The 576,716-nt window shown below is 39.2% G+C and overlaps 3 protein-coding genes and 1 non-coding gene across 4 annotated transcripts; 1 reads left to right on the top strand and 3 right to left on the bottom strand.

Moving 5' to 3' along the window:
• Positions 1-61,213: 61,213 nt before the first annotated feature.
• TRPC5 (transient receptor potential cation channel subfamily C member 5) lies at positions 61,214-445,974 on the top strand. Its single transcript, XM_033111511.1, has 11 exons — positions 61,214-61,785; positions 242,935-243,333; positions 298,380-298,901; positions 363,505-363,841; positions 365,126-365,265; positions 370,064-370,386; positions 389,250-389,445; positions 440,145-440,348; positions 440,578-440,619; positions 441,422-441,511; positions 445,212-445,974. The coding sequence occupies exons 2-11, from the start codon at positions 242,956-242,958 to the stop codon at positions 445,899-445,901; spliced, it is 2,922 nt and encodes a 973-aa protein (XP_032967402.1). The 5' UTR covers positions 61,214-61,785; positions 242,935-242,955; the 3' UTR covers positions 445,902-445,974.
• TRNAT-GGU (transfer RNA threonine (anticodon GGU)) lies at positions 276,649-276,722 on the bottom strand. Its single transcript has one exon. It is a non-coding gene; the product is annotated as a tRNA-Thr (tRNA).
• TRPC5OS (TRPC5 opposite strand) lies at positions 309,276-310,051 on the bottom strand. The gene is made up of 2 exons (XM_033109895.1): positions 310,045-310,051; positions 309,276-309,601 (listed from the first exon to the last, which is right to left on the bottom strand). The coding sequence occupies exons 1-2, from the start codon at positions 310,049-310,051 to the stop codon at positions 309,276-309,278; spliced, it is 333 nt and encodes a 110-aa protein (XP_032965786.1).
• Positions 445,975-480,978: 35,004 nt separating the features above from the next.
• ALG13 (ALG13 UDP-N-acetylglucosaminyltransferase subunit) lies at positions 480,979-549,860 on the bottom strand. The gene is given in 30 exon segments (XM_033105011.1): positions 480,979-481,870; positions 487,808-487,988; positions 489,575-489,615; positions 491,677-491,865; positions 500,799-500,964; positions 502,235-502,306; positions 505,878-505,927; positions 506,038-506,070; positions 508,482-508,602; positions 508,970-509,126; positions 509,552-509,665; positions 510,082-510,328; positions 511,058-511,185; positions 513,663-513,763; positions 514,103-514,167; positions 515,365-515,473; positions 516,470-516,545; positions 518,495-518,657; positions 518,847-518,928; positions 524,267-524,339; positions 526,076-526,122; positions 526,868-526,918; positions 528,914-528,997; positions 529,547-529,688; positions 529,690-529,766; positions 529,768-529,887; positions 529,890-529,923; positions 546,208-546,340; positions 548,671-548,726; positions 549,713-549,860. Coding segments are annotated over 28 exon segments (3,060 nt in total). The 5' UTR covers positions 546,279-546,340; positions 548,671-548,726; positions 549,713-549,860; the 3' UTR covers positions 480,979-481,604.
• Between the last annotated feature and the right edge of the window lie 26,856 nt (positions 549,861-576,716).

The raw sequence follows: 576,716 nt of genomic DNA on the forward strand, positions 1-576,716 counted from the left end.
AGTTCCATTTTCAGAGTTTTGAGATACCTCCATACTGTTTTCCATAGTGGCTGCACCAATCTGCAATCCCACCAACAGTGCACAAGCGTTCCCTTTTCTCCACATCCGCGCCAGCACTTGTTGTTTGTAGATTTATTGATGATAGCCATTTTGACTGGGGTGAGGTGGTATCTCATTGTGGTTTTTGTTTGCATTTCTCTGATGGTTAGTGAGGTTGAGCATTTCTTCATATGTCTGTTTGCCATCTGTATGTCCTTTTTAGAAAAATGTCTCTTCAAGTCCTCTGCCCATTTTTTAATTGGATCGTTTGTTTTTTTGGAGTTGAGTTGAGTGAGTTTTTCATAGATTTGTGATATTAATCCCTTATCAGATATATCATTGGCAAATATCTTTTCCCATTCAGTAGGATCCCTTCTTGTTTTATTGATGGTTTCCTTGGCTGTGAAAAAACTTTTTAGTTTGATATAATCCCACATGTTTATTTTTTCTCTTAGTTCTCTCGAGCGAGGGTATATATCAGTAAAAATCTTACTCCGGGTAATGTCTGAGAAGTTTCTTCCTATATTTTCTTCTAGGTATTCTATGGTTTCAGATCTTACATTTAAGTCTCTAAGCCATTTTGAATTTATTTTTGTATATGGTGTAAGGAGGTGGTCCAGCTTCATTTTTTTGCATGTGTCTGTCCAGGTTTCCCAGCACCATTTATTGAATAGACTGTCATTACTCCATCGTACGTTCTTGCTTCCATTGTCGTAGATTATATAATGGCCAGATAGGCGTGGATTTATTTCTGGACTCTCTATTCTGTTCCATTGATGTATGTGTCTGTTTTTATGCCAGTACCATGCTGTTTTGATTACTGTAGCCTTGTAGTATAATTTGAAGTCAGGTATTGTTATACCTCCCACTTTGTTCTTATTTCTCAAGATTGCCTTTGCTATTCGGGGTCTTTTATGGTCCCATATAAATTTTAGGATTATATGTTCTATTTCTGTGAAAAACGACGTTGGTAGTTTGATAGGAATTGCATTGAATATGTATATTGCCTTAGGCAGTATGGACATTTTAACTATATTAATTCTTCCTATCCATGAACATGATATGTGTTTCCATCTATTTATATCTTCCTTCATTCCTTTCTTCAGTGTCTTATAATTTTCTGAGTACAGATCTTTTACTTCTTTGGTTAACTTTATTCCCAGGTATTTTATAGTCTTTGGAGTGATTGTAAATGGGATTGTTTTTAAATTTCTCCTTCTGATGTTTTATTATTGGTATATACAAATGCAACTGATTTCTGAATATTAATTTTGTATCCTGCTACTTTACTAAATTCATCTATCAGCTCTAATAGCTTCTTGGTGGAGTCTTTAGGGTTCTCTGTATATAGTATCAAATCATCTACATACTAATGATAACTTTACTTCCTCCTTAGCAATGTGGATGCCTTTTATTTCTTTTTCTTGTCTGATTGCTGTGGCTAGAACTTCCAGCACTATGTTGAATAGAAGTGGAGAAAGTGGGCAACCTTGCCTTGTTCCTGATCTTAGGAGGAATGTTTTTAGCTTTTCCCCATTGAGAATGATGTTAGCTGTGGGTTTGTCATATATGGCCTTTATTATGTTGAGATATGATCCCTCTATTCCCACTTTCTTAAGGGTTTTTATCATAAATGGCTGTTGGATTTTATCAAATGCTTTTTCTGCATCTATTGATATGATCATGTGATTTTTATTTTTCATTTTGTTTATGTGGTGTATCACATTAATTGATTTGCGGATGTTGAACCACCCTTGCATACCAGGGATGAATCCCACTTGATCATGGTGAATGATCTTTTTAATGTATTGCTGAATTCTGTTCGCTAATGTTTTGTTGAGAATTTTTGCATCTATGTTCATTAGAGATATCGGCCTGTATATCTCTATGTTCATTAGAGATATCGGCCTTTTTTGTGGTGTCTTTGTCTGATTTTGGGATCAGGGTGATAGTGGCTTCGTAAAAAGTGTTTGGGAGTCTTCCTTCCTTCTGGATTTTTTGGAAGAGCTTGAGGAGAATAGGTGATAATTCTTTTTTGAACGTTTTGTAAAATTCACCTGTAAAGCCATCTGGTCCAGGGCTTTTGTTTGTTGGGAGACTGTTGATTACTGAGTCAATTTCCGTGGTGGTAATCAGTCTATTCAGGTTTTCTGTTTCTTCTTGAGTTAGCCTTCGAAGGTTGTACACCTCTAGAAAATTGTCCATTTCTTCCAAATTGTCAAATTTGTTGGCAGTATAGTTGCTCATAGTAACTTCTTAAAACTTTTGTATTTCTGCAGTGTCCGTTGTCACTTCTCCTCTTTCATTTCTGATTTTATTAATTTGGGTCCTCTGTCTCTCTTTTTTAATGAGTCTGGCTAAAGGTTTGTCGATTTGTTTATCTTCTCTAAGAACCAACTGCTTGGATTCATTGATCTTTTGTATTGTTTTTCTGGTTTCTATTTCATTTATTTCTGCTCTGATCTTTATTATCGCCTTCCTTGTACTCCCTTTGGGCTTATTTTGCTGTTCGTTTTCCAGATCCCTTAAGTGTGAAGATAAACTGTTGATTAGTGATGTTTCTTGTTTCTGTAGGTAGGCCTGCAAAGCTATGAATTTCCCTCTTAGGACTGCTTTCACGGCATCCCATAGATTTTGGGTCGTCGTGTTTTCATTTTCGTTCGTCTCGAGATATCTTTTGATTTCTTCCTTGATCTCCTGCTTGACCCATTCACTATTTAGTAATAAGTTATTCAGCCTCCATGAATTGGTGTGTCTTCCAGTTTTTTTTCCTGTAGTTCATTTCTAATTTCATAGCATTGTGATAAGAGAAGACAATTGGTATGATTTCAATTTTCTTAAATTTATCAAGACTTGTTTTGTGGCCTAACATATGATCTATCTTGGAAAATGTTCCATGTGCGCTTGAGAAAAACGTGTATTTTGCAGCATTGGGGTGAAATGTTCTGAAAATATCGATTAAATCCAAGTGGTCCAATGTATCATTTAAGGCTGTTGTTTCCATATTGATTTTCTGTCTGGAAGACCTGTCCCTTGTTGTCAGGGGTGTGTTGAAGTCCCCTACTATAATAGTGTTACTGTTGATCTCTGTCTGTATGTCAGTCAGTACCTGTTTTATATATTTATGTGCTCCTATGTTGGGTGCGTAGATGTTTACTAGGGTTATGTCCTCTTGTCGGATCGATCCCTTTATTATTATATAGTGCCCATCTTTATCTTTTAGTATGTTCTTCATTTTAAAGTCTATTTTGTCAGATATAAGTATTGCAACTCCAGCTTTTTTCTCGTTTCCATTTGCATAAAATATCTTACTCCAACCCTTCACTTTCAGCCTGTGTGTGTCTTTTGTTCTGAGGTGAGTCTCTTGTATACAGCATATACAAGGGTCTTGCTTTCTTATCCAGTCAGCCACCCTATGTCTCTTGATTGGAGCATTTAATCCATTTACATTTAAAGTGATTATCGATAGGTACATAGATATTGCCATTTTTAAATTTGTAGTTAGGTTGTTTTGATCTTTCTTCTATTTACAGAAGTCCTTTTAGTATTTCTTGCAATGCTGGCTTGGTGGTAATAAATTCCTTTAGCTTATTTTATTCTGGAAAGCTCTTTATCTCTCCTATCAACTTTAAATGATAGCCTTGCTAGATAAAGCAATCTAGGTTGTAGGCCTTTGTTTTCCATCACTTTGAGTATCTCCTGCCACTCCCTCCTGGCCTTCAATGTTTCTGTAGAAAATCATTTGATAGTCTTATGGGAGTTCCCTTGTATGTAACCCTCCTTCTTTCTCTTGCTGCTTTTAGGATTCTCTCTTTGTCTTTAAGCTTTGCCATTTTAACTATAATGTGTCTTGGTGTGGACCTGTTTGGGTTTAGCCTGGTTGGAACTCTCTGCACTTCCTGGGCTTGTATGTTGGTTTCCTTCATCAGGTTGGGGAAGTTTTCAGACATTATTCCTTGAAATATGTTCTCAATCCCTTGCTTCCTCTCTTCACCTTCTGGTATTCCTATGATGCGTATGTTGTTGCACTTGATGTTTTCCCACAGGTCTCTTAAGCCATACTCATTGTTTTTTATTCTTTTTTCTTTCTGTTGTTCCGTTTGTGTGATCTCTGCTACCTTGTCTTCTAAGTCGCTGATTCGATCCTCTGCTTCATCTAGCCTGCTGGTAATTCCTTCAAGTGAGTTCTTAATTTCGGTAATTGTGTTTTTTAGTTCTAACTGGTTGTTCGTTATGATTTCTACATCCTTCTTTATGTCTTCTCTAAGCTCCCTTAAACATTCTTATCACCAGTGTTCTGAACTCTGTCTCTGAGAGGTTGGTTACGTCTGCTTCATTTGGTTCCAGTTGTGGAGGCTTCTTCTGTTCTTTTATTTGGGACGTGTATCTTTGTTTCCGCATTCTGGCTGACTGTGTTTATTTTGATATATTAGGTAGATCCCCTAGAGTTCTTAGTTCTTGCTAGGTTATCTTATGTAGTATATGTCCTTTATATTTGACTCGCACCGCGTGGTCCTCCTCTGCGTGTGCTCCAAAGGTGAGTCTTGTGTTGTGTACACTGTCCCGTTCAAGAAGATCTTTAATTGCTTTTGCTAGTGAGTAGGTGGGGCTAACTCCTGGGCTGACCCGTTGTGAGACTTGGCTCTGCCCCCCGCAGGGCGCTCTGCTGCGTGAGGGTTGACCACCCTAATGTGGTTTGGCCTCTATGGGCTCTAGTGCCTGCAGAGAACCCCCTCTGGGTGTGTGACCTGCAGGTCAAACCCGGCAGCACTCCAGTTTCGTCTGGAGTTGGCCCCTGGATATGCTGAATCCCGTGCCTCTTAAGCTCCTGGTCTCTGTGCTCTCCGTTCCGCTCTGGGATCCCATGCGTGCCCGGAACTCTCCTCACATATTTTTGATATTAGACCCATGTTGGAGGCTTGTTTGCAAAATTTTTCTACCATACATTGGTTAGCTGTTTATTTTATTGATGGTTTCTTTTGTTGTTCAGAAGCTTTTAAATTTGACATAGTCCTATTCATCTATTTTAGCTTTTACTTCCGTTGCCTTTAGAGTCAAATTTATAAAATGCTCTTTGAACCCAAAGTCCATAAGTTTGGTAAATATTTCCTTCTATGTGATTTATTGTTTCAGGTCTTGTGTTTAGGTCTTTGATCCATTTTGAGTTAATTTTTTTACATGGTGACAGATAGCAGTCAAGTTTCATTCTTTTGCACATGACTTTCCAATTTTCCCAGCACAATTTATTGAAGGGGCTGTCTATTCTCCACTGTATGTTTTTAGCTTCTTTGTCAAAAATCATGTGTTGATATTTATGTGGGTTTATTTCTGGGTTCTCAAGTCCATTCCATTGGTCTATGTGTCTGTTTTTCTGCCAATACCATGCTGTTTTGATTATTGTTGCCCTGTAGTACATTTTAAGTCAGGGAGTGTGATACCTCTTTGGCTATTCGGGGTCTTTTGTGGTTCCATACCAGTCTGATGATTTTTGTCTTCTATTTCTTTAAAAAACGCCATTGAAATTTGCATGGGGATTGCATTAAATCTGTGTATTGCTTTGGGTAATACGGCCTTTTAACTATGTTGATTCTTCTACTCCATGAACATGGAATGTCTTTCCATTTCTTTGAGTCTTCTTCAATTTCTTTTGAAAATTTCTTACAGTTTTCAGTACATATTTCTTTAACAATTTTGGTTAAGTTGATCCTCATGTATTTTATTATTTTTGTTACAATTGCAAAAGAAATTGTTTTTTCTTTAATTTCTTTTTCTGAGATTTCACTGTTAGTATATAGGAAAGCTATGGACTTTTGTATGTTGATTTTATAGCCAACAACTTTACTGCATTTGTTTATTGTTTCTAATAGCTTTTTGTTGGAGTATTTGTGGTTTTCTGTATATAGCATCATGTCATTTGCAAAGAATTTCAATTTAACTTCTTCATTCCCAATTCGGATGCCTTTTATTTTTTTCTCTTGTCTGATTGCTCTGGCTAGGACTTCCAGTACTATGTTGAAAAGCATAGTTGATAGGGGACAGCCCTGTCTTGTTCCTGTATGTAGAACAAAGAGGTTTTTAGTTTTTCACCGTTATTTAAGAGCTGAGAGTTTCTCATATATGGCATTTATAATGTTAAGGTATTTTCCTTCTATACCTATTTTATTAGGTGTTTAATCATAAATGGATGTTGAAACTGTCAAACGCTTTTTCTGTGTCAGTTGATATAATCGTATGATTTTTGTCCTTTATTTTGTTTATGTGGTGTATCACATTGATGGATTTGTTTATATTCAGCCATTCTTGTTCCCCTGAAATGAACCTCACTTGGTCATGATGTATAATCTTTTTAATACATGGTTGCATTATATTTGCTAGAATTCTGTTTAAGAATTTTGCATTTTTAGTCATCAGATATATTGGTTGGTAATTTTCTTTTATTTCTGTTTTCCTTACCAGATTTTGATATGAGGGTAATGTTGCCCTCATAAAATGATTTAGGGAGTATTATCTCTTCTTCCATTTCTGGGAAGAGTTTGAGAAAGAGAGATATTATAACCTCTTTGAATGTTTGGTAAAATTCACTAGTGAAACCAACTGGTCCCAGACTTTTCCTTTTGTGAAGGTTTTGGATGAGTGATTCAATTTCCTTACTGGTGATCGGTCTATTTACATTTTACAATTCTTCATGATTCAGCCTAGGAAGGCTAAGTTTCTAAAAACGTGTCCATTTCTTCCAGGTTATTAAATTTAGTGGCATATAGTTCTTCATAATATTTTTGGATGATCTTTTGTATTTCTGTGGAATCTGTGGTAGCCACCCCACTTCCATATCTGATTTTCTTTATTTGTGCCTTTTCTCTTTTTATCTTAATGACTCAAGCCAAGGGTTTGTCAATTTTAATAATCTTTTGAAAGAATCAGCTCTTTGTCACATTAATTTTTTCTGTTGTCTTTTTGTCCTCTATTTCATTTCATTCTGCTTTGATTTTTATTATTTCTTCCCTTCTGCTGACTTTGGGTTTCATTTGTTCTTCTTTTTCTAGTTCTTAAAGGTGTAGTGTGAGTTCACTTTTCTGGGATTTTCTTGTTTCTTGAGATAGGCATGTAATGATATAAATTTCCCTCTTAGAACTGCTTTTGCTGCATCCCAAAAATTTTGGTAGGATGTATTTTCAGTCCCATTTGTTTCCATGTATCTTTTGACCTCTTCTCTTATTTCTTCTTTGACGCAGTCTTTCTTTAAAAGTATGTTGTTTAATCTCCACATAGTAGTGGTTTTTCCTGCTGTCTTTTTGCAGTTGGATATCCAATTTCTAAGCCATGTGATCAGAGAATATGGTTGGCATGATTTCAATCTTCTTAAGTTTGCTGAGGCAGTTTTAAGTTCCACTGTAAGGTATATCCTTGAGAATGTTCCATGTACACTAGAAAAAATTTATAGTCTTATATTCCAGGATGACGTGCTCTATAAATGTCAGTTATGCTCATTTCATCCAAGGTGTGATTTAGGTTTGATATTTCTCTATCGATTTTCTGTTTGGATGATTTATCCATAGCTGTCAATGACGTATTTAGGGCCCCTACTGTAATTGTGTTTTGGTCAATTTCTCCCTTTAGTTCTGTAGTAGTTGCTGGTTATATTTTGGTGCTCCCTGATTGGGGGCAGAAATATTGATGACTGTTATGAATTCTTGTTGAATAGTCTCCTTCATTATTATGAAATGTCCCTCTTTGCCTCTTGTTACCTTTGTCTCTTTTTACCTCTTGAAGTCTCTTTCATCTGATATCAATATGGCTTTACCTGCTTTTCTCTGGATACCATTTGCTTAGAGTGTCAATTTCCACCCTTTCACTCTGAGTCTATATATGTCCCTATAGCTGAGATGTGTCTCTTGGAGACAGCAGATGGTTGTGTAGCTTTTTTTGATCCAATCTGCTACTTTGTGTTGTTTTATTGGTTAGTTCATTCCATTTACATTTAAGGTGAATATTGAGATACAAGAATTTCCTATCACTGTATCTCTGGTTTTCTGGTAAGTTGGAGTCTCCATTGTTTCTTTGCATTTTTGTTGCTGTCTATTATTTTAGTGTGGTAGTACTGTATGATTTGTCCCTCTGTTTCTTCTTTTATTATGTTATATATTTCAGTTCTGGATTTTTTCTGTGTGTGGTTACCATTAAGTTTATGTAAGTTTCATATTTAGTATATTCCACTTTTTTTAAATATGCGTATTTTCTCCATTCCCTTATGCCAGTTCAGGCATTTACTCTCCCCACTTTTATATTTTTGTTTTCACAAATTATCACTATTTATTCTGTTTGAATTGTTCCTTTAGTATTTCTTGTACTGCAGGTCATATGTTAGATAATTTCTTCAGTTTTTGTATTTTGGGAAAGGTCTTTAACCTCCTTGATATTTAAAGGATAGCTTTGCTTGATATGTTATTCTAGGCTCATAATTGCTCTCTTTCAATTGTTTGAATATTTTAGTCCACTCCTTCTTGGTTTGTAGAGTTTCTACTGAAAAATCTAATGATAACCTAATGGGCTTTCCTTTGTAGGTTACCATCTTTTTTCCCTGGCCTCCTTGAGGATTGTTTCTTTGTCATTAATTTTGACAGGTTCAATACAATTTGCCTCATAAAAGGACTGCTGGGGTTGAGGCCATTAGGTGTCCTATTTGCTTCTTGGATTCAAGGATCCAGTTCTTTCCAAAAGTTTGGTAAATTCTCATCGACTCTTTGTTTGAATAAACTCTCTGCCCCCTTCTCCCTTTCTTCTCCTTCTGGTATGCCCATTATTCTTATATTGATCTTTCTGATGGAGTAAGAAATTTCTTGTAGAGTTATTTCATTTCTTTTAACCTCAAGTCTCTCTCTTCTTTGATCTATGTCATTTCAAGATTTCTGTCTTCAATGTATCTGATTCTTTCCTCCGTCTGTACAGCTCTATTGCTTAAGCTGGCTATTTCATTCTTCATTTCTTTTATTGAATGCTTAACCTCCAGAAATTATTTTTGTTTTTTTTTTTAAATTTCAATCTCTTTGGTAAAATGTTCATTTTGTTCTTTGATTGAGTTTCTGAGTTCATGAAACTGCCTGTCTTTTTTTCTTGCATTTCGTTAAGTTTTTTCAGAACAGCAATCTTGAAATATGTCATTTAAGTCACACATTTAAATTCATTTAAATTCATTTTCTGGAGTCTTTTCATTTTTTTTCTGAGCTGCCTTGTTACTTTGGTTATTCATAGCCATCAATTAAATTTCGTTTCTCTTCCTAGGCATCTAGTGGAGTGGGTTCTGCAACAGATTGTTTGAAAGATGTTTTCCCTTTGCTTTCCAGTAGTTGTTGGTAGAATATATATATATTTTTTCTTTCCAACTGCAGCCTTTAATGCTCTCTCACATTGAAGTGTTATGTTACATTTTCTCCGTGCTATTCTGGCTTCTCACTTAATGGGATGATTCCCTGGAAGGTGGGCTTCTCCTCTGTGAATAGGTTGTCTGTGTTGGAGGATGTGGAAAGCTTCTGAATTTCTGAAGCTCTTCCTGCTCCAGATTCAGGGGCCGAATGCTTCCCTCTCCCCTGAGTGTAGTAGCTCAGGAATAGGGAGTTTGAAGCTCGAGCTAGGTCTGTGTCCTGTGGCCCATGCAGCATGCGTCTCTGCACTGTCTACTTCCCTCTCACCTGCTCATCCAATTTGCCCACCTTTAGATGACATCAGTTGCGTGTCTCTTATTCTTGCCTATCTGCTGCACAGAGAGTCCTTTGTGGAGTTATACTTGTTCAATTTGTTGTAAATTCCAAGGGACATTTCAAGAGGCTCACCTCACAGTGCCATTTTTATGTCATAGCCATTATTTAATTCAATAAATTTTCTGTTCCTTTCTCTCTTTCTTCTAATTCTGTAATCCCTATCATGTGAGTGTTTGAGTACTTGATGTTATATACCAGAGGTTTCTTGAACTATCCTCATTGAAGTAAGGAGTATAGAAGTAAAGATAGAATTTGAATTCCTGAACTATTATAAACCATTGTTCTTGAATATTGTCACAAATGTTTTTGCTAAATAACTAAATCAATCTCTCAATCTGAGGCACAATATACATAAATCTCAACACTAAACAACTCAGAGTTAAGGTTTTGAAATATATGCTTCTATAAGAAACTAATCGATTCTACAATTGCTCCTAAGGACACACTTGAGCTAGGTTATTGATTTGAGCACCTCCCCATTGTGCTGGGAACTCATGGGTTATCCCTGTTTTTCTAAGCATGTCTATCACTCTGGGGAACTGTGTATCATCCACACTCTCCCAAGATTTTAAATGTTTTTGCTTTTATTACCATCGGGCACTTTATAACTGATAGTCCTCTCTCAAACAGTATATAAATAGTTAATAATGTAAATATGTTATTTATTATATCAAGTGAAGTTTTCTCAGGCACTTATTCCCTTTACATAACATTACGTTCTTTATTCTGTCCCCCCCCCCCCCCCCAACACACACACACACCAGAATATAAATTCTTTGCAGGAAAATTTTGCCTATTTTTCTTTTTTCACAATGGTATCACCTGTACCTTGTATATCCTTGTGTGGCACAGGGTGAGAGCAACATGAACTTTATTGAATAAGTGAATAAATGCATAAAGTCTTCCATAATGCTTAATGTCATGTACTGTTCTTCTTCATTTATTTCTTCAAAGTCTTATTTAAAAAATATTATAAACAGGTGATTGCAACTTAGTTTAAGGCTTTTTAAATAATTGTTTTATTTTTCAATTAGAGGTGACATACAATATCATGTTATTTTTAGTTGTACAACATAGTGATTAAACATTTATATAACTTATAAAGTGATCTCCCTGATAAATTTATTACCCATCTGACACCACACATAGTTATTACAATATTATTGACTGTGTTCCTTATACTAAACCCTACAACTCCATGACTATTTTGTAACTATCAATATGTACTTCTTAACCCCTTCCCCTTTTTCACTCACCCCCAAACCCTCTCCCAACTGGCAACCATCTAACTGTTCTCTGTATCTATGATTTTGTTTCTGTAAGCTTGTTTATTTTGTTCTTTAGTGTCTACAGATAAGTGAAATCATATGGTGTTTGTTTTTCTTTCTCTGATTTTCTCCACTCAGCATAATACCCTCTAGGTCCATCCATGTTGCTGCAGATATCAAGATTTATTCTTTTTTTTACAGCTGAATAATATTTCATTATATATATATATATATACACACACACCAAGGGTGCCAAAAAAAATATATACAAGAGGACACTTTGATCAATGTTGCTAAAGCAGTAGTTCACCATAATCAGAAGTGTCTGGACACTGATTCTGTGTTTCCCCGAAAATCAGACCTAGCTGGACCATCAGCTCTAATGCGTCTTTTGAAGCAAAAATTAATATAATTTTAATAGAGTTTCCCTTTCTTAAAATATGTATATAGTTTTTGTCACCATATATATATATATATAAACATATATATATGCCAAAAATGTATACATATTTTAAGAAAAGAAAAAACTATTAAAATTGTAATACTCAATATATACTGATAACAAAAGATGAATGCCAGTCATGTATATACATTTTTAGTCACCCCCTTTTTATGTATACGTATGTCTCATCATATATATATATATATATATATATATATATATATATATACTCACCTCTTCTTTAGACAATTCACCATTGATGGATACCCAGGTTGCCAACATCTCTTGGTTATTGTAAATAGTGTTGCAATGAATATATGGATGCAGATGGTCTTTTGAAGTAGCATTTTTGGTTTCTTCAGATAAATACTCAGAAGTGAGATTATTGCATTCTTCTTTGTCTATTGCTATAGCCTTTGCTTTGAAATCTATTTTTTTCTGGTATAAGTATTGCTACCATAGCAGGTTTTTGTTGTTGCTGTTGTCATTTTTGTTATTATTAGTTAGCTAGTTAATTAGTTAGTCAGTTAGTTTCCATTTTCATGAAATACGTTTTTCCATCCCTTTACTTTCATTCTGGGGTGTATTTCAATCTTAACTGAGACTACTATAGGCAGCATATGTAAGGGTTTTGTTTTCTTATCCATTCAGGCCACCCTATGTCTTTTGATTGGAGATGTAACCATTTACTCTTAAAGTAATTGTTGATAGATATGTAATTATTTCCAGTTTATTATTCATATTTTTTATTTTTATTTTTTTGTCTTAAAGAAGTCCCTTTAAGATTCCTAGGTTTGGTGGTGACAAACTCTGTTAGCGTTTTCTTGTCTGAGATGCTCTTTATTTGTCCTTTGATTCTAAATGATAGCTTTGTTAGGTAGAGTAATCTTGGTTGTATATCCTTGCTTTAAACAATTTTTTTTAAATTAAGGTTTATTGTGGTCACAATTGTTTTCATCATTTTTAATATCTTGTGCCAATCCTTTCTGGTATACACAGATACTGTTGAGAAATCAGCTGACAGTTATGGGATATTTCTTGTAGGTAACTAACTGCTTTTCTCTTGTTCCTTTTATGATTCTCTCTTTGCTTTTAAGCTTCGTTATTTTCATCATGATGTGTCTTTGTGTGGGCCTCTTTGGGTTTATCTTGTTTGGGACTCTCTATAATTCCTGGGCTTATATATCTAGTTCCTTTGCCAAGTAAGGGAACTTTTCTGTCATTATATCTTCAAATATGTTTTCAATTCCTTGTTCTCTCTCTCTCCTTCTGGCATTCCAATGATGTGAATATTGGTACACTTGAGGTTGAACAAGAGGTCCCTTAGACTAACTTAATTTTTTGGATTTTTTTTGTTGTTTGTTGAAACCATTTGGGTGTTTTCTGCTATCTTAACTTCTAGACTGCTGATTTGATCTTCTGTTACGTCTAATCTACTTTTCAATCCATCTAATGCATTCTTTGTTTCAGTTATTGTATTCTTCATTTCTGACGAGTAATTTTTTATGTTTTCTATCTCTATTTTTTTAAATTAAAGTTTATTGGGGTGAAAATTCTTACTAAAGTTACATAGATTTTAGTTGTAAAATTCTGTAATACATTATCTATAGCTCACATTCTGTATTCACCACCCAGAGTCAGTTCGCTTTCCATCACCATATATTAGACACAATTTACCCTCTTCTAGAGTCCCCCTCCCCTCTTAACCTCTGGTAACCACTAAATTATTGTATGTGTCTATGAGTTTTTGTTTCTGCATTTGTTTGTCTTGTTCTATTGTTGTTTTCAGTTTTATATACCTCATATCAGTGAAATCATACAATTCTGCACTTTTTCTGTCTGACTTATTTCACTTAGCATTATAATCTCAAGAGCCATCCATGTTGTCACAAATGGCACTATTTCATCTTTTCTCACTGCCAAATAGTATTCCATTATGTGTATATACCACAAATTCTTTATCCATTCATCTATCGAAGGATATTTTGATTGTTTCTTTATCTTGGCCACCATAAATAAAGCCACAATGAACACTGCAGCACATATGCCTTTATGGATAAATGTTTTCAGAGTTTTCGGGTAGACACCCAGGAGAGGGATTGCTGGATCATATGGTAATTCTATTCTTAATTTTTTGAGGAACTTCCATACTGCTATCTGTCACCATGTACCAAATTAATTCAAAATGGATCAAAGACTTAAGCATAAAACCTGAAACAATAAACTGCAGAGAAGAAAACATAGGTACTAAACTTATTGGCCTTGGGTTCAAAGAGCCTCTTGCCTTTGGAGTGAAATTTTATGAATTCGACTCCAAAGGCAAGAGAAGTAAAAGCTAAAATAAATGAATGGGACTATATCAAACTAAAAAGCTTCTGCACAGCAAAAGAAACCGTCGACAAAATAAAGAGACAACCAACTGAATGGGAGAATATTTTTGCAAACAATGCCTCTGATAAGGGGCTACTATCCAAAATATACAAGGAACTCATGCAACTCAACAACAAAAAACCAAATAACCCAATTGAAAAATGGGCAGAGGACCTGAAGAGACATTACTCCAAAGAGGACATACAAATGGCAAATAGACATATGAAAAAATGCTCAACATCACTATTTTTTATTTTAATAATACAAATTTATTTTATAAATATAATCTATTTTATAGTTATTAATACATGTAAAATAAGTAACATAAAGTAACCAACATAATAAAGTATTCTTGATTTAATTATATTAAGCTATTATTGATAAGCTAAAATATTAATAGATTTGTGTTTATACCTTTTTTTTAATGCAAAAAAAAGAAATTTTTTACCATCTAAATTTTTAACAATAACCGTAAGGCTTCTCAGATTTTTTGTTCATCTATGGATTGGTTTTGAGGGAATTTTCCCTAACTTTAATTTTATTAGCATAAAGCTTTTCATAGTTTTTACTTTCAATGGTTAAAAATATTCTCACTAGGTTGGAGATATTTCTACTCAAGATGGTGGAGTAACTAAATGTTGTGCTTGCATTCTCTCATTACCAAATAAAAATTACAACTCAACTACAGAACAACCATCATTGAGAATCACCTGAAGTCTAGCTGAACCAAAGTCCTACAATTACAGACATACAGAAGCCACCTTAAGACTGAGGATGGGGGATGGGCAGAGATACAAAATGGGTTAGTCCCACACTTACGTGTGACCATTAATAATTTGGAAGGATATCTTGGCTGCGGAGGTCACTTCCAGAAGAGTGAAGAATCCCACCCACACACCAGGCTCCCCAGCCCAGTGTTCCAGTGTCAGGGAGAGAAACCCCCATAACTCCTGATCTGAAAACAGACGGAGATTGTGTCTGGGTGAGAGAGAGGATGGCTAAAGTCCCAGGTGATCCTCTTAAAGGGCCCGCATATGGTCTTACTAGTTGATGGACTCACTGGCTTTGAGATCCATCACTGAGGCAGCAACTCATAAGGTGCCCAGGATATATGGGGAGGAACTCAGTTGTGTAACTTCAGAGCAAGGGCTAAAGGGGCAGCTTTCTCCCACACAGAAGCTATTGTCTCTTTGTTGAGCCCTCTCCACTCCTGGAGTGCAGACACAGGAGGTCATCATATCTGAGTCTCCATCAAACTAGCTAACACCATTCATTGCCCTGCCTTAGTGATTACATGAGACGACACTCTGCCCAAATTTCAGGCACACCCAAGCCACTTCCAGTGGCTTTTCCATCCAAACAGCCTGTCTTCGCTCATGCTGAGGACATTCCTAACACATCTCAAAGGTACACAAAACCTGATATGTTTGGCCTTGGAATACCCTGTACCTGTTGCTGAGCACCTGCAAGCCTGGCACAATTGGCAGCTAATCTTAATTTGCAGCTTTCCCTCTCGAAGCACCTCAAAGCCCAACACAGGTGGTGGTCATCTTCAGATTGCTTTGTGGCTCATGCCAGGTGGCCCCAGGCAGGGACTGCTGCTGAACATGGCCTATGGTGGAGCACCTCCCAGGAAGCCTCTGGGATGGCATGCCCAATGGCTAGCTTCAGACCAAGGTAGAGAATCACTTCAGAGAATGACACCCACCAAGGGAAGACTGGGCAGGCACCAGAGTCCTACTGATATGAATCCTGCTTGATAGGGTAAGCCCTTGTAGAACAGCTCATCCACTGTAGTCACAGCCAGTCCTTACAACCAATAAGGCAAAGTTCAATTACTTCCATTGATGTACAAACAAAAACCAAGGCTCAGCTACAACAGAAAGGTACACACAGCCCAAATAAAGAACACACCTGCAGCACCCAGCTCAGGAGACCAGAAAGACTGTTCACTGGGTCCAACAGGACAATTACTACATAAGGCCACTCTACTACAACCATGATACATATCAGCTCTACATAATACAGAGAAAAAGCACAGGACAGAAACCAAAATGGGGAGACAAAGAAACATGTCACAAGTGAGAGAACAGGAGAAAACTCAGAAAAAGAACTAAACAAAATGGAGGCAAGCAATCTACCAGATACAGAGTTCAAAACAATGAGAATAAAAAAAGATGAAAAATAGGAATAATAAAGTGGCAATAACTACATATCTATCAACAATTACTTTAAATGTAAATGGATTAAATGCTTTACTCAAAATATAGGGTGGCTGAAAGTATAAGAAAAAAAGACCCTATATCATAGAAATGGTGGCGTGAGGTGAGCCTCTTGAAATCTCTCCTGGAATTTACAACAAACTGAACAGCTATAATTCCACAAAGGATTCCCTGCACGGCATACAGGCAAGAATAAGAGACATACCTTTGAAATCATCTCAGCGTGGGCAAATAGGGTAAGCAGCGGAGGAGGAATTAGGGAGGTGTGGAAACGCAGGCCATGCAGGCCGAAGAATGCAGAATTCCAGGCTCCTTGAATTCTGGAGCTGCCTTAGTCATGGGAGAGGAAAGAGTTTGGACAGCCAGCAGGCCCCTGATGTCACCAGTCCTGCCTGAGGGATTAGCATATAACACAGCTGAACCCCACCGTCACGGCAGAGACCTCGGCACAAAGACTGAGGAAAGAAGGGTAAAAATGGCAGCTTAAACACTCATTACCAAGCAGAAGATGGAAGGCATAAGCACAGAGCTTAGCCGATCCCTCTCTACCCTCCCAGAGCTTGCCCCACACCCACCATCCTAGTCCTAGAAGCAAAATGCTAGTAGTGTCAGATCAAAGGAACAGAATATTTGCAGTTCTGAGAACTGCAGCCTGCAGCCACGGACTCTGGGACCAACTAGTACCGGTGAAGGGGAGAGAAGCTTGGGTAAAGGACTAGCTGTGCTGGTGGCGGCTACCATTGCTCAGAGACACCTCTCACAACCCACCCCACCCTTGCCCCCAACTACCTAAGCAAATCCCTGCAGGGTTAAACAGAGCCACTGAAACACACAGGTCTTGAAACTAGTGCAGAAGGAGCTTGGAACTTCAAAAGGTCTGCACATTAACCTCCCACCGAGGCAGTGCCTAACCCAGGCGACCTGCTAACAGAGGATAAGCCTATCATCCGGGTAAACTTCCCACTCAGAGAACCCAGAAAAGTGCAAAGAAATGATAACAATACAGTGTGAGAGAGAATAAAAGGCTGCAGTGAGAGAGAAAATAAAGCATCCCACCAACATTTACTGGAAAGCAAAAGAAAGACCTTTTTCTATTAACCTGTTACAGAACCCACTCTTGTAGAATGCTGGGAAGAGAAATGATAATTCATTAATCACCATGAATAACCAAGGTAAGAAGGCAGCTCAGAAAGAAAATGAAAAATGTCCAGAAAATGCAGTTAAAGACATGGAAATATGGGACTTAAATGACAGAGATTTCAGGATTGCAGTTCTGAAAAACTCAATGAGATGCAAACAAACACAGACAGGCAGTTTAATTAACTCAGAAACACAATCAAAGAACAACATGAACATTTTACCAAAGGGACTGAAATTTTAAAACAGAACCAAAGAGATTTCTGGAGATTAAGAACTCAATAAAAGAAATGAAGAATGAAATAGCTAGCTTAGAAAATAAAGCTGACCAGATGGAAGAAAGAATAAGTGACATTGAAGATAGAACTCTGTAAATGACACAGATGGAAGAAGAGACTTGAGAGCTAAAGGAAATGAAATAAATCTATACGAACTTTCTGACTCCATCAGAAAGAGCAATATAAGAATAATGGGCATACTAGACGGAGAAGAAAGAGAAAAGGGAACAGAGAGTATATTCAAACAAATAGTCGATGACAAGTTCCCAAACTTGTGGAAAGAACTGGATACTCTAATCCAAGAAATAAATAGAACACCTAATTACCTCAATCCCAAAAGGCCTTCTCCAAGGCACATTGTATTAAAGCTGTCAAAAATTAATGACAAAGGAAGACTACTCAAGGAAGCCAGGAAAAAGAAGATGGTACCTACAAAGGAAAGCCCATTAGGTTATCATCAAATTTTTCAGCAGAAACTCTGCAAGCCAGGAGGGAGTGGAATCAAATATTCAAACTATTGATAGAGAGAAATTATGAGCCAATAACAAAATATCCAGCAAAGAGATCCTTTAGATATGAAGAAGGAATAAAACCTTTCCAGACATACAGAAGCTGAGGGGATTTTCTAACACATGACCAGCACTACAAGCAATACTGAAGGAGGAAGGTGACGTCATAGGAATGGCGGCAGCAGGGCGCACTTTCTGAGTTCTCCTCCGGATCTTATTGCAAACGAGACCTATAACCCATCAAAGAACTTTTCGCTCATCACACAAAATAGAGGGGAGATTCGTGGATTACTTGAAGCTAAGGAGTACTTGAAGGTGCGCTAACTGGGCGAGCAGGGGAAAGAAAAAGAGGAGTGGAATGAAAACGCCTGGCCGGCAGCAGCGGGAGAGCCCAGCCCCCAACGGAACCTCAGCTGGCGGGGGCGAAAACCGAAAACCGCGGTGGAACCCGCTGTGCTGGGAACGCACGGGATCCTGGGGGGGAGGGGAGCGGAGGGCGCGGAACCAGGAGGTGGGATCTTTCCCTGCGTCCCACGGCTGATTTCTCCCGCCGGGCCCTAGGGCAAATAGGAGCACAATCTCCATACCTGGGCCCCTCTCCCTCCCCGCTCTTCCAATCCTACCCTGGCCTTCCAGAGAATTGAACTGGAAACCGATGTGGAGCCCTCTGTGCCAGGCACGCACGGGATCCCAGGGCGGAACGGAGAGCACAGAGACCAGGAGGGGGGCTCTTTCCCTGTGTCCCACGGCTGATTTCTCCCTCCGGAAGGGCGGCCAGAGGGCCCTAGTGCAGACAAAGAACAGAGTCTCCATACCTGGGACCCTCCCACGCCCTGCTCTTTTAATCCTACTCCGCCCTTCCAGAGACTTAAACCAGCCCCTGAACTGAGGAGTGGTGTCAGATTACAGAGGAGCCGTAGTGCTCAGGCTCTGGGAAGCCTGACGGGCAGCCCAGGGAGACTGGGAAGTGTGTGTGATTTTGGCTGCACTAGGAGAGAAGAGACTCCTCCACCCCCAGCCACCACATTTTCTGGCATGCGGGAAGAGGGAGACGTGCGGCTGGGCTGGGAGAGTGAAGACCCCTCCATCCCCAGCCCTCACCCTTCCTGGCTTGCCTAGGGCGGGGCGGGTGCAGCTGCAGAGACACACACGAAGATCAGCAGTGAGGCAGGCGCAGCTCTGGGCTTTCAGCAGATCAGAAATCTCCCGCCCGCACTCACACACTCACACAGAAATCATAACAAACGAGCTTAGAGAAAACATAAAGAAGGATGTAGAAATTATAACGAACAACCAGTTAGAACTAAAGAACACAATTACCGAAATTAAGAACTCACTTGAAGGAATTACCAGCAGGCTAGATGCAGCAGAGGATCGAATCAGTGACTTAGAAGACAAGGTAGCAGAGATCACCCAAACGGAACAACAGAAAGAAAAAAGAATAAAAAACAATGAGGATGGCCTAAGAGACCTCTGGGATAACATCAAGCCCAACAACATGCGCATTATAGGAATACCAGAAGGTGAGGAGAGTAAGCAAGGGATTGAGAACATATTTGAAGTAATAATGTCTGAAAACTTCCCCAACCTGATGAAAGAAACCAACATACAAGTCCAGGAAGTGCAGAGAGTTCCAACCAGGATTAACCCAAACAGGTCCACATCAAGACACATTATAGTTAAAATGGCAAAGCTTAAAGACAAAGAGAGAATCCTAAAAGCAGCAAGAGAAAGACGGAGGGTTACATACAAGGGAACTCCCATAAGACTATCAAATGATTTTTCTACAGAAACATTAAAGGCCAGGAGGGAGTGGCAGGAGATACTTAAAGTGATGGAAAACAAAGGCCTACAACCTAGATTGCTTTATCCAGCAAGGCTATCATTTAAAGTTGATGGAGAGATAAAGAGCTTTCCAGAAAAAAATAAGCTAAAGGAATTTATTACCACCAAGCCAGCATTGCAAGAAATACTAAAAGGACTTCTGTAAATAGAAGAAAGATCAAAACAACCTAACTACAAATTTTAAAATGGCAATAACTATGTACCTATCAATAATCACTTTAAATGTAAATGGATTAAATGCTCCAATCAAGAGACATAGGGTGACTGACTGGATAAGAAAGCAAGACCCTTGTATATGCTGTATACAAGAGACTCACCTCAGAACAAAAAACACACACAGGCTGAAAGTGAAGGGATGGAGTAAGATATTTTATGCAAATGGAAACGAGAAAAAAGCTGGAGTTGCAATACTTATATCTGACAAAATAGACTTTAAAATGAAGAACATACTAAAAGATAAAGATGGGCACTATATAATAATAAAGGGATCGATCCGACAAGAGGACATAACCCTAGTAAACATCTATGCACCCAGCGTAGGAGCACCTAAATATATAAAACAGGTACTGACTGACATAAAGAGAGAGATCAACAGTAACACTATTATAGTAGGGGACTTCAACACACCTCTGACAACAAGGGACAGGTCTTCCAAACAGAAAATCAATATGGAAACAACAGCCTTAAATGATACATTGGACCACTTGGATTTAATCGATATTTTCAGAACATTTCACCCCAATGCTGCAAAATACACGTTTTTCTCAAGCGCACATGGAACATTTTCCAAGATAGATCATATGTTAGGCCACAAAACAAGTCTTGATAAATTTAAGAAAATTGAAATCATACCAATTGTCTTCTCTGATCACAATGCTATGAAATTAGAAACGAACTACAGGAAAAAAACTGGAAGACACACCAATTCATGGAGGCTGAATAACATTACTAAATAATGAATGGGTCAAGCAGGAGATCAAGGAAGAAATCAAAAGATATCTGGAGACAAACGAAAATGAAAACAGGACGACCCAAAATCTATGGGATGCCGCGAAAGCAGTCCTAAGAAGGAAATTCATAGCTTTGCAAGCCTACCTAAAGAAACAAGAAACATCACTAATCAACAGTTTATCTTCACATTTAAGGGATTTGGAAAAAGAACAGCAAAATAAGCCCAAAGGGAACACAAGGAAGGAGGTAATAAACATCAGAGCCGAAATAAATGAAATAGAAACCAGAAAAACAATACAAAAGATCAATGAATCCAACAGTTGGTTCTTAGAGAAGATAAACAAAATCGACAAACCTTTAGCCAGACTCATTAAAAAAAAGAGAGCGAGGACCCAAATTAATAAAATCAGAAATGAAAGAGGAGAAGTGACAACGGACACTGTAGAAATACAAAGAGTTTTAAGAAGTTACTATATGCCAACAAATTTGACAATTTGGAAGAAATGGACAATTTTCTAGAGGCATACAACCTTCCAAGGCTAACTCAAGAAGAAACAGAAAACCTGAATAGACGGATTACCACCACGGAAATTGAATCAGTAATCAACCGTCTCCCAACATACAAAAGCCCTGGACCAGATGGCTTTACAGGTGAATTTTACAAAAAGTTCAAAAAAGAATTATCACCTATTCTCCTCAAGCTCTTCCAAAAAATCCAGAAGGAAGGAAGACTCCCAAACACATTTTACGAAGCCACTATCACCTTGATCCCAAAATCAGACAAAGACACCACAAAAAAAGAAAACTACAGGCCGATATCTCTAATGAACATAGATGCAAAAATCCTCAACAAAATATTAGTGAACAGAATTCAGCAATACATTAAAAAGATCATTCACCACGATCAAGTGGGATTCATCCCTGGTATGCAAGGGTGGTTCAACATCCGCAAATCAATTAATGTGATACACCACATTAACAAAATGAAAAATAAAAATCACATGATCATATCAATAGATGCAGAAAAAGCATTTGATAAAATCCAACAGCCATTTATGATAAAAACCCTTAAGAACGTGGGAATAGAGGGATCATATCTCAACATAATAAAGGCCATATATGACAAACCTACAGCTAACATCATACTCAATGGCGAAAAGCTAAAACCATTCCTCCTAAGATCAGGAACAAGGCAAGTTTGCCCACTATCTCCGCTTCTATTCAACATTGTGCTGGAAGTTCTTGCCACAGCAATCAGACAAGAAAAAGAAATAAAAGGCATCCAAATTGGTAAGGAGGAAGTAAAGTTATCATTGTATGCAGATGATATGATACTATATATAGAGAACCCTAAAGACTCCACCAAGAAGTTATTAGAGCTGATAGATGAATTTAGTAAAGTAGCAGGATACAAAATTAATATTCAGAAATCAGTTGCATTTGTATATACCAATAATAAAACATCAGAAGGAGAAATTAAAAAAACAATCCCATTTACAATCGCTCCAAAGACCATAAAATACCTGGAAATAAAGTTAACCAAAGAAGTAAAAGTTCTGTACTCAGAAAATTATAAGACACTGAAGAAAGGAATAAAGGAAGATATAAATAGATGGAAACACATATCATGTTCATGGATAGGAAGAATTAATATAGTTAAAATGTCCATACTGCCTAAAGCAATATACATATTCAATGCAATTCCTATCAAACTGCCAAGTTGTTTTTCACAGAAATAGAACATATAATCCTGAAATTTATATGGGACCATAAAAGACCCCAAATAGCAAAGACAATCTTGAGAAATAAAAACAAAGTGGGAGGTATAACAATACCTGACTTCAAATTATACTACAAGGCTACAGTAATCAAAACAGCATGGTACTGGCATAAAAACAGACACATAGCTCAATGGAACAGAAGAGAGAGTCCAGAAATAAATCCACGCCTATATGGCCATTTAATCTACGACAATGGAAGCAAGAATGTACGATGGAGTAATGACAGTCTATTCAATAAATGGTGCTGGGAAACCTGGACAGACACATGCAAAAAAATGAAGCTGGACCACCTCCTTACACCATATACAAAAATAAATTCAAAATGGCTTAAAGACTTAAATGTAAGATCTGAAACCATAAAATACCTAGAAGAAAATATAGGAAGAAACTTCTCAGACATTACCCGGAGTAAGATTTTTACTGATATATCCCCTCGCTCGAGGGAAGTAAGAGAAAAAATAAACATGTGGGATTATATCATACTAAAAAGTTTTTTCACAGCAAAGGAAACCATCAATAAAAGAAGAAGGGATCCTACTGAATGGGAAACGATATTTGCCAATGATATATCTGATAAGGGATTAATATCACAAATCTATGAAAAACTCACTCAACTCAACTCCAAAAAAACAAACGATCCAATTAAAAAATGGGCAGAGGACTTGAAGAGACATTTTTCTAAAAAGGACATACAGATGGCAAACAGACATATGAAGAAATGCTCAACCTCACTAACCATCAGAGAAATGCGAATAAAAACCACAATGAGATACCACCTCACCCAGTCAAAATGGCTATCATCAATAAATCAACAAACAACAAGTGCTGGCGCGGATGTGGAGAAAAGGGAACGCTTGTGCACTGTTGGTGGGATTGCAGATTGGTACAGCCACTATGGAAAACAGTATGGAGGTATCTCAAAAATCTGAAAATGGAACTACCATATGATCCAGTAATTCCACTCCTAGGTATCTATCCGGAGAAATCCAAAACTCCAATTCAAAAATCTTTATGCACTCCTATGTTTATTGCAGCACTATACACAATAGCTAAGACATGGAAACAACCAAAATGCCCATCGGTAGATGACTGGATTAAGAAGCTGTGGTACATTTATACAATGGAGTATTACGCAGCCATAAAGAAGAAAGAAATCTTACCATTTGCAACAACATGGATGGACCTAGAGAACATTATGTTAAGTGAAATAAGTCAGACAGAGAAAGATAAGTACCATATGATCTCACTTATTTGCGGATTCTAAAGAAAAGAATAAGTGAATGAACTAATCAGAAACAGTTTTGGAGACAAAGAGGAAAAACTGAGGGTTGCTAGATGGGCGGGGGGGGGGGGGGGTGGGGGGGAGGGTGAGGGGATTGGAGGGCAGTCGGTGACCACAGGATGGCCACGGGTTTGAAAATTAATCTGGGGAACGTAATTTGGTGGTTACCAGAGGGTAAGGGGGTTGGGGGTTGGGGGATGAGGGTGAGGGGGATCAAATTTATGGTGATGGAAGGGGAGCTGACTCTGGGTGGTGAACACACAGTGTGATTTATGGATGATGTGATACAGAATTGCACACCTGAAATCTATGTAATTTTACTAACAATTGTCACCCCAATATATTAAAAAATAAAAATTAAAAAAAAAAAAGAAATACTGAAGGAGGCTATTCAACCTGAAACAAGACTCTGAGTAGTTAACACACAATGTGATATATAGATGATGTATTACAGAATTGTGCACCTGAAATCGATGTAACTTTACTAACAATTATCACCCCAATATACTTAAATTAAAAAAAAAAAGATACCTAACTTGCTTACTATTTGCGTGGAGGTGATGACACACCTAGGACTGAATTCCACATCTCCTGACTTATGTGAAGGTACCAGATGTGAGCCTTTTGCTTTGTGCATCTACTATGTTTCCCTGAAAATAAGACCTAGCCAGGCCATCAGCTGTAATGTGTTTTTGGAAGCAAAAATTAATATAAACCTGGTCTTATTTTAACATAAGACCGAGTTTTATATAATATAACATAATATAATATAATATAATATAATATAATATAATATAATGTAATGTAATGTAATGTAATGTAATGTAATGTAATATAATATAATATAATAATATAATATACAAGGTCTTATATTAATTTTTGCTCCAAAGGACATATTAGAACTGATGTTCTAGTTAGGTCTTATTTTCGGGGAAACACGGTATGTTACTACCTGCCTTAGCTGACATTTCTGGCCTTTATCTGGTATACCTGAACCAAGTTACCTGCTTTCTGGTCCATGTAACCTTTCTGGCATTCCATTGGTTCACCTGAATTACAATACCTACCAACCCCAGCACATGTACTGGGGCTTCTGATTGTAGTTTAGCCTGTGTTGTTGCCACAGATGTCTCATTGACGTCTTTATCCTCATGTAATAATCAGAGATTGCTTTCACAGAGGCAACACAACAGTTAAAAGCATGTATTCTGGATTATGACTATCAGGGCTTAAATAGTGACCCCATCTCTTATTCTTCATATGACCTCAGGCAAGTCACATAACCCTCCTTAGTCACAGTCTCCTCATTTGTAAAGTAGAAATAATGGCAATATTTACCTTATAGGTTTTTTTGTGAGCACCACACAATACAAGGCAAAATCCTTATCACAGTAATGATAAGAGAAAACTTGAATCAGAGAAAACTACGTTAAAGTTTTACTTCTACCACTTGTGACTGTCAGCAAGTTGTTTAACCTCTGTGCATCCATTTGCTCATTGGCAAAATTGAGAAGATAATAGTACCTATCTATAAAGCGTTGTTGGGAGTTTTTAAGAGAAAATTCATTTAAAGTATCTGATACATATTCAGTACTCAATAAATGGTAACTACTATAATTATTTACATTTTTAGCCTCAATACCTGGCATGGTGCCTGACACATAATAAATGTTCAATAAATATTTATGGAGTTAAGTTGAAAGGCCTAACACTTGAAACAGGAAGGACAAAATAAGCAAAACATCATTCCTCAAGAGACTGGATAGGAGTGGACAAAATAATTAGTGGGTTGAATGAGGATTAATGATGTTGATTCCTTGTGGAGGTATGTTGTTCCCCTACAGGAGAAACTTTTTTTGGCATAAATACCAAGTTTCACTCATCTCATAGAGGGTCTGGGTGTCTGGCATTAGGAAATCAGGGATGGAAGACTCTGGGGGTGTTTGGTTGGTTTTAGTAAGTTGGTTTGATTTTTTTTCTGAGCTAATTTCCAACTAATCAGATCTTGTTGAGAAAAAACTAGAATTATATGGAGAGAAAAACCACATCCCTCAGATACTTCACTGTGTTACAATTAAATAAAAATGTTTCCTTTGAACTTGTGGGTATGACAAGAAATAAGTTAAAACAAACCCAAGTATGATCCTGGGCCCTGCCCTCACCAGCTACCATTCTCCTCAACTAAGGGGCTTCCAGGAAATGAGGTCAGCATTAGCTTCTCTCAGTGCTTTACACATGACTCAGTTATATCTCCCAGGATCCCTGCATCTACAGGTAGAAAGAGTGAGCATTGAAAAAGTCTATTGAAACACAGTTCTGCAAACCCCCAGTCCCTGGGCTGTCAGCAAGTGCATATAAGTATGCCCCAGTATTGTCACACCTACTATTACCTACTATTTCTCAGTGTAGGCCAACATCAAGTGAAGTCACTTGCAGCATGGCAATTCAGTGAATTGTTCGGAGCCTGGGAGCCATAATCAGTTGAAGGGAAGATGTCAAAGTCTGGAAAGTTTTTCTCCTGAGCCTCAATACTGACATTTCTGCATGGCCAAGTTTACTTTCAATAATACACCAATATTCTCCTTCCTCTCCCACCCTACTATTCAAGTGCTCAGTTAACGACTGCCCAGTTCTGATACCAGTCAGCACAACCTAGTCATAATTTCAAACTTCATTTGTCTGAATCTCACTCAGCATTACTGAATAATTGACTAAACTGATAATTTCATTTCTGCACAGGTGTCAAGAACAGATAATGGCACAACCAATAACTATTACACTTTGAACAGCAGCCTTCAATAATTCCTTAGTTTAAAGAAGAGCACTCCAGAAAGACTTTAGACACCACAGAGGTATGTAGAATTGGATATTCTCCAACACACCAGCCTCACATACTTCCTGGAGGATCCAGGCCTAGGCTTATGAACTCTAGACACAATTCCTCTCTCCTGCCTGTAGGTCAAAGGCTGAGTTGATGGACTGGTATTAGATGTTTCTTTGACAACCACTTCATCACTTTATCAGCCCATGGAATGGGCTGCCACTCAAACAGACCACAGTGCACGAAAAGTGAGTTTTGATACACTGGTACTATCGTACGTGGGCCTCATCTCAATCCTGACTTTATCCCTCCCAACGTATCATAGCTCTGACAGCCATAAAGATGAGGCAGGAGGGGTGAGTGGACATCAGGCAAGTCAGTCATTTACAGCTTAGCCAGGTGAAGGCCAACAATGGACATAGTCCCTGCGTGGGTTAACAGCCCAGACCAAAGCTCAGGGCAAAGATGAGAGTCAGCAAAAACAAGCTCAAATGAGTGGGAGAGCTGTATTCAGGGTTGATAAATGAAAAGCTACACTATAAGCTGTGCTTTTGATATCAAATAATTGAGGGTGCAAATTCATGAGTGGCATGTAAGGCAAACGCATGAATAACAGCCATTATTTATTGGGCATTTAATGAGTGCCTGGCACTGCCCATAAACTATCACTAATCTTTAAAATGATCCTGAAGGGTTTCTCTTATCCCCATTTTACAGCTATGGAAACTAATGCTTGAAGAGGTGATTTCCTCTCTACACGGTGGATCAATATTAGAGCTGTGATTTGAGTTCATGTATGCCTGGCTCCAAATCCCATACTCTTGTCACTGTGCCCCATTGCTTTCTTGCACTACACTACCCTATTTTAAGCATGGTGGGTCTGCTTGAAGTACATACCTCTAATAATTGTGTCTCTCCATAACTCATCCTGTAGCAATAGGAAAGGGAACATGTATTGGGAGTGGAAAAATGATACAAGGAGTCTTCAAGAAAGAGGCTGCAGCTAAGCTAGGCCATGAAGGATGGGCAAAAGTTTCACAGATAAAGCTGAAGGAAAAATATATTCCTGAAACTGGCTATACTAAGTGTACACAAATGTGTAAAAAATGCAGGGGTTAAAGTCATGGATTTTGGAACAAGAAAGAGCTAAGTTTAAATCCCAGCTCTACCACCTCTTACCTGCATTCAAATGCCCCTCCCTTTCCTATGTTATTGCCAACTTCCACTCACACCGTCTCACATTCAGACATCCAGTATGCAGGTGCCAGCTTTTCCTGGCTTGCAAGAACAAATTATGTACACATCTTCCCCATTATGAATTCAGTGACTTCACATATGTAGTTGGAAACAAATCACGATGGGAATATTTACACCATGGAAATTGGCAAATGCTACAAATCAGAGTTTGTTTGTTTGTTTTCTTTTAGAGAGATAGTTGTTAAACATTTATCAGCACACCACTGCACAAACTCTCCAGAGGTGGAGCCAGGGCATCTTCATTGTTTTAAAGCTCCAATTAATTCCGCAGCCTGGTCATTCACAAATCTTTTTGGGGCAGTAAATTTCAAACTGGATTATGCATCAGAATAATTGAAGGGGAGCTTGCTAATATATGTGCTATTTTGTGCTATTCCTGAATTCCATTTCTAAAATTGTCATTAGTGGGTCAGGAGCAATGCCCAGGAATTTGTATTTCTACAAGATCCACCCTCCCCACACCCGTGATTCTGCTGGAGTCAATCTACAGCATTTTGTCTCATCTTAAGTATAGTGCAGATAATAGAAGCAGAACAAAATGCAGGGCTCTCAGTCCATCCCAACTAGAGACATCTGAGAAATGAACAGAATCACTTGAATTTCTCACCAGGTTTTCTGTTTTAACCCTGTGGAAAGCAATTGATTTAGCAGTTAGAGCACCTTTTATTCTAATGAAGGTGGTTTTCATGTCAATGTCTGAGTGGATGGTATCCCAGGGGTAAGGTGTCTGACTCGGGGACCTGGAAGAAGATGCGTGGAGCCAGAGGCAGAGTAGACATGTTTAATTCACAGGCTTCCTGGGACACAGCCAGGGGTTTCTCACCACTGTAAATGCAGCTGGACGTTTTCAGGTTACAACCTGTAGCCAGCCTCATAACACAGCAGCTTGCTTCACAGCAGCTCACATCAGCCGCCTTTAGGCACAGGCCCCACAGGCCCATTGCTGGTCACAGCCAGCAGCACAGCACAGGACAGCACAGCCCATGGTCTCCGCCATGTCTCTGTCTCAGCGCCCCTCCCCTGGCCTCCATTTCAACCTGGTCTCTCTTATACCATAAAGAGACAAAGGCAGCACACAGCCAAGCGGCTTATATAAGGGTATTTACCTTATGTAATTTACCTTAATATTAGTTAAGATGGACAGCACCTGTGCAGCATTCCATCTTATGGGATTCGTGGGCCCCGCCAGTTAATGTCACCAACTGGCCAGGGGGAAGCCTGATTAACTCTATTTTTCCCACATTCCACCCCTTCAGGGTTTCTCACTGGCCAGTCTGTCTATAGAGGCCATCCCCACAGACCTCTCAGGGCTGAGCCCTGCACCCAGAGGCCCTAACAACAATATACAGAACAGCAGAAGGCCACCAGTATACAAGCACCCCGCCTCTCCGCAACAGGGCAAAGGCCCACTTTTAAGGAGAGGAGAGTTGAGCCCAACACTCCTGTAGGGGGTACCCTGTCAGGTATTGAATGCCATCAGTTTCTTTAACTAAGGCAGACAGTGCCTAGCTTTCCTTTTTCAGTATCTGCAATAATACACACAGCATTCAATATACACAATGGCAGAGGTCCGTCCCTGGGCAGTAGTTATAATGCCCAAAGCCATCTGGTTTTCGAGGACCACTTTTTTTATCTGGTCCACTTTTTCCGTCAGGAGGCTCAGTGTCTGGTGGGTTTGGTTGAGGGCACAAGCAGTGTGTTTAGCAAGCGCAGTTACTTGATTCTCCACCACAATGGAACTGACGTGGAGACAGAGAATAGCCAAGGGATAAAACCACCCAGCTGTCCTCTTGACAAGGTGGTGTTTGGCTTTGAATGACTCCCAATTTGGGGGTTGACTTTTTAGTGTAAGTCATACACTAGCTGGGAGGTATGGCCACCCCCACATACAATGCCCAGTCCACTAGGCAGGGAGGTAAGGCCAGCCATATGAGCCATAAACCCACAGCTCCTGTCTGTTCCACAAACGGTGGGGGCCAAGCCCTGTTGTTTTTGGCCATTCCACAACACATAACCCTCAGGGACTCGGGTTATGTTCTGACATAGGGCTGCATGCACCCAGTCCACATCTCTGGTGTTGGCTTGTATGGGGACAGAGTCCCAGAGAGCAGTTTCCAGTCTCTCAGCCTCATGTGGAAAGGTGCTAGCTCGCGTAGAAGATGGCCGTCAGCTGTGGCTAGTTGGCCGTCAGCTATAATTAGCCAATTAGCCACTGATATAACTGTAGCGGCTGCGTTGGTTGGTCAGTTGGTCGGTTGGCAGGCAGAGAAGCGGACAGCAGGTTGCAGATCGTGTGAATCCAGCCTCCAGCGAGACTGTAGTGGTGTGACTCCCCTGTCTATGGCTCAGAGGGTGTTCCTTTTTGGCCTAGTCATATCCTGCGTTGTTATGTGGAGAGCGGGACCAAAGACCCCGCAGGCCACCTCGCATGACAAATGGTGCAGCGAGCAGGGTGTGCTGCTGGCCAAGGCCTACCGAAGGACGATGGAGCAGTTTGTGTGTGTAAAAGCTCAGTTTCGGGAGACCCATGAGAGGTGTGACACTGGGAACAGAAGGCGCAGTCTGCCTGGGAGACTCAAACCTCAGGATGGCATGCCACCCTGTTGGCCAGAGCAAGTGTCATCTTCCTTTTGGTGGTATGCTGCTGCCGTGGGCTCCTCGAGTTGTGGATATATTACACAGAGGCTTCCACCCACTCAGACACCTGCCATCGTGAGGAAGATTCTGACCAGGTAGGAATGGAGTCTGACTCTGGGCAGGAGGACATGTGGCCCCCACACAGCGTGTGGTGCCTGGTGGCCACTGTTCTCAGGAGTTGGACCCCCAAGGAAGGGTGGGAGGATATGGATGGCTCTCTGGCCAGCATGAAGAGGGCCCTGCAGGTTTTAGCTGTGCCGTTGCTGGAGGAGGCAAAGGTTACAGCTGGCCCTGTTGGCTGGATGTCCCTCACCGCCTTGAGTCTCAACACAGAAAGTGCGCTTAATGAAATGGCGCAGGTGCCAGACCAGGTGTCCCGTTTGGAGGCGCTGGAACCTCGGTCCGCCTGTTAGAAGAGGGGCCCCACAGTGGAGTCTCTGAGGCAGAGATGGAGGAAGCAAGTGGAGACAATGTAGCTCCCAACCCCCAAGCCTGGCCAATCTTGAAGCAAAGGGTAAAACATGAGAAATCTTTGGGTCCCAGGGGTATTGCTACAGGCAACCGAGCTATGACTGAGTTCACAACCTATACACCTTACACTCCCACTGAGTTACAGGAGCTGGGGAGGCAGTACAGACAGCGCCCTAGAGAGCCAGTCTTGGCCTCGCTATTACGTTTATGGGATGAGGGAGCAGACAAAATACTCTGGTCCCCAGGCGAGATGGAAAAGCTAGCCTTTGTGACAGTGCATTCGTCCCTGCAACAAAGGTTACAGAACTGCCATAGGTTGGCCCAAAACCAGGGCAACCACTGTCTAATGGAGTGGCTCACTGCTGCAGTACGCACAGTATGGGAAGAGGCTGGCGAGCTGCCAGACAATGTGAGTAAATGGCAGTCATATATGAAACTTACACAAATCATCCGTGAAATGGGTATGAGACATGCTATTTACAACCCTAATATCCGGGGACCCAGATGACGAGCTTTTTACAGCCAGCATGAGAGATCTGGTTTTGGAGACTGCACCTGCGAGTGCTTTTGGATCCTTGGTTGCCATTCTTACGCCCTATGTGGGGCGAGAGATCCATGAAGTTACAATTGCCATGGCCACCCTAGGGGATGTTGAAAGCCAGAGGCAAAAAAAGTTAAGACAAGAGGTCCGAGCAGCTGAGACCTGGAAGCCCAAGTCAAAAGTAAAGGAGCAAGGTCACGGTCCTCAGAGAGTAACACGTGCATAGATGTGGCGTGATCTCAAGGCAGCAGGGGTCGATCGGGGAAAAAAATAGACCGACAACCCAATGCACTGTTGTTGGAATTTGGAAACAGTTGTGTCCGGATCAGCAATTCTGGAGAAGCCTAAAGGAGAAGTCTGGGAAAGAGCAACCCGTGTCCCTCCAGGATTTCATGTGGCCACTTGAGGCCGACTCCTTTCAGCTTGATTAGGGGTGGGGCCAAGTTTCCCGGTCAGAGGGGAGGAGCAGGCACTAGAGGCCCCATGTGGAACTGTCCATTTATTGGTCCCCTTCTAATGTGCAGAGGGTTTTAGCCCCAGTTGACACTGGCACAGACTGCAGTCTTGTTCATGGGAACCCAGAACTGTTCCCTGGACCAGCAATCTGCATTGGTGGCTATGGGGGAAAGAATATGACTGTAAATGCTGTTTCCTTACCACTGGGTATAGGACGGCTACCCCCTCGTACCTACAAAGTTTATGTCTCCCCCGTTCTGGAATACATTCTAGGTGTGGACGTGCTACATAGCCTCAGCTTACAGACGTCGGTAGGAGAGTTCCGTCTCCGGATACGGGTGGTGAAAGCGGTGATACACGGGCATGCGCACCACCCTCTTCAAGTGTTGCCACAGCTCTGGCGTGTGGTTACAGTGTGACAGTACCGCCTGCCAGGAGGGCAGGAGGAGACTGGTGGTACCCTAAGAAGCCCAGAAAGCCTGGCTGTGCCCAGGATACTGCATTCACCTCCAGACTCCTCACACAGGGACCATCACGGAAGACGCTTGTCACGTAGATTGTGAGGCAAGACCCTGTAGGGGTGGAGTGGGGGGACAGATTCCCAGAGAGCAGTGTTCAGGCTCTCGGCCTCTAGTGGAAAGGTTCTGGCTTGGGTAGTAGATGGCCGTCAGCTGTGGCTAGTTGGCCATCAGCTGTAATCAGTTAGCCAATTAGCCACTGATATAACTGTCACGGCTGTACTGGTTGTCAGTTGGTCGGTTGGTTGGCAGGCAGAGAAGTGGACAGCAGGTTGCAGGTCATGTGGATCCAGCCTCCAGTGAGACTATAGTGGTACGACTCCCCTACCTATGGCTCCGTGGGTATTCCTTTTTGGCCTAGTCATATTCTGCATTCTTATGTGGGTAGCAGGACCAGAGACTCCACAGGCTGACTCGCACGACAAATGGCAGAGCGAGCAGGGTCTCCTGCACGACAGCCTCTCATTCCAAACACATAAGAATGACCTGGGTAAGCACTATGCTTTTACTCATGAGCCACCTCCATCACCCCATAATGTGTGGCTCAGCCACAGCTTGGTATGGTTTTTCTGTGCCCTCATACAGGAGGGGACAGTTGTTGTCACCGGCAACTTTTCCAGTTTGTGGTACCAGACCTTTATGGCAGTGCTTGGGGTCCCTTGTACGGTGTCAACATGTAGCAGAACAAGGGACCCCATGGTAGGCACATGATAGGCAAGAGCACAAAAGTCATCTGTAAAACTGTTCCAACATCGGGACCTCCGTATATCACAGTCACTTGTGGCAGCCACTCGGCCACCACCCTTGGCATCACTTGTAAATCATGGGTCAAACCAGCCCTCCATGGGGCTATCAAGCCCAACCACCGACAGTGGGGGTTTTTGACCTGCCAGGGCCAGGTCCATTGTTGTCGTTCCCCTGCATTCAAGCAGGTGGGTGCCGGCAGAAAAATGTTCCCATTTCTGCCATAGCCTGGCTTTAACAGAGTCTCACTTGCAGTAACATGTAACTGCATGAGATCCACCATTACATGTAGCAGAGCCTCTACTGATGCAGGCCCTCCCTTCTGTGGTCTCTCATTTAAGATTCATAAAATGTCCCACAGACGTTATGCCCAGTCATTTATCATGGGAGGAGTTTTGACATCTGGAGGCCTTGCTTCAAAAGGCCATTGTAATGTTCAGTCATGTAAGCTCTTTGTGGATTATATGGGGTATGGAACAACCATTGTATGTCCACCCTGGCAGCCCAGTGCTGTACTTTTTGTCCCGTAAAATGAGTACCCTTGTCATGTTCAATGATTTGGGGGTGGCCATAGAGGGCACACAGCCATGTAAGAGTAACCACTCTATGTCGCTGATCTGCAGCTGGATACAGCTAAGCAAATAGCAACCCCATAGCTGTGTCCACTGCTTTGAATGTGTACACAGCATTGTGGACCATAGGCATGGGTCCAATATAATCCACTTGCCAGTGAGTGAGGGACACCCTCCCTCGCGTAATCTTTTGTGTTTCCCAGAGGAGCTTCCACCACTGGGGGCTGTCCTGAGCACAAATAGTACAATCATAGCAGGCATCTGCTCTCTCCTGCCATTTCAAGGGCAGCCCCCAGCATCTGTTCACCTGTCACATTGTTCTGTTTCCAGCGTACTGTATATTTGTATGCAGCCAAAGAGCCACATCAGTGCTGGGGGCCCATTCCAACCATCAGACCTGTGCTAGGGCGTCTGTTTCATCATTACCTGGGGACACTAAGGGAGAGTGACCCATGATATGCTTTAGGGTCACCTCGTTTCCCTGTCCTAGGTCCCAGAGGTCTTGTCACATGGCTTAACTACACAGCAGACAGTATCCTGTCAACCACCCATGTGGGGAGCCACAACATTAGGCTCCAGAACACTGCTCAGCTATCAGTACAAATAACCAGGGGCTTGGCTCACCACCCTCACAGCCCAGAGTTCAGCCTACTGGCTACTCTCGCCCACCCCAGTATCAAACCAAAGGTTGTGTGGTTTGGGCTGTACACCAATAGTCATCCACATGGCAGTGGTTCCCCCGTTAGAGCAATCAGTATATCAGGTATCTTTAGGTACCAGGAGCTGTCCCCCTTTGTAGGGCAAGGGCTCCAAGCCTTCCCCACTAGGTAGAACACTTGGCACAGCCTGGGTTACAAGCTCCACAGGCCCCAGGCCCTGTTTTAGCTCCATGCTCAAAGTGCTTGAACTGAGGGTGTTATGTTGTTCCACGTAAGCCCCCCACTGGTGAGGGCGGTGGTCTGTGCCAACCCTGCTTTGGTCCTTGGGTCCAACCATGGACCAACCTCTGGACTGGTTAGGGTGTGCAAACCAACACCTTTGCTGTCCCTGTGATGGCTTCTGTGGCCACCAAAGCTACATACACAGTGGCCACCTGTTTTTCTATCAGGGAGTAGCAGACTTCTGCCCCTCTTCATAACTGGGACCAGAAACCTACTGGTGACCGGAGACACTCCTGTCATTGTCAGAGGCCCCAACCATACTCCTCTTGGGTTATGTGAACATCAAGTTCAGACAGGCCATTAGGGTGTACTGTTTGTAGAGCCTGTGCCTGCTGCACTGCCTGTTTTGTGGCAACAAATGTTTATTCTCTAGCCTCTGTCCAATCCCATGAGGCAGGTTTTTTTTTTACCATGGAATACAAGGTCCTTGTCCCCTGTGTTAAATGGGGTACAGACATCTGTCAATACCCCAGCAGACCCAAATACACTTGTAGTTGGGAGACCCCTGACAGATAAGCTAGGTTGCTGGACCTCATCCTTGCCCACCACGCAGCCACATGTCTTTAGGTGGCAGAGGAAAGGAGGAGCTGCTTACTCCAAATCTGGAAGACAATCAGAGGTTAGCAGGACATCATCAACACAGTGAAACATGAGGACGTCATAGGAATGGCAGCAGCGAGGTGGTCTTCTTGAGTTCTCCTCCAGAACTTACCACGAATTGAACATCTATAACCCAACAAAGGACCCTCTGCTCATCACACAGAACAGCTAAAATGCTTGTATGAAGATTACTTGAAGGTGGGCACACCTTGCGAGCAGGGGAAGAGGGAAGGGAGCAGTGTGGAGACATGGCCTGCATCTGCAGCTGCAGAGACACTTGTTCTCCAGGACACAGAACAGAGATCGCAGGAGACAGGACGTGGTCTCTTTCCCTGCATCCGACAGCTGATTTCTCCTGCTGAGAGAGAAACATCCAGTGTTTGAGGGAGTAACCTCAGCGGAGATCTCCAGCTGGGCCCTAGATCAAACAAAAAAGCAAATGCCATATCTGGGCCCCTCCCCCCACTCTCCCACGGCAATCCTACCCCTGCTCTTTCAGAGTCTCAAGATGGTCCCTGAACTGAAGAGTAGTGTCAGATTACAGAGGAGTTGTAGTGCTCAGGACCTGGAGAAAGCTGCTTTGCAACTGTGACCTAGGGAAGAGTGTGACACAGCTGGGCTGGGAGATGGCAGACACCTAATTACCCAGCCCCCACCTTTTCCTGCTGCAGCAGGACAATTACAGCTGCGGAAACACATACAGGGGTTAACATCAGGGGGCAGAGGAAGTTCTGGGCTTTCAGCAGCTCAGAAATCTTGTGCCCTCCACACCCGCCCGCCCTACTGACGGAAGAAGTGCCCTAAGACTCAGGAGACCTGTGTAGAGGGAAGAAGCCCACCTCTCGATGGCTGGCTGTGGTACTCTCAGCATGCGTATGCAGGTGAGAGCAGAAACTGCACTGACTTTGTAAAAACTACCAACCACACCACATAGCCCCACTCATCTAGAACTGCATTGCCAGGGTCACTCAGGGTGCCAAGTGGCTGGCTCTGCCTGCACAAGACACAGGAACAGAGAACTTTTTGTAAAACAGAGGACAACCTGGAGATTATTTGGTGGGCTTAAGCCAAGCCTGGCGCTGCTCTTTTTTTGTATTACTATCATTGTTTGCATATATATATATATAACATCTATAACCCATCTATAACATTTATAACCCATCAAAGGACTCTCTGCTCATCACAGAGAACAGCTAAAAGGCTCGAACGAAGATTACTTGAAGGTGGGCAAACCTTGCGAGCTGGGGAAGAGGAAAGGGAGCGGTATGGAGACGTGGCCTGCATCTGCAGCTACAGAGACACAGGGTCTCCAAGACACAGAACAGAGATCACAGGAGCCAGGAGGTGGGCTCTTTCCCTGCATCCCTGTTCTTTTCCCTGCAAAATAGCAGTTTATGAATCAGAGGTACTAACTGTTAAAGTTTGTCTTGGACTTCTCCACATTTATTTGTACACTTTCGAGACATATTTTCATTCCTACTTTATCTCTACACGGTGTCACTGGAATTAATTTTTTTTTAGACTTGTATTTATGAGCAGAAGACCTGTTTGAAAATATAAAATAAGTCTTTCATTCTCTGGGTCTGTACACTTGGAGTGTGTGGCAGACCCAATTTTTTATGAATGATATTTGCTCTGTCTTCCCAACATAAAAAGGTGGGGAAAAGGAAAACAGAAGAAATGCCCTCTGCTTTCCTCAGCCGCATAGGTTTTAACATTCCAGATATACTGGAAACATTACAGATATATCTGGAAATCGACATACAAGCCCAGGAAGTGCAGATATCCACACACTCACATTTTTCGTTTTCTGTCTCTCTTATATTTGTTCTATTCCCCGCCCTTCTTTTCCTCCCTCTTTCCATTTTTCTGTATTAATTTTGGTTTCGTTTGGTTTGGTTTGTATTTTTGATATTTTTGCCTGTGTTGAGTGTGGGTTATTGGTTGTTCTTACACGTGAGTGTATTTGGTTTTTCATTGTTGTTGTTGTTGTTCTTGTTGATTTATTTTGTTCTGAAACTGCCCTACACCAGGGCCCTACAAAACACCCAGTGGCCAACTCCAGACCAAACGAGTATTACTGGGTTTGACCAAGAAGAGACACACCCAGAGGGAATTCTCTACAGGCATAAGAACCCATAGGGGCCAAGCCTCATCTAAGCAGTCAACCCTCACGCAGCATTTCATCCACTGTGGCCATAGCCAATTCTCACCACTAAGCCTAGGAGTCAATCCCACTTACAGACAAGCCAAAATAAATTAAAGCTCAACTTTAACAAGAGAATACACACAAAACAAGGGTCACTTCTGGAGCATACACACAGGAGAATAGGGAATTGGTGCAAGTCAAATATAAAGGATATATACTACCAAAGACCAAGAACCTTAGGTGATCTACCTAATACATCGAAGCAAACACAGAGAGTCAGTCAGAATGGGGAAACAAAGAAACATGCCCCAAACAAAAGAACAGAAGAAAACTCCAGAATTGGAACAAAATGAAAAAGAGGCAAACAACTTATCAGAGACAGAGTTCAGAAGACTGATGATAAGAATGTTTAAGGCGCTTAGTGACGACATAAAGAAGGATAGAGAAATCATAAAGAACAACCAGTTAGAACTAAAGAATACAATAACTTAAATTAAGAAAACACTTGAAGGAATTGCCAGCAGTTTAAATGGGGTAGAAGACTGAATCAGCAATTTAGAAGACAAGTTAGCAGAGATAACCCATGTAGAACAACAAAAAGAAAAAAGAATAAAAAAACAATGAAAATGGTTTAAGAGACGTCTAGGATAACATCAAGCACAACAACATGTGCATCATAGGATAACCAGAAGGTGAAGGGAAAGAACAAAGGATCAAAAACATATTTGAAGAAGCAACGGCTGAAAATTTCCCCACTCTGGTGAAGGAAATCAACATACAAGCCCAGGAAGTAAAGAGAATTCCCCAAACAAGATGAACTCAAACAGGCCCATACCAAGACACATTATAGTTAAATGGCAAAGGTTAAAGACAAAGAGAGAATCAAAAAAAGAAGCAAGAGAAAGACAGTGGATTATGTAAAAGGGAACTCCTATAAGACTATCAAAAGATTTTTCTACAGAAACTTTGCAGGCCTGAAGGGAAGGACAGGGGTTATTCAAAGTGATGAAAAACAAAGGCCTACAACCTAGTTTGCTTTATCCAGCAAAGCTATCATTTAAAATTGAAGGAGAGATAAATAGCTTCCCATAAAAGAATAAGCTAAAGAAATTCATTACCGCCGAGCCAGCAATGCAAGAAATGTTAAAAGGGCTTCTGTAAACAGAACAAAGATGAAAACTATTTAATGAAGACGAGAAATAAAAATAACGAAATGGCAATAACTATGTACCTATCAATTATCACTGTAAATGTAAATGTATTACATGCTCCAATCAAAAAGATAGGGTGGCTGAGTGTATAAGAAAACAAGACCCATGCATATGCTGTATACAAGAAACTCACCTCAGATCAAAAGACACAGACAGGCTGAAAGTGAAGGAATGGAGTAAGATATTTCATGAAAATGGAAATGAGAAAAAAAGCTGGAGTTGCAATACTTGTATCTGACAAAATAGACTTTAAAGTGAAGAATATGTTAAAAGACAAAGATGGGCACTACATAATAATAAAGATATCAATCCAACAAGAGGACATAACCTTAGTAAACATCTATGCACCCAACATAGGAGCACCTAAATATATAAATCAGATATTGACTGACATAAAGACAGAGATCAACAGTAACATTATCATACCTGGGGACTTCAACACAGTCGGGGAATTCAACACTGTGGTCAGTAGACCACAAGGGACAGGCTAAATAATATGATACTAAATAATGAATGGTCAACAATGAGATCAAGGAAGAAATCAAAACATATCTCCAGACAAATGAAAATGAAAACACAATGACCCAAAAATTCATGGGATGCAGCCAAAGCATCCTAAGAGGGAAATTCATAGCAATGCAGGCTTACCTAAAGAAACAAGAAAAATTACAAATCAACAGTTTATCCTTACACTTAAGGGATCTGGAAAAAGAACAGCAAAATAAGCCCAAAGGGAGTACAAGAAAGGCGTTAATAAAGATCAGAGTGGAAATAAATGAAATAGGCACACACAAAAAAAACCAACAAAACAAAAAAACCCAGAAAAGACCAATGAATCCAAGCACTGGTTATTTGAAAACATAAACAAAATTGACAAATCCTTAGCCCGACTCACCGAAAGAGAGAGAGAGAGAGAGAGAGAGAGAGAGAGAGAGAGAGAGAGAGAGAGAGAGAGAACAAATTAAGAAACTCTGAAATGAAAGAGGGGAAGTGACAACAGACACAACAGAAATACAAAAAAAAATAAGAAATTACGATGAGCAACTCTATGCCAATGAATCAGACAATCTGGAAGAAATGGACAATTTTTTAGAAGCATACAACATTTCAAGGCTAACTCAAGAAGAAACCGAAAACCTGAATAGACTGATTACTACCAGGGAAATTGAATCAGTAATCAATAAGCTCTCAAGAAACAAAAGTCCTGGACCAGATGGCTTTACAGGTGAATTTTACAAAACATTCAAAAAACAATTATCACCTGTTCTCCTCAAACTATTCCAAAAAATCCAGAATGAGGGAGGGCTCCCAAACACTTTTTATGAGGCGAATATCACCCTGATCCCCAAATCAGACAAAGACATTACAAGAAAAGAAAACTACAAGCCAATATCCCTAATGACAATAGATGCAAAAATCCTCAACAGAATATTAGCAAACAGAATTCAGCAATACATTAAAATGATCATACAACATGATCAAATGGGATTCATTCCTGGTAGGCAAGGCTGGTTCAACATTCACAAATCAATTAATGTGATCCACCACATTAACAAAAAAGAAAAATAAAAACTGTATGATCATATCAATAGATGCAGAAAAAGCATTGGACAAAATCCAGCAGCAATTAATGATAAAAACTCTTAAGATAATGGGGATAGGTCATCAAAATGGCGGCATGAGGTGAGCCTCTGTAAAGCTCCCTTGGAATTTACAACTAATCAAACAACAATAACTCCACAAAGGACTCCCTGCACAGAAGACAGGAAAGACGAAGAGGTCCACTACTGAATTCACCTATAGGTGGGAGAATCGCACGAGTAGGGGAGGGGGAAGGGAGAAGTGGGGAGACGGAGCGCAGGACGCAGACCTTGCTCAGTGCTCCGAGCTCCCTGCATCCCGGAACTACCGCAGCTGCGGGAGAGGGAAGACCTCGGACTGCTAGGGCTCCGTTCATGGCCCACAGGGCTGAGAGGGCAGCATATAACACGGCTGAACCCAACACTGACGGCAGAGACCTCGGAGAAAAGATTGAGGGAAGAAGGCTGGCAAGAAAAGATTGACGAGCAGAGAACGGAAGGCTTAGGCACTGAGACTAGCTGCCCCCTACCTACCCTCCCAGAGCCCGCCCCGCCCCCACCTACCTGAAGCTAGAAGCAGAACAGTAGCAGTGACAGATCAAAAGAACAGAATATTTGCTGTTCTGAGAAATGTGGACGGCAGACAGAGATTTGCAGCCCAACTAGTTCCGGCAAAGGGGAGGAAGCTGTGGAAGCAGGACCGGCTGTGGAGGGGGTTTCTGCCATTGCTCTGGGCCACCTCTCACAAGTACTCTGTGCCTGGCCCCACCAATCTGGGTGGATCCCTGCAGGAGTAAACAGAACTGCTGAAATACACGGGCTCTGAATCTGGTGCAGGAAGAGCTTTGGAACTTCAAAAGCTCTCCGCATACCCACACGGACACTGCGCCCTGTGACCCAAGCAAACTATTAACACAGGAGAAGCCTGTCTCCCAGGGAATACCCCCATTGTGTGAGAAGCTGGAATAGTGCAGAAAAAACATAGCACTACCGTGTGAGACAGAAAAAAAAAGCTGCAGTCACAGAGAAAATAAAACATTCTACCAACAAGTACTGGAAAACAAAAGAAAGACCTCTTCCTATTAATCTGTTGCAGAAACCACACCTGTAGATGTCTAGGAAGAGAAATAATAAATCAGTAATTGCCATGAATAACCAAGGCAACAAGACAGCTCAGAAAGAAAATGAAAAGTCTCCAGAAAAGGAACCTGAAGACCTGGAAATATGTGACTTTAATGACAGAGAATTCAAGATTGCAATTCTGGAAAAACTCAACGAGATGCAAGAAAACATAGAAAGGCAGTTTAATGAACTCAGAAACACAATCAAAGAACAACATGAGCATTTTACGAAAGAGATTGAAATTTTAAAAAGGAACCAAATAGAATTTCTGGAGATTAAGAACTCAATAGAAGAAATTAAGAATGAAATAACCAGCTTAGGTATTAGAGTTGACCAGATGGAGGAAAGAATCAATGACATCGAAGATAGAAACCTGGAAATTACACAGATGGAAGAAGAAAGAGACTTGAGACTTAAAAGAAATGAAAGAACTCTAGAAGAACTTTCTGACTCCACCAGAAAGAGCAATATAAGAATAATGGACATACTAGAAGGAGAAGAAAGAGAGAAGGGAACAGAGAATATATTCAAACAAATTGTTGATGAGAACTTCCCAAACTTGTGGACAGAACTGGATCCTCGAATCCAAGAAGCAAATAGAACACCTAGTTACCTCAATCCCAACAGGTCTTCTCCAAGGCACATTGTATTGAAGCTGTCTAAAATCAACGACAAAGAAAGAATCCTCGAGGCAGCCAGGGAAAAGAAGACGGTAACCTACAAAGGAAAGCCCATTAGATTATCATCAGATTTTTCAGCAGAAACTCTACAAGCCAGGAAGGAGTGGAACCAAATATTCAAACTATTGAAAGAGAGAAATTAAGAGCCAAGAATAATATATCGAGCAAAGATGTCCTTTAGATATGAAGGAGGAATAAAGACCTTTCCAGACATACAGAAGCTGAGGGAATTTTCTAATACATGACATGCACTACAAGAAATACAAAAGGAGGCTATTCGACCAGAATCAACAGGGACGATTTGTGGCAACCAAAACATAAAAAGGGGGAGAGTAAAGGCCTGAACCAGATTATGGGAATGGAGAAAGTAAGCGTGATAAAGAAAATGGAATACCCTAAATATCAAACTTTCTTTTACTTAAACTTAAGGGTAACAACTCAAGAAAAATCCAGATCTGAAATACATACTGTAATAAAAGAAGAAACAGAGGGAAACATCATAGAATACCACCACACAGAAATAATAGACAACAACAAAAAGGCAAAGAAACAATGGAGACACAGCCTTACCAGGAAACTAAAGATAGAATGACAGGAAATCCTCACATATCAATAATCACCTTAAATGTAAATGGACTGAACTCACCAATAAAAAGGCACAGAGTAGCAGATGGGATCAAAAAACTAAACCCAACCATATGCTGTCTCCAAGAGACACATCTCCGCTACAAGGACACGCATAGACTCAAAGCGAAAGGGTGGAAATTGACACTCCAAGCAAATGGTACCCAGAAAAATCAGCTGTAGCATAATGATACCAGATGAAACAGACTTCAGGGTGAAACAGATAACGAGACAAAGATGGACATTTCGTAATGGTAAAGGGGACTATACAAGAAGAACACATAACAGTCATCAATATTTGGGCCCCCAATCAGGGAGCACTGAAATATACCAAGCAACTACTAACAGAACTAAAGGGAGAAATTGACCAAAGCACAATTATACTAGGGGACCTAAATATTTCACTGACAGCTATGGATAGATCATCCAATCAGAAAATAAACAACGAAATAGCAGCCCTAAATGACACATTAGATGAAATGGACATAATTGACATATATAGAGCACTTCATCCTAAAACATCAGTAGTACTATACATTCTTTTCTAGTGTACATGGAACATTCTCAAGAATAGACCATATATTGGGACATAAAATCAGCCTCAGCAAATTTAAGAAGATTGAAATCATACCAAGCATATTCTCTGATCACAAGACTTTGAAACTGGATATCAACTGCAAAAAGAAAGCAGGAAAAAACACAAATACATGGAGATTAAACAACATACTTTTAAGGAACGACTGGGTCAAAGAAGAAATTAGAGGAGAGATCAAAAGACACATAGAAACAAATGACAATGAAAATAGATCCTACAAAAATTTTTGGGATGCAGCGAAAACAGTTTTAAGAGGGAAATTTATATCATTACAGGCCTATCTCAAGAAACAAGAAAAATCAGAAATAAATAACCTCACGTTACACCTTCAAGAACTAGAAAAAGAAGAGCAAATGAAACCCAAAATCAGCAGAAGAAAGGAAATAAGAAAAATCATAGTAGAACTAAATGAAATAGAGAACAAAAACTAAAACCAAACAAATGTTGCTTCTAAGAGACACATTTCAGCTACAAAGACAAATATAGACCTAAAGTGAAACGGTGGAAATTGACACTCCAAGCAAATAGTATCCAGAGAAAAGCAGCTGAAGCCATACTGATATCAGATGAAACAGTCTTCAGGGTGAAAAAAGTAACAAGAGACAAAGATGGACATTTCATAATGGTAAATGGGACTCTACAACAAGAAGACATAATAGGCATCAATATTTATGCCCCCAATCAGGGAGCACCAAAATATACCAAGCAACTACTAACAGAACTAAAGGGAGAAATTGACCAAAACACAATTATAGTAGGAGACTTAAATACATCATTGACAGCTACAGATAGAGCATCCAAACAGTAAATTAATAAAAAAATATCATTCCTAAAAGACACATTAGATTAAATGAACATAATTAACGTTTGCAGAGCACTTCATCTTAGAACATCAGACTATATGTTCTTTTCTAGTATACATGGAACATTCTCAAGGATAGACCATTTATTGGGATATGAAACAGCCTTAGCAAATTTAAGAAGATTAAAACCATACCAAGCATATTCTATTATCACAAGGCTTTGACATTGGATTTCAACTGCAAAAAGGAAGCCAGAAAAACCACAGATATGTGGAGATTAAACAACATGTTTTTAAAGAATGACTGGGTCACATAAGAAATAAAAGGCGAGATAAAAAGATACATATAAATATGTGAGAATGCAAATACATCCTACCCAAAATTTTAGGATGTAGCAAAAGCAGATTTAAGAGAGAAATTTATATCATTACAGGCCTATCTCAAGAAATAAGAATCCCAAACAAATAATCTCAGATTACACCTTAAAGAGCTCGAAAAAGAAGAACAAATGAAACCCAAAGAAATAATAAAAATAAGAGCAGAACTAAATGAAATAGAGAACAAAAGACAATAGAAAAAATGAACATGACAAAGATCTGTTCTTTGGAAAGATTAATAAAATTGACAAACCCTTGGCTAGACTCACTAAGATAAAAAGAGAAAAGACACTAATAAACAAAATCACGGGGTTTGAAAATTAATCTGGGGAACGTAATTTGGTGGTTACCAGAGCTTAAGGGGGTTGGGGGGTGGGGGATGAGGGTGAGGGGGATCAAATGTACGGTGATGGAAGGGGAGCTGTCTCTGGGTGGTGAACACACAGTGTGATTTATGGATGATGTGATTCAGAATTGCACAACTGAAATCTATGTAATTCTACTAACAATTGTCACCCCAATAAATAAATTAAAAAAAAAAAAAAAAAAAAAAAATAAAGGTTACCTAATAATATGAAAAAAAAAAAAAAAAAAAAAAAAAAAAAACAAAATCAGAAATGAAAGAGGGGAAGTTACCACGGATGCCACAGAAATACATAGGATCATCCAAGAATACTATGAAGGATTATATGCCGCCAAATTCAATAACCTAGAAGAAATGGACAAGTTCTTAGAAATATATAACCTTCTAAGGCTGAATCACGAAGAACTTGAAAATCTAAATAGACCGATCGACCACCAGTAAGGACATTGAATCAGTCATCTGAAACCTTCCAAAAAGCAAAAGTCCGGGACCAGATGGCTTCACTAGTGAATTCTATCAAACATTCAATGAGGATCTAATACCTGTCTTACTCAAACTCTTCCAAAAACTGAAGAAGAGACAATATTCCCTAACTCATTTTATGAGTCCAACATCACCCTTATATCAAAACCTGGTAAGGATAACACACACACAAAAAAATTACAGACCAATGTATCTGGTGAATACAGATGGAAAAATCCTAAAAAATTGCTAGCAAATCAAGTGGTACAATGCATTTAAAAAATTATACATTGGCCGGCCTGGCGGCTCAGGTGGTTGGAGTGCAGTGCTCCTAACGGCGAGGTTGCCAGTTGCATTCCCAAATGGTCCAGTGAGCTGCACCCTCTTCAGCTAAGATTGTGAACAGTGGCTCTCCCTAGAGTTGGGCTGCTGTGAGCAGCTGGAGGTGTACATGGCTGCTGGTGGGCTGATGTGTGCTTCCAGGAGCAGCCAGTGGCCACCGTGAGGGGCCAGCAGCCAGCATGAATGCTGGTAGCCAGCATGAGTGACTGGCAGCCATTGTGAGAGGCTCTGGGCTACTGTGTGCTGCTTGGGCTACTGTGTACTGCCATGAGTGGCCGGTGGCCAGTGTGAGTGGCCGGCAAACAGCGTGAGTGGCTGACAATGTGTGTGAGTGGCCGGCAGCAATCGTGAGCAGCTAACAGCCAGCGAAAGCTGCCGTGAGCTGCTGTGAGTGGCCAACCGACGACTGGTGACCGACTGCCTCAGCCGGAGGGGAGCACAAGGCTCATAATACCAGCATGGGCCAGGGAGCTGTGTCCTACACAACTAGACTGAGAAACAATGGCTTGAACCGGAGTGGGGGCAGGGAGGCGAAAGAAGGAGAAAAAAATTATATATCACGACCAAGTTCGGTTCATCCAAGGGGCACAAGGATGGTTCAACATCTGCAAATCCATCAACATGAAAAAAAACCCCAGAAAAACAAAGGACAAAAGTCATATCATTATATCAATAGATGCAGAAAAATCATTTGACAAGAAAAAATATCCATTTATGATTAAGACATTTAATAAAGTAAGTACAGAAGAAAAATAACAACATAATAAAGGCCATATATGACAAACCCTCAGCTAATATCATAATTAATGGTGAAAAACTGACATCCTTTGCTCTAGGTTCAGGAACACGACTGGGCAGTCCTCTATCACCTCTGCTTTTCAACACAGTATTGGATGTCCTAGACAGAGCAATTAGGCAAGAGAAAGGAATAAAAAGCATCCAAATAGGGAATGAAGAAGTTAAATTGTCACTTACTGAAGGTGACATGATGCTATATATAGAAAACCCTAAAGACTCCACCATAAAGCTATTAGAAACAAGAAACCAATACAGTAAAGTTGCCAGCTACAAAATCAACGTACAAAATTCCATTGCATTCCTATACACTAACAATGAAATCTCAGAAAAAGAAATGAAAAAAAAAAAACTCTCTTGTAATTGCACCCAAAATAATAAAATACCTAGGAATAAACTTAACCAAGGATGTGAAAGTCCTATATATTGAAAACTATAAGACGTTGTTAAAAGAAATCAAAGAAGACACACAAAAATGGAAAGGCATTCTACGTTCATGGACTGGAAGAATTGTCATAGCTAAAATGGCCATATTACCAAAAGCAACATGCAGATTTAATGCAATCCCCATTAAAATCCCAATGGCATTTTTTAAAGAAATAGAACAAAAAAATCATCAGATTGAATGGATCCACAAAAGATCTCATATAGCCAAAGCAATAGTAAGAAAAAAAAAAACATTGTGAGAGATATCACATTCCCTGACTTCAGCTTGTACTACAGGGCAACAACAATCAAAACAGTATGGTATTGGCAGAAAAACAGACACACAGTAAAAGGAATAGAACTGAGAACCCAGAAATAAACCCACATAAATATGGACAGATAATTTTTGAAAAAGGAAGTAAAAAATATTTAATGGAGAAAAGATAGCCTCTTCAATAAATGGAGCTGGAAAAACTGGAAAGCCACATGCAAAACAACTAAACTAGAATGCTATCTGTCACCATGTACCAAAATTAATTCAAAATGGATCAAAGACCTAATCATAATACCTGAAACAATAAACTGCATAGAAGAAAATGTAGGTACTAAACTTATGGACCTGGGGTTCAATGAGGAGTTTATGCATTTCACTTCGAAGGCAAGAGAAGTAAAAGCTAAAGTAAACGAATGGGACTATATCAAACTAAAAGGCTTCTGCACGGCAAAAGAAACCATCGACAAAATAAAGTGGCAACCAACTGAATGGGAGAAGATTTTTGCAGACAACGCCTCTGATAAGGGTCTAATATCTAAAATATATAAGCAACTCATGTATCTCAACAACAACAAAAACACAAACAAACAATCTAATTAAAACATGGGCAGAGGACCTGAAGAGACATTTCTCCAAAGAGGACATACAAATGGCCAATGGACTTATGAAAAAAAATGCTCAATATCACTAATCATCAGAGAAATGCAAATAAAAACCACAATGAGATATTACCTCACACCAGTGAGAATGGCTATCATCAACAACACAAATAATAACAAGTGTTGGAGAGGCTGTGGAGAAAAAGGATCCCTCATACTCTTTCGTCTGAATGCAGATTGGGGTAACCACTATGGAAGGCAGTGGGAGATTCTTCAAAAAATTAAAAATAGCATTACCATATGACCCAGCAATCCCTCTCTTGGGTATCTACCAAAAAAAAATCTGAAAACATTTATCTGTAAAGACATATGTGCTCCAAGGTTTATTGCAGCTCTATTTATGGTGGACAAGACATGGAAACAACCAAAGTATCCTTTCATAGATGACTGGATAAAGAAGTTGTGGTATATATACATAATGGAATACTATTCTGCCATAAGAAAAGATGAAATAGGTCATTTGCGACAACATGGATGAATCTTGAGATTATAATGCTAAGCAAAATATGTCAGAGAGAAAAAGTCAAGAATCATATGATTTCACTAATATGTTGTATATAAAACTGAAAACTACAAAAGAACAAGACAAGCAAATGAAGAAACAAGAACTCAGACAATAGTTTAGTGGTTTCCAGAGGGTAGAGGGGGAGGAGTGGTAGATGATGGTAAAAGGGATCAAATGTACGGTGATGGAAGGAGAACTGACTCTGGGTGGTGAACAATGTGATATATAAATGATGTATCACAGAATTGTACACCTGAAACCTATGTAACTTTACTAACAATTGTCACCCTAATAAACTTTAATTTAAAAAAACAATAACACTGAAAACAACAAAGGAACAAGAGCAGCAAATGAGGAAACAAAAACTCATAGACACAAACAATAATATAGTGGTTACCAGAGGATGGGGGAAAGGGGGGTAGATGAATGCAAAGGAGATCAAATATATGGTGAAAAAAAGAGAACTGACTCTGAGTGGTGAACACATAATGTGATCTATAGATGATGTATTACAGAACTGTACACCTGAAATCTGTGTAACCTTGCTAACAGTTGTCACCCCAATAAACTTTAATGTAAAAAAAGGAAAGTCTCAAATTACTAAAAATCAGAAATGAAAGTGGGGACATTGCTACCAATCTTACTGAAATGAAAAGAATTGTAAGAGAAAATTAATAGTTGTGTACCAAGGAATTAGATACCTGAGACAAAATGAAAAAATTTCCAGAAACACACAAATTATCAAAACTGGCTGAAGAAGAAACAGAAATTCTGAACAGATGTATAGCAAATAAAGGGATTGAATCACTAATCAAAGCATCCCTAAGAAATGCTCAACACCTAATGCCTTCACTGGTGAATTCTATCAATATTTAATTAGAATTAAAACCAATCCTTGTTAAACTCTTCCAAAAAAATAGGAGAGAATACTTGTTAACTCATTCTATGAAGCCAGCATTACTTTGATACCAAAGCCAGACTAAGACATTACAAAGAGGCAAAGCTACAGACTAATAACCTCTATTTTAGATGCAGAAATCCTCAACAATATACTAGTAAACTGAATCTAGCAGCATATTAAAGGGATTATACACCATGATTACGTAGGATTCTTTCCAGGAATAAAAGATTGGGTCAAGAAAATCAGTCAATGTAATGCACTAAATTAACAGAATGAAGGAAAAGCTACATGATTGTCTCTATTGATGAAGAAAAAGAGCATTTGCCAAAATTCAACACTCTGTCATGATAAAAACACTCAAAAAACTAGGAATAGAAAAAAAATCTCATCAACCCATTAAGGGCACTTATGAAATACCCATAGGTAACATCAAACTCAATTGTGAAAATTGAATACTTTCCCCATAAGGTCAGAAACAAAACAAGAGCCCACTTTTTTCACTTCTATTCAACATTGTATTCAAAGTTCTAGCCAGAGCAATTAGGCAAGTAAAAGAAATAAAAGGCATCCAAATTGGAAAGGAAGAAATGAAACTATCTTTATTCACAGATGACATGATTATAATATATATATATATGTATATATATATATATATATATATATGCACATTCTTAAAGAATACCAAAACAACGATTACAGCTAATGGATGATTTGACAAAGTTGCAGGTTGTACAAGATTGACATGCACAAATCATTTGTATTTATATCCATTAGAAATGAACAATCCAAAAAGGAAATTAAGTAAACAATTTCATTTTCAAGAACATAAAAAAGAGTAAAGTACTTATGAATAGACTTAACCAAGGCGGAACAAGATTTACACACTGAAAATTACAAAACACTGCTGAAAGAAATTAAAGAAAACCTAAATAAATGAAATGACGTCACATGCCATAGATTGGAAGACAATATTCTTAAGATGGAAATACTACCCAAAATGATCTACAGATTCAGTGTAATCTGTATCAAAATCTTTGTGGTCTTTTTTGAAGAAATGGAAATGTTGATCCTCAAATTTCTTTGGAATTGGGGAATCCTAGATAGCAAAATCAATTTTGAAAAAAAGAACAATATTGAAGGCCTCACACTTCCTTATTTTAAAGATAGAGTAATCAAAAGAATGTGGTATTGGCACATGGATAGACAAGTTAGACCAGTGGAATAGAATTGAGAGTCCAGAAATAAACCCATATATCTACAGCAAATTGATATTTGACAAGATGCCAAGACCGTTCAATGGGGAAAGAACAGTCTCTTCAACTAGATATCCACATGCAAAAGAATGAAGCTGGACCTCTGTTGCACATGATAAACAGAAATTAACTTAAAATGAATCAATGACCTAAAGATAAGAGCTAAAATCACAAAATGTTTAGAAGAAAACATAGGGGTAATCTTCATGACCTTGAATTATACGATGGTTTCATAAATATGATACCAAAAGCACAAGCAACAAAAGAAAAACAGATAAATTGGACTTAATCAAAACTAAAACCTTTTGTGCCTCAGAGAATACTACCAAGAAAACAAAAATACAACCTAAATAATGAGATAAAGTACGTGCAAATCATATATTGGATAAAGGTTTAATATCCAGAATATATAAAGAAATATTATTTCAACAACTAACAAATAATTCACTCAATTAGAAATGGACAAAAGTCTTAAATAGACACTTCTCCAAAAAAGGTATATATTGGTCAACAAGCACATGACAAGATGTTCAACATCACTAATCATTAGGGAAATTCAAATCAAAATCCAAATAACATAGCTATTAGGATGGATCTAATGAAAAAGATAGAAAATACCAAGTGTTGGCAAAGATGTGGACAAATTAGAACCATCGTACATTATTGATGGGAATGCAAAATGGTGCAGTCACTGTGGACAACAGTTTGGTGGTTCCTCAAACATTCAAATATAGAATTACCATATGACCCACCAATTCCACTCCTAGGAATGTTCCCAAAATAACTGAAGACAGGTATTTAAATGAATACCTGTACACAAATGTTTAGAGCACCATTATTCATAACAGTCAAAAGGTGGAAAAAACCCAAATGTCCATCACCTGGTGAATGGATACAACAAAATGAGGTTGCTATGGTTAAATGTTTGTATCCCTCCAAATTTCACACGTTCAAACCATAATCTTCAATGTAATGGTATTTGGAGGCAAGGCCTTTGGAAGGTATTTAGGTTTAGATGAGATCATGAGATGAGATCACCTATGAGGTGATCACCTATGATCTCATCTCAACCATGAGATGAGAACACCTGTGAGGTGACTAGTACCCCTATAAGGAGAAACAAGAGAGTGCTCTCTCTCTCTCTCTCTCTCTTCCTATCCCTATCCCTATCCCTCTTCCTCTCTCTATCCCACCCTCCTTACCCCACCACTGCCTGCCATGTGAGGACACATGAGAAAGCAGCCTCTGGCAAACCAGGAAGAGGGTAAAAGGTTCCTTACCAGACACAGAATCTGATGGCATCTTGTTCTTAGAATTCCCAACCTCAAAACTGTCACAAATAAATGTTTATTATTTAAGTTACCCAATCTATGGTATTCTATTATAACAGATATATTATCTATATCATATAGATATATATCTTAGTCCATGCTGATATATATATATATATATATATATATATATATATATATATATATATATATATATATATAAAATACACACAGACACTCACACATATCCGTATATGTGTGTGTGCATATATATATATATATATGTATATATATGTATATGTATATATACATATATACATACCAAGGGTGCCAAAAAATGTATACAAGTGGACACATTGGTCAATGTTACTCAAGCAGTAGTTCACCATAATCACAAGTCTGGACGCTGATGGTAACCACTTTGAGCACCACTTGTGATTGCAAAAGTAAATGTGACTTGTATTCATCTTTTGTTATTGGTATATATTGAGTATTACAATTTTAATACACCTTTCCTTTCTTAAAATGTGTATACATTTTTTTGGTGCTCTCAGTAGACAGACAGATAGATAGATAGATAGATATATAGATAGATAGATAGATAGATAGATAAATGATAGCTAGATAGATGATAGATATATAGATATATAGATATAGATTCCATACAATGGAATATTATTCATTCATTAAAAGGAATGAGATAATCATACATGCTAGAACATACATAAGCCTTGAAAACATTATGCTAAGTAAACCAGCCAGACTCAAAAGGTCACATATTATATCATTCCATTTATATGAAATATCTAGAAGAGCTGAATCCACACAGAGAGAAAGCCAATTAATTGTTATCAGTGGCTAGGGGAGGGAGGAATGGGGAGTTACTGATTAATGGGTACAGGGTCTCCTTTTGGGGTTGATGACAATATTTTGAAACTAGATTGAGATGACGGTTGATCTACATGTGAATGTACTAAATGCCACTGAATTGTATAGTTTAAGATGGTTAATTTTATGTTATGTGTGTCATCTCAACACAAAAAGAGGCAGAAAGGGAGAAGAAAAGAAATGAGCAATTATTGAACTTCTGCTATATACTATTAAGTTTTGTGTCGAGCTTATGTATTATCCAATTAAATCCACTAACCAATTCTGTGAGTCATTATCTCCATTTTAGAGATGAGCAAACATTGTCTATGGCCATACCACCCTGAATGCACCTGATCTCTTCTGATCTTGGAAGCTAAGCAGGGTTGGGCTGGGGTTAGACCTGGTTAGTACTTAGATGGGAGATGAGCAAACCAAGGTTCACATAACTTAATTTTCACAACTAATAAGACTTGAAGCTGGAATTCAAACCCATACCTCTCTGATGCCAAGGCCTACACTCTTTACCACAACCCACTCTTCAAGAGCCTTCCACAGCTAGCCCCACATTACACTGTCCATAAGGACCTATGCCATTGATCAAGGAAAAAATTACAGCTAATGATATTGCAACAAACCCTCCAGAGAAAAATTTTTGTATTAAGATCTCCCTGAAAAAAAAAAAAAAGTCCATTCTTGAAAAGGCAGGAGAAACAAACTTTCTCTGTTCTGGTCCCATCCTCCACAGATTTACAAGGACTTACCTGAAATTGAGGTGATTTCAGGGGCCTCAGGATGTCTGTATCCTAAAGAAATATCTGTCCCGTCATGCTTTAACTCTCTTTACTAAGGAGATAGAGCCATTTTTTCCACAACTGAAAAAAAAGGCTCAAGACAGAGCTATTCCTGGGAGAGGAAACACATTGATATTTTGATTAGGGCAGGTCATATCATTCCATGAAGGCAGATTTTAATAAACTGAGAAGGGGGCAGGCAGAATAAAGGCTAAATCTACCCTTCCTGAGGCCACACAGAGTGTCAGTCACAGAGCAGCAACACTTTACTGGAGTCTTGTATCTGTAACTATCACAGAACCTCAGGCAAGGCCCTTCTCAATGGCCTAATGTTCTCTAATCTTCTGTGATTCTGTAATTCGACTTTATAAATTTGCTCAAAACCAGTTCCATTTGCATTCCTATTAATGGTAAGCATAGCAAAATCCTTAGCTAATCCATGAAATGTGGTTTTGTTTACACTTCTTTTATTAAGATTAATCACTATTTAAGGCCTTATGCCTTGACTACAAGGATTCCGTTGTGAAATTAGAATTTACACATACTTTTGAAATGTGAAACATGTTTTCAATTACTTAGTCATTGATGGTCCCAATTCAGGCAAAACTTATTTAAATAAATAATTAGCCTTGGCAAGAGAATCATAATTTATGAATATACAAAGTTTGAATGTACTGATTGTTGGTCACTGCACTGGTCTTTACAAGTGACATTTGCTGTATATATGCATGGTATTAGGCTAGGAGTTATTCAAAGCAAGTGACACTCATGTAGGTCTTGCTCACTGGAAATATATTTTCTAAGGCAGGAACTTACTCAGCTGATTTTGAACGGATATTCCACACTTCCTTCTGCATTTTCCTTTGCTGAAATCCTGATCAGGATCCTACAGCTAACATCAGTGGTGTCTGACTTCCTGGGGAAGAGATACTGAGTGTTGAAACCCCTGATCACACCAAGGCATTTTTTCAACATTCCACAGTATGTTAAGAATTATTTCTTATTCCATTCCATTTCCTTTGCCTTCGCTATTTTCCAGTATTTCTCTAACATGCAGGAAGTTAGAATTCTTTCTTTTATAAATAAAATCTTGCCTTCAAACTGTTCAATTTGTTAAAGCCTTTGTGATGTCCTCTTCATTTCAGTGCTGGATACATTGCTACTGCATAGGTGCCATGTAAGAGAAGTCACAAAATATTCAACAAGCAAGACCAATCTCCCTAAGGCAGAACCTTGAAGAATGAGTTACTGTTTTGGGAGAAGGGGGAAATAAAAGAGGGAGAAAGCAAGGTTGAATTCAATCCAGAAACTGGTTATCCATAAACTCTGTAACCGTTCCCCTTTGGAAACATAAAGGTCAATAGTGTGTTCATATATTGAATGCTGTGATTATACCTTATAGATCTTTGCTCTACTCAATGCCCTACTCAAAGTGAGTACTCAACGAATGATAGACGGTGATGAGGAGAGGGCAATACTGAATTCAAGCACTTGTCAAAATTTAATAATTGGTGAGGACTCCTTTTTTTCTTTGCTGTTTCCTCAAAAAATATATTTCACATCTTCTGAGATTCTGTTCAATACAACACACAGACATGTCACGTGGGTATAACTAAGGTAAAATATGGTCTTTGAAATGTGATACTACCTTAAAAGATGATGGGTCCCAATGGGGAGAGAGATTTTGCCCACTAGGGGACATTTGGCAACGTCTGGAGGCATTTTTGGTTGTCACAAGATAGAGGGTGTTACTGGCATCTAGTGGAGGTCAGGGATGCTGAGAAACATGCTACAATGCACAAGTCAGCCCCTCCACACACACCATAAGGAATCATCTGGCGCAAAATGTCAATAGTGTCCAGGTTGAGAAACTCTGCTACTGGGGAAAAAATGCCTTTACTCAATAACCTAGAAGAAATGGATAATTCTAAGAAATATACTGAAGAAATATTCCTAGACTGAATCACGAAGAACTTGAAAATCTAAATAGACCAATCAACAGTAAGGAAATTGAAGCAGTCATCCAAAACCTTCACAAAAGCAAAAGTTCAGAATCAGATGGCTTCAATAGTGAATTCTACCAAACAGTAAAAGAGGATCAAACACCTGTCTTCCTCAAACTCTTACAAAAATATGAAAGAGGCAATAATTCCTAACTCATTTTATGAGGCCAACATTATTCTGATACCAACACCTGGAAAGGATAACACACACACACACACACACACACACAAAAAAAAATTACAGATCAATATCTCTGGTGAATACAGATGCAAAAAATCATAAACAAAACTGCATTGAAAAGATTATACATCACGATCAAGTGGGGTTTATCCCAGGGGCATAAGGATCGTTCAACATATGCAAATCAATCAATGTAATACACCACATAAACAAACAAAAAGACAAAAATCATATGATTATATCAATAGATGCAGAAAAAGCGTTTGACAAGATACAACATTATTTGTGATTAAAACACTTAATAAAATGGGTATACAAGGAAAATACTTAATACAGTACAGGCCATATATGATGAATGCTCAGCTAATATCATAATTAACGGTGAAAAACTGAAGCCTTTTGCTCTAGATTCAGGAACAAGACAGAGTAGTCACCTATCACCACGGCTATTCAACATTGTATTGGAAGTTCAAGCCAGAGCAATCAGGTAAGAGAAAGAAATAAAAGGCATCCAAAAAGGGAAAAAAGAAGTTAAAATGTCACTTTTTGCAGATGACATGCTTCCTTATATAGAAAACCCTAAAGACTCCACCAAAAAGCTATCACAACCAATAAAAGAATACAGCAAAGTTACTGGCTACAAAATCAATGTACAAAAATCCATTGCTTTCCTATATACTAACAATGAAAACTCAGAATAAGAAATAAAAGAGAAACAATTCCTCTTGCAGTTGCAAGAAAAAGAATAAAATACCTAGGAATAAACTTAGCACAGGATGTGAAGGATCTATACACTGGAATCTATAAGACATTTTAGAAGGCACAAAGAAATGGAAAGACATTCTGTGTTCATGGATTGGAAGAATCAACATAGTTAAAATGGCCATATTACCCAAACCAGTAGACAGATTTAATGCAATCCCCATCAAAATCCCAATGGCATTTTTTAAAGAAATAGAACAAAAAATCATCAGATTTTTATGGAACCACAAAAGACCCCGAATAGACAAAGCAATCCTGTGAAAAATTAATGCTGGAGGGTTCACACTTCCTGACTTCAGATAGTACTACAGGGCAACAATAATCAAAACAGCATGGTATTGGCAGAAAAACAGACACACAGACCAATGGAATAGACTCAAGAACCCAGAAATAAACCCACATAAATATGGACAGATAATTTTTAACAAAGCAGCCAAAAACATACAATGGAGAAAAAGAAAACCTCTTCAATAAATGGTGCTGGGAGAATTGGAAAGCCACGTGCAAAAGAATGAAACTAGACTGCTATCTGTCACAATGTCCCAAAATTAACTCAAAATGGATTAAAGACCTAAACATAAGATCTGAAACAATAAACTGCATGGAAGAATACATAGGTACTAAACTTATGGACCTTGAGTTCAAAGATGATTTTTTGAATTTGACCTCAAAGGCAAGGGAAGTAAAGGCTAAAATAAATGAATGGGATTATATCAAATTAAAAAGCTTCTGCACAGCAAAAGAAATAATCAACAAAACAAAAGGCAACCAACTGCTTAGGAGAAGATATTTGCAAATTTTTCCAATAGGGGCTAATATCCAAGATATATAAGGAACTCATACAATTCAACAATAAAAAAAGACAAACAATCCAGTTAAAAAATGGGCATAGTACATGAACAGAAACTTCTCCCAACAAGACAAAGGAAAATATGCTCTATTTCACTAGCACTTAGGGAAATGCAAATCAAAACCACCATGAGATACCACCTCACACCTGTTAGAATGGCTATCATCAGCAAGACAAGTAATAACAATTGTTGGAGAGGTTGTGGAGAAAAAGGAACCCTCATACACTGCTGGTGGGAATGTAAATTGCTATAGCCATTATGGAAAACAATATGGAGATTCCTCAAAAAATTAAGAATAGAATTACCATGTGACCCAGCATTCCCTCTCCTGGGTATATACCTCCAAAAATCTGAAAACATTTATCCATTAAGATATATGTACTCCAAAGTTCATTGCAGCATTATCTATGATGGCCAAGACATGGAAACAACTAAAGTGTCCTTCGATAGATGATTAGATAAAGAAGATGTAGTATATATACACAATGGAATACTGTTCTGCCATGAGAAAAGAAGAAATACTGCCATTTGCGACAACACAGACGGATCTTGAGATTATTATGCTAAGTGGAGTAAGTCAGATAGAAAAAGTCGAGAACCGTATGACTTCACTCATATGTGGGATATAAAACTGAAAGCAACAAAGGAACAAGGCAAACGAATAAAGTAACAAAAAGTCATAGACACAGACAGCAGTTTAATTGTTACCAGAGGGTAAGGGGGTTTGTGGGTGGTAGATGAGGGTAAGGGGGATCAAATATATGGTGATGGAAGAAGAACTGACTCTGGGTGTTGAACACATAATACAATATATAGATGATGTATTATAGAATTGTACACTTGATAACTATATAGTTTTGTTGACCATTGTAACCCCAATAAATTTTAATTTAAAAAGTGACTAAGAAAAAAAATAAAATGGGGGAAAAAAGAAAATGCCTTTACTGTCTGGGTTCCTCATATCAATGTCTTTTTGCCTATGATACTGCACTAAACTCTGGTCTGTATATTCCACTAACTGCTATGGTCAAGGCTGTATGAAATGAGAAAAATTAGTGCCCCAAAATGTTTAAGTCTCAATTGCATTTTGTCAGTCATATCTGGGTGGTGTTGAATAGAACAGTCCATGTGAGTAAACTTCCCCTAGAAGCCAGGTAGATCAGGGTTTAAATTATGCACAATCACTTCTATATTTGCCTTTGAACCACATTTGCAGATGTGACCTCTGGTTGCAAATTGCTCTGGGAGAGTTCAAACAAACATACACTCTCAACCTCGAAGTAGAAACCTTGAATATTTCCATGCCCACAGAAAAGGTGAGCCACCCTGTAACAATGCAGGCACCTAGGGACGCTTGGGTTCCTGCCCCCATAAGCTTCTTAATTGCACTAAGAGATCCTCTAGTAGGTTTCTTCTGAAATTCTTATAGTAATGCCTGATATTTGCATGGAGCTTTTAACTTTGGAAGGGTTTTCCTTTGTATATCCTTGATCTCCTGAAGAGGTTAACAGGGTAGGGCAGGAGCAGATAGAAATATTTGGGTCTTATCCACAATCTACTGGGAAAGCAAGCACCCAAATTCAAAAACACCTATAATCCTCATATGTTAAAGACAATTGTACTGTATATAGGGGCCCTTGAAGGAGACAGCTCACAAGAATAAGGCTTTCTTTCTCCCTCAGCACTGCTGCTGGTTGCATCTGAGGTTTGAAGTAGAAGCCTCAGGTGGATTACAGTTTGGTCAGACAAAAGGAAATGCCCCAAAGTTTTGTCCACAGCCACACATCCTACTCACTCCTCATGCCAAAGGAGGGACTAGCTTCATAACAACATAGTCCTCTTCTGTTTGGGAGGCTGTACATTTGAGGTTGCTGACCACAGTAAAACTGCCTTTGAGTGGAAGAAAGGCAGAAAGTTTCCAGGATCAAGTGACTTTTTTTCCCATCTACATCTACATCATTGGCCAATCTTTAGAAACACTTCCTGAGGTGTTTAAACAGTATGAAGGGGGGCTCCAAACTCACCTCTACCCCTTGAATGCACAAACTCTTCATCCCCCAAAGCAATACTTTTCTCTAGTGCCTTGCTCCCACACAAAAGCTTAACACTCCCCAGAATATACTGGGCCACCTCAGGGCTAAGGAGACAAACCACAACAGAAAAACTTGTCATGCTTGGTGCCCTGAGGGACTTTCCCAGGGTAGCCTTGGAGAATTGCTAGAGTGGCCACTAGACATATCTATGCCAGTTTCACCGAAAGGCAATGGGAACACTGGGCCATTGAGGCAGGGAAGACAGTTCTGGGTCTTTCTGGAGCTCTACTCAGGTTAGCAGTGTTTGTTCAGGGGTTTAAGGCCACAGCTGGAAGTACAGCTCAAGCAGAGCTTTCTCTCTGTTCTGGGTTGTTCTGAGAATAGGTAGGAGAAAGGGTTTCATGCATAGCCCAGGGTCCAGAAAGGCAGCACACCATACCCGCTTTCCAGAGAGAGGTAGTAAGGGAGATAAAAGGCAAAGCTGAGCTTTGGGACTGTCCAGTGGGGTCAGAAGATGCTGCCAGCTAGAGGACCTAAGCGCCTGCAGGTTGCAGGTAGAAATCTGAGGTTTGTGGTGGGGTTGGGGTCATTCAGTTGGTTCCAGGTTCCAGGAGGGTTCAAGAGGGTCTGCATTCTGGGTGCCAGAGTGTATGGTGAGAGGTGGGGTGGAGCGGTGCCTCATTTGACAAGAAGGTAAAGCCGCAGGGATCAAAGAGTCACCTAAGGGTCCGTGACACCCCACACAGGCACACCCAGGTGCTACTGCCACCACTAAGCAAGTTACTCCCTAATCCCTACTATACCACTATTTGACCCCAACCCCTTTAAGTCTAGGATTGGTCTTGGGAGACCAACGCTATGGGTGAGAGGGCAAGGATGGAAGAATTGGGCTGCGCTCATGGGCTTCCTGCACTGGGTTACACTTAGAACCCTCAGGGATCCAAGCGGGGCCACAGGACCTCAAGTCAGCCCCTGGCGACTCAGGGCCCCGCTATCCGCAGACTGCTCGCCTGTGTTCCCGCTGGCTCAACTCTCCTTCCGCAGGGATGATCCGTGGCGGCTGGCGCAACCCTGCTGCCGCCAGCGCAGAGCCCGAGATAAGGGACAGGTGGGGGTCACTGTCCAAAGCAGGGGATGCTCAGGCCAAGGGACAAAGAGACACTGTATAAGCCAGGAATCATGAGACGCTCTAGTCCCTTCTACCCGCACCCATGCTCAGCCCAGTCTCTGCCACCAACCAGGGGAGGGGAGGCCCAGGAAGAGCAAACAAACGAAACAGAAAATTCCCTACCGAGGGGCGAGAGATGAGACGGTGGGACAAGATAGCCGGGGCTGACTTGGGGTTGCGGCTGCAGCTTCCTTCCACCCCTGGCCACCAAGCTGTAGAGAAGGCAGGAGCAGCTGTGCGGTCCTCCCTCTTTCCCACCCCCCTCCCTGTGAGGCATTGGTGGGGCTGGGGGGAGGTGAGAGGCGCTTTCGCCAACAGCCGCGGTCTCCCCCGCCCACACCCCACCCCCATACACCCCACGACCGCGACGGGTTTTTCGCAGCTTGCAGTCACCCAAACGGAGGGAGAAAGAACAGGAACGGAGCAAAGCCAGCAGCAGATAGAAACGAAAAAGAAGAGCTCAGGATTGGACATTTTTAGAGCTTGGGGTGGGGAGGAGAAAGAGAGCGCGTCTCCTCGATTTTTTTCTTTTCTCTCCCCTTCGCTGTATAGCATTTTCCAGAAACGACAGCAGAAGGGGACAGAACCCTAGTCTAGAAAGATTTGGATGGGTGGCGGAGGGCTCCCACCAGCAGCTACCTAGTAGCTGGAGCTTGAGTGTGTGTTTGTACATGTAATGGTGTGAATGCGGTTCTCTCTCTCTCTTTCCCTCCCGTTCCCTCCCCCTCCCTTTCCCTCTCCCTCTCCCTCTCCCTCTTTTTTTCCCTCTCCCTCTGCCTCTCTCTTTCTTGCTCCGTCCCTGCTTCCCTCCCTCTCTATCTCTCACATTCTCTTCCTCACACTCCCTTGTCAGCTACCCCTGTGTCTCCCCGTGTCAGTTTCTTCTCTTGCTGGTACTCGGTGGTTGGCTGCGTGAAAGGAGTACGTGCGTTTGAAGGGGCCCAGGTTGGCTCAGAGAGCCGAGAGAAGCGAGGGAGAAAGAGGTAAAGAGTTTCTGGGCGCTGACGAAGGCTAAAGGTGAGGAGGGCCAGCCAGCCGAGAGGGAAGTTTGGAGATAATTGTGGAGGGAAGGGAGAAACCAAGCTAGGAGCCAGCACTTGCGCCCCTCACTGCACCCCGCTCCTTTCCCTGTGCTCACGCATTCACCGTCCCAGCAGTCTCGAAGGCCCTGGCTGTCCCAGGCTGCTACTGTTTGTGCGCCAAGGGAGAAGAGTCCATCCAGTAAGGCGGCCGCGCCGCACGCCCTGGCTCAGGGACACCAGACGTCGCAGATCTGAACAAACGACTTGGCCAGGGGTAAGTGGATAAGCGACCTGTGTGCCCTCTGATTTGCTGCAGGAGCACTGCCAAGAGGTGCAAGGTGTGGGTTGAGTTAAGGTGCAGGGATGGGGATGCTGAGGGCTGGAAGGTACTACCTGGCTGGCCTTGGGCTTGCATGATGGGAAGCAGAGCAAAGGCAGCAACAGATTGTTTTGGACACAGTGGGGGTGGGGGAAGTTCTAGTGGTCTTTGGACAAGGTGGCTCTTGGCAATGACCAAAAGCATCCTTTTCACTTGGGATATTCTCCAAAATCAGAGCTTCGCCTTATCTCTGAATAGTGATCTATCTGCTTCATCCCTGGGTAGGTATTAAGCTCCCTAGGAATCTGCTCCTGGCCTCCTCAAAATCAGATGGGCATGGGAATAGGGACACTGGCCTTTTTGCCAAAATACACTTTATGATACAGAGATGTGCTTATGGGGGCTCAAGGACCAGAAGAAGAACCTTCTTTCTGTTTTTTATCCTTCGAAGTTAAAAAATACCCGGATTCATTTTTCTAGCTTCCTTAAAGGAACGAGGAAATGCAAATTAGGGGACATCAGTCAGATCTCTGCTCCAAAGTGGACACCCTCTCCTCCCCGCAAACACATAAACACTGACTTGGACAGTCATGATCATACATTCCACACACACAGGTACTGAGCTGTATTCACAGATCCTGATCTTTCTCCATGGTCTCTAAGAATGAGACTGGGAGAAAGGCTTATTCCCCATTGCCAACCTGAGCTTTTCTGGCTATAGTCAGGTATGTGGTGGTAGATGAGTGGCTAGCAAGGTTATCACTCCCTCATGAAAAACCTGGAGCTGGGAAACCAGCCTGAAAGACAGGATCTCTGAACTTTACCAGAGTTTATTATATGAGTAGGAAAGACATAGACTAACCAATAATGCTCCCTTTAGAGATTGTTCATATCAGTCCTGGCTTCAAATAAGAAATAATTACTACATTTACAAAGCACACACACCCGCTTATCTATTGCCATATATTTATCTCCATGGCAGTTAGCAAGTATAGCAAGTTTACCTAGCAGTATTCATAATTGTCTATTGTCGGTCTCAGGCATTTTGTTGTTGTGTTGTTCTACAGATGATCTATACCATGTCTCCTTTACCACAGACTCTTACAATGCTGGGATATAAATTATGTCAAATGGTACCTTTCACTCAGTGTTTAACATCTACTTATTCTAAATCAAAAGGCATGAAAATACATTCACATAATACCAAAGTTGGTTTCAAAGCAAATGTTTAGCCTGGGATAAAGGAAATCCACAGGGTCAAGAGGAGCCTCTGTCACTCTGTTTGCAAGGTTGAAGGAAAAACTGAATCCCACTTGAAATCTATGTTTTGGTCCCTGGGAGATGCTGCTTTCACCATATATATGGTGTGTGTGTGATGCTTTCATAAAGTTGTCATATATATGGTGTGTATTTTTTCAAGGACCTGTATCAACGCCATACTACAAATCTGGTCTCTATGCTGCTGTAGCAGAGAGGAGAGCATTTGAATTCATGCTTGCAAAGCACCCAGGCTCTTCTGTTAAACTTTCTATTTATTACTGTATTACTGAACTACAAAGAATTACCTCCTTCCAATTTAGTAAATGAGATAAACAGATTCTGCATTAAGTGGAACTGTTTATGTTGCATCAGGCAATTTGTTCTAAAGCTCACTGCTGAGAGTCAGAACAGAATGAGAATTTCTCAAGTAAGATCTGAAAAGGTGCCCATTCTGTTACTTTTTTTTTTAGGTGACTGTAAACAAATATTTTCTTAGATAGGTTAGAATTACACTTTCCCATAAATAGCAAAGAGCAGGCTGCAGACAGGTAGGAAAGAACAGGCAGCTTCATACTTGGGAAGAACTGAAAGTGTCAATAGGGATGAAGCCTAAGGTGTAGGTCTTTGCTCTGTTCTTGGTGATGTATCTGGCTGCCGCAGTGGGTCATGATCCACGGTTCCTCAGGGGACAAGGCATTGCAAGGATCAAGAACCAATGACGCCGCCAGCTGTGTTGACAGATGTTCACCTGACTTCAGTGTATGCTCCAACATAGAGACCTGAACCAAATAATATCTGCTGTCAACCAGCTATAAGAGCTATAGTCCTGTGATTCCATTTTTTCTAGAATTAACAACTGAAATCAGAATGACACACAGAACCACAACAGTTAGAGAAGGCTTGGCCAGAAAAGTAGAGATACAGTCAGGAGGAAGAGGAGGAATAGGAGACAGAGAACCCCACAGTGTTTTGAAACACATGAAAAGGAAACCATGTTTGCTTTCTTTTGCTTTGGCTGAGGATGGAGTTAGTCCAGAAAGTTGACTGAGATATGAAGCACCCTAAAATTGCCTACAATTGCCTTGTAAAAACTGAGTAAATGGTGATAGAATTCCTTGGAACCAGAGAATTTGGTGCATTGGAGTACATTTTTACTTTTCCATCTTATTTCCCTCCTTAGCATATTAAATTTTTATTTATGAGCCATGCAGGTGCTTAATTATCAAATGGATATTTCAAATGTGTCATGCTATTTTCCTTCAGCCTGTTTCCAAATATTCGAATTCGTCTTTTGCCATAGCTCCATCACTGAAGGAGAAGGACCAACACATTTCTGCCTCCTTCTGCCAAAGGTTCGTTTTCAGCTAAGTACACTAAGCCATTCAAGAAGAGCCTCTTGTTAGTTGAAGAATATGAGGGGCAGGACCTTTCTCGCCAAGGTGCCATCAACCTAATCTAGCTTGGACGTTTTCCAGGTTTTCAGGGATGGGTATGACAAAATTTGTAGCCTGCAGACAGAAATGATGCCTCATTCTAGGCAGAAGTTGCAGCTAATCAGTCCCAGATTAGGGCTAACTTGAGACTAGCCACCAACTCCAGAGCTTAGTACCTGAGGTTTCCATAGTGGCATCTTTTCTAAAATTCATGTGGCTTTCCTTCTGTTGATGTTCTCTCAAGCCCTTTGTCCAGTGAGACCAATCAACCCATCCCAACAGCATAGAATGAGTCTTCAGTGACTCAGCTGTGGTCTCATAAACAAATATGTACATCATGCTCAACTGAATAATAACAGATTATTTCAAAACATAATGAAAGCACAAGCATTGCAAAGATATGGTTTCAGGTAAATAAATCTATTCTACGATTTAAAAAAATAATAAAAGCTGGTGGGCATGGCAAAAATTGAAGCTCACTGGGTCAAGGGAATTTTGCAAGTTCCCTAGGTTTTCTCCTCTATTACCCATTGCAGAGTTGGCACTTAGATGCTGATGGCTCGTGCAATTGTCCCAGCTTTTTGCCTTAGCAAAGGCAAAGAAAGAGCTGATGGTGGAAAACATGTAGGGATCGTGGCAGAGTCCAATTCCCTCGTTTCACCTATAGAGGAACTGAAACCAGGAGAATAGAAGTGACTTGCCAAAATCATACAACTGGTCAGCAATAGACCAAAACAAGAACCTAGGACTCCATGCTAGTACTGAATAAATTTCCTAAAAATTTGGAGATTTTTCCAAGAAATCAAGAGGAAACTAAGGCCATTTTTACTAAGATCACAGCCCTCTACTCCCATTGCATATTTATATTTACATGTTTATTGCCATATCTTTGTGACTTGCCTTCTCAACCACCACCTGCCGCAATGTGTGCGAACGGTCTCTCTCTCTCTCTCTGTCTCTCTCTCTCTTTCTTCCTGAAAAATGAAAACAAAGGAAATAGAAAGGACAAGGCAGATGGTTTTTTTATTTTATTTTATTTTATTTTTATAGTAGAATATGAGAAGGAAGGTTTGCAGGTCTGGGGGTTATTCATTCTCGACTCCATTATTTAGCCTCAAAACCTGGTTTCTACCCTAGTTTTTTTTTAGGATCTGAGAAAATAGGCCAATGCACACATGTCTGTTATAGCCCAGAAGGACGATATCAAGAACTTCCACATTATACTGAGGATATCACAAGGTTAAAAAAGAGGGGCTAGGATGGAGTGGGCTAGGACTTTATTAATCCAGGTGTGGTCCCCACACCAGTAGCACCACCTTCCTCGGGGAGCTATTTGTAAGTGAAGAATTTTAGACCTGTACTCAGACCTACTGAATTGAAATCTGATTTTTAAGAATATCCTTAGTGATCTGTTTGTATACTAAAGTTTGAGAGGCACTGGGCTAGAGCTTTTCCCTGAAAAAGTTAGAGCTTTTTCCAGCTGAAAGTCATTTGAAAATAATACTTAATGAACATGTAGGGACAATTCATGCAGCCTATTTAAAAAAAAATAAAAATATTAACTTTCCCCAAGTCCACTTCTCTTGTTATCTAGCATAAAAGCCTTAAGTGTGGACAAGAGAATTTATTCAAAGAAAGTAAGACCACATTATTATTCTGTTTACCAGAGGGACCTGGGTTTGGGGACTCACACAGAACTGAGTTCATATCCTAATTCTGCCCACAAATAACTAGCTGTCTAAACTTGTACAAGGTATTTTGTCTTTGGGCCTCAGATTCCTCATCATTTGTATAAAGCGATTAAAAATAGTACCCACTGACACTGAGTTGTTATGAAGATTAAATGAGACACTATAAGATATTAGCTATGGTTTGGCCAATAATTTCAGTTTGCTAGAAAACTAGCCACTGGATACTATGCCTTGGGGCACCTAACATCTATTTCTGATTGGTGTGAACCACATTGGGCTTCCCACAGATAGAATAACAGAATACTAAGAAAGATAGAAAAGTGAAATACAGAGGGTACCGAAAAAATGTATACACATTTTAAGGAAGGAAAACACTGTCTTAAAATTGTAATACTCAATCTATAACAATAACAAAAGATGAATACAAGTCACGTTTGACTTCTGCAATTACAAGAGGTGCTCAAAGTGGTTACCATTAGCATAATTTTAATAGTTTTTTTCCTTTCTTAAAATGTGTTTGCATTTTTTGTCACCCTCTGTGTATTTGAAGGGAATGGAGGCCCAAATACAAGTGTTATTCAAAAAGAATTACAGGTGACCCTGATGAAATCAATTCATAGACTAAGATTGAAATTAGAAGTGACCCTATTCTATATGGCATGTCTCAAAATTACCAAGTTAGAAAGTTACTTGTGAGGCTCTTTCTGCATGTTTCCATGTATATGCAGCAGGCAAATACATGCACATACAGACCCATACACAGACACACAGACACACACACACACACACACACACACACACACACTCACACAGACACACCCTTTAATGGACGAACTGAAAAATCAAGGCTGAAATAGCATTTTGACGTCAGAACTAAATATTTTTGGCCTGGTAACAGTCTATAAAATGGGTGCATTAGAACCTCTACTTCACAGGATGAATATAAGATACTTGAGCAAATTAAATGATGTACGTAAAGGCACAGCAGAGAAACTCAATAAATATTTCTGAATATGAGCCAACAAAAGGGACAAAAATATTATATATAAATCACCAGCTAAGCTACAGCGATTTCCCCCCCAGAAAGTAATGACTTGGTGTCACATAAGAAGTATTTTACCTTATTGACACATCTTACAAAGGTCAGCTTAACAACAACATTAACACTTAGAGAGTGCTTAGTCATGTGCCAAGCATTTTACATTCAATATCTAATTTTTTTTTTTTTATTTCTGGGATTTTCCATTTAATATTTTTGGACCATGGTTGACAGCAAGTAACTAAAACTATGGAAAGTGAAACTGCAGCTATGGGGGACTACTGCATATACATGTACTATTGTGCTAATATATGCTATAAAAACATTCATAAGTAGATAGTAAAAGAAAGAGGTATAGATAAAATAAGCAATTTTAAAAAACTAACTGTGGTTCCCGCAAACCCTATAATTTAATATGCTTGTTATTTTTTTTTAATTTTATTTTTTAAATTTATTGGGGTGACAATTGTTAGTAATATTACATAGATTTCAGGTGTGCAATTCTGTATCACATCATCCATAAATTACACTGTGTGTTCACCACCCAGAGTCAGTTCCCCTTCCATCACCATATATTTGATCCCCCTTACCCTCATCTCCCACCCCCAACCCCCTTACCCTCTGGTAACCACTAAATTACGTTCCCCAGATTAATTTTAAAACCCGTGGCCATCCTGTGGTCACCGACTGCCCTCCAATCCCCTCACCCTCCCCCCCAACCCCCACCCCTCCCGCCCATCTAGAAAACCTCAGTTTTTCCTCTTTGTCTCCAAAACTGTTTCTGATTAATTCATTCACTTATTCTTTTCTTTAGATTCCGCAAATAAGTGAGATCATATGGTACTTATCTTTCCCTGTCTGACTTATTTCACATAATAAATGTTCTCTAGGTCCATCCATGTTGTTGCAAATGGTAAGATTTCTTTCTTCTTTATGGCTGAGTAATACTCCATTGTATAAATGTACCACAGTTTCTTTTTTTTTTTTTTTCTATCTGTGATAGTTTATTTATTTAAAAATTCTGAAACAAACGTCAAAATATTAACATTTTCTAAGTCAAGGTGCTGGATATAAAAGTGTACTTTATCTTATACTCCATACTATGTTTCATGTTTGAAAATTTTTACAGTATTTCTTTTTTTTTTTTTTAATTTATTTTTAATTTATTGGGGTGACAATTGTTAGCAGAACCACACAGATTCTAGCTGCGCAACTCTGCATCACATCATCCACAAATCACACTGCGTGCTCACCACCCAGAGCCAGCCCCCCCCCACCACCATACACCCGACCCCCCTCACCCTCATCCCCCACCCCCCAACACCCTTACGCTCTGGTAACCATCAAATTACGTTCCCCAGATTAATTTTCAAACCCCGTGGCCATCCTGTGGTCACCGACTGCCCTCCAATCCCCTCACCCTCCCCCCCACCCCCCACCCCCCCCGCCCATCTAGCAACCCTCAGTTTTTCCTCATTGTCTCCCAAACTGTTTCTGATTAGTTCATTCACTTATTCTTTTCTTTAGAATCCGCAAATAAGTGAGATCATATGGTACTTATCTTTCTCTGTCTGACTTATTTCACTTAACATAATGTTCTCTAGATCCATCCATGTTGTTGCAAATGGTAAGATTTCTTTCTTCTTTATGGCTGCATAATACTCCATTGTATAAATGTACCACAGTTTCTTAATCCAGTCATCTACCGATGGGCATTTTGGTTGTTTCCATGTCTTAGCTATTGTGTATAGTGCTGCAATAAACATAGGAGTGCATAGAGATTTTTGAATTGAGGTTCTGGATTTCTCCGGATAGATACCTAGGAGTGGAATTACTGGATCATAAGGTAGTTCCATTTTCAGAATTTTGAGATACCTCCATACTGTTTTCCATAGTGGCTGCACAAGTCTGCAATCCCACCAACAGTGCACAAGCGTTCCCTTTTCTCCACATCCGCGCCAGCACTTGTTGTTTGTTGATTTATTGATGATAGCCATTCTTACTGGGGTGAGGTGGTATCTCATTGTGGTTTTTATTTGCATTTCTCTGATGGTTAGTGAGGTTCAGCATTTCTTCATATGTCTGTTTGCCATCTGTATGTCCTTTTCAGAAAAATGTCTCTTCAAGTCCTCTGCCCATTTTTTAATTGGATCGTTTGTTTTTTTGGAGTTGGGTTGAGTAAGTTTTCCATAGATTTGTGATATTAATCCCTTATCAGATATATCATTGGCAAATATCTTTTCCCATTCAGTAGGATCCCTTCTTGTTTTATTGATGGTTTCCTTTGCTGTGAAAAAACTTTTTAGTTTGATATAATCCCACATGTTTATTCTTTCTCTTAGTTCCCTCGCGCGAGGGTGTATATCAGTAAAAATCTTACTCTGGGTAATGTCTGAGAAGTTTCTTCCTATATTTTCTTCTAGGTATTTTATGGTTTCAGACCTTACATTTAAGTCTTTAAGCCATTTTGAATTTATTTTTGTATATGGTGTAAGGAGGTGGTCCAACTTCATTTTTTTGCATGTGTCTGTCCAGGTTTCCCAGCACCATTTATTGAATAGACTGTCATTACTCCATCGTACATTCTTGCTTCCATTGTCGTAGATTAAATGGCCATATAGGCGTGGATTTATTTCTGGACTCTCTATTCTGTTCCATTGATCTATGTGTCTGTTTTTATGCCAGTAACATGCTGTTTTGATTACTGTAGCCTTGTAGTATAATTTGAAGTCAGGTATTGTTATACCTCCCACTTTGTTCTTATTTCTCAAGATTGCCTTTGCTATTCGGGGTCTTTTATGGTCCCATATAAATTTTAGGATTATATGTTCTATTTCTGTGAAAAACGACGTTGGCAGTTTGATAGGAATTGCATTGAATATGTATATTGCCTTAGGCAGTATGGACATTTTAACTATATTAATTCTTCCTATCCATGAACATGATATGTGTTTCCATCTATTTATATCTTCCTTCATTCCTTTCATCAGTGTCTTATAATTTTCTGAGTATAGATCTTTTATTTCTTTGGTTAAATTTATTCCCAGGTATTTTATAGTCTTTGGAGCGATTGTAAATGGGATTGTTTTTTTAATTTCTCCTTCTGATGTTTTATTATTGGTATATACAAATGCAACTGATTTCTGAATATTAATTTTGTATCCTGCCACTTTACTAAATTCATCTATCAGCTCTAATAGCTTCTTGGTGGAGTCTTTAGGGTTCTCTATATATAGTATCATATCATCTGCATACAATGATAACTTTACTTCCTCCTTACCAATCTGGATGCCTTTTATTTCTTTTTCTTGTCTGATTGCTGTGGCAAGAACTTCCAGAACTATGTTGAATAGAAGCGGAGATAGTGGGCAACCTTGCCTTGTTCCTGATCTTAGGGGGAATGGTTTTAGCTTTTCCCCATTGAGTATGATGTTAGCTGTGGGTTTGTCATATATGGCCTTTATTATGTTGAGATAAGATCCCTCTATTCCCACTTTCTTAAGGGTTTTTATCATAAATGGCTGTTGGATTTTATCAAATGCTTTTTCTGCATCTATTGATATGATCATGTGATTTTTATTTTTCATTTTGTTAATGTGGTGTATCACATTAATAGATTTGCGGATGTTGAACCACCCCTGCATACCAGGGATGAATCCCACTTGATCGTGGTGAATGATCTTTTTAATGTATTGCTGAATTCTGTTTGCTAATATTTTGTTGAGGATTTTTGCATCTATGTTCATTAAAGATATCGGCCTGTAGTTTTCTTTTTTTGTGGTGTCTTTGTCTGATTTTGGGATCAGGGTGATAGTGGCTTCGTAAAAAGTGTTTGGGAGTCTTCCCTCCTTCTGGATTTTTTGGAAGAGCTTGAGGAGAATTGGTGATAATTCTTTTTTGAACGCTTTGTAAAATTCACCTGTAAAGCCATCTGGTCCAGGGCTTTTGTTTGTTGGGAGACTGTTGATTACTGATTCAATTTCCGTGGTGGTAATCAGTCTATTCAGGTTTTCTGTTTCTTCTTGAGTTAGCCTTGGAAGGTTGTACGCCTCTAGAAAATTGTCCATTTCTTCCAGATTGTCAAATTTGTTGGCATATAGTTGCTCATAGTAACTTCTTAAAACTCTTTGTATTTCTGCAGTGTCCGTTGTCACTTCTCCTCTTTCGTTTCTGATTTTATTAATTTGGGTCCTCTCTCTCTTTTTTGTAATGAGTCTGGCTAAAGGTTTGTCGATTTTGTTTATCTTCTCTAAGAACCAACTCTTGGATTCATTGATCTTTTGTATTGTTTTTCTGGTTTCTATTTCATTTATTTCTGCTCTGATCTTTATTATCTCCTTCCTTGTGTTCCTTTTGGGCTTATTTTGCTGTTCTTTTTCCAAATCCCTTAAATGTGAAGATAAACTGTTGATTAGTGATGTTTCTTGTTTCTTTAGGTAGGCCTGCAAAGCTATGAATTTCCCTCTTAGGACTGCTTTCGCGGCATCCCATAGAATTTGGGTCGTCGTGTTTTCATTTTCATTTATCTCGAAATATCTTTTGATTTCTTCCTTGATCTCCTGCTTGACCCATTCATTATTTAGTAATAAGTTATTCAGCCTCCATGAATTGATGTGTCTTCCCGTTTTTTTCCTGTAGTTCATTTCTAATTTCATAGCATTGTGATCAGAGAAGACAATTGGTATGATTTCAATTTTCTTAAATTTATCAAGACTTGTTTTGTGGCCTAACATATGATGTATCTTGGAAAATGTTCCATGTGCGCTTCAGAAAAACATGTATTTTGCAGCATTGGGGTGAAATGTTCTGAAAATATCGATTAAATCCAAGTGGTCCAATGTATCATTTAAGGCTGTTGTTTCCATATTGATTTTCTGTCTGGAAGACCTGTCCCTTGTGGTCAGAGGTGTGTTGAAGTCCCCGACTATAATAGTGTTACTGTTGATCTCTGCCTTTATGTCAGTCAGTACCTGTTTTATATATTTAGGTGCTCCTATGTTGGGTGCATAGATGTTTACTAGGGTTATGTCCTCTTGTCGGATCGATCCCTTTATTATTATATAGTGCCCATCTTTATCTTTTAGTATGTTCTTCATTTTAAAGTCTATTTTGTCAGAAATAAGTATTGCAACTCCAGCTTTTTTCTCGTTTCCATTTGCATGAAATATCTTACTCCAACCCTTCACTTTCAGCCTGTGTGTGTCTTTTGTTCTGAGGTGAGTCTCTTGTATACAGCATATACAAGGGTCTTGCAGTCTTATCCAGTCAGCCACCCTATGTCTTTTGATTGGAGCATTTAATCCATTTACATTTAAAGTGATTATTGATAGGTACATAGATATTGCCATTTTTAAATTTGTAGTTAGGTTGTTTTGATCTTTCTTCTATTTACAGAAGTCCTTTTAGTATTTCTTGCAATGCTGGCTTGGTGGTAATAAATTCCTTTAGCTTATTTTTTTCTGGAAAGCTCTTTATCTCTCCATCAACTTTAAATGATAGCCTTGCTGGATAAAGCAATCTAGGTTGTAGGCCTTTGTTTTCCATCACTTTGAGTATCTCCTGCCACTCCCTCCTGGCCTTCAATGTTTCTGTAGAAAAATCATTTGCTAGTCTTATGGGAGTTCCCTTGTATGTAACCCTCCGTCTTTCTCTTCCTGCTTTTAGGATTCTCTCTTTGTCTTTAAGCTTTGCCATTTTAACTATAATGTGTCTTGGTGTGGACCTGTTTGGGTTAATCCTGGTTGGAACTCTCTGCACTTCCTGGACTTGTATGTTGGTTTCCTTCATCAGGTTGGGGAAGTTTTCAGACATTATTACTTCAAATATGTTCTCAATCCTTTGCTTGCTCTCTTCACCTTCTGGTATTCCTATGATGCGCATGTTGTTGCGCTTGATGTTATCCCAGAGGTCTCTTAGGCCATCTTCATTGTTTTTTATTCTTTTTTCTTTTTGTTGTTCCGTTTGGGTGATCTCTGCTACCTTGTCTTCTAAGTCGCTGATTCGATCCTCTGCTTCATCTAGCCTGCTGGTAATTCCTTCAAGTGAGTTCTTAATTTCGGTAATTGTGTTCTTCAGTTCCAACTGGTTTTTCGTTATGATTTCTACATCCTTCTTTATGTTTTCTCTAAGCTCGTTTGTTATGATTTCTACATCCTTCTTTATGTCTTCTCTAAGCTCCTTAAACATTCTTATCACCAGTGTTCTGAACTCTGTCTCTGAGAGGTTGGTTACGTCTGCTTCATTTGGTTCCAGTTGTGGAAGCTTCTTCTGTTCTTTTATTTGGGACGTGTATCTTTGTTTCCCCATTCTGGCTGACTGTGTTTATTTTGATATATTAGGTAGATCCCCTAGAGTTCTTAGTTCTTGCTAGGTTATCTTATGTAGTATGTGTCCTTTATATTTGACTCGCACCACGTCGTCCTCCTCTGCGTGTGCTCCAAAGGTGAGTCTTGTGTTGTGTACACTGTCCCGTTCAAGAAGATCTTTAATTGCTTCCCGCTAATGAGCAGGTGGGGTCAACTCCTGGGCTGACCTGCCATGAGACTTGGCTCTGCCCCCCGCAGGGCACTCTGCTGCGTGAGGGTTGACCACCCCAATGTGATTTGGCCTCTATGGGCTCCAGAGCCTGCCGAGAACCCCCTCTAGGTGTGTGACCTGCAGGTCAAACCCGGCTGCACTCCGATTTGGTCTGGAGTTGGCCCCCGGATATGCCGAGTCCCGTGCCACCCAAGCTGGGCCCCGGCAGGGAAGTCCCAGAACAAGGCAAATCACCAAGCACAGCAGCAACGACAACAGCAAAGAGAAAAAAAAAAAAACAGCCGATAACCCCCGCTCGACACAGGCAAAGATATCAAAGATACAAGACAAAGCAAAACAAAACCAAGCAAAGCAAAACAAAGCAAAACAAAAAGCAGCGACCGTCTCGGCCTGAGCCCACCAAGCAATGACCAGGTTGTCCTCTGCTGTACCAAAGAGCCCCCTGCTTATTGCGCAGGCAGAGCTGGTCACCTGGTGCTCAGAGAGACTTTGGGACTGCAGACTTAAAAGCGTGGGCCTGAGGGGTCTGGATGATAGTCTCCACAAAGTCAGTGCAGCTTCTGCCCTTGTCCGCACGTATGCACACCGAGAGGAGCACCACCAGTCCTTTGTCCAGAGCTCGTGAGTCCTAGGGCACTCCTTCAGTGTGTGTGTATGGGTGCGGGCGGGAGATTTCTGATCTGCTGACAGTGCCTCACAAGCTTATTTCAGCTCAGGTCTTCCAAGTAACAGATGCCAAAATGGGATTAGATGTTCCTGAGATTTACTGGGGAACATGCTTGCGAAGGAACAAGGGGGAGGCAAGTGAGGTATTCTGGGAGACCACAATATAGATCTGACATACAAATGATGATGCGGCCGGTCTTCAGTGATCCTGAAGCCTGTACCACAGTTTCTTAATCCAGTCATCTACCGATGGGCATTTTGGTTGTTTCCATGTCTTAGCTATTGTGTATAGTGCTGCAATAAACATAGGAGAGCATAAAGATTTTTGAATTGAAGTTTTGGATTTCTCCGGATAGATACCTAGGAGTGGAATTACTGGATCATAAGGTAGTTCCATTTTCAGAATTTTGAGATACCTCCATACTGTTTTCCATAGCGGCTGCACCAGTCTGCAATCCCACCAACAGTGCACAAGCGTTCCCTTTTCTCCACATCCGCGCCAGCACTTGTTGTTTGTTGATTTATTGATGATAGCCATTTTGACTGGGGTGAGGTGGTATCTCATTGTGGTTTTTATTTGCATTTCTCTGATGGTTAGTGAGGTTGAGCATTTCTTCATATGTCTGTTTGCCATCTGTATGTCCTTTTCAGAAAAATGTCTCTTCAAGTCCTCTGCCCATTTTTTAATTGGATCCTTTGTTTTTTTGGAGTTGGGTTGAGTGAGTTTTCCATAGATTTGTGATATTAATCCCTTATCAGATATATCATTGGCAAATATCCTTTCCCATTCGGTAGGATCCCTTCTTGTTTTATTGATGGTTTTCTTTGCTGTGAAAAAACTTTTTAGTTTGATATAATCCCACGTTTATTTTTTCTCTTACTTCCCTCGCGCGAGGGAATATATCAGTAAAAATCTTACTCCGGGTAATGTCTGAGAAGTTTCTTCCTGTCTTTACTTCTAGGTATTTTATGGTTTCAGATCTTACATTTAAGTCTTTAAGCCATTTTGAATTTATTTTTGTATATGGTGTAAGGAAGTGGTCCAGCTTCATTTTTTTGCATGTGTCTGTCCAGGTTTCTCAGCACCATTTATTGAATAGACTGTATTTACTCCATCGTACATTCTTGCTTCCATTGTCGAAGATTAAATGGCCATATAGGCGTGGATTTATTTCTGCACTCTCTATTCTATTCCATTGATCTATGTGTCTGTTTTTATGCCAGTACCATGCTGTTTTGATTACTGTAGCCTTGTAGTATAATTTGAAGTCAGGTATTGTTATACCTCCCACTTTGTTCTTATTTCTCAAGATTGCCTTTGCTATTCGGGGTCTTTTATGGTCCCATATAAGTTTTAGGATTATATGTTCTATTTCTGTGAAAAACAACGTTGGCAGTTTGATAGGAATTGCATTGAATATGTATATTGCCTTAGGCAGTATGGACATTTTAACTATATTAATTCTTCCTATCCAAGAACATGATATGTGTTTCCATCTATTTGTATCTTCCTTCATTCCTTTCTTCAGTGTCTTATAATTTTCTGAGTACAGATCTTTTACTTCTTTGGTTTACTTTATTTCCAGGTATTTTATAGTCTTTGGAGCGATTGTAAATGGGATTGTTTTTTTAATTTCTCCTTCTGATGTTTTATTATTGGTATATACAAATGCAACTGATTTCTGAATATTAATTTTGTATACTCCTACTTTACTGAATTCATCTATCAGCTCTAATAACTTCTTGGTGGAATCTTTAGGGTTCTCTATATATAGTATCATATCATCTGCATACAATGATAACTTTACCTCCTCCTTACCAATTTGGATGCCTTTTATTTCTTTTTCTTGTCTGATTGCTGTGGCAAGATCTTCCAGCACAATGTTGAATAGAAGCGGAGATAGTGGGCAAACTTGCCTTGTTCCTGATCTTAGGAGGAATGGTTTTAGCTTTTCGCCATTGAGTATGATGTTAGCTGTAGGTTTGTCATATATGGCCTTTATAATGTTGAGATATGATCCTTCTATTCCCACTTTCTTAAGGGTTTTTATCATAAATGGCTGTTGGATTTTATCAAATGCTTTTTCTGCATCTATTGATATGATCATGTGATTTTTATTTTTCATTTTGTTAATGTGGTGTATCACATTAATTGATTTGCGGATGTTGAACCACCCTTGCATACCAGGGATGAATCCCACTTGATCATGGTGAATGATCTTTTTAATGTATTGCTGAATTCTGTTCGCTAATATTTTGTTGAGGATTTTTGCATCTATGTTCATTAGAGATATCGGCCTGTAGTTTTCTTTTTTTGTGGTGTCTTTGTCTGATTTTGGGATCAGGGTGATAGTGGCTTCATAAAAAGTGTTTGGGAGTCTTCCTTCCTTCTGGATTTTTTGGAAGAGCTTGAGGAGAATAGGTGATAATTCTTTTTTGAACGTTTTGTAAAATTCACCTGTGAAGCCATCTGGTCCAGGGCTTTTGTTTGTTGGGAGACTGTTGATTACTGATTCAATTTCCGTGGTGGTAGTCCGTCTATTCAGGTTTTCTGTTTCTTCTTGAGTTAGCCTTGGAAGGTTGTATGCCTCTAGAAAATTGTCCATTTCTTCCAAATTGTCAAATTTGTTGGCATATAGTTGCTCATAGTAACTTCTTAAAACTTTTTGTATTTCTGCAGTGTTCGTTGTCACTTCTCCTCTTTCGTTTCTGATTTTATTAATTTGGGTCCTCTCTCTCTTTTTTGTAATGAGTCTGGCTAAAGGTTTGTCGAGTTTGTTTATCTTCTCTAAGAACCAACTGTTGGATTCATTGATCTTTTGTATTGTTTTTCTGGTTTCTATTTCATTTATTTCTGCTCTGATTTATTATCTCCTTCCTTGTGCTCCCTTTGGGCTTATTTTGCTGTTATTTTCCCAAATCCCTTAAATGTGAAGATAAACTGTTGATTAGTGATGTTTCTTGTTTCTTTAGGTAGGACTGCAAAGCTATGTATTTTCCTCTTAGGACTGCTTTCACGGTATCCCATAGATTTTGGGTCGTCGTGTTTTCATTTTCGTTTGTCTCGAGATATCTTTTGATTTCTTCCTTGATCTCCTGCTTGACCCATTCACTATTTAGTAATAAGTTATTCAGCCTCCATGAATTGGTGTGTCTTCCAGTTTTTTTCCTGTAGTTCATTTCTAATTTCATAGCATTGTGATCAGAGAAGACAATTGGTATGATTTCAATTTTCTTAAATTTATCAAGACTTGTTTTGTGGCCTAACATATGATGTATCTTGGAAAATGTTCCATGTGCGCTTCAGAAAAACATGTATTTTGCAGCATTGGGGTGAAATGTTCTGAAAATATCGATTAAATCCAAGTGGTCCAATGTTTCATTTAAGGCTGTTGTTTCCATATTGATTTTCTGTCTGGAAGACCTGTCCCTTGTGGTCAGAGGTGTGTTGAAGTCCCCCACTATAATAGTGTTACTGTTGATCTCTGCCTTTATGTCAGTCAGTACCTGTTTTATATATTTAGGTGCTCCTATGTTGGGTGCATAGATGTTTACTAGGGTTATGTCCTCTTGTCGGATCGATCCCTTTATTATTATATAGTGCCCATCTTTATCTTTTAGTATGTTCTTCATTTTAAAGTCTATTTTGTCAGCTATAAGTATTGCAACTCCAGCTTTTTTCTCGTTTCCATTTGCATGAAATATCTTACTCCAACCCTTCACTTTCAGCCTGTGTGTGTCTTTTGTTCTGAGGTGAGTCTCTTGTATACAGCATATACAAGGGTCTTGCTTTCTTATCCAGTCAGCCACCCTATTTCTCTTGATTGGAGCATTTAATCCATTTACATTTAAAGTGATTATTGATAGGTACATAGTTATTGCCATTTTTAAATTTGTAGTTAGGTTGTTTTGATCTTTCTTCTATTTACAGAAGTCCTTTTAGTATTTCTTGCAATGCTGGCTTGGTGGTAATAAATTCCTTTAGCTTATTTTTTTCTGGAAAGCTCTTTATCTCTCCATCAACTTAAAATGATAGCCTTGCTGGATAAAGCAATCTAGGTTGTAGGCCTTTGTTTTCCATCACTTTGAGTATCTCCTGCCACTCCCTCCTGGCCCTCAATGTTTCTGTAGAAAAATCATTTGATAGTCTTATGGGAGTTCCCTTGTATGTAACCCTCCATCTTTCTCTTGCTGCTTTTAGGATTCTCTCTTTGTCTTTAAGCTTTGCCATTTTAACTATAATGTGTCTTGGTGTGGACCTGTTTGGGTTAATCCTGGTTGGAACTCTCTGCACTTCCTGGGCTTGTATGTTGGTTTCCTTCATCAGGTTGGGGAAGTTTTCAGACATTATTGCTTCAAATATGTTCTCAATCCTTTGCTTACTCTCTTCACCTTCTGGTATTCCTATGATGCGCATGTTTTTGTGCTTGATATTATCCCAGAGGTCTCTTAAGCCATCCTCATTGTTTTTTATTCTTTTTTCTTTCTGTTGTTCCGTTTGTGTGATCTCTGCTACCTTGTCTTCTAAGTCGCTGATTCGATCCTCTGCTTCATCTAGCCTGCTGGTAATTCCTTCAAGTGAGTTCTTAATTTCGGTAATTGTGTTCTTTAGTTCTAACTGGTTGTTCGTTATGATTTCTACATCCTTCTTTATGTCTTCTCTAAGCTCCGTAAACATTCTTATCACCAGTGTTCTGAACTGTGTCTCTGAAAGGTTGGTAACGTCTGCTTCATTTGGTTCCAGTTGTGGAGGCTTCTTGTGTTCTTTTATTTGGGACGTGTATCTTTGTTTCCCCATTCTGGCTGACTGTGTTTATTTTGATATATTAGGTAGATCCCCTAGAGTTCTTAGTTCTTGCTAGGTTATCTTATGTAGTATGTGTTCTTTATATTTGACTCGCACCACGTAGTCGTCCTCTGCGTGTGCTCCAAAGGTGACTCTTGTGTTGTGTACACTGTCCCGTTCAATAAGATCTTTAATTGCTTTTTGCTTGTGAGTAGGTGGGGTTAACTCCTGGGCTGACCCGTTGTGAGACTTGCCTCTGCCCCCGCAGGGCACTCTGCTGCGTGAGGGTTGACCACCCAAATGTGGTTTGGCCTCTATGGGCTCCAGTGCCTGCAGAGAACCCCCTCTGGGTGTGTGACCTGCAGGTCAAACCCGGCAGCACTCCGGTTTGCTCTGGAGTTGGCCCCTGGATATGCTGAATCCCGTGCCTCTCAAGCTGGGCCCCGGCAGGGCAGTTTCAGAACAAAGCAAATCACCAAGCACAACAGCAACGTCAACAGCAAAGAAAAAAATCAAGCACATTCACATGCAAAAAGCAGCCGATAACCCCCACTCGACACAGGCAAAGATTTGAAAGATATAAAGACAAAGCAAAACAAAGCAAAGCAAAGAAAACAAAAAGCAGCGACAGTCTTGGCCTGAGCCCACCAGGCAATGTCCAGGTTGTCCTCTGCTGTACCAAATAGCCCCCTGCTGATTGCGCAGGCAGAGCCGGTCACCTGGTGCTCAGAGTGACTTTGCGACTGCAGACTTAAATGCGTGGGTCTGAGGGGTCTGGATGAAAGTTTTTACAAATTCAGTGCAGTTTCTGCCCTTGCCTGCACATATGCACACTGAGAGTAGCACCACCAGCCCCGTGTCCAGTACTCCTGAGTCTTAGGGCACTTCTTCAGTGTGCGTGTGTATGGGGGGGTGCGGGTGGGAGATTTCTGATCTGCTGACCGTGCCTCACAAGCTGGGCCCTGGCAGGGCAGTTTCAGAACAAAGCAAATCACCAAGCACAACAACAACAACAAGAACAAAGAAAAAAATCAAATACATTCACATGCAAAAACACCTGATAACCCCCTCTCGACACAGGCAAAGATATCAAAGATATAAAGACAAAGCAAAACAAAACAAAACAAAGCAAAACAAAAAGCAGCGACAGTCTAGGCCTAAGCCCACCAAGCAATGTCCAGGTTGTCCTCTTCTGTACCAAAGAGCCCCCTGCTTATTGCGCAGGCAGAGCCGATCACCTGGTGCCCAGAGAGACTTTGGGACTGCAGACTTAAATGCGTGGGCCTGAGGGGTCTGGATGATAGTTTTTACAAAGCCAGTGCGGTTTCTGCCCTTGCCTGCACATATGCACACTGAGAGTGGCACCACCAGTCCCGTGTCCAGTACTCTTGAGTCTTAAGGCACTTCTTCAGTGTGTGTGTGTATGGGTGCGGGCGGGAGATTTCTGATCTGCTGAAAGCCCAGAGCTGCGCCTGCCTCACTGCTGATCTTCGTGTGTTTCTCTGCAGCTGCACCCGCCCCGCCCTAGGCAGGCCAGAAAGGGTGGGGGCTGGGGATGGAGGGGTCTTCACTCTCCCAGCCTAGCCGCGCGTCACCCTCTTCCCGCATGCCAGAAAAGGTGGTGGCTGTGGGTGTAGGAGTCTCTTCTCTCCTAGCGCAGCCAAAATCACACACACTTCCCAGTCTCCCTGGGTCAGGGCTGCCCATCAGGCTTCCCAGAGCCTGAGCACTACGGCTCCTCTGTAATCTGACACCACTTCTCAGTTCAGGGGCTGGTTTAAGTCTCTGGAAGGGCGGAGTAGGATTGGAAGAGCGGGGCGGGGGAGGGGCCCAGGTATGGAGACTGTGTTCTTTGTCTGCCCTAGGGCCCTCTGGCTGCCCTCCTGGCGGGAGAAATCAGCCGTGGGACGCAGGGAAAGAGCCCACCTCCTGGTCTCTGTGCTCTCTGCTCAGCCCTGGGATCCTGTGCGTGCCCGGAACTGTGGGTACCACCGCGGTTTTTGGTTTTCGCCCCCGCCAGCTGAGGCTCCGTTGCGGGCTGGGATCTCCCGCAGCTGCCGGCCAGGCGTTTTCACTCTGCTCCTCTTTTTCCTTCCCTTGCTCGCCCAATTAGCACACCTTCAATTACTCCTTAGCTTCAAGTAATCCACGAATCTCCCCGCTGTTCTGTGTGATGAGCAAAAAGTTCTTTGATGGGTTATAGGTCTTGTTTGCAACAAGATCCGGAGGAGAACTCAGAAAGTGCGCCCTGCTGCTGCCATTCCTATGATGTCACCTCTCAATATCTCATTTAACCCCTCACAAGAACTCCATGAAATAGGTACATTATCACCTTTTACATATGAAGCTTAAGCTCAAAGGAATTAAGTAACTTGTTCATTTTATAGTTTAACAACTTAGGTAAATACCATACGTATCACCCATCACTATTTTACAGGTGAAAAAAAATGAGCAGATCCTACCTCTTTCCAGCCCATAGCATGCCCTACCTGCTCAATTTTTTCGCCTGTAAAATATGATAGGTATAAATTCCAATAATTCTATAAATTCCAATAAATTTTATAAATTTTGATAAAATCACTAAGCACTGTGTTCTCTGAAGATTTGTTCATTAGCATATGTAATCTGGGCAGCTTGACTAAAAAGACATAGAGCCAGACACGACAATCTCTGGGTCCCAGTCCTTTGGCATGTTTGAAACCTGCAGCTTCTATTGGAACTGAAGTTGCCCAACAGTCTTTGATTTTTAAAAGAATCAGATTAGTGTGGCATCAATAATTCTATAACAGACAATATAGATTACTAATTTGTAAGATTTCTGTGTTCACTAAATTAACAATAACAATTGCTCTCAATTGTTGAACCTCTTTGTATTAGTTCTCTACTGTGGCCATAACAAATAACCACACATTTAGCAGTTTTAAACAACACGAATTATTATTGTTATATTTCTGTAGGTCAGAAGTCTGACACAGGGATTACTGAGCTAAAATCAAGATGTCAGCAGGATTGCATTCGCTTCTGGATGCTCTAAGGGAGAATCCATTTCCTTGCCTATTCAGGTTGTTGCCACAATTTACTGCCTTGTGGTTATAGGACTGAAGTCCTGATTTCTTTGCTGGTTGTCAGTTGAAGGCCATTCCTAGCTTCTAGAGGCCACCCACATTCCTTGGCCCATGACCTCATTCCTCCAACCTCAAAGCCAACCAGTGCAGATAGAAAACCTCTCACACTTTGACTCTTTCCTGCTTTTTCTTCCTTTGCATCTCTGACTATTCTGCCTTTGTCTTCTGCTTTTAAGAGCCCATGTGATCACATTGGGTCCACTGGATAATCCAGAATAATCCCTTATTTTAAGGTCATCTAATTAACAATCTTAATTCCATCTGAAAAATCCCTTTTGCCATGTAACCTATCAGATTCACAGGTTCTAGGGATGTGTTGAAATATTTTGAGGGCCATTATCCTGCCTATCACAATCTTCTGTGTTGAGTGCTACAAATACATTATCTTAAATAATCTTCACTACAGTCTCTTATATGATAGGTATCATCATTCCCATTTAACGGATTAGGTATTAGGAAACAGGATCAGGCACGTTAAGTGGTGTATGCCTGATATTGCACAGATAGTAAATGATGGAAGCAGGACAGGAATATAGGTCTCTCTGCCTCTAAGTCTTGCATTTTTTCTTGGCCTACATTATACTCTTTCCTCATTGTCGGAAAGATTTTTTGGTTGTTATTTTTTTCCTTGTTGTTATTTTGTTTCATGTTTTCTCTGTTTTATTTAAATGTTTGAATAGATAAATTGTCTATTGTTCAAAATCAAAATATATAAAAGGGTATTCAGTGACAAAGCTTGTTCCCCCTGTTTCTCATCTACTTGCCAACACCCACCCCATTTTATTTTATTCCCCCTAGACCTTCTATATGAAAATACAAGAAAATATGAATTGATGTTCAGAAACGTCTTTACCACATAACAAAATCTTGCAAAATACAGCTCAAATCACTTTTGTTCTTTTGCTGCATTCTCACTACCATGCAACTTTGGAAGAACTAACATCTGTGTTAAGGGACAGATCTTTGGACCATTCAGTTTCCAAGCAACTCATGACTATGCCCACTTTCTATAATGTTTTATAGTCCCTTTGGCCCCATGATGCTCACCTGAGTACTCTGTATGTTATATAACACTAATTCCTCAATATTTTACATATCCCACCAATTTTATCTGAACATTCTAGAATCTTGGAATTCTAGGAAGTACAAATGAGAGAGAGAGAGAGAGAGAGAGAGAGAGAGAGAGAGAGAGAGAGAGAGAGAAAGAGAGGGGAGGGGGGGAAGAGAGAGGAGAGGAGAGAAGAGGAGAGGGGAGGAGAGGAATGTCCACAGTGTGCACTGGGGAAAAATCCAAAACCAATTCATGAAATATAGTTATCATTCCATATAGTAATAAAGTAATTACATTTTAGTATTAAAATATCCCAATATCTTATGTATAAATAATCTTTGAAATTGACATGGCTTTCCATCTAACTTGCAAAAGAACATGAAACTCTTGCATAATTGTAAACACTGAAACAGACAACCACGTAGTTGTGTAGTATGTTATGTAGAAACAAGCACAGAAAACTAAGGATGACAAGCTTGGTTTTAAACAAAGAATTGAGTAAAGCTTATAACAAAACTGATACATCACAGTTAATTATTTTTGTTATCCCTACAATGGATATTGGTCTTTAGCTGTAACTTAAGAACCTCATATCTTCTCAGCATAGTAGCTGCAGGCAATATATACTTGCCTTCTCCTAGCACAAAACAGAACATCTTATCATCCTCTTTTTTGTTTCCATCCTTTAAACCAGTGTTTTTCAAAATGTGGGCAATGATTCATTATTTACTGTGAAATCAGTTTAGTAGTTCATCACCACTATTTTTAAATGAAATGGATTAAAAGAGAAAAAAAATGTGAATTTCATGTAGTAATAGCAAGCATTTGTTCCATGAAACTTTTGTTCAATAACATATGTGTGTTACTGTGTTTGTGTACACATGTGCACATATTTGTGTGTATATTGGATCCAATGTAAAATACGTTTCTTGCTGTGGGTTTTTGTCCAAAAGTTTGATAAATGTGGCTTTGAATGATTGGAACCATTGACCAGATCTTATAAATAATCCTTATAAATAAATGAATCTCTGCCTAAACATAAAAACCTTAATGTTCTTTAACTATAAGGGAGTTCCATGCTGTGCTTTGGCACTATCGTCCCTAAACTGTGCTAATACCCAGAAAGTAGCAAAGATCCAAAGGAAAACTGAAAAATCCAAGAAAAATGGGCATGCTTTTTCTCAGTGATGCAAGAACATCTGGAGATTTATAATACCTGGATTTGGAACTGAGCTTCCCAGCTGTTACTTCCATTGGCATATCTTGTATACAATGGCTCAGGGACCTGTCCAGTGTTGAACATGGCCTGAAAGTCTGCAGCTTACATAAAATATTTCACCTTAAATGCCACCAGAAAACTTTACGCTGTAGACCATGCTATTGTCATCACACAGAAACTTTTCCTAGGTTAGTAACTTTTAGTCTAATGATAATTACCAAGCGATAAAGAAAGATTGACAGGAAGCTGTTTGGGGATAAAGTGAGGAAAAAGCTGATGAAGTGATGATGCATAAGTAAAGGTTTCCCTAGGATGTTGATTTTTCAGAAGAGAGGATTTTAACATTTGTTGTATGGTAATTATGCCAGGGAAGAGAAAACTGAGAGGGCTAAAGAGGAGGGCTAAAGAGGAGGGTTTAAAGGCGTAATTAAATAATCCAATCATCCAAGTGGTAACTAAACCCCTACTGTCAATCACTTGACAAATATTCACTGAATGTGGGCTAGTTGGATGGCACTGTGGGTGCAAACATATTCATATGTCCATCCTTTTCTCTCTAGGAGCTCATAACATGGTCAGGAGTGAGTAGAATGATAGGGTCAAATATGAAATGAAATCATGGTACAGCTGAGTAGGGCATTGTGGTTTAATCTACTTGTGGAAATATATGAAGGTATAAATGTGAAGTTTGACAGTGAAGAAAGCTTGTAGGGAAAAAAATGATTAATTTGAAATATAGTGTTGGAGGAGAGCTCTGTGGATACCCTGGAGAACCAGAAAGATGAAACAAGTGGGTCCTAGAGAAAATTAAGCCTGAAACATTGCTGGAGGCAAAAATTACAAAACTGAACCTCTCCTACGGATACTTTGGAAAACACAGTAATGTCGGGAAAAATAGAAGGCAACAGGAAAAGAGGAAGACCAACTGTGAGGTGGATTGACTCAGTAAAAGAAGCCATCAGCATGAGTCTATAGATGTTGGTTAGAGTTGTTGTGGACAGGACATTGTAGACATAATTTATTCATAGAGTCACCAGGTGTTGGAACCAACTCAATGGTGGGGAACACACACACTTCCAGAAAATAAAGTTGGGAAGTTAGGTTGTAACAAGATTGCAGAGGGCTTTGCAAGTTTGGCTGTGGATAGATTTAATTTAGTGGATGAAAGGGACATAGCAATGGATTTTGAGATGAGAAATGAAATAATAATATCAATGTTTGGGGATGGTTATTCTGATAATGGCATGCAGGAAGGATTGATGGTGGAGGAGCAATGGCAGGAATACCAATTAGGGAGCAATTATAGAAATCTAGGCTTGAGGAGAGGTAGCACTGTGGTTAAGTAGAGAATCTGGGTCCAAACCCATTTTAGTGTGATTCTAGCTCTGCCACTCTGAGCCTTAGTTTCCTCACTTATGAAAACAAGATACTAAGAATACCTACCTCATGGGAATGTTACGAGGATGAAATGAATTAATACATACAAAGCACTTATCCTAGTACCTGGCCATAACGAACACTCAATCCATGTTAACTGTTATAATTGTTAATATTATTGTTGTTACTGTAGTAGTGGACCTGGAAAGGATGGGGCATAAAAGACACCATGAAGGAACCGTAGATATGCTATGGCGAATGGTTGCGTATGTGTGATGAAGGTAGTCCAATACAACTACAAATTGTATCCAAGTAACAGAGAATGATGATGCCATAAAGAAATATAAGGTGGGGTGAGATGGAAAAATGATGAGTTTAGATTTCAACATAGTATTAAGTTTGAAGTCAGGCAAGGCATGCTACTGAAAATTTTCACCAAAAATTTTGAGATGTGGGACTGGAGCTCAAGAGAGAGGTTAGGAAATGAAACAGAAATTTGGGAAGCCATAGATATCAGTATAAAAAAATATCTCTAAAAAATCGATTTAAAATATCTAAGGAAGAAAGTCAGAAGAGGAAGAAAAGCAGATAAAGTAGAACATTGTGGTCCACTTTTATTGGAGGTAGAGGAGCCAGAGAAAGTGATCAAAGTCAAAAAGAGACCTGTACAGTCACTACGGAAAATTCACAAGAACATTTTGTGCTCTGCAAAGTTAAGATACTTATAATCCAGTTGAAACAATAAGACTTGTAGATTTGTGACAGAAAGCATTATAAAGTATGAGATATGTAATAAAGAAATTCAATTTTAAAATATAAGCTCTAGGTTCCAAAATAGCCCTTATTTTGTTGACTAGAGAAGTCATGAAGTATTCATGGGTTGTTTTGTTGTTGTTGTTGCTTGTTTTATTTTGTTTTTTGTTTTCTTTTTTTGTTTTTTTGTTTTTACTTTCAGGTGTACAAAGCAAAGTACTAAACATTTATACCCCTCACAAAGTGATAACCCCCCCTCCCCAATCTACTATCCCTCTGACATTGTACAGTGGTACCTCAGTTTTCAAATGTAATCCATTCCGGAAGATCATTCGAGTTCTGAAACATTCAAAAACAACCGACAGCTAGGCCTCAGGATCTTGCACTCAGCAGAAGTTGCGTGACATGTTCGACTTCCAAGGCGTGTTTGAAAACAGAAGCATTTACTTCCAGATTTATGGTGTCCATAAACTGAAATGTTCATCAACAGAGACGTTCAAAAACTGAAGTACAACACCACTGACTATATTCCCTATGCTACACTTTACATCCCATGACTATAGCTATATATATATCTATATATCTATATCTATGTATATAACTATATATCTATATCTATGTCTATATCTCTATATATTTTTAAGTATAGCTGACATTCAGTACTATTCTACTTCAGCCTCAGGTGTTAATCACAGTGGTCAGGCATCCATACAGTTCATGAAGTGATTCCCCTGATATAGTAAGTCCAGTAGCCATCTGGCACCCTACATAATCTTTACAACATCATTGATTATATGCCTCATACTGTATTTCACATCTCCATGACTGTATTGTGACTACTAATTTGTACTTTCTAATACCTTCATATTCTCCCTAATCCTCACCCCCTTGCCATCTAGCAACCATCGTTTTTTTTGTCTATATCTCTGAGTCTATTTCTGATTTGTTTGCTTTCTCCTTCTGTTCTTTAGATACCGCATATAAGTACGAACATATGGTATTTGTCTTTCTCAGTCTGACTTATTTCACTTAGCATAACATTCTCTAGGTCTATCCATGTTGTGGCAACTGGTGAGAATTCATTCTTTTTTATGGCTGAGTAATATTCTATTGAATAAATTCACCACAGTTTCTTTATTCAATCATCTATCGATGAGCATTTCTGTTGTTTCCATATCTTGGCTATTGTGAACTGCACAGTAATAAACATAGGAGTGCATATGAGGTCGGACAATTAAGTTTGAGAATTCATCCTAGAATAAGTGCTCCATACCTCATTGATGAATACCACTATGGTCACCTTCGAAGTACTCCCCTTGGGAAGCTATGCACCGATGCCAGTGCCTAGTTCACCCTTCAAAGCAATTTTGGAACTCTTTTACCGGAATGGCCATCAGAGCTGTCGTCGTATTACACTTGATGTCCTGAATGTCATCAAAATGTCTTCCTTTTAATATTTCCTTTATCTTCGGGTAAAGAAAGATGTCATTGGGGGCCAGATCAGGTGAGTAGGGAGGGTGTTCCAATACAGTTATTTGTTTACTGGCTAAAACTCCCTCATAGCCAGTGCCATACGAGCTGGTGCATTGTTGTGCTGCAAGAGCCATGAATTGTTGGTGAAAGGTTCAGGTTGTCTAATTTGTTCATGCAGCCTTTTCAGCACTTTCAAATAGTCAACTTGGTTAACTGTTTGTCCAGTTGGTACAAATTCGTAATGACTAATGCCTCTGATATCAAAAAAATGTTAGCAATAGCATTGCAATAAGTTCACAAACTTAATTGTCAGACCTTCATATATTTTTTTCAAATTAGTGTTTTGGATTTCTTTGGACAGATACCCAGGCGTGGAATTGCTGGGTCATAAGGTAGTTCCATTTTCAAGTTTTTCAGGAACCTCCGTACTGTTTTCCATAGTGGCTGCACCAATCTGCAATCCCACCAAACAGTGCATGAAGGTTCCCTTTTAGCTCTTAAATGATGAATGACATTTGGAGATACATGGGAGAGTGCATTTAAGATGAGAGGAACTGTGTGATCAAAGTTGAGGAGTTAGAAATGGGCATATCAAGTTTAAAGGAGAGAGAGGAGATCAATCTGACAGGAGCAAAGGGGAGATGATTAGGAATGGGAAGAGAGGAAATTTTTTCAAATCAACCACATAGCTAATCTCAAGTCCCAATTGAGGGGGATTTAAAAAGCTCAGTCTCATATTGGCTTTAAAGCTAAATGTTTCATGTCACTTTTTTTCTGATATGAACTGGACTGGGTTTCTCTGTTAAGTTACTCAGGGGACCCTATTACTGTTAACAAGAGTAAGGAATGATGGAAGAAAATAGCAGGTTAGAGTGAGGGGATATGGGGGTGGGAGAGAGATAATGAGTTAAGTTTGGGGCATGTGGAGGTCAAGGTGCCAGTGGGATATCCAAGTACAGATGTTAAGTAGGCAGTTAGATATATGGGTCTAGGACTTGAAATAGAAGTCTGAGCTGGATTAGGAAGTTGACATCCCATAACAGTAGCACAATAATAACAATAATGAAACAAGTATTTTATTAAGCATATTTTATATTAAGAGCATGGTTCCAAGAGTTTTCCAAGTAATAATTCATTTAATCTTCACAACAACCCCATGAGGTTACACAAGTAGTATCTACTGGAGACAGAATTTAAACCTAGGCAAGTAAAACTCTGAAGGCCATGCTCTGAGTTACTACATTAACAGCAGGTGTTTATCATGGAAGTAGAATCAATTACTCTAGCAGAGCAAACAAAGAAATAAGTTAACTGCTGACCCTTGGAAACACTAATATTTGAGAGGTAGGTGGGAGAAAAAAAGCTTTCAGAGACTAAGGTATCATAAATGTAGAAGGAAAACTGGAAGTGAATGTTGACTTCAACATCATTGGAGAAGAGGAAAAGGGGAGTGGGTCGTCAGCATTAAAACTGTAGCCTTTGGATTTGACAATTGGAGGAGCCCTATATAGTGTAATAGAGCAGGTGTCAGCAAAACACAGTCATGAGCCACAGCTGGCCCACAACCTGTTTTTGTATGGACTGCAAGCTAAAAATGGCCTTCACATTTTTTTTTTTTATTTTTATTCTGGTATCAGTTCTATTAATGATGAATTTTGGATCCTTGTAGAAGTCACTTCAACTTAGTGAATCTTTTTGGTCAAATATAATGCAAACATTGTCTATTTTATTAGATTGTTTTTATGATTATACAACACATATTTCAAATTAAATTGCATAAGTACATATGTTATTAAACTTATATATATGTAAACTACTTTAAAACTGCACAGAGACATATAAGGGATTATTATTATATCTGGTCAACCAATACAATCCAATATAATAGTGAAAATTCCATGCTTTTGATCTGTCAGTTATATATTTTTTTCTTTAATTGTCAAAAATGCCTTTTAAACATCTAGATGGGAAAGCCACATTCAAAATTCCAGCTAACAAATGAGTCATTAGTAACTGAAAGTCATAGTAGTTCTCCAAATATCAAGATGGCCTTGTCACGTGGGGTGGCATGCGGGGTCTCTGGTCCCATTCCCCGCATAAGAACACAGGACATGGTGAGGCCAAAAAGGAACACCCACAGAGCCATAGATAGGGGAGTCATACCACTACATTCTCACCGGTGGCTGGGTTGGAGACACAGGAAGCAGGAGCCACACTATCCGCAACCTGCTGTCCACTTCTCTCTGCCAACCAACCTCACTTGCTAGCTGCAATCCACCGTGCTAACTGCAATCCGCGCTTGCTAGCTCAGCCACCATCTTCTCGCTAGCCCCCATTTTTGCTGCTAGCGTAGCCGCAGCAGTTATATTAGTGGCCAATGGCTCACTGGTTACAGCTGAAGGACAACCAGCCACAGCTGATGGCCATCCAATCACAGTTGATGGTCATTTACTATCTGAGCCAGCACCTTTCCACGTGAGGCCAAGAGCCTGGAAACTGCACTCCTGGCTCTGTCCCCACACCCTCAAGAACGTACTTTCCCGCAGGGTCAGTTAACATTCTTCTGTTATTTGTTAAGATACCATCTTCTGCATGATATGAAATTGAGCTTTGGAAACACTTTATTTTATATTACTAATGAGCTACATGCCAGTGACTTTTTAGTTTGTTCTTTTTAAACTTTATTTTACACATTTAACTCCAAAAATTATATTCTGTATGAGAAAGTGATATTTTCTCCATATTTTTATAAAAAGCTGAAGAATGGAAAATTTTAACATGGTCTGTTCAATTGTCTCAGACTGGTTAATGGAAGATCTACAACTCTACAATAGCCCTTCTCATTAACAGCAAATAGCACAAATGGTCAGAATGCCAATGCCCAGGAGGTCCAGCCAGAAGATATCTGTCTCTTAGAGTGGACTTTATATTTTTAAATGCCTGAGAAAATGTTAAAAAAATAAGAATATTTTATGACATGTGAAATGATAGGAAATTCAATTTTAGTGTCCATTATAAAGTTTTAGTGGAACACAAGTTACTCACATTCATTCATACATTGTCTGTGGCTGCTTCCATACCACAATGGCAGAGCTGAGCAGTAGCACCAGAGACTATATGGCATACAAAGCCTGAAATCTTTACTATCTAGGCCTTTACAGAGCAAGTTTGTGGGACCCTGAGTATGGGTTCTAATGTCAGATTACCTTTATTCGAATCCAGCTCTACTATGCATTAGGCTAGGTGACCTTGGACAAGTCACTCCAAAGCTCTAATCATCATCATCTGTAAAACGGAGATTATAATAGTACTTACCTCATAGGGTTATTGTGAGGATCAAAGAAGACAATTCGTATAAAGTGCCTCACACAGTGCCTGGTTCATAGTAAAAACTTAGTAAATGTTAACTGCTATTAATATTCTGATATGGTAGAAATGAGTCATGGAGACAGAGCCAAACTGTAGTGGGTAGCAGAAAGAATTGGTGATAAAAAAACTACACAAATGGAAATTATGCTTTTGAGAATTTTCACAGTGGACTTGAGGATGGGGAAGTAGTAGCTTGAGGGAGCAATTTTTATTTTGGATGGAGAGACTTGACCACATTCAAGGGCTGAGAAGGAAAGAATTGAGTAAAGAAGATTGAGCATCTGGGAGAAAAAAAATGGAGGAACATACTATACTGAAGAGGTAGGAGAAGGAAGATCAAGCACCAAGGAGGAGTAGGCAGGAGGAGGAACACCTCAAAAAGTGAATACAATTGGGTACAAATAAAAGATTTGACATGGAGCAGGGAAAGTCTGAAGCTCATAGATTCTTTCCTCTGCATGGTAGGAGACAAAGTTTTCTGTTGTGAGGTGTGGAGGGGGTACAGGGGAACAGGGTGTATCCCTGCCTATGGGACTTTTAAAAGGAAACAGACTCAAGAAATTCAAAAGAGAAGCGTGTTTCAAATAGCACTATGGGCTTGGCAGAGCTTGGAAAATCAGAACTAGGGGGCACCAATCTGGATAGCCATGCGACTTGCTTTCGCTGTGCTCAAAAGCCTGGGAAAAGAAATCTAGGAAATGGAGGGTTGAGTCAGGACTTATAGGTGTGTTGAAAGACTTGAAAAATATGATGCCACCACTGGCAACCACTTGATCCCACACCAGCCTGTCCCTGGAACCACTGTCTTGTCAGCAGGTTCTGCAGCTTGCTTATCTTTATCCTTCTGGGTGTGGTATCTAGTTTGCATGATGGCACAGTCTTCCCAGACATTTCTGGATTTCTTTCCCTGAAATCTCTTTGCAACATAATAGACAGATGGTACATTGGAAAGCTCTTAGGAGGAACATAAACAGTGACTTTTATGGAGAGAGAATGACATTGCTGAAAAATGTGGGCTAGTGCTAGAGATGCTTGAGTAAGTATAAGGACTCCATGAATCCAAAAATAAAATCCCTTTTAATTTGTAAGATGCAGGATACAAGCTTTATGGTGCCCCAGTGTGGCTCTAAATAAAATGCTACAATAGCTGGTATATTAGGTTTTGTTCCCTTGAGAATGAAGCAGTAAAGTGACAGGGCTAACAGTCTAACTCCTGTCTGGGCAAACTAAACACAGAGTAGGGGTGGGGAAGGTGGTGTGTTTCCCTAGTTGCCTGAAAAGGCCAGAGATGCAGGGCACAAACACTTTGGCTAGCAGTCAAGGTGGCAAGGAAAAAAATGGAACAACAGATGCTCCCAAACAGGTGCCCACTGAGCTCCCTGGTGACATATAGATGAACTGACACAACAACAGGAAACAGGATAGGTCTAAGAATTCTGCACATGCTACTTTAGAGACCTTGAGCCTCCTGCTGGTGAAAGTGGGTCTCCTGTAGGCATTGCCCTGCCCTGGCCTGGGACCCAGACAAGTGTACATTCCCATTAGAGGCTGCCAGGCTCATTCAACGGGCCTGATAAAATGTAGACCAGTTTGCAGTCAGATACCACTGCACATTCCCAAGGTACTTTCTCATCTAGAATTTTAAGCAGACTAGTACAGTGTCAAGAGCACTAACCTGGAAGTCAATAGTCCTAGGTTTAAGCACTAGCTCCACTACTTACAAGGATAATGACCTTAAGCAAGACACTTAAGCACTCTGAGCCTCAGCTTTTAGCATTTGTAAAATAAGATTAATAATAGCACTGTCCCTACAGAGTTGTTGTGAGGGTTAAACAACAGTGCTTAGCATGGAGACTGGCTTATGATAGGCTCTCATTAGCTGCCATCTTTGTCACTATCATTATTATCATCATTTCCATTTAACATATAAAGACCCTGAAGCATGAACAAAATTGGGCTTGAATTCTCGCTCTGCCACTTATTGGTCATAAGACTTTGGGCAAGTTACATAACCTCCCTGAGCTTGTTTCCTCATCCTCAGTTTAAATCAGACTTGCTAATCAAACAAGATACTGTGTGAAAAGTATACAGTACTCTCCAGATGCTCATTTTTCATGTGAGAGAGCTTCACCCCATTTTACAGATGAGAAAAGGGACCCAAGAGGTAAAGGCATTTACTCAATGAAGCAACAGCAAACCAAGAATGAGAACCCAAGGACCTCTTCTCCCAACCAGGGCTCTTTCCACTGATATTCTCCAAGAGCCGTTGATCCTCTACCCAGAATAAAGGGTTCCATCTGGTCCCACCAATGGAGATTCTGCCAATGTGTGTGCTTCCCTGCTGCTCACCAGCTGAATTCCATTCAGGCAGATATCAAAAGCAAGAACCTCACATCCTTCTCTTTGCTCCTGTAGCTACTGAGCAGTATTTGAAAATAGGAAGGTCCAGCTATCTTCAAAATACTTTCCTCTCCCTACTACCAGCTGACCTTGGCATCCAAGTCTCCATCAGTTGAACAGTGTTCCATTAAGCTTCAGTCTTAGTTCAAAATATGAATTCCCTACGACCTGCATATGAGGCCTGCTACCAAGGATCAGTCATCAGCTTAATAGTAGGAATGAGATTCTGCAGCTCTTTTTTCTTTCTGGGAGTGGGGAAAGAGAAATCTAAGGTATAGGTCACTGCCCAGGGCTCCTGTACAGGTGATGGACACTGGAGAAAGCAGGGAAAACATAATAAATGGAGAAAGGGGCACATAAAAGGTAGGCTATTAAAGCAGGTCATCTGTACCCTTTCTGGGGATGAAGGGACAGCAAAAAGTGAAGAGACATCCCTAGAATGTTAAAAAGAGCATGGGCTTGGAATGGAAAGTTCAGGATATATATTATATGTGTGTGTGTGTGTATGTGTGTTTCAGGTGTACAAAACGATACAATAGTTAGACATTTCACCCCTCACAAAGTGATTACACCCTCCCCCAATCTATTGACCCTTTGATATCATATGTATCTATTACAATTCCATTGACTCTATTTCCTATGTATACTGTATATCCCGTGACTATGTATATTAAATTATATTTGACATACAATATTATTCAACTTCAGCTGCAGGTGTACAGTACAGTGGTCAAGCACCTACACCATCCATGAAGTGGTCTCCATAATAAGACATGTGCCCATCTGACACCCTACAAAATTTTACAACATTATTGATTATATTCCCCATACTGTCTTTCAATCCCCATGGCAATATTGTAGTTACCATTTTATGCTGTCTAATCCCTTCACCTTCTTCCTCATCCCCACTCCTCTCCATATATGAGTGAGATCATATGTTATATGTCTTTCTACAAATGACTTATTTCACTTAGCATAATGTTCCCTATGTCTATCCATATCGTTGCAAATGGTAAGATTTCATTCTTCTTTATAGCCGAGTAATACTCCATTGTATAAATATACCAGTTTCTTAATCCAGTCATCTACTGATGAGCATTTCGGTTGTTTCCAAGTTTTGACTATTGTAAATAGTGTTGCAATAAACATAGGGGTGCATATATTTTTTTCAAATTACCATCTTGGATTTCTCTGGATAGGTACCTAAGAGTGGAATTGCTAGGTCATAAGGTAGTTCCATTTCCAGTTGTTTGAGATACCTCCACACTGATTTCCATAGTGGCTGCACGAATCTGAAATCCAACCAACAGTGCACCAGGCTTCCCTTTTCTCCACAACCTCCCCAAGCATTTGTTTGTTGATTTATTGATGATAACCATTCTCAATGGAGTTAGGTGGTATCTCATTGTGGTTTTTATTTGCATTTCACTAATGATTAGGGAGGTTGAGCATTTTTACATATGTCTGTTTGCCATCTGAACGTCCTCTTTAGAGAAATGTCTTTTCATGTCTTCTGTCCATTTTTTAATTGGGTTGCCTGTTTTTTTGGTGTTGAGATGAATGAGTGTTCTATAAATTTTGGATATTAACCCCTTATCAGATGTATCATTGACAATTATCTTCCTCCATTCAGTAGGTTGCCTTTTTGTTTTATTGATGGTTTCCTTTGCTGTGAAAAATCTTTTAAGTTTGATGTAATCCCACATGTTTATGTTTTCTTTTACTTCCCTTGACCAAGTAGATATATCAGTAAAAATATTACTCAGAGTAACGTGTGCAAATTTACCGCCTATATTTTCTTCTAGGAGTTTTATGGGTTTAGGACTTACATTGTAGTCTTTAATCCATTTTGAATTTGTTCTCGTATATGGCATAAGGAGGTGTTCCAGTTTCATTTTTTTGCATGTATCAGTCCAGTTTTCCCAGAACCGTTTATTTATTTATTTATCTATTTTTTATTAAAGTTTATTGGGGTGACAATTGTTAGTAAAGTTACATAGATTTCAGGTGTATGATTCTGTAATACATCATCTATATATCACATTGTGTGTTCACCACCCAGAGTCAGTTCTCTTTCCATCACCATATGTTTGATCGTCTTTACCCTCATCTACCACTGACCCCCCTTACCATTTATTAAATCAACTGTCTTTCCCCAATGTAAATTATTGCTTCTATTGTCATAGATTAAATGACTACATATCAATGGATTTATTTCTCGGCTCTCTATTCTCCTTCATTGATCTATGTGTCTATTTTTATGCCAGTAACATACTGTTTTGATTACTATAGCCTTGTAGTATGATTTAATGTCATGTAGCATGACACGTCCCACTTTGTTTTTATTTCTGAAGATTGTCATGGCTATTCGGGGTCTTTAATGGATCCACGTACATTTGTAAACGGGGCTGATTTCTTCTTCTGATAGTTTATTGGTGTAGGCAAATGCAACTGATTTCTAAATATTAATTTTGTAGCCTGCTACTTTACTAAATTTGTTTATCAGTTCTAACAGCTTTTTTGGTGGAGTCTTTGGGGTGCTCGATATATAATATGGTGTCATCTGCATATAAAGACAATTTTACAGCCTCCTTTCCAATTTGGATGTCTTTTTTTTCTTTTCCTTGTCTGATCGCTGTGGCTAGAAATTCTGAAACTATGTTGAATAAAAGTGGTGAAAGTGGGCAGCCTTGTCTTGTACCTGAACTTTTTTTTTTTTAACATTTTTCTTATTAGTTCTAGGTGCACAAAGCAATGTAACAGCCAAATATCCACCATCTACAACCCTCACACAGTGACAAACCCCCTACCCCCACCTACCACACCCTCTGACACAGCCACCACACCTCAACCGTCTCCACCCCCAATGCTGCACTCCACCTCCTGCAACCACACACACACATAAAATTGTAGTTGACATTCACCACCGTTCAGCCTCAGCTCCAGGTGCACAGCACAGCGATAAGGCATCCACATAATCCCTGAGGTGGTCTCCCTAATGAGACATGTGTCCATCGGATACCCTATAAATTCTTTACATTATTGATTACAATACCTAAATTGACTTTTGTATCCCCGTGGCAATCTTGTGGTTACCGACTGTGCTTCCCCCTCTCCTTCCCCCTAATCCAATCCCCCCCATCTAGGAACCCTCAGTTTTTCCTCTATGTCTCTGAGACTGTTTCTGATTAGTTCATTCATGTATTCTTTTATTCAGATTCCACATATAGGTGAGATCATACAATATTTGTCTTTCTATGCCTGACCTATTTCACTTAGCATCATGTTCTCTAGGTCCATCTATATTGTTGCAAACAGTAAGATTTCATTCTTCTTTATGGCTGCGTAATACTCCATTGTATAAATGTACCACAATTTCTTAATTCAGTCATCTAGCGATGAACATTTCGGTTGTTCCATGTCTTGGTTATTGTGTATAGTGCTGCAATAAACATAGGGATGAATAAATTTTTTCGAATTAGAGTTTTGGATTTCTCCAAATAGATACCTCGTTGTGGAATTGCCGGGTCATAAGTATTTCCATTTTCAGATTTTTGAGATACCTCCATACTGTTTTTCATAGTAGCTGCACCAATCTGCAATCCCACCAACAGTGCACAAGGGTTCCTGTTTCTCTACATCCTCGCCAGCACTCGTTGTTTGTTGATTTATTGATGATAGCCATTTTGACTGGTGTGATCCAGTATCTTACTGTGGTTTCTATTTGCATTTCTCTAATGATTAGTGCGGTTGAGCATCTTATCATATGTCTGTTTTCCATCTGTATCTCCTCTTTTGAAAAATGTCTCTTCATGTCTTCTGCCCATTTTCTAATAGGGTTGTTTGTTTTTTTTGGAGTTGAGTTGAGTGAGTTTTTATAAATTTTGGATATTAATACCTTAACAGATATATCATTGGCAAATATCTTCTCCGATTCAAGCATATCTCTTTTTGTTTTATTAATGGATTCTTTTGCTGTGAGACAACTTTTTACTTTGATATAATCCCACATGTTCATTTTTTCTCTTTCTTCCCTTGCCTGAGGGGATATATCAGTAAAAATCTTACTCCCGAATGGAGATCAAAATGGCGGCATGAGGTGAGCCTCTGTAAAGCTCCCCTGGAATTTACAACTAATCGAACAACAATAACTCCACAAAGGATTCCCTGCACAGCAGACAGGCAAGACGAAGAGGCCCACTACTGAATTCACCGAAAGGTGGGCCAATCCCGCGAGCTGGGGAGGAGGGAAGGGAGAAATGCAGAGACGGAGCCGCGTGGGCAGGCGCAGGACCCAGACCTAGCTCAGTGCTCCAAGCTCGCTGCATCCCGGAACTACCGCATCTACGGGAGAGGGAAAAACTCGGACTGCTAGGGCTCCGTTTATGGCCCACAGGGCTGAGGGGGCAGCATATAACACGGCGGAACCCAACGCTGATGGCAGAGACCTCGGGGAAAAGACTGAGGGAAGAAGGCTGAAAACGGTGGTTTAAGCCCTCACTGCCAAGCAGAGAACAGAAGCCTTAGGCACTGAGACTAGCCGCCCCCTGCCTACCCTCCCAGAGCTGGCCCCGCCCCCACCTGGCCGGTGCTAGAAGTGGAACAGTAGCAGTGTCAGATCAAAAGAACAGAATATTTGCTGTTCTGAGAACTGTGGACCGCAGACAAAGATTCGCAGCCCAACCAGTTCAGGCAGACCAGAGAGAGCTGTGGAAGCAGGACGAGTTGTGGTGTTGGTCGCAGCCATTGCTCTGGGTTACCTCTCACAACTCACCCCGCCCCTGGCTCCACCTATCTGGGTGGATCCCTGCAGGAGTAAACAGAACTGCTGAAACATACGGGCTCTGAAACTGGTGCAGGAAGAGCTTTGGAACTTCTAAAGCTCTCCGCATACCCACACAGACACTGCGCCCTGTGACCCAAGCAAACTATTAACAGAGGAGAAGCCCACCTTCTAGGGAATCCCCCCATTGTGTGAGAAGAAGGAATAGTGCAGAGAAAATATAGCACTACCCTGTGAGACAAACAAAAGGCCACAGTCGGAGAGAAAATAAAACGTTCTACCAACAAGTAGTGGAAAACAAAAGAAAGACCTCCTCTTATCAACCTGTTGCAGAGGCCACTCCTGTAGATGTCTAGGAAGAGAAATAATAAATCAGTAATTGCCATGAATAACCAAGGCAACAAGACAGCTCAGAAAGAAAGTGAAAAGTCTCCAGAAAAGGAACTTAAAAATATGGAAATATGTGGCTTAAGCGACAGAGAATTCAAGATTGCAGTTCTGAAAAAACTCAATAAGATGAAAGAAAACACAGAAAGGCAGTTTAATGAACTCAGAAATGCAATCAAAGAACAACATGAGCATTTTACAAAGGAGATTGAAATTTGAAAAAAGAACCAAATAGAATTTCTGGACATTAAGAACTCAATAGAAGAAATTAAGAATGAAATAACCAGCTTAGGTAGTAGAGTTGAACAGATGGAGGAAAGAATCAGTGACATCGAAGATAGAAATCTGGAAATTACACAGATGGAAGAAGAAAGAGACTTGAGATTTTAAAGAAATGAAAGAACTCTACAAGAACTTTCTGAGTCCATCAGAAAGAGCAATATAAGAATAATGGGCATACCAGAGGGAGAAGAAAGAGAGAAGGGAACACAGAATATATTCAAACAAATTGTTGATGAGAACTTCCCAAACTTGTGGACAGAAATGGATCCTTGAATCCAAGAAGCAAATAGAACACCTAATTACCTCAATCCCAAAAGGCCTTCTCCAAGGCACATTTTATTGAAGCTGTCTAAAATCAACGACAAAGAAAGAATCCTCAAGGCAGCCAGGGAAAAGAAAACGGTAACCTACAAAGGAAAGCCCATTAGATTATCATTAGATTTTTCAGCAGAAACTCTACAAGCCAGGAGGGAGTGGAATCAAATATTCAAAGTATTGAAAGAGAGAAACTATGAGCCAAGACTAATGTATCCAGCAAAGATATCCTTTAGATATGAAGGAGGAATAAAGACCTTTCCAGACATACAGAAGCTGAGGGAATTTTCTAATGTACGACCTGCACTACAAGAAATACTAAAGGAGGCTATTCGACCACCATCAACATGGACAATTTGTGGCAACCAAAACATAAAAAGGGGGAGAGTAAAGGCCTGAACCAGATTATGGGAATGGAGAAAGTAAGCGTGCTAAAGAAAATGGAATACTCTAAATATCAAACTTTCTGTTACTTAAACTTAAGGGTAACCACTCATGAAAAATCCAGAACTGAAATACATACTGTAATGAAAGAAGAAACAGAGGGAAACATCATAGAATACCACGACACAGAAATAATAGACAACAACAAAAAGGCAAAGAAACAATGGAGACACAACCTTACCAGAAAACTAAAGATAGAATGACAGGAAATCCTCCTTAAATGTAAATGGATTGAACTCACCAATAAAAAGCACAGAGTAGCAGATTGGATCAAAAAACTAAACCCAACCATATGCTGTCTCCAAGAGACACATCTCAGCTACAAGGACAAGCGTAGACTCAAAGTGAAAGGGTGGAAATTGACACTCCAAACAAATGGTACCCAGAGAAAATCAGCTGTAGCCATAATGATATAAGATGAAAAAGACTTCAAGGTGAAAAAGATGACTAGAGACAAAGATGGACATTTCATGATGGTAAATGGGACTATACAACAAGAAGACATAACAGTCATCAATATTTATGCCCCCAATCAGGGAGCACTGAAATATACCAAGCAACTACTAACAGAACTAAAGGGAGAAATTGACCACAATACAATTATACTAGGGAATCTAAATACATCACTGACAGCTATGGATAGATCATCCAAACAGAAAATAAATAACGAAATAGCAGCCCTAAATGACACATTAGATGAAACGGATATAATTGACATATAGAGCACTTCATCCTAAAACATCAGACTATATATATTCTTTTCTAGTGTACATGGAACATTTTCAAGGATAGTCCATATATTGGGACATAAAATCAGCCTCAGTAAATTTAAGAAGATTGAAATCATACCAAGTATATTCTCTGATCACAAGGCTTTGAAATTGGATATCAACTGCAAAAAGAAAGCAGGAAAAAACACAAATATATGGAGATTAAACAACATACTTTTAAAGAACGACTGGGTCAAAGAAGAAATTAGAGGAGAGATCAAAAGATACATAGAAACAAATGACAATGAAAATACATCCTACCAAAATTTTTGGGATGCAGCGAAAGCAGTTTTAAGAGGAAAATTTATATCATTACAGGCCTATCTCAAGAAGCAAGAAAAATCCCAAATAAATAACCTCATGTTACACCTTAAAGAACTAGAAAAAGAAGAACAAGTGAAACCCAAGGTCAGCAGAGGAAAGGAAATAACAAAAATCAGAGCAGAACTAAATGTAATAGAGAACAAAATGACAATAGAAAAAATTAATGTGACAAAGAGCTGGTTCTTTGAAAAGATTAACACAATTGACAAACCCTTGGCTAGACTCACTAAGATAAAAGGGAGAAGACACTAATTAACAAAATCAGAAATGAAAAAGGGGAAGTTATCACGGACACCACAGAAATACAAAGGATCATCCAAGAATACTATGAAGGACTATATGCCACCAAATTCAATAACCTAGAAGAAATGGACAAGTTCTTAGAAACATATAGCCTTCCAAGACTGAACCATGAAGAACTGGAAAATCTAAACAGACTGATCACCAGTAAGAAAATTGAATCAGTCATCCAAAACTTTCCCAAAAGCAAAAGTCCGGGACCAGACGGCTTCACTAGTGAATTCTACCAAACCTTCAAAGAGGATCTAATACCAATCCTGCTCAAACTCTTCCAAAAAATTGAAGGAGAGACAGTACTCCCTAACTCATTTTATGAGGCCAACATTACCCTGATACCAAAACCTGGTAAGGACAACGCAAAAAAGGAAAACTATAGACCAATATCTCTGATTAATACAGATGCAAAAATCCTAAACAAAATTCTAGCAAATTGAATACAACAATGCATTAAAAAGATCATTCATCACGACCAAGTGGGGTTCATCCCACTTGAGGATGGTTCAACATCCTTAAATCCGTCAATGAGATACATCACATAAACAAAACAAAGGACAAAACTCATATGATTGTATCAATTGATGCAGAAAAAGCATTTGTCAAGATACAACATCCACTTATGATTAAAACAGTTAATGAAATAGGTATAGAAGGAAAATACCTTAACATAATAAAGGCCATATATGACAAGCCCTCAGCTAATCTCATAATTAATGGTAAAAAATGAAGCCCTTTGCTCTTCGTTCAGGAACATGATAGGGCTGTCCCCTATCATCTCTGCGTTTCAACATAGAAGTCCTTGACAGAGCAATCAGGCAAGAGAAAGAAATAAAAGGCATCCACATTGGGAATGAAGAAGGTAAATTATCACTCTTTGCAGATGACATGATGCTACATATAGAAAACTCTAAAGACTCCACCAAAAAGCTATTAGAAAGAATCAACGAATACAGTAAAGTTGCTGGCTACAAAATCAACGTACAAAAGTCCATTGCATTCCTATATACTAACAATGAAATCTCAGAAAAAGAAGTACAAAAAACAATTCCTTTTGCAATTGCAGCAAAAAGAATAAAATACCCAGGAATAAACTTAACCAAGGATGTGAAGGAGCAATATTCTGAAAACGATAAGACATTTTTGAAAGAAATTGAAGAAGACACAAGGAAATGGAATGACATTCCGTGCTCATGTATTGGAAGAATCAACATAGTTAAAATGGCCATATTACCCAAAGCAATATACAGATTTAATGCAATCCCCATCAAAATCTCAATGGCATTTTTTAAAGAAATAGAAGAAAAAATCATCAGATTTGTTTCGAACCACAAAAGACCCCGAATAGCCAAAGCAATTTTAAGAAAAAAGAACAGTACTGGAGGTATCACACTCCCTGACTTTAGCTTGTACTACAGGGCTACAATAATCAAAACAGCATGGTATTGGCAGTAAAGTAGACACATAGAATAGAATTGAGAACCCAGAAATAAAACCACATAAATATGGACAGATAATTTTTGACAAAGAAGCTAAAAACATACAATGGAGGAAAGACAGCCTCTTCAATAAATGGTGCTGGGAGAATTGGAAAGCCACGTGCAAAAAATGAAAGTGGACTGCTATCTGTCACCATGTACCAAAATTAATTCAAAATGGATCAAAGACTTAAGCCTAAGGTCTGACACAATAAACTGCATAGAAGAAAACATAGGTACTAAACTTACGGACCTTGGGTTCAAAGAGCATTTTATGAATTTGACTCCAAAGGCAATGGAAGTAAAAGCTAAAATAAACGAATGGGACTATATGAAACTTGAAAGCTTCTACACAGCAAAAGAACCATCGACAAAATAAAGAGGCAACCAACTGAATGGGAGAAGATTTTTGCAAACAGTGCCTCCGATAAGGGGCTAATATCCAAAATATTCAAGGAACTGATGAAACTCAACAACAAAAAAACAAACAACCCAATTGAAAAATGGGCAGAGGACCTAAGAGACATTTCTCCAAAGAGGACATACAAATGGCTAATAGACATATGAAAAAATGCTCAACATCACTAATCATCAGAGAAATGCAAATAAAAACCACAATGAGATATCACCTCATCCCAGTCAGAATGGCTATCATCAACAAGACAAATAGTAACAAGTGTTGGAGAGGCTGTGGAGAAAAAGGAACCCTCATACACTGTTGGTGGGAATGCAGAATGCTGCAGCCGCTATGGAAGGCAGTGTGGAGGTTCCATATGACCCAGCAATCCCTCTCCTGGGTATCTACCCCAAAAATCTGAAAACATCTACACATAAAGACACGTGTGCTCCAATGTTCATTGCAGCTTTGTTTACAGTGGCCAAGACACGGAAACAACCAAAATGTCCTTTGATAGATGAATGGATAAAGAAGTTGTGGTAAATATACACAATGGAATATTATTCGGCGGTAAGAAAAGATGATATAGGAACATTTGTGGCAACATGGATGGATCTTGAGAGTATAATGCTAAGCGAAATGAGTCAGACAGAAAAAGCAGAGAACCATATGATTTCACTGATATGTGGTATATAAACCAAAAATAACAAAAGAACAAGACAAACAAATGAGAAACAAGAACTCATAGACACAGACAATAGTTTAGTGGTTACCAGAGGTTAAGGGGGGTGGGGGCTGGGAGATGCGCGTAAGGGGGATCTAATATATGGTGATGGAAGAACTGACTCTGGGTGGTGAACACACAATGGGATTTATAGATGATGTAATACAGAATTGTACACCTGAAATCTGTAATTTTACTAACAATTGTCACCCCAATAAATTAAAAAAAATAATCTTACTCCGGTTAATGTGTGTAAACTTTCTTCCTATAGTTTCTTCTAGGAGTTTTATGGTTTCAGATCTTACATTTAAGTCTTTAATCCATTTTGAATTTATTCTTTTATATGGTGTAAGGAGGTGTTCCAGCTTCATTTTTTTGCATGTGTCTGTCCAGGTTTCCCAGCACCATTTATTGAATAGACTGTCTTAATCTCACTGTAGATTCTTGCTTCCATTGTAGTACATTAAATGACCAAATAGGCATGTTCCATTGATCTATGTGTCTGTTTTTATGCCACTACCATGCTTTTTTGATTATTGTAGCCTTGTAGTATAATTTGGTGTCAGGTATCATTATACCTCCCACTTTGTTCTTATTTCTCAGGATTGCGAAGGCTATCCAGGGTCTTCTATGGTTCCATATAAATTTAGGATTATATGTTCTATTTCTGTGAAAAATGTCCTTGGTATCTTGATAGGAATTGTGTTGAATCTATATATTGTCTTAGACAGTATGGACATTTTAATTCTTCCTATCCGTGAGCATGTTATATGTTTCCATCTATTTGTATTCTCTTTAATTTCTTTCTTCAGTGTCATAATTTTCTGAATACAGAAATCTTTTACTTTGGTTAAGTTTATTTCCATGTATTTTACAGTCTTTGAAGCAATTGTAAATGGGATTGTTTTCTTAATTTCTCCTTCTGATGTTTTGTTATTGTTATATACAAATGCAACTGATTTCTGAATATTAATTTTGTTTCCTCCTACTTTACTAAATTTATTTACCAGTTCTAATAGTTTTTTGGTGGAGTCTTTAGGGTTCTCTATATATAGTGTCATGTCATCTGCATAAAAAGACAATTTTACTTCCTCCTTACCAATTGGGATACGTTTTATTTCTTTTTCTCTGATTGCTGTGACTAGAACTTCCAGAACTATGTTGAATAGAAGTGAAGAAAGTGGGCTATCTTGCCTTGTTCCTGATCTTTAGGGGAATAGTCTTAGATTTTCCCCATTGTGTATGATTTTAATTGGTTTATCATATATGGCCTTTATTATGTTGAGATATAGTACCTCTATTCCCACTTTCTTAAGAGTTTTTATCATAAATGGCTGCTGGATTTTGTCAAATGTTTTTTCTGCATGTATTGATATGATCATGTGATTTTTATTTTTCAGTTTGTTAATGTGGTGTATCACACTATTTGATTTGTGGATGTTGAACCACTCTTGCATACCAGGAATGAATCCAATTTGATCATGGTATATGATCTTTTTAATGTATTGTTGAAATCTGTTCGCTAATATTTTGTTGAGGATTTGCATCTATGTTCATTAAGGATATCGGCCTCTGGTTTTCTTTCTTTGTAATGTCTTTGTCTGATTTTGGGATCAGGGTGATAGTGGCCACGTGAAAAGTGTTTGGGAGCCTTCCCTCCTTCTGGGTATTTTGGAATAGCTTGAGGAGACTAGGTGATAATTCTTTTTGGAATGTTTTGTAAAATTCACCTGTAAAGCCATCTGGTACAGGGCTTTTGTTGAGAGCTTTTTGATTACTTATTCAATTTTCCTGGTAATCATTCTTCAGGCTTTCCTTTTCTTCTAGAGTTAGCCTTGGAAGTTTATATGCTTCTAGAAAATTGTCCATTTCTTCCAGATTGTCTAATTTGTTGACACATAGTTGCTCATAGTAATTTCTTTAATCTTTTTCTATTTCTGCGGGGTCTGTTTTCATTTCTCCTCTTTCATTTCTGATTTTATTAATGTGGGTCTTCTCTCTCTTTTTTTTTGATGAGTCTGACTGAAGGTTTGTCGATTTTACTTATGTTCTCTAAAAACCAGCTCTTGGATTCATGGATCTTTTGTATTGTTTTTTTGATCTCTATTTCATTTACTTCTGCTCTGATCTTTATTATCTCCTTCCTTGTACTCCCTTTGGGCTTATTTTGCTGTTCTTTTTCCAGATCCCTTAAGTGTGAAGATAAACTGTTGATTAGTGATTTTTCTTGTTTTTTAGGTAGATCTGCATTGCTACGAATTTCCCTCTTATGATTACTTTTGCTGCATCCCATAGATTTTGGGTCATCGTGTTTTCATTTTTGTTTGTCTCGATATATCCTTTGATTTCTTCCTTGATCTTATGGTTGACCCATTCATTATTTAGTAACATGCTATTCAGCCTCCATGTATTTCTGTGTCTTCCTTTTTTTTTTTTCCTGTAGTTGATTTCTAATTTCATGAAACTGTGGTCAGAGAAGACAACTGGTATGATTTCAATTTTCTTAAATTTATCAACACTTGTTTTGTGACCTAACATGTTATCTATCTTGGAAAATGTTCCATGTGCACTTGAGAAGAATGTGCATTCTGCAGCTTTTGGGTGAAATGCTCTGAAAATATCAATTAAATCCAAGTGGTCCAATGTGTCATTTAAGGCTGTTGTTTCCATACAGATTTTCTGTCTGGAAGACTTGTCCCTTGTTGTCAGAGGTGTGTTGAAGTCCCCTACTATGATAGTGTTACTGTTGATCTCTGTCTTTATGACAGTCAATATCTGTTTTATATATTTAGGTGCTCATATGTTGGATGCATAGATGTTTACTAGGGTTATGTCCTCTTTTTGGATCGATCCTTTTATTATTATACAGTACCTTTTAATATATTCCCTGTTTTAAAGTCTACTTTGTCAGATATAATTATTGCAACTCCAGGTTTTTTCTCATTTCCATTTGCATGAAATGTTTACTCCAGCCCTTCACTTTCAGCCTGTGTGTGTCTTTTGATCTGAGTTGAGGCTCTTGCATACAGCACATACAAGGGTCTTGCTTTCTTATCAACTTAGCCACCCTACATCTTTTGATTGGAGCATTTAATCCATTTACATTTGCAGTGATTATTGATAGGTACATAGTCATTGTCATTTTTTTCTTTGTAGTTAGTTTTCATCTTTCTTCTGCTTACAGAAGCTCTTTTAATAATTCCTGCAACGTTGGCTTGGTGGTAATAAATACCTTAGCTTATTCTTTTTTGGGAAGTTCTTTATCTCTTTCAATTTTAAATGATAGCTTTGCTGGATAAAGCAATCCAGGTTTTACACCTTTGTTTTTCATCACTTTGAGTATCTCCTGCCACTCTCTCCAGGCCTGCAAAGTTTCTGTAGAAAAGTCATTTGATAGTCTTATAGGAGTTCCCTTGTATGTAACCCGCTGTCTTTCTCTTGCTGCTTTTAGGATTCTCTCTTTGTCTTTAACCTTTGGCCTCTGGGTGTGTTGAATCTTGTGCCTCTTGGGCGGGGCCCTAGTGTAGGGCAATTTCAGATCAAAGCAAGTCACCAAGCACAACAACAACAACAAAGAATATAACGAAATACACTGACATGTAAAAACAACCAATAACCCACACTCAACACAGGCAAAAATATCAAAAATACAAAAACAAAACAAAACAAAAAATGCAGTGCAAGTCTTGGCTTAAGCCCACCAAGTAATCTCCAGGTTGTCCTCTGCTGTACCAGAGTCCTCTGCTTCTTGTGCAAGCTGAGCCGGTCACCTGGTGCCCAGATTGACCCTGGGACTGCAGTTCTAAATGATTGGGGGATGAGTTCTGGATGTTAGTTTTTACAAAGTCAGTGCAGTTTCTGCTCTTGCTTGCACATTTGCGCACTGAGAGTAACACAGCCAGCCCTGTGCCCAGGTCTCCTGAGTCTTAGGGCACTTCTTCAGTGGGTGTGTGTGTGTGGAGGGCAGGAGATTTCTGAGCTGCTGAAAGCCCCAATCTGCCTCTGCAATCTGCTGCTGACCCCTGGGAGTTTCTCAGCAGTTGTAATTGCTCTGCCCTAGGCAGGCCAGAAAGGGTGGGGTTGGGGATGGAGGATTCGTCTCCTCCCAGCCCAGCAGTGTCACACTCTTGCCAGCCTCTGCCCTAGGTCACAGCAGCTGCAAACCAGGTCCTCCCAGATCCTGAGTGCTACTGCTCCTCTGTAATCTGACACTACTCCTCAGTTCAGGGGCCTCCTGCCACTGAACTCAAGGGGCCAGCTTGAGTTTCTCTAAGGGTGGGGGTAGGATTGGGAGAGTGGGGGGAGGGACCCAGGTATGGTGTTTATGTCCTTTGTCTGACCTGTGGCCCAGTTGGGGGTCTCAGCTGAGGTTACTGCCTCAAATGCTGGGTATGCTTCTCTCTTGACAGGAGAGATCAGCTGTGGGACACAGGAAAAGAACCCACCTCCTGGCTCTTTTGGTTTCTGTTCTGTCCTGGGACCTCCTGCATCTCAGCAGCTGCATATGTGGGCCACGTCTCCACTCTGCTCCCCTCCCTCTTCCCCTGCTGCCCAATTTGACCACCTTCAAGTAATCCTCGTATGAGGCTCTTAGATGTTCTGTGTGATGAGCGGTTCTGTGTCCTTTGTTGGGTTATAGATGTTGAATCTATGGTGTGTTGCGGAGTAGAACTCAAGAAATCCACCTTGCTGCCACCATTCCTTCTTCTTCCTGATCTTAAGAGGAAAGGTTTTTTCCTTTCCCCATTGAGTAAGATGTCAGATGTGGGTTTATCATATATGGCCTTTATTATATTGAGATATGATCCTTCTATTCCCACTTTGCAAAAAGGTATTTTTTAATCATAAATGGCTGCTGGGTTTTTTTCAAATATTTTTTTCTGCATCTATTGATATGAACATATGATTTTTATTTTTCATTTTGTTAATGTGGTGTATTATGTTAATTGATTTGCAGAGATTGAACCAACCTTGTATACCAGGAATGAATCCCATTTGATCATGGTGTATGATCTTTTTCATGCGTTGCTCAATCCAGTTTGCTAGTATTTTGTTGAGAATATTTGCACTATGTTCATTAGGGATATCAGCCTGTAGTTTTCTATTTTTGAAATGTCTTTGGTTTTGGGATCAGAGTAATAGTGGGCTTGTAAAATGTGCTTGGGAGCCTTCCCTCTTTTGGGATTTTTTGGAATAGTTTGAGGAGAATAGGTGTTAATTCTTTTTTCAATGTTTTATAAAATTCACCTGTGAAGCCATTGGGTCAGGACTTTTGCTTGTTGGGAGCTTGTTGATTACTGATTCAATTTCCTTGGTAGTAATCAGTCTGTTCAGAATTTCTGTTTCTTCTGGATTCAGTCTTGGAAGATTGTAGGCTTCTAGAAAAGTATCCATTTCTTCCAGATTGTTTACTTTGTTGGCATATAGTTGCTCATAGTATTTTCTTACAATTTTCTGTATTTCTGTGGTATCTGTTGTCACGCCTCGTCTTTCATTTCTGATTTTATTAATTTGGGTCCTCTCTCTGTTTTTCTTGGGGAGTCTTAGTAAGGGTTTGTTGATTTTGTTTATCTTTTTAAAAAATCAGTTCTTGGATTCATGTATCTTTTGTATTGTTTTTTGGGTCTCTATTTCATTTATTTCTGCTCTGCTCATTATTATTTCCTTCGCTGTACTCCCTTTGGGCTTGTTTTGCTGATCTTTTTCCAGTTCCCTTATGTATAAAGATAGCCTGTTGATTTGAGATTTTTCTTGTTTCTGGAGATAGGCCTGCATTGCTATGAATTTTCCTCTTAGGACTGCTTTCACTGTATCCCATAGATTTTGTGTCGTTGTGTTTTCATTTTCGTTTGTCTCGAGGTATCTTTTAACTTCTTCCTTGATCTCATTATTGACCCACTCGCTATTTAGTAACATGTTATTCAGCCTCCATGTATTTGTATGTTTTCCCGATTTCTTCTTATAATTGATTTCTAGTTTCATAGCATTGTGGTCAGAGAAAACTCTTGATGATTTCTTTTTTTTTAATTAAAGTTTATTGGGGTGACAATTGTTAGTAAAGTTACATAGATTTCAGGTGTACAATTCTGTATTACATCATCTATAAATCCCATTGTGTGTTCACCACACAGAGTCAGTTCTCCTTCCATCACCATATATTTGATCCCCTTTACCGTCATCTACCACCCCCCTCCCTCCTTACTCTCTGGTAATACTTGATATGATTTCAATCTTCTTAAATTTATTGAGACTTGTTTTGTGGCCTAGCATGAGATCTAGCTTGGAAAATGTTTCATGTGCACTTGAGAAGAATGTATATTCTGCTGCTTTCAGGTGAAATGCTCTAAAAATATTGGTTAAATCCAACTGGTTTAAAGTGTTAATTAAGGCCACTGTTTCCATGTTGATTTTCTGTCTGGAGGATCTCTCCGTTGGTGACAATGGGGTATTGAAGTCCTCTACTATGATAGTGCTACTGTTGATCTCTAACTTCATGTCAGTCATGAACTGTTGTATATATTTAGGAGCTCCTAAGTTGGGTGCATACATGTTTACTAGGGTTATGTCCTCTTGTTGGATTGATCCCTTTGTAATTATGTAGTGCCCTTCTTTGTCTTTTATTGTAGTCTTCATTTTAAAGTCTATTTTGTCCGAAATAAGTATTGCTACCCCAGCTTTTTTCTCATTTTCATTCACATGAAATATCTTATTCCATCCCTTTACTTCCAGTCTGTGTGTGTCTTTTGTTCTGAGATGAGTCTGTTGTAAACAGTATATGCATAGGTCCTGTTTTCTTATCCACTCAGCCACTCTATGTCTTTCATTTGGAGCGTTTAGCCCATTCACATTTAAAGTGATTATTGTACGTGTTAAAGTACGTATTTATTGCCATTTTGTTATTCGTATTTCTGGTCTTCCTTGTTACTTTGTTTTCTCCTTTTTTATGATTAGAAAAGCTCTTTGAACATTTCCTTCAATGCTGGTTTGGTGGTAATGAATTCCTTTAGCTTATTCTTTTCTGAGAAGCTCTTTATCTCTCCTTCAATTTTAAGTGATAGCCTTGCTGGGTAGAGCAATCTTGGTTGTAGGTCTTCGTTTTTCATCACTTTGAATATTTCCTGCCACTCCCTTCTGCCTGCAGAGTTTCTGTAGAAAAGTCAGGTGATAGTCTTGTAGGAGTTCCCTTGTATGTAACCTGCTGTCTTTCTCTTGCTGGTTTTAGGATTCCCTCTTTGTCTTTAACCTTTGCCATTTTAACTATAATGTGTCTTGGTGTGGGCCTGTCTGGGTTCATCTTGTTTGGAATTCTCTGCACTTCCTGGGAGTGTATGTCTATTTCCTTCACCAGGGTGGGGAAGTTTTCAGTCATTACTTCTTCAGATATGTTGTTCCTTTGTTCCTTCTGTTTTCCTTCTGGTATTCCTATGGTGTGAATGTTGTTGTGCATTATGTTGTCCCACAGGTCTCTTAAACTATTTTCATTGTTTTTTATTCTTTTTTCTTTTTGTTGTTCAGATTGGGTGATTTCTGCTATTTTGTCTTCTGAATCGCTGATCTGATCCTCTGCTTCATCTAATCTACTGGTGAATCCTTGAATGTGTCCTTCATTTCAGTTATTTTATTCTTTAGTTCTAACTGGTTGTTTTTTATGATTTCTCTATCCTTCTTTATGCCCTCACTAAGTTCCTTAAACATTCTTATCATCAGTGATCTAAACTTTGTCTCTGATAGGTTCAATGCCTCTGTTTCATGTAGTTCCATTTCTGGAGGTTTCTTCTGATCTTTAATTTGGGACATGTTTCTTTGTTTCCTCATTCTGGTTGTCGCTCTGTGATTGCTTCGAAGTATTAGGTAGATCACCTATGTCTCTCAGTTGTTGCTGGGTGATCTTACATAGTATGTGTCCTTTATATTCGGATTTCACAGTCTCCCTAGTCTCCTGTCCCGTGTGTTCCAGAGGTGTCACTTTTGTGGTTGATCTTTAATTGCTCTTGGCTTGTCTGAGGGTGAGATTGACCCTCAGGTTGATTGGCGGAGAGAATTAGCTCTGTTCACAGTGTATGAGCTTCTGTGCTGTGGTTGGTCGCCTCAGAAGAAGCTTGGCCCATGCGAGCTCTTGTGCCTGTGGAAAATTTCTTTTGAGAGTGCCACTTGTATGTTCAACCCGGTAGTAATCTGTTTTCGTCTGTCACTGGCCTCTGGGTGTATTGGTTCTAGTGTCTCTTGAGCAGGACTCTCCATTCAGGGCTGTTTCAGCCTTGTCTGTTACTGGGTGGTGGCTACCTGGTAGGTGTCTCAAAACTGTATGCCATTGACTGCTGTCCATTCTGGACCTGGAGTCATGTGGGGGTTGTCTCTGTGAATTGAGGCTGGCTGCCACTAATATTGGTCCTGAGGCAGTTTAGCAAAAGGCCCAGAGCTCCCTAGGCCTGTTGCCACCTTACAGTTGCCTGTAAGGCCTGACTAATGAAAGACGCCCTTTAGGAACATGTGTCTGGCTATTTGACACAGTATTGAGGGTGCCATTGGCAATGTGGCAGGATGGAGTTCAAGTGAGTTACGAGACATGATTGGTGGGTTTTAGGACATTAATGCAGATCCAGATCTTACGACAATATATGGCCTGTAACCCCTTTGTACAGTGTCTCAAGGGCACTACGATCAGCCTTCACCTCAACCTCACAAATTCCCAAGAGCTGCTTCCAAGTAGCTATGGTGTAGTTTTGGGGTCACTGAACACCATGCAGATGACCCCAGGGCTCTACGGACCATCTGCTGTTGTAAGAAACCTTTTCCACAGTTTGTGGGGGTGGGTTCAGTCATCAGTCACCCAGAGTGCCCATGGCAATGCAGCTATAGATGGGTGAGGTGGTGTTACAGGTGGCTAATGGCTGTGGTCAGTAGTTTCTGCAAATTCAGTGTAGTCTCAGCTCCTGGACCAGTGCTAGGCCCTTGTCCACTTCAAAAAACAAAAACAAAGCTGGGCACACCAACAACACCAAAAACCGAATACACCCCCAGAACTTGATAAACAATGATCACACGGGAGAAACAAAAGTATATGAAACAGAGAAAAAGAGCAGAACAAGATGGGAAAACAGTAACCAAAGCGGATTACAAGACAAACAAACCCGGGAAATAACAACAAAAAGAAAACAGATGAAAGAAAAGAAGAAAAGGGAACAGAAAAGATGAAAGAAAAGAAAAAAAGGGATAAAAAGAGAAAGGGAAAAACTGTAATAATAATGTAAAAAAGGGGGGTGGAGAAAAAAAGAGTACTAAAAGAAAAGAAAACAACAACAACAAAAATAAAATAAATAAAATAAAATAAAATACAGAAAAAGAAAAGAAATGAGGGGGGAAAAAGGCTCTCCGCCTCCTTTAATCTGCAGGCTGCTTGCTCGACAATAGTCTTCTGGCAACTCTGCAGCAGTTATGTTGAGTAGGGGGGGACCCAACACCTCCTGCGCTGGCCTTCCTTAGGCTTGCAGTGAGCTGCCTGCAATTGGCTACGGTGGGCGCTGGGGGCGTGTTCACCACCAAAATTCCCCACAGGCTGCTGTGGGCTGTCCACTGCTGCAAAATCCCTCTGTGGCCTGTGGAGGTGGGGGCCAGGCACCAGGGGCTCAGGGTGCACACTGGCAATGCTGCTCTAGGTGGGTGGGGCAGGCCCCCAGGGCACCACGGCATGTGGTCACTGGCCCCCACCAAGTCCTAGCAGTGTGTGCTCCTGCACTGGCAACCAGCCAGCATAAACATGGCATGAATGCCTTGGCCAGATTGCACCGCTGGGCAGCTCCCAGCCCAACACTCCCAGGAAAACTCTCAGTTTCTGCCTGTCCCAATCAGCAGTCCACAGGTCGGACAGAGCAGCCCAACATTCAGTCAACACCCTGGCACCACAGCACAAGCCTTGTGCAGAGCCAGGACCCAAGGCAGCGCTCGCAAGCACCCATGTCTCAATCAGCATCCTGTTGGAGCCCGAGCTCGCCTGACATTCAGGCCTCTCCCTAGCAACGGATCACAAGCCGCATGCAGAGCCAGGACCCAAGGCAGCATGCTCACCAACACTCGCACGCTTGCACTGATTCCACCAGACCAATGCTGTCTGGATCCTGACCCTCTGTGGGAGGGCTTAATCCTGAAAAAAATGGCACCATCCTGTACACCACTCGTGTGTAAGCTTCACACAGGGAGAACAATGGTCCCAAAATCTCCAGCTCCTGCACCACAGGCGCTCAGTTCAGTCCATTCCTGCAGTCTCTTGGGCCCCCACCCATGGAATCACTCCCTCTGCCAGGGACCAGGTGAGGGCTCGCCAGTGAGCGAGTCTGTGTGCCAGCTCCACAGGAGGGCGACTGGGTTGCTAGTCGCCCTCTGCCCCACTGAGTTGAACAAAGGGAGTCCTCATTGATTTCTATTGCTAGCTATCATGGAACTCTCCTTCCTGGCAAAGGGACTCTGGGCTGGGGAGCCCGGTGTCAGGCCAGAGGGGCCCTCCCCAACAGAGGAAGCCTCCGCCACTGAGGTGTCCCTCATGGGGTTCACCCTCCCTCTGTGGGCCTGGAGTCAGCCTGCCTCACATCTCTGCCCCTCCTACCAGTCTTGACATCTTTAAATCCTTAGTTTAGAGGTTCTGTTCAGCTAGTGTTTAGATGAATTCCGAGGTCAAATGTTGTATAAATTATTTGTAATTTTAGTGTGATCCTGAGAGGCAGTTGTCACAGTGCCGGTCTATTCCACCATCTTAGCTCCTCCTCCTGCAAGTGTTTTGATTGATTGCCAAGGCATCCTCTTCCAAGACAACTGTCTCAAATAAATATATTGCCAGCCACACAACTAGATAAAGAGCAAGACCACCTCCCTTTCTCCCTCACCTTCCTGGAGGCTACTTTGTTTTAAATATCTGCGTTGATTTTGGTAAGTAATCATTTGGGCTATTTTTTCCTTCCTGTGCTTTAAATTCCCACTCTTATTTTTAAAAAGATTTTTATTAAACTCTATCTAACATACAATTTTTTATTAGTTTCATGTGTACACCATAGTTATTCAACATTTATATATCTAAAAAAGTTGTCACCATAAGTCCAGAAACCATTTTGACACTATACCATGCTATCACAATATTTTTTACTGTATTCCTTGTGCTATACCCTACATCCCCATGACAGCTTTGTTAAAACCAATTTGTACTTCTTAATCTTTTCCCCTTTTGCATCCACTTCCTCAACCCCCTGCCCATCTGGTAACCATCAAAATATTCTCTGTATGTATGAGTTTGTTTCTGTTTTGTTTATTTGTTTGTTCTTTAGATTCCACATGTAAGTGAGATCATATGGCATTTGTCTTTTTCTGACTTACCTCACTCAGCACAATACCCTCCAGGTCCATCCATGCTGCTGCACATGGCAAGAACCCATTCCCTTCCATGGCTGTGCAATATTCCATTGTATATTGGAAGAGTACCTCCTACTCTTTATCCATTGATCCATCAATGGACACCAGACTGCCTCCACATCTTGGCCATTGTAAAGAATTCACCAATAAAGAATGAGCCAGTGAAACCCTAGCCTCCCACCCTAAGCAGAACCCAAAGCCTGTTCTCTCTCTCTCCTCCATCCACTGAGACATTGCTGTGTACCTCAAGTGTGCCTTGTACACTTCAGAGCCTGTTAATAAAGTTATTTTCTTCAAAGTTTCCTAATAGTTATTATGAAGCATGTCTCACAATTGTAATAAGAACCACAAGAGTTGTTCCAGTTGCAACATTGGTTTAGAAAGGGGAGATGTCTGTGGAAAGCTCACTTGGGCCCAGGTGTTTTTCCCCAGGCATTACTAGCCTATATCATTACTGTCAATAGACCGAGACTGGCACAAAACAGTAATGCATTGTGCTTTAACATTAGAATGGCTACAGTGTCACTAGGTGATAGGAATTTTTCAGCTCCATAATAATCTTATGAGACCACCTTATTATGCGATCTATTGTTGACTGAAACAGCGTTATGCGACACATGACTAGTTTCTTCTGGACAGGTAGTTATGGGTGTTTATTGGTATATTGATTTTTCTTCTTTTGCTTATTTGCAGTTTCTGACCTTTCTGTAATGAGCATGCTTAACTTTTGCAATAAAGGAAAACCTCTATAAAGATACTCTGCTTATCCCTCCATCCTTAGTGTTCAATCAAGGGCAAAAGGATACCCTCACCCTGCTTCCTATCCTGTCAGTGTAATGCTTAGCACCAATTTTCCAATGAGTTTGAGTCATTACAAAGCTGAGGGAATCTTATCTTTCTGCCTCTGGCCTTGGTGCATTAAAAGAAGCACTGGATTTGAAATGTCTAGACCTGCTTTTGAGGCCTGGCTCTTCTGAGTAATCTTGGAAAATATACATAATCTTGCTGTTTTCCATCTGTGAAATGAGGGTAATACCTACCTCATTCGTTTAGGAATGGCATGTTGCATGTGAAAGCTTTCTGCAGTTGTAAACTGCTCTTCAAATGTGAACTGTTATTAAAAAAAAACACAGAAAAATAAAATGTGAACTGTTATTATTAGTGCACATACAGCAGCCACATTTCATCTTGCCTAAAATATGCCAAGTATCAAGGGACTAACAGATCTTAATGGCATTCTGGAGTGCCTGTTTTTTTGATTTGGGTAAGAAATTATTCCTCTTTATGCACCCCCAATCCATCTGGAAGCACCACAACTGCAGGGGTCACCAGGGCAGGAGAGAGAGAGAGAGAGAGAGAGAGAGAGAGAGAGAGAGAGAGAGAGAGAGAGAGAGAGAGAGAGAGAATATGTTATGAGCTAAAATATATTTTTAATTTTAAATGTAACATTTTGGAGCTGAATTATGAATGTACAGAAAAGCTATCTGGATATCGAACTTAGTTCAGCAATTCAGATCATTCCAAAGAACTTGAGATGCTATGGGCACAGTGGTGGGAGAGTTTTACAGTCAAATAAGTTTGGCAAAAACAAAACAAAGCAAAACACTACTGCATACTTTACTACTAGAATGTTCCCAGAGATGCACAACATACATTAGAACATTAAAGGCTCTGAGAAGTCCTACAGTAAAGGTACCTGTCTGCCTTTGTTTTTCCCAGCATTTTCCAGACAAATTTGATAATTTCCCTTTGTAACACTTGTTAACATTCTAGATGAACACATGCTGGGCAATATTGCCTTGAGTGATTATCCTAGGGACAATTGGTTTCCCACATGGTATGATTAATAGATAAAGTAATAATCAGTGGCCTGGTTCCCACTTCCATTGATAGCAATATTGGTTGATGAAAGCAAAACCAAATAACTGGGTTTGAGAAAATATTTGTGTGACTTGAGGCAAAGAAAAATAAGGGAGTCTGTGTGTGTGTGTGTGTGTGTGTGTGTGTGTGTGTGTGTGTGTGTATTTGTGTATCTTGCTGAAAAATCTATGGAATTAGAAGGGACATTGATAAGAACATCTAGTTCAGGTATTTATGCACAGGAAAACCAAGGCTCAGAGAGGAAAAGTCACTGGCTTGAGACCACAGGTCTCCCTCCTGCCACCAACCAGTTTAGTTTTTTCCACTATACTAGTTATTTTTTACCTTCCAAGGTAGAGGAGAAGGGGTTAAGGAAAGAGTAAAAGAAACAATTTTTCATGTCTAACAGCACTTTGTCAGGTAAAAAAGAGTATCATTAATTATTTTATTTGAGTCTCATAAAGCCCCTGTCAGGGAGCAGGACGGGCATTACTATGTACAAATTTCTAAATGGATCAAAAATCAAAATAGGTTAACTGACTTGCCAAAGGTCGCATGGTTAGTAACAGGCCTAGCACTAGAACCCAAGTGTGCTACTTATTCTGTTTGCCATCGCCAACACACGTACACCATATCCATTTTCTGCCCTGCTCTGTGCCTTGAGAGACTAACTCCAGCAGAACATATAGCCTAGGTCCTTTGCTGGCTGGTTTCTAGTTGAGATCAGCCAATGAGAAGTTCCTGTAGAATACTAATGGGTGGGAAGAGATAGAGCTCAGGATATTCCTTCTTTGCTTCCTCTCTGCTCTGGTGCCATTTCCTTAGAGCCATGACTCTAGCTTCTGCCAGGTAGCTCCCCCTTCAAGGTTCTAGTTCTATTTCCTCTTATTCCTTCCCCCCCTGTGTGAGAATGGAGCCACGGTGTTGCTAGTCTCTGGGTGCTTCACTATCCCTTTGTCCATTCCCCTTTATTGGAATTTTTTGAATATTTGTGGTTAATTATGTTTCCTGTGTCTTGTCAACTCAAAATACGCTGCTCTCCCCATCTACCTCAGTAATGTGGAAGAGGGATTAGAGGTGTTTATTAAAGCAATGTTCATCTACTCCAAAGTTCATAGAAGTGGACACAGAAATGGAGCAGTCATGAGAAAAGATGTCTTTGCATTCTTCCATCTGATCTTAGAGCCAGTTTTTCCGGGAAAACTTATTTTTCAATTGTGGTAAAATATATATAACATAGAATTTACCATCTTAACTATTTTTAGGTGGATAGTTCAGTAGAGATAAGTACATTCACATTGTTGTGCAACCAATCTCCAGAAGTCTTTTCATATTGAAAAAATGAATTTCTATATCTGTTAAACAATAACTCCCCATTTCTCCTTCCCCCCAACCCCTAGAAACCACCAGTCTACTTTCTGTCTCCATGAATTTGACTACTCTAGGTACTTCATATAAGTGGAATCATACCATATTTATCCTTTTGTGTCTGGCTTATTTCACTTAGTATAATGTCTTTAAGGTTCTTCCACGTTGCAGTATGTCAGAATTTCCTTCTTTTTAAAGGCTGAATAGTATTCCATTGTATGTATAGACCATATTTTGTTTATTTATCTGTCAATGGGTTTCCACCTTTTGGCTATTATGAATAATGCTGCTATGAACATGGATGAACCCACATTTCTTTGATGCCCTGCTTTCGATTTTATTGGGTATATACCTAGATGTGAAATTGCTGGGTCATATGTTAATTCGATTTTTAATTTTTCTTTAGGAACTTACATATTGTTTTCCATAGTGCCTATACCATTTCACACTTCCACCAACAGTGCACAAGGACTCCAATTTCTCCAATACTTGTTGTTATTATTATTATTTGATAGTAGTCATCCTAAAGGGTATAAGGTACTAACTCATTGTGGTTTTTATTAGCATTTCTCTAATAATTAGTAATGTTGAGCATCATTTCATGTACTTGTTGGCCATTTGTGTATCTTTGGAGAAATGTTTATTCAAGTCTTTTGTCTATTTTTAAATTGGATTGTTTATTTCTTGTTGTTGAGTTATAGGAGTTTTTTATTTAATCTGTATATTAATCCCTTATCAAATACATGTTTTGGGAATGTTTTCTCCCATTCTGTAGGTTGCCTTTTCATTCTGTTGATTGTGTGTTTTGATGCATAGAAGTTTTAAATTTTTAAGTAGTCCAATTTATTTATTTTTTATTTTGTTGACTGTGATTTTGGTGTCATATTCAAGAAATCATTGCCAAATCTAATGTCATGAAGTTTCTAATGTTTTTTTCTAAGAGTTTTACAGTTGTAGCTCTTACATGTTTAGGTCTTTGATCCATTTTGAGTTAATATTTGTATATAGTATAAGATAAAGTTACAAATTTATTTTTTTATGTTGATACCCAGTTTTCCCAGTACCACTTATTGAAAAGACTGTCTTACCCCCATTGAATGGTCTTGACAGCCTTGTCAAAAAATCATTTCAGCGTATATATGAAGGTTTATTTCTGGGCTCTCTGTTCTACTCAATTGGTCTGTGTCTGTCTTTATGTGCCAGGGAACCTTTTACGGAGAGTTCTAAGTAATATATATATATATATATATATATATATATATATATATAATATATATATCTATATCTATCTATTATCTATCTATGAGGTGTCATCAAGCAATACAGTGAATGTTTAAATTTAAAAAAAAGCTATTACAGTAAAAGACACATTACCATTATCCCCCCTCAAAATACTCCCCTCGCTTTGAACACAATTATCCTATCAGTCTTGCCACTTTCTGAAGCAGTTCTGGAAGTCCTCTTTCATGAGTGTCTTTAGTTGCACTGTCATGCTGCCTCAATGTACTGAATCGATTCAAAATATTTACCTTTCATGGTCATTTTGACTTTGGGGAAGAGCCAGCAGTCACATGGTGCCAGATGTGGTGAATAAGGTGAATTGAGGGCACACTGTAATGTTTTTATTTGACAGAAATTGCTGTACCAGAAGTGATGTGTGACAAGGAGGCTTTCCATTGTGATCAAAACATACGGTGAATGCTGCTACTGAGTGCCACCCAACAGAAAGACAGGGATCTTCCATACAGGAAGCAGTGCATCGAGCCTTAGTAGCAATGTGTGACAACTTCCAACTTTTTTGGTGCAGTCAGTCGGGTGTGAGCTATGGTTGAGGGAAGGTGTGTTTTAAAGTGTGCTGTAAACCATCCTACATCATGACAATGCTCTGTGTCACACATCGTTTCTGGTATATGGCAATTTCTGTCAAATAAAAACATTACGGTGTGTCCTCATCCACCTTACTCACTGATCTGGCACCGTGCGACTTCTGGCTCTTCCCCAAAGTCAAAATGACTCACAACATCGAGGCGGCCAAGACAGCACAACTAAAGATAATCACAAAAGAGGACTTCCAGAATTGCTTCAGAAAGTGGCAAGAATGGTGGGATAAGTATTCTTGAAGCAAGGAGGAGTATTTTGAGGGGGATTAATAGCAATGTGTCTTTTACTGTAATTTTTTTTATTTAAACATTCACGATATTGTTTTATATATAGTTTTATATATATATAGTTTGACATATATAGTTTGATATATATATATATAGTTGGATTATATACATAGTTTTATATATATATGTATGTGTATGTGTATATATATATATATATATATATATATATATATATATTAGCATAGTGGTAGCACCCCTCACCTATTGAGGTATGGGAGGAATCAGATGGAAACACCAAGCAATTTGAAGAAAATCTATCAGCTAATAGCAACACTAACAGTAGTGTACTTTTTTTTCTAATTAAAGTTTATTGGGATGACAGTTGCTAGTAAAATTACATAGGTTACAAGTGTACAATTCTATATATCACGTTGTATGCTCACCACCCAGAGTCAGTTCTCCTTCCATCACCATATGTTTGAACACTAGTGTACTTTAGGACAAAGCAGTGTAACTGGAAACATGAAATGGACACAGGACACACTTTACAAAGGAACTCACAAATTTTTTAATGGTTCAAACTCAAGAAGCTGACATTTAAATCAACTTTGGGAGCTTGGTTTTCATGTTTTTGTAGGAAGAAGGTGTATATGGTGCCTTCCTTCCAAAGCTAGATCATAAAATAATATTTAACCCAGAGTATGTTTGAAGTAGTGGTTATTGGTAATAAAAAGTATGGAAGTCTGGAATACCATTTTACTCTTTGAAAGATAATAAATGAAGATAATAATCTGTTTGATGTATCTTAAAAGTAGTCTTGGATTAAAAAAAATATTTCAAGGAGCAAAGCAGATTGGTGAAGACTTTAAGAGTCTGAAGAGACCTTCACAGACTTTGGAACTGAGTGGTAAGGGAAGGTCTTTGAGTCATATAATCTGAGTCTGCTACTTTCTAGCTGTATGACTTAGATTCTTTGAGCTTCAGTTTCCTTATCTATAAAATGGTGATGGCAGTACCTATATTTTGGGGGTTGTAGTGTGGAGTAAATGAAATTCTGTATGCTTAGCATCTATGATAGCACTTGTTTCACGGTAGGTGCTTAATAGATGCTGTTCCCTTACATTTAAAGGGTTTCAGAGGTTCTGATGCTAGTGTATCAATAGCACCATCCCTTTACCCCATTATTTAAAGTTAATAGAAGAATGACTAATTGGGGATATATGGGTGAGTGATGGAGATTTTTTCTGGTGTCAAGAGTTGGCCCAGAGAGGAGATATAGGAAGGTTATGGAAGAAAGTGTGTGTGTATATATGAAAGAATTTCCTGGTGTGATTAACTAAGTGGAGAAAAATGAGGAGCACTACAAGTGCCCAATTTCCCTGAGATTAGAGGCAGGAGTTGGCAAGGAAGGGACATGGCAACAGTTATCTGTCTTCTCATATATGAGAGTGCTTAATGTGCTTAATAAAACTGTTTTTAGGTAACCCATTAGCTCACATGTATCAACTTAGCTCACATGTATCTAATTGTTATACTAATTATAATTTTATGCAAATCTTAATAAAGCAGACCTGGTCATGGTGCTATTTGGCAATACTTTGTAAGTCACTGGTTTGGGCAGTACATGCACTTAAAAAGTATTATGAAGTCCACATTCCTTAAATTTGATCTTTTTCTTTATTCATTAGAATGCTCAACTGATCTTAAAAAAGATGAGGTTTTACTGTGGTCCAAAGAGATTACAACAGCTTGAGGTGATGTGGGAGTGTAAAGTAATCAGGGTGGGGTAGAAGAATATGGGGAATACTAACTACCTGGAGACAATGTGTTCTGAGCTGGGCCTTGAAGAGAGTTATGTGGGTTGGTAGTGCAGGGAGGTGAATCAAGGGAGAGGAATGTCATGTTAAATAATGATAAAGAGAGGAGAGGTATTACGGTTGAAGGGCTCAAGAAAGTATCTTATCACACCAACATGAGGTGATTGAGGTGAAGGTTCTGGAGGCTGAACTAATGTGCATGGATTTAACTTGGTAGGCAATATGGAGGCAAAAAGGAGCCACTATGCAATATTTTTTTTTTTAATTTATTGGGGTGACAATTGTTAGTAAAATTACATAGATTTCAGGTGTGCAATTCTGTATCACATCATCCATAAATCACACTGTGTGTTCACCACCCAGAGTCAGCTCCCCTTCCATCACCATACATTTGATCCCCCTCACCCTCATCCCCCACCCCCCAACCCCCTTACCCTCTGGTAACCACCAAATTATGTTCCCCAGATTAATTTTCAAACCCGTGGCCATCCTGTGGTCACCAACTGCCCTCCAATCCCCTCACCCTCCCCCCCACCCCCCACCCCTCCCGCCCATCTAGCAACACTCAGTTTTTCCTCTTTGTCTCCAAAACTGTTTCTGATTAGTTCATTCACTTATTCTTTTCTTTAGAATCCGCAAATAAGTGAGATCATATGGTACTTATCTTTCTCTGTCTGACTTATTTCGCTTAACACTATGCAATATTGTAATAGGGACTGGTGGGATGTGGGTAAAACATATTATATAATCATGATTATGACCATGGTCTACTTTGGTGGTTCCCAAACCTAGCTTAGAAAATAGTTACCCAGGTGGCATCCTCAAAGATTTGAATTAAAGGGGTGGGTATGAGACAAGTGGGAATAGGGAGTCAATGGTGACATCTGAGGTAGGTGAGGACCATGGTCAGAGCTAGGGATGAGAATTCAGAAGCCTGCCTGTCTCCAAAGTCTATGAACACAAACACCTAATCTTTTTGACAATTCTCACATTATTGCCTCTTTGGGATGCCTTTTCTGTCCATCTTCTTGAAAATTCTGCTTATCAGTGTCATCATCATCATCATCACTATTATATCACTACTATTATTGAAGGCCCAGTTCAGATGCAGCCTCCTTTAAGAAGCCCTCCACGATTGTCTCCTTCCCAACTGCTATGACCTTTCCTGTGGTTACTGTGGGATAGGATATGAGGACACACTAGGACTAGAGTTCAGAGGGGAATTGGAGGAACTCAGCCAGTCCCAGGCCATGAATACTAAGGAAAGGATCTAAAGGTCAGGATGGAAGTTATAAAATAAGGAGAAGCTGACGGTGTCACCCTCATTCTTTCATTTACTCTCTGCCTTATTGAAACATATTTTAGTTTGTGTGTGCCTGCTTATTTGGAATCACAGAGCATATTGTCTCATTTTAACTAACCTAATTCTCAGAACATGAGCAAATAGTTTAAATTTTTTCCTGAAAATGCACCAGGGATTAAGGACAAATGTAGTATAAGAACAGGAGTACAGTAAGAAAATGGCAAAGCTAATGCCATTCTGCTCCTAGAAGATCCTACCCCTAAAATGAACTCATTGTCAGGCACATTACCAAATCAAAGCATCAACAATTTAATTAATAAACTGATAGGAAGTGAGTCAAAAAGATTTACCAAAAATCTTTGTGAAGTATCTTTTTCTGGGGGGTTGTGACAGCCATTAATATCAAGAACTGAAATTACTGAATTTGGAATTGGAACTTCAGATTGTTGTACAATGAAGGATTAAATTAAGATTTTAAAGTGAAGTTTATTAAACCCATTGCTCTCTCTACAGACATTGGTTTAATATTTTTTTTTTTAGTGAAAGCAAAATGATTTTGGAACTGTTAACATATTTATAATTTACTTTAAAATATGGTTAATTTCATCTCTATTACATACTTTTAAATTTCTTTTTTTGTGTTTGTTTCATAACATATATAATGTTCTGAAAAGTATAAAGTACAGTATAAAGTTCTGAACATCTCGCTAAACTTGCCTTTCCACCAATGAGTTTGATTTAGGGAATGTTTGTAACCAATGATCTAGCTGTGTGACCCTGTGTTAATCACTTTCCCTCTCTGAACTTCCAATTTCTTCAGTTATAAAATGAAAGAAGTTGAACTAGATGATCTGGAAGGTCATTTCCATCCATAGTATCATATGTTCAATGCATTTTGCTACTTAGTTATGTATAAAAATTCTCTGCCAGGCAGCCTGTGCAGCTACATTTTACTGGCTGGTTTTGGCTCGTTTTCCAGAGAGGGTTGAAGGCACATGTTCAGTCTAATTCTCTTTTTAGAGAGGGACCATTTTTACCATTAATTGCATTGTATTCCTCTTTCCAGTGTCTAGCAGGCATCTCTAAAGTGGGATAGTAGCATAGGCAGCATTTAAGGCCAACCACAGTGTGGAAACCACAAATTTTTAATATCCTTCATGTAACTCTATATTTAACTGAATGCCACATTTAATCATATACCTTGTAAACTATTTTTAAAAAATTTTCTTTCCTGGCTTCTCTAGTCGATAGCTGTGAAACAAAAGGTCTAGCTTCAGTACTTTGAAGTCTTGATCATAGCAGCTGAAGATCTGTGAACGGTGTTGTTTTGTTATTTTAATCTTTTCACTTCAGTCACAAAGCTTCATTAGAGCTCCTTTAGGTGGTCTGCCCAAAATCTCAGAAGAATTCCTGCTTCAGCTGACAAGTAAGAAATCCTAATTGGAAGGCAAAAATATAGTGGGAGAAATAGTGTTTTCTTCTCAAAATTGGCGGAGGAGAGGGAAATATGGGAAGATAGGCAAATAAACCAAGCAAATTTGGTCTTCCCGTCAATAACTGTTTTAATAAATACATAACTAATTAACCTTGGACAAATGAATTCCCCTCTCTAAGCCTCAGTTTCCTTAGTTATAAAATAAGTTCATTTGGGTTCATGGGGCTTAAGAAATGTATAGAGCACAATTAGAGGAATTTTTTCACTTAGTGGCATGAGAGCAGAGGCACTGTCCACTCATATACTACTGCAGCCTTGGGAGTAGCTCTGAGGGGTAACTTCAGCATGCCTGTATTCAGCCTGAGCTATCCTGCTGAATTAGGAAAGTGTATGTGCAGGGCACTGATTTCTACTCGAGGAGTGAAACACATTGATTAATATTGTTGACTTGTAACCATGGATCTGAGGAGTTTGGGGATGGCTTGAACCAGCTAGTCAGCATTTTTTTAAAAATATATTAGAGTATAGTTAACATACAATATTATATTAGTTTCAGGTGTACACCATAGTTAATCATCATTTATATACTTAAAGAAGTGATCACCATGAGAAGTCCAACAACCATCTGACACTGTACCACACTATCACAATATTATTGACTATATTCTCTATGCTGTGCATTACATCCCCATGACTTATTGTACTGGATATTTGAAGCCCTTACTTCTCTTCACTTTTTTCACCCTTCTACCTACGTACCCCATTCCCCTCTGACAACTCAGTTTGTTCTTTATATTAATGAGTCTGCTTCTCTTTTGTTTTGGTTGTTTGTTTTGTTTTTAATATTCCACATAAAAAAATGGAATTGTATGGTATTGTTTTGTTTATTGAGGTATAGTTTCCATATAACATTATATTAATTTCAGGTGTACAACATAATGATTCAGTATTTGTATATATTGCAAAATGAGCACCACAATACGTCCAGTTAACATCCATCACCTTACATAGTTACACAAATTTTATTTTCTTGTGATGAGAACTTTTAAGATTTATTCTTGAAGGACCAAGATGGCCAAATAATTAAACACAATGTCTGCCACCTCCCATGACCACATAAAAATTACAACTAAATTATAGAACAATCAACCTCAAGAATCATCTGAAGACTAGCTGAACAGAACCCCTATAACTAAGGATATAAAGAAGAGGCCACAACAAGACTGGTGGGCGGGGGCACAGATGTGAAACAGGTTGTCCCCAAACTCACTGGTAGTGGTTGAGCACAGAGAGGGACACCTCAGTGACAGAGGTCCCCCCTGAAGAGTGAGGGGTCCAAGGCCCATGCCGGGTTCCCTAGACCAGGGGTCCTATGCTGGAAAGAGGAGATCCTACAACATCTGGAAGTGAAAATCAGTAAGGATACCAGAGGGTAAGGGGGTAGGGGGTGGTAGATGAGGGTAAAGGGGATCAAATATATGGTGATGGAAGGAGAACTGACTCTGGGTGGTGAACACACAATGGGATTTATAGATGATGTAATACAGAATTGTATACCTGAAATTTATTTAACTTTACTAACAATTGCCACCCCACTAAACTTTAATTTAAACAAAAGAAAAAATCAGTAAGGATTCTGTCCATAGATCCCAGTGAGACAGAAGGCAGCTAGATGCCCAGATGTCTTCTTAAAGGGCCCAAACACAGAGTTACTCTCTTGCAAGTACTCACCTTGGGCTCCAGCAGATGTGTTGCACCTTGGGAGGTACCAGAGAAATACAGCAAAAGACTGAGTTGTGTTGCTTCAGGGCGAAGGCTGGAGGGAGAGCTGCTATTATGCCTATGTGGAGCCCACCTCACTTATAACCTACAGAAGGGGGCTATCTTTCCTGTGTTGAACCCACCCCCAAAATGCCAAATCTGAGACTGCATTAAGCTGTTAAAATCCACACACATGCACCACCTTGTTGACTCCTTTGGAATCTACTCTGCCTGGCCAGTGAGACATTGCTGGGAGAACTCTCAGCTCCTGAGCAGCCAGCCCTGCCCCAGAAGCTGCAGGAGGTGCCTATAGCAGCAAACGACCTGGGGCAACCTGAAAAAATTTCAGTGGTAGGCGATCAGCCCCAGCTCACACAGAAGCATTTCTTGGGCAGGTCTCAGAATTTTGTGGGACTGAGATGAATGATGGCTGACTGCAGTGGTCTCAAGGCATTTTGTAGCGTGGTCAAAGACTCAGCACTGAATCTGCATTAACTTTGTAAAAACCACCAGGCACCCCATGAATCCCTGGATTCTGCTCTGCCCAAGCAGTATGGTATTGATGGGTGCACTCTCAGCTCCTGAACAGCTGGCCCCACCCCACAAGCTATTGGAGGGGTGTACAGCAGCAGCTGGCTGGTGGCAGCCTGGGAAACTTTCAGTGAAGGACAGTCAGCCTAGCTTCAGGGTTTTGTGGGCCCAGGGTGAACGGAGGCTGGATGTGGTGTTCTCACGGCATTTTGCAGAGTGGCCACAGGCTCACCACTGGTGCAAAGACTGAATCTGCTTTAATCTTGTGAAACCACTGGCCACATGCCATGACTCCCTGGGACCCTGCCCCACCCAACTTGGGTAGCATTGCTGAGGGCACTGTCAATACCAGGTCAATTAGCCCAGCTTGCACATCTAAGAAGGCTCTTTCAGTGGCTGAGCTTTACGGGCAACTGGCAGGTGGCAAGAAGCTTAAGGGGCCCTGAGCCTTTTACTAAGCTGCTCCAGGCCTGATGCTGGTGGTAGCCAGCATTGGCTCACAGTGGGGCCACCCCCACATGCCTCCAGATTCAACACAGGCAACAACCAACTTCATGTAGCTTTGTGGCTCCGACCAGGTAGCCCTGGGCCAGTTACAGGCAAGGCTGAAATTGGCCCACATTAGAGACTCTCCCAAGAGACATCAGAAAAAACAAACCCAGAGACTGGCCTCACACCACACCAAGCACTACCAGATCAGCCCCACCAGTGTCATGCAAAAAGAGTAGTCACAACAGGCACAAAAGTCTGCTGGGGAAAATCACTTTCAGAGGGGTCAGCCCACACACAGCAGCTCATACACTGTGAGTGTAGCCAATTCTCACAGCCAGTCAGCCTGAGAGTCAATCCCACCCACTGACACACCAAAAACAATTAAGGTTCAACAACAACAGGAGAATAAACGCAACACACACACACACACACACACACACACAGACAAAAAAAAAGCACTCCTAGAACACACAGAGATGATCAGGAGACTGCACAAGTAGACCACACAGGACACCTACTACATGATGCCTCCTGGCATAGACTGACAGACATAGGAGTTCTACCTAATACATAGAAGCAAACACAGAGAGACAGTCAGAATGACAAATGAAAGAAACATGACCCAAATAAAACAATAGGATAAAACTCCAGAAAAAGAACTAAATGAAAAGGAGGCAACTACTCTACTAGAGATCAATTTAAAACACTGGTAATAAGGAACTTAGAACTTCAACAAAGAGAAAGTAAGCATAAAGAAGGACATAGAAACCACAAAAAAGAGCCAGTCAGAAACAAAGAACTCAATAACTGAAATGAATAATTCACTAGAAGGAATCAGCAGCAGAGTAGATGAAGCAGAGAACTGAACCAGTGATTTGGAAAACAAGATAGCAGAAAACACCCAGTCAGAAAACAAAAAGAAAAACAGAATAATTTCTTTAAAAACAAAGAGAGTTTAAGGGATCTCTGGTACAACATCAAGTGTAACAACATTTGGATCATACCAGTACCAGAAGGAGAAGAGAGAAAGCAAGGGATTGAAGACCTATTTAAAGAAATAATAATTGAAAACTTCCCTAACCTAGCAAAGAAAAGAGACACAGAAGCCCAGGAAGCACAGAGAGTCCCAATCAAGATGAATCCAAGCAGGGCGACACCAAGACACATAGTAATTAAACTGCCAAATCTTAAAGACATGAGAGAATCTTAAAATCAGTAAGAGAAAAGGAGTTAGTTGCCTATAAGGGAGCTGCCATGAGATTGTCAGCTGATTTCTCAACAAAATCTTTGCAGGCAATAAGATATTGGCATGAAATATTCAAAGTGACAATAAGCAAGGAACTACAAACAAGACTACTCTACCCAGCAATGATATTATTTAAAATTGACGGAAAGATAAAGATCTGCCCAGACAAGAAAAACCTAAAGTAATTCATTACCAAAAAGCCAGTATTACAAGAAAAGATAAAGGGACTTCTTAAAGAAGAAGGGTGGGGGGGAACAAACAAACAAACAGAAGCATATCAAAAATATGAATGATAAAATGCCAATAACTATATACCTGTCAATAATCATTTTAAGTGTAAATGGATTAAATGCTCCAATCAAAAGTCAGAAGGAAGCTGAATAAATAATAAAACAAGACCCATACATATGCTGTCTACAAGAGAACCTCAGATTAAGAGATACACACACACTGAAAATAAAGGGGTGGAAAAATCTATCTCATGGGAATGGACATGAAAAAAAAAGCTGGGGTAGCAGTACTTATATCAGACAAACTAAACTTTAAAACAAAGACTATAATAAGACACAAAGAAGGACATTACATAATAATAAAGGGTTCAATCCCAACAAGAGGATATAACCCTAGTAAACAACAAAGGAGCACCTAAATATGTGAAACAAATATTGACTAACACAGAGGCAGAGAACAGTAACACAATCATAGTAGGGGACTTTAACACTCCACTGACACCAATTGATCAGACCTTCCAGACAGAACATAACATGGAAGAAGCAGCCTTGAATGAGACACTAGACCAGTGGATTTAACTGATATTTTTAAAGCATATTACCCCAAAGCAGCAGAATATGCATCCTTTTCAAATGCACACGTAACATTTTCCAAGGTTGACCAAATGTTACCCTGCAAAACAAGTCTCAACAAATTTAAGAAGACTGAAATAATATCAAGCATCTTTTTGACCACAATGGTATGAAACTAGAAATCAATTACAAGAAAAAAAAAACACCCTGAAAAACATGCAAATACATGGAGGCTAAATAAAATATTACTAAATAATGAATGGGTAACTAATGAGATCGAGGAATAAGTCAAAATATACCTTGAGAAAAACAAAAATGAAAACACAAAGACCCCAAATCTATGGAACACAGAAAAAGCAGTCCTAAGATGGAAATTCATAGCAATGCAGGCCTACTTCAAGAAATAAGAAAAATCTCAAATAAACAGTATAACTTTATATCTAAGGGAACTGGAAAAAGAACAGCAAAAAAATCCCAAAGTGAGTAGAAGGAAGGCAATAATAAAGGTCAGAGTAGAAATAAACAAAATAGAGGCTAAAAAAAAAAAAAATACAAAAGATCAATGAAACCAAGAACTGTTTTTTCTATTTTGAAAAGATAAACAAAATTGATAAACCTTTAACCAGACTCATCACACAAAAAAAGAGAGGATCCAAATAAATAAAATCAGAAATGAAAGAAGAGAAGTGACAACTAACACCACAGCGGAAACAAAAATTAAGATAATACTATAAACAACTATACACCAAAAAATTGGACTATCTGGCAGAAATGAATAAATTCCTACAAACGTCTACTCCTCCACGGATCAATCAAGGAGAAACAGAAAATCTGAACTGACCAATTACTACAATGAAATAGAATCAGTAATCAGCAATCTCCCAACACGCAAATGTCCTGGACCAAATGGCTTCACAGGTGAATTTACTAAAAATTCAAAATGAAAAAGAAAAAGAAAAAGAAAAATTAAGACCTATTCTTCTCAAACTGTCCCCAAAAAAATTAAGAGGAGAAAGGCTTCCAGGCTCATTCTACGAGGCCACCATTACACTGATTCCAAAACCAGACAAAGATATTACAAAAGAAACAAAACTATAGGCTGGTATCATTAATGAACATAGATGCAAAAATCCTCAACAAAATACTAGCAAACCAAATACAGAAATACTTAAAAAGATCATATACCACAATCAAGTGGGATTCAAACCTGGTAGGCAAGTTTTATTTAATTTTGGCAAATCAACTAATGTGCTATACCATATAAACAAAATGAAAAATAAAAATCATGTGGTCATATCAATAGATGCAGAAAAATCATTTCACAAAATCCAGCATCCATTTATGATAAAAACTCTCAACAAAATTAGGAATAGAGGGAACATATCTCAATATAATAAAAGCCATATTTGACAAATCCACGATACTATGTACACAGAACAACAAGGATTCCACAAAAAAACTATTAGAACTGATAAATCAATTTAGTAAAGTAGCAGGATACAAAATTAATATTAAAAGATTGGTTACATTTTTATACAATGAACTATCAGAAAGAGAAATTAAGAAAACAGTCTCATTTACAACTGCACCAGAAAAAAATCATAAAATACCTAGGAATAAATTTATCCAAGGAAATAAAATCCCTATACTCAGAAAATTAAACCGCATTAAGGACGTCATCAAAATGGCGGCGAGAGGTGAGCCTGTGGAAATCTCCCCTGGATTTTACAACAAATTAAACAGCTATAAATCCACAAAGGACTCCCTGCACAGCAGACAGGCAAGACGAAGAGGTTCACTACTGAATTCACCTAAAGGTGGGCAAATTGCATGAGCAGGGGAAGAGGGAAGCAAGAAGTGTGGAGACAGAGCCTCCCGGGCACAGGACGCAGACCTAGCTCAGTGCTCCAAGCTTGCTGCATCCCGGAACGACCACAGCTGGGGGAGAGGGAAGAACTAGGACTGCTAGGGCTCTGTTTTGGCCCACAGGGCTGAGGGGACAGCATATAACACGGCTGAACTCAATGCTCACAGCAGAAACCTCGGAGCAAAGACTGAGGGAAGAAGGCTGAAAGTGGTGGTTCAAGCCCTCACTGCCCAGCAGAGAACGGAAGCCAAGAGCCATAGGCACTGAGACTAGGCGCACACTCTGTACCCTCCCAGAGCTCACCCCGCCCCCACCTGCCCAGTGCTAGATACCAAACAGTAGCAGTGTCAGATGAAAAAAACAGAATATTTGCAGAACTGTGGCCCACAGACACAGATTCGCAACCCAAATTGTTCAGGAGGGAGCTGTGGAAGCAGGACCAGCTGTGGTGGTGGTCGCCACCATTGATCTGGGCCACCTCTTACAACTCACCCCGCCTCTGGCCCCACCTATCTGGGCGGATCCCTGCAGGACTAAACAGAACTGATGAAATATACAGGCTCTGAATCCGGTGCAGGAAGAACTTTGGAACTACAAAAGCTCTCTACATATACACACGGACACTGCACCCTGTGACCCAGGTGAACTATTAACAAAGGAGAAACCCATCTCCCAGGGAATCCCCCCATTGTGTGAGAAGCTGGAATAGTGCAGAGAAAACATAGCACTACCATGTGAGAGAGAATAAAAGGCTGCAGTCAGAGAGAAAAATAAAACATTCTACACACAAGTACTGGGAAACAAAAGAAAGACCTCTTCCTATCAACCTGTGGCAGAAGCCACTCCTGTAGATATCTAGGAAGAGAAATAATAAATCAGTAACTGCCATGAATAACCAAGGCAAAAAGACAGCTCAGAAAAAAAGTGAAAAGTCTCCAGAAAAGGAACTTAAACATATGGAAATATGTGACTTAAATGACACAGCATTCAAGATTGCAGTTCAGAAAAAACTCAACGAGATGCAAGAAAACACAGAAAGACAGGTGAATGAACTCAGAAACACAACCAAAGAACAACATGAGCATTTTACGAAAGAGATTTAAATTTTAAAAAAGAACCAAATAGAATTTCTGGAGATTAAGAACTCAATAGAAGAAATCAAGAATGAAATAGCCAGCTTAGGGAGTAGAGTTGACCAGATGGAGGAAAGAATCAGTGACATCGAAGATAGAAACCTGGAAATTACACAGATGGAAGAAGAGACTCGAGACTTAAAAGAAATGAAAGAACTCTACAAGAAATTTCTGACTCCATCAGAAAGACCAATATAAGAATAATGGGCATACCAGAAGGAGAAAAAGAGAGACAAGAACACAGAATATATTCAAACAAATTGTCGATGAGAACTTCCCAAATTTGTGGACAGAACTGGATCCTCGAATCCAAGAAGGAAAGAAAACACCTAATTACCTCAATCCCAACAGGCCTTCTCCAAGACACATTGTATTGAAGCTGTGTAACATCAACAACAAAGAAAGAATCCTCAAGGCAACCAGGGAAAAGAAGATGGTAACCTACAAAGGAAAGCCCATTAGATTATCATCAGATTTCTCAACAGAAACTCTACAAGCCAGGGGGGAATAGAATCAAATACTCAAACTATTGAAAGAGAGAATTTATGAGCTAAGAATAATATATCCAGCAAAGATATCCTTTAGATATGAAGGCAGACCTTTCCAGATTTTCAGAAGCTGTGGGAATTTTCTAATACATGACCTGCACTACAAGAAATACAAAAGGAGGCTATTCGACCACTATCCACAGGGACAGTTTGTGGCAACCAAAACATAAAAAGGGGTAGAGTAAAGGCCTGAACCAGAATAGGGGAATGGAGAAAGTAAGCGTGCTGAAGAAAATGGAATACTCTAAATATCAAACTTTCTTTTACATAAACTTAAGGGTAACAACTCAAAAAAAAATCCAGAACTGAAATATATACTGTAATAAGAAAAGAAACAGATGGAAACATCATAGAATCCCACCATACAGAAATAACAGACAACAACAAAAAGGCAAAGAAACAATGGAGTCACAGCCTTACCAGACAACCAAAGATAGAATGACAGGAAATCCTCACATATCAACAATCACCCTAAATGTAAATGGAGTGAACTCACCAATAAAAAGGCACAGAGTAGCACATTGGATCAAAAAACTAAACTAACTATATTCTGTCTCCAAGAGACATATCTCAGCTACAAGGAAAAGCATAGACTCAAAGTGAAAAGGTGGAAATTGACACTCGAAGAAAATGATATCCAAGAAAATCAGATGTAGCTATAATGATATCAGATGAAACAGATGTCAGGGTGAAAAAGGTAACAAGAGACAAAGATGGACATTTCATAATGGTAAAGGGGACTATAGGACAAGAAGACACAACAGTCATCAATATTTATGCCCCAATCAGGGAACACCAGAATATACCAAGCAATTACTAACAGAACTAAAGGGAGAAATTGACCAAAACACAATTATACCAGGGTACTTAAATACATCATTGACAGCTATGGATACATCATTCAAACAGAAAATAAATAATGAAATAGCAGCCCTAAATGACACATTAGATGAAATGGATATAATTGACATATATAGAGCACTTCATCCTAATACATTAGACTATACATTCTTTTCTACTGTACATGGAACATTCTCAAGGATAGACCATGTGTTAGGATATAAAATCAGCCTCAACAAATTTAAGAAGATTGAAATCATACCAAGCATATTCTCTGATCACAAGGCTTTGAAATTGGATATCAACTGCAAAAAGAAAGCAGGAAAAAACACAAATACATGGAGATTAAACAACATACTTTTAAAGAACGACTGGGTCAAAGAAAAAATTAGAGGAGAGATCAAAAGATACATAGAAACAAATGACAACGAAAATACATCCTACCAAAATTTTTGGGAGGCAGCGAAAGTAGTTTTAAGAGGGAGATTTATATCATTACAGGCCTATCTCAAGAAACAAGAAAAATCTCAAATAAATAACCTCATGTTACACCATAAAGAACTAGAAAAAGAAGAACAAGTGAAACCCAAGGTCAGCAGAAGAAAGGAAATAACAAAAATCAGAGCAGAACTAAATGAAATAGAGAACAAAAAGACAATAGAAAAAATTAATGTGACAAAGAGCTGGTTCTTTGAAAAGATTAACAAAATTGACAAACCCTTGGCTAGACTCACTAAGATAAAAAGAGAGAAGACACTAACAAATCAGAAATGAAAAAGGGGAAGTTATCACGGACACCACAGAAATACAAAGGATCATCCAAGAATACTATGAAGGACTATATGCCACCAAATTCAATAACCTAGAAGAAATGGACAAGTTCTTAGAAACATATAGCCTTCCTTGGCTGAACCATGAAGAACTGGAAAATATAAGCAGACTGATCACCAATAATGAAATTGAATCAGTCATCCAAAACTTTCCCAAAAGCAAAATTCCGGGACCAGGTGGCTTCACCAGTGAGTTCTACCAAACCTTCAAAGAGGATCTAATACCAATCCTGCTCAAACGCTTCCAAACAATTGAAGAAGAGACAGTACTCCATAACTCATTTTATGAGTCCAACATTACCCTGATACCAAAACCTGGGAAGTCAACACAAAAAAAGAAAACTACAGACCAATATCTCTGATGAATACAGATGCAAAAATCCTAAACAAAATTCTAGCAAATCGAATACAACAATGCATTAAAAAGATCATTAGTCACTACGACCAAGAGGGGTTCATCCCCGGGGCACAAGGATGGTTCAACATCCGCAAATCCATCAATGTGATACATCACATAAACAAAATAAAGGACAAAAATCATGATTATATCAATTGATGCAGAAAAAGCATTTGACAAGATACAACATCCATTTATGATTAAAACACTTAATAAAATAGGTATAGAAGGAAAATACCTTAACATAATAAAGGCCATATATGACAAGCCCTCAGCTAATCTCATAATTAATGGTGAAAAACTGAAGCCCTTTGCTCTACGTTCAGGAACACAACAGGGCTGTCCCCTATCACCTCTGCTTTTCAACATAGTGTTGGAAGTCCTTGCCAGAGCAATCAGGCAAGAGAAAGAAATAAAAGGCATCCACATTGGGAATGAAGAAGTTAAATTGTCAGTCTTTGCAGGTGACATGATGCTATATATAGAAAACCCTAAAGACTCCTCCAGAAAGCTACTGGAAACAATCAACGAATACAGTAAAGTTGCTAGCTACAAAATCAACGTACAAAAGTCCATTGCATTCCTATATACTAACAATGAAATATCAGAAAAAGAAATACAAAAAACAATTCCTTTTGCAATTGCAGCAAAAAGAATAAAATACCTAAGAATGAACTTAACCAAGGATATGAAGGACTTATATGCTGAAAACTATAAGAGATTTTTGAAAGAAATTAAAGAAGACACAAAGAAATGGAAAGACATTCCGTGCTCATGGATTGGAAGAATCAATATAGTTAAAATGGCCATATTACCCAAAGCAATATACAGATTTAATTCAATCCCCATCAAAATCCCAGTGGCATTTTTTAAAGAAATAGAAAAAAAATCATCAGATTTGTTTGGAACCACAAAAGACCCCGAATAGCCAAAGCAATTTTAAGAAAAAAGAACATTACTGGAGGTATCACACTCCCTGACTTTAGCTTGTACTACAGGGCTACAATAATGAAAACAGCATGGTATTAGCAGAAAAACAGACACATAGACCAACGGAATAGAATTGAGAACCCAGAAATAAAACCACATAAATATGGACAGATAATTTTTGACAAAGAAGCTAAAAACATGCAATGGAGGAAAGACAGCCTCTTCAATAAATGGTGCTGGGAGAATTGGATAGCCACGTGCAAAAGAATGAAACTGGACTGCTATCTGTCACCATGTACCAAAATTAATTCAAAATGGATTAAAGACTTAAGTATAAGACCTGACACAATAAACTGCTTAGAAGAAAACATAGGTACTAAACTTATGGACCTTGGGTTCAAAGAGCATTTTATGAATTTGACTCCAAAGGCAATGGAAGTAAAAGCTAAAATAAACAAATGGGACTATATGAAACTTAAAAGCTTCTGCACAGCAAAAGAAACCATCGACAAATTAAAGAGGCAACCAACTGAATGGGAGAAGATTTTTGCAAACAGTGCCTCCAATCAGGGGCTAATATCCAAAATATACAAGGAATTCGTGAAACTCAACAACAGAAAAACAAACAACCCAATTGAAAAATGGGCAGAGGACCTGAAGAGACATTTCTCCAAAGAGGACATACAAATGGCAAATAGACATATGAAAAAATGCTCAACATCACTAATCATCAGAGAAATGCAAATAAAAACCACAATGAGATATCATCTTACCCCAGTCAGAATGGCTATCATCAACAAGTCAAATAGTAACAAGTGTTGGAGAGGCTGTGGAGAAAAAGGAATCCTCATACACTGTTGGTGAGAATGCAGACTGGTGCAGCCATTATGGAAGGCAGTGCGGAGGTTCCTAAAAAAATTACGAATAGAATTACCATATGACCCAGCAATCCCTCTCCTGGGTATCTACCCAAAAAATCTGAAAACGTCTACACATAAAGACACGTGTGCTCCAATGTTCATTGCAGCTTTGTTTACGGTGGCCAAGACGTGGAAACAAATAAAATGTCCTTTGATAGATGAATGGATAAAGAACTTGTGGTATATATACACAATAGAATATTATTCGGTGGTAAGAAAAGATGATATAGGAACATTTGTGACAACATGGATGGATCTTGAGAATATAATGCTAAGCGATATAAGTCAGACAGAAAAAGCAGAGAACCATATGATTTCACTGATATGTGGTATATAAACCAAAAAGAACAAAAGAACAAGACAAACAAATGAGAAACAAGAACTCATAGACACAGACAATAGTTTAATGGTTACCAGAGGGTAAGGGAGGTGTGGGCTGGGAGATGCCCGTAAGGGGGATCAAATATATGGTGATGGAAGGAGAACTGACTCCGGGTGGTGCACACACAATGGGATTTATAGATGATGTAATACAGAATTGTACACCTGAAATCTATGTAATTTTACTAACAATTGTCACCCCAATAAATTAAAAAAAAAAAAAGACATCAGAAACTTCATAGGAGAAGTCCCCACAGCAAATCACTCTGTGAAATGAGATATGTTGCCGATTGAAGTATGTTGTTTGTATGAATGGTGTGCGGGGCCCCTGAAAGTGGTTGAGATCTACCAACAGAGCTTATTTTGAAAGGTTTCCCAAGACAGGTTTGGTTTGTTAGCTGAAATTTACTTTCTCTTTGAACTCATGCCTCTATGGTTCCCTAGTGAAATGGAGATGATAAATCCTGTCTTTCTTTGTTTTCTTATTTTGTGGACTTCTAGATGAAAATGCCTGATGGCTTAATCTTGGCTTTCCCCTAGACTCTCAGCCATTTCTTAGACCTTAATATTCTCTTTCCCCGTTATAAACTCCCTTGTAAGTGAGGAAAACACTTCCTGGGTTGGTTACTTCCTGATTTGTGTCTGATTCATCTTGTAGTTAGTCGAAGCTGCTCAACAATTGTTTATTAATTAAATACCCACAGGGTTTCTTGAACTGTACCAAGCTCTGCCTACTCTGTGACCAAGTGAATTTTGATCAAATCTCTGAAAAGCGTTGAAAGCTACAGGTAGCAAAACAAGGAAAATAGAGTTGACAGAAATCTTCATCTCCTTCTAAACATCAGCACTCAGCCCTGTCAGATTCGCTGTGGTGCACAAGCCCTGTGGGTATGCTTGGCAATAGTCCCTGGATGTTAGAGCAGGTGTGTTTCATCGGGAGGCCAAGCACAGAGTGAGGCTAAGGAAGAATTCAAACCCATGTCTGAGGAAGAGTGCTGAGGCGAAAAATTGAAGACCATGATCAGAGATAAGTGTGGAGCCTGAAATCAGAGCTGAAGCCAAAGAGGAGGAGCTGGGTGAAGGCAGAGCAGGTAAGGAAGCAAGCTGCCTGAGAGTCTCGGGCATTTGATTTGGGGGTAGGACTGTGGTTCCACGTTCACCAACTTAATTTTAGTCCTCCAAGGAGGCAGGGAAGAGCAACCTTTATCAAGGCAGGAATCTCTCTCTCTCTCTGTCTCTCTCTTTCTCTCTCTCTGTCTCTCTCTCTCTCTCTCTCTCTCTCACACACACACACACACCCTCTTGTTCAACGTGTGTGTGTGTGTGTGTGTGTGTGTGTGTCTGTTTGTGTGTGTGTGTAAGGGCTCTAGTGGTAGTCAGGCACACAGTAGGGAGGAAATAATGAGAGAGGGTGGGGGAAAGAGAGTAAAGGGAAAAGTCCAAAAACAAATTCTTCTGATGGCCCAGTTATTTGCTTTCTTTACAATAATCTACAATCTGTAAGAAAGCCTAAAGTGAATGCCTAACTAGAAGTTATTGAGAGTTTTGAATTAGTTCTCCTGTCTAAAACCAGAAAGAGTTTATTCCAATGGCATAATGGTTTTTATTTTCTTTTATGAGTTATAGTCATCTTTCTCTTTCTCCTTTATGATGGAGGATATATCTATATCTCTGGAGATATATATATATATCTCCAGAGATATAGATATATCCAGATATATATATCCGGATATATATATATATATATATATATATATATATATATATATATCCAGACTATTCCATTTAATCAGCAAAATGTGTTTTCCTTCTTGACTTGGAATTCAATTCTATTGTGGCTGAGATAGCCAACTTATTTCACTTTTGCCCTGCGTCATTTAGACAGTTTCGATGCTGCCTGACAGTAACTCTCTCTCATAGCAGTAAGATTTCTGATGGTAAATATGCTGTTATAAAAATAATTGAAAAGATATTTATTGTCTTCCTATCTTATGCAAGACAATGTGTCATTTACAGGTTGTGGAATGAGGGATGAATATAAAGAAATACACACTCAAGTCCCTGCCCTCAAGGGACTTGAGAAGAGAACATGTTTAGTCAGAAAATTGTAGATAATAATAATATCAAGGAATAATTTAAAAGGGGCATTTGTGAAATTTAGATACTACCCTGTGAACTCAGAAGAGGGAAAAATCAGTCATCAAAGACTAGGAAGGCTAGCAAAGGCTTTAAAATTCCTGCTACATACTAGACATGCAATATATACCAAAGGTGCCAAAAAATGTATACATGTGACTTGTATTCATCTTTTTGTAAGCATAGCTTATGCTGGGGGACACTGCAAGGAGTAGTTTTTCTAGAGTAAAGGGTTTATGAAAGGAGCTCACACTGGAAATGTGATTGGTACCAGATAACAGAAGGCCTAGAATGCATGAGAAAGGACTTTGAGCTTTATTATGTAGGTAATGGGGAACCACTGAAGGTTTTCAGCAACTGATAATGTCAAGGGAGGATGAATCTGGTGACAATGTGCAGGATGGATTAACAGAGAGGGACTGGAGGCAGCTGGATCACTTAGGAGGCTACTGCTGTATTCTGGACAAGAAGTGATGAGGGCTGTAAGTAAGATATGCAATATCATGTAAAAGATAAATGAATAGCACTTAGTGACTTGATTTCATATATGGGGCAAAGGAAAGGTAGAAGATAAGATGACTCAAGCTTCAAGTCCATGAGATTGAAGAATAGTGGTGGCATTACCAAAAATATTTTCTCTGCTTAAATTGTTAAATAGTGTCTTGGGCTAGTTTGCAAAAGGACGAGTCTCAGGGAGACAATTTTCTTGGCTGTTTAAATCTATTTCTATCGTATCTTGGCACTCTGGGGCTTCCATAGATCTAGAGATTCCAGACTGGCAGGTTTGAACTCTAGATTTTAGGCAGGACCAACCCAAATTATGACAGGTCGATTCAATTTTGTCCTGATTTACCTTTCTTACTATTTTATTCAGATTGCAAGTCTCTTAAGTGGATCCAGATTTTCCTTTTTTAGGCAATCCATTTAGGGGCTGAATAACTTTCATTTATTAGCATGTCTTCCTGTTTACTCACCTGAGCAGCACAGTCTCTCTACTTGATACCAGCACAGGCCTTCAAGCTTATTTTTTGCATTTGAGCACATGCAGGGATCGACACTTGCTGCTTTGTATACAAGTGAAGGCACTAGTCCTAGAAAACTAATAATGTCTCTATTTTTATTTTATTAATTTATATAAAGAAGCCCTTTTGCCTGTAGAGCAGGCACAGAGACAGAAGAAGATTGTTTCCATTTATTTTTTCCTTTCCTTACAGGGACTTGAGTTCAGTAATGTATGTTTGAATGAACTCCTTGAAGCAAAACATACACAAGAGGAAGATATATGAAATATTAAAAGAACAATATCAGATAGTATATAAAAATCTACTTAGCATTTTTAAGTGCTTACTTATTCCAAAGCCATTTGTACTATTTTAGTTTGTCTACAAGCCAGCATATTCCCCAATCCATCCCAAACACATGCACACTCCAAAATAACAAATTTATATGGTCACTGTTGTAATATATATGAAAGTAAATAGAGGCAGAGTAAAATACCATTTTTGATTGGAACAAGGATACATTGGAAAGTAGAGTCCAAGGATCGTTTTTTATTTTAATTAAAGTTTATTGGGGTGACGTATGTTAATAAAGTTACACAGATTTCAGGTATAAAATTCTATATTACATCATCTATAAATCCCACTGTGTGTTCAACACCCAGAGTCAGTTCTCCTTCCATCACCATATATTTGATCCCCTTTACCCTCATCTACCACACCTCTCCCCCCTTACCCTCTGGTAACCACTAAACTATTGTCTGTGTCTATGAGTTTTTGTTTCTCATTTGTTTGTCTTGTTCTTTTGTTGTTTTGGGTTTATATACCACATATGAGTGCAATCATATGGTTCTCTGCTTTTACTGTCTGACTTATTTCGCTTAGCATTATATTCTCAAGATCCATCCATGTTGTCAAAAAACGGTCCTATTTCATCTTTTCTTACCGCCGAATATTATTCCATTGTGTATATATACCACAACTTCTTTATCCATTCATCTATTGAAGGACATTTTGGTTGTTTCCATGTCTTGGCCAACGTCAATAAAGCTGCAATGAACATTGGAGCACATGTGTCTTTATGGATAAATGTTTTCAGATTATTGGGGTAGATACCTAGGAGTGGGATTGCTGAGTCACACGATAATTCTATTTGTAATTTTTTGAGGAACCTCCACACTGCCTTCCATAGCGGCTGCACCAGTCTGCCTTCCCACCAACAGTGTATGAGGGTTCCTTTTTCTCCACAGCCTCTCCAACACTTGTTACTATTTGTCTTGTTGATGATAGCCATTCTGACTGGGGTGAGGTGATATCTCATTGTGGTTTTTATTTGCATTTCTCTGATGATTAGTGATGTTGAGAATTTTTTCATATGTCCATTTGCCATTTGTATGTCCTCTTTGGAGAAATGTCTCTTCAGGTCCTCTGCCCATTTTTCAATTGGGTTGTTTGTTTTTTGATTGTTGAGTTGCATGAGTTCCTTGTATACATTCGATATTAGCCCCTTATCGGAGGCACTGTTTGCAAAAATCTCCCATTTAGTTGGTTGCCTCTGTATTTTGCTGATGGTTTCTTTTGCTGTACAGAAGCTTTTAAGATTGATATACTCCCATTCGTTTATTTTAGCTTTTACTTCCCTTGCCTTTGGAATCAAATTCATAAAATGTTCTTTGAACCGAAGATCCATAAGTTTACTACCTATGTTTTCTTCTATGCAGTTTATTTTTTCAGGTCTTATGCTTAAGTCTTTGATCCATTTTTAATTAATTTTGGAATATGGTGACAGATAGCAGTCCAGCTTCAATCCATTGCACGTGGCTTTCCAATTCTCCCAGCACCATTTATTGAAGAGGCTGTCTTTTCTCCATTTTATGTTTTTGGCTTCTTTGTCAAAAATTATCTGTCCACATTTATGGGGGTTTACTTCTGGGTTCTCAACTCTATTCCATTGGTCTACGTGTCGGTTTTTCTGCCAATACCATGCTGTTTTGAATATTGTTGCCTTGTAGCACAAGCTAAAGTCAGGGAGTGTGATACCTCCAGCAATGTTCTTTTTTCTTAAGATTGCTTTGGCTATTCGGGGTCTTTTGTGATTCCAAACAAATCTGATGATTTTTTGTTCTATTTCTTTAGAAAAATGTCATTGGGATTTTGATGGGGATTGCATTAAATATATATGTTGCTTTGGGTAATATGGCCATTTTAACTATGTCGATTCTTCCAATCCATGAGAACGAAATGTTTTTCACTTTCTCTGTGTCTTCTTCAATTTCTTTCAAAAATGTCTTATAGTTTTCAGCATATAGGTATCTCACAGCTTTGGTTAAGTTTATTCCTCGGTGTTTTTTTGTTGTTGTTTGTATTAATTTTTTAAATTAATTAATTAATTAATTTTTTAATTTATTGGGGTGACAATTGTTAGTAATATTGCGTAGATTTCAGGTGTACAATTCTGTATCACGTCATCTATAAATTACATTGTGTGTTCACCACCCAGAGTCAGTCCTCGGTGTTTTATTCTTTTTGCTGCAATTGCAAAAGGAATTGTTTTTTGTATTTCTTTTTCTGAGATTTCATTGTTAGTATATAGGAATGCAAAGGATTTTAGTATGTTGATTTTTCTAGCCGGCCACATTACTGTATTCTTTGATTGTTTCTAATAGCTTTCAGGTGGAGTTTTTAGAGTTTTCTATATACAGCATCATGTCATCTGCAAAGAGTGACAATTTAACTTCTTCATTCCCAATTTGGATGCTTTTTATTTCTTTCTCTGGCCTGATTGCACTGGCTAGGACTTCCAACACTATGTTGAAAAGCAGAGGTGATAGGGAAGAGCCATGTCGTGTTCCTGAACGTAGAGCAAAGGGCTTCAGTTTTTCATGATTAATTGTGAGATTAGCTGAGGGTTTGTCATATATGGCCTTTATTATGTTAAGGTATTTTCCTTCTATACCTATTTTATTAAGTGTTTTAATCATAAATGGATGTTGTATCTTGTCAAATGCCTTTTCTGCATCAATTGATATAATCATATGATTTTTGTCCTATATTTTGTTTATGTGATGTATCACATTGATGAATTTGTGGACGTTGAACCATCCTTGTGCCCCGGGGATGAACCCCACTTGGTCGTGACGACTAATCTTTTTAATGCATTGTTGCATTCGATTTGCTAGAATTTTGTTTAGATGTTTTGCATCTGTATTCCTCAGAGACATTGGCCTGCAGTTCTCTTTTTTTTTTTTTTGCGTTGTCCCTGCCAGGTTTTTGTATCAGGGTAATGTTGACCTCATAAAATGAGTTAGGGAGTACTGTTTCTTCTTCAAATTTTTGGAAGAGTTTCAGCAGGATTGGTATTAGATCCTCTTTGAAGGTTTGGTAGAATTCACTAGTGAAGCCATCTGGTCCCGGAATTTTGCTTTTGGGAAAGTTTTGGATGACTGATTCAATTTCCTTACTGGTGATCGGTCTGTTTAGATTTTCCAGTTCTTCATCTTTCAGTCTTGGAAGGCTATATGTTTCTAAGAACTTGTCCATTTTTCTAGGTTATTGAATTTGGTGGCATATACTCCTTAATAGTATTCTTGGATGATCCTTTGTATTTCTGTGGTGTCCGTGATAACTTCCCCTTTATCATTTCTGATTTTGTTAATTAGTGTCTTCTCTCTTTTTATCTTAGTGAGTCTAGCCATGGGTTTCTCAATGCTGTTAATCATTTCAAAGAACCAGCTCTTTGTCACATTAATTTTTTCTATTGTCTTTTTGTTCTCTATTTCATTTAGTTCTGCTCTGATTTTTGTTATTTCCTTTCTTCTGCTGACCTTGGGTTTCGCTTGTTCTTCTTTTTCTAGTTCTTTATGGTGTAACATGAGGTTATTTATTTGAGATTTTTCTTGTTTCTAGAGATAGGCCTGTAATGATATAAATTTCTCTCTTAAAACTGCTTTCGCTGCATCCCAAAAATTTTGGTAGGATGTATTTTAATTGTCATTTGTTTCTATGTATCTTTTGATCTCTCCTCTAATTTCTTCTTTGACCCAGTCATTCTTTAAAAGTATGTTGTTTAATCTCCATGTATTTGTGTTTTTTCCTGCTTTCTTTTTCCAGTTGATATCCTATTTCAAAGCCTTGTGATCAGAGAATATGCTTGGTATGATTTCAATCTTCTTAAATTTGCTGAGGCTGATTTTATGTCCCAATATATGGTCTGTCCTTGAGAATGTTCCATGTACACTAGAAAAGAATGTATAGTCTGATGTTTTAGGATGAAGTGCTCTATATATGTCAATTATGTCCATTTCATCTAATGTGTCATTTAGGGCTGCTATTTCATTATTTATTTTCTGTTTGGATGATCTATCCGTAGCTGTCAATGGTGGATTTAAGTCCCCTAGTATAATTGTGTTTTGGTCAATTTCTCCCTTCAGTTCTGTTAGTAGTTGCTTGGCACCAAAAGGTGCTCCCTGATTGGGGGCATAAATATTGATGACTGTTATGTCTTCTTGTTGTATAGTCCCATTTACCATTATGAAATGTCCATCTTTGTCTCTTGGTATCTTTTTCACTCTGAAGTCTGTTTCATCTGATATCATTATGGCCACAGCTGATTTTCTCTGGGTACCATTTGCTTGGTGTGTCAATTTCCACCCTTTCACTTTGAGTCTATGCTTGTCCTTGTAGCTGAGATGTGTCTCTTGGAGACAGCACATGGTTGGGTTTAGTTTTTTGATCCAATCTGCTACTCTGTGCCTTTTTATTGGTGAGTTCAGTCCATTTACATTTAGGGTGATTATTGATATGTGAGGATTTCCTGTCATTCTATCTCCAGTTCTCTGGTAAGGCTGTGTCTCCATTGTTTCTTTGCCTTTTTGTTGTTGTCTATTATTTCTGTGTGGTAGTGTTCTATGATGTTTCCCTCTGTTTCTTCTTTTATTACAGTATATATTTCAGTTCTGGATTTTTTTGAGTGGTTGCCCTTAAGTTTATGTAAAAGAAAGTTTGATATTTAGAGTATTCCATTTTCTTCAGCACGCTTACTTTCTCCATTCCCCTATTCTGGTTCAGGCCTTTACTCTACCCCTTTTTATGTTTTGGTTGCCACAAAGTGTCCCTGTTGATGGTGGACGAATAGCCTCCTTTAGTATTTCTTGTAGTGCAGCTCATGTATTAGAAAATTCCCTCAGCTTCTTTATGTCTGGAAAGGACTTTATTCCTCCTTCATATCTAAAGGATATCTTTACTGGATATATTTTTCTTGGCTCATAATTTCTCTCTTTCAATAGTTTGAATATTTGTTTCCACACCCTCCTGGGTTATAGAGTTTCTGCTGAGAAATCTGATGATAATCTAATGGGCTTTCCTTTGTAGGTCACCGTTTTCTTTTCCCTGGCTGCCTTGAGGATTCTTTCTTTGTCGTTGATTTTAGACAGCTTCAATATAATGTGCCGTGGGGAAGGCCTGATGGGATTGGGGTAATTAGGTGTTCTATTTGCTTCTTGGATTCAAGGATCCATTTCTGTCCACAAGTTTGGGAAATTCCCATCAACAATTTGTTTGAATATATTCTCTGTTCCCTTCTCTCTTTCTTCTCCTTCTAGTATGCCCATTATTCTTATATTGCTCTTTCTGATGGAGTCAGAAAGTTCTTGTAGAGTTCTTTCATTTCTTTTAAGTCTCAAGTCTCTTTCTTCTTCCATCTGTGTAATTTCCAGGTTTCTATCTTCAATGTCACTGATTCTTTCCTCCATCTGGTCAACTCTACTACCTAAGCTTGTTATTTAATTCTTAATTTCTTCTATTGAGTTCTTAATGTCCAGAAATTCTATTTGGTTCTTTTTTAAAATTTCAATCTCTTTCGTAAAATGCTCATGTTTTTCTTTGATTGTGTTGCTGAGTTCATTAAACTGCCTTTCTGTGTTTTCTTGCATCTCGTTGAGTTTTTTCTGATCTGCAATCTTGAATTCTCTGTCATTTAAGTCACATATTTCCATATCTTTAAGTTCCTTTTCTGGAGACTTTTCAGTTTCTTTCTGAGCTGTCTTGTTGCCTTGGTTATTCATGGCAATTGCTATTTATTATTTTTATTATTTCTCTTCCTAGACATCTACAGGAGTGGCTTCTGCAACAGGTTGATAGGAAGAGGTCTTTCTTTTGTTTTCCAGTACTTGTTGGTAGAATGTTTATTATTCTCTCCGACTGCAGCTTTTTTTTCTCTCTCACACGGTAGTGTTATGTTTTCTCTGCACTATTCCAGCTTCTCACACAATGGGGGGATTCCCTGGGAGACGTGCTTTTCCTCTGTTAATAGTTCCCCTGGGTCACAGGGCGCAGTGTCCATGTGGGTATGCGGAGAGCTTTTGAAGTTCCAAAGCTTGCTGCACCAGATTCAGAGCCTGTATGTTTCAGCAGTTCTGTTTACTCCTGCAGGGATCCACCTAGATAGGTGGAGACAGGGTGGGGTGAGTTTTGAGAGGTGGCTCAGAGCTCTGGCGGGGACCACCACCACAGCCAGTCCTGCTTCCACAGCTCCCTCCCCTTTGCCGGAACTAGTTGGTCTGCAAATCTGTGTCTGCAGTTCTCAGTTCTCAGAACAGCAAATATTCTGTTCTTTTGATCTGACACTGCTGCTGTTCTGCTTCTAGCACCGGGCAGGTGGGGGCGGGGTGAACTCTGGGAGGGTAGAGAGGGGGCGGCTAGTCTCAGTTCTTAAGGCTTCTGTTCTCTGCTCAGCAGTTTGGGCTTACACCACTGTTTTCAGCCTTCTTCCCTTAGTCTTTTCTCCGAGGTCTCTGCTGTGAGCGTTGTGTTCAGCTGTGTTATGTGCTGCCCCCTCAGCCCTTTGGGCCATAAGCGCAGCCCTAGCAGTCTGAGTTCTTCCCTCTCCCGCAGCTGTGGTATTTCCGGGATGAAGCAAGCTCGGAGCACTGAGCTAAGTCTGTGTCCTGCGCCCCCACGGCTCCGTCTCCGCACTTCTCCCTTCCCTTCTCCCCCTCTCGCGTGATTCAGCCACCATTAGGTGAATTTAGTAGTGGGGCTCTTCTTCTTGCCTGTCTGCTGTGCAGGGAGTCCTTTGTGGAGTTATTGTTGTTCGATTAGTTGTAAATTTCAGGGGAGCTTTACAGAGGCTCACCTCACGCCGCCATTTTGATGTTGTCTCCTCCATATCTTTAAGTTCATTTTCTGGAGAGTTTTCAGTTTCTTTCTGAGCTGTCTCATTGCCTTGATTATTCATGGCCATTAATGGTTTATTATTTCTCTTCCTAGACATCTACAGGAGTGGGTTCTGCAACAGGTTGTTAGGAAGAGTTCTTTCTATTGTTTTCCAGTACGTGTCAATACAATGTTTACTTTTCTTTCTGACTGCAGCTCTTTTTTCTCTCTCATTCTGTAGTGTTATGTTTTCTCTGCACTATTCCTGCTTCTCACACAATGGAGGGATTTTCTGGAAGGCAGGCCTCTCCTGTGTTAACAGTTCGCCTGGGTCACAGTTCGCACCACGTCCCTGTGGGTATGCGGAGAGCTTTTGAAGTTCCAAAGCTCTTCCTGCACCAGATTCAGAGCCCGTGAGTTTCAGCTGTTCTGTTACTCCTGCAGGGATCCACCCAGATAGGTGGAGACAGGGGCGGGGTGCGTTGTGAGAGGTGGCCCAGAGGAATGGCATTGACCACTACCACAACCAGTCCTGCTTCAACAGCTCCCTCCCCTTTGCCAGAACTATTTGGGCTGTGAATCTGTGTCTGTGGACCACAGTTCTCAGAACTGCAAATATTCTGTTCTTTTGATCTGACACTGCTACTGTTCTGCTTCCAGCACTGGGCAGGTGGGGGCGGGGTGAGCTCTGGGAGGATAGGGAGGGGGCGGCTAGTCTCAGTGTCTAAGGCTTCCGTTCTCTGAGGCAGTGAGGGCTTAAACCACCATTTTTACCCTTCTTCCCTCAGTGTTTTCTGCGAGGTCTCTGCCGTGAGCATTGGGTTCAGCCGTGTTATATGCTGTCCCCTCAGCCCTGTGGGCCATAAACGGAGCCCTAGCAGTCCGAGTTCTTCCTTCTCCTGTAGCAGCAGTAGTTCTGGGATGCAGGGAGCTCAGAGCACTGAGCTAGGTCTGCGTCCTGCGCCCGCACAGCTCCGTCTCTGTACTTCTCCCTACCCTCCTCCCCTCCTCATGCAATTCACCCACATTTAGGTGAATTCGGTAGTGAGACTCTTTGTCTTGCCTGTCTGCTATGCAGGGAGTCCTTTGTGGAGTTATAGTTGTTCGATTTGTTGTAAATTCCAGTGGAGATTTCCAGAAGCTCACCTTACGCTGCCATTTTGTTGGACCAATCTGTTTCTTCATTTTGGCTGCTTATTTGTCTGTGTTTGTTTCTATTCATTAGGTAGATCTGCTATGTCTCTCAGTCTTTGCCAGGTGGAGTTATGTTATAGCTCCCCTGTGTGATCCAGTGGCAATCTCCCTGTTCACCTGAGTCAGCTGCTCCAGGAGTGTTCCTTGTGTGGGTTTTGCTTATAGTTTAGCCTTGATTGATTTGGCATGTCAGAAAGTGGCATTCACCCTCAGGCTGAGTGGCTTTGGGGTTTGTCCATGTCCACAGCATATGGGCTGCTGTGTGGAAAGCTTACTCCATGGAACAGGATTCACCGCAGCAGGCTCTGGTGCCTGCTGAGTCTGTCTCTGGCTTTGCATGCGTTGTGTGGGGCTGGATCCCAGGGAGTCACCAGGGTGGAATGAGTGGAGTTCACCAGGTCAACGCAGAATCAGATTTAGCTATGTTGGGGAGGGCTCAACATATGAAATATGGCACCCACTTGCCAGCTGCAAAGGAGGAGGATTCTACAAAGAGGAAATGGCTCCTGTCCCTCCAATCCTCACCCTGAAGCCACACAACTGAATCTCTCCCTGTATTTCTCTGACAGCTCCCGAGTCCCTGTCCCTCCGCCAGAGCCCAGAGTGAGTGCCTGGGAGTAAGTGAGTCTGCATGGGCCCTTTAGAGGCCATCTAGGTTTCTCACAGCCTTTTGTCCTGCTTGTATAATCAGAATCTCCACTACTTTTCACAGCCAGATGTTGTGTGGGCTCCTCTTCCAAGCACCAGTACTCTGGGCCAGGGAGCCTGGTGTGGAGCTGGGGCTCCTCATTCCTCTAAGGGAGACCTCTCCAGCTGAGATATCCATCCTGATTCTCAACCACCATAAACAAGTGTGGGGCCAACCGTTCTGCATCTCTACCCCTCCTACCAGTCTCAATGTGCCTTCTTCTTTATATCCTTAGTTATAAACCTCCTTTCAGCTAGACTTCAGATGGTTTTCTAAGTTGATTGTTCTGTAATTTAGTTGTAATTTTAATGTTGTCCCAGGAGGAGGCAAGTACATCATTCATCTACTCTGCCATTTTTTATCACATTCTATATATCAGGCTTTTTTATTACCCGTTGTTTTCAGACAAGAACTGAATCTTAGTGGTGAAGGGATTTGTTCAAGGTAATGAAGCTAAAAGGAGGTACAGTGCGATTTAAATCCAAGGAGTGTGAATTTGGATGGTTAACATTAAGCTGTAGTGCATCTTTTACTACACACACACACACACACACACACACACACAGCAAAATTTTAGCCCTGAAAATTACAGTTAGGTTGAACCAAGCTCTCAAGAAGGTGAGCTGTGGTCGTTCTGCAGGAAGGGACCTTAGAGGATGAAGAATATCTTATTCCTCATGGTCTTAAGGTACTAGGATGTGGAACCAGGAAGAGAAAAGGTATCAGAACTGACCTGCCATCTCTTCTTTCTGAGTTCGCCTAGCTAGGCCAGCATTTATGCCAGCTCATTCCTACACTGGGCTGTATAAGATAAAAATTGGGAAGGAAGAGTGATTATCTAATAAATTTGGCATTGTTGAGTCTCTCTCTCTCTCTCTCTCTCTCTCTCTCTCTCTCTCTCTCTCCCCCTTACACACACACACACACACACACACACACCCAGAGATGCTTTTTTACAAGGTGTAATGTAATCAGTGTCTCAGGGCTGCTGGACTCATGTGCCACCTCTGTTCTTGTCTTTGAGCCAGTAGAGAAGAGAGAATGATGGGAAATGCAGGATCTGCAATTGCTACCTACTGAGCCAACAGACTGACCAGGCAATTCCCTCCCAACCGCATCATCCCTGTGTAGCTACCCTCCATATTTGTGGAGAATAATTAAGCTTGCAAGCACTGGACAGTGCATGCTAAAACTGACTGATATTTAAAAAAAACAATCCCAAATATTCTTCTTTCTGTTCTGCTGCCCTGGATCAGGAATTTCTTTTACTTGTTTTGTCTTGCTTTCTTTGTGCCTGTTATCTCTAATTTGTCTTTGTGCTTTAACAATGAACCTGTTCCTCTTTAAATGGTAGAAGACAGTTTTAAACATGGCAGGTGGAGATGGAGGCAAAGACACCCAAACTGTACAGAAACTGAATCAAGATAAACAACCTAATGATTTAACTCTTTCTTCAACTGCTGGCTGCCTCACGTTATCCAAGAGAACATTTGCTTAGTTCCCTTAATGCTGTCGATTTGTCTTTTACTTGTCTTTGCAAATGGATACTTGATAACTTTGGTACCAGTCTCTCCAATACAGCTGTGTCAGTGTGCACACCCTTATAGTGTTCGAAAATTGTCATGGAGATTGAAGGAAAAAAAATAATAATAATCACCCATCACAACTGTCTTTTAAGGGGTACTAATTGATGATAATTTTGCCCCTTCCCCTAACAACAGTGGTTTGCAAAATGTAGCCCCTGAACCAACAGCATCCACACCACCTAGGAATTTTCTAGAAATCCAGATTCTCAGGCCCCAATCCAGGGCTACTAAATCAGAATCTCAGGTGGTGAGGCTAGAAGTTTGTGTGATTCAGGTGATTGATGCATGATAATATTTCAAAACCACTACTTTACCAAATCTCTTCTCAAGTAAAGCCCACAGTTAGAGAAACCCTGCTTTAAAAGACAAGAAGGCAATATAAAGAGAAAAGTGGCTTTGATTTTAATAGTTGTTCTCAACCTTGGATGCACATTAGAATCATCTGGAAAGCTCTAAAAGTGCTAATACTTGGGCCCTACACCCAGAGGACTCATGGTCGGATGTGAGGCCTAGTCATTAAATATTTTTAAAAGCTACCCAGCTGATTCTAAAGTGCAACCAGGGCTGAGAACCACCATTTTTAGAAACATAGGGTAGGATGTTGTCGTGTGGGGAGTCACACAGGGTCCCTGCTCCCACTCCCCACATAAGAATGCAGGATGTGGCTAGGCCAAAAAGGAACACCCACGGAGCCATAGATAGGGGAGTCATACCACTATAGTCTCCCTAGTGGCTGGGTTGGAGACACAGGAAGCAGGAGCCACACGATCTGCCACCTGCCGCTCACTTCTCTCTGCCAACCAACCTCACTTGCCAGCTGCAATCCGCCATGCTAACTGCAATCCGCTCTTGCTAGCTCAGTCACCATCTTCTTGCTAGCCCCCATTTGCTGCTAGCATAGCCACAGCAGTTATATTAGTGGCCAATGGCTCACTGGTTACAGCTGACGGCCAAGTAGCCACAGCTGATGGCCATCCAATCACAATTGATGTCCATTTACTACCTGAGCCAGCACCTTTCTACATGAGGCCGAGAGCCTGGAAACTGCACTCCTGGCTCTGTCCCCAAAATGTCATCTGGAGGACTTTCCCTTTTCAGTTATCACCTGGTAAATGCCTGGGTTTGAGATGGGAGAATACCAGGATGGCTCATTAGTGTTAGGAAGGCATTACCAGTTTGAGAAGAGGAAGGCAAGGGAGCTAATGCACACTGAGTGCCTACTGTGTTCCAAGCATGACACTAGGCACTAGGCCCACACAGCCCTGAGCAGGTAGATTTCCTAGGAGTATCACTGGGGAGCATCCAAGGGGAGGAGTTATGATAAACAGATGATTAGCTCACAGAACCAAACAGAGAAGGTGCTCATCATAATCATTCAAGAAATAAAATAACAAAAGAAGTGGGAGGAGCCAAGCATATATTTGGAATGGCTTAGGTAATCCTAGCTTAGATGCAGGAGGCTAGACTAAATGAATTACTATTTGCTCCAACTTTCATCTAGAATACTATGAAAAAGCTTAAGAGTAGATATGATTTGGAAGCTATTTCTGCATATTCAAAATGATGGAGAAAACTCAGGTACTATCTCCAAAACCATTCTCACCTAAAACTTTGAAATGACTCAAGCAACCTTTGGAAGGAATGATGTCAAGTATTATCATAACCATTTTGTAGACTAGAACAGTGGTTCTCAATGTGTGGTCCCTGGAATTTGTTAGAGATACACGTTTTCAGACCCCACCCCAGTCCTACTGGATCAGAAACTCTGGGAGAGGGGCCCTGCAATCTGTGTTTTAACAGGTCCTCCAGGTAACACTGATACACCCACAAGTTTGAGAATCACAGCTCTAGTGAGCTCATTCAACTGACCCTCAAAGGAGTCATCATTTTTTCTTTTTTCACATCACTCAGTTTTCATCAAGGAGCCTGCCTATTTAGCCTCCATCACACCTCCTCATAACTGCGCTGGAAACTGCTGAGAAAAGTGCAGGACTGCAGTTAGGATTGGCAATGTGGCTAGTAGGAAATGCAAATGAGTGGGCCTCTAAACTGACACGGGCTTGTAAGTATGACCCTAGAAAGTCACCTAACATCTCTGACTCAAAATATGACACAAAACATGTACTCAATAAGTATTTATCTGAGTACCTGTAATCCAACGATAACAGTGCTGAAGGAGGCATGGTACAGGGAAGGGAGTAGGAGTGAGACATATCTGAGATCGGGTCCTTGTTCTGCCTTTAAATTAGCCTTTTGACCTGGAGCAAAGCACTTCCCACTTCAGCCTCAGTTTTTAAGCTATCAAATGGAGACAGATTCTGATTATAAGATCCCCAAGGGCTCTGTTGACATCAAAACTGTTTTGTTTAAAGATCTACACTGTGATACTGAATTTAGTGACTCAGAAAGTTTCTATAAAGATAGAGCCATATAAACACTAAATCTCCTATAGCCTCTGAATATGTTCCATGTACGTGATCAATTTCCAGCACCAGGTAAATAACCATCACTACTACTATGGAAAGTGGGTTAATTATTAATGCGTGGTAAGCCATCACCTGATTAAACACTGTACCAACCCATTTAATAGTTTTCCATTGTTTGGGTAATACACAGCAGTCTCTCTTTGTGGTTGGAAGCTGTCTAGAGTAGCTGGGAAACATGCATAAATGACTGGGGCAAGCTGCTTGAGCTCATTAGGGTCATAGGGCTGGGTGAACCCCTCAATTGCCCTTAATCATTATAAGGTGAAAAATACAGCACAGGGTCAAGGAAAACCCTCAACATGATCATCAAGAAGGAGTGCAAATAGTGAAAAAAAAAAAGTTACAGCAATGAAAAGAGGCCAGACCTAGTGCAAATCCCTGCGCCTGAGCAGCAGCAGTGTAGTGAACTTGGACGTACCATTTAATATCTCTGAGCCACAGACTCATCTGTGAAATGGAAATACCACCACCTGCCTCATAAGGTTGCTCTGAAGATTAAATAAAAGAATGGACTATGTGAAGAGCTCAGTACAAAACCCAGCACGATCTGAATTGATCAATCAATGAGAGAGGATATTATTATCCTGAATTTCATATCCTTTGTATATGAAAGCAAAGGGAATTATGAGATCCTGGTTGACTGCAACTTAATTGAACAAATGGGCTTGACAAGTACCTGCTACATACCGAGCTCTGTGAAGGGTACTGTGAAGCATAGCCAAAAAAATGGCAGGCAGAATCACAGAAAATTGTAAGATTTGACCATTTGCCTGACAAAATCACCAATATATGGTTCAACCTAATATATGAGCCTGTACCTCATTTCATTGTAATGTCTGATCCTGTCACAAAATGATTGATGCACAGGGAAACAATAGCAATCCCCAAATGTTTAACCAAGTGCTAACGTGGTTATGATACAAAATGTGCAGTTCAGGGAGGCAGAGTTGTTGGCCCTAGAGGCAGCCAAAGAGCTCTCCTTTGGGCTGTGTTACCTACTGAGATCCCCATACTTTCTTTTTCCAACTACCTTATTTTCAGCCACCCATCACACCCCACTCCCTTCCTTCCCGCCAGCTCATGGATATGATGATAGTGGAAGACTCAGCCCCCACTGGAGAAGGCCTCCCCTAGTAGGCTGAAGGCCAGGATGAGGAGCTCCCCTGTTCCAGGCAAAGGAGCTCAGCATAACCAAATTGAGGCTGAAGTGGATAACAGGCTTTGCTCTTGAGACCAGCGGAAACAAGCTGTTTCATAGAACTCATCTCTGCTGAGAAGAGGCAGTAGCAGCAAATGACTCTTTCCAAGCCATAATCATTATGATTCCTGTAACCTTTTCATTATAAAAAATACATGCATGTCCCCCAGAGCCCTGTCACTTCCACCTTATTAAATGGCTGCTGGGTTTCACACCCACCGGATTTGATTATATTTTGACTTGTTTAGGTACAGGCAGTTTAGGTCTCATGGTCCTGGATGCAACAAAATCAGCCAAGGGGATTAAGGCCCAGTAAATCTAAGGAGAAATTGGGGTGCTTTCCCAGGCAGAGGTTTCCCAAAGGCAGCTGCATCCCGGCTGATGATAGAATCAGACTCATCCTTTTCCCCACACAACCTCCTTAGATGTAGCCTGTCTTTTACCCTTGCCAAATTTGGGAGTGGGGGGTGGAATGACCCTGCTGTAGAGGATTAAGGCCACTCTATTTTCAGCCTGCATACTCCTCAAGCTCTCCTCTGAGGGAAGTGGGCAGCTGTCTGGCTGGCCCTCTCCCAGGCAGAAAGTTTGACTGCCAGACATCTCTGGTTCCACACTTATATCACATTTATGTTATGCTCACCATGTGTCAGGTGCTGTTATAGGCTGTCATGCAGGGCGTCCGGCAGGGTCTCTGGTCCCACTCCCCACACAAAAACACAGGACATGGTGAGGCCAAAAAGGAACACTCACGGAGCCATAGGTAGGGGAGTCACACCACTATACTCTCGCTGGCGGCTGGGTTGGAGACACAGGAAAAAGGAGCAACACAATTCTCAACCCTCACTGCGCCGCTTGCAGGCTCAGCCACCATCTTCTTGCTAGCTCCCCCTTTTTTTGCTAGCCTAGCCACGGCAGTTATATTCATGGCTAATGGCTCACTGGTTACAGCTGATGGCCAACTAGCCACAGCTGATGGCCATTTGATCACAGTCGATGGCCATTTACTATCTGAGCCAGCACCTTTCTATGTGAGGCCGAGAGCCTGGAAACTGCTTTTTGGGGCTCTGTCCCCACACTCCACCCCTACAGGGTCTCGCCTCACAATCTACGCGACAAGCGTCTTCTGCGAGGGGCCCTGTGCGAGGAGCCTGGAGGTGAATGCTATTTCCTGGACACAGCCAAGCTCTCTGGTCACAGCCAGGGTTTCTCAGGGCACCACCAGTACTTCTGGGCACAGCCAGACTTCCTGGACTTCTTAGGGTACCACTAGTCTCCCCGGGCACAGCCAGGGTTTCTCAGGGCACCACCAGTACTTCTGGGCACAGCCAGACTTCCTGGACTTCTTAGGGTACCACTAGTCTCCCCGGACACAGCCAGGGTTTCTCAGGGCACCACCAGTACTTCTGGGCACAGCCAGACTTCCTGGACTTCTTAGGGTACCACTAGTCTCCCCGGACACAGCCAGGGTTTCTCAGGGCACCACCAGTACTTCTGGGCACAGCCAGACTTCCTGGACTTCTTAGGGTACCACTAGTCTACCCGGGCACACGAGGGCCTCTCAGGGCACTGCCACTCTCTCTGGACACAGCCAGACTTCCTGGACACAGCCAGGGCTCTCAGGGCACTGCCACTCTCTCTGGACACAGCCAAACTTCCTGGACACAGCCAGGGCTCTCAGGGCACTGCCACTCTCTCTGGGCACAGCCAGACTTCCTAGGCACAGCCAGGGCTCTCAGGGCACTGCCACTCTCTCTGGGCCTCTCATGGCACTGTGCTGGAACAACAGCGGCTCACAGTCAAGGTGCTTACATATTCTCGATGGCGGCCTGTCAAGACACAAAAGCAAACATCTGCCAGTTCCTCTACATGGTGGTATGTTCCCAAACAGTCAAGTGGTCCATTAAATTAGGGATGGAAGGCAATTCCCCATAGTCCATAGTCATTCGCCAGGGCTGTCCTGGGGGTGAGGGATGACCTTGACCTCACCCTCAGCTGCCAGGGAGGACTCAGCAAGCGTTTCTTCCTGGGACTACAAGTACTGCATCCGGGCTGCCTCAGCAAGCACTTTCCAGCTCATAGGGCCGCAACAACCTTAGCTTTCTCTGGCCTCTGCTGGTTGGGGAACCATCCACGTCTTTCCACCCCTCCACGGGGTCCAGCTCTCCGGCAGCTGCTCCTCCTGGTCTTCCTGCAACTGAGTGTTCATACGCACAAACTGCTACACTGTCCTTTGCAGAGCTTTGGCCGGCACCGTACCCTGCTCGCTGCGCCATGTGTCATGCAGTGGATCCTGCCGACTACGCCATGTGTCATGCAGGGCGTCCGGCGGGGTCTCTGGTCCCACTCACCACACAAAAACACAGGACATGGTGAGGCCAAAAAGGAACACTCACGGAGCCATAGGTAGGGGAGTCACACCACTATACTCTCGCTGGCGGCTGGGTTGGAGACACAGGAAACAGGAGCAACACAATTCTCAACCCTCACTGCGCCGCTTGCAGGCTCAGCCACCATCTTCTTGCTAGCTCCCCCTTTTTTTGCTAGCCTAGCCACGGCAGTTATATTCATGGCTAATGGCTCACTGGTTACAGCTGACGGCCAACTAGCCACAGCTGATGGCCATTTGATCACAGTCGATGGCCATTTACTACCTGAGCCAGCACCTTTCTATGTGAGGCCGAGAGCCTGGAAACTGCTTTTTGGGGCTCTGTCCCCACATAGGCACTATACACATAGTAATTCATTTATTATTCCCATAACAACCCTGTGCAGTATGTATAGTTATCAAGCCCATGTTACAGATGAGGAACCTGAGGCACAGAATGATGAAGTAATTTGCCCAAGGTCACAGAGCTGGGAAGTGGGAGAGCTGTGATTTGACTGGCAGTCTGGCTCCAGAGACTGTTCTCCAAACTACTATAATATCCTGTCCCTTAAGTAAGACCTTTCTAAGGGATAGAGTGGGGCAGTACAGCCACATGCACCAGGGCTTGGATTGGGAGGCATTAAAGACCTCTGCTCTAAAATGTCTCCCCCTTGCCCTCCTGAGTCAGAATCCACACTCTGCTTTCTCTTCTGAGGCATCCAAGGTCCTTCCTGAATTGTGAATAAAACTTGGCAGTGGTAATCCAGTCATCATTGGTCATTAACACTCAGGCCCAAAACAAGTTATTATATTCAAACCAAGCAGAGTACTGAGAGTTTGGCTCCCTGAACAGGCAAACTATAAAAATGAGGAAGGGAGTTTAGGAAAGTCTGCAGCTAGCAGTTACCCAGGAGAGATAGGCCTGAGCAAGACGACCATGTTGAAGAACCCTAAGTAGCCAGGCATTTCATGAAAATACCGGGACCTGGGGGCAAGGCCCCCAAAAGAAAAATAAAACTGTGCTGAAGACAGACATTACCTTCTTCCAGATTTGGCTCCCCAATCTGACTTCTTAAACTAGCCCCAAGTCAAAACTGGTGGATGGCAGCAAGGTCCTCTTCTGCAGGACCAGAGGCTCCCAGGTAAATGAACAGGCCCCTGGTGATTGGGTGTCCAAACTCAAAGTTGCCCCCCACATGGCTGTGACATTCCTCAGTGAAGTCTGACCCCACCTCACCTGCCCTGTAGAAGCATTTCAGCATTTGAAAGAACAAAGCAAAAGCAAAGCATCCAGATCAGAAGGCACAAGAAAGCCTTATAATGGTCTGAATAAGCCAGGGTTATTGCCTGTTGCAGGAACAGACAGGTCCCCCTAGGACAGCTTACAATCCAGACTTTCATCTTGTGGTGGCTGCACAGCCCACACGCCCAAACCACTCAGCTTCTATCATTATGATTAAAATTATGATGAATCTTCCAGTTATCAAATATTTAACCTGTACCAGACACTGTTATAAGTGTTATACATGTATTAACTCATTTAATATTCATAGTAACTTTATTAAGTAATTATTATGAATAAAAAAAGCCTGAGGCTCTAGGAAGTTATACATCTGATTAAAGGTCACACAGCCAGTAAGGGAAAATTGGGGAGTATCTGTCTGTCTGCAAAGCTATTGTCTCTGTTTCTAAGATATAATGAGGTCCATGGAAAAGGAAGTGACTTCTGCATGAGGATCTATCAATATTTTATCTCATTTTTCATTACAAAGGATTCTGAGGTGTGTGGCAGTCCAATGACCTAGCAGTTGGGGTCAGGGAGGAGTTGGGCCAATGCCACTCATATCGTCCACTAAGGCACACATCTCCTCACATATGTCCAACCCAGGCCCTCCTCACCAGGGTAACTAACCTGTGAGCATGTGTTTAGTGGGTTTCACCTTGGATGGAGTAGAAGGCCTACTTTCTTTGTAGGATGCCATTTGGAGTAGAGGTGGACAATTCATGAGACAGAAGACAAGCAGGGAATAAATAGAAGAACATGGAATGGCTATTTGGTGAAATTCCTCTCCCCTTAGAACCCTCTATGACCCAGATGGTTAGGCCCTGATGAGTGGCCTCCTTCATTTTGATTCTTTAATATGGAGCTGTCCTAGCACAATGGACAAGGAGACCTGCCATGCTGCACCAGAACTGAAACCTCTCTGACTCCTGTGCATTCAGACTGTCCCTTTGTCAGAGTGACCTGTTTAAAGAGCAAGGCTACCTGCTGTGGAACCATTCAAAGACTCCCATATTGCACTAGGATCACCCAGAGTGCCTCTGTGTCTGTCCTAAGGGAAAGATTAAGGGGAATCAGGCCAAACTGTAAATCAAGGTAAGGAATATGTTACACTGCCGGACCCCCTTTTACTTGGAATGAACTTCAGGATCCTTGAACCTTCTTAGGCATGGAAGGAGGAAGCAGTTATTGCTGTGTGCTCTTTAACTCAAACCCATGTAAGGAACTCACTTTCTACTCCAAAGTAAGCATATTGAAGGAGAGTTTACTTTGCCTGCCTCTAGCTCCCAGGAACAAACTTACATAAATCTCTCTCTCTCTCTCTCTCTCTCTCTCTCTCTCTCTCTCTCTCTCTCTCTCTCTCTCTCTCTCTCTCGTTTCTCTCTCATAGCTCCATGGCTAAGAGAGAGACCAAGTCACTTACAGGACATTCATGCTCATCTAAACACCAAACATGCAGGTGGAACTACATAGGTTTCCAAAGCAAATTTATAAATTTCTCTCTCAGTTTAGCTCCTCTTCCTTATCCTTCCATTCAGTCATCCAGACTTTATCTCAGAGTTGTCACTTTATATGGGAAGTGACAGTGAGAAGAACATTCATGAAATCTGGTTAATTCTACTTTCCCAGTGAGGCCTGCATCCATCCCTTTTTTTCTAGCCTCATCACTACCTCAGCACCCAACCTTGTCCATACCCCTCCCCTACCACTCAATACCTTCTTGGCTGTCTTCCTGTCTCCAGGGCTGGCTTCATGGACATGCTATCTGTGCAGTCTCATGGCGACTCACACGTGGTTAAAACTCTGCTGTCACCCTCTTGAAAGTCTTAATTTTTGAGGAAAAGATCCTGCATTTTAGTTTTGCAGTGGGCCCCACAAATTATGTAGTCAGTCCTTCCTGTATTTCCCCAAATGGACCCATCTTACACATAATAGTGATTGCCAGAGCTTGTTTGCCAATGTCAGTAGTAATGTCCTGAGGTCTCTAATGGCTATCCAGTGCCTCCAGAATCAAACCCAAACTCTCCAGGCTGGCCTTTCATTACCTGGCTTCTATCTAATGTTCCATACATCCCATACAAGTTCCAACCATTCCAGAATTTGGGGTAGTTTTACCATTAACTAACTGCAGCAGAATGGTTGACAGTTCACATTTTGGAGTCAGACAGACTTGGCTTTAGGTACATTTACTGGTTGGGTGACTGTGGGCAAATTCCTTAACCTCTCTGAACCTCAGTTTCTTCATTTGAGGAAAGGTGATACCAACAGTGCCTCTCTCATTAAGGTGGTGTAAGAATTAAACAACATAATGGAAACAGACCATAGAAATCTCTAAGCACAGTGCCTGGCCCCTAGTAAATGCTCAATAAATATTAGCCACTAACATTGTTGTTGGTTGTTCAATTGTTACAGAGCTAAGTGGTTCTAGAAGTCTAATCAGCCACGTTGCTGGCTGGATTTCAGGTACCTCAGAGTGACCTGCTGTGTCTGTCTATTTCCATCTCATGAACACCTCAGTTACATTCTGGTTATAGATCATAGTTTGCTTGCTGTTGAGCTTCTCTCCCTCCCTTCTCTCTCTGCTAGTGTGCGAGCAACAAGATAGGCCCGCAAAAGCTGCAGAGGCAGACATGGAAAGGAGGCAGTACATTTGCCAATGAAGGCGTCTGAAGGAAGCAGCTCTGGGAACTGGCATTCAGGCTTTGAACACTGCTCTTTACCCCTGCCAAGGCATATCCATTGCCTTGGCAACCCCATGGTGGACCTTGGGGGATACACAGAGATTTCAGATGAGCTTTGTCTAGGTATCTGCATGCAATGGCTCTGGGAAACTCCCCTAAATCATATCAGATCAACTCCAATTTTACAGCAGAGTTTCATCCTGAGCTACTGAAGTCATTCACAAAGTAGTCAGGGAAGTGGCTCAGGCTACATGAAGAATAACAGCCCCGCTCAGACCTTCTTCATGGTTCCTTTGCCACAACACAGCTGTGGTAAGGAGACCAGCTTCAAGCAGTGTCCCTCCCTGTTCCTTCCCATCCACTTACACATGTGCTTTATCCTTCTCTTAGAACAGGGGTCCTCAATGCTGGCTGCATTTGAGAATCACCAGTGGAACTTCTGAAACATACCAACATTGGGCCACCATCAGACCAATTAAATCTGAAGGTCTGGGAGAGGGATCCTAGCATTGGTGACGTTCACAAGCTCCCTGTGATTCTAATGTGCAGCCAGGGCTGAGAATCACTGAACTGGCTGAGAACAGTAGGCTCTTAACCAATCTCCTGGTTTCCATGACTTTCTCCTCCTTGAACACTACTATGTCACCCACTACTTGAAATAGAAAGCCCAACAGCCTCCTGATATGACCCCTATTCACTTTCCTGCCTCCCTCACCCATGCACCCTACCCTCCAGTCACATCTGGTTCTTTCTCAATGCACAGAGGCACCACCTAGATTAATCTGATCGTAATTTTGCTCACACTTTTCTTGACGTAGAATGCCTCTGCTTCTTTGCCTAAAGCAATGGTTCTCAAATGTGAGGGCTTGTTACAACAGATTGCTGGGCTTCACCCCCAGAATTTCTGATTTAATAGGTCAAAGTGGGCCTGAGATTTGAAACTAACAAATCCCCAAGTGATGTTGATGCTGCTGGTCAAAAGACTGCATTTTGAGAATCACCTGCCTGGAAAAAGCACAGCCTTTAGGCTCAAATGCAGCCCTCATTACAAAGCCTTCCTTTACCCCCAACCTCCCAGGTGAGAGAGAGCATTTTTGCTCTGCAGTCCCCTGGTGTTTTAGTTGTGTTTCTGTTGATTACACTTGGTTGTATTTCTGTTTCCTCCATTAAATTATAAAGCCACTGAGGATGGATTTATGTTGCAGTCATATTTGTATCTGCTACAATGCTTAGTGCTGCATTTCATAGTGAAAGGGCCCTATAAATATGTCTTGAATGAAGCTGTTTCTTCTGACATGTAGAAGAAGCCTGGGTGTGTGGGCAGCTTCTGCAAACTGAAATTGAGTCACATAGGATAGCACCATTCTTCTTTGAACGTGTAGTGTAAGTCCAAAAGGCTTCAGCTTTAATTTATGATTCAGTAGAATCTGCTCTTCCCTTCCTGGATTTCCAAAAGGCCTCTTTCAAAATGACCCTGCAGTCCAGAAAGAAATGACTCTAGCAGGATCTGCCCTTGGCAAATTTTAAGAAAACAACATTTATCTTCAGCACCTTTCCATGTCTCTTCACTGATTTCTGATTTCTACTCTCCTGTTCCCAAGCATCAGGGTTTTCATACTGGTCTCTGGTTGTTCAAAAGGCTCCACAACAAAGATTCTTGTGCTCTAGCCAGACGTTTCTGCCTTCCTCACATACCCTTTGGTCTCTGGACTCTGCTAAGATGCTCTGTTGATAATATAACATCTAGATATAGCACTGTGGTTAAGAGCCTGGACTTCGGGGTAAAACAGATCCTATGGATTCCTGGATCTACCACTTAACTGCTGTGTAACATTAGGAAAGTCACTAAACTTCTCTTATGCTACATTTTCTTGTCTGTAATGTGGTGATATCATATTTGACAGGGTTATTACAAGGAACAAAATAAAATTATGTAAAGCACATATATTAAATGCTCAATAAATGGTTATTACAAATGCATTAAATCTATTACTATTAATATCTGGTAAGAGCTTGCCTAGTTATCCCATCCCAGGCAGCCTTTGCATTCTACTAACAACCTTGTGAGGGAGGGTCTCTGGGGGAAACCCTCCTTTTTTTGCTGCAACCAGACTGATGTTTGTTTGTTTTTGTTTATTTGTTTAAGGGAGTTTCTCCTCTTTTATTCCAAGAGTGTATCTGATTTAGATTTCATTTCCTACCTGCAGTACTCTGACAGTGACCCTTCTGGCCTTTCTTTGCTTTTTTATTTTTTTCATTTTCAATAGACTTTATTTTGTAGAGTAATTATAGATGCGGAGAAAAATTGGGAGAGAGGTACATAGAATCCTCATATACCCCCTGACCCTACACATACACTGCCTCCCCCACTATTAATATCCCCCACCAGAGGGACACATTTGTTATAATCAATGAAGCTACACTGACATGCCATAATCACCCAAAGTCCTTGGTTTACATTAGGGCTCACATATAGTGTTGTACATTATATGGGTTTGGACAAATGTATAATGACATGTATTTATCATTATATGATACACCATCTGTGTATCATACAGAGTAACACTGCTATAAAATATCCTCTGTGCTCCACTGATTCATCCCTCCCTCTCACCAACCTCAGGCAACCACTGATATTTTTATTGTCTCCATAGTTTTTTGGGGTTTTTTTCAGAATGTTATATAGTTGGAATCATACAGTTGTAGCCTTTCCAGCTTGGCTTCTTCTACTTAGTAATATGAATGTACAGAATTATCTTTTCAGGATATAAATTGGATCACTTTCCTCCTCTGCTTAAACTTTTTCCTATTGTTTCCCCCTTGCTTATAGGACAAAACCCTAACTCCTTAGATGGCCGAAAAGGTCCTGCATTTAATGGTTCTTAACTGGGGGGTATTTGGAAATTTAGGGGTTTTTGGTTGTCATAAATACCAAGGGGACAGTTTGGCATTTAGTGGACAGGGACCAGAGAGGCTAAACTTCTTGCAGCCTTACATATGCAAACTAACACCCCCAACCCCCACTGTAGAATTATCCTGCCCAAAAGCACCCCCTTTTAGAAACCATTGAACTCTCCAGCTTCATCTCCCACTACTCCCTTACTCTCTGGACTCCAGCCACCCTGGCCTTGTTTCTAGTCCTCAACAGCACCTTGGACCAGCTGTTCTTTCTGCTTGGAATACAATTCTTTTCTGATCAGTCAATTAACTCCAAATGATCTTTAAATCTCAGTGTAAATGATATTTCTTCATGGAGGCCTTAATTAACTTCCCATTATAGTATACATTTCCTTAGAACTGTCTTTCTTTCCTTCAGAATATTTATCTCAGTTTACCATTATAATCACTTGTAATTATTTGATTAATATCTGTCTCACCCATAAGATCAAAAGCTCTAAAAAATTAGGAATCGCATCTATTTTTGCTCACCATTGTATACCCAGAACCTAGCCCAGTGCTTGGCTAGTAGTAGTCTCTCTCTCTCTCTCTCTCTCTCTCTCTCTCTCGCACACACACACACACACACACACACACACACAAATGCCCACATAATTAGCTCCTATTCTTATTCAAGTCCTAAGGGAGAGGGAGCCACTATGAGCATGCTCTGCTTTCAGGGGTCTTAGAACAACTTGCTCCCACTTGACTCTTTGAGGTAGCCGGGGGAACCGGACAGAGTAGAAAGTCTCTTCTCTTTAATTATTCTGCTTGCATTCAAACTTATTAGAATGAAGTCACAATGATTGTTTCCAATTTCTTCCTGATTCCAAAATGCTGCACATAGACATTCTGATTGATTGCTTGCTCCCAAACCCAATTATATTAAAACAAATGATGGAGTGTGTAAAGAATATTGTCTCTTCACTTTTTGATGCTTTCAAGAGGTACACAATGCCTGTGAAATTTTTAGAAAATTTAGAAAACACCCTGTCAAGAGTCTAACAGTCTTGAAATATGGTACAAGTGGTAGAGCCACTTACACCTCAGTTCTCTAGTGAGCTCTGCATTGAAAACCAAGACAACAAGCTGCTGCAGCTCTAAATGGTTTAGAGGTGGTTTGTTTGTCTTTTTAATGCCATTGAAGGGCAGAAACACACTTCATAGGCATTGGACACAGGGAACAGTGGTGCCAGTCAGCAGAGATAATGGTGATGTATAGGGCACAGAGCGTCTCACCCTGACAACCTTGCTGGGTGCAGCGGAGGCTGAATCTGCATTATGGTATCGCTATTGGGATGTCTGTTATTTGAGGGCATTTTCTGGACCTCTAGGAAGTAGCATTCAGCTGAGGTAAGGGTTAGAAAAGTTGACTCTCACTTGCTTTCCCCATCCTCACCCCCAAGCCTGAAATTAGGGTGACTGCCTTGTCTCCATTTCCCAATCCTTAGGTTACAATTTGGGATAGAACCATAAATAGGTTAGAGCCTGTGTCCTGAAACATTCACTCTGGCAGCTTAGCATTGCTCCTCCCTGATAGTTAGCCAGCATGTACAAAACCCTAAGAAGTGGTTCAGAGAGTTCTGGTGGACCTTTACTTTGTAAAAGCAGAGAGCATTCTCCTCCTGCATCCCCCACCCCAAAGCTCATTGTGACTCATCTGATTATACGGATTTAACACAGATGGGAGAACCAGTCTTCCTAATTTTTAAACCCTCCACTCCAGAGCATAAATTTACAGCCCCAAGCAAAGATCTGTGAATCAAACATTTTATTTGGAACTGCAAGTTCAAAAATCTTAAATAATAAAAACCTTCAGTTACCTTGTTGACAACTTTTAGGTTTCTCCATTTTTCTACACTTGCCCACTGTAGTTTTTTATTTGAGTTGGAATATTATTTTTTAAAATAAGAAGAGTAGTCGTCAATTGTTATTTTCCAAGATTTTACTCACCAAAGGGGAGGGGGGAACCATAATAGAGATGCCACTTTTATTTAAAAAGTTAATTCTTGCTTCATGTAAAAGTAAATAATACAGAATTATATCAAAGTAAAAGTAAACTGTTCTCTTCTTTTGCTCCCATCTTGCTCTGCCAAAAACCTCACATTTCCCCGAAGACACTGTTAACAGTTTGAGCCTTTTGAAAGATATTATTTTATAAAAATAATAGAACAGACTCTTCAGAATGAATTTTAAATGCAGCCAGAGGGAGCTGGCCCTTAGTACTCACCACCTCAGGCTGGCAAGGTTTTGACCAGGTCCATACCATGGAGGAGTGATGCCACACAATGAGGCCACTGTCCCTCCAATTTTCATTCCCAAGGGCTTTTGTTAATATTTCCCCCCATAAGTCCTATGTTTTTCTATATTTTGCCTACCAAACTGATTTTATCAAGAAAAAATCATTTATCCCACTCTCCAATAATGAAAGACAAATATAATTGGCCTTGGAATGAGGTTATCATAGAATATAAGCTGTTCCTTAGAGTAAGAAGACTTTAGTGAGGGGCTTTACTCTTTTAAGATCATGTATTCATACATTCAACAAATAATTATTGAAGTATCAAAATATTCTAGGCACTATTTCAGGCACTGGGGATATAGCAGTGAACAAACCACCAAAGTCCCTGTCTTGGAGGAGATAACATTTTGGTGAGGTGAGACAGACAATGATAAACAAATAAAAAATATGTCAGGTGATGATAAATCAGGTGGAGAAAATCAAAGAAGACTAAGATGGTTAGGGACTGCTAGGGGTTGGGATGCTGTTTTATATGGAATGATCAGGAATGGTCTCACTAAGGCCAATATTTAAGTAGAGATCTGAAGAAAGTCAGAAAATGAACTTAAGGTATAACTGGAAGTAAAGCATTCCTAACAGAAGGAATGGCAAGTGCAAGGACTCCTGAGCCAGAAGTATGTAACTGGTATGTGTTTTAAAAAAATGCTATTCTATTCCAGTGTGACTGAAAAATAACAAGCAAAAGGAGAAAATAATAGAAGATGACATCCAAGAGATAGCTAATAGCAAATCAGGTAAAAATTTTGCCCTTTCCTATTAATGAGCTGGGAGTCATTAATAGGGGAGGGTTTTAAGCGAGGAGCAGAGTGATCTAACTTATGTTTTAAAAAGATAACTCTGAGTGCTATTTTGAAGAAAAGATTCTATGCAGGGAGGGGGGAGACAGGTTTCAAGGGGTAAAGGAAAGAAACAGCCAGGCCTGTTAGGATGCTGTTGTCATCATTCAAGCAAAAGGAGATAGAGGCTAATGATCAGATGGTAGCAGAGAAGGGAGTGAAAAACTGATGATATTCTAGATATATTTTGGAAATAAAACTAGCGATGTCATCAAAATGGTGGCGTGAGGTGAGCCTCTGGATATCTCCTCTGGTATTTACAACAAACTGAACAACAATAACTCCACAAAGGACTCCTTGCCCATCAGACAGGCAAGACAAAGAGGCCCAATACTAAATAAGTGTAAAGGTGGGCAAATTGCATGAGCAGGGGAAGAGGGAAGAGAGAAGGGTGGAGAAGGGGCTATGCAGGCTCAGGAGGCAGACCTAGCTCAGTGCTCCGAGGTCACTGCATCCTGGAACTACCACAGCTGCAGGAGTGGGAAGAACGCGGACTGCTAGGGCTCTGCTTATGGACCACAGGGCTGAGGGGACAGCATATAACATGGCTGAAACCAATGCTCACGGCAGAGACCTCGGAACAAAGACTGAGGGAAGAAGACTGAAAATGGTGGTTTAAGCCTTCCCTAACTAACAGAGAAAGGAAGCCTTAAAAACTGAGACTAGCCACCCCCTCTCTACACTCCCAGAGCTCACGCCGCCCCCACCTGCCCAGTGCTAGAAGCAGAACAGTAGCAGTGTCAGCTCTAAAGAACAGAATATTTGCAGATCTGAGAACTGTGGTCCCCAGACACAGATTCTGTTTGGATAGATCATCCAAACAGAAAATAAATAATGAAATAGCAGCCCTAAGTGACACATTAGATAAAACAGATAATTGATATTTATAGAGCACGTCATCCTAAAACATCAGACTATATATTTTTTTCTAGTGTACATGGAACATTCTCAAGGATAGACCATATATTGGGACATAAAACCAGCTTCAGCAAATTTAACAAGATTGAAATCATACCAACCTAATTCTCTGATCACAAGGCTTTGAAATTGGATATCAACTGCAAAAAGAAAGCAGGAAAAACCAAAAATACATGGAGATTAAACAACATACTTTTAAAGAACGACTGGGTCAAAGAAGAAATTAGAGGAGAGATCAAAAGACACATAGAAATGAATGAGAATGAAAATACATCCTACCAAAATTTTTGGGATGCAGCAAAAGCAGTTTTAAGAGGGAAATTTATATCATTACAGGCCTATCTCAAGAAACAAGAAAAATCCCAAATAAATAACCTCATGTTACATCTTAAAGAACTAGAAAAAGAAGAACAAATAAATGTAGGTTCAGCAGAAGAAAGGAAATAATAAAAATCAGAGCAGAACTAAATGAAATAGACAACAAAAAGACAATAGAAAAAAATTAATCTGAAAAAGAGCTGGTTCTTTGAAAAGATTAACAAAATTCACAAACTCTTGGCTAGGCTCACTAAGAGAAAAGAGAGAAGACACTAATTAACAAAATCAGAAATCAAAAAGGGGAAGTTATAATAGATGCCACAGAAATACAAAGGATCATCAAACAAAACTATGAAGGACTATATGCCACCAAATTCAATAACCTAGAAGAAATGGACAAGTTCTTAGAAACATATAGCGTTCCTAGGCTGAACAAGAAGAATTGAAAAATCTAGAGACCCATCACCAGAAACGTAATTGAATCAGTTATCCAAAACCTTCCCAAAAGCAAAAGTCCGTGACCAGATGGCTTCACTAATGAATTCTACCAAACCTTCAAAGAGGATCTGATACCAGTCCTGCTCAAACTCTTCCAAAAAATTGAAGAAGAGACAGTACCCCTTATTTTATGATGGCAACATTACCCTGATACAAAAACCAGGTAAGGACAACACAAAAAAAAGAAAGTTACAGACCAACATCTCTGATGAATACAGATGAAAAATCCTAAAAAAATTCTAGTAAATCGAAAGCAACAATGCATTAAAAAGGTTATTCATCACGACCAAGTGGGGTTCATCCCAGACGCACAAAGATGGTTCAACAAACGCAAATCCATCAATCTGATACATCACATAAACAAAAAAAAGACAAAAATCATATGATTATCTCAATTGATACAGAAAAAGCATTTGACAGGATACAACATCCATTTATGATTAAAACACTTAATAAAATAGGTACAGAAGGAAAATACCTTAACATAATAAAGGCTATGTATGACAAACCCTCAGCTAATCTCATAATTTACGGTGAAAAACGGAAGCCCTTTGCTCTACGTTCAGGAACAAGACAGGGCTGTCCCCTATCACCTCTGCTTTTCAACATAGTGTTGGAAGTCCTCGCCAGATCACTCACGCAAGAGAAAGAAATAAAAGGCATCCAAATTGGGAATGAAGAAGTTAAATTGTCACTCTTTGCAGATGACATGATGCTATATATAGAAAACCCTAAAGACTCCACCAAAGAGCTATTAGAAACAATCAACGAATACAGTAAAGTTGCCGTCTACAAAATCAACGTACAAAGTCCACTGCATTCCTATATACTAACAATGAAATCTCAGGAAAATAAATTAAAAAAAAAATTCCTTTTGTAATTGCAGCAAAAAGAATAAAATACCTAGGAATAAACTTAACCAAGGATGTGAAAGACCTGTATGCTGAAAACTACAAGACATTTTTAAAAGAAATTGAAGAAGACACAAAGAAATGGAAAGACATTCCATGCTCATTGATTGGAAGAATCAACATAGGTAAAATGGCCATATTACCCAACAATATACAGATTTAAAGCGATCCCCATCAAAATCCCAATGGCATTTTTTAAAGAAACAGAACAAAAAATCATCAGATTTGTTTGGAACCACAAAAGACCCAGAATTGCAAAAGCATTCTTAAGAAAAAAGAACAGTGCGGGAGGTATCACACTCCCTGACTTTAGATGGTACTACAGGACAACAATAATCAAAACAGCATGGTATTGGCAGAAAAACAGACACATAGACAAATGGAATAGAACTGAGAAACCAAAAATAAAACCACATAAATATGGAGAGATAATTTTTAACAAAGCAGCCAAAAACATACAATGAAGAAAAGACAGCCTCTTCAATAAATGGTGCTGGCAGAATTGGAAAGCCCCGTGCAAAAGAATGAAACTGGACTGCTATCTGTCACCATGTACCAAAATTAATTCAAAATGGATTAAAGACTTAAGCATAAGACCTTGAAAAATAAACTGCATAGAAGAAAGCATAGGTACTAAACTTATGGACCTTGGTTTCAAAGAGCATTTTATGAATTTGACTCCACAGGCAAGGGAAGTGAAAGCTAAAATAAATGAATGGGACTATATCAAGCTCAAAAGCTTCTGCACAGCAACAGAAACCATCGACAAAATAAAGAGGCAACCAACTGAATGGGAGAAGATCTTTGCAAACATTGCCTCCGATAAGGGGCTAATATCCAAAATATACAAGGAACTTATGCAACTCAACAACAACAAAAAAAACAACCCAATTGAAAAATGGGCAGAGGACTTCAAGAGACATTTCTCCAAAGAAGACATACAAATGTCAAATAGACATATGAAAAAATGCTCAATATCACTAATCATCAGAGAAATGCAAATAAAAACCACAATGAGATATCACCTCACCCCAGTTAGAATGGCTATCATCAACAAGACAAATAGTAACAAGTGTTGGAGAGGCTGCGAAGAAAAAGGTATCCTCAAAAACTGTTGGTGGGAATGCAGACTGTTGCTGCTGCTATGGAAAGCAGTGTGGAGGTCCCTCAAAAAATTACGAATAGAATTACCATGTGACCCAGCAATCCCTCTCCTGGGTATCTACCCAAAAGATCTGAAAACTTTTATCCACAAACACAAGTGTGCTCCAATGTTCATTGCAGCTTTATTTATGGTGGCCAAGACATGGAAACAACCAAAATGTCCTTCAGTAGTTGAATGGATAAACAAGTTGTGGTATATATACACAATGGAATACTATTCGTCGGTAAGAAAAGATGAAATAGGACCATTTGTTACAACATGGATGGATCTTGAGATTATAATGCTAAGCGAAATAAGTCAGACAGAAAAAGCAGAGAACCATATGATTTCACTGATATGTGGTATATAAACCCAAAACAACAAAAGAACAAGACAAACAAATGAGAAACAAAAACTCATAAACACAGACAATAGTTTAGTGGTTACCAGAGGGTAAGGGGGGAGGGGAATGGTAGGTGAGGGTAAGGGGGATCAAATATATGGTGATGGAAGGAGAACTGACTCTGGGTGTTGACCACACAATGGGATTTATAGATGATGTAATACAGAATTGTACACCTGAAATCTATGTAACTTTACTAACAATTATCACCCCAATAAACTTTAACTAGAAAAATAAAATAGAATTGATGTATTTAATATGATGTGTGAATGAAAGAGAAAATTTAAAGTTGCATTCATTTATTCAGTAGTTATTGTAGATATTTACTGAGCACTATGTACCAGGTACTCTTCTGTGTACTTGGGACATGGCAGTGAACAAAGCAAACAAAAATCCCTACCTTCATAGAGCTTACTGTCTAGTGGATAATATCTAACATTTATTAAGCACCTGCTATGTTCTAAGCTCTTTGTTTTTTTTTAACTCATTCAATCCTCACCACAACTCAATAAGATATGTATGTATGTGTATTATCTCCAGTTTTCACATGATTACCCTCATGTAGGTAATTAAGTTCTTTGAAGTCCCACAGCTGGTAAGTAGCAAAGCCTTGTTTCAAACTCAGGAAATTCTTCCCTCCAGAGTCTGAGTTCAAACCACTATACTCCACTGCCCCTCTACCAGGCCAGTTTTTTCACGTCAAGAGTCAAAGCTGGACCCCCACCCCAGGTGCAAACCAGGAATTCCAACAGCCAGATGACTCAAAGTTGTCTTGGCCTGAAAAGCTGTAAGAATATACTTACTATTTACTTGATTCTGAACATAAATTAGTAATCTGGTGCTATGGACTACGTTGTGTCGTCCCAAAATTCATATATTGAAACCCTAATCCCAATGTGATGGTATTTGGAGATGGGGTCTTTGAGAAGTAGATGAGGTTATGAGGGTGGAACCTTCATGATGGGACTAGTCTCCTTATAAGAGGAGACACCAGAGTGAGGACATGTGAGGATACAGTGAGGAGGCTGTCCACAAACCAGGAAGAGGGCCCTAACTAGGAATAGAATCAACCAGCACCTTGATCTTGGATTCTAGCCTCCAGAACTGTGAGAAATAAATTCCTGTTGTTTAAGCCACCCATTCTATGGTATTTTATTATTGCAGTCCAAACTGACTAATACTCCTGGGCATGGAAAGATTTGGGCCAGTGATTACTCTTTAAAATGTCCTGGATCAGTTTACATAAAATGTTGTGTCATAGGACTATGTAAGTGTTAGCTCTAATTATCAATTAGAACGGCTAAGTAGGATTCAAAAGGGCAGCGGTGGTCAGGCCTGCTGAGAACCTGATACACTGCCAGGCAAATCAGGACTCCTTCATCAATGAAACTACTCTGGGATTCTTCCTTTGAAATCTTCCATTATAAATGTGTGTGAACAAGAGTGAAAAAGAGATTTTCTAGTCAAGATGGCAAAGTAGGTAAATTCTGTGCTTACTTTCTCTCACAACCACATAAAAATTACAACTAAACTACAAAAGAACCATCATTGAGAATCACCTGAAGTCTTGCTGAACTAATGCCCTTCAACTACAGACATACAGAAGAAGCCACCTTGAGACTGGTGGGAGGGGCAGAGATGCAGAACAGTCTGGTCCCACACCAGCATGTGACCATTAAAAATTGGGAGGGATGTCTTGGCTGTAGAGGTTCCCTCAGGAGGAGCAAGGGGTCCCAGTGCTGCACCAATCTCCCCACCCAGGGTTCCAGTGCCAGAAAAAGAAGTCCCTATAATTTCCGGTTGTGAAAACTAGAAGAGATTGTGGCTGAGTGGGACAAAGGGCGGATACACTCCAAGGTGCTCCTCTTAGAGGGCCCACCCATGGATTTATTAGCTGATGGACTCACTCACTCTGAGCTCCAGCACTGAGACAGCAGCTTGAAAGATGAAAGGAACATATGAGGAGGAACTGAGTTGTCTGGATTTAGGATGAGGGCTGGAGGGGCAGCTTTCTCTGGGATGGAAGAATTGGCGGAAACCAGTTTCTTGTTGAGCCCTTCCCCATCCTGGCATGCAGATGCAGGTGGCCGCCATATCTGAGTCTCCATCAACCTAGCTAACAACGTTCATTCACCTGACCCCAGTGACTCTGAGACCACACCCCACCCAAATTTCAGGCACACCCAAGCTGCTTCCAGTGGTGTTTTCATAAAAACTGTCTGTCTTGGCTTATGCTGCAGACTTTCATAAAGTCTCTTAAAGCTTCACAAAACCCAAACAAGAAGCATCTGGCTCCAGAATGCCCTGTACCTCTGGCTGAGCAGCCTTAAGCCTGGCACTAGCTGCAGCCAGCCTTGGTTCATGGCTTGGCCTCTCAAGGGAACTCCTAGCAGAGCTTGGACAGTGGCCATCTGCTTATTGCTTTGTGGCTCCTGCCAGGTGGCCCAGGGCACTGCTCAGTCAGCTGAACTTAGCCTGCAGCAGCTCCCCTCCCAGATGGCCCAGGGGCTGGCATTCCCAGTGGCCAGCTTTGAACCAAGCTGGAGCATCACTTGGCCACATCCAATGAAGACACACCCAAAGGGCACACTGGGCAGGCACCAGAACCCTACTGAAGTGAATCCTGCTCCACATCTTCTTCACTGTATTCACAGCCGTGTCTTACAACCGATGACCCTGAGGGTCAATCCCTCCCATTGACATGCAAACAGCAACCAAGGCTAAACTATAACAATAGGACACACACAACCCAATGAAGCACCAAGCTCTAGTGATCAGGGAGATTGTGCCACTGGGCCACACAGGACAATGACTACATAAGGCCACTCTACTAAGACCAGCAGGAATAGGAGCCCTACCTAATACATACAAACAAACACAGGGAGGCAGCCAAAATGGGGAGACAAATAAACATGTCCCAAATAAAAGAACAGAACAAAGCTCCAGAAAAAGAATAAAATGGAGACAAGCAAACTACCAGATGCAGAGTTCAAAACACTGGATATGAGGATGCTCAATAATCTCAGGGAGAACTTCAACAAAGAGATAGGAAACAAAAATGGAGATAGAAAAACATAAAAAAAGAACCAGTCAGAAATAAAGAATACAATAATGGAAATGAAGACTGCATTAGAGGGCAACAACACTAAATTATATGAAGCAGAAGACCAAATCAGCAATTTAAAAGATAACGTAGTAGAAAACTAAACAGAACAGCAAAAGGAGGAGAGTTTAAGGGGCCTCTGGGACAATATCTAGAGTATCAACATTCACGTAATAGGGGTAACCAGAAGAAGAGAGAGAGAGCAAGGAATTGAAAACCTATTTGAAGAAATAATGACAGAAAACTTCCCTAACATGGGAAAGAAAATGGATATTCAAGCCCAGGAAGCACAGAGTCCCAAACAAGATTAACCTAAAGAGTACACATCAAATCACATCATAACTACAATGTCAAAGGTTAAAGACAAAGAAAGAGTCTTAAAAGCAGCAAGAGAAAAGCAGTTAGTTACCTACAAGGTAGCTCCATAAAACTGTCACTGATTTCTCAACAGAAACTTTGCAGGCCAGATGGGATTGGCAGGAAATATTCAAAGTGATGAAAAGTAAGGATCTACAACCAAGATTACTGTATCCAGCAAAGCTATTATTTAGAATCAAAGAACAAATATAGCGCTTCCCAGACAAGAAAAAGCTAAAGGAGTTCATCACCACCAAACCACTATCACAAGGAATTTTAGAGGGACTTCCTTAAAATGAAAAATATATATGAATAAAATGGAAATAGCTACATATCTATAAACAATTACTTTAAATGTGCATGGATTAAACACTGCTATCAAAATTACACTTCAAACATACATATATTTTTTTACACACTCATATATATAATTTTTTACACACTAATACACAAACACACACATATATATATTTATATCTATATCTATATCTATCTATACACACATACACACACACACACACACACACACAAAATGGAGGATTTAGACTTATATGTAAATTATAACATCTTTAAACTTCAATGTTAGTTTGGGGTTGTGGATGAAGGCTGGAAGGTTGGAGTCCGGATGTGGAAATTCCGTACTACCAGGCCTGGCGATTTCCCAGGTTTGTCACCAATTCGGAGTGACTTTACATGTATTAACTAAAGAAATCATCAAAGCTTGGCACAGCGGCCTTAGAAGTAACCAAATACTAAGCAAGTGGTGTAAACCGAATATTCCAGAATGGTTACATATTGCAGGGCGGGGTTTTTAATGTTTTGATCATGGCCAAATACCCTGACACAAAGTACGCGCTTTAGAGTTCAATTAACAGAACGGGGGGCTTAAACGCATTTTGAGGTTTGCATCCATTTTGGATGAATGCAATACTATGTCCAGAAAGTTTTCACAGATAAAATGCAACGACGACACTACAGAAATACTCGCCTCACAAGCCCATTAACAAAAACGAGAGAGAGAGAGAGAGAGAGAGAGAGAGAGAGAGAGAGAGAGAGAGAGAGAGAGAGAGACTAAAGAGAGCAAAAGAATGAAAGGTTTCGTCATAATGGAGAACCCTGGAGAGACGCCTAGACTTTCCCAGGGCATGCTGGCTCAAGATAGGAACCAATGGGACAAGTTCTCCAAGACTCACCGCCACAGCCCGGCGGACCGGACCCCCTTGCCCGGGATCCCGCCCGAGCCGGCAGCGAACTGCCTGCTGCGCCCCCAGCCCGGCCACGCCTGACTGGCGCTGCAGCCCGTTACTAACAGCTGGTTTCCGTGGCGTGGGCTGGGGGGGCGGGCAGGCGGGCTGCACTTACCCACCCCCAGCTCTTCCCGCAGCCAGGCAGCCCGGGCGGGAAGTGGGTTGCGGGGAGGAAGGGAGACGCGAGTTTAAACTGTGGGAAGGGGGGCATCCGTCTAGGCCTAGCACCGACCTGGGCATCCCGCCTTTCCCTCGCGCAACAGTGGTTCCTGGGCCGCGCGACTGAGAACTAGAACCGCCACGGTGCATGCCCTATTCCTGTTTTGCCTCTTCCCGCCCGATTTGCCTCCGGCTCATGCCCCTCCTCGCAACCCAAAAAATTCCTTCCAGCTGGAAAACGCCCCTTCCTCGCTCCCTCCCTGTGCGCGTGAAGGAGGTAGCCTTTAGTTCTCGAGAGATGTTTCTCCTCTCCCCCAGCTAGTGAGTGCGCCAACGGGAAAGGAGGAGGGCGCTCCAGGCGAAAGCGCTGCAGACGCCATTATTCTCTGTTTCTCTGCCTCACCAACCTCGACGTCTTGCCTATGACCCGCTTGTTTACGGCCTATAGGTAATTAGGGTTATAGGGGCTTCGGTATTAAGGATTCAGGCAGGGGATTGGTCTCCCTAAAGTCTGCGTTGCCTTTTTCAAAACCTATATATTTTTATTAACCATTGTCACTCTAATAAATTTAATAAATAAAGAAAAATGACGGTGATGAATAGATAAGAAAATAACACCCATATGTATACTGTCTACAAGAGAATCACTTCAGATAAAAAGACACACACACACACACACACACACACACACACACACACAGAGAAAGTAAAGGGATGGTAAAAGTTATTTCATGAAAATGGAAGGAAAAAAGAAAGATAAGGTAGCAATACTTATACTATATAAAACAGACTTTGAAACAGAACATATAACAAACGTCAAAGAAGGATCCAGTAATCCCATTTCTGGGTATTTATCCAAAGAAACCCAAAATGCTTCTTCGATGAGCCGTGTCCATCCAAACTTCCATTAAAGCATTATTTATAATAGCGAAGATATGAAGGCAACCTAGGTGTCTGTGAATGGATGAATGAATAAAGAAGAGGTGGTACATATATACAATGGAATATTTCTCAGCTGTTAAAAAGAATGAAATCTTGCCATCTGTGACAACATGGATGGACCTCGAGGGTATTGTGCTGAACGTAGTCAGACAGCAAAAGACAAATGTCATATGATTTCACTTATAAGTGGAATCTGAGGAACAAAATAAACAAACAAAAATAGAAATAAAGTCACAGATACAGAGAATGTTTTGATGGTTGCCAGTTTGGAAGGTGGTGAATAATGGGTGGGTGAACAGGGGGGAAAGATTAAGAACTACACATTTGTTGTTACACAGTAGTCATAAAAATCTAGGGTATAGCATAAGGAAAACAGTTAATAATATTGTAATACCTATATATGGTGTCAGATAGGTGGTGTCATCTATTGGAGTGATAGATGGGAGGGGGATTGAGGGCAAGGTGAAAGAGGTGAAGGGAATAAGAAGTACAAATTGGAAGTTACAAAATAATCATGGGTTTTAAAGTCATAGTAATAACTATGTATAGTGCCAGGTGGGTACTAGACTAGTTATGGGGATCACTTCTTAAATTATATAAATGTCTAACCACTATGTTGTACATCTGATGTAATGTACAGCATAGGAAATATAGTCAATAATATTGTGGTAGCATGGTATGGTGTCACATGGTTATAGTATAATTATATGGAATTATAGTGGAATTATATGGAATTATAGTGATCATTTCTTTAGGTATATAAATATTAAATAACTATGGTGTACACCTGAAACTAATATAATATTGTATGTTATCTCTATTTTAATAAAAATATTTTTAAAAGTGAAAAACAACCCTGAGATTTGGAAATATAGTGATAGCAACTGCTCGCATTTTGTTGAATGTTTACTATGTTGTAGGCTCTGTGATAAGTGTTGAAAATGCACTACCTTATCCAATCTTCACAATGACTCTAGGAGGAAGATATCATGAAACTGAGTTTCAGAAAGGCTCAGTGACTTGCCCAGGCTCTCCCAGTAATAAGTGGTGGGGGTGGAACTCAAACCCCATTTGCTTGACTGCAAACACGTACTGTTCCCTAGTATGGTGAACTCTCCTCCTGTGCTCTCCAGTGAGCCCTGCCCAAATTGCCTATTCACTATTACTTGTATTGTTTCTAGTACTTAAATCGGGACCTTTTTGTATGTTTCTATACATGCATTGGTACAATCTCATTCAAACACATTCCCCATCTCTCGCATTCATTTTATCAGCTTATTGAGGTCACAGTCTGATTTGCGTATCTTTTTACTTCCCAGCAGTTTCATTTATGGAGATCTGCCCACAATTGAGTATCTAATAAAGGTAGCTGATTGACCATAATCAATAACTGTTTTAGGAATCTGCAGGTAATTCTATGTGCTTTCACTCAAGACAAGATTAATATCACACTTACAGGTAAAATAATAGCTTCCATTTCTTTAAGGCTTAATTAGTGCTCAATACTTTGCTAAGTGCTTTCCATGCATTATCTCATTTAACCCTGAAAATATGAATCAGGTGCTTTCATTACAATCTCAATTTTTAAGATGGAAAATTGAGATCAGGGAGGTTTAAAAAAACCTTCCCAAAGCTACTAAGCTAGTAAATGACAGACCAACAGGTCTATCCATCTTCAAAGCCAGTTTTATTTTTATTTCTTTTTCTTTTTATTATTTTCAGGTGTACAAAACAATGCAATAGTTAGACATTTATACCCCTCACAAAGTGATAAACCCCTCCCCCAATATACTACCGCTCTGACATTGTATATAGCTGTTACAGTTCCACTGACTCTACTCCTTATGCTGTACTCCACATCCTGTGACTATATATATATTAAATTATAGTTGACATTTATTATTATTCAGCTTCAGCTTCAGGTGTACATTGCAGTGGTCAGGCATCTACACTGTCCATGAAGTGGTCTCTTTAATAAGACTAGTGTCCATCAGATACCCTATAAAATCTTTACAACATTATTTTGCTTGTTTGTTTTTTGTTTTGTTTTTGTTTTTAAGTGTTTGTTTTGAACTAATTTCACATTTACAAAAAAGTTGCAGAAATAGTACAAGAAGTTTCCCTATGTGCTTAAACCAATTTCTGAAACGCTAACATCTTATGTAACAATAAGTGTTAGAACAATTATAAAATCAGGAAATTAGCATTGATACAAGACTATTAACTAACCTATTGACCTTCTGCAGATGTCAACAGCCCTCCCACCAGTATTTGTTTTTGGGTCACTTGCATTGTAGCAGTCATGTCCCTTAGTGTGCTTTACTCTGGGGCAGTTCCTCAGTGTTTCTTTGTGTTCCAGGACTGTGATATTTTTGAATAGTACTGGCCAGTTATTTTGTAGAATGTCCCTCAGTTTGGTTTTATCCTTATGTTTCCTCATGATCTAATTTTAGGTTATGCATTTTTGGCAGGAATCTCACAGAAACAATGCTGTGCCCTCTGGGGACATCCCATCAGGAAGCATGTGATGGCACCTTGCCCTGTTATTGGCGACGTTCTCTTTGAACCCCATTGGAGGTGGTGTCTGCTGTGGTTCTCCACTGCAAAGTTACTATTTGTCTCTTTGTAACTAATAAGTATCTTGTGGGAAAGTACTTGACATAATGTAAATATTCTCTTTCCTCTCATTCTTTTCCCTCCTAATTTTAACATCCATTGATAATTTTTACCTGAAACAGCTATTACTGTGGTGTTTGCCAAATGGTGACTTTCTGTTTCCTTTGTTCCATCTTTATTAATTGGAATTTACTATAAGGAAGAACTTTCCTTTTTCTCCCATTTATTTCTTTATTTATTCCAACACGGACTCAGGATTTTGAGTTACACTCCATTTTTATCGTTTCTTATTTTGTTGCTCAAATTGTCCTGTATTTGGCCTTTGGGACCCCTTTCCAGATTAATAGCTACGTGTCTCGTCTATACCCCTACTTGCCCCTCTCCCCTACGTTATTTTGAACAAATCCCAGAAATCGTGTCACTTCATCTGTTCTGTGTGTCTCTAAGAGACAGGAATTCTTTTTAAAAAACATAGATAATGCCATTGTCGCATCTAAATAATACTAACAATAATTCCTTCATATCATCAAATATCGTCACTGTTCACATTTCCCTGATTGTCTTATAATTGTGTTGCTTACAATTTGTTGGAATCTGGATCCAAAGCAGGTCCTTGCATTGTGATTGGTCAGTGTGATTCTTAAGTGTTTTCGAATCTGTCAACTCCGACCTCCCTTTTGTTTTTCCTTGCAACGTTGTGAAGAAGAAACTAAGTTGTTGGTCCTGTATAGTGTCCCCCTGGGGTTTGTTGATTGTACCTCCTGACATCCTCTCCTGAGCTCCTCTGCCCGCTCTGTTTCCTGTGTATTGGTAGTTGGATCTAGAAGCTTGGTCAGAGTCTGGTTCAGTTTTTTAATGACTACTTTCTAGGTGGTGGTGTGTCCTCTATCAGGTGGCACAGAATGTCCAGTTGTCCCCTTCCGTGATGTTAGCAGCTACTAATGATCAGTGCCTAACTTTATTAATTTATTAAGGGCTGCAAGATGTGATATTTGAATTCTATCATTCCTCCTTCATTTTTTCCTCTGGATTACTTCTGTGTAGGAAAATTTCTCACCAACTATCTGTTACTCTGAGGTGTAGTTCACATAGGAAACCCCAGATAAATGTCTGTTTCTTTCCCATATTTATTAGTTTTCAAAACAATAAGTTGATTCTCTAATATCTTCCCAAGGTGACAAAGAAGATTTAAAAATACACATATTATTATAAATATATAAACATATTTTACATGTTTCAATCCATTGCAGTTATTATCTCATCAATGTTCAAAGTATTTCATCTGTGACCAGTGGACACCTTCAAGTTGGCATCTGACCTTTGACCTGACACTAGTGGTCTCAGGTTCTTTGCTCCCTGTTATGACAGGATGTTCCACGGCTGCCTTGCACACTTCCTGCCTAGGCCTGCCTAGGTTCCTCCACCATCCTTCCAGGGAACCACGCTTACCTTTACTGGGAAATTGTATTTAGAAACCATTGGGACATTAATGGTTCTCATTGCTACTGGGTTGGTCATCAATCGACAAGGCTCAGAAAAAATATATATCTTTAAACATGAAATGCCTCTTGAGTTCATTCTGAAACTTCTGATTCAGATTCGGTCTCCGGGTTTTTACTTGGTCTCATCAATCTTATATCTGTATTTCCTTTCTCCATGTCAAAAGTCCTGGCTCTCAAGAATACCAGCATAATCAGTCCACTTGCTTTACCCCACAATACACACAACAGTCTTGAATCTCAAAAACATGCTGTGTAAAAGAAGCCAGGCACAAAAGAGTGGGTATCAACCCCAGTCCTACCAGTGCCACCAAGGCTGGGACAGTACTGTATTGTTGTGCCAGGGGACTGGACTGTGGCACATAGTATCACTGATCACTAGTGACTGAGTATGAGAAGACTGGTGACAGGTCCTGGTTACAATTTCTTTCTTTCTTTTTTTTTTTTTGACAGTTCTTTTTCTGCTTTGAGTAGATCCTTCTAGAGAGTTACTGTATTTTAAAGCCCTCAAAATAGTTCCTCTCTGGGTGTATGCCACCAACAGGACCCCCTTTAAATTCACTTTACTTCTAATTTTTAGGGAATTGGTTTTTCAATATCTTTGTGTGTGTGTGTTTAAATTAGTTTCAGGTGTACAAAACAATGTAATAGACATTTATATCCATCACAAAGTGATAACCCCCCTCCTGAAATCTGCTGCCCCTCTGAAATTGCATATTTTCCACTGTCTCTATTCCTTATGCTGTACTCCTCTTCTTGAGAAGATATATATATATATATATATATATATATATATATATATATATATATATGAAATTATAGTTGACACTCATTATTATTCAGCTTCAGGTGTACAGCACAGTGATCAAGCATCTACACCATCCATGAAGTTGTCTCCCTAATAAGTCATGTGCCCATCTGACACTCTACAAAATCTTGACAACATTATTGATTATATTCCCCAAACTATCTTTCCTATCCCCGTGGCAATCTTGTGGTTATTGATTGTGCTTTCTAAACCCCTCACCTTGTCCCTCATCCCCCCTCCCCTCCGATCTAGCAACACTCAGTTTTTCCTCTATGTCTCTGAGACTGTTTCTGATTAGTTTGTTCATTTATTCTATTCTTTACATTCCACATATAGGTGAGATCATAGGGTATTTGTCTTTCTCCATGGGACTTATTTCACTTAGCATAATGCGTTCTAGGTCCATCCATATCGTTGCAAATGGTAAGATTTCATTATTCTTTATGGCCAAGTAATACTCCATTGTGTAAATGTACCACAGTTTCTTAATCCATTCATCTACGAATGGGCATTTCAGTTGTTTCCATGTCCTGGCTATTCTGAATAGCACTGCAATAAACATAGAGGTGTATACATTTTTTTGAATTAGTGTTTTGGATTTCTCTGGATAGATACCTAAGAGTGCAATTGCTGGGTCATAAGGTAGTTCTATTTCCAGTTTTTTGAGATACCTCCATACTGATTTCGAAAGTGGACATACCAATCTGCAATCCAACCAGCAGTACATAAAGGATCCCTTTTCTCCACATTCTCACCATCACTTGTTTTTGTTGATTTATTGATGATAGCCATTCTGACTGGGGTGAGGTGGTATCTCATTGTGGTTTTTATTTGCATTTCTCTAATGATTAGTGAGGTTGAGCATTTTTTCATATGTCTGTTTGTCATCTGTATGTCCTCTTTAGAAAAATGTCTCTTCATGTCCTCTGCCCATTTTTTAATTGGGTTGTTTGTTTTTTTAGAGTTGAATTGAATGAATTTTTAAATAAATTTGGGATACTAACCCCTTATCAGATATATCACTGACAAATATCTTCTCCCATTCAGTAGGCTCCCTTTTTGTTTTACTGATGTGAAAAAACTTTTTTTTTTCACTTTGCTGTGAAAAAACTTTTTAGTTTGATGTAATCTCATATGTTTATTTTTTCTCTTACTTCCCTTGCCAGGGGGAAATATCAGTAAAAATATTACTAAGAGTAATGTCTGCAAATTTTCTTCCTATATTTTCTTCTAGGAGTTTTATGGTTTCAGATCATACATTTAAGTCTTTAATCCACTTTGAATTTATTCTATATAGTGTAAGGAGGTGGTCCAGCTTCATTTTTTTGCATGTGACTGTCCAGGTTTCCCAGCACCATTTTTTGCACAGACTCTCTTTACCCCAATGTAAATTCTTGCTTCCATTGTCATAGATTAAATTACTATATAGGCATGGATTTATTTCTTGGCTCTCTAGTCTGTTCCACTGATCTAAGTGTCTGTTTTTATGCCAGTACCATGCTGTTTTGATTACTATAGCCTTGCAGTATGATTTGATGTCAAGTATCATGATACCTCTCACTTTGTTCTTCTTTCTCAAGATTTCCGAGGATATCCGGGGTCTTTTATGGTTCCATATAAATTTTACAATTATATGTTCTATTTCTGTGAAAAACGTCATTGGTAGTTTGATAGGAATTGCACTGAATCTATATATTGTCAAGCAATATGGACATTTTAACTATATTGATTCTTCCTATCCATGAGCATAATATGTGTTTACATTTATTTGTATCTTCTTTAATTTCTTTTTTCAGTGTCTTATAATTTTCTGAGTACAGATCTTTTACCTCTTTGGTTAATTTATTCCTAAGTATTCTATGTTTTTGAAGCAATTGTAAATGGGACTGTTTTCTTAATTATTCCTGATATTTTATTATTGGTGTATACAAATGCAACTGATTTCTGAATGTTAATTTTGTATCCTGCTACTTTACTAAATTCATTTATCAGTTCTTTTTTTTTGGTTATTCAATTTTTTATATAATTCATAATAAAGTATAACAAGAATATAATGTGACAACTTCAGAGCTAAATTATATATTCCATTGTAAATTCCTACATAATTTAAACAAATTTTTTTATTAGTTTCAGGTGCACAAGACAAAGTAATACTTAGACGTTTATCATCTATATCCCTCACACTGTGTGAACCCCTCTCCCCCCATCCACTAACCCTCTGACATCGCACAGAGCCATTACATTTCCACTGTCTCTATTGCTAATGCTGTACTCCACTTCTTGTAAGTAGATACATATACATACACACACACACAAACACACACACACACACACACACACATACATACAAACTTGTAGTTGACATTCATTATTGTTCAACTTCAGCTTCAGGTGTACAATGCAGTGATCAGGCATCTACATCATCCCTGAGGTGGTCTCCCTAATGAGACACGTGTCCATCGGATAGCTAACAAAATCTTTACAACATTGCTGATTACATTCCCCAATTTAATTTTCAAAACCACGTGGCCATCTTGTGGTTACTGACTGTTTTCTAATCCCCTCACCTTCCCCTTATCTCCATCCCTCCTCCCATCTAGCAACCCTCAGTTTTTCCTCTTTGTCTCCAAAACTGTTTCTGATTAGTTCATTCACTTATTATTTCCTTTAGATTCCACATATAAGTGAGATCATATGGTATTTGTCTTTCTCTGTCTGACTTATTTCACTTAACATAATGTTCCCTAGGTCCATCCATGTTGTTGCAAATGGTAAGATTTCTTTCTTCTTTATGGCTGAGTAATACTCCATTGTATAAATGTACCACAGATTCTTAATCCAGTCATCTACTGATGGGCATTTCGGTTGTTTCCATGTCTTGGCTATTGTGTATATAGTGCTGCAATAAACATAGGAGTACATAAAGTTTTTTGAATTAGAGTTTTGGATTTCTCCGGCTAGATACCTAGGAGTGGAATTGCTGGATCATAAGGTAGTAGCATTTTCAGATTTTTGAGATACCTCCATACTGTTTTCCATAGTGGCTGCACCAATCTGCAATCCCACCAACAGTGCACAAGGGTTCCCTCTTCTCCACATCTGCCCCAGCACTTTTTGTTTGTTGATATATTGATGATAGCCATTTTGACTGGGGTGAGGTGGTATCTCATTGTGGTTTTTATTTGCATTTCTCTGGTGATTAGTGAGATTGAGCATCTTTTCATCTATTTATTGGCCATCTGTATGTCCTTTTTAGAAAAATGTCTCTTCAAGTCCTCTGCCCATTTTTTAATTGGGTCGTTTGTTTTTTTGGAGTTGAGTTGAGTGAGTTTTTCATAGATTTGTGATATTAATCCCTTATCAGATATATCATTGGCAAATATCTTTTCCCATTCAGTAGGATCCCTTTTTGTTTTATTGATGGTTTCCTTTGCTGGGAAAAAATTTTTTAGTTTGATGTAATCCCACATGTTTATTTTTTCTCCTACTTCCCTTGCACGAGGGGATATATCAGTAAAAATCTTACTCTGGGTAATGTCTGTGAAGTTTCTTCCTATATTTTCTTCTAGGAATTTTATGGTTTCAGATCTCACATTTAAGTCTTTAAGACATTTTGAAGTTATTATTGTATATGGTGTAAGAAAGTGGTCCAGCTTCATTTTTTTGCATGTGTCTGTCCACGTTTCCCAGCATCATTTATTGAATGCACTGTCTTTACCCTACCCTACATTCTTGCTTCCATTGTCGTAGATTAAATGGCCATAAAGGCATGGATTTATTTCTGGACTCTCTATTCTGTTCCATTGATCTATGTGTCTGTTTTTATGCCAGTACCATGCTGTTTTGATTACTGTAGCCTTGTAGTATAATTTGAAGTCAGGTATTGTTATACCTCCCAATTTGTTCTTATTTCTCAAGATTGCTGAGGCTATACGGGGTCTTTTATGGTCCCATATAAATTTTAGGATTATATGTTCTATTTCTGTGAAAAACGACGTTGGTAGATTGATAGGAATTGCATTGAATATGTATATTGCCTTAGTCAGTATGGACATTTTGACGATATTAATTCTTCCTATCCATGAACACGGTGTGTATTTCCATCTATTTGTATCTTCTTTCATTTCTTTCTTCAGTGTCTTATACTTTAAGTACAGATCTTTTACTTCCTTGGTTAAATTTATTCCCAGGTATTTTATAGTCTTTGAAGCAATTGTAAAAAGGATTGTTTTTTTAATTTCTCCTCTGATGTTTTATTATGGGTATATACAAATGCAACTGATTTCTGAATATTAATTTTGTATCCTGCTACTTTACTAAATTCATTTATCAGCTCTAATATTTTCTTGGTGGTGTCTTTATGGTTCTCTATATATAGTATCATGTCATCTGCATATAATGACAATTTTACTTCCTCCTTACCGATTTGGATGCCTTTTATTTCTTTTTCTTGTCTCATTGCTGTGGCTAGAACTTCCAGCACTATGTTGAACAGAAGTGGAGAAAGTGGGCAACCATGCCTTGTTCCTGATCTTAATGGAAATGGTTTTAGCTTTTCCCCATTGAGTATGATGTTAGCTGTGGGTTTATCATATATTGCCTCTATTATGTTGAGATATGATCCCTCTATTCCCACTTTCTTAAGGTTTTTTTATCATAAATATCTGTTGGATTTTATCAAATGCTTTTTCTGCATCTATTGATATGATCATGTGATTTTTATTTTTCATTTTGTTAATATGGTATATCACATTAATTGATTTGCGGATGTTGAACCACGCTTGCATTGCAGGGATGAATCCCACTTGATCATGGTGTATGATCTTTTTAATGTATTGCTGAATTCTGTTCGCTAATATTTTGTTGAGGATTTTTGCATCTATGTTCATTAGAGATATCGGCCTGTAGTTTTCTTTTTTTGTGGTGTCTTTGTCTGATTTTGGGATCAGGGTGATAGTGGCTTTGTAAAAAGTGTTTGGGAGACTTCCCTCCTTCTGGATTTTTTGGAAGAGCTGGAGGAGAATAGGTGATAATTCTTTTTTGAACGTTTTGTAAAATTCACCTGTAAAGCCATCTAGTCCACTGCTTAGGTTTGTTGGGAGATTGTTGATTAGGGATTCAATTTCCCTGGTGGTAAACAGTCTATTCAGGTTTTCTGTTTCTTCTTGAGTTGGCCTTGGAAGGTTGTATGCCTCTAAAAAATTGTCCATTTCTTCCAGATTGTCAAATTTGTTGGCATATACTTGCTCATAGTAATTCTTAAAAATTTTTGTATTTCTGTGGTGTCTGTTGTCACTTCCCCTCTTTCATTTCTGATTTTATTAATTTGGGTCCTCTCTTTTTTTAAATGAGTTTGGGTAAAGGTTTGTCGATTTTGTTTATCTTCTCTAAGAATCAACTCTTGGATTCATTGATCTTTTGTATTGCTTTCCTGGTTTCTATTACATTTATTTCCGCTCTGATATTTATTATCTCCTTCCTTGTACTCCCTTTGGGTTTACTTTGCTGTTCTTTTTCCAGATCCCTTAAGTGTGATGATAAACTGTTGATTAGTGATTTTTCTTGTTTCTTCTGGCAGGCCTGCAATTCTTTGAATCTCCCTTTTAGGACTGCTTTCACTGCATCCCATATATTTTGGGTCATCGTGTTTTCATTTTCGTTTGTCTTGAGATATATTTTGATTTCTTCCTTGATCTCCTGGTTGACCCATGCATTATTTAGTAACATGTTATTCAGCCTCCGTGAATTAGTGTGGCTACCAGTTTTTTTCCTGTAGTTCATTTCTAATTTCATAGCACTGTGGTCAGAGAAGACAATTTGTATGATTCAATTTTCTTAAATTTATCAACACTTGTTTTGTGTCCTAACATATGGACTATCTTGGAAAATGTTCCATGTGCACTTGAGAAGAACGTGTATTCTGCAGGTTTGGGGTGAAATGTTCAGAAAATATCAATTAAATCCAAGTGGTCCAAAGTGTCATTTAAGGCCATTGTTTCCACATTGATTTTCTGTCTGGAAGACCTGTCCCTTGTTGTCAGAGGTGTGTTGAAGTCCCCTACTATGATAGAGTTACTGTTGATCTCTGTCTTTATGTCAGTCAATATCTGTTTTATATATTTAGGTGCTCCTATGTTGGGTGCATAGATGTTTACTAGGGTTATGTCCTCTTGTCAGATCGATCCCTTTATTATTATATAGTGCCCCTCTTTGTCTTTTATTATATTCTTCATTTTAAAGTCTATTTTGTCAGATATAAGTATTGCTACTTCAGCTATTTTCATTTCCATTCACATATTTTACTCCAACCATTTACTTTCAGAGTGTGTGTTTTGATCTGAGGTGAATCTCTTGTATACAGCATATGCAAGTGTCTTGTTTTCTTATGCACCCAGCCACCCCATGTCTTTTGATTGGAGTATTTAATCCAATTACATTTGAAATGATTATTGATAGTTACACTTATTGCCATTTTGTTATTTGTATTTCTGGTCTTCATTAGTTAGATTGTTTTCATCTTTCTTCTGTTTGAAGAAGCACTTTTAACATTTCCTTCAATGTTGGCTTGGTGGTAATGATTTTCTTTAGCTTATTCTTTTCTGGGAAGCTCTTTATGTCTCCTTCTATTTTAAATGATAGCCTTGCTGGATAAAGCAATCTAGGTTGTAGGCCTTTGTTTTTCATCGCTTCAAATACCTCCTGCGACTCCTTCCTGGCCTGCAAAGTTTCTGTAGAAAAGTCAGCTGACAGATTTATCGGAGCACCCTTGTAAGTAACTCGCTGTCTGTCTCTTGCTGCTTTTAGGATTCTCTCTTTATCTTTAACCTTTGCCATTTTAAATATGATGTGTCTTGGTGTGGACCTGTTTGGGTTCATCTTGGTTGTAACTCTCTGCACTTCCTGCGCTCATATGTCGATTTCCTTCACCAGGTTAAGGAAGTTTTCAGTCATTATTACATTAAATATGTTCTTGATCTCTTGCTCCCTTTTTTCTCCTTCTGGTATTCCTATGATGTGCATGTTGTGCACTTGATGTTATCCCATGGGTTTCTTAAACTATTTTCATTGTTTTTTATTCTTTTTTCTTTTTGTTGTTCTGCTTGGGTGATCTCTGCAACCTTGTCTTCTAAATTACTGATTCGATCTTCTGCTTCATCTAACCTCCTGGAATTCCTTTGAGTGTGTTCTTTATTTCAGTTATTGTATTCTTTAGTTCTAACTGGTTGTTTTTTATGATTTCTCTATCCTTTATGTTCTCACTCAGTTCCTTAAACATTCTTGTTATCAGTGTTCTAAACTCTGTCTCTGATAGGTTTGTTACCTTTATTCCATTTAGTTCCACTTCTGGAGGTTTCTTCTATTCTTTTGTTTGGGACATGTTTCTTTGTTTCCTCATTCTGACAGACTGTCTGTGTTTGCTTCAATGTATTAGGTAGATCCCCTAGGTCTCCTAGTCTTTGCATGGTGAACTTATGTAGTATGTGTCCTTTATATTTGAATTGCACAGTCTCCCTATTTTCCTGTGTATGAGTTTCAGAGGTGTCCCTCGTTTTGCATGTATTCTCCTCTTGAAGTTGAGCTTTAATTGCTTTTGGCTTGTCAGTAAGGGGGGTTGACTTCCAGGCTGACTAGCTGTGAGAATTGGCTATGCCCACAGTGTATGAACTGCTGTGTGAGGGTTGACCCCTCAGATGAGGCTTGGCCCCTATGGGGTCTTGTGGCTATAGACAATTCCCTCTGGATGTGTCAACTTGTAGGTCAAACCCAGTAATGCTCTGGTTTGGTCTGGAGTTGGCCTCTGGGTGTGTTGACTCCTGTGCCTCTTGGGTTGGGCTCTGGTGCAGGGCAATTTCAGAACAAAGCAAATCACCAAGCACAACAACAATAACAACAAAACCCAAATACACTCACATGTAAAAACAACTGATAAGCAACACTCAACACAAACAAAAATATCAAAAATGCAAAAAAAAATACAAAAGAAGCAAAACAAAAAATAGCAATACCACACCCCCAAAAAATTAACACAGAAAAATGAGAAGAAGGAGGAAAAGTAGAGCAAGGAGAAGAAAAAAGAAAAGGAGAGAGAAAATGGAATATTTATTCAAATAAAATAAACAATAAAACAGAACCTGTCTTGGCTTAAGCCCACTAAGCTACCTCCAGGTTGTCCTCTGCTTTACAAAATCTCCTCTGCTTCTTGTGGAGGCAGAGCCAGACACTTGGTGCCCAAAATGACCCTGGCAATGAAGTTCTAGATGGGTAAGGCTATGGGGTGTAGTTGGTAGTTTTTACAAAGTCAGTGCAGTTTCTGCTCTCGCCTGCATAAACGTGTGTTGAGAGCACCACAAGCAGCTAAAGGGAGGTGGGCTTCTTCCCTGTCCGTAGGTCTCCAGGGTCTTAGGGCACTTCTTCCATCAGGGTGTGTGGAGGGTATAGATTTCTGAGCTGCTGAAAGCCCAGGGCTACCTCTGCCACCCAATGCTGACACCTGTGTGTGTCTGAGCAGCTGTAATTTCCATGCCGGGAGCTTTCCAGAAAAGGTGGGGGCTGGGTAGGCAAGTTTCTTTGTCTCCCTAGCCAGCCAAGCAGTGTTGCACTCTTCCCAGCCTCTTCCCTAGGTCACACCTGCAAACCGGTTTTTTTTCCAGTTCTTGAGGGCTGCAGCTCCTCTGTAATCTGACACTACTCCTCTGTTCAAAGACTAGTTTACCACTCTGGAAGGGCTGGGTAGGATTGCTGTGGGAGAGTGGGGCAAGGGGCCCAGGTATGGAGTTTGATTTCTCTCTGTCCAAGAGAGCCCATCTGCCGTTCTCAGCTGAGGTTTCTTCCTCAAACACTGGGCACCACAGTCCTCTCTGCTGATTTCTCAGCAGGACTGTGGGGCTCAGAGAGGAAGCCCACTGACTGGCTGTTGTGATCTCTGGTCTGCGTCCTGGAGACCCGCGTCTCTGCAGTGGCGAATGCAGGCTGGGATTCCACATTTTTCCCTTTCCTCTTTCCGGCTCACACGGTTTGCCCACTTTCAGGTAATCCTCCTGCAAGTCTTTTAGCTGTTCTGTGTGATGAGCAGAGAATCCTTTGATAAGTTATAGATGTTCAATTTGTGGTAAGTTCCAGGGGAGAACTCAAGAAGCCCACCTCACTGCTGCAATTTCTATGAAGCCACTCTTGTCAAACAAAACCCAGTTTTCTTTTGACAGGAAAAAAACTGGAAATTATCCCCTACAAGAATTTGCTTCAATGAGGGAATGCAATTTTTTTAATGTGTATCTTCAAATTATTTTTAACAGCTGTATTTAAGTACAGTTAAAATGCAATAAACTTCACATATTTAAAGTGTAAAACTTGATTAGTTTTGACATATGTATGCACATATGAAACCATCACCACAATCAAGATAATTAACATATCCATCATATCCAAAAGTTTCCACGACTTTCTGTAAGCTGTCATTCTACCCCACTCTGTCCACCACCCTGTCTCCAAAAGGAGACTTTTTTTTAATTTTAATTTATTGGGTGACAATGGTTAGTAAAATTACATAGATTTCAGGTGTACAATTCTGTATTACATCATCTACAAATCACATTGTGTGTTCACCACCCGGAGTCAGTTCTCCTTCCATCACCATATATTTGATCCCCATTACCCTCATCTCCCACCCCCACCCCGCTTACACTTCGGTAACCACTAAACTATTGTCTGTGTCTATGAGTTCTTGTTTCTCATTTGTTTCTCTTGTTTTTTTGTTGTTTTTGGTTTATATACCACACATCAGTGAAATCATATGGTTCTCTGCTTTTTCTGTCTGACATATTTCACTTAGCATTATACTCTCAAGATCCATCCATGTTGTCACAAATGTTCCTATATCATCTTTTCTTACTGCCGAATAATCTTCCATTGTGTATATATACCACAACTTCTTTATCCATTCATCTATCAAAGGACATTTTGGTTGTTTCCATATCTTGGCCACCGTAAACAAAGCTGCAATGAACATTGGAGCACACATGTCTTCATGTGTAGATGTTTTCAGATTTTTTGGGTAGATACCCAGGAGAGGGATTGCTGGGTCATATGGTAATTCAATTGGTAATTTTTTGAGGAACCTCCACACTGCCTTCCATAAAGGCTGCACCAGTCTGCATTCCCACCAACAGTGTATGAGGGTTCCTTTTTCTCCACAGCCTCTCCAACACTTGTTACTAATTATATTGTTGATGATACCCATTCTGACTGGAGTGAGGTGATATCTCATTGTGGTTTTTCTTTGCATTTCTCTGATGATTAGTGATGTTGAGCATTTTTTCATATGTCTATTTGACATTTGTATGTCTTCTTTGGAGAAATGTCTCTTGAAGTCCTCTGCCCATTTTGCAATTGGGTTGTTTGTTTTTTTGTTGTTGAGTTTCATGAGTTCCTTGTATATTTTGGATATTAGCCCCTTACCGGAGACACTGCAAAAATCTTCTCCCATTCAGTTGGTTGCCTCTTTATTTTGTCGATGGTTTCTTTTGATGTGTAGAAGCTTTTAAGTTTCATATAGTCCCGTTCATTTATTAAAGCTTTTACTTCCATTGCCTTTGGAGTAAAATTCATAAAACGCTCTTTGAACCCAAGGTCCATAAGTTTAGTACCTATGTTTTCTTCTATGCAGTTTATTGTGTCAGGTCGTATGCTTAAGTCTTTGATCCATTTTGAATTAATTTTGGTCCATGGTGACAGATAGCAGTCCAGTTTCATTTTTTTTGCACGTGGCTTTCCAATTCTCCCAGCACCATTTATTGAAGAGGCTGTCTTTCCTCCATTGTATGTTTTTAGCTCATTTGTCAAAAATCATCTGTCCATATTTATGTGGTTTTATTTCTGGGTTTTCAATTCTATTCCATTGGTCTATGTGTCTGTTTTTCTGCCAATACCATGCTGTTTTGATTATTGTAGCCCTGTAGTACAAGCTAAAGTCAGGGAGTGTGATACCTCCATTATTGTTCTTTTTTTAAAAAATTGCTTTGGCTATTCGGGGTCTTTTGTGGTTCCAAACAAATCTGATGATTCTTTGTTCTATTTCTTTAAAAAATGCCATTGGGATTTTGATGGGGATTGCATTAAATCTGTATATTGCTTTGGGTAATATGGCCATTTTAACTATATTGATTCTTCCAATCCATGAGCACGGAATGTCTTTCCATTTCTTTGTGTCTTCTTTAATTTCTTTCAAAAATGTCTTATAGTTTTCAGCATATAGGTCCTTCACATCCTTGGTTAAGTTTATTCCTAGGTATTTTATTCTTTTTGCTGCAAATGAAAAGGAATTGTTTTTTGTATTTCTTTTTCTGAGATTTCATTGTTAGTATATAGGAAAGCAATGGACTTTTGTACGTTGATTTTGTAGCCAGCAACTTTATTATATTCGTTGATTGTTTCTAATAGCTTTTTGATGGAGTCTTTAGGGTTTTCTATATATAGCATCATGTCATCTGCAAAGAGTGATAAATTAACTTCTTCATTCCCAATGTGGATACATTTTATTTCTTTCTCTTGCCTGATTGCTCTGGCAAGGACTTCCAACACTATGTTGAAAAGCAGAGGTGATGGGGACAGCCCTGTCATGTTCCTGAACGTAGAGCAAAGGGCTTCAGTTTTTCACCATTAATTATGAGATTAGCTGAGGGCTTGTCATATATGGCCTTCATTATGTTAAGGTATTTTCCTTCTATACCTATTTTATTAAGTGTTTTAAACATAAATGGATGTTGTATCTTGTCAAATGCTTTTTCTGCATCAATTGATGTAATCATATGAGTTTTGTCCTTTATTTTGTTTATGTGATGTATCACATTGATGGATTTGAGGATGTTGAACCATATTTGTGCCCCAGGGATGAACCCCACTTGGTTGTGATGAATGATCTTTTTAATGCATTGTTGTATTCGATTTGCTAGAATTTTGTTTAGGATTTTTGAATCTGTATTCATCAGAGATATTGGTCTGTAGTTTTCTTTCTTTGTGTTGTCCTTACCAGGTTTTGGTATCAGGGTAATGTTGGCCTCATAAAATGAGTTAGGGAGTACTGTCTCTTCTTCAATTTTTTGGAAGAGTTTGAGCAGGATTGGTATTAGATCCTTTTTGAAGGTTTGGTAGAATTCACTAGTGAAGCCATCTGGTCCCAGACTTTTTCTTTTGGGACGGTTTTGGGTGACTGATTCAATTTCCTTACTGGTGATCGGTCTGTTTAGATTTTCCAGTTCTTCATCTTTCAGTCTTGGAAGGCTATATGTTTCTAATAACTTGTCCATTTCTTCTAGTTTATTGAATTTGGTGGCATAGGGTCCCTCATAGTATTCTTGGATGATCCTTTGTATTTCGGTGGTGTCCATGATAACTTCCCCTTTTTCATTTCTGATTTTGTTAATTAGTGTCTTCTCTCTTTTTATCTTAGTGAGTCTAGCCAAGGGTTTGTCAATTTTGTTAATCTTTTCAAAGAACCAGCTCTTTGTCACATTAATTTTTTCTGTTGTCTTTTTGTTCTCTATTTCATTTAGTTCTGCTCTGATTTTTGTCATTTCCTTTCTTCTACTGACCTTGGGTTTCACTTGTTCTTCTTTTTCTAGTTCTTTAAGGTGTAACATGAGGTTATTTATTTAGGATTTTTCTTATTTCTTGAGATAGGCCTGTTATGATTTCCCTCTTAAAATTGCTTTTTAATTTCCCTCTTAAAATTGCTTTCGCTGCATCCCAAAAGTTTTGGTATCATGTATTTTCATTGTCATTTGTTTCTATGTATCTTTTGATCTCTCCTCTAATTTCTTATTTGACCCAGTCATTCTTTAAAAGTATGTTGTTTAATCTCCATGTATTTGTGTTTTTTCCTGCTTTCTTTTTGCAGTTGATACCCAATTTCAAAGCCTTGTGATCAGAGAATATGCTTGGTATGATTTCAATCTTCTTACATTTGCTGAGGGTGATTTTATGTCCCAATATATGGTCTATCCTTGAGAATGTTCCATGTACACTAGAAAAGAGTGTATAGTGTGATGTTTTAGGATGAAGTGGTCTATATATGTCAGTTATGCCTATTTCATCTAATGTGTCATTTAGGGCTGCTATTTCTTTATTTATTTTCTGTTTGGATGATCTATCCATAGGTGTCAGTGATGTATTTAGGTCCCCTAGTATAATTGTGTTTTGGTCAATTTCTCCCTTTAGTTCTGTTTGTTGTTGCTTGGTATATTTCAGTGCTCCCTGATTGGGGGCATAAATATTGATGACTGTTATGTCTTCTTGTTGTATAGTCCCCTTTACCATTATGAAATGTCCATCTTTGTCTCTTGTTATCTTTTTCACCCTGAAGTCTGTTTCATCTGATGTCATTATGGCTACAGCTGATTTTCTCTGGGTACCATTCGCTTGGAGTGTCAATTTCCACCCTTTCACTTTGAATCTATGCTTGTCCTTGTAGCTGAGATGTGTCTCTTGGAGACAGCATAGGGTTGGGTTTAGTTTTGTGATCCAATATGCTACTCTGTGCCTTTTTATTGGTGAGTTCAGTCCATTTACATTTAAGGTGATTATTGATATGTGAGGATTTCCTGTCATTCTATCTTTAGTTTTCTGGTAAGGCTGTGTCTCCATGGTTTCTTTGCATTTTTGTTGTTGTCTATTATTTCTGTATGGTGGTATTCTATGATGTTTCCCTCTGTTTCTTCTTTTATTACAGTATGTGTTTCAGTTCTGGATTGTTTTTGAGTGGTTACCCTTACGTTTAAGTAAAAGAAAGTTTGATATTTAGAGTAACCAATTTTCTTTAGCATGCTTACTGTCTCCATTCCCATATTCCTTTTCAGGCCTTTACTCTCCCCCTTTTTATGTTTTTGTTGCCACAAATTGTCCTTGTTGATGGTGGACGAATAGCCTCCTTTAGTATTTCTTGTAGTGCAGCTCATGTATTAGAAAATTCCCTCAGCTTCTGTATGTCTGGAAAGGTCTTTATTCCTCCTTCCTATCTAAAGGATATCTTTCCTGGATATATTATACTTGGCTCATAATTTCTCTCCTTCAATAGTTTGAATATTTGGTTCCACTTCCTCCTGGGTTTTAGAGTTTCTGCTGATAAATCTGATGATAATCTAATGGGCTTTCCTTTGTAAGTTACCGTCTTCTTTTTCCCTGGCTACCTTGAGGAGTCTTTCTGTGTTGTTGATTTTAGACAGCTTCAATAAAATGTGCCTTGGAGAAGGCCTGTTGGGATTGAGGTAATTAGTTGTTCTATTTGCTTCTTGGATTCGAGGATCCAGTTCTGTCCACAAGTTTGGGAAGTTCTCATCAACAATTCGTTTGAATATATTCTCTGTTCCCTTCTCTCTTTCTTCTCCTTCTAGTATGCCCATTATTCTTATATTGCTCTTTCTGATGGAGTCAGAAAGTTCTTGTAGAGTTCTTTCATTTCTTTTAAGTCTCAAGTCTCTTTCTTCTTCCGTCTGTGTAATTTCCAGGTTTCTATCTTCGATGTCACTGATTCTTTCCTCCATCTGGTCAACTCTACTGCCTAAGCTGGTTATTTCATTCTTAATTTCTTCTATTGAGTTCATAATCTCCAGAAATTCTATTTTGTTCTTTTTTAAAATTTCAATCTCTTTTGTAAAATGCTCATGTTTTGCTTTGATTGTGTTTCTGAGTTCATTAAACTGCCTTTCTGTGTTTTCTTGCATCTCGTTGAGTTTTTTCTGAACTGCAATCTTGAATTCTCTGTCGTTTAAGTCACATATTTCCATATGTTTAAGTTCCTTTTCTGGAGACTTTTTACTTTCTTTATGAGCTGTCTTGTTGCCTTGGTTATTCATGGCAATTATTGGTTTATTATTTCTCTTCCTAGGCATCTACAGGTGTGGTTTCTGCAACAGATTAATAGGAAAAGGTCTTTCTTTTGTTTTCCAGTACTTGTTGGTAGAATGTTTCATTTTCTCTCTGACTGCAGCCTTTTCTTTCTATCACACAGTAGTGCTATGTTTTCTCTGCACTATTCCAGCTTCTCACACAATGGGGGGATTCCCTGGGAAATGGGCTTCTCCTCTGGTAATAGTTTGCTTTGGTCACAGGGCGCAGTGTCCATGTGGGTATGCGGAGAGCTTTTGAAGTTCCCAAGCTCTTCCTGCACCAGATTCAGAGCCCTTATGTTTCAGCAGTTCTGTTTACTCCTGCAGGGAACCTCCCAGATAAATGGGGCCAGAGGCGGGGTGAGTTGTGAGAGGTCGCCCAGAGCAATGGCGGTAACCACCACCACAGCCCGTCCTGCTTCCACAGCTCCCTCCCCTCTGTCAGAACTAGTTGGACTGCAAATCTGTGTCTGCGGTCCACATTTCTCAGAACAGCAAATATTCTGTTCTTTTGCTCTGACACCGCTACTTTTCCACTTCTAGCACTGGGTAGGTGGGAGCAAGGCGAGCTCTAGGAGGGTAGGGAGGGGGAGGCTAGTCTCAGTGCCTAAGGCTTCCGTTCTCTGCTCGGCAGTGAGGGCTTAAACCACCGTTTTCAGCCTTCTTCCCTCAGTCTTTTCTCCGAGATCTCTGCCGTGAGCGTTGGGTTCAGCTGTGTTATGTGCTGCCCCCTCAGCTCTGTGGGCCATAAACGGAGCCTTAGCAGTGCGAGTTCTTTCCTCTCCCGCAGCTGCAGTATTTCCGCAATGCAGCGAGCTTGGAGCACTGAGCCAGGTCTGCGTCCTGCGCCCGCCGGCGCGGCTCCCGCACAGCTCCGTCTGCACACTTCTCCCTTCCCCCCTCCCCCGCTCGCTCGAATCGCCCACCTTTTGTTGAATTCAGTAGTGGGCCTCTTGTCTTTCCTGTCTGCTGTGCAGGGAGTCCTTTGTGGAGTTATTGTTGTTCGATTATTTGTAAATTCCAGGGGAGCTTACAGAGGCTCACCTCACACCGCCATTTTGATGATGTCTCAAGGAGACTTTAATATATCTCATGGTGTGGGTCTTCTGGTTATGAATTATTTCAGATTTTGTGGTTTGAAAAACTATTTCACCTTGGTTTTGAAAGATATTTCTGGGTGTAGGATTTAACTGTATTTTTTTCTTTCACTATGTTAAAGATGCTTCCCCACGTTCTTCTAGCTTGCATTGTTTCTGAGGAGAAATCTGTTATAAACTTTGTTTGTGCCTCTGAACTTAAGTTTTCTTTTCCTCTGAAAACTTTTACAATTTTCTCTTTATCAATAATTTTGAGCAATTTTATTAAGATTTGTCTTGGCATAATTACCTTTATTTTCCTTGTAATTGAGGGTCGTAGAACTGTTGGTATACATGTTTAATCGAATTTGAGAAAATATTTCAGACATTATTTTTTAAATACTTTGTCATCCCCTTTCTCTCTTTTCCTGTGGGAACTACAATTACCCATATGATGACCCCCAAGAAATTGTCCTACAGTTCACTGATGCTCTGTTTTGTTTTCTTGGGTATCTCTGTGCCTCATTTTGGATAGTTTTATTGCTTTGTATTCACATTAACTAATTTTTTTCTTCTTCATCATCTAATCTCTCTTTTTTCTCCATTAATCTCATATGGTCTACTACTCATCTCAGATACTGTACTTCTCATCTCTAGAAGTTTAATTTGGTTCTTTTTTATATCTTTGATGAATCCATTTAATTTGTATCTTAAAACAGCTTTATTGGGATATAATTCATATATGGTATGTATACAAATCACCCACTTAATATATTCAAGTCATTCTTTTTTAGTATCTTCACAGATATGTGCAACTATCACTACAGGAAATTTTAGAACATTTTCTTTAACTCAAAAAGGAACCATATAACCTTTAGCTGTCATCTGCCAAGTTCCCTATCTCTCTCAGCCCTAAGCAACCACTAATCTACTTTCAGGGTCTATAGATTTGGCTTTTCTGAACATTTCATAAAAATGAAATGATATATTATGTGGTCTTTTTTTAAAAATTTATTGGGGTAACAATTGTTATTAAAATTACATAGATTTCAGGTGTGCAATTCTATATCACATCATCTATAAATTACATTGTGTGTTCACCACCCAGAGTCAGTTCTCCTTCCATCACCGTATATTTGATCCCCCTTACCCTCAACTCCCACCCCCAACCCCTTTACCCTCTGGTAACCACTAAATTACGTTCCCCAGATTAATTTTCAAACACCGTGGCCATCCTGTGGTCACCGACTGCCCTTCAATCCCTTCACCCATCCCCCCCCCCCGCCCATCTAGCAATCCTCAGTTTTTCCTCTTTGTCTCCAACACTGTTTCTGGTTAGTTCATTCACTTATTCTTTTCTTTAGATTCTGCAAATAAGTGAGATCATATGGTACTTATCTTTCTCTGTCTGACTTATTTCACTTAACATAATGTTCTCTAGGTCCATCCATGTTGTTGCAAATGGTAAGATTTCTTTCTTCTTTATGGCTGCGTAATACTCCATTGTATAAATGTACCACAGTTTCTTAATCCAGTCATCTACCGATGGGCATTTTGGTTGTTTCCATGTCTTGGCTATTGTGTATAGTGCTGCAATAAACATGGGAATGCATAAAGATTTTTGAATTGGACTTTTGGATTTCTCCGGATAGATACCTAGGAGTGGGATTACTGGATCATAGGGTAGTTCCATTTTCAGATTTTTGAGATACCTCCATACTGTTTTCCAAAGTGGCTGCACCAATCTGCAATCCCACCAACAGTGCACAAACGTTCCCTTTTCTCCACATCCGCGCCAGCACTTGTTGTTTGTTGATATATTGATGATAGCCATTTTGACTGGGGTGAGGTGGTATCTCATTGTGGTTTTTATTTGCATTTCTCTGATGGTTAGTGAGGTTGAGCATTTCTTCATATGTCTGTTTGCCATCTGTATGTCCTTTTTAGAAAAATGTCTCTTTAAGTCCTCTGCCCATTTTTTAATTGGGTCGTTTGTTTTTTGGAGTTGAGTTGAGTGAGTTTTTCATAGATTTGTGATATTAATCCCTTATCAGATATATCATTGGCAAATATCTTTTCCCATTCAGTAGGATCCCTTTTTGTTTTATTGATGGTTTCCTTTGCTGTGAAAAAACTTTTTAGTTTGATATAATCCCACATGTTTATTTTTTCTCTTACTTCCCTCAAGCGAGGAGATATATCAGTAAAAATCTTACTCCGGGTAATGTCTGAGAAGTTTCTTCCTATGTTTTCTTCTAGGTATTTTAAGGTTTCAGATCTTACATTTAAGTCTTTAAGCTATTTTGAATTTATTTTTGTATATGGTGTAAGGAGGTGGTCCAGCTTCATTTTTTTGCATGTGTCTGTCCAGGTTTCCCAGCACCATTTATTGAATAGACTGTCTTTACTCCATCGTACATTCTTGCTTCCATTGTCGTAGATTAAATGGCCATATAGGCATGGATTTATTTCTGGACTCTCTATTCTGTTCCATTGATCTATGTGTCTGTTTTTATGCCAGTACCATGCTGTTTTGATTACTGTAGCCTTGTAGTATAATTTGAAGTCAGGTATTGTTATACCTCCCACTTTGTTCTTATTTCTCAAGATTGCCTTTGCTATTCGGGGTCTTTTATGGTCCCATATAAATTTTAGGATTATATGTTCTATTTCTGTGAAAAACGACGTTGGTAGTTTGATAGGAATTGCATTGAATATGTATATTGCCTTAGGTAGTATGGACATTTTAACTATATTAATTCTTCCTATCCATGAACATTATATGTGTTTCCATCTATTTATATCTTCCTTCATTCCTTTCTTCAGTGTCTTATAATTTTCTGAGTACAGATCTTTTACTTCTTTGGTTAAATTTATTCCCAGGTATTTTATAGTCTTAGGAACGATTGTAAATGGGATTGTTTTTTTAATTTCTCCTTCTGATGTTTTATTATTGGTATATACAAATGCAACTGATTTCTGAATATTAATTTTGTATCCTGCTACTTTACTAAATTCATCTATCAGCTCTAATAGTTTCTTAGTGGAGTCTTTAGGGTACTCTATATATAGTATCATATCATCTGCATACAATGATAATTTTACTTCCTCCTTACCAATTTGAATGCCTTTTATTTCTTTTTCTTGTCTGATTGCTGTGGCCAGAACTTCCAGCACTATGTTGAATAGAAGCGGAGATAGTGGGCAACCTTGCCTTGTTCCTGATCTTAGGGGGAATGGTTTTAGCTTTTCCCCATTGAGTATGATGTTAGCTGTGGGTTTGTCATATATGGCCTTTATTATGTTGAGATATGATCCCTCTATTCCCACTTTCTTAAGGGTTTTTATCATAAATGGCTGTTGGATTTTATCAAATGCTTTTTCTGCATCTATTGATATGATCATGTGATTTTTATTTTTCATTTTGTTAATGTGGTGTATCACATTAATTGATTTGCGGATGTTGAACCACCCTTGCATATCAGAGATGAATCCCACTTGATCAGGGTGTATGATCTATTTAATATATTGCTGAATTCTGTTCGCTAATATTTTGTTGAGGATTTTTGCATCTATGTTCATTAGAGATATCGGCCTGTGGTTTTCTTTTTTTGTGGTGTCTTTGTCTGATTTTGGGATCAGGGTGATAGTGGCTTCGTAAAAAGTGTTTGGGAGTCTTCCTTCTTTCTGGATTTTTTGGAAGAGCTTGAGGAGAATAGGTGATAATTCTTTTTTGAACGTTTTGTAAAATTCACCTGTAAAGCCATCTGGTCCAGGGCTTTTGTTTGTTGGGAGACTGTTGATCACTGATTCAATTTCCGTGGTGGTATTCAGTCTATTCAGGTTTTCTGTTTCTTCTTGAGTTAGCCTTGGAAGGTTGTGCGCCTCTAGAAAATTGTCCATTTCTTCCAAATTGTCAAATTTGTTGGCATATAGTTGCTCATAGTAGCTTCTTAAAACTTTTTGTATTTCTGCAGTGTCCGTTGTCACTTCCCCTCTTTCATTTCTGATTTTATTAATTTGGGTCCTCTCTCTCTCTTTTTTAATGAGTCTGGCTAAAGGTTTGTCGATTTTGTTTATCTTCTCTAAGAACCAACTCTTGGATTCATTGATCTTTTGTATTGTTTTTCTGGTTACTATTTCATTTATTTCTGCTCTGATTTATTATCTCCTTCCTTGTGCTCCAATTGGGCTTATTTTGCTGTTCTTTTTCCAAATCCCTTAAATGTGAAGATAAACTGTTGATTAGTGATGTTTCTTGTTTCTTTAGGTAGGCCTGCAAAGCTATGAATTTCCCTCTTAGGACTGCTTTCACGGCATCCCATAGATTTTGGGTCGTCGTGTTTTCATTTTCGTTTGTCTCGAGATATCTTTTGACTTCTTCCTTGATCTCCTGCTTGACCCATTCATTATTTAGTAAAAAGTTATTCAGCCTCCATGAATTGGTGTGTCTTCCAGTTTTTTTTCCTGTAGTTCATTTCTAATTTCATAGCATTGTGATCAGAGAAGACAATTGGTATGATTTCAATTTTCTTAAATTTATCAAGACTTGTTTTGTGGCCTAACATGTGGTCTATCTTGGAAAATGTTCCATGTGCGCTTGAGAAAAACGTGTATTTTGCAGCATTGGGGTGAAATGTTCTGAAAATATCGATTAAATCCAAGTGGTCCAATGTATCATTTAAGGCTGTTGTTTCCATATTGATTTTCTGTCTGGAAGACCTGTCCCTTGTTGTCAGAGGTGTGTTGAAGTCTCCTACAATAATAGTGTTACTGTTCATCTCTGTCTTTATGTCAGTCAGTACCTGTTTTATATACTTAGGTGCTCCTATGTTGGGTGCATAGATGTTTACTAGGGTTATGTCCTCTTGTCGGATCGATCCCTTTATTATTATATAGTGTCCATCTTTATCTTTTAGTATGTTCTTCATTTTAAAGTCTATTTTGTCAGCTATAAGTATTGCAACTCCAGCTTTTTACTCGTTTCCATTTGCATGAAATATCTTACTCCAACCCTTCACTTTCAGCCTGTGTGTGTCTTTTCTTCTGAGGTGAGTCTCTTGTATACAGCATATACAAGGGTCTTGCTTTCTTATCCAGTCAGCCACCCTATGTCTTTTGATTGGAGCATTTAATCCATTTACATTTAAAGTGATTATTGATAGGTACATAGTTATTGCCATTTTTAAATTTGTAGTTAGGTTGTTTTGATCTTTCTTCTATTTATAGAAGTCCTTTTAGTATTTCTTGCAATGCTGGCTTGGTGGTAATAAATTCCTTTAGCTTATTTTTTTCTGGAAAGCTCTTTATCTCTCCATCAACTTTAAGTGATAGCCTTGCTGGATAAAGCAATCTAGGTTGTAGGCCTTTGTTTTCCATCACTTTGAGTATCTCCTGCCACTCCCTCCTGGCCTTCAATGTTTCTGTAGAAAAATCATTTGATAGTCTTATGGGAGTTCCCTTGTATGTAACCCTCCGTCTTTCTCTTGCTGCTTTTAGGACTCTCTCCTTGTCTTTAAGCTTTGCCGTTTTAACTATAATGTGTCTTGGTGTGGACCTGTTTGGGTTAATCTTGGTTGGAACTCTCTGCACTTCCTGGGCTTGTATGTTGGTTTCCTTCATCAGGTTGGGGAAGTTTTCAGACATTATTACTTCGAATATGTTCTCAATCCCTTGCTTACTCTCTTCACCTTCTGGTATTCCTATGATGCGCATGTTGTTGCACTTGATGTTATCCCAGAGGTCTCTTAAGCCATCCTCATTGTTTTTTATTCTTTTTTCTTTCTGTTGTTCCGTTTGGGTGAACTGTGCTACCTTGTCTTCTAAGTCGCTGATTCGATCCTCTGCTTCATCTAGCCTGCTGGTAATTCCTTCAAGTGAGTTCTTAATTTCGGTAATTGTGTTCTTTAGTTCTAACTGGTTGTTCGTTATGATTTCTACATCCTTCTTTATGTTTTCTCTGAGCTCGTTCGTTATGATTTCTACATCCTTCTTTATGTCTTCTCTAAGCTCCTTAAACATTCTTATCACCAGTGTTCTGAACTCTGTCTCTGAAAGGTTGGTTACGTCTGCTTCATTTGGTTCCAGATGTGGAGGCTTCTTCTGTTCTTTTATTTGGGACGTGTATCTTTGTTTCCCCATTCTGGCTGACTGTGTTTATTTTGATATATTAGGTAGATCCCCTAGAGTTCTTAGTTCTTGCTAGGTTATCTTATGTAGTATGTGTCCTTTATATTTGACTCACACCGCGTCGTCCTCCTCTGCGTGTGCTCCAAAGGTGACTCTTGTGTTGTGCACACTGTCCCGTTCAAGAAGATCTTTAATTGCTTTTTGCTTGTGAGTAGGTGGGGTTAACTCCTGGGCTGACTTGTTGTGAGACTTGGCTCTGCCCCCCGCAGGGCGCTCTGCTGCGTGAGGGTTGACCACCCAAATGTGGTTTGGCCTCTATGGGTTCCAGTGCCTGCAGAGATCCCCCTCTGGGTGTGTGACCTGGAGGTCAAACCCGGCAGCACTCCGGTTTGCTCTGGAGTTGGCCCCTGGATATGCTGAATCCCGTGCCTCTCAAGCTGGGCCCCAGCAGGACAGTTTCAGCACAAAGCCAATCACCAAGCACAACAGCAACGACAACAGCAAAGAAAAAAATCAAATACATTCACATGCAAAAAACAGCCGTTAACCCCCACTCGTCACAGGCAAAGATATCAAAGATATAAAGACAAAGCAAAACAACACAAAACAAAGCAAAACAAAAAGCAGCGACAGTCTCGGCCTGAGCCCACCAAGCAATGTCCAGGTTGTCCTCTGCTGTACCAAAGAGCCCCCTGCTTATTGCGCAGGCAGAGCCGGTCACCTGGTGCCCAGAGTGACTTTGGGACTGCAGACTTAAATGCGTGGGCCTGAGGGGTCTGGATGATAGTTTTTACAAAGTCAGTGCCGTTTCTGCCCTTGTCTGCACGTATGCACACTGAGAGTAGCCCCACCAGCCCCTTGTCCAGTACACCTGAGTCTCAGAGCACTTCTTCAGTGTGTGTGTGTATGGGTGCGGGCGGGAGATTTCCGATCTGCTGACCGTGCCTCACAAACTGAGCCCCGGCAGGGCAGTTTCAGAACAAAGCAAATCACCAAGCACAACAGCAACGACAACAACAAAGAAAAAAAATCAGATACATTCACATGCAAAACCACCTGATAACCCCTACTCGTCACAGGCAAAGATATCGAAGATATAAAGACAAAGCAAAACAAAACAAAACAAAGCAAAACAAGAAGCAGCGACAGTCCAGGCCTAAGCCCACCAAGCAATGTCCAGGTTGTCCTCTGCTGTACCAAAGAGCCCCCTGCTTATTGCGCAGTCAGAGCCGGTCACCTGGTGCCCAGAGAGACTTTGGGACTGCAGACTTAAATGCGTGGTCCCGAGGGGTCTGGATGACAGTTTTTACAAAATCAGTGCAGTTTCCGCCCTTGCCTGTACATATGCAAACTGAGAGAGGCACCACCGGCCCCGTGTCCAGAACTCCTGAGACTTAAGGCACTTCTTCAGTGTGTGTATGTGAGTGCGGGCGGGAGATTTCTGATCTGCTGAAAACCCAGAGCTGCGCCTGCCTCACTGCTGATCTCCGGGTGTGTCTCTGCAGCTGCACCCACCCCGCCCTAGGCAGGCCAGAAAGGGTAGGGGCTGGGGATGGAGGGGTCTTCACTCTCCCAACCCAGCCGCCCGTCGCCCTCTTCCCGCAGGCCAGAAAAGGTGGTGGTTGGGGGTGGAAGAGTCTCTTCTCTCCCAGCGCAGCCAAAATCACACACACTTACCAGTCTCCCAGAGTCTGAGCTTCACGGCTCCTCTGCAATCTGCCGCCACTGCTCAGTTCAGGGGCCGGCTCAAGTCTCTGGAAGGGCGGGTAGGACTGGAAGAGCGGGGCGGGGGAGGGGCCCAGGTTTGGAGACTGTGTTCTTTGTCTGCCCTCGGGCGACTCCGTCCGCCCTCCCGGCGGGAGAGATCAGCCGTGGGACGCAGGGAAAGAGCCCACCTCCTGGTCTCTGCGCTCTCCGCTCCGCCCTGGGCTCCAGTGCGTGCCCGGCCCAGCGGGTTCCGCCGCCGCGGCCGCCGCCGCGGTTTCCAGTCCAAGTCTCTGGAAGGGCGGGGTCTTGTCCTAGTCTGTTAGCATGGTCCTTTTGCTTTGGCCTCTCCTTGCTGTTAGTCAAATTCCTTGTATTCTGAGCAATCATTCAAATTCTCATGCTCACTCTGGCTTGACTTCAAGACTGCTCCTGGTTGTGCTGCAGATCTTGGAAATGTATTTTCGGGAAGGACTTCAGGCTTACGCCATGCTGGCTTGAAGAGGAGCTCTCTCCTCCAGGAGTACGGCAACTCCTCTATTTCCCAGGAATTCTCATGCCTTCTGGTTCTTGTGAAGACCAATAGAATTAATAAAACTCCAGCCAGATGATCTTTTTCAGCATGTTCCCACTCCCTGAGGCCGTTGAGAGGCAAACAGCTGGAACATCCTCGGGTTATTCTCAGATCTCCATCCTGGACTCACAGACTGACTTACAATTGATGATGCGGCCGGTCTTCAGTGATCCTGAAGCGCAGAGTTTTATGTGGTCTTTTTTGACTGAGTTATTTCACTTAGCATAATGTTTTCAAGGTTCATCCATGTTGTTGCATGTATCAGTACTTCATTTCCTTTATGACCAAATACTGTATTTTGCCATGTATGTGTTCCCATAAATAATGTGCACCCACGTTTTTGGCCCAAACTTTCAGGGATAAAAATCTTTCATTCTAATTTTTTAACTCAAATTTTTATTTGTTTACATTTAGGTACTTGTTCTTTTGTATTATAAAGGAATTTTAGCATTTATTTTTAACATATTATGGTACAAGAAATTTTATATAACAAATAATTACAAAACACAAGAACAGATACAAGGTACAATAAATTTTATGTACTAGTAAAAAATTTACTGGGCTGGCCCAGTGGCTCAGGCGGTTAGAGCTCCATGCTCCTAACTCCGAAGGCGGCCGGTTCAATTCCCACATGGGCCAGTGGGCTCTCAACCACAAGGTTGCCGGTTCAACTCCTGCAAGGGATGGTGGGCTGTGCCCCCTGCAACTAGCAATGGCAACTGGACCTGGAGCTGAGCTGCACCCTCCACAACTAAGACTGAAAGGACAACAACTTGAAGCTGAATGGTACCCTCCACAACTAAGATTGAAAGGACAACAACTTGACTTGGAAAAAAGTCCTGGAAGTACACACTGTTCCCCAATAAAGTCCTGTTCCCCTTCCCCAATAAAATCTTTAAAAAAAATTTACAATATTTACTCATCATAGAAGGCCAAGAACTCTTCATTGTTGCAAATTCATCATAAGTTCAACAAAACTGATTATCATATTCCAGGGTATTATTTTGCATATGGATATCGTTATTGATTTCTAGAGTTACAATTTTAACTCATTTGCATAAATAAAAGAATTGAAAACATTTATATAGATACAGAATTAGTACTACCCATGTATAATGTGCATCTTTATTTTTCCCTCACAAATTTGGGCAGAAAAGTGCACATTACACATGGCAAAATATGGTAATATTTATACTATGGATATAACTGTATTTTGTTTATCCACTAAGCAGTTGGACATGTAGGTGAATTCCACCTTTTAGCTATGATGAATAATCCTGCTTTGAACATTCATGTACATGTTTTTGTATGAACATGTTTTGATTTCCCTTGGATATATACCTAGGAGTGGAATTCCTGGATCATATAACTATTTTTTAACAATCTGAAGAATAGTCAGACTGTTTTCCAAAGTGGGTGCTCCATTTTACATTCCCAAGAGCAGTGTATGAAGGTTCTGATTTCTCTACATCCTCGTCAATACTTGTTATTACCTGACTTTTTGATTATAGCCATCATAGTGAGTGTGAAGTGGTATTTCATTGCTGTTTTGATTTGCATTTGTCTGATGACTAATGACACTGAGCATCTATTCATGTGCTTATTGTCCATTTGTATATCTTATTTGGAGAAATGTCTATTTAAGTCATTTATCCATTTTTAATTACCGTGTTTCCCTGAAAATAAGACCTAGCCGGACAATCAGCTCTACTGCGTTCTTTGGAGCAAACATTAATATTAATAAAATTAATATAGTAAAATAAGATGAGGTCTTTAATATAATATAATATAATATATATTATAATATATATTATAATATGTGAATTATAATATATATTATAATATATATTATATTATGATTGTCCAGCTAGGTCTTATTTTCAGGTAAACACAATGTGCTATTTGTCTTTTTATTGTTGGGTCATGGCTTCTACATATTCTAGATACAAAATCCTTATCAGATATATGATTTGTAAACATTTTCTTCCATTCTGTGGGTTATCTTTTCACTTCTTTGGTAGCATCGTTTGATATATGGAAGGTTTCAACTTTGACCAAGTATAATTTATCTATTTTTCCTGATGCTACTTGTACAACAATCCTTTGCCAAATCTGAGGCTGTGTAGATTTACCCCTATTTTTTTATTCTAAGAGTTTTACAGTTTTAGCTCTTACATTTAGGTCTTTGATTCATTGTGAGATAATTTTTTAAATTTTGCTTGTGGCTGTCCCACTGTCCCAGCACCATTTATTGAAAGCAACTATTCTAGCCGTATTGAATGGTCTTGACACCCTTGCCAAAACTCAGTTTACCATAGACACAATGTTTTATTTCTGGACTTCCAATTAATTGTTTTCTATTAATTTATATGCCCATCCTTTTTCAGTACCATACTTTTTTGATTGATTATTTTTGACTTGTAGGAAGTTTTAAAATAGAAAAGCGTGAGGCTTCAAACTTTGTTCTTTTTTCAAGATGTTTTGGGGTATTCTGGGTCCTTAAAATTCCACATGAATTTTAGGATATTTGTCAATTTCTACAAAAAACCCACTGGGATCTGGTAGGCAATGCACTGGATCTATAGATAAATTGGGGCATCATTGTCACCTTAACAATATTAAGTTTTCTAATCTATGAATATGATATATTTCCTTTTATTTAGATCTTTAACTTCTTTCATGAACATTTTGTAGTGTATGCTTCTTGAGGTTTTGTTAAATTTATTCCTAAATACAGAAGGTGCCAAAAAATGTATACACATTTTAAGAAAGGAAAACTGTATTTAAATTGTAATACTCAAAATATACCGATAAGAAAAGATGCATACAAGTCACATTTGACTTCTGCTATTGCAAGAGGTGCTCAAAGTGGTTACCATCAGCGTCCAGACACTTCTGATTATGGTGAACTACTACGTGAGTGATGTTGACCAAAGTGTCCACTTCTATACATTTTTTTGGCACCTCTGATATTTTATTCTTTTTGATGCTATTATAAGTGGAATTGCTTTCTTAATTTTATATTCTGAATGTTCATTGCTAACATAGAAATACAATTGATTTGTATATTTATCTTATATCCTGCAAACTGGCTGATTTTATTAGTTGTAATCATTTTTCATGTATAGATACCTTTTGATTTTTCTTTATGCAAGATCATACCATCTATGAAAAAAGATGGTTTTACAGTTTCCTTTATAATCTAGATGCCTTTTAAAATTTTTTTATTCAATTAATTTCCCTCGCTAGAACCATTGATATGATGTCAAATAAAAGTGGCAAAATGAATTTCCTTGTCTTGTTTCTGATCTTAGAGAGAAAGCATTTGACCTTTTACCATTAAATGTGATGCTAGCCATGATTTATTTGTTTGGTTTTGTAGATGTCGAATGTCAGAATGAGTAAGTTCCATTCTATTCCTAGTTTGTTGACTATTTTTATCATAAAAGTATGTTGATTATTGTTAAATGATATTTCTGCATTTAATGAGAGTTTCATGTGGCGTTTGACCTTTATTCTATTAATATGGCATATTACATATATTGATTTTCATATGTTAAACTAAACCTTACATTCTTGGGATAAATCCCATTTGGTCATGGTATATAATCCTTTTCATATATTACTAGGTTCACTTTCTTAGTATTTGTTAAGAGTTTTGCATTTGTATTCCTAAGGGATATTGGTATGTAGTGTCCTTTCTCGTGATGTCTTTGCCTGGTGTAGGTATCAGAGTAATATTCTAAAATGAGTTGAGAATGTTCCTTCCTCTTCTAATTTTGTGAAGAATTGGTGTTAATTATTCTTAAAAATGTTTCATAAAATTCACAGTGAAGCCATCAGTGCCTGAGTTTTTCTTTGTAAGACGTTTTAAAATTACTAATTCAGTCTCTTTACTTATATCAGTTGTGATCGAAAAATATGGTGAATGTTTAAATAGAAAAAATATTACAGTAAAAGACACATTGCCATTAATTCCCCTCAAAATACTCCCCCTGCTTTGAACACACTTATCCCATCGTTCGTGCCCCTTTCTGAAGCACTTATGGAAGTACTCTTTCGTGAGTGTCTTTATTTCATCCTCTATCATGACAATGCTCTGTGTTGCACATCTCTTCTAATATGGCAATTTCTGTCAAATAAAAACATTACAGTGTGTCCTCATCCACTTTATTCACTGGATCTGGCACCGTGTAACTTTTGGCTCTTCCCCAAAGTCAAAATGATTCAGTACATTGAGGCAGCCAGGACAGTGCAACTAAAAACATTCATGAAAGAGGACTTCCAGAACTGCTTCAAAAGTGGCAAGAATAATGGGATAAGTGTGTTTGAAGCAAAGGGGAGTATTTTTAGGGGGATTAATGGCCATGTGTCTTTTACTGTAACATTTTTTTAAAAAACTAAAACATTCACCATATTTTTTATCACACCTCGTAGGTCTTTTCAAATTTTTTACTTCTTCGTGGGCAAGTTTTGGTAATTTGTGTCTTTCTAGGACTTTGTCCATTTCATCTAGGTTATATGCCACCAAAACTAATCTATGGCAGTCATTTCTCGATTTACAGAAACAATTTTAGTTCATGGGGAGAATTTTCCCCATTTCAGGTGTTTTAGTCACAAATTAATCTTAATACATTTAGTGACTGCTGCTGGACAGCAAAACAAATGAACCTGTGGCAAAAGAACACCTAGGAAAAGCATATCAGGTTTTAATTTGTTCATTGTCACATACTTGTACCTGCACTTAAACTGCTAGTGAAAATTCCCTGTAGTCATATGATGGTATGAAATGTACTATCTCAATCTCACCTGTAGGACCCACTTCTCCAAGAGGTAAAATGGTAAGGAGGGACAGGAAATGCAAAACAAGACAATTATAATCTGAGGCAGAAAATTCTGAAAATAAGCCAAAGTTTGTGGCCAAGAAGAACACCGTTCACATCACCATTTAATCCAGATAGCAAGGTGAGAATAGGGTGGATAGCTGGGAGAATAGACAGCATGAGAAAACAGGGCTTGAGTTGAGGCAGGAGATGAAAGATTGGCTGGGCATAGCTTCTGTATGTGTTAGTATGCCGCTCTATTTACATGGTGCTCAGTACATATTGAAATAATGGATACAAATGCTCAAAGAAGTTGGATTAAACCTATAGCAATATTTTATATTGCACAGAGAGCATCCTGACTTCCAAGTGATCTGCTGTTCACATTTGAGAAGCAGTAAGGTTAAGTTGTGGATGACAGAACCATAGAAGGTCATTAATAGGCAACAGAGATACTCTGGTAATAGTCCTAATCCATGGAAGGGGCACAATGGAAAAAAACCATCTCTTCTAACAACACACTCCTCAGAGTCTCTATTAGAGACTTCTTCATCTTGAACTGGTTCCCCTTATGATGGAAGTCACTAGAATTCATTAAGATGGCTCTGGTTAGTATAACTGCTATTTTAGAAATCAGTACTCAAGAGATTGTAGACACAGGACTCACAAAATCAAAGCAACCCCATCTTTGGGTCCTATTATATTCTACCTTAGGAGTACAAGCATATAATGTTGGACTGACCCCACTGAAAAAGGGAAAGGTGACTTGATCTGAATTATCTAGTTTATTTCATCCATAAAAACAGCCCAAACCACTGAGTCTCAAACTTCATTTCTTTTATTGTGAATCATTCCTGTTTGCCTGTCTTTATGGAGTATCCACATGGCTAACTGAGAAAGTATCCCTCACTTGGTGCTGTATTTAACCCAGTGGTCTCTAAGTATTTATTGTTTTAATAAACAGCTGATTTTTAAGGCTGGCATTGATCTTAGCAATCACCTTTTGTATTATTTCACAGAAAAGGAAACAGAGACATAAAGAAGAGATAAAGTGACTTGCTTAAGTTCATATTTCAAAGTAGCGCAAGAGCTAAGACGAGAATCCAGGTCTCCAAATTCCCAGGATACTATTTTTTTAAATTGTACCATTTTATATATAGAGGTATGTACCAATATTTCTAGGTAAGTCCCCTGACAAATTTTTATCTTTTATTTCAAAACTGTACTATTGTAATATTTCAAGTCTTAATCTTATACGTTGGAGCAGGCAGGGAGGTGGGGTACTAACCAATTTGGCAGGAAATATATTTGGTATAAAAGTAAAACCCTCTCAGGAATAACAAGGGTGACTTGGTTTTATAGATCCCAGTATGCAAAATGAGAAAGCAACAAGAGTCACACTGAAGGAGATTGCATTATAAGGGAATACCCAGCAGAACTTCTTGAGTACATTTAAGCATTTAAGATCATTACTTGGCAGAACCCATTGGGACAGAGAAACAAAGTCAAAACGTTAAGAGCCTTTTGCATTTGCTACAACAGAAAAATAAAACACCCAAAAAACGGACTTAACAAAAGATGTGAAGGATCTCTACACTGAAAACTATAAGACATAATTAAAAGAAATTGAAGATGATGATTCTATATCTTTCTTTCAAAGAAATAGAAAGATATTACATGTTCATAGATTGGAAGAATCAACATAGTTAAAATGGCCATATTACCAAAAGCAATATGTATATTTAATGCAATCCTTATCAAAACCCCAATGACAATTTTTAAAGAATAAGAACAAAAAAATCATCAGATTTGTATGGAATTACAAAAGACCACAAATAGGCAAAGCAATCCTGCAAAAAAAATAACAAGGCTGGATGTATCACACTCTCTTGACTTCAATTTATACTGCAAAGTGACAATAATCAAAACAGCATGTTAATGGCAGAAAAACAGACACACAGACCAATGGAACAGAATTGAGAACCCAGAAATAAACCCATATATATATGGGGAGATAATTTTTGACAAAGAAGCCATAAACATACAATGGAGAAAAGAAAGCTTCTTCAATAAATGGTGCTGGAAAAATTGGAAAGCCACGTGCAAAAGAAGGAAACTATACTACTATCTGTCACCATATACTACAGTTAACTCAAAATGGATCAAAGACCTAAATGTAAGACCTGAAACAATAAATTGCATAGAAAAAGAATAGGTATTAAACGTATGGACCTTGGGTTCAGAGGGGATTTTATGAATTTGACCTCAAAGGCAGGGGAAGTAAAAGCAAAAGTAAATGAATGGAACTATATCAAACTAAAAAACTTTTGTACAGCAAAAGAAACCATCAATAAAACAAAGAGGCAACCAACTGAATAGGAGAAGATATTTGCAAACAACACCTCCAGTAAGGAGCTGATATCCAAAATATATAAAAAACTCATACAACTCAACAACAAAAAAAAAAAACCAAATAATCCAATTTAAAAAAGGGGCAGAGGATCTGAACAAACACTTCTCCCAAGAAGACATACAAATGGCCAACACATATATGAAAATATGCTCAACTTTGCTAGCTATTAGGGAAATGCAAATCAAACCTACCATGAGATACCACCTCACACATGTTAGAATGGGTATTATCTGCAAGACAAGTAATATCAAGTGTTGGAGAGGCTGTGGAGAAAAAGGAAACCTCATACACTGTTTATGGGAATGTAAATTGGCATAGCCACTATGGAAAACAGTATGGAGGTTCCTCAAAAATACAGAATAGAATTACCACCTGATCCAGCAATCCCTCTCCTAGGTATTTAGCCCCCCAAAATCTGAAAACATTTATCCATAAAGATACAGTATGTACCCCAATGTTCATTGCTGCATTATTCACAATGGCCAAACATGGAAACAATCAATGTGTCCTTTGATAGAAGATTGGATAAAGATGGGGTACATATATACAATGGAATATAACCCTGCCATAAGAAAAGATGAAACACTGTCATTTGCGACAACATGGATGGATCTTGAAATTATCATGCTAAGTGAAATAAGTCAGATAAAAAACGTTGAGAACCGTATTACTTCACTCATGTGGGAAATAAAACTGAAAGCAAGAAATGAACAAGACAAACAAAGAAAGAAACAAAAACTCATAGACACAGACAACAGTTGAGTGGTTACCAGAGGTTAAGGGTAGAGGAAGGTTGTAGAAGAGGGTAAAGGGGGTCAAATACATGGTGATGGAATTAGAACTGACTCTGGGTGGTGACCATACAATGCAATATATAGATGATGTATTATAGAAGTGTACACTTGAATCCCATATAAGTTTAATAACTAATGTCACCCCCAATAAAATAAACAAACAAACAAACAAATAAATAAATGCCTTTGCCGAATGAAGACCAAGAATAAGACAAAACAAGCATCTTTGAAGGAAAATGGAAGTCATGAAGAAATAGAATCTGGTTGCCAGAAATTCTCAGGGCCGTAGAAAGCAGCCTAGTGAAGAGCCTTTCTCAATCACGTAGATAGCAGAATTACCACTCTTTTAGTCACACAGGCTTAAATGTAATGTACAACATCAGGAAAACAGTCAATAATACCATAATAACTTTGTGTGGTGTCAGGTGGATAATAAACTTACTATGGAGATCACATAGTAAGGTACATAAGTGTCAAATCACTATGCTGTACACCTGAAACTAATAAATTATATGTCAATCTTTAGTAAATAATAAATTTTTTAAATAATAAAATAATTTTAAAACTTAGATGTTATCTTTCATTTTCTCAATACCTCACTCCCCATAGTGTATTGATTACCAAGTCCTGTTTTTTACCAAGTCCTGTTTTTCCTTCCTTTGAAATAACTCTAAAATTCTTGTCTGCTGTCTTCCTTTTAACTGCCAGCTAGCTAGCTGAGACTCCCTTCTCTAATGGCAAAAGTCCCATGCTGCTGGTTTTTGACATAGTAATGTGACTTCTGGGAAGCTATACTGAGAAAATAACCTTGAAATACTGTATAAAAAACCTTTATATACAAAAATTATCACAGCTTTATTTACAACAGTGGAGATAATTGGAAGAAACCCTAAATGTCCCCAAACTGGAGACCAGTTAAGTACATTATGGTAAACCTGAGCTGACCCAATAAAATATTATGTAGCCATTTAACATGATATTTTAACATATGATACATGAAACATACTGTCTCAATTTCACCTAGCAGAGCTACATCCCCACAAGGGAAATTGATGATTGGAAGGCAGGAGATTCAAAGAGTGTTATCAGAAATGGGTGGGAAATTCTTACAAAATAGTTAGTGAAGGAAACTAGATAGAAAAATATATATATATACAGGAACTTCAAAAATTGCATGGGGAAAAGGCTGGAAATATTTCTTTATTTTAAGCTACATTGTTTTATTTTTATGAGAATACATGATTTGATGGTTTAAGTAATTTTTTATAATTTTTATTGTAAAGTAATTTTAGACACATAGAAAAGTTGTAAGAACACTATAAAGAACTCCTGTGCACACTCATCCAGATTCCCTAATTCTTAGCAAAGACAAAACAAACAAACAAATAAACAAACAAAAACTTTTAAAGATGTCCTTTTGCCCCATTTAAGGAGTGTTTGGTCATTAAACTCCTATGTAAACACTGTCCCTTTAGATTCTACAGAGAGCATGGATGGACCTAGAGAATATTATGCTAAGTGAAATAAGTCAGACTGAGAAAGACAAATACCATATGATCTCACTTATATGTGCAATCTAAAAAACAAAATATATGAGCAAACAAAACAGATATAGACTCATAGATACAGAGAAAAAACTGATGGTTGCTGGGGGGGTGGGGATGGGGGAGAAGGTGAAGGGAGTAGAAAGTGCAAATTAGTAGATACAATATAGTCAGGGGGATATGAAACAGCATGGGGAATATAATCAATAATGTTGTAAAGATTATGTAGGGTACCAGATGGGCACTGGACTTGTCAAGGGGATCACTTCATAGACTGTAGATGCCTGACCAATGTGCTATACACCTGAAGCTGAAGTAGAATAATACGGAATGTCAACTATAATTTATATATATATATATATATATATATATATATATATATATATATATATATATTCACAGGATATGGAGTACAGCATAGGGAAGATAGCCAATGGTATTATAACAGCTATATACAATGTCAGAGAGGTAGTAGACGGGGGCGGGGGTTATTACTTTGGGAGGAGTGTAAATATCTAACTATTAGTTGCTTTGCAAACCTGAAACTAATAAAAAATATAAATAAATAAATAAATAAATAAATAAATAAATAAATAAATAAAGTGAAGGGGTAACAGAGAGAGGAGAGATGCTCATTTCTCTCATTGTTCATGGCCTGTGGGATCTGGGGTGAAAGCCAGCCCCAAGACTAATAATGAGATGCAAGATTTTTAACCAATTATACTGCCTACTATTTGCTGCAATCATTTTGCCTTTCTCTTGACTACTTCAAAAAACACCATGAAAAAAAAAAACAAAAACAAAACAAAACAAAAAAAAACCACCATGAGACAAAGTGATAATGAGCGTTGAACAATAGATTTAAATGTCCCTATGCAGCTGAGTGACTTAAGGGAGACAAATATATATTTTTCACTTACGTGTTCACTGTTGTGAAACTGGAAAGCATTGATCTAATCCAGCAGCCAGCAGTTCTACATAACTCTCTGGACATCAAATAAAGGTGAATAAAGAGTTAAAAACCTTACAAAAATAAAATGTCACATGTCCATAGCCATGAAAATGCATTATGCAAATGAAAGTATCCACATTTTAACATAGATATTGTATATTTCTTCCCTGATTTTAGAAGAGTCTTCTGTATTAGAGACATTTTAAAGGTGGAAGAGACATTTGGATAATCCAGCACTGTCCAACGGAACTTTCTGTAATGATTAAAACGTTCTATATCTGTGTTGCCCAATATGGCAGCCATAAGTCACCTGTGGTTATTAAGTGCTTGAAATGTGACTGGTGCAAATACAGAACTGAATTTCTTATTTTATTTCATTTTTATTCATTTACATTTAAACAGCCATCTATGGCTAGCGGCTGCTGCACTGGATAGCGGAGATCTAGACCCATCTCCACTCAAAGTAGCAATTTCCTCTCAGTTCCCCTGATCTCTTTGCACTCTCTCAGACGAGCACATCCACTCCCAACAGATCCAATTACCACTTACAATGATGGAATTCAATCTTGGATCCATATTGTATTCATTTGGGGAAGTGTTTTTAAATGACAATGTGAGGGAGGTATTTACTGTGACCCAAGCATGAGGTTTTTTTTTTTGTTGTTGTTCGTTTGTTTTGTTTTGTTTTATCAAACTGACCACTGTCAAGGGCAGCAGGTGGTGATCCCTTCTACTTTTTTTTATTAGTTTCAGGTGTACAAAACAATGTAATAGTTATACATTTCACCCCTTACAAAGTGATAACCCCACTCCCCCAATCTATTGCCCCTCTGATGTCATATATATCTATTACAATTCCATTGACTCTATTCCCTATACTGTACTCCATATCCCGTGACCATATATATATATATATATATATATATATATATATATATATATATATATATATGTAAAATAGTTGACATACAGTATTATTCACCTTCAGCTTCAGGTGTCCACTACAGGGTTCAGGCAACTATACCGTCCATGAAGTGGTCTCCCTATTAAAACATGTCCGCATCTGACACCCTACAAAATCTTTACAACGTTATTGATTATATTCCCCAAACTGTCTTCCATATGCCTGTGGCAATATTGAAGTCACCAATTTGTGCTTTCTAATCCCCTCCCTTTCTCCATCATCCCCACTCCCCTCCCCCCTCATCCCCATCCCCCTCCCTTCTAGCAATCATCAGTTTTTCCTCTATATCTCTGAAACTATATCTGTTTACTTTGCTCAATTATTCAGCTTTTTAGATTCCACATATAAATGAGATCATATGGTATTTGTCTTTCTCTGACTGACTTTTTTCATTTACCATAATGTTCTCAAAGTCTATCTATATCCTTGCAAATGGTAAGATTTCATTCTTTATAGCCGAGTAATACTCCATTGTATAAATGTACCACAGTTTCTTAATCCACTCATCTACCGATGGGCATTTTGGTTGTTTCCAAGTCTTGCCTATTGTGAATAGCACTCAATAAACATAGGGGTACATATATTTTTTTGAATTAGCGTCTTGGATTTCTCTGGATTAGATACCTAATAGTGGAATTGCTAGGTCATATGGTAGTTCCATTTCCAGTTTTTTGAGATACCTCCATACTGATTTCCACAGTGGCTGCACCAATCTGCAATCCCACCAACAGTGCACAAGGGTTCCCTTTTCTCCACAACCTTGCCAGCACTTGTTTGTTGATTTATTGATGATAGCTATTCTGACCGGAGTGAGGTAGTATCTCATTGTGGTTTTTATTTGTATTTCTCTAATGATTAGTGATGCTGAGCATTTTTTCATAAGTCTGTTGACCATCTGTATATCCTCTTTAGAGAAATGTCTCTTCATGTCCTCAAGTATGAGTATTTTTTAAAATCTCCTCAGGTGAGTCTAATGTGCAGTCATGATTGAGAACCTTTGATCAATATGCTGATGACTCCCAATTCTATATCACCAGATCTCAATGCTGTGCTCCACATGCTGACTGGATCTCTCCTTCCTGATGGCTCCAAAATCCCTAAAAACCCAACATATCCAAATAGAACATCATTATGTCCCATTGCCCTCACCCAAATCTTTCAAACTGTAGTTACTGGATTTACTTCTGCCATTTTACTACTAGTTTTCTACATGTCTTATATATATATTTTTTGTTCCTCAATTCCTTCATTACTGCCTTCTTTTGTGTTTAATTGATTTTTGTAGTGTATCATTTTGATTCACTTCTCATTTTCTATTCTATGTATTTTTAGTTATTTTCTTAGTTGTTACCATGGGGCTTACAGTTCATATCTTTAATTTACAGCAAGCTTGAATTATTAGTTTGAATTAATAATAACAGCTTCAATAGTATATAAAAAAACCTCTGTTCCTATATAGCTCAATCACTCCCCCTTTATGTTGTTATGGTCACAACTTACCTCTTTATATAACTTGTGTCCATTAGCATAGATTTATAATTTTGGTTCTATGCATTTATCTTTTCAATCACATAGGAAAAAAGAATACATACCAATCAAAAGTACAACAGTACTTGCTTTTTTATTTAGCTATGGAATACTTTAAAGGTAACTTTACTATTTCTTAACATGGTTTTGAATTACTATCTATCCTGAAGGAGCAGAACCATTAGAATTGTTGTAGGACAGGTTTACTGGCAATGAACTCCCTCAGCTTTTGTTTATCTGAGACTGTCTTAATTTCACCTTCATTTTTGAAGGACAGTTTTGCAGGATATATAATTTTGTTAAGCCCTTTCTCTCTCTCTCTCTCTCTCTCTCTCTCTCTCTCTCTTTCTTTTTTTCAATACTTTAAGTATTAGGTCGGTGCAAAAGTAACTGCTGTTTTTGCAGTTATTTTTAACCTTTTAAACCGCAGTTGCTTTTGCACCAACCTAATATATTACCAAACTGCCTTCTGGCCTCCATGGTTTCTGAAGAGAAATTGGCTGTTTATTTTATTGAGGACCCATTGAATGTGACAAGTCACTTCTCTTGCTGCTTTCAAGATCCCCTCTTTGTTTTTGTCTTTTAACACTTTGATATGTGCCAGTGAAGAATCTCTCTGAGTGTAGACTTCTTGGAGTTTCTGACCTTCTTGGATATTATAAATTCATGTTTCATCAAATTTTAGAATACTTTGGCATTATCTCCTCAAATATACCTTCTGCCACTTTCTCTTTCTAAGGTTTTTATTCTGCATCTGGTTAAACACTTGATAGTGTCTCACATATGTCTGAGTGCTATTAATTTCTCTTTATTCTTTTTTTACTTTATCCTCCTCAGACAAGATAATTTCAATTGATATCTCTTCTGTTTCGCTTATTTTTTCTTCTACCTACTCAAATACTGAATTTGGCAAATACTGCTGGGGAGGCTGCTTCAACTCAGAAAATCCATGTGAGTGGTTAAAACAATGGCAATCCCATAAGCTTATCCCTCTTTTTTCATACAGTAATTCAATACACATTAATTGAACACTCAAAATATACAATCACCATTTTTTGAGAATAAAATCCATATTGCCCCACAGCCTAGCACCAGCAAGCCACCCTAGGAATGTGGACCACTGTCCCCATGGCTATCTGTAAGCTAAGGAGTGGGGTGTGGACAGCAGTTTAGTAAAAATGACACAAAATTCTCTTACCAAAGCTTAGTAGCTTCGGTCATCAAAATGGCGGCGTGAGGTGAGCCTCTGTAAATCTCCCCTGGAATTTACAACAAATGAAACAACTATAACTCCACAAAGGACTCCCTACACAGCAGACAGGCAAGATGAAGAGGCCCACTACTGAAGTCACCTAAAGGTGGGCGAATCGCGCAAGCGGGGGAGGAGGCAAGGGAGAAGTGCAGGGATGGAGCCGCGCGGGCGCAGGACGCAGACCTAGCTAAGTGCTCCGAGCTCGCTGCATCCCAGAACTACAGGAGATGTGGGAGAGGAAAGAACTCGGACTGCCAGGGCTCCGTTTATGACCCACAAGGCTGAGGGGACAGCATATTACACGGCTGAACCCAACGCTCATGGCAGAGACCACTGAGAAAAGACTGAGAGAAGAAGGCTGAAAATAGAGGCTTAACCCCTCAGTACCACAGAAAACGGAAGCCTTAGGCACTGACACTAGCCACCCCCTCCCGATGCTCCCAGAGAACCCTCAAACCCACCTATCCGAGGCTAGAACTGGAAGAGTAGCAATGTCAGATCAAAAGAAAAGAATATTTGCTGTTCTTAGAACTGTGGACCGCAGACACAGATTCGCAGCCAAACTAGTTCTGGCACAGGGAAGGGAACTGTGGAAGCAGGACTAGCTGTGGTGGTGATTCCTGACATTGCTCTGGGCCACCGCTCACAACTCACCCCGCCCTTGGCCCCACCTATCTGGGCTGATCCCTGCAGGAGTAAAGAGAACTGCTGAAACATATGGGCTCTGAATCTATGCAGAAAGAGCTTTGGAACTTCAAAAGCTCTCGCATACCCACACGGACACTGCGCCTTGTGACCCAGGCGAACAATTAACACCCAAGCCCATCTCCCAGGATATCTCCCCATTGTGTGAGAAACTGGAATAGTGCAGAGAAAACATAGCACTCCCGTGTGAGAGAGTAAAAAAGACTGCAATCTGAGAGAAAATAAAACATTCTACCAACAAGTAATAGAAAACAAAAGAAAGACCTCTTCCTATCAACCTGTTGCAGAAGCCACTCCTGTAGATGTCTAGGAAGACAAATAATAAATCAGTAATTGCCATGAATAACCAAAGCAAGAAGACAGCTCAGAAAGAAAGTGAAAACTCTCCAGAAAAGAAACTTAAAGATATGGAAATACGTGACTAAAATGACACAGAATTCAAGATTGCAGTTCTGAAAAAACTCAATGAGATGCAAGAAAACACAGAAAGGCAGTTTAATGAACTCAGAAACACAATCAAATAACAACATGAGCATTTTAAGAAAGAGATTGAAACTTTAAAAAAAGAACCAAATAGAATTTCTGGAGATTAAGAACTCAGTAGAAGAAATTAAGAATGAAATAACCAGCTTAGGTAGTACAGTTGACCAGATGGAGGAAAGAATCAGTGACATCGAAGATAGAAACCTGGAAATGGATGGAAGAAGAAAGAGACTTGACATCTAAAAGAAATGAAGGAACTCTATAAGAACTTTCTGACTTCATCAGAAAGAGCAACATAAGAATAATAAGCATAACAGGAGGAGAAAAAACAGAGAAGGGAACAGAGAATATATTCAAACAAATTGTTGATGAGAACTTCCCAAACTTGCGGACAGAACTGGATCCTCGAATCCAAGAAGCAAATACAGCACCTAATTACCTCAATCCCAACAGGCCTTCTCCAAGACACATTGTATTGAAGCTGTCTAAAATCAACGACAAAGAAAGAATCCTCAAGGCAGCCAGGGAAAAGAAGACGTTGACCTACAAAGGAAAGCCCATTAGATTATCATCAGATTTCTCAGCAGAAACTCTATAACCCAGGAGGGTGTGGAAACAAATATTCAAACTATTGAAAGAGAGAAATTATGAGCCAAGAAAAATGTATCCAGCAAAGATATCCTTTAGATATGAAGGAGGAATAAAGACCTATTCAGACATACAGAAGCTGAGGGAACTTTCTAATACACGACCTACACTACAAGAAATATTAAAGGAGGTTATTCGACCACCATCAACAGGGACAATTGTGGAAACCAAAACATAAAAAGGGGGAGAGTAAAGGCCTGAACCTGAATAGGGTAATGGAGAAAATAAGCGTGCTGAAGAAAATGGAATACTCTAAATATCAAACTTTCTTTTACATAAACTTAAGGGTAACCACTCAAAAAAAAAATCCAGAACTGAAATATATACTTTAATAAAAGAAGAAACAGAGGGAAACCTCATAGAATACCACCACACAGAAATAATAGACAACAACTAAAAGGCAAAGAATCAATGGAGACACAGCCTTACCAGAAAACTAAAGATAGAATGACAAGAACTCTTCACATATCAATAACCACCCTAAATGTAAATGGACTGAACTCACCAATAAAAAGGCACAGAGTAGCAGACTGGATCAAAAAACTAAACCCAACCATATGCTGTCTCCAAGAGATACATCTCAGCTACAAGGACAAATATAGGCTCAAAGTGAAAGGGTGGAAATTGACACTCCAAACAAATGGTACCCAGAGAAAATCAGGTGTGGCCATAGTGATATCAGATGAAACAGACTTCAGGGTGAAAAACATAACAAGAGACAAAGACAGACATTTCATAATGGTAAAGGGGACTATAGGACAAGAAGGCACAACAGTAATCAATATTTATGCCCCCAATTAGGGAGCACCGAAATATACCAAGCAACTACTAACAGAGCTAAAGGGAGAAATTCACCAAAACACAATTATCCTAGGGGACATAATACATCATTGACGTCTATGGATAGATTATCTAAACAGAAAATAAATAACAAAATAGCAGCCATAAATGACACATTAGATGAAACGGACATAATTAACATTTATAGAGCACTTCATCCTAAAACATCAGACTGTACAATTTTTTCTAGTTTACATGGAATATTCTAAAGGACAGACCATATATTGGGACATAAAATCAGCCTCAGCAAATTTAACAAGATTGAAATCATACTAAGTATATTCTCTGATCACAAGGCTTTGAAATTGGATATCAACTGCAAAAAGAAAGCAGGAACAAAACACAAATACATGGAGATTACACAACATACTTTTAAAGAACGACGGGGTCAAAGAAGAAATTAGAGGAGAGATAAAAAAATACATAGAAACAAATGACAATGAAAATACATTCTACCAAAATTTTTGGGATGCAGAGAAAACAGTTTTAGGAGGGAAATTTATATCACTATAGGCCTATCTCAAGAAACAAGAAAAATCCCAAATAAATAACCTCACGTTACACCTTAAAACACTAGAAAAAGAAGAAGAAATGAAACCCAAGGTGAGCAGCAGAAAGGAAATAACAAAAATCAGAGCAGAGCTAAATGAAATAGACAACAAAAAGACAATAGAAAAAATTAATGTGACAAAGAGCTGGTTCTTTGAAAAGATTAGCAAAATTGACAAACCCTTGACTAGAGTCACTAAGATAAACAGAGAGAAGACACTAATGAACAAAATCAGAAATGAAAAAGGGGAAGTTATCACGGACACCACAGAAATACAAAGGATTATCCAAAAATATTATGAAGGACTATATGCCACCAAATTCAATAACCTAGAAGAAATGGACAAGTTCTTAGAAACATATAGCCATACTAGTCTGAACCATGAAGAACTGGGAATTCTAAACAGACCATTCACCAGTAAGGAAATTGAATCAGTCATCCAAAACCGTCCCAAAAGAAAAAGTCCGGGACCAGATGGCTTCACTAGTGAATTCTACCAAACCTTCAAAGAGGATCTAATACCAATCCTGCTCAAACTCTTCCAAAAAATTGAAGAAGAGATAGTACTCCCTAACTCATTTTATGAGGCCAACATTACCCTGATACCAAAACCTGTTAAGGACAACACAAAAAGAAAACTACAGACCAATATCTTTGATGAATACAAATGCAAAAATCCTAAACAAAATTCTAGCAAATCGAATGCAACAATGCATTAAAAAGATTATTCATCACGACCAAGTGGGGTTGATCCCTGGGGCACAAGGATGGTTCAACATCTGCAAATCCATTAATGTGATACATCACATAAACAAAGTAAAGGACAAAAATCATATGATTTTATCAATTGATGCAGAAAAAGCATTTGACAAGATACAACATCCATTTATGATTAAAACACTTAATAAAGTAGGTATAGAAGGAAAATACCTTAACATAATAAAGGCCATATATGACAAACCCTCAGCTAATCTCATAATTAATGGTGAAAAACTGAAGCCTTTTTGCTCTACGTTCAGGAACACGACAGGGCTCTCCCCTATCACCTCTGCTTTTCAACATAGTGTTGGAAGTACTCGCCAGAGACATCAGGGAAGAAAAAGAAGTAAAAGGAGTCCAAATTGTGAATGAAGAAGTTAAATTGTGACTCTTTGCAGATGACATGATCCTATATATAGAAAACCCTAAAGAATGCACCAAAAAGCTATTAGAAACAATCAATGAACACAGTAAAGTTGCTGGCTACAAAATCAACATACAAAAGACCTTTACATTCCTATATACTAACAATGAAATCTCAGAAAAACAAATACAAATAAGATTTCCCTTTGCAATTGCAGCAAAAAGAATAAAATACCTAGGAATAAACTTTAAAAAGGATGTTAAAGATCTATACGCTGAAAACTACAAGACATTTTTAAAAGAAATTGAAGAAGACAGAAAGAAATGGAAAGACATTCCGTGCTCATGGACTGGAAGAATCAACATAGTTAAAATGGCTATATTACCCAAAGCAATATAGATTTAATGCAATCCCCATCAAAATCCCAATGGCATTTTTTAAAGAAGTAGAACACAAAAATCATCAGGTTTGTTTGCAACCACAAAAGACCCCAAATAGCCAAAGCAATCTTAAGAAAAAAGAACAATACTGGAGGTATCACATTCCCTGACTTTAGTTTGTACTACAGGGCTACAATAATCAAAACAGCATGGTATTGGCAGAAAAACAGACACATAGATCAGTGGAATAGAATTCAGAATCCATAAATATACCTCCATAAATATGGACAGGTAATTTTTGACAAAGAGGCAAAAAACATACCATGGAGAAAAGACAGCCTCTCCAATAAATGGTGCTGGGAGAATTGGATAGCCATGTGCAAAAGAATGAAACTGGACTGCTATCTGTCACCATGGACCAAAATTAATTCAAAATTCATCAAAGACATAAGCATAAGTCCTAAAACAATAAACTGCATAGAAGAAAACATAGGTACTAAACTTATGGACCTTGGGTTCAAACAGCATTTTATGAATTTGAGTCCAAAGGCAAGGAAAGTAAAAGCTCAAATAAATGAATGGGACTATATGAAACTTAAAGATTCTGCACAGCAAAAGAAACCATCGACAAAATAAAGAGGTAACCAACCGAATGGGAGAAGATTTTTGCAAGCAGTGCCTCCGATAAAGGGCTAATATTCAAAGTATACAAGGAACACATGCAACTCAACAACCAAGAAACAAACAACCCAATTGAAAAATGGGCAGACCACCTGAGAAGACATTTCTCCAAAGAGGACATCCAAATGGCAAATAGACATATGAAAAATTGCTCAACATCACTAATCATCAGAGAAATGCAAATAAAAACCACAATGAGATATCACCTCACCCCAGTCAGAACGGCTACCTTTAACAAGACAAATAGTAACAAGTGTTGGAGAGGCTGTGGAGAAAAAGGAACCCTCATACACTGTTGGTGGGAATGCAGACTGGTGCAGCCATTATGGAAGGCAGTGTGGAGGTTCCTCAAACAATTACGAATAGAATTACCATATGACCCAGTATTAATAGTAATTAATACTATTAATTTTGTATCCTGCTACTTTACTAAATTCATCTATCAGCTCTAATAGCTTCTTGGTGGAGTCTTTAGGGTTCTCTATATATAGTATCATATCATCTACATATAATGATAATTTTACTTCCTCCTTACCAATTTGGATGCCTTTTATTTCTTTTTCTTGTCTGATTGCTGTGGCTAGAACTTCCAGCACTATGTTGAATAGAAGCGGAGATAGTGGGCAACCTAGCCTTGTTCCTGATCTTAGGGGGAATGGTTTTAGCTTTTCCACATTGAGTATGATGTTAGCTGTGGGTTTGTCATATATGGCCTTTATTATGTTGAGATATGATCCCTCTATTCCCACTTTCTTAAGGGTTTTTATCATAAATGGCTGTTGGATTTTATCAAATGCTTTTTCTGCATCTATTGATATGATCATGTGATTTTTATTTTTCATTTTGTTAATGTGGTGTATCACATTAATTGATTTGTGGATGTTGAACCACGCTTGCATTGCAGGGATGAATCCCACTTGATCATGGTGTATGATCTTTTTAATGTATTGCTGAATTCTGTTCGCTAATATTTTGTTGAGGATTTTTGCATCTATGTTCATTAGAGATATCGGCCTGTAGTTTTCTTTTTTTGTGGTGTCTTTGTCTGATTTTGGGATCAGGGTGATAGTGGCTTCGTAAAAAGTGTTTGGGAGTCTTCCTTCCTTCTGGATTTTTTGGAAGAGCTTGAGGAGAATTGGTGGTAATTCTTTTTTGAACGTTTTGTAGAATTCACCTGTAAAGCCATCTGGTCCAGGGTTTTGTTTGTTGGGAGATTGTTGATTACTGATTCAATTTCCCTGCTGGTAATCAGTCTATTCAGGTTTTCTGTTTCTTCTTGAGTTAGCCTTGGAAGGTTGTACGCCTCAAGAAATTGTCCATTTCTTCCAGATTGTCAAATTTGTTGGCATATAGTTGCTGATAGTAACTTCTTAAAACTTTTTGTATTTCTGCGGTGTCCGTTGTCACTTCTCCTCTTTCATTTCTGATTTTATTAATTTGGGTCCTCTCTCTCTTTTTTTTTAATGAGTCTGGCTAAAGGTTTGTCGATTTTGTTTATCTTCTCTAAGAACCAACTCTTGGATTCATTGATCTTTTGTGTTGTTTTTCTGGTTTCTATTTCATTTATTTCTGCTCTGATCTTTATTATCTTCTTCCTTTTGCTCCCTTTGGGCTTATTTTGCTGTTCTTTTTCCAGATCCCTTAAGTGTGAAGATAAACTGTTGATTAGTGATGTTTCTTGTTTCTTTAGGTAGGCCTGCAATGCTATGAATTTCCCTCTTAGGACTGCTTTTGCAGCATCTCATAGATTTTGGGTCGTCGTGTTTTCATTTTCGTTTGTCTCGAGATATCTTTTGATTTCTTCCTTGATCTCCTGCTTGACCCATTCATTATTTAGTAATAAGTTATTCAGCCTCCATGAATTGGTGTGTCTTCCAGCTTTTTTCCTGTAGTTCATTTCTAATTTCATAGCATTGTGATCAGAGAAGACAATTGGTATGATTTCAATTTTCTTAAATTTATCAAGACTTGTTTTGTGGCCTAACATATGGTCTATCTTGGAAAATGTTCCATGTGCGCTTGAGAAAAACGTGTATTTTGCAGCATTGGGTTGAAATGTTCTGAAAATATCGATTAAATCCAAATGGTCCGATGTATCATTTAAGGCTGTTTTTTCCATATTGATTTTCTGTCTGGAAGACCTGTCCCTTGTGGTCAGAGGTGTGTTGAAGTCCCCTACTATGATAGTGTTACTGTTGATCTCTGCCTTTATGTCAGTCAGTACCTGTTTTATATATTTAGGTGCTCCTATGTTGGGTGCATAGATGTTTACTAGGGTTATGTCCTCTTGTCGGATCGATCCCTTTATTATTATATAGTGTCCATCTTTATCTTTTAATATGTTCTTCATTTTAAAGTCTATTTTGTCAGATATAAGTATTGGAAGTCCAGCTTTTTTCTCATCACCATTTGCATGAAATATCTTACTCTAACTCTTCACTTTCAGCCTGCGTGTGTCTTTTGTTCTGAGGTGAGTCTCTTGTATATGGCATATACAAGGGTCTTGCTTTCTTATCCACTCCGCCACCCTATGTCTCTTGATTGGAGCATTTAATCCATTTACATTTAAAGTGATTATTGATAGGCACATAGTTATTGCCATTTTTAAATTTGTAGTTAGATTGTTTGCATCTGTCTTCTATTTACAGGTGTCCTTTTAGTATTTTTTGCAATGTTGGCTTGGTGGTAATAAACTCCTTTAACTTATTCTTTTCTGGGAAGCACTTTACCTCTCCATCAACTTTAAAATATAGCCTTGCTGAATAAAGCAATCTAGGTTGTAGGCCTTTGGTTTCCATCACTTTGAGTATCTCCTGCCACTCCCTCCTGGCCTTCAATGTTTCTGTAGAAAAGTCATTTGATAGTCTTATGGGAGTTCCCTTGTATGTAACCCTCCGTCTTTCTCTTGCTGCTTTTAGGATTCTCTCTTTGTCTTTAACCTTTGCCATTTTAACTAAAATGTGTCTTGGTGTGTACCTGTTTGGGTTTATCCTGGTTGGAACTCTCTGCACTTCCTGGGCTTGTATGTTGGCTTCCTTTTTCAGGTTAGGGTAGTTTTCAGACATTATTACTTCAAATATGTTCTTGACCCCTTGTTTCCTCTCTTTACCTTCTGGTATTCCTATGATGTGCATGTTGTTGCGTTTGATGTTATCCCAGAGGTCTCTTAAACCATCTTCATTGTTTTGTGTTCTTTTTTCTTTCTGTTGTTCTGTTTGGGTGATCTCTGCTACCTTGTCTTCTAAGTCACTGATTCGATCCTCTTCTTCATCTAACCTGCTGGTAATTCCTTCAAGTGAGTTCTTTATTTCAGTAATTCTGTTCTTTATTTCTAACTGGTTGTTCATTTTGATTTCTCTATCCTTCTTTATGTCGTCTCTAAGCTCCTTAAACATTCTTGTCATCAGTGTTCTGAACTCTGTCTCTGAAAGGTTGGTTACCTCTGTTTCATTTGGTTCCATTTCTGAAGGTTTCTTCTGTTCTTTTATTTGGGACATGTTTCTTTGTTTCCCCATTCTGGCTGACTCTCTGTGTTTGCTTTGATGTATTAGGTAGATCCCCTAGAGTTCTTAGTTCTTGCTGGGTTATTTTATATAGTACGTGTCCTTTATATTTGACTTGCACTACTTCATTCTTCTCCTCTGCGTGTGCTCCAAAGGTGACTCTTGTGTATGTTGTCCTGTTAAAGAAGATCTTTAATTGCTTTTCACTTGTAAGTAGGTGGGGATAACTCCCAGGCTGACTAGTTGTGAGACTTGGCTCTGCCTACTGCAGGGTGTTCTGCTGCATGACAGTTGACCACTTAAATGTGGTTTGGCCTCTATGGGCTCTTGTGCCTGTAGAGAATTCCGTCTGGGTGTGTCAAACCCAGTAGTACTCTGGTTTGGTCTGGAGTTGGCCTCTGGGTGTGTTGAATCTTGAGCCTCTTAAGCTGGGCCCTGGTAGGGCAATTTCAGAACAAAGCAAATCACCAAGCACAACAACAACAACAACAAAGAAAAAATCAAGTACGTTCACATGTAAAAACAACTAACAACCCACACTCAACACAGGAATAGATATCAAAAATATAAAGACAAAACAAAACAAAAAAAAAGAAAAAGGAAAGAAAAAAAGCAGCGCCAGTCTTGGCTTAATCCCACCAAGTAATCTCCAGGTTGTCCTCTGCTAAACCAAAGAGTCCTCTGTGTATTGTGCAGGCAGAGCCGGTCACCTGGTGCCCAGAGTGACCCTGGGACTGCAGATTTAATGTGTGGGGCTAAGGGGTTTGAATGGTAGTTTCTAGAAAGTCAGTGCAGTTTCTGCCCTTGCCTGCACATATGCGCACTGAGAGTAGCACCACCATAGCTGCATGCCCAGTTCTCCTGAGTCTTAGGGCACTTCTTCCGTGTGTGTGTGTGTGTGTGTGTGGCAGGCGGGAGATTTCTGAGCTGCTGAAATCCCATAGCTGCATCTGCCACCTACTGCTGATCCCTGGGAATGCCTCCACAGTTGTAATCGCCCTGCCCTAGGTAGGCCAGAAAGGGTGGGGGCTAGGAATGGAAGGGTCATCTCTCTCCCAGCCCAGCCGTGTCACACTCTTCCCGCAGGCCAGAAAAGATGGTGGCTGGGGGTGGAGGAGTCTCTTCTCTCCTAGCCCAGCAAAAATCACACTCTTCCTAGCCTCTTCCCTGGGTCAGAGCTGCACGCTGGTCTTCCCAGAGCCTGAGCACTAAGGCTCCTCTGTAATCTGAAACTACTCCTCAGTTCAGGGGCCAGTTTAAATCTCTGAAAAGGCGGGGGTAGGATTGGAAGAGTGGGGGGAGGGACCCATGTATGGAGTTTGTGTCCTTTGTTCGACCTAGGGCCCAACTGGCTGCCCCCTCGGTGGGAGAGATCAGCTGTGGGACACAGGGAAAGAGCCCAACTCCTGGCTTTTGTGTTCTCTGTTCCATCCTGGGATCCCCTGCATCTCTGCAGCTGTGGATTCCGGTGGCGTTTCCAGCGCCGCAGATGCGGGTCACGTCCCCATAGCTGCAGATGCGGGCCCTGTTTCCACTCTGCTCCCTTCCCTCTTCCCCTGCTAGCCCAATTTGCCCACCTTCAAGTAATCCTTGCACGAGTCTCTTAGCTGTTCTGCGTGATGAGCAGAGAGTGCTTTGATGGGTTATAGATGTCCTGTTTGTGATAAGATCTGGAGGAGAACTCAAAAAGTGTGCCAGGCTGCAGCATATTTCCATATCTTTAATTTCATTTTCTGGAGACTTTCTTTCTGAGCTTTCTTGTTGCCTTGGTTATTTATGGCAATTAATGATTTATTGTTTCTCTTCCTAGACATCTACAGGAGTGGGTTCTGCAACAGGATGATAGAAAGAGGTCTTTCTTTTGTTTTCCAATACGTGTTGATAGAATGTTTTATTTTCTCTGCGACTGCAGCCTTTTTTTCTCTCACACTGTAGTGTTATGTTTTCTCTGCAGTATTATAGCTTCTCACACAATGGGGTAATTCCCTGGAAGGCAGGCTTCACTGTTAACTGTTCGCCTGGGTCATAGGGCACTGCGTCCCTGTGGGGATGCGGAGAGCTTTGATGTTCCAAAGTTCTTCCTGCACCAGATTCAGAGCCCGTGTATTTCAGCAGTTCTGTTTACTCTTGCAGGGATCCGCCCAGATATGTGGGGACAGGGGCAGGGTGAGTTGTGAGAACTGGCTCAGAGCAATGGTGGCCACCATCAGCACAGCCGTTTCTGCTTCCACAGCTACCTCCTCTTTGCCGGAACTAGTTGGGCTTTGAATCTGTGTCTGCGGACCACAGTTCTCAGAACTGCAAATATTCTGTTGTTTTGATCTGACACTGCTACTGTTCTGCTTCTAGCACTGGGAAGGTGGGGGCGGGGCAAGCTCTAGGAGGGTGAGGAGGGGGTGGCTAGTCTCAGTGCCTAAGGCTTCTGTTTTCTGTGGTAGTGAGGGCTTAAACCACCGTTTTCAGCCTTATTCCCTCAGTCTTTGCTCCGAGGTCTCTGCCGTGAGTGTTGGGTTCAGCCGTGTTATATGCTGTCCTTTGAGCCCTGTGGGCCATAAACGGAGCCCTAGCAGTCCGAGTTAGTTCGGACTGCTGCGGTAGTTCCAAGATGCATCAAGGTCGGAGCACTGAGCTAGGTCTGCCTCCTGTGCCCATGCGGCTCTGTCTCTGCACTTCTCCCTTCCTTCCTCCCCTGCTCATGCAATTTGCCCACCTTTAGGTGAATTCAGTAGTGAGACTCTTCATCTTGCCTGTCTGCTGTGCAGGGAGTCCTTTGTGGAGTTATAGTTTTTCAATTTGTTGTAAATTCCAGGGGAGATTTCCAGAGGCTCACCTCACACCACCATTTTGATGACATCGCAATTCTGTTTACCTTTTCAAATAGCTAGCTCTTGGTTTCATTGATCTTTTGTATTGATTTATTTTTAATTTTTTTTTATCCTCTATTCCATCAATTTTCTCTTGGATCTTTCTTCTTGCCTTCCCTCTACTCACTTTGGGCTGTGTTTTCCTTTCCTTTTCTAGTTCCCTTAGGTGTAAGGTTAGATTGATTATTTGAGATTTTTATTTTGTCTTTAGGTAGGCCTGTGTTACTATGAATTTCCCTCTCGGGACTGCTTTCACTTTATCCCATAGTTTTGGGTTGTTTTGTTTTCATTTTCATTTGTATGTAAGTATCTTTGGAATTCTTCCTTGATCTCATTGTGAACCCATTCATTATTCAGTAGCATGTTACTTAGCCTCTACGTTGTGTGTTTTTTAAGGTTTCTTTGTAATCGATTTCTGGTTTCAGACCATCGTGGTCAGAGAGGACACTTGATATGATTTCAATCTTCTTGAATTTATTGAGACATGTTTTGTGGCCTAACACATGATCTAGCTTTGAAAATGTTTCAAGTGCACTTGAAAAGAATGCATATTGTGCTACTTTGGGGAGGAATTCTCTAAAAATATCGATAAATTCTACCTGGTCTAGTATGTCATTTAAGGCCAATGTTTCCTTACCGATTTTCTGTCCATTCATATCAGTGGGGTGTTAAAGTCACCTACTATGATTGTATTACTATGATTGTATTACTGATGATCTCACCTTTTATGTCCAGCAATATTTGCTTTATATATTTAGGTGCTTCTTTGTGGGGTGCATAGATGTTTACTAGGATTATATCGTCTTGTTCATTCGATCCCTTTATCATTATGTAATGTCCTTCTTTGTCTCTTATTATGGCCTTTGTTTTAAAGTCTGTTTTGTCCTGTATAACTATTGCTGCCCCAGGTTTTTGTTTGTTTGTTTCCATTTGCATGAAATATCTTTTTCCATCCCTTTACTTTCAGCCAATGTCTTTCGATCTGAAGTGGTTCTCTTGTAGACAGCATATGTATGGGTCTTGTTTTCCTATTTGTTTAGTTACACTGTGTTTTTGATTGGAATATGTAATCCACTTACATTTAAAGTGATTATTGATAGATCCATAGTTATTGCCTTTTTACTATTCATCTTTATGTTCTCCCCCCACCCCCTTCTTCTTCATCTAAAACAAGTCCCTTTAATATTTCTTGTAATATTGGTTTGGTTGTGATGAGCTCCTTTAGTGTTTTCCTGTCTGGAGAGCTCTTTATCTGTCCTTTGATTTTAAATGTTAGCCTTGCTGGGTAGAGTAGTCTTGACTGTAGGTCCTTGCTTTTCATCACTTTGAATATTCCATGCTAATTCCTTCTTGCCTGCAAACTTTCTGTTGAGAAATCAGCTGAGAATTTTATGGGAGCTCCCCTGTAAGTAACTAGTTGATGTTCTTTCACTGCTTTTAAGATTCTTTTTCTTTAACCTTTGCCATTTTAATTATAATGTGTCTTGGTGTGGGTCGTTTTGGGTTCAACTTGTTTATATCATTCCTGGACTTATTTTTCTATTTCCTTCACCAGGTTAGAAAACTTTATACTCATTATTTCTTTAAATAGGTTCTCAATCTCTTGAGTTTTTTCTTCTCCTTCTGGTATCCCTATGATGCAAAGTTTGTTATGTTTCATGTTGTCCCAGAGTTTTCTTAAAGTCTCCTAATTTATGTTTTTTTTTTCTTTTTTCTTTTTTCTTTCCCAGTTGAATATTGTCTGGTATCTTGTCTTCTAAATAGCTGATTCAATCCTCTGTTTCATCTAGTCTGATGGTGATTCTTTTTAGTCCATTCTTCATTTCAGTTTTTGTATGCTACATTTTTGACTGGTTCTTTTTTATGGTTTCTATGTCTGTTTTTATGCTTACTATTTCTTTGTTGAAGTTCTTCCTGAGTTCATCTATTCTACCCCTCAGTCGCTGAGCATCCTTATAACCATTGTTTTGAATTCTGTATCTGGTAGTCAGCTTGCCTTCATTTTGCTTAGCTCTTTTTCTGGAGTTTTCTCTTGTTCTCTCATTTGGGACATATTTCTTTGTTTTCTCATTTTTGCTGCTCTCTGTGTCCTTTTCTATGTATTTTGTAGATCTGCTACATCTCCCAGTTTTGGCTGGGTGGCTTTATACAGTAGGGTCCCTGTGGGACCCAGTGGCAGTCTCCCTGGTCTGCGCTGGGTGGTCCAGGAGTGTTGTGTGGGTTTTGTGTTCCTTCCTCTTGTAATTGAGCCTTGATTGATTTTGGCATATGAGTGGGTTTGGTTTGACACTCAGGCTCAGTGGATTGGGGATTGACCATGTCCACAACTTATGGGGTACTGTGGAGGGGGCTTATCCTGTGGAGTGGGATTCACACCCACAGGCTCTGGTTCCTGTCGAGACCACCCTTTCTGTATTTCACTTCTGGGGCTAATTGGATGGTGCTCTGCTGTGGTGTGATGCCGACCTCCAGGTATGTTGGTTCCAAGGCCTCTTGACAGGGCCTCTGGTTCAGGCCCAGGTAAACTACTGCCTGTGACTGGCTAGGGACTACTTGGTAGGACCTACAAAGCAACCTGTGGTTGGACCAGGAGATATGTGGGAGAGGCCACACTGTGAGCCAAGGATGGCTACCACCAGTGTTGGGCCTGGGGTAGCTCTGCAAAAAGTCCAGGAGACCCTGAGGCCTGCTGTTGCACATGGCTCCCATAAGGCTCAACCACTGATAAAACATTGTGTGGTATGAGACCTGAGTGAAGCAGTGTCTCAAGGACTTACCAGGGTGGGGGAGAAGTGGTGGTCACCAGGTTAACGTAGATTCTGGTTTGGTGCCAGTGCTGAACCTGGAGCTATTCAGCAAAAGTCTCAGAGCACATCAAGGTCAGCCGCCACCTGTCTGGCATCCATGGACCCCTGAGAGTTGTCCAAGAAAGAGTGTGATGCTGGTGGGACTGGCTGCTCTCCAAGTGTCTCTGGAATTGCACGAGTTGAGTGGAGTGGGGTCCTAGGGAGTCACCAGGGTGGAGTGAGTGGGTGTAGAAAGTAGAGTTCACCAGGCCAATGCAGATTCAGATTTGGCCATGTAGTGGAGGGTTCAACACAGGAATGACGATGCATGCCCACTGGCTGCATGGGAGGTGGATTCTATACAATGAAAACAGCAGTTTTCTCTCCAGTCCTTGTCATGAAATTATACAACTCAGTATCTCCCTGTATGTCTGGTGCCTCCTGAGTCACTGTCCCTCAGTCAGAGCCCAGCGTGAGTACCTGTGAGTCAATTAGTCTGTATGTGGGCCCTGTAAGAGGACATGTGGTGCCTCAGCCTTCCATCTCACCTCAACAGAATCCCCACTGTTTTTCACAGTCAGATGCTATGCGGGCTCCTTTTCCCAGCACCAGTACTACAGGCTGGGGAGCCAGCGAGGGTCTGTGGTCCCTTGCTCTTCCATGGGAGACATCCACAGCTGAGATTCTCAACCACCACTTGCAGATGTTGGGCCAGCCTGTTCTGCGTCTCTGCCCCTCCTACAGTTTCAATGTGGATTCTTTTTTATATTCTTAGTTATAGGCCTTATGTTCTGCTAGACTTCAGATGGTTCTCCAGGGTGATTGTTGTATAATTTAGTTGTAATTTTAATGTTGTCAAGGGAGGAGGCAAGTGCAGCATTCATGCACTCTGCCATCTCTAGTTACTCTTTGAATTGGACATCCAAGTTTCCTGTTTTAATGTAATTTTTTTCCCTATAAAATGTATTGCTTTAAGTCACTAGTCACTGTAATCAGTTTCTATCATAGTATCTGGTATATATTAATTAAATGTATTTATTATCTGCCATTTACACTTGAAATTGTACAAGTTTATTACATTTAATCTACTTGCCTTAAAGAGCTCTGAATAGATGGAGAAGTGGAAAGATAAGCTTGGATAAGGATGAGAGGTTACAAGGGTTTTGCCATTCAAGCACAATCCTCATGGCACAGGATGCAAACCACACACAAATACCATGTACCTCCAAAGACACTTTTTTTTTTTTTTGTTTTTTTTGTTTTTTTTGTTTAGTTAAGTGAAAAGCAGGGCTTTTCTCCTCACAAAGTCTTGAGCTGGGCAGTGATATAGGCTAGGATTTGGTAAGACCTCTTTGCTCCTGACCTTCTGCCCAGCCAATTGATCTTGCTCTTTAAATCACATCATTTAAGCCCAGATCCCATCATAGAAAAAGAAGCACAAAAAAGAAAGAAAATGATAAGCCCCCTGAGGCAGCCAGTTTGACCATTTCTAATCTTTCATCCTTGGGGGACTATATTGGGAGTGGGGTTCACTTGTAGAATGGTATTAAGTGCTGGCTAGTTTCATTTTGTTCAGTTAAGAGTACTCCTCAAGGCGAGTGTGTAATGAAGGGAAAGCCAACCTCATCTCTTGCCTTAGGTTAATGGCCGATGAATGCAATCTGCCAAGTATAAAGATAAAGGGTGATGGGGAGTGACCTTCCCAATAACATATCGTCAAGAGTTTGCAAACATTCTATTATTAGTTAATTATCCCAGAATAATGGCAGAAGAGGACTAACAGCAACAATATGGATAGTGGATTTGTCTCAGAGCCAGGAGTGAGGCTGAGGCTAACTTGGAAGAGGGCAGGGCACTATGCAAGTCACTGGACATCTACATAAGCCTACATGTAGACTGACAATCCAGGGAACCCATTTTACATCATTCAATGGATAGTGTAGAGGTGGGCATGGTTACATAGAAGAGATTTCCAAGGCTGGCTACCAGGACTACCTTTTGTCCTCTATCATATTTTCCCTGTCCTAGACACACATCTCTGTACTTCCAAGACCATTGTACTCCCAAGGCCACAGCAATTTTCCTCATTAAGTTGCTACTATCTGTTCAGCCATGTGATTCATTATTCCTTCCAGGGTTACTTTTAGAGATGTAGTGACCTAAAGCAAAGGAGTGACTCTCATAGTACAATCTCAGACAAACCTCTGGAAAAGATATTTTTCTCTACAAGGGAATACTATGAAGTTTCTCATAACACAACCCACTGGAAATGTAACAGGCCAGATTAACTTCAAATGCAAGAGATTAAAAGTAAAACTGGACTCTGAATTGACTATATATCATTAAATTATACTTACTTCCAGTCTCAAATCACCATGATTTACTGTCCTCTCTCTTCAATACTATAACCCATGCATCTGGCACATAGTGAGAATTTAACGAATGGTACTCCTTGTTGCTTTCATTATCATTACTATTTGAAGCAGTAGTAGTAACAGTATTGCCCCAGTACCTGGCACAGTACCTGAGACATTATATATTCAAAACTATAATACTTTTCCCATTTGGGAGACCACCTCAGGGAAGATGTAGATGCCTGATCACTGCACTGTACACCTGAAGCTAAACAATAATGAATGCCAACTATAATATTATATATATATATATATATATATATATATATATATATATATATATACACACACACACACACACATATATATATGTATATATATGTATGTATACACTTACAAGAGGTGGAGTAGAGCATTGGGAGTGGAGACAGTGGAAATGGGATGGCTCGGTGCGATGTCAGAGAGACAGTGGATGGGGGGAGGAGGGTCCACAGTGTGAGGAATATAAATGATAAACGTCTAAGTATTACTTTGTCTTGTGCACCTAAAACTAATAAAAAAAATTATTTAAAAAAAATTGAATGAACAAAGAGATTTATTTTCCATTACATCAATTTCTTTTTGATACAAACAATGGAAAAGGAGTTTTTATTATTCATTACTTAGAGTTTGCATTAATTTTTAATTATTAAAATTTTAATCAAAAAGCAAAAAAAAAAAAAAAAAAAAACTACCTATAATACTTTTTTTTATTGCACCAGCTCCTGGCCCAGTGGCTGAAACATAATAGAGCACTGAGTAAGTTAGTTCTCTCCATTCTCACCTTTCCCTGGGATACATTTGTCTTTAGTTTCCCACATAGCAGTGCCTTACTCAAGTGGACACAGATCTTCTTATAGCAATAATGTTTAGCCCAGCACCACCAGTGACACCATCTGAAAAGATATCCAGCCTTTCTTACCATGGTAGATTATTAAGTGGAAAATGGGCAGCAAATGTTTAAGATGATTTTTTTCAGATGAGGAAACTGAGGTTATGAGCTATTAACTTGGAATTTTAGCTCACCTCTAATCCCTGTATTTTATTATACAGGGATAATATAATAACCTAGAAAATTATAGCTATTATAATAGCTGTATTATAGCCTAGAAAATATGCCCCCCACCACTGTCTCCCAACTAGGCCATGATCAATCGCACCACCTTTGTTCTTGCACTCTGCAGTGCCTGGACTACCCGCACATTTTTACATTTAATTCATCCTCCAAGGACTGGATTAAGAGCTGTCTCCTCCATTAAACATTCTCTCAGACCTCCAGCCTTCCCTGTGCCCTTTCTGAAATCTGAAAGCTTCAAATCAGTACCACATAGTTTAGCACTTTATTCTATAACCTTGCCAATCCTTCTCAGCTAGATTGTATTTGTTCATTAGATAAACATATCCATTTGTTAGGCATCCATTGTGTGGCAGACCCTGTGTGAGTGCTTGGAAGACAGGAATCAAGGTACTCCTACCCTAGTGGCAGGAAGACAAGCATGCAGTTGGGTGACATTGGAAAATCGTGATCCAAGTGTTTATGGCAAACTCAGAGGAAGATTGGCTAACTTTATGAGGGTATTGGGAGAAGGCTTCATAGAGAAGGGGAATTATAAGCAAGATACTGAAGTAAAGAAGGATTTTGTTAAGTAGAGAAAGTAGGATGAAGCCATGTGCAAATGGTCATAAGATGGCAATTCAGAGAACATGGCTCAGTATGGTTTGAACTTAAGGTGGGATGGAGAGAGACGAGAAAATATCATGGAATATTTACTCATTCATTCATCAAATATGTATCAAGCATCCAGAGTGTGCTAGGAACTTGGTTAAGTACAGGTGCTAGAGAAACAGGCCAGATGCAATCTCTGCACTTAAGATTTATGGCTAATTGGACATACAAATAATTACCCAGTAAGACAGAGAAATATATAACTAAAAATTATGTTAATCATTAAGAAGGAAAATAGTACAATGGAGAGAAGACTATGAAAGAACTACTTTATAGAGGGTAGTTAGTGAGGGTTGCACTGAGCCAGTGAGTGACATGTTTTTGAGGTTGGAAAGATGAAAAACAGCTAGAGAAGAGTGTTCTAGGTGGTAATCAAAGGACTTATGGTGGAAAAAAGCTTGGCATGTTGGAAGAATTGAAATAAGTTTCACAAAGCTAAAGAATAGTCAAAGGGATGTAAAATACAGCATAGGGAATATAGTCCATAATATTGTAATAACTATGTATGGTGTCAGATGGGTACAAGACTTATTGGGGTGATCACTTCATAAGTTATATAAATGTCTGATCACTATGTTGTACACCTGAAACTAATATAATATTGTATGTCAACTATAATTTAAAAGAAATTTAAATAAAGAAAAAAATAGTGGATGAGGACGAGACAGTGGCTTAAGATGAAGTTGTAGAGGTAAACACAAGCCAAGACCTAGTAGACCTCAGACGGGAGTGTTAATTTTATCACATGAACAGCAGGAAATTAACCAAGGAGCAGTAAAATGGGATCAAGTTTATGTTTCATGAGATAATTTGGGGATGGTGTCATAGACAATCTGGAAGGAGAGAGAATGGGGTCAGGATGATAAATTCTAAGGCTGTGAAATGGTCCCGGTGAGAAATGATGAAAGCAGAGATCTGTTATTTCATAGCCTCCAAAATTGACTAGTATAGTGCTAGGGACGCAGAAGGCTTCTACCATGTTGACATTGATTAAATAAATATAAACTTAATTGGGTTGTTGAGTCTCTTTTCAGGAAATCACACTGTCTCTTCCTCCTCCTCCCTTTTTGTTTATAATGGAGACAGGGGGTCAGTCTACATTTAGTATTATTAAAGCAATTTGCTGTGTAGTGACAAATGTGTACTCTAAGTACTACTTTCCTTTAGTCACTGCTGAGTTACTTGAAAGTAGCACCGGAAAATATCAGTGCTTCTCAAGACAGCCAAACAGCACATTTGCTCTCCTGAGATTTGTCATTTAGGCCTATTCAGGACAAGAGGTAACATTCACCTTCAAATACTAACTTCCCAGAAGATCACAAGCACATAAATCACAAATGCCATTTGGTATAATATTTGCTTCTCTCTCTGCCAAGACAGGGATGTAATTACCTGGAAGAGTGAGGCAAATGTTTGTGGGAGCTTAATGTCTTCATCTCTCTTATATCGAGATGAGACAAGAGGCTCTTTATTACATTACCATTTCCTTTTGCTGGCAAAACACTTTCGTAATGAAAGACACTTAAATAAGTCCATCCAAACAGCCTCCAGAGGATCCTGGAGGCCTCAGGGATAGGAGGAAAGGAGAGCCAATCACCTAATGCATCTGAGCCTCATCTTCTCTCCTGGGGAGGATAGCCATTCCTGTCTCACAGGGCTAGTACAAGGAGTCAATGAACAATGTGCAATTTGATCTGTGAACTACAAGGCAGGAGCTTTATACTGTGATTCATTATATGCAATTGAAGGCAAAGACTGTCTTATTTTCTCCCAGAGAAAGTTAAACACATTGCAGGAACACAAAATAGGTTTTACTTTAAAATTAATTCTATGAAAATCTGGCTTTAGATGTGATACATGTAAAACAGACCATTCACTTCTCAGATTTGAATCAGATTCTCAGATCTGTCAGCTCCTTGGTTTGGAATTGTGGAGGGAAAAAAATCATGATTGGGTAGAATGGGTGCATGTTTTTCTTTTGCAGCTGGTGTTGGCCTATTGGAATCAATACCCTTTCCCCAGTGAGTAGCATCAAGAAGTGGGGTTTCAGGTAGCACTAAAATGAGATTGCAGTCCAGGATTTGCAACTGGGGCAGCTGCAAATGTAATCCTGAAAATCAACACAAGCCCACAATCCCAGAACGCAAGGGAAATTGGCCAAAGATGAGCTCCAGCTTTGCATCACCAACCAGAAGTATTATCACGAGTATTTTCAGGCAGCAGAAGGGAAGGAAGGAACTATTAATAGACTGTGCCATGTCTCAGGAGGTTTACCCTGAGCCAGTTGGTTTAATAATGCGTTATCTTCCTTAACTCTCGCAGTGGCTTTATGAGGCGAAAATCATTCTTGAGCACAGGTCCTGGAACACAGTGAGCAGTCATTAATGATAACTGCTATAAATGTTGTTAATATTGATAACCTTAATAAACTGAAACACGGAGGGCTTGCCTTGAGTAACTTATCCAAGGTCACAGAGCTGGTAGAGCCAGGATTTGAACCCAGGTCTTTCTGACCCAAATGCTTGGGTTTTTCAGCTATACTCCTTTGCAAGAAGAAAAAGATTATGACATTAAAAGAGTTTGGGATTGTCCAATCCCTTATTCAGTCTGCCTCCATAACTGGCCATTTGAGACCTTCAGGTACCTAAGAATGTCTTTGGTCTCCTTCTCTCTTCTCACTCAGGTTTCTAAATTGATATCAACCATGGCCCAACTATACTACAAAAAGGTCAACTACTCACCCTACAGAGATCGCATTCCCCTGCAAATTGTGAGGGCTGAAACAGAGCTCTCTGCAGAGGAGAAGGCCTTCCTCAATGCTGTAGAGAAGGGGGACTACGCCACTGTGAAGCAGGCCCTACAGGAGGCTGAGATCTACTACAATGTCAACATCAACTGCATGGATCCTTTGGGCCGGAGTGCCCTGCTCATTGCTATTGAGAATGAGAACTTGGAGATCATGGACCTACTGCTGAAGCACAACGTGTACGTAGGTGATGCCTTGCTCTACGCCATCCGAAAGGAGGTAGTGGGTGCTGTGGAGCTTCTGCTCAGCTATAGGCGGCCCAGTGGAGAGAAGCAGGTAAGAGAAGTCCCTATATGCTGGGAAATAGCCAAGGACATTAGGGCAGCAGGTTCAGAAGCCTTGGAACTAGAAACGTTAGGTAGGCTAGAGTTGAGAAGCCCTGTTGTGGCAACTGTTTACTCTCAGAAATAGCATCTCTGGTGGTATCCTGGAACCACCCTGCATGGCCCATGCTGAGTTTTCCTCATTTTCCTTTTCCTTATTAGTATTTGCATATATATATATATATATATATATATATATATATATATATATACACACACACACACACACACACACACACACACATATTCGTTAATTCAATACTTAACAAGCCAAAAGGCTCTCCGTTTCCAGAATATCCAAGTTCATTCCACCCTCCCTACCCTCTGCTCTCTATCTTCATTTTCTTCCTCTACTCAAAGGTTACATTCTCAAAAAGGAGAGGAGAAATCCTTCTCACCAGCCTCTCTCCTGAAGAAGGACAAGAGGCCTTTCAACAGAGTGCCACAATACAGATGCAGGATGGGTACAGGTACTCACATATTTTTCTAGTAGCTGACACATGACTGCATTCCACCCCTAGATGTTTCGGTTTTTGCCTTGGTGATTCCCCTATCCTCTGAGATACCTAGGTTTCACACTCTGGAGTCATCTTTGAGTCTTTCATCTCCCTTTCCTCCATATCTAATCCCTAAGCTCTGTGGTTTCTTCTTTCCCAATATATTTTACATATTTTCCTTTCCATCCCAGCTCCCACCACTCTGCCTCTGGTTCTCATCATCTCTCTCCAGGATGAGTGGTTCTCAAAGTGTAGTCCCTAGACCAGCAGCATTAGCATCACCAGAGGAACTTGCTAGAAATGCAAATGCAAATTTTCAGGCCCTACCACAGACTGAATCAGAAACTCTGGGGGTGGGACCCAGCAAGTTGTGTCTTAACAAGCCCTCCTGGGGATATTTATGCACACTCAGATTTGAGAATCAATGTCCTAGATTAACATGAAAATCTTCTAACTTGACTCTCTGCCTCTAGCCTCCTTCTTCCTCTCAAGACATTCTGAACAATGACACAGGCTAATGATTCCTAAAATAGTGTAACAATCCTATCATTATTGTCCTTCTTTTCAATAACTACAGTGTCTCCTCATTAGAAGAGAAACCAACCCATGAAGCCTAACACTCAATACACTTCATTAACAGTCTTTTATAGTACTGTCTCCCTTAGTCCCTTCTAAAGCTTTCAAGTCAAACAGGTCTCTTCATTGTCTCTCTTCCTTTGGAGCATAGCATTGGACACATAGCAGGAACAAACAAAATACAGAGTCACCAAACACGGAATACTGCAATACATTAAAAAGTAGAAATATTACAAATCAAAACCAAAATTGCAAAGTGCTTGGAAAACATTGGTAATGAAAACACTCAACATCAAATCTCATGAGATATGACCAAATCTGTGTTTAAAGGGAATTCATAGCTTTAATGCTTGCCTGGTTAAAAAGGAATGAAAATAAGCTAACTGAACTTGCAGACTAAGAATTAGAATTGATAGAGCAGAAAGTAAGATACTAGACTAAAGGTCCCTTGAGTAAGGGGCCTGAATCCCCTTCTTCCGCATCAGCATTTAACAGAGCGAAAAGAGAAGAGACACTGTCTCTCTTCTTCACTGCTATATCCTAGCGCTGGGAAAATGTCTGCAACATCACAAGCACTCGATAAATATTTATTTTATGAATGAATAGTATGCAACCAGCATTGAGCTAAGCGTCTTATACAACTTACCTCATTTAATCCTCCCAGCAACCCTATTAGGTAACATTACCATCCCCATTCTACCAATTACCATTATTACCATCCACATTCTACCAATGAGAAAAATTGACTCACAGGATAGTTAAGTCGCTTGTCCAAGATCACAATAAATGTCAGAGCCAGTGGAAGGCAGTGTGGAGGTTCCTGAAAAAATTACTAATAGAATTACCATATGACCCAGCAATCCCTCTCCTGGGTATCTACCCAAAAAATCTGAAAACATTTATAGGTAAAGACACATGTGCTCCAATGTTCATTGTAGCTTTGTTTATGGTGGCCAAGACATGGAAACAACCAAAATGTCCTTCGATAGATGAAGGATAAAGAAGTTGTGGTATATATACACAATGGAATACTATTTGGTGGTAAGAAAAGATGATATAGGAACATTTGTGACAACATGGATGGATCTTGAGAGTATAATGCTAAGCGAAATAAGTCAGACAGAAAAAGCAGAGAACGATAGGATTTCACTGATATGTGGTATATAAACCAAAAACAACAAAAGAACAAGACAAACAAATGAGAAACTAAAACTCATAGACACAGACAATAGTTTAGTGGTTACCAGAGGGTAAGGGGGGAGGGGAGTGGGAGATGCGGGTACGGGGGATCAAACATATGGTGATGGAAGGAGAATTGACTCTGGGTGGTGAACACACAATGGGATTTATAGATGATGTAATACAGAATTGTATGTCTGAAATCTATGTAATTTTACTAAAAATTGTCACCCCAATAAATTTAAAAAATAAAATAAAAAAATAAAATCTTTTGAGAACGATTAAAAAAAAGAAAAGAAAAGCAGAGGTGATAGGGGACAGACCTGTCGTGTTCCTGAACGTAGAGCAAAGGACTTCAGTATTTCACCATTAATTATGAGATTAGCTGAGGGTTTGTCATATATGGCCTTTATCATGTTAAGGTATTTTACTTCTATACCTATTTTATTAAGTGTTTTAATCATAAATGGATGTTGTATCTTGTCAAATGCTTTTTCTGCATCAATTGATATACTCATATGATTTTTGTCCTTTATTTTGTTTATGTGATGTATCACATTGATAGATTTGCAGATGTTGAACCATCCTTATGCCCCGGGATGAACCCCATTTGGTTGTGATGAATAATATTTTTAATGCATTGTTGTATTCGATTTGCTAGAATTTTGTTTAGGATTTTTGCATCTGTATTCATCAGAGATATTGGTCTGTAGTTTTCTTTTTTTGTGTTGTCCTTATCAGGTTTTGGTATCAGGGTAATGTTGGCCTCATAAAATGAGTTAGGGAGTACGATCTCTTCTTCAATTTTTTGGAAGAGTTTAAGCAGGATTGGTATTAGATCCTCTTTGAAGGTTTGGTAGAATTCACTAGTGAAGATATCTGGTCCAGGACTTTTGCTTTTGGGAAGGTTTTGGGTGACTGATTCGATTTCCTTACTGGTGATCGGTCTGTTTAGATTTTCCAGTTCTTCATGGTTCAGCCCAGGAAGGCTATATGTTTCTAAGAACTTGTCCATTTCTTCTAGGTTATTGAATTTGGTAGCATATAGTCCTTCATAGTATTCTTGGATGATCCTTTGTATTTCTGTGGTTTCCGTGATAACTTCCCTGTTTTCATTTCTGATTTAGTTAATTAGTGTCTTCTCTCTTTTTATCTTAGTGAGGCTAGCCAAGGGTTTGTCAATTTTGTTAATCTTTTCAAAGAACAACCGCTTTGTCACATTAATTTTTTCTATTGTCTTTTTGTTCTCTATTTCATTTAGTTCTGCTCTGATTTTTGTTATTTCCTTTCTTCTGCTAACCTTGGGTTTTAGTTGTTCTTCTTTTTCTAGTTCTTTAAGGTGTAACGTGAGGTTATTTATTTGGGATTTTTCTTGTTTCTTGAGATAGGCCTATAGTGATATAAATTTCCCTCCTAAAACTGTTTTCTCTGCATCCCAAAAATTTTGGTAGAATGTATTTTCATTGTCATTTGTTTCTATGTATCTTTTGATCTCTCCTCTAATTTCTTCTTGACCCAGTCATTCTTTAAAGGTATGTTGTTTAATCTCCTTGTATTTGTGCTTTTTCCTGATTTCTTTTTGCAGTTGATATCCAATTTCAAAGCCTTGTGATCACAGAATATACTTGGTATGATTTCAATCTTCTTAAATTTGCTGAGGCTGATTTTATGTCCCAATATATGGTCTATCCTTGAGAATGTTCCGTGTACACTAGAAAAAAATGTATTGTCTGATGTTTTAGGATGAAGTGTTCTATATATGTCAGGTATGTCTGTTTCACTTAATGTGTCATTTAGGGCTGCTATTTCGTTATTCATTTTCTGTTTGAATAATCTATCCATAGCTGTCAATGATGTATTTAAGTCCCCTAGTATAACTGTGTTTTGGTCAATTTCTCCCTTTAGTTCTGTTAGTAGTTGCTTGGTATATTTCGGTGCTCCCTGATTGGGGGCATAAATGTTGATGACTGTAGTGCAGTGGATCCTGCCGACTTCGCCATGTGTCATGTTGGGTGTCAGGCGGGGTCTCTGGTCCCACTCCCCACATAAGAACGCAGGACATGGTGAGGCCAAAAAGGAATACCCACGGAGCCATAGGTAGGGGAGTCATACCACTATACTCTCACTGGCGGCTGGGTTGGAGACACAGGAACCAGGAGCAACACAATTCTCAACCCTCACTGTGCCACTTGCAGACTCAGACACCATCTTCTTGCTAGCTCCCCCTTTTTTTGCTAGCCTAGCCACGGCAGTTATATTCATGGCTAATGGCTCACTGGTTACAGCTGACGGCAAACTAGCCACAGCTGCTGGCCATTTGATCACAGCCGATGGCCATTTACTACCTGAGCCAGCACCTTTCTATGTGACGCCGAGAGCCTGGAAACTGCTTTTCGGGGCTCTGTCCCCACAATGACTGTTATGACTTCTTGTTGTATAGTCTTCTTTACCATTATGAAATGTCCATCTTTGTCTCTTGTTACCTTTTTTACCCTAAAGTCTGTTTCATCTGATATAAGTATGTCTACACTTTATTTTCTCTGGAGATCATTGGCTTGGAGTGTCAATTTCCTCCCTTTCACTTTGAGTCTATGCTTGTCCTTGTAGCTCAGATGTGTCTCTTGGAGACAGCGTATGGTTGGGTTTCGTTTTTTGATCCAATCTGCTACTCTGTGCCTTTTTATTGGTGAGTTCAGTTTAACTTTAGTGTGATTATTGATATGTGAGGATTTTCTGTCATTCTATCTTTAGTTTTCTGGTAAGGCTGTGTCTCCATTGTTTCTCTGCCTTTTTGTTGTTGTCTATTATTTCTGTATGGTGGTATTTTATGATGTTTCCCTCTGTTTCTTCTTTTATTACAGTATATATTTCAGTTCTGGATTTTTTTTGAGTGGTTACCCTTAAGTTTATGTAAAAGAAAGTTTGATATTTAGAGTATTCTATTTTCTTCAGTACGCTTACTTTCTCCCTTCCCATATTCCGGTTAAGGCATTTACTCTCCCCCTTTTTATGTTTTGCTTGCCACAAACTGTCCCTGTTGATGGTAGTCGACTAGCCTCCTTTAGTATTTCTTGTAGTGCAGGTCGTGTATTAGAAAATTCCCTCAGCTTCTCTATGTCTGGAAAGGTCTTTATTCCTCCTTCATATCTAAAGGATATCTTTGCTGGATACATTATTCTTGGCTCATAATTTCTCTCTTTCAATACTTTGAATATTTGATTCCACTCCCTCCTGGCTTGTAGAATTTCAGCTGAAAAATCTGATGATAATCTAATGGGCTTTCCTTTGTAGGTCACCGTCTTCTTTTCCCTGGTTGCCTTGAGGATTCTTTCTTTGTCGTTGATTTTAGACAGCTTCAATACAATGTGTCTTGGAGAACGCCTTTTGGGATTGAGGTAATTACGTGTTCTATTTGCTTCTTGAATTCGAGGATCCAGTTCTGTCCACAAGTTTGGGAAGTTCTCATGGACAATTTGTTTGAATATATTCTCCGTTCTCTTATCTCTTTCTTTTCCTTCTGGTATGCCCATTATTCTTATATTGCTCTTTCTGATGAAGTCAGAAAGTTCTTGTAGAGTTCTTTCATTTCTTTTAAGTCTCAAGTCTCTTTCTTCTTCCTTCTGTGTAATTTCCAGGTTTCTATCTTAGATGTCATTGATTCTTTCCTTCAATTGGTCAACTCTACTGCCTAAGCTGTCTATTTCATTCTTAATTTCTTCTATTGAGTTCTTAATCTCCAGAAATTCTATTTGGTTCTTTTTAAAATTTCAATCTCTTTCGTAAGATGCTCATGTTTTTCTTTGATTGTGTTTCTGAGTTCATTAAACTGTCTTTCTGTGTTTTCTTGCATCTCGTTGAGTTTTTTCAGACTGCAATCTTGAATTCTCTGTCATTTAAGTCACATTATTTTCATATTGTTAATTTCGTTTTCTGGAGACTTTCTTCCTAGCAGTCTTGTTGCCTTGGTTATTCATGGAAATTAATGATTTATTATTTCACTTCCTAGACATCTACAGTAGTGGCTCCTGCAACAGGTTGATAGGAAGAGGTGTTTCTTTTGTTTTCCAGTACTTGTTCGTAGAATATTTTATTTTCTCTCCGACTGCAGCCTTTTTTTCTCTCTCACACAGTAGTGCTATGTTTTCTCTGCACTATTCCAGCTTCTCACACAATGGGGGAGTTCCCTGGGTGATGGGCTTTTCCTGTGTTAACAGTTCTCCTGGGTCACAGGGAGCTGTGTCCATGTGGGTATGCTTTTGAGGTTCCAAAGCTCTTCCTGCACCAGATTCAGAGCTCGTGTGTTTCAGCAGTTCTCTTTACTCTTGCAAGGATTCACCCAGATAGGTGGGGACAGGGGCGTGGTGAGTTGCGAGAATTGGCCCAGAGCAATGGCGGCCACCATCAGCACAGCCGTTTCTGCTTCCACAGCTACCTCCTCTTTGCCGGAACTAGTTGGGCTTTGAATCTGTGTCTGCGGACCACAGTTCTCAGAACTGCAAATATTCTGTTGTTTTGATCTGACACTGCTACTGTTCTGCTTCTAGCACTGGGAAGGTGGGGGCGGAGCAAGCTCTGGGAGGGTGAGGAGGGGGTGGCTCCACCACAGCCGGTCCTGTTTCCACAGCTCTCTCACCTTTGCTGGAACTAGTTGAACTGCAAATCTTTGTCTGTGGTCCACAGTTCTCAGAATAGCTAATGCTCTGTTCTTTTAATCTGACACTGCTATTGTTCCGCTTCCAGCACCGGGCAGGTGGGGGCGGGACATGCTCTGGGAGGGCAGAGATGGGGCAGCCAGTCTCAGTGTCTAAGGCTTCTGTTCTCTGCTCAGCTGTGAGGGCTTAACGCACCGTATGCAGCCTTCTTCCCTCAGTCATTTCTCCGAGGTCTCTGCCGTGAGTTTTGTGTTCAACCATGTTATATGCTGCCCCCTCAGCCCTTGGGCGATAAACAGAGCCCTAGCAGTCCGAGTTCTTCCATCTCCCGCAGCTGCAGTCGTTCCTGGATGCAGCGAGCTCGGTGGACTGAGCTAGGTCTGCATCCTCTGCCTGCGCGGCTCCGTCTCCACCCTTCTCCCTTCCCTCCTCCCCCTCTCGTGCCTTTCACCCACCTTTAGGTGAATTCAGTAGTGGGCCTCTTCGTCTTGCCTGTCTGCTGTGCAGGGAGTCCTTTGTCGAGTTATAGTTGTTCGATTAGTTGTAAATTCCAGGGGAGATTTAAAGAGACTCACCTCACACAACCATTTTGATGACGTCTCCGAGAATTATTATTTAACATTTGGCATAATGTGTGGCACATAGCATTCAATATATGATACTCTTAACATTAACATTAATACAAAATATTATTAGTATTATTAATTCTTTGTTACCTGAATTGCCCAATGTAACAGTAGGTATTTATGCCTCTAATAATCTGAGTAACAGCTTTAATTCTATGATTCTTATTCCAAAGTAAAAATTCTAAGCAAAATAAAAGTGAGTTGTGGCAATTAAGTCAAGAAAATAAATCAGATGGTTCATTGGAAGTAAAGGTCAGAATGACTGCATCGCATCATATTGGCCAAACTGATAAAGTGAGTTATCTCCTCTCATGTATTAGGTTGGTGCAAAAGTTATTGTGTTTTTTCCAATTATTTTTAACCTTTTAGCCTGCAATTACATTTGCACCAACCTAATATCTGTGGTGAATTTCAGTAAATATGGCCTACTTCACTCACAGAGCAGAATTGGAAAAAGTTTAAAGATTATTAGGTCTGAAGTGACATTTGCAATGTCACTCAACTGAGCCTGAACTGGCATAAATGCTTCCTATTTCCCAAGCCACTCTTTCTACTACCATACTTTGCCTCCAAGGAATCATCAGAAGTGGTAACATTTGCAACAAAGCTGAAAATAAAGAAAGCAACTACCAAGAGTGTCTATCTAGGTAACTCATTGATGACAGAGTTCCAGCAAATGATTAATTCTCTTCAGTTCTATTCAATTTTCTAAGCATTTTTGACTACTAATCATATGCCTCACAACAAATTTGAAAGACACAGTAAGTGCCCTCAAGATATTTATAGTTTCATGGGGTGAACAGATATACACATGCTATTCAAACAGTCCACACCTCTTAGTGGGCTTCTGTGTTCCAAGGGACACAAAAGATTTAAGACAGTAATGTTTGTCTTTCAGAAAGAAAAAAATAATAATTATTTAAACTTGGGCTCAAGTAGACCAAGGGAGCTGGCTACATAACACTTCACAAGGAAGAAACCATGAAGTAATCTCAAAAGCAAGTCACTAACTAGAAATACATGAGGTTTTTTAGCCATGACCTTCATCACCTCCCTTCAGGGTTAGCATCAACTCAGGGCTTTCTTTCTGTAGTCTCATAGTCTTGGTTATATATAGCCCTAACCCATATACACATCTCCAGTTAGGAAGTTACCTATTCTCTATTCTTCTTCACCTCACATGTACACTTACCTAGAGGGCAGCCATTTTCTATCTCCTTTTCAGTCCAGGTTCCTCATTGTTATTGGTATTTCCAGCTTATGGCTCTTGTTGTAAAATTCAGTTCAAGTGTGAAATATCAGTGCAAACCTCAGAGCTCTCCTTCCATCTCCCTTCCTGGCTGGCCTAGCCCATCACACCAAACACTACCTTGTACTGATTCTTTTCCATATGCCAACAACAAATATGGGGCAGAAATAAAACAGTACAAGGAAATGCATGTTACATTATCCAAAATGTGTAATGTGGACAATATAGGAGGCCACTCTGGATAGAAGTAGACAGAAAAGTTTCAAGGGAGAAACATTTCAGAAAAGAAATAGGCTTTGAACTGGAAAAGTAGAAAGAAGGGGATGGCACACTGGTCAGAAAGAAGTAAATGACCGGTGATGTGGGTAATGGGAATGATGGTGACTTGTTCGCAGTGGGTCCTGGAATGAAGGATTGGTGATAAAAGCAACGCTTGGGGTTCATGTTACCTTCATGAGATTAGCCTCATGGAGGAAAGTTCCAAATACCTCACCCACAGTCAGGACACTGGGCCAGGTGGGCCCTGAGTCTAATTACAAACATTAGTTGCTGGATTTCCTGTCATCATCTGCACTCCCTCTTTTTTTCTCTCATTCTAGTTGGAGTAAAGGATAATGAGTCTATGGCCATTGGTTGAGCCACTCCTTAGCTGTGACGTTGGTGAATAGTCACCACCATCCCAACAGGTTGTTACTGGTCTTCTGACTGGTAGAGGAGAGAGGGCTAGTGTGTATGAAAGAAGCTGGACCCACTGGTCACCCAGGGGCCTGGTTGGACACGGCTGCCCTTCCACAAATATTTATGAATAGCTGACCATATTTATCTTTGATGCTCCACTTTCATCCATATACTTGTCCAAATGACAGTCTCTCCTCCAACCCTGTCGTGTGGGGGACTCTGCTCGCTGGACCAGTTGTCATGCAGGGCGGCCTGCGGGATCTCTGGTCCCACTCCCCACACAAGAACGCAGGATATGGTTAGGCCAAAAAGGAACACCCACCCAGCCATAGGTAGGGAAGTCATACCACTATGGTCTCACTGGAGGCTGGGTTTACACGACGTGCAACCTGCTGTCCGCTTTGCTGCCAACCGACCAACTCTCCTCCACTCTCCTCCTCTCTCCTCCTCTCTCCTCCACTTCTCTCCGTAGCCGCGGCAGTTATATTAGTGGCCAATGGCTCAATGGTTACAGCTGACGGCCAACCAGCCACAGCTGATGGCTATCTACTACCTGAGCCAGCACCTTTCCACATGAGGCCAAGAGCCTGGAAACTGCTCTCTGGGGCTCTGTCCCCACAAACCCCTCCCCATAGACACAGGTCCAATGTCTGTGTCACATTTTAATGTCATGGGTTGACAACTCTCTTCACTTCCATGATATCATGCCTGTCTGGTTCCACCTCTCTCTCTGACCACTACTTCTTAATCTATTTTTCAGAATCCTTCAATATTGATGCTGCCCAGAGTTCTGTCACTTTTCCTTTTGTAACCCAATATCTATCATGAGCTCCATAATTTATTTTGGACATAGATGTACCCCAAACACTTAAAATTCACTATGTCTAATAATAGAAATAGCAAAGACTAATTTAGCATTTACTATGCTCCAGGCACCATTTTAAGTACACAACATACATTAACTTGAGACTTCACAACCATCTTATGATGCAGGATAATACTATTATCCATTCTTATAAATGGGGACATCAGGAGGTTAAATAAGGAACAAAGAGGTTAAATAACTTTCCCAAGCTCATAGGGCTAGTAAGTGCACAAACTAGGATTCAAACCTAGGAAGTCTTGCAGTATAGTCTGTGTTTTTATTCCCCTGCTGGCCTCATTTTGCCCTCTGAATCCTTCTCGTCGTCCGATGTGTCCTTTCAAGTGATGACACCTGTATCGTTCTAGTTATCCTTCCAGTTATCTAACTTGGAAAGTTTGAAGTTGTCTTCCTCTTCACCCACTCCTTCAGCCACCCACACTCAGTTGGTTACCAAGTACCTTGGAATAACTTGATTGAGATGAGGAGACAAAAACATAAACAATTAGTTGAAATATAAATGCTGTTAAAGATAAGAGACTCCTGTATATGTGGGCATATAGGTATTTGATCATGTCACTCAAATGACCACAGTTGTTCCTTACTTCCTATAGAATAAAGTTCAAAATACAGGCACAGGGTTGATAGTTTGAGAAAACAGTGTGTGGGGACAGAGCACCAGAGAGCAGTTTCCAGGCTCTCTGCCTCATGTGAAAAGGTGCTGGCTCAGGTAGTAGATGGCCATCAGCTGTGGCTAGTTGGCCGTCAGCTGTAGCCAGTTAGCCAGTTGGTCACTGATATAACTGCCACGGCTGTGGTGGAAAGAGTCGGTCCGTTGGCAGAAAAGTGGACATCAGGTCGCACGTCGTGTGAATCCAGCCTCCAGTGAGACTATAGTGGTATGACTCCCCTACCTATGGCTCCGTGGGTGTTCCTTTTTGGCCTCACCATATCCTGTGGTCTTGTGTGGGGAGCGGGAGCTGAGACCCTGCAGGCCGCCCCGCGTGACAAATGGCACAGCGAGCAGGGTATGGTGCCAGCCAAAACTCACCGAAGGATGGTGGAGCAGTTTATGCATACAAAAGTTCAGCTTCAGGAGGCCCGCGAGGAGTGATGCCGGGAGCGGGAGGCACGGTCTGCCTGGGAGACTCGAGACTCCAGATGGCGCACCTCCCACTTGGCCATGGAAGGCATTGTCCTCCTTTTGTTGAGCTGCTTCTGCTGAAGGCTCCGAGGATTGTGGACGTTATATACCGGAGTCCCCACCCACTCAGACACCTGGCACGGCAAGCAGGATTCCGGCCATGTAGGAATGGAGTCTGACTCTGGGCAGGAGGACGTGTGGCCCCACACAGTGTGTGGTGTCCAGTGGCCACTGTTCTCAGGAGTTGGATCCCCAAGGAGGGGTGGGAGGACATGGATGGCTCTCCGGCCAGTGTTGAGAGGGCCCTGCAGGCTCTGGCTGAGCAGTTGCCAGAGGAGGCAAAGGCTATAGCCGGCCGCATGGGCTGGATGTTCCTCACGGCCTTGAGTCTCAACATGGAAAATGTGCTTAATGAAATGGCCCAGGTGCTGGACTAGGTGTCCTGGTTGGAAGCGCTGGAAGCTCAGGTCTGCCTGTTAGAAGAGGGGCCCCATAGTGGAGACTCTGAGGCAGAGGCGAAGGAAGCATGTGGAGACAATGTAACTCCCAACCCCTACGCCCGGCCAATCTTGAAGCAAAGGGTAAAACATGAGCAAACTTTGGGCCCCGGGGGCGTTGCTGCAGGCAACCCAGTTGTGACTAAGTTCACAAGCTACACCCCTTACACTCCCACTGAGTTGCAGGAGCTGGGGAGGCGGTACAGACAGCGCCCTGGAGAGCCAGTCTCGGCTTGGCTACTATGTTTATGGTATGATTGACCAAACAACATTCTATGCTCCCCAGGCGAGATGGAAAAGCTAGCCTTTATGATAGTGCATCCGTCCCTGCAACAAAGGTTACAGAACTGCCATGGGCTGGCCCACGACCAGGGTAACCACACTGTAATGGAGTGGCTCACTGCTGAGGTACGCACAATATGGGGACAGGCTGGCAAGCTGCCAGACACTGTGAGTCAATGGCAGTCATATACAGAAGTTACTCATATCATCCGTGAAATGGGTATGAGACATGCTGTTTTCAACCCTAATATGCAGGGGCTGGATGACGAGCTTTTTACAGCCAGCATGAGAGCTCTGGTTTTGGATACTGCACCTGCGAGTGCTTTTGCACCCTTGGTTGCCATTCTTACACTCTATGTGGGGGGACGGATCCATGAAGTTACAACTGCCATGGCCACCCTGGGGGATGTTGAAAGCTGGAGGTGAAGGAAGTTAAGACAGGAGGTCCGCGCAGTTGAGACCTGGAAGCCCAAATCAAAAGTAAAGGAGCGAGGTCGTGGGCCTCAGAGAGTAACACACGCACAGATATGGCGTGATCTCGTGGCAGCAGGGGTTGATTGGGAGAAAATAAACTGACAACCCAATGCACTCCTGCTGGAACTTTGTTAACATTTGCGTCCGGAACAGCAATTCCGGAGAATCCTAAAGGAGAAGTCTGGGAAAGCGTGACCCGTGTCCCTCGAGGACTTCATGGGGCCGCTTGAGGCCGACTCCTTTCAACTTGATTAGGTGTGGGGCCAAGATACCCGGTTAGAGGGGACAAGTAGGGGAACGACAACAATGGACTTGGCCCTGGCAAGTCAAAAGCCCCCACTGTCCATGGTTGGGCCTGATAGTCCCATGGGGGGCCGGTTTGACAAGTGACGCCAGGGGTGGTGGCTAAGTGGCCAACACAAGTGACTGTAGTATACGAAGGACCTGATACTGGGATGATTTTGCGGGGAAACTACGTGCTTTCACTATGGCCTATTAAGGGATCCCCTGTTCTGTTACATGTTGAAAATATGCTAGGGACCCCAAGCACTGCGATAAAGGTCTGGTACCACAAACTGGGAAAGGTGCCAGTGGCGGCGACCTTCCTTTCCCAGGACAAAAAGCTAGGGTGTATCCTCCCAGATGGAAGGGATTTGCCATTGTTGGTTCCTAAGACTACTGTTTCTTTTCGTCCGTAGGTGCCGAAAGACTAATATGGCACAGGGACCCTCACGAAAGATGCTTGTCACATAGATTGTGAGGCGAGACCCTGTAGGGGTGGAGTGTGGGGACAGAGCCCCAGAGAGCAGTTTCCAGGCTCTCGGCCTCATATGGAAAGGTGCTGGCTCGGGTAGTAGATGGCCGTTGGCTGTGGCTAGTTGGCCATCAGCTGTAGCCAGTTAGCCAATTGGCCTGATATAACTGCCACAGCTGTGGTGGAGAGAGAGAGTCAGTCGGTTGGCAGAAAAGCGGACAGCAGGTCGCACGTTGTGTGAATCCAGCCTCCAGTGAGATTATAGTGGTATGACTCCCCTACCTATGGCTCCGTGGGTGTTCCTTTTTGGCCTCACCATATTCCTGTGTTCTTGTGTGGGGATCGGGAGCTGAGACCCCGCATGACACCCTGCATGACACAGTGCTAACAAATGGCCCCTCAAATCATGCTGAATTGTCACTGATAAATCCACCCCTACAATTTTTGGGCGTGGTTAGTTAGGCCAACAGACCAGACAGGATAAGGGAAGTGGTTTCTTCTATCAGCAGAAAGTTTCTGTAGACAGAAGAGCCACCTTTGTGAGGGTCATGCTGGATTCAGTGACAATGAATAAATACAAACCTTGTTGCCTCTGGCAGGATTGACTCCAATCCAGATACAGCTATTCCCTGTTCTAAGTATGTCAGCCTTCTGAAGTCCTTGCTACTGTGTTTCCCCGAAAATAAGACCAGGTCATATATTAATTTTTGCTCTAAAAGATGTATTAGAGCTTATGTTCAGGGGATGTCATCCTGAAAAATCATGCTAGGGCTTATTTTCCAGTTAGGTCTTATTTTCAGGGAAACACGGCAAAGGGAAAATAATCAGTACATGATTACCAAGAGCTGAATGAAGAAAATCTTGTTTCAGTAAATCATTATTTCCTTTCCTTTAATAAAGGAGGACTCTGAGCAGATAAGAAAAAGGCACTGATAAGAGCCATTCAAAGAAAGTGAAATCACAGAAGGGAGAGGAAGCTGGTCCCAGTGACAAATCTACTGTGAGTCTACCACCTTTACCACTTCCTCCAGAAAAGGGGGATGATGACCATAACAAGAACCCTGAAGCTGTAGAGTGGGATTGCTAAATCCCCCTCTGCTCTTCAAGGACAAGCTGAAGTGATTTGATGCTTGGAGCCACCATGAGCTGCATTAACCATATCAGAATTGTGGATAGAATTTGAGCTAAAAAATGACCTCTACAGATCCTCCAATGCACCCCTACCCCATCCTCAAATAGGCAGATAGTATCTCCCACCTTCCAGTGAGTCATCCCAGAGAAGGTTCCAATCCCCACTGAAACAGTCAGAGTTTAGAGCAGTTTGGACTTTGTCTACCCAACCAAAATGAAGATATGTCATTTACTCAAGCAATTGTCTCCCTCCCCACCCCTTGTTTTTTAACTCTCAAATTGAAGTGTGAAAATATTCACGTATCAGTGTCCTAGGTCGCCACCATTCTCTACATCCATTTGTCCATTTTGGAATTTTTGTTACTAAAGTAATACGTTAACTATAAGAATAAAAACAGTATAAAAGCATGTTAAGGAAAGCACCCTATTTCGCACTCTCACAACCAACTCTGTAGGAATCATCACTATGAACAATGTAGGTGTGACCTCCTAGGTATTTTCAATGCATATTCAAACAGAAACACACACACACACACACACACACACACACACACACACAAATTCTTTTCACAAATGTACCACAATTTGTTTCTTTTCCTTAATCATACATTATGGACATCTTTCCCAGTGAGGATATTTATTATTCCTGTATTTTTTTTAATGACAGTATTGTATTATATGAAACAAATGTGCTACATTTATTTAACAGTCCTCTTATTAATGAACATTTAAGTTGCTTCAAGGATATTTGGTTAAGAGTTTTTTGCTTTTTGCTTTTCTAAACAATTGCTGTGATGAATATCCTCATATATATGTCCTTGAACACTTGTGTGATTATCTCTGTAAGATAAAATCCTACTAATGGGAATATGGCATCACATGTTTTCACATCATAAGCAATTTCTTTTATTCTTCTATGAATCAACTATTCATTTTAACCCATTTTTCTACTAGAGTCTTCTTCTTACTGATTTGTCTAAACTTTGTATATTAAGGTCATTAGCACTTTGTTCATTCTTTTTTTAACATTTTTAAATTAGTTTCAGGTGCACAAAATAATGTAATAGTTAGACATTTATCATTTATATCCCTCACAGAGTGGCAAACCCCCTCTCCCCAACCACTACCCCTCTGATATCTCACACAGCCATTACATTTCCACTGTATTTATTCCTAATTATTCCTAATGCTGTACTCCACTTCTTGTAAAAATATATATATATGTGTATATATATATATGTATATGTATATATACACACATATATATTTTTGTATATGTATATGTATATGTATACGTATATGTATACGTATGTATATATATATATATGTATATATATAAAATTGCAGTAGACATTCATTATTATTCAGCTTCACCTTCAGGTGTACAGTGCAATGATCAGGCATCTATATCATCCCTGAGGTGGTCTCCCTAAAGAGACAAGTGTCCATCAGATCCCTACAAAATCTTTACAACATTATTGATTACATTCCCCAAATTGATTTTCATAACCCCTTGGCAATCTTGTGGTTACCGACTGCTTTCTAATCCCCTCACCTTCCCCCTTATCCCCACCCACCCCCATCTAACATCCCTCAATTCTTCCTTTATGTCTCTGAGACTATTTCTCATTAGTTCATTTATTTATTCTTTTCTTTAGATTCCACATATAAGTGAGATCATATGGTATTTGTCTTTCTTTGTCTGACTTATTTCACTAAGCATAATGTTCTCTAGGTCCATTCATGTTGTTGCAAATAATAAGATTTCATACTTCTTTATGGCTGCGCAACACTCCATTATATAAATATACCAGTTTCTTAATCCAGTTGTCTACCGATGGGCATTTCTGTTGTTTCCATGTCTTGGCTATTGTGTATATTGCTGCAATGAACATAGTGGTGCATGCATTTTTTTCAATTAGAGTTTTGGATTTCTCCGGATAGATACCTAGGAATGGAATTGCTGGATCATAAGTTAGTTCCATTTTCAGATTTTTGAGATACCTCCACATTGTTTTCCATAGTGGCTACACCAAACTGCACTCCCACCAACAGTGCACAAAGGTTCCCTTTTCTCCACATCCTCGCCAGAACTTGTTGTTTGTTGATTTATTGATGATAGCCATTTTGACTGGGGTGATGTGGTATCTCATTGTGGTCTTTATTTGCATTTCTCTAATGGTTAGTGAGGTTGAGCATTTTTTTCATATGTCTGTTTGCCATCTATATGTCCTTTTTAGAAAAACATCTCTTCATGTCCTCTGCCCATTTTTTAAATTAAAGTTTGGGGTGACAATTGTTAGTAAAATTACATAGATTTCAGGTGTACAATTCTGTATTACATCATCTATAAATCCCATTGTGTGTTCACCACCTGGAGTCAGTTCTCCTTCCATCACCATGTATTTGATCCCCCTTACCCTCATCTCCCAACCTCCACCCCCCTTACCCTCTGGTAATCACTAAACTATTGTCTGTGTCTATGAGTTTTTGTTTCTCATTTGTCTTGTTCTTTTGTTGTTTTTGGTTTATATACCACACATCAGTGAAATCATATGCTTCTCTGCTTTTTCTGTCTGACTTATTTCGCTTAGCATTATACTCTCAAGATCCATCCATGTTGTCACAAATGTTCCTATATCATCTTTTCTTACCGCCGAATAATAGTCCATTGTGTATATATACCACAACTTCTTTATCCATTCATCTATCAAAGGACATTTTGATTGTTTCCATGTCTTGGCCACCGTAAACAAAGCTGCAATGAACATTGTAGCACACATGTCTTTATGTGTAGATGTTTTCAGATTTTTTGGGTAGATACCCAGGAGAGGGATTGATGGGTCATATGGTAAATTCTCTTAGTAATTTTTTGAGGAACCTCCACACTGCCTTCCATAGTGGCTGCACCAGTCTGCATTCCCAACAACAGTGTATGAGGGTTCCTTTTTCTCCACAGCCTCTCCAACACTTGTTACTATTTGTCTTGTTGATGATAGCCATTCTGACTGGAGTGAGGTGATATCTTATTGTGGTTTTTATTTGCATTTCTCTGATGATAAGCGATGTTGAACATTTTTCCATATTTCTATTTGCCGTTTGTATGTCCTCTTTGGAGAAATGTCTCTTCAGGTCCTCTGCCCATTTATCAATTTGGTTGTTTTTTTTTTTTTTTTTTTTGTTATAGAGTTGCATGGGTTCCTTGTATATTGTGGATATTAGGCCCTTATCAGAGGCACTGTTTGCAAAAGTCTTCTCCCATTCACTTGGTTGCCTCTTCATTTTGTCGATGGTTTCTTTCGCTGTGCAGAAGCTTTTTAGTTTGATATAGTCCCATTCGTTTATTTTAGCTTTTTTCCCCCTTGCCTTTGGAGTCAAATTCATAAAATACTCTTTGAATCCAAGGTCCATAAGTTTAGTACCTATGGTTTCTTCTATGCAGTTTATTGTTTCAGGTCTTATCCTTATGTCTTTGATCCATTTTGAATTAATTTTCGTAATGATGACACATAGCAGTCCAGTTTCATTCTTTTTTTTTTATTAATTTATTTTTAATTTATTGGGGTGACAATGGTTAGTAAAATTACATAGATTTCAGGTGTGCAATTCTGTATCACATCATCCATAAATCACACTGTGTGTTCACCACCCAGAGTCAGCTCCCCTTCCATCACCATACATTTGATCCCCCTCACCCTCATCCCCCACCCCCCAACCCCCTTATGCTCTGGTAACGACCAAATTACGTTCCCCAGATTAATTTTAAAACCCCGTGGCCATCCTGTGGTCACCGACTGCCCTCCAATCCCCTCACGTGGCTTTCCAATTCTCCCTGCACCATTTATTGAAGAGGCTGTCTTTTCTCTATTGTATGTTTTTTGATTCTTTGTCAAAATTTACCTGTCCATATTTATGGGGGATTTTTTCTGGGTTTTCAATCCTATTCCATTTTGTCTACGTGTCTATTTTTCTGTCAATACCAAGCTGTTTTGATTATTGTTGCCCTGTAGTACAAGCTAAAGTCAGGGAGTGTGATACCTCCAGTACTGTTGTTTTTTCTTAAGAATGCTTTGGCTATTCGGGGTCTTTTGTGGTTCCAAACAAATCTGATGATTTTTTGTTATTTCTTTAAAAAATGCCTTGGGATTTTGAAGGGATCATTTTAAATCTGTATGTTGTTGGGTAATATGGCCATTTTAACTATGTTGATTCTTCCAATTTATGGGCACGGAATGTTTTTCCATTTCTTTGTGTCTTCTTCAATTTCTTTTAGAAATGTCTTGTACTTTTCAGCATATAAGTCTTTCACATCCTTGCTTAAGTTCATTCCTACGTATTTTATTCTTTTTCTTCAATTGTAAAAGGAATTGTTTTTTGTTTGTTTGTTTGTTTCTATTTCTGAGATTTCATTTTTAGTACATAGGAATGCAATGGACTTTTGTACGTTGATTTTGTAGCCGGCCACATTACTGTATTACTTGATTGTTTCTAATAGCTTTTTTTTGGGTCTTTAGGGTTTACTATATACAGCATCATGTCATCTGCAAAGAGTGACAATTTAACTTCTTCATTCCCAATTTAGATGCCTTTTATTTCTTTCTCTTGCCTGATTGTTCTGGCGAGGACTTCCAACACTATGTTGAAAAGTAGAGGTGATAGGGGACAGCCTGTCGTGTTCTTGAACATAGGGCAAAGGGCTTCAGTTTCTCACCGTTATCATGAGATTAGCTGAGTGTTTGTCATATATAGCTTTTATTATGTTAAGGTATTTTCCTTCTATGTGTATTTTATTAAGGGTTTTAATCATAAATGGATGTTGTATCTTGTCAAATGCTTTTTCTGCATCAATTGACATAGTCATATGATTTTAGTCCTTTACTTTGTTTATGTGATGGATCACATTGATGGATTTGCGGATGTTGAACCATCCTTGTGCCCCTGGGATGAACCCACTTGCTCGTGATGAATGATCTTTTTAATGCATTGTTGCATTCAATTTGCTAGAATTTTGTTTAGGATTTTTGCTCTGAGATATTGGTCTGTAGTTCTCTTTTTTTGTGTTGTCCTTGCCAGGTTTTGGTATCAGGGTAATGTTGGCCTCATAAAATTAGTTAGGGAGTAGTCTCTTCTTCAATTTTTTGGAAGAGTTTGAGCAGGATTGGCATTAGATCTTCTTTGGAGGTTCGGTAGAATTCACTAGTGATGCCATCTGGTCCTGGACTTTTGCTTTCAGGAAGGTTTTGGATGACTGATTCAATTTCATTACTGGTGATCGGTCTGTTTAGATTTTTCAGTTCATGGTTCAGCCTAGGAAGGCTATATGTTTCTAAGAACTTGTCCATTTCTTCTAGGTTATTGAATTTGGTGGCATATAGTCCTTGATAGTATTTTTGGATGATCCTTTGTATTTCTTTGGCATCAGTGATAACTTCCCCTTTTTCATTTCTGATTTTGTTTATTAGTGTCCTCACTCTTTTTATCTTAGTGAGCCTAGCCAAATGTTTGTCAATTTTGTTAATCTTTTCAAAGAACCAGCTCTTTGTCACATTAATTTTTTCCGTGGTCTTTTTGTTCTCTACTTCATTTAGTTCTGCTCTGATTTTTATTATTCCCTTTCTTCTGCTGATCTTACATTTCATTTGTTCTGTTTCTTTATTTCTTTAAGGTGTAACATGAGGTTGTTTATTTGGTATTTTTGTTGTTTCTTGAGATAGGCCTATAATGATATAAATTTCCCTCTTAAAAGTGCTTTCGGATCATCCTAAAAATTTTGGTAGGATGCATTTTCATTGTCATTTGTTTCTATGTATCTTTTGATCTCTCCTCTAATTTCTTCTTTGGTCCAGTCATTCTTTAAAAGTATGTTGTTTAATCTCCATGTATTTGTGTTTTTTCCTGCTTTCATTTGCAGTTGATATCCAATTTCAAAGTCTTGTTATCAGAGAATATGCTTGGTATGATTTCAGTCTTCTTAATTTGCTGAGGTTAGTTTTATTTCCCAATATATGGTCTATCCTTGAGAATGTTCATGTACACTAGAGAAAAATGTATAGTCTGATATTTTAGGATGAAGTGCTCTATAAATGTCAATTATGTCCATGTCATCTAATGTGTCAGTTAGGGCTGTAGACCACAGTTCTCAGAACTGCAAATATTGTGTTCTTTTGATCTGACACCACCACTATTCCACTTTTAGCACTGGGCAGGTTGTGGTGGGGCGAGTTCTGGGAGGGTAAGGAGGGGGCGGCTAGTCTCAGAGCCTAAGGCTACCGTTCTTTGCTTGGCAGGGAGGGCTTAAACCACTGTTTTCAGCCTTCTTCCCTCAGTCTTTGCTCCGAGGTCTCTGCCGTGAGCATTGGGTTCAGCCGTGTTATATGCTGCCCCCTCAGGCCTGTGGGCCATAAATGGAGACCTAATAGTCCGAGTTCTTCCCTCTCCCGCAGCTGTGGTCTTTGTGGGATGCAGTGAGTTCAGAGCACTGAGCTAGGTCTGTGTCCTGAGCCCCCATGGCTCCGTCTCCGCACTTCTCCCTTCCCCCCTCCCATGCTTGCGCAATTTGCCCACCTTTAGGTGAATTCAGTAATGAGAATCTTCGTCTTGCCTGTCTGCTGTTCGGGGTGTTCTTTGTGGAGTTATAGTTGTTCAATTTCTTGTAAATTCTAGGGGATATTTCCAAAGGCTTACCTCACTTACCTATGTTAGTACCTACGTTTTCTTCTATGCAGTTTATTGTTTCTGGTATTATGCTTAAGTCTTTTATCCATTTTGAATTAATTTTGGTACATGGTGACAGATAGCCGTCCAATTTCATTCTTTTGCACATCTCTGCCCATTTATTATTTGGGTTGTTTTTGAAGTTGAGTGAGTTTGTTATAAATTTGGGATATTAACCCCTTATCGGATATATCATTGGCAAACATCTTTTCCCATTCAGTAGGATCCATTTTTATTTTATTGATTTTCTCCTTTTCTGTGAAAAAACTTTTTAGTTTGATGTAATCCCACATGTAATTTTTTCTCTTACTTCCTTTACTTGAGGGGATATATCAGTAAAAATCTTACTCCGGGTAATGTCTGTGAAGTTTCTTCCAACATTTTCTTCTAGGAATTTTATGGATTTAGATCTTCCATTTAAGTCTTTAATCCATTTTGAATTTATTCTTTTATATAGTGTAAGGAGGTGGTCCACCTTGATTTTTTTGCATGTGTCTGTCCTGGTTTCCCAGCACAATTTATTGAATAGACTGTCTTTATCCCATATTAGATTCTTGCTTCCGTTTTCATAGATTAAATGGCCAGATAGGCATGGATTTATTTCTGGGCTCTCTATTCTGTTCCATTGATCTATGTGTCTGTTTTTATGCCAGTACCATGCTGTTTTGATTACTGTAGACTTGTAGTATAATTTGATGTCAGGTATTGTTATACCTCCCACTTTATTCTTATTTCTCAAGATTGCCGAGGCTATCCGGGGTCTTTAATGGTTCCATATAAATTTTAGCATTGTATGTTCTATTTCTTTGAAAACGTCCTGGGTAGGAATTGCGTTGAATATGTATATTGCCTTAGGCGGTATGGACATTTTAACCATATTAATTTTTCCTATGCATGAATATGGCATGTGTTTGTACCTTCTTTAATTTCTCTCTTCAGTGTCTTAAAATTTTCAGAGTACAGATCTTTTACTATTTTGGTTAAATTTATTCCCAGGTAATTTATAGTCTTTGAAGCAATTGTAAATGGGATTGTTTTCTTAATTTCTCCTTCTGAGATTTTATTATTGGTGTATACAAATGGAACTGATTTCTGAATATTAATTTTGTGTCCTGCTACTTTGCTAAATTCATTTATCAGCTCTAATAGTTTCTTGGTGGAGTCTTTAGGCTTCTCTATATATAGTATCATGTCATCTTAACATAAAGATAATTTTACATCCTCTTTACAAATTTGGATGCCTTTTATTTCTTTTTCTTGTCTGATTGCTGTGACTAGATCTTCTGGCACTACGTTGAATAGAAGTGGAGAAAGTGGGCAAACTTGCCTTGTTCCTGATCTTAAGGGGAATGGTTTTAGCTTTTCCCCATTGAGTATGATGTGAGCTATGGGTTTATCATATTTGGCCTTTATTATGTTAAGATATGATCCCTCTATTCCCACTTTCTAAGGGTTTTTATCATAAATGGCTGCTGGATTTTGTCAAATGAATTTTCAGCATCTATTGATATGATCATGTGATTTTTATTTTTCATTTTGTTTATGTGGTGTATCACATTAATTGATTTGCGGATGTTGAACCACCCTTGCATACCAGGGATGAATCCCACTTGATCATGGTGTATGATCTCTTAAATATATTGCCGAATTCTGTTTGCTAATATTTTGTTGAGAATTTTTGCATCTATCTTCACTAGAGATATTGGCCAGTAGTTTTCTTTATTGTAATGTCTTTGTCTGATTTTGGGATCACGGTGATAGTGGCCTCATAAAAAAGTGTTTGGGAGCCTTCCCTCCTTCTGGATTTTTTGGAAGAGCTCGAGGAGAATAGGTGATAACTATTTTGTGAATGTTTTGTAAAATTCACCTGTAAGTCATCTGGTCCAGTGCTTTTCTTTGTTGGAAGAGTGTTGATTACTGATTCAATTTCCCTGGTGTTATTCAATCTATTCAGGTTTTCTGTTTCTTCTTGAGTTAGCCTTGGAGGGTTTTATGCTTCTAGAAAATTGTCCATTTCTTCTAGGTTGTCAAATTTGTCAGCATATAATTGCTCATAGTAATTTCTTAATTTTTTTTGTATTTCTGTGGTGTCTGTTGTTACTTCTCTTTCATTTCTGATTTTATTACTTTGGGTCCTCTCTCTCTCTCTCTCTCTCTCTCTTTTTTTTTTTGTGTGTGTTTTTTGATGAGTCTGGCTAAAGTTTTGTTGATTTTGTTTATCTTCTCTAAAAAGCAACACTTGGATTCATTGATCTTTTTTATTGTTTTCTGGTTCCTATTTCACTTATTTCTGCTCCGATCTTTATTATCTCTTTCCTTGTACTCCCTTTGGACTTATTTTGCTGTTCTTTTTCCAGATCCCTTAAGTGTGAAGATAGACTGTTGATTATTGATGTTTCTTGCTTCTTTAGGTAGACCTGCAATGCTATGAATTTCCCTTTTAGTACTGCTTTTACTGCATCCCATAGACTTTGGGTCGTTGTGTTTTCACTTTTGTTTGTCTCGAAGTATCTTTTGATTTCTTCCTTGATCTCATTATTTAGTGACATGTTAGTCAGCCTCCATGAATTGGTGTGTCTTCCAGTTTTTTTCCTGTAGTTGATTTCTAATTTCATAGCACTGTGGTCAGAGAAGACAATTGGTATGATTTCAATTTTCTTAAATTTATCAAAAAAAGGGTCTTGTTTTGTGGCCTGACATGTGGTCTATCTTGCAAAATGTTTCATGTGTGCATGAGAAGAATGTGTATTCTGCAGCTTTGGGGTGAAACATTCTGAAAATAGAGATTAAATTGAAATGGTGCAATGTGTCATTTAAGGCCGTTGTTTCCATATTGATTTTCTGTCTGGAAGACCTATCCCTTGTTGTCAGAGGTGTGTTGAAGTCCCATACTATGATAGTGTTACTGTTGATCTCTGACTTTATGTCAGTCAATATCTGTTTTGTATATTTAGGTGCTCCTATGTTGGGTGCATATATGTTTGCTAGGGTTATGTCCTCTTGTCAGATTGATCCCTTTATATAGTGCCCATTTTTGTCTTTTAATATGTTCTTCATTTTAAAGTCTATTTTGTCAGATATAAGTATTGCAATTCCAGTTTTTTCCCATTTCCATTTGCATGAAACATCTTACTCGAACACTTCACTTTCAGCTTCTTTTGATCTGAGGTGAGTTTCTTGTATACAGCATATACAAGGGTCTTGCTTTCTTATCCACTCACCCACCCAATGTCTTTTAATTGGAAAATTTAATCCATTTATGTTTAAAATGATTATTGATAGGTACATAGTTATTGCCATTTTTTAAATTTGTAGTTAGATTATTTTCATCCTTCTTCTGTTTACAGAAGCCCTTTTAATATTTCCTGCAATGCTGGCTTAGTGGTAATAAATTCCTTTAGCTTATTCTTTTTTGGGAAGCTCTTTATGTCTCCTTCAATTTTAAATGATAGCCTTCATGGATAAATGTTGTAGGCCTTTGTTTTCCATCACTTTTGAGTATTTCCTGCCACTCCCTCCTTGCCTGCAATGTTTCTATACAAAAGTCATTTGTAGTCTTATAGGAGTTTTCTTGTATTTAACCTGCTATCTTTCTCTTGCTGCTTTTAGGATTCTCTCTTTGTCTTTAACCTTTGCCATTTTAACTATAATATGTCTTGCTGTGGACCTCTTTGGGTTCATCCTGGTTGGAACTCTCTGCACTTTCTGGGCTTGTATGTCGGTTTCCTTCACCAGGTTAGGGAAGTTTTTGGACATTATTACTTCAAATATGTTCGGATCCCTTGCTTCCTCTCTTCACCTTCTGGTATTCCTATGATGTTCATGTTGTTGTGTTTGATGTTCTCCCAGAGGTCTCTTAAACCACTCTCATTGTTTTTTTCTTTTTTTTCATTTTTCTTTTTGTTGTTCCATTTGGGTGAGCTCTGCTAACTTGTCTTCTAGGTTGCTGATTCGATCCTCTGCTTCTAACCTGCTGGTAATTCCTTCAAGTGTGTTCTTTATTTCAGTTATTGTATTCTTTATTTCTAACTGGTTATTCATTATGATTTCTCTATCCTTCTTTATGTTGTCACTAAGCTCCTTAAACATTTTTATTATCAGTGTTCTGAACTCTGTCTCTGATAGGCTGATTACCTCTATTTCATTTGGTTCCAATTCTGGAGGTTTCTTCTGTTCTTTTATTTTTGACCCATTTCTTTGTTTCTCCATTCTGGCTGACTGTCTGTGTTTGTTTCGATGTATTAGGAAGATCCCCTAGGATTCTTAGTTTTTGCTGCATTATCCTGTGTAGTATGTGACCTTTATATTTGACTTGCACCACTTCCTTCTTCTCCTGCGTGTGTGCTCCAAACATGACTCATGTGTTTATTGTCCTGTTAAAGTTGATCTCTAATTGCTTATGGCTTATCAGTAGGTGGGTTTGACTCCTAGGCTGACTAATTGTGAGACTTGGCTCTGCGCACAGTGGACGTTCTGCTGCATGAGGGTTGACACCTTAAATGAGGCTTGGCCCCTATGGGCTCTTGTGCCTGTAGAGAATTCCTTCTGGGTGTGTCACTTGTAGGTCAAACCCAGTGGTACTCTGGTTTGGTCAGGAGTTGGCCTCTGAGTGTGCTGAATCTTGTGCCTCTTGAACTGGGCCCTCGTGTAGGGCAATTTCAGAACAAAGCAACTCACCCAGCACAAGAACAACGACAAAGAAAAAACCAAATACATTCACATGTAAAAACAACCGATAACCCACACTCAACACAGGCAAAACTATCAAAGATACAAAAACAAAAGAAAACGAAAAAAGCAGTGCCAGTCTTGGCTTAAGCCCACCAACTATTCTCCAGGATTTCCTCTGCTATACCAGAGTCCTCTGTGTATTGTGCAGGAGAGCTGGTCACCTGATGCCCAGCGTGACCTCTGGACTGCAGTTTTAGATGAGTGGGGCTGTGGGGTCTGGATGGTAGTTTTTACAAAGTCAGCGCAGTTTCTGCTCTTGCCTGCACATATACGCACTGAGAGTAACACAACCAGTCCTGAGCGAAGGTCTCCTGAGTCTTAGGGCACTTCTTCCGTGTGTGTGTGTGTGTGTGTGTGTGTGTGTGTGTGTGTGTGTATGTGGAGGTTGGGAGATTTCTGAGCTGCTGAAAGCCTAGAACTGCATCTGCTTCGTACTGCTGATCCCTGGAGTGTCTCAGCAGTTGTAATTGCCCTGCCCTAGGTACGCAAGAAAGGGTGGGGGCTAGGGATGGAGCAGTCTTCTCTCTCCCAGCCCAGCAGTGTCACACTCTTCCTGCAGGCCAGAATAGGTGGGGGCTGGGTTTGGAGGAGACCTCTCTCTCCCAGCCCAGCAGTGTCACACTCTTCCCACAGGCCAGAAAAGGTGGGGGCTAGGGTGAGGGAGTCTTCTCTCTCCCAGCTTAGCAGTATCACACACTTCCCACCCCCTTCCCTGGGTCAAATCTGCAAGCCGGGTCTTCCCAGAAAAGCACTAGGGCTCTTCTGTAGTCTGACACTACTACTCAGTTCAGGGGTCAGCTTGAGTCTCTGGAAGGGTGAGGGGTGGATTGGGAGAGTGGGTGGAGGGGCCCAGGCATGTAGTTTACATCCTTTGTCCAACCTATGGCCCAGGTGGAGGTCTCAGCTGAGTTTACTGCCTCAAATGCTGGATATGCTGCTCTCTTGGCGGGAGTGATCAGCTGTGGGATGCAGGAAGAAAGCCCAAACTCCTGGCTTTTGTGGTCTCTGTTTTGTCCTGGGACCCCCTGTGCCTCTGAAGCCACGGATGCTGGTCACGTTGCCACTCCACTCCCTTCCCTCTTCCTCTGCTCTCCCAATTTGCCCTCCTTCAAGAAATCTTCATACGAGTCTCTTAGCTGTTCTGTGTGATGAGCAGAGAGTCCTTGATGGGTTATAGATGTTCAATTTATGGTAGGTTCCGGAGGAGAACTCAAGAAGTCCACCTCTCTGCCACCATTCCTATGACGTCCAGTGTACTCTCTCCTCTTTTATGTTTGTTTGTTTGTTTGTTTGTCACAAAGATTCCTGTTTGTGCTGAGAGTTGATTTCTGTGCTGTAGTAGCAAGTTGTCCCCCCACTTTTTCAAGTGTTATTTTTTTCTTCTTGACCCTGTATATTATGTTTAAATGTATAGTGTCTTATTTGGTGTATGGGTTGCCATTTCCTGCTTCTGTCTCTGTTCATAATAGTACTCAGAGTTTTGTATTCTTTTGGGGTTTTGTTATTTGTTTGTCTGTTTGTTTTCAGGTCGAATAGCCTCCTTCAGTATTTCTTGTAGTTCTGGTTGTGTGTTAGAAAATTCCCTTAGCTTCTTTATTCCTCCTTCATATCTAAAGGATATCTTTGTTAGATATATTATTCTTGGCTCATAATTTCTCTCTTTCAATAGTTTTAATATTTGAGTCCAGTTCCTCATGGCTTGTAGAGCTTCTGCTGAAAAACCTGATGTTAATCTAATGGGCTTTCCTTTGTAGGTTACCGTCTTCTTTTGCCTGGCTTCCTTGAGGATTCTTTCTTTCTCATTAATTTTTGACAGCTTCAATACAGTGTGTCTTGGAGAAGGCCTGTTGGGATTGAGGCAATTTGACTCTTGGATTCGAGGAACCAGTTCTTACCACAAGGTTGGGAAGTTCTCATTGACTGTCTGAATACATTCTCTGTTCCCTTCTGTCTTTCTTCTCCTTCTGGTATGCCCATTATTCTTATATTGCTCTTTCTGATGGACTCAGAAAGTTCTTGTAGGGTTCTTTCATTTCTTTTAAGTCTCGAGTCTCTCTTTTCTTCCATTTGTATCATTTCCAGATTTGTATCTTCGAAGTCACTGATTCTTTCCTCCATCTACTACCTAAACTGGATATTTCATTCTTCATTTCTTTAATGAGTTCTTAATCTCCAGAAATTCTATTTGGTTCTTTTTTAAAATTTCAATCTCTTTGGTAAAATGTTCAGTTTGGTGTTTGAATGTGTTTCTGAGTTCATTAAACTGCCTGTCTGTGTTTTCTTGCATCTTGTTGAGTTTTTTAAGAACTGCAATTTTGAATTCTCTGCCATTTAAGTCACATATTTCTATGTCTTTAAGTTAATTTTCTGGAAACTTTTTGTTTTCTTTCTGTGCTCCCTTGTTACCTTGGTTATTCATGGCAATTAATGAATTATTATTTCTCTTCCTAGGCATCTACCAGACTGCGTTCTGCAACAGGTTGATAGGAAGAGCTCTTTCTTTTGCTTTGCAGTAGGTGTTGGTGGAATGTTTTATTTTCTCTCCCACTGCAGCCTTTTATTCTCTCTCACAGTTTAGTGTTCTATTTTCTCTGCACTGTTCTGCGTTCTCACATAATGGGGGGATTCCCTGAAAGGTGGGCTTCTCCTCTGTAAACAGGTAGCCTTGGTCTCAGGGCACCACCTCCATGGGGGATGTGGAGTGCTTCTGAAGTCACAAAGCTCTTCCTGCACAAGCTTCAGGGCTTGTGTGTTTTAGTAGCTCTGTTTACCTGTGCAGGGATCCGCCCAGATAGATGGGGGCAAGGGTGGAATAAGTTGTGATAGGTGGCTCTGAGCAATGGCGGTGACCACCATCACAGCTAGTCCTGCATCCACGGCTCTCTCCCCTTCACTGGAACTAGCTTGGCTGCAAGTCTGTGGCTGCGGGGTGCAGTTCTCAGAACTGCAAATATTCTGTGCTTTTGATCTGACACTGCTACTGTTCTTCTTCTAGCCCTGGGCAGGTGGGGTTGGGGCAAGCTCTGGGAGCATGGGGTGGGGGCATCTAGGCTCCGTGCCTATGACTTTTGTCCCCTGGTTGGCAGTGAGGCCTGAAACCGCCATTTTCACCCTTCTTCTCCCATTCTTTACTCTGAGGTCTGCACCGTGAGTGTTGGGTTCAGCCGTGTTATATGCTGATCCCTCTGGCACGACTGTGGGCCATAAGCTGAGCGTTAGCAGTCTGAATTCTTCCCTCTCCCTAGTCTGTGGTATCTCCGGAATGCAGGGAGCTAGAAGCTCTGAGCTCTGTTCTGCCTTCTGTGTCCAGGCTGCCCATGTCTCTGCAGTTCCCTTTCCCTTCTCTACCACTTGCCCAATTTGCCCATTTTTAATGATTTCAGTTGCATGTCTCGTAGTCTTGCCTGTCTGCAGCACAGGGAGTCCTTTGTGGAATTACAGTTGTTCAATTTGTTGTAAACTGTAGGGGAGATTTCAAGAGGCTCAGCTCATGTAGCCATTTGTATGATGTCATCTCCTTTGCTCGTTTTTTTAATTGGATTTTTTGTTCGTTTGTTTTGGTGTTAAGTGGTATGAGTTCCTTATATTTTGGGGATATTAACCCCTTATGAGATGTCTCATTTGTGAATATCTTCTCCCATTCATTAGGTTGTCATTCCGTTTTACTTATCGTTTCCTTCTTGGTACAAAAAAAAATTCAGTTAACGTAGTCCCATTTATTTATTTTTTCTTTTGTTTGACCTGACCAAGGAGCAATATCCAAAAAGGTATTTGTGTGTGTGTGTGTTGCCTACAAAGTTAGTCTCTTGTAGGCAGCATATGTAAGGGTCTTATTTTCTTCTCAATTCGGACACCCTATCTTTTAATTGAAACATTTAATCCATTTACCTTTAAAGCATTTGTTGCTAGATATGCACTTATTGACATTTTATTATTAATATTTTGATTTTTATTTTTATCTTAAAGAAGTCCCTCTAAGATTCCTTATAATACTGGTTTGGTGGTGATAAACTTCTTTAGCTTTTCCTTGTCTGAGAAGCTCTTTATCAGTCCTTTGGTTCAAAGATAGCTTTGTTGGGTAATCTTCATTGTAGATCCTTGCTTTTCATCATTTTCAATATTTTGTGCCAATTCCTTCTGGGCTGCAAAGTTTCTGTTGAGAAATCAGCTGATGGTCTTATGGGAGCTGCCTTATAGGTAACTAACTGCTTTAATTGTGCTGCTTTTAAGATTGTCTTTAACCTTTTGCATTTTAATTATGATTATGTTTTCGTGTAGACCTGTTTGGGTTCATCTTTTTTGGGATTCTGCACTTCCTGAGCTTGTGTATCTATTTCCTTCATCAAGTTAGGGATGTTTTCTATCATTATTTCTCAAATAGGTTTTCAATTCCTTGATCTCTCTGTTTTTCTTCTGGTACCTCTATGATGTGAATGTTGGTACCCTTGGTGTTGTCCCAGAAACTCCTTAAACTATCCTCATTTTGGAGTTATTTTTTCTTTTTTTGTTGCTCTGAATGTTTTTTGCTACTTTATCTTCCAAATCACTGATTCAGTCCTCATCTTAATCTAATCCACTCTTGATTCCCTTTAATGCATTCTTCATTTCAGTTGTTGTATTCTTTATTTATGACTGGTTCTTTTTTTTATGTTTCCTGTCTCTGTTGAAGTTCTCTGTGAGATCATTTAGCATCTTTATAACCAGTGTTTTGAATTCTGCAACTGGTAGATTGCTGCATTTTGTTTAGTTCTTTTTCTGGAGCTTTATTCTGTTCTTTTATTTGGGACACGTTTCTTTGTCTCCCCATTTTGACTACTTCCTGTGTTTGTTTCTATGTATTAGGTAAAGCTGCTATGCCTCCCAGTCTTAGTAGAGCAGCGTGATGTAGTAGATGTCCTCTGGGGCCCAGTGGCACAGTCTTCATGGTAACCTGACCCAGGTACTGCAGGTGTCCCTTGTGTGAGTTATGTCCCCTCCTGCTGTAGTTGAGCCTTGGCTGCTGTTGGCACATCAATGGGTAGGATTAACCTTCGGGCTAACTGGTTGTAAGAACTGGCTGTCACTATAGTGGAGCAGCTATTGTGCAGCGGCTAACCTTACAGAGCAGGATTAGATTAAGCAGGGTTCTGGTGCCTGCCCAGTCTGCTCTTTGGGTATATCATCCTTGGAGGCAGCTGCATGGTGCTATGGCACTGAGCACCACCAAGAGTTCTGGCCACAAGGCCCCCTGGGAGAGGCCCTGCTGTAGGCCAAGTTCATTGGCAGCATGTGCCCTGCCCAGGGCCACCTGGCATGAGCCACAAACCAATCTGCATGCACCTGACCAGCACTCATGCCAGGCTTGGAAGTGCCTCAAGAGGCCAAGATGTGAACCGAGGCTGGCTGCACTTAGGGCTGCTTAGCATGAGATAGTGGAGCATGCTGAAGTCAGATACTGCTTGTTTTAGTCAAGTGAACCTTTGGGAGATTTTAGGAAAGTCAGCAGCATGAGGGAAGGCAGGCCATTTTTATGGAAAAGCCACTGGAAGCTGCTTGAGTGGGATTGCAAGTTGGGTGGGGTGGGGTCTCAGGGAATCACCAGGGCAGGGCAAACGAACAGCATTAATCAGGTTGATGGACACTCAGATTTGGTGGCCACCTGCAGCTGCATGCTGGGAGGAGGGAGAGCTCAATAAGGAAACAATGGTTTCCACCAGCTCCTCCCTTCAGGAGAAAGCTGCTCTTCCAGCCCTGGCTCTGAAGCCAGACAACTCAGTTCCTCTCTGTATGGCGTTGGCATATTTCAAGCTGCTGCTCCAGTGTTGGAGCTCAGAGCGAGTGAGTCCATCAGCAAGTCCATGCAGAGGCCCTTTACGTGGAGTGCCTGTGACCCCAGCCCCCCTTGACTCAGTCAAAGTCTCCTCTGGGTTTTACGGCCAGAAGTTATGGGGTCTGCTCTCCCTAGCAGTGAAACCCTGGGCTGAGGAGACGGGTGTGTGCCTGGGACCCCTCACTCCTCTGGTGGGGGAACCTCTGCAGCTGAGATACACCTCCCGATTTTTATTGGTCACATGCAAGTGTGGGACCAGCCTATTCTATGTCTCTGCCCCTCCTACCAGTATCAAGGTGGCTTCTTCTGTACGTGTTTAGTTGTCGGGCTTCAGACGATTCTCAACAGTGGTTCTGTAGTTTACTTGCCATTTTGATATGATCACAATAGCTAAGCACAGTGCTGTTGATTTTTTTTAAGGAGGGTTGTGGGGAAGATGTTAAGAAAATTTGCCTTCACTGGCTGGTGTTATCTTTTGTCTGTTAGCTGTTTGCCTGTTACTGCATGTGAGGTGAGGTTAGTTTAGGGTTAAAAGAATTCTGCGCTATGATTAGAGGGGTTGAGAGAATTCCCCCCTTGATCTCCTTCTCCTGAGTAGGGGAGATACGAGATCATGTTGCTTCCTGTCTGTTTTGCCTACATCAGCAGATGAAGTAAAGAAGTAACTAAGTTATATCAGGATGATGTGACAGGCATGTTGCCAGGCTTTGGAAGGCCTTGGGCTGATGGTCCCAAGCAGGAACAGTAGATGTTGCTTGTCCGGATAAATTAGTCCTTCAGCCGGATAAGCAATATTTTTATCACAATAACTGCTGGACCATCCTGGAACTGGCCATTCCCGGAGGGGGAGGCAGGAACAAGGAGCTTGGCTCTGGGGTGCATCTAAAAAGATATATAAAACAGACCTCAGGTGACATGAGGATGGATTGATTGCTGTCTCAAGAGACTGCTATTCAGATTTGCTGTTTTCAGAACTGCTTTTAAGGATTGGATTGTTTCAGAGTAAGAGATCGGAACCTGCCTCAATGGACAGTAAAGAACTCTCTTTGTTGGTGAATTGTCATCATTTTAGCATGCTTTGGAACTCGTATGCAGCTTACAGCTTACAGCATCAGGAGACTCAGACCTGGTGAGGTCTGGCTGGTTCCCGCCCTTTCCAGGGTTATTTCCCACAGTTCGGTGAGCTTCTTTGGTATAACATTGTTATTAAGGTGTGTGCAGTTTAACCTTACTGCCATTGCATATTCTTTTGATTGTATTTTTTGACTGCCTTGATTGCCTTTGACTTCTATTATTGATTGCATATTGCTAAATAAATTGACTAGTTATTGTTAAATAAATCAATAAATCCCTCTCTAGCATGTCCCTCCTCCTTCTTTCCCCCACTCGTCATTACAAGGGTGCAGCTCACAGTGGCCCATGCAGGGCTCGAACCGGCAACCTTGGTGCTACCAGCACCATGCTCTAACCAACTGAGCTAACCGGCCACCCCAAGCACAGTGTTTAAATACTCTGCTACCTTGACTGGAAATACACAATTTTTCTTGTGATGAAAACTTCTAACATCTACTTTCTTAGCAACTTTCAAATATACAATACAGTATTATTAACTTTAGTCACCATGTATTCCATCCCTGGGATTTACTTTTTTGTAACTGGAAGTTTGTACCTTCTGATCAGCTTCACCCATTTCTGCTATCGACCCACCTCTGGCAACCGCCAATCTCCAATCTCTTCTACATATCTATTAGTTCATTTTTACTTTATATCACACATATGTGAGGTCATATGGTACTTCTTTCTCTGATTTATTTTTAACAAAGAGTTCCATACTAGAGAGGGCAGCCTAACGGTGTTGAATAGGGTTTGATGGGGAAAAATGAAATGTGGCCACCCAATTTCCAAAATTATAATCTCAGCAGTGAAGTGAAATGGAATGCCATATCACAATGGGACATGTTTGAGCAGAAGCAGAATGACCATTGGGCAGGAAAGAGTGTTACCAAAAATGGTTAAACATCTATTATGAGGTTGGACTATGTCACCTTCAAAGTCTCTTCCAACCCTGCAATTTTGCAATGTGTGTATCAGCTGTGGCACATGATGTGATGAACAAAGTCTGAGGGTGGAGTTGTCATGTTGACTCCATCCCTCAACTGTTATGTAGCTTTAGGCAAACTACTCAACCTCTTCATAACTTAACCTTTTACCATTGCAAAGAAAAGGGATAATACTAAATAACCTCACAGGGATGCTGTGAGGAAATGAACAATGTATTCAAATTATTCTAAAATTACTTTATAAACCCACATTAAATAGGTACTGTGCCTGACAACTAATTGGTTTAGTAGATAAGCAAGAATACAAGGCTCTAGTATATATAAAAACCACAGGGGATTTCACTATTAATTCCACAGGTAGTGATGTCTTTGATACATTTCTAGAATAAACCCATAGAGTTTCTGGTGGATATGTTTGGCAGTGGTCCACTTATTCATAAAATCATCACGATTAAATGAAACATAGTAGCAATCTAGTCCATTCTTCTGTCACTGCAATCAATCCAAGATGTATTAACCTCTAGCCTCTGAAAGAGTTAAACACCCAATGTTAATTTGATGGAACAAAACCTTAGCAGGGTATGAAAACAGAAGCAAAGCAATTCTGTGTAAGTGTCAGTTGCCCCCAATTCTCAAATGTATGCCTGGGGCCTCCAGGAAGTCTCAAGTTTCTGAATCAATGGTATTATAAGACAATAGATGAAGAAGTGTTTGCTGGAAGCTAAGCCTCCTCCTTGCATACCTGGTCACTTTTGCTGCTTTTTTCTGGCAAGTGACAATCCCCTGCATCTATGGAGCCTTCCAATAGCTGGGTGTTGCTTCCTCCCCCAATAGAAATTGGGGGTGGAATAGTCAAACATATAGGGGCCTCAATCACTACCACTCTTGCAACTTTCCATCACTCTTTGAGATTCTTATCCACTAGTCAATGAATATGAAGGAGAAAATTAAGCGGTAGTGAATTTCATTTGGAACCCCAGTGCCTTCTAAAGCCTCCTTTATATTAGCCCTGGTATGCATTCCTGAAAAGGTACTGTAGAGTGAAAGGTTTCATTGAAGCTATAAGGTGTCTGGTTACATGTGTCTTTCAGAGAGAGGGGAATGTTTTGCAAGTGATTGAAAGGTCATCCTTACATATAAAATGTCTTTGCCTTTTCAAGTTTCAAATATGGAGCATGTGTGAGTTCAGGGAAATAAGAACAAGGCAGTTGATGTTTTCCTAATTCAGTAGTGATCAGAATCTAGCTTACCTTTCTCTAGGGATACAGCAGCCCACATCCTTAGCCTTGGAGCATACTGGGAGAAAGACAAGCAAGAGACAGTAGCAGTTGGGAGCAAAGCCCAAAGAAGTTCTCCCTTCTCCCATCTCCAGCCAAAGACAACCAAGCTCCTGCTTCTTTCCTGTAATACTTGGTGTGTTCTGACAAGAACAACAGGCATTCTGCTTGAGAAGGCACTATTGACAACACAGCTACCAGTTCAAAGCAATAAAATTAAAAGCAAGGTCAGAGAGTGGAAGAAATTATGGTAGGAAGGGACATTTTTCTTGAGTTTTTTCCTCTCAAAATGTGATAGACGGAAATGTATGAGCAAATGCAGTACATTATATGGATACCAGTAAACCTTTGCTTGTCAAAGACTGTTTGAAAAGAACTTGCTTGCCATTGATGATGTCAATATGACAGATATAGGTTCAATCACAAAATGCCTTACATTACCTTTCCTGTGAACCAAAAGTTAATTTTTTTTAAATGTGACCCATTTATTATTATGACCCAGTAATTTAATCCTGGCTATTGTGTACTGAAAAATCAACTGCTCATCATGATATATGCTATCATGGCCAGCAGAGATGTTTGAATCCTATTTTCTGGTAAAAAAGAAAGAAATCTTGAAATGAGTCCTGCTGAGATGTCTGTGCTAGATGAATTTAAGCTTCTTGGCACTGTCCAGATTCAAGCTTCTTTCCTCAAAGACTTCCCATCCCTAGCTAAGCCCTGCTGCAGAGTAAGGGGCTCCTTGTTGCACGGATGTTTCTGAGAGAAGCTACTCACAAATCCCAGGTTGGGAGTCAAACAGAAAGAACCAAAATACAAAATTTTCCCAGGTGCCTCCAGGAGGACCAACCAATAAAACATGTTTCCTGCCATATGTCAACAAAAATTCACTAAAATATATTAGGGGGGAAAGGAGAGACTTTATTCAAGCAGTTTGCAAACACACAGCCTCCAGTGAAAACACAAAGTGCCCTCCAGAGAGACAAAGGAGAGGCTGTCTTTTATGGAGAAACTTCCCACCCAGGTTCCCATTCAGGTCTGTTCATGCAAATGAGAACATCAAATTTCATCAATTCAGATCAGTTGATATAGATGCAAAAGAGGGGTACAATTTGTACAGTTCTGATTGGTCAGGGCTGGTCACTGTCTGTTGGTTAAGTGGTAGTATGGTGATGATGGGACAATGAACTTCTCTGCAGTGGTTAATTTGGACAGCATATATAGGGCATAGTGCAGGGGGTTAAAGTTCAGCCAGTGGTTCTTCCTGGATGCAGAGTACGTGAGAGGGAAGCAAAGGGCCACGAGACTCTAGTTTTGAATTTAGGCCCAGTTAACCACAGAAAGTCCATCTCAATGGATGAATTCCTTCTTGGGGTTCACAGAGGAATGGCAGTCATTGCAGGTTTGCCTCATGTTTGCCTAGAATATCCATAGTTCATGAAGTTTCCATTTCAATGATAAGCAAGGCCATAACTGTGGTATTGCCATGTGATGCATGCGCCCTGCCTTCTCAGTGTGGCTGAGGTTAATAGAATAATAGCATCATGCCATGAAAAGGTGATCTCCATAATGACCTGCTCAGTTTCCTGCCACTGTAGCCCTTCATTACTGCCACCCCCAGATGAAGACTCTTTATTCCCATGGGGTGACTCTTCTTTTACAGGCTCTGAAAGTAATCCTGTTCCTAGTCATGAGGAATTATAGAACTAGAGGCCAGCAGCTTAGCAGTTCAGCATCCAGTCTGCCAAGCTGCTGGTCCCCGCTGAATCTTGTATTTTGATAGCTATACCTGAGCCCTTGCCTTGTTGCCTCTGCTTTACATTCTTATTTAGCGGTATTAAACTGCAGGCAATTTTTTGCCCCAGGGGCACATTTAGCAATGTCTAGAGATGTTTTTGATTGTCACACTTGGGTAGGGAGTGCTACTGGTATCAAGAGGGTAGAGGCCAGGAATGCTGCTAAACATCCTACAATGAACAGGACTGTCCGCCACAACAAAAAATCACCTGTGCCAAAATGTCACAACTGCCAAGGTTGAGATACCCTGGACTAATTTCAGTAACTGAGTCCCTACATTATATCCTTCCCAATTCCCCCATTCATGTCGCCAGACCTCTACAATACCAACCATCTGAACTCCTAGACTTCTGCATACATCCATTCTCTCCAAATAGTGTTTCATCCACATATTGAGAAACCTCTCTCTTATCCACTACTAGCATGTCTGGGCTGCTTCTCATGCCAGACACCCATCATTCCACGTGAACATCTTGCGGCCATGTTGTATGCTGGTGAACAACCCAAGCTCTGGTTCCAAACTGTCTGGATTAAAGTCCTGGGTCCTCCATTTGGTAGCTGTATAACCTTAGACAAGTTACTTTACCTTTCTTAACCTCAGTTTTATTATCTATAAAATACAAATAGTGGCAGTTCCTATCTCTTAAATGACATAAGAGATACCGAGTGCTTAGCAAAGTCCTAGCATGTTTTTAAGTACAGCAGGTCCTCAAATGACCTGAATAATGTTAGTTTGTTCAACATTTTTCCATTACAATGTTGATGAGAAAAAAAAATAGATTCCTGGTGGGGCCACCGTCTGTGTGGAGTTTGCATGTTCTCCACATGTCTGCGTGGCTTTTCTACAGGTACTCCTGATTTCCTTCCAGATCCCAAAAATGTACATGTTAGGTGAACTGGAGTGTCTAAATTGTCCCTGTCTGCCTGAGTGTGGGTGTGGGTGTGAGTGCACCCTGGGATGGAAGGGTCTCCTGTCCAGGGTGGGTTCCCGCCTTGTACCCTAAGATGCCAGGACAGGCTTCATCCACCTGTGACCCTGAACTGGAATAAGTAGGTTGGAACATCATTACCTTAGTTGTTTTATTAATTGTTATTAAATTCATGTATAGTTCATACTTATTTCAATGTTTAATATTAGAAGTTTGGTGATGCTTTTGTGACCAGAAATATGCAACTACCGTAGAACTTAACTTTTGTTTATATCAATTAGCTTATGGTAAAATTGGTTTCTTTATACATTGTTTCACTTGCAGTTTGCAAGAATCTACTGAAGACCTTAAGTGAGGATTTACTATTTGTAAATTTTAGCTAAGGCATTGCTAAGGCATTTCTAGATTGCTGCAGCAGGTCTCTCTTGTCCAGTGATTATCAACCTTCTAAAGCTGCATTGTCCAACAGAATTTTCAGTCATGATGGACATATTTTCTATCTACGCTGTCCAATAAGGCAGCCACCGTATGGCCATTGAGTAGTTGAAATGTAGACAGTGTGACTGAGGAACTGAATTTTTAAAATATTACTTAATTTCAATTAATTTAAATAGCCAAATGTGGCTAGTGTTTATCATCATGTGCAACATACTTCTAGAGTTTTCAAACTTAATATTCCACCAAAAATAAAATTCCAATAAAAATCTTCCAGGGAAAGGAGGGATATTCCTATTCCCTCTCTTTCCAGACGTCGAGAATCATTGTCCTAGGGAGCCACTGTACTGAGGGGAGTGTGTTGCAATCCCCAGGTGGATTGGGACAGGAGAAGAGCCTTAGACTGCGTGACTAATTCTAGCTAGTTCTGCCTCTCCCTGTTCCAGTCAGCCCGCTGCCAAACAAGCCTCATACCTGAGAGCAGTGGTTCCCAACTAGGGTGATTTTGCCCCCAGGGGACATTTGGCAATGTCCGGAGATACTTTTGATTGTGAAAACTGGTGGATAAGAGAGCTAATACTGGTGTCTAGTGGATAGAGACAGGGATGTTTCTAAACACCCCACAATGCATGTAACAGCCCCGCACAACAAACTAATATCTGATCCCAAATGATGAGAAACTCTGCCGTGGAAGGAATTCTTATACAATCTCAGAGAGGGAAGCATCTATTCTGTTCTTAGAAGCCTCCAAAGACAGGAGGTCTCTAACCTCCCTGAATAATTCAGTGCAATGTTTACACTACCCCGTTTACTCATTTCAGATTACCTGGAAGGAAAATGTTCCTTTCCATATTAGGGGCAGTGTTTAAAAAACAAACAAACAATTCTTCAATCTGGAAAAATGCAAAGAGGAGAAATCTCTAAAATGATGGAGGCTATAGAGTAGAACTCTAGTTCACCAATTACTAGGGTATCAGAAGGAAGCGAGCCTTTGAACCTGCCAACGTTTTAGGATGAATGATAGTTATAATGTCCACAATGTACAATGAAATGGCTGATTTCATTACCTCAAAATGTGATGTAGCGTAAAAGGGTAAAGGCATTCTCAAAAGGGATTGGATTTAGATATATTTACAGCTTCTAAAAACATACAGGACTATTTAAAAGAGCTAGAACTATCAGGGCCATGTTTCTTTCTTTTTTTTTTAATTTATTTTTAATTTATTGGGGTGACAATTGTTAGTAAAATTACATAGATTTCAGGTGTGCAATTCCGTATCACATCATCCATAAATCACACCGTGTGTTCACCACCCAGAGTCAGTTCTTCCTGCTTTCCCTCAACACCTCCTCCTGTGCCTCAAAGACAGAAACCTGGGTTGTAAGGGCCATGGACCTTAGTCAGTCATTGGGCTAGATGTTATATTTTAACTCTCCTGAATTTCTCTATGCTGCAATTCAGGTACATTTTCTCATGTGTTGTCTTCAAGGGAAAAATTGAAATGCTACTATGTTTATCCCAGAAAACAAATCTGGATAATTCAGATTATAAACCCAGTTTTTCTCTTAACTCTGAGCTTGGGGAAACTAAATTATCCTACAGAATGGTCCCCTACTGTACTTTAACTATACACCAAATGCCTCTGTGTAACAGCAATCAGAAGGGCCAGATACACAAAATCCAACCCTGCAGGTGTTTTACCACTATCTGGAGATTTGGAAGATGGAATATAGTTGACAACCTTATAATATTTCCTTTGCTGAAGAGATCAAAGATAGTCATGTAAAGAGAAATTACCCTCTCCCCCACCTCAGGGACTATGCCCACATTTAAAGTAGCTGTTGAGCAGTAGTATTCTATCTCTGGAGATTGGTGCCAGATGCCAGGCTTGCCTCAGGTGTGGATAACTGAGAGAAGTAGGAATGTGGAGCTCAGTAATTGCTTGATAAATGTGACACATATTCCTCTCTCAAATCTTGTCCTCTAATCATATAACTTTTGGTCCAATCCCTGTATATGAACTGCACAGCTTTAAAACAAAACACTTTTTGGCATGTGTATGGAGCATGAAATGAAAATTATGATTGGCAAAGGAAGTACTCTTGACATTATTTAACATGAATTTTGCTTCTAGATTTCTGGTCTGATTTCCTTTATACCTTTTTTAAAAAATGTTTCTTACCTATCACAAGCTAATTTAAAGACAATTTTCTTTATTCAGGCTTATCACACACTGCTTTTGAGAGTAATAATGAGAATTACCCTTTTATACTTTTTCTTTACACTCTAAGAACCAACTGAGCTTAATGTTTATCACCCAAGGTTTTCTAGGCCTAAACTGGGACTCCTAATAATACCTACCAATTTTCAATGTATGGCAATGAACATACTTTTCAATTGTATGGCTATGAACTACTTGAAATAGAGGGTCTTGGCTCCTTTTTCTGCCTGAAGGATCCTCTTTTTGTTCATCCTGATTTTGTTTCGCTGGCAGATATGCTTCTATCAAAATCAGTGCCCACTGGAAAAATTATAAAATAACAAATGGTTATTTGTATTGAAGCCTATCATATAGTTGATGTCAGTCTGGTTATCTTGGCCCTCACACAGTCCTGTGCCCTGGTTGATCACCAAGGTTTCTGCATCTGGGTTTGGAGCCCTGGTCAGAAACCTTTATCATGGTACCTGAACTCACAGTAGTCATGTGATAAGTAGTGACATGGAAAACTCTAAGTCAGCTTGGCAGCATCCTCTTTCCAGCAATCTACAAGAGAAATTTAATTTAAAAATTACATGGTGACCTATAAAAAATGATCAAGTGTGCAACGGCTTTGCTAAAGAGCTGTTTGTATCAAGCTCCAGCATAGGGCTACCTGCAAAGGTAACTGCAATCACACTTGCAGACCCATGCTCCATTCTTCCGTGCAGTGTTAGAGATGCAATGACCACACCTTCACTTCTGACATTTTTCCTGTCTCCATAATAACCCACACCTTCTGATTTACTTTTACTTGTTGCATCATTTTCACAATTTCCTGAGATATGTCATATCTTCACTGCATGTAGAGTGCCTTCACAGAGGGTTGGTTCCCCAAAGACCACACACAGTGTATCCCCTTCTTGTCTTGGCTTCTTTTACCTCTTCTTTTATTTCTAATATCCATCCCAAAACTCACCTTATTTTGGGAGTTGATGGCCCCCACCATTCATTATAACCTATATTTTGCAAAGTAAAATGTATAGAATGGTTCATTTAACCATTTTTGACAATCTAGATTTGAAAAAAAATGCCATTTCAAGTTTCCTTGGCTAGAGCCCTGAAATTATAAACTCTTACAATCTAAGGAGTTAGCCATATATTATTTTCTCATAGACTTAGCTCCTGTCTTCTGAAAAATTAAGATCCTGCGTCTGAAGAGAAATCAGGAATGGTTCTATGGAATCACAAATCTTGACCAATGCTCTGTAGAGCTTACCTGGGTTTAAGGTAGAACGTTAGTTGATGAAGTTAAATACTACCCAATAAAACCTGCAATACTTAATTATGATATGTATGAATATTCAATATTATGATTATAGATTTGTTTATCGATATATAATAAATCAAATTGTTGGTCTTTCACTAGTTGGGAGTGAAGCAGCATAGTGGTTCACAGTGGAGGCTTTGGAGCCAAACTGCCTGGGTTCAAGTTCGGGTCACTACTTCCTAGATATGTGACCTCAGGCAAGGCACTTAGCTTCTCTATGGCTGAGTTTCCTCGGGTATAAGATGGGGGTAATTATTATATTTATAGCATAGAACCATGGTAAGGACTAAATGAGATACTCTAGTATGTTGCCTTGCATATGGGAAGTTCTCCATAACTAATAACCATCAGTGTTATTTTTATCCCTGTTACAAAGGGTAATGCTGGCCATTGTTATATACATTATTGAATTTTACATATTAATATTGATTAAAAAATCAGGTGTGTTTTGTGACATTATCCTTAAATAAATTTTGTCCATTTTAGTCTCCTAAATTATATATATTTTAGTTTTGAAATCAGCTGAGATGATCCAGCAAATCTTAATTCTAATGGTTCTGTTTTTACTGGAGTCCTGGAAACATTATTTCCCATCTGATGCCAATGGCTGCTCCAAAGTAAGCTCATCCATCACCACTACCAGCTAACTGATCTATTGGTAAGGCAGAGTGGGTACCTGGTAATGTGATGAGATTAGATGCAAGTGTTCTTCATTTCTGAGTAATATAGAGAAATGAAATTTTGTTTCCAACACTCCCTTGAACTGCTGAAAAGACTGAATATTAATTTTATCAGGCATGTTAGGATGGGGAGGAGGAGACCCAGCATGTAGAAAAAGAGGTATTGCAATTTCACTAAATTCAGGGACAAAATGGGAGATTCATTTCGACCATGATACTATCAGGCCAGTTGTGTGAGGAAACGCCAATTGGATCATTTAGCCCATGACCAGACGGCATTGGAGGTATGAATGAAGTGGCTCCCTTATAAGGGTCTCCCCACTAATTACAAATGTGGGGTTTATTTTCAGAAGTCTGTGATAAACTCCAGCAAGGAAACCTGCCTAAGGCTGGTAACAATAGGGTTCAGAAAACTTCCAATTAGCAGATTGTGTCCACTGATGAGGTTAATGGAAATGAATGTATCATTTGGGCCCCTTGAGAACAGTAACCAGTCAGTCCTGAGAGTGGGGAAAGGGGAGCATCATCTACTCCTCTGTTGTGTCCTCTGGCAATAGGATTTAACTGAAAAAACAAAGAATTGACTTTAGCTCACTCTGTGCACTCTGTTGTGTTTTATGTGATGAGCTCTGAGCCCAGTGACTCTGTCCCATGCTTATTTATCCAGAAGGATCCTAGAATATAATGCTAGCTTTGAAACAGGAAGACCTAGGGCAGAACCAGGAGGATTAATGATTTGCATTAAGGCCTGAATGCAAAGCCTCAGGGAGAAGCAGGCAATGTAACTTCTTTAGTGGCCATGCCCTAAGCCCACATCATTGCAAATGTTAAAATTCAATCAAGTCAGTTCATGCACGAGGTTTCTTTAGAAGTACAGTTGTAGATAATATGAACTAAATTTAATTTCTTGTTATGTTGATTTCCTTCCCTCTTCTCCATCCCCACCACAATTTTTTCATTTTAAAAAACATGAGTTTTAATGGGAAGCCTAGTATCATTCTGTATAATTTTGGAGTTCAAAGAGAAGGCAAAATTTGATAAGAACAAAATTGAATTTTCCACCTGACCTCAATCTGACACAAATGGCTGTTAAAGGATAATTTTTTAAAAGGGGATTAAATCATGATCCTCATGTAAATTCAAGTGAACATGTGTGAAAAATTTTGTTTAACTCACTAATTAGGGAGGGTACCAGGAGGCCAGGGGTTTGCAAACTGCGGGCTACAAACTCCAGCCTGTCACCTGTTTTGGCAAATAAATAGTTATGGAGTACAGCCATACCCAATCATTTACATATTGCCCATGGCTATTTTCCTGGTACAAAGGCAGAGTTGTATTGTCCACAAGACCTACCATATTCACTATCTATCCTTTTACAGAAAAAGTTTGCTGGCCCCTGATATAGGCCATCAGGAATGGCTGAAAGAAATTTACAAACAGATGCATAAAGTAGTAATCAATTGCATTGTGCCCAACAGGAAATATTTGCATTACAATTTATAGAGTTATAGAACAAGTCAAAGACAATCAGAGGCACAGGTAATCCAGAAAATATACTAGACCCAGGCAATTAGGCCCATTACAAGAACAGAAACTCAGACTAAGGACGCAGAGAGAATCTTGTTCTACAAATTAGGGCTGAGGTGGGGAAGAAACTGGGATTCAGAAACTAACAGAACAAGGAAAGTACCATAATGCAAATCCCCAATGATTGAAATTTGGAATGGAGGAGTCTGAGGCCAGCCACTTAACTGCTTCCTATTTCAAGGCTTGGTTGCTTTAGAAAGTAGGGCAGGACTGATTCCTTGGGGTAGATCAGCAGGCCCAGCTATGGGGGTGCTGGGGAAGGCAGAGGCTGATCCTATATCACTCTCTTAGTTTCAACTACTATAGGCTGAAGGCTTTCACATCTACATTTTCAGCCCTGACCTTTCCTTCAAGATTCACAGTAGAGTTATACAATTTCCCATTACTGTCCCAATAGGTACTTCAAACTCAACATGTCCAAAATTAAACTTTTTTTAAAACCCTAAACCTGCTCTTCCTCCCTTATTCACTGCACTATCTCTATTGGTGACACGACATTCAACCAGGTATGCAATCCAGAAACCTGACCTCCTTGATTTCTCCTCCCTTCAGTACTACCTGACACATCCAATGAACGTCTTAAATCTGTTTTTTCCTGTCCATCTCTAGAATCATTATTTAGTTTAAGATCTCACCATTTCTTCACTTGGACTACTGATATCTTATAACTAGTCTTATCCTTCTGAAACTCATCCAATGGTGCGCTAGAGCTGGCTTCCACCTGCTGGTGAGAAATGGTTGTGTGCATCTCTTACCACCTGTGTCCCCTGATGTCATACTGGGAGCTTGAAATTGGCCACAGTGGAAGTATTTATACCACAGAAATTGGCAAACACTACAAATCAAGATTTTTAATAGAAAGTTCCTTATTAAACATTAGCAGCACATTTACCACTGCCAATTCCCCACACTTTAGCCAAACTGATCTTTGTAAAACATTTGCTCAGCTATGTCCCTCTCTAATGAAAACTCTTCAGTGTTACATCATCTATAAATCACCTTTACCCTCATCTACCACTCCCCGTCCCACTTACACTCTGGTAACCACTAAACTATTGTGTGTGTCTATGAATTTTTGTTTCTCATTTGTTTGTCTTGTTCTTTTGTTGTTTTTGGTTTATATACCACATATCAGCAAAATCATGTTTCTCTGCTTTTTCTGTCTAACTTATTTCGCTTAATTGTACACCTGAAATCTATGTAACTTTACTAACAATTGTCACCCAATAAACTTTAATTTAAAAAAAGAAATATTATTCAGATAATGTATTACAGAATTGTACACCTGAAGTCTATGTAACTTGACTAAAAGTTTATACTTTAATTAAAAAGAATACACTTTAATTAAAAAAAAAAACTCTTCAGTGGTTCCCTATGGTCAACAGATAACATTAAGTTCCTTAATATGGCAAATGAGGCCTTTTATCATCTAACACCTGCCTAAATGTCCAGCTTCCTCTCTTATCTCTCCTTAGTCTCACAACTTATATGCTAACTCAAAGGTCACAAACTGGCTCACTCAAGCCTAAATTTCCTCATGTATGTATTTTGTTTGCCTGTATACTATTGCTAATTTTTTTTCAGCCAACACTTAAAGCTTTAAAAAAATTCTACCCCAAAATCCATAGTTTTGAATTCTACTGAAAAATTAAAACACTGGGCCCTCATTTGTGCTTATCATAAAAATTTTATAACAACAAGAAGTTGACCAGGCAGATATCCCTCTTGAGAAGGTATGTGCTCTACAGTTCACCAGTTCCTACCATTCACTCACCCAAATTATGCATATGCACCCACACTTAGCCTTCATTTTTGTCACCTATTGTATGTTTGGCCTGTTGTTGACCATATCATACAGTCCTGATTATTATCACAAACCTCTGACCCTCATTATAGAACCTCTCTTGCTTTACCATGGCTGTCCTGATGCCAGTCGATGGTCGCTACACGGTATAGAAAGGAAAAGCAGCAGGATGAAGAGAGGCAGAAAAAGAGGGTACAAGAAGAGTAGAAATCTATTCTTTGAGTGAGAGTCTCCATTTTGAAGAAATAGAATTGTGAAAATGACAAGTATTGTCTTAGGTTTTTGTGACTTCAGAATATTCCTTACAGAGCCCATCTGGTAACACTCCTTAGAGTCTTCGAACACGTACCTTCTCAGCTACATGTGGGAAGGAAAGACCCAAAAGAACTAGCTCACATTGTTTCAAATTGTGGGAATTAGGGTTGTAAATTAGAATCAATTTCTTAATTTGAGATTAGAAAACTTAATTCCTTTTTTCTGAGTGCCTGCTGTGTGTCTAGTACTGTGCTGCTGGATCTTTTGAGGAAAACGAGCAGACTAAGACAACTCCTTGTTGAGCACTAAGTCAAAGACAACAGAATCAGATGGCTTCAGAAACCATGTCGTATTTGTGGGGACAGAGCCGGGAGTGCAGTTTCCAGGCTCTCACCATCACATGGAAAGGGGCTGGCTCAGGTAGTAAATGGCCATCAACTGTGATTGGATGGCCATCAGCTGTGGCTAGTTGGCTGTCAGCTGTCACCAGTGAGCCACTGGCCACTAATATAACTGCCGTGGCTACGCTAACAGAAAAATGGGGGCTAGGAAGAAGATGGTGGCTGAGCTAGCAGGAGCGGATTGCAGTTAGCACGGTGGATTGTAGCTAGCAAGTGAGGTTGGTTGGCAGAGAAGCAGACGGCAGGCTGCGGATTGTGTGGCTCCTGCTCCCTGTGTCTCCAACCAAGCTGCCAACGAGAATATAGTGGTATGACTCCCCTATCTATGGCTCCGTGGGTGTTCCTTTTTGGCCTCACCATATCCTGTATTCTTATGTGGGGAGCGGAATGAGAGACCCCACATGGCACCCTGCATAACAATATTCTAAGTATAAAGGAGAAACTTCTCTGCTCCATGACAAAAGTGGGCTAGGCAATATTCACAAGTATCTCTGTGTGTCTTAGACAGCCCTGGCAGCACTGACATAGAAGGAAAGAAAGAAGAAAACAAAAGAGTAGGGAAAACAGAAAGAGCAAGAAAGTGGGGAGAAAGGACAGGAAGAGCACCATAGTAGGGAGTGTCGTGCAGGGAGGCCTGTGGGGTCTCTGCTCCCGCTCCCCACATAAGGACGCAGGATGTGGCTAGGCCAAAAAGGAACACCCACAGAAGGCCAAAAAGGAACACCCACAGAGCCATAGGTAGGGGAGTTATACCACTATAGTCTCACTGGAGGCTGGATTCACACGACGTGCGACCTGCTGTCTGCTTTTCTGCCTGCCGACCAACTCCCTCTCCCCAGCGCAGCCGCGGCAGTTATATCAGTAGCCAACTGGCTAACTGGCTACAGCTGACGGCCAACTAGCCACAGCCGACGGCCATCTACTACCCGAGCCAGCACCCCTCCACGTGAGGCTGAGAGCCTGGAAACTGCTCTCTGGGGCTTTGTCCCCACACTCCACCCCTACAGGGTCTCGCCTCACAATCTACATGACAAGCGTCTTCCGTGAGGGTCCTTGTGCCATATTAGCCTACAGGCACCGGACCACAAAACACCAAAAAACTTGACAGATAAGCCAGGGCCTTGGACCTTTTCCTCATTCAGCCACGTGACTTCAGGTGGTGGAGAAGAGAGGGAGTTGCTTGCTCTAAAAGAGAATCTGATGTTAATAAAATATCATCAACATAATGAAATAAGGCCACAGAGGACGGGCGATCACACTGTGCCAAATCCTGGGCCACGAGCCTGTGGCAAATAGTGGGGCTGTGCAAGTATCCATGAGGAAGGACTTGAAAAGTCCACTGCTGCCCGTCTCAAGTAAAAGCAAACTGCTCTTGACACTCAGGTGCAATGTCAATGGAGAAAAAAGCATTGGCCAAGTCCACTACATAATGATACGTTCCCAGGCGGACAGTCAGACGATCCATCAAATCGTGAATTGAAGGCACTGCAGCATGCAAAGGTGGCATCACCTTATTTAACTCCCTATAGTTCATAGTCATTCACCAGGTCCCATCTGGCTTCTTGACAGGCCATACTGGGGAGTTAAAGGGACTGTGCATTGGCCTCACAATATGTGCCTTCTCCAATTCCAATATTGTATGACCAATCTTCTCCTGCCCTTCTGGCAGGCGGTACTGTTGCACTGTAACCACACGCTAGGGCTGTGGCAACACTTGAGGAGGGTGGTGAGCATGCCCGCGTGTCACTGCTTTCACCACTCGGATCCGGAGATGGAACTCTCCTACTGACGTCTATAAACTGAGTCCATGTAGCACGTCCACCCCTAGAATATACTCCAGAACGGGGGAGACATACACCTCGTAGGTACGAGGAGGAAGCCTTCCTATACCCAGTGGTAAGGAAACAGATTTTACAGTCACAGTCTTTCCCCCATAGCCATCAATGCAGATTGCTGGTCCGGGGAAGAGTTCTGGGTTCCCATAAAATAGACTGCAGTCTGTGCCAGTGTCAACTAGGGCAAAACCCTCTGCACATTAGGAGGGGACCAATGTATGGACAGTTCCACGTGGGGCCTCCAGTCCCCACTCATCCCGTCTGACTGGGTGCCTTGCCCCATCCCTAATCAAGCTGAAAGGAGTCGGCCTCAAGCAGCCGCATCAAGTCCTGGAAGGACACGGGTCGCGTTTTCCCAGACTTCTCTTTTAGGCTCTCCGGAATTGCTGTTTTGGACTCAACTGTTTCCAAAGTTCCAACAACAGTGCATTGGGTTGTTGGTCTATTTTCTCCCGATCGACCCCTGTTGCCACGACATTACGCCACATCTGTGCGCGTGTTACTCTCTGAGGCCCGCGACATCGCCCCTTTACTTTTGATTTGGGCTTCCAGGTCTCAACTGCGCGGACCTTCTGTCTTAACTTCCTTCGCCTCCGGCTTTCAACATCCCCTAGGGTGGCCATGGCAGTTGTAACTTCATGGATCCGTCGCCCCACATAGGGTGTAAGGAATAGCAACCAAGGATCCAAAAGCACTCACAGGTGTAGTCTCCAAAACTAGATCTCTCATGCTGGCTGTAAAAAGCTCGTCATCCAGTCCCTGCATATTATGGTTGAAAATAGCATGTCTCATACCCATTTCACGGATGATTTGAGTAAGTTTCATATATGACTGCCATTGACTCCCAGTGTCTAGCAGCTCGCCAGCCTATCCCCATATTCTGAGTACCGCAGCAGTGAGCCACTGCATTAGAGAATGGTTGCCCTGGTTTTGGGCCAACCTATGGCAGTTCTGCAACCTTTGTCGCAAGGACGGATGCACTGTCACAAAGGCTAGCTTTTCCATCTCACCTGGGGAGCAGAGAATGTTGTCTGCTCCCTCATCCTATAAACGTAGTAGCCAAGCCGAGACTGGCTCTCCAGGGTGCTGGCTGTACCACCTCCCCAGCTCCTGCAACTCAGTGGGAGTGTAAGGGGTGTAGGTTGTGAACTCAGTCACAGCTTGGTTGCCTGCAGCAACGCCCCTGGGGCCCAAAGGTTGCTCACGTTTTACCCTTTGCTTCAAGATTGGCCAAGCTTGGGGGTTGGGAGCTACATTGTCTCCACTCGCTTCCCCCGCCTCTACCTCAGAGTCTCCACTGTGGGGCCCTTCTTCTAACAGGCGGACCCGGGCTTCCAGCACCTCCAACCGGGACACTTCGTCTGGAACCTGGGCCATTTCATTAAGCGCACTTTCCGTGTTGAGACTCAAGGCCGTGAGGAACATCCAGCCCACACGGCCAGCTGTAGCCTTCGCCTCCTCTGGCAACCGCTCAGCCAGAGCCTGCAGGGCCCTCTCCACGCTGGCCAGAGAGCCATCCGTGACCTCCCACCCCTCCTTGGGGGTCCAACTCCTGAGAACAGTGGCCACCGGACACCACACACTGTGTGGGGCCCACACATCCTCCTGCCCAGAGTCAGACTCCATTCCTACCTGGTCGGAATCTTGCTCGCCATGCCAGGTGTCTGAGTGGGTGGAGGCCTCCGTATAAGTTGTCCACAACCCTCGGATCCTATGGCCGCAGCAGATCACCAAAATGAATGCAACGCCTTCCATGGCCAAGAGGGTCGTGTGCCAGCTGGAGGCTTGAGTCTCCCAGGCAGACCGCGCCTCCTGTTCCCAGTGTCACTCCTCATGGGCCTCCCGAAGCTGAGCTCTCACACGCACAAACTGCTCCACCATGCTTTGATAGGTTTTGGCCGGCACCATACCCTGCTTACGAAACTGAGCTTTTATATGTATAAACTGCTACAGTACATTCCGGAGTTTTGGCCAACACCACACCCTGCTTGCTGCGCCATGTGTCCTGCAGGGAGGCCTGCAGGGTCTCTGATCCTGCTCCCCACATAAGGACACAGGATGTGGCTAGGCCAAAAAGGAACACCCACGGAGCCATAGGTAGGGGAATCATACCACTATAGTCTCACTGGAGGCTGGATTCACACGACGTGCGACCTGCTGTCTGCTTTTCTGTCTGCCGACAAACTCCCTCTCCCCAGCACAGCCACAGCAGTTATATCAGTAGCCAATTGGCTAACCGGCTACAGCTGACGGCCAACTAGCCTCAGCAGACGGCCATCTACTACCGGAGCCAGCACCCCTCCACGTGAGGCCGAGAGCCTGGGAACTGCTCTCCTTGGCTTTTTCCCCACAGAGAGCATACACATACTTCCCATCTAACCCAAGGAATCCTGTGCTACTGTCTATTTTCTCTCCACCTCCCCACCTCCTGCTTCTAGATCATGACAGAGATTGAGGAATACGACTGCCCACTGAGAAGGGGCAGATTCACAGATCTGAGATCCTTTCTTCCTGGGCCAACTGTGACACATTGATCACTTACCATCTCTTCCACCTTCAGGATTTACTTCGGTTGTGGTGTTTACGTTCATTACCAGTTCCACTCAACCTAGTTCTTCCTTAGCCTGTAGGCTTATGTTAATTTCTGAGATTATTCTCTCCTGTGTCCAATTTACTTTATGAGCCAGTTGCTCACTTCCTGCTGTCTTGTTTGTAGCTGCTCCCTCTAAATATTTAACAGTGTTTATTCGCTGCTCCATCCAATGTGACGACCAATGTGCAGCCAGCTCTCAACTATTCAGAGGCTGATGCAACCATTCCCTGAAGGAAACAGATTTCTGGCAGACTCCTATCCCCTTTCTCCTCCACCTTTTTCCCCACCCTGTTTTCTGGCCACTTCCTTGTTTGGGAATCTTTCATCCCAGGTGGGAAGGAGGCAAATATGATGGAAAACTAAATCATCCTTTTGTCAGTTCTCCAGCAAATGTGGGATTCTAAAAAAAAAATTAACTGAAGAGTAAAAAGAAACTATTGATTAAAACAATATTTGTCTATTCTGTGAGAATCCCAATTATGCATATTCTCCACAGTTAAAATAAGTATTTGGAACTGTTTTTTTAAGTGCGTTAAGATCACTATTTCATAACTTGGAATCCTATATACAAGGTCTGAAAATTAAGCTCGTGAACTTATCCTAGAAAAAGTGCTACATACCTCATTGCTAAATATCACTATGGTCACATCTGAAGTACTCCCTTTGGGAAGCTGTGCACCCATGCCAGTGCCTAGTCCAACCTTCAAAACAATTTTGGAACTTTTTTTCTGGAATGGCCATCAGAGCTATCACTGTATTACCCTTGATGTCCTGAATGTCATCAAAATGTCTTCCTTTCATTATTTCCTTTATATTCGGGTAAAGAAAGAAGTCATTGGAGGCCAGATCAGGTGACTAGGGAGGATGTTCCAAAACAGTTATTTGTTTACTGGCTAAAAACGCCCTCACAGATAGTACCATGTGAGCTGGTGCATTGTCGTGATGCAAGAGCTCCTTCGGGACCATTTTTGCACATACCTTTCTCATGCCAAGATTTTCAGTTAAGATTTTCTTGTTTCTCTATCAGTGCTTACTTGGTTTGCTATGCTTCTCACAGTCAGTCGATGATTTTGATGCACAATTCAATGAAGTTTTGCAATGTTTTCGTCAGTTCTGCTTATTACTGGCTGCCCTGACCTCTTTTCATCAGTAATGCATTGTCTCTCCTCAGAAAAACGTTAATCAATTTGTACACTGCCATTTTCTCCATGGCATTATCCCCATAAACTCGGACTAACATGTCCCTGATTTCACTTCCACTCTTGCCAAGTTTAACTAGAAATTTAATATTTGTTCGTTACTCTAATTCAAGCTTAGACATTCTCGCAACGACACACAAAAACAAGCAACGACAATAATGAACTCCACTCAGCAAGACACAGCCACATGTCAACACGAACACAGCTGTGAGACACTGATATACCAAGGTTATGAAACCTTACCGAGAGTTTGTACAGTGCTACCAATGTAAGTATACAGTGATAAGTTCGCGAACTTAATTGTCAGACCTCGTATGCTTTGAATACTCACCTCCACCCCTCCATGAGGCCTCCTGTGACTCTTCTGGTCCTCCTCATTCTCTAGCTCTAGACCCCACCACACTGAGACTCTTCTGTGGGTCTAGTGAGCTGCCTCAGTTTCTCTATTGGACTAAGAGCAGACTGGGTCCCAAAACACATATTAAAGATGAAAACTTGGAGGGTGTGGGGGAGGCAAGCTCTGGGGGCAGAGAGAGGCAACCAGGCTCCATTGCTTTGTTTTCTGCCTGGCAGTGAGGGCTGTGAGACCATAGTGTCACACTTCTGTATTTGGTCTCTGCCCCTATTACTGGGTTCAGCGGTATTATATGCTGAGCACCCAGGCAGGATTGCTGGGGCCACAGAAAGTGCACCTCCAGTCTCAATCCTCCCCTCCCTTGGGCCCACAGTAAGTTCTGGGTTTTGTCCCTTGGCCCCCATGTCTGCACTTCTTCCTTCCATTCACCTCTGTTCACACTGATTCGCCCACCTTCAGATTCTTCAATGCGCAGATCTCTCCGACATGTTTCTGTGTTCTGTAGGGAATCCTTTGTTGAATTAGAGCTGTTCAACTTGTTGTAACAACTTCAAGGGGAGAGATCAAGGGGGACCCCTCATGCTGTCATGTTTCTGATATCACTCCCAGTTCTCCCAAGAAGACAAATGGCCAACAGATGTATGAAATAAAATGCTCAACTTTACTAGCTATTAGGGAAATACAAATCAAAACCACAATGAGATACCACCTTACACATGTTAGAATGGCTATTATCAACAAAACAAGTAGTAACAAGTGTTGGAGAGGTTGTGGAGAAAAATGAACCCTCATACACTGCTGGTGGGAATATAAATTGCCACAGCCACTATGGAAAACATTATGGAGGTTCACCAAAAATATTCAGAATAAAATTATTATACGACCCAGCAATACCTCTTCTGGGTATCCATCTAAAAAATCTGAAAACATTTATCTGTAAAGATATATGTACCCCTATGTCCATTGCAGCATTATTCACAGTGGTCAAGACATGGAAATAACCAAAGTGTACTTTGATAGATAATTAGATTAAGAACTTGTGGTACATATATACCGTGTAATATTATTCAGCTGTAAGAAAAAGATGAAATACTGCCATTTGCAACAACATAGATGGATCCTGAGATTATCATGCTAAGCAAAATAAGTCAGACAGAAAAAGCTGAGAACCATATGATTTCACTCATCTGTGAGATATAAAACTGAAAGCAACAAATGAACAAGACAAACAAACAAAAACTCATAGACGCAGACAACAGATTAGTAGTTACCAGACAATAAGGGGGAGGGCAGTTATGGAAGAGGGAAAAGGGGGTCAAATATATGGTGATGGAAGGAGAACTGACTGGGTGGTGAACACACAGTGCAATAGAATGATGATGTATTATAGAAATGTACACTTGAAACCTATACAATTTTACTAACCAATATCATCCCAATAAATAAATTAAACAGTTGATATTTTTTTTTCATTGATCAGGTTCTGCACACTCACCCAGAGATACTCCTGAATACCCAAAGAACCCTGTACCTTTCACTTAAACCTACTTTTTACACCAAGCTGCATATCATTAAATAGCATTTTTATCAAAGGTCCTTTTGCTATTTGTAGCCCCTCCCTCAAGCGTAGAGGTCCTCATTTACAGAGTACTTCTTCCCGACAATAACAGATTCTCCCTACCTTGTTTGGACCTACAGAAAGTTGGGGGGAACATTGCCTGGCCTTGATCTTTGGTCCCCTGAAATCCTATACACATACAAAGTCAGTGTAACCATTTGAGGATATCTTCTCTTCAGCCTCCAGCACTTGATTTAGTGGCATGGTCTTTAAGATTACTGGTTGTCTTTAGTCTTTCAAACAAATATTCCTGCAATCTCTGCTGCTCATTTGGAACTGAACATATACTACTAGTTACTCCTACTTACTGATTTTGTATAATTCCGATCTAACCAACAAAGCTCCAAAATGTCAGGAAAATTTTTTTACTTCTCTGTATCCCCCATCGTGCCTCAGACAGAACTGGGCATGTTGTGGTTGCATAATTTTAAGAGCCAAGCTCTAGAGTCATGTTTCTTGGGTTTGAATCTTGGCTATGTTACTAAAAGCTGTGTAAACTTAGGTATGTTCTTTAATGTCTGTGTGCCTCAACTTCTTCATTTGAGGAAAATATTTACCTCAAAAGGTTGTTGTGGAGATTAAATGAGTAAATAGATGTAAGGTGCTTAGAACAGTGCCTGGCATACAGTAAGCATTCCACAACTAGCCATTATGTTAAGGAGAATAGACAAAAGAATGGTGACTCAGATTCCTGAATCACTAACATTTGATAGTCCCTGTGCTCCCTCTTTTTCTAAGCTTTAATTCTACTCTTTTATGTTTTGTTATTGTTGTTGTTTTATTGTATCTAGGTCCCCACTTTGATGATGGACACCCAGTTCTCTGAGTTCACACCGGACATCACTCCCATCATGCTGGCTGCCCACACCAACAACTATGAAATCATCAAATTGCTTGTCCAAAAACGGGTCACTATCCCACGGCCTCACCAAATCCGCTGCAACTGTGTGGAGTGTGTGTCCAGTTCAGAGGTAGACAGTCTGCGCCACTCCCGCTCCCGGCTGAACATCTATAAAGCTTTGGCAAGCCCCTCACTCATTGCCTTATCAAGCGAGGACCCCATCCTAACTGCTTTCCGCCTGGGCTGGGAGCTCAAGGAGCTCAGCAAGGTGGAGAATGAGTTCAAGGCTGAGTATGAGGAGCTCTCCCAACAGTGCAAGCTCTTTGCCAAAGACCTGCTGGACCAAGCTCGGAGCTCCCGAGAACTGGAGATCATCCTCAACCATCGAGATGATCACAGTGAAGAGCTTGACCCTCAGAAGTACCATGACCTGGCCAAGCTGAAGGTGGCAATCAAATACCACCAGAAAGAGGTAAGCTGAGCACTTCTCTGCTTCCAGGAAACTTAAGACCTCCAGAGTCAAGAGTAGCAGGGCAAGAGTCAGCATTTTTCTAAACAAATGATTAGACAGGCTTCAAAAAACAGGCCCATTTATCCAAGGCACATACAGCCTCTGCATATTTTCTTTATGGCCAGATAAGTAAGGAAAAATACTGATCATCTGATTCTTTGATGGAAAAGCATTCATTAATTCAACAACAAGTGTTTATTTGGCACTCTTCTAGGTATTTGGGATACAGAAAACAGGTACTCACCCTGCCTTCATGGTAGTGGTAGACATTAAATAAATGATAACATTAGTGAATTACATATTAACTAAGTGCTCTGCAGGGGAACTTTTATGACAGCACATAACAAAAAACCCCACCCTATATACTTGGACATGGTGGGCAATGATCATGGATCACTGTCTGGATACTGGTAATTGTCATCAGAACTAAGTCCCTAGCAGCCCCTCAACAAGAAAGCTGAGACATGCATTTGAAAGATGGATTCATACTCAGGGTGTGTAATTCTGTAGAAGGCTGGAGCAACGTCTGCTATGGTGTGACCTCCAAACTTTTAGGGTTCACCTCTTTGAGGGAGGTCAGTTCAAGCAGATCACAGGAGAGGCTTTGTTTTCCAGCTTGGCCACATTTACAATGTAGCCAGGGCTGTTCTATGCCATTGAATCAAACAATTTTGGGGAACCTCCTAGCAAGCCTAGTAGCCTAGTTTAGCTCATTAAGAAGGCAGCACGGTACAGTAGAAAGAGCAGGGACTTTGGAGCCAGAGAAATTCACCAGCTATATGCCCTTGAAATAAGTCACTCGAATTTTCAGGACATTATTTTTTTTTTCATTTTTAAATTGAAGATGACTATAGTTCCTCCATTTCATAGGACTATTATAGGAAATAAATGAGAAAATGCTAATGTGGCACAGGAAGTACTTTAATGTCCATTTTTATAGCTGTATCAATATTACCAGGAGTCAGATTCAAACAGGTTAAACCAAGATGCTTGCTTGCCATCTGAAGGGCAACAGGCAGACCCACCCCTTTCTGGGTCTGAGCTCTGAGGCAAATCACATTGTGTACTCACCAGGTTCCTTTCTCTCAGACAAGAAAAACAAATACTATGCCTCTGAAATGAGGCAAAAATGAGTACCAGGGGAAACTTTGAAGGGGATTTTAAAAAATGACAAAAGAACAACATGAAGACTGAAGGGGCTGTATGGGGGAGATAGATAGTAAATGGATAGTCCCACCCCTGAGCCTCCTTATCCTGTTTTTTCCTACTAATTGCTTTATTTCACTAAGCCTGAAGTTATTTAACCTCACTTTTCTCTTCTGAAAAATGGGGATAATAACAGGAGCATTTCCTCCCTGTAGAAATATAAAATTTAAATAAAACAGGTAATATACTTATGCATAGCACAATACTCAGCATATTTTAGGCCTTCAATAAGTATTAGCTGCTATTATTATTCATTTTCATTTTTACACATGGGGATCGATTCTGTGTACTAAAATTGTAGGTAATAGATATAGCAATGGCCCATCCCCTCCCATAATCCTCCCTCTCTCCCACTGCCCCACTGTTTATATATATAGTACCAGTTGTGTTACATAGTCTGTTGTAAGGTCTGATTGACTTTAATATTATGTGTATATTTCCATTATTACAGTTTCTTTGTTTTTCACTTTACATGAATTGATATAATACTGAGAGAGAGAAAACCACAGGTATTTTTAGAACACGAATGTCTTCCAGGTAACAAAGTGGTTAATAGGAATAGAAGTGTTAAAAAATAGATATTGCAGAATAAAACTAAAATTTGCATTAGTTACCTCACTAGATAGCAGATAAGCATCATAATTTTAGGTCCCCATCCCCCTGAAAATTGACAAAGCATTTATTTTCAAATAATTTCACTGCAATATTTCATCAATTTGGTAATAATAGATCATCTCCCAACTACTTTGTCACTTGACCCCTTCTGCTCATGTAATCTTCATTTGCAAATTTTATTTACTTCTCCATTTGGAAACCATTGTGATGACTTCCTTACTCTCATGGGAATATGCTTGGCATATGACCATGGACTCACCCTTGAGTTCTACATTCACTGCCCTCCAACCCTCATTAACCTTCTCATATTTTTCCCCTCATGTTTTAGTCCTTTACTTTCCTGAAACTCTGTTCCCTATTTCATAATTTCTCTTATTTTTATTACAGAATATCTCTATGTTACTGTATATTCATACAATATTTTCTCAGCTACCATTATACCAACCTGAATGTGCCACAGGGTTATACTACTTTCTGTTCTCTTAATTAAGCACCAGAGATTCCAACATTTTTTCAGGGTCTATTTGTTGTGTACATTCAAGTAGAAAAGGTCATTTGTTTTATTGTTGTAAAATATACATAACACAAAATTTACTATTTTAACCATTTTTAAGTTTACATTTCAGTGGCATTAAGTATATTCACATTGTTGGGCAACTATCACCATTAGGAGTCATTTTTTGAAGATGAACAAGTTTTGAGGTGTCCACTTTTGTTTTAATAGTAAGCCCATACAATTAGAATTTCAGATTTTACTGGAAAAGTAGCACCTTTCAACTATTCAAAATTATTGATATTCAGCAGTAATAGAAAATACAAAAAGCACTGTATTTATGCAAAGATCAACAATTTTAGGCCTGGTGGTGTTCACTCATCATTGTGAATCAAATCAATGAGAATTCTGGAATTTAATAGGCTGAATTGTTTCAATCAGAGCACATCAAATTCCAATTCCAGGATTGCAGCAAATGCAGCAAGGATAGTGAGTAACTCTCAAGTGCACTGTCAATAATTTCATGAAAAAGAAAAGAATATACTTTCACATAAACCCAAAAATGGCCCAAAGTTTAATCCAATGGTCAGAGACTTCAGATTTTGGGATTTATATATTTAGCTCCAAATTTTCCAATAAAATACCTTATCAATAGCTATCAATCAATTTTAATTTAGTTTGTCTTCAAACTAAGCCACACTGATTAGCAAGCAAGCTTGAGAATTCATATATACCTTAAGGTTTACATTCCAAAGACACTGCTTCCGGAATGTAGAACATGATTTATATTCATCAAAATCTATAAATCTCTTCTGAATTGTGATTTCATTTCCACTAAAAAAAACAAAACTCTGTAATCCTTCTCAATCTGTGAAATATAATTGAAAAAAAAATCTGTGGTTCCATTAAGTCTCAAGTTAGTGTACAGATAACTTTTGAACAAGATAGAGGTTAGGGGCACCAACCACCTGCACAGTTGAAAATCAACCTATAACTTTTGACTCCCCCAAAACTTAACTACTAATAGCCTACTATTGACCAGAAACCTTCCCATAACATAAACATCAATTAACACATATTTTGTATGTTATATGTATTACCTACTGTATTCTTACAATTAGCTAGAGAAAAGAAAATATTTTTAAGAAAATCATAAGAAAAACACATTTACAGTATTGTACATATTTATTGAAAAAAAATCCATGTATAACTGGACCCACTCAGTTCAAACCTATGTTGTTCAAGGGCCAAACTGCAGCCTCTAATTGCTCTCTATTCAATCCACATGTCTACTTTAAGACTGAATACTTCCACCTTGAATAAATCAGCAATGTCCTCATTTTGAGGGTGTTTTGTAATTTCAAATTTACTGTGTTTGAGTAAGAAACACAATGCTGTGAGCTACTGAGGTTGCAATAATTCAGGTGTCTGTCAGAACTTCATTCTCAGAAGTCCAGGATCAGAGGAAGCAGACTAACTCTCTGTTCAATAAATATCCATAATCTATTCTTTAAAAAAGTGAAACATACAGTACTTAAGGCCACAAAAAGGGTCACAGTCTTCTTGAGCACCAATTTTCACACTACAAACTCCCTACGTAGGATGTGATGGAACTAGGCAAACTAACCTTTTCTTTGGACACAAAAAATGAATCAAAATTAATTTTATCCTTCTATTATGAACTCAGCAAATGAACTCAACTTTTCTGTTAGATAAAATTTCTCAAATTCCTTCGAGGCATATAATTTATATCTGCTTACTCATCAAAAAGAAAAATATATTCACATCTTAAGTGAGTCATACCCCAGGGTCTGGTGGAACATATTTGGTTTGAGGGCTGCATGTTGGGAGCCCCTAAACAAGTTGGAGACATTTTTTTAAAGGCCAGCTTTTCCAGATGAGTTTCGGGTCCTGAAGGAGGCTGGACAAGAATTATCTCCCAGGACCAGAATTACTCAAAGGAAAAATAAACTCTAGATGGGAATGGGACAACTGAACTAAAGAAGAAAAACTGTCTTTGTTTTCACATGATTCCATACATAATTCCAGTTGGACCATGAGGTTCTATTTTCAAGATAGGTAGGTTACTTCCTCAGTGTCTATACTCAGAACAGGAAAGTACAGATGCACCACTTCTCCACTCTCTAGTGTCATTCCAGCTGAGACCCTTTTCAGTCTTCTTTTAAAGCACTCTGTGATTCCAACCAGGTAGAAATACCCAGTACACAAGGAGACTTTCTCAACAGATGGAGGTATTGTAAGAGAGGAGTATCAGAGACTCCTGCACTAGGGCAAAGTACCCAAAGTGAAGCCCACTCACATCTAAAAGTTTTAAACGGACAGCATGCCTCTACGTCACTTAAACTGTGAACTGAAAATCTGTATTCCACAAAAACAAACAAAACCCAGACAATACTTTTCTCTACAAAATGAGCTGCAACACAAATGATTTTCCAAAACTGCAAGTTAGGGGGTTGCCAACATTAAAAATTTAGAAGACTCAGTTTCAAGAAAGACCAGTATCTCTCCAAGTAACAATAAAACTATTTAATATGATCAATATTAAGAGAAGAAATAGAGAATATGTGAAGGTGAAAGCCGAGATTGGAGTTATGCAACTCCAAGGAACATCAAGCATTACCTATAAGCACTGAAAGCTAAAAAGACAAAATTGGATTCTCCTCTAGAGCCTTCAGAGAGAGCACTGCCCTGCCAACACCTTGATTTTGAACTTCTGGCTTCCAGAACTATGAGAAAATAAAATTCTGCAGGTCCAAGTTATAAAGAAAAATCAATATTGCCAGAATTTGTCATAATCTAAAAGCATGTGTATTTGTATGTTTTCAACAACCGATTTTGTTAATGGCATCTCTGATGAAAGAAATCCAAAACACGAAAGTTGTATTTCATAACTGTGGCTCCCTAGTCCACTTTACATGAATACTTGTGTTAAACTGAAAAATACCTCTTGAGATCCTTTCAGCATTCACTAGGCTCTTTCAGATGAAATTGTGACAAGGGTTAAAAAGCAGTGGTTTTCCTTACCTTGCTAAAATGCAGTTCCGTTCTTTGGGGGTATAAATGGAGATCATCTTCAACGTTTTTTTTATTACCCTCAAGAGATATGACAGTTGAGACTGGTGGATAGTTGTATCTGTCAATACAAATAACTCCCAAATAACTTAGGGAACTACGGGTTATTTTTTTTTTTCTTTTTAAAAGGTTTTTTTGGTTGGTTGGTTGGTTGGTTGGTGAGCTAAGGGTGATATATGAGTATGCAGAAGAAAAACAAGTTTTAAATAAGGACTGGAGGGATAAGGTCCTTGAATAAGTAATAATTAGGTCCAAGAGGAAATGACTAAGTACCTCTAGTCTATTAAGATAAGGCTATCAAGACAAGAATACAATAGTAAGCTTTGATATAAAAAATAATTGTAAAAGTGTAGTTGGATAATAGTGGGTTAATAATGTTTAGTTATGCAACCCGCTCAGGAACAAAATCTTAACTTTGAATAGAATATAATTCACTATTTCCTGAAAGGCTTTTTCATTGTTGTTTTTTCCTCATTACTACTCCTACTAGAACTAGAGTCCCAAAAAGAATTTAATTTGGTGTTAAAACAAACAAAAAAAAAGAGCCCAGAAGAATGAAACAAAAGCTGAGTCCAAACTATAACTTTGACATGGAGTAAATTAAAGAAGTGTTAATCTCTAATACAACAGGTATAAAACTACTACATAATCTTTACATGTCACATAGACTTGCAAATATTGTCCTCTATATTCATTTTTCAGATATTCCTAAAAAGCCGTAATTTCATATATTCTGTCCCATTGTCACATATATCATACCAAAGGCATTGAAAACTGTACCATTTTACTTAGTCCTCATTACCATTAAAAGTAGGCAGAAAAATTATTATAACTCTCATTTTACAAACAAGAAAAGACCATATTACAGAGATTTGTCCAAGGTTACCTGACAAAGCCAAAAGTAGAACTTCAGATTCCTGGTACAAAATTCTGAGTCTACTTCACCTGTTCAATGGGGTTCTCTTATGCCTGTTTGGTAGCTTCCAAATTCTCCACCAGGTAATTTAAGATGACCACAAGTTCTTTGATTTGTGTATGAAAGTTTATTAGTTAAAATCTGTTAAAACACGTAACAATAAAATGATGTGATTCAATAGCTAATAAGGATTATATTTCATTATAATCTAATAACTGGCAGTAATCATCACAAATAAAGATGCAACTGTGTAATCACAACTTCCTACACAGTTTAGCCAAAGCACACAGGATAAAGACTTGTGCTTCCTAATACACTGCCATCTACTGGCTTATCTCCCTCTGTTTTCACACCTTAAGTTTGTCTCAAAATGATAAGCCTGTCTCCCCATTTATCCCTCCATGCCATACAATGACTGGCTTTGGTTTTGGTATCAAGATCCAAAAAAAAAAGACAGTCTGGATAAATAACCAGCCACTCTGTCCATTCTCCTGGAGGCGAGATGCAGGATTCCAACCAGAGGTATCCAATCAGTGGACTGCCAAGTTAGTTAATATATCTCCTTCTAATTGAGTTTTTAAGTACATGACTTATGTCAATTGCCAACCAGCTATTTCTATCAGTATCAACAACTTAAGATTGGCTAATATGCATGTGAAAAAAAAAAAAACAGGGCTAGGTTTATAAACCTGCATAGGAACTAAATCTATGCCATGGCTTTCCACCATAAACAGCTGCATAACTGTTGACAAATTATTACTTTTCTTCTCTCTTCTGAAAATACCTTCCCCACTTACTCTTGTTCTTAACTATTTTTCTTACTTCCTAAACTTATTTCTTATCACTATTAACTCTACCTAGTCCTATTCCAAAACAGCAAACATACTTAATACAACAATTGCCTGAGCAGGATTACATCTTAACAATTCTTAAGCACACATAATCACACAATCAAAACAAACATTGCAATATATTTTATCTAATCCTGAGGTGCCGTTATAGTACAATCTTTCCAGGTGACCATTTTAGCCAAGTGGCTATCCAGCTCCACATATTACGACGTTGTGGCAAGTTCCTGCTTCAATACCTAAGGACCAGGTTGACCATTAGTTGTTTTATGGGCTGGTTCAAGCTTCATCTTGTTTCAGGTCTGGAATAGTCTCACAGATTCCTCTTGGTGTATTTGGATGGCCTGCTTGAGTTAGTATGGATGCTTGTATTCTCTCATTAATACTAACAGTTTTAACAAGCTCACACTACTCTGTAGTAGAATTGTTACAAAGTCCATATTCCAGAGTTCTACTTGGAGTAATAGCTACCCTCCAGTATCTATAATTTTTGAGGAGCACCAGATCTGTCAGTTTAGATTGCTCACCAAATAGAATTCGTAGCAGACTTACGGTCTCTCCTTGGAGATGTTCCCTGATCTTGCCCATTTATTTATGCTTTGAGTTTTATTTTGATACAAAATTATAGCCCAATTTCCTAAAGCCCAAATTCCTAATGGAGAGTTTACATCTTCCCTGGCTGTTTCTAAACCTTTAATTAAAGCATAGAGGGTATTATACTAAGTAAAATAAGCCAAACAGACAAAAACAAATGCTGTGTGATTTCACTTGTATGTGGAATCTAGAAAACCAAACAAACAAAAAAATGAACAAAACAAGACTCATAGAAACAGAACAGAGTAACGGTTGCCAGAGGGGGTGAGGGTGGAGGAATAGGTGAAAAAGGTGAAGGGGATTAAGAGGTACAAACTTCCAGTTAAATAAATAAGCCATGGAGACTTACCATACAGCAGAGGGAATACAGTCAGTAACTTTGTAATAACTTGGCATTGTGACTGATGGTTACTAGATTTAGTGTGCTGATTACATTGCAAGGTATATAAATGTCAAATCACCATGTTGTACACCTGAAATAAATATAGTATTGCATGCCAACTATGCTTTAATAAAAAAAACAAAACTTAGTTTTTAAAAAGCATAGACTCTATCAACTTATCTAATTCCTCTGTATTCTTCTTGGCTGCTATATATACAGATGTCCCTGTTTAACTGTTATCACTGATCTTCCTTGTAAAACCACTCCTATTGGAATGGTGGGATAAACATTCTTGCTTTCCCACTGCACTGTTTAGGTTAATTGAGCATAATCTCTTTGCATCACATCTACTATTTGCCGTTTTGGATATACTGTATATCTAGAGTCCCCTACACTAGAAAAGTAACGCTTAGTTTGTCCAGTTATTACAGCAGTAGTCCCTCAAGCTCCTGTGTGGTATGGACTGTAATTACCTGCAGTAATTGCTTGATGATAACTTTTATGTCTCCCCTTTGTGTCTTTGTAGACCCCCTCTAAGTCTCCTATATCTTCATCTACTATAGCAACCTTTCCACATAGCAGTCTATTGTGAAACTTTCTCATTCTAGTATGTTTGAGTAGCTCCGTAAGTCCTGACCTTTCAGCAGTGTCTTTGGTAGCTTTTCTGGATACTGCCGTCTCTGTCTTAAATTTGTTAAACTTATCCTGAAATTCAGTGGCAAAACTGACTTACATTTTTCCTGCTATTGCTCATCAAAATAAAACCTAGTTATATAGTCTATAATTTCCCCCACTTATCTTTAAAAGTAGCTAATTATCTGTGTATGCAGACCTCAGTATTAGATGCAGCGTCTGTCATGTTGGTTAGCTCTGAAGTTATCTGTATTAAATGTCTTTTAATCCTTTTGACTGTAATATTCTTTAGGACTCTATGCAAATTGGTATTGTCTGATTTCCACCAGTGTGGACTGACTTCTACATGTCACTTCTCCACAATTCACGTACACCACTTTGTCTAATGGTATACTTGTCATGTTTTTACCCAGTTGTTGCCCATGTCGTGAAATGAAAAGGCCATTTGTTCTCTAGGAAAGAGGACCATAGTGTCCATGGGCTTGTCTGAAGGGTAGCTATTCTTCCAAATGAAAGTGAGGGGACTGTATGGCATGGAATTCGTATGATCAGTGAATGTCCTGCACATTTATTTGGACCCTGTTTTGATATGGCAGTCCTCTAAGTATTCCATTTTCTCCTTCGAGTATTTGTAGAATTCCTGTAGCTAAATGCCAGTTCACACTATAAGTTCATATTATTTCATCTCTCAATAATTAAGATCTCTGTGTCAAGGCTGCAGCAAAACCATCATCTCTAAGCCTATATCATGTTTGACTTTCCATTGGTGAATAGTCCTTGTAGGGTTTTGTCTAGCCCTTCTAGTACTAGTACTTCTCTCTTGTTATTTGGTATAATTTGCATTTCCATTTGGGGAATAATATTGAAGAGTAGTTGCAATGTGGGTCAGCATTTGAGGAAATAGTCCACAATGGAACCTCTCAGCGTCAGCTTTTTCACAGGTTTCTCCCTGGCAAAAGTAACCTGAAAACTTTTCTGCAGTTTTATTATCTGGTAAATGCTGCTTTTACAGAATTCTTTCCCCTAGTGTGCTATAGCATGACATATAGGTTGACATATCCTTTCCTATATGCCTAGTATGGAGGCCTTTTTGAGTAAGGAGTTATATCTTCTTAAGTAAAAGTGTCCCAATATTGTCCTGTTAATGTGAATGTATTCCCTATGATGCCATCCTGGAGGATATTCCACTTTTGGTTACTATTCATTGTAGAACAGTGAAATTGAGTCTCAAGATATGATTGAGTTCATCAGGTCTTCACTCTATTGTTAGGTTTGCCATTGTTTGCTCCTGTTATCAGGAATCTTAGCAGGAGAACAAGTACATGTAAAGAAAGGACCACATGGCTAAAGTCAGAGTTTTTAAAATAAATGCAAAGAAGAAAAGAGACCAGCCCCTGCTGGAAGTAAATAAAATATTACTTGTTCTATAAGGTACTAGTAATAAAAATGTGCAGAACTAGGAGAAGAATCATATTGCTAATATTCAGAAAAATCAGAAAATATTTGAAACAGAGAAGTGATCAGTTCTCAAATGCTGGTGGGAACAAATTAGGTCTTATCCACTTAAGTCATCATTTATACCAGAGAGTGCATCTTCATAGAAGTTTTCTGTGTCTAACGTAGCTTGATCTATATCAAATATTAGGTCTTCATCTTCTCTTGGTGTAAGTATCAAATCTAAGTCTGAGAGATCAGGGAGGTCTGGTACTGAAGCTTCCTTGGAAGGACATGGATGTGCTTCTGTCTGTTCTGCCATATCATTTTGCTCTACACAATGAACTTGTTCATGTAAAATTATTTGTAAAACTTCTTCAGCTATTTTTATTAACTGGGCTACACAATCAACAGGTTTAGCAAGTAGTACAGGAGCTGACACAGCCTCTATGCCTCAATACTCTCCTCGGTAGATAAAATATTACTAAAAGCTGTAGCAAATGGGTTCTTGGTGACAATGTATTCTGTGGGGCTGGCAATGGTTCTGTGGTTGGTTGGTTGAGAAATTAGGTTGTTGATATGATTATGATGATGATCAAGTACAGAATGAGGTCAGTGGTCCTATAACACTTTTTGATAAAGTTGGAGAATTTCCCACAAAATCTACGTGTGGTACTCGTTTGTACTGGTAGTGGACTGCTATTATAATAACCATCAGACAGATTGTCACAGACAGCAAAACAGCAAAGCAGATCTAATAATACAAAAGAGAAATATAAAGATTAGTATCCTTGCACCTTCATCTATCCTACAGGTTCTGAAGTTGAGAGGGTATCCCTAGCTATTGCTGCTTCTTTTTTGTTGACTTCACGAGGATCTACTACTCATACTCTCCATGTCTCCTGGTCTTTATCTCTTCTTAGGGGATTTGAGAACAAAGTGAACACAGGTAGTTTGTTTATATTTCTTGAACATCTGTATTGAGGAAGATACATTCACTCAAGAGTCTTTCAACCTTTGCCTCATTGCCATTTATCTGTCGGGTACTACTAAATTCTTTCTGATTTTAGCAATCCATTCTTTAAAATTTCCAATTGCCTCTGCAGTCCAGGTAATTTATGGTAAATGAAAGTCCCACATTCTTTGTCTTTTGCCAAATTTTGGACAACTTCTGTTTTAAAATTAGTTTCTTGGTCATTTCCCATTACTGCTAACATTTCACGTGTAGCATATAGTTCCTCTAACTTTGTCTAAAGCCATGGTCATACTATTCTTATCTGTATGTCTGGTGTGTTTTGCAAACCCTCTTCCTGAGTAAGTTTATACTTCTGTAAGGCAATATTCTTTGTTTAAAAATCTAAGGATTGGCCCAATATAATCTACCTGTCACATTGGTCTGGTTTACCACCCCCCACTCCCTTTAAAAATGAGTAATAACACCCTTCAGAATCGTCCAAGTTGTTGTGTGTATCAATACTCTGTTCTTTGCTATTGCTTCATAGTACTCCATGATATGCATGTATCACTACTGGTTTAACCATTCACCTAGTAAGGGACATGCTGGTTACTTCCAGTTTGGGGCTATTACTAATAAAGCTGTTATGAATAATCATATACAGTTTTTTGTGTGGAAACAGGTTTTCATTCCTTGGGGATAAATGCCTGCCAGTGCAATTGCTGAGTCATATGGTAGGTGTATTTTGTTAGTTTTTCAAGAAACTCACAAAGTAGTTTTCAGAGTGGCTGTATCATTTTTACATTCCCATCGGAAGGGCATACCACAGCTTTCTGTTTTTGCAACTTCCTGCGCATTTATCATTATTTCAAAGTAAAAAGTTTTTTTAAAAAATGAGTTATATATAAAAGTCACAGAGATGTAATGTAGAGCATAGGGAAAATAGTCAATATTATAGTAATAACTTTGTATGGTGATAGATAGACTTATTGTGGTGACCACATCATAAAGAATATAAATGTCAAATCGTTGTACACCTGAAACTAATATAATATTGCATGTCAGCTATATTTTAATTTAAAAAGTCTGTGGAGGACACAAGTTTTTAGTAATTTGACACATATCATATTGCTTATTCACATGTTTGTTTGATTCATAGTTTGTTTTTTCACTCTTTCTCTTTCTGTTTACCATGTTCATATGCCCTGAGATTTCATGTGCCAAATTCTGCAACCTTAAATTGAACTGACAAGAAAAGTGACTTGGGATTTGGAGGCCCTAAGACTATAGATGCTACATGAGTTTTGGGGATCCAATTGTCTCCTCTTTGGTTTAAGTAGATTATTCTATCTTTCCATTCTGATGAGCTCATGCATGTCCTACATGGATTGCTAAATTCCTTTCATTGATTTCATTCATATCTCCCTTCACCAGATTGTTGTCCCTCCTATAGGCCAGTCTGTAATTCTGTATTACATTAAAGCATAAGAGGTATGATCAAACAATACAATGAATGTTTAAATTAAAAAAAAATACTACAGTAAAAAACACATTGCCATTAATCCCCCTCAAAATATCCCCCCTCACTTCAAACACACTTATCCCATCATTCTTGCTACTTTCTGAAGCAGTTCTGGAAGTCCTCACTTGTGAATGTCTTTAGGTGCACTGTTATGGCTGCCTTGATGTCCTAAATCATTTTTACTTTGGGGAAGAGCCAGAAGTCGCATCGTGCCAGATCTGGTGAATAAGGTGGATGAGGACACACCGTAATTTTTTTTAATTAAAGTTTATTGGGGTGACAATGATTAGTAAAGTAATATACGTTTCGGGTGTACAATTCTGTAATACATCATCTATATATCCTATTGTGTGCTTACCACCCAGAGTCAATGCTCTTTTTATTTGACAGAAATTGCCATATACCAGAAGTGATATACATGAAGCATTGTCATGATGGAAGATGATTTATGGCACACTTTAAAACATACCTTCCCTTAACCGTAGCTCACACCCACCTGACTGTACTGAACAAGTTGAAACTTATCACACACTGCTACTAAGGTTCGGCACACCCCTTCCCGTACTGAAGATCCCTGCCTTTCCATTGGATGGCACTCGACAGCAGCATTCACCATATTTCTTGATCATGATGGAACGGCTTCAGGTCACACATTGCCTCTGGTATGGCAATTTCCATCAAATAAAAACATTAAGGTGTGTCCTCATCCACCTTATTCACCAGATTTGGCACTGTGTGACTTCTGGCTCTTCCCCAAAGTCAAAATGACCATGAAAGGTAAATATTTTTAACCCATTTAGAACATCAAGGCAGCCACGACAGTGCAACTAAAGACACTCGCTTAAGAGGACTTCCAGAACTGCTTTGGAAAGTGGCAAGAATGATGGGATAAGTGTGTTCAAAGTGAGGGGGAGTATTTTGAGGGGGACTAATGGCAATGTGTCTTTTATTGTAATACATTTTTTTTTAATTTAAACATTCACTGTATTTTTTTCATCACACCTCGTATAGTTCCAGCCCATGACTAATCAAGTGTAGCTATATACCTTTGGCTAATTGTTTTCTTTGGCATGTATACACATCAAATGTCTAATTACCAGTCTTGCAAATTAGGCTTTTTTTTTTCTCTAGCCTCAGCCAAGCTTCTGCTAGTTGAGAGTATTAGAAGCAGCCATCCATCTCACTCCTTTAGGATAATGCCAAATCTATTATTGCCCTGTTCCGAGTGTGGCCCAGCTAATTGTACTCCTTAAACCTTTACTGGAATACAGATCATCAGCCAGATGGTCTGTGATTTTCACATGGAACTTGTTTGCCTCCAAAGGGCCTAGTTTGACCCATTCAGTTATAAACTATCTCCACTTAGCATAAATCCTGTCAAAACTACACTTTTTGGGGTCCAAAATCCTGACAGTAGAAATGGGTTTGCCCTATAATAATGGTCAAAACCATGATGACAAGAAGACATGATTTTGGTTATAGGCAACTTTCCATCTGAAATATGGGAGAATGAGTACTAAAGACATAGCAGTTTCTTTTATTAACTCAAAGGATCTCTTTTTTTTTATTATTAGAGGACAAAGCAGTCTAATGGGAGGAAATAATTGAAAGAAATCAAGCAAGGAATTTGGCATTAATGTAGAGCTGAATCAGCTCATCAGAAGGGAAATACACAAAAAAAGTATGTGTCAAATTTTACTAGAGAGTACCATCACATTTTTCAAAGGATACTCACTATGATGTCCATAGTCCAAGGGCAGAAGAGGGAGATAGGAACACACTCACATAAAACCTATTTAACGTCTGGCTTCCCTTTCACCCAGTTTTTTTTTTTTTCAGCTTCTCTACCTCCCTCTAGGATTCTTTTATTCTTCCTCTTGGTTGATATACCTCCATTTCTTCACCTACGAGGTGTGATCAAAGGATACGGTGAATGTTTAAATTAAAAAAAAATTATTACAGTAAAAGACACATTGCCATTAATCCCCCTCAAAATACTCCCCCTCGTTTCAAATACACTTGTCCCATAATTCTTGCCACTTTCTGAAGCAGTACTGGAAGTCCTCTCGAGAGGACTTCATCCTCCATCATGACAACACTCCCTGTCACACATCACTTCTGGTATGGCAATTTCTGTCATTCAAACATTACGGTGTGTCCTCATCCACCTTATTCACCTGATCTGGCATTGTGCGACTTCTGCCTCTTTCCCAAAGTCAAAACGACCATGAAAAGAAAACGTTTTGAATTGAGTCAGGACATTGAGGCAGCCACAACATTGCAACTAAAGATACTCACAAAAGAAGACTTCAAGAACTGTTTCAGAAAGTGGCAAGAATGATGGGATAAGTATGTTCAAAACGACGGGGAGTATTTTGAGGAGGATTAATGGCAATGTATCTTTTACTGCAATAATTTTTTTAAATTTAAATATTCACCATGTTGTTTTTTTTGTTACCACATTTCATATGTGTTTGAATCTGTTTCACTTTTTCTGTCTCCATCTTCTACTATCCCTTCCCATCATCTTTTCTTCCATCTCTCTCTAAACCGGGAAAACTTTAGAAATAAATTATATTCCATTTATCGAATTGATATTTTATATATAGTCTCACATTACACAATCTAAACATAAAAAGCAGAGATAGAACATTTCATATTTTGCTGTATTATAAAGACAAATGTAGCTACTTATTACTTATGCAACCCTGGATTTATTTTGTCTATCACTTGGTCACCTTTGATGGGGAAAAAAAATTCCTGATCTAGCCTGAACCCTGTTGACCACTGTGTTTGCTAATCCATAATTCCTATCTTCAAAGCATCTTGAGATCTAGGAGCTGGGAAGTGTGGGGAGGGCAGAGAAGATATTGAGAAACTGCTAAGTACTGCAGTACTAAGAAAAAGTAAGAGTATAACATTAGCTTATTCCAGTTATGGTAATTTCCAAAGCAACCAATCCCTAACACCTTAGTTTACCTAAAGGGATATTTTGTATAGATTGTGCTTAGCCCCAAATCATCTTAAGGGTTTTTTTATTAGCTGTTCCCTCTGCCTGGGATCCCTTTTCCCCAGGAAAAAAAATGGCTTCTTGTCATTCTGGTCTCAGCTTAAATATCGTCTCTTCAGATTTTTGACCCTCCAACCTGAAAAAGGCCCTGAATCATCCCTTTCTCATTATACATGGTACATTTTTGTATTATGGCACCTATAGGTACCTCATATTTTCTTGTTTACTTGTTTTTTTGTCTTCCACCCCACCCCCATGTACGTATAGACTAAAAGACAAGTACTATGAGATTAGGAAGCTTGTCTGTTTTGCTTTCTGCTGTATCCCCAAAATCATAGAAGATAGGCTGTCACATAGTAGGTAATCAGCAAGTATTGCTGAACAAGAAAGTAAGGCAAGGAGGGAGGGATGAATGACTTTCTGTTCTTTTACTCAGTAAATATCAAGTTTCAGCCAAGCATGGGGATAGCAGGAGGTACAAAGATAAACCAATTTATCAAAACATACAGTTAGTAAAATGAGCAGGTAATCTACAGATTGAGAGAAAACAATCACAAACCATACTCATATATCTGACAAAGTTGTAACCAGAATGCTACAACTTCTTTGTCAGAAGCTCCTACAATTCAAAAATAAAAAAGACAAACAAACCAATTTAAAAAATGGCCAAAAGATTTGAACAAACATTTTACAAAGGAAGAAAAATCAATACAGGCATACCTTGTTTTATTGTATTTCACTTTATTGTGATAGTGTGTTTTTTACAAATTAAAGGTTTGTGGAAACCCTGCGTCAAACAAGTATATTGATGCCATTTTCCCTACAGCATTTGCTCACTTCATCTCTGTGTCACATTTTGGTAATTCTCATAATATATCAAACTTTGTCATTGTTATTTTATCTGCTATGGTGATCTGTGATCTGTGATCTTTGAGAAATCGTTTGTGAAAGGAAGAGTCAATCAATATGCCAAACTTTCAACTGATGTGGCAAACATAATTGTTGCCTTATTTTTAAGAAATTCCCACAGCCACCCTGACCTTCAGCAACCACTACCCTGATCAGTCAGCAGTCATCAACATCAAGGAAAGACTCTCCACCACCAAAAATGTACAGCTCGCTTAAGGTTCAGATGATGCTTAGCATTTTTTAGCAATAAAGCATTTTTAATTAAGGTATGTATATTGTTTTTTAGACATAATGCTATTGAACACTTAATAGGCTACAGTATAATGTAACAAATTTTATATGTACTGATAAACCTAAAAAATGTGTGTGATTCGCTTTATTGCAATATTTGCTTTACTGCAGTGGTCTGGAACTGAACCTGCAATATCTCCAAGGTATGCCTGTAGCTAATAAGCACATGAAAATGTATTCAGCATCATTAGTCATCATGGTAATGCAAACTAACATCACAATAAGATACAACACGCTCATCAGACTGGCTAAAATTAAAGACTGACAACACTAAATGTTGGCAAAGATGCAGACAACCAGAATTCTCATACATTGCTGGTGGGAGTGTAAAATGGTACAACCTCTTTGAAAATATCTGGCAGTTTCTTCCAAAACTAGGCAAGCACCCATATAGTCCTAGCAAGTCTACTCCAAGGTATTTATCCAAGAAATGAAAGTTCACAAGAAAACTTTTACAAGGATGGTCATAGAAGCCTTATGCATAATACCCTCCCAAAAAAGTGGAGAGAGCCCAAGTGTCAATCAAAAGGAGAATGGACAATGGTATTGTAATAGCTACATAAGATGTCAGAGGTGTAGTAGCTTGGGGGAGAGGGGTTATCACTTTGTGAGGGGTGTAAATGTCTAATTATTACATTACTTTGTACACCTGAAACTAATAAAAAATAATAAGTCAATACAAATAAACACCAGTCGAGGCAGGGGGATAGTGAAAAAGGAAAAAAAATAAAAATAATGTATGACCACTTAAAAAAAAAGAGAATTAGATAAACACACTGGTATATTCTTACAACGTGATATTAATATTCAATAAAAAGAAAGCGACAATCATCAATAAATCAACAAACAACAAGTGCTGGCGCGGATGTGGAGAAAAGGGAACGCTTGTGCACTGTTGGTGGGATTGCAGATTGGTGCAGCCACTATGGAAAACAGTATGGAGGTATTTCAAAAATCTGAAAATGGAACTACCCTATGATCCAGTAATTCCACTCCTAGGTATCTATCCGGAGAAATCCAAAACTTCAATTCAAAAATCTTTATGCACTCCTATGTTTATTGCAGCACTATACACAATAGCTAAGACATGGAAACAACCAAAATGCCCATCGGTAGATGACTGGATTAAGAAACTGTGGTACATTTATACAATGGAGTATTATGCAGCCATAAAGAAGAAAGAAATCTTACCATTTGCAACAACATGGATGGATCTAGAGAACATTATGTTAAGTGAAATAAGTCAGACAGAGAAAGATAAGTACCATATGATCTCACTTATTTGCGGATTCTAAAGAAAAGAATAAGTGAATGAACTAATCAGAAACAGTTTTGGAGACAATGAGGAAAAACTGAGGGTTGCTAGATGGGCGGGAGGGGTGGGGGGTGGGGGGGAGGGTGAGGGGATTGAAGGGCAGTCGGTGACCACAGGATGGCCACGGGTTTGAAAATTAATCTGGGGAACGTAATTTGGTGGTTACCAGAAGGTAAAGGGGTTGGGGGGTGGGGGATGAGGGTGAGGGGGATCAAATGTATGGTGATGGAAGGGGAGCTGACTCTGGGTGGTGAACACACAGTGTGATTTATGGATGATGTGATACAGAATTGCACACCTGAAATCTATGTAATTTTACTAACAATTGTCACCCCAATAAATAATAAAAAAAAAAGAAAGCGACAACTCATAGGGACAACAAAAACATTATACTTCATGAAAGAAACCAGATACAAAAGCATATATACAGTATGATTCCATTCATATGCACTTCTCAAAAATGCAAAATGATCTTCAGTAGAAAAATGCAAAATAGTGGTTACATCTAGGGGAGTGGGAACTGACTGGGAAGAAGCAGAAGAGAACTTTCTGGGGTGATGGTAATGATCATGTTTTAGATAGAGTTTTGGGTTACACAGGAGTTTTATTCGTCAAAACTGATGGAATGGTATTTTTCTTTTTTTTGTCAAAAGCAAATCCTTTATTGAGGATAGAGGACTCAACTCAGGCCTCTTTAGAATTCCGACAGATAGATCCAAGAAAAACGTGAAATCACAATCCAAATTACAAAACAAATGAAGAAAAAAGCCATCATGTGCAAGAGGAAGCAGAGATAGAAAAAAATAAAAACAGCAGAATTAGATTCTAAATCTGAAAAAAGGATAGTTCAAGAAAAGAATAGGTCCATTTCACTTATGAACATAAATATAAAAATCCTAAGTAAAATATTAGCTAACAGAATCCAACATGCTTACTCCGGTGAACTAAAAATAAATCTTGTGATTCATTTCCCTGCCCTTAGTTTAGAATGCATCTATCTAGCTACTTATCTAGCCATCTATAATGTAAACATGATAAATCAAGCAGGGTTTATTCCAGAAAATAGAATATGGTTTAATATCAGAAGACCTAGCAATGTAATTCATCTTAAAAAGACAGAGAGAAAAGGCATTTGAGAAAGTACATTACTTATTAATAATAAAAACTTTTATAAAATTAGGAGTAGAAAATTTATTTAACTTTATAAAGGACCAAAATGTACAGCAAAAATATTACTTAATGGATTAACTTTAAACACATAAAATGGTACTGTTAATATCTGTACATCTCACTGTATGTAAGTTTTACTCCTTCCAAAAAAGTAACCAAGCATAATCCACAACCTCAAGAACTACGTATATATCAGATCTGATGTCATGCCCATAAAGATTCTAATAAATGCTCACATTTGTGGAAGACCTATTATGTTTCAAGCACTGTGAAACCCAATTTTCTAATATTAGTACATTTAATCCTCACAATAACACTATGAAGTTACAGATGGAAAAATTGAGGATCAGAAAAATTAAGTGAGTTGCCCACAGTCAAACGGTAAGTAAAGATATAGAACTGGAAATCAGCCCAGGTCTGACTCCTAAAGTCCTCTGCCAGAGGCACAAATTCAGGTGCCTACAGGAGTAAAATTTGCCTTATTTACACCAGTGCTGACATCTCATTCTAAGCAGGAATAGAACTGAGAATGTTAATCTAATTTGCCATCCTTAGAAACTGACTGAATTCCAAATTGTGAGTCCTAAAGCAGAAGGATGGAGATAGCCTGATCCAGGATCCACATCATTTGTTATAGGAATGTTGTGTCCATTTTATCTGCCCTTCCACTGACCTACTGAATTGACCCAAACACTATTCACCCGTGATAAAGACAAGATGGACGCGAGGGTCAAGGTTCTGCCTATTAAACGCTGTCCGCACTTTCGCTTTCAAGTGGGATGCTAACGCTCCCGTCCAACTAAACAACAACAACAACAACAACAACAAGGATAAACTGCAGAATTGATAGGTTTAAAAATATCTGCAATCGGTGGAAACAAGGACAATATGAACTACAATTTCAGAGAATGAAGAGTCCTTCCTAAGTGAGCTGATAATCACGAGACGTTCACTAATTCTGGGCACAAGTTGAAAATGAGGTTTGGCCCCAAGGCAGAGAGGGTCTCTACTAAGGAAAATGAGAAATCTGCATAAAGTTTGAGGCTAGCAAAATGGATTGTAAATTTAAGAAGCCTGGAATGCAGAGCAAATTTTCATTACCTGAAGTTAGCGTGGTTTCTAGGATGGTGCCTACAAATATAAGGCTGAGTAAAATCTCCCACAGTCTCACTGTATTTCAGAGATAAAGTCTCACTAGCAGGAGGGGAACTGTCCTAAACACACTGCCCACTGCCGGCCTCTCCCGCAAGGTGTTACATAGACTTTGAAGTTCGGAGGGCCGAGGGTGTATAATGAGTTAGTAAACTCAAAGTCATTGTTAAAACACACTTTGGAGAAAGTGATTCCAAAATGTAAAGATATTGAAAGGGCTTAGTATAGCCAATACATCTTAAAGAAGAACAAAATTGGACGACATATACTATAATATGTCAAGGCTAGTAATACAGCTACAGTAATTATGGCAGCATGGCAGTGGCACAAGAAGAGGCAAATAAATCACTGAATCATGATACCTCACACCAGATAACAAGGTGATAATAATAATAATAATAATAATAATAATAATAATAATAATAATTTGAAATGGATCACAGGTCTGAATATGACAGGTAAAACAATAAATCTAGATCAAACCATAGGAGACTATCTTCATGACTTTCAGTAGGCAAAGATTTCTTATTCGATACAAAAAGTATTAGCTATGAAAGAAGATTAATAAATTGGATTTCATTAAAATTAAGAACTTCCATTTGTCAAAAGACACCTTAAGAGGGTGAAAAGACTCACAGATTGGGAGAAAATATGCACAATACATATAACCAACAAAGGAATAGTATCCAGCATATACATATATTTTTAAACTCCTTCAAATCAATAAAAAACACAATATCCAATTTTTTTAAGTAGGAAAAAAATTAAATGCCACTTCACAGAAGAGAACATCTAAAAAGGCCTCCCAGCGTATGAATAGGTGTTCATTATTATTACTCATGAGTAAAATGCAAATTAAAGTGAGACGCACAAAACCCAACCAGAATAGCTAAAATTGAAAAAACTGACAATAACAAGCATTGAAAAGAACACAGAGCAACTGGGACTCTCATACATAGTTGGTAAAAGTGTTAACTGGTACAACTACTTTGGAAAACCATTTGGCAGCTCTACCAAAATTAAATATACCTCTACTGCATGACCTTACAATTCTACTAAGAATATATTTTGGTATATAACCAAAATAAAAGAGTACAATTGTCCACAAAAACACATGTACAAGAATGTTGAAACTGGGCAGCCGGTTGGCTCAATTGGTTAGAGCGCAGTGCTCATAACACCCAGGTCGCTGTTCGATTCCCACATGGGCCAGTGAGCTGCGCCCTCCACAACTACATTGAAAAACAACAACAACAATGGCTTGACTTGGAGCTGATGGGTCCTGGAAAAACACACTGTTCCCCAATAAAAATTTTTTTAAAAAATGTTGAAACAAACAAGATGCATATAAGTGCATGCTATATAATTCCATTTTTATGAGATTTAAGAACAGGCAAATGAATCTATAGAACAGAACTAAATGCAGTAGTTACCTTTGAGTGGGGGGATACTCCCTAGAAAAGGATATGAGGAAGCCTTCTAGGGTCCTGGAAATGTTCTATGTCTTCATATGATTACACATTTTTTTTAAAAGAGGCATTCAATTATACTCTTATAATTTGTATACGTCACCATATGTGTATCTCAAAAAATATTTTATTTTTAATTTTGGGTCTCTGTCCTATGAAACCAGTAAGGACAGTGAGACAGTGATGGAGAGTCTTTCCAGGGTTGGGCAAGCCAGTCATCACAGGCAGTAAAAATGGAATGAAGTCTTAAGGATAGAGAAGGGTTCCTTTGGCCCCTGTGGCTCTCTATTTCTTTACAGTGCTAAGTAAAGCAAGAGGTCCTTATAGCTAGATGGAGTTGTAAACTGATGTAAGATGAGATAACCCACATCTTACAACAAGCTCAGAAAGACAACTGGGGCAGAGGCCATGCTATCCACCTGATATCTAGAATCTTTAACCCCATAGATTTTTAGTAATCTCATTCTTATGATATTTTTGTCAGCACAACTAATCAAAAGCCATTATTTTTCTTTTAGCCATAGTCCTACCCTGCTATTTTATGATGCCCAAAGCAAACAAACTGGCAGTAAACATTTAACAAACAGTAGAATGGGAAAGGAGCAGAGAAATCCAAATCCTCTTGTCTATGCTTATAGTCGATAAGCTTCTCTACATCAGGCAAGGTCAGTTACTTCACAGCCAAAGGGAACGGAGACAGTTGTGGAAGAAATTAAAATGTGCCTTTGGCGAGTTATAGGTGCCAGTTTCCTATTTACAATCTAATTTTTTTTTCCATAATGCTCCCTTCTCTAGTGCTGCAGCACCATTTGGATACATGCATTCAATGCAGATTTTTTAAAAACATCTCCAGACATTACTTCTCATTGCCCTCATTGCCCTCAAGAAGTCCTCATCCCCAAAGGGCAAATTTTATAATTCTTACATAGCAGGAGCTCTGGGGCGTGGGCAACAGTGAACAAAGCAGGGAGATTTACCCTTTAAAATCTTTTTTAAAGCTAAAAATCTTTACCTTAAAAAATAAACTATCTGCGATAAGGAATTTGCTTGTTATAGGATCTGACATTTAAATTCCCCATGAACCATTTTTAATTTATCAAGAAAGGCAGGAAAGAATTGTGTGGCTGAGGAGCTAAACATGGCCCCTTCTTGAAAATATATGAAAAATTCAAAGCAGAAACTGAAAAAAGGAGGAATAGGAAATGTCCTTATGGTCAATTTAAATCAAATTCTACTGAATTTCTTTCCTCCTCCTCTAAATTTGCTCACTGCTGCAGAGAGAATCACAGATTCTTGCTTACCCTTCAGAAAAACAACTTAGTCACTGGAGAAAGACAACCACATTTGAAAAAATATATATTTCTTCATTATTTTCCTAGACAAATAGTTTTCTCAAAACACTATCTACCAACAGGGCACTAGAGTTCCTTTTTCTTCACATCCTCACCAACACTTGTTGTTTGTTGATTTATTGATGATAGCCATTCTGACAGGAGTTTGATGGTATCTCATTGTGGTTTTTATTTGCATTTTTCTAATGATTAATGATGTTGAGCATTTTTTCATAGTATGTCTGTTGGCTATCTATATGTTCCTTTTAGAGAAATGTCCCTTCATATCCTCTACCCATTTTTAAATAGGGTTGTTTGTTTTTTTGGTATGGAGTGGTATGAGTTTTTAATAAATTTTGGATATTAACCCCTTATCAGATGTATCATTGGCAAATATCTTCTCCTACTCTGTAGGATGCCTTTTTGTTTTATTGATGGTTTCCTTTCCTGTGAAAAAGCTTTTTAGTTTGATGTAGCCCCACAGGTTTTTGTTTTCTTTTTTCTTTTTCAAAGTTTATTGGGGTGACACTTGTTAGTAAAGTTATACAGATTTCAGGTATACAATTCTGTATTACACCACCTATAAATCACATTGTATGTTCACCACCCAGAATCAACTCTCCTTCCATCACCATATATTTGATCCCCTTTACCCTCATCTACCACCTCCTGCCTCCCTTACCCTCTGGTAACCATTAAACTATTGTCTGTGTCTATGAGTTTTTGTTTCTCATTTGTTTGTCTTGTTCTTTTGTTGTTTTGGGTTTATATACCACATATCAGTGAAATCATATGGTTCTCTACTTTTTCTGTCTGACTTATTTCACTTAGCATTATAATCTCAAGATCCATCAGAGAAATGCAAATAAAAACCACAATGAGGTATCACCTCACCCCAGTTAAAATGGCTATCATCAACAAGACAAATAGTAACAAGTGTTGGAGAGGCTGTGGAGAAAAAGGAACCCTTATACACTGTTGGTGGGAATGCAGATTGGTGCAGCCGCTATGGAAAGCAGTGTGGAGGTTCCACACGTTTATTTTTTCTTTTCCTTCCCATGCCCAAGGAGATATATCAGTAAAAATATTACCAAAGGTAATGTCTGCGAATTTCCCTCCTATATTTTCTTCCAGGAGTTTCATGGTTTCAGGTCTTACATTTAAGTCTTTAATCCATTTTGAATTTATTCTTGTATATGGTGTAAGAAGGTGGTCCACCTTCATTTTTTTGCATGGATCTGTCCAGTTTCCCCAGCACCATTTATTAAATAGACTGTCTTTACCCCAATATTAATTCTTGCTTTCATTGTCATAGATTAAATGACCATATAGGCATGGATTTATTTCTGAGCTCTCTATTCTTTTCCATTGATCTATGTGTCTGCTTTTATGCCAGTACCATGCTGTTTTGATTACTATAGCCTTGTAGTGTGATTTGATGTCAGGTAGCATGATACCTCCCACTTTGTTCTTATTTATCAAGATTGCCATGGCTAATTGGGGTCTTTTCTGGTTCCATACAAATTTTAGGATTATTTGTTCTAGCTCTGTGAAAAGTGTCATTGGTAATTTGATAGGGATTGTGGTGAATTTAGTGCGTTAGGTAGTATGGACATTTTAACTATATTAATTATTCCTATCCATGAGCATGGCATATGTTTCCATTTATTTCTGTCTTCTTTAATTTCTCTCTTGAATGTTTTACAATGTTCTCAGGACAGGTCTCTTACTTCCTTGGTTAAATTTATTCCTAAGTATTTAATTGTTTTTGAGACAATTGTAAATGGGATTATTTTCTTAATTTCTCCTTCTGATAGTTTGTTATTGGTGTATACAAATGCAACTGATTTCTGAATATTAATTCTGTATCCTGCTACTTTACTAAGTTTGTTTATCAGTTCTAATATTTTTTTGGTGGAATCCTTGCAATTCTCTATATATAGTATCATGTAATCTGCATATAATGATAATTTTACTTCTTCCTTTCAAATATGGATGCCTTTTATTTCTTTTTATTGCCTGATTGCTGTGGCTAGAACTTCCAGTACTACGTTGAATAAAAGTGGTGAAAGTGGGCATCCTTGTTCTATTGGTAGAGTTGCAGATTGGTGCAACCACTATGGAAAATAGTATGAAAGTACCTCAAAAAATTGAAAATGGAACTACCTTATGACCAAGCAATTCTACTCTTGGATATCTATCCAAAGAAACCCAAAACACTAATTTGAAAAAAATATATGCACCCCTATGTTTATTGCAGCACTATTCACAATAGCCAAGATATGGAAACAACTGAAATGCCCATCCATAGACAACTGGATAAAGAAACTGTGGTATATTTATACAATGGAGTATTACTCAGCCATAAAAAGAATGAAACTTTACCATTTGCAACAACATGGATAGACCTTGAGAATACTATCCTAAGTGAAATAAGTCAGACTGAGAAACACAGATACCACATGATCTCACTTGTATGTGGATTCTAAAGAACAGAATAAACGAGCAAACTAAACACAAATAGACTTAGAGAAACAGAGGAAAAAACTGATGGATGCTAGATGGGAGGGGAAGGGGATGGGGGAGAAGGTGAAGGAATTAGAAAGTGAAAATTGGTAGACACAATACAGTCATGGGGATATGAAATACAGTATGGGGAAATAATCAACAATGTTGTAAATATTACGTATTATGTCAGATGGTCACTGGACTTATTGGGGGTTCCCTTAATAGACTGTGTACATGCATGACCAATGCGCTGTACACCTAAAGCTGAAATAGAATAATATTGTATGCTAACTATAACTAAATATATATATATATAGATAGATAGATAGATCTAGATATATATAGATATAGTCACGGAATGTGGAATATAGCATAAGGAAGATAACTATATAAGATGTCAGAGATGTAGTAGCTTGGGGAGGGGGTTATAAAAAAACACTATCTAAACATGAGCACAGCCACCCCATCTTGATTTGGTAGGACCCTGCGCAGGTTTGTCCCTGACTCTTGGCTGTTGTGAGAAGACCACAGACCCCAGAGTGCCTGAAAAGAACTGTAATAGTTCTAGAAAGAATCTCAGCTTTTAAATGTTACCAGTGCAGAGGACAGGGTCTAAAATAAGGGAAATAAAAACATAACTTGGAGGTAACAGGAAAAGGGATTCTATTCCCAAGTCTTTCCTCAGGAAAATTGTTTTTCTTTATATACTTTCCTTGGGAGAGACAGTAAAATGATGCTAGTGGTTGTGAGGGTAGGATCTGTGTCACAGATTTCAACTTTTCCACTTACTAACTGGAAGTTTGCTAAACTACTCTTTTCCTAAGTTTCCTCATCTGTATAATGAAGATAATAACAGTTGTGAGAATTACATGAGTTAATACATGCAACAAGTTTAGAATGGTGCCTGGTATATAGTAAGCTCTTAATAAAAGCTAGCTAACATAATTGTTCTGGAGAAATCCCAGGACCCAGGGACTAGGATGTGGTGCATCCTGGGTACTGACAGGTGACCCATGGAAAGTAGGAGGTGAGACAGCTGCAGACATTACAAAAACTGGAAGGAAGTACTAGAGATACAATTCAACTCATATTTATAAACAACATGACTTTGAATTTGGGTAAAAATGTGCAGAGCAGATCTGTCATGTCGCTCTAGTTTACACATAACACTTTCAGGAGACCTGAGATCAATCAGGTATGGAATCCTTGAGGATTAGTGGATCTTCCTAGCCTAACTTTGCTCACTCTGGCTTTGAGCTCTGGAAGGAGAAAGCTGACTACACTTTGGACTGCTCATTAGCTGTTCTTCCAATACATTGCTAGCTGTGTGGAGAAGGCCCTCCACTTGGTATTGTGACAGTGAATCTTTCAAAACATTAACTAGCTATGCCTTGGAAACATCTACTTGGAAAGTAATAGGCAAAGTCATTGAGCAAGATAATAAGGTTATTACCCTGTGTCTAGCATGAGTTTACCTGAACCAGCCCAGATTCAGACCTTCCTATCTGAATCATTTGGGTTAGAAAGGGAGCATCATACAAATATATTTGTATCCTTTTTATCCCTTACCATGCTAGCCTGGATTTAGTCCTGAGCTTTAAGAATACCTCTTAGAAATTTGACAAGATAGTTTCCTCTTTCTGCTAATGATGTCCTCAAGTACTTTCATCTACATTAACTTATTTAATCCTTATCACAATCCTGTGCAGCAAGGATTATTCCTATTTTACAACTGAGGAAGTGAAGACCTAAAGAGGGTAAGTGATTTGGCGCAATTACATAGCTCGTTAGTAGCAGAGCAAGAGTAAGAATCTGATTCTTTCATCTCTTGGTCCTCTGTGCTGTCCTTTACACTGTGATCTTCCTAGTGGTGCTCTGGTGAGATCCAAATCGCCAGCAGAATAAGAAGCATTGTTAAGATGTGAACAAGAACACAATATAGCTGTGGAAGATGTCTTACCAAGTGGGTCATAGGCCACAAATCCCCTTGAGGATAACCATTTCATTGTCTTCATCCCTACAATGTTTCCCCCGAAAATAAATATAATGGCCACTCCACCTAAGTACCCTTGTCAAAGTCATCAGTGACTTCCACACTCCCAAATTCAACAGTCAATTCCCATTCCTCATCTCACTTGTACTAAAAGCAGCATTAGACATTGTTGATCCCTCCCAAAGTCCTCATCTTATTCATCTATATTTATTTCTTTGGTGATCTCATACAGGCTGTAAATAATAGCTATATGGATGACTCTCAAATTTATTTAGCCAGCTCAAACCTTTCTCCAGAATCCCATATTTTTGTATCTAATGGCCTTCACATTGATTTCTAATATTTAAAACTTATATATCCAAAACTGGGTCCTTGGTCTTCCCTCCAAAACCTACCCCACCTATGGCCTTCTCCATCTCAGTAGATGGCAAATCTATCCTTCCAATTGCTCAGGCTAACTTGAGTTTATCTTTGACTTTTCTTTTTCTCACAATCCACAGCCAATACATCAGGATATTCTATTGGCTCTGTCTTCAAAATATATCCAAAATCTGCAGACAAGTTGTCATTGTAAGCCACCGTCATTCACCTCTCAATTTGATTATTTCAACAGACTCCTAACAAGATTCCCTTTGCCTCACTCCAGTCTCTTCTCAACACAACAGCCAAAGTGATCCCTTCAAAATGTAAGTCAGATCATATCACTCCTCCTCTAATGACTGCATTTCTTTCAAAGCAAATCCCAAATATTTATAATGGCCTACATGGCCCTCCATGATATAATCTGCAACTTCATCTTCTACTTCTCTCCCCTTCCTTCTGTTCCAGCCACTGTGGCCTCTTTGCCACTCACCAAACTCACCAAGCACACTTCCTCTTTAGGCACATTGCATTGGCTGTTCCTTCTACCTGGAATGTTTTTTACTGAGATATCTGAATGGCTAAATCCCTCACCGCCTTCAAAACCTTTGTTTACATCTCACCTTCTTGATGAGAGCTACACTTACCATACTTTAAAAAAATGTACACCTGAATCTAATTAAGAAAGTGAGAGAGAAAAAAATATTGAAACTCCCCCCTGCAACCTGGCACTCCTGAGTCTTTCTTATTCTGCTCTCTTATTAAAATTGTCTTAAACTTATCACCTTCTGTACATATTGTATAGTTTACTTATTTTTGTGCTTATTATTTATTTTATGACTCCCCTCTCTAGAAAGTAAGCTCCACGAAGGCAATGACCTCTGTTTTGTTCAAGTGCAAGAACAGTGTCTGGCATGTAGCGGGTACTCAATAAATGTTTGTTGATTGAATAATAGGACTGATAATTCCTTACATTTTTAATGATGCTTTATACTTTTTCTAGTGTTTTCACATCACATCTCATTCGATCTTCACAATTACCATATAACATGGACAGGGCAATATAGAGTTTATTATCTCCATTTTACATTTAGGAAAATTGGCATGCAGAGAAGCAAAATGATCTACCCAAAGTCATATAGCTGGAATGTGATAGAACCAGGAACCCAGTTCTGTGCTGTCTTCACATGACTTCCAACATTTTATTGAAAAGCCCCAGTCCCTAAGGAAAGGCTTTCCAGCTTTTTTGTTAGAACGGAGACATGCCCTGCTTATGCCATTAACCCAATGCCTTGAAGCTGAATGTGTTTCACCAGCTCATGGAAATACACATACATGAAGTCATCTGAAGACCTGAGTTTATGTATAGGAATCACCATGTGGATGTCACAGGAAATGATGCCATTCCCAAATGGTGCTCTCTCCAAAAAAGAAAGCATCATTTGAATATACCAGCTGCTCAGTAGAATAAATCATTAGTTTCTTCTTAACCAGCTCTGCCTTCCTCTTGCATTACACATTAAACCAAACAGTTCTTTAAAGCAATTTAACAGAACAAAGGGATACATTACAGTCCAAAAGGCATCTGCTACCTAAAGTGCATCCTAGTGGCCTCTTCCACCGTGCCATCATCTAAGCCACTGACTGTCCAGGTTGAAAGCTCTACCCCACTGTCAAAGCCACACAAGAAAAGTGGAAACTGCTCCTTTAACTGTATCACTGAAGAGGAACTGGTGTTTAGTTGGCAGGGGGGAACAGGATACTTCATGCTTGGCATACTGCTACCATTGGTACCCAATCTAGAAGCTGCTACATTCTGCAGGGGTGGCAACTATTTTGTCTTCAGGATAACATAGTGGAACATACAGCTATATTTACATACAGGCTTTTTAACAGCGACACTTGTCACCCCTGGTAAGCTCACAGAAGGCGACAGAAATGGCACAGCCAGGAAAAGGCAAGCCAAGTCTTCTGTGCCTTCTGTCAGTTGAATCCACAGTACCAGAGAGGGTGGCCTGATCTCTTTCCCTGGTCCTCAGAATGTCATTATAACAAGGAGGTATGTATCAAGTAACCCTCCCAAAAATTACTAAGGAGACCAGGTTTGTCTTCAGTGCCCTTGTGCTTTGATCACAGAAAATCAAGAGGTTGAGGCTTGACTCTACTAACAAGTCAGTTCTGCTGCCAGGCTCAACAAATATCACCTAATGAATCAGTTCATCAGTTCAATAAATAAATCTCAGGCTGAAAACAGAAGTGTCAACACAAGTACAGTCTACCAAATGCTTGATGGACTTCAGATAACACATATAAACAAACATCACTGAAACATGAAGTCTTATACAACAACCTCAGCCACAAAGACATGCATATCATGCAGGGACTCTAGTCCCGCTTCCCGCACAAGAACACAGGATATGGTGAGGCCAAAAAGAAACACCAACGGAGCCATGGATAAGGGGATTCATACCACTGTATTCTCGATGGTGACTGGGTTGGAGACACAGGAAGCAGGAACCACACAATCCGCAACCTACCGCCCACTTCTCTGCCAATCAACCTCACTTGCTAACTGCAATCCGCCATACTAACTGCAATCCGCCATCCACTTCTCTGCCAACCAATCAGCAACCAACCCCCTAGCATAGTCATGGCAGTTATATCAGTGGCCAATGGCTAACTGGTTACAGCTGATGGCCAACTAGTCACAGACGATGGCCATCTACTAGCTGAGCCAGCACCTTTCCACGTAAGATTGAAAGCCTGGAAACTGCTCTCTGGGACTCTGACCCCACACTCCACCCCTCCAGGGTCTCACCTCACAATCTATGTGACAAGCATCTTCCGCGAGGGGCCCTGTGTCAGGAACCCAGCTCAGGAGAAAAAGTTTTAGTCCAGTTCAAGTAATGTCCCAGGGGATGTCCCTCGATGTCCACCTACTTTCTGGAAACAGCCAGGGTTTCTCAGGGCACCGCTAGTCCTTCTGGGCAGAGCCTGACCTCCTGGGCACAGACAGAGTTTCTCAGGGAACCATCAGCCTTTAAGGGCACAGCCAGGGTGCTTACATATTCTCAGCAGCGGCTCGTTGAGAAACAGGAAGCAAACATCTGCCTGCACCCCAACAAGGAGTCTTTCTGTGCCTAGTGGTAAGGAAACAGCTTTTACAGTCACAGTCTTTCCCCTATAGCCATCAATACAGATTGCTGGTCCGGGAAACAGTTCTGGGTTCCCATAAACAAGACTGCAGTCTATGCCGGTGTCAACTAGGACCAAAACCCTCTGCACAGTAGAAGGGGACCAATGTATGTACAGTTCCAAGCGGGGCCTCCAGTCCCCGCTTGTCCTCTCTGACCCGGTACCTTGGCCCCTCCCCTAATCAAGCTGAAAGGAGTCGGCCTCAAGCAGCCACATGAAGTCCTGGAGGAAAACAGCTCGCGCTTTCCCAGACTTCTCCTTTACGCTTTGCCGGAATTGCTGTTCCAAAGTTCCAACAAGAGTGCCTTGGGTTAGCAGTCTATTTTTTCCTGATCAACCCCTGCTGCCACGAGATCATGACATATCTGCATGCATGTTACTCTCTGAGGCCCACGACCTCGCCCCCTTACTTTTGATTTGGGCTTCCAGGTCTTCACTTCTCAGACCTCCTGTCTTAATTTCCTTTGCCACCAGCTTTCAACATCCCCCAGGGTGGCCATGGCGATAGTGACTTCATGGATCCGCCACCCCACATAGGAAGTAAGAATAGGATCCAAAAGCACTTGCAGGGGCAGTATCCAACCAGATCTCTCATGCTGGTTGTAAAATGCTCGTCATCTGACCCCCGCATATTAGGGTTGAACACCTATCTCAAATGGTTGCTATAATAATGAAATGAAATTAACATACTAATTATGTTACTAATTATGCTATAATAATTAAATGAAATTAACATAACCTAAACTATAAACTCCATGCTAAAGAAAAGTTTTCTTTAAAAGGCCTTGACTAGAATGACCAACCAATCTGGTTGCCAGGGACCAAGGGATTTTCCAAGATCCAGGACTTCCAATGCTAAATATGGAAAGTCTTGGACAAATTGAAATAATTTGGTTACCCTAGTCTTTACTAGTCCTTAAAAAAGTTGGGGTCTGAATAGACCTTAACTGGTATGGTTAGGCCTTAACTAGACTTAGGCCCTGGCTTTGCCTTAACTATACTCTGACTAAGCATTAACTAGGCTTAAGCCCTGGCTAGGCCTTAATTACACTCTCACTAGGACGTAACTAAGTTTAGCCTCTTCTGGACGTTAACTGAATGTCATGCAGGGTGTCACGCAGGGTCTCAGCTCCTGCTCCCCACATAAGAACACAGGATATGGTGAGGCCAAAAAGGAACACCCACGGAGCCATAGATAGGGAGTCATACCACTATATTCTTGCTGGCAGCCGGGCAAGACACACGAAGTAGGATACACACTATCCACAATCTGCCATTCACTTTTCTGCCTGGCAACCAGCCAACCAACCAGCACAGTCTTGGCAGTTATATCAGTGGCCAATTGGCCAACTGGTTACAGCCGACAGCCAACTAGTCCCAGCCAATGACCATCCAATCACAGTTGATGGTCATTTACTACCTGAGCCAGCACCTTTCCACGTGAGGCCAAGAGCCTGGAAACTGCTCTCTGGGACTCTGTTCCCACACTGAGCTAAACAAGCCTTAAAATCAGCTCAGGCCCTTGCTACACTTTAAATGAGACTGACTATGCCTTCTGTAGACTTAGGTCCTGGCTAGGCCTTAATTGGACTCTGACCAGATGTTAACCAGGCTTAATCCTTGGCTGGGCTAAATGGGCTCTGACTAGGAATTAACTAGGCTTAGACCTGGCTAGACCTTAACTCAACTGGCTAAACCTTAACTAGGATGACTAGGTCTTAAGTAGGCTTAGGCCCTGGCTAGGCCTTAACTAGAGTCTGACCAAACTTTTACTAGGTTGAGGCTCTGAATAGGCCTTAACTAGGCCTAGGCTGTGTCTTAACTAAACTCTGAGTAGGCCTTCTCTATAATTACACCTTACATAAACCTTAACCACAATTTGAGTAGATTTTAAATAGGCTTAGTCTATGGGTAGACCTTAACTGGGATTCAAACAGAACTTAACTAGCATTGGGGCCTGACTAGACCTGTTAAGGCCTCGCCTTAACTCAGATTTATCCTGACTAGGCCATAACTAGGCTGATTAGGCCTTAACAGGTCTAAGTCCTTAATTGGCTTAGGGACTTGGTGCCCCTTAACTTAGATGAGTAGGACTTAACTGAGATGACTAGGCCTTAATTAGATTTAGCCTTTGACTTCACCTTAACTCATTTGTGACAAGTACTTAACTAGGTTTAGTCACTGGCTGGGCTTTAATTAGACCTAGTTATATGATATGGCCTATTGCTCCTAGGCTACAAGTCTGTACAGCATGTTACTCTACAAAACAACATGAGATTAAATCAAGCACAAGAGAAAAATCAAGAGACAGAATAAACATGATGTGTATGAGGTTGCTGCCAGTATCATATGTCATACTGTTTTACAGCAAACATTTTTTGTAAGTAGAAAGAATACACTCTAAAATAATGACTAAAAGTATAGTATAGTATATACATAAACCAGTAATATAGTCTCTTATTATCAAGTATTATATACTGTGCGTGAATGTGCTATACTTTTATATGACTAGCAGTGCAGTGGGTTTGTTTACACCAGCATCACCACAAACATGTGAGTAATGTGTTGTGCTATGATATTAGGATGGCTATGATGTCACTAGGCAGTTGAAAATTTTCAGCTCCATTATAATCTTATGGACCACTGTCATATATGTGGTCCATCCTTGACTGAAACATCGTTATGTGGCACATAACTGTATATTCACTTTTTAGTAAAATACATTTGATTCATTTCTAACTGAGTGTTCACTTCAACTCAACTAATCGTTTTTGTCATCCTTATCAAGTTCTAATTTGATAGTTGTTAATAGGTTCTGATAATCCCTCTGATTATCAAGTTCTTAAATAGGTTTGTACAGTCCTATTAATTCCTTCAAGTACAGGGTAACTCAGTATCAGCCCTGAATGAAGTAACTGGAATTGGTAGGTACTATCCAGGGCAAAGTGGGTAAGTAGCCCTGTTTACACAGCGTAGTGCCGGGCCTGTTCCAGTAGGATGTAACCACACCTTACATTAGGCTGTGTGTAGAAGTAGGTCAAAGAGACAAATCTCAGCACCAGGATCAGGGAGTTTGTGCATTCATTCATTCATTCATTCATCCCCCAAATATTATTTAAAACCTATGTGCAAGAAATGGTCCTAGGGACTGGGAATATGATGGTGCAGGGACGGAGTTCTAGAGAGCAGTTTCCAGGCTCTCAGCCTCATGTGGAAAGGTGCTGGCTCGGGTAGTAGATGGCCATCAGCTGTGACTAGTTGGCCATCAGTTGTTGCCGGTTAGCCATTGGCCACTGATATAACTGTCGTAGCTAAGCTAGCAAGCGCAGATTGCAGTTAGCAAGTGGGATTGTTTGGCAGAGAAGAGGACGGCAGGTTGGGGATCGTGTGGATCCTGCTTCCTGTGTCTGCAACCCAGCCACCACTGAGACAATAGTGGTATGAACCCCCCCATCCATAGCTCCATTGGTGTTCCTTTTTGGCCTCACCATATCCTATGTTCTTGTGTGAGGAGCGGGAGCTGAGACCCTGCATGACACCCCGCGTGACACATTATGGCTATCGCAGGGCAAAGTCAAATGGGATGGGCAAAGCTCAAAATGACAGAATAGCTGTAGGAATTAGGAGGAAAGACCTGGGCCAATGGCCATGTGGTCATAAAAGCAGCAGTAACAAATGAGTATTATACTCACTTTATAAATGTGGAAACAGAGAGTTACTGAAGATCAACTGGGTAGTAAGCAGTAGAGACAGGATTCCAACCCAGAACTGACTAACATCAGAGCCCACATGCTTTCCAGTGCCACTCCACTACTGGACTGATGTCTGGCACTAAAAATCTCAGGAAATGAAGCAAAGAACTTTAAGGATCCTCACATTTCTTTACCAAAGTCACTAATCACCAGCTTAGTCCTTCTTGCTTAGTTCTGCCTGCTTCTTCATTATGGGGCAAGGATACGGTTTTGAGATTATATATTTGATATATATATATGTGTATATATATATATATATGTATCTATATATATATACATATATGTGTGTGTATATATATATATGTATATATATATATATATATATATATATATATATATATATATATATATATATCATTGTGTGTTCTATATATTGCATTGTGTGTTCACTACCCAGAGTCAGTTCAGGGATATGGTTTTGATGGGGAGGGAGAAGTGAAAATCTTTTGACGGGCTTCCAGGAGTGTGGTATGGATCATGGCTGAGAAGAAAGAGATGGTTACAATTATATAAAACCTCTGGGATATAACCACTTTAGTGGGAAAAAACAAACAAAAAGGGATACTTCATGAGGATATTTTTTATAGTAAGTTATTGAGAGAGGGTGAAAATAACCAGAAGATTTGTGACTATCCAATGCAAGAAAATTCTCTGAGGATTTACAGTAATTCCTAGGGTTGTAAGGAATGATAATGCCTAATCATCCACATTCTGCCAACAAAAAAGCTAATTCTTGAATGTATATATGCTTCCTATATTAAGCAAAAATAAAAATTTAGTCTCTTGGAAGCAAGAGACTAGCCCCATTCTTCTGATTCAATCACTTTGATCCAATGATGGGAGGAAGTTTATTGCATAGGACTACTTGTATATAGGGGAATTCCAGTTGAGAATAGGAAACCAAACTGCTTCAAGGACAAAGAATCCCCAAGGTTGTTTAGAACTTCCAACTGTCACTCAGTTAAATCTTGGAAGATGCCAACTGGTTCTGCATCTTTCCTCCATTCCCCTCCTCCAAGTAACTCAGATGCAATTGCGTAATGCTATAGCAAACCTCTCAGTTTGTGGCAGCTAGATATTCTAGCCCAGTTCCCTGGTCAAAGTGTGTAGTATATTCTTTGGTCTCCTCAATTCCCCTGGAAAATCCTGCAGGGACACAATGTACTCTCCACGCAAAGCCTGCTGGCAGGCTAAGTATAGTTAATGACCTCCAACGTCCACTGAGAAAGAAAATGCCTCCATCATTTGATTTGTCAGTGCCACAGAATTCAGAAATTCAATATCACACAGTTGATGACAGATTACCTTTTCTAGTTCTTTAATTATTTCCAAGAATGAGAGGTGTCACCTTCTGAACTAGAAAAAATGTGGTAGGTAGAAAAAGCACTCACAGTATGAAGAAGAACACATGTTTTCTACCTTTTCCTTCTGCTCCTCCCCCTTCCATCACCACCACTACCACCACATCATCCTGGTCAGTTCATTTATACTTTCTGATCATAAGGTTTTCCTTCTATAAAATGCAATAGCTTATCCAATTGAAAAAATGGAGGGAAAGTAGACTAGATAAATAAATAATATTAGCATAGTGGATAGGTGCACAAACTTTGGAGCTGTACAGGTTGGGGTTTGAATCACAGCTCTGTAGCTACATGCCCTTGGCATGTGATTTAACCTTTTTGAGCTTCACATTCCCTTCTCTGCAACAAGAGGATAGATATAAATAGTACCTATTTCATGGATTTGTCATAGGGCCAAAATCAGAGACTATATGGAAAATGCTTTAGTCAATAAATTAACATGCTCCATTAAGAACCAGGAAGAATGAGCTATGCCTTGTACAACCTCACTCCTTTTATTCACATCACTTTGTGGTGTCTTAAGAGTATTAATCAGGCACTCAATATAAATGTACTGACTGGTTTATTGGACTTTCCCGTAGAGGAGTGGGAAGATTCACAGGGCAAAACCATGGAACTTCAGAAGCCTGGAAAAAGGTGATAGAACAGGGCAAGATAGAGTTTTTGTTTATCATCACCCTCAGTCCAGCTCAACTCACATTTATTCATTCCTTGTGACCATAAAAAGAAATGTCTTGCTGGAACCACAGTCCCCACGGGGATGCTACATAATATTGTCCGGGAGACACTTCAGGTTTAACTGAAGAATGAGAGCCAAGAGGGGCTGCTGGTTAGCTCAGTTGGTTAGAATACAATGCTCGTGACACCAGGGTTGCCGGTTCAATCCCCACATGGGCCAGTGTGAGCTGCGCCCCCCCTACTCAATCTACTCAAGTAGATTGAAATAACTACTTGAGTTAGAGCTGATGGGTCCTGAAAAAACACACTTAAAATAAATAAAAGTTTAAAGAATGAGAGCCAAGGACTCCTGGGTTCTCTGATCTACCTGGGCACCAAAACCTTCTGTACCTTTATTATATAAGTTCCCTCTTTCTCTGATTTCCCCTACCTCTGGCCAGTCTCTGAGGAGGCTACAGGCAGAGTTACAACATAATATTTGAAAGAAACTTTAAAAAGGAAAAGCATTATTAACTACTAGTTACATTTTGTGAACAAATTAACAAACGCTTCCCTTACAATTCCAGAAAAAATATAGAACAAGGTGATAAATAAGTTTAGCCCAGCTAAACTAGAGCGGTGGGTTTCAACTGAGTTGATTCTCACACCCAATGACCCAGGGGACATTAGGTAATGTCTGGAAACAGTTTTCTTGTCACAACTGTAGGAAGAGGAGAGGAAGGTGCCACTGGCAATTCGTAGGTAGAGGTCAGGGATACTACTACACATCCTACAATGCACAGGACAGTCTACCAGAACAAAGACTTATCCAGCTCAAGAGGGCAATAGTGTCAAGGTTGAAAAAATATGACCTAGAGAATATTTCCCTCCTTCCCATCTTATGAACTAGCAAATATTCTTGAAGATCTTTTTTGTAGGCACTGTCAGAGATACAAGCCATCGCCTCTGCCTTAAGGAAACTTACAGTCTAATAGAGAGACCAACCAAGCACATAGGAGCTACCAGAAAATAAAGAAGCACATCACATAAGGTATTTTCCCCCTATATAGTGTGGTATAACCCCTGAGTGCTATAGGAACTTTGAGAAGGAGGAGACCAGCAGCTATTGCAATCGTTCAGAAAAAATTTTTAGAAGAGTTAGATCCTGAGCTGGTATTTGAAAGAGAAACTACCCTCACTCTCCATGCATCCTTTCTTCCTTCTTCCCATTCTTTATTTAATCAGCATCTTGTAATCTGATTTCAGAACTCCACAGACTCTAGGATTCCACAGAAAATGTCCTCCTGTAGATGAGCAGTGACAGTAATCACCAGAGCCAGTCACCTGCCCTCAATGTTAATCTTCCTCAACCCCCACCTTTTTTGAAATTCTCTTCCTCCTTGACTTTTATGACATCATCATCTGTTCTGATTCCCTTTAGCTCTCTTATGGCTCAGACTCAGGTTTCTTTCCAAAGGCAACCTGTACAGGTAGGTAGGTGTGCCTCAAACGCTGACCTGAAGCATTTTTCTCAGTCACCTTATTCTCTTTTTTTTTATTAAAGTTTATTGGGGTGACAATTGTTAATAAAGTTACATAGATTTCAGGTGTACAATTCTGTATTACATCATCTATAAATCCCATTGTGTGATCACCACCCAGAGTCAGTGCTCCTTCCATCACCATATATTTGTTCCCCTTTACCCTCATCTACCACCCCCCTACCCCCTTACCCTCTGGTAACCACTAAACTATTTTCTGTGTCTATGAGGTTTTGTTTCTCATTTGTTTGTCTTGTTCTTTTTTTGTTTTTGGTTTATATACCACATATCAATGAAATCATATGGTTCTCTGCTTTTTCTGTATGACTTATTTCACTTAGGATTATATTCTCAATATCCATCCTTGTTGTCACAAATGGTCCTATTTCATCTTTTCTTACCGCCAAATAGTATTCCATTGTGTATATATGCCACAACTTTTTTATCCATTCATATATTGAAGGACATTTTGGTTGTTTCCATGTCTTGGCCACCGTAAATAAAGCTGCAATGAACATTGGAGCACACGTGTCTTTATGGATAAATGTTTTCACATTTTTTGGGTAGATACCCAGAAGAGGGATTGCTGGGTCATACGGTAATTCTATTTTTAATTTGTTCGAGAACCTCTACACTGCCTTCCATAGCAGCTACACCAGTCTGCATTCCCAACAATAGTGTATGAGGGTTCCTTTTTCTCCACAGCCTCTCCAACACTTGTTACTATTTGTCTTGTTGATGATAGATATTCTAACTGGAGTGAGGTGACATCTCATTGTGGTTTCTATTTGCATTTCTCTGATGATTAGTGATGTTGAACATTTTTTCATATGTCTACTTGCCATTTGTATGTCATCTTTGGAGAAATGTCTCTTCAGGGCCTCTGCCCATTTTTCAATTGGGTTGCCTTTGTTTTTTGGTTGTTGAGTTGCATGAATTCCTTGTATATTTTGAATATTAACCCCTTATCAGAGGCACTGTTGGCAAAAATCTTCTCCCATTCAGTTGGTTGCATTTTTATTTGGTCGATGGTTTCTTTTGTTGTGCAGAAGCTTCTAAGTTTGATATAGTCTCATTCATTTATTTCTGCTTTTACTTTTCTTGCCTTTGGAGTCAAATTCATAAAATGCTCTTTGAACCCAAGGTCCATAAGTTTAGTACCTATGTTTTCTTCTATGCAGTTTATTGTTTCAGGTCTTATACTTAAGTCTTTGATGCATTTTGAATTAATTTTGGTACATGGTGAGAGATAGCAGTCCAGTTTCATTCTTTTGCACGTGGCTTTCCAATTCTGCCAGCACCATTTATTGAAGAGGCTGTCTTTTCTCCATTGTATGTTTTTGGCTTCTTTGTCAAAAATTATCTGTCCATATTTATGTGGTTTTATTTCTGAGTTCTTAGTTCCATTCCATTGGTCTACGTGTCTGTTTTTCTGCCAATACCATGCTGTTTTGATTATTGTTGCCCTGTAGTAAAAGATAAACTCAGGGAGTGTGATACCTCAAGTATTGTTCTTTTTCTTAAGATTGCTTTAGCTATTCGGGGTCTTTAGTGGTTCCAAACTAATCTGATGATTTTTTGTTCTATTTCTCTAAAAAATGTCATTGGGATTTTGATGGGGATTGCATTAAATCTGTATATTGCTTTGGGTAATATGGCCATTTTAACTATGTTGATTCTTCCAATCCATAACCACAGAATGTTTTCCATTTCTTTGTGTCTTCTTCAATTTCTTTCAAAAATGTCTTACAGTTTTCAGCATATAGGTCTTTCACATACTTGGTTAAGTTTATTCCTAGGTATTTTATTCTTTTTGCTGCAATGGCAAAAGGAATTTTTTTTTAATTTCTTTTTCTGAGATTTCATTGTTAGTGTATAGGAATGCAATGGACTTTTGTACGTTGATTTTGTAGCCGGCCACATTAATGTATTCATTGATTGTTTCTAATAGTTTTTTGGTGGAGTCTTTAGAGTTTTCTATACACAGTGTCATGTCATCTGCATAGAGTGACAATTTAACTTCTTAATTCCCAATTGGATGCCTTTTATTTCTTTCTCTTGCCTGATTGCTCTGGCGAAAACTTCCAACACTATCTTAAAAAGCAGAGGTGATAGGGGACAGCCCTGTCATGTTCCTGAACGTAGAGCAACGGGCTTCAGTTTTTCACCATTAATTAGGAGATTAGCTGAGGGTTTGTCATATATGGCCTTTATTATGTTAAGGTATTTTCCTTCCATACCTATTTTATTAAGTGTTTTAATCATAAATGGATGTTGTATCTTGTCAAATGCTTTTTCCGTATCAATTGATATAATCATATGATTTTTGTCCTTTATTTTGTTTATGTGATATATCACAATGATAGATTTGCGTATATTGAACCATCCTTGTGCCCCTGGGATGAACCCCATTTGGTCATGATGAATAATCTTTGTAATGCATTGTTGTATTCGATTTGCTAGAATTTTGTTTAGGATTTTTGCATCTGTATTCATCAGAGATATTGGTCTGTAGTTCTCTTTTTTGTGTGTGTGTTGTCCTTACCAGATTTTGGTATCAGGGTAATGTTGGCCTCATAAAATGAGTTAGGGAGTAGTGTCTCTTCTTCAATTTTTTGGAAGAGTTTGAGCAGGATTGGTATTAGATCCTCTTTGAAGGTTTGGTAGAATTCACTAGTGAAGCCATCTGGTACCGGACTTTTGCTTTTTGGTAGGTTTTGGGATGACTGATTTAATTTCTTTACTGGTGATCGGTCTTTTTAGATTTTCCAGTTCTTTATGGTTCAGCCTAGGAAGGCTATATGTTTCTAAGAACTTGTCCATTTCTTCTAGGTTATTGAATTTGGTGGCATATAGTTCTTCATAGTATTCTTGGATGATCCCTTGTATTTCTGTGACATCCTTGATAACTTCCCCATGATAATTTCTGGTGTTTTTTTATTATTATTATTAGTGTCTTCTCTCTTTTTCTCTTAGTGAGCCTAACCAAGGATTTGTCAATTTTGTTAATCTTTTCAAAGAACCAGCTCTTTGTCATATTGATTTTTTCTATTGTGTTTTTGTTCTCTATTTCATTCAGTTCTGCTCTGATTTTTATTATTTCCTTTCTTCTGCTGACCTTGCATTTTATTTGTTCTTCTTTTTCTAGTTCTTTAAGGTGTAACATGAGGTTATTTATTTGGGATTTTTCTTGCTTCTTGAGATAGGCCTGTAATGATATAAATTTCCCTCTTAAAACTGCTTTCACTGCATTCCAAAAATTTCGGTAGGATGTATTTTCATTGTCATTTGTTTCTATGTATCTTTTGATCTCTCCTCTAATTTCTTCTTTGACCCAGTCGTTCTTTAAAGTATGTTGTTTAATCTCCATATATTTGTGTTTTTCCCTGCTTTCTTTTTGCAGTTGATATCCAATTTCAAAGACTTGTGATCAGAGAATATGCTTGGTATGATTTCAATCTTCTTACATTTGCTGAGGCTGATTTTATGTCCCAATAGATGGTCTATCCTTGAGAATGTTCCATGTACACTAGAAAAGAATGTATAGTCTGATATTTTAGGATGAAGTGCTCTATATATGTCCATTATATCCATTTCATCTAATGTGTCACTTAGGGCTGCTGTTTCATTTTTTATTTTCTCTTTGGATGATCTATCCATAGCTGTCAATGATGTATTTAGGTTTCCTAGTATAATTTTGTTTTGGTCAATTTCTCCCTTTAGTTCTGTTAGTAGTTGCTTGGTATATTTTGGTGCTCCCTGATTGGGGGCATAAATATTGATGACTGTGATATCTTCTTGTTGTTTGGTCCCCTTTACCATTATGAAATGTCCATCTTTGTCTATTACCTTTTTCACCCTGAAGTCTGTTTCATCTGATATCAGTATGGCTACAACTGATTTTCTCTGGATACCATTTATTTGGAATGTCAATTTCCACCATTTCACTTTGAGTCTATGCGTGTCCTTGTAGCTGAGATGTGTCTCTTGGAGACAGCATATGGTTGGGTTTAGTTTTTTGATCCAATCTGGTACTCTGTGCCTTTTTATTGGTGAGTTCAATCCATTTACATTTCGGTTGGTTACTGATATGTGAGGATTTCCTATCATTCTATGTTTAGTTTTCTGGTAAGATTGTGTCTCCATGGTTTCTTTGCCTTTTTGTTGTTGGCTATTATTTCTGTGTGATGGCATTCTATGATGTTTCCCTCTGTTTCTTCTTTTATTACAGTATATATTTCAATTCTGGATTTTTTTTTGAGTGGTTACCCTTAACTTTATGTAAAAGGAAGTTTGATATTTAGAGCATTCCATTTTCTTCAGCATGCCTACTTTCTCCATTCCCATATTCCGGTTCAGGCCTTTACTCTCCCCCTTTTTATGTCTTGGTTGCCACAAATATTCCCTGTTGATGGTGGTCGAATAGCTTCTGTTAGTATTTCTTTCTTTTTGTGTGTCTGTGCGTTTGTTATTTTTTTTTTAATTTATTGGGGTGACAATTGTTAGTGAAATTACACAGATATCAGGTGTACAATTCTGTATTACATCATCTATAAATCCCATTGTGTGTTCACCACCTACCCAAAAAAATCTGAAAACATTTATACCTAAAGATACGTGTGCTCCAATATTCATTGCAGCTTTGTTTACGGTGGCCAAGACATGGAAACAAGCAAAGTGTCCTTCGATAGATGAATGGATAAAGAAGTTGTGGTATATATACGCAATAGAATACTATTTGGTGATAAGAAAAGATGATATAGGAACATTTGTGACAACATGGATGGATCTTGAGAAAATAATGCTAAGCGAAATAAGTCAGACAGAAAAAACAGAGAACCATATGATTTCACTGATATGTGGTATATAATCCTTTACTATTTCTTATAGTGCAGGTCGTGTATTAGAAAATTTCCTCAGCTTCTGTATGTCTGGAAAGGTCTTTATTCCTCCTTCATATCTAAAGGATATCTTTGCTGGGTATGTTATTCTTGGCTCATAATTTCTCTCTTTCAATAGTTTGAATATTTGATTCCACTCCCTCCTGGGTTGTAGAGTTTTTGCTGAGAAATCTGATGATAATTTAATGGGCTTTCCTTTATAGGTCACCGTCTTCTTTTCCCTGGCTGTCTTGAGGATTCTTTCTTTGTCATTGATTTTAGACTGCTTCAATACAATGTGCCTTGGAGAAGGCCTGTTGGGGTTGAGGTAATTAGGTGTTCTATTTGCTTCTTGGATTCGAGGATCCAGTCCTTTCCACAAGTTTGGGAAGTTCTCAATGACTATCTGTTTCAATATACTCTCTGTTCCCTACTCTCTTTCTTCTCCTTCTGGTATGCCCATGATTCTTATATTGCTCTTTCTGATGGAGTCAGAAAGTTCTTGTAGAGTTCTTTCATTTCTTTTAAGTCTGAAGTCGCTTTCTTCTTCCATCTGTGTCATTTTCAGGTTTCTATCTTCGATGTCACTGATTCTTTCCTCCATCTGGTCAACTCTACTTGCTAAGCTCGCTATTTCATTTTTAATTTCTTCTATTGAGTTCTTAATCTCCAGAAATTCTATTTGGTTCCTTTTTAAAGTTTCAATCTCTTTGGTAAAATGCTCATGCTGTTCTTTGATTGTGTTTCTGAGTTCATTAAACTGCCTTTCTGTATTTTCTTGCATCTCGTTGAGTTTTTTCAGAACTGCAATCTTGAATTCTCTGTCATTTAAGTCACAGATTTCCATATATTTAACTTCATTTTCTGAAGACTTTTCACTTTGTTTCTGAGCTGTCTTGTTACCTTGGTTATTCATGGCCATTAGTGATTTATTATTTCTCTTCCTAGATATCTACAGGAGTTGGTTCTGCAACAGATTGATAGGAAGAGGTCTTTCTTTTGTTTTCCAGTATGTGTTGGTAGAATGTTTTATTTTCTCTCCGACTGCAGCCCCTTTTTCTCTCTCACACTGTAGTGTTATGTTTTCTGTGCACTATTCTAGTGTCTCACACAATGGTGGGATTCCCTGGAAGGCAGGCTTCTTCTCTGTTAACAGTTCACCTGGGTCATAGGGTGCCGTGTCCCTGTGGGTATGCGGAGAGCTTTTGAAATTCCAAAGCTCTTCCTGCACCAGATTCAGAGCCCATGTGTTCCAGCAGTTCTGGTTACTCCTTCAGGGAGCTGCCCAGATAGGTGCGGACAGGGGACAGGGGCGTGGTGAGTTGTGACAGGTGGTCCAGAGCAATGGCGGCGACCACCACCACAGCTAGTCCTGCCTCCACAGCTCCCTCCCCTCTGCTGGAACTAGTTGGGCTGCGAATCTGCGTCTGCCGATCACAGTTCTCAGAACTGCATATATTCTGTTCTTTTGATCTGATACTGTTACTGTTCTGCTTCTAGTACTGGGCAGGTGGGGGCAGGGGGAGCTCTGGGAGGGTAGGGAAGGGGCGGCTAGCCTCAGTGCTCACGGCTTTCATTCACTATTGCGCAGTGAGTGCTTAAACCACTGTTTTCAGCCTTCCTCCCTCAGTCTTTACTCCGAGTTCTCTGCCGTGAGCGTTGGGTTCTGCCGTGTTATATGCTGTCCCCTCAGCCCTGTGGGCCATAAGTGGAGTCCTAGCAATCCGAGTTCTTCCCTCTCCTGCAGCTGCGGTGGTTCCAGGATGCAGCGAGCTCGGAGCACTGAGCTAGGTCTCTTTCCTACGCCCAGGCGGCTCTGTCTCCATTCTTCTCCCTTCCCTCCTCCCTCGTTCGTGTGATTCGCCCACCTTTAGGTGAATTCAGTAGTGGGCCTCTTCATCTTGCCTGTCTGCTGTGCAGGGAGTCCTTTGTGGAGTTATAGCTGTTTAATTTGTTGTAAATTCCAGGGGGGATTTCCAGAGGCTCACCTCCTGCTGCCATTTTGATGACGCTTCTCACCTTATTCTCTTTACTAATTATTTTATTCATTAATTTGTATCCACAAGGATATATAATGCCACAAAGGATGTGATGTATTTATAATTTCATGCTATTCATTCTCTCTTAATTATCATACACTCTCCTGAGGTTTTACCCATCATCTCTATATAGGCAACTCTCCAAAGTCTGTCTCTGACTCTGATATCCTGTCTAAACACCATTTCCTACCTGCCCAATCACCTGCTGGATACTGCCCACAGGCACCTTAAATCGAACATATTCTAAACTTAGAGTGACCAACTCATAGTTTGCCCAGGATTTTCTCAGTTTTAGCACTGCAAGTTCCATGTCCTGGGAATCCCCCTAATAGCAGAGAAACTGGGACAGTAAGTTATCATACCTAAAATGAACTAATCAGTGTCTTTCCCAAACCCAGTCCTCCTTTTCATCTCCTGATTCCCCTATATCATTTAATAGCACAGATAACCTCAACTTCTCATTACCTTCCATCCCTTCATGCAATTGATTGCCAAATACAGACCAGTTATGGTCTTGATATTCCTCTGAAACAGAATCAACTGGAAGTTACATTATGCAGAAATAGGAGGGCTTGAGAAAGAATCCACTTGCTCCTTTTGTTAAGTCTTAACTTAAACCTGTGACCCTACTCCCAAATCACCTTTGTTACAAGAGCCATAGGCTTCCCATCCCAGGCTGGTAAGAAAAAAGAGAATTTGCTTGAATTATGTTTATATCAATGACAGGAAATACGTATCCTATTTGAATAATGGGGGGACTCCAAATATAGATTATGAGAAGTGAAAACTGCCAGATCAAGAAGGCAAGTGATTTCCCTATTCGGGAGAGAGAGAGAGCTCATTCCTTCCTTTCTCAGCAAAACATATCTATTCTGTCTGCTCTCAGACACTTGCAAGTGGTGAATTGTTTATGAAGGAACTCACCTTGGTAATGAAGGAATAACCTTCACAGAAACATTAGAAAAAGAGATAGCTATCAAAAATAGTAACGCCATAACCCAATGGCTTATCTCTGTAATGGTAGGAATATCCATCACATTGTAGGTGACTTCCTTTTCCATCTGTGTATAAAGAAATGTAGCCATCTAGCAGAAGGCTTCCCCAGCTAGTGTTCTGCCTTATTTTTTTTCCATGTTCATTTTTCTAGTTTTTTTTCTGTTGCAAAAAGGACAGTGAAGTATTTCATTCCCAAAAAACTTGCTTCTGAAATTCTTTCTCCATTCTCTATCAGGGACCTCCCCATTGTAGCACATGCACGGGCGTGCATGCATTCTCTCTCTCTCTCTCTCTCTCTCTCTCTCTCTCTCTCTCTCTCTCTCTCTCACACACACACACACACACACAAACACACACACACACACACACACACACACACGTACATGTATCTCACTTTGGTCATATAATATGATTCAGGCTTTTTCAGGATTAAAGCATTAAGTAGCTTATTCCAGAGCAAATTCTCAGCTGTCCACCCCCCCTCCCCAGGTTACAACCACTGTGTTCACTTCCCTGTCCTGCTAATCCCCACGTCTCTAGTTCCAGCCCTAAACTTTAGTCTTTTCTTCAACACTAGAAGGCCCCAGAGAAGTCAGCAAGAATAAGACACATACAAATAATTGGTATTTAAGTGAATATTCACTATATTCTGAGCACAGAGCTACATTCTATCTGTTGTCATTATACTATTCCAAATAATTTAACTACCATTTTTAAGAGTTTACTATGTGCCAGGAATCCAGACATTGTGCTAAAAACTTTACATACATAGTATCTTATTTAATCCTCACAACAAGCATAAGAAATAGGCAATATTATTATTCCCTTTTTACAGATGATGAAGCTGAGGCACAAAGGAAGTAAAATAACTTGTTCAAGGACACGCTGTTAATAAATGGCAAAGCCAGAGTTTGACCTCAGCTCTACCTCCAAAGTCTACATACCAGAGACTGTGTAGGATGGTGGTTAGAACTGGTTAGCAAACTTTCTCTGTAAAGGGCATATAGCAAATATTTTAGGCCATATGGTCTCTGTTGTAATTACACAACAGTGCCACTATAGTGAGAAGAAAAAAAACAGCCATAGATAATATGTAAACAAATGAGAGTGGCTGTATTCCAATAAAACATTATTTACAACAACAGGTAACAGGTTGGATTTGGCCCCCTGACTGTAGTCTGATGACCCCTGGGTCAGAACATCAGATGTATACTCAGATAGACCTGGATTCAAGACCTGGCTCTCACCACTTACTAGACAAGTTCTTTAGTCTCTCTGTGTCTCAGTTTCTTCATCTGTAGAACAGCAGTAATACCTCCCTCGTGGAGTCATTGTGAGGATTAAGAATTAAAGAAAGAAAGAAAGAAAAGGTACGTGGCACATCGTAAAGTGCTCAATAAGTCATTAATAAAAGCACACCACAAGGCTTGTCCCTAGAAGGAAGGACAAAGGACAGGGATTAGGATAGGTACCACTTTCTTTAAAATCAAGACATCAGGCCCCAATGGTCTTGATACTCATCAGAAGTAATTACTCCCTCAGGATTCCAACTTATTTTGTTCTCCTTCAGCCACACAAACCTTGTGGGGCTTTTTTGTGAGTTTACATTCCTGTTTTATTCCTTAGTGAAAAAGTCTCCTGGTTTCATTGTAGCTTTTGTCAGGCCCTGGAAACCCTGTCATGGAAGGGCAGGGATATGATTTTGTCATTATTTCTTAGGTGTTTCCTTCAGGAATAAGATTCTGACTGCTGGAGTCATACCTGTGTCTCAAGTACCTGGCACAGAGCAGGTGCTCAGTAAATGTTGCTGGTTTAACTGAACTAGCTTCAAAGTGATCCTGTCTGGAAGCAGAAGGAAAGTGACTTCTTAAAAGCCCTCCAAGCATTGAGGATCCCTGTTTTGTCTGAAGAGAGAGAGAGAGAGAGAGAGAGAGAGAGAGAGAGAGAGAATGAGAATGTGGGGGAAGAGGGGGGGGTAAGAGTGTGAGGGATAGTTGGGAAGGCAGGGAAGTGTAGAGCATCCTGTTCTTGAGTTATATAAAGCACACGAGAGCCATGCTGCATTGGTGTCTCTAGGCCATGCCCCTGAATAATCACCCAGTGAAAGCCACTTGGAACAAGTATTTTGCTTTGAGCTAAAATCATACTCATGGCTCTTCCATCTCAGCTTTAAAGAATCCCCTGAGATACCTCAGCTTGTCAGCCAGTCCTGAAAAAGCCATCCTTCCTGCAATCCTGACTTGCCAATCTTTCTAAAAGAAAAATGCTCTCCTTTTCTAGCAGGTTGCCTCCCTTCCTCTAAAATGTGTCTTGCATAATAATCCAGTTTTCATTCTGGGATTTGTTAGAGTTATTTATAAGATCTGACTATACAATCAGGACTGTACTGATTCCAATTGGATGTAATTCTCCAACGCACTATTCTTTCCCACCTTACCATCCCTAACCCTACTTCCACCATCAGTCCTTTACAGGATTCTGAGCCAGTAATTGGCACGACAGAACACAGCCTCAGAACATTCAGAGGAACTGATAATGGAAGCAAGGCTGATGCATGCAAATTATTTAGACAAGGTCTATGTCAAATCACATATATAGTCATTTCAAAACTGTCTATCCAAAAAGCAATGATTTTCCATCTCATAATAATAATAGCCATAATGATGAAAATAGCTAACATTTATTGATTCCTTGTTCATCTAATGCTCACAATAATTAACTCCCTTAATCTTCATAATGACATATAGCATGGGTTACTAGTAAAATCATCATTTTACAGATGGGGAAACTGAGGGCCAGAGAGATTAAACAACTTTTCCAAGGTCACCCAGCCAGGGAGTGGTGGAGCTGGAATTTGAACCCCAGGTCTTTCTGTTGACTACAAAGACCATGCTACTACTCTACCTTATTATAAATATATTTGTGTATATAGCCTACATTGCACTATTAAGCTAACAAAGATGTATAAGGAATGCCATCTTCAATTCTGAGAATGTTCCAAAGCACTTTGTCACCCATGATCCATTTGATCATCATGGCAGCCCTATGAGTAAGGCAACATGGGTGGCAGGACCATCATTGCACAGATAAAGACCCAAACACAAAGACTTGCCCCAAGTCTCTCCACAAATCAGAGGCCAAACCAGAGTCAGAGTTCAAAATACATGTTTTCAAAATGTGTTCTTTATTATAGTAAGGGGTTAAGTTTCCTCCACCTCTTTTTTTCTAATTTCATGCTGAAGATTTGAAAGGAAGTAGGCAGCCCACAGCAGGTCATGAAACCTCCAGCCAACCCTTCTTATCAGTGTGAAAACTACTTGGGCATACCTGACTGAGTCTCCCATTCACCCCAATCCTTCAGAATCTGGAATACCTGAACACATCCTGTGATCTAAAAAAATGGGTGGGGGGACCTTGGCCCCTAAGAACTAGATACACTGAAGGCATTAACACATCTCACCGTAGATCTCTCCATTGTTTTATTTATTGAACAATTACAGGTCCACAATTCCAAAATCTACCAAGTTCTGGAAACCCAAAGAAAAAAATATTTTTACTAAATGCTCTATCAAAACTCACATATGGTAGCAAACCCTTAGATGAACTGATGTGAGAAAATTTATGGTCTTGATTTGTCCCATGGAGTCTAAGCAGTCATAGGTTTCACTATGAATATTAATATGTTTGATTATAGTAGGGTTGCCAGATAAATTAGAGGACATCCAATTAAATTGTAAGAGACATACTGATACTAAAACATTATTCATTGTTTATCTGAAACTCAAATGTATTTTTATTTGCTAAATTTGGCAACCCTAAATATGAGCACTGTCTCAAACCCCACTGGAGGCACAGACAGCATATTACTGTTCTAAAATCTGACAAATTTAGAATTCCAAAACACATCTGGCCCCGAGGGTTTTGGAATAGGGACTATGGGTCTGAGGACTTGTAGCATTGCCCCAGCAGTGCGCTTGGTATTGCTAAGGCACCAAGCTCTCAAACACTTAGCCATCAGAATCAGTTGCCTCCTTGGCTCTCATACAGAGGGTGCCAAAACAATGTATACACATTTTAAGAAAGGAAAAAATTGTATTAAAATTGTAATACAATGAATGACACTAGCATTCATTTGATTAACGCCATCTTTTGAACGAATATCATACTACACATTGCTACCATAATTCAACTCAACTTCGAAAAGTAATACATAGATAACATCTCTTTAAAATTTGTACATTTTTTTTGGCACCCTCGGAATATCCCTTGTTCTGTTCCATGTGTCACTAGCTTGATCAACGGTTTATTGCTCTCAGTTTTTCCAATACAGGCTCCCCTTTTCTTCTAGAACTAACCCCACTGCCCTCTTCTGCCATCTCATGGCTAGAATAAGCCATTGCACTAGATGTAATTCAGCGGCACTAGATGCTCTCAACGCCCATCACCTCCTACACAGGAGAATTATAACATTTGTCAGAAAACTCCATTTAGCTAATTCTGACTGCTGTGTATACTTGCAAATAGAAATTTATATATTTTAAAATATGTGTTCTAAAACAGAGTTTTCAGCATCTAGCTTTACCTTCCTCCATTTAGTTCAAATTAGTGAGGCTTAGCTCTAGTTTGAAATTAGAGCTGTGACTGCTGTTTGACTTATTTGGTGAGTTTGCACTTGGGTTGCCAGTAATATTGGTAGCCCAGATCGGGAACCAAGTCTGCTAGCTAATTGCAACAGCAGCCTGCTGAATACAAAATGTCTTAGTAATCCTTGCGTAAGCATGCATCTCCTTTTCTAAAAAAAAAAAAAATTCCCCATGGATTAGTGATCTGAGTGGATAAATACCAAATTATGCTAGATAGAGACAACATGTAAAATGTAGAGGCTACTCCCAATCATAATCTGGGCCTAAACTACTTGCCAAAACGTGTTCTCCAATTTCTGCTGCAGTGTTAAAAAGCTGAATCATTTACTGAAAGTATGCCTCAGCAAGATCAGTGCAATGGTGAGGGAAGGAAGGTGTTTTGAATATTTCTCTCTCTTCAGGAAATTTTGCATTGCTACCAATTTCCTTTTTGAGCATTTTTCTCCTCATCGGAACCCAGCCTGAGTAACAACTACAAAACAAACCAAAAAAACTCATTCTATCTCGGGTCATTTCTGCTGGCTGGCTTTTTTTTTTTTTTTTTTTCCTGAACCTAATAATGGAAATTCTTTTCTTTTTCTTTTTCTTTTTTTTTTTACGTTTACTGTTAGCAAAGTTACATAGATTTCAGGTGTACAATACTGTAATACATCATCTATATATATCACATTGGCTGGCTTTTTAAATACACCCTTATACACCCGGCTTAAATACACCCGGCTATCTTTTGAAGAACTGACATCTGATGCAATGAAAATTGGCCTATTCCAATGTGCACCCATTCATTGAGGGAGAAGAAGGAGGTTCTTGAAAGATCAGTAGACCTTTTCAAACTACCAAGAAAGGGCCTCATCTCAGATCCTGCCATAGCCCAGAACGGAAGTTTTCTTTCTGATCCTCACATTCTCCCCTGGGGTGGGGGGGCAACTCATTTTCACCTTTCGGATGTTTTCCTCCAAATTAACTAAAAGGAAGAAGTGTTTACAGCTGTTAAGTTCCCCAGCTAGAAGTCAGCTGATCTCTTTCAGGAAACACACACAGATAACTCATTGCCAATTATTTCAGAAAACAGGCCTGTACTGGTTTATACCTCTGAATGTTAAACATGTCAAGGTGACCTTTCTTCCAGTCTCACCTACTGCACTTTTGTTAAACATGTCAAGGTGACCTTTCTTCCAGTCTCACCTACTGCACTTTTGTTAAACATGTCAAGGTGACCTTTCTTCCAGTCTCACCTACTGCACTTTTGTACACACCCAACAATTTAAAATCATCTCAAAATAGCCAGTTAGGTGATTCAATGTGGGACCGACTTGTTTTTATCCTAATCTATTTTTTTTTCTTGCCGACAGCTTTCATGGCAGGGAATAGGGTAGATTGTGGGAGTTAAGAAAGATTTTCCTCCTCTGACCATTGCCCATTCCTAATGGAGCCACTGGAAGCTCACTGCCTCTCAGCCTGGCTTACTTCTCAAAAGCCCACCCCCACCCTCAGATCCTCTTCTCCTATCAGGAGGCTTTCCCTCATTTTCCATTGCCTCCTCAGAAAGTGGGGACTCAATAACCAGGGAAGTCTATCACTAGCTCACTGCTCCTAAATGAGCACTTACTACAGTACTTGAACAAGTGTTAATTGCTATTATTACAATTTATCCTCTGTGAACCTCAGTTTTCTCGTCTGTAAAATGGCTGTAAATACAGTACTGATCTCCTGGGTTTTTAGTACATATAAAGTGCGTTTAAAGCACCCAAAACATAGGAAGTTCTAAATACATTTAATTTGTGACTATTGTGACTACTGCTAGAGAAATGCTCTGAAGACACACAGAATGGTAGGTGAAAAGAGAAACGTGCATGTGTGTGCATGTTTTGGGGGGCTTTGGGGGAAACAGTTCTGTTTGGGTTATTCCAAACAGTTCTGTTTGAAATGCCCCCTGGGCACTTAAACATTCAGGTCTGAAGTTTAGCAGAGAGACAGAGAGGAGAATTTTCTCACTTTAACAAGTTCAGTGAATGCCTGCAAAACCCTTTGAAGTATGAAATGTCATACAACAGACAAAACTGACCCTCCCCTTCAGAAGCTTACCTTTGTAATAAGGCCAAGTCATGGGTTCTACATGTAAGTGTAACACGAGGCAGGCTCTAAGAGGTACCACAAGGAAAAAGCAAAGTGGTCTGGGATCAAGGAGGAGGGATCACCTCCATCTAGGGCAATCAGGGAAGGCTTCCAGAAGGAAGTGAGGTTCTCTGATTTAACGATTCTCTGCATTTTCCTTCTGATGCTAATGCCTGCTGATTTGTCCCATCTCTGAATGCCATGAGTTCCTAAATTGGGATGCCTCATAATGAAGTAGTGAACATTCCCTAACACTACATGGATCCAGTTTGAAAGACTGGATTTTATTCTGACCTTGCTTTTTATAAAATGGTGGTAACAGGAGATGGAAGTGGTGTTTTTTGTTGTTGTTGTTTTGTTTTCTGTTTTTGTTTTTTAATATCCTTATTGGCAAAATCTTCTGGTTTGGAGGGGAGTGGCCTTCACCAGTGTGTGACAGCCAACCATTTTGGGAACCTGATACTTTTACCATCTGTACTGCTTGTACAGGCGCGTCTGAACACCAACATTATTGTCCTGTTACTTGTTTCATGTGAGTTTGGCTGGTCTCTCAATGAGTCCTGTAGGCCAGAATCAGTCTCTCTTGTTGTGATCCTTTCCCCATGTGCCACACAGAACTGGGCACAGAGCAGCTGTACAGAAATTCAGGGTCTTATATTAATTTTTGCTCCAAAAGACGCATTAGAGCTGATTATCCGGCTAGGTCTTATTTTCAGGGAAACACAGTAGTTGTCTGGGGGAGGAGTTGGCTCTTTCCAGTACAACCTAACATTATTCCTATTAAGACTTATTCTTTGGAGGGGCAAAGAGCTATTGAGCCACTCCATTTAAAACACAGCTTTATGTCAAAGAAAAAAAAAAGCCAGGGCTTTTCAAAAAGTCCTATGCAGTAAGGAAAAAAGAGTAATTTTCAGCCCTTGCCTAGGAGCACTGGAGAATGAAGCACTGCAAAGAAAAAATAAACTGCAGTGAGAGCCCTAGGAGATTTATGAAGAAAAAATTTAGACAGGTTGAAAAAGTGGATCCCATAAAGATCTCGCATGGGGCTCAACCAGGCAGCTAAGATCTTCACGGAATCCCCCATTGTGACGAGCCAGCCGCCACAAATCGAACAGTACTTGAATGGGGGAGTGGGAATGAAAAAAGACACTCACACATGTAATGATGCGATCGATCGGACTCCAGTGATGCTGAAGCACCGCGTTTACTATTCTTCATCAATATAAACCATCTGTGTACGTGCAGCTTAACAATCACGAGTGTGCATTATCTCATTGAGAGTAAATTTTTAACTTCTACATAGAAACTACAAAATCACTGAAACTTCCCCAAAGTTATTTTCTCAATGACAAAGCCCACCAATTACCCTGATAATCATCAGTGATCTGTGTCCGGGAACCGGCCACTCCCACCTCATTCCTCAGCAGCTTGCAAGCACCCTCCAGGTGTAGGCAGAAACAATGTCTTAGGAGTTAAAACAAGTTAACCATAAACTGAGCCAGTCTGCAAGGCTACAGAATAACAAGAAATTATGGCTCCCCTCACCCCATGTCTTTAGCTATGCATGGCTCTTCCTGTCTTTCCTAGCTTCTACTCAGGAGCCCAGACCTGGAAGGGCCCCTTCACTTCTGGGCTTTGCTGGCAGGCAGATCCCTTATAGCTAGATAACTGGCTAATATGATATACTCACTTTAAACTCTTAAGGGTAGTTAGTAGTTTCAAATATTACTACTTCCTAAAAACATAAATATGACTTCAATGACTTAACCCAAAGCAGTAAGTGATATGGCCATTTCAATCATTGTGGCAAGGCCAATGGGGAAGATACTGAGAAATTCAGCTTTCGGCAGGCATCAGATCATACCATCCATGCATTGCCAGTGTGCCGTATTTAAGAGCTTGGTCTATGGTCAGCTAAGCTAGGGCTCCAGTCCTGGTTCCACCATTTACCAAGAATGTAAGCTTGGGTTCAGTCCCATCATCTGTAAAATGGGTATAATCTGCCTTTAGGGTGGCTGTGAGATGATGCTTGTGAAAATCTGGTACAGTGCCTGGCACACTATTAGAGCTCAATAGATCATAGTTAATCTGACTATGTTAAGAATAGTTCCTAGTTGAAATTCCTAAGAGAATTGACTTAGTTACCAGACTTCACCCCCTACATACACTAAAGAAAGAAGCCTTTAGAAAGAGAGTGTTCCACCAACATTCATCCAACACAGATTTATTCATTCAATAACACATTCAACAAATATTTATTCAGTGTTTATCTTAGGTCAGGCATTTAGCAAAATATTAGGATTAAAATAAAGACTAAGAACGCTGCCAGTCCTTAAGCAACAGCCAGTCTTCTGGCTTTTAAGAGCTCCGATAACTGCTCAAACTTTGTTTTCTTTTTGAAGACCCTAAGAAGGGAATGGGGGAAAGGACTCTATTTGCACTAACCCACAAACAAATGCATCACTTTGGAAAATTGAGAAGCAGGAGTCTTCCAAATTTGTTCTTCTTTTTCAGAATTGACTTGGCTATTCTGCCTCCATTGCGTTTCTATATGAATTTTCTGATCATCTTGTCAATTTATGCAAACAAAACAAAACAAAACAGAAAACTCTGGGGTTTTGATAGGGATTGCATTGAACCTGTAGAACAGTTTGGGAAGTATTGCCGTCTTAACAATATTGTCTTCCAGGATTTAATGATCCCTTACTATATGCTAAGCATAGTTCTAAGTGCTTCATATGTAGTAACTGATCTTAATCCTCATACCAACCCTATATGGTAGATGCTATTATATCCATTCTTCAGATGAAGATGTTGAAGAACAGAAAGAACCAATGCAATCTAGCTCCAGAGGCTATACGACACTCATGAAAGAGGACTTCCAGGACTGTTTCATAAAGTGGCAAGAAAGATGGGATAAGCGTGTTCAAAGCTAGGGGAAGTATTTTGAGGGGGATTAATAACATCGTGTCTTTTACTGTAATAGTTTTCTTTTAATTTAAACATTCACCATATTTGTTAATCACACCTCGTAGTCTTAGCTACTCTACTATGTTGCTTTAAACACACACGCATGCGTACACACACACACAATTCACTTATGGATCCGCATTGCTTTTAAAATTGGTCATGCTATTTATAATAGCCTAAGACTCTTAGTTTGATCTTCTGTAACCCCTGCCTACCTCTCCAGCCTCAACTCTTGCCATTCTCAGTTTTGCAGTTCAAGCTATATCCACCCCAGACTGCTTTAGTTCCCCGTACAAGTCATGCTCTTTTCACCTCTATGCCTGTAGTCATGTTTCTGAGGCGAGACCCTGGAGGAGTGGAGTGTAGGGATGGAGTCCCAGAGAGCAGTTTCCAGGCTCTCAGCCTCACGTGGAAAGGTGTTGGCTTGGTAATTAGACGACCATCAGCTGTAATCAGATGGCCATCAGCTGTAACCTGTTAACCATTCGCCACTAATATTACTGCCATGGCTACACTGGCAAGGTTGGTTGGCAGAGAAGCGGACGGTGGATTTTACAGATTGTGTGGATCCTGCTTCTTGTAACTCCAACCCAGCCACCAGCGAGAATATTGTGGTACGAACCCCCTATCCATGGCTCTGTTGGTGTTCCTTTTTGGCCTCACCATATTTTGTGTCCACCCACCCAAGACCGGGACCAGAGACCCTGCATTACACTTGGTGAAGCTAGCAGGGTCTCAACCAGCACGAGGAACAGGAAACGCGATCTGCTTGGGAGAAACATGACCCCTCGGTAAATTGGTGTTTCTCTTGAGCCTCCGGATGGCATACCATCCTCTTGGCCATAGCAAGCATCACCTGCCATTTGGTAATCCGCTGCTGCTGTATGCTCCTAGAGTTGTGGACAGCTTACACCGGGACCACCACCCACTCAGAAACCTGGTGCAGCACGCAAGATTCCGGCCAGGTAAGAATGATGTCTGTCTCTGGGCAGGAGGACATGTGGCCCCGTACCAGTGTGTGGTACCCGGTAGCCACTGTTCTCAGGAGTTGGACCCCCATGGAGGAGTGAGAAGACATGGATGGCTCTCCGGTCAGCATAGAAAGGGCCCTGTAGGTTTTAACTGAGCAGATGCCAGAGAAGATGAAACGTACAGCCAGCCGTGTGGGCTGGATGTTCCTTACCATGTTGCATTGTAACATGGAAGAAGCACTTATTGTAGCACCTCAGGTACGGGACCAGCAGGCCATGTGGGAGGTGCTGGAAGCTCGGGTCTGCCAGTTAGAGGAGGTGCTCCATGGTGGAGACTGTGAGGCAGAGGCAGACGATGCGAGTGGAAGCAATGTAGCTCCTCACCTCCATGACCTGCCCATCCTGCAGCAAAAGGTGAAGCATGAGCAACCTTTAGGCCCCTGGGGCGTTGCTACCAGCAACCCAGCGGTGACTGAGTTCACAACCTACACCCCTTACACTCTCATTGAGCTGCAGGAGCTGGGGAGGCGATGCCGACAGCACCCTGGAGACCCAGTCTCGGCTTGGCTGCTGCATTTATGGGATGAGGGGGCAGACAGCATTCTCTGCTCCCCAGGCAAAATGGAAAAGCTAGCCTCCGTGACAGTGCATCCGTCCCTGGGACAAAGGTTACAGAACTGCCATAGGTTGGCCCAAGACCAGGGCAACCATTCTCTAGTGGAGTGGCTCACCGCTGTGGTATGCACAGTATGGGGACAGGCTGGTGAGCTGCCAGACACTGTGAGTAAATGGCAATCGTATGCCGAACTTGCTCAAATCATCCTTGAAATGAGTATGAGACATGCTATGTTCAACCCTAATATGCGGGGGGCAGGATGACGAGCATTTTACAACCAGCATGAAAGATCTGGTTTTAGATACTGCCCCTGTAAGTGCTCTTGGATCCTTGGTTGCCATTCTTACGCCCTATGTGGAGCAGCAGATCCATGAAGTTACCATTGCCATGGCCAGCCTGGGGGATGTTGAAAGCCGGCGGCAAGGGAAGTTAGGACATGAGGTCCAAGAAGGTAAGGCCTGGAAGCCCAAATCAAAAGTAAGGGGGCAAGCTTGCAGGCCTCAGAAGGTAACAAGCGCACACATGTGGCATGATCTCCTGGCAGCGGGGGTTGATCAGGAAAAAAAAGACCGACAACCCAATGTACTCTTGTTGGAAATTTGGAAACAGCTTTATCCAGAACAGCAATTCTGGCGAAGCTTAAAGAAGTCCAGAAAAGTGCAACCTGTGTCCCTCCAGGACTTCATGAGGCAGCTTGAGGCCGACTCCTTTCAGCTTGATTGGGGACAGGGGTAAGGTACCTGGTCAGAGGGGACAAGCGGGGACTTGGAAGCCCCATGTGGATCTGTCCATACATTGGTCCCCTTCTAATGTGCAGAGGCTTTTGGAGCGGGTTGACACTGGCACAGACTGCAGTCTTGTTTATGGGAACCCAGAACTGTTCCCCAGACAAGCAATCTGCATTGATGGCTCCAGGGGAAAGACGGTGACGGTAAAAGCTGTTTCCTTACCACTGGGTATAGGAAGGCTTCCCCCACCCCGTACCTACAAGGTGTATGTCTCCCCCATTCCGGAGTATATTCTAGGGGTGGACGTGCTACATAGCCTCAGTTTACAGATGTCGGTAGGAGAGTTCCGTCTCCGGATCCAGGTGGTGAAAGCGGTGACATGTGGGCATGCTCACCACCCTCCTTAAGTGTTGCCACAGCCTCGGCGTGTGGTTACAGTGAGACAGTACCACCTGCCAGGAGGGCAGGAGGAGATTGGTCGTACAATTTTAGAATTGGAGAAGGCACACATTGTGAGGCCGGCACACAGTCCCTTTAATTCCCCAGTATGGCCTGTCAAGAAGCCAGATGGGACCGGGCAAATGATTGTGGACTATAGGGTGAATAAGATGATGCCAAATTTGCATGCTGCAGTGCCTTCAATTCATGATTTGATGGATCGTCTGACTGTCTGCCTGGGAACGTACCACTGTGTAGTGGACTTGGAAAATGCTTTTTTCTCCATTGACATTGCACTCGAGTGTCAAGAGCAGTTTGCTTTTACTTGGGACGGGCAGCAATGGACTTTTCAAGTACTTCTTCAAGCATACTTGCACAGCCCCACTATCTGCCATGGGTTTGTAGCCCAGGACTTCGCACAGTGGGATCACCCATCCTCTATGGTCCTGTTTCACTTTGTTGATGATATTTTACTAACATGATTCTCTTTCAGATTTAGAGCAAGCAGCTCCCTCTCTTCTCCGCCACCTGAAGTCATCTGGCCTGGCGGTGAACGAGGAAAAGGTCCAAGGCCCTGGCTTATCTGTCAGTTTTTGGGTGTTGTGTGGTCGGGTAAGACAAAGGTCATACCTGAAGCAATTATTGATAAGATATAAACATTTCCCCGGCCGGCCAAGGTCTCCCAACTGCAGATGTATTTGGGTCTGCTGGGTTATTGGCAGGTGTTTGTACCCCATTTAGCATAAATAGCAAGGCCCTTGTATTCCATGATAAAAAAGGGGCCTCATGGGATTGGACAGAGGCTATAGAGCAAGGTTTTGTTGCCACAAAACAGGCATTACTGCAGGCACAGGCTCTGCAAATAGTAGACCCTGGTCGCCCATTTGAACTTGATGTTCTCGTAACCCACGAAGCGTATGGTTGGGGCCTCTGGCAACGACAACAGTGTCTCCTGTCACCTGTGGGATTTTGGTCCCAATTGTGGAAAGGAGCTGAAGTCTGCTACTCTCTAATAGAGAAACAACTGGCTGTTGTGTACGCAGCCCTAGTGGCCACAGAAGCAATCACAGGAACGGCATGGGTATTGGTTCAAATAATCTATCCCATCCAGGGGTGGGTCCATACCTGGACCAAAGGACCCAAAACAGGGGTGGCACAGACCAACCCCCTTGCCAAGTGGGGTGCCTACTTAGAGCAATGTAGCACCCTTAGTTCAAGCCCTTTGAGCACAGAGCTACAGAAAATCTTGGGGCCTGTGGAGCCTGTAGCCCAGGCTGAGCCAAACATTCTGCCTAGGGGGGAGGACTTGGAGCCTTCGTCCTACAGAGTAGGATATCCCCAGTACCTGAAGATGCCTGGTATACTGATAGTTCTAGCTGGAAAGCTGAAGCCATTTGGACGGCTATTGGTGTGCAGTCCCAAATAGACACCATTTGGTTTGATACCGGGACGGGCCAGAGTAGCCAGTAGGCTGAGCTATGGGATGTGTGTATGATAATCAGCCACGAGCCTGGGCCCCTAGTTACTTGTACTGACAGTTGGGCGGTGTTCCGGGGCCTAACGTTGTGGCTCCCTATGTGGAAACACCAAAACTGGTTGGTAGGACACTGTCCACTGTGGTGTCAAGCCATGTGGCAGGACTTCTGGGACCTAGGGCAGGGAAAGGAGGTGACCTTAATGCAAGTCACAGGTCACTCCACCTTAGTGTCCCCAGGTAGTGATGAAGCAGATGCCCTAGCACGGGTCCAATGGTTAGAACGGGCCCCTGCCACTGGTGTGGCCCATTGACTGCATAGGAAATTGCAGCACGCTGGAAGCTGAACCATGTGGCAGGTGAGTAGATGCTAGGATCTGCCTTTGAAATGGCAGGAGATAGCAGATGCCTGCTATGACTGTCCCATCTGTGCCCAGGATGGCCCCCAACGGCAGAGGCTCTCTTGGGAAACACAGCAGATTATGCGATGGAGGGTGCCCCTCCCTTGCTAGCAAGTGGATTACATTGGACCCCTGCCTAAGACCTGCAAAGCGATATATGTGTTCACAGCAGTGGACACTGCTATGGGATTGGTGTTTGCTTGGTGGTGTTCAGCTGCAGATCAGCGGTGTACACTGGTTGCTCTTACATTGCTGTGCACCCTCTATGGGGGCCCCGAAGTCATTGAAAGTGACAGGGGTACCCTTTTTATGGGACAAGAAGTGCCCATGAAATGCCTGGCTGGGCTGCCAAGATGGACATACAATGGTTGTTTCATACCCTGTACAATCCACAAGCAGCTGGCATGATTGAACGTTACAACGGCCTTTTGAAGCAAGGCCTCCGAGTATCAAAACACCCTCCTATGATGCGTGACTGGGCCTCGCGTCTGTGGGACGTCTTGAGAATCCTGAATGAGGGACCACGGAAAGGAGGGCCCGCACCAGTAGAAGCTCTGCTACATCGAACGGCCTCTCCCATTCAGTTACAGGTTACCACAAGTGAGACTCTGTTAAAGCCAGGCTATGGCAGAAATGGACACATTTTGCTGCCAGCACCCACATGCTTGAAAGTAGGGGAACAGCAGCAATGGACTTGGCCCTGGTGGGTCAAAAGCCCCCACTGTTGGTGGTTGGGCCTGATAGCCTTATGGGGGGGCTGGTTTGACCTACAATTTGCAAGTGACGCCAGGGATGGTGGCTGAGTGGCCACCACAAGTGACTGGTATATGGAGGTCCCAATGTTGAGATGATTTTGTGGGGAATCTATGTACTCTCGCTATGGCCTAAAATGGGGACCCCTGTTCTGCTTCTTGTTGAAAATACACAAGGGACCCCAAGCACTGCCATAAAAGTCTGGTACCACAAACCAGGAAAGGTGCTGGTGGCAGCAACCCTCCTTTCCCAGGACAAAAAGCTAGCATGTATCCTCCCAGATGGAAGGGATTTGCCATTGTTGGTTCCTATGACTACTATTTCTTTCTGTCTGTAGGTGCCTATGGGCTATTACGATAGTGGATTGGGCCCACACTTTCAATGGTGTGGCGAATCAGTCATCTTACCAGATTCGCTCGGCACTGCCCATTAGTTCAGACCCAGGTTGCCACGGAAAATTTGCCGTTCCAGGTGGCAATGGCTGTATAAGTAGACATTGAGGGACACCCCCTGGGACATTACTTGAACTGGACTGAAACTTTTTCTTGTGAGCTGGGTTCCTGGCACAGGGCCCTTTACAAAGGATGCGGGTTGTGTGGGGTGTGAGGCAAGAACCTGGAGGGGTGGAGTATAGGGACAGAGTCCCAGAGAGCAGTTTCCAGGCTCTCGGCCTCATGTGGAAAGGTGCTGGCTTGGTTATTAGTCAGCTGTAATCAGATAGCCATCATCTGTAAGTAGCTGGCCATCAGCTGTAACCGGTTAACCTTGCCTACGCTGGCAAGGTTGGTTGGCAGAGAAACGGACATTGGATTTTACGGATTGTGTGGATCCTGCTTCTTGTAACTCCAACCCAGCCACCAGTGAGAATATAGTTGTGTGAACCCCCTATCCCTGGCTCTGTCGGTGTTCCTTTTTGGCCTCACCATATTTTGTGTCCACCCGCCGAGAGCGGGACCACAGACCCTGCATTACAGGGTGTCTTGGCTCTTTTCTCCCTTTCTTTCTCTCCCCTATACCTAACTAACTTCTATATACCTTTAATGGTCCACTCAGATATTGCCTCTTCCAAAAAGCCTTTGCTGAGCAGTACAGATTTGTCACTCCTTTGTGCCCTATTATGCTTTGTTCATATCCATTTTAGTGCCCTTACTGGACTGTTTTATAACTGTCTTTTTATACATCTGTCTCCCTCAGTAAGCTGTGTGCTCCCAGTGCTTTTCCCTTCTGCACCCAAATATCTTGCTTTACCCTTTTACTTCTGTGTATGTTTTTCTAGAACTTTTGCATTCCAGCCTTTGGCATATGCTATAATGTCAAGAAGAACAGAAAGGGACTATAAGATTTTGTCTCTTTGTGTGTGACTGTGTGAAAAGGAGATATGAGGACATACTGGGGATCATGAACATCTTTGAAGAAATTGAGATCACATGGCAAAAAGATTTCAGAGCTTAGTTATGATAGTTTGGTAAGAGTAAACTTCTTTAGGGTAGGCTAGACCTCCAAATATATAATGGCTCAAATATAGTCATGTAACATTCCAAGACAGGTATTCATGGTGAGCAGAATAGTTCTCCTCCACATGGTCAGTGAGGGACACAGGCTGACAGAAGTCCCTAAGTCATCCTGGGTTACCACATCCCAGTCAGCCAGAAAAAGAGAACATGGAGGAGCACACATGGGAGACCTCTATAGGCCAAGCCTGGAAGTACCACTCATCATTTCTCTGAACATTCCATTATGAAGAATTTAGCCGTGGCCAAACCTCACTACAAGGGAGACTGGGAGATGGAGTCCAGTCGTGGGCTCAAGGAGGAAAAGAATGGTGTTGGTGGGGAAGCTAGTGACCTTCCTAGATATATTAACAGTAAATTTGGGCTAGTAAGATATATGATACATATCTGTTTAACCTTTTCCATGGGAAGCTGGAGTAGTCAAATATAGGCAGTATTTAAAACCATGGCTGACAGCTGAGCTCCATATTGAAGTTGCTTACCAGGAAAGAGCAGCTGTAGGATGACTTGCAATGCTGATGATTCCTTAACCATTAATCACTGACACTTTGTAGTTTGCTTTTAGTAAAATCCCAGCTAAGTTAATATACAATTTTATAATATAAACTTTTCCTCTTTTGTATGTCTAGACTACAAATGGTGTTAAATGGATGGCAAAATAGCAACCTGATTCATTGCTAGCCAACCAAGAGGTGATTAGAAACCAAGGGGGAAAAAGACAAAATCAAAAAGGAACTCATTTCCATTCCAAACCATAGCCATAGGCATGAGATGATACCCTGCCAGTTTGTGATTGCCCAAAGTGCACATTTGTTGATGATTTCATGTAGGCCAGAAGAATGAGTAAATGTGAATCAATTTGAAATGAAATATCCCCACAATTCTCTGCTAAGAGGTGTGTAAATTCCCAGGATAATTTTGTAAAACAGCTACCCAGGCTCTACCCCCAAGAGAGGCTCATTTAGTCAGCCTGTGGTGCCACCTGGGAATCTGGATATTTTAAATGTCCCCTGGATAATTCTGGTGCAGTGCCCAGTTTTGGAAATCATTTATCTAGCATGATGGGAAGGGAATAGGGAAGCATGCCAAAGCACAAACCAGAATGATTTTGTTTAATATACAAAACGAATAAGCCTAAGCAAGATCTAGTCTCATAGCTTGACATGTAGAGCTGTCTCTGGGTTAGACCCATTCATGGGAACCCAGAAATCAGGCCTCTTTTGGGGTCTGGCCATGCAGCTGGCTGTAAACTAGGAAAGGTATTATGAATGTAGACTTTCTCCTGGTCATCTCAGATGCCTAACTTGTTCTTTTCTTTTCCCAGTTTGTTGCACAGCCCAATTGCCAACAGTTGCTCGCCACTCTCTGGTATGACGGCTTTCCTGGATGGCGGCGGAAACACTGGGTAGTCAAGCTTCTGACCTGCATGACCATTGGATTCCTGTTTCCCATGCTGTCTATAGCTTATCTGATCTCACCCAGGAGCAACCTTGGTCTGTTCATCAAGAAACCCTTTATCAAGTTTATCTGCCATACAGCATCATATCTGACCTTTCTCTTCATGCTTCTCCTGGCTTCTCAGCATATCGTCAGGACTGACCTCCATGTACAGGGACCTCCCCCAACTGTTGTGGAATGGATGATATTGCCTTGGGTTCTCGGTGAGTCAAAGAGACCAGGAGATATGGCCAGACTGACTGCTGGTCCTGTCTAAAGAAACTACTGGAATAGACAGTTGTACTGGCCCTGAACTAGGGCACCTTGCTTCTGTGCAGTGGGGTAGTCCTCTGTTGGGAGTCTCAGAAATGTGATTCTTTCTTCCTCAAGCCCTAGTCACTCAGTATTGACTGGTTCACAGTGAGATTGGCAGTGCACCCAGCGTTTGTGTCTGCCAACTTAACATCATCAAGGACAAGGAAGGTGTGTCTGTCAGTTGGTTTAGAGGGAAAGCCAAGTGGGCGTAGGTGAGCTAGACAGGGTATAGCTGGTAAGTCTATTCGATGCCCTCTTGCCCATAACTGGGGAAGGGGACACTTGGATCTACTGCTTTCTCATGACTATTCCACACAATCCCAGTACTTATTCAGGGTAGACATTCTATTTGGATACAGATTTCGCAATCAGGAGGGGAACCTGGGAAATACATACAATTCATGGTAAAAGCAGGCTTATCAGCAGTGTCCAGGCATAATAAGATTGCACTGGACCCTCCAATGCATTGCCATCCTCCAAGTCCTTGCTACTCAAACTGTGGTCCTCCATCCAGCAATGTCAGCATCATCTGGACACTTGTTAGATATACAGAATATCAAGTCCCACCCTGGAAATATGGAATCAGAATCTGTATTTTGACATCATCCCCAGATGATCCACATGCACTTCTGCTTTCCATATTCTAAGGCTAAAGAAACATCTATGTTATTGGACACAATTCCATGAAACCTCCACACAATGAGAGGAAAAAGGGGAAAAGATGATTATTTTGGGTCCCACTGCCTGGCTTCAGCACCAACATCTGGTAATTTGGTCCATGGTCAGCTTCCTCACCTTAAAACTCATTGAGAAGTTTTCCCTCTAGCACATAGTGGAATCTGAGGACTATGGGATAATACTGATCTCATTAATTTACTGAAGAAATTATTCCTACTTTAAAATGGGAAGAGGGTAGAATCAAGAACCCAAAATTATAGCAGCATTCCAGTAGTTATAGTAACAATGCTAAAAGTGAGTATTAGCCAGAAAAGTATAATACATGTGCATCTTCAGGTAATACCTATCAGGTTTGGCAAGTTCCAGATGGGGAGGTGAGATAGGAAAAAGTGACTGCAGTCCACTGACCCCAATTAATTCATTAATTTTATCTTTCTTTACTTAGGGGAATCTGACTGAATATGATGATTATTCTGACCCTGTGAAGAAATTAACCTTTTGCCTCCATTCTTCAGGTTTCATTTGGGGGGAGATTAAGGAAATGTGGGATGGTGGAATTACTGAATACATCCATGACTGGTGGAATTTGATGGACTTTGCAATGAACTCACTCTACCTGGCAACTATTTCCTTGAAGATTGTGGCCTATGTCAAGGTAATTTGGAATGTCTACCATTTTTCTTAAGCAATGATTTTGGTTACATTAAGCTTTAGCACTGGGAACCTAAAGAGTTTAGGGGGAAAGTGCTGATGACAGCCCAATCTATGCAGGGAAGTACAATATAAACAGACATTCTTTCAATGGTTTGTAAGCAGTGTCCACCCAAACAAAGAAAGTGGAGAATGGAGCAATTTGCAAATGAATCCTTAGCCTCTTAAACTCAGAGAGTAAAAGGGTCTTCAGCCACCCATCCACCCAGTCATTGTTTCAATCTTCCCTACAATATCTTTCCCAAGAAGATGGCCCACCAATGCTTGCATAGGACAGGAACAGAAAATTCACTGAATTCACTACTCGAAAAGCCCCTCTGAACCCTTGTTACTCCACTAAAAAGTGCTAACTTTATATTTTTGTATTATTGTTCTCCTTGTGACATATTAATTAGTAATCCTCCCCTGCGGGGTCAAACAGAACAAGGCTGTTCCTTCTCCATAATAGTGCTTCCAATGTGAAGTCATCTCTCCCTAACCTGCTGAGTTGTCTCTTCTCAAAGCTAAATATTCATACTTCCCTCAAGTGTTCTTCATATGACAAATAGCAGAACACTAGAAATTTCACAGCAGGAGACAGAGATCTTTAATAGTGTCTGCCTCCCTCACCACTTACACCACCAGGATGATCATTCAACCTGTTAGGAATCCAGCTTTTTGAGTATCACCCAGCCCATGCTTCTCTACCAACTAAGATAATGTACGTACACACACACTCACACACACACATACACACAATCACACCACCTTGATGTTTTTCCTGCACAATGAGTTATCCTGAAAAATCATTTCATGTCCAGCCCCTCACATTGGGTAGACACAGGTTCCAAATTTAGATTTGGTGCTCATTAGATAATGGAATGGCCGTCCTCCTTCCACACTGAGTTGAACTTATCCAGCATGAGGAAAAGCTGACAATTCAGTCTCCAGTATTATCTAGTCAACCATGCTTTTTGGCACTGAATTCCACATTAAAAAAAAATTAAAATGAGAATATGGCTGTCCCCCAAATCTCCAACAACTTGGTTTATTTTTATCTCCCTAATATGCATATTGCATAAATTTTAAGACATTAGGAGTTAGTCATACGGATCATGAATATCAAATGTGGTCATAAAACCTTTTTAAAGAAGCCTAAGAGTATGCCTTATACTTGTGGTGATCATTTAACACAAACTTACAACTTCCTTACAAGAGAAAGCTCGTGGGGAAAATGTTTGAACCTCTGGTTAATGTGCCTGCATGAAATCCATGTCATTCTGGCAATCTGCTGACTAAGTAACACTGTTTGCCTAAAAATAAACACATTTCTTCCTTTAGAAGTATATTTATATACTGGAAAGACAATAAATTATCAATCTAGAAATTGGTGGGTTTTGCTTAAATAGGAAAGTTTAGAATAAGTGATCAAGAAAAGGATAACTCTTGGGGGTGTGAAAATGTGTCTATAGATGCCCAACATTAGCTAATTACATAACTTGTCCAACTTCACTGGTAAGGCTTCCAAGGAGCTAGACACTTCCCCACCACAGACTGTACTGAGCTGAGTAAATGTCCTTCAACTGACAAACACTTAACTCAAAGGAGACATTTGCCAAGAAGTTGGAGTCCTTCTCCAAAAGGGAAGATTTACACAGCAAGACATGTCACATGCAGACTTTGGATTTCCAATGAGAAATTATAAATGGACAGTCTGGTCCATTCATCCACAGAGCACACCAGCCTGAGATGAACTTCTCCAAGTAGGATGAGCCAACCTCTATGAGGTAAAGCCACAAGAACTGGTCACCAAACCCCTTGAAACATTTCAGATCACTGTTGTACTGAGAAAGTACAGAAGCACCATGGGCTGGCCTTAAAGAGGATCCTTCATGAGAGCAAAAAAACTAGCTATATAGATATGTAGATATCTATATCTATATACAGATTCTGTTGGTCTACAACAGAAACCAAAAGGCACACATCAAAGTAATCAAAGGGAACAAATACACCTAAAGTTGGCCCTCAGTGCCCCAGATAACTCTACAAATGGAGAATAATTGTCCTTTTGTCACCTAGGATAGAACCACCTAGATTTATCCCACCACCATCTTACTTCCTTATATACAGACTAAATCTGAACTTTGATGCCTATTGAGTTGTAGTTCTTTCTTCAGCAAGTATTTGGCTGCACGCAAACACACACCCACTCTTGTTATGATTGAGTCCCCACATTAGACTGTCCCTCTTCCTTACTTTTGAGTTGACAGAGTGCAATTCACACCCCTTTGAAAGTCATGGAGGCCACTTTTCAAGGTGTATTACATCTCAAAGAATATAAGAAAAATCACTTGCCTCCCAATAGCACTAACTCAAGAGTCAGGAAACCTGAGTTTAATCCCTTCTCTGATGATCACAAACTGGATTACATAGGTCATCCTTCTACCTCCCTTAGCCTTAGATTATGCCTCTGAAAATATGATTGGGCTAAGTCAGTGACTTTCAACTTTTTAATTTTTTCCATGGGACCACATCTTGAAGTTAAAACTTACACAGAACTTCAATATATTAAAGAGATTAAAAGATTGAATTTGGATAAGGAATGGGTCTTCTAGGCCTCCTCTTTGGCTCCCACAGTGGCCAGCAGATGCCTCCAATGAACCCTCAGGCTTCAAGGAACACAGTTGGAAAACCACTTGTGTTAGATCAGAGATCAGCAAACTATGGTTTGCAGGGAAAATTTGGCTTTCTACCACAACCATGTGTTTACATATTGTCTATTAGTTCTATAAGAAAAGAGTTGAGTAGTGGCTATAGGGCCCATATGGCCCACAGAACCAAAAACTATGTACTATGTGGCCCTTGACAGAAAATATTTGCTGACCTCCATGCGAAATGAGCTCCAAAGTTATTCCCAACTCTCATATTCTACAATATCTTTCTGCAAAGTATATACAAAGCATAAATTTGCCATAAGAATCATCTTTCACACTTCTGAGTGTTCTGCAAATCCAGACTTTTCATCCCATGGGCAGCAGAGTTCCCTGTGGTTATAGTTGTGGCTGTGGAGAGAGAAAGCCATAAATTATGAGCTCTACATGTTCCAGTTGATAATTTCTAGTTTTAAAATATAGGTCTGTTTTGTTATCAGCAAAGAATCTCCATCTTTCACATATACCTCAAACCTTTAAAGGCCTATTTAACATATGTGCTGTGATATCAATTATAATATAAGTAACACTTAATAGAAATAGTGCTGGACTGAGTATTTAGAGACCTGAGTTTTAGTCCTGGCTCTGCCATCAACTTGCTGTGTGATCTTAAGCCAGTCACTCTGCCTCTCTATATTTCAGTTCCTCCACTTTCAAAACAGGCATAATAACGCCCACCCTCTCACAGCAATGCTTCTTGGAAGGAAAAATGTAGAGATACCAGATTTGGCTAAGAATGTATAAAACTGATTGACCACATAAAGTCTATCTGAAACAGAAGCAGAAGTGTGGCAAGGATTCTCCAAATTCATCTTTGACAGTAAAGAATATTGCATACACGCAAATGATTTTAATACCAGTTTCCTCAATTGTTGGAACTGAAGCACATTTTAGAAATGCTAACAATATAATTTGGCTCCCAGCACAACTTTTTTTCTCAGAAAAGTTGTTTACATTTAGCCCTGAGAAATTGTGATATTTAGGTGAGAGCTCAAGGCAATATGCTTCAGATTGAATTCCAGGCAAAATCTACTTCTGTCTTGGGAAGGTAATAAGGAATTTCTTGTATTTCCATAACATCCCCCCTTATGAAGTAAAGAAACTTTCACATATGGATACATAATCACAAACGTGTGTAGTGGGTAGGAATAGATATTGTCCCCATTCTATGGTGAAGTTGAGAGATAGAGGCAGTTTCAAATGACAAAGTCCAATTGGACCTTAGGTCTCACAATAAAGCCATCATTCTACATGGCGACACCCAATGTTCCAGGAGCTGGAAGTCCAGGACAGGGCTGAAAAATCCCAGAAATGCTGGGTCTTCCCCTCCTTTAATCCCCAGGTTCTTCATTTGTGCTAGAGGAACATTTGAACTTTGTAGGGCTATCAAAGGAACAATAAAAAATAACCATACACCACTGTGTGGGCAATACTAAATTCACTACGTGGAAGATTAACATGCCATTTGTAATAGTATGGAATACAATACACACTGCTAAAAATTCAGCAGGAAACTGAGCAACGACCCTCTAAGGATGTTCAATCAGCCCCAAACTGTAGTCGATAAGGAAGTCAGGATGAGCACTGTACACTAAGGAGGCTGAACCTATTCCTTCAGTAACAATTTGTCTGTGGTGCTCAGAATAAAATGGGAGACTGAGAAGGTAAATCTGATTTGAAATCTCATTAGGAAGCAGAGCAGTTTGTTCCCACTACCTTGGGCATATGAGTGGCTCAGTTCCAGTGATATTTCCCAACAGTCTGGCAAACTCACATTTAGAAAATGTCTGTGGTTAAACTGCAGGTGGTAGCTGCGATATTCATTTTTCTATGTCTGTATGCTGGGTATATATTTGGATGGGAGTCGGAAGAAGAGTTATTAGCATCATGTATTGGTTGGATGGGGAAATAAAATAGTGCCATGCATGGGGTCTATTGTACAAATGAATGCTTGATGCTTACTTTGGAGGCTTTATTTAGGTGCAGAAGAAAAGAGGGAAAGTTTAACAAATGCTCACTGTACCTCTCATCTTATACACTTGTTTCTTTCAGTATAATGGTTCTCGTCCAAGGGAAGAATGGGAAATGTGGCACCCGACTCTGATTGCAGAAGCACTCTTTGCGATATCCAACATTTTAAGTTCGTTGCGGCTCATATCCCTGTTCACAGCCAACTCCCATTTAGGGCCTCTGCAGATCTCTCTGGGGCGTATGCTGCTTGATATCCTCAAATTCCTCTTTATCTACTGCCTGGTCCTGCTGGCTTTTGCCAATGGATTGAACCAGCTTTACTTTTATTATGAGACCAGAGCAATTGATGAGCCGAACAACTGCAAGGGAATCCGATGTGAGAAACAGAACAATGCTTTCTCCACGTAAGACCCCTCCCCCCACTCTTGTGCCTTTTTTCTGCCTTCTCCTTCTTTGCCCTATTTTTGGTCCACAGCTTCATCACTGCCTCTTGACAGTATCCACAAAGCTCATTCATGGAAAACCCAAAAGGTCTGAGGTGGAGGAAGGTCCTTCCCACTTTACAGGGGACTAGGAGAGGAGGTGAAGTTAGGTTTGGGAGAAAAGAGACAAACGCATAACTGGGTGACAGTAACTCACCCAAAGAGTTAGTTCCAAACTATTTTGGTGTCATCCCATATTTTTAAAGGCATTAATGGAGAGGGGGTAAATAATTCCTCACTCAAAAAAGCATCACTCACCAAGGAAATGAAATAGCAAAGGCTATTCCTCTGACTACCAAAGCTAACTTCATTATCCTGAATCAAGAACAAAGAAAAAAGAAGGATGCAAAAATATCTTACTTCACCATGTGATATTGTGATTTATAATAAGACGTATGTATTTGGTCTCTATCCCCCATTTCTGGCACAGAGCTTCTAAAAGCCTTGGGATTTCCTAAGTGATGAGAGCGATAAATGTGTCTTTTGCTGTGTTACTGAGGTGACCTTTAGAAAGTACCCAAGGAAGGGAGCTGGTAGCCAGTGGAGCCAACCAAGTGATTAGAGGGCTGGAACTTTCAGTCCCATCCTCCTGGGGGAGAGAGGCTAGAGATTGTGCTCAATCACCAATGGCCAATGAATTTAATATATCATGCCTATGTGATGAAGCCTTCATAAAAACCCAAAAGGATGAGTTTCTGAGAGCCTCTGGGTTGGTGGAGATTTGAGGAGAGTCTAATGTACTTAAAGGCGGCATGGAAGCCCTGAGCCTTTTCTTCATACCTGGCCATCTAGCTGTTCCTAGGTTATATTCTTTCATAATAAATTGGTGGTCTAATAAGTAAAATGTTTCTCTGAGTTCTGTGAACCACTCTAGAAAATCAATCAAACCCAAGTTGGGGGTCCTTGGAACTTTGTCTGTCAGTCACAACCTGGACTTGCAATTGGGATCTGAAGTCTGTCAGGGGAGGAGGGGAAGAGGGTAATGGGGCAATCTTGTGGAACTGAGCCCCTAACTCATGGAATCTGACACTATCACCCAGCTGTGTCAGCATTGAGTTGAAATGTAAGACACCCATCTGGTGTCGGAAAATTGGTGGTGTCCGGGGAAACCTCCCCATACCTACATGTTGGAATTGAGTTCAGTGTTCCAAAGTTGGTGTCAAAGAAATGGAATTTGCTAGAATAGCCCTGGCTCACAGAAACACGTAGTGGTTTGGGAAGATATAGGATAAAAAGGCAAGGGATTATGAACCTTTGATCCCTGAATGGTGACCTAGTCACCCATGGTACGAAACTGCAGTTGTGCTGTGATAAGTCACTAAAGGTAAAAGTTACCAATGGAATTTACAAATGGTAGTAAACCTGACTCTGAGTTGGTTCATTGGACTTATAAGGAAATGTAAAATAATAAGAAGCATGCTAAACATACAATCCCTTGGTTATTGTTATCTGTAATAGCTAAAATGAAACTAAAAGAAAGTGCTGGGTTCGGCCTTAATACTAAACCAAGCTCAGATTTGGATCAGTCTGAGCTTGGGCCACCAGCTTCAAAGTTGTCCCACCAAGGGAAAAATTATGCAGTGACAATAGGAAATACCTCTAAGACCTCTGGTCAGCAAGAATGTTGTCAATGTAGGCGGAGGGTATCACCAAGGAACTATTGAAACTGGGGAGTATAGAGTGAAGGAGTTGTTTCATTTTGTAGTTCAATATCATCAGCTTCCTGAGGAACTTATACTGAAATGGACTACGAGAGTGACTAATTGGGGAGCTATGTCTTTGGTTTTGAATGCTGCAGAATGGAAGAGCATGTTTAGGTTGATGCAGGACACATAGCTCACTATGGAACAATCATGGATGGCTCTATGTGATCCAGACACACAGGAGGCCATTCCTGAGGGAACAGCCAGCCGGGTGGACTGGATAAAAGCCACTAACATCTACTTACCCTGAGAAAGGGGACTGTCCATCTCCCCTTATGAATGCCAAGTGGAGTACCCAAGATGAAGCAGCTGGTATGCTTCATATGCAAGCCATATGAGACTGGCTTTATGATGACTGGGATATTTATTGCTGAATATGCCTATTACTCAAGTCATGGTAAATGCTCCAGTGAAGGGGGCCTCTTTCACCTTACTGCTGCCAAATCCAAGGGCAGTTGGGGAGGTCTAACTGAATTTTCTGTCTCAGCTTGCAGGCCTGAGTCTCACACATGCTAATAAAAAAAAATAGGTTAATTAACAAAAGAATAACAAGAAGCCAAAAGAGTGGAAAATGTTGAACGATTATTAAGAAATAAGGTGAATAAAGAAAATATTGATCGGAGCAAAACAAAGAGGAAACAGAAAGGGGAGAGTCACAGGACTCATCCCAGCAGGATGGAAATCTTTAGATAGCTATTAAGAAATAATATGAATAAAATGGGCATGGATGGGGTTAAAAGTTTTAATACAGTATGACCAAATGTTGGATGGGACAAAGGGACCCTGTGCTGGTCCGCCAACATTAAAGGGCCTCAAAAAAGCCCACCCTACCCCAGTTTGAAGAAATTTTGAAAGCCAGAGGGCAAAAAGTACAACAAGAAACATGACCAGCAATCACTTGGGGCAGTGGTTAGGCAGATTAATCAAGATATATTGACAAAAGGGCCAGAGTCCCTTGGCTCCACCTCTCGCACAGGACCCCAAGCCTTTTGCACAGGGTGTCTAAAATGGTCAGGGGTGGAAAAGAGAAATTTCCAGGACTCATTAATACAGGAGTCCCACATACTGTGGTACCAAAACCCATTGGTGAAACCTTGATTCAGGCTATAATTAGATTGAGAGAATATAAAATTATAAGGATTGATAGGATTATGAAAATTGGAGTGTTTGAGCAGGCTTTATGTAAAGAAGTTGTGTCTCCTTTGCCTGAATGTTTTATGGGAATGGATATTATGTCTGGTGGTGGAATACTTCTCCTACCCAGGATTGTAAAACCAAAACCTGTTGATGAAATCCTAGTAGAAGCTACAGTTAAGAACGTAAGACTTGATGGAATTAAGGTAAACATTTGTAGAAGAATTGGTATGTTTGGACAGGCTTTAAGTGAAGTGGTTGCATCTCTTTCAATTGATTGTATTACGGGGATGAACATTGTATCTGACTGGAGAATGTTCCCCCTACCAAGGATTGTAAAACAAAAGGCATGTAACTCCACCCTTCATGCAATGTTAATTGGACATGCTAAATGGGAACCAGTAAGATTGCCTGAGGTAAAAATCCAAGGTGGCGGACTAGATAAATGCTGTGCTTGCCTCCTCCCATGAACACATTAAAATTACAACTAAATTATAAACAATCAACCCAGAGACCCATCTGAAGTCTAGCTGAACAGAAGTTTTATAACTAAGGATATAAAGAAGAAGCCATGTTGAGACTGGTAGGAGGGCAGACACATGGAATGGGCTGGCCCCACAGCTGCATGTGGCAGCTGAGAATTGGGAGGGGTATCTTGGCCGTGGAGGTTCCCTCAAGAGGAGTAAGGGACCCCAGCCCCACACTAGGCTCCCCAACCCAGAGTACTGGTGCTGGGAAGAGGAGGCCACACATCTAGCTATGAGAAACAGCAGGGATTCTGAACATCTGGGTGGGACGGACGGCTACAGGAAACCCAAACATCCTCTTAAAGGACTGCATACAGCCTGGCTCACTCACAGACACTCATCCTGGGCTCCGGCAGAGGGACAGTGACTCGGAGTATGTCGGAGGCATAGTGAGAAGCAGACTGAAGTGTGTGGCTTCAGAGCGAGGACTGGAGGGATAGTCGCCATTTTCCCTGTGTGGGGCCTTGCTTCATTGCAGCTAGCAGGTGGACGCCATCTTTCCTGTGTTGAGCCCTCCCTCAATGCCCATGGCCAAATCCGAATCTGAATTGGTCTGCTGTTTCCCTGGAACCCTGCCCTACCCAACCCCCAAGCCAGAGGCACTTTCTTGGCAAGCAGCCAGCCCCACCCCCATTGCACTCTTTCTTGGAAAATTATCGGGGTCCATGGGTCCCAGGCAGGCAGCAACTGGCCTCAGTATGCTCTGTGACTTTTGCTGAGTAGCTCCAGGCTCAGCACTGGCACCAAACCAGAATCTACATTAACCTGGTAAAAACAACTTTTCCCACACTAGTGACTTCTTAAGACCCTGCCTCACACAACTTACTTACCACAAGAGGCTTTATCAGTGGCTTAACCTTAAGGGAGCGAGCAGAGCAGGTGGCAGCAGGCCTCAGGGTATCCTGGCTTTTTGTGGAGCTACCCCAAGCCTATTACTGGTGGCAAGCGTCCTCAGTTCGGAGGTGGCCTTTCCCATGTGCCTCCAGGTTTAGCACAGGCAATGAACAACTGCGGATCACTTTATAGCTCCTGTCAGGTTATCCCTGGCCGGTCACAGGCAGTAGACAATCAAAGCCTGCAACACAGCCCCTCCCTAGAGGCCCCAGAGCCAATATACTTAGAGGTTAGCTTCAGACCACACAGACTACCACCCAATTTGTTCCACAAGTGGCACACAAAAAAGGTGGTCTCAACAGGCACCAGAGCCTGCTGGGGCAAATCCCACTCAGTCCAGTAAGACCCCCGCACAGCATCCCATACACTGTGTATATGGCCAAACCCCACAGTCAATCAGCGTGAAGGCCAATCCCACACCCACTAACGTGACAATAACAATCAAGTCTCAACTCTAATTGGAGGGTATACATAACACACACAAGTAACACTCCTGGAGCACCTGGTGCAGGTGGACTGTGCCACTGAGACCCACAGGGCACCTACTACATAAGGCCACCTGGCCAAGACTGGGAGACATAGCATATCTACCTAATACATAGAAACAAATTCAGAGAGGCAATCAAAATTAGGAAACAAAGAAATACATCCCACATAATAGAACAGAAGAAAACTCCGGAAAAAAATTGAACAAAATGGAGGCAGGCAACCTACCAGATACAGAATTCAAAACAATGGTTATAAGGATGCTCAAGGAACTTAGTGAAAACTTCAACAAAGAGAGAGCAAGCATAAAAAAGTACACAGAAACCATTAAAAAAAGTCACAAGTGAAGAATACAATAACTGAAATAAAGAATGCTCTAGAAGGAATCACCAGCATACTACATCAAACAGAGCATCGAATCAGAGTTTTGGAAGACAAAGTAGCAGAAAACACCCAATTGAAACAGCAAAAAATAATTTTAAAATGAGGATAGTTTAAGAGACCTCTGGGACAATACCAGTCATAACGAAGTTCGCATCATAGGGGTACCAGAAGGAGAAGAGAGAAAGCAAGGGATTGAGACCATATTTGAAGAAATAATGACCAAAAACTTTTCTAACCTAACAAGGGAAATAGACATACAAGCCCAGGAAGCACAGAGAGTCCCAGATAAGACGAACCCAAACAGGCCCACATCAAGACACAATATAATTAAAATATCATAAGGTAAAGACAAAGAGAATCCTAAAAGCAGCAAGAGAATGGAAACTAGTTACTTATAAGGGAGCTCCCATAAGATTGTCACCTGATTTCTCAACAGAAACTTTGCAGGCCAGAAGGGATTGGCATGAAATATTCAAAGTGATGAAAACCAAGGACCTACAACCAAGATTACTCTACCCAGCAAGGCTATCATTTAAAATCGAAGGACAGAAAAGGAGCTTCAGTGATAAGAAAAAGCTAATGGAATTCCTCATCAGCAAACCAATATTACAAGGAATCTTAAAGGGACTTTTTTAAAGTGAAAAAAAGATCAAATATATAAATAATGGAGGACTTGACGTCATCAAAATGGTGGCGTGAGGTGAGCCTCTGTAAAGCTTCCCTGGAATTTACAACTAATCGAAGAACAATAACTCCACAAAGGACTCCCTGTACAGCAGACAGGCAAGACAAAGAGGCCCACTACTGAATTCACCTAAAGGTGGGCGAATCCCGCGAGCGGGGGAGGAGGGAAGGGAGAAGTGCGGAAACAGAGCCTCACGGGAGCAGGACAAACACCTAGCTCAGTGCTCCAAGTTCACTGCATCTGGGAACTACCGCAGCTGCGGGAGAGGGAAGAACTCGCATTGCTAGGGCTTCGCTTATGTCCCACAGGGCTGAGGGGGCAGCATATAACATAGCTGAACCCAACGCTCACAGCAGAGACCTCGGAGAAAAGACTGAGGGAAGAAGGCTGAAAACGGTCATTTAAGACTTCACTGCCGAGCAGAGAATGGAAGCCTTAGGCACTGAGAATAGCCGCCCCCTCCCTACCCTCCCAGAGCTCACCCTGCCCCCACCTGCCTGGTGCTAGAAGCGGAACAGTAGCAGTGTCAGATCAAAAGAACCCAATATTTGCTGTTCTGAGAACTGCGGACCGCAGACACAGATTTGCAGCCGAACTAGTTCTGGCAAAAGGGAGGGAGCTGTGGAAGCAGGACTGGCTGTGGTGGTGGTCGCCGCCATTGCTCTGGGCAACCTCTCACAACTCACCCCGCCTCTGGCCCCACCTATCTGGGAGGATCCCTGCAGGAGTAAACAGAACTGCTGAAACATACAGGCTCTTAATCTGGTGCAGGAAGAGCTTTGGAACTTCAAAAGTTCTCCGCATGTCCACACGGACACTGTGCCCTGTGACCCAGGCAAACTATTAACAGAGGAGAAGCCCATCTCCCAGTGAATCCCCCCATTGTGTGAGAAGCTGGAATAGTGCAGAGAAAACATAGAACTACCATGTGAGAGAAATAAAAGGCTGCAGTCGGAAAATAAAACATTCTACCAACAAATACTGGAAAACAAAAGAAAGACCTCTTCCTATCAACCTGTTGCACAACTCACTCTTGTAGATGTCTAGGAAGAGAAATAATAAATCAGTAATTGCCATGAATAAACAAGGCAACAAGACAGCTCAGAAAGAAAGTGAAAAGTCTCCAGAAAAGGAACTTAAAGATATGGAAATATGTGACTTAAATGACAGAGAATTCAAGATTGCTGTTCTGAAAAAACTCAACGAGATGCAAGAAAACACAGAAAGGCAGTTTAATGAACTCAGAAACGCAATCAGAGCACAACATGAGCATTTTACAAAAGAGATTGAAATTTTAAAAAATAGAATTTCTGGAGATTAAGAACTCAGTAGAAGAAATTAAGAATGAAATAACCAGCTTAGGTAGTACAGTTGACCAGATGGAGGAAAGAATCAGTGACATCGAAGATAGAAAACTGGAAATTACAAAGATAGAAGAAGAAAGAGACTTGAGACTTAAAAGAAATGAAAGAACTTTACAAGAATTTTCTGACTCCATCAGAAAGAGCAATATAAGAATAATGGGCATACCAGAAGAAGAAAGGGAGAAGGGAACAGAGAATATATTCAAACAAATTGTTGATGAGAACTTCCCAAACTTGTGGACAGAACTGGACCCTCGAATCCAAGAAGCAAATAGAACACCTAATTACATCAATCCCAACAGGCCTTCTCCAAGACACATTGTATTGAAGCTGTCTAAAATCAACGACAAAGAAAGCATCCTCAAGGAAGCCAGGGAAAAGAAGACAGTAACCTACAAAGGAAAGCCCTTTAGATTATCATCAGATTTTTCAGCAGAAACTCTACAAGCCAGGAGGGAGTGGTACCAAATATTCAAACTATTGAAAGAGAGAAATTATGAGCCAAGAATAATATATCCAGCAAAGATATCCTTTAGATATGAAGGAGGAATAAAGATCTTTCCAGACATACAGAAGCTGAGGGAATTTTCTAATACATGAGCTGCACTACAAGAAATACTAAAGGAGGCTATTCGACCACCATCAACAGGGACAATTTGTGGCAACCAAAACATAAAAAGGGGGAGAGTAAATGCCTGAACCAGATTATGGGAATGGAGAAAGCAAGCATGCTGAAGAATATGGAATACTCTAAATATCAAACTTCCCTTTATATAAACTTAAGGGTAACCACTCAAAAAAATCGAGAACTGAAATATATACTGTAATAAAAGAAGAAACAGAGGGAAACATCATGAATACCACCACACAGAAATAATAGACAACAACAAAAAGGCAAAGAAACAATGGAGACACAGCCTTACCAGAAAACAAAAGATAGAATCTTAGGAAATCCTCACATATCAATAATCACCCTAAATGTAAATGGACTGAACTCTCCAATAAAAAGGCACAGAGTACCAGATTGGATCTAAAAACAAAACCCAACCATATGCTGTCTCCAAGAGACACATCTCAGCTATAAGGACAAGCATAGACTCAAAGTGAATGGGTGGAAATTGACACTCCAAACAAATGGTATCCGGAGAAAATCAGGTGTAGCCATAATGATACCAGATGAAACAGACTTTAGGGTGAAAAAGAATACAAGAGACAAAGAAGGACATTTCATAATGGTAAAGGGGACTATACAGCAAGAAGACATAACAGTCATCAATATTTATGACCCCAATCAGGGAGCCCCAAAAGATACCAAGCAACTACTAACAGAACTAAAGGGAGAAATTGACCAAAACACAATTATACTAGGGACCGAAATACATCACTGACAGCTATGGATAGATCATCCAAACAGAAAATAAATAACAAAATAGCAGCCCTAAATGACACATTAGATGAAATGGACATAATTGACATATATAGAGCACTTCATCCTAAAACATCAGAGTATACATTCTTTTCTAGTGTACATGGAACAGTCTCAAGGACAGACCATCTATTGGGACATAAAATCAGCCTCAGCAAATTTAAGAAGATTGAAATCATACCAAGCATATTCTTTGATCACAAGGCTTTGAAATCGGATATTAACTGCAAAAAGAAAGCAGGAAAAAACACAAATACATGGAGATTAAACAACATACTTTTAAAGAACGACTGGGTCAAAGAAGAAATTAGAGGAGAGATCAAAAGAAACATAGAAAAATTGAGAATGAAAATACATCCTACCAAAAGTTTTGGGATGCAGTGAAAGCAGTTTTAAGAGGGACATTTATATCATTACAGGCCTATCTCAAGAAACAAGAAAAATCCCAAATAAATAACCTCATGTTACACCTTAAAGAACTAGAAAAAGAAGCACAAGTGAAACCCAAAGTCAGCAGAAAAAAGGAAATAACAAAAATCAGAGGAGAACTAAATGAAATATAGAACAAAAAGAGAATAGAAAAAATTAATGACAAAGATCTGGTTCTTTGAAAAGATTAACAAAATCAACAAATCCTTGGCTAGACTCACTAAGATAAAAAGAGAGAAGACACTAATTAACAAAATCAGAAATGAAAAAGAGGAAGTTATCACGGACACCACAGAAATACAAAGGATCATCCAAGAATACTTTGAAAGACTATATACCACCAAATTCAATAACCTAGAAGAAATGGACAAGTTCTTAGAAACATATAGCCTTCCAAGGCTGAACCATGAAGAAGTGGAAAATCTAAACGGACCGATCACCAGTAATGAAATTGAATCAGTCATCCAAAACCTTTCCAAAAGGAAAAGTCTGTGACGAGATGGCTTCACTAGTGAATTCTACCAAACCTTCAAAGAGGATCTAATACCAATCCTGCTCAAACTCTCCCAAAAAATTGAAGAAGAGACAGTACTCCCTAACTCATTTTATGAGGCCAACATTACCCTGATACCAAAACCTGGTAGGACAACACAAAAAAAGAAAACTACAGACCAATATCTCTGATGAATACAGATGCAAAAATCCTAAACAAAATTCTAGCAAATCGAATACAACAATGCATTAAAAAGATTATTAATCACGACCAAGTGGGGTTCATCCCCGGGGCGCAAGGATGGTTCAACATCCTCAAATCCATCAATGTGATACATCACATAAACAAAATAAAGGACAAAATTCATATGATTATATCAATTAATACAGAAAAGCATTTGACAAGATGCAACATACATTTATGATTAAAACGCTTAATAAAATAGGTATAGAATGAAAATACCTTAACATAATAAAGGCCATCTATGACAAACCCTCAGCTAATCTCATAATTAATAGTGAAAAGCTGAAGCCCTTTGCTCTACATTCAGGAACACGACAGGGCTTTCCCCTATCACCTATGCTTTTCAACGTAGTGTTGGAAGTCCTCGCCAGAGCAATCAGGCAAGACAAAGAAATAAAAGGCATCTAAATTGGGAATGAAGAAGTTAAATTATCACTCTTTGCAGATGACATGATGCTATATATAGAAAACCCTAAAGACTCCACGAAAAAGCTATTAGAAACAATCAATGAATACAGTAAAGTTGTTGGCTACAAAATCAACGTACAAAAGTCCATTGCATTCCTATATACTAACAATGAAATCTCAGAAAATGAAATACAAAAAACAATTCCTTTTGCAATTGCAGCAAAAAGAATAAAGTACCTAGGAATAAACTTAACCAAGGATGTGAAGGACCTATATGCTGAAAACTATAAGAGATTTTTAAAAGAAATTGAAGAAGACACAAAGAAATGGAAAGACATTCCGTGCTCATGGATTGGAAGAATCAACATAGTTAAAATGGCCGTATTACCCAAAGAAATATACAGATTTAATGCAATCCCCATCGAAATTCCAATGGCCTTTTTTAAAGAAATAGAACAAAAAATCATCAGATTTGTTTGGAACCACAAAAGACCCCGATTAGCCAAAAAAATCTTAAGAAAAAAGAACAGTACTGGAGGCATCTCACTCCCTGATTTTAGCTCGTACTACAGGGATACAATAATCAAAAGAGCATGGTATTGGCAGATAAACTGAGACATAGTCCAATGTAATAGAGTTGAGAACCCAGAAATAAAACCACATAAATATGGACAGATTATTTTTGACAAAGAAGCTAAAAACATACAATGGAGGAAAGACAGCCTCTTCAATAAATAGTGCTGGGAGAATTGGATAGCCACGTGCAAAAGAATGAAACTGGACTGCTATCTGTCACCATGTATCAAAATTAATTCAAAATGGATCAAAGACTTAAGCATAAGACCTGACACAGTAAACTGCATAGAAGAAAACATAGGTACTAAACTTATGGACCTTGGGTTCAAAGAGCATTTTATGAATTTGACTCCAAAGGCCATGGAAGTAAAAGCTAAAATAAACGAATGGGACTATATGAAACTTAAAAGCTTCTGCACAGCAAAGGAAACCATCGACAAAATAAAGAGGCAACCAACTGAATGGGAGAAGATTTTTGCCAACAGTGCCTCTGATAAGGGGCTAATATCCAAAATATACAAGGAACTCATGAAACTCAACAACAAAAGAACAAACAACCCAATTGAAAAATGGGCAGAGGACCTGAAGAAACATTTCTCCAAAGAGGACATACAAATGGCAAATAGACATATGAAAAAATGCTCAACATCACTAATCATCAGAGAAATGCAAATAAAAACCACAATGAGATATCACCTCACTTCAGTCAGAATGGCTATCATCAACAAGACAAATATTAACAAGTGTTGGAGAGGCTGTGGAGAAAAAGGAACCCTCATACACCGTTGGTGGGAATGCAGAGTGGTGCAGCCGATATTGAAGGCAGTGTGGAAGTTCCTCAAAAAATTACGAATAGAATTACCATATGACCCAGCAATCCCTCTCCTGGGTATCTACCCAAAAAGTCTGAAAGCATTTATACATAAAGACACGTGTGCTCCAATGTTCATTGCAGCTTTGTTTACAATCTCCAAGACATGGAAACAACCAAAATGTCCTTCGATAGATGAATGGATAAGGAAGTTGTGGTATATATACACAATAGAATACTATTCGGCGGTAAGAAAAGATGATATAGGAACATAGGTGAAATAAGACCATTTGTTACAATATGGATGGATCTTGAGATTATAACAATTACTTTCAATGTAAATGAATTAAATGCCCCAATGAAAAGAAATAGGGTGGCTGAATGGATAAGAAAACAAAACCCTTACATATGCTGCATACAAGAGACTCACATAAGATTCAAAGACACATACAGACAAAGTAAAAAGATGGAAAAATATATTTAATGAAAATGGAAACAAACAAACCAAAAAATATGGGGTAGCAATACTTACACCAGACAAAATAAACTATAAAACAAAGGCTATAACAAGATAAAGAAGGACCCAGTAATCCCACTTCTGGGTATTTACCAAAGAAATCCAGAATGCTACTTAGAGGGGATGTGTGCATCCATATGTTCACTGCAGCATTGTTTACAATGGCTAAGATGTGGAGGCAGCCTGGGCGTCCATTGACAGTTGAATGGATAAAACAGAGGTGGTACATATATACAATGGAATATTGCTCGGCCATGGAAGGGAAAGGGTTATTGCCATCTGTGGTGGCATGAATGGACCTAGAGGGTATTATGCTGAGTGGAGTACATCAGACAGAGAACGACAGATGCAATGTGATTTCGCTCACGTATGGAATCTAAAGAACAAACTAAACAATCAAACAAAACAGAAACGAATTCATAGATACCGAAAACAATTTTGATGGTTACTGGGTGGGAAGGGTGTTGTGGGGATAGGTGAAAAGAGGAAGGTGTTAAGAACTACAAATTGGTTGTTACACAGTAGTCATAGGGATGTAGGTTACAGCATAAGGAATACAGTCAATAATATTGTAATAAGTATGTTTGGTGTCAGATGGGTACTAGATTTGTCGGGGTGATAGATGGGAGGGGTTTGAGGGGCAGGGTGAAGGGCTTAAGTACAAATTGGTAGTTACAAAATAGTCATGGGGATGTAAAGCATAGGGAATATAGTCAATGATATGGTAATAAATATGTATAGTGTCAGGTTGGTACTAGACTAGTCAAGGGGATCATTTCTTAATTATATAAATTTCTAATCAGTATGCTGTACACGTGATATAATGTACAGCATAGAAAATATAGTCAATGATATTGTGATAGTGTGGTATGGTGTCAGATGGTTCCTGGGTTATCATGGTGATCACTTCTTTAGGTATATAAATTTTGAATAACTATGGCATACACCTGAAACCAATATAATATTTGTATGTTTGCTACATTTTTAATAACAATCTTAAAAAAATAAACTAAAAAAATTTTACAAAAACGATTGCCTGAGCCCACCCAGTGTGGAATATAAGCTGGAGTGCTGACAGGGACAAATGCTCTGTGCCATAGTCCTATGTGTAGCGTAGACTGGGGTTTACAGCAAAAGCCTGTGAGCACCTCCCAGTGACAACTGCACCCCTTGCACAGGAGTAAGCTAGAGAGAGGGGACAGTCTGAAGGCAAGATTAAGTCAGTTTACCATCTGGGATTAATTTAAAGTTTTCGGTGGGCCAAAGGTTACCAAGCACACTGATAGGAAATGTTTCCCATTCTGACTTGGGACATAGGAGACAGATCATGACTGTCTATCCATGAGTCCACTGCATTCAGACACATGGAACTCCTGAACCTTTCTTTGTAAAGTCAACATCTGCTTCTTCAGCATGTTCAAGCCTAAAGAGTGGCTTTTATTTTTGGACGAACACTATCAGAGAAATAGGCAAGAGAAAGAAAATAAGCACATGGCAGGAAATTTGTTAGGTTCCAGGAGTGGTCCTGGGGTTGCCCTGGTCTCATTGTACTATAGCTTGTCCATCTCCTCTCCACTTTTGGAGAGTTCCACTCACCACTGGTATCACAGCAATGACCCCAATGTTTTGAGACATTCTTAATTATTAAACTAAAGTACATTTTCTCCCTTTTACTCTATAAACTAAGGCACTTAGACATTGGTGGACTCAGACATTTTAGAAATATGTTCATTAACAAAGGTCGGGGGAAAAAAAACACAACACAACAGCAGTGTTTCTGCTTGACCCCAAGTTGTACAAATAGAGAGGGGAAAAAAACAATGCTACCTAGCCTACCCCCATTATTTGCCTCTAGCAGCATTTCCGAAAATTAGTTTCAAATAACCACAGTTCAGGGAAATGATAACAGACATGAAAATGGGACCTATGATTGAATGAGTTTTGAAAATACTAGGAAAAATTTAAAAAGCTTCTTCACTGGACGACTTCTCAGAGACTTTCCATTGTGAATGTACGATTAGGGAGAGGTTTTCTCAAATGTATTGGCCAGGATGAGGTTCCAGTGAACAGAGTTTGGAAAATGTTGGCTTACTCCTTTGCCCATTTTGCAGCACCCACCTCCCTCCACCAGGCCACACCCCTGCCTCTCTTCCCAGAACTCAGGGCAAAATTTTGGATGGGGAAACAAGACTCACGTGAAAAGAAAAAGAGGACAAAATGGGTTGACAAAAAATAGTGCTCTTTCGGTTAAGGCAACCCTGAGTGTGTAATGACAACTGGTCACCTTGCTAGTGCCTCTAGACTAAGAACTGCTTCCCTTCCTGCACAACTCTAGAGACAGAATTCACATCAACCGGTTTTCAATATAAAGAACAATTTTGTAGTGGCTTAAGCACCAGGAGGCTGCATTTGTTCCCATCAAAGTCTTCAACAGAATTGAACACGTGAATGCTAGGTGCCTTTCAGGAGGTCAGGTCCCTGCCAATTACCCTTTCGTGTGAACTGATGAAGTTTATGAAATGCATCCTTGCAAGTCTGTAATGACTATTAACATCCCTGTTGCCAACTGACATTTTGCTACCATCACTTGCCCAGCAGGGAAAATTGACAAGAATGGGTACCTGTCACACATGAAATTATATAGTGGGACATCATGTATGAAGAAGTATCATCGTGCTGGGGCCAAATCAGCAGTAATGTTAGCTCAGCTTTCCTCTAGGTGCTGATTTTTTTTCCCTCCATAGAGGTCTGACTCTGATTTATGCTTTCTTTTACTCAACTCAAGCATTTATGAAACATTAAAACACACAGTACTCAGAGCATCAGAAAGACTCAGCTTTTAGAGAAGGAGGAAGTGAGCTTGTTTGTATACCTGCCACAAAGTATAGCATCTGTTTATTGTCATCTTTTCCTTCTAATTCTCCAGAGATGCCATTGCTATTCTTCAGCTTAAAAGACGAAAAATATTTTTTTCCTGGGCACACAATTCAAACACACTTTATTGTCCTTGCTAACAACCACATGACACTACCTACTATTGATGGTTCAGTGTTCCATACTGGGAGTACCTGGCCTTCAATTACTGTGGAGAGAAGCAACTGGGAGGGTATCACCATTCTGAAGGCACAGGATTTGTGAGAGAAAAATGGTGGAACTTGCAAGAAGCTAACTCGCCAGTCCAGCATCTCCTTCTGAGGTCTTGGCTCTTGTCTCCAAATGCCTCCTGAATATACCCGGCTGTGCCACAGGCCTCTCAAACAAAAAATGTGCACAGCCAAATTCCTCATCTCCATGTCCCCACCCCAAACCTATTTCCCTTTAATTCCTTATCTTATTAAGTCACACCAGCCAGAATCCTAGAAGTCATCTGGGACTTTCATGCAAGAGTCTCACCACATCCAGTCTCTCACACAGCCTTTCAGCCCTGTCCGTTCTACTTCCTAAATATCTCTTGAATCCACCCTTTGTGTGCGCACGCGCGTGTGCACACACACACACACACACACACACACACACACACACCGTCTTGGTGTCTTGGTTCAGGCGTAAATCATCTCCCCTAAGACCTTCTGCACGCTTAACTGGTCTCTGAGCCTTCAGTCTTATCTACCCCCAAACAATTACCCACCTGCCATGGGGAAGTTTCATTCTAAATACCATTGTTATCCTGTCACTCGCCTGGCTCTATGCTCACCAAGTATCTGAATCTTCTCCAGTATAAAATCCACCTCTTTACTATAGCACATAGGGTTTGGTTATCTGGACCCCACCTCTCCACACTCTCACTCCTCTCCTCCATAGTCAATATCTTGCTCATCCTCAACTACAGGAAAGCATCTCAGCCCTACAAGACCTTTGCACATCACATGCCAATCCCTCTTCCTGAAATGCCAATCTGCATCTGGCCAGCCTGGAAATTTCTTCCCATCCTTTAAGCCTCTGCCAAAGAATTACCTGCTCTTTTAAGCCTTTTCTTACTTATTCTGACCCTGCTCTCAGTAACAGGATCTTTTTGTGGTTCCCATGGCATTCTAAGCACATATACATTACAATAGATAACCTGTTGTATTTTAGTCATTTGTCTCTCTCACCCACCAGACTGGGACCCCCGCCTTAGTAAGACTTGTACCTATCATAGAGGAAACTGAGACATAAAGGTGTTCAACATGCCAACTGAACCATTAAGTGAGTAAAAATGGATGAAGTCCAGTAGCAATCCTAACTTTAATTCCAGAAGACCTACTTCTGCTTCTGCCCCCCAGGGCCATATGTCTGAAGTATCTGGCCAGCTCTGTCACTCTGCTGATCCACTTTGAACTTGCTGTCAGTGAAAACTCTTAGCCTTTCTCCTGCTTCCCTCATCCTGTACTTGGGCACTTGGCTTGAGAGCATAGCTCTATATTGACCCCTATTAAACTTCACCTTGTTAATTCTAGCACATTGCTCCAGGCTGTTATAATCTTTCTGAAACTTGTCCTGTCACCTAATCTATTAGCTAACCCTCCCAGTCTTGTGCCATCTAAAAAGCTAAGGAGCTTGCCATCTATTCTCATCAAAAGCATTGATAAAACTGTCAGACAGGCTTGATATTCACTGGGTGGAATATTGGGCAGCTACCTAGTAAAATGATACCTATGAAAACTGTATACATGCAAAATGTGTAAGTTTAAAAAGCACAAAAATTGTATACACTATGATTGTTAATATGTACAATTAGATAGGCAAATGGAGGACAATCTATAAAGATAATAAAGAAAGGTAAAACAAGTTGTATTTCGGTGGAAGGTTAATAATATTCATAAAAACAACTAATATTTATTGAGTGCTACAACTAACCTTTAATGATTGCTAGGCCCAGGCACTATTACAAAATGAGCTTTACATGAATTAACTCATTTAATCCTCACAACCATGCCATCAGGTAGGCACTATTATTATTACACATTTTACAAATGGATAAATTAGGGTACAAAGCAGTTAAACAGGTTGCTCCCAGTCACATAAATGATTAGTGGCAGAGTCAGGATTTCAATCCAGGTATACAAGCTCCAGTTTGAGCTTTTATCCAGAGATGCAGGTATAAGACCGGTTTAGTAGTCTTGTAAAATGTGCTGTGTAAAGATGCAATAATCACAAATATATGTAAAGCTAAATAGCACAGAGCCATGACCTAGCATGTCACTTGGGACCTTCTTGTAGACTATCACCATTCATTTGAAGCTATTCCTGCTTAATCAGTGGTGATTTCTCTACCTAACATTCAGTCCATATTTTCCCATCTTATTTACATGCATACAAACTCAGTCCTCATCAAAGGCTCATCTTTTTGTTTCTCTGACAAGATATTAAACATCGTTATTGATTGTCTCCAGCTTTCCCCACTGATTTTGGTTCATAGCCTTCTTGCTACTGTCATCACAGGCTGGTACCATTCATTTATACTTTCCTAAGTTATTTGCTTCTCCTGTCATCTTTATTATAGATTTGTTCAACAAACATTTATTCAGCAACTGCTATGTGCATCAATGAAGATATTGAGCAAGATAGCATCCTTATCTTCAAGAAGTTCGTAGCTTAATAGAGAATACAAGTAAACAATTAGAATAGCTACCATTTTAATGCTCACCATATGCCAAGCACTGTGCTGAGTGCATTACATACAATATCTTATGTAATAGAGTAAGGTGGTTAAGTGTGTGGGCTTTAGAGTCAGAAGAGCTGGGTGCAAATCCTACTTCTGCCACTTCTGCCTGTGTGACCACTCTGTACCTCAGATTTTCATCTGAAAACATAGAAGAAAAATAGTAGCTATTTCATAAGGTTATTCTGAGAATCAAATATTATAATACATGCAAAAGAGCACAGTGCCTGGCACACAATAAGAGAACAATAAATATTAACAATTAGTAGTTATCCTATCAATAACCATTTTAGAGATCAGGAAACTTGAAGTTTAAAGAGGCTATGTAACTTTCCCAAAGTCAAGTAGTTAATAAGCACTTATAGCTGGGTGATCATGGGCAAGTCTCTCAATCTCTGAACCATTGTTTCCTCAGCAGTAACAATAAAGTTTTTATAAAGATCATAATGATAATGCATGTAAAAGTTTCTAGTGTGCTTTTATAGTGCTCAGTAATTATTAGTTAATATAACATTAAAAATAATCCACATAAAGGGTTAATTCAAGAATTCTTAAGCCCCTCCACTGAGCTGAGCACCATTCTAGACCCTGTGGCAACCACAAATGAAGTATCAGAAATAGTAAGTTGCTCATGTTCACTCAGCTAGCAAGTGTGAGAGCTGACATTTTAACCCAGAGCAATCTAACCCAAGCACCATATTCCGAATGCAATCACCACTGCATTCTGTATTATTAGACAGGTGGCAGGTAAATTACATGGTCTGAAGATGAAAGAGAAAGTTGGTGGAGGAAATAGCCCTTAAAATAAGTCTTAGAATATTACAGGCTCTGTTAGACTGAGAAGAGGGAGATGGCATTACAGGTGGAAAGGCAAAGCATAAGAAATAGAAGTGGGAACCAACAAATAAAGTGTCTAGGTTGGGGAAGAGACCAAAATACATGATATTGGTCTACCTGTTTGGATGCAATTATGGCAACCCCCTCATTAAGCAGATCACCTAACATTTTTCTCTCTCTTCTTGCTCTTCCTAGACAATTAACTAACCTGCTTTTTATCTCTTTAGGCTATTTGAAACCCTTCAGTCACTCTTCTGGTCTGTATTTGGCCTTTTAAATCTCTATGTCACCAATGTGAAAGCCAGACACGAGTTCACAGAGTTTGTGGGAGCTACCATGTTTGGGACGTACAATGTCATCTCCCTGGTAGTGCTGCTGAACATGCTGATTGCCATGATGAACAACTCCTACCAGCTTATTGCCGTGAGTAGCTTTGCTTTACCAGGGTGGTTAACTTTACAAGGGTGGCTTCAGGAGGAGTCATGTTGGCATAGAGCCCATCAGAAACTCAATGAAACAGTCTGCCTCAATTATTTTGCATTAACTTTACCAGTAGTTAGATTGAATTATTTCTTTCCAAGGCAACTCAGTTTGGACTCTTACTCCATTGAATCTTGGTAATCTAGAGAAAGATATTCTACTTAATAAATTTTTCCAGTTTCTTGTTAAAAATATTTTTAAATCTCTGAATCCATTTTCTTCACTTAGTAAGGAAAGCTCAGGAGGTATGAGCACAGTTTGGCTGCAACATGTCACCCCACTAATCTCCAGGAGAGATTGAGCTGATCTAGGCAGGAGGGCCATGTCTCCCTGTTCACAGAAATTATCTCCTTCCCCAAAATGAGCACTCCATCGACAAGGACAACCTTTTCAGACAGAGTGACTATTTTTTGATCAAGGATATGTGAGTAACTGTACTTCACTATGAGACAATCTGAAGTAGAGTTCATTGCTGAATATCTTTTGACCATCACATTACCTTTTGGATCAGCGATATTTATTACTCTAAAGTGGAAATGGCAAAGGTATAGGATATGGGATCAGTCCAGACCCTGCCTTGCTTTTTGATGCTGAAGTAAATATCTAACCTTAGCTTATTTTCTTATGATCTGCCTATCATTTCTACAAGTAGAGTATTAACAAAGGTGTTCTGGCTATCTGAGGTTCTATTTAGTTAGGTATCAGTGAATTTGGATGTTAGATCACCCCCATGGGTCTGTCTGTTGTTCAAAGTGTTGCTGTAGCATAGAAGGCACAGAATGAAAAGACCTGAGTCTTATCTTCCTTCATAGGTGCTATTTCTCAGATTTGGTTTGCTACTAAAGAGTCCTTTAGCCTCTAGAAAAGAAGTTTAATTACTGGTTACGCGTGCACGCGTGTGTGTGTGTAGGCATATCTCATTTTATTGTGCTTCACTTTGTTGCGCTTCACAGATGTTGCAATTTTTCCAAATTGGAGGCAGGATCCTCCACCAGCAAAAAGATTATGACTCCCTTTATGGCAACACCCACTTTATTGTGGTGGTCTAGAACCAAACCCACAATATCTGAGGTATACCTGTACACACACACATATGTATACATATGGTCCATACTTCATAAATATTATTGGTGATAGTAAACATCTGTGATCCATTTCAATTTAAGAATAGGTCAAAGAGAAATGGGTTTATGTTGCAGCAGGAGAGTTTTCAGATATATATGGAAGAATTTCCTAACTATAAATGCCAAAAAATATATTGTCCTAGGTAGATTTGTAGAATTTCTTTCATTGGAGAGTTTAAAAAATCAGGATATAAAATTAACTACTACGATGGCTCAGATATCAAGTGCTTAGGTGGGGGAGAAGGGAAGGAAGTACAGTGAAAAAATATATTAGGAGTTAGGAGACCAGGGACTCTAGCCTGGTTCTGTTGTTTATAACTGCATGACCTTGAGTAACTTTCCCTTTGGGGCCTCAGTTTCTTCATCCAAAAATTGAAAGGGCTGGGATGGATGGTCTTTTTTCCCCAGCTTTATTGAGATATAATTGACATACAGTCATGAGCCTCATAATAATGACACAATGGTCAGCAATGGGCCACATATACAATGGTGGTCCCACAGGATTATAATGGAACGGAATTTCCTGCAAGAAATAGAAGGATATGTGGTTCGGGAGGAATTTTTTTTTTTCTCTGATGGGAGCAGTATCTGTGGGATTTTGCAGTAGATTCCCTCTCACTCACAGCACCTCAGTTTTGACTACACAGATTACATCCCCATCAGTCAGCCACTGAACTGTTTCAACTCAGATGAGCCTGTCCTCCCATCATTATATACTTAGAGGGCATTATAGCCCTCCCAGATCTAGCTTGATGTACTTCAGAGTGCATTGCTGTAAATTCTCTCTTAAGGATGTAAGATTCTGTACAAGGACATAGGTCTACAGAAGCTACCTTAACAAGTATTAGGTGCCACTGCCACTTCCATAAAAGCTTTCTGTGCTAGTGTTCAGCCAGCCTGTCCTTGTACTTTGGGAATACTTTCAGGTTCTAATGATATAAAACAAAGAAAAGTTTTATTTCTTCCATCAATTTAATGCCAGGGAGTGCCCTTTGTCCCCAATAGGGTCAATAGAACTAAAAACAAATTTCCAAAGTCAAACTATTGCGTCCCCAGTTCTACACCCTCTCCATGTTAAACACCTTCTTTTTTAAATGAATACCACAAGGTTTCTTAATCTGGCCACTACTCCAACACGCAGTGGCCAATAGCACATTGTCATGACAATCCCTAAGTTCCTTTTTCTCTCCATCTTGATTTCTTCCTAGTGATCCTCAGACCACCTTCCACTCCCTCTGGACAGTCACTATAATGCTGATCTACACCTTACCCACCCAATTTCTCCTCAATATTTCCAACCAGTTCAGCCCACATACCTTTTCATGGAGCAGCATTGACAGCTTCGATGTTCTATTTGTGACCCTGTCAAAAGGAAACAGGGGAGGACTTGTGGGACAGTGTTTATAAAGCCTACAGTAGTGTACAGTAATGTCCTAGGCCTTCACATTCACTCAGCACTCACTCACTAACACCCAGAACAACTTTCAGTCCTGCAAGCTCCATTGATGGTAAATGACATATACAGGTACACCATGTTTTATCTTTTATACCATATTTTACTGTATCTTTTTTGTTTAGATGTCTCTTTTTTAAAATTTTTTTATTGTTGACAATTGTCAGAGATTTATTCCACCTTTTTTTAAAATTTACTTATTTATTTATTTTTTTAAATTTATTATTTTAATTTATTGGGGTGACAATTGTTCATAAAATTACATAGATTTCAGGTGTACAATTCTGTATCACATCATCTATAAATTACATTGTGTGTTCACCACCCATAGTCAGTTCTCCTTCCATCACCATATATTTGATCCCTCTTACCCTCATCTCCCACCCCACACCCCCCCTTACCCTCTGGTAACCACTAAACTATTGTCTGTGTCTATGAGTTTTTTTTTTTTTTTCTTAGACATTTATCATTTCTATCCCTCACACTGTGGACGCCCCGCCCCCCATCCACTATCTCTCTGACATCGCACCGAGCCATCCCATTTTCACTACCTCCACTCCCAATGCTGTACTCTGCCTCTTGTAAATGTATACATACCTATATATACATATATATATATATATAATATTATAGTTGGCATTCATTATTGTTCAGCTTCAGGTGTACAGTGCAGTGATCAGGCATCTACATCTTCCCTGAGATGGTCACCCAAATGGGACACATGTCTATCGGATACCCTACAAAATCTTTACAACATTATTGATTACGTTCCCCAGATTAATTTTCAAAACCCCGTGGCCATCTTGTGGTTACTGATTGTTCTCTAATTCCCTCACCTTCCCCCTTACCCCCACCCCCCCGCCCATCTAGCAACCCTCAGTTTTTCCTCTTTGACTCCAAAACTGTTTCTGATTAGTACATTCACTTATTCTTTTCTTTAGATTCCGCATATAAGTGAGATCATATGGTCCTTATCTTTCTCTGTCTGACTTATTTCACTTAACATAATGTTTTCTAGGTCCATCCATGTTGTTGCAAATGGTAAGATTTCTTTCTTCTTTATGGCTGCGTAGTACTCCATTGTATAAATGTACAACATTTTCTTAATCCAGTCATCTACCGATGCGCATTTCGGTTGTTTCCATGTCTTGGCTATTGTGTATAGTGCTGCAATAAACATAGGAGTACATAAAGATTTTTGAATTGGAGTTTTGGATTTCTCCGGATAGATACCTAGGAGTAGAAGTATTGGATCATAGGGTAGTTTCATTTTCAGATTTTTGAGATACCTCCATACTGTTTTCCATAGTGGCTGCACCAATCTGCAATCCCACCAACAGTGCACAAGCGTTCCCTTTTCTCCACATCTGTGCCAGCTCTTCTTTGCATTTCTCTGATGATTAGTGAGGTTGAGCATTTCTTCATATGTCTGTTTGCCATCTGTATGTCCTTTTTACAAAAATGTCTCTTCAAGTCCTCTGCCCATTTTTTAATTAGGTCGTTTGTTTTTTTTGGAGTTGAGTTGAGTGAGTTTTTTATAGATTTGTGATATTAATCCCTTATCAGATATATCATTGGCAAATATCTTTTCCTTTGCTGTGAAAAAACTTTTTAGTTTGATGTAATCCCACATGTTTATTTTTTCTTTTACTTCCCTCGCTCGAGGGGATATATCAGTAAAAATCTTACTCCGGGTAATGTCTGTGAAGTTTCTTCCTACATTTTCTTCTAGGTATTTTATGGTTTCAGATCTTACATTTAAGTCTTTAAGCCATTTTGAATTTATTTTTGTATATGGTGTAAGGAGGTGTTCCAGCTTCATTTTTTTGCATGTGTCTGTCCAGGTTTCCCAGCACCATTTATTGAATAGACTGTCTTTACACCATCGTACATTCTTGCTTCCATTGTCGTAGATTAAATGGCCATATAGGCATGGATTTATTTCTGGACTCTCTATTCTGTTCCATTGATCTATGTGTCTGTTTTTATGCCAGTACCATGATGTTTTGATTACTGTAGCTTTGTAGTATAATTTGAAGTCAGGTATTGTTATACCTCCCACTTTGTTCTTATTTCTCAAGATTGCTGAGGCTATACGGGGTCTTTTATGGTCCCATATAAATTTTAGGATTATATGTCCTATTTCTGTGAAAAACGTCATTTGTAGTTTGATAGGAATTGCGTTGAATATGTATATTGCCTTAGGCAGTATGGACATTTTAACTATATTAATTCTTCCTATCCATGAACATGATATGTGTTTCCATCTATTTATATCTTCCTTCATTCCTTTCTTCAGTGTCTTATAATTTTCTGAGTATAGATCTTTTACTTCTTTGGTTAAATTTATTCCCAGGTATTTTATAGTTTTTGGAGCGATTGTAAATGGGATTGTTTTTTTAATTTCTCCTTCTGATGTTTTATTATTGGTATATACAAATGCAACTGATTTCTGAATATTAATTTTGTATCCTGCCACTTTACTAAATTCATCTATCAGCTCTAAGAGCTTCTTGGTGGAGTCTTTAGGGTTCTCTATATATAGTATCATATCATCTACATACAATGATAATTTTATTTCCTCCTTACCAATTTGGATGCCTTTTATTTCTTTTTCTTGTCTGATTGCTGTGGCAAGAACTTCCAGCACTATGTTGAACAGAGGCGGAGATAGTGGGCAACCTTGCCTTGTTCCTGATCTTAGGGGGAATGGTTTTAGCTTTTCCTCATTGAGTATGATATTAGCTGTGGGTTTGTCGTATATGGCCTTTATTATGTTGAGATATGATCCCTCTATTTCCACTTTCTTAAGGGTGTTTATCATAAATGGCTGTTGGATTTTATCAAATGCTTTTTTTGCATCTATTGATATGATCATGTGACTTTTATTTTGCATTTTGTTACTGTGGTGTATCACATTAATTGATTTGCGGATGTTGAACCACCCTTGCATACCAGGGATGAATCCCACTTGATCATGGTGAATGATCTTTTTAATGTATTGCTGATTTCTGTTCGCTAATATTTTGTTGAGGATTTTTGCATCTATGTTCATTAGAGATATCGGCCTGTAGTTTTCTTTTTTTGTGGTGTCTTTGTCTGATTTTGGGATCAGGGTGATAGTGGCTTCGTACAAAGTGTTTGGGAGTCTTCCCTCCATCTGGATTTTTTGGAAGAGCTTGAGGAGAATAGGTGATAATTCTTTTTTGAACATTTTCTAAAATTCCCCTGTAAAGCCATCTGGTCCAGGGCTTTTGTTTGTTGGGAGATTGTTGATCACTGATTCAATTTCCCTGGTGGTAATCAGTCTATTCAGGTTTTCTGTTTCTTCTTGAGTTAGCCTTGGAAGGTTGTACGCCTCTAGAAAATTGTCCATTTCTTCCAGATTGTCAAATTTGTTGGCATATAGCTGCTCATAGTAATTTCTTAATTTTTTTTTTTATTTCTGTGGTGTCTGTTGTCACTTCTCCTCTTTCATTTCTGATTTTATTAATTTGGGTCCTCTCTCTTTTTTAATGAGTCTGGCTAAAGTTTTGCCAATTTTGTTTATCTTCGCTAAGAACCAACTCTTGGATTCATTGAACTTTTGTATTGTTTTTCTGGTTTCTATTTCATTTATTTCTGCTCTGATCTTTATTATCTCCTTCCTTGTGCTCCCTTTGGGCTTATTTTGCTGTTCTTTTTCCAGATCTCTTAAGTGTGAAGATAAACTGTTGATTAGTGATGTTTCTTGTTTCTTTAGGTAGACCTGCAATGCTATGAATTTCCCTCTTAGGACTGCTTTCGCGACATCCCATAGATTTTGGGTCGTTGTGTTTTCATTTTCGTTTGTCCCGAGATATCTTTTGATTTCTTCCTTGATCTCCTGCTTGACCCATTCATTATTTAGTAATAAGTTACTCAGCCTCCATGGATTGGTGTGTCTTCCATTTTTTTTCCTGTAGTTCATTTCTAATTTCATAGCATTGTGATCAGAGAAGACAATTGGTATGATTTCAATTTCCTTAAATTTATCAACACTTGTTTTGTGGCCTAATATATGGTCTATCTTGGAAAATGTTCCATGTGCGCTTGAGAAAAAGGTATATTTTGCAGCATTGGGGTGAAATGCTCTGAAAATGTCGATTAAATCCAAGTGGTCCAATGTATCATTTAAGGCTGTTGTTTCCATATTGATTTTTTGTCTGGAAGACCTGTCCCTTGTTGTCAGAGGTGTGTTGAAGTCCTCTACTATGATAGTGTTACTGTTGATCTCTGTTTTATGTCAGTCAGTACCTGTTTTATATATTTAGGTGCTCCTATGTTGGGTGCATAGGTGTTTACTAGGGTTATGTCCTCTTGTCGAATCGATCCCTTTATTATTATATAGTGCCCATCTTTATCTTTTAATATGTTCTTCATTTTAAAGTCTATTTTGTCAGATATAAGTATTGCAACTCCAGCTTTTTTCTCGTTTCCATTTGCATGAAATATCTTACTCCAACACTTTACTTTCAGCCTGTGTGTGTCTTTTGTTCTGAGGTGAGTCTCTTGTATACAGCATATACAAGGGTCTTGCTTTCTTATCCACTCAGCCACCCTATGTTTCTTGATTGGAGCGTTTAATCCGTTTACATTTAAAGTGATTATTGATAGGTACATAGTTATTGCCATTTTAAAATTTGTAGTTAGGTTGTTTTGATCTTTCTTCTATTTACAGAAGTCTTTTTAGTATTTCTTGCAATGCTGGCTTGGTGGTAATAAATTCCTTTAGCTTATTTTTTTCTGGAAAGCTCTTTATCTCTCCATCAACTTTAAATGATAGCCTTGCTGGATAAAGCAATCTAGGTTGTAGGCCTTTGTTTTCCATCACTTTGAGTATCTCCTGCCACTCCCTCCTGGCCCTCAGTGTTTCTGTAGAAAAGTCATTTGATAGTCTTATGGGAGTTCCCTTGTATGTAACCCTCCGTCTTTCTCTTGCTGCTTTTAGGATTTTCTCTTTGTCTTTAAGTTTTGCCATTTTAACTATAATGTGTCTTGGTGTGGACCTGTTTGGGTTTATTCTGGTTGGAACTCTCTGCACTTCCTGGGCTTGTATGCTGGTTTCCTTCATCAGGTTGGGGAAGTTTTCAGACATTATTACTTCAAATATGTTCTCAATCCCTTGCTTCCTCTCTTCACCTTCTGGGATTCCTATGATGCGCATGTTGTTGCGCTTGATGTTATCCCAGAGGTCTCTTAAACCATCCTCATTGTTTTTTATTCTTTTTTCTTTCTGTTGTTCCGTTTGGGTGATCTCTGCTACCTTGTCTTCTAAGTCGCTGATTCGATCCTCTGCTTCATCTAACCTGCTGGTAATTCCTTCAAGTGAGTTCTTCATTTCGGTAATTGTGTTCTTTTGTTCTAACTGGTTATTCGTTATGATTTCTCTATCCTTCATTATGTCTTCTCTAAGCTCCTTAAACATTCTTGTCACCAGTGTTCTGAACTCTGTCTCTGAAAGGTTGGTTACCTCTGCTTCATTTGGTTCCAGTTGTGGAGGTTTCTTCTGTTCTTTTATTTGGGACGTGTATCTTTGTTTCCCCATTCTGGCTGACTCTCTGTGTTTGTTTTGATGTATTAGGTAGATCCCCTAGAGTTCTTAGTTCTTGCTAGGTTATCTTATGTAGTATGTGCCCTTTATATTTGACTTGCACTACTTCGTTCTTCTCCTCTGCGTGTGCTCCAAAGGTGACTCTTGTGTTGTGTATATTTTCCTGTTCAAGAAGATCTTTAATTGCTTTTTGCTTGTGAGTAGGTGAGGTTAACTCCTAGGCTGACTCGTTGTGAGACTTGGCTCTGCCCACCGCAGGGCGTTCTGCTGCGTGAGGGTTGACCACTTAAATGTGGTTTGGCCTCTATGGGCTCTAGTTCCTGCAGAGAATTTCCTTTGGGTGTGTGACTTGTAGGTCAAACCCAGTAGTACTCTGGTTTGGTCTGGAGTTCTCCTCTGGATATGTTGAATCTTGTGCCTCTTAAGCTGAGCCCTGGTAGTGCAATTTCAGAACAAAGCAAATCACCAAGCACAACAACAACAACAACAAAGGAAAAAATCAAATACATTCACATGTAAAAACACCCGATAACCCCCAATCGACACAGGCAAAGATGTCAAAGATATAAAGACAAAGCAAAACAAAACAAAACAAAGCAAAACAAAAAGCAGCACCAGTCTTGGCTTAAGCCCACCAAGTAATGTCCAGGTTGTCCTTTGCTGTACCAAAGAGCCCCTTGCTTATTGCGCAGGCAGAGCTGGTCACCTGGTGCCCAGAGTGACTTTGGGACTGTAGATTTAAATGTGTGGGCCTGAGGGGTCTGGATGATAGTTTTTAAAAAGTCAGTGCAGAGTTGAGACGTCATAGGAATGGCGGCAGCAGGGTGCACTTTCTGAGTTCTCCTCTGGATCTTGTTGCAAACGGGACCTATAACCCATCAAAGAAATTTTCGCTCACCACATAGAATAGTGGGGAGATTCGTGGATTACTTGAAGCTAAGAAATACTTGAAGGTACGCTAATTGGGCGAGCAAGGAAAGGAAAAAGAGGAGCGGCGTGAGAGCGCCCGGCGGGCAGCGGTGGGAGAGCCCAGCCCCCAACGGAGCCTCAGCTGGCGGGGGCGAAAACCGAAAACCGCTGTGCCGGGCACGCACGGGATCCCAGGCGGAGCGGAGAGCGCGGGGACCAGGAGGTGGGCTCTTTCCCTGCGTCCCACGGCTGATTTCTCCCGCCGGGAAGGCGGCGCGCCCTGCGGCAGACGGGGGGCGCAGTCTCCATACCTGGCCTCCCCCCGCCCTGCTCCTTTAATCCTACCCCGCCCTTCCAGAGACTGGGACTGGAAACCGCGGTGGAGCCCCGCTGTGCCAGGCACGCACGGGAGCCCAAGGCGGAGCGGAGAGCGCAGAGACCGAGAGGCGGGCTCTTTCCCTGCGTCCCACGGCTGATTTCTCCCGCCAGGAGGGCCATAGCGCAGACAAAGAACATAGCCTCCATACCTGGGCCCCTCCCCCGCCCTGCTCTTCCAATCTTACTCCGCCCTTCCAGAGACTTAAACCGGCCCCTGAACCGAGGAGTGGTATCTAAGGCTCAGGCTTTGGGAAGCCTGACGGGCAGCCCTGACCCAGGCAGACTGGGTAGTGTGCGTGATTTTGGCTGCGCTAGGAGAGAAGAGACGCCTCCACCCCCAGCCACCACCTTTTCTGGCCTGCGGGAAGAGGGCGACGCGCGGCTGGGCTGGGAGAGTGAAGACCCCTCCATCCCCAGCCCCCACCCTTCCTGGCTTGCCTTCGGTGGGGTGGGTGCAGCTGCAGAGACACACCCGGAGATCAGCAGTGAGGCAGGCGCAGCTCTGGGCTTTCAGCAGATCAGAAATCTCCCGCCCGCACTCACACACACACACTGAAGAGGTGCCTTAAGACTCAAGAGTATTGGTCACGTATCTGGTGGTGCCTCTCTCAGTGTGCATTTGTGCAGGCAAGGGCAGAAACTGCACTGACATTGTAAAAACTATCATCCAGACCCCTCAGGCCCACGCATTTAAGTCTGCAGTCCCAAAGTCTCTCTGGGCACCAGGTGACCAGGTCTGCCTGCGCAATAAGCAGGGGGCTCTTTGGTACAGCAGAGAACAACCTGGACATTGCTTGGTGGGCTTAGGCCGAGACTGTCGCTGCTTTTTGTATTGCTTTGTTTTGTTTTGTTTTGCTTTTTCTTTATATCTTTGATATCTTTGCCTCTGTCGAGTGGGGGTTATCAGGTGGTTTTACATGTGAACGTATTTGATATTTTTCTTTGTTGTTGTTGTTGCTGTTGTACTTGGTGATTTGCTTTGTTCTGAAACTGCCCTGCCGGGGCCCAGCTTGTGAGGCACGGTCAGCAGATCAGAAATCTCCCGCCCGCACACATACACACACACTGAAGGAGAGGCCTAGGACTCTGGAGCTCTGGACAAAGGGCTGGTGGTGCTACTCTCGGTGTGCATACGTGCGGACAAGGGCAGAAGCTGCACTGACTTTGTGGAGACTATCATCCAGACCCCTCAGGCCCACGCATTTAAGTCTGCAGTCCCAAAGTCTCTCTGGGCACCAGGTGACCGGCTCTGCCTGCGCAATAAGCAGGGGGCTCTTTGGTACAGCAGAGGACAACCTGGTCATTGCTTGGTGGGCTCAGGCTGAGACGGTCGCTGCTTTTTGTTTTGCTTTGTTTTGCTTTGCTTGGTTTTGTTTTGCTTTGTCTTGTATCTTTGATATCTTTGCCTGTGTCGAGCGGGGGTTATCGGCTGTTTTTTTTTTTTTTTTGCATGTGAATGTACTTGATTTTTTTTTTCTTTGCTGTTGTCGTTGCTGCTGTGCTTGGTGATTTGCCTTGTTCTGGGACTTCCCTGCCGGGGCCCAGCTTGGGTGGCACGGGACTCGTCATATCCGGGGGCCAACTCCAGACCAAATTGGAGTGCAGCTGGGTTTGACCTGCAGGTCACACACCTAGAGGGGGTTCTCTGCAGGCTCTGGAGCCCATAGAGGCCAAATCACATTGGGGTGGTCAACCCTCACGCAGCAGAGTGCCCTGCGGGGGGCAGAGCCAAGTCTCACGGTGGGTCAGCCCAGGAGTTGAACCCACCTGCTCACTAGCGGGAAGCAATTAAAGATCTTCTTGAACGGGACAGTGTACACAACACAAGACTCACCTTTGGAGCACACGCAGAGGAGGACGACATGGTGCGAGTCAAATATAAAGGACACATACTACATAAGATAACCTAGCAAGAACTAAGAACTCTAGGGGATCTACCTGATATATCAAAATAAACACAGTCAGCCAGAATGGGGAAACAAAGATACACGTCCCAAATAAAAGAACAGAAGAAGCCTCCACAACTGGAACCAAATGAAGCAGACGTAACCAACCTCTCAGAGACAGAGTTCAGAACACTGGTGATAAGAATGTTTAAGGAGCTTAGAGAAGACATAAAGAAGGATGTAGAAATCATAACGAAAAACCAGTTGGAACTAAAGAACACAATTACTGAAATTAAGAACTCACTTGAAGGAATTAACAGCAGGCTAGATGAAGCAGAGGATCGAATCAGCGACTTAGAAGACAAGGTAGCAGAGATCACCCAAACGGAACAACAGAAAGAAAAAAGAATAAAAAACAATGAGGATGGCCTAAGAGACCTCTGGGATAACATCAAGCGCAACAACATGCGCATCATAGGAATACCAGAAGGTGAAGAGAGCAAGCAAGGGATGGAGAACATATTTGAAGTAATAATGTCTGAAAACTTCCCCAACCTGATGAAGGAAACCAACATACAAGTCCAGGAAGTGCAGAGAGTTCCAACCAGGATTAACCCAAACAGGTCCACACCAAGACACATTATAGTTAAAATGGCAAAGCTTAAAGACAAAGAGAGAATCCTAAAAGCAGCAAGAGAAAGACGGAGGGTTACATACAAGGGAACTCCCATAAGACTATCAAATGATTTTTCTACAGAAACATTGAAGGCCAGGAGGGAGTGGCAGGAGATACTTAAAGTGATGGAAAACAAAGGCCTACAACCTAGATTGCTTTATCCAGCAAGGCTATCATTTAAAGTTGATGGAGAGATAAAGAGCTTTCCAGAAAAAAATTAGCTAAAGGAATTTATCACCACCAAGCCAGCATTGCAAGATATACTAAAAGGACTTCTGTAAATAGAAGAAAGATCAAAACAACCTAACTACAAATTTAAAAATGGCAATATCTATGTACCTATCAATAATCACTTTAAATGTAAATGGATTAAATGCTCCAATCAAGAGACATAGGGTGGCTGACTGGATAAGAAAGCAAGACCCTTGTATATGATGTATACAAGAGACTCACCTCAGAACAAAAGACACACACAGGCTGAAAGTGAAGGGATGGAGTAAGATATTTCATGCAAATGGAAACGAGAAAAAAGCTGGAGTTGAAATACTTATATCTGACAAAATAGACTTTAAAATGAAGAACATACTAAAATATAAAGATGGGCACTATATAATAATAAAGGGATCGATCCGACAAGAGGACATAACCCTAGTAAACATCTATGCACCCAACATAGGAGCACCTAAATATATAAAACAGGTACTGACTGACATAAAGGCAGAGATCAACAGTAACACTATTATAGTCGGGGACTTCAACACACCTCTGACCACAAGGGACAGGTCTTCCAGACAGAAAATCAATATGGAAACAACAGCCTTAAATGATACATTGGACCACTTGGATTTAATCGATATTTTCAGATCATTTCACCCCAATGCTGCAAAATACACCTTTTTCTCAAGCGCACATGGAACATTTTCCAAGATAGATCATATGTTAGGCCACAAAACAAGTCTTGATAAATTTAAGAAAATTGAAATCATACCAATTGTCTTCTCTGATCACAATGCTATGAAATTAGAAATGAACTACAGGAAAAAAACTGGAAGACGCACCAATTCATGGAGGCTGAGTAACTTATTACTAAATAATGAATGGGTCAAGCAGGAGATCAAGGAAGAAATCAAAAGATATCTTGAGATCAACGAAAATGGAAACACGACGACCCAAAATCTATGGGATGCCGCGAAAGCAGTCCTAAGAGGGAAATTCATAGCTTTGCAGGCCTACCTAAAGAAACAAGAAACATCACTAATCAACAGTTTATCTTCACATTTAAGGGATTTGGAAAAAGAACAGCAAAATAAGCCCAAAGGGAACACAAGGAAGGAGATAATAAAGATCAGAACAGAAATAAATGAAATAGAAACCAGAAAAACAATACAAAAGATCAATGAATCCAAGAGATGGTTCTTAGAGAAGATAAACAAAATCGACAAACCTTTAGCCAGACTCATTTAAAAAAAAGAGAGAGAGGACCCAAATTAATAAAATCAGAAATGAAAGAGGAGAAGTGACAACGGACACTGCAGAAATACAAAGAGTTTTAAGAAGTTACTATGAGCAACTATATGCCAACAAATTTGACAATTTGGAAGAAATGGACAATTTTCTAGAGGCGTACAACCTTCCAAGGCTAACTCAAGAAGAAACAGAAAACCTGAATAGACTGATTACCACCACGGAAATTGAATCAGTAATCAACAGTCTCCCAACAAACAAAAGCCCTGGACCAGATGGCTTTACAGGTGAATTTTACAAAGCGTTCAAAAAAGAATTATCACCAATTCTCCTCAAGCTCTTCCAAAAAATCCAGAAGGAGGGAAGACTCCGAAACACTTTTTACGAAGCCACTATCACCCTGATCCCAAAATCAGACAAAGACACCACAAAAAAAGAAAACTACAGGCCGATATCTTTAATGAACATAGATGCAAAAATCCTCAACAAAATATTAGGAAACAGAATTCAGCAATACATTAAAAAGGTCATTCACCACGATCAAGTGGGATTCATCCCTGGTATGCAGGGGTGGTTCAACATCCACAAATCTATTAATGTGATACACCACATTAGCAAAATGAAAAATAAAAATGACATGATCATATCAATAGATGCAGAAAAAGCATTTGATAAAATCAAACAGCCATTTATGATAAAAACCCTTAAGAAAGTGGGAATAGAGGGATCTTATCTCAACATAATAAAGGCCATATATGACAAACCCACAGCTAACATCATACTCAATGGGGAAAAGCTAAAACCATTGCCCCTAAGATCAGGAACAAGGCAAGGATGCCCACTATCTCCGCTTCTGTTCAACATAGTTCTGGAAGTTCTTGCCACAGCAATCAGACAAGAAAAAGAAATAAAAGGCATCCAGATTTGTAAGGAGGAAGTAAAGTTATCATTGTATGCAGATGATATGATACTATATATAGAGAACCCTAAAGACTCCACCAAGAAGCTATTAGAGCTGATAGATGAATTTAGTAAAGTGGCAGGATACAAAATTAATATTCAGAAATCAGTTGCATTTGTATATACCAATAATAAAACATCAGAAGGAGAAATTAAAAAAACAATCCCATTTACAATCGCTCCAAAATCTATAAAATACCTGGGAATAAATTTAACCAAAGAAGTAAAAGATCTATACTCAGAAAATTATAAGACACTGAAGAAAGGAATGAAGGAAGATATAAATAGATGGAAACACATATCATGTTCATGGATAGGAAGAATTAATATAGTTAAAATGTCCATACTGCCTAAGGCAATATACATATTCAATGCAATTCCTATCAAACTGCCAACGTCGTTTTTCACAGAAATAGAACACATAATACTAAAATTTATATGGGACCATAAAAGACCCCGAATAGCAAAGGCAATCTTGAGAAATAAGAACAAAGTGGGAGGTATAACAATACCTGACTTCAAATTATACTACAAGCCTACAGTAATCAAAACAGCATGGTACTGGCATAAAAACAGACACATAGATTAATGGAACAGAATAGAGAGTCCAGAAATAAATCCATGCCTATATGGCCATTTAATCTACGACAATGGAAGCAAGAATGTACGATGGAGTAATGACAGTCTATTCAATAAATGGTGCTGGGAAACCTGGACAGACACATGCAAAAAAATGAAGCTGGAACACCTCCTTACACCATATACAAAAATAAATTCAAAATGGCTTAAAGACTTAAATGTAAGATCTGAAACCATAAAATACCTAGAAGAAAATATAGGAAGAAACTTCTCAGACATTACCCGGAGTAAGATTTTTACTGATATATACCCTCGCTCGAGGGAACTAAGAGAAAAAATAAACATGTGGGATTATATCAAACTAAAAAGTTTTTTTACAGCAAAGGAAACCATCAATAAAACAAGAAGGGATCCTACTGAATGGGAAAAGATATTTGCCAATGATATATCTGATAAGGGATTAATATCACAAATCTATGGAAAACTCACTCAACGCAACTCCAAAAAAACAAACGACCCCATTAAAAAATGGGCAGAGGACTTGAAGAGACATTTTTCTAAAAAGGACATACAGATGGCAAACAGACATATGAAGAAATGCTCAACCTCACTAACCATCAGAGAAATGCAAATAAAAACCACAATGAGATACCACCTCACCCCAGTCAAAATGGCTATCATCAATAAATCAACAAACAACAAGTGCTGGCGCGGATGTGGAGAAAAGGGAACGCTTGTGCACTGTTGGTGGGATTGCAGACTGGTGCAGCCGCTATGGAAAACAGTATGGAGGTATCTCAAAAATCTGAAAATGGAACTACCTTATGATCCAGTAATTCCACTCCTAGGTATCTATCCGGAGAAATCCAAAACTTCAATTCAAAAATCTTTATGCACTCCTATGTTTATTGCAGCACTATACACAATAGCTAAGACATGGAAACAACCAAAATGCCCATCGGTAGATGACTGGATTAAGAAACTGTGGTACATTTATACAATGGAGTATTATGCAGTCATAAAGAAGAAAGAAATCTTACCATTTTCAACAACATGGATGGATCTAGAGAACATTATGTCAAGTGAAATAAGTCAGACAGAGAAAGATAAGTACCATATGATCTCACTTATTTGCGGATTCTAAAGAAAAGAATAAGTGAATGAACTAATCAGAAACAGTTTGGGAGACAATGAGGAAAAACTGAGGGTTGCTAGATGGGCAGGAGGGGTGGGGGGTGGGGGGGAGGGTGAGGGGATTGGAGGGCAGTCGGTGACCACAGGATGGCCAGGGGTTTGAAAATTAATCTGGGGAACGTAATTTGGTGGTTACCAGAGCGTAAGGGGGTTGGGGGGTGGGGGATGAGTGTGAGGGGGATCAAATGTATGGTGATGGAAGGGGAGCTGACTCTGGGTGGTGAACACACAGTGTGATTTATGGATGATGTGATACAGAATTGCACACCTGAAATGTATGTAATTTTACTAACAATTGTCACCCCAATAAATTAAAAATAAATTAAAAAAAAAAAAAGTCAGTGCAGTTTCTGCCCTTGGCTGCACATATGCACACTGAGAGTAGCACCACCAGCCCCGTGTCCAGTATTCCTGAGTCTTAGTGCATTTCTTCAGTGTGTGTGTGTATGGGGGGGTGTGGGCTGGAGATTTCTGAGCTGCTGAAAGCCCAGAGCTGCATCTGCGGCTTACTGCTGATCCCTGGGAGTGTCTCCGTAGTTGCACTTGCCCCGCCCTAGGCAGGCCAGAAAGGGTGGGGGCTGGGGATGGAGGAGTCTCTTCTCTCTTAGCCCAGCCAAAATCACACTCTTCCCTGCCTCTTCCCTGGGTCAGGGCTGCCTGTCAGTCTTCCCAGAGCCTGAGCACTACTACGGCTCCTCTATAATTTGACACTACTCCTCAGTTCAGGGGCCAGTTTAAGTCTCTGGAAGGGCGGGGGTAGGATTGGAAGAACGGGGGTGAGGGGCCCAGGTATGGAGTCTGTGTTCTTTGTCCGCCCTAGGGCCCACTAGCCGCCCTCCCGGCGGGAGAAATCAGCCCTGGGCAGCAGGGAAAGAGCCCACCTCCTGGTCTCTGTGCTCTCCGTTCTGACCTGGGATCCCGTGGGTGCCCGGAACTGTGGGTGCCACCGCGGTTTTCGCTGCCGCCGCCGCCAACACCGGCTGGGACCCCACCGCAGGCCCGCGCGTTTTCACTCCGCTCCCTTCCTTCCTTCCCCTGCTCGCCCAATTAGTGCACCTTCAAGTAATCCTTCCACGAGTCTCTTAGCTGTTCTGTGTGATGAGCAAAGAGTTCTTTGATGGGTTATAGGTTCCGTTTTTAATAAGATCCGGAGGGTAACTCAGAAAGTGCGCCCCGCTGCCGCCATTCCTATGACGTCATCTCTCTGTTTAGATATCTTTAGATACACAAATACTTACCATTGTGTAACAATTGCCTACAGTATTCAGTACACTACCAGGCTATACATGTTTGTAGCCAAGGAGCAATAGGCTGTACCTTATAGCCTAGGTGTGTAGTAGGCTATATAGCATCTAGGTCTGTGTAAGTGCACTCTATGATGTTTGCACAATGACGAAATTGCCTAATGACATATTTCTCAGAACATATCCCCATTGTTGAGTGATGCATGACTATATAACAATGTGTAAGTTTAAGATGTACAATGTGGTGATTTGATACACATATATTGTGCAAAATGATTACCATAAGATTAGTTAACACATCCATCACCTAACATAAGTTACCTTTTTTTGTGGTGAGAACATTTAAGATCTACTCTCCTAATAACTTTGAAGTACATAATACATAATACAATATTGTTAACTACATTCACCATGTTGTACATTAGATCCCTGGAACGTATTCATCTTCTAACTATCTCCCCATTTCCCCCAGCCCTTAGACCATGGCAACGACCATTGTAGTCTCTGTTTCTATGAGTTCAGCTCTTTTTTAGATTCCATGTATAAGTGAAATCATACAGTATTTGTCTTTCTCTGACTTATGTTACTTAGCACTATTTCACTTAGCATAATGCCCTACACTTTCATCATGTTATCATAAATGGCAGGATCTCCTTCTTTCTCATGGCTGCATAATATTCCACTGTGTGTGTGTGTGTGTGTGTGTGTGTGTGTGTATACACACCACATTTTCTTTATCCATTCATCCATCAATGGACAGTTAGGTTGCTGCCATATCTTGACTATTGTGAATAATGAAGCATGGGAGTGCAGATACCACTTCAAGACAGTAATTTCATTTCCTTCAGATATTTACCCAGAAGAATGATCGCTTCCGGTATGATTGCTATGGTAGTTCTATTTTTAATTTTTTGAGGAACCTCCTTACTGCTTTCCATAGTGGCTGTACCAATTTACATTCCCACCAACAGTGCAAAAGAGTTCCCTTTTCTCCACATCTTCACCAATACTTGTTATCTCCTACATTTTTTATAATAGCCATTCTGACAGGTGTGAGGTGGTATGTCATTGTGGTCTTAATTTGTATTTCACTGATGATTAGTGATGGTGAGTATTTTCATGTACTTGTTGGCCATCTGTAAGTCTGACTCAGTGGTCTTTAATATTCCTGCCAGCTCTAATATCCTGTGAGTATGGATGTCTATAGATGAGCAGGATAGACTCACAATGTTCTTTCTAGCTCTGAAATTCTGTCCATCTGTTGCTTTTGAAATGGAATGGAGTTCAATTTCTCTCTCTCTTCCTCTTTCTATTTCTGTTTCTCAATTGTTCAAACCCAACTAGATCAAGAACTCTGAAATGATCTATGCTCACTCCTAGTCTGTCTCTGTAAGAGGGGCAGGCATAGAATCTCAGGGGTTTATTTTCCAATCCTATCCTTACTATACTAACACCCTATTCTTGCCAAGATTGTAATAGTCATGCTGAGGCGTTTTTCTCCCTGAATGTCTTACAGCTGATTGTTCCTAATGGCAGTGAAAAAGGGAGACATTTTCTTGTTACTTAATGCAGGGTTGTGGTGTCTCCCATTGAGCTCAGTGACAGTTTGTTAGGGAGGGTGGAAATCATCTACTCCAGCTTTCTTGTCACCACCTGCTAATAGTAAGTTGTGTTTTAATGTCACTTACTACCGCACCTGAGGAAAACACCTTGGCTTTGGAGACAGCTGGGGGTTGGGGGGTGGTGGGGTTGTGGGGAGATGGCCTAATGGACCTATACCATCTCACATATCTGGAGTCGTGGCCAACCATTCTGAATACTACCCACTGCCTTAGGATCCTCTGGTAATGTATCTTTACCATTAGAGCTGGATCCAGTGGAGTCCTGATATTGGGCAACCTGATTCCAAAAATAACTGAAACTGTTTAAGTAGTAAAGACCAGCAAGTAGATTTCTCACATCTCTACTTCAATAGTAAATGCAATTTTTAGAAGGGTCCTGATATGAGGGAAAGATTACAGGAAGAAAAGCCACTAAAGGCAAATCTTTCCTACTTGAAAAAGTATCACAGGCCAACCGAGTCTAAGTAGAGACTCAGTTGTCAATGTGCTGCACTGTGAATCTGTTCAGTGTACATTCTAGGACAAGCTTCAAGAACACCAGTTAATAGCAATCTCTTGAAGGGCTGAGCTCTTTCTCAATGATCTTTGCAGAATGCAGAATTGCTGGTGGAGTGGATATATGACAATTCATATTTCTATTCCAGAAGTTCTACTGCAGTAGTGAAGAGAGTCAGCCTCAAGACATGGGGTAGCAAAGATCACTCCAGGCCTGTGCTCTGTGGTCCTAACCAGTATCAGCAGGTGAAGCTGACCATATTGCATATCATTATTGTTTGTAATTAGTAGTGATTTATACCTCCCTCAAGATGCTTATTTTCCTTTGTAACACTTCATTCACACATCCACCTTGTTACTGCTGTTCCTGATATTTATGTTCCCAGTTCCACCAATGGAATCAAGTGAAGCTGCCCTTGATGCCATTTTAATCAAATTCACCCACGTAAAAATATTAGAGTGTGAGACAGAGCAGTCTCACAAAGTTCATTGACCTTAGGCCCTATTCCTATCCCCAGCTCACCTGTGAGGGGTTTTTCTGTCGCCTGAGATTGGATCTCCCAAAACATAGGGCTCATGATGATCTGTGATACAGCCTCATTCAACAAGTTAATAAGAACCCTCAGTTTCTTTGGCTGCTGTGGAGTATTCACTCTAACACTGAGAGTAAGTAAATAGCACTTGCCTCACTGAGCCACATCTGCTGGATGGCTTAGGGAGAGCCCAAATACATAGGATTGTTGTCTCCCTTGGGGTGCCAATGTTTGGTGGCTCAGATGATGGGTGGACTCTCCCACTGCAGAAAATAGTCATGCAAATGATGACATTCATTAGAACAGATTCAGAACTGTAAAGACAGCAGGCAAGGCTGGAAGGGGCCGCTGTACACCACTGAAGTGCCAAGGAGGGGACGTGGTCTCCCTGCCCTCCCCGGTCATCTGGGACCAACCTCAGCCTCTCAAAGCACAGAGAAGAAGGCAGCACTTCAAACACTACACCATGATTTGTAACCCCTCTAACCAGGCAGATAACCAATTGCTATGCTCTGTTATGGCACCCAGTTGTTAAAATATTGAAATAGATGGCAAAAAGTGTTACTGAAAAACGCAGGTTCGGCTGCTTGCCACACAAAACCAAAGTCCGAGAGACAAGGGTTAGTGGAAAGAAAAAGGAGGTTTATTCAAAATGCCAGCATTCTGGGAAGATGGTAGACTACTGTCTCAAAGTCCCTAGAACAGCCAGAAAGTTTTATAGGCATGTAAGAAGAGGCAGAAAAAAGGAATAGAGGAGTTAGGCAATTCCTGGGTGCTGACATCTGGAAAAACGCATCCTAAGGTCCGGTTCATTCCAAAATAATGTTATCTCAGACCCAGTCATTGGGGCGATTCATGTGTCATCTGTTGGAACATTGCAAGGGAGTTGGCAGCCTGGTTGTCGGTGTCTAGAGGCCTAAGGGCTGAAACAGTTTAAGTCCATGTTCCAGCGATTAACCAGAAGAACAAAGTATGTATGTAACCTTGGAAAAACAGAGCAATAGAATCAGGGAGGAGGAAAAGGAAACAAAGAAAAAAAGAAAAAAGAAAAGTAAACTAGATTGTTAAGTCTTGCAAAATATACTGTTACCCTTACAATAGTTGCCACTCCAGCTGTTCCCTCTGGGACACTCCCAGACCATCCCACACTCCAACAAATAAAGGGTAACACCTGGAACAGCCGGTATTTTCCACGCCCCTGCTCCAGTACTATTGCTGGCATACATTCTGATTGGTCAGTTTCTTAAATAGTCTGAATATCATTGTGATAGGCAAAATTCTAAAATGCTCCCCCAAGATTTCCCACACTAATCATTAGGACTGTGAATATGATGAGATAGTACGCTAGTGATTATGTTGCATTACATGGCAAAAGGGATTTTGCAGATATAATTAAGGTTACTAAACAAGGAGATTATCCAGGTGGGCCTAATCTAATCACATGAGTCCTTTAAAAGCAGAGTTTTCTCCACCTAGTAGCTGAAGAGAATGTGAGAGGTTCAGAGCACAAGGAAGATTTGATGTGCCATTGCTGGCTTGAAGATGGAGAGAGCTACATGCATAACTAATGTACAACTCCCTTTACATAAAAATAAAAATTAATTAACTAAAAGAATGTGGGCAGCCTCTAGGACATGAGAGTGGCCCCCAGTTGACAGCCTGCAAGGAAGTGGGGAACCTCAGTCCTACTACCACAAGGAAATGAATTCTGCCAAAAACGGAAATGAACTTTAAAGTAGATTCTTCTCCAGAGCTTCTAAATAAGAGCTCAGCTATGTCAACACGTCTATTTCAGCTTTGGAAAGGCCAATGTGACTGAAGTGGGGTAAACAAAGGGGAGAGAAGTAAAAGATGAGGTCAAAGAGGTAATGGGAATGAGGGAAAGATGGTGTAGGGGATTACAGACCTTTGTAAAGATTTTGGCTTCTACTCTTAAGTGAAATGGGGAGCCATGGGAGGCTTTTGAGCAAAGGAAGTACATGATCTAACTTGCATTTTAATAAGATTGTTGTGGCTGATTGAGAAAAGATGAAAATGGTGCAGGGACAAAGATAGAAAGATAAATTATGAGACCACTGCATTAACGAGACAAGAGCTAATGGTGGCTTAGATTAGGGTGGTCATGATGGACATGATGAGAAGTGGTCAGATTCTACATATATTTTGAAGATAGATCCAATCTGCCAATGCATCAGATGTAGGGGTTTGAGCAAAAGAGAGGAGTCAAGGATGACACCAAGACTTTGGGCCTGAGTAACTGGAAGGTTGAAGTTACCCCTTACTGAGTTGGGGAAGAGTGGGGAAGGAGTAGGCTGAGGGAGGTGGGGGGGTGCAAAAATCCAGAGTTGAATTTTAGACATGTAGTGTTGGAAATACCTATTAGACATCTGAGTGGAGATATTGAATAGGCAGTGGTCTACAGGTCTAGAGGATACGACTAGGGTGGAGCTAGGGATTTGGAAGGACTAGATGAGATCACTAAGGGAGTGAGTATTGATAGAAAAAAAGAAAAGGCCCTTTGGGGACAGAGCCAGGAGTGCAGTTTCCAGGCTCTCGCCCTCACATGGAAAGGTGCTCACTCCGGTAATAAATGGCCATCAACTGTGATTGGATGGCCATCAGCTGTGGCTAGTTGGCCATCAGCTGTAACCAGTGAGCCATTGGCCACTAGTATAACTGCAGTGGCTACCCTAGCAGAAAATGGGGGCTAGCAAGAAGATGGTTGGTGAGCTAGCAAGCGCGGATTGCAGTTAGCAGGGCAGATTGCAGCTAGTAAATGAGGCTGGTTGGCTGGCAGAGAAGCGGATGGCAGGTTGCAGATCCTGTGGATCCTGCTCCCTGTGTCTCCAACCCAGCCACCAGTGAGACCATAGTGGTATGAATCCCCTATCTATGGCTCCGTGGGTGTTCCTGTTTGGCCTCACCATATCCTGTGTTCTTATGCGGGGAGCAGAACGAGAGACCCCCCCCATGCCACCCTGCATGACAGGCCCAAAAATGAGGCCTGCAGCACTTTAATGTGTAGAAGTTGGAAAAACAGGATAGATTGACCAAAGGGACTGAGAAAGAACCAGGGACAAAGGAGAAAAACTAGTATAATGCACGATGTCATCCCAGTTTACTGATAAGGTCATATGCTAGGGAGTGGTAAAGTCTCGATTTGAATTGAGGTAGTCAAACCCCACGACCGATGCACAGAACCACTGTATTTATCACATAGATACTTACATTGAGGCCAAAAAGCACCTGATACGCACTTCACTCCCAGGTCCCCAGTACACCTTCTTTCCTTCCCTGTGCTGAGATCCCCTCCCCACCCACAACACACACACACATCCACTAGCTCTCCTTTTCTTCTTAGTGTGCCCACCAGACTTCAAACTTCAGGTTTCTTCTCAGTTCTGCCCCAAATACTCCCAGCCTTCGCAAACGAACAATGAGATGACCCACCTGAGATCACCACATTCAAAGAAGGTAAAAAGTTCAGAGCCACCAAGCTCATTTGCATGACAACCACTCATTCAACTTACACATCCTATCTTAAGATGGCTCAGCCCTGTTCCTTCCCAGACAGCTCTTGCATGCTGAAAGCCTCTCTTGAAATTACATCTGCACCAACAAATGGAATAGTCATCCTTCACTTTCATGAGAGGGAGGAGGACCATTCTCTCTGCAAAGGCTGCAGGGAGCGCCAAAGGCTGACTTTTCAGACCTCTGCATCCTGCCTGGGCATGGCCTGGCCCTACCCCTGGTTGTCTGACACAGAAATGGATTCATCTGTCCTTCTGCATCAATGCTCACTCGTAGTCACCAAGCTGTCTGAGAGCCTTGGTGCTAGGGAATGCTAGGGATGAAAGCTCCTTGCCTCAAAATGTTGAGGGTATACAGTAGTACCTCGGTTTTCAAATGTCTCTGTTGACGAACATTTCGGTTTATGAATGATGTAAACCCGGAAGTAAATGCTTTGGTTTTCGAACATGCCTCGGAAGTCGAACAAGTCACTCGGTTTCCGCTGAGTGCAAGATTCTGAGGCCTAGTTGTCGGCTGTTTTTGAACGTTTCAGAACTCCGTCTTCCGGAACGGATTATGTTCGAAAACCGTGGTACCACTGTACTTTGGCAGATATCTGCTGAGCAGCAGACTCTTCTTCCAACCGCAGAAGCAGCCTTTCACGCTTGCTGCTGCCTGGTAATGATTTTGGTGACTGAAAAATATGTAGGTGGGAATGGGAAGAGGACAAATGAAGAGCAGTGGGTTTTCTTTCCCTGTGCTAAAAGGCAACTAAACAGGGCAGATGTTCCCAATTTCACCTGTCCTGGATGTGCATCAGGAACATCAGAAATTGTCATGGAAATTCTATCTTGGGTAACTCAAATTGAAACAGGACCAACTATGTGAGAGACAGGAAGGGCCTAATACACAAAGAATACCTGTGCCCATCTGGTGGCTGGCTGATGTCCTTTACTCTTCCATCCCTTCACTTAACAATAAATATCTCTAGATGGATAAATGAATAAAATTAACCAATATTCATGGAGAAACTACTACACACTCTGTTCTTAGCACTGGGGATGCAATAGGTGACAGACGAACAAGACAGATGCAGTCCTTGTTCTCACAGAGTCTACAATTATGGAGTTGCAGTTTCAAATATCACTATTTGTATTCCGTTTATTTATCTTAAGGCCACCCTTAACCTTTTTAGGGTTTTGCGATTGCTTTGATAATCTGATGAATATGGACAAGAAAAATGCACTTATGAACAAACACGCATAAAATCTAGCATAAAATCTCAGACTTATAGACATCCTCCCACTGTCATCCCTCACCTTAAGACCTTGTTCCCAGTTAGAATGCAAATATGTTAGCTAGATCACTGTTAGCTATATCACTTATAACTAGGTGTAACTTAGTCCAATCTCTTACTGAGATCAGGTTTTCATTTGAGGCCAAGCAAGTGAAAAGATATGGAAGAAGTGGACTTGGAGAAGATTGGGGAGGGAACACCAACAAGAAAAAAAAAAAAAAAGATTGCAGGCACTGAAGAAAAATGTCACCATCATCGCAGTTTTGCCAAGGATCAGGTCTATGCAACAGTCCCCAAGCCAAAGTTGACATTCAATCTCTACATAAAATAACAACTATTAATGGACAATCTGGAGATAAAAATGGCTGTGTTTATATCTTAAAATATTTCAGAGCTGAGTCTCAGGACAAATTGTTCCTTGTGGCAGACCTGGCCTTCCTATGGATTGGTCTCTGAATGTTCTCTACATAGGGTACAAGTAATATTTGTGGACAAGTCAAATGCCGATGACATAAAGGTCATAGTCAGGGCGTGTGATTCCTCCTGACTTCTGCCTTATTCCCATTATCCTTTTTCTGGGCACCAGGAATCAGTTGACTGGAAAGGTAAGTGGTACAAATGTTCTTTAATTTCCTAGCAGCTTGAGGATTAGAAACTAAATGTGAGTGCTGAGTTATTAATATAAATAAGTAAGGTCTCCCTCCTTCCCTGTGGTCACTGGAGCCCCGTGTTGTAACCTGGCTCAATGTGGAAGACAGCATGGGCCAGGAGGTGTCCTGCAGCTGCAACACAGAAGTCATAATATCCAGGAGCAGCAGAGGTTACAACCCACTGTATTACTCTGCCTTTTACTTGAGATCTGACAGCAAAATTACATTATCTCAGCTGTCAAGGTAAATCTGCTTTTGTTTAAAAGAGGAAAATAGAGCAGATCTAAGACTTAAAATGAGAGGGAAAGGTAATTGTATTTATCTCTTCCTTATTCTCCTTTTTTACATCACAGGATTTTGCTTTTTCCTCTGTTCTCTTTCCCAATTTCTCCTGGGTGTTTGAATTTATAGAAGTACCTGAGCCTATAAAATTGTGAGCTAATCACAAAGGCTTGATGAAAAATATGTTTATCTTAAAGCTGCTCTTAATAAATACAGCATATCAGGAATCCCTGATCGTGAAAGAAAAGAAAGTATTGTAGGCCTCCTCAATCATTAGAAAACAAAAAACAACGATTATAGAAGGTTTGAACTACTGAAATTAGAATCCTTTTAATTGACTCCATCAAAGTTCCCATTGGCCTAACCCTAAATATTCCTGGAGGTGCAGATAACTTTCCATCATTCCATGGAGCCTCTAGGAGGTTGTGCCATAGGGTTTTGCTCTTAATACCTTATTTCATACATTTCATAGAGGAAAACTAACGAACAAAAAGATACTTTATGCTGAAGTCCCTCCATCCTTAACCACAATACATTGTCTGAAACATAGTAGGCACTCACTTAATGTCTATTGAATAAATGAACAAATAAATGAATTTTTTTATAATTACAAAGACAGTTTTATTATAAAGGATATAAGTCAGGACCACCCAAATGAAAAAAAAACACAGGTTGAGGGCCAGGCAGGTCCTGGACACAGGGCTCCCGTGTCCTCTCCCCACTGAATCAGGACACATCATGTCACCCTCCTGGCATACTGATGTGTTCAGCAGCCAGGAAGCTGCTTGGAGCTTTCAGGTCAGAGTTTTTATTGGGATTTCATCATCTAGGTGTGATTGATAAAATCATTGGTTATGTGAGAGACTCCAAATTAATATTTTTTATGACTAAAATATTTATTGAAATTAAGCTATTCCATTGTTTTTGCTGTGACATATTCTCTTCATTAAATTAAAAAACAATATAATCATTTTTGACAAAGAGCATGGATAATTTAATTGCATTTTAACAAAACTGTGTATCTCTCGCTTTATTTTTTAACATTTTTTTATTAGTTTCAGGTGTACAAAACAATGTAATAGTTAGACATTTATCATTTATATCCCTCACACAGTGACAACCCCCCTCCCCCCATCCACTACCCCTCTGACATCGCACACAGCCATTACATTTCCACTGTCTCTATTCCTAATGCTGTAGTCCGCTTCTTGTAAATATATATATATATATATATATATATATATATATATATATATATATATATATATATATAAAATTGTAGTTGACATTCATTATTGTTCAGCTTCAGCTTCTAATAACTTTTTTAATGCATATGACTTCCCAGAATGTTTTAAAGTGTGAAGACAGAGTAACTGACAATGCTGATCAAGCCTAAGCTTATTGTCCTGTAGTTCAGTGGTTGGCAAACAGTGAATATTTTAGGCTTTGTGGAGTATAAGATCTCTGTCACACTATTTAATTCTGCTCTTGTAACGTGAAAGAAACCATAGAAAATACATAAACAAATAGGTATGACTGTGCCAATAAAACTTTATTTATAGGTACTGAAATGTGAAATTCATATAGTTTTCAGGTGTCAAAAATATTCTACTTTTGATTTTTTTCAACTATTTAAAAATGTAACAACCATTCTTAGCTCAAAGTCTATACAAAACGAAGTGGCAGACCTGATTTGGCCTGCAAGCCACAGTTTGCCTACTCCTACTCTAGTATTTTCAAAATATGTCTCTTTTCTATCTTTGTAGACTGAAAAACTCCATGAAGACAGGGACTGTGTTTTAGGTTTTCTTTATATTTCCCTGGTGCCTAGTAAAATGTGGGACACATAGTACGTTCTCAATACATACTTTTTCACTGATTGCTAGGGACAAGCTTGGGGAAATCTCTAATCTACAGTTTGTCAACCATATTAGAAAATACATAATGCAGATTTATATCTATCGCAAGTGTTTAGTGTTTGGAGATGAACACATATCTCTGGCAATAGGTAGGGGCATTGAAAGGAAGTCTAGATGATGGGTTTCATAATTATAGTTAATACAGTGCTTTATACTTTCCAAAGCACATTTGCATACGAGATCGGACAATTAAGTTGGCGAAAAAGTGCTACACACCTCATTGCTGAATATCACTATGGTCACTTTCGAAGTACTCCCCTTGGGAAGCTATGCACCGACGCCAGCACCTAGTCCACCCTTCAAAGCAATTTTGGAACTCTTTTTCTGGAATGGCCATCAGAGCTGTTGTCGTATTACCCTTGATATCCTGAATGTCATCAAAATGTCATCCTTTCAATATTTCCTTTATTTTGGGGAAAAGAAAGAAGTCATTGGGGGCTAGATCAAGTGAGTAGGTAGGGTGTTCCAATACAGTTATTTGTTTACTGGCTAAAACTTCCTCAGAGTGCCGTGTGAGCTGGAGCATTGTCGTGATGCAAGAGCCATGAATTGTTGGTGAAAAGTTCAGGTCGTTTTCGTCTTTTTCATGCAGCCTTTTCAGCACTTCCAAATAGTCAATTTGGTTAACTGTTTGTCCAGTTGGTAAAAATTCATAATGAATAATCCCTCTGGTATCAAAAAAGGTTAGCAACAGCATAAGTTCGCGAACTTAATTGTCAGACCTCGTATAGTGTCATATTTAATTCTCACAAGAACTCTGTGAGTATAGGCACTATTATCTGCATATTACAGATGAGGAAACAGGCTTCCAAAGGTTGAGACTTCTCCAGGGTTACACAACAATTCCTTCCTTCTTACTTTCCTTTCCTTCCCCTCCCTTCCCTTCCCTTCTTTTCCCTTCCTTCTTTCTTTCCACAAGGCCTTGAGAGTCTGCTATGTGCAAGGAATTAGGTCAGGGGAAGCTCAGGTCCAATGACTCAGGAGATGATATTTAGAAGCAATATAGAAAATAGAAGTATAGCCTGGGGGGGTTAAAAGTAAGCTCCTGATTGGTGAACCAGGAAGTTAGAAGACACATGCTTTGACAATCTGAGTACATAAGACCAGTAAGAATCCCAAATGGAGACAGACCTATAGATTTTCTCATTTCCACATGATAAGACATACCTTTGTCTTCTGCCCAGGCTCAGAAATGGAATCTCTGATTGGCTTAGTCCCAGTTATTTCTGAAAACTGCAGAGCAAGCTCAGCAAACCACCATTCTCACCACTTTCTGATTGCTCTATCCTGACAAAAGAAATGGTTCCCCCACTCCCCAACTGAAAGACGGAGGCAGGCAGAACAGTCTGTGCTCCCTGACTGAAGGGCTCAATTTACGTCTCTGGAGACCCCCAGGAAAGGTGGTAAGGAGTTCAGTGGGCTTCAACACTGCCACATCTGCTACGAATGCTGCTCTCAGAATTGTGCATTGTACAACATGCATAGCTGAATGCAGGACCCCTGCAAAGGTCACTTCTGGAGAAAAAAAAGGGCTGAAGGAAACAAGGAGAAGAGAAACCTGGGCAGGCAGAGGCCTGGCCAATTGTATAGAGGATATGTCTGTCAAAATCTCAGAGGCCTGATCAGGCTGTTTCTGTTCCTCTTGCTGGTGCCTTCCTGACACACAGAAGTGAGCATGCTGCTTACTGTGAAATTCCACTCAGTGCACTTCCCAAAGAGACAGTATTTTTAGTGTTTAAGAGCTTGGGTTCTAGAGTTCATTTGATCCAGATTTGAATTGTGGCCCCCAGTTTCCAGCTGTGTGTCCTTAGACAGGTTTCTTCACTTTGGTGAGCCTTCCTCATAAAATGGAAATAGTAATAGAACCTACCACATCAGGCTGTTGTGAAGACTAAAAAAAATGCTATGCTTCAAAAATGATACATAATATTATTGATGCTCCCTTCACTTACATACCTACCTTTAGATCTTCAATTCTTTCTGCAAAAATCTACTGTACACCCATTCTGCGTCAGGCTCTAGGTCTGCAGTAGTGAACAAGACAAAGTCCCTGACCTCAAAGGGCTTTCCATCTGGTGAGGATCCTAAGAATAAGTAGATAGAGAAAAATCCATTAAAGTGATTTGTGATGATTGGTACGAGAGAACAGGACAAGGTGCTGTGAGATACAAGAACAGAGAAGCCCACTCCAATTGGGTTGCTCAGGGAAGGTCTATTTGAGAAGGTGATACTTGAGCCGAGAACTTACAGATGAGAATAAGCCAGCTTATTTTACTATCTAGGAAAAAAGAATTAAAATATAAAGGGAAAAATTGGCCCCGAATCCCTCCCCTTTTGTCGAGGTTATTATGCATTCATTCACTCTAGGAAGGGTCTTCTAGGAGTAATGCCTTAAGTTGCATTTGGGGATGTGAGAGAGGGCAGGGGGAACATTTGTTCACTGGGTATCGGTGAGCCCATTCCAAGGCTCAGAAGGGCTGGCAAGAGAGTGAGGAACAGACACAGGGATTTAGGAATAAGGACACAAGAAGGTCAAGCTACCTGGAGCTTCTGATGGGGGCTGGGGGATGGAAGGATGTTAAAGAGAGGCTGAGCTTTCCAGGCATTATCCAACTGAATCCTGGGAGGGTTGCTCCTGTTTGAACATTATCCCTATAGACAGTAAGTGAACCAAGTGAGTGGAAGCCAGGGTCAGAAGACTCAGATTCTAGATCTACTTTACCACTAACTAGATGTGTGATACTCAAGAAGTAATTTCTCTCTCCAGACCTCAGTTGCCACATATGTACCAGATATTAACGGGTATTCTGACAACTTTGCAGGGTGCGTGTGACAATAAAATGGGAAAAAGAATGTGAAAGCACTTGAAAAAGTATAAAACTATAGACAAAAATATAAAGCACTGGCTGTCTGATGTCGCTTTCCCAGGGGTAAGCTAAAAATTGAAACACTTGATATTTCATTTTCTGGTCCATTGTGTTTGAAACTGCCCTGAAAGCACTTATGTAGAGAAAATGGTAGCTCCAGAAATCATTAAGAGTCCCTATCCATGATGAAACAGCACCCGTTGCCAGGATGTAAGGAGGACAATTCTTCCGCTATGTGAGCTCAGTGGGGCCTGCGAGTCCAATTAGAGCTTAAAGACAGTCTCTGACTTACGATGGTTTGACGTGATTTTGCCCATTTATAGGCTAATGTTAAGTGTTCTGAGCATGTTTAAGGTAGGCTAAGCTAAACTATGATGTTGAGTAGGTTAGGTGTATTAAATGCATTTTGACTTATAATATTTTCAACTTATGAAGGTTTTATCAGCACATAACCCCATTGTAAGTTGAGGAGCATCTGTATTTCCTTTGAGGACCACCTGAGTTATCACAAGAATATGTTTTCATTGATAAAGTAGATGTCTAAAGAAAGTAACATGATGTATTTCCAAGTCTCAACTATGATACGCATATTTTACGCATATGTTACCCAAGGGCTTCTACAGAGCTGTTTTTTTCTGACTTTACATAGGATAGTGTGTGTGGGGACAGAGCCCCAAAAAGCAGTTTCCAGGCTCTCGGCCTCACATAGAAAGGTGCTGGCTCAGGTAGTAAATGGCCATCGACTGTTATCAAATGGCCATCAGCTGTGGCTAGTTGGCAGTCAGCTGTAAACAGTGAGCCATTGGGCACTAATATAACTGCCGTGGCTAGGCTAGCAGAAAATGGGGGCTAGCAAGAAGATGGTGGCTGAGCCTGCAAACGGCACAGTGAGGGTTGAGAATTGTGTGGCTCCTGTTTCCTGTTTCTTCAACCCAGCCGCCAGTGAGAGTATAGTGGTGTGACTCTCCTACCTATGGCTCCGTGGGTGTTCCTTGTTGGCCTCACCATATCCTGCGTTTTTATGTGGGGAGCGGGAGCAGAGACCCCGCATGATACCCTGCATGACACATGGCGTAGTCGGCAGGATCTCCCGCAGACCCTGCAGGTCACCCCGTATGACAAATGGCGCTGTGAGCAGGATCTCCTGCATGACACATGGCTCAGCGAGCAGGGTCCCCCGCACAACAGTGTTCTGCTCCAACTTCTCTCTCCATCCTATTCCTCAATCAAAACTTACCCATACTGTGGATTTCCAGTCAAGATGGCAGAGTAGGTAACCACTGCCCTTGCAACCTCTCACGACCTCATCAAAATTACAACTAAACTACAGAACAACCATCATTGAGAACCACCTGAAGTCTAGCTGAACAGAAGTACTATAACCAAGGATATACAAAAGAAGCCACGTTGAGATTGGTAGGAGAGGTGCAGATGTGGAACAGGCTGGTCCCACACCTTCACATGGCAGTTAAAAATCAGGAGGGCTGGTGACGTCATAGGAATGGCGGCAGCAGGGCGCACTTTCTGAGTTCTCCTCCGGATCTTGTTGCAAACGGGAACTATAACCCATCGAGGAAATTTTCGCTCACCACACAATATAGTGGGAAGATTCGTGGATTGCTTGAAGCTAAGAAATTCTTGGGGGTAAGCTAACTGGACGGAGCAAGGAGAGGAGGAGGAGGGGCGGCGTGGGAGCGCTCGGCCGGCAGCGGCGGGAGAGCCCAGCCCCCAGCGGAGCCTCAGCTGGAGGGGGCGAAAACCGAAAACCACGGAGCCGGGCAAGCACGGGATCCCAGGCGGAGCGCAGAGCGCAGAGACCGGGGGTAGGCTCTTTCCCTGCTCCCACGGCTGATTTCTCCCGCCGGGAAGGCGGCGCGCCCTGCGGCAGACGGGGGGGCGCAGTCTCCATACCTGGGCCCCTCCCCCCCGCCCTGCTCTCCCAATCCTACCCCGCCCTTCCAGAGACTGGGACTGGAAACCGCGGTGCAGCCCCGCTGTGCCGGGCGCGCACAGGAGCCCAGGCGGAGCGGAGAGCGCAGAGACCGGGAGGCGGGCTCTTTCCCTGCGTCCCGCGGCTGATTTCTCCAGCCTGGAAGGCGGCTCGCCCTGCGGCGGACGGGGGGCGCAGTCTCCATACCTAGGCCCCTCCCCCGCCCCGCTCTTCCAATCTTACCCCGCCCTTCCAGAGACTTAAACCGGCCCCTGAACCGAGAAGTGGTATCTAACGCTCACGCTTTGGGAAGCCTGACGGGCAGCCCTGACCCAGGCAGACTGGGCAGTGTGCGTGATTTTGGCTGCGCTAGGAGAGAAGAGACGCCTCCACCCCCAGCCACCACCTTTTCTGGCCTGCGGGAAGAGGGCGACGCACGGCTGGGCTGGGAGAGTGAAGACCCCTCCATCTCCAGCCCCCACCCTTCCTGGCTTGCCTAGGGTGGGGTGGGTGCAGCTGCCGAGACACACCCGGAGATCAGCAGTGAGGCAGGCGCAGCTCTGGGCTTTCAGCAGATCAGAAATCTCCTGCCCGCACTCACACACACACACTGAAGAGGTGCCTTAAGACTCAAGAGTTTTGGTCACGTATCTGGTGGTGCCACTCTCAGTGTGCATTTGTGCAGGCAAGGGCAGAAACTGCGCTGATATTGTAAAAACTATCATCCAGACCCCTCAGGCCCACGCTTTTAAGTCTGCAGTCCCAAAGTCTCTCTGGGCACCAGGTGACCGGCTCTGCCTGCGCAATAAGCAGAGGGCTCCTTGGTACAGCAGAGAACAACCTGGACATTGCTTGGTGGGCTTAGGCCGAGACTGTCGCTGCTTTTTGTATTGCTTTGTTTTGTCTTGTTTTGCTTTGTCTTTATATCTTTGATATCTTTGCCTCTGTCGAGTGGGGTTATCAGGTGGTTTTGCATGTGAACGTATTTGATATTTTTCTTTGTTGTTGTTGTTGTTGTTGTGCTTGGTGATTTGCTTTGTTCTGAAACTGCCCTGCCGGGGCCCAGCTTGTGAGGCACGGTCAGCAGATCAGAAATCTCCCGCCCGCACCCATACACACACACTGAAGGAGTGCCCTAGGACTCACGAGCTCTGGACAAAGGACTGGTGGTGCTCCTCTTGGTGTGCATACGTGCGGACAAGGGCAGAAGCTGCACTGACTTTGTGGAGACTATCATCCAGACCCCTCAGGCCCACGCTTTTAAGTCTGCAGTCCCAAAGTCTCTCTGAGCACCAGGTGACCGGCTCTGCCTGCGCAATAAGCAGGGGGCTCTTTGGTACAGCAGAGGACAACCTGGTCATTGCCTGGTGGGCTCAGGCCGAGAGGGTCGCTGCTTTTTGTTTTGCTTTGTTTTGCTTTGCTTGGTTTTGTTTTGCTTTGTCTTGTATCTTTGATATCTTTGCCTGTGTCGAGCGGGGGTTATCGGCTGTTTTTTGTTTTTTTTTTTTTTTTTTTTTTTTTTCCTCTTTGCTGTTGTCGTTGCTGCTGTGCTTGGTGATTTGCCTTGTTCTGGTACTTCCCTGCCGGGGCCCAGCTTGGGTGGCACGGGACTCGGCATATCTGGGGGCCAACTCCAGACCAAATCGGAGTGCAGCCGGGTTTGACCTGCAGGTCACACACCTAGAGGGGGTTCTCGGCAGGCTCTGGAGCCCATAGAGGCCAAATCACATTGGGGTGGTCAACCCTCACGCAGCAGAGTGCCCTGCGGGGGGCAGAGCCAAGTCTCACGGCAGGTCAGCCCAGGAGTTGACCCCACCTGCTCATTAGCGGGAAGCAATTAAAGATCTTCTTGAACGGGACAGTGTACACAACACAAGACTCACCTTTGGAGCACACGCAGAGGAGGAAGACGTGGTGTGAGTCAAATATAAAGGACACATACTACATAAGATAACCTAGCAAGAACTAAGAACTCTAGGGGATCTACCTAATATATCAAAATAAACACAGTCAGCCAGAATGGGGAAACAAAGATACACGTCCCAAATAAAAGAACAGAAGAAGCTTCCACAACTGGAACCAAATGAAGCAGACGTAACCAACCTCTCAGAGACAGAGTTCAGAACACTGGTGATAAGAATGTTTAAGGAGCTTAGAGAAGACATAAAGAAGGATGTAGAAATCATAACAAACGAGCTTAGAGAAAACATAAAGAAGGATGTAAAAATCATAACGAAAAACCAGTTGGAACTAAAGAACACAATTACCGAAATTAAGAACCCACTTGAAGGAATTACCAGCAGGCTAGATGAAGCAGAGGATCGAATCAGCGACTTAGAAGACAAGGTAGCAGAGATCACCCAAACGGAACAACAGAAAGAAAAAAGAATAAAAAACAATGAGGATGGCCTAAGAGACCTCTGGGATAACATCAAGCGCAACAACATGCGCATCATAGGAATACCAGAAGGTGAAGAGAGCAAGCAAGGGATTGAGAACATATTTGAAGTAATAATGTCTGAAAACTTCCCCAACCTGATGAAGGAAACCAACATACAAGTCCAGGAAGTGCAGAGAGTTCCAACCAGGATTAACCCAAACAGGTCCACACCAAGACACATTATAGTTAAAATGGCAAAGCTTAAAGACAAAGAGAGAATCCTAAAAGCAGCAAGAGAAAGACGGAGGGTTACATACAAGGGAACTCCCATAAGACTATCAAATGATTTTTCTACAGAAACATTGAAGGCCAGGAGGGAGTGGCAGGAGATACTCAAAGTGATGGAAAACAAAGGCCTACAACCTAGATTGCTTTATCGAGCAAGGCTATCATTTAAAGTTGATGGAGAGATAAACAGCTTTCCAGAAAAAAATAAGCTAAAGGAATTTATTACCACCAAGCCAGCATTGCAAGAAATACTAAAAGGTCTTCTGTAAATAGAAGAAAGATCAAAACAACCTAACTACAAATTTAAAAATGGCAATATCTATGTACCTATCAATAATCACTTTAAATGTAAATGGATTAAATGCTCCAATCAAAAGACATAGGGTGGCTGACTGGATAAGACAGCAAGACCCTTGTATATGCTGTATACAAGAGACTCACCTCAGAACAAAAGACACACACAGGCTGAAAGTGAAGGGTTGGAGTAAGATATTTCATGCAAATGGAAACGAGAAAAAAGCTGGAGTTGCAATACTTATTTCTGACAAAATAGACTTTAAAATGAAGAACATACTAAAAGATAAAGATGGGCACTATATAATAATAAAGGGATCGATCCGACAAGAGGACATAACCCTAGTAAACATCTATGCACCCAACATAGGAGCACCTAAATATATAAAACAGGTACTGACTGACATAAAGGCAGAGATCAACAGTAACACTATTATAGTCGGGGACTTCAACACACCTCTGACCACAAGGGACAGGTCTTCCAGACAGAAAATCAATATGGAAACAACAGCCTTAAATGATACATTGGACCACTTGGATTTAATCGATATTTTCAGAACATTTCACCCCAATGCTGCAAAATACACCTTCTTCTCAAGCGCACATGGAACATTTTCCAAGATAGATCATATGCTAGACCACAAAGCAAGTCTTGATAAATTTAAGAAAATTGAAATCATACCAATTGTCTTCTCTGATCACAATGCTATGAAATTAGAAATGAACTACAGGAAAAAAACGGGAAGACACACCAATTCATGGAGGCTGAATAACTTATTACTAAATAATGAATGGGTCAAGCAGGAGATCAAGGAAGAAATCAAAAGATATTTCGAGATAAATGAAAATGAAAACACGACGACCCAAAATCTATGGGATGCCGCGAAAGCAGTCCTAAGAGGGAAATTCATAGCTTTGCAGGCCTACCTAAAGAAACAAGAAACATCACTAATCAACAGTTTATCTTCACATTTAAGGGATCTGGAAAAAGAACAGCAAAATGAGCCCAAAGGGAACACAAGGAAGGAGATAATAAAGATCAGAGCAGAAATAAATGAAATAGAAACCAGAAAAACAATACAAAAGATCAATGAATCCAAGAGTTGGTTCTTAGAGAAGATAAACAAAATCGACAAACCTTTAGCCAGACTCATTAAAAAAAAGAGAGAGAGGACCCAAATTAATAAAATCAGAAACGAAAGAGGAGAAGTGACAACGGACACTGCAGAAATACAAAGAGTTTTAAGAAGTTACTATGAGCAACTATATGCCAACAAATTTGACAATTTGGAAGAAATGGACAATTTTCTAGAGGCGTACAACCTTCCAAGGCTAACTCAAGAAGAAACAGAAAACCTGAATAGACTGATTACCACCACGGAAATTGAATCAGTAATCAACAGTCTCCCAACAAACAAAAGCCCTGGACCAGATGGCTTTACAGGTGAATTTTACAAAGCGTTCAAAAAAGAATTATCACCAATTCTCCTCAAGCTCTTCCAAAAAATCCAGAAGGAGGGAAGACTCCCAAACACTTTGTACGAAGCCACTATCACCCTGATCCCAAAATTAGACAAAGACACCACAAAAAAAGAAAACTACAGGCCGATATCTTTAATGAACATAGATGCAAAAATCCTCAACAAAATATTAGCAAACAGAATTCAGCAATACATTAAAAAGATCATTCACCACGATCAAGTGGGATTCATCCCTGGTATGCAGGGGTGGTTCAACATCCGCAAATCTATTAATGTGATACACCACATTAACAAAATGAAAAATAAAAATCACATGATCATATCAATAGATGCAGAAAAAGCATTTGATAAAATCCAACAGCCATTTATGATAAAAACCCTTAAGAAAGTGGGAATAGAGGGATCTTATCTCAACATAATAAAGGCCATATATGACAAACCCACAGCCAACATCATACTCAATGGGGAAAAGCTAAAACCATTCCCCCTAAGATCAGGAACAAGGCAAGGATGCCCATTATCTCCGCTTCTATTCAACATAGTTCTGGAAGTTCTTGCCACAGCAATCAGACAAGAAAAAGAAATAAAAGGCATCCAGATTGGTAAGGAGGAAGTAAAGTTATCATTGTATGCAGATGATATGATACTATATATAGAGAACCCTAAAGACTCCACCAAGAAGCTATTAGAGCTGATAGATGAATTTAGTAAAGTGGCAGGATACAAAATTAATATTCAGAAATCAGTTGCATTTGTATATACCAATAATAAAACATCAGAAGGAGAAATTAAAAAAACAATCCCATTTACAATCGCTCCAAAGACTATAAAATACCTGGGAATAAATTTAACCAAAGAAGTAAAAGATCTATACTCAGAAAATTATAAGACACTGATGAAAGGAATGAAGGAAGATATAAATAGATGGAAACACATATCATGTTCATGGATAGGAAGAATTAATATAGTTAAAATGTCCATACTGCCTAAGGCAATATACATATTCAATGCAATTCCTATCAAACTACCAACGTCGTTTTTCACGGAAATAGAACATATAATCCTAAAATTTATATGGGACCATAAAAGACCCCGAATAGCAAAGGCAATCTTGAGAAATAAGAACAAAGTGGGAGGTATAACAATACCTGACTTCAAATTATACTACAAGGCTACAGTAATCAAAACAGCATGGTACTGGCATAAAAACAGACACATAGATCAATGGAACAGAATAGAGAGTCCAGAAATAAATCCACGCCTATATGGCCATTTAATCTACGACAATGGAAGCAAGAATGTACGATGGAGTAATGACAGTCTATTCAATAAATGGTGCTGGGAAACCTGGACAGACACATGCAAAAAAATGAAGTTGGACCACCTCCTTACACCATATACAAAAATAAATTCAAAATGGCTTAAAGACTTAAATGTAAGGTCTGAAACCATAAAATACCTAGAAGAAAATATAGGAAGAAACTTCTCAGACATTACCCGGAGTAAGATTTTTACTGATATACACCCTCGCGCGAGGGAACTAAGAGAAAGAATAAACATGTGGGATTATATCAAACTAAAAAGTTTTTTCACAGCAAAGGAAACCATCAATAAAGCAAGAAGGGATCCTACTGAATGGGAAAAGATATTTGCCAGTGATATATCTGATAAGGGATTAATATCACAAATCTATGGAAAACTTACTCAACCCAACTCCAAAAAAACAAACGATCCTATTAAAAAATGGGCAGACGACTTGAAGAGACATTTTTCTGAAAAGGACATACAGATGGCAAACAGACATATGAAGAAATGCTCAACCTCGCTAACCATCAGAGAAATGCAAATAAAAACCACAATGAGATACCACCTCACCCCAGTCAGAATGGCTATCATCAATAAATCAACAAACAACAAGTGCTGGCGCGGATGTGGAGAAAAGGGAACGCTTGTGCACTGTTGGTGGGATTGCAGACTGGTGCAGCCGCTATGGAAAACAGTATGGAGGTATCTCAAAATTCTGAAAATGGAACTACCTTATGATCCAGTAATTCCACTCCTAGGTATCTATCCGGAGAAATCCAGAACTTCAATTCAAAAATCTCTATGCACTCCTATGTTTATTGCAGCACTATACACAATAGCTAAGACATGGAAACAACCAAAATGCCCATCGGTAGATGACTGGATTAAGAAACTGTGGTACATTTATACAATGGAGTATTATGCAGCCATAAGGAAGAAAGAAATCCTAACATTTGCAACAACATGGATGGATCTAGAGAACATTATGTTAAGTGAAATAAGTCAGTCAGAGAAAGATAAATTCCATATGATCTCACTTATTTGCGGATTCTAAAGAAAAGAATAAGTGAATGAACTAATCAGAAACTGTTTGGGAGACAATGAGGAAAAACTGAGGGTTGCTAGATGGGCGGGGGGAGTGGGGGGTGGGGGGGAGGGTGAGGGGATTGGAGGGCAGTCGGTGACCACAGGATGGCCACGGGGTTTGAAAATTAATCTGGGGAACGTAATTTGGTGGTTACCAGAGCGTAAGGGGGTTGGGGGGTGGGGGATGAGGGTGAGGGGGATCAAATGTACGGTGATGGAAGGGGAGCTGACTCTGGGTGGTGAACACACAGTGTGATTTATGGATGATGTGATACAGAATTGCACAACTGGAATCTATGTAATTCTACTAACAATTGTCACCCCAATAAATTAAAAAATAAAAAAAAAAAATCAGGAGGGCTATGTCGGCTGTGGAGATTCCCCCCAAGAAGCAAGGGGTCCCAGCCCCACACCAGGCGCCCCAGCACAGGGTTCTAGTTCCAGAAAGAGAAGTCCCTATAGGTTCTGCCTTTCAAAACCAGAGGAGATCGTGGCTGAATGAGACAAAATGTGGCTGGAGTCCCAGGCATTCCTCTTAAAGTGCCCGTGCATGGACTTACTCACTGACAGACTCACTGACCCTAAGTGTCAGCTCTGGGGCCACAGCTCGAAATTCGCCAGAATTATGGGGAGGAACTGAGTTGTGTGGCTAATTGGGTGAGGGCTGGAAGGGCAGCTGTATCCCAGAGAAAAGTGCTTGCAGAAGCCACTGTTCCTTTGTTGAGCCCTCCCCCATTCCAGCATGCAGACTTAGGCGGACACCACATGGGAGTCTCCATCAACCTGGCTAACACTGTTCACCCCATCCTGGTGATTCCCTGAGATGCCACCCTATCCAATTTGTGGGCCCACCCAAGCCACCTCCAGTAACTTTTCCATATGATTGGCCTGTCTTGGATCATACTGCAAACTTTCCTAAAATCTCTCAAAAGTTCAAAAACACCAAACAAGCAGTATCTGGCCTCAGCATGCCCTGTACCTCCTGCTAGGCAGTCTGAAGCCCCACACTAGTGGCACCTAGCCATGGTTCATAGCTAAGCTTCTCCTAGGCACCTCCAAGCCCAGCACAAGTGGAAACCATCTGCAGATCATTTTGTAGCTCATACCAAGTGGCCCCAGTCAGGGCAGAGGGAGCAGTGGACCTTGTCCTGCAACAGAGCCCTTCCCAAGAGGCCCCAGAACCAACACACCTGGTTGCCAGTTTCAGACCACACCAGAGCACCACCTAACCACCTCCACAAACAGATATCCAAAGGGAAAACTGGGAAGGCACCAGAGCTATGCTAAAAAGAATCAGGCCCTGCAAAACAGCTCCTCCACTGTAGTCAGAGCCAGTCCTCACAACCAATCAGCCAGAGAGTCAGTCGCTCCCACTGATGTACAAACAGCAACCAAGATTCAACAACAACAGGAGGGCACATACAAACCACACAAGGCACACACATGAGCACCCAACTCAGGTGACCAGGGAGAAAGCACCAATGGGCCCCACAAGACACCTACTACATAAGGCCACTCTACCAAGATTAGGAGACATAGAAGCTCTACTTAATACATAAAAACAAACACAAAGAGGCAGCCAAAATGAAGAAACATGTCCCAAATGAAAGAGCAGAACAAAGCTCCAGAAAAATAACTAAACAAAATGGAGAAAAGCAATCTACCAGACGCAGTGTTTTGAACCAGTGTTTTGAACTGGTTATAAGAATGCTCAGTGTTCTCAGGGAGAACTTCAACAAAGAGATATGAAACATAAACAAAGAGATAGAAAACAAAAACCAGTCAGAAATGAAGAATACAATAACTGAAATGGAGAATGCATTAGAGGGAATCAACAGTAGAATAGATGAAGCAGAGGATCAAATCAGTGATTTGGAAAATAAGTAGTAGAAAACACCCAATCACAAGAGCAAAAAGAAAAAAATAATCCAAAATTGAAGAGAGTTTAAGGGGCCTCTGGTACAATATCAAGTGAAACATTTGCATCATAGGGGTATCAGAAGGATAAGAGAGAAAGGAAGGGATTGAGAATGTATTTGAAGAAATAATGACTGAAAGCTGTCTGAACCTGGTGAAGGAAATAGATATACAAGCCCAGGAAGTGCAGAGAGTTCCAAACAAGAGAACGCAAACAGGCCCACACCAAGACACATTATAATTAAAATAATAAAATTTAAAGACAAAAAGAGAACCCTAAAAGCAGTAAAAGAAAGGCAACTAGTAAGTTACAGAGGAGTTATAAGATTGTCACCTGATTTCTCAATAGAAACTTTTCAGGTCAGAAGGGATTGATACAAAATGTTCAAAATGATGAAAAGTAAATACCTACAACCAAAATTACTCTACCCAGCAAAGCTATCATTTAGAATCGAAGGACAGATAACGAGCTTCCCAGACAAGAAAAAGCCAAAGGAGTTCATCACCACCAAACCAGTATTACAAGAAATGTTAAAGGGACTTCTTTAAGAAGAAGAAAAAAAGAAAAACTCTATGAATAATAAAATGGTAATAACTACATATCTATCAAATTACTTTACATGCAAATGGATTAAATGCTCCACTCAAAAGACATAGGGTGGCTGAATGGAGAAGAAAACAAGACCCTTATATATACTGCCTACAAGAGACTCACTTCAGAGCAAAAGACACACACAGACAGAAAATAAAGGGATGGAAGAAGGCATTTCATGAAAATGGAAATGAAAAACAAAACAAAACAAAAAAACAAGCTGGGGTACCAATGCTTATACCAGACAAAACAGATTTTAAAACAAAGGCTATAACAAGAGTCAAAGAAGGACCCAGTAATCCCACTTCTCAGTATTTATCCAAAGAAACTGGAAACACTATTTTGAAGGGACATGTGCACCCGTATGTTCATTGCTGCATTATTTATATTACAAAGATATGGGGAAACAAGAGTGTCCATCAATGGATGAATGGATAAAGAGGAGGTACATATATACAATGGAATATTACTGAGCCATAAAGAATGCAATCTTTCCATCTGCAATAACCTGATGGATCTAGAGGGTATTGTGTAAAGTCAGACAGAGAAAGACAAATGTCATATGAGTTCACTTATATGTAGAATCTAGAGAACAGGATAAATGAAACAAGCTCATAGTTAGAGCATTTTAATGGTTGCCAGATGGAGAGGGTTGGGGGGGGGTGGGTGAAGGAAGAAGGGGACTAAAAGGTACAAATCGATAGTTACAAAATACTCACAGGGATATAGAGTACAGCATGGGGAATATAGTCAATAATGTAATAACTGTACATGGTGTCAGATGGGTACTAGACTTATCAGAGTGATCACTTCCAAAGTTATATAAATGTCTAATCAGTGTGTTGTACACCTGAAACTAATATAATATTGTATGTCAACTTAACGGAAAACTAAAATATTAAAAAAAATCTTGGGGCAGCTGAATGGCTCAGTTGGTTAGAGCATGAGCTCTTAACAGCAAGGTTGCTGGTTTGATTCCCACACGGGCCAGTGAACTGCGCCCTCCACAACTAGATTGAAAACAATGGCTTGAGCTTGGAGCTGAGCCACCGGTGGCCGGCCGGTTGGCTCAGTGGTTGGAACATGGTGCTCATAACACCAAGGTCACCGGTTGGAGTCCCATCTGGGCCAGTGAGCTGTGCCCTACACAACTAGATTGAAAACAACGATTTGACTTAGAGCTGAGCTGTGCCCCCTACAACTAGATTGAAAAACGACTGGACATCCTGGAAAAACACACTGTTCCCCAATTATCCCCAATAAAAATAAAAAATCTTACCCATACTTTGTCCAACTCCATTGAGGCCCCACCTTCCTCACGTAACAATGGAGAGTATTGGTGTCTACTAGGAAAGAACCACATTTTTAAATTTCCAGCATCCAACTACCCCGAGTCCTGTTTTTCTTCTCCTCACACCCTGACCCCACCTTGTGGTAGGGCAGGGAGGACAAGGAGAAAAATTGAAACTGGCAAGGTGACTGCAGAGGAGATAGTGAGGAACAGAAAAAGCACTGCAATCCTAGTGATTGATTTTAAAAGAAATTATTAATTAAATACTGCACGAATTTCATTCTGACTCTCAGAAAGTAGATAATTTCTTTGAAGGCAACAGAGTGGGTCAGAGGTAGATCACAGAGTAGGGAATCCTGGAGATACACTGCCCTCATCAATTTGCTTCATTTCCTGCCACATCCCTTGGAATCAGAGAAGGAAAGATAATTAAGCTTCACTGTTTATGACCTGTATTATTTTGTAGGTGCACTTGTGTTCCATATACTAAATTGTCTCTAAATAAAACCCAGAGATACTTATGAGGACCTTGCAGGACCATGTTCCCACCTTAACATTATACAGTGCTGTCAATTATATTTCTATAAAACTGAAAGAAAAAAAATTCTGCAGTTAATATTAAATAAACATGAATAGCCCCCACCAAAAATAAAAATAAAAAGACCAGAGCATGCTAAGCAGTAATCCCAAACCCCTAGCAACATAGTGTATTTTGCCGTGTATATGTGCACACATGTATAATGCACACCCATGTTTTTGGCCCAAATTTTCAGGGAAATAATCTTTTGTTTTAATTTTTTTAATTCAAATTTTTATTTGTTTACATTTAGATACTTGTTTTTTGTATTATAAATGAATTTTAGCATTTATTTTTTTTTCCATTGGTGACTCTGATATTACCAAATAGGTTATTTATTTATTTTTTTATTGGGGTGACAATTGTTAGTAAAATTACATAGATTTCAGGTGTACAATTCTGTATTACATCATCTATAATTCCCATTGTGTGCTCACCACCCAGAATCAGTTCTCCTTCCATCACCATATATTTGGTCCCCCTTACCCTCATCTCCCACCCCCCACCCCCCATACCCTCTACATATTATGGTACAAGAAATTTTATGTAACAAATAATTACAAAACACAAGAACAGATAGAAGGTACAAGAAATTTTATATACCAGTAACAAATTTACAATAGTTACGCATCACAGAAGGCCAAGAAGTCTTCGTTGTTGCAAGTTCGTCGTAAGTTCAACAAAACCGATTATTGTATTCCATGGTATTATTTTGCATACAGATATTGTTATTGATTTGTAGAGTTACACTTTTAACTCATAAACACAAATAAAAGAATTGAAAACATTTATATAGATACAGTATTACCGTGTTTCCCCGAAAATAAGACCTACCCGGACAATCAGCTCTAACGCATCTTTTGGAGCAAACATTTATATAAGACCCGGTCTTATTTTACTATAAGACCGAGTTTTATATACTATAATAAATATAACATAACATAACATAACATAATATAATAATATAATACCGGGTCTTATATTAATTTTTGCTCCAAAAGACGCATTAGAGCTGATTGTCTGGCTAGGTCTTATTTTCGGGTAAATACGGTAGTACTATCCATGTATAATCCGCATCCTTATTTTTCCCTCACAAATTTGGGCAAAAAGTGCACATTATACACGGCAAAATATATTACGTGGGAAGAGGGATTAGCAGCTGTTTTATGCGTGGGGTGGGTGCACAGACATAATGGCTGCCCAATACACAACTGCACATGTTAAGTACAGAGAAGGATCTGTTTGTGACACCCACTGAGGAGGCTCTTGCCATTTGTGAAGGCTTAAATGTGCTATTTGGAGGCATTAGTACTAGAGTGCAAGGGAATGTTGTGGGCAATGGATGGGCAGTGAGTTGCAGCTGAAAGGAGGGCTCTCTTTTTTACCGCTGAGTTGGTACACTTAAATTGAGGCTGCTACAAAGGCACTAAACTAGATAAATCAATATGAAAGTCATCCTTAGCAGGCCCCAGAATAATTACAATGGGAAATTCTAACCACCTAAGTAGCCTTGGGGAAGAGAGGAGGACTGCTGACAATTTAATGACAGGGTATTTGCTCCCTTCTAGACTACTGCACCTGTGGAATAAGTTAGAGGTGAGGGCATGGAGGGGTATGGTAATACTCACTGAGGGGACTTTACTTCAGGGCCTCCAAGAGGTTGCTGGAGGCCCAGGCTACTCCCATATTTTGAAGATTCCTGTATATTTTTTTAAGTGAATTAAAACAAAAGCAGAGTTACAAAAACTATGGTATATAATCAGCTCTACATATCCGCAGGTTCCACATCCCCATATTCACAGACTGAAAATGGTATTTTTCATCTGCAGATGCAGAAAACTGACTGTATGCACTGTTCTATGCCATTTTATATAAGGGACTTGAGCATCCTTGGATTTTGGTATCCATGGGGAGTCCTGGAACCAATCCCCCAAGGATACCAAGGAATGACTATTTTTAATTGCTTACATCGTTTAAAAATTGCATTTTTATCCCTGAGGCAAAACTACAATACAATGTATAATGTCTCATGGTGAGGTCCAGAAATCTGCATTTTAAACAAATGCTCCATTTGATTCTGATGCACACCAGCATTTGAGAAGCATGGCCTGAGTTCTACCAGGAGAAAAAAGCAGTCCAAGTGAGGTGGACTTCCCTCGAAATGCCACGATTTGATCTTGCCGCGATTTGGGGTGTGTATGTCACAGCATTTTGTGTTACTTTCCCATCATAGGGAAACAGCTGGTCTCATGCCGAAATGAAGTAAGCAGCTACTAGTTAAATGTGAAAGATGCCAAAATGTCTCCCTCCCCAAAGTGTCCCTCCAACCAGCCTGCCATCAGCCCCAAGATTCCTGGATGCAGTTTTTCTTTTTAAAGTTTATTATTAGTTCTGCTTTGCTATGTCTGTGCCTGCCACGCACCCTTTGCATTATGTTATAAAGCTTTCCAATTTGCTAGAGCAAGATGGTTGCTGGCAGGAGATCTGAAAGAGTACATAAGAACTTGTCAAAAGCTGGTAAGAAATTGGCCTTGTATTTGATTGCAAGGAAAATAACCTTGAGCTTGGATTTGTTGAGAAATGTGAAATCAAATGGACATGTTCGTTTGACCTATGGCCATGTGTTCAGAATCTGGGCAAATCAACAACATTTGAGGGTATGTCTATAGTCACAGTATATTACACTGGCACTGTGAAAGCAGTTAAAATAAATAGAAGCCCTGGCGTGTTCTACAGGACCTAACAATCTCAAAGGCATTGCAAGGCATACACATGAACTAGAACACACATGTAAGGTTATGTGTCATTAAAAGTACATTATGGTAGCACAAAAGTCCTGATACTTTTGTAAAGTTGGGAATAGGAAGGACCACAGCCTATGACTGTGTAGGTTATGTCTTACACAAAAGCACACAGCCATGGGCAGTGTTCATAGTTGGGCAGAGAGGTTAGGACAGAGAGTAGGAGAGGGGGTCACCACCAAACACTGAAATAAGCAAAACAAAATCTAATGTCTAATTTGTCTGTCATTTATAGTAAAAGGCTATCCCCATGCAGATGAATGAAAACCTCTTGGCTATCATATATTTAGGGAAGTTTTAGACAAATACAACTGTAAAAGCCGTATTCATAGTCTTGCAATTCAAATTAGATCAAGGATTGAAATTAAAATGGACTTCAATTGCCAAATCATCTTCTTGTCCATATTGCTCACTGTTACAATTTCAACACCTAGCATGTAGAGGGAACTTAACATATATTTGTTGAATGAATGAACGTATGAATGCTTATCTTACGCATCACTTTACAGCTCACAGTGTTTAACTAGCCTTGCCAGGTGATCTATTATTTCTCAATCTTCAGGATTTAGGTGTTATCTCTGTACTTTAATTGTATTCTGTAAGATGCTCCCACTACCACTACTGGATAGTCACCTCTCTATATTCAGCACCTAGCAGAGTGCCTGGAATATAGCAGTTGCTTGACATAGAAATCAAAGAATGAATGGATAGGTGGACATTGAACTGATACATGATAAATGAATGGAAAAGGACTGCTGAGATGATAATTTGCAATAATTTCTCTGCTATACTATTACATAGTAATTCCCAACCTGAGCTCATCTGAGCACTAGGGGAATGGAATGGTAGCAACTGGAGTCCTTGAACTGTTTTCAAAATGCTTATCAAAAGTTGTATCCTCACCTAAGTGGAGTAGATACAATGAGGGGCACCAGAGCGTCTCCTAAGCTCAAAAAAGATGACTATAGTTTATAACTTGGCCCACTGCATGATTCTATTCTTTGCTTTTTGACTATTATGAATAATGCTGCTATGAACATTTGTGTACAAGTTTTTGTATGGAATATGTTTTCACTTCTCTTGGGTATATAGCTTGTAGTGGATTGCTGGGTCATATGGTACTATATGTTTAACCATTTGAGGAATTGTTTTCCAAAGCAGTTGCACCATTTTACATTCCCACCAGCTGTGTGTGAGAGGTCCAATTTCTCCATATCTTCCCCAACAATGGTTATTGTCTTTTTTTAATTATAGCCATCCTAGTGGATGTGAAGTTTTTTCATTGTGATTTTAATTTGAATCACCCTAATGACTAATGATGTTAAGCACATTTCCATGTGCTTATTGGTCATTTGCATGTCTGCTTTGGGGAAATGTCTATTCAAGTGCTTTGCCCATTTTTATACTGATTTATCTTTTAATTTTTGAGTTGTAATTGTTCTTTATGTATTCTGGATACAAGTCCTTCATCAGACATACATTACATTATTTTCTCTCATTCTGTGGGTTGTCTTTTCATTTTCTTTGTGGTGTTCTTTGAAGTACAATAGTTTTTCACTTTTATGAAGGCCACTTTAACTTTTTCTTTTCTTTTGTCACTTGGCTTTTCGTGTCCTATCTAAGAAAGCATTGTCTTATCCTAGGTCATGAAAATTTACACCTAAGTTTCATTAGAGTTTTATAGCTTTTATCTCTTAAATTTAGTTCTGTGATCCATTTTGTGTTGAGTTCTACATGTAGCTTGAGGTAGGAGTCCAATTTCATTCTTTTGAATGTGGATATTCAGTAGTTCCAGCATCCAGCATGCCAAACTGATGTTTCACAAAGATGCAAAAGCAATTCAGTAGAGGGACAACATCCTTTTCAACAAATGACAATTGGTTATCCATAGGCAGAAAACAAACAAACAAAAAAACTTCAATACAAACCTCACAACCTATGCAAAAATTAACTCAAAGTGGATCATAAAACTGAATGCATATCTTATAACTATAGAATTTATAGAAGAAAACATAAGAGAAAATCTTCATGACTTTGGGTTATGTAAAGAGGTCTCAGATATAATACCAAAAGCACGATCCATTAAAAATTTGATGTTTGACTTCATTGAAATTAAAACAGTTTGCTCTATGAAAGGCACCATTAAGCAAATGGAAAGACAAAATGAAGACTTGGGGGGAAAAAATTTGCAAGCTCCATTTCTGACAAAGAGTTAGTATCCAGAATATTTTTTGAAAAAACAAAACAAAGAAACTCAAAATCCACTAGTAAGATAAATAAAAATAGGCAAAGGATCTGACAGACACCACACCACAGAAGACATACAGCTGGCAAATAAACATGAAAAGATGCTCACCATCATTAGCCATTTAGAAAATGCAAATTAAAACATAATGAAAGCACGCTACTTATCTGTTAGAATGGCTAAACTTTAAAAACCTGTCATGTGCTAAGGAGGATACAGAGCAAGTGGTGGAAATGAAAAACAGTACAGCCACTCTAGAAAATAGTTTGGAAGTTTATTATAAAGTAAAACTTACACTTACCACATGACTCAGCCATACCACTGCTAGACATTTAAGTTAGAGATATTAAACATGTTCACATATTCACACAAAAACCTATCATGAATATTCACAGCAGCTCTATTCATAATTGCTAAAAACTGGAAATAACCCAAATGTTCTTCAGTGGGTGAATGAATAAACAATCTGTGATACAGACATATAATGGCAAACTACTCAGCATAAAATAAAACAGACTATTGATACATGCAAAAATGTAGATGAATCTCAAAGATGTTAATGCTGAGTGAAATAAGCTAGTATTAAAAGGTTACCTACTGTATGATTACATTTTACATAACATTTTGAAAAGGGGAAATATAGGGATGGAGAATGGAGCAGTGGTTGTCAGGACTTAGGGGTTGGGGAGAGTTTGATCACAAAGGGGCAACACTAGGGAATTCTGGGGGGTGAAGGAACAGTTTCGTATCTTGATTGCAGTGGTGGTTACATCCACCCATCCAGGTCTTCAAACTCCTAGAAATGTACACCAGTGTGTGTGTGTGTGTGTGTGTGTGTACGCGTGCACACAGGCACGAGTGATGTGTTTATCTTCATTATGATGGTGATTACACACAGGTATATATGTTTGTCAAAATTTATCAAACACTTAAAATAGGTGAATATTACTCGTGTAAATCATTTCTCAATAATATTGATTTTTTTTTCAAAGAAAGCCTCTCCACAACAATCCCACTCCTTAAAAATAGCTACTGCTGTCACTTTTGTATGTACCTGTCTAGAACATGTAAGCAGGTAATATAAAGGGTTTTACAGTTGCATAAATGGGATCATTGCACACAATATATATTGTGCTTTATACCGCTTTTTTTCACTTAGAGGTTTTGGAGGTCTTATAGGTATATGGACAAATGCATATACACATATACATGTTCTGTATATGAAATGTTCATAGATATTGTTAAACAGTTATATTGTAAGCCATTTTATGGATGTGCCATCATTTATTTAACCAGTCTCCCACTGTTGGACATTTAGATTGTTGCCAGATGTTTTGCTATTAACAAGCTACAGTGAACAGCCCTGTGCTGTTCACTGTACATCTTCTTGCAAGTATACTGATAAGATAAATTTCTAAAAATAGGATTCTGGATCACAGGGTGTAATTTATGTTGTTATAGCTACTGACAGATTGCCTTGCATAGAAGCAAGGTAATGCATTTCCCCGAAAATAAGACCTAGCCGGACAATCAGCTCTAATGCACCTTTTGGAGCAAAAACTAACATAAGACCTGGTATTATTATTATATTACATTACATTACATTACATTACATTACATTACATTACATTACATTACATTACATTACATTATATAAGACCCGGTCTTATGTTATAGTAAAATAAGACCAGGAGTTATATTAATTTTTGCTCCAAAAGACGCATTAGAGCTGATTGTCTGGCTAGGTCTTATTTTTGGGAAAACACGGTAGAACTTTTAGAATGTGACATGGGTGCATTTTGGAGTTTCCTATCCCAAATCCTTGAACTTCTCTTTCATAGGATCATGCAGACATTGAGTGGAAATTTGCAAGGACAAAGCTCTGGATGAGTTACTTTGATGAAGGGGGCACCTTGCCACCTCCTTTCAACATTATCCCCAGCCCAAAGTCATTTCTATACCTTGGTAACTGGTTCAACAACACCTTCTGCCCCAAAAGAGAGCCTGATGGGAGACGGAGAAGGCACAACTTGAGAAGCTTCACAGTAAGGCTTTTAAAAATTATGTTTCTTTTTAAACTAAACTGTTTCCTGCCTTCCCTCATTTGTGACACTTGCTATCTCAAACATAAAATCACTTCCACCTAAAATGTTTTCGGGAGGTGTCAGGCAGGACTTCTGTGTCATTCTCCAGTCCTAATATTTAGAATGTTATTCGGATGAATGGGTTGCTGAGAGACTGCTGTGTAACCTCTCTGTCCATTTTTAATTACAGGAACGCCATGCTGACAGCCTGATACAGAATCAACATTATCAGGTAAAGCTTCCTCACAGAGACTAAGCACAATAGTTCTTGGTCAGTTGTGACCTTGGACAAATCACTTCACCTCACTGCACCTCAGTTTCTTCATCTGTAAAATGGGGATAACAAAACTTAACTCACAGTGCTGTGAGAATTGAGCGGTATGTATGATTTTGTGTGTGTGGTGGACACAGTGCCTGACACATAGCATTAAGTGGTAGCTACCATCATCACCATTACTAATACAAAGCATAGTGACTATGTATGTGCCATTCTCAAGAAGCTAACTAAAAAGAGGCTATCCCTATAAAGGAGAAGTGTAGACTGACTCTAAGAAAAAAAATCTCTAGATTATGTAATTAGTGGACACTGAAATCAGCAGACTTTGTGACACTGAAGAATGGCTTTCTCAACTTTATAAAAAGAAGAAAAACTCTCCTCTTACTAAAAGGGTTAAAGTTTAATCCAGCCTGAGGGGAAAGGATATTGACTATGACCATTCAAGGATTATTCCGCTGTCATTATTCTATAAATGTGAATTCATGGTTACCTTGTTTCAGTGGAAAATTTTCCTTTCAGGTGAATTGTTCTCGCTGGCCCCATCTGCCACCAAATTTGGACACATAATATTTCCTCATTTAGCCAATGGACTTAGGGTTTTTGCAGAAAATGGCTGGATCCTGGGAGGACGTTCTATTGCAAAGACAACCTAAGCATATTTTATTATGTGTGTATGTTTCTTATTTTACTGAAAGCACAACAAGGAAACTGAATGCCTCGTTCATGGTTTGTTTGTTTGTTTGTTTTTTAATTCCAGGAAGTTATCAGGAATTTAGTCAAAAGGTATGTGGCTGCTATGATAAGAAATTCCAAAACAAATGAGGGGCTAACAGAAGAGAATTTTAAGGTAATTTATCATGAAGTGGTTTAATTTCTCATTTCACATTTCTTCAGCATTATGTAATCTTCACACTGTTTGTGGTTTCTGGTGATGGAGTTTCAACTGCCTGTAATACAGCAAAACCAGCTACAATTTTTAATCTCTATCTTGGAATAGTCTGTCATCCTGTAGTTGGAGGGATTTTACCATCTGTCACCACAACCAGCTTTATGAACAAAAGAATCTGCCCTATGCATTCTTTTCATATTCTGGGTATTTCTCAGTGTGGCAATTGAGTGTTTGAAATGCTATGGCAAGGATGTGTAGTGAGGGGAAAGATAGCAAAGGGAAGATGGCTGGAGACTTGAAGGCCCTGTTTACCTAAAAAAAAAAAAAAAATTAAGATAAAGACCAAAAAATCTATTATTAAATCTAAGATTTAAGAAAGCCTACCATGAAACATTAAAATTTTCTTAATACTAGCATTAGCCTAAAACAGAGGTTCTCAACCTCAGCCAATTTTGTCCACCAGGGCACATTTAGCAATGTCTGGAGACATTTTTGGTTGTCACACTGGGATGTGTGTGCTATTGGCATCTAGTGGGTAGAGACTAGGGTTGCTACAAAACATCCTACAATGCACAGGATAGCCCCACAACAAAGAATTATCCAGCTCAACATGTCAAATAGTTGAGAAACCCTACGCTAAAACACATAAAGGAACATAGGAAGACCATTATCCTAATAAACAGATATAACTCACTTATCGAGGGCCTACTATGTGCCAGGCACTCCACTGGGTGCTGGAGTACAGTGATAAGCAAGATATAGCCAGCCCCTATTCTCATGGAGTGAGACACAAATAATAATAGAAGGTGACAAATAAGTATTCTAACAGGATAAATAAAGGGTGCTGTGGAGACACAGAGAAGAGGGACACTCAACTGGGACTTGGGAAGTCAGAGCCAGTTTTCCAGAGGAAGCAATGTTTTAAGGTGAGGCTTGAAGGAGGAGCCAGATAAGGGAAAGCTGGGGAGAAGCATGTTCTAGACAGAGAGAACAGTACAGGCAAAGGCCCAGAGGCAAGAAAGAATATGTCTATACAGGTAGACAGTAGAGAGCCTGGGGAGAGTAAGAAGAAAGGACATCAGAGAGATTGACAGATACCAGGCCCTGAAAAACCTTGTAGTCCATGGTATGGAGTTTCTACTTTTTCTTATGGTCAGTGGCAAGTTACTAAAGTGTTAAGCAAGGGAATGACATGATCAGATTTAAGCTTTTCTTTTTTACAAGTTATTCAAATTGCTATTTATTCTTTAAAATATTTATGAGTATTTTCAATCTGAATTAAATATCTACCGTGCATATCTATAGTCATTATACAGACATGAACTACAGAAATAATTTAACACAGCAATTCAAAATAATTGTTTCAAACAACCCAATTGAAAAATGGGCAGAGGACCTGAAGACACATTTCTCCAAAGAGGACATACAAATGACAAATAGACATATGAAAAAATGCTCAACATCACTAATCATCAGAGAAATGCAAATAAAAACCACAATGAGATATCACCTCACCTCAGTCAGAATGGCTATCATCAACAAGACAAATAGTAACAAGTGTTGGAGAGGCTGTGGAGAAAAAGGAACCCTCATACATTGTTGGCGGGAATGCAGACTGGTGCAGCTGCTATGGAAGGCAGCGTGGAGGTTCCTAAAAAAATTACGAATAGAATTACGGTATGACCCAGGAATCCCTTTCCTGGGTATCTACAAAAAAGTCTGAAAACATTTATCCATAAAGACAAGTGTGCTCCAATGTTCATTGCAGCTTTATTTACGGTGGCCAAGACATGGAAACAACCAAACTGTCCTTCGATAGATGAATGGATAAAGAAGTTGTGGTATATATACACAATAGAATACTATTTGGCGGTAAGAAAAGATGAAATAGGAACATTTGTGACAACATGGGTGGATCTTGAGATTATGCTAAGCGAAATAAGTCAGACAGAAAAAGCAGAGAACGATATGATTTCACTGATATGTGGTATATAAACCGAAAACAACAAAAGAACAAGAGAAACAACTGAAAGAACAAAAACTCACACACAGACAATAGTTTAGTGGTTACCAGAGGGTAAGCGGGGGGGGGGGGGTAAAAGGGGTCTAGAAGAGGGTAAACAGGGTCTAAGATATGGTGATGGAAAGAGAACTGACTCTGGGTAGTGAACACACAATGTGAGCTATAATGTATTACAGAATTGTACACCTGAAATCTATGTAACTTTACTAACAAATCTTGCCCGAATAAGTTTTAAATTTAAAAAAATAATTGTTTCTTCAACTCACTAAAACATTACATAAAGTAAAATGAAATTTCCCTTGCATTGACATTTGACAAAATTCTTAGAGAATTTTCTGTAAGGCCTTCTGAGGTCTTACAGGGACAACAAATAAATGAGCAAAAAGATTAGAGAAAAGTCAATTACATCCATATATGAAACACATTGCTAAGATTAAAAAAATAGCATGGTTTTTACTTATGTTTTGTGCTCTTTATATTTCATAAATATTCTATTTGTTTGAAAAAAACTGGGCCCTCTAATTTATAACAGAATCCCTCATATCCACACTTAAATTGGAAACTTGAAACCGATTTCAAAGAGTATATTTATTTGGAATGAATAAGAGCTGATCTGTTTCAAGATTAACAATATTTTGGGAATTTGGATAATTTTATTCCCAGAGTTATTTTTGCTTCTACCACTTAGTATAGCCCTGCCATTTCCCCAATTTTTGCTCTTGGTTTTTCTCTTTTTTATAGAATAAGAAACTAAATACCAGGTCTGACAATTAAGTTCACTAACTTGTTGCAATGATGTTGCTAATCTTATTTTATATCAGAGGAGTTATTCATTATAAATTTGCACCAACTGGACAGTTAACCAAATTATGATTTTTTTAAGTACTGAAAAGGCTGCGTGAAATAGACGATCTGAACTTTTCCCCAACAATTCATGGCTCTTGCATCATGATAATGCACCAGCTCACACAGCACTGCCTGTGAGGGAGTTTTTAGCCAGTCAACAAATAACTGCATTGGAACACCCTCCCTATTCACCTGATCTGGCCCCCAGTGACTTCTTTCTTTACCTGAAGATAAAGGAAATATTGAAAGGAAGACATTTTGATGACATTCAGGGCATGGTTTTTAAAGGAGTAATCTAATGTCTGGACAGTCAGTTAGGGACAGAAGACGTTTCATAGGAACTTGAATGAACAGGGCTCCACTACACCCTCCCAAAATAGCAGCCTCATCACCTGACATATTCCACTTCCCTAGTTTTATTCCTTAGAGTCCTAAAAGCGTTTCCTCTTCAGGAGCACTTTTATATGCAGATGCCTAGACCTATGAGGCCAGTGCCCTAATCTAATACCTTAATTGTCAGTTAATGCTTGAGCAGGGGCTAGTCTGTTGGTATGCTCCTAATGCGGCGTTTCCGAAATCAACTTCACCAATTGCATCGTTTTTCTAATGGCCAGCCCTGCCCAGAGAATTATTAATATGTTCTTATTGTGCTGGAATAATGTGAGGTAGTTCAGGTACTTTGTCATTTGTTATTAGGCAAAACCTGGAAGATTCCAAATGATACCAGTATGCCTATTTTGAACTAAAGATCAAGTTCCTTAACATAATGCGTCTTCTCTCTTGCCCTAGGAATTAAAGCAGGACATCTCCAGCTTTCGATATGAAGTGCTTGACCTCTTAGGAAATAGGAAACACCCAAGGAGAAGCTTTTCCACCAGCAGCACTGAACTCTCTCAGAGGGATGATACCAATGATGGCAGTGGTGGGGCTCGGGCCAAATCCAAGAGTGTCTCTTTCAATTTACACTGCAAGAAAAAGGCCTGCCATGGGCCATCTCTCATCAGAACCATGCCAAGAGACAGTGGTGCCCAAGGGAAGTTAAAAGCTGAGTCAAGCAAACGCTCTTTCATGGGTTCTTCTCTCAAGAAACTGGGTCTCCTATTCTCCAAGTTTAATGGTCATATGTCTGAACCCAGTTCACAGCCAATGTATACAATTTCTGATGGAATCGTTCAGCAGCACTATATGTGGCAGGACATCAAATATTCTCAGATGAAGAAAGGGAAATCAGAGGCCTGTTCTCAAAGTGAAATTAACCTCAGTGAGGTAGAATTAGGTGAAGCCCGGGGCCCTGCTCAGAGCAGTGAGTGCCCTCTAGCCTGTTCCAGCTCTCTGCACTGTGTATCCAGTATCTGCTCCTCAAATTCTAAACTTTTAGACTCCTCAGAGGATGTATTTGAAACTTGGGGAGAGGCTTGTGACCTGCTCATGCACAAATGGGGTGATGGACAGGAAGAACAAGTTATAACTCGACTCTAAGCCAAGCCTCTATCACCTGTTCTGGAACTCAACATAAAATTGATCTGAAAGGTGACATAGAGTATGATTCCCTCACTGCCCCCAACCCAAGAAAGGAGAGGGAAACACCTATTATTTTCACCATCTTTTATAGCCACAGTCTCCATTTTTGTTCTTGTTATTATTACTACTACCGTATTTCCCCGAAAATAAGACCTAACTGAAAAATAAGCCTTAGCATGATTTTTCAGGATGACATCCCCTGAACATAAGCCCTAATGAGCCTTTTGGAGCAAACATTAATATAAGACCCAGTCTTACTTTCTGGGAAACACGGTATGATTTGCTTTTTATACCTGTAAACACTAAGTCCATTACACAACCAACCAAAGGGAAGTATGCCACTAATTAGCAAAGGTGCAGTTGGGTGCTTAACCCTCTGGTTTTGCTTTTCTTACCCTTGCTTCCTTGAAGCTCAGGTGCCACTGTTGCTGCTGCAGATTCCTGACCTTCCTCAGCATCTCACACCATTTTCCCACAGACTGAAGAATGTGTTCAGCGGTCCCCATTAGCTCTAAAATAAGGCAAACTAACCTGCCTATCTCTGTTACCCTTCAGTGCTCCACGCTGCCCATTCTGGTTCAATGAACAGCATCAAAAGGAGACTGAACAGCCTGTAAAGAGCTGTCAGCTTGTGCTTTCTAGTATAACTGGCATTCTTGTTCTTTTTGTTTTTAAACACTACAACCTCTCCTTATTGTGGGGGCTGTTGAATTTTTTGTTTCTTAAAGATGTGATAGATTTCTAATGTGTGCCAATGAATATTTACCCCATAGTATACATCATATCTAATAAGTTAGTGAATTCCTTTCCTGTATTTGTGTATTTCAGTTAACTTACTACATTTTAAAATTTGATAGTATCAAGATTAATATTTAGGATGTGTACTGTTTTTAAAAATTTCTACTGCATTCTAACCAATGGTCACTACATCTCATACATTGGCAACAAAATATAATTAGCTGGTATATTTATAGGGTCCTATCTACTGTTGATAGTTTTAATCATCATTGCTATTGAAAAGCATTTCTAACATAAAAAGCTGGATTTGAAAATATTTTTTTATCAGAAAAATGACATCTTGTTGAGGTGTGGAAATCTAAAAAGAACATCTTTAATTAATTGCTTTCTGATAAAAAAACAACAAAACAATTTTAGATCTAGATAACCTGATTCAGGTTGCTGTTTTAATATTCACTTGGGGCAATGGAATTGCATGTGCAAACTTATGTTAGGTATATAACATAACCCTACTGATTTCATGGAACTATAAACACGATCCAAATCCTGTCTTCAAAGAAAGCTGCAATTATACATCCAAACAAATTATTTTCCACAGCTTAAGAGGACCTCATCAGAATACAAAGCTGTAGGTTAAAAATGAACTCTATAATGCATATGGTCATCATATTAGACCCAATAACAACCAAGCAATAACCTGCTACAAAAGTGTTTTGTTTTGTCTTGTTACCAACATTAGCACAAAGTTATCCCCACCTTACTCTAACATATGACCTGAAACAGCCCTACCTAGGTCTGGGTCGGGAGATTAAATTAACAGTGTGTAGCTCAGAAATGTAAGAGTTAGGTGTCGCCCTGTTCTTGTAAATGTCAACAGCAATAGGAATCCATCTAAATTCTTATGTATACCTTCTGGTGAAAGTAAGTGAAATGAAACATTTTCAAACAATGCAAATATGCCTTCAAAATAGCTTTTGACAGTGTACTTTCTGTTATTCGAATTGATTAGAATTTCCAGCCCTAGCTTCCGTAACTGATGGTCAATATATTCCACATGAAGAAGAGACAAATTGTGGGGGGATGGAGAACAGGAGGAGGTGTTGAAGAATAAAGCTCAGATCCAGGGAAAAGTGATCAAGAGAATAAACTGCATCAAAGACCCATTTGGCAAGTCATAGTCCCAAAATAATTCCTTGATGAAGGAATGATCATTTATTCAAATCCAACTTCTCTCCTACTTCGCTAAGTGGGACTATCATGAATGGCCCTCACATCAATAATAGGTTACTTTCCAGAAGGAAGGTTTCTAAAGTTACAGATTCAACTTTCCCAACTATCAAATTTTCTTTGAATAATAAATGGAACCTGGGCTACATTCCTGACTCATATTGATGGCACCAAAAACCAATACATGGCCCTATTTCATCAAAAGAAATAGATATCTCTTTCTCACAAATGCATGTACTTGGATAACCTTGTTCTGGCAGTTACTTTATCAGTTTGTCAGAAAACAAGAGTAGCCAGACATATAGCCATACTCCAAAATACAGTTTTCTCTCCATTATATTCTAAAGAGAGAATATGTACCAGAGGTGCCAAAAAAAAAAAATGTACACATTTTAAGAGATGTTATCTATGTATTACTTTTCAAAGTTGAATTGAATTACAGTAGCAATATGTAGCATGATGTTCGCTCAAAAGATGGCGCTAATCAAAAGAATGCCAGCGTGATTCATTGCATTATAATTTTAATAGTTTTTTTCCTTTCCTAAAATGTGTATACATTTTTTTGGCACCCTCTGTATAGATCATAATAGGCAATATCTATAACTGAAAGATATCAGTGTCCTATTTCATGGATAGCACATTCCTTTTCAGATCTTCTCAGGGTTAATGTCTTTGTGACTTGGGCTTAAGATGTCACTGGCTATGTTTAGACCCAGCTATGTTGGCAGTTCAGGTCAGTTAACTGTTAAGGCTACACAGCTACTGTCCTAACTTCCCTGTTGGTGACACCAACACCTTTATTAGCTCTGGCTCAGTAGAAAGAAGGAAGGGAAAGAGATTTGTGTTCACCTCTCTACCCTCTGGATCAGCTACTGTCAAGAAAAGTATTTCAAACCCAATGCTTAAGTATGTCCTCTGACCCTCAGGAAGATACAAGCCAACATGACTGTATAAATATAAAAAAAATTAGAGCTAAAAGAGAACCTTAGAGAGGATCTAGTCTATTCTAAACTCTTATTTTACAAATAGGAAAAAAAAAAGAGGCCTAAAGAAGGATAATGACTTGCTCAAGATCACAGAGCCAGTCAATAAACCCAAATCTTCTAGTTCATAGAAAAAAGATATTTATTATTAAGCATGAACATATATATATATGGAGATGTGAAAATGGAATGGCCACTATAGATACCTTTTTGTACATTTGCCCAAAATGCTGTGAACTCTCCAAATTTCTACTGACACATTTAAAAGTTAAAAATGTATTCCAAAGTCAAATATACTCATAATTATAAATGGCACAAGAATTATTTACTATTTATCAAAATATTTATACCACAGTTCACTTCCATTACTGTTGGCTCTCTTATCACATCTAGACACATGCATTCATTTGTTTGATTCTGCCATAATTACATTCAAGTCTCCATGATAATTAGTAAGGGTAATACTATGACAAAGAATATTACCATTGTTAAAGTATCTCCTCTACTTCTAGCTTTAAGTCCTATGGACTATAAAGACAGAGGAAAGATTCCAAATTCAAAATCATCACTTTCGGAAGATGCCAAATTTTACAGGAATATAAATGCTCCAAGTTATACTTCTGTCCACTTACATGAGAATATTGGAAAATATGCAGTTCTTTGTCTCCCATAGTCATCTTTTGTTCCACTCTGACCTAATTTAGCTACTCATATTTCAGCTAAGTCCAAAACATTTAAACATCTGTCTGCAATTTGATTAAAGAACTTTAAAAGTTGTCTAACTTTTCAATGACTTACATAATAAATACCTTTGTATTAAGAACTTTACAGTTCCTATGGCAGTGCAAACCCTCCCCTGTAAATTTCATTGGGAATTTGAGTGAAAAATGAGTTGATCCCTTAGCAAGAAAATACAAATAACCATTTGATGTTCATATTACCTCGTGGGTGAGACTCAAGTGGTGTTTTGACCAACAGTTTTAAGTTGCCCAGACCTTGTTTTGTTGAACCATCAGATAAAAAGTACTTGAAGTTAGGCAGACATTCTTTCCTGTTTAAAATTACATAAGAAAATTAATATTATTTTGGTAATCAAATTATCAAAACAGTGCTAATAAACAGATTGCTTGTATAGACATAGCCAATGTAAGTTGATGTAATTGTTCGGATCATTTTAAATAACCTCTTCATACCTACCTGTCAGGTCCCTCAACCCCAACCCCTGCAGACTTGCCTCATGTATGGGTAGTTTAGATTGTTTGTTTGGCTTGCGTTATCTAGATAATTGTTCTAACTATCCACTTTGTTGGTATAGAATTAGCCACTGGGAACTGAGTACCCCAATTCAATATTAGCATTACTTTAGTAGAGAAAAATGTTATTTCTACTGTATTTCAAATGACCTTTTTCATCACTTTTTCCAACAGATGTGGGTTTTGGCTTGCATTGCTTTTTGGGAGATGTTTGTAAAAGTGAGAACCTTGTCTGTGTACACACACACACACACACACACATACACACATACAATGAAACTGAGTAACATTTGATAGTTCACACCTTGGATCTTTATCCCTGTTGTTAATTACTAAATTGTTTTTAAGGGAGGACAAGCAGGAATGACTACAATGGAAAAAAACTTCCTGAGATGTGGTAAGGAATTGCTAAAATGAACTGCTACCAAGGCATCCACTGTAGCACAACTCTTAATATTAGAGCTCTCAGGATTTGGGGTTTTTGGTTTGAAGAAAAAATAAAGCATTTAGGGCAGAAGAACCTAACCTGTAAAAATGAAAATACAGATTTTTGGTGAAATAAGTAAATCGACATACTTCAGATTTACTTCGCACTTGCGATATTACTATTTATATGCTGATATGTGGCCTAAGGTTTCCATCTATATGCTGCATGTTTTCCAAGAAAGGTGCTGCTAGATGGTTGAGAGCTTTACTTTTAAAGAATGGAATGTTAAGAAACAAATGAGTTAATTGCTGGAATAATACAGGCAGCAGGCTAGTGTGCTCTAGCGTTTTTAAACTCACTGTTTTATTCCCACTCTAGAGTGGATTTGTAACTCATATGTACCTGTTAGTTTATTCAATGAGATGTGATCTTTTTTTTTTTTTTAAAGATAAACCCTCAGTCTTTGTGGTACTTGAAAGACATGTATATATTAAGAATTATAATGTTTAAATATAATATTAAGTGGAATGTCCTTATGCCAAAACGAAGTTTATTTTTTTATTTTTCAATTACAGCTGACATTCATTCTAATAGTTTCATGTGTTCAGCACAGTGGTTACACATTTACATAAATTTATGAAGTGATCCCCTGAATTAATCTGGTACCCCCCTGGCTCTATTTAGACATAGTTATTATAATACTTATGACTATATTCATTATGCTGTACTTTACATCCATGTGATTATTTTGTAACTACCAACTCATACTTTTTTTGTGAATTTTTTTTTATTAGTTTCAGGTGCACAAAACAAAGTAATAGTTAGATATTTATCACTTGTATCCCTCACAGTGTCAACCCCCTCCCCCCATCCACTATCCCTCTGATATCGCACACAGCCATTATATTTCCACTGTCTCTATTCCTAATGCTGCACTCTGCTTCTTGTAACTATATATATATATAATATATATATATATATATTATACATATAATATATATATAATATATATATATATAATTATAGTCGACATTCATTATTGTTCAGCTTCAGCTTCAGGTGTACAGTGCAGTGATCAGGCATCTACATCTTCCCTGAGGTGGTCTCCCTAACAAGTGTCCATCAGATACCCCACAGAACCTTTATGACATTATTGATTACATTCCCCAATTTGACTTTTGTAACCCTGTAGCAATCTTGTGGTTACTGATGGTGCTTCCTAATCCCCTCACCTTCACCCTTATCCCCACCACCTTCCCATCTAGCAACCCACATTTTTTCTTTTATGTTTCTGAGACTCTTTCTGATTAGTACGTTCATTGAGTCTTTCTCTAGATTCCACACACATAAGTGAGATCATAAGGCATTTGACTTTCACTGTCTGATTTATTTCACTTAATATAACGTTCTCCAGGTCCATCCAAGTTGTTGCAAATGGTAAGATTTCTTTCTTCTTTAGGGCTGCGTGATACTCCATTGTATAAATGTACCACAGATTCTTAATCCAGTCATCTACCAATGGGCATTTCAGTTGTTTCCATGTCTTGGCTATTGTGTATAGTGCTGCAATAAACATAGAGGTGCATAAATTTTTTTGAATTAGAGTTTGGGATTTCTCCGGATAGATACCTAGGGGTGGAACTGCTGGATTTTAAGGTAGTTCCATTTTCAGATTTTTGAGATACCTCCATACTGTTTTCCATAGTGGCTGCACCAATCTGCAATCCGACCAACAGTGCAAAGGGTTCCCTTTCCTCCACGTCCTTGTCAGCACTTATTTGTTGATTTATTGATGATAGCCATTTTGACTGGGGTGAGGTAGTGTCTCATTGTGGCTTGTATTTGCATTTCTCTGATGGTTAGTGAAGTTGAGCATTTTTTCATATTTCTGTTTCCTTCTGTATGTCCTTTTTAGAAAAATGCCTCTTTTATTAATTAAAGTTAATTGGGGTGACAATTGTTAGTAAAGTTACATAGATTTCACGTGTACAATTCTGTATTACATCATCTATAAATCCCACTGTGTGTTCACCACCCAGTCAGTTCTCCTTCCATCACCATATATTTGATCCCCTTCACCCTCATCTCCCACCTCCCTCCCCCCTTTCCCTCTGGTAACCACTAAACTATTGTCTGTGTCTATGAGTTTTTGTTTCTCATGTGTTTGTCTTGTTCTTCTGCTGTTTTTGGTTTATATACCACATATCAGTGAAATCATATGGTTCCCTGCTTTTTCTGTCTGACTTATTTCGCTTAGCATTATAATCTCAAGATCCATCCATGTTGTCACAAATGTTCCTATTTCATCTTTTCTTACCACCAAATACTATTCCATTGTGTATATATACCACACTTCTTTATGCATTCATCTATCGAAGGACATTTTGGTTGTTTCCATGTCTTGGCCACCGTAAACAAAGCTGCAATGAACATTGGAGCACACTTGTCTTTATGGATAAATGCTTTCAGATTTTATGGGTAGATACCCAGGAAAGGGATTCCTGGGTCATACCGTAATTCTATTCGTAATTTTTTTAGGAACCCCCACACTGCCTTCCATAGCGGCTGCACCAGTCTGCATTCCCACCAGCAGTGTATGAGGGTTCGTTTTTCTCCACATCCTCTCCATCACATGTTACTATTTGTCTTGTTGATGATAGCATTTCTAACTGGGGTGAGGTGATACTCATTATGGTTTTTATTTGCATTTCTCTGATGATTAGTGATGTTGAGCAGCTTTTCATATGTCTATTTGCCATTTGTATGTCTTCTTTGGAGAAATGTCTCTTCAGGTCCTCTACCCATTTTTCAATTGGGTTGTTTTAGAAAACTGCCTCTTCATGACCTCTGCCCATTTTTTAATTTGGTTGTTTGTTTTTTTGGAGGTGAGTTGAGTGAGTTTTTTATAAATTTTGGATATTAACCCCTTATTGGATATATCATTGGCAAATACCTTCTCCAATTCAGTAGGATCCCTTTTTGTTTTATTGATAGTGTCCTTGCTGTGAAAAAAATTTTCAGTTTGATGTCATCCCACATGTTTATTTTTTCTCTTGCTTCCCTTGCCCGAGGGGATATATCAGTAAAAATCTTACTCTGGGTAATATCTGTAAAGTTTCTTCCTATATTTTCCTCTATGAATTTTATAGTTTCACATCTTACATTTAAGTCTTTAAGCCATTTTGAATTTATTCTTCTATATGGTGTAAGGAAGTGGTCCAGCTTCTTTTTTTTTTTTTTTTTTTTTTGCAGGTGTCTGTCCAGGTTTCCCAGCACCATTTATTGAATAGACTGCATTTACCCCACCATAGATTCTTGCTTCCATTTTCATACATTAAATGACCATGTAGGCATGGATTTATTTCTGGGCTCTCTACTCTGTTCCATTGATCTATGTGTCTGTTTTTATGCCAGTACCATGCTGCTTTGATTACTGTAGCCTTGTAGTATAATTTGAAGTCAGGTATTGTTATACCTCCCACTTTGTTCTTATTTCTCAAGATTTCCGAGGCTTTCTGGGGTCTTTCATGGTTCCATATAAATTTTAGGATTATATGTTCTATTTCTGTGAAAAACGTCCTTGGTAGTTTGATAGAAATTGCGTTGAATATGTATACTGCCTTAGGCAGTATGGACATTTTAACTATATTAATTCTTATAATCCATGAACAAGGTATGTGCTTCCATCTATTTGTAACTTCTTAAATTTCTCTCTTCAGTGTCTTATAATTTTCTGAGTACAGATCTTTTACTTCTTTGGTTAAATTTATTCCCAGGTATTTTATGGTCTTTGAAGCAATTGTAAATGGGATTATTTTCTTATTTCTCCTTCCAATCTTTTATTATTGGTATATACAAATGCAACTGATTTCTGAATATTAATTTTGTATCCTGCTACTTTACTAAATTCTTTTATCAGCTCTAATAATTTCTTGGTGGAGTCTTTAGGGTTCTCTATATATAGTATCATGTGATCTGTATATAATGAGAATTTTACTTCCTCCTTACAAGGATAGATTTTGGATAGCTTTTATTTCTTTCTCTTGTTCTATTGCAGTGGCTAGAACTTCCAGCACTATGTTGAATAATGGTGGGGAAAGTGGGCAACCTTGCCTTGTCCTGATCTTAAGGGGAATGGTTTTAGCTTTTCCCCATTGAGTATGTTATTAGCTGTGGGTTTATCATATAAGGCCTTTAATATCTTGAGATATGGTCCTTCTATCCCGACTTTCTTAAGGGCTTTTATCATAAATGGCTGCGGGATTTTGTCAAATGCTTTTTCTGCATCTATTGATAAGATCATATGATTTTTATTTTTCATTTTGTTAATGTGGTGTATCACATTAATGGATTTGCGGATGTTGAAACACCCTTGCATACCAGGAATGAATCCCACATGATCATGGTGTATGAACTTTTTAATGTATTGCTGAATTCTGTTTGCTAATATTTTGTTGAGGATTTCTGCAACTATATTCATTAGAGATATTGGCCTGTAGTTTTCTTTTTTTGCAGTCTTTGTCTGATTTTGGGATCAGGGTGATAGTGGCCTCGTAAAAAGTGTCTGTGAGCCTTCCCTCCTTCTGGATTTTCTGGAAGAGCTTGAGGAGAATAGGTGATAATTCTTTTTTGAATGTTTTGTAAAATTTACCTATAAAGCCATCTGGACCAGGGCTTTTGTTTGTTGGGAGCTTGTTGATTACTGATTCAATTTCCCTGGTGGTAAACAGTCTATTCAGGTTTTCCTTTTCTCCTTGAGTTAACTTTGGAAGGTTGTATGCTTCTAGAAAATTGTCCATTTCTTCTAGATTGTCAAATTTGTTGGCATATAGTTGCTCATAGTAAATTCTTAAATTTGTTTTATTTCTTTGGTGTCTGTTGTGACTTCTCCTCTTTCATTTCTGATTTTATTAATTTGGGTCCTCTCTCTTTTTTTTTTTTTGATCAGTCTTCCTAAAGCTTTGTCGATTTTATCTTTTCTAACAACCAACTCTTGGATTCATAGATCTTCTGTATTGTTTTTCTGGTTTCTATTTCTTTTATCTGCTCTGATCTTTATTATCTCCTTCCTTGTACTCCCTTTGGGCTTATTTTGCTGTTCTTGTTCCAGATCCCTTAAGTGTGAAGATAAACTGTTGATGAGTGATTTTTCTTGTTTCTTTAGGTAGGCCTGCAATGAATTTCCCTCTTAGGACTGCTTTCGCTGCATCCCATAGATTTTGGGTCGTTGTGTTTTCATTTTCGTTTGTCTCGAGATATCTTTTGATTTCTTCCTTGATCTTATGGTTGACCCATTCATTATTTAGTAAAATGGTATTCAGCCTCCATGAATTGGTGTGTCTTCCAGTTTTTTTCCTGTAGTTCATTTAAAATTTCATAGCACTGTGGTCAGAGAAGACAATTCGTATGATTTCAATTTTCTTAAATTTATCAAGATTTGTTTTGTGGCCTAACATGTGGTCTATCTTGGAAAATCTTCCATGTACCCTTGTGAAGAACGTGTATTCTGCAGCTTTGCGGTGAAATGCTCTGCAAATATCGATTAAATCCAAGTCGTCCAATGTGTCATTTAAGGCCATTGTTTCCATATTGATTTTCTGTCTGAAAGACCTGTCCCTTGTTGTCAGAGGTGTGTTGAAGTCCCCTACTATGGTGTTACTGTTGATCTCTGTCTTTATGTCAGTCAATATCTGTTTTATATATTTAGGTGCTCCTATGTTGGGTGCATAGACGTTTGCTAGGGTTATGTCCTCTTGTCGGATCAATCCCTTTATTATTATATAGTCCCCTTCTTTGTCTTTTAATATATTCTTCATTTTAAAGTCTATTTTATCAGATATAAGTATTGCAACTCCTGCTTTTTTCTCCTTTCCATTTGCAGGAAACACCTTACTCCATGCCTTCACTTTCAGCCTGTGTGTGTCTTTTGAACTGAGGTGAGTCTCTTGTATACAGCATATACAAGGGTCTTGCTTTCTTATCCACTGAGCCACCCTTTGTCTTTTGATTGGAGCATTCAATCCATGCAAAGTGATTATTGATGGCAATAGTTATTGCCATCTTTTAAATTTGTAGTTAGATTGTTTTCATCTTTCTATTGTTTACAGAAGCCCTTTGAATATTCCCTGCAATGCTGGCTTGGTGGTAATAAATTACTTTAGCTTATTTTTTTCTGGGAAGCTCTTTATCTCTCCTTCAATTTTAAATGATAACCTTGCTGGATGAAGCAATATAGGTTGTAGGCCTTTGTTTTCCATCACTTTGTGTATCTCCTGCCACTCCCGCCTGGCCTGCAAAGTTTCTGTAGAAAAATCATTTGCTAGTCTTACAGAAGTTCCCTTGTATGAAACCCACTGTTCTTCTCTTGCTTCTTTTAGGATTCTCTCTTTGTCTTTAACCTTTGCAATTTTAATGTAATGTGTCTTGGTGTGTACCTGTTTGGGTTTATCCTGTTGGAACTCTCTGCACTTCCTGGGCTTGCATGTTGGTTTCCTTCACCATGTTAGGGAACTTTTTAGACAGTATTATTTCAAATATGTTCTCGATCCCTTGCTTCTTCTCTTCACCTTCTGGTTTTCCTATGATGCGCATGTCGTTGCACTTGACGTTATCCCAGAGGTCTCTTACACCGTGTTCATTGCTTTTATTGCTTTTTCTTTTTGTTGTTTGGATGATCTCTGCTAAGTCTTTGATTGTCTTATAAGTCACTGATTTGATCCTGCCCTTCATCTAACCTGCTGGTAATTCCTTCAAGTGTGTTCTTTATCCCAGTTATTGCATTCTTCAGTTCAAATTGGTTGTTCATTATGTTTTCTTTATCCTTCTTTATGTCTTCACTAAGCTCCTTAAACATTCTTATCATCAGTGTTCTGAACTCTGTCTCTGATAGAATGGTTACCTCTATTTCATTTGGTTCCATTTCTGGAGGTGTCTGCTATTCTTTTATTTGGGACGTTTCTTTGTTTCCCCATTCTGGCTGACTCTCTGTGTTTGCTTTGATGTACTAGGTAGATCCCCTAGGATTCTTAGTTTTTGCTGGGTTATGTGTCCTTTATATTGTAGTATGTGTCCTTTATATTTGACTTGCACCACTTCCTTCTCCTCTGCGTATGCTCCAAAGGTGACTCTTGTCTTGTGTATATTGTCCTATTAAAGTTGATCTTGATTGCTTTTAGCTTGTGTGTTGGTGGGGTTGACTCCTAGGATGACTAGTTGTGAGACTTTGCTCTGCCCACAACAGGATGTTCTGCTGCGTGAGGGTTGACTGCTTAAATGAGGTTTGGTCTCTATGGGCTCTTGTGCCTGTACAGAATTCCCTCTGGGTGTGTCACTTGTAGGTCAAACCCAGTAGTACTCTGGTTAGGTCTGGAGTTCGCCTTGGGTGTGTTGAATCTTGTGCCTCTTGAGCTGGTCCCTGGTTTAGGGCAATTTCAGGAAAAAGAAAATCACCAAGCACAACAACAACAACAACAAAGAAAAAAACCAAATACATTCACATGTAAAAACGACCGATAATCCACACTGAACACTTGCAAAAATGTCAAAGATACAAAAACAAAACAAAGCAAAAAAAGCAGCACCTGTCTTGGCTTAAGCCCACCAAGTAATCTCCAGGTTGTCCTCTGCTGTACCAAAGCGTCCTCTGTATATTGTGCAGGCAGAGCCAGTTACCTGGTGTCCAGAGTGACCTTGGGACTGCAGATTTAGATGAGTGGCGTAAGGAGCCTGGATGGTAGTTTCTACAAAGTCTGCAGTTTCTGCTCTTGCCTGTACATATGCACACTGAGAGTAACACAACCAGCCCTGTTCCCAGCTCTCCTGAGTCTTAGGGCATGTCTTCCGTGTGTGTGTGTGTGTGCGTGTGTGTGTGTGGTGGGTGGGAGATTTCTGAGCTGCTGAAAGCCCGAGCTGCATCTGCTGCCTACTGCTAATCCCTGGGAGTATATCCGCAGTTGTAATTGCCCTGCCCTAGGCAGGCCAGAAAGGGTGGGGGCTGGGGATGGAGGAGTCTTTTCTCTCCCAGCCCAGTAGTATCACACTCTTCCCAGCCTTTTCCCTGGGTCAGAGGTGTGCTGCATGCCAGGTCTTCCCAGATCCTGAGCACTAAGTCTCCTCTGTAATCTGACACTCCTCCTCAGTTCAAGGGCCATCTTAAGTCTCTGGAAGGGCAGGGTTAGGATTGGGATAGTGGGGGGAGGGGCCCAGGTAAGTAGTTTATGTCTTTTGTCTGACCTACAGCCCAGCTGGAGGTCTCAGCTGAGTATTTGAGGCCTCAAATACTGGATATGCTGCTCTCGGTGGGAGAGATCAGCTGTGGGACACAGGGAAAGAGCCCATCTCCTGGCTTTTGTGGTCTCTGTTCTGACCTGGGACCCCCTGCATGTCTGCTGCAGCGGATGCGGGCAACATCTCTACTCTGCTCCCTTCCCTCATCCCCTGCTCTCCCAATTTGCCCACCTTCCAGTAATCCTCGTACGAGTCTCTTAGCTGTTCTGTGTGATGAGCAGAGAGTCCTTTGATGGGTTATAGATGTTCAATATGGCCTAAAATCATACTTCTTAATCCCTTCACCTTTTTCACCCAGTACCCCAAACCCCTCCCATCTGGCAACCATCAGTTTATTCTCTGTATCTACAAATCAGTTTCTGTTTTCATTATTTTGTACTTTACATTCCACATATAAGTGAGATCATATGGTATTTGTCTCTGACTTATTTCACTTAACATAATACTCTCTAGGTCCATCCACATTGTTGCAAATGGGATGATTTCATTCTTTTTTATGACCAAGTAATATTCCACTGTATATATGTACCATATCTTCTTCATCCAGTCATCTATTGATGGGCACTCGGGTTGCTTCTGTACCTTGGCTATTGTAAATAATGCTGCAATGAGCATAGGGGAACATGTATCTTTTTGAAGTAGTGTTTTGGATTTCTTTGAAATCCAGGAGTGGAAACACCGGGCCATAGGGTAGTTCAATTTTTAATTTTTTTAAGGAAATTCCAAACTGTTTTGTTAGTGGCTGCACCAATTTGCAATCCCACCAACAGTGCAAACAGGGTTCCCTTTTCTCCACATCCTCACCAACACTTGTCTTTGTTGATTTATTGATGACAGCCATTCTGACAGGTGTGAGGAGATACCTCATTGTGGCTGCAGTTTGTATTAATCTGTGATTAGTAACATTGAGCATCTTTTCACATGCCTTGGCCATCTGTATGTAATCTTTGGAGAAATGTCTATTCGGGTCCTCCGCCCATTTTCTTTAATTGGATTTTTTTTATGTTGGATTTTTACACATTTTGGATATTAACCCCTTAACAGATACATCGTTGGCAGAACACTCTAAATACGAAATTTTCTTTTACATAAACTTAATGGTAACCACTCAAAAAATATAGAACTGAAATACACAATATAATAAAAGAAGAAAAAGAGGGAGAAACCATAGAATACAACCTCACTGAAATAATAGCAACGAGAAGGCAAAGAAACAATGGAGACACAGTCCTACCAGAAAACCAAAAATAGAATAATAGGAAATCCTCATATATCAATAATCACCCTAAATGTAAATGGACTGAACTCACCAAAAAAAAAAAAAAAAGAAGAAGAAGAAGAAGAAAAAAAACAACACACAGAGTAGCAGATAGATCAAAAAACTAAAGCCAACCACATGCTGCCTCTAAGAGACACATCTCAGCTACAAGGACAAATACAGACTCAAAGTGAAAGGCTGGAAATTGACACTCCAAGCAAATGGTATCCAGAGAAAATCAGGTGTACCTATACTGATATCAGATGAAACAGACTTTAGGATAAAAATGGTAACAAGAGACAAAGGTGGACATTTCATAATGATAAAGGGGATTATACAACAAGAAGACATAAAGTCATCAATATTTATGCCCCCAATAAGGGAGCACCGAAATATACCAAGCAACTACTAATAGAACTGAAGGGAGATATTGACCAAAACACAATTACAGTAGGGGACCTAATACATAATTGACAGCTATGGATAGATCATCCAAACAGAAAATAAATGAAGAAATAGCAGCCCTCAATGAAACATTAGACGAAATGGACATAACTGATATTCATATGGCATTTCATTCATCCTAGAATATTAGACTACACATTCTTTTCTAGTGTACCTGGAACATTATCAAGGATAGACCATATATTGGGACATAAAACTAGCTGCAGCAAATTTAAGAACATTGAAATCATACCGAGCATATTGTCTGATCACAAGGATTTGAAATTGATTATCAAATGCAAAAAGAAAGCAGGAAACACAACAAATATGTGGAGATCAAACAACATACTTTCAAAGAATGACTGGGTCAAAGAAGAAATAATAAATCAAAAGATACATAGAAAGAAATGAGAATGAAAATGCATCCTACCAAAATTTTCGAGATGCATCGAAAGCAGTTTCAGGAGGGAAATTATATCATTATAGGCCTATCTCAAGAAACAAGAAAAATCCCAGATAAACCATCTCACATTACACCGTAAAGAACTAGAAAAAGAACAACAAATGAAACCCAATGTCAGCAGAAGGAAGGAAGTAATACAAAATCACAGCAGGACTAAATGATATAGAGAACAAAATGACAATAGAAAATAATTAATGCGCCAAAGAGTGGGTTTTTTCAAAGGATTAATAAAATTGACAAATCCTTGGCTAGTCTCACTATGATAAAGAGAAAAGCCATAAATAAACAAAATCAGAAATGAAAGAGGGGAAGTCACCATGGATGCTACAGAAATACAAAGGACCATCCAAGAATACTATGAAGGACTATATGCCACTAAATTCAATAACAAAGAAGAAATGGCCAAGTTCTTAGAAACATACAGCCTTCCTAGGCTGAATCACGAAGAACTGCAAAATCTAAATAGACCAATCAACAGAAAGGAAACTGAATCAGCCATCTGAAATCTTCCCAAAAGCAAAAGTCTGGGACCAGATGGCTTCACTAGTGAATTCTGCCAAACATCAAAAAGGATCTAATACCAATCCTACTCAAACTCTTCCAAAAAACTGAAGAACAGACAATACTCCCTAACTCATTTATGAGGCCGACATTACCCTAATACCAAAACCTGGTAAGGATAAAACAAAAAATTACAGATTAATATCTCTGATGAATACAGATGCAAAAATCCTAAACAAAATTCTAGCAAACTGCATACAGTAATGCATTAGAACAATGATACATCATGATCAAGTGGGGTTCATCCCACGGGCACAAAGATGGTTCAAAATAACATGCAAATTGATCAATGTGATACACCACATAAACAAAAGGACAAAAATCATATATCAATTGACACAGACAAAGCATTTGACAAGATACAACATCCATTTATGATTAAAACACTTAATAAAATAGGTATAGAAGGAAAATACCTTAACATGATAAAGGCCATACATGACAAGCCCTCAGCTAATCTCATAATTAATGGTGAAAAACTGAAGCCCTTTGCTCTACGTTCAGGAACACGACGGGCTGTCCCCTATCACCTCTGCTTTTCAACACAGTGTTGGAAGTCCTAGAGAGAGAAATCAGGCAAGAGAAAGAAATAAAAGGCATCCCAATTGGGAAGGAAGAAGTAAAAATGTTACTTTTTGCAGATGACATGATGCTATATGTAGAAAACCCTAAAGACACCACCAAACAGCTATTAGAAACAATAAATGGATACAGTAAAGTTGCCAGCTACAAAATCAACGTGTAAACGTCTACTGCACTCCTACATACTAACAATGAAATCTCAGAAAAAGAAATTAAAAAAATTTCTTTTGCAATTGCAACAAAAGAATAAAATACCTAAGGAATAAACTTAACCAAGGATGTGAAAGACCTATATACTGAAAATTACAAGACATTTTTTTTTAAATTTTATTTTTTAATTTATTGGGGTGACAATTGTTAGTAAAATTACATAGATTTCAGGTGTGCAATTCTGTATCGCATCATCCATAAATCACACTGTGTGTTCACCACCCAGAGTCAGCTCCCCTTCCATCACCATACATTTGATCCCCCTCACCCTCATCCCCCACCCCCCAACGCCCTTACCCTCTGGTAACCACCAAATTACGTTCCCCAGATTAATTTTCAAACCCGTGGCCATCCTATGGTCACCGATTGCCCTCCAATCCCCTCACCCTCCCCCCCCTCCCGCGCATCTAGCAACCCTCAGTTTTTCCTCTTTGTCTCCAAAACTGTTTCTGATTAGTTCATTCACTTATTCTTTTCTTTAGAATCCGCAAAGAAGTGAGATCAGATGGTACTTATCTTTCTCTGTTTGACTTATTTCGCTTAACATAATGTTCTCTAGGTCCATCCATGTTGTTGCAAATGGTAAGATTTCTTTCTTCTTTATGGCTGCATAATACTCCATTGTATAAATGTACCACAGTTTCTTAATCCAGTCATCTACCGAAGGGCATTTTGGTTGTTTCCATGTCCTAGCTATTGTGTATAGTGCTGCAATAAACATAGGAGTGCATAAAGATTTTTGAATTGAGGTTTTGGGTTTCTCCGGATAGATACCTAGGAGTGGAATTACTGGATCATAGGGTAGTTCCATTTTCAGATTTTTGAGATACCTCCATACTGTTTTCCATAGTGGCTGCACCAATCTGCAATCCCACCAACAGTGCACAAGCGTTCCCTTTTCTCCACATCCGCGCCAGCACTTGTTTGTTGATTTATTGATAATAGCCATTTTGACTGGGGTGAGGTGGTATCTCATTGTGGTTTTTATTTGCATTTCTCTGATGGTTAGTGAGGTTGAGCATTTCTTCATATGTCTGTTTGCCATCTGTATGTCCTTTTTAGAAAAATGTCTCTTCAAGTCCTCTGGTCATTTTTTAATTGGATCGTTTGTTTTTTTGGAGTTGAGTGAGTTTTTCATAGATTTGTGATATTAATCCCTTATCAGATATATCATTGGCAAATATCTTTTCCCATTCAGTAGGATCCCTTCTTGTTTTATTGATGGCTTCCTTTGCTGTGAAAAAACTTTTTAGTTTGATATAATCCCACATGTTTATTTTTTCTCTTACTTCTCTCGAGCGAGGGTATATATCAGTAAGAATCTTACTCCGGGTAATGTCTGAGAAGTTTCTTCCTATATTTTCTTCTAGGTATTTTATGGTTTCAGATCTTACATTTAAGTCTTTAAGCCATTTTGAATTTATTTTTGTATATGGTGTAAGGAGGTGTTCCAGCTTCATTTTTTTGCATGTGTCTGTCCAGGTTTCCCAGCACCATTTATTGAATAGACTGTCATTACTCCATTGTACATTCTTGCTTCCATTGTCGTAGATTAAATGGCCATATAGGCGTGGATTTGTTTCTGGACTCTCTATTCTGTTCCATTGATCTATGTGTCTGTTTTTATGCCAGTACCATGCTGTTTTGATTACTGTAGGCTTGTAGTATAATTTGAAGTCAGGTATTGTTATACATCCCACTTTGTCCTTATTTCTCAAGATTCCCTTTGCTATTCGGGGTCTTTTATGGTCCCATATAAATTTTAGTATTATGTGTTCTATTTCTGTGAAAAACGACGTTGGCAGTTTGATAGGAATTGCATTGAATATGTATATTGCCTTAGGCAGTATGGACATTTTAACTATATTAATTCTTCCTATCCATGAAGATGATATGTGTTTCCATCTATTTATATCTTCCTTCATTCCTTTCTTCAGTGTCTTATAATTTTCTGAGTACAGATCTTTTACTTCTTTGGTTAAATTTATTCCCAGGTATTTTATAGTCTTTGGAGCGATTGTAAATGGGATTGTTTTTTTAATTTCTCCTTCTGATGTTTTATTATTGGTATATACAAATGCCACTGATTTCTGAATATTAATTTTGTATCCTGCTACTTTGCTAAATTCATCTATCAGCTCCAACAGGTTCTTGGTGGAGCCTTTAGGGATCTCTATATATAGTATCATATCATCTGCATACAATGATAACTTTACTTCCTCCTTACCAATTTGGATGCCTTTTCTTTCTTTTTCTTGTCTGATTGCTGTGGCAAGAACTTCCAGCACTATGTTGAATAGAAGCAGAGATAGTGGGCAACCTTGCCTTGTTCCTGATCTTAGGGGGAATGGTTTTAGCTTTTCCCCATTGAGAATGATGTTAGCTGTGGGTTTGTCATATATGGCCTTTATTATGTTGAGATATGATCCCTCTATTCCCACTTTCTTAAGGGTTTTTATCACAAATGGCTGTTGGATTTTATCAAATGCTTTTTCTGCATCTATTGATATGATCATGTGATTTTTATTTTTCATTTTGTTTATGTGGTTTATCACATTAATTGATTTGCGGATGTTGAACCACCCTTGCATACCAAAGATGAATCCCACTTGATCATGGTGAATGATCTTTTTAATGTATTGCTGAATTCTGTTCGCTAATATTTTGTTGAGGATTTTTGCATCAGTGTTCATTAGAGATATCGGCCTGTAGTTTTCTTTTTTTGTGGTGTCTTTGTCTGATTTGGGGATCAGGGTGATAGTGGCTTCATAAAAAGTGTTTGGGAGTCTTCCTTCCTTCTGGATTTTTTGGAAGAGCTTGAGGAGAATAGGTGATAGTTCTTTTTTGAACGTTTTGTAAAATTCACCTGTAAAGCCATCTGGACCAGGGCTTTTGTTTGTTGGTAGACTGTTTATTACTGATTCAATTTCCGTGGTGGTAATCAGTCTATTCAGGTTTTCTGTTTCTTCTTGAGTTAGCCTTGGAAGGTTGTACGCCTCTAGAAAATTGTCCATTTCTTCCAAATTGTCAAATTTGTGGGCATATAGTTGGCCATAGTAACTTCTTAAAACTTTTTGTATTTGTGCAGTGTCCGTTGTCACTTCTCCTCTTTCATTTCTGATTTTATTAATTTGGGTCCTCTCTCTCTTTTTTTAAATGAGTCTGGCTAAAGGTTTGTCGATTTTGTTTATCTTCTCTAAGAACCACTCTTGGATTCATTGATCTTTTGTATTGTTTTTCTGGTTTCTATTTCATTAATTTCTGCTCTGATCTTTATTATCTCCTTCCTTGTGCTCCCTTTGGGCTTATTTTGCTGTTCTTTTTCCAAATCCCTTAAATGTGAAGATAAACTGTTGATTAGTGCTGTTTCTTGTTTCTTTAGGTAGGCCTGCAAAGCTATGAATTTCCGTCTTAGGACTGCTTTCGTGGCATCCCATAGATTTTGGGTCGTCGTGTTTTCATTTTCGTTTGTCTCGAGATATCTTTTGATTTCTTCCTTGATCTCCTGCTTGACCCATTCATTATTTAGTAATAAGTTATTCAGCCTCCATGAATTGGTGTGTCTTCCAGTTTTTTTCCTATAGTTCATTTCTAATTTCATAGCATTATGATCAGGGAAGACAATTGGTATGATTTCAATTTTCTTAAATTTATCAAGACTTGTTTTGTGGCCTAACATATGATCTATCTTGGAAAATGTTCCATGTGCTCTTGAGAAAAATGTGTATTTTGCAGCATTGGGGTGAAATTTTGTGAAAATATCGATTAAATCCAAGTGGTCCAATGTATCGTTTAAGCCTGTTGTTTCCATATTGATTTTCTGTCTGGAAGACCTGTCCCTTGTTGTCAGGGGTGTGTTGAAGTACCCTACTATAATAGTGTTACTGTTGATCTCTATCTTTATGTCAGTCAGTACCTGTTTTATATATTTAGGTGCTCCTATGTTGGGTGCATAGATGTTTACTAGGGTTATGTCCTCTTGTCGGATCGATCCCTTTATTATTATATAGTGCCCATCTTTATCTTTTAGTATGTTCTTCATTTTAAAGTCTATTTTGTCAGATATAAGTATTGCAACTCCAGCTTTTTTCTCGTTTCCATTTGCATGAAATATCTTACTCCAACCCTTCACTTTCAGCCTGTGTGTGTCTTTTGTTCCGAGGTGAGTCTCTTGTATACAGCATATACAGAGGTCTTGCTTTCTTATCCAGTCAGCCACCCTATGTCTCTTGATTGGAGCATTTAATCCATTTACATTTAAAGTGATTATTGATAGGTACATAGTTATTGCCATTTTTAAATTTGTAGTTAGGTTGTTTTGATCTTTCTTCTATTTACAGAAGTCCTTTTAGTATTTCTTGCAATGCTGGCTTGGTGGTAATAAATTCCTTTAGCTTATTTTTTTCTGGAAAGCTCTTTATCTCTCCATCAACTTAAAATGATAGCCTTGCTGGATAAAGCAATGTAGGTTGTAGGCCTTTGTTTTCCATCACTTTGAGTATCTCCTGCCACTCCCTCCTGGCCTTCAATGTTTCTGTAGAAAAATCATTTGATAGTCTTATGGGAGTTCCCTTGTATGTAACCCTCCGTCTTTCTCTTGCTGCTTTTAGGATTCTTTGTCTTTAAGCTTTGCCATTTTAACTATAATGTGTCTTGGTGTGGACCTGTTTGGGTTAATCCTGGTTGGAACTCTCTGCACTTCCTGGACTTGTATGTTGGTTTCCTTCATCAGGTTGGGGAAGTTTTCAGACATTATTACTTCAAATATATTCTCAATCCCTTGCTTGCTCTCTTCACCTTCTGGTATTCCTATGATGCGCATGTTGTTACGCTTGATGTTATCCCAGAGGTCTCTTAGGCCATCCTCATTGTTTTTTATTCTTTTTTCTTTCTGTTGTTCCGTTTGGGTGATCTCTGCTACCTTGTCTTCTAAGTCGCTGATTCGATCCTCTGCTTCATCTAGCCTGCTGGTAATTCCTTCAAGTGAGTTCTTAATTTCGGTAATTGTGTTCTTTAGTTCTAACTGGTTGTTCGTTATGATTTCTACATCCTTCTTTATGTCTTCTCTAAGCTCCTTAAACATTCTTATCACCAGTGTTCTGAACTCTGTCTCTGAGAGGTTGGTTACGTCTGCTTCATTTGGTTCCAGTTGTGGAGGCTTCTTCTGTTCTTTTATTTGGGACGTGTATCTTTGTTTCCCCATTCTGGCTGACTGTGTTTATTTTGATATATTAGGTAGATCCCCTAGAGTTTTTAGTTCTTGCTAGGTTATCTTATGTAGTATGTGTCCTTTATATTTGACTCGCTCCGCGTCGTCCTCCTCTGCGTGTGCTCCAAAGGTGACTCTTGTGTTGTGTACACTGCCCCGTTCAAGAAGATCTTTAATTGCTTTTTGCTTGTAAGTAGGTGGGGTTAACTCCTGGGCTGACCCGTTATGAGACTTGGCTCTGCCCCCCGCAGGGCGCTCTGCTGTGTGAGGGTTGACCACCCTAATATGGTTTGGCCTCTATGGGCTCCAGTGACTGCAGAGAGCCCCCTCTGGGTGTGTGACCTGCAGGTCAAACCCGGCAGCACTCCGGTTTGGTCTGGAGTTGGCCCCTGGATATGCTGAGACCCGTGCCTCTCAAGCTGGGCCCCGGCAGTGCAGCCTCAGAACAAAGCAAATCACCAAGCACAACAGGAAGGACAACAGCAAAAAAAAGAAAAAAATCAAGTACATTCACATGCAAAAAACAGCCGATAACCCCCGCTCGACACAGGCAAAGATATCAGAGATATAAAGACAAAGCAAAACAAAACAAAGCAAAGCAAAACAAAAAGCAGCGACCGTCTCGGCCTGAGCCCACTAAGCAATGTCCAGGTTGTCCTCTGCTGTACCAAAGAGCCCCCTGCTTATTGCGCAGGCAGAGCCGGTCACCTGGTGCCCAGAGTGACTTTGGGACTACAGACTTAAATGCGTGGGCCTGAGGGGTCTTGATGATAGTTTTTCAAAGTCAGTGCAGTTTCTGCCCTTGTCTGCACTTATGCACACTGAGAGTAGCACCACCAGCCCCTTGTCCAGAACTCCTGAGTCCTAGGGCACTTCTTCAGTGTGTGTATGTATGGGTGCGGGTGGGAGATTTCTGATCTGCTGACCGTGCCTCACAAGCTGGGCCCCGGCAGGGCAGTTTCAGAACAAAGCAAATCACCAAGCACAACAGCAACAACAACAACAAAGAAAAAAATCAAATCAAATACATTCACATGCAAAACCATCTGATAACCCCCACTCGACACAGGCAAAGATATCAAAGATACAAAGACAAAGCAAAACAAAACACAACAAAGCAAAACAAAAAGCAGCGACAGTCTCGGCCTAAGCCCACCAAGCAATGTCCAGGTTGTCTACAAGACATTTTTGAAAGAAATTGAAGAAGACACAAAGAAATTGAAAGACATTCCATGTTCAAGGATTGGAAGAATCAACATACCATGTTTCCCCGAAAACAAGACCTAGCCGGACCATCAGCTCTAAAGAATCAGTCTTATATAAGACCCGGTCTTCTATTGCAGTGTATTATATAAGATCCAGTCTTCTATTATAGTATATTATATAAGACCCAGTCGTGTATTATAGTAAAATAAGACTGGGTCTTATATTAATTTTTGCTTCAAAAGACACATGAAAGCTGATGGTCCAGCTAGGTCTTATTTTCGGGGAAACACGGTAATTTTGGCCATATTACACAAAGCAACATACAGATTTAAAGCAATCCCCATCAAAATCCAAATGGCATTTTTTAAAGAAATAGAAAAAAAATAATCAGATTTGTATGGAACTACAAAAGACCCCGAACAGCCAAAACAATCCTAAGAAAAAGAACAATGCCGGAGGTATCACACTCCCTGACTTCAGCTTGTACTACAGAGCAACAATAATCAAAACATTATGGTATTGACAGAAAAACAGACACACAGACCAATGGAACAGATATGAGAACCCAGAAATAAGCCCACATAAATATGGACAGATAATTTTTGACAATGGAGCCAAAAACATACAATGGAGAAAAGAAAGCCTTTCAATAAATGGTGTCGGGAAAATTGGAAAGCCACGTGCAAAAGAATGGAAGTAGACTTTGATCTGTTGCCATATACCAAAATTAACTTAAAGTGGATCAAAGACCTAAACATAAGACCTGAAACAATAAACTGCATAAAAGAAAGCATAGGTACTAAACTTATGGACCTTGGGTTCAAAGAACATTTTATGAATTTGACTCCAAAGGCAAGGGAAGTAAAAGCTAAAATAAATGAATGGGACTATATCAAACTAAAAAGCTTCTGCACAGCAAAGGAAACCATTGACAAAATAAAGAGGCAACCAACCAAATGGGAGAAGATTTTTGCAAACAACGCCTCTGATGAGGGGCTAATATCCAAAATGTATAAGGAACTCATACAATTCAACAACAAAAAATCAAACAATCCAATTAAAAAATGGGCAGAGGACCTGAGGAGACATTTCTCCAAAGTGGACAAATGGCCAAAAGACATGAAAAAATGCTCAACATCACTAATAATCAGAGAAATGCAAATAAAAACCACAATGAGTTATCACCTCACCCCAGTGATGGCTATCATGAACAGTTATGGCTATCATCAACAGTAACAAGTGTTGGAGAGGCTGCGGAGAAAAAGGAACATTCATACACTATTGATGGGAATACAGATTGGTGCAGCTGTTACAGAAGGCAGTGTAGGGATTACTCAAAAAATTAAGAATAAAATTATCATATGACCCAGCAATCCCTCTCCTGGGTATCTACCCAAAAAATCTGAAAACATTTATCCATAAAGACATGTGTGCCCCAATGTTCACTGCAGCTTTATGTATGGTGGCTAAGACATGGAAACAACCAGTGTCCTTTGATAGATGATTGGATAAAGAAGGTGTGGTGTATATACACAATGGAATAGTATTTGGCGATAAGAAAAGATGAAATAGTACCATTTGCAACAACATGGATGGATCCTGAGATTATGCTAAGCGAAGTAAGACAGAAAATGTTGAGAACCATATTTCACTGATATGTGGTATATGAACCAAAAACAACAAAAGAACAAGACAAACAAATGAGACACAAAAACTCATAGACACAGACAATAGTTTAGTGGTTACCAGAGGGTAAGTGGGGAGGGAAGTGGTAGAAGAGAGCAAGGGGGATCAAATATATAGTGATGGAAGGAGAACTGACTCTGGGTGGTGAACACACAATGTGATATATAGATGATGTATTACAGAATTGTACACCTGAAATCTATGTAACTTTACTAACGATTGTCACCCCAATAAACTTTAATTAAAAAAAAGAAACATGTATCATTGGCAAATATCTTCTCCCATTCAGTAGGCTTTCTTTTCGGTTTGTTGGTAGTTTCTGTTGCTGTGCAAAAACTTTTTAGTTTGATGGAGTCCCCCCTTTTTTTTTTCCTGTACCTTAGGAGAGACAGCAGAAAAGATTTTAATAAGAGCAATGTCAGACAGCAAAAGCTAGTTTCCTTATCTGATGTGAAAAGGTGTGAAAGCTGTGTAGAAGCTTCCTGGTACTACACAAATGAAAGGCAAAAAATTTCTCTTGTTAACAGAGAGAGCCCGCTACTTTTGACCATTGTAATCAACCTTTCTAAGTCCAGGATTGTAGCACATATCTGCCCTACCTTCATTCCTCACCCGCAAAAAGAAAATCCTTCTTTGTAACTCTAAATGACTGGATAGAACCAAAAAAGGCTGTTAAGACATAGGTAAGAAAGGCCTGCAGTGTGAAGGTCATGCTCACCAATTTACAGCCTATTTCGTCCTTCTGCTCTATCTATAAGCAGGCTTTACAGCAACCTAACATCCCAGGAGCTGCACCTCAACATATGCACACACACATACCAAGGCACCATCCTCAGTGGCACTTCAATGAGTAGGTGGCAGTGTGCCTTTTATTTTAGCCTAAGGTGGCCCACCATTTGCAAATACAGTTAAGCTGGGCTTGGCCATTTTATGTGTTTTCCCACAAAATTCAACACCATGTTTCCCCTAAAGTAAGACCTAACCGCAAAATAAGCTGTGGCATGATTTTTCAGGATGCTCGTAATATAAAATAAGCCCTAGTGCGTCTTTTGGAGCAAAAATAATATAAGACCTGGTCTTATTTTTGGGGAAATACGGTAGGACTTATTTTATATTATGAGCATCCTGAAAAATCATGCTAGGGCTTATTTTCCGGTTAGGTCTTTTATTCGGGGAAACATGGTATATTCTCAAAATACTCATTGCCACCAATTGCCTTCAAACCTAGAAACCTTGACAGTTCTCTGGTCTTATACAATCCTGAAAACTGACCCTTGGAAGGTAAGACAAAAAAGAGGCTTTGGATTTTTGTGGGAGTGCTTGAAGTACTTAGAGGATGATAGTAGAGAGACAGATGGAAAAGCTTTCAGATTAAGGATGAGTATGGATAAGGACTTTAAAACATAGGGCTAAACCACCAAATCATCCAACGTTTTAGATGACCATATTGAGATGGAGTTCCCCAATTAAAAAAAGAAAAAGTTTCTGGATGAAAACTTTAATGTCAACATTTTCTTCCTCAACAAACTCCAAAAGTGTAACAGTATATGAAACTAGCTCTGAAACTAGTACATCATTTTTCAAAGGTTGGGTCATATTCAGGTTGAATTTAAAATTGCAGCAAGTTCTCACTTTGTGATCACTGCATTCCTAAGTTAAACACATCAGACCCATAGTAAAGTTACATTTTAAATTGTGCAATGTCATTGACTGGCTTTTATAAATTCACATTTGACCAATTACTGCGAAGGACAGATTTCTCCAAATTTTATCTAAGAAATAAAATAAATTTGTCAAAACTCTACCTGAAAGAAAAATAGAAGTTAAAATTGAGAGAAGGTAGTATGGAAGAAAGCTAGATTCTGTAACTGGTGTCACATTTTAGCCTCATAAACTTGGAATAAACATGTAAAGTGAGATTATAAAATAATGAGACTGATATTTTCATAAACATGCCAGAATTTAAGTGCCCAAATAAATGTTGTTCTTCAAACTAGTCACCATAAGCTGCACCCATATTCGAGTGCTGCCATTACTCCAACTATTGTGGACTTCTGCTTTTGGGAGGCCTTTGAAAATCCACAACGAAATCTCTGAATATCCAATGGTAGAAAATAATGATCCTGTAAGATTAAATTTTTAGAAACAGTCAAAAGTAACTTTAGATCCATATTTGGTAAAAAGTTGAGAGACCACGCTGAGTTCTACTTTTTCTGGTAAAAAAATTAACATTTTTCAAGTGCTATTACACAATAGGAAGTTTGATAGGCACAGTTATATGAAGTAATGAGACAGTATCTTGTGTAGTTTGCAAAGCGACCTGAAACTACTTTTCAGAATCTATAGTTTTTTTTTTCCTTATAAACTTTATTGAGGAATAATTTGTGTACAATTACCTGCATCCATTTAACGTGTACAATTCAGTGAGTTTTCACAATTGTACATAGCCCTTGAACCACCACCAAAATCAAGATATTTTTTACCAAAATATTTCCATCATCTCCAAAAGATTCCTATTCTTTGCCATGGAATGTATTTTCAAACATGCTTGAAACAGTGGCAGCCTTACTGGCGTAAGTGCACAGGTACCCAAGGAGGATATTTTAAAGAATACCATATGTAGGTATAGAACCTCCACTGATTTGGGAACAACCATAATGACTTAAGCCTTGAAACATTTGTTTAAAATAGAACACATTCCAAGCTCCAATGGCTTATGCTGTACATAAACTCAGAACTGGCTTCCCAAACCTTATTTGATCCATAAGAAATGACACGTTATAATGCTGAGGTTCTGACAACTAGTTTGTTACAGGAAGAAGGGGCAGCAATGAAAAGCCCAAGAAATGGAGAAGAATGGGAGGGTTTTGGACTCAGAAGAAAAATGGGAGGGTTTTGGACTCAGAAGTAGCAGAAGTAGGAAGTGGCTCTAGTGAGAGGATGGAGGCAGCTAGCTGAATGTTTAGGACATTTGTAAATCACCTGTTAAGACTAGGTATTTCCTGTGTAAGATTTAGTCATATTAAAATGCAACTTTTCTTCATCACTTTGTGGTCACACCTTTTAGGACTTCCTTTTACAACGTGTACTAAGTGATCAGTTTCAATAACCACAGCAATGTAGCCTGTAGTCTAATAAGCAGAGTGATAACTCTACTTAGTATACTTGGGCAGGAGAAGCACTCCGAATTCTCAAGTGTCTAACAGGACCCCTGGAACCAATGGCACTAAAATGAATGTGTGAGCTCATGAGGAAATCTCTAAACCCAAGGATTAACTCATTAGTCTGTGATTTTCTTAAAGTTAAAACGCAATCCAGTTTGATAACTTATTAACTTCAAAATTTTAACTGTTCAAATTACTCCATTAACATAGCAAAAGTAAACCCAGGTGCTCTCTTATTTCAACTATAAATGCAAAGACTTTCTCAAGGACATTTCAGTTCAAATAAGGATAAACACATCTTCCACAAATTAACACATTTTAATTCATCTGTTTCTTATAACTTAAGAATGCACACTAGTAGTAATATTCAAGAAAATATCAATATTTAAACTCTATACAGGATTCTATTTCAAAGTTTCTCAAAAATAGGGTTGAAACTAAGGACGAAAAGTTTCTTCCCATTCAAAACAATGTAGTTTGGAGCTAACATTTGATAGCAGATAAAGAACACTAGAAAACACAGGTGATGTTTAATTCACATTCTTAGCCTAGCTGATGGCCCCAATCACATATTATCATACAGAAAATCTTTCCATCAAACTTAAAGTTAAAAATTGTATTTCCTAAGCTTAATCATGAAAAGGGAAAATTCTGAATGTGTTTGTGTAAATGGCATTTTGGCTCTGCACACTTCTATCTTAAAAGCTAAAACTCCCTGAGTAACTATTACTTTAAATACTTTCTGTAAGAAGTGCAAAGTTAGTTATTCTTAAATGTGTTAAAAAGAATCTTGCATAATAAAATATTTTATGTATTTTTAGTTTCAGTATAAAGAAAAATAAAGCATTTGCTCCCCCTCCCCGAAATGTATGGTTGCTCAGATTTAAGATGTTTTGTTCCTCCCTTTCCCAATGTAATCATTTATAGACACCTATTGTCAATAAACATTTATGAATAGATTTTATACTATAATTTAACCAGCAGAAACACTTAGACTTCTGCAGCCAATATATTTTGAAAAGCAGATTATTGAGAACATTAATATCATTCGAACCTATATTTCCTGTTAAACAAAGCTGTGACCATTAAATATTTAAAAATTGAATAAACATTCATAAAGAACTTTGAGATGATGACACGAAGGGAATAGCTATAAATAAAGCTATAGCTTACACCATTGAAAAATCTTATAGACCCTATCCTGAAAATTTCTTATTCTTTATTGAGTACCCAAAGTATGATCCATGTGGTACAGAACAGTTTGACTCTGTGGGTCAGTGAGAAGACACATAAATTGAGGTTAAGCTGGTCATTATTGAGCTAGTATAATCTGAGTACATTTGGGCAATATTTCCTCAAGTATCAGCTGACATTTCCTTTTAATAATTTTTTGTGTAATAACAGTCTTTTCAGCAATTAGCTTTCCCCTAATTAAATCAGATTCCTGAAGTATTACTGTATTTTATTTTACTAATTAACATTAACTTTTAGGCACCAGAGCACTGGTTAGATTCCAGAACAACTTAAGTTTCAGCCAAATAACTCACTTGCAAGTGCTGGCCTAATTATTTTAAGAAGTGTTATTGGGTGTATAACATTTACATGTTGATTAGGCAAGTAAGGACACTTATAAAGGCATTAATGTATCTGAAAAAGATCTGCAACCAGCATATGCAAAGAATACCTACAACTCAATAATAAAAACAAATGATTTAAATACATTTCAAAAAGGTATATATACAACTTGCGAATAAGCACAAGAAAAGGTGCTCAACATAATCATGTAAATAGAAATTAAAACCACAATGAAATACCACTTACTACACATCTACCAGAATGGCTAAAATCAAAAAGACTGACATCACCAGATGTGGACAGGGATGAAAAACAACTGTAACTCTCACACATTGCTGATAGGACTATAAAATGTTACAATCACTTTGGAAAATGTCCTGTAGTTTCTTACAAAACTAAACATACACGTAATCTTTGGCCCACCAATTCCATTCCAAGAGGAATAAAAACAAATGCTCACAAAAACACATCTACAAAACTGCCCATAGCAGCTTTATTCGTATCTAAAAACTGGAAATGGCCCAAGTGTCCCTCAAGAGAATGGATAAACAAACAACGAAATATCCATATGATAAAATGTTGCTCAGCCATAAAAACAAATTGTTGACACGCACAACATGAATGGGTCCAAAATATATTATGCTGAAAGAAGCTTTACATAAACAAGCACATATAAATTCATTTACATATAATTTGAAAACAATCTAATCTATGATGGGGAAAATAAGAAGGAACAGTAGAGTTCTACAACTTATTCATCTTGCATAATTAAAATTTATCAAGACAAAAATTGTCACTTTGATCTGGCTAATACACCAGCAAAGAAATAAAACTTTTTTTTTCTTTTTGTAAGTCTAGAACTTGAGTACCCTAGTACTAGGGTAGAATTTTATTCCCCTACAATTCTGCAAAAGATTTGAGAAACTTGTATTACACAGTTTGGAAAAAGCATAAGGTCTGCAAGAAAAAATCTGCTAGTTGATTAGGTGAAGGGACTGACCATCCATATAATACCAATAAATCACTACCATGAATCAATAATGTTTGGCTAAAATAGACCTTAACATTTTATTTCATTGACTGGCCTGATTTAATAAGAACAGGCTCAGTTTAACCTCAATATTGTTGAATCAAATCCCCCACTCTCCACAAAAGGTTTTTAGCCTGTAGCATGAACCATCTACCAGGAAAAAACAAACAAAAAAAACAATAAAAAACAGCCATTTAACAGTAAAGGAGTTCCTAGTTTCCAAGCTTCTCTTTGGCAGCCATATGGAGACCAGTGAACTCAAAAGTGATGATTATTAGGGAAAGAGTGAAACAGTAAAACCTGAAATGGGTCACTCACCTCAATTTCAACTACAAATAAATGTCATGGTTTAATAAAATTTAGTTTTACAGGTAGTGAATATTCTTGAGAATTATAGAATTTTAAGAATCAGTTGCCTATACTATAGGCTTCCCAAACTCTCAGATATCTTAACAGAGACCTATGGACCTATGTGATAGCCTATCTAAAATCTTGTATGTTTAATTCTTTTCAGGATTCAAAGCAACATTTTTTAAAACCTTAACTCTTAGTAACTTCATAAACAAACATTTACTCTCCAGATGGCAACCAGTTACCAACGTAGTTTAACTATTATGAAAAATTTCAAACACAAAAATAGAGGGAATAGCATAATGAACCCAAGTGTCAACAGTTATTATTCAAGTTATTAACATGCAGCTAACTTTCTTTCATCTATTAGGTTGGTGCAAAAGTAATTGCAGTTTTTGCAATTTATTTTAACCTTTTAAACTGCAATTACTTTTGCACCAACCTAATATAAACACCCTTCAGATTATTTTGAGGCAATACACAGATTTATCACTCCAAAGCAGTTTTATTCCCACAGTAGTCACCTAAACTCATGTCTATCCTTTCCTGAAGCTACAACACCCCCACATCCACGGGCTTTGATACTTGAGGCCGGAGAGAAGACAAGTTGCTCCTACTGAAACTTAACGTTCTAGGTAAGATAGAGGCGAGGAGAAGAGGTCTTTTGCTATATTAGTTCTCCCGAATTCTCAGTTTTTATTATAAATGGAAACATAAATGGCTGCAAAGAGGTTTCATGTAAAATAAACTACATGTGTCCCAGTTTTTAACAAGTCTAGATTAAGTACACGTATCACTCTCCCCCAGTGACTATTTCATTATTCATGAAGATTTATGTCTGAATTAAGTTCTGAATGTCTGGTGTTCACATAAAAAAAATCATGGTTTATACTTTTATTCCTAAAGCTAATTAAAAGGTTATGCCTTGATTGTAGACTTCAAGAAAATGGAAGATGTTTTAAATTCACAAGTCTTGAATTTCAACAGTAAAACAGATTCAGTATTCTCATCTGTTCTTAATCAAGGCAGGAAAATAATTAGTTTTAAGAATAAATATACACAGCACAAAAATGAATTCTAATTGTTTTTTATCACTATGGAAATGATTCTGCTTTCTACCTTTGGTGTGACCAGATTTATCTCAGGAGGTGGGGTGGAAGTAAAGGGTCCAGACAAAGCCCAGTCCTTCCCCTAACAATTCTTAAAGGATGAAATTTGGTTGTAACAGTAGACGAAAGGTAGGATGTCTTTTATTACATCAAGGGCAACTAAAGAGGTAATATGTAAAAAGAAGTCTACCACTATGCTTATACTATGGGTTTATTACACATGTCTTAAGGTTGTTTTTTAATTATTATTATTACCAGATAAACCACTTCCTTTATATCTGTAAGCTGCCTTCAAAAACCACTGCAGACTTCTCCTGCAGAACAGGTCACCTTCACCCTCCCAACCCCCCAAAGAATACAGGAGGGTCTGGGTACATTCCTTGATTATTTCTTACAGAAGACTGAGAATAATACTCACAAGTGGACTACATTTGTATGATATAAACTACCATAAATACTGTTGACTTCAAACACCTGTGACAGTAAAAATTAGGTTGCAACAAAAAAACAAACAACCCAATTGAAAAATGGGCAGAGGCCCTAAAGAGACATTTCTCCAAAGAGGACATACAAATGGCAAATAGACATATGAAAAAATGCTCAACATCACTAATCATCAGAGAAATGCAATTAAAACCACAATGAGATATCACCTCACCCCAGTTAGAATGGCTATCATCAACAAGACAAATAGTAACAAGTGTTGGAGAGGCTGTGGAGAAAAAGGAACCCTCATACACTGTTGTTGGGAATGCAGACTGGTGCAGCAGTTATGGAAGGCAGTATGGAGGTTCCTCAAAAAATTATGAATAGAATTACTGTATGACCCAGCAATCCCTCTCTTGGGTATCTACCCAAAAAATCTGAAAACATTTATACATAAAGACACGTGTGCTCCAATGTTCATTGCAGCTTTATCTACGGTGGCCAAGACATGGAAACAACCAAAATGTCCTTCAATAGATGAATGGATAAAGAAGTTGTGGTATATATACACAATGGAATACTAGTCTGCCATAAGAAAAGATTAAATAGGATCATTTGTGACAACATGGATGGATCTTGAGAGTATAATGCTAAGCGAAACAAGTCAGACAGAAAAAGCAGAGAACAATATGATTTCACTGATATGTGGTATATAAACCAAAAATAACCAAAGAACAAGACAAACAAATGAGACAAAAACTCATAGACACAGACAATAGTTTAGTGGTTACCAGAGGGTAATGGGGTGGGGGGTGGTAGATGAGGGTAAGGGAATCAAATATATGGTGATGGAAGGGGAACTGACTGGGTGGTGAACACACAATGGGATTTATAGATGATGTAATACAGAATTGTACACCTAAAATCTATGTAACTTTACTAACAACTGTCACCCCAACAAACTAATTAAAAATAAAAAAAGAAAGGGGCCGGCCCAGTGGCTCAGGCTGTTAGAGCTCCATGCTCCTAACTCCGAAGGCTGCCGGTTCGATTCCCACATGGACCAGTGGGCTGTCAACCACAAGGTTGCCAGTTCAATTCCTCGAGTCCCGCAAGGGATGGTGGGCTCCGCCCCCTGCAACTAAGATTGAACACGGCACGTTGAGCTGAGCTGCCTCCCGGATGGCTCAGTTGGTTGGAGCACGTCTTCTCAACCACAAGGCTGCTGGTTTCGACTTCCGCAAGGGATGGTGGGCTGTGCCCCCTGCAACTAGCAACGGCAACTGGACCTGGAGCTGAGCTGCGCCCTCCACAACTGAGACTGAAAGGACAACAACTTGAAGCTGAATGGCACCCTCCACAACTAAGATTGAAAGGACAACAACTTGACTTGGAAAAAAGTCCTGGAAGTACACACTGTTCCCCAATAAAATCTTTTAAATAAATAAATAAAAAGAAAGAAAAGAAAAAAAAAATTAGGCTGTTCTACTATACACCACTGATTTCTGGTTTTTAAATTAATAACAAGTGTCTCATTAAATTGCATTAATTAATAATGGAACTCAACACAAGGCAGCGATCTACAAGTTTAAAATAAAAACGTATCAACAGGAAGCATAAGACAAATGTGCTTATCTCAAAACCAAACAATTTCCACATTCTCAAAATAGACTACAACCTTCTAAAACACCACCTGGAAGCTAATTAGTGAACCACTGACAGTTGAAGATACAGGACAATCACTTGCTGTGAGTTACGTATATTTCAAAAATGTTAGTGTGTTTGAAAAATGTTGAAGAGAGGGTTGCTCCATATTTTAAGCTTGACTAAAATAAACCTTTACTTAAAACAATTTGTAGGCTACACAACATGAGAACTCAGGAGGTTAGCTGAAAAGATGATAAAACATTAACACATAGAGTTAGTTTGTCAGAAAGATCAGTACACTGTTGTTCATCTTTTACTAAAGTTGTCAGATACACTTCTTAAGATCAAGAATGCAAAAACACAATCAGTCCCATGTCTCTTATGAAGCAGAAGCCTTAACTAGCACACTGATGTGGAACTCATTAATATCAATCACCTTGAGAACAGCACATCAAAGATATTAGAATATCTTCTAGATCTTCTTTGCAAATGGATTCCACTCTAGTTCTTTCAACTGTTCAAGCACCTTGAGTCCTGAGGTCTTAAGCGGTACATTTGGCCGGGGGTATAGCTGAAGGTGGGAAAGGACAGACTGATTTACAAGCATAAATACCTTTTTAAAAGGCAACATAAATAGGTTTGGTGGCAACAAAGAACACCTTAAAAATAACTCTTTATCAGGTGAGCTAGGGTAAAGCATTCGTGATGAATTACTCCTCATAGGAGAACTGAATACAAAAGATCTTGTGGTCTCTGGGTAGATGAAAGGGAAAAGAGAGAAAGACTGATGAAATATGTCTCACAGAAACTTAGAGACAAGGCAGGCCTGGAGAGATGTAAGGCAAGTCTAAAACCAAAAACTGAAAGATCTGATAACTATTGGGAGTACAGGACAATGAGAAAGTAAGTTCAGATTAAAGTTCCACGTGGGAGTTAATATATTTTAAAAAACAGAAATACTACCTAAAAAGGTATTCTCAAGGGAAAAGAATTACATATGGTAGTATGCATTGAAATGTCTTGAGATTAAATAACATTTCAGCTGGCTCTGCCAGTTCATGCTATAAATTCACATACTTTTGCAACCAAAATACCAGGGGAAAAACATTGGAACAATCAAATGCCTCATACTCTTTGTTGCCATGAAAAAACAAAAAAGAAGAAAATCCCCACTCATTTTACGAATTTTAAATGCTAATTTTTATTTATTGCTAACTGTGCAAAGGATACCAATTCAATACTGTGCAGTAAAACAGTTACATAAATCCAATATTAAACAATAGCACATGGGACAGATCTAAAGCAGAGCACCTTGTGCCTTCGAAACTGATTAATATCATAGAACACAACTCAGTTCAGACAATTCTTAAGAAACCTGAAGAGTTCTCTCATTTAATATTAAGTTAGTTACCCAGAAGCAAATGCTCTAGGTTTTGTTTTATTTTCTAGAGAAAAGTGGAAATTATTTGAATTTTGCAGTTTAATATGATGTGTGACATCTGAACCAAGGAAACAGTTCGTATGATTTATTCCTTTTATCATTTGGTACTATCAGCTGATATAATGTTGACAAGCTGGAAGACAGCTGAATACAATGAAGTATGCTCAACATGGGCTAGCTGTACATCCATCTCAATTTCCTTATTCACAAACCAAAGCAACATTCCTTTATTTTAAAGTACTATTTTAAATCAAAAGACAAAATAATCTTAAAGACAGAATAGTAACCACCTAAATCACTTTTTTAAACACTAACTTAAAACAGTTTTTAGAAACCAAAACAGCAAGAAAAATGGCAGTGAAAGAATACTTCATACTGCTGAATCTTACATATTCTGAGGTACATAATGAGAAGCTGAGGAAGGTGAAGCAATATAGCCAACTGGCCCAGGATTCGTAGCACCATGAATATGAGGAGAACCACCATATACTGCTCCAACAGGATGCCAAGAGGCAACATATGGATAATCCGGCATAATAGGAAGACAGGAATCAAAACCCGGTAAAGGTGGCTGCCCACAGGGATCTGACATCACTGGATAATAGACTGCTCCATGAGGGACAGGTGCAGGATCAGCATTTGGACAAGTATCTGAAACAAAGAATGCATACAGTACACTTTATATAGAAAGCTTCACTAAAACACCAGTATAAAATGGATGCTCTTAACAAGTAAAAATGAAATTTAGCACTAACTATAGGAAAGATCACAGCAATTACAGCAGGAGCACTTTAGATAGGAAGTGTGACTAAAACAGGCTACCAAAAGATTATATGAACATTTACCAATTTAAAATTTTAAATATTCATGTGTGTGTATGTATCAAATGTATTTTACCTAGTGATAGCTATCTTTCTGGGGTGATTCAGGCATGAACCCACTACATAAAGAAACGTTCTCTAGAGTCCTTCTAGTCAATTAAGTTCTTATAAAAGTTGGTCATAATGAAGTTATCCAATCGTTTTCTAGTACAACACATATATTATCCAAATAACTGAATTACTTTAGTGATTAAAAATTCAGGTGTCTATACAGTCTGGTCTACACTTGAAGGTACAGTTTTGAAGAGCATTTAAATATTTAAGTGCTATCTCTTGAATGTCATTAAGATCCTTCCATCTTGAGCAGCCAGTTAGCTCAGTCGGTTAGAGCACGGTGCTCTTAACAACAAAGTTGCGGGTTCAATCCCCACATGGGCCACCGTGAGCTGTGCCCTCCACAACTAGATTGAAACAACTACTTGACTTAGAGCTGATGGGTCCTGGAAAAACACACTTAAAATAAAATTTAAAAGTTTAAAAAAGAAAAAAAAAGATCCTAGCATATTTTCAATTTTACAGCACTTTTGCTACCATGAGTAGGTTTCAGTGGAAATAAGATGCTGTTCTGGCCTTGCTATAGTAATTATATAAATATTCAACAAAAAGGAATCCTTAATTACTTGGGATAACTTATATTAGTTCATTTTTGGAATTAAGACTGCCACTGTCTAATGGTTTACTACCATTAAAACTATCTCTATAAAAGGTACCCGGTACAAAAATGCAATAAAGGTTGATACTTTAATTTTTATTACCATGGGCCACATCACATGATCATACCAGGGATAATATTCTATAGCACTAATATTCCAAAACCATTAATATGCTTTAAAAAAGGGAGGAGAGAAAAGAAATTCACATTCCTCATATGTGCCAAGAACAGTATATTTATACATAAGGTCTCATTTAGTTTTCATAACAATGCTGGCAATTAGGTATTTCCCATTTTACAGAAAAGTAGGCTTAGGAAGGCCAAGTAACATAGCTGAGATCACAACAATCAAGTAGCAGTGTGGGGAAACAAATTGGTTAGGTTAGTCCCTAACGTTTCTTCTTATCTCCCGCTGATTCCTTCCAAGAAAGGCAGTCCAAAGATCCTATGCTGTGAGTAAATCCTCCAAAATGCATCCCCATCTGTATTATACTGTGAACGTGCAAAGCGACTAACCTTATGGTCTCAAACTTCTTGGTCTCAGGATCCCTTTATACTCTTAAAAACTGAGGATCCCAAATAGCTTTTGTTTATGTGGTTTATATCTATCAATATTTACTGTATTAGGAATTAAACTAAGAAATTTAAAAGTATTAATTCACATAAAAATAAACCCTTTATGTTAACACAAAATTTTTATGCAAATGAGTTTATTTTCCAAAACTAAAAGAAAATGTGAAATAGTGGCATTGTTTTACACTTGTGGAAATCTCTAATATAATGGCTTAATAGAAAATAGCTGGATTCTTATATCTGCTTCTGTATTTAATCTATTATAATACATTGTTTGGGTTGAAGTACACGAAGAAAATCTGGATTCATTTAGATATGTACTTAGAAAAGAGAGGTCTTTCAATAACTAGCCTTTTCAGATAACTGTAGATATTCCTTGATGCTACAGTGAAACTAGGTAGTTTCTTAAAGATCAGTAACAGTATGGATTTTTCATACTTTAATTTTAAAATCCACTGTTTTATCTTGCATTTTGGATAGATCTTTTATGAAATCATGCACGGGTAACGTCACGCATTGGTAACTGGGAAAATATTCTTTCACTGAGTTATACAGGTCTCCCAAATGTTGACACATTTCATTAGACAATGTAAAAAAAAAGACATTCATTAACAGCGCCATCTAAGTATTGGGAAGCTGTCAAGCTCGTGGTCGCAGATACAAATTTTCTAAAATTTTAATTTTTACTTGAAAGCTGAAATTTTTATCTTTAACAACAAATACTATCAACTGTTTTTCTTGAAGTGGCAGGCTCATGTAGTTCATTTGAGAAAATGTCTGCCAGATCCCCCAGTTTGAATAACCATCGTTTGTCTATCATTCTTTCAAGTAAAAATAGTGTTCCACGAAAAAAGGCTGCTATGGTAGTTCAGCTCAGAACTCAACCTCACAAATCCTTATATTTAGGTTAATCATCAAACTTCAATTAAGTGTGCAGAGTGCCTTTTGAATAATTCTCATTTTGTCACACAAATATAAAGCACAATTATTCAAAGATAAATCTTTAGGAATTCATTCTCTTCCTTAAAAATTAGTGCTACTCTTTTTAAGCAAAATGGCAAATATTATTCAGAAATTAATGGATATTGGCAAGATGGCAGACTAGAGAAACACTGCGCTTGCCTCCTCCCATAATCACATTTAAATTACAACTAAATTATATTAGGTTGGTGCAAAAGAAATTGCAGTTTAAAAGGTTAAAAATAATTGCAAAAACTGTAATTACTTTTGCACCAACCTAATCAATCAACCTGGAGAACCATCTGAATAGGTGAAATGAAGGCCTATAACTAAAATATTAAAAAGCCACATAAAGATTGGTAGAAGGGGTGGAGATGCAAAACGGGCCGGCCCAACTTGTGTGTGGTGGTTGAGAATCAGGAGGGATATCCTGGCCTTGGAGGTTCCCCCAGAGGAGGGAGGGAACCCAGGCTCACACAAGACAACCCAGTCTGGAGTACCGGTGTGGGGAAAAGGAGCCTCCAAAACATCTGGCTTGGAAAAACGGGGGATTCTTTCCATTGGGTGAGACAAAAGGCTGCTGGAAACCCAGACATCTTCTTAAAGGGCCCACATACAGACTCACTTGCTCATAGACACTCACCCTGGGCTCTGGTGCAGGGACACCAACTCTGGATGTGCCAGAGACAAAGAGAAACTGAGTTGTGTGACTTCAGGGCAAGGACAGGGGTTGGGTGGGGTAAGTTGCCATTTTCTCTGTTTAGAACCTTCCACCATGCAGCCAGCAGGTGAGCGCCGTTTTTTCCTGGGTTGAGCCCTCCCCCCACATGGCCAAATTTTAATCTCCATTGGTCTGATGAAATCCGCTCACTCGATCCTGGTGACTGCCTGAGACCCTGCCCCACCCAATTCATGAAATGCCTGAGGAGCTTTCCGTGGCTCACAGGAGGCTTTTTCAGTGGCAAACAGCTGGCCTCAACTACCATGCCACTGGAAGCACCATTACAGGCAGCAGTCAGCCACAGCCCACACTTCAGTCTTTCTTGGACAACTCTAGGGGGTAGGCGAACCCATGGTGTGTGGCGGTTGGCCTCGGTGTGCGGCGGTTGGCCTCGGTGTGCTCTCAGACTTTTGCAAGATGCTCCAGGCTCTGCACTGGTACCAAACCATAATCCACATTAACCTGGGAAAAAACACTCGCCTCACTCTGGTGACTCCCTGAGATCTCACCTCATCGAATTCACTCAGCAGCAGGCCTCGGGATGCCCTCGGCTTTTTGTGGACTTACCCCCGGCCCAGTACTGCTGGCAGCCGTCCTCAGTCTGCCGTGTGGCCTCTCCCAGGTGCCTCCAAGGCCCAGTACAGACAGCAACTGACCACAGATTGCTTTGTGACTCCTACCAGGTAGTCCCAGGCTAGTCACAAGCAATGGCTGACCTGGGCCTGCACTGGAAACTATCCTAAGAGGCCTCAGAACAAACATACCCAGAGGTAGGTATCAGACCACAACAAAGCACCACCCCATTAGCCCCAAAAGTGGCATGCCCAAAGGGCAGTCTCAGCAGGGACCAGAGCCTACTGGGGCAAATCCTGCTCCACAGTGTAAGCCCACCGCACAGGAACCTGTAAGCTGTGGATGGGGCCAAACCCTACAGCCAGTCAGCCTGAGGATCAGTCCCATCCACTGATGAACCAACTGTAATCGAGGCTCAATTTGATGTACAAAATCAATAAAATGAAAAGACAACCTACTGAATGGGAGAAGATATTCACCAATGATACAGCTGATAAGGGGTTAATATCCAAAATATATAAAAAACGCATACAACTCAACATCAAATAAAAAAAGCAAACAATCCAGTTAAAAAATAGGCAGAGGACCTGAATAGACATTTCTCCAAAAAGGACACACAGATGGCCAAGACATATGAAAAGATGCTAAAGGTAGCTAACCAACAGAGACATGCAAATTAAAACCACAATGAGGTAGCACCTCACGTTTCAGAAAGGTTATCATCAATAAATCAAATAACAAATGTTGGCCAAGAATATGGAAAAAAGGGAACCCTCGTGCACTGTTGGTAGGATTGCAAATTGGTGTGGCATCTATGGAAAATATTACAGAGGTTCCTCAAAAAATTAAAAATAAAACTACATATGACCCAGCAATTCCATTTCTAGGCATTTATCTGAAGAAATCCAAAACACTAATTCGAAAAGATATACGTACCCCTATGTTCACTGCAGCACTATTTACAACAGCCAAGATATGGAAGGATCCCAAGCACCCATCAATCAACGACTGGATAAAGAAGATGTGGTGCATATATACCAGTACAATAGAATATTACTCAGCCACAGAAAAGATTGAAATCTTACCATTTGCAACAACATATATAAACCTAGAGTGTATTATGCTGAGTGAAATAAGTCAGACTGAGAAAAACAAATACCGTATGATCTCACTTATGTGTGGAATCTGAATAACAAAATAAATGAACAAACAAAACAGAAACAGATTCATAGATACGGAGAACAAACTGATGGTTGCCAGATGGGAGAGGGGCTGGGAGCTGGTAAAAAACGTGAGGGGATTAAGAAATACAAATTGGTAGTTGCAAAATAGTTATGGGGATGTAAAATATCAACACAGAGACTATAGTCCATAATGTTGCAACAACTACATACAGCACCAGGTCGATATTAGACTAATTGGGGATCACTGCATAAACTATATAAATGTCTCACCACTATGCTATACACCTGAAACTAATATAAAATAATACTGAATGTCAACTGTAACTGAAAAAAAATATATTTAAAAAAGAAAAAAGATAAATATTTAGTAAAAATAAAACATGTTTGATGAAATGAAAAATAAATAAGATTGGCATTTTTGTTCACAAGTGTGTGGCTTTTAGGAAAACACTGATTACTAGCATGGTTTGGTGCCCCTGCCTTGATTTGTGCATAGGTGGCAGCAGTTTTACCTGCCACTAATTTTTGCACCCCCATTGCACATCTAACACAGTGAAAGGGACAAAGAAAATCTGTGCATTATGATGAATACTTCTGGCTTCATGGATCACTTGAAAGGATCTCAGGGACCCCATGTATCATGTTTTGAAAAACACTGGTCTAGTATTTGAACTTAATTCTGTGTTTCCCCAAAAATAAGACCTAGCTGGACCATCAGTTCTAATGCGTCTTTTGGAGCCAAAATTAATTTAAAACCCAGTCTTTATATTATATTACATATTATATTATATTATATTAAGACCCGGTATTATATTATATTGTGTTATGTTATATTATATTGCATTATATAAGACCCGGTCTTATATTATAGTTAAATAAGATCGTGTCTTATATTAATTTTTGCTCCAAAAGACGCATTAGAGCTGATGGTCCGGCTAGGTCTTATTTTTGGGGAAACACAGTAAAATACCCGATGGCTATTATTAAATTGTGCATAATAAAATCCAATGGTCTTTCTTACAAACAATCTCATTACATACTCACCATTTGCTGATGCTTCTGCCTGTGCACCATCTTGTCTCCCCACCTCACTGTACAACTGAGGAATGGTCTGATCTACCAGAGGAGGTGGCTCAGTATAGACTGAATAATTCTCTACATGAAGCTGTTGCTGCTGCATCTGTGGCACATAGACCATGGAGTGCCAGTAGTTGTGGTAATAGCACTTGGGCAAGAAAGGGAAAAAATAAACACTTTATTGTTCTATTTTCTTAAAGTAGTTCATTTCCTCTCTAAAAAGAAAAAAAAGTTGGGCCATAATTTTCCCATGGGGTAACACTGAATTTTTTTATCTAAAAGATATGACATTTAGAAAATCTATTCTCTATTATAACTTTAAAACCTTTTGCAGCATCTGTATCTCATATTTGGACCTAGGAATTCTTTTAGGAAAGAATCTGATGGAAATAAAGAGAAATACACAATGACATGTATAAACAGAAATGTTTTATAGCATTATTTTTAAAAGCAGAACCCCTTGAACAACCTAAATATTCAACAATAGGGAAGTAGATGAATAAATTATGATCTATTCATGATAGAACACAAAACAGGCAATAAAAAAACACACTGTCAAATATTTAAAGGAAAAAATGCTGTTAACTTAAAAGTTTACAAAATTACACAGCATAGTCCACATTTTGTAAATTATGCAAACAAACACAAAGGAAATCTATCAAAGTATACAGTAGTTATACAGGTGATTTCGGTTTTCTTTATACTTTAGTATTTTCCAGATATACTACAATGAATGCTATTACTTCTATTATGAAAAAAAGTATTAAAATATTTTTCTGCATTTCCTTGTTTCCCCTGAAGGAATATTTTTAAAAGGCTCAGCCTTGTGAAATAAATCACAATGTTTCTACACGTGACTATGATAAACTAACACAACTGAAGGGACAAATAGTTTATTTTTTCAATTCTTGAAATTTCCTTTATGAAATTTAGTCTCAAATAACAAAAACCAACTTCACTACTCTAAATTTACAAATGTGTTCCAGTTGGGGAAGATAATTTTCTGGAAATGATATGTCCGAGGTTTTAGGGAAATCTATGAACTAATCTAAGCATTATCCAGGAGACTATCTAGTTTACTATCATTGGCAAATCTTAAGAAGCATCATTCCTTTTCAGGAAATATACCATCTTATTATATCAGAAGTGTTATTTCAAGGAGAAAATGATCCCTGAATGAATAAAAGAGCTCTTACATGAAATCAGAGATACCTGCAGTGATATTAAGATATTTGTCAGTATTCACCTTTTACAACTCTGGGGAGTGGTGAAAATCAAGTGTCTGGCACATATCTATGAACACATGAGTGCTTAAAAATAACACAGCTCTTTAAATGTCTGAATTTGATTACTTTTCACATGGAATGCAGAAATAACCATCAAATGTTTTAAGTAAGCAGGATAAATAACACATTTATTATTTCAAGACAGAAAAACATAGTGAAGAGTTGGCACATGATGCTAAATATGGAGGCCAATATATGCTAAAGTTGTGCTGCTTAGAGTCCCCACTCACCACAATTTAACGACTATTTTATAAGAGAAACTGAAGCATTGGGAAGCTAAAGTAGAAAACTAACGTATATGATCTTAAGAGATCTTTTATAAAGACAGAAATACAACTTTCAGGCCCCTGACAGTATTCTTTGCTTTCAAATATCAAGAGTCTGATTATCAAAACAGCTTATATTTTTAATACAGAGTTTATCAAAGCAATTTTAACATAATTCTTACCTGCAATCCCAGATTGAAATAATACTGCAAAACTTTTGTATCTAAAATTTAAAAAATTTAATTGTAGTCACTAAATGACATAAGCAATTAGAACTACTACTTAAAAACTTTTGAGTATTTAGATACAAATGTAGTCTTCTTACATCAACACCACCATCAGTTCCACCTTAGAGTAAATGACCATTTACCTACTACTACAGCTAAGATCATTTTCTGAGCCAAGGTTTAAGCACCAAATATATACTTTATTTCTACTCTTAATACTAGCAGATGTTACAAGAGTGCCACTTTGCTAATATTTACAAAGAATCCAGTAAAGGAATTTTTTTTGCTCATCTCAAGAGTACAATTTTACTTCAATACAAATCTACTACATAAGCAATCATATTGATTCTCAGTTAGTGGAGCTACTACATAGTACAAACTAAATGCTCTGCTAATGCTAAAATTAGTTATGCCTACTGAGGTAACTAGCACTGTACGAAACTATTCACCTTGTTTTTAGTCAACACGACTAACCACCACTAGAACTCCAAAAACAGGAGGCAATGAGCACAGGAACATCAAATAAGTTAAATCCTAAGATGACAAAAATTCTCCAAACATAGAACTTAATTAAAATATTTCACAAATGAACATAAACTAGATGTAGGGGCGAAGAGGGAATAGTCTTAGCATTCCAATTATATAAATGTATTTTTACGGATTGACGTGGGATCCATGTATATTCTTATAAATAATATAACCTGAGTTCCACTAACAAATGAATTCTCACAAAACCCCTTTCTTAAGTTGGAGACTCCTGATACATATACATATGTTTACTGCCACTTTAAATGGCATGGGATTCCACTCCTTAGTATATACATGCATCCACACAAAACTTGTATACAAAAATCCATAGCAGTTATTATTCACAATAGTGAAAAATTGGAAACCCAAATGTACATCAATTAATAGATAATAAAATGTGGTGTATTCATTCAATGAAATATTATTCAGCCATAAAAAGGAATGAAGTAATGATATATGGTACACTATTAATGAAATAGGAAATCAAGAAGAGTTAATATTTTGCATGGCCTAGAGAGAAAAAAGAAGAGAGATACAAATGAGGACTTTCATCACAGTCAGACTGGGTTTTAAGTGAAAGTAAGAAAGCCAAGTGAAAATGTCTACAAGTAGCCAGCGACAAGTACCTGAAACTTAAAAGGCCAGCGTTAGACAGATTTAGGAATCATCTACATAAAGGTGATACTGAAGTTTTAACGTAGAGAGAACAGAATGGAGTTGAAGATCTTGGTGACTACCTTAGGGGCTAGGAAAAAATGGAAAAGCAGCTAGAAAAATCAAGAGAATGTTACAGCAAAGAAATTATAAATAAATTATAAACAACTTTCAACTACAATTCTCTTTTGAGAAACACTGCCAAAGTGAGAGGTAACAAAGAACATCCAATGGAAAGCTACTCCTTAGCTTAATTAGGGAAACAAGAACATATGGCTGAAATCTAAGGCTTACCAGACCCCCAACTCCTCAAAAAAAAACAAAAACTTTTCCAAGTCTTCAAAGTTCAGTTAGAATCCTAAATACTAAATATCAAAGACTACAACAATTCAACACATTTGTATTTGTGGTGAGGATTTAAGAAAAGAAATGGAGAACATTTTGATATTGACTCCTGCTTTTCAAGAAAAACAATTGACAGAGCAAAAACATCCAGTTGAGAATCTTCTCCAAGACAGATACATAAGCTACCAAAAAGCAGCATGAGTCAGCTCAACCATCCACTTCTTGATTATGCACAATATATTCTCAGCTTTCGTTGCTCCATTCCTTAGTCATTTACTTAGCATTATGCTCTCAAGTCAATTTCCATTTGGTCCCTCACCCTACTCCCAATGGTTAACCAGAGATATTCTCTACCTTTAAAAAAAAATAAATAAATTCCAGGGTTGGCCGGTTAGCTCAGTTGGTTAGAGCATAACACCAAAGTTGCCGGTTCAATCCCGATATGGGCCATGTGAGTGGCACCCTCCCTAATAATTTTTTTTTAATCCCAGACCTAAATAACCCTCACCCAAGTTTCAAAATGCATGTACCTTGAGGCAGATCACTGCCACTTGGATCACAGGAATAAGGTGGAGGTGGTGGGGGTAAGTCTGAAGCCTCTCCCACCTCAAAAGAAGGAGGAGGTCGGGGTGGAGGTGGAGGTGGTAGTGGTGGTGGCAGAGAGGCAGCAACAGCAGGCATCGGAGCAGATAAGTATGGGTAGGATGGTGAAGCAATCACTACAAAACAAACAAAACATAACGTAACAATTCAAAACTGTAGCACCTTATAAGCAGAGTTCATCTACTTCTTGTGTGTTCCAACATGGTCAAACTCTGATTCTTATGGTCTGACTTAAAAACAAAAATCTGGAAGGTAAATTGCCCCACATTCTCCTAGACATGCCACTTCAAAACAGGTTCATTACAGGTTGAGTTAAGGAAATTACTTGAAATTAAAAGGAAAAGCTTTGACTAACAAAACTGAACACCAGCTAACAGGTACAGAAAAGAAAACAACAACAAAAAGCACATTAAAGCAAAAGCTTTACTTAGCTGAATACAAAGTTAAGGATGTTTTCAGCCATCTGACATTCTTAGTCAAATCAGAAAATGTAGAAACTAAGAGAGACTAATTTGCATAGATAACAGATTTAAGTAATCCCTGAAGGTTTCTACTTGGTAGCATTAGAGTAATATAGGGAACTCTAAATCATGACAGTTCATTTCTAGGACACACGGAATCTAAAACAGACAAGTTTAGATGAAATCTTATGCCTTTAACTTTCTATAGCTGTTACTATAGCTCAAAAACAATACCCACTTAGGAATTTCACAGTTTTTGACATAAGGAATTCAAATATAATTATGTTTAAATATTAATAAATTCTTCTATGATGATAAAGGAAACAATGTGGTGTCAACCTAGTAAAAATAAATTATCTCCATCATATACATAATATGCCAGATAAATCCGTTAAATTTTTTGACAAAAGATAAATGATACAACCCTTCAAGTTTAATTCAACATTTTAGCTAAGAAATTAAAGTACTACATTTTATCATTGTGTGACCTGTACTATAATTTTAATCCTGAGAAATACAGAAAGATTAGTCTAGTCTATTCAATAAAGGTTTAAGTTCAGAGTCTAAGAACAGTTAGTTTAGGTATAGCAAGTCAACACAGGCTGAATTTGTTATTCTGAGAATTTAGCAACAGAAATTTAAGGCCAAATATTACAAATAATCCACATTGTTTTCATTCACCAACATAAATATTAACAATACACTTATCTATACCCTTTATACAGTTATGGGGTAATAGTAATAGGAGATCTGGGTCTTAGGGTGATTCGCAACTTGATGAACAACTCTTTGAGGATGATTAAACTGTTCTTTCTTGACTGTAGTGGTAATTACAACTCTATATACACTGTCAAAACACATAGAACTAGGCACCAAAAAATGAATTTTACCATCTATAAATTAAACAGCAAATTATAAAAACTTGCTCAACTAACTTTTCTGGAGTTTAGTCATACATGTGGAAATCTCCACTTTTACAGTTTGGAAGAGGAATTTGATTTTTAGACTATCTCCAAATGTTCTAATAGCTTTATGGATTTGCTTTCTATAAAATGATGGCTTCTTCAACAAAGCTGCATGCTCGTGCCTTTAAAATGAGCACTCAAATCACATCATTTAAAAATAAATGAATGAAACATGAAGCAACAAACGAATAAATAAAACAAACTCATAAATAAATAAATAAAACAAAATAAAACAAACGTAGACACAACAACAGAGGGAAAGGTAACAGAGGGTTACCAGAGGGAAAGGGGGATTGCAAGGAGGATGAAGCTAAAAGCATTCTCTTTAAGATCAGGAACAAGGCAAGGATGCCCAGTTTCACTTAACATAGTACTGGAAGCCCTATCCACAACAATCAGACAAAAAAAAAGGAATAAGAGGCATCTAAGTTGGAAAGAAAGAAGTAAAACTGTCATTATATTTGCAGATGACATGATATTATATATAGAGAACCCTAACGATTCCACCAAAGCTATTAGAAATGATAAATGAATTCAGTAAGGTAGGACACAAAACTGATATTCAGAAATCAAGCATTTTTATATACCAATGATTATCTGTCAGAAAGGGAAATTAATAAATCCCATTTACAATTGCATCGAAAAAAATAAAATACCTAGGAATAAATTTAACCAAGGAGGTAAAAGACCTGTACTCAGAAAACTGTAAGAAACTGAAGAAAGAAATTGAAGAAGATACAAGTAAATGGAAGTATATACCATGCTCTTGGATAGGAAGAATTAACATTGTTAAAATGTCCATACTACCCAAAGCAATCTATAGATTCAATACAACCCCTATGAAAATACCAATGTCATTTTTCACAGAACTAGAATAATCTTAAAATTTATATGGAACCACAAAAGACCTTGAATAGCCACAGCAATCTTAAGAAAAAAATAACAAAATTGTGGAGGTATAACACTACCTGATATGAAACTATTCTACAAGGCTATTCGAATCAAAACAGCATGGTCCTGGCATGAATACAGACACACATATTGATATATTGATGGAACGGAAATATTTCCACACCTATATGGAAATTTAATCCATGACAAAGGAGGAAAGAACATACAGTGAGGTAAAAGCTGTCTATTCAATAAAAGGTGTTGGGGGAAAGTGGACAGTATATGCAAAAACATTAAACTGGACCACCTTCTTACTCACCGTGTTTCCCTGAAAATAAGACCTAGCCAGACCATAAGCACTAATGCATCTTTTGGAGTAAAAATTAATATAAGACCCAGTCTTATATTATAATATATAAAAGCGGGTATTATATATTATATTATTTATATTATATTATATTATATTATAAAAGACACAGTCTTATATAAGACCAGGTTATTATATTAATTATATTATACCCAGTCTTATATTATATTAAAATAAGACCGTGTCATTAATTTTTGTTCCAAAAGATGCATCAGAGCTGATGGTCTGGCTAGGTCTTATTTTTGGGGAAACATGGTATACACAAGAATAAACTCAAAATGCATTAAAAACTTACATATAAGACCTGATACCATAAAACTCCTAAAAGAAAACATAGGCAGTAAACTCTGACATTGCTCTTAGTGATATTTTTCTGATCTATCTCCTCGGACAAGGGAAACAAAAGAAAAAAATAAACAAGTGGTAGTACATCAAACTAAAAAGTTTTTGAATAGCAAAGGAAACATCCAACAAAATGAAACATCAACCTACTGAATGGGAGAAGATATCTGCCAATGACATATCTGAAAAGGGGTTAATATCAAAAATTTATAAAAATTTCGTACAATACCCCCCAAAAAATCCAATTAAAAGATGGGCAGAGAACCTGAATAAATATATCCAAAGAGAACATACGCATGGCCAACAGATATATGAAAAGATGTTCAATATCACTAATCATCAGACAAATGCAAATTAAAACCACGATGAGATATCACCTCATACCTGTCAGGATAGTTATCTTCAATAAATCAACAAACAACAAGTGCTGGCAAGGGTGTGGAGAAAAGGGGACTCTTGTATACTGTTGGTGGGACTGCAAATTGGTGCAGCCACTATGGAAAAGATTCGAAGGTTTATCAAAAAATTAAAAATAGAACTACCTATGATTCAGAAATTCTACTGCTGGGTATTCATCTGAAGAAATCCAAAACACCAATTAAATAAGACATATGCACCCCTAAGTTCATTGCAGCACTATTTACAATAGCCAAGATATGGAAGTAACCCAACTGCCTATTAATAGACAATTGGATAAAGAGGATGTGGTACATATACACAATGGGATATTACTCGGCCATAAGAAGAATGAAATCTTCCAATTTGCAACAACATTGATGGACCTAGAAGGTATTATGATAAGTGAAATAAGTCAGATTGAGAAAGACAAACACCATATGATCTCACTTATATGTTGAAAGAACAAAGTATACAAAACAGAAACAGACTCACCGATACGGAGAACAAACTAAAGGTTGCCAGATGGGAGCAGGGTTGGGGAGCTGGGTGAAAAAGTTGAAGGGATTAAGAAATACAAATTGGTAGTTACAAAACAGTCATGGGGATGTAAAGTACAGCATAGAGAATATAGTCAACAATGTTACAACAACTATGTATAGTGCCAGGTCAGTACTAGACTAATGGGGAGGGGAGAATCACTGCATAAATTACATAATTGTCTAACCACTACACACTGTACACCTGAAACTAATATAAAACAATACTGAATGTCAAGTATAACTAAAAAATAATTTTTAAAAATAAAAAAATAAAATTTCAGGCAGAGGAAAAAAGCTAATGGAGTAAATTAATGGAGTTACCTAAAGAGAATGTGATTATGATCATCATGTAAAAACCAACTAGCAGACAGAGAGGTAGTTAAATAAGTTCTAATGCGGCTGAGAGAATATAGGGCAGAAAAAAATTTGGAGGTTACTGTCTGAATTCACCTTCCTTGTAAATGCACATTACAATAAGCCCCATAAGGAAAAGCTTTTATAATTTCCAGTTGCTCTAGAGATGTATGAGCATCTTATTTGCAGGCTTAACAGAGCTCTACAGCATTAACAGGTATATAGTTCAAGGGATGGCTCCAGAACAACAGAAGCAAACTTTTCTAAAATATTAACAGAAACCAATAAAATGCGCTCAAAATGCTTGTTTGTTCCTGTCCATGTAGCTGCACCCTGCTTCAGGACATTTCAGTAGAAAATATGAATATACATAATAAGACCTGGCTTCCTTAGAGACCAAAGGGCATGACCAAGACTAAGGTGCAGTGAGGTGCAAAATTCAAGGGGCCACCAAATTAATGCAATTTGTAAACAATTTGTAATGCAATTTGTAATGCAATCATGTAAACAAAAATACATGAATAAAAGATCAAAATTCTAAAGACAGGATACAAATCTCTACTCGTATGACTTCAAGAGTGAATGCCTCACTGAACTCACCCAAAGCCTGGCCCACAGATTCTGTTTTTAGGGTAAGTGAATCACTAGTCCTGACCCCGGCAAAAGCCTTGGGAACAATTACAAAAGCTCAGTTATAACAGGATGTGATGTCTATGAAGAGTCTCATATTAAAGGCGATCACAACATCGTGTTACCTGGCAGATAGGAAGTGACTTAAAAGAAAATGGGATGGGGCTGCCAGATAGTCACATGAATAACATGGAAAAAATGAGTTGTTTCATCTAGAAGACTGACAGGAATGGTAAAGAGCAGCTCAAAAACAGCCAAGGCCTGGTAGAGTTATAGTTGAAGTTCATAACTGAATCAAAAAACAAAAAGTAAAATAAATGAAGGCAGCATACATTTTTAGAAATATCTACATAGAACTAATCGGGCATTTAATGAGTTAAGTTTTTAATGACTACATAAATGAGGCATTACGATGTTTGATTCACCTGTCACTTGCTTTTTTTTAGCTCAGACGGCTGCTGGTAGAAGATAGCCAACACTTTCCCCAGTAGTACAGTAGATATAAGGAAGGAAGGATAAATACTTGCTTCTTTCACTCTATTTTCCAGTTTTCAAGAAAATAAACTGGTTTCCTATCATCCTCTTTAAGGTGACCAAGTTTTTAAACATTAGGAACTTTTAAATTTAACATATTTGAGATGTTCCAATCTATTGCAGTTATCACTGTTGAAGCTCAAATTGTTCCATCTTTGGCCAGTGGGAACCTCTTTAAGATGGCTCCTGAGTCCTTCTGGCATGACTCTAGTACTCATTGATAGCTACCTGTCATGACAAGATGATCCGGGCTCACCTTAAACATTTCCTGCCCAGACCTGGAAGGAATCAGCAATTTCTCCACAAAGGTTTTTTTTTTTTTTTTTTTTTTAAAGTGAGAAACGGTATTTCAAGACCACAAACAGTGCTAGGGATACTCATTGTTGTTTCTAGGCCTTTTCAGTGAACAGACCTAGGAAATAATACAAATATATTTAAAGGTAAAATTCCTGAAGTACTTATTGACACTTCTAATTCAAATTTGAGGCCATAAAAAGTTTTACTTAGCCTCTTTATTACATCTGTATTATCTTTCTTCCATACTGAGACCTGAGACTCCTGGTTAACAAGGACACAGGATATAAAAACAGAATATCCCATATTCACTCATTTGTTTTAACCGACATTACACAGTCTAAGAATAACAACTGAGTATCCAGATAAAACAATCTGAAGTCTGACAATTGAGGACATTAAAAAATGTTTGGCATATAGTCTCTCAATTCTCCCACTTTCAAAAATAGCTATAGTATATCTACATCGTCCAAACATAAGGCTATTATATAGCATATGCTCAACCTATCAGCCCTCATTTTGTCTTAATTCTATAGGTAAATACAGAGGGTGCCAAAAATATGTATACACATTTTAAGAAAGGAAAACTGCATTAGAATTGTAGTACTCAATATATACCAATAACAAAAGATGAATACAAGTCACATTTGACTTCCGCAATTAAAGAGATGTTCAAAGTGGTTACCATCAGTGTCCAGACACTTCTGATTATGGCGAACTACTGCTTGAGCAACACTGACGAAAGTGTCCACTTGTTTGGCACCCCCAGTATATATTTAATACTTACCATCAGGTCTTATGTTGATGTCACTAATTATTTTTGTAGTATAAAAGTCAAAACTCATTCTCGAATGCACTGCTGTCCATCCAATACAACTTTCTGTGATGGTAGAAACATTCTTTATCTGCACTGTCCAATACTGTAGCTGCTAGCTACATGTGCCTTGAGCACTTGGACATGCTACTGAGCAACTGAAGGTTTATTTTATTTAGTTACAATTAATTTTAAGTGTCACATGCGGCTAGTGTTTACCTAGCTTGACAGCATAGCTTTGGTATATTCTTCAGGAAGTGCTCATGCAAATAATATTCTCTGGGTTCTTACACATTGCCCTTGAAAATCAGTTTGGTTGGATATAAAATCTTTGGTTCACACATTCTTTTATTAGTTTAAAGGTTACTCCATTTTCTTCTAGCATGAAGCATCGCTGTCAAAGTATGTGATTATCATTTTCTTTTATACTCGATTAGGCTCTTTTACATAGATAATCAAAGGACTTTCTATCTCTTTGAAGTCCAGGCATTTTACTAGAATATCCTGGTGTTGTTTGTTCTGGGTCAATATTCGCAGGTATGCAGAGTAGTAATTCACTATGTAGTTTTAAAGGTTTTTTAATTTCAGGAAAATTTTCTGATTTACACTTTTAAGTATTTGTTCTTTTCCCTTACTTTGGTTTTCTTCCTCAGGGACTTCTATCAGTGTTTGATCTCCTTTACCTAATGTTAGTATGTCAGTTGTGAATCTTTATCTTCGTTTTCTTCACTTTAATTCCCCCCCCCCCTTACATCTTTCTCTTAAAGCATTTTCTGTTGTGTATACCGGGGGTGCCAAAAAAAATGTATACACATGACTTGTATTCATCTTTTGTTAGTATATATTGAGTATTACAATTTTAATACAGTCTTTTTCCTTGCTTAAAATGTGTATACATTTTTTTGGCACCCTCTGTATTTGGTCATGTTCTGTATAGTTTACTCTTCATTACTGAAATGGCTTTCTTCCATTTCTAACACTTTCTTGAGTTCTGTCATTCACCTCATCTGCATTTTTCTGATTCTAATTTGTTAATCTTTAATGTTTTATATTATTTTATTAATGTCTAGATCATTCTGAAATACCTGTTAATTTAATTAAGTTCAGCTTGTTTAGTTCAGTTTTATGGACAAATGGTTTTACCATCTATAAGGATATTACTCTTTTCTTTTCTTAAAACGTCTTGATATAGGATTTGCTTTTCTTCTGTCCATTTTTATGTGAAATTATTTTTCATGAACTTTTAAAAGGAGGTAAGAGTATAGGAAAGGTTTTCTGATTTCATAATTCTCTCTTCTCTATTGTTTTTGTGTAGTGTTCAGAAACACAACTGCTTTCTAGAATTCCTTGGCTCTGTTCTCCTCAACTTTAGTTTGGACCTGCTCTTTTCCCTATCCTGATGAATTCTGACTCCACTCCCAGCCCCAGCAGTTTTTCCCCAGTAAAGAATACTGTCCTAAAAGGGAGACCTGACAGGTTAGTTTTGAGAGTTCTTAGGGGTCAAATTGCTCCAAGTCCTTCAGCCCGGTTACCATGTACCCAAAGCACTCACCTAGTATTGGATAGGGCAAATCCCTTCCTAAACGTAGTTTCTCCTTCCAAATTGGCTGCCCCATTTTCCAGTGAATTCTTGTTAGTTCTTTAGGGGTTTTTCTATTCTCAGGTCCATCAGACAACATCCCTGATGCTTCCGTCTTCTTCCTCCCACACAGACCCTGATAGCATGGAGGTCTTGTGAAGTGGTGGTTTGTTCCTAACTGCTTAAATTTTGGGGTTTGTAGGGATAACTTTTCACTTAGTTTTGTTGCAAGTATTGTCCATGGGTTTTGGTTTTGCTATTTCCATTTTTATTTGGGGTCTCAAATTGAAAAGCTATGCGGTTGTTGCCACCACCTTCCCAGAGTTCTGCTGAGAATTTTATATTATCTCATTGGAATTCCACAACCACTTCATAACTTGGTACTGCAAGAACCTACAAACTCATAGATGAGAAAGGCTCAATAACCTGTCCAAAATTACACAGCTAGTCAAGTCATAAAACCAAGATTCTAACCTAGATCTCTTAAATTCTAGCACCTATATTCTTATATTCATAGGAAAATGATTCATTGTATAGAAATGTATTTTATAGCCAACTTGTCAGGAATTAATTCTGTGAAGTGCAAAAAAACATCTCTAAATTCCTGTATAATAAAACTTAATTCGAGTCCTCTAAATTTTCAGTGGGGTAGCAAAATAATGGCTACAAAATCACATCAAAGGCAAATTCGCAAGAAAAAAAAATTGAAACCCTGGCTCTCAAATCTCATGGATTCCTCAACTATAGTACATACTTTATTAAGTAGGTTAAACAAATGTAATCCTGGAAATTACAGTAATCCTATCACTACAACTGTTGCATGTGCATGTTCATGCATAGGAAAAGAAGCTTCCAAAGTGAGCAGCCACTAATAACCTACCTGGCCTGCCTTGTGTAGGTGGAGACACAAATAGAGGCTGTACAGCATTCTGTGAGGAAACTGAAGTAGTACTACTAGCTTGATTAGCTGTTGCACAGTTAGATAAGACTGGAGCTGGAACATTACTGGCACAGGAAGCTGCAATTGCTGCAGAATTTACCATCACCTGTAAATGTGGGAGAAAGTTTGTAACTCTTGAGTTTGGTTTCTCAAATAATATTAGTCTCTCATCTGATCCTACATTTCAGGAAATAGTATTTTGATAACTAAAACACAGATAAGTCAATCTTTATTTAACCATGTACAGGAAGGTTATTTCTTTTAGAAGACCCCAGATTATTTTGAGAGCTTCAACTTTTAAAATTTACTATTTTTCTGAAAAGTAAATTTCTTTTAAAATTTACTATTTTTCATATATATTAATATGACTCAAAAATCAAGTATAAAATTGTGTAACAATGAAGTTTCCCTTCAACCTCTGTTCTCCATCTGCCTAGTTCCCCTCTCCTCAAGCAAGTAACCTCTGTGTTTCCTGCATATTATCCAGAGATTTATACACTTTAAAAAAAAAAAAAGAGAGAAGGTGCTTTGATTTTTTTTTTTTTTTAATTCATGAGACTACAAATTGTGTTTCTGATTAGGCCACAGCACCCAATACAGGGCTGTGTACAGAGAGGTGTTCCATAAATGGTAACAGACTCTTCTTCTTGAATACAGTCCTCACTGCAGTCTCCATTTTCTTACCACCCACTACAGTGTGGCTTCTACTGCCTCTGGTCCTCAGAAACTGTATTCAAAGTCACCAGTGGTCTCTACGGCAAAAAAATCCCAGTTGACTCTTGTTAGTCCTCACGCTGCTTGACCTCTTGGAAACAGCTGACACTTTACTGCTCCTTGAAACATTTTCTCCCTGGGGCTTCCATAATAATACACTCTCCTGCTTTTCGCAGCTCCTTGGCTGTTCCTTCTCTACCCATTTTCAAAAATTTGGTGATCCACAGGCTCTGTTCTAGATGCTCTTCTCAATCTCTTCCTCTGCCAGAATGATCTTTTTCACTCCTATGGTTTCAGCTATCTTTTTGATACCAATGCCCCATTCTACAGGAGTGCTTTACATTTAAGTTTCAGCAGATGACATTGACGTGGCAGGTAATTTATATTAACTCACTCATTACATAAGAAGTTCAGAGTAGATTAACAACTGTTAGTCTAATGTTGGCACATATAACAGTGTCTGGACCACAGTAGATGCTCAATGTGTTGAATGAATTTACTAATCACTGTGCAAGGCACCACAAGGTATAATAATACTTTAGATAGGAATATAAGCAGCTTCTTTGAAGTATGATGAAGAGCAAAGAGAACAAAAAGAAAAAAAGTCAGTTTCCTGTGTTCAGACCACTGCAACTGACTGCTTGTAACACTATAAAGATTACCTTCTGGGGGTAGTTGTATGAGGTAACTGTGTCCTGAGGAGACATAGAACATGGTCTTCTATCCTGAAGAGACTTTAGTGAATACAGAAATAGAGTTAAGTAAGGGGAAATCAAGAAACCAAACAACACATCAATAAAGGATCTGCTTTGTTTTAACACCTCCTAAAATTAATAAAGGTCATCTGCTCTGAAAGTATTCAAATTTGGAAGTGACTACTAAAATAACGCTCCAAGATTATCACTCTAGTGCCTAATTTACATGACTTCTCTATTTCTGATCTACAGAGATCCTGATCATATCCAACTCTAGTCCCAATGCAAATAAGGTAACAGAGGACTGTAATTTAAATACTTTCTCAGTGGCCTTTCTTTCCTCAAAATCTTCAAAATCAGTAGGACCAACAACAGTTTTGCTAAAAGAAAGCATTCCATCTAAAGATGTAACTTGGGACAAGGGTGGATAATTGGTTATTCGGCTACATCCTATTTAAGCAGGTGGTAGTATAATCCAACCACCGCTCCCTCTGGCTCAAGACCTTGTCTTTGTGAAAGCAAAAATCATTTTATCAAATATATGGTGATGGAAGAACTGACTCTGGGCGGTGAACACAGAGTGTGATATATAGATGATGTATTACAGAATTGTACATTTGAAACCTATGTAAGTTTACTAACCATTGTCACCCCAATAAATTTTAATTAAAAATGATTTTAAAAGGCTCAGAGTTATACATGACAGACTGTCATGACAGCAAAAACAAACAAAAAAACTAGCAACAGAAATGGGTAATAATGATAAGAACACAAATCAGGGGAAATAATCACAGAAACAAGGTTTGGAACCATACTGTGACAAAGATGAGCCCAACTTAACAAAAACTTAAGATTGCACGTTTCTTAAATTTGTGTTCAAGTACAGCCAAAGTACCTGCCAAAAAGCAAACTTCAGCCCTGGCTCAGAAGGCCCATTGTGAATGCTAAACAATTCTAGAGAAGGATTTGGTTGAGAATCCTATGGAAATAAGAAGTAGGAATAAATGCATCGCTTCTTAGAAGGCTCTGTGCCTGGAAATCTTTAAGTCCTGCAAATGCCTCTCCCCTTGGAATACTGTGAAAAAGTTATGTAGAAACTTACTAGGGATTTGGTGACTGGGGGGTGGTAATGGAGCACAACATGAAGAGATTGAAAGCTACTGGGATGTATAATAAAGTTAAGTTCACAACAAAAAGGAACACGTGACAAAGTGAAATTAAAGGGACAAAATAAAGTGTCTACTTTTGTCACCTCTGATGCTGAGATTTTTACTTGCTTTTTCAGTTGGGTGACTATTTCAAGAGATGGTATAAAAAGCATGTGATATGAGAATAGTAATCACAGAATGAGAGGAAAAACTATTATTTCTCTAGAAGGGGCAAAGAAACGGAAGGAAAAATAGGGGAAGAGAATTACACATCATAGTTTTCTTCACCTTCCTAAAATGTATTGCTTAAACAGGGAAAACAAAAATTTAGTACATGAAGCTACCAGAATTAAGATTAATCACAGTTAGAGAATAGAGGGTAGTTATTCAAGTTCTTCACAAATATTCTAGTTCTCCTCCTGGGTACATGGTAGGTTGTTCTTCCTGGCCTCATCTAAAGCTACGTATGGCCATGAGACTTGTCTGCCAATGAAATATTAGCAAAAATATTAAGAGCCAGTGTTCAATTTTCCTATCGTTAGCCTGCGTCAAGGTGATTGTGAAAGCACATGTCCATCAGCCATGGTCCTTGAGTCACTATGATGAACAAAGGCCTGCTACCAACCTGCACAACATTAGCAAGAAAACCCATCATGTGTTCAGCTGTTGAGATTTTGGAAGGGTCGTTATTGCAGCCTAACCTAGCTTGACAAAAACAGTAATTGTTAACTAGAAGTAGGGGGCTGCTGTAACAAAAACCTAACTTGAGAAGATTATGAACTTACAGCTCTTAATGGAAAAGATTTGGAAAAGAGAATGTTAGTTTTGTTTTGATTATTGTTGGCAGAGTTTAGCAAGCTATTTTAAGATATAGAAAAGTAGCTTGCAGGCAGAAAAAAAGGGAGTAGAGAGTATTTGAAGACAGGGACTTGTAGGGCTGAAGAGGTAACTACTTCAACCCAAAACTATAAAAGACAAAATTGATAAGTGCTCTGAACAACAAAGAACAGTTAAAACTTGGCCTCAAAGGAAGAATCACATCATTGTGAAAATCTGATTGCATTATGTTAAAGCAAGAGTCCAACTAAGGCTATAATATTGAGTGAAAACTTGCACTTGGACAAAACGGCTCATGGAAAAGCATCCAAAGGTATGGCTCTTCCGTCAATGCCTGATAAGCTCATGACAGTTGCGATCAAGTACAGAGAGACATAGGGATAAGAAAACAAAACATTATAGTAAATCTAAATAGTGTATCTATTATTAAAAAGAATTGTCAGTATGGATATTGGCACATGAAACTAATAGGAATAAAACAGAAAAAGAGCATAATAAATTAATCATACAGCCAGAGAAAACATGAGCAGAACTAGAACCATCCAACTGAGATAAAATGACCATTGGGCCTCCAATTTTCTATGAGTAAGACGTAGGCTAATAAAGTTGCTCAGTTGCCAAGAAGGATTACTCTCTAATGCCTACTTCAAATATGACCAAGGAAAGAAGAGTCTTAGAGTAACCAAGAGCCCCAGAAAACAATGAACCAGGGAGCCCCTCCAGAGGAACAGTCCCCATGCCTAGATTGGGGGCCTTTATAACATTTTTCCATCATGATGTCAGAATTGCTACAGGCAAGTAACCGTGTTTCTCCTATTTTCCCCCTCTCTGAGTGGGAATTTTTACTCCAATTTTCAGTCCCTGCTCTACCACTGTAAATTGCGTTTGTAGGGAGTAAATAACTTTGTAAGTTTGGTTTTAGTTCTCCAGATCAAGAGGAGCCACATCTGGATTCAATACAAAGAGTTATTACACATTCCCAGAAACCTTGGGCTCTGAGTTTAACTACAATGAATGGAATTTTGGGGCTGCCTCCCTTGAGGTGGAAGCAAGAATTTTGCTTGGAGGAGGGAGTTTGAGTTGAAGGCTGTAGTCCTCAGTGCTGTTAAAATATTTCCAACTTTTTGACTTCCAGGCACAGAGAAATTAGTTCCTCAGTGGGACATGCTCTGGCCAATAAAAAAGAAATGGAAAAGAAAGTGACACATGTCATCTCCAGGTGGAAGCTGTAAGAGCCATTGCACCATTCACTACCTTTTGTTTCTTGCCTTGGCAATCACGGATAGAGCTTCCATAACCTGAGTAGGGCCCACCCAGAGACCTCCACTGGACATGTAGCATAAAAAAGAAGCAAATTTTTCTTATATCAAGTAACTGAGATTTATAGACAATTCTTACTAATAGAAAAATCATAAAATCCTCTAAAAAGGCATCACTGCCAATGTTCAAATTTCTTCATGTATCAATACATATTAGGAATACCTCTAGTGTCTCACCCGGCCACCAGCGAGAATATAGTGGTTGATAACCTCATACAATTTAAATAAATTTATATGTATAGCTCTTAGAATAGTGCCCTAGGACACAGTAGGAGCTATAAGGGCTTGCCATTATAAAATACCTACCAAGTTTGCTGTAGATTCAGTTGTGCTATAAACACCTGAAGTTTCATAGTCTGGTTCCAGAGGATATTGCCAAAGTAAAGTTAAAAAAAAGAGCATTATATTATAGTTGGAAATTTTATAAACAATGATGAATGTCAGATTCTATCTAGATCTCACTGACCTGAAGGATAAATATATTCCTCATGATATCCCCCTAGAAAAAAAGAAGAAGTGTGTTTATGTAGGGCTTTTTAGCTCAGTAGAGCCAGATGGCCAGCACTTGCTTTTTTCCTCAAGTTTTATGGATATATATTCAAAACTAAAATGTATACATCCTTGAAACAAGTCATTTGAGCTTTCATACTAGTCAAAAGATACTGAAGCCAGAGATTGGCTGTCAAGAGTACAAATATATCCTCTGAAAATTCTCTTAGTTTTTAAAGTTCAGGTAAAGGTGAAAAACCCAGCTGTATCCAATTTTCCCAGTCAGGCAGTAAAGTATGGCGATTAAGTTCACCAGCTCTGGAGTTAGGACTATCTAGATTTGAATCCTGATTAATTACATCAGTTTAGGCAGGTTATTTAATCTTTGTGCCTCACTTTCTTCACTATAAAACCGCGATTAACAGTACCTGGCTGACAGGGGAGTGAAAAGAACATAGCACATGGTGCTTGACATGTAATAAATGGTGACTATTATCTGAGTACAAGCCATAGTTTTCACAGATGGACATTAAAAGGATTCACTATGCCTCATTTGTTTTTCAGCCTGTCAGGTAAATAATAATACATTTAAAATCGGTCTGTTCTCAGAGGATGGCTCAGTGGACTGAAGTACTTCACTGTAAGACTGGTGTAACATTGAAATGCAGACAAAGTCAATCTTCAATTGGACAGTTTTCCATGAAATAAAACCCCACAGGTCAAAATTGGATTTGATTCTTAAACACATCACTTATCAAACACATACGCATCAACCCCTCCCTCCAGACATCAGGATTTAAGGTGAGAACAAAGATTTAGTTACTTTGAATATGCCACTACTGGTGAGCAGTACATGTGAAGGTACCCATCGTGCTCAGGGGAAAAGACAAAAGGGTCATGCTGAGTAAAAGAGCACAGCGTATTCATCCTTGAACATATGTATCCTTAAACGCATGCACATGCACATACAAAACCTTCAGAGATTATCCTTGTGCTAGATTTTTTGTACTCATTAAATTCTTAGAAATATCTATTTTCTTCCATATAAGTAACACAAAGGAGAACATCACAGGAGAATAAGGAATTTGATTGGTAAGTTGAGTCATTCAGACTGCCGTAATCCACCCAATTCCTCCAGAATTGTTTAAGTAGGCATATATCATTTTATAGTAAAATGGTAAAAATAAGCATACCCCATGGTAAGAGGCACTATAACTATTGTTGAAGGCATATATATATGCTTTACAGTCAGACAAACCCAAATTGATAATTGATCTCTGCCAGTCACAAAGGACCACATATTATATGCTTCCATTTATATAAAATGTCCAGAATAGGCAAATCCATGACAACAAAAAGACTAGTAGCTGTCAAGGGCTGGGGGTGGGGGTGAATGGGAAGTGGTTATTAATGGGTACAGGATTTCTTTTGGGGGTGACAAAAATGTTCTAAAATTGATTGCTGTGATGGTTATGCATCTGTGCATAGTTCTGTGACTATCCTAAAAACCAATGGATTGTACAGTTTAAAGAACTGTATGGTATGTAAATCACATCTAAATAGAACTGTTATAAAAAAATTGAATCTGTGACACTTACCAAGAATATGACTGGTCATGTCATTTACCCTTCAAACCTCAATTTCTTTATATATACAGTAAGGATACCGCATTTCTTAGAGGGATACAGTTTAAGTATTATATTAAATTATAAATAAAATTACTTAGTACATAGGATTCAATGAATAGTATGTTTACAGATCAAGTAGACTTCTTCAGGCAATGAAGTTATTTCATAGCTCTTGTAAAATAATAGCCAATTACATGAAAAGCCTAAAGTAGTTACAGTGGTACCTCGGTTTTCGAACGTAATCCCTTCTAGAAGACCGTTCGAATTCTGAAATGTTCAAAAACAGCCGACAGCTAGGCCTCAGGATCTTGCTCTCAGCGGAAGTCACGTGACATGTTCGACTTCCGAGGCATGTTCGGAAAACCGAAGCATTTACTTCTGGGTTTACGGAGTTCATAAACCGAAATGTTTGTCAACAGAGACGTTCGAAAACCGAGGTACTACTGTATTGGAAACAGTGAGGACAACATGAATAGTACCTTACTAATAAGGAACAGATGTTTTCCATACTGAAATCTTACTGAATCAAAACTCACTAAAAACCTATGCAGAGAGCTGAAAATAAGTTACTACGATGTAGAGGCCTACAGAAACAGAAGTTTGTCCTTCTGAGAAATACCAAGACATCTTCAAAAACCTAGGAAGCTCTGAGACAAGAACTGATAACTTTCAAAATGAGCTACCAGAACAAAGTGAGACCCCCCAAACCAAAACTTTAGGTCTATTTCACAGCCCTGATATGCCAATACCGAAAGAATCATCTTTAAAAAAAATTTAGCTGTAATTGACTCACCATTGTCACTCTGGCCATCGCCCTCCTCTGAACTCAAAGTCTGTTTGCCTGAGCTATGTCCTTGCCTTGTGACACAATATCTTGGATTAGGAAGAATCATTGTAGAGGATCCTCCATGATTCTGTACCAAAGAGACACACACACATACATACATGCAGTTCTCCCTATATAGTCAGAAAAAAACTATATTTATTTTTAATGTGCTTTACAACTTTAAAATGTGAGGAAATAATGGTCAAGAAAACAGAAATATTAGCCCATACTATACAGACAATATTATTTGTCCACCTCTAGCTCCTTCTCCAACAACAACTTAAAACAACGACAACAACGAAAATGTTCTCTTCTCCCACCTTTAAAAGTGCTAAGATGAAAACTCATGTTTTCCAGGAAGGGCTTTATTTGGCCATTTGCACAAAAAGCTAAAATTTATCCACATTGCCTTTACTTTAAAAACAGCTTATTGAGTAAAGCTTTTAACTACTTACAGGTAAAGTTGGATAAGCAGTCTCATCCCCTTCTTCAATTTCATAAAACGTAATGGTTTCTTCCAAGCCCCTGGGCATCTGTCCATTCTCTGGGGCAAAGCTATACTGGCACTCCTTATTCATGCAATGCATCTGGCGGTGACTACGTCTAAAGGAACTTAAACAGTTCGAAGAATGCAAAGGGAAAAATGATAAAATATGGTAGTAACTTGATTCTAATTTCTAAGTAACAGTTCAAACCATCTTAATGTTGACACTTTAAAAAATTTAGCCCATATATTTGTTGCTCAGCAATGAATCCAGACTTACCAATTTTCTCTAACTTTCAACACTTAAAATTCACTTACCGAGGTTACAAAATAGCCACGGGGATGTAAAGTACAGCGTAGAGAATATAGACCATTATGTTGCAACAACTATGTACAGTGCCAGGTGGGGACTAGAGTAATCGGGGGAATCAATGCATAAATTACGTAAATGTCTAACTACTATGCTGCACACCTGAAACTAACATAATACTGAATGTCAACTGTAACTGAAAAAAAAACATAAATAAAAAATAAATTTTAAAAATTCATTTACCGAGATCTATAGGAGAAGTTATCATAGCTCTGGCAGCACCTTTTACCTGGACCAGGGTAAAAATCAACTTTAGGCCCCACCACGTTATGCCTGTTTATAAAGTGAGATGAATCCCTAAGAATAAAGGGAAAGGAAAACAATTTTTTGTTCACCAGTGCTTGAGTAGTTGCTGTTTGTAATTAAATAGAAATAACACACATCTTCCTAGAAACATCCACACTACAGGCATTAGGCCTATCTATTATCAATGCATATAGTGCCATATACACAGCACCCATCTCGATGGCATTCTATTTCTACCATCTCTTCAACTGCTCCATATTTTTCCCTAGACTGTGAGAGTATGAACCTTCCAATAAATTCATTTGACAAGAATTTAAGTATATATCAGTTCCATTCTCTATTCTTTCCATAGGTAGAAATTATAAAAGAAATCTAAACTATTATTTCTAAATTCTACTGTAATTCCAGGAATTATTTCCAGTATCTAAACAGAGATATGTATATCTTAAAAGTCAGCTGAACCTTACCTGGGCATCCCAAATCCCCGACCTTGTGCCTGAGATGAATGTTGAGGATAAAAATGTTCACTAGCCATAATATCACTAGTTGTCTGTGAGTAGTGCATTCCAGGGTCATGCCCATAATGCATACTATGCTGAAGTCTCGGCGGAAGGAGGGGGTCTCCCCTGCTGTAAGCCATAGTCATATAAACCTCTTTCCCTCTGACTTTCTTGAACATCTTCTTCCGTTGCTTCATGTCCATCTCTGACATAACTTTCAGACAAACAAAGAAGTAGCAAATAAGCTTCATAACCAAAAGAAAAGATCTGTTGTCTCCCCACCACTCCCACAAATGCCTAAAATGTTCAAATGTTTTTCCTAGGAACAAACCAAATAAATATAGGGAGGGAATTTTTATATTTTTTAAGGAGGTACTAGATCTTCCACTTGGAAGGGCAAAACCAGCAGGTAATTCTTGTATCAATGGACATTTCAACACTATCTTTAGGCAGCTTTCGTCATCAAAATGTAGAGTCAGTCATCCAGTTATCTACGGCACTATTATCCACAAAATTATGTCTATTGATCTATGGTTGCTCCCATGAGATGTTTTCCTAGTTCTTTGAGAAATCTTTTCCCTTCACGTTTTATAATCTAAAATCAATTCCAGCTTAAGTTTACACAAAGTACTTAGAACAGTGGTTCTCAGTCAGGGACAATTTTGCCACTGATCCCTTGGGGCACATGTAGCAATGTCCAGAAACATTTTTGGTTGTCACGACCAGGGGAAGGATGCTACTGGCGTCTAGTGAACAGAGGCCAGGGATGATGCTAAGCATCCTACAATGCACAGGACAGCTCCCCATAAAGTATTATCCATCCCTAAATGTCAGTAGCACCAAAGCTGAGAAATCGACCCCGGAAAAAGACTTACATATACCTTTTTAAAAAGTACAATGTAGGGTACAAGAAGGAGAGAATAAAAACCTGCAGTATACAAACCAATTTCTGGGACATAGCCCCTGGAAATTTTCTGGTAACCTCTTCCTTTCCGACTGGGTAGAGCATTCCAAGCAGGAACGGGTGTCACTTGGGTAACTGGTTTTAAGTTAGCCAGCGGAACAACATGCCTTAAAGTTAAAGGTACCACCGTGAAGCCATTGCAACAGATTTAATTTTCATTTGATGCACATAACCCACCCTTCCTGATTCATTTTCAAGTGTATTCTACTTAAACCTATTGATATTAGCTTCCCTGTTGAGGTTTTCTTTTTAGGTTTAGAAAACCTAAAAGTAGTTTATGCAATTTCACAGCTGTTTGTAGTATACATCACGTTCCATAGGAGAGATTGTGGCACACTAGTTTACAAATATTTGTTGCCTCTCCTTGGAGAAAGATTGTATTTCCGCACCCCACTGACTTCAGTCTTGGATATGTAACCCACTTTTGCCAATAAAATATGAGCAGATGCTTTAAGAACCAGCACATGGTTTGTCATGTTCTCATTCTTTCCCTGCCTGTAAAATGAGGCTTGTTGGCCTGGGTCACCTTTGCTGACCCACTATGAACATGCTAAATGAGCACGAAATGACTTTATTGTTTTAAGCCGCTAAGTGTTTTTTGGTCGTTGGGGTAATATAACCCAGCTTGATCGTTCTTAAAGTGGATGAATAATATCAGTATCACCTGGAAACTTGTTAGAAATTCAAATTCTTGGGCCTCACCACAGACTTACTGAATCAGAACCTTTGGGAACGGAGATCATCAATCTGTTTTAACACGCTCTCCAGCAATTCTAGGGCATGTTAAAGTTTGAGAATGACTGGACTAGATTATCTTGATATTGGCAGAGGCTCAGTTAACAAACCAGCTTTCCAATATAGTATGAACAGTTTTTTCCAGAATTCTGTTATACTTAATATTTCTAATAATTTGGCTAGTGCCTAGGATTTGTAAACTTTTATACATAGGTATACAGCCATGTGTTGCTTAATAAAGTGGGTAGGTTCTGAGAAATGTGTTGTTAGGTGATTATGTCATTGTGAAAACATCCTAAGTGTACTAACACAAACATAGATGGTCTAGCCTACTACACACCTAGGATATATGGTATAGCCTATTGCTCCTAGGCTACAAACATGCACAGAATTTTATTGTACTGAATACTATAGGCAATTGAAACACAATGGTATGTGTGTATCTAAACATATCTTAACATAGAAAAGGCACAGTAAAAATATGGTATAAAAATAAAAAATGGTATACCGCATAGGGCATTTACCATGAATGGAGCTTACAGTACCGGAAGTTGCTTTGGGTGAGTCAGTGAGTGAGTGGTGAGTGAATGTGAAGGCCTAGGACATTACTGTACACTATGGCAGGCTTTGTAAACACTGTCCCACAAGCCCTCCCCCTGCTTCCTTACAACAGGGTCAGAAATATAACTTTAAAGCTGTCAGTGCTGTCCATGAACCCTTTGGGCTGGATGAATGTGAACATGAAGCTCCATGTAGGTTGGATTAATTGGAAATATTGAGGAGAAACTGGCTGGTTGAGTCACAACAGTGACTTTCCAGAGGGAGTGGAAGGTGGTCTGAGGATTACTAGGAAGAAATCAAGATGGAGACAAAAAGGAACATAGGGATGGTCATGACAATGTTATTGGCCACTGCATGTTGGAGCAGTGGTCAGATTAATTAAGAATACCAGATAATGTGGTATTCATTTAAAAAAGAAGGTGTTTAACATGGAGAGGGTGTAGAACTGGGGACTTTGGAAATTTGTTTTTAGTTCTATTGACCCTATTGGGGACAAAAGGCTCTCTCTGGCATTAAATTGATGGAAGAAATAAAACTTATCTTTGTTTTATATCATTACAACCTGAAAATATTCCCAAAGTACAGGGACAGGTTGGCTCCACACTAGCACAGAAAGCTTTTATGGAAGTGGCAGTTGCCCCGAAAGTAAGACTTAGGCAGATCGTCAGCTCTAATGCGTCTTTTGGAGCAAAAATTAATGTAAGTCTGGCAAGGTCTTATTTTGAGGGAAACATGGTAATACTTGTTAAGATAGCTCCTGTGGACCTGTGTGCTTGTACAGAATCTTAGGTCAACAGAGAATTTACAGCAATCTACTCTGAAGTACATCAAGCTAGATCTGGGAGGGCTATAATGCCCTCTAAGTATGTCATGATGGGGGGACAGGCTCCCCTATGCTGAAACAGGGGATGTGGATGTAATCTCTGTACTCAAAACTGAGGTGCTGTGAGATAAAGGGAATCTACTGCCAAGCCCCACAGATATGCTCCCATCAGAGGAAAAAAAATTCCTCCTGAACCACATATCCTTCTATTTCTTACAGGTGATTCAGCTCCATTATAGCCTTATGGGACCACTGTCATAGAACAAAACATCATTATGCAGCACATATATGTACTGAGTTTTCACACTTTAGCATTTACTTTTACAATTCAAGATAACTTATCTGAGGCCAGTACCAGATACAACTTTGGTTCTCTTACTAGCATCCCGGTAATTCTCAATTTAATATTACAGAAAGGCATCAGGAGCAAGATTTTAAGAATTCAACACGTTATTATATTCTTACTTTTCTGCCAATTCTTCAATGAAGACTGTTACTGAACTGTTCTCATTTCCAACTTCCTGAATATGAGCATTATAGTATCTTCCACCTGTTTCCAAGCGAACCTGAAAAAGGGGAAGAGACAATAAGAACACGTCTAATCTCAAGCCTATTGGCAGATGTGGCTTCTGCCGAACAAAAAATACCACTTTTCCCCAAATGAAGTTGTGTCTACTTATTGAAAAGCAGTTGCTAATCAACACTGCCAGTCTGGTTTAATGGACACAGCATACACTCAAAGAGCCTTACATCTATCTAATGAGAAAAGTCTGTAATTAAAATTTAACACAAACATTAAAAATTTTTCTAGCATTTTGTAAATTAGTGTTATTGAACTCATATTAATGACTAAAACCATAATCTTGGAAAAAACAAATCATTGATTCTTTGCAGAAGGAACTAACCTGACACTTGTCTCCCAAATAGTACTGTCTCCCAGCATACTCCAAGTAATCAGATTTTTGAAGTTCTGTTAAAAGAAAATGAAGAATCAAGCTCAACTGAACTGGTTCCTTTCCTATTCTACATCATTTAATTTTCTAATTTACTTTTATCACAGTGTCCTTATAATGGTACCACTAGGAGCTAAAATCTGGGGTAAGAAGTCCGAAAGGGTCATTCTGTCACTCCTGATGGGTTAGGTTATTTCTGTGGTCAATTTAAGGAGACCTGCAATTATAGTTTTGTGCTACAAAACACAAACAGGTGGCAATTAGGAGGTCTGAATCTTGGAGTTGGTCAAATACCAGTAAGGTAAAATTTTTAAGTAACATACTTCACTGAAAAAAGAAAAAAGTAACACTATGCAGCTTCTTCAAAGCCGCCTATTGTTTTTAACAACTTATTGTGTTTCACCTGGTCTTAACCTCATCCTATACTGTAAACTATACCTAGGTTCACAAGGTTCAAGGAGTTGAATATGAAATATTAAAGGCTACCTCTAAGGCAGAACCTTAAGTCCTACTTTGATCAACCTAGTTATCTATTAATAATAAAGGAGAGATAATCAATTACCTATTTCAAGGGTTAGCAAACTTTCTCTATAAATAGCCAGATAAGTATTTTAACCTTTGTGGACCACACAGACTCTGTTGCAACTATTTGACTTTGTCATAAAACTTTATTTATAGACACTGAAATGTAAATTTCACATAATTTTTATTTGAATTTTATATAACATACCGTTCTTTCCATTTTTTTGCCATTTAGAAACATAAAGATCATTCTGAGCTCACAGACCGTACAAAAACAGGTGGTAGGCTAGGTTTGGTCCACAGGCCATAGTTTGCTGACAGCTGACCGATTCATTTATCAATGAGGATAGTCTTAACCCTTTAAATTTAAGATGAGCTTATTTCTAGTTACTAGATGGTTCCGATACTCATAGTTATCTAAAGGCTGTCTCCACACAATCTTTGCAAAGTTGAAGTCCCAGATAAACATCAGACTCTAAAAGATCCCTTCCCACTTCTAAACCTATTTGTTTTCTCCTTTGGATTCAAATCATGTATTGAATAAGGTAAAAAGTGCCTGGATGCTTTTTTTTTTTTTTTTTTTTTTTTTTTTAATAACAGTATATTGAAAATGTCTCTCATTAAAAACAATTTGCAAAATTATTCTCCTGGATCTATAAGGATTCAAAAGTATCCTGTTGATATTTCATTACCTTTTCTGCTGTCCAACCAAACATCAAATTCTACATTACGATAGATTTCTGGATCCAGAGCTTTGAGCACCTTATAGGGCAAGAGCATCTTTGATGGATTTTCTGGAGACTAAAACAAAAATAATCATGCTACAAACTCACCATCCTTAGCTAAAATATTCCTTAAGAAAAAGTTTTCTTCCTTAAAAAAACAAAAAACAAAAAACTATATACATATGCCTCCCTTTGCTTCTTTATTAAAGAAATAAATGTCACAATAAATTTTATTGTGTATTTTAAAAATCAGGAGACTAAAGCAAAATGCAGATAATCTAAAAGGTTTTAGATGGCAGAAGGGAAATACTGTCTAAAGCAGCCAATTCAGGACGCATCTTATATAAATCAATGCAACACAGGTCAGGATTGAAGATTCAGTCAGAGCTACCAACAAGTTTCATCTTGATATGTACACAGAGGTGCAAGTGTTTCTGTACCCTAAAATCACCTGGAAACAACTGAAAAGTTTACTTTACTTTGGTCAATATCTGTTGCAATTTCCAAAGGAATTACCTTTTTCTTCTTCTTTCCTAGAAATTTACCATATTCAATGCTTTTCCCAAATTACCAGCACTTGGGGCATACATAGAAATTGTTGTAATAATGTTTGCCCTATTTAGTTAGCTAGCCTCAAACTGAAGGTCTGCTAAATTTTAGGCCTATTATAGATGGTAAAATTTCTCCTGTTTCTCCAAACATGGTTATTACCTACTTTCTTTAAGTAGACTAGGGATAAGCACTATTATTCTTTAATGACAAAAAGAAACCTCATCATCAAAAGACTGATTACAAACTAAGTATCTACTAGGTCTGTAATATTACTTTAAATTGAACAGCTGCTGAAATTTCTCAAGTGTTCAGTTTGCTTTGAAAAAAACTGTAATTCCATAAGAACAAAAATTCAGAGAACATTAAGCATACATTTTTGGATTAAGACTTCCACAAAGGAAAACATCAGCTCCCTCCCCCAAACCATATAATTAGAAAGGACCATCTGACCTTAACTAGTTGGAGTTACAATGCTGCAAACCAAGATTATGAAAAGTCTTTGCCCTAGAAAATCTCAAACCTTTGTTTCTTCTGTTCCTTGATTGTATCCCTCTGGTATATCTTCAATATTGCAGCAAGCACCCCACTCTTCAGTCCTAATTAAAAAGATTTAGAACAAAGAGCTTTATATAAATGTAGTAGCTAAAAAACTCAAGTCTAACAACTATTCCACCGCCTAGTGGTAAAGCAGCTCAGTTCTAAAAATGAGGCAAGTACTTTTTCATTCCAACATTTACATTTATGCTTCCTTCATATAAGTATGTGCTACAATATACTTAGCAGACTACCTGTTATATTTCATAACTCCTGTGGGGACACATTCTTAAGATGGTCTCTATGATCCCCACCTCTTGGTATTCAAAACCTTGTGTCAGTTCCCTCTCAATTTTGCTCCTAACCAATAAGCAGGATGTGTATCATTACACTACGTAAGAAGGTAATGCCTGTCTTGCTGGTCTCTCGCTTGCTGACTATGACTATAAGGAAGCAAGCAGCCATGTTCACCAACCCCACATGGCAAGGAGCTGAGGGTTACGTCTGGCTGACAGCCAGTAAAAAACTGACGTTTTCAGTCCTACACCTGCAAAGAACTGAATACTGCCAAGAATCATGTGAGTGGGGAAGTGAATCCTTCCCCAAAGCTCCAGATGAGAACTCAGTCCTGATCAACACCCTCACTGCAGTCGTTTGAGACCCTAAGTAAAAGATCCAGCTAAGCGGTGCCCAGATTACTAACCCATATAAATTATTAAATACATGTGTTGTTTTAAGCTGCCAAGTTTGTAGTAATATTGTTATGTAGCAATAGATAATACACGCTGTCTTCCTAATACTACTGTTCCCATAAGTCTGAGGCCTTAGGACAAATAATCAGTAAAGAATGAAGAACTTTTACCTTGATATATGGTTGCTGCCCCCTGCATTCTAACCACTGACACCCCAATAAATTTTAATTTTTTAAAAAAACCCTCTTCTACCATATGTGTGTGTGTGTGTGTGTGTGTGTGTGTGTGTGTGTGTATCGAAAGCACTAAACATCAAAGAAATAGAACCACAAGACAAAAAGGTAAGACCTGACTGGCACTAAGCCTATCTGAATTTCCAGACACAACAAGGAATCAGGAAGAAATATTATCTCAAACACAAAGTTTCCACTAAAGCTGTTCAATAATAGCTGCTTCCTCAGAGACCACAACATACATTCCTAGTACCATGTTTCCCTGAAAATAAGACCTAGCCTGACAATCAGCTCTAATGCTTCTATTGGAGCAAAAATTAGTATAAGACCTGGTATATATCATATTATAAATAGATTATATTATATATTATGCTGGGTCTTCAGTAAAATAAGACCAGGTCATATATTAATTTTTGCTCCAAAAGATGCATTAGAGCTGATTGTCTGGCTAGGTCATATTTTTGGGGAAACACGGTAAGTACAAAAGGCAGACACTGAAAAGCTGCTAAAACTCCCCTTAGCTTAAGAGACTCTTCTACTAGCTGGATGTGTGTCAAGTAAGCACTCTGAAACTCAATTACCATCTACAAAATTATGGTGCTGGTTTATAATCAGTTTTTTACCCAAGTGTGGTCTATGGCCTACCTGCATCAGAATACTTGAATGTGTTTGCTTAAAAAGCAGGTTTCTGACCTCACTCTGAGCTGAAATTTTGGGAAGGTAAGCCACAAAATCGGCATTTCTAATAAGCATCTTCAGTAATTTGTATACAATAAAAGTTTGAGTCTATTCTGGCAATAAAACACACACACACACACACACACACACACACACACACACACACACACAGATTCTGACTTGGACTGAACCCCCAAATCCTGAGCAGCTCACAACGTATCTTTTTGGTAAAACTTCTCTACCCCCATTTAAAAAAAATGTATATTTTTACACATTCGTACGTTTTGGGGGGGAAGGGGGGAGAGGGGTCTAGTCTAAGTCATAAAAGCTTGCCATGTCCCCTCCACTTGCAAATGATGCACAGAGACATGGTGGTCTTGTAGCTGATGTCCCCTTGCCCTTTATTACCTATTCTGAGTCGAACTCTTGTAGTTAATATGGGCGTCCTCACTGCCAGAGACAGCACTGTTCCTGTTCTTCTTGGAACCACTTCGAAACAATTCAACTGCAGCCTTCAACTCTTCTTCATCCACAACAAATACATCTTTATAGAGAATCTCATATAATACAGCTAAAGAAAAAAAGGCCAAAATTCCAATTGTCAAAGTAAGATTTTTTTATAACCATGTGAAAATAGCCATAACCCAGTATACAAATTCAATAGGTATCAGCAAGGTTTAAAATAGCTATTTATGGTGGGTCCCTCAATTTAAAGACTGGCAACAAATCACACACAAACATTTATAAAGCCTGCACATACCCTGACAAACAGCTGCACTTGACTGAAACTGTTTTGAGTACACTGAATCATAATGACCATTACTTGAATAGCAGAGTAGAATCTGAAGAAAAGAAAAACATAGAACAATTAAGTGAATGTCACACATCTTACAGCCATGAAATATATGAAATTAAGATGTGAATTAGAGGGGAGTGGTAGATGAGGGTAAAGGGGATCAAATATATGGTGATGGAAGGAGAAGTGACTCTGGGTGGTGAACACACAATGGGATTTATAGATGATGTAATACAGAATTGTACACCTGAAATCTACGTAACTTTACTAACAATTGTCACCCCAATAAACTTTAATTAAAAAAAAAAAGATGTGAATTAGAAAATGGTAAAGAATTTTTTTAAAAGGTGATTTTAGATTCTACACTTAAGTAATATTATACAGTATTTGTCTTTCTGTCTAACTTATTTCACTTAACATAATATACCAATTTTATCTTGATAAAGCTGGGGAGAAGTCATTTTAAAAATCTAAATATAGATAAATGCAAGCTATACTTCATATTTTCTTAAGTGACTTTTAAATGTCAAGATGAAAATCATAAGGCTACCCTGTGAGCCTCAATAACATTCTTATTAATATACCAAAGAAACACTGATTTACAAACTTACAAAAGATGGGAACTTTTATAAACTGAATTATTGAACATAATAGAAAGCCTACCAGCAGTCTAAAGACCCTGCTTAACTTCTGCAAAATGACTGGAGACATTAGATCAAATACCCCAAACTCAAGACTATGATAGAAGGGACTTCATTCAATTTATTCAAAATATTATCCATTGTACTGAATAGCAATATATCAATATACTGCATAGAGCAATACTGTTAAAGAGAGTTCCTTAATGAATTAACGTATGAGATGGCTGCAAAATGAGTTAATTTCTTAGCTGATTCCTTTGATCTCTAGCAAACAATTCAAAGGCCATGCTTAGGAACCAAAGAATTTCAGCAAAAATGTTCCCTGGCTCCATGTGATGAAATATGTTTAAATAATTTCTCCAAAACTTTTTTCGAGATTTTGTTCATCAACCTCTGTCTTGTGTAAGAAACATAATCCCTAGTGATTAAGTATGTTTCATTTTGAAGCCATTTCTGGTATCAGCAACCTGAGGTACCAAAGATGACTGACTCTCTGTGATCTATGGAAGGAAGTTGCCACAAAGCTTCCTTGGCAGAAAATTATCCTAAGAACCAGTTTTTCTACCTTCCTACACTATCCTGGGCTAACTTCTTCCAATAATCAAATTCTCTGATACCAGGTCTATTATTCTTCCATAGCCTTTTTCTGAAGTCACAATTCCAAATCAACCAGTATAATCCACTTCAAAGTATTAAGGACAAGTGTCAAGCTAAGGTTTACTCACAGTAAAGTTTAAGTTATGAAGTGTCACCCACTCCAAGGGGTATTTGCATTTAGGAGGAGTTTATTAATCCCAAAGAATAGTGAGCAGATTTTGAACAGAGAATCCCTTTTTACTTTAAACTAGAAGAACTGGGAACTCCAACTGAGAAAGGTTAATAACTAGAGGCAACTGTTAAGGAGTAGTTAAAGGAACTCAGCTAACAACAACTGATGAATAAAAAAGAAGGAAAGAAAACAAAGTTGACCATACTATTTCTCTATTCAAGTGGCATGAAGTTCTGTTTTGATTGGAAAAGGCAAAACTCTATGACATGATGGCTTTTATGTTCCTGGTGGTATCCCAACATAAAATAATAATTATCTCATACATTGTGGTGGTAGTTTGTTGGGGATGTGCTGATGGGATGTAATGGCAGTAAAGTAGTGAAAAAATGAGGTAGATCTATAAGACTGATGAGGATAGATACCTAAAAAGAACAAAAGAATGTTAAGTATAAATGAGCCCATCTACATTAAAAAAATAAATGCAAAGAGAATGATATATAGAAGGACACCCACCCAAACTTTAGTTGTAACTATGAAGCACATGAGACTGAAGAACATGGGACTTGACTTTTTACTCTACTTTTCCAGATTTAGGTTTTATTGTGTTTTTAATATTTCTATTCTTTCTAGATAGAGCAAATGGGCTGAATGAAGATGGCTAGCTTCCAGTAGCATTCACTTTGACAATGAATAATTAAAATGAGGAGTTAAATCAACATAGAAGGTGAAAGATACCAAGATGAACATCAGGGATTCATATCTTTGAAAATGTGCTCTAAAATATATTTTATGGAAGGCTCATTAATAATGTTCACTGCTTTTAACAGTTATTTTTGAAAACCCCAACAATTCAAATACAAATCTTATGATCTGAACTGAGTGACAGCAACTAAGTTTTAGGCAAAGCAAGGTGTCACACAAGAAAAGCACCCTGCTGTCACCTGGCTTTTCCATACTTGAATTTCAATATGAAGCAACATACTCACTTTATATATTCCCAAATCAGATATATATATATATATATATATATATATATATATATATATACACACACACACACACACAGTAGCCTGTGTATGCAAATACCCAATTGTTGATTGTAGAAATAACCAACACGTCCCGTTCCCATGAAGTTAATCAGTTTGTAAGAAAAACAAGAGACTAGTAATTAACTATTTATATGTTAAATATTAGCTCTGTGTATATGTATGGATGATACTTATTCATGACATTCTCATGCTTGCACACACTCAAAAGCTTACATTTTTGTACTTTCATGGTTCCCAGTGGGTGATGTTTTCCCCATTATCTCCAAGATGTACAAAACTCATTTCAAAATGGAGCTGTATAATTTTGTAGGAACTATGAGGTAGGTGTATGAATGTTCATTATACAAGTCTTTTAACTTTTCTCTTTATGAAAATTTTAAGAATAAAATGGGGGAAAACTGAACTGCAGGTTTAAAGAGTCCTGGTAAAGATCAAAATGTCTAAATCTCATCTCAGGCAAAGCTGTATACAATTGCTGAAACAAAAGCTAATGCTCCTCTCCCTCAGATAATTCTTATTACATCACATCTTTGTTTAAAAACTTGAATGACTGTTTAGGGGCAATTGTACTGGTATCTGAAATTTACTTTGAAATACATAAAAAATTAAGATGGACTGATGGATGGGTAGAGATGTGATTAAAAAAAGGATACTAAAATATTAACTGTAGACTCTAAGCAGTGGGTATATGGAATGCTGACTGTAAAATTCTTTTTTTTTGAAGTTTATTGGGGTGACAATTGTTAGCAAAGTTACATAGATTTCAGCTGTACAATTCTGTATTACATCATCTATAAATCCCACTGTGTGTTCACCACCCAGAGTCAGTTCTCCTTCCATCACCATATATTTGATCCCCTTTACCCTCATCTACCACTCCCCTCCCCCCTTACCCTCTGGTAACCACTAAACTATCGTTTCAGTATGCTTGAAAATCTTCACAATAAAATACTAGAAAAAAGCTTCAATGAACTATTCTGTACAAAAAAAAGCCAAATTCTTACACATCCTACTATACCTTTCATTATGTACTCTAGCATATCTTTCCAACACTGCCCTACCCCCACTCAGCTATGTGAGTCCCAACGGGTCTCTTGCTTTCAGGCCTTTGCATATAGTGTTTCCTCTGAGTAGAGTGCTTTTCATATTTGTTGGACTCATCTTTTGATACTCCACTTAAATGTCACTACCACCATGAAACTTTCAAAATTCCCTCAAGCAGAGGGAAAGACTTTTCCTTCTATGCTCTTTGCATGTACTTCTATTATAAAACTTATCACTTGCTGTAATTAACTATTTATATGTCTGTCTTCATAGCCCCATAAGCCCTTGGTGGGCAAGGATTTTATTATATCCTTTTTGGTATCTCCAAAGCCCAAGAAAGTACATTATGCACTACAGGTGCTTAATGTTTGCAGCAAACTAGATGTTAGTACTGAGCTAGAAAAGGGATAACAAGAGGGATTCCATTTTAAAGCTAGACTCTATCCTGTCTATAAGGAATGCAAAGGAAAGAAACTCAAGCACAACTGAGAAGGGAAGAAAAACAATACAATCAACAGACCTTATAAAAATAACCAATGTGTCCCGTTCTCATGAAGTTAATCATTGTTTGTAAGAAAAACCAGAGATTATAAAACTCCTACATAAGTTTGTTTTTGCAAAACCTGAAAGAAAACCCTGTCATGAGATACGGTTGAGCAGATATCTGCTGACCATGAGATGGAGACATGGTTTGCTGACCACAGCAGTAAGGATTGTGGGACAGCACCAGCTTCCCTCCGTAGGCCCCTTTCCCTCCCCAAATAGCGCAGAAAACCCCCCTCACACAATCGTATCAGGGAACCAGCAAGCTCCTTTTTTTGCTGGTTCCTTGATGCAATAACTACCTCTCAATAAAGGGTGGCTTGCTGAACTTTTTACCAGGTACAGGACTCATTTCTATGACATTGGGACCCAAGAACCTGGCATTAGTCAGTTCCGGCAACAGTACCACTAGTAAAACAATTGATGTCCCCCAATTTATACTTATCTTGCATCCTACTCGGTCTTCTGTATTCCTAATGCCAGTTGCCTAGTTCAGGTCTTTTTGTCTAGGTTACTGTAACATCCTAACAGTGCTCCTAACAGTGTCTAGTCTTACTTTACCATCACCAAAATGTTGCCTGAATTTTGATCTACAGTGTTAAACAAGATTTACAAAAGTCAAATATTGTGTAGTCTATATCCACTAATCAAATAATGAGGATAAAACACTTTTCTTAAACTTTTTGGAAGAAAAAGTATATGCTGAAGAAAAATTTGTTTACCTGCTGAGAGTTCTCAACCTCCTACTATTTTCCTTGCACCTTATTAGGCAGTAGTAGTAGCACTGTCCCTGCCCTCAAGAAACTTTCAGACTAATGAGAAATAGACATTAAAACAAACACAATGTTGATAAATACTATAATTACTTAGGCGATGATAGGGGAACACAAAGGAAGGAAATAACTCCAGGGGGGGATGAGAAAGTTTCAAAGGAATTGACACATTTCAGATACAAGGGAAAGAAAAAAAAAAGGATGAAAGTCTGAGTATCTGGAAGCCTGGTATACTAAGACTGGAGGAAAATGAAACTGGAAAGAAGAATCGGGACCCTTTAGGGCACAGAATGCCTAGCTTCAAAGTTTGAACCTTATCTTCTAGTCAGTGAGAAGCCAATTAGGGTTTTCTATTAGATGAGTGACAGTATCAGGCCTGTTCGGAAGAGCAGTTAACACGATGATGAGACTGGAGAGGAAAAGATTAGTGACAGAAAAGCGTGGCATTTAGACTGTGCTTATTTTTTTATTAATTAGGTAAAAAGGATGATTTCTTAATATCCTAGTAAGCCAGTGACATCACTCAATTTCTTTTACTTTAGTAAACATTCACTGATCTTTTTACCTTGTCTTCATAGCCATTATCTGTGACATCAGTTGGAGGCTTTCCAGGATAGCGATAAAGAATGAAATCCCGACTACATGGGTAGAAAACAAAGGTGGGTGAGAAGAGAGAATTTAGTATACACAACAGAGTTATAAGGACAAGTATTTGTACTTTTAAACTGCTGACCTTATTCATATAAAATGATCCAAATGTTTAAGAGGCTAAATAATGTTAATTCAAAGTAAACAAGCTAACTGCCCGTAAAATCCTATGTATTTTTAAAAATGTATCTTAATTTAGGGGAAGGGGCAGTAAAGAAGATAGATTATGAGTTTTACGTATGTTTGTGAGTTTGGCAAAGGGCTCCAATTTATTTAAAGCAGGGGTAAGCAAATTTTTCTTGGTAAAAGACCAGATAATAAACATTTCAGCTTTTGCAGGCCATATGCTTTATTCAACTTTGACTTTGTAGTGTGAAAGCAGCCACAGACAATGCATAAACAAATATACATGACTATGTTCCAATAACACTTTACACACGGAAATTTAAATTTCATATAATTTTCACATGCCCATGAAACATCCTTCTTTCGATTTTTTTAACCATGTAAAACCTTTTAAAAACCAGTCTTAGCTCGAGGGCAATACAAAAACAGACAGCAGGCCAATTTAAAAGCTGTTCCCTGATTTAAAAGCAACCTGTCCAAGCCTCTTGTACATTACCTCTTTCCAGATTAAGTAAGAAAAGAGCAGAATGAAAACTTCAACAAGTCCCCATGACAAGAGGGTTCTGACTCTACCAAGGTATGTGCCATCTCACCAGCCACAGAATTGTGAAGGAGTCATATAGAGATCAAACTTCTCAAATGAACAAGATTCCCACTAGCCTCTAACCTGTAACCTGTATTATATAGCTATTTTCGAAAACCCTACAGCTTTCAAAAATAGCACTTTTGCAGTTTTAAAGACCAAAACAAAATTTCCAAAGCATTAGAGCAGTGTTTCTCAAATTGTCCCCGATTACTGCCCCTAAAGAGCCTCTTTCAGACTTTTCTTAATTTCCCTATGAAATTGTAATACCACAGAAAAACTGTGTATCTGTATACATACTATGACCCTTTGAAGACCACAAACTATTGTAATATCTAACATTATTTGTCCTCAAGAACCAATTTCTACCTTCTTAGAAGGAATAATGGCCCACAGAAGATGCATGCAAAAGAGGCACAAAGTTAAACAAAATTTTAAGATAAATATTCCAATTTTCAACAAGAATAATACCAGCAGTTTTTAAAGTGCTTTATTCTTCCATTCAAGCAAGACACAAATGCTAGAGGTTCTCCACCTAAAAATTAGGCCAACTGACTTTGCTTAGACCTCTTCATTCTATGTATTAGATTGGTGCAAAAGTAATTGCAGTTTAAAAGGTTAAAAATAATTGCAAAAACTGCAATTAATTACTTTTGCACCAACCTAATACTAATACATCACTTCTCAAATTTTCCCAATCCTAAAGGGACTTTAATAGAAACCATGCACGTGCATGCACACACATACTTTTTTTTTTAAAGTTTATTGGGGTGACAATTGTTAGTAAAATTACATAGATTTCAGGTGTACAATTCTGTATCACATCATCTATAAATCCCATTGTGTGTTCACCCAGAGTCAGTTCTCCTTCCATCACCATATTTTTGATCCCCCTTACCCTCTTCTACCACCCTCCTCCCCCCTTACCCTCTGGTAACCACTAAACTATTGTCTGTGTCTATGAGTTTTTGTTTCTCATTTCACACACATACTTTTAAAAAAGGAGATTCAACTTACTTATAAATTAGAGAAAGAGCTCTTATTTCCAGCTGGCCAGCACTTTCCTAAACATAAATAGTGCATAAAGTTTTTTAAAACATTGTGTAGCTAGAAGGTACAAGTTTTTACAAGTTCATCAACTGTTTCTTTAGATGCTTAGCACTGTTTTAGATGAAGAATTTGTAGACTACAATATAACTTGCTTTGAGGCTTGGGATACTGTGATAGTTACTCATTAACAAACTTTTTCTGAAAAAAATTGACCCAAAACCTTAGCCATTAAGTAAAAAGGACAGTTAATATGGGAGATTTAAAAGGCACAATAAAAATGCAATTAGTGTAAGAATATGAAGTTAACAGGGTATTTTAGTACATGTGTTTTAAGCCCAGAACTATGGAATTAATCATATCAAATTATTTTTAATTAAATATGTGTTTATGGATCTTACTCCCACATGAAAGAAAGCTAACTACAAATCAGAATTGTTTAATTAAAAAAAATAACCTCCTACTAGCATTCACTACCACCCGTCCCCCCATTAAAGTGAAAAGGCTTAGGCCTATCCTATTCCCAGTGTGTACTCTTTCACTAGTCCATGGATGATAAAACTGTTAATCACACAATTCTCAATATTCAACACAAAATAATAGGTCAATTGCCAGCCTCGTGACTTTTGCAAGAACTATTTGATTCAATACAGCTGGCTACTTAAAACAGAGTAGCTTTAGCTAAAGGGACACAGCTGAATGAATATTTAGGTTATTATTCCAAATGCTCTGAAAAGATTAAAGCCCAATATTTGATCTTACCTTGGGATCTCCCAACCGTTCCAGGTATTTCTCAAAAGATCCCTCCACATACTTCAAAAATAAAACAAACTTGACTTAACCAAATACATAGCATTACTGAAATCTGATTATATTCTGCAATATTATCCTCCAATGGCTTTTTGTTCAGCTCAACAATTGTGGTATTAAATTCCTACTTTGCACAGCACCTCAAGAAGATTTGCACATACACAAAAGTTATGGGTGGAGAAAGGCTGGACTACAAGAGTGTATAGGAATTGGTCCTGGCTTATGCACACACCAGTGCATTTTCTCAAATGCTATGCCTATGAGTTTCTTTTGAAGTGCCAACTTGACAATTTTCATAAACCAAGCAAGCCTAATAAGGATTTCAAATTTGACAGGAGACATACATTTACAAAGTTAAGCTGAGGAATTTTAAAGGGAATTTCAATAGGTTGAGAAAAGCCCAGGGCACAAGGAAATTTTTGGGGGTGATGAAAATGTTCAACATCTTGATTGCAGTGGCAGCTGAATGACTGAATGTTATTGCTGGTGAATTTTACTGTATGTAAAATATACCTCAATAAAAATAAAATTAAACTCAAGGAATATAAGTCCAATTCCATGCATATACATCACTATAATTTTAAAACAATTAATTTTTTCAATCCCTTTTTAAACAGTTTTTGAAGTATAACTGACATACAATAAATTGCACATAATTAAATGGCACAATCAAATAAGTTCTGATTTGATTATGCACCCATGAAACCATCAGGACATTCATGACAGTGAATATATCCATCATACCCATAAGTTTCCTTGTGCCCCTCCATAACTCCATTGACCCCCAAGCAATTACTGACCTGCTTTAGTCACTACAGATTGGTTTGCATTTTCTAGAGTTTTACATAAAGACAATCATACAGTATGTACTTTTGGGGGGAGTCTGGCTTCTTTCACTCAGCAAAATTATTCTGAGATTCATCTATGTAGTTTTAAATTTTACTCATGTATCTGTTACTCAAAATATGGTCTGCAAACACCACCAAGTGTCACTTGGGAGTTGAACATTGCAGAAATTTTGGGCTCAAGCTCAGACCTACTAAATCAGAATCTGTAGTTTAACAAGACCTCCAGGTGATTGGTATGCACAAAAATACTTGACATGCACTGCTTTACACCATGGTCTTGCATTTGAAGTAATTCAAGAATAATCCTTTCCCCAGGTGTGGTAAAGACCATAATTGACTTTAAAGTAATAAGCTTAAAAGTCAAGAAGACTTCACACAGTTCCAAAATTCAATGAAACTTGTTGAAAAAAATTAAGAGTAAACCTCCGGCAGCAAGCAAATGCCCATAATACAGTCAGAAGAAACTCTGGAAGGGCTAGGAGTATAATAAATAACAGCCACATGAAAGGGCACACTTCATATCAGACCTTGATAAAACCTAGTTTCCTTAACAAGAATTCAAATACTTCAACATATAGAAAGATGCCTTTTAAAAGTTGTTTTAAAGTCAATCGTTAGTGGCAGAGCTCCAATTACAGTTTGTCACATGAAAAGATGGATGTTTTGGACTAATTTGTTTCCTTAAAATTAAGGTTTACAAGATTCTTCAGTTGACCGACTGAGGATCATTGTGCACAGAAACAAAAAGAGGGGGTTTCCCATTTGTATATATTTTAAAATATACATTTAAAAATATTAACATAGCCAAAACTTTTGTGAACTATGATTAACTTTTCAAGAAAACAGTTGTAAGATAATACAAAACAGAGTCAAAGTATAGCTTTTTAGGGTGTTGGGGGGTTTTTGGTGTGGGGGATAGAAAGTAGTAGGGAGAATACATACTGTTTTTTCTTAATTTTTAGAATACAAAACAATCTAATTCTGGGAGGAGGTCCAGAAGTATGCTAGCTAGGGGGAAGGAAGCTGGGTGAAAATTTCAGTATTTGCTATTGAGAGATTATATATTTTTCATAGGTAGGTGCTCAAAATTCATTTCCCATCTGCTACATACTTTAATGACAACTCTCCTTTGGGTATGTATTCTACTTACAGACTCAAAAGTTTGTGGATTTTCTCTCATATATGAGACACAAGCCTTCCTGATTTCCAAATGATGGACCTGGCTGCAAAACAACTAAAAAGAGAAAGACCAGCTCACTGTCAACAGTCATTTGAAATAGAAGTTTCTAAATTAAGACTATGAACTAGACACTTAACATCCCCCTTATTCATAAAATATGTAGGAAATTGGGAAATTAAGTCCTGATATTACTAAAATATATTTTTGTCATCTTTAGTGAGATTGGGGAGATATTTCTGTCAAGCTCCCCATTTTCTACTATTTATGGGCACAGCCTGCATATTTTTCCTTAGACAAAATTTAGAGGAAGCTGGGGCTGCTTTTAAAGCATCAAGATACATTTCAATTTTTTCTTTAACCCCATTATATTACCTCTTACATTCCAAAGTAGCACTTAGAAAACAGAAAAGGTAGCAAAGCACAGAAATATATTTGGACTTATCAGCAAAGGTATGTATAAATCTAATAAGTAGCAGGCAGGTCTAGATGTTTTTACTAGGTTTGTCTGTTTTGGTGAGCTACAGGTCTTCTAGCTATAGTACCATACCCCAGCACAAACTACGAAATCTCAGTATAGGGAAGGTGTATTTGCTTTCCTGTTACCTGCTCCGAAATAGCCCGAAAGAGGCAAGAGGCATCCTTGGCAGTCAGCTTTCGAAACAGCCCTAAGCTGCCTAAATATTCATCCATCGTGGCCTCATTCAGAGACTTCTGGCCGCAGTACTTTTTCCATCCTTTATGCATTGTGCACGGAGGGTGGAGATGGGGAGGGTGAGAAAGGAACACAAGTGTAGCAAGAAGGAAAAAGCAGGGTACAGGTAGGAATGGGTAGCAGTGACAAGGGCTTGCTTATGCAGGTATCCGGAAAGCAGCCCAAAGTCTAGGCATGAAAAGGCAGTTGAAATCAGCGCTGCAGAATCTTGCCACTTCTCAGGAGCAGGAGAAGCAAAGGGCTGGCTTGCCCAGGACAAGTTGAGACCCTGTGAAAAGAAGAGGAAGAGCCAATGCTCCCAGGAATAGAGAACTCGATTTGAGAAGGAGACATGGAAGGGAAAAGGTACTTGCAGAGTTACCTTGTTGGGGAAAAGTGGGATTAACCCAATCAGCCCAAGGTTGAGAGAAGTATGCACAAAGCAGCTGAGCTGTGGGACCAAAAGGAAGTTGAGTTTGCAGCTTAACTCAGGGCAACTGCTGCACGAGGCTGCAAAGGGACTGTAATAAGACCCAGGTGTATATGATGCAGCTTGGCCCACATGACGTTACTTTAAGATCTCTGCCTGAAATTTCAACTAGTCTCTGCCCAAGTTCCCTGCTCCCTCCATGGTTTCATGGAGATGAGAAGGGGAAAATCTGAACCTAATTAACTAGTAAGCTTTTGTATTAAAAATATCTTTAAAAAATAAAGAAGGGGGCACCCTTAATATATAGGGGCAGAGGTCTCAGTTTAAGTAAAGTGCCAAAGAAGTTATCTGGATATTTCAGGTATGGGGTTTAAGTAATCTTCCCATTTAGTTCCCGTAGATTAATTACCCTCCACTAAGATCACAGAAACTAAGTGGTAGCTATGCTAGGAAACGGTGATATAATTCTTGACTGTTGTCTCCAAACTATTGTATAGCATTAACAAAAAGAAAATGCAAAAAGTGTTTCTTAAAAAAGGAAAATAAAAATTTAAATTGAAGCAGCATGAAAGGAATATCTTACCCACAAACTTTCAATAAGAGACTACATTTAAAATCCTGTGGCACAGTATTAGAGGCATTGGACATGAGAGGTGTGTTTCAATGTATTATTAGGGTACTTTTCCAGAAAAAAACTACTGGATTCTGAGAAAACCAAAGTAAAATATGATATGGATAAAGTAAGGTTCAAAAACAGGACTGATTACTTGTATTACTTGAGTCCACTGTCAAGTGTCTTGTTTTTATTTAAACACCAAAATCCAATCACTTTCTTACTTTTTCTAAATGTTAAAAAAAAATTAGATCAAAATCTAGCTTTGGAGAAGTTGCAAAATTCAGCTGCTTTGAAAATTGTTTTTCTTGTATCTGTGGATCTAGTAGTAATCATGACTGCCCCCTGTAGGGAAAGCATCAATAATCAATTTTATAAATTTTGGAATGAAATAAAATCATGTTAGAAAAAAGAATAAAATCTTGACTTCCTTTAGCATGCCAATTTGAAGTTACCTTAACTAATTTCTTTTTTAAAAAAACCATAACATTGAGGAAATTATTCCTTTTGCAAACATTCTGAAACATGCTTTGGGAAGAGGGATCACCATCTTTCTTTAGTGCCACAAATTCGCAGAGAAATATTAAGAATTATAATGAAAAAATTAATTCATTTTTGGCATTTTTTACTTGTAGAGAAAAATACAAATGCTTCATATTTCTTGTTTTTTAAACTAAAAATAAGTTATATAAAACTTAAATTAATATTAATCCATATGCTTAATTTTGAAGAAAGGAATAAAGGAAGGGAAAACTGGGATAGGAAGAGAGAATCAAAAAAAGGAATGAACAAGAAACAAAGAGAAGAAAAATTAAGAGACAAGACAAAAAGAGATAGAGGAAAGGGAAAGTAACTGAGAATCAGCACACAGAAAGAGACCCAAACAAGCATGGTTAACTGATTTTTCACAAAGGTACAACAGCAGTTCAATAGAGAAAAGACAGCATTTTCTTCAAATGGTGCTGGAACAACTGACATGCACGTGCAAGAGAAAAAAAAATCCTCAACCTATACGTCACATCTTGTACAATAATTAACTCAAAATAGATTGAAGACCTAAATGTAGAACTTCAAAATTTTTAAAAGAAAGCATAGGAGAAAATCTTCAAGACCTGGAGTTAGGCAAAGAGTTCTTTGATATTTTTTTTTAAATAAATATTTTTTAAAGTGATTGGACTTTATCAAAATTAAAAACTTTTGCTCTGCAAATGACACTGTTAAAGGAATGAAAATACAAGCTACAGACTGGCAGAAAACACCTGTGTATTACTTATCTGACCAAAAAAACAAACAAACAAACAAAAAACTTTTATCAAATTATATAAAGAACTCTCAAAAGTCAACAGTAAGAAAACAATACAATTGAAATATGGGCAAAAGGTCTACCTACACATTTCACTGACAATATATGAATGATTAATAAGCACATAAAACATGTTCAACGTCATTAGTCATTAGGAAAATGTACATTAAAACCACAATATGACATCACTGCACATCTACTAGGATAGCTATAACAAACAAAACAGGCAATAACAAGTGTTAGCAAAAATGTGGAAACTGGAACCTAACTAAGTAAAAGAAGACAGATGCAGAGAGTATTATCCCAAAAGATGTACAATTCCATTTATATGAACTATACCAAAAAAGGCAAATCTATAGAGGCAAAAAGTAGATTAGTGGTTGCCTGGGGTTGGGGTGGGAATAGGTATTAACTGCAAACAGGCACAAAGGACTGTTTTGGTGTGACAAAAATGTTCTAAAACTGTTTTGTGGTGATGTTTGCACAATTCTGTATATTCACTAAAAATTATTGAATTTTACACTTAAAACCGGTGATTTTTTTAAGGTTTATAATTCAGTGTGAACATTTTAATATTTTTAATATTTACAGAGTTGTGTATCCATCACAATTTTAGAACATTCTCATTACCCCAAAATGAAACCCTATACCCCATAATCAATAACCTCTAATCTCCCCTATATGTATCTGCCAACTCCAGACAACCACTAATCTACTTTCTGTCTCTCTATATTTGCCTATTCTGGACATTTCAAATAAATAAAAATCATACAATATATGGATGGTCCTAACTGGCTTCTTTCACTTACCATGAGGTTTTCAAGGTTCATCCATGTTGTAGCATGTATCAAACAGTATTTCTATCCTTTGTATATAGTTAAACAACATTTCATTTACCTATTCTTCAGTTGATGAACATTTAGGTAGTTTCCATCTTTGGGCTATTATAACTAATGCTGTTATAAACATTCACATGCATGTATCTGTTTGGACCTGTTTCTATTCTATTGGATAATACCTAGAAATGCAGTTGCTGAATCATATGGTAAATGATGTTTAACCATTTGAGGAACTGCCACAGCAGCTGCACCATTTTACATTCTCATCAGTAGTTTGTGAGGGTTCCCATTTCTCCACATCCTATCAACATTTACTGTCTATCTCTTGATTATAGCTATCCTAGTGGGTGTGAAGTGGTATCTCATTGTGGTTTTGTTTTGCCATTTCCCGGATCGCTCATAATGTTGAGCATCTTTTCATGTGCCTGTTGGCCATTTGTATATCTTTAATGAAATACCACTACATACATCTTTGAATAACTAAAATAATATTTTTAAACTGACAATACCAAGTGTTGACAAAAATGTGGAGCAACCTGACCTCTCCTATGCTGCTGGTAGGAATATAAAATAGTACAGCCACTCTGGAAAAAGTATTTCAGCAGTTTCTTATAAAGTTAAACAGAGTTACCATATGACCCAGCCATCTGGGTATCTCTCCAAGAGAAATGAAAACTTAAGTTCACACAAAAACCTGTACATGAATGTGTATAGCAACTTTTTTCATAATCATGATTCACCCAAAACTGGAAACAATCCAAAATGTCCTTCAACTGGTGAATGAAGAAACTGTGGCACACCCATGCAACAGAATACTCCTCAGCAGTAAAAAACTAATAAAGTATGGATACACACAAGAACATGTATTAATCTAAAACGTACTGTGCTAACTGAAAGAAGACAGATTCAAAAGGTTACATACCACATGACTGAATTGATATGACATACTGGAAAGGCAAAACTATAGGAAAAAAGATCAGTTGCTGCCAGGGTTGAGGAAGGGTTGACTGCAAAGGCATGGGGGTGCCGAAAGTGCTTTGTATTTTTATTGTGGTAGTGGTTACATCACTATGCATTTGTCAAAACATATAGAACTATACAAGGAAAAACATGCCAAATTTACTGTATTTAAATTTAAAAATAAATAAAACAAAAAGCAGAAGAAATAGAATTTAGAGTTGAGGGACTCACAGAACAGAAAAGACTGTAGAGAAAATTAGAGGATCGATCCAGGAAAGCTAACACCTAGCCAACAGGAGGCCCAGAAAGAGATAAAGTAGAGGGGAAGAAATGATGACAACATAAGGAAAATTCTAGCACTGCAGGATATGAATATCTATATTTAGACTGAAAGGTACATGAAATAAGCAGAAAATGAAAGCAGAAAAAGATGATCAGCAATGCATATACCATTTCTGGAATCAAGGGATAAAGAAAAGATTCTAAAAACTTTCAGAGAGGAAAAACGGGTCATGTACAAAAGATAACACATATGCATTGCAATAAACTCAACAGAACTAAAAGCTAGAAACAATGAAGTTCAATATTTGAGGGGAAATTATTTCCAACCTTGAATTCTGTATGAACCTATCAATCAGATGGGAGAGTAGAAGGTGTTTTCAAACATGGGAGATTAAAATAATTTACTGTCCTTTCTCAGAAAGCTACTGGAGGATATTTGAAACCAAAACAAATAAGTTAAACCACAAAAAAGGGTGGGGGGAGCACAGAGTCCTGGAAGCAAAAGATTCAACACAAAAGAGAAGCAAAAGTAACTGCCAGGATAAGGATGAAGGGGAAATCCCAGAAGGACAAACATTCAGGAGGGCTAAATAGAGAATGAGTAGTTCAAGTGAAAGGAAGGAGAACTTCAGCACAGACATTTCGAAACAAAATAACAGAAGTTACAGATAACCTGTTTAAATGTACTAGGAAAGATGTACATCTCTGTTGGAGAATTTGAGGATGTTTCTATTGAAAACTGAGCAAATGAAAAAAAATAAAAATGAGGTATAGAAATGGAAATGTAATCAATGAACACATACTACATGATTCAGATGTGAGCAATATTGTATTTAAGTAATCCTAATAATGTCAATACTGAAAACATCTCACCAGAACTGATAAAACTAAATTTGTTTTTTAAATTTAGATATCATCTATAGACTTTCTACTATGGAAGAGATAAAGACTCTTCTTCCCCAGTAGGAAGTCTATGGATGTTACTTAAGTTTTAAAAAAAAACAAGTTTGAACGTATCACTTATAAAACATACAAAATAGTGTAATATGGTCACCTATAGGAAGTAGGATCACAGATAGGGAATAGTGGGACATAGAACTGCTATTTCTTGTTGTAAGCCTTGTGGAACTAGTTAATAATTATTTATGTGTATTAAGAAATAATGAAAATTTAAAAAAAATATTCAGTAAGTGAGCAAGAAACAGAATAGCAAAATAAACTGGGAAAATAAATAAGTATAATTTTACAGCTACAAAGGATCTCTTATTTTACAGATGAAAAAAACGGGTTTCAAATAATTATTTGTCCAAGTTTTCACATCCAATCAGTAATAGTACTAGAACTATATATTGTCACACAATTATTATAAAGAATACCAAAAGAACAGACATGAACAAAAGCTCAGAGGTGGTTATATACAAGTTACGTTCCCCAAATTAGTACAATAGGACTTTTTTAAAAAGAGCTGTAGGACAATACTAGACTTCATCCTGTATATAATGGAAAGCCACTTCATAGTATTTAATACTGTTCTTTGAAGTGCAATAGATATTGAACTTGAAATCCTAATTGGTTGACTATTCTTCCACAGCAAACTACTCCAATCCTATAAACCTCTAGAACAGTGGTTCTCAAATGAAGGCCTTGGTAAAACACGGATTTGCCCTACACTCAGATATTCTGATTCCGGTCTGGGGTGAGTCCCAAGAATTTACCCTTCTAACAAGTTCTCAGGTGATGCTGACGCTACTGGTCCAGGACCACTTTTTGAGAACCAGTGCTCTAAAATGCGTTCCATAAGTTATTAGTGTTTCTAGAGTTTCAAGGCTCAAATTTCAGGAACACTGCATACTATAATCTTATTATATCTTTGAGGTTCACAATGTCCATTAGCAACATTGAAGGATCTAAAGAATGTTAGTTACCTGCTTATCTTTGATCTGCCCTTTACCATAGGGGAAAATAGGTTTGGGAAAGGCCAAGTCAAAGCAGGTAGCATTCAAGATAATAATGGTTTTTAATGCACTATAGCTACTGCTTTTAAATTGTTCCAAAGTTTGAGAAATGTTGGTCTAGAAATTTTTCTGTGATTTATACATAAAGTTGTTGAAATAATTACTTAAGATAATACACGTCAAGTGCATAGCACATAAGTGCTTAATTAATAAGTATGGACTGCTATTAGCTGCTACCTGACAAATAAAGCAGTTAACTAAGAAATTATTCTTTGGTCCAAAAAAAAAAAGAAAGAAAGAAAGAAAGAAAAGTAAGAACCAGAACAATATCACCTAAATTCAACTGGAAATCGAACCAAAATTCAAATATAACTCCCCAGAGGAGGTTTCTCCAATGCTGATGGAGTTGCTCCCTTTGACATCTGCAAATGGGAAGAAAAAATGTTTGCCTTAAGACTTTTTAGGCACTGTACTCTGGATACCGATTAAAATAAGACAAATTGAAGAAAATAAAAAGAACTTAAAATAATTATATTATTTGGCCTGTTATGAAACTGACATGCTTTAATTTTAAAATTACTACTTTTTATAATGTAATTTAAGTTGAAAATGTCATTTGTCCTTTTAATTGCTAGAATTGTATATTTCTTCTTTCACTGATTAAATGGGAAATTCCTTGTAGTACAACATATGAATGTTATTATTATAATTCTAAGATAATTATATTCTGAGATATTTCCAATATATAGATAATTCTTATGCAATTCTAATATTTTAATTTTAGATAACACTCCTTCATGTTTCAATTAAATGAGGCATATGCTTGAATTGTTTTAAAGCATATTATCTGCGACTACAAGGTATAATTGCAAATGTATGTATGACATGATGCTTGAGACTGAGAGGTAATATGGTACCATGAAAATTATGAACTTGGTTATGCCACTTTAATCTCTGTGGGTCAGTTTTCTCATCTGTTAAATGAAGAAAATGGGCTACATGATCTCTAAGTTCTCTTTCAGGTCTAAGGAACTGTGATTCAATTATTTTTAGTACCAAACAACTTGAGGCTAATTGGCGGAAATAGTTCCTCAACTTTATAGACCACTTTTTAAGGTTTTTCGTTACTTAAAAATATAATGATAAACTTTTAAAACAATATTTTTTAACAGTACCCTGGAAGTAGAACCTGTCACTTCTTTTCTTGGTGGACATTTAAACAGATTTAGCAAAGCAGGATTTATGAGGGAAGGGAATACAATGATTCTACAACAAAATTTGGCCACAGGGATCTATTAAACCTCCTCCTCAAGTTTTAGGAAGGAGAGGATAAAGACAAGAAAAATAATTAATTTCCCAGAGCAGTGATATGCAAAACTGAAAAAACATTACCAAGAGCCACTTTATTTTCATTTTCTTCCCTTCTTCCACCTGAAGCATTCTAATATAGATTAGAGAAAAAACAAAGGAAAATAGTGCTTTGCTTTAAAATATTATCATACTGGCACAGAAATACTGAGGGTTGTTTTATGGTTATTGTTTTCTGATTTAAGACACTTGCAGTGTCTAATCAATCTACAGACAGACGGGATAAGGTAAGGGAGAGTAACAACCAGAATATTCTTCTCTTTGTTTTGATGCACTGGAAATACCTACTCACTTAAACCTCTAAATAAAACTTTAATTCTCTAACTATAACCCCAGGTAGAAACTAAATATGAAATTATACATGAAATTCAATAAAGACTTTGCTTTTTGTATCATTTAGGTCTATATACTCTGAATTCTAGAGAAATATCTCTAAGCCTTCTTAAAACAAAAACTCTTAACCAAGAGAAAATGTATTATTTCAATCACATTTTTTATTTTCAAACATGCCACACAACTGGTTTTGTCTTAGAAATCACCTATGAGTAAAGTTTTGCTAATTCACAAATACAAAAACTGAGATCCAGAATACTCTGGCCGAGGATTTAGGAATGTTTTTCACTCTTAAATTTGGGGAGTGTATTATCCACCCACTTCACAGTGGTAGTAGAGAGACAACCAATGTATTCTGCACAAAAGGAGAAATGAACAGTAAAAAAGTTGCAATATATGTCCTCTTACAGACATCATTCCAATAGTAAGTGTTAAGTTCAGCAAATACTTTAGAAGCACACTTGACAGTAAATAATTAAAATACGTATAGTTTTACCAAATAGCCTAATGTAGTATACCCTAAAATTATCACTACAAATGAAAAAAATTCCATTTAGTTCCTTTGATCAATGAGAAACAGTGCTACACAAGACATGGGTTAGAGATACTGACTCAATAGTATAAGGGTATTAAGGTTACGTTTCAAAATGTGTTGTTTGGTATGTTTTAACTTGAGCAAAGTTTACAATTGGTGTTATATTACAAAAACTGTGAATTACTAAACTTAAATTACTAAACTTAAATTACTAAACTTAAACTTAAACTTAAATCAGAGGGTTTAATTATAAAGGAGTCTAGCAGTTATCACCAGAATATTAATGAACAGTGACATAGGAATGAAGTTACTGAAGTTGGCCTCAGTCTAGGGATTAACCTGGGGGCCTCAAGGTACCTGTAAACTCTCTGAAATTCACTGCAAAATGTGTATATGTGCGAGTAGGGAGAGAAGCAATAGTTTTAAATAGTTTGAAGGGTCCATGACTCAAAAAATCTGAGAGCAGGGCTGTAGCCATCAAAATGAAGTCATGAGAGTACCAATCAACATAAATAACTGTAGCAAGGATGTGGTGAACATTCATAAAGACAACAAAGATCTAAAAGTGAAATATAATTAGATGATATATAATGGTATAAAAGCACCTCAAAATAATTTTCAAGAATGTAAAATTAAGCATATGGGTGGACTACATTCCTGTTTGAAGCTAGCTAGATTGATATGCCCACCTTTTGTCTAGCCACCTGCAAAAATTATAATGAAAAGAACTACACAGTATATATTTTGCTAAAATATTCAAGTAAGGAATTAACCATTTAACAAGGAATTGTGTCATTTGGTGTTTACCATAAACCTTTCTCCATGTAATCTTTTACAGGAAAACATTAGTCACTCCTTTTAATAAATCTCTTGATTTTCAGCATCATGTTTTACTGAAAATCCCCAACAGGTACCATTATTTGACAGACCCTTAACTACCACTAGGATTTTACACAGGCTCAACACTGTTTTAGGTGTCATTCCTGTAAAAGCTTGATCCTACAGATTTCACTATATACCATGATGGTCACATCTTTCTTCCCAACAAGAGACATATAGATACTTCAAAGTCAAACACAGTATGAAATGAATGTGTGATAGGTGACAGTGTTTCAGAACCAATACCTAATCCTAATCAAGATAAGGAGAAAAGAGTACTAAGTTACAGAAGTACATTTATTATTTATGGAAGGCCTACAGTGTTTCAGGCAAAGAACTCAAGAATGAAGACACAGTTCTTCTGCAAGTAAACTGTAAGAGTTCCTCTAGAACAGGAGTCTTGAGTCCTCTGATACCAAGAGTAGATCCTTAGTATGCATTTGTATTAAAAGACTAAATGAACAAATAAATAAATGGGCTTGACTATTTTGGAAATAAGCTGGTACCTGGTGACCAATCAGATATAAAGGGTTAGAGATACAAAAATATAAAAGCCTGGAAAATGGTGATGACACTAATAGAGATAAGGATCTCAGAAAAATGAAAAGGAGAAATATGATTTTAGTTTGGGGCATATCGAGCTTAAAGGTGCTTAGAGAATTAAAAGAAATGTGACCAGTAAGCAATTGGAAGCTTACTGGAGGAGCTCAAATCAGAGTTGGAGGACATCAGGGAATCAGTAGTAGAAGTTCTGGGAGTGAATACCAAGAAAATACAGAGGGTGCCAAAAAAATGTATACACATTTTAGGAAAAGACAACTGTATTAAAATTGTTAATACTCAATATATAATAACTACAGATGAGTGCAAGTCACATTTGACTCCTGCAATTACAAGAGGTGCTCAAAGTGGTCACCATCAGTGTCCAGACACTTCTGATTTCAGCGAACTATTGCTTGAGCAACGTTGACCAAAGTGTCCACTTGTATACATATTTTGGCACCCCGGAATATATAAAGAGAACCAAAAATTGAACCTAAAACACAATTATTTAAAGAGAAAAGGAGAGAGCCTATAAATAACTTTCAACAAGGTAAACCAACTGGGAGTTTCTCTACATGGATTTTATGAGTAGAAATCAGTATGCTTTTACACAGCGAAGTATAAACTGAAATAGGTTATATACCTGTGGCTATCAATCTAAATTTCTTGGAATAGTCCTGGTTTCAAATATTGTCCTTTTGTCCCCATAAATTATGGAAATATACTGGAATTCAGCATTCCAATTATAAGTCCCTGACCATCTTTTGGATGTTTAAGAAGCATAAAACTCCCTTTTTACATCATGCTCTAGGTTGTTTCCTCACATACAAAATGGAAAATAATAGTTATTTCATAGGATTATTGTAAAGATGTAATGAGTTCACACTTGTAAAGTGCTACGAATAGTACCTGATACATATACTAAGCATGCAACAGGCGTTAACTGTTATTTATTATTCCCCATTTCTCCATAAAAATGTATACTAATTGTACAGCAGAAGACTGATTACCACACAGCTATGAGGACCACCCATTCCAAATCTTTCCCAAAAAAAACAATTTCAAATAATCTTACCATACATCTCATTTCTCAGACTTTATGCAGATTTTTGTTCATCTCTGAAAATTTTATATTTCAAACAAATCAAAGGGATTAAATGCTCATACCATAATAAAGGGCCAAGAAAAATAACTACATTACTGCTAGTCATTTCTAACTATTTTTTATTCTTGGAAAACTCTTCCTCAAACTATCAAATAAGTGGTATAATTTTTATATTGCCTTTTGTGTCTACATAATTCACCTTTAAAAGCATACAAAGCAGTGTTCTAAGTTATCTAAAATCACACTTGACAGTACTTTCAGATAACTACCTTTAAATGTTCCAGAACCCCTCATTGAGTTCATCAGTTGTACTATCTTACACCTACCACCAAATCCTTCTAGCTCTTTGCTCCCAAATTATGAGCACACAGTAAATGAAAATCCTTACTTTCCAAGGTCATCCTATAACCTCATTTCTCATCTACTCTAACATCAACTTTCTATTTATTATCTGCACACCTCTGAACCTATTATCCACGATGTGAATTTCTCAAAATACTAACCTTTCTCTTTTGCTTCCTTATCCCTGAAAATCTGAATACCTCTAACAGAAAACTGCTAAATTAACTGCATTCAACTTCCTCATTGATGTCAAGAACCCGAAGCCCTGTCATTGAATGAAACCAAACAAATTTTACTTTATTGAGCAAATATTTCTAATAGACTTTTGATTACCCTTAATTTTCTCATAAGGACCAATAAGATGTAAACTTGGCAATTAATTTATCTTAGCCTATTTCCTCATCTGTAAAATGAGTAGTTTCACTAGGTATTTTTAAAATTCTCTTCTAACTCCAAAAAATCCATAATTCTTTATCTTCAAGTCTTCATTCGTTCAATCTAGTATTAATTCTACCCATGACATTTTGCTACTCAAAAACTCATTATCAAATATTTAACTCTGCATCAAGGATGTCATACACCAAAGGAAAACCCAATTAAGTGTGAAATTCCTACTAAAATAAACAACTTCTGGAAATGAACAAAAACTTTCATTCAAAGGAATTAAAGTAACTAAACACTAGGCAAACAAGTATAAAGAAACAAAAAGCTTACAACATATACATTATGGTATGGGAGTCAAAAAGCTGCTTCTAGTGGAAGCTCTGCCAAAGGCTGTTATTTCAGACAAGTCCTAACCTGAGGCCTTCTTTCTCATGAGAAATGATGGGATTGGACTAGGTGGTCTTGAGGATTCCTGCCATATTCAAATGATTCTAAGATATCCTTTGATTTTTAAACCCCACATTTCACAAAGGTACAGTCAAGAGATGTCACTCCATTGTATAAATGTACCACAGTTTCTTAATCCAGTCATCTACCTATGGGCATTTTGGTTGTTTCCATGTCTTAGCTATTGTGTATAGTGCTGCAATAAACATAGGATCACTCCACACAACTGACACCACTGACTTAAGCCTCTGCTGAATGAAACACTGCAATCTAAGTTTTGTATTCTTATGGGAAAGAAGCAAGCGGAGGATTTGGGGTTCTATATTGCTTCCCTATTGCTTTTTAGTTGTCTCAAATTTGAGTAGACCCTTTCATTTGTTTGATTCTCTGTTAGTCCTTCATGACATAAAATAACTAAAGACTGAGCGAGCAACATAAATTTTAAGCCAGTTTTTCTCAAATTAGAGAAACACATTTAACACAGCCCAAAAATGTCAATTCTTTCTATGGATTTAAACAGGGTCTTTCCTACATTAGTATAACATTAATATACAATTATGATTATGGTGCTGTGAATTCTCAACTATGTAGATGTAGATTACTCACTTTTTAGGTTATTCTCAGCAAAATTTTAATCCAAGCTGGCTTCCTCCTGCTACCCAGAGTACTTCTCAGCCATCACCTTCTACCATTAGTAATTTACTTTAATATTAGCCTAAGTAAAACACAATCAGGAAAATAAATCTACAGAAACATTAAATGTATCCCAGTTTAAGATATTCAACATTTTGGAATATAATGAAAAGTAGGTCTTTATAGTGAATTCTCTATTTTTACGCATGGATTTACTTAAACTTATTACCAAAAAACTATGAACACAGGTAATCTAGTGTATTTTACATGTCTTGAGACCATTTACTCTAATCAGAATTTCATAATATAGGTATCTCAAGTCATATAAAGTTTAAAACCATTATTTAGCCCATTGTACATATCAGATCATTTGTAAAACTAATTTTATAAGTACATAAATTATAAATTCCTGTTACTGTAAATGATTCAATACCACCGTGAGAGGGTTCTTAAAAAATAATAGTAAGTCCTATTGGCTTAAGTCACTTTGGTTTATTCTTCTCAAACCAGTAAAGCATTGACATTAGCCGAGATTATTTTGTCACTGTCTATTTCTATTTTAGAGGAAAAAAGTGAACACATCCACTCCCCTCTATTCTTGAGGATAAAAGTTTCTCCAAGTATAACAGTTAATCTTATTTATCTTTTTAATGTAATTATTGAGCTTTTTATTTCAAAGAACATAATCCATCACTTTTGCTTCTTTAAAAATTTGGTTCCTTGGATTATGAAGCTGACTCTCAAAATTTTTTTACAAGTTTGTTATTATTTCTTTTTCTTATTCTAAGAAACATCAAACTAACTACATTTGAGATTCTTCTCAAAGTTTTAAAATTTAATTCTTTTTTTTCACAATTCCAATTCCATTTGGGATTCCAGGATACAACCTGTGAATGCTCACTACATCTATTTCACTAAAATATGAAGATTACGGGGAAAAATCTATTAAATTTACTAAATTGCAATTATGATTTGGACCCAAATGCTAATATTCACACCATAAAATTTTCTAAGATTCTTATAGATATAGGAAGTTTATTAATTTATGTTATTCTGCAAATATATATTATGTATTTAATTTGATTTAACCACATTCCATAGGTTAGATCTGGGAGGGGGGTGTTTTTAAAGTGTTGAGAGTTTAGTGTTTATTTTTGTAATCCAACAACTTTATCCAAAAATGCAGAAAATTTTTCTGGCTGGCCAGGAGGAAAACATTTCAGTGTTGATAAGTCCATTGACTGTAACAGCCCAGGAAACGTGCTAAAACAAAAGAAGAAAAATATTAGGTAACATGGGAGAAAGTTCCATAATTCATCTGCTGCCCACTTGATCACTACATCTAATTTCCAAGAATACTGTGACGCTTCTCAAACTGTACATGTGAATTTTCATGCATTTTAATATTATAGGTATACGTACTACCATGTTTCCCCAAAAGTAAGACCAGATCTTGTATTAATTTTTGCTCCAAAAGACACATTAGGGCTTATGTTCAGGGGATGTCATCCTGAAAAATCATGCTAGGGCTTATTTTCCGGTTAGGTCTTATTTATGGGGAAACACGGTAAAATTAAAGCAATACAAAAAACACTACATGTCAATATCAATTTAACAGGTATACTTTATCTCTGATGTCAACTGAAATATTTCAGAAATGTTATTTCATGAAAAGATGTGGTCACATGGGTTTGGAACACTTGTCAGGACTGGGCAGATAGAAATTGAAGCAAAATTAATTAATTTATGAAAACAGAATAAACAAAACCAAAAGTTACAGCTGCCAGACAAGAACAATTAAGCTGGGGAGACTACTAGACCATGCATGAAGATTGTGAAGTAACTTTTCTGCTGGTAATATACTATCATAAATCTAATGTAAATTAAGCAATGTACAATCACCATGCATGTTGGAAATAAGGTTCCAAACTACAACATGAAACTATTACTTCAAAAACTTAATTAAACCAGCCACTTAAAAAATTGACTTGCAAAAAACAGGAAGATTAGAGTTTATTCCTCTTTAAAAAATGATGTTAACCCCTAATAATCTCAATTACCCAAGGACAGATTTGCACATTATCTGAAGCCCACATAATTTTGATTACGTAGATTCTCCCCAACTTCCAATGGTTTTAAGAATGGCTTCTATATTACAAAGTCACCCTAATATTCCCTCTCCTCCATCGTTATAGGGGTTAGGATATCAACAATTGCTCATGAAACAATCAATGAATCCATCTCCTCTCAATGAGAACAGGAATCTTTGCTTTGTTTACTGATATATGCTAACTTCCTAGAATACTGCCTAGCACATAATAGGTGCTCAACAAATATTTAATGAATGAACAAGTACTTACTGAGTGCCTAAGAGACAGACGCAGTAAAGTTAAAAGAAAAGCTTACTATGTTCTAGCCGGTACCTTCTAAAGTTTGTTTTTTTTTTAATTTTCAAATTAATTTGAATTTATTATAATGTAAAAAACAATGTATTTTGCAATTCTTCTATGAGGTCTTTACTTTTTAAAATGTCAAATTAGGATAGGTTTTAAAGTTAAACAATTGGGAATTACTGACCTGACCCTTTGGCAAGCTTCTAGTGTCTCAAGAAGAATTAATAGAAAACAAGCCAGCAATTTTCTTCATCCTTCTATTGTGATGTTGATCAGTTCCTGTTGAATTCTAATGTACTTCTAGAAAATAATTCTCCTTACCGTAAAGTAATTCCACTGCTTAAAATACTCCAATGACTTCTCACTAAACATAGAATTAAATCACTCTTACATGAGCTATCCCCGTCCAGCCTCATCTTATACTACATTCTCCCTTGCTCACTATACTCCTGCCACACTAACCTTCCCTCTGTTCCTCAGACACACCAAACTCCAAGCTCATTTCCAACTTAGGGCCTTTGCAATTGCTGCTGTTCCTTCTGTCTCTAGAGCTTCACATGACTGGCTCTTTCTTGTCATTCATGTTTCAGCTCAAATGTCCTAACACTGTCATGCCTTCCCTGGACCATCTTATCTAATTAGTCTTCGCCCACGCTATCACATCACCCTGCCTTATTTTCTTCATAACACATTTCACCATTTCAAATTATCTTGATCACTTATTTATGAACTGTTAACTGTCTACCTCCCACAACTAGAACATAAGCACCATGGGATTTTATCTCATATTTACCACTGTACCCACAGCACCTAAAACAATGCCTGCCACCTATTAGGTATAGTTGAATTAATGAATGGGTCAATTTAATTTAGAGATTCCAGTGGATTTACTGAAGGCAAAACCTGAATTAAAAATAAGCAAACGCCTTCCTTGAATAACTCAAAAATTATATTCTGGGAGACTTGAGCATGCAGATGAACATACATTACACACACGCACATGCTCAGTATTCACACGCAATGATACAGGCATAGAAAGAAATGCAACACGGAGATCACAAAGTGGAAGACAAAAAAAATGAGAGGGTTTTATAGGTGAGAAAAATCAAAGTACGTTTGATAAGTGCGAGAAGATAAGAGGTCAAAGAGACAGATGGGTTAGGTAGGTGGATTAAGAAAAACTAGGGAGGAATTAAGGTAAGAAGTCAAATAATCAGTCTCTAGTATACCTGCAGGTACAGTAGAAGAGATGCCCGTCTTTGTGTAGCTGCTTTGCCAATTCCAGCTTATGATTGTTCATCAACTTTTCATTTATAACCACTATAAGTGGCTTTCTTTTTTCCAGTCTTCAGCTTCCTGCACCTATAAAAATAAAACTTGTTAAAGAATTTAAATAAAGGTGCTCCACCAAGCTTTGTGCTAGAACTTGAAAGATGGAAAACTTAGTTGGCAGAACTATAAACCAGGACTCTTAATTAAACATACAAAATGCCAAAAGTACAAGGTGTGCTCAAACAATATGGTGGAAAAAAAAAGATTATTACAGTAAGACACATTGCAATTAATCCCCCTCAAAACACTGCCCCTCACTTCGAACACACTTATCCCATCACTCTTGCCACTTTCTAAAGCAGTTCTGAAAGTCCTCTTCCATGAGTGTCTTTAGTTGTGCTGTGGTGGCTGCCTCAATGTCCTGAATCATTTTGACTTTGAGGAAGAGCCAGAAGTCGCACGGTGCCAGACCCAGTGAATAAGGTGGATGAGGACACTCCGAAATGGTTTTATTTGACAGAAATTAGTGTATACCAGAAGTGACGTGTGAAATGGAGCACTGTCATGATTGAGGATGATTTACAGCACACTTTGAAACACACCTTCTCTCAACCTTAGCTCAAACCCGACTGACTACACCAAACAAGTTGAAACCTGTCACACACTACTAAGGTTCAACGTACCATTTGCTGTATTGAAGATCCCTGCCTTTCCGTTGGATGGCACTCGACGGCAGCATTCACCATATTTCTTGATCACAACAGAAAGGCTCTGTGTCACACATCGCTTCTGGTACACGGCCAACTTCTGTCAAATAAAAACATTATGGTGTGTTCTCATCCATCTTATTCACTGGATCTGGCACCGTGCGACCTCTGGATCTTCCCCAAAGTCGAAATGACCATGAAAGGAAAACATTTTGAATCCATTCATGAAATCGAGGCAGCCACGACAGTGCAACTAAAGACACTCACTTAAGAGGGCTTCCAGAACTGCTTCAGAAAGTGGTAAGAACGATGGGATAAATGTGTTCAAAGTGAGGGAGAGTATTTTGAGGGGGATTAATGACAATGTGTCTTTTATTGTAATAATTTTTTTTAATTTAAAAATTCACTCTATTTTGTGACACCTTGTCTAGTTACCAGTTGCTCTCTAGTATGTGTTATAAACCTGACTTGAAAAATACATTTTTAACACTGTCAACAATATTATGAGCTATAATTCACTGCTTTGCCACTTGCCCTCTAGTAATATGCCCTGGATGTGGATCTCGAATCCAAATAAAATTCAAGTTCAACATACTGTACATGAAACTGTACTATACGTCTATTAAAACACAAGTAGAAAAAGCAAGCCTTCAATAGTGACAGGCACCAATAAAGAAAAATTTTTACCACTCCTTATGAGTCTGCCTGTGAGGTACCATTCCAAACATAGAGGTAAATCTCCACAAATGTGCACATATACAATATTTAGGTCAAATAAACTTTGAAATCTAAAATCACTTGATATTTTATATGGGAGCAAGGTGACTGATAAGTGAGTAAACAAATCCTTTTTGGGTAAATAATTCTAGGGTAGTAGTTAAGATCACAGACTTCAGCATCAGACCATTATTTGTCTACCACTTACTAACTGGACAAGTTACTTAGCCTCTGTCTGTTTCATCTGTAAAAAGGAGATTCTAATAATACTTAGTTCATAGGATTGTTTAGGATGATTCAACCAGTTATATACACAAATCACATACAACAGTACCAAAAGCTGTTATCTATTATCATATACATTTCTAATCACCAATTTCTTAGTAATGCCTATTTGTAATAACTTTTCTCTCTCCAAACGAGGCTTTTTAAGAACCACGATACTTCCTCCATCACTTATCCAGTAGTCAAAATTGGAACGTTCCCCAAAAGCAGTTCTTCTGAAGGTACTGGCAGTCTAATTAACTAGATCACGATGGTTCTCTGAAGAGCAGGCAATGCAATGTGATTGTTATAGAATATTTTTGACTGCATTCATTTCACATTCTCATTTAATAGAAATATAAAACATCTTTCAAAGCCAGTTTCTCCATGATTAATTCAACCAATTACTAGATGGCTGAACATTACTGCAGATCTAAGCTCCGATACTAACTTCAACTGACAACTCTTTACACACTTCACTGGGTGAATCATTTTGTCCATGTTTAGGGTTTCTTCCTGTAAAATTGTGGTACAGTGATTAATTTCCCATCCTTCTAACACCAAGAAATACTTTCTAATCAATGATATTCTCAATTGTTATAGTCAAATAAGTATTATATTCAAAAGAGCTACTATGAGTTACTCTAGTGATTTTATTGTACTCCAAAAAGGTTCAAGTTTGTTATTTATTGTCTATCAAAACCCAAATGGTAAGATTCCAAAGAACTTTACCTGCGTGACTAACAAAATCTGCTTTCTCAAGGTCTTCTTTCAATGAATCCTGGTACCTGTAAACATCCAGAGTAAATGACTCAGTACTGAAGGATTCTGGTACCACCTTTCCTCTACCTATTTGTAGGACGAATAGGTTGTAACCAAGGCTCTTGATCGGAAACGGGGTGTGGGGGAAAGCGGGCCTTTTAAATAGGTTACTGTAAAAACAGCAGTAACAACAAACCCTAAAGTCAGTGTTCAGATCGAAGCACGGGCTGCCAAATAGTCTAAGTGTAGCCAATTTCAGGTACTTTTCCAAAAATGACCCCTTTTCACGGTCCCGGGCCCCAAACAAGGTACCTCACTAGTCCTAATGGATCTAAGCGACCCAGCTCACCGAGTCGTGAAAAACTGGCCCCGCAAGAAATCTGAGACCGGGCGAAGATTCTGAAAAAGGCGCCAAAAACCGGGGGGAGGAGGGGGAGACCAACTAACAAGTTGGTTATGGCTCCCAGATCGGCCACGAGCCCTGAGGAGACACCACGCCGCTGGAGGACGCCGGTTGGCTGGCCCGAAAGGCGCAGGCTGGGCCGGGGCGGCCCGCCGAACAGGACAGGCTAGCTCCAGCCGGGTGGAGACCACCTGGACCTGAAGGAGCGCGCCCACGCAACTGGCGCCAACCTCGCCGCCCACAGAGGGCCTGAGGAGCAGCGGGCAAGGCGGGCCAGGGCCTAGAGGCGGAGACGCAGGAAGGAGGAGCGAAGTCTGAGGACTGGGAGGCGGAGGCGGAGAAAGCAGGGGAAAGGAGGAGCCGGAGACAGGACGGGGAGGAGCGGCCCGGGAAGGCAGCAGGGAAGCGGGCAGAGGAGCCGGAGGAGGGCCCAGCCGGGCGCGGGGAGGAGCCAGCGAAGGGGCGGTGGCACCTGAGGTCTGGCTAGGGGGGACTCTTTCCGAGCGCGGCGGTCGGACAAGGTTACCGAGACTGGCGGTAAGGATGGCGGCGGCGAGTGGCGAACTATGGGTGGCGAGCCCAGCCTTCCCACCCGCCTCACCCACTCACTTGCAGACTGTCGTGCGCCAACACACACGCAATGAGGTCGTCAAAGCTGGTGGTCCCCACAGTAACAAACACGCACTTCATCCCGCGGGTTCTGAAATCCTGAATCACAAGGGCCGGATGTGACGTAGCGGAGGCCGCGGAGGCCGCGGGGGCTGCTGCGGCCTCTCTCGGTGGGGGCGGCGGAACCCGGTTTGCGTCGCCAGGGTGGAGGTGGAGCCAAAGACTACGAACGACCTATCTGTAAGCCGCGTTGGAAACCGCATGGTAGGAGCTCACTGGGCCCTCACAATGAGGTGGGGAATTGATAGGTTTGTTATTTTTTTCAAAAGTAGCGGTTAAAAAAAATAATAATGAAACCCGACACCCTATCCTATCTTTGTTGGTATCATTGGTTGGGTACCACAAATCTTTTAATAACAGAAGTCTGGGATTCTTTATTTGCTACTACGTTTTGCCAAGGCATATACATCTGAGCGATGGTTTCACTTCAAGTCTGCTGAGGCCCTGTGAAATAAAAAAGTGCCCACTTAAAATCACTCATTAGCCTGGGCTCTTCCATCTGTGGTTCTCAAGAAGCCAGAGCTCTGGTGGGGTCTCTTTGGAAACTGCAGCAAGACAGTTACCTCCATTAGTAAGCATTGTGTGTAAAATAGACGCGTTAGGGCCTGAAGCCCATATCTATAATGCGTTGAACCATTTAAAATGTAAAATTATAAATTTAAATTATAATGAAATATAAAATTATATATTAGCATAAATAAATAACAGATATGTTACACTTAGGCACTCAAGTACTGGAGAGGTGATTTCGCTATACTCCCCTTTTTTACCCTACCACTATTATTTAAGATCTTTGCGCACTCTATCTGTCTCTGTTTTCTGTGTTTCCTACTTAAAATTTCACGTTACCTTATGTTTATGCTTTGCCTTGCTTGGTTATATACAGAAGGGAAGCTGTGAGAAGAAATTCTTTTATGGAGGAAAAGGAGTTAAATTAGGCCTATAGGCTGAAAAAAAAGAAACACTTTTTCCTTTAAGTCTTGTAGCGTGGGTAATTGTCTTTTTGAGGAGTGATAAGCTGTTATCCCTCTCTTGATACCAAATTTCACGAATTAATGATGCAGTGAAACTACAGTTTCATAATAACCATAAATGTAGAAAGATCATGATTAAATGATAAAACATAAGCATAATCTTATTTCCTGCCCAATAAGAGTAATCATTTATTGAAATATAAGGTCAAAAATATTCCAAAATACTCTTACCTTTTCTTGTGTCTGTGAAATCTTTTCCAATGTCTGGAAGATGTTAAATTAAAGGAACACTGTTCTGATTAACTCATAGCAAGCATAAACATACATATAAATTAACTGTTCTTAAATTCCCATAAAATAAGAAAATTAAACTTCTAGTACTTTAAATGTGCTAGACTTTAACAAAACATCTTGCAGAAATGCATCCAGAAATGTTTTAAAATCCAAGATTACATAACTATAATGTAAAAGTTTGGCAATTAAGTCTCTTTTTTTATTAATAGTTTCAGGTGTACAAAACAATGGAATAGTTAGACGTATACACCGCTCACAAAGTGATAGCCCCCCTCCCCCAATATACTACCCCTCTGAAATCGTATATAGCTGTTACAATTCCGTTGACTCTATTCCCTATGCTGTACTCCACATCCTGTGACTATATATATATATATACGTATATATATATATATATATATATGTATATATATATATACACACTAAATTACAGTTGGCAATTAAGTCTTTTCTCTGGTCAGTATTAAGTGTAATACAAGCATGCGTTTTATTCACTTGGGTGTGTGTTTCCTAAACTTACACAGGTTTACTGATCAAATAAGTTAACATTACTTCTAAAAATGTTTATGATTATGAAAAATGTAAATTTGTTTTCAACCACATTAAGTCAGTATTCTGACAAACTATTTTAACAGCAACTATGCTTTGTAGTATGCCAGTTTGAAGATAATTTCCAAGCTCTTTAAACAACTTAAAGTCGTGGACTGACATTAAATTCAGTTAATTAATGGGTAATCATTATGCAGCTAGATACTTTTTAAGTAAAACAGAATATTGAAACATTGGGTTAATCTAAACATAATTTTAAGTTTATATACTTTTTCTTATTTTGAAATGCTATAGAGATGCTATGTCTTGAACTGTATAATGAATGTGTTCATTTTTCCTGCTTTAGGAGGTTGTAAAAGGGACTTCTATGGCTATAGAAAGTTTTGTCGTGTGTATTAAGCTCTGCTAGTCTGTTAATGCCAGACAGAACTGTATATGCCAGACAGTTCTCAATCATCAACGCTGCATCTTTCTCTTTAAATTAGAAGTTAGTCACTTTGGTTAAAAGTTACAATTAATATGGGTGGGTGTGGCTCTTGAAGAAGTGACAAGAGAATTACAACAATATATGTGCTTTTGTTTTTCAAGGAAAGAAAATAGTCTTTTCCTAAAGCACCTTTTTTCATTTCCAGACTCCTTTATACCCTTAAAAATGATTGAGAACCTCAAAGTGCTTTCTTTTATATGGATGATAGTGTGAGTTACAACTATTAATATTTACCATTTACCATAAGATTAAAAATGAGAAAATTTAAAAATATTTATTGATTCATTGGAAAGTAGCAATGATCAATACATGCATGTTAACATAAATAATCTACTTTTTATGAAAAAAATGTATTTTTTTAAAACAAAAATTTTCATGAAGAGAATAGCATTGTGTGATATTTTTGCAAATATCTTTTACTATATGGGCTAACAGGAAAAACTCTGGATCCTTTTATCTGCGTTTACATTTAATTCATTGTATTATCACACATTGATGTAGGAATATTTTTCCGTGAGTCCCCAAACGATGTAAATGATGTTGGATCTGTCCACAGTTTCTGGATGTGGGTCGCGATCCTATCTCGTGAAGCCGAAGAATGGACACACGGACCAGAGAGAGGCAAACAGTTGTAAAGGAAGATAGTTTATTAGAGACAGGAGAAGAGGTTGCAGCTCCAGAGCTGGAGGGAGAACCCGAAACTGGGAAGCCCAGTGACTGAGGCAAAAGCTCTTACTTTTATACCTTCCCTTGCCTGTTTGGGGAAGGAGGCTGGAACCTTCTAATTGAATTCGTCAATCAGGTTTATCCTGTTTGCCCATCCTGAAGGGATTAAAGAAATAACTCATTTCTACCTATCAGATCTGCTCCTTTGTCCGGCCAAAAGGTATTTGAGATAATTTATTAACCTCAAGGTGCAGTCTCATATCTTTGTCCTGGAGCGATGGAGACATTCCAGAACCTGGAGTTTCAGGATATGGCTGCTTTTTTGTTTATTCCACCGGGGACCTTCCTGTCTACCTAACGACATGCTAACTAACCTGTCTCAACATCACATAGCCTCTAGAAAATGCTATTGTATGCTCAGAAGTGGTTAAGAGTCAAAAAGAGAGATAACATCATAATATTATTATGCAAATCATTTCACCTCTCAGATCATTGAAAAGAGTATGAGAGTATAAAAAAGGACAATACTTAGAAAGTGAATTTTATTTGACTTGGTTTATAATACCTGAGTCTGAAAAGAAGCTATGAAATACATTACAATGTTTAGAGTACATCAGTTTAAGTGGTCTTGCTTCCTTGATTTATTAATAGTTCCACCTACAATATGAAAGGTTATTCTTTACCTTATGTGTATTCTGCCTAGATAGTAGAGATTCTGCATCTTACAAAAATTATTTTCTATGATTTAAGTTGCCTTTATTATTTTTTAACATGTTTTTATTAGTTTCAGGTGTACAAAACATGTAATAGTTAAACATTTATCATTTATATCCCTCACACAGTGATAACCCCCTCCCCCCAACTACTACCCCTCTGACATAGCACACAGCCATTACATTTCCACTGCCTCTATTCCTAATGCTGTACTCCACTTCTTGTAACTACATATATACGTGTGTATATATATGTATATATGTATGTATGTATACACATATACATATATATGTGTATATATACATATATATATAAAATTGTAGTTGATATTCATTATTCTTCAGCTTCAGCTTCAGGTGTACAGTGCAGTGATGAGGCATAAGTTGCCTTTATTATGTCCTTGATTATTTAAGGGGAAAAAACTCCATAGAACATAGACTCTTCACTTAAAATAGTGTTACCTTCTCTGTTTCTTTTCAAATGCTTTATTTGTACTTTGATTAAACAGACATGGAAGTATTGTTTCTCAGTCACTCGTGGTCCTGTCTAGTCCTTCCTAAAATTAGTTCCTAAACTTAGAGCAAATAAAATAAAATTTTCAGGATCTATTTTATACCTCAAACTAAAACTTCTTAAATAAAACAACTAAGATTTCTCAGAGGGCCTCTGGAATCACAAAGATGTGCTCTGTAACCTTATAAAAAGTGATATTGGAAATAATTAGGTTAGTTTAGTGTGTTACTATTATAAAATTGAGAAGATCAATCAGATCAAAAGAAACACTTAGCTTTCCCTAAATTACGTTTATTTTGGAAATAATTAGGTTAGTTTAATGTGTTACTGTTATAAAATTGAGAAAATCATCATCAGATCAAAAGAAACACTTAGCTTTCCCTAAATTAAGTTTATTTTTGTAAAATAATATAAACATTTCAGAAATTGTGTGCTTTATGGGAAATTCCTGGTGATTTGTCAGTACCCTCCCTGTTCATAATTCTGTTTTATATTCAGAGGTAACCCTCATCAAAACTTATGAAATAGTTATACAGGCATACCTCATTTTATTGTTCTTTACAGATGTTGCATTTTTTACAAATGGGAGGCAAGACCCTCCACCAGCAAAATGATCATGATCAGCTTTATTGTGATACTCACTTTATTGTGATGGTCTGGATGGAACCCAGCCCACAGTATCTCCGAGGTATGCCTGGACTCCCATAAAGAATTTTAGTCTACTCTATTAAGATAGAATTGGCAATGATAATAAATAAATCACAGCCATTAAATTTCTCAATGTTCTTGTTTTAATCTAAAGCTTACCTGAAGGTTCTACTATAAACTACAGGCCAGAGTTTGTATTTTCAACAAAGAACAATCTCAGAGCCTCATGGAAAAGGACAGTCCCAAGTACTTCACACAATGGCCATTTCAACGAATAGACTTTGGGGTTCAGGCATCTGAGTTTGTATCACTTAGAATAACTGTCAGACGATTAAAAGTGGACTGAGACAAGTTTTCCAGGGCTCTTTTTAATCCAATGAAAGGCACAGACCAATATAGAATCAGATAACCAGTAAGGATGTGCTAGACAATGCCTAGCCTTCCATAAAATACCCAGTAATTCTTTTTTTCTTTTTTCCCTTTCAAAATCTTTTACATGTTTTCATGACATGAGACCCAGATTTTCTGATACAAATTTTAGAAGAAATGTCATACATACTTGCCCAGATAAAATAAACATGCAGCTACTGCTGAGAATCTAAAGGAAATGTGGAAAACAAAGTAGCATTAGTTATCTTTATAATAAGGGTGGTTTCATACTGATTTTATATAACTGAAGATCTATTTTATTTTTTAAATAATTCAGAAAGAATTGTAATGACTGTATGCCATATTAATTTATTCATATTCTTATATATTTTTTTGTTTCTACTATTGCTATTTCCTCTGCCTCCTGATCGATATGGTTAATTAATCCTTCAGGATTCAGCAGAAGTGCAATTTCCTGCAGGAAGCCTTTCTCTGACCCTCATAAGGTATGACCACTGTATGCAAATACTACTCTTTACCTACCTTTGTCATAATTCTTGATGTTTAAATTACCTATATACTTTTTTCTTCCTCTTGACTGTAAAATCCTAAAAGGTATGGACCATGTCTAAATCATCTGCGAATTCCTAGAATTTAGTAATGTCCCTAGAATACTCAATAAATGTTTATTGAAGTAAAGAGTTAAATTATTAGCTACCATGCTAAGCCCTGTGGGGAATACAAAATAAACAAAATATGGTTCCTTTTCTATCCCAACAATAGATTATCTTTTTAGTTCATAGGCTGATCAATGGTTTGTGGAATTTTAGAATTAAGAAACCATGGAATCCATTCTTTTTATTCTATGGATAGGAAACAGAGGTTCAAGTAGATTGTGAGTTTTCCCAAGATTATAATAGCAGAGCTAATAATAATAGCAGAGCTAAGGATTTAACCCAATCCTCCAGATGCCTGTCAAGCGTTCTCGACTGTGCTGACCTGCCCTTTAATAATGAGCCTACAGTAGTGACATCTACATTATAATATAAAGCAGTAGCGGTGTGGGAGAGGAACAAATTTTCCTCTGCTCTCAAGGGTCTTCTGGCTGGTCTAATAATCAAATAAACACGAGACAGATTAGCAAGAGAAAATAAACAAATTTATTACATAAATATGTATGGGAACCCCATATACAAGATAGAGTCAGGAACCACACACATGCACAAGAGGTTCATTCAGAGATAGAAAGGAGAATTGAGGTATATCAGACATCCTGAGCTAGGGATGAGGTAATGCACCTTGGGGGCTTCAAAGGGTCATTCCAGGATGATAAGAAGAACAAACATTTAATAAATAGAAGTTTGCCCTACTTTATAGTTAGTAGGTAAAGGGAGGGGCGGAAGCTTCTCTTGAGCCTAAAGCCTTAACTGCCTTTAAGTCAAAGTAATCTGCATACCACTGAGGCACATCTTGGGATGGCTCGTTCTGAACCCCCACAACAGCAATATAATTTTTAAAAGATGATAAACTAGAAGTGTTTTTTTTCTTTTTAAACACAGCATATTATAGAATCCTTGAGCCTAACTATTCTGTTTAGATTTATTTCTTTAATTTTTTATAATTCATCAATAGTTTCTGTGTATCTTATTATAGTAAATATCTTTTATCAAAGCTGAGAAATTGCATGTTATAAAACATTTCTTTTTAATCACTGCTTTGTGAATCTATTGTGTTCTTGAAAAGTTGCCAAAAATTTACTCTCCCTTTTCTCCGCCCCCTCCAAAATATTATTGATGGAAATTGTCTTTTAGGGACATACAAATAATTGTTTTTTTGGTCCAATGGTCAAATCTGGGATTAAAAATTATATTATAATAGAGTCAATTTTTAGAGAACCATAAAGAAAATGGTTTAATGTTAAAGGGTAGCAGAATATGCCATCCCAAAATATGGCACTTTGACATAAAGATTATTTTGAGCTAGTAGCAATTGAGAAGCCTCAGAAACAAGAAAAACTGTCTGCCCTCCCCTTATTTGCTTAAAAGTATTTGTAAAGGTGTACCCCTCCCCTCTGTACCAGGAAAGGCAGAAGTTAACCTCTAGAGACAACTCTAGACCCTTTATAGCCTGGAGTCCCATCAGATAAATCTGCATAACCACTAATTAGTCCTTATGGTCCATTAGTTCTCCCATATATTTACCTTCCAGCAATTTGCTACCAGAGAAACTCAAAGTCCTGTTCCTTTGTCTTGTCACTTCTCTAAAAATGTATTGTTCTTTTGTTAAGATGCTACTGTGTTTCCCCAAAAATAAAACCTAGCCAGACAATCAGCTCTAATGCCTCTTTTGGAGCAAAAATTAACATGACCCGGTCTTAAGACTGGATATAATATAATATAATATAACATAATATAATATAATACCGGGTCTTATATTAGTTTTTGCTCCAAAGGACTCATTAGAGCTGATTGTCTGGCTAGGTCTTATTTTTGGGGAAACACAGTATGTAAGCTCAGGTTCTAACCACCTTTTTCAGTTAATCATCACTGAGTACTGATATTTAGAAAATTCAGACTATGTTGCCTAGTTTCTTCAAGATCCTTAGTGAGTATAGTGAAGAACTTCGTTTATCCAAGAGTGTTGTGAGGGTCCAGAACTAGTCACCCCAAAATGTGCCTCTGTCATATGCAGATTGTTTTGAGCTAAAGGCAACTTTAGCTGTAGGCTCAAGAGAAACTCCTGCCCCTCCCCCACTTAACTACCTAGAATTTGAATTAGAGGCCTTGCCCATAAGATGTTACCAGAGATAACTTCTTTTGTCCTATGAATAGGATAGAGAAAACTTCTGTTTACTAAAGGTCTGCTCTTACAATCCTGCAACGACCTTTGGAAGCCACCAAGGCACCTTACCTAATCCCTAGCTCAGGATATGTTGTATACAGAGGGTGCCAAAAAATGTATACACATTTTAAGAAAGGAAAACTATATTAATTGTAGTACTCAATATATACTGATAACAAAAGATTAATACAAGTCACATTTGAATTCTGCAATTACAAGAGGTGCTCAAAGTGGTCTAGACACTTCTAATTTCGGCAAACTACTGCTTGAGCAACGTTGACCAAAGTGTCCACTTGTATACATTTTTTGGCACCCCCGGTATATACCCGTGTTCCCTTTCTATTTCTGAACCTCTCGTGCACGTGGGGTTTCTGACTCTCCTGTATGTGGGGTTTCCCATACATACGTATGTATTAAATTTGGTCATTTTCTCTTGTTATCTGTCTCATGTCTATTTGATTATTAACCCGGCCAGAAGATCCTTGGGGATAGAGGAAAGTTTGATCCTCCCCCCCACATTTGGTGCTGTGAGCAAGATAAACTCACTGGCTGGAAACCTGCATTTCCCCACGAGGCTGCTGCAGATGAGGAGATCCTGGGGCATCTGACACAGGCCAGGAGAAGATAAGGATTCTTACCCTGTCAGCACACCTTCAGATCTCTGTCTGCAGGAACCAGTGGTAACAAAAGGCATAAGAATCTTTTTCTCTCTTTTAAATTTAGATTGGCAGGAGAAAATAGTTATGAAACTATTTTTTTTGGACTAACAATTCTTGCTTACTTGGTATGAGTACTCATGGGTTTGTTTTTCTCTGTCTCTGTCTGGTTTCTCTCCTTTCATCTTGTTATATGTCCTGAGAGCTTGACCTTATCAATAGTGAGAATATTTCCTTTCTGTCCTCTCTCATCCAGAGGGTGCACTTGCCAAGGCACACCTTGCTCTCTATCTGGCCATGACAAGCTCTCAAGGGAGTTTCCTGTGGCTATCCCATTCCTCCCAGAGCTGGCCTATTGTCTCTGCCAGCTGGATGATGTATATGCATGTGGCAGGCAACCAAACAGGCTGTGGATCCAAGGTTAGGGAATCTTAGCTGTATTCTGTTCAAAGGGGGAAAGCACGTGATTCCCTGAGTTTTGGAACAGTTGTTGAAAGACAGGGCTCCCCATCTTTCTTAGGTTACCTCTGGGAGTAAACTTTATCTTGCAAGGGTGACATCTTTCTGCATTCTCTTTTGGAGATGCCTCTTGAATCCATTGTATTAGTTTGAGTCGCTATAGATCCTATTATCAAGGCCAGGCAATAGATCCTTTTAATTGGAAAAAGTAAATTGAAAATATTTTTTTTCTTAGAGAGCTCTCATAATACCTAATACTTAAGATTCTCTTAATAACTCTGAGACTGTTTCTAATTAGTTTGTTCATTTATTCTGTTCTTTAGATTCCACGTATAAGTGAGATCGTATAGTATTTGTCTTTCTCCATCTGACTTATTTCACTTAGCATAATGTTCTCTAGGTCCATCCATATCGTTGCAAATGGTAAGATTTTATTCTTCTTTATGGCCGAGTAATACTCCATTTTATAAATGTACCACAGTTTCGTAATCCAGTTGTCTACCGATGAAAAAACTGAGGGTTGCTAGATGGGAGGTGGGTGGGGATGAGGGAGAAGGTAAGGGGCTTAGAAAGCACAGATTGGTAAAAACAATATTACCATGGGGATACAAAAGACAGTTTGAGGAATATAATCAATAATGTTGTAAATATTTTGTAGGGTGTCAGATGGGCACTTGTCTTATTAGGGAGACTACTTCATGGGCAGTGTAGATGCCTGACCACTGCAGTGTACACCTGAAGCTGAAGCTGAATAATACTGAATGTCAACCATAATTATATACATGATATAATAATACTGAATGTCCACTATAATTTTATATATATATACATATATATATGTATATATATATTCATTCACAGGATGTGGATTATAGCATAGGGAATAGAGTCAAAGCAATTGTAACAGCTATATATGATGTCAGAAGGGTAGTAGATTAGGGGAGGGTGGTTATCACTTTGTGAGGGGTGTAAATGTCTAACTATTACATTATTTTGTATACCCGAAACTAATAAAAAAAAATTCTCTTAATAAGATGGAAGGACAGAACTTAGGACAAAAATCAAAGTCCACTCAGATCCCTTCCTATTTGCCTTCAGAAATTTGCAGGTAGTCTAAAAATCATAACATTGGAAGTACAATTGTCCTGCACATAAGAAGAAAAATGAAAGAAAAAGAATGGTAAAATCTTACTTAAAGAAAACCTGGATCAAATATATGGTGATGGAAGGAGAACTGACTCTGGGTGGTGAACACAAAATGTGAGTTTTAGATGATGTAATACAGAATTATACACCTGAAATCTATGTAAATTTACTAACAATTGTCACCCCAATAAACTTTAATTAAAAAAAAGAAGAAAACCTAAAATTGTTATGTCCTAAGATCTCGGCTTGGTAACTGTGAGGTTGGAAACTCCGAAATATGGCCAGATAGAAATGTGAGATGAACTCTGTTTATGGGTAGGGTCCTACAGAACTGCTGCCATCCCTCCAGGAAATTATCATCTAAACTTACAATGCCTATTGTGAAAATTAGAAGAAAACAAACAAACTGGGCTAAATAAAACAAACATTGATGGTGTTAAAACAAAGATTTTAATACAGCACAAAGTCTGAATGGGCCAAATTGACCCCCTGTTGGTCGCCCAAGACTAGAATACCAAACAAGTCTGCTCTGTTTATCGTAGCATGGAGAAATTTAAAAGACTAGAAGGATATAATTACAATGAGAAACCTGACCACCAATCACTTGGGGCGCAGTCAGGCTGGTAAAATCAAGTAAAAGATTGATAACAGGGCCAGGGTCCTTTGTCTTCACCATTGCTGGAAACTCAAAGCCACTTTACTCAAGAGTGGGTAAAATGATTAAGAGATAAAAAGCAATTTCCAGGATGCTTTGATACATGAATCGATGAACTGTAGTACCAAAACCCATTGGTGAAGCCATGACTCGGGCTACAATTAGGTTAGAAGAACACGGAAATGTAAGGATTGACAAGATTACGAAAATTGGAATGTTTAAATAGGCTTCATATTTTTAAAAGTTATGTCAACTTCAATTGATTGCATCACTTTTACCTGATTGAATGTGGAAATACACATTGTGTCTTTTTGGGGGAACTGAGACATGAAGTCAGTTGTTTCTTTCGGCTATCAGAGGAAAAGGCTCTAGTAACCATTTTGTGCCCTTTTGGATCCATGGAATTATTTAACAATACCAGAAATAGTTACTGTTTCATCAAATGTCGGCGTGAGGTGAGCCTCTGTAAAGCTCCCCTGGAATTTACAACTAATCGAACAACAATAACTCCACAAAGGACTCCCTGCACAGCAGACAGGCAAGAAGAAGAGGCCCACTACTAAATTCACCAAAAGGTGGGCGAATCTCATGAGCGGAGGAGGAGGGCAGGGAGAAGGGCAGAGACGGAGCCCTGCGGGCGGGTGCAGGACACAGACCTAGCTCAGTGCTCCAAGCTCGCTGCATCCCAGAACTACTGCAGCTGCAGGAGAGGGAAGAACTCCGACTATTAGGGCTCCGCTTATGGACCACAGGGCTGAGGGGGCAGCATATAACACGGCTGAACCCAAGGCTCACGGCAGAGACCACGGAGAAAAGACTCAGGGAAGAAGGCTGAAAACGGTGGTTTAAGCCCTCACTGCTGAGCAAAGAACGGAAGCCTTAGGCATTGAGACTAGCTGCCCCCTCCCTACCCTCCCAGAGCTCACCCACCCCCACCTGCCCGGTGCTGGAAGTGGAACAGTAGCAGTGTCAGATCAAAAGAACAGAATATTTGCTGTTCTTAGAACTGTGGACCACAGACACAGATTCACACCCCAACTAGTTCTGGCAGAGGGGAGGGAGCTGTGGAAGCAGGACCGGCTGTGGTGGTGGTCGCCACAATTGCTCTGGGCCACCTGTCACAACACACCCCGCCCCTGGCCCCACCTATCTGGGCGGATCCCTGCAGGAGTAAACAGAATTGCTGAAACATATGGGCTCAGAATCTGGTGCAGGAAGAGCTTTGAAACTTCAAAAGCTCTCCGCATACCCACACGGACACTACGCTCTATGACCCAAGTGAACTATTAACACAGGAGAAGCCCGTCTCCCAGGGAATCACCCCATTGTGTGAGAAACTGGAATAGTGCAGAGAAAACAGCACTACCGTGTGAGAGAAAAAAAAAGGCTGCAGACGGAGAGAAAATAAAACATTCTACCAACAAGTACTGGAAAATAAAAGAAAGACCTCTTCCTATCAACCTGTTGTAGAAGCCACTCCTGTAGATGTCTAGGAAGAGAAATAATGAATCAGTAATTGCCATGAATAACCAAGGAAACTAAACAGCTCAGAAAGAAAGTGAAAAGTCTCCCGAAAAGGAACTTAAAGACATGGAAATATGTGACTTAAATGACAGAGAATTCAAGATTGCAGTTCAGAAAAAACTCAATGAGATGCAAGAAAACACAGAAAGGCAGTTTAATGAACTCAGAAACACAATCAAAGAAAAACATGAGCATTTTACGAAAGAGATTGAAATTTTAAAAAAGAACCAAATAGAATTTCTGGAGATTAAGAACTCAACAGAAGAAATTAAGAATGAAATAACCAGCTTAGGTAGTAGACTTGACCAGATAGAGGAAAGAATCAGTGATATTGAAGATAGAAACCTGGAAATGACAGAGATGGAACAAGAAAGCGACTTGAGACTTAAAAGAAATGAAAGAACTCTACAAGAATTTTCTGACTCTATCAGCAAGAGCAACATTAGAATAATGGGCATACCTGAAGGAGAAGAAAGAGAGAAAGGAACAGAGAACATATTTGAATCAAATTGTTAATGAGAACTTCCTAAACTTCTGGACAGAACTGGATCCTCGAATCTAAGAAACAAATAGAACAGCTAATTACCTCAATCCCAACAGGCCTTCTCCAAGGCATATTGTATTGAAGCTGTCTAAAATCAACGACAAAGAAAGAATCCTCAAGGCAGCCAGGGAAAAGAAGACGGTAACCTACAAAGGAAAGCCCATTAGATTATTATCAGATTTTTCAGCAGAAACTCTACAAGCCAGGAGGGAGTGGGACCAAATATTCAAACTATTGAAAGAGAGAAATTATGAGCCAAGAATAATATATCCAGCAAAGATATCCTTTAGATATGAAGGAGGAATAAAGACCTTTCCAGACATACAGAAGCTGAGGGAATTTTCTAATACATGATCTTCACTACAAGAAATATTAAAGGACGCTATTCAACCACCGTCAACAGGGACAATTTGTGGCACCCAAATCATAAAAAGGGGGAGAGTAAAGGCCTGAACCAGAATATGGGAAAGAAGAAAGTAAGCATACTAAACAAAATGGAATATTCTAAACATCAAACTTTCTTTTACTTAAACTTAAGGGTAACCACTCAAGAAAAATCCAGAGCTGAAATATATACTGTGATAAAAGAAGAAACAAAGGGAAACATCATAGAATAGCACCATACAGAAATAATGGACAACAACAAAGAGGCAAAGAAACAATGGAGACACAGCCTTACCAGAAAACTAAATATAGAATGACAGGAAATTCTCACATATCAATAATCACCTTAAGTGTAAATAGACTGAACTCACCAATAAAAATGCACAGAGTAGCAGATTGGATCAAAAAACTTAACCCAACCATATGCTGTCTCCAAGAGACACATCTCAGCTACAAGGACAAGCATAGACTCAAAGTGAAAGGGTGGAAATTGACACTCCAGGAAAATGGTACCCAGAGAAAATCAGGTGTACCCATAATGATATCAGATGATAAACAGACTTCAGGGTGTAAAAGATAACAATAAACAAAGATGGACATTTCATAATGGTAAAGGGGACTATACAGCAAGAAGACATAACAAACATCAATATTTATGCCCCCAATCAGAGATCACCGAAACATACCAAGCAACTACTAACAGAACTAAAGGGAGAAATTGGCCAAAACACAATTATACTAGGGGATCTAAATACATCACTGACAGCTATGGATAGATCATCCAAACAGAAAATAAATAACGAAATAGCAGCCCTAAATGACACATTAGATGAAATGGACATAATTGACATTTACAGAGCACTTCATCCTAAAACATCACAGTATAGATTCTTTTTTAGTGTACATGGAACATTCTCAAGGATAGACCATATATTGGGACATAAAACCAACCTCAGCAAATTTAAGAAGATTGAAATCATACCAAGCATATTGTCTGATCACAAGGCTTTGAAATTGGATATCAATTGCAAAAAGAAAGCAGGAAATAACACAAATACATGGAGATTAAACCACATACTTTTAAAGAACCACTGGGTCAAAGACGAAATTAGAGGAGAGATCAAAAGATACAAAGAAACAAATGACAATGAAAATCCGTCCTACCAAAGTGTTTGGGATGCAGTGGAAGCAGTTTTAAGAGGGAAATTTATATCATTACAGGCTTACCTCAAGAAACAAGAAAAATCCCAAATAACCTCACGTTACACCTTAAAGAACTAGAAGAAGAAGAACAAGTGAAAATCAGGGTCAGCAGAAGAAAGGAAATAACAAAAATCAGAGCAGAACTAAATGAAATAGAGAACAACAAGACAATAGAAAAAATTAATGTGACAAAGAGCTGGTTCTTTGAAAAGATTAACAAAATTGACAAACCCTTGGCTAGACTCACTAAGATAAAAAGAGAGAAGACACTAATTAACAAAATCAGAAATGAAAAAGGGAAGTTATCACGGACAACACAGAAATACAAAGGAGCATCCAAGAAAACTAGGAAGGACTATATGCCACCAAATTCAATAACCTAGAAGAAATGGACAAGTTCTTAGAAACATATAGCCTTCCAAGGCTGAACCATGAAGAACTGGAAAATCTAAACAGACCGATCACCAGTAATGAAATTGAATCACTCATCCAAAACCTTCCCAAAAGCAAAAGTCCGGGACCAGATGGCTTCACTAGTGAATTCCAGCAAACCTTCAAAAAGGATCTAATACAAATCCTGCTCAAACTCTTCCAAAAAATTGAAGAAGAGATAGTACTCCCTAACTCATTTTATGAGGCCAACATTACCCTGATTCCAAAACTTGCTAAGGACAACACAAAAAAAGGAAACTACAGACCAATATCTCTGATGAATACAGATGCAAAAATCCTAAACAAAATTGTAGCAAATCGAATACAACAATGCATTAAAAACATCATTCATCAAGACCAAGTGGGGTTCATCCCCGGGGCACAAGGATGGTTCAACATCCGCAAATCCATCAATGTGATACATAAACAAAGTAAAGGACAAAAATCGTATGATTATATCAATTGATGCAGAAAAAGCATTTGATAAGATACAACATCCATTTATCATTAAAACAGTTAATAAAAAAGGTATAGAAGGAAAATACCTTAACACAATAAAGGCCATATATGAAAAGTCCTCAGCTAATCTCATAATTAATGGTGAAAAACTGAAGCCCTTTATATTCAGGAACATGATAGGGCTGTCCCCTATCACCTCTGCCTTTCAACATAGTGTTGGAAGTCCTTGCCAGAGCAATCAGGCAAGACAAAGAAATAAAAGGCATCCACATTGGGAATGAAGAAGTTCAATTATCACTCTTTGCAGATGACATGATGCTATATATAGAAAACCCTAAAGACTGCACCAAAAAGCTATTAGAAACAATCAACGAATACAGTAAATTTGCTGGCTACAAAATCAACATACAAAAGTCCATTGCATTCCTAGATACTAACAATGAAACCTCAGAAAAAGAGATAAAAAATCAATTCCTTTTGCAATTGCAGCAAAAAGAATAAAATACCTAGGAATAAATTTAACCAAGGATGTGAAGGACCTATATGCTGAAAACTGGAAGACATTTTTGAAAGAAATTGAAGAAGACACAAAGAAATGGAAAGAAATGCCGTGCTCATGGATTGGAAGAATCAACATAGTTAAAATGGCCATATTACCCAAAGCAATATACAGATTTAATGCAATCCCCATCAAAATCCCAATGGCATTTTTTAAAGAAATAGAACAAAACATCATGAGATTTGTTTGGAACCACAAAAGACCGCGAAAAGCCAAAGAATTTTAAGAAAAAAGAACAATACTGGAGGTGTCACACTCCGTCACTTTAGCTTGTACTACAGGGCTACAATAATCAAAACAGCATGGTATTGGCAGAAAAACAGACACATAGACCAATGGAATAGAATTGAGAACCCAGAAATAAAACCACATAAATATGGACAGAAAATTTTTGACAAAGAAGCTGAAAACACAATGGAGGAAAGACAGTCTCTTCAATAAATGGTGGTGGGAGAATTAGAAAAGCACGTGCAAAAGAATGGAACTCTACTGCTATCCATCACCATGTACCAAAATTAATTCAAAATAGATCAAAGACTTAAGCAGAAGACCTGACACAATAAACTGCATAGAAGAAAACACAGGTACTAAACTTATGGACCTTGGGTTCAAAGAGCATTTTATGAATTTGACTCCAAAGGCAATGGAAGTAAAAGCTAAAATAAACGAATGGGACTATATGAAACTTAAAAGCTTCTGCACAGCAAAAGAAACGATCAACAAAATAAAGAGGCAACGAACTGAATGGGAGAAGATTTTTGCAAACAGTACCTCCGATAAGGGGCTAATATCCAAAATATACAAGGAACTCATGAATCTCAACAATAAAAAAATAAACAACCCAATTGAAAAATGGGCAGAGGACCTGAAGGGACATTTCTCCAAAGAGGACATACAAATGGGAAATAGACATATGAAAAAATGTTCAACATCACTAATCATCCGAGAAATGCAAATAAAAACCACAATGAGATATCTCCTCACCCCAGTCACAATGGCTATCATCTACAAGACAAATAGTAACAAGTGTTGGAGAGGCTGTGGAGAAAAAGGAACCTTCATACACTGTTGGTGGGAATGCAGACTGGTGCAGCCGTTATGGAAGGCAGTGTGGAGGTTCCTCAAAAAATTACGAATAGAATTACCATATGACCCAGCAATCCCTCTCCTGGGTATCTACCCAAAAAAATATGAAAACATCTACATATAAAGACACATGTGCTCCAATGTTCATTGCAGCTTTGTTTACGGTGGCCAAGACATGGAAACAACCAAAATGTCCTTCGATTGATGAATGGATAAAGAAGTTGTGGTATATATACACAATGCAATATTATTCGGCAGTAAGAAAAGATGATATAGGGCCATTTGTGACAACATGGATGGATCTTGAGAGTATAATGCTAAGCGAAATAAGTCAGACAGAAAAAGCAGGGAACCATATGATTTCACTGATATATGGTATATAAAACAAAAACATCAAAAGAACAAGACAAACAAATGAGAAACAAGAACTCATAGACACAGACAATAGTTTAGTGGTTACCAGAGGTTCAGGGGGGTGGGGGTCGGGAGATGAGGGTAAGTGGGATCAAATATATGATGATGGAAGGAGAACTGACTCCGGGTGGTAAACACATAATGGGATTTATAGATGATGTAATACAGAATTGTACACCTGAAATCTATGTAATTTTACTAATAATTGTCACCCCAATAAATTAAAAAAAAAAAGATGATTCTGAGATTGATTCCAGACAACGACAAAGAGTGCTGTGATTTATTTTCAATGTCTAGAATGGGCACAGGAATGGGGAGAGGGAGCACCTGTGCCAAGCATCTTCAATTTTTGAATGAGCATAAGCCCATGTAAAAAGATCATAAAATAAGTCAGTTTTACAGGAGAAGAGTCAACCCAGTCTGACCATTAGGCTGGACTGAAAACAAGAATTCTTTAAGAAACAATTCTAGGCTATCACCTTAAAATGGTTCCTATACCTCTAGGTAAAGTTGTCATTGCAGTGAGTCTACAAGTTTGTGCTCTATAAATCTCATACTGAACAACTGTAGTTACTTTATGTATAGTTTTATTGACTTCTTGTTTGAACCTTTCTTTTCTTTTTAAATTCTTGTTTCAGGAGATCCATACTCTCTCTATCTATCATTCTCATATGGAAAAAAAATACTTTCAGAGTGTGAGGCTGTTGCTTTGGATCCAATATGTCATTTAAACCTTGGATTAGTTTTTGTTAGCCAAGACTTCATTATTCTTGTTATTCTATTGTAAGTTGGTAATGCTTTTCTCTTCACAAATTATTTTCTAGATATGAGGCTGTAAAGAATATTCTCAAACATCTCTGTGTAGTTCCTCTTATGGTAGAAGTTTCTTTCAGGTTTGTTTACTTGCTCTTTTTGGTGAAGAGTCATCTTCCATCAATTACTAGCTGTGTGAATTTGAGCAAATGAATTCACCTAAGCCTCATCTTTTAAATCTATGAATTGGAACTAATTACCATATCACAAGTTGGTTGAAAGGATTAAATAAGACAGAAGACAATACATAGAAAGCATTCAGAATTATGCCTATCTTATAGTGGTTTTTGTAAAAGTATCAATTTTAGCTATTCTGTTTCTTAGGAATAATATTTTTCACCCTAATTATTTGGCAGCTAAATACCTGAGTAGTTCCACTCAGATTGGCTATTTTGAGAAAAAGAGTGTATAAGAGAACTTCATAAGTGACAAAGCATTATAAAAAATGCTCCCAATAATAAAATTTTATATTATTACCATATTTTATAAAATTGGTTCTGAGATTCATCCAACTATGCATTTAATATTTTTGTTGAGTCTAAAATGGTCTTTTAACTTATTTATTCTATGTACAACTTCTTTATATTTTCCCTAAATTCAATTAAATTCAGCCACTACTTACCAAGAGTTCCCAATGCTTTCAGCAACTATGCTAAGCACTGTTGTGTATGATACATAAATAGAAAACCAGTCTATCCCTGAAATGAACTCGAATTATGAAATTATGTAATCAAAGGCAAGATCAGACTCACACAAAAAACCAAGAATGAGGAAGGAAAGGGTATATGGAATCAAGCCTGAAACTGAAGAACATCATCAAATATGTGTATTACAGGCAGGAATTACAGTATGTGCTCCAGAAAGAGCACCATTGTGTCACTCAAGGCATCATGCTAGCCTTTGCTGTGGATGCTGATGATAGGTAGGCTGCTAACTTTTCCACTTTTTCTAGTATACATCAAAAATGCATTTCACCAGAGTGGTTGGGGATTGTAATTGTATCAGTTATGTTGTCCATAAATTTTCAAATACCAAGGAATCAGAACACATTTTAAATAAAAGTTCATGATAATTCAGAAGTCAATCCATGAGCTAGAAATGCATTGAGATCAGTAATATGTATATTGATTATCATTTGATGGGAGTTGAGAAGAATTCTTTCTATTTTAAACTCTCCAGTTTGAATTCTGGGTAATCAATCCCTTACATTTAAATAAAACTTTACATTTTTTAGTGTTTTCATGTATGTTCTTATACTTTTTCCTCATGGCAACCTATTATGAAATAGATGGAATAGGTATTACTAAGCCCCTTGACAAACTCAGTTCTAGTCAATGAATTTTAATGAGTATGTACTGTGTGCCAGTTACTGTGATGGTAATGTAAAAATACATACAATAGAGCCCTTGTTCTCACATGGTCATAGAGATTATTAAAAGGTACAGTTGATAGTGCTAGTTTGGCACTTAACACACTAAATAAAGAATGCAGTGGGAATACAAGGAGACAAGGTTTAATCCTCTCTAGACTGAAGAAAAGGGTAAGCTTCACAAAAGTGGTGGAACATTAGCTGGGGACTGATGGAAAAATAAGGCTTTTAAGTAGGTAGTAAAGAGAGAAAGGGCATAGTAGGCAGAAAGATCATCACAAACTGAAAAGGAAAAATTGTGGACATATATGATGAAATCTGAAACTGGTGAACAGTCCTGCAGTCCCTGTGTGGCCAAGCATAAGATATGTGGCAAAGAGCAAAGGGAAATGAAATGTGAAATATAGGCATGAGGTAAATTGAGGACTTTGAATGCCATGTTGACAAGCACATAATAATAACTACTTTTAATTTTAACACTTCCCATGTTCCAGGAAGTATGGTACATACATACTTTAAGCATACAACCTCATTTTCTCCTCATAAAGACTGCATAAGATCATTATTATTTTCATCCCATTTTTCATTTAGCTCAGAATATCAGTGGCAGAGCCCAAATATAAATCAGCTCTCAATGCCAGAGCCCATGGATTTAACCACTCTACAACACTGCCTAACATAAGTATTTCCCTGTTGGCAGGATACCCCTCCCTTCTTGTCAAGTCCCATTAATACTTATACCTTACTCCCCGTCTCTCAGATCCTTCCTTTGACTCTTTCATATTGAAACATCTCTTGACATAACAAAATAAGTCAGAAGGAGCTGCTGGTGACTACTTCCTTAGTCCACCAGTTCCAACTAGAAGCATGTGTTGAGCAACATAAGAGATCAGCTTGTCCCTCAAGCCTTAGTACTCCCAGACCTGATCTGAACTGAATGTGTCTGTCTTTGGTTCATCAAGGTGACACAACAACTCCTTCACTAACACAATGTACCTGCTTATATCCTATCCAATGGATGAATTATCTGAAGTTATCTGGACAGCTCTGTGTGTTGGGGGAGATACAACAGGGTTAATCAATTTCTAAGCATTTCTTATAATTTTATGGAGATTCATAAAGAACTTGAGAAGAAAAAAAAGTCACAGCCACCTACCCACTCTCCTAATGACACCTTAGCTCTTCCCAGAGAAGAAATTTTCCATTTCTGGGTGTGAATGTAATTTTCTCTGCTTTGGAGCCCTACTCCATAATCTCAGGAAGCTGACATTTTCCATTCTGTAATAGGGTGAAGACATTGGTTTGATGATTTTCCTTTTCCAGAAGCTCTTTTTCTTCATGGCATATGATAGCCTGGGCTGCATCTGTTCTGATTGCCAAGATCTTCACAATTCTCTGGGGAATCTTTACAAAGATAATGAATCTAAAAGTACGAAACTACCCCCAAGGCCTTTTCTTGTTACAACTAGAATCTCAGCCCCCTTAGCCTTTCTGTGGGAGTACATTTGTCACCTGATTAAAGTCAGTGATGTATATACTTGAATAAACACACCTTACCTTATATGTAATTTTGTACCATTACAAGTAGTTGCATGCTTGCTTTCTTATTTGGTCTGTAAGGTAAGCAGGGTAAATAACATTGTGCTTCAATATGTATGGAAACTAAAGCACAAACAAATTAATATTCTTTATAGGGAATCCAATTTGGAGTAGAAGCAAATTTAGAATTCATGTTTCCCTACTCTCAGTACTATGGAGTTTCTACTACGTCACATTCCTTGAACAAGGCACAAACAGGCTGTCTGTCTCCACTTCCCTAGAAACTCCAGTATTTGTATGCTATGTTTTCTTTCATTGCTTAAAATCCTCTGAGGCTCCTAGAGTTCTGGCTGATGATCTGTAGCCACACAGAATCAACTACACATTTGAAGAGGCTCCAGGAAGAGCTGCTCCATGGTTCACGGTACTGGCAGGGTGCACAATTCCAGTGTTGTTTGGTTAAGTGTTGTTAGGTCTCTTCTGTGCCATAGCAGCCAATAATGCCTCACACATACTCAGTGCTACCATGTACCAGGTAGGGTGCTATGTGTTTTGCAGGAATTACCTCATTTATTCTTCCTAACAACCTATGAAGCAGGTACTATTTTTAATCCTTATTTTTCATGCTCTTAACCACTTGAGTCTGCTGCCACAACTCTCTAATTCTTTAGTTTTTCTCAAGAATTATAATAACTAACGTTTACTGAGTTCCTACTATGTGTCAAATGCTGCAATTTATGATTCCTATTTTATACTAACAACCCTATGAGGTGGACACTATTCTCACCTTTCCTTATAGAAGAGGGGTTTAATCTTCAGAGAACTTAACTATTATATTCAAGGTCACATGTCCGGTCTGTTTATAAGCTCTAAGCATAGCTACTATATCATTTTACCTTCCCAATTTTAGGAAAAATAAATAACAGCTACCATTTAATGGGAGCTTACTATGTGCTTGGAATTGTACTAAATAGTCTACATAAATTATTGCATTTAATGTTCAGAACAACACTGTGAGGTAGCTTAATGACTGTTGTTATTACTTTTGAGAGATGAATGAACTGAAGCAGAAAGGGTAAGTGATATGACTAAGGTTATTCAGCGAATAAGTGAAATACCCAGGGTTTAAACAAGTTTATCTCTATGTTTCAGACCCTATGTTCTTTATTCTAAATCATATAGCCTAATAGAGTGGCTGAGTAAATAAAAACAAAACAAAACAAAACTGCATGATGCCTAGAAAAAGACTCACTTCAGCTTCAAGGACCTATATAGGCTCAAAATGAAGGGAAGAAAAATGATTGTCTATACAGATGGAAACAAAAAGAGAGCAACAGTAGCTATACTTATATCAGACAAAATAGAATTTAAGTCAAAAATTGTAACAGGAGACCAAGAAGGGATCAATTAATCAAAAATTGGGGTCAATTAATCAAAAGGACATAACAATCATAAATTCATATGCACCTGTCATTGGGAACCCTAAATGTATTAAAAATAATAACAGTTCTACAGGCAGTAATAAACAATAATAAAATAATAGTAGGGGACTTTAGTAACTAATTTTTAACAATGGATAGATCATCTACACAGAAAGTCATTAAGAAAACATTGGACTTCATGTATGTTTAGACCACATAATCCAAACAGAGAAGAGATATAAAGAACATTCCATACAACAGTAGCAAAATATAAATTCTTCTCTAGCTCATATTAAACATTATTCAGCATAGTTTATATGTTAGGTTACAAAACAAATCTCAGGAAACTTAAGAAGACTGGAATTATACCAAGTGTCTTTTCCAACCACAGTGTTAGGATATTAGAAATCAATAGCAGGAGGAAAACTAGAAATTTCACAATTATGTGAAAATTAAACAACACACTCCTGAACAACTAATGAGTCAAAAAAAGAAAGGAGAAATATAAAGTATTGCAACAAACAAAAATGAAAGTAAAACATATTAAAACTTATGTGTTGCAGAAAAGCAATGCTAAGAGAGAAATTTATAACAATAAATCCCTGCATTTTTAGAAAAAGAAAGATCTCAAATAAGCAACCTAACTTTGTACGTCAAGGAACTAGTCAAACAAACTGAGCCCAAAGTTAGTACAAGAAAGAAGATAACAAACATTAGAGCAGAAATAAATGAAACAGAGAATAGAAAAACAATTAAAAAATTAACAAAAATAAGTTATTTTTTGAAAAGATAAGCAAAATTGACAAACATTTAGTTACACTAACCAATAAGAAAGAGAGAGGACTTGAATAAATGAATCCATAAATGAACAAAGGAACATTACAATTGATACCACAGAAATACAAAGGATCATAAGAGCGTACTATGAACAATGATATGCCAAAAAAATTGGAAAGTAGGGAAGCAATGAATAAATTCCTAGTAACATTCAACCTAACAAGTGTGAGTCATGAAGAAATAGAAAATTTGAACAGAATATAACAAATAAAGGAATTGAATCAGTAATCAAAAACCTCCCCAAAATAAAAAGGTGAGGATCAGATCACTTCACGGATGAATTCTACTAAACATTTAAAGAATCAAGACCAAAACTTTTCTGAAAATCTTTCAAAAATGCTGAGGGAAAGGGAACACTCCTAAACTAATTTTATAGACCAGAATTACCATAATAATACCAGAAATAAGGAGAGCACAAAAAAAAAAAAAACACAAAAAACTACAGGAAGAAATGGATAAATTATAAGAAACATAATTTTCTGACACTGAATGAAGAAGAGACAGAAAATCAGAACATACCAATTACTGCAAATAATCTCAAATCACTAATCAAAAAACTCCTCACAAACAAAAGTCCTGGAAATGATGTTTTCACAATTGAATTTTACCAAACATTCAAAGAAGAATTAACACCTATCCTTTTCAAACTATTCCAAAAAATTCAAGAGAAGGGAATTCTCCCAAGCTCATTTAAAAGGCCACTATTACCTTTATTCCACACCCCGTCCAAAATAAAGACATTACAAAATGGAAAATTATAGGATGATAGCACTGATGAACATAGATACAAAAATTCTCAACAAAATATTAGTAAATCAAATTTAGCAATACATTGAAATACACCTCTGGAAAGCAAGGTTGGTTCAATATCTGCAAATTGATTACTGTGATACACCACATAAACAAAATGAAAGATAAAAATCATATGATCATATCAATAGATGTAGAAAAAGCATATGACAAAATCCACCATCAGTTTTTTATAAGAACTCTCAGCAAAGTGGGAACAGAGGGAACATACCTGAACATAATAAAGGTGATATATGAGAAATCCACTGCTAACATAATACTCAACAGGAAAAGTTAAAAGCATTCTCCTTAAGACCAGAAAGAAAACAAAGTTGTTCGCTTTCACCACTTTTATACAACATGGTACTGGAAGTCCTAGCCAAAGCAATCAGGCAAGAAAAAGAAATAAAAGACATCCAAATTGGAACAGAAGAAGCAATACTGTCATTATTTACAGATGACATGATACTATTAAGTCAAAAATCCAAAGAGTCCACCAAAAAACTGTGAGAACTGATAAATAAATTCAGTAAAGTAGCACGATACAATTTTTTTTTAATATATTGGGGTGACAATTGTTAGTAAAATTACATAGATTTCAGGTGTACAATTCTGCATTACATCATCTATAAATCCCATTGTGTGTTCACCACCCGGAGTCAGTTCTCCTTCCATCACCATATATTTGATGCCACTTACCCTCATCTCCCACCCCCCATCCCCCTTAACCTGTGGTAACCACTAAACTATTGTCTGTGTCTATGAGTTCTTGTTTCTCATTTGTTTGTCTTGTTCTTTTGTTGTTTTTGGTTTATATACCACATATCAGTGAAATCATATGGTTCTCTGCTTTTTCTGTTTGACTTATTTTGCTTAGCATTATACTCTCAAGATCCATCCATGTTGTCACAAATGTTCCTATATCATCTTTTCTTACCGCCGCATAATATTCCATTGTGTATAAATACCACAACTTCTTTATCCATTCATCTATCGAAGGACATTTTGGTGGTTTCCATGTCTTGGCCACCGTAAACAAAGCTGCAATGAACATTGGAGCACACGTTTCTTTATGTGTAGATGTTTTCAGATTTTTTGGGTAGATACCCAGGAGAGGAATTGCTGGGTCATACGGTAATTCTATTCGTAATTTTTTGAGGAACCTCCACACTGCCTTCCATAAGGGCTGCACCAGTCTGCATTCCCACCAACAGTGTATGAAGGTTCCTTTTTCTCCACAGCCTCTCCAACACTTGTTACTATTTGTCTTGTAGATGATAGCCATTGTGACTGGGGTGAGGAGATACCTCATTGTGGTTTTTATTTGCATTTCTCTGATGATTAGTGATGTTGAGCATTTTTTCATATGTCTATTTGCCATTTGTATGTCCTCTTTGGAGAAATGTCTCTTCAGTTCCTCTGCCCATTTTTCAATTGGGTTGTTTGTTTTCTTGTTGTTGAGTTTCATGAGTTCCTTGTATATTTTGGACATTATCCCCTTATCGGAGGCATTGTTTGCAAAAATCTTCTTCCATTCAGTTGGTTGCCTCTTTATTTTCTTGAAGGTTTCTTTTGCTGTGCAGAAGCTTTTAAGTTTCGTATAGTCCAATTCGTTTATTTTGGCTTTTACTTCCATTGCCTTTGGAGTCAAATTCATAAAATGCTCTTTGAACCCAAGGTCCATAAGTTTAGTACCTGTGTTTTCTTCTATGCAGTTTATTGTGTCAAGTCTTCTGCTTAAGTCTTTGATCCATTTTGAATTAATTTTGGTACATGGTGACAGATAGCAGTCCAGTTTCATTCTTTTGCACGTGGCTTTCGAATTCTCCCCCCACCATTTATTGAAGACGCTGTCTTTCCTCCATTGTATGTTTTTAGCTTCTTTGTCAAAAATTTTCTGTCCATATGTATGTGGTTTTATTTCTAGGTTCTCAATTCTATTCCTTTGGTCTATGTGTCTGTTTTTCTGCCAATACCATGGTGTTTTGATTATTGTAGCCGTGTAGTAGAAGCTAAAGTGAGGGTGTGTTATACCTCCAGTATTGTTCTTTTTTCGTAAAAGTGCTATGGCTTTTCGGGCTCTTTTTTGGTTCTAAACAACTTTCATGATTTTTTGTTCTATTTCTTTAAAAAATGCCATTGGGATTTTGATGGGGATTGCATTAAATCTGTATATTGCTTTGGGTAATATGGCCATTTTAACTATGTTGATTCTTCCAATCCATGAGCATGGAATGTCTTTCCATTTCTTTGTGTCTTCTTCAATTTCTTTCAAAAATGTCTTACACTTTTCAGCATATAGGTCCTTCACATCCTTGGTTAAGTTTATTCCTACGTATTTCATTCTTTTTGCTGCAATTGCAAAAGGAATTGTTTTTTTGTATTTCTTTTTCTGAGATTTCATTGTTAGTATATAGGAATGCAATGGACTTCTGTACGTTGATTTTGTAGCCAGCGACTTTACTGTATTCGTTGATTGTTTCTAATAGCTTTTTGGTGGAGTCTTTAGGGTTTTCTATATATAGCATCATGTCATCTGCAAAGAGTGATAATTGAACTTCTTCATTCCCAATGTGGATGCCTTTTATTTCTTTGTCTTG

The sequence above is a fragment of the Rhinolophus ferrumequinum genome, chromosome X (genome assembly GCF_004115265.2).
Source record: "Rhinolophus ferrumequinum isolate MPI-CBG mRhiFer1 chromosome X, mRhiFer1_v1.p, whole genome shotgun sequence".
In the NCBI taxonomy this organism is placed as follows: domain Eukaryota; kingdom Metazoa; phylum Chordata; class Mammalia; order Chiroptera; family Rhinolophidae; genus Rhinolophus; species Rhinolophus ferrumequinum.

Excerpts from the sequence above, each read along its gene's own strand:
- TRPC5 (XM_033111511.1), top strand. The coding sequence starts at position 242,956 with ATGGCCCAACTATACTACAAAAAGGTCAACTACTCACCCTACAGAGAT. Across the intron at positions 298,902-363,504 it reads TCAAATACCACCAGAAAGAG|TTTGTTGCACAGCCCAATTG; the intron begins GTAAGCTGAGCA and ends TTCTTTTCCCAG. Across the intron at positions 363,842-365,125 it reads GATATTGCCTTGGGTTCTCG|GTTTCATTTGGGGGGAGATT; the intron begins GTGAGTCAAAGA and ends TCCATTCTTCAG.